Genomic DNA, 554244 nt, shown 5'->3' with positions numbered 1-554244 from the left:
TTTACAGTCGCAACCATTGAGAACATTCTAACAACTGCATAACAATATTACTAAACAGTCAGAACACCTTATCAACTGCATAGACCCTGGCAACAACTCACAACACCCTAGAAACAGCATAGTAACATCCTAGTAACCACACAAAACACCATACCAACCACCCAGCATGACTTTTGTGACCTAAATCACTGAGAACACCTTATAAACCACATACCACCCAGCATGATTTTAGCAACTAACAGAACATCCTAACAACCCCAGGTTAAAAAAGTATACTTTCATAATGTACTTAAAGTGTTCTATTTTTGTGCACTAATTTTGTACTTAATATACTAGAAATGATTCTTTAGTACTTCTTAAGATAAACTTGAGATCAACTAAGTGTACTCAGCTGTGCTATTTTGGGACATTATGAGAATTACGTAACTAAAATGTGCTTTCAACATACTATCTGTATTTGTTTTGAAAATGTATTTATTTATCACTTGTAGTACACTTGAACCCGTCTTTCATACACTAGTACACTCAAGTGTACTACAAGTGGTGATTAAATAATTTTTTTAAATGCAGATATAATATGTTAAAAATGCATTTTAGTTCATATTCACGGTGTCCCAAAAATAGCACAGTTGAATACACTTAGTTGACTTGATCTTAAAGTTGATCTTACGAAGTACTAAAGAATAATTTCTAGTATATTAAGTATAAAATTAGTGCACGAAAATAGAGCACTTTAAGTACATTATGGAAGTGTACTTTTTTAACCTGAGACTGCATAGCAACATGATAAAACACTCAGAACAGCTTATCAACTGCCTAGACCCTGCCAATGACTCACAACACCATAGAAACTGTATAGCAACACCCTGGCAACCACCAAAACACCATACCATCCACCCAGCATAATTACAGTAGCAACTATCTTAATAACTGCATACTAAAACACTAAAAAGACCTTATCAACCACATACACCCAGCCAGCAACTCGCAACACCCTAGCAACTGCATAACAACACCCTGGCATCCACCAGCATGCTTTAAGCAACCATATACAACATCCTAACTAATATATAGCAACATACTAAAACACTTAGAACACCTTATCAACCACATACACCTTGCCAACAACTCACAACACCCTAGCAACCATCCAGCATGACTTCAGCAACCATCTGAACATCCTAACAACTGCACAGCAACATGCTATAACACTCAAACACTTTACTGACCACATAGACCCTGCCAGCAACTCACAACACCCTAGCAACCGCATAACAACACCCTGGCAAACAACCAGCATGACTTCAGCAACCATTTGAACATCCTAAAAACTGCAAAGCACTTTGCATTGGATATGGTTGCTAGGGTGTTGTGAGTTGTTGGCAACAACTCACAACACCCTAGCAACCATATAGAACATCATAACAACTGCATAGCAACATGTTAAAACACTCAGCACACCTTATCAACTACAAAGACCCTGCCAACAACTTACAAAACCCTATAAACTGCATAGCAACACCCTAGCAACCACACAGCATGGCTTCAGCAACCATTTGAATATCCTAACTGCAAAGCGACATACTACAACACTCAGAACAACTTATCGACCACATACACCCTGCCAGCAACTCACAACACCCTAGCAACTGCATAGCAACACCCTATCAGCCATATAGAGCATCCGAACAACTGCTTAGCATATGCTGTTTTTTACAACAGGGTTATCAGCCACATACACCCTGCCATCAACTCACAACACGCTAGCAACCATTATGCATAACTTCAGCAACCATCTGAACATCCTAACAACTGCACAGCAACATGCTAAAACACTTAAAACAACTTATTGATCACATACACCATGCCAACAACTCATAACACCCTAGCAACCATATAGAACACCCTAACAACTGCATAGCAACATGCTAAAAAAAACTCAGAACCCCTTATCAACTACAAAGACCCTGGCAACAACTCAACACCATAGCAAAATTGGCATAGCAACATGTTAAAAACACTCAAAACACCTTAGCAACAGCCCAGCAACGTGGCAACGTCACTTTTCTCAGTAAAATGTACTTTTGTTTAATAACACTGCTTTCTGTTTCTCCACATTGCAAACTCCTCCTCATTAGTAACAGACAACCTCCACCTGGCTCTAGGTTATGTGGACACCGAGCGTCCAGGAATCTCAAGGACGTATCACTCTCCCAGATTAAACAATATTCACTCTCTGTCAAACACTCCATTCCCAAAACTGCCACGCTGGAGGAAAATGAGCCCCCGCTCGGCCCCCTCTCCATGCTTGACAGAGAGAGAGAGTGGGGGAGATCGCTTTGGCCTGAAGGAGAGACCAGATAGTGAAATAATCTTTAATCTCTGTCCCTTCCAGGCACCGGCAACACCTGTTATCCTTGATGGCGGCGTGCAAGAGGGCAGCGCTCAGCCTCGTTTTAAAGATGGTAATTATTGTACTAATTATTCACATAGGTGCCGGGTGATTACGGACGTTCAGGTGAATGCACGTCCCATGCAGCGCCAGATGAGACCGGCACGTGGTTGCTCCAATCCCTCGTTTCCCTTCCAGATATTTGACCTCTTGCGTTGTTTGCAATCTGCACTCGGGGAGCAGAATAACAGGCAGAAATTTTTAATTGCTGGGAAACACTGCTCAAAGACACACGCTTTAGCCATCTGTTAACTGTTTAGATAGATTCTTTTTTTCTCTCTCTGCGTCTGAACGGAAAGAGGATGTGTTGTTTTTGTGAAAAACAAAAGAGGAGCAGAGGGTTGTAACTGTTTTTCCGTCGCTAACAGATGCTCTCTGCGCAGGAAACAACACTTATTTGGATTACACACGCGAGGAATTGTTACAAAAGCGAAATCTTTGGAAAAGCAAATGTAATGTGAGTGCTACGTTGCACTCTGAAAGTGCACGCCTTCCGTCATCTCATTAAAATTCGATGAATCAAATGATTACTTTTGTGTTTTAAAGACTGTATATTTAATTAGGGCCTGGAGGGAATATGGTGCCTTTAAGCCAGATTTATCTGTCCTCAGACTGAATTTAATTCAATTAATGGTGAGAGACCATAGTTATAGATTTCTCGGTCTCCCTCTCTTTGTTGATAGCGACACCGTTTTCATGAATTTTTCATTCTCTGGCGCCAGTTTTGAGGCAATTAACTAGCTATTGCAAATTTTATTCCACTTCTTTCTCAAAAAAGAGGGAAAATAATCCCTTTTAACCTGGAAAACTATCCAGTGCTCATTATTGAGGGAGAAATTGGGCTTTCTGCCATCATTTGCTCACTCTCGTGTCGATCCAAAATGGTATGACTTTCTTTTCTTTTGCCTAACACAAAATGAGAAGTTTAGAAAAATGTCCAGGCTGCTCTTTTCCATGCACTGATAGTGGATGGTGACTATAGCTAAGAGGGTCAATGATAAAGAAAAAGACAAATCTAGTTTGAAACACACGTGCCAGGTTAATAGAAATGTATTCATGTTGGTTTAAACTTTCTAGAATAATTAAAATGTAATGACTTAAAATGTCATGTAGTGAAACCTTGAAGGAAGTAACAACATTATTTTCTTACACCTTATCATCAATTAATAATTCAAGAAAATCATTACATATTGGGCGAGTCGCACCACATGACATTTCACAACCTAAACTACTCTAGTCTGTCATAAATACATCAAATTATCTTTTATTCTAGGAAGCTTATTGACTTTCCGACAGTCATGAGGGTCTTTCTGCATGTTGGTTGCACCACATGACTGTATTTCTTTAAATATTAATAAGCATTGTTGTTGAATATTATAGTTTTTTTTTCAAATAAATAATAAAAGATTATACAAAACTACTTAAGAGTCTATTTTCAAGAATGTCTTCGATGTAATGAGGCTTTTTTACTTCCTGACATTTTTGAAAAAATAAATAAATAATCATACTTGCTTAGTATACAAAATATTTCAAACTTAACCAGCACTACAGATTACAGATCTATTCAAACTGGAGAACAGTACTAACTAGGCCACAGCTCTCAAAATTAATAAACATTATCGGAGTCATATAACAGAAATCACTGGCAAGTTCTTAATCCACGTAATGCCATTTACAACATTTTCCATAAGTCTCAAGTATGATGCCAGTTAGCTATTAAATGAAACAAATCAGAGGAATTTAATGACCACTTTGAGCTGCTACTGTAAGTGTTTGAGCAACATACAGCAGATCAAAGGTTAAGTGAGAATGAAAGCGGCACATTTATCCCTTTAAGACTGTTTGGTGAAAATTGCTTCGTTTGACGCCGTTAATGTCCTTCCTCCTTTATCACTCAGATTGCCTGACTTATAAATATGAATGTCTGCTCTGCTCGGCCCGCCTCAAATCCCCGGTGGTCACTCTGTCTGCTCACACGGCATATGATGAAGCATTCAAACACGGGGGGACGTAAGTGACAATGACACTACAAAGCTCAACGATGAAGCCAGACAGGATCTCATTACAGCACAGGACTGTTAATGATAAACTATCTCAGATCAGTTGGGAAAACCTGCGTGGGTCAATGACACGACACTCATTTTATTTGTCAAATCTATTAATTTATATATAAAACAAACATTAAATTGCAATTCATGCATATGATTCTATGATGAGCATGTTTTTAATTTCTAAAATTCATTTGGATTTTTTGAGGGGCATAAAGTAAAAAATGTCAGGATGATATAATGAAAAAAAAGCTTATTATTTTATTATCATTTTTTTTTTTTTTTTAAATCCTGCTTCACTGCTTATTAATTTTGAAAACCTTTTGTTCACCAAATCAAAGTCATGATGAAATACGCAGACCCTCATGTCAACTTACAGGTCAAGTTACAAAATGTCATGTGGTGCGACTACCCCAAATATTTAATGGGTTATATGAATTACTATTTTTTTTAATTGCATTTATATCTTACTTTATAAAATATATTTAAAAACATTTTTGAAAATAATTATTAGGACGTGTACATTCATGCATTTTGGGTGTAAGGAAAATATGTTATCATTTGTTGGTTGCACCACATGATATTTTTCATTAAATTGAAACTTTTCTAGAAATCATGTTTTCAAAACCACTTTAATAGTCCTTTGTGATGTTCTTTTTCCCTTTTAGGTGTCATAAACTGTCATCAGAAAATGACCTCCATGAAGATTCTTCAAAAGTTCTCCTTTTGCGTTCCACACACACACACACACAGATTTGGAATGACTTTCTATCAACACAACAGTCTTTATATTTGCTCATGTGGTGTATTGACATGGGAAATGTCTTTTTATTATAACCGTCTGCAATCTTTTCTGTTTGATATCGGTCTTTGTCCCTTTGGTCTGTTTGTATGACAGCGACCACATGTCATAATACACGGGGCCGGGGATCTCAGGCTCAAATACCTAAATTACTCGGTGCTAAACCAAACCTGTCCAAAGATCTCCTTCCATCATTCAAGTGTAGAAATTTATCCCCCTCTCTGGCCTTTTCCCACTTTTCATCCTCTGTTTCTTTCTCTCTGGTCCCAAATCCGCGGCGGTATTAGGTGAAACAGATTGCTCAGTGTGAATTTAAACCCACAGCCCACCTCGAGGAGAGCCAAGTCCAATGACAAACATAATTCTTCAAGGAAGTTTGGAAAGACTCGGCCATGAAAATGGAGTTTGGCGACGGTGTGTCTCGAAAAGGTCAAGATTTGCTGTTTGCAAGCCTAGCTCAAACATAAATGCTCCATAATACCGGTTCGGGTGATTGCTTTACTCTCTAGACAATGTCAATTTTGTGGAAGGAGTTGCAGATTAAGTCGCCAGTGTGTCAAGGGCCCTCGTGGGTGCCGGTGTCTAGTCTCAGAAACAGGTCCTAAAGCCCATGCCTATTACCGCAGCCACCCACAGGACAGATGTTTAAAGCTTAGGGGCGCAATGGAGAATAATAGCACATTAGATTCTTAATGTCTCCGCTGATGCCGCGCTCATGCGGGAGGAAAATCTCTGGTGGTCCAAACACCTTGCCCCTTTTTTTCCTCATCCCTCCCTGTATTTTTCTTAGCTCCATCCAGATTCGGTCGCTCTATCTCTCCTCATGCCACTTGAGCGATGAATCCTACCCCGGAGCAAGGCGCCACACACACCATTCATCAAGATATGACCTGCTCGGAGGATACAATGGGCTAATGAACTCATTAAAATGTGTGAGCGTGTCGGCGCAAGTGGGCGGATGTGGACGTTTACTCGAGCACGCCTCTGCCTTTTGGGTTTAATGTATATGTTTGTGTAAAAGGGAAAGAGGGAAAAATGGCCCTCTGAAGTAAAACCATTAGCCCCACCTCACAGTTCAGATCGCAAGCATTTATCTTTGCAGATATGATGGCTGTTTAAAGCTGTGATGTATATCTGCTGTGTGCCGTATTCAAAGGCCAGGAAAACTGACTATGATGAAAAATTATTCCAGATGCAGATCCATCATTTCAGAATTGCACCCGTCGTAGGCGAGTACGGCACGTACTGTACAGGAAAAGCTTTTAGTCCTGTGTTTGTCTAGATTATGAGCTTCACTTATGGAAGTGACATAATATTTTTTGGAAAATAATTATTAGCTAAGCAACTTGGGTGACAAGAAGCTTTCTGTCAATCAGATAATGATTTGTCACATATTAAATGAGAAAAATATCAGAATATATATACATAGAATATATATCATACACATATGAGCGTGTAGGGTGTATTGGTATTTATACAATTTTATAAATGAATTTTTGTTGACTTAAAAAAATGAAATTAAGAAAAATTACAAAAAGAAAACTCAAATGTAAAATAACATCGGAGTACTAAAAATGGGGTGAATCTTAATCTTTATGAAAATTGTAATATTGTAAAAACAATCTTACAATGTAAAAAAGCAATAGGCTTATTTTTTTATTTTTTTTTATTTGTCAATTAAAAAAGAACTATAAAAATATTTTTAAAAATGCAGTGATTTTGCAAAATTGCAAAAACAAAAAGTTTGTAGCTCTACTTTAACGCAGAAATAAATTATACTAAAATCATAATCATTAATTAACATGTAGGGTAAATTTGTATTTAATGAATTTTATCAATGTATTTTTTTGCCGATTAAATTTTTTTTAAATAAGAGTCAAAATAAAAATAACATTACAGTAATGAAAAATTGGTGGTTTAAATGATCTTAGTAAGATTTTTATTAGCATTATTAAAATTATTATAATTATGTCATTTTCACAACACAAAACATTTTAACACAAAACTAGGCTTAATTTTCTTTATGCAAAATATGATGCAAACTATATTCCACATTTTGGGATAAATTCACATTTTCCTGACAAACTTGACCCTGCCACTGTGATCAGTGCAAATCAGTCAGACTTTAGAGACCCCCTTCATCCCTCCTACCCCATCCGGGGCTGAAGGTACACCTTCATGAGAAGAGACCGGGGGTAATTCAGTCCGTAGGCTTAATTAATCTTGTGTCTGATTTGATGAATGGCTCCCAAATAGTGCTGTAATGGTGTGATATCTCTCAGCTCGGAGGCTCCGCTGTTGACAGAGTCTGTGTGAAAGTCAAAACGAGGAGTGCTTCACTCTGGGCTTTGTTTGCAAAGTTCCTCTAGTCTGCAGTCATAACACACACACACACACACACACACACACTGCATACAGCGCCCATCTCATGCTGTGTTACTCAGTTTTGACAAAAAATGATTTGTTGTCTGTAAAGAAAAAGCACAGCGCCTCAGGGGGTAAACACATTAGTGTAAGTAATCTAATGTTGATCTTTCTAATGAGAGGTGCTTAAATGATTTTAAACATACTACTCTAGTTACACATTTGGGACGCAATGAAGTTGACTTTACAATGTGTGTAAAGCCATCAGTATAGCAAGGTCATCATAATGGATGGTTGTTCTTTGGTTAATTACCTGTACAACGCACTAATTCTCTCAAAAGTGAATAATAGCATTTAGTGGATTACATATATAAAATACAAATATATGAATATTTATTTTATAAAAATACATGTGTATGTGGGTGTGTGTGATTTGCAGTAATATATAAATATTTCTTATTCTCTATCTATCTATCTATCTATCTATCTATCTATCTATCTATCTATCTATCTATCTATCTATCTATCTATCTATCTATCTATCTATCTATCTATCTATCTATCTATCTATCTATCTATCTATCTACTTGTAGTATCTTACAATTCAAATAAGCATAACACTCCTTTCATTTGTCATTTGTTGAGACGTCTCCGAGGAATAGTCACGCAGAAAGAGACGCAAACAATAACAATTATGCGACTTAAATTCTAAAACTCACACATGCATTATTAATCCTCCATAAAATACTTTTTCTGCCGAATTATTGACAATCTGTTGTGCTGAATGAGGGATGGGAATATACCTGACACTGACAGTTGTTGGTTTGGGATAATAAAGTAAAACCCACCTCTTTAATCTTTAATAGACCCTCACTAATCCCCTAGTTTAACTGGCAGACCCTAAGGGAGCGTTAGCACTGTCTGTGCTATAGTGCAATAGAGAGGCAACGCACGCCTTTGATCCGTCCAATGTGATGCTAATTTCAGTCAAATTTCAGCATATGGAAATTTATACTCCTTTTGTATGCGTAAGTTGGAGGGTGTGTGTGTGCTTGGGTTTTTCTTGCTGGCATTATCCGATTTCGCCCGCACCAAATATCACATCTCGCTAACCTGTTAGCCTGGTCTGCAAAGGCCGTAGCTATTTTAAAGGTTAAGGCCATCAGTACAGCTTAAACTGTGTGCTTTTTCTGCCCATGTCTGATGATTGAAGGATCAAACTATCAGGCTAGATATCGCAAAGACTAGAAATCGCCACAGACGTTAATTTAGCATGGCTAGCGCATAGGAGCTAACAAGGGATGGCAGATGGGCTGTTGAGATGGGTGATTGGAGGGGTAGGTGATGAGATTCAGAAGCCTCGGCCGGCCCGTGGACTTGATTAAACTAATCTCATTTCTATCAAAGCGTTGCGGGGCGAGCGGACCTGCCATTATTCATGGGCCTGGGGTAATTACAGGCAGGCGGTGCTTTGGGATCTACGCTCTCATACCTTCAGGCTAACAGGGCCCTTGCTTACTCTGTGCAATGTTTTTAGGGTGGGCCTCCTCCATACACTGGCCCAATGGGTAGGATCATAGAGCACCTTAGTGGGAAGCCCCCCCCCCCCCTTTTTCAAATTTGGCATTGATTTGAAATTTTATTGAAAATAATAACCTAACCCTATTGAAAAACTATATAGTTGTCATACACTACCTTTCAAAAGTGTGGGGTCAGAACATTTTTTTTTTTTTGAAAGAAGTTTCTTCTGCTTACTGAGACTGAATTTAACAGAAATATTGTGAAATATGATTACATTTTAAAATAACTGTTTTATATGAACTATATTTTAAAATGTAATTTATTCCTGTGATGCAAAGCTGAATTTTCAGCATCATTACTCCAGTCTTCAGAGTCACATGATCCTTTAGAATTCATTCTAATATACTGATGTGATGCTCAAGAAATATTTATTATTATCATCAAAGAGTTAATATTTTTGTAGAAATTGTGATACTTTTTTTTAGTCTTTCAAGATTCTTTGATGAATGGAAAATATGAACAATCAGCATTTATTTTAAATATAATTGTTTTGTAATTGTAAGTGTCATGCTGTCATTTTTAATGCATCTTTGCTAAATAAATATATTAATTTCTTGCAAAAAAAACCTCTTATCATCTCAACTTACTGACCAAACATTTGAACAGTAAAGTACATTCATAACAAGTAATTTACTATGAATCTCTAAAATTACTGTATGGTATTTACAGTACCATAGTATATTTTTGTATTCATATGTGTCATAACTAAGGGGCTAGTTGTCACACGTTTACTCTAATGTTTAATATTTTAGTAGGTAAGTTATCACAATAAGATCTTGCCATTAAACAGCCTATTAAAGGCTATTAAATTTGGAAAAAACTGTTTTGACACACAACACACAGAAATAATAATAATTACTAAATTACAAAAAAAAAAAAACGTGACAACTTGCCCCGGTGAATATCTTCCTTAATTACAGCATACTGTTGCCATTTGTCTAAATGTATGTCAGTGTTGCTTTTTTAGTGAGCACTTCAACAGCTATAGCAGAAAATGATGATAAAACAAATATTTAAGAAAAAAATAAACAATTAACAAAAATAATTAATTATTATAATTAATAATTTGGTTGATAAATTTTATCCTGATTTCTGACTGTTTTGAAATAGATGTTTTGTACCAGCATTAAAATCACTGCAGATGAAAATACATGTTTGAGACTAAACCTTTAAATGATAAATTTAGCAACTGAGGAAAACAATCAATGTAGTCATTTTAAGCTTTTATTTCACAAGCTCTTATATTTTTTAGATTATATTTAGTCTATGAGTGTTGTTACCATAACATGGACCTTGATATAGAAAATGGCATTTTGGTTGTTTTAAAGTATTTTTGTCAAAGAACAAGAGATGGCTGGTGGACAATGACAATATGGGAGGAAGATGTCGAGCAGTTTAAACTTCCCTCAATTGTCCATATGTCATGTATCTATAGAAGACTCTCTCTCTCACACACACACACACACACACCGACAAATTCACTCATGCTTTGTGACGGATTAATCAAGATGAAGAGCCACTTGCCCTCTCTGCTTCATCTGACAGCGCTGTCTGTCATGTCAAAGTCATTTATCTTGTCTTTAAAAAATCACAATGTAAAAACATTAGGAAGTCCGCAGTTCAATTTTATTAGATAATACATTGAACAAATATAGTAAAAGTGGCTAGGCAGAGAAGATTTATGTGATGTGGGAGGATCTGAATTATTTACTGTTGTAGCCTCTGAGGACCACGAGAGATAATTTATCTGATAAAATAAAATGCATATTCATATGCCATAGTGTTTTTGAGAACAGAAGAAATTAGTTGTGTGTGTATTAGCATTAAAAGAAAAACAGGAAAAAATATAATTTATACTATATATGATATTTATACAATATATAATGTTAATACGGAAAATAAAATAGGAAAAATATAATTTATACATATATATTTTAATATAATTTAAGTATAAAGTTAATTATTTAATTTATAAAATTTAAAATGATCCTAATTTATTCATTAAATAAACATAAAATTGATCCTGATTAAAGATGCTCATAATTATCCTAATCTTAATGAATAATATTAATTTTAAAAGGTCTATACACTGTATATATAGGACCGTACACATCTTCAGGCAATTCTGTTTGTTTTTTAGCTTGCATGTCATGTACTTTTTATGCAAACTGTAGTAAACAAACTTCTTTTTGAGAATCTGTTTGGCGTAAACATAGCCTAAAGTCGTTTATTAACTTATTTAGTTTACATCTCAGATTTTATTTAACGTTATCAAGACAAAATCTCAGTCTGTACGAGTTTGTGTGATTTATTTTGATAGGGATTCTAGCAGTTGTCGGGCCGGAGGTTGAGCTCTTCCCCCATGTCAGTGTGTTACATGTGGGTCTGAGCTCAAGAGACCCATGGGGATCCTGCTGGAGGAAGCGGGAGATGATAGGAGAGATGGGAGTAAGTAATTAGATCCTGGGGTGAGAGCAGGTCTGTTAGACGCGGCCAGTGTTGTGTGGATCCACTCCAGGCTGTTTTTGCTGGCTCTTTGAGCTTCACTGGCCTACAGTCCTGAGGATGTTTTCCAGTATGACAGAAGCGGGGCGATCCCTTGAGACCAGCATCCAGTCATTAACAACTGGACATGGCACAAAGATCTGAGAGAACAAGTTCAACACCATCAGTCCTGTGGAAAAACAGAGTGTGGCGTCTCTTTTACTGTCTGTTTTTGGAGTGCAGATGTACGGCAATAACAAGTTGCGGTCAAAGGTCCGATTTCCTTTGAGTCGAGGGGAGATGAAAGTTTTGTTTTGGAAAGTAGCTTTTTCATTCGTGTCTCTTATCATCTCAACGAAGCCCCTGAGCTACAAAACAAGTTCGTAAAGCAGCTGAAAGCTTTCATGGGTTGTACGCTTCACTGACTTGGATTTTTATTTGTCTCCCAAGGGATGTTTGTACACAAATGAAAATCAATGTGAAATGTCAAGGGAAAAAGAAATATGTACCTGAGTTGTGACTGTCTGTAAACTTAGTTTTAATAGCTTTACACACAATTTTGCTGACTTTATGTGTTTTAGTAGTTTTCGGTTTTGTTTTGTGATTTTCAGATTTTAAGCTGGGCGTTAAATTGCGACCCAAAACAGTGCTTTTATTGTACAAAAGTAGCAATAAAGTAACTATAACGTAATAATATTTTTTAAATAATTTATTATTTTTTATTTATTTGAATTTATTAATGAATAATGCATTTATTAATTCATTGACCTATTAACATTTAGTAATTTATTAAAGATTATTTCTTAATATTATAAATGAATATTATAAATGATAAATTAACTTGTATTTACAATTTGAGTGTTTGTTTTCTGAATATCTCTTAAATTTAGATTTAGATGCATCCTCTCCAAATAATACACCGCACAAGTATAATTATTAATTGCAAAAAAAAGTAATTTTTTCAGCATTTTTTAAAAAATATATTATTTTCTATCCCAATTATATATATATTTTTCAGTGTGAATTACAACAGACATTTTTGAGTCATAACCTTTGAGTTTGGTGTATTCAAAATATTTTTGCATTTAATTAGAATGACCTTTTATTTTTATATTTTCGATTTTAAAATTAAAAATTTATTTTAAATTTGAGGGTTTTTTTTTCATTTTATTAGATTTTGGTTTTAGTTTTTTATTAAATATTTATATCTAGATTTATTTTATGTTAGTTTTAGTAATTTTTTGCTTTCTTAATTTTTTATTAAATACTTTGTCATATTTCAACAATTTTTTTTTTAAATATTTCAATTTAGGTTTATTTTCATTTTATTTTTAGTAGGTTTTGTACTTCAACTTAAATCTATTTTATTTCAGTTAGTTGCCAAAGCAACATTATTATTAAGTGTATTTTTAAGTTGACCATATTTTATTTCAGTTTTATGCAAGATGATGTGAGCCAGACTCGAACTTTGCTCACATTAGCGCCACAGCTACTTAACCAGCATATTCATAAACATGAAGTCATATATATTAACAAAAGAGATGCGAAACTGAAAAATATCACCAAATAGAGTTTGGTCTCTGTTATGTTATAGAGCCATTTGTGTGAAAGCAAGCAAATGTGCGTATAAAGCCGAGGGGTCTCAACACGCTCTCCAGCATCTCCATTTATTTTTACTGGTCTCAGTGGTCTCATTCCCACCAACTGCTGTGGACTCAGCATCTATTCTAATTCGGTCAAACAAGCACAACATCTCCGGCCGTTTCTCTCCTCCATTAAGATGACTTAAGTGATTTTCTCTTTGCGTGTGGCTTAAGTAAATCAAATACGTCTCTCAAGCCCAGTTATTAAAAACAGTGTCCTTTCGTTCTCTTTCAAAGCACAGTAATCCTGATTTACACGGTGGAAAAACCTCTACCGTCGTATCCCGCTACCTTCCCAAGGAGATCGAGTAATTAAATAGGTACTTTTTACAAGTCGTACTCAATAAATCTGAATAAATTAACAAGGCATTACTAAGACTGCTACATTAAATTTGCATAGTGTATTTAATGAATATGCAACTGCAAGTGAAAAGGTCTGCTACTGTGAACCCTCCAAATTAGCATAACTACTTCCAGCATGTTTCTTAAATAATGCTCTCATTTGCACATCACTGAGTTGGCTAATTCTAACTTCAGTCAGTGTAGCCTTGTAATTAAGACTCTTGCTTTAATTTTTAATGAAGTTTGTGTTACATCAATCCTGACAGTAATGAGGGGGACATGGAAACAAAAAGGCTTCTAATAATTAAATTCACAAACCAGTTCTAGGGATAATAATTCCTGAGGAGGAATTACATGACTAATTATTAATTAAATATTCATACTGTTGCATGGGCTGCCTCACTTAACTGCTTGTCTTGTCGCCGCTAATGCCGAGATGTAAATCGTCTTTGCTATCACCGCGTCTACTGGAAGAGAGATCCTTTTTAGTGCATGATTAATCATGTTGACACCTCAGATGAAATGCTTTTTATTGGCCTCGTTTATTGAGCCGTTTTACCTGAGTTGGTTTAGCTCCTGTTGAGATTCATTACCGAGCTTTAAGTACATAAACAAACTGCCGTCGGAATGGCTGACGTCTAGTTACAATGATGCACGCATTAGCATTATTAGCATATCCTGTTTGTCAATTTCACAGGCTAGTTTCAATATCTGAGGCCATTTTTGTTCAACGAAACTTTGTGCTCTCTTTAACATTTAGCATTAGCCTTTGAGCTTCTTGCCCTCCCTCTGAATGTATCCCACAAAATTTCCAAATCACTTATTTAACAGTATGTTGTTTTTCGTTTAGCTCCTGTTGAGATTCATTACTGAGTTTAAGTACATAAACAAAATGGTATCACAATGGACGATGTTATGTTTATGCATGCATATTAGCATATCCTGTTTGTTTTTTTGCACAGGCTAGTTTTGATATTCTGAGGCAATTTTTGTTTAAAACAAACCTTGCATCTTATGTTGCACCAGTACAAACCTTTGTGCTCCCTTTAGCATTTAGCATTAGCCTTTCAGCCTCTAGCTTTCACTTTGGATTTATCTGAGAATATTTCCAAATACCTAAACAGCTTTTTGTTTTTGCTGTTTTTTTTTAGCTCCTATTGAGATTCATTACAGAGCTTTAAGTACACAAACAAAGCACTGTTGGAATGGCTGATTAGTATTAGCATTATAAGCATATCTTGTCTGTCAATTTCACATGCTGGTATTAATATCTGAGGCCGTTTTTGTTCAACAAACCTTTGTGCTCCCTTTAGCATTTAGCATTAGCCTTTTAGTGCTTCATGGAGATTCATTACCAGAATGGATGACATCTAGTTATATGATACACACATGGGCATTATTAATATATCATATTTGTCAATTTTACAGGCTATTTTCGACATCTGAGGCCATTTCTGTTCTAATCAAACCTGGCATATTTCGCTGCTAAAGTACAAACCTTCATGCTCAATTTAGCATTTAGCATTAGCCTTTCTCGCATATTTGCTCTGTATTTATCCAAACATTTTTCCAAATGGCTTATTTAAGAGTACATTGTTTTTGGTTTAGCTCCAGTTGAGATTCATTACTGAGCTTTAAATACATAAACTTGAATTGCAATGAGTGACATCTAGTAACATCGATGAACGCATTAGCATTTTCAGCATCTCCTGATTGTCCATTTGACAGACTAGCATCAATATTTGAGGCCAGTTTTTCCAAATAACACCTGGCACCTTTTGCAGCTAAAGTACAAACCTCTGTGCTCCCTTTAGCATATAGCATTAGCCTTTCAGCCTCTCACATTCACTCTGCATTTATCCCACAAAATTTCCAAATGGCTTATTTAACAGTATGTTGTTTTTGACCTTTTCCAATTGGTTATTATTCGCGACGAGCGGCTGCTTTTGTTTTATCTCTGCGGTCTGAAGCGGTCCATTTTAGCATCATTAAGGTGCTGAAACGGTCTTCACAGCTTCACAGTCTTTGGTCCCAACTGAGGCTTAAAGGCAGAGTCAGATTTCCCCATTTAAAAGGCAGCGTGGCTAATTAAGCTTGGCTAATCAGCTGGTCCGTGTCAGCCAGAGTTTTAGTGCCTGTCTCAGCAGATATCAGTGCGTAGTTATAGCGCTAGGCTAATTGCTGCAAAGAGGATGACTGATACCTGCTGAAATCCTCTTTGCCCCCTGATTGCCATCGTGTGTCTATTGACCACAAGAGAGAAAACTGAAAACTTACTGCTACGAGAACAAGCTTACTGAGAGGCCAGTTTTGTTGGTACTATTCAGGAATGGGAAACTCATATGCAGCTTAGAAAATGGATTATATGTTAGAATTAGCTTCTAAGTGGTCAAATAACTGGAGGCTCATGGTTAGAATGTCAGGACCCTTTAGAATTATGCTACTTTATTCTAACTGTGTGATCCTTCAACTGCAGGCACTTTTATTTTCGAGGGATTTTAGGTCCTGAATTGTACTGGAAACTTTTATTTAAAATTGTATTGCTGTATCCTTGTCCCAGACACAGATTTGAAATTCTGAAATATGGAAATCCATTATAAATAAATATTAATTATATATATATTTTTTTCAATTATATAATCTAAGCAAAAAGTGAAAAACTTTCCTATATATTACATAAAATTTGACTGTCCCTCAGCCATTTTCATCTTGAAGATGACAAGAATGAGAGCAAGGACAACTCAATGTAAATATCACTTGAAATAATGTTGTTAAAATGATGTAGATAATGTTTTTCTTGTGTGTTATTTTTCAGTGGGACTGTCTGCGCTTCTCCCTGTACAGACAGATACTAACACACATATGCAGAGAAACACTTATCTTACTTCAAGGTTGCCTCAGCCCTAAACCTTATCAGGCATGGTCTCACACACAATTAGAGCAGCTTCTTAGAGAGTAAAAAAAGGACTAAAGCCATATTCAACTTATTCACTAACATGCATAAATGTAACTTTGATTAATAATTATTCAAGAAATATTATAATTAATATTATTATGAAGGCCATTGTAGATCTGCCATCCACTCCTTCGAGCCTCAGCAAGACAAAGGAATCAATCAAATTATGCAAATTAAATAAATAAATAAAAATGAAGTTTCCACTGTCGTTTCCATCAAAGAACACCAAAATATGTCATTTGAGAACACTGTGGTGGAAATGGCCAGGGTTTAAATAAAAAATAATAATAAAAAATGTGCTTAATTTTTGTGTTTAAATTGTCCTAGCATGGCAGTAAAATTTGTTCAAATGTAGTTTAGCCAGATGTGTTGATAGCTTTAGGTGATAGATTAACACACTCATACACAGTAGTAATATCATGGAACGGAGCCCCGTATAGCTTATGTAGCAATTTTGTCCTGCTGTAACCTACCCTCAATATTAGCATTCCTTGTGAAGAGCATTTCATATTTCCTAAGAGAGCGTGGGTAAGCTTTATGGTGTCATGACATTTGGAGTTATCTCTATATTAATTCACACTATTTCATGCATTTAAGTGAATATATGGGGTCCATTAGTATAAAACTGGGGTCAAAGCTCAGCTAAAAGCTATAACTTATGGTTCACAATGCAGCTGTGAAATGGGTCTTTAGGTCATATTAAGAGCGCAGGGCATTCAGCTCAAACACAAACCCTGTAAGCGGCCAGATTTAATAGATACATCTGAAAATCTCCTGATTTTAGTAATGAAGAACTGTATGTTTCAGCTCCATTTCAGCTGTAATAGATCAGTCAGTGCTTCATAATGTTAAGCTGTGCTCACGCTTGTATTTGTTCATCTGTGTGCATCTGATTCTACGCAGACACACTGACACAGTCAAGAATCTGGTGCTAAGTGCTTATAATAGCGATTATTCAGTTTAACGCACTTAGCCATTCCAACATAATAATCACTCCAGTAATTGCTCATTTCTACTCTTCCTGTACATTTTGATTTGTCATTTAACCCCTAATGTGTTTAATTGACAGTTTAATTGGCTTAAATAAAAAATTTAATGTAAAGTGTTTTTTTGTTTGTTTTTTTTTGGTTTGGTGGGTAATTCATTCAGTTATTTTGATAAAAATATTTCTATTTGGGGGCAAAGTCACCCCAAAAAATGCCAATTTTGTCATCATTTCCAATCCCCATACCAAATATTTAATCATTTAATAATTTTCACTCTTCCTAAATAAGTAAATAAATAAAAATTCAGATTTTGCATTTAACCCCTAATTTGGTTTATTGACGATTTAATTGACTTAAATAAATAAAAAAATAATATATATATATATATCTAAAAACTGATGGGATGCAAACAGTTGACTTTTAAGCAATAATTCACCCACAAATGCAATTTTTGTCATCATTTACTCACTCTCATGTTGTTCCAAACTTGTATGGCCTTCTTTTTGCTCTGTGAAACATTAAAGAAGATATTTTGAAATATATATATATATATATTTCCACACACACACACACACACACACACACATATATATATATAGTATATATATATATTTTTTTTATTATTTTTTTTTTTTGGCAACACAATGAAAATCAGTGGTGTCCAATGGTATGATGGATCTGTTTGACCTTCATTGTATGAACAAAATGATCAAATTATTTTCTTTTGTGATCCATGTGCCACAAGTCATTGTTGGATAATGGACAAGATGGTATCTTTCCACAGGTGAGCTTCATGTACAAAAGCTCCCTCTTTTGTTCTCTTTTTCTTACTGTTGCTAAGGAAACTGATTTCTGAAAGTCAATTATTTGGGCTTTTAATGGTTTTTGCCTAGACATGGGAATTGGACATTTCCCTAACTATATGAGTTAGGCTCTTAAAGCTACAGCGGTGCAGAAGTCAGACGCAGACATGGCTGATTTCAAGCATCCAGTGGCACTTGACATTTGTCAGATCTGCGTGCTGTGGTTTTTCCTTCATAACCCCGGTACGACACGCTCCCCTGGCGCTCGTCTTCACCGTCTCTGACAGAGCAAATGTGATTAGTTTCTCCATTTCTTTTGCATAACAAGTCCACATTCAAAATTAGAACGTGATTAGGAGGCAATCAAAATTGGATCACGAAAGTGGGTCGATCTGAAATTGCACAGAACAGGTAACTGTGAAATTAGACTGTACATTTTTGCTATTTTATGGGAACAAGATGTCTTTTCAAAGTTTCTTTTGATTGTTGAAAAACATATTTAAAGCTTTACCAATGACTACTGATACCAAACCGTGAGAAAAAGTTATTACTTTTCAGTTTAGCAGAATGAATTCGGTGAATTTATTTTTACAGAACTGAATTACAGAACATACTGTAAAGTGAACTGGATACACTTTCCTTCCTAACAATAATCCTTTTGTTGTGATGCATTTCATAAGTAGGTTTTTTTTCCAATTGGATTTAACATGGCAAATTGTACCTGTGCCATTAATTCCTAATCTCTGACTCGGGTTGATTTGCACTCCAGTTGTTCACCATTGACTTTTCAGACGGCCCTTCCTGAGAATGTCATTACACGGGATGTAATTAGACGAACAGACCGTACGTCATGATTATATTTAAAAGAGAGTAAATCCGTTGAACCATAATCTGTGATTGTATTGCACATAAACCGTAAATAGAGGAGGTATTGACCTTTAGAATTGTCTAGCCGACATATTGTTTTGCATCTGTGTCATTTTTATGCTGTTTTTATTACTAGAACCCCTGACACAAGGCATTAAAAAAACCTCTACAGAATAACAGCTCTATTCCTTTCAAATACTCTTACTGTTCTGGTTTGTACTTTTAAAATGATTAATGTGATATTAAACACTTAACTGTAGGGGAAAATTACTTTAAATATATGCATGAATGTGTGTGTATTATATGTCCATAATAAATATACACAGCACACATGCATATATTATCAACAAAAACTTTTATTTTGGATGCGATTAATCACGATTAATCGTTTGACTGCACAAATATATATATATATATATATATACACACACACTCACACACACACAATATATATATATATATATATATATATATATATATATATATATATATATATATATATATATATATATATATAAAACTTTGATATCCTGAATCACAAATATCAACAAAAACTAGGCCTACAAAAAAAATGCTTTTATACACTCCAAAAATAAATAAATAAATGACACACACACACACACACACACACACACACACACACACACACACACTCAAATAATTAAACATAATATAATTAAATACATTCTATTTGATTTACACAAGCAATATGCCTCTTTTTACATGTAATAATATCTGTATGAATATATGGCAAAAGAGTCAGTTATTCAGAAGTAAGATTATATGATTTGTCTGGAGACTGACTTTTCTCAGCTGGTCCCTGTGGAGTTTTAACTGCTGGGCTACTCTCCCTGGACACTCTCCGCTCAGATGAAGCATCTTCTTTATTATTTATCACACTTGAGCTCAGTGGTCGGCCTGATGTCTTCATCACGCGCCTCTCAGGCTGCTTGAACAGATGGGCCTACACGAGGCCGTTATCACATCTTCATTCATACTTCCAACCTTCGAATCTCCACAAAAATGAAATGTATTACAGTTCAACGACTGCCACCCATCATCTCCTTTTCCCACAATCCCACCGCTCTTGATTAGCACTCCTCAGGTTCAGTAATTGAGGGAGAGCTCTTGATAAACAGTTTTCTTCGAGAAACTACGCAATAGTGCCTCCAAACCTTACATATGCATTAGACAACTTTTCTTGCGCCAGTCAAGGGGCTCCTTCATATCGTTAGGCGATTCGCCATTAGCATTCTTTAGCAGGAAGCCAAATATTCCAGTATGCCGGAGCCTGGAGCCATCTCCTGCCCTTTGATTAGCCATGGATTAATAGTACCATTCCGGCTTCCTCCAATCCCACACTGTTTTCGGCGCAGGTTAGCACATCTTATTATTAAACAAATGAATTAGTGCCTGGAAATGTGTCATGCATATTACCTTGCAGCAGGAGGCACACAGGGCTGGTCAACTCCCGAGGAGCACGGGAAAGCTCCGGCATGCTTATTTGACTGTTTGCCTGGCCCTGTTGACGGAGCCATGATTTACCGGGGGCCCCTTGTTTGTGCTCGACGACGGAGATGCTGTTAATTCGGGCCGGCGTAAATCAGGCCCAATTAAAGTATTTGGATGTCTGTGACAGGCCCTAACTGCTTAAAATGATACTCGGCCATAAACAAAGACGAGGGGAGGGCAGGGACAGGGGAGGGTGGTCTAACATGAGTTAGCGAGGGGAGGCGCGTCACATTTTAAATATTAAGCCTATTGTGTGTTAAGTGGCTAACCTCATTAGCACCATGCTTATGAAAGAGAAAACCGCCGTGGTATTTTTTGGAGCCTCTGTAGGGATGTTTACAAGCACAATATTTTCAGATTCGGAACGTTGTTAATATGAATCCTAAACTTTGGAATCAATTCACATATTTGTGAGCATTACATGTATTCCAGAAAAATAATTCAGTGCTCAGTCGCCGCATTCAGAACCAGAGAAAGCGGCGTGATAATATCACCAAAGCTACCTTTTGTCTACTAGAAAGACACCTGACAAATATGTCAAAAGCAGTGTATCATTGATTTCAGTTTTTGTTAATATTTTGAATTAGATTTTATTTTTATATTCTTTCATTTTAGTGAGCATTTTAGTCATTTTTTGTTGTTTTTATGAGTTTTTGTATTTTAAATATGACTATATCGTTTTTTTTTAATACATTTTTAGTTATTATTTTTTTGTTATTTTAGTACTTCAAGGTCAACTAATGGAAAATAAACCTGACTAAACCAATATGTCAGAAACATTGTTTCATTGATATGCTATTACAGATTTTGTTCATATTTTGAATTACTTTTTTGGGTATTTTCTGTTTTCAATTTAATTTTAGTTAAAATTTCAGTATGTTTTTTTTTTTTTTTTGCCCTTTTTATTAGTTTGTTTTTTTAATGTCTATAGTTTTCATAGATTTTTAGTTATTTTAGTACTTAAATGAAAAAGAAACCTAACAAATATGTCAGAAGCAATGATTCATTCATATGTTATTATCGTTTTTGTATTTTCTGTTTTCACTTGAATTTTAATTAACATTTCATTCATCTTTTTTGTTTTTGCCATTTTTATTCATTTTTTTATGTCTGTAAGTTTTATACACTTTTATTTATTAGTTTTCGTTTTAGTTATTTTAGTACTTCAAGTTAAACTAAATAATAAAAATATATTGTTTCAATGATATACTATTATAAATGTTGTTATTGTTTAGAATTAGATTCAATTTTTTATATTTTCTGTTTACATTTTAATTGTAGTTAAAACATACAAGAAAAGTCTATATAGTTTTTGTTAATTTGTATTAGTTTATTTCATTTTAGTTATTTTAGTACTTACGTTGAACTAAATGAAAATGAGAAATGTTGTCTTGGCAACTAGATAAAATTATAATAAGTTTTTTTTTCACATAACTTTGACTCAAGTAAGGAAAATGTTTTTTCTTTTTCTTTTATGGTTTTAGTTATATTTAACTATAATAACCCTGGTCAGAAGAAATTGTTTAGCCAATATTTAGTAAATATTCAGTCTCCTCCACTGACTAGTTCACAAATGTGAGACTTAAATAAACATATGCACGTTTGTAAGATATAAAACGTATAAAAACACGCACATCACAACATGCATGTCTGCAAGGTATTTTTGAATTCATTTGAGAAAATGCTACTTTCAGGTGTTTACATGCTTAATATTTTTCTGTTGATTGGATTCAGATCTTTACCTTCCCTTCCAATTCAATCAAAACTTTATTCAGATCAAGCTCAGTCACAAAGACTTTTCAGTCCAACTGAGCCGATTCTAAACAGATTGTTTGGGTGCCTGAAACGTAGCTAATGTCACACCGATCAGTCCATTCACTCCCATCCCCTACAGACGACCGGACCCCATTTGTTTCTTGTAAAACACTTTTTTTTGTATCTGCAATATGTATCTGCTCCTCATTATCCCATTACCTGCCCTTAGGATACTCTTCACATTGTCCTGACATAAAAAAGGTGTTGTTGTTTATCAGTGCGGTAAACACTAATTTAAGCAGGGATACGTGGCATGCGGCTGTGATCTTTAGCGGTTTTAGTGGCGTCCTGGGAGACCTAGACATCCCTTGACGCGTGAGATGAAAGATAGATGGAATGCCCCCTCGCCTGGTCCCAGTTGGCTAAGTGCCTCTCGCTCATTACCAAGGTCTCTATGAGCATGTGGGCCGTACAGAGCCACCCAGCTCCTCCTGATCACATTAAAAGCAGAGCTCAGTTGATGACTGCATGCTGTTTACCAGAGTGCCCCGTAAGACAGGAAGTGATATTGAGGAGGTGTGTGAGATTGGAAGGGAGGGACATGGGCGTATGTCGTTAACCTTAACTTGTAATGTTGTCAGTAGATTGTTGTGACGTTGTACTTTTGAAACATGTGCTTTATTAAATGTTATAATTTTAGAATCAAACTAAAGATGTGGTCACAAAATTTAGCAGGTGGTTGATTTTAAAAGGAAATCATGCAATTACGAAAAAATTCCCCATGAAGAGTTTTCTCAGATTCAAGTTGGTCACATGAATGACAAGCTGTGTGGTTGGAAAGTGACTTTACTTCGCTACACTATTGACAATGACAGTTGGAAATGTTTTCCCCTGTTTTATTCAGTGTAGGGGAAGCTACTACTGAAACTTAAATCTCTGTAGGGACTCAAATAAATTGATGTAAGGAATCAAATGATTTCTTCAATTAATTTGTGCAAGGACTCAGTGCAAACAATCAGATGAATTGGTGCAGGGATTCAAAATTAATTTGTGCAGATATTCAATTGAATCGAGGAAAGGAATCAAATGAATCAGTGCTGGGATTCAAAATTAATTTGTGCAGATATTCAATTGAATCGAGGAAAGGAATCAAATGAATCAGTGCTGGGATTCAAAATTAATTTGTGCAGATATTCAATTGAATCGAGGAAAGGAATCAAATGAATCAGTGCTGGGATTCAAAATTAATTTGTGCAGAGATTTAAATGAATCTATGCGATGAATCAAATGAATCCTTGAAGGGATTCAAAATTATTTTTTGGAGGGACTCAAATTAATCGATGAAAGGAATCAAATGAATTGGTGCCAGGATTCTAAATTAATCTGTGCAGGGTTTCAGAATCAGAATCAGAATGAGCTTTACTGCCAGGTATGTTTGCACATACGAGGAATTTGTTTAGTGACAGTAGCTCCACAGTGCGACAGAATGACAGCAACAGGACAGGACACAGATAATAAAAAATTAAAATAAAATAAATAATGTACAAATATACAAAAATGGACTCAAAGGACAAGGACTCAAAGGAATCGGTGGAAGAAATCAAATGAATCAGTGCCAGGATCCAAAATTAATTTGTGCAGGTGCTTAAATGTATCCATGCAAGGAATCAAATGAATCCTTGCATGGCTTCAATATGAATTTATTCAGGGACTCAAATTAATTGGTACATGGATTCAAAATGATTAATTATTAATTCATATGTGTAGGAATTCAAATGAATCAGTACGGGGGGGGGGGGGGGGATAATTTGTGCAAAGATTCAAATGAATTGAATGATACTTTTGCAGGGACTGTCTGTATGGGTGATTCACCAAATTCACTTTTTATTCAAAACTGAACTGGGTTTAAATTTGCGTTACCTATATGAATAAGCACACTGTATATTAATGTGTATGTGTGGACATGGCTGTTTTTTAATGATACTTTATAAGTCTTACATTTCAAAGAGAAAGAAGATAGAACAACAAGGATTGGATCATGTTTCATGTGATACAATGTGTTTGAGAAGACTAGGGAAGTGACTGAAAAGATCTCAAAGGTCAAAGGTTAAGTGCACGCAAGGGACCCTCAGGCCAGTTCTGAGTGTTACAGTTCATTTCATTTGACCAGACATATTGATTCATGACATGTTTTCTTATTGTGTGTAACAGAAAATCCACTTTTATTCTCAGTTAACTAAATGACTACATTAATGCCCACTCTTTGCATACTCAGACTTACCTTGCATAGTATTCATCATTAATAATTATAAATTCTTATTTGATCTCGAGAAACTGTGTATCTTTACATTGATTAGATAGCTTCAATATTTTATCACTGCTTATGATAAAACTTGGTTACAATGACAGCAATTACTTCATTTCTGTCAGGAGCGCAAAAGCACACCAAATCAATCTGTAGTTATTAATATTTCTAATAGAACAATGAGACACATACATATTCAATCGTGTTTTCTCTGTTTATTTGTGGATCACATGGCTAAACAACCTCCATTAGGTCATTACGTGCACATTTGGAGAAATATTGATGTATTCACACATTTACATGTATTTTTGAGAATCGTCATTTATATTCATTTCTATTAATTATGCAATCCGGTTGAATGAAGTGGCATCAACCATTGCCAGCCTCTCTCTCTTCCAGGATTTACTCACAGACAGATGATTGGCTGTAGAGCCATCAATCAATAACACGTGTTCGTGAATCCTACCTTCCGATTACGTGACACTTTCAGGTTCTGTCTCGTACATATTTGTAAATAACGGATGAAACATGAAGCTAATGAAAAACAACTGCGATACTTCATGGTTTGTGTGTGTTTTTGTGCAATTTGAGGTATTTTTATAAGAATAAAGGAAGTTTACATGAGAAATTAATAACTGGTGTAGCTTTATAAAATGCTACAAAAATTACTTTTAAAACATTATTGTCATTATTGTAATTCTAAACCCTGCTTTTAACCCCTAGTAAACTGTTTCACATTTGTACTTTAGAAGAGGAGTGTCAGCAGATAGACACAGGACACAGAGGTAAGTGCAATGCAATCAACAGGTTTATTGAGTAGCAGCAGAGGGGAATGAAAGTGAAAGTGACGAGATGAGATGAGCATGAATGAGATGAGCAGAATGTCCAGGTAAGCAGGCGGGCAATGGGAATGTCTCTAGGAGCTTATCTGAGTGTAAATGTCCTTTTTCCTTTTCCAGGGTATAACAGCGGAGCGTGGAGACGGTGGAGAACTGAAGCGGTGGAGAACAGGGATAGGAACACTGGAGCAACTGGTGAGTAGACAAAAGGTAAGTGGGTCAGGTTAGTCAACATGGAATGTTTGAGACCAGACAGTGAGTGAACGGGAGAAGTGCAGGGATATAGTGCTGTTGATGAGTGCTGGCAGGTGGTGATGATTAGAAATCAGGGGATTGAGATCTGGTGAGTGTTGTTAGTGGAGACTGCGGTGACTGTGGTGACTCTCTGACAAGGAGAGTGTTGTGGACATCCAATTTTGATGAAAAACACGTGAACTGGAGTGAAGAAAAGGCTATTTTATTCTTACCTTTATAGTCGACCGAAAATTCACTTAATAGTTGTAGTCTGATGTAAATAATAGCTAACAATTACACAGTGCCGGGAGATGACGAATGTGGCCCTGATCGTAGGCAGAGGCCAGACACCTGGATGAGCGCCAGAGACAGATCCCCATTGAGGATCCCGCCACTTAGACAGCCATCGGGAAAGACCACTGGAACCAGCTGAGCCCTTACAATCTGACTTGCTGCAGTTTGGAATTGAACTGCTGGTTTGTTTGGCCAGAGGAGAATTGGCCCCCCGACTGAGCCTGGTTTCTCCCAAGGTTTTTTCTCCATTCTGTCACCGATGGAGTTTTGGTTCCTTGCCGCTGTCGCCTCTGGCTTGCTTAGTTGGGGACGCTTCATTTCCAGCGATATCATCGACCTGATTGCAAAGACACTATTTAAACTTACTGACACATTATTTTCCTTTTTTGATATTGTGCAGTTGCTTTGACACAATTTGCATTGTAAAAAGCGCTATATAAATAAAGGTGACTTGACTTGACTTGACACTGTAAACAATTACCTTGAATTTAATGGTAAAAAACTGTAAAAATGCTACATGGTTAACATTAAGTTCCCCTACTATATAGGGTGAAAAACTGTATTGGAGATTACATGCAATTTTACAGTATACCATTTTTAGAAGTGGAAAAAGAATGCATAATTTACAGTGAATAACCGTAAACTGACATTCCCAGAATTCCCTGCATTACATTTCAAATTTGATGTTTTTTGTTGGAATAACTGTTTCTTATTATTTTTTCTTATCAGTTTTGTACATTAGGGTTGTATGTTACACCTAATGTTGTTAAATTAATGTTTATTGCATTATTTCAGTTTCATGTGTGTTACCATGATGGTGTTTAGTGTTTGTGTGAATGACACTGTGCATCTTCGATATATGTTAATAATATTTAAAAGCTGCTTGTGATAGGCTTTGGTTCATCATGTGACTTTCTCATAACCACCTGCTTTTGGTGGTTATCAGTGTATTACATGGGTACGAAACAGATTTCAATACTTCAATAAGTTGGTATATTAACATAATATCAGTTAATGAAATTACGGTATTTAACTGTAAATTTAAGTTAAACCGTAAAACCATACTTGGCCACACACCACTTCCCTTTTGGTGACCCCTTTTGGAAACACCACTATATTGGTGTTTGCTGACAATCTGAAAATCCACATATCCTATGGTTAGCTAGTCTGTTAATTACTTTTATAGTAACATACAGTATTATTAAAGCAATTTCTTCCCTAGACGTCTTTGCCATCCACTGTTATTTAACAAGCTAAGCCTGTTAAGTGACTTCACTTGAGTAACTGATCAGTTTGGAAGGTACATCATCCAATAACAAACCAGTACACCGCGTCCCTGTGGCAGTCATGAATTATGCAGAGGTTTGTAACACACACACATTCCTGGTCACACTCAGTAGCGCAAACAGAGGCCCCAGGTAGAGCTCTCATCACTCCTGCTGTTCTTCTCCATATGGACCCAATGAACTGGGGAGAGCTGAGACCCTCCATAAGCACACGTTCCCCCTCACACACACACATGTCCACAAATACACACGGGGAGATAGACAGATGTTGCTCATTTAGCAGCGGTGGCCAGCTGTGTGTCACCATTGTGTGCCAGATGTCTGTTAGACACAGGTGGATGTGATGAAGACTTGATCCTTTAGCTTCAAAGGCTCTTTCCTTCCTGTCATTCTTTCTCTCACATTCTAATTCATCCCTCCATACAGCCATAATAAAGTATTTGATATGTGCCATTCTGATCAGTGTGAAATGATGGTAGACTGAGGGTGGGCCCAGTAGTAAATGTAGGAGCTCTCCGTGGTGCTGAAAAACATCCTGTAAATCTGTGTATGAATATGCTTGTGTGCAAACGTTATTTGAGCACTGTCCAGTAGTGCTGTTTTAAATTTAAGTTTAAAAATAACAGTAATCATAAAATTGATTAACAAAAGACATTTATTACTATTCTTTTGAATCATTTCAAACGCAACTGGGTTTTAAAAATGAAAATAAAAATCAAATACAATGTGTGATGCAGTATTTACATTTATTATAATTGTAAAATAAAAATATACATTAAATTAAAATGCACACCAGTTTGAGATAATATGGCCAGTTAATATTATAGACACAGACAGACAGACAGACAGACAGATAGACAGATAGACAGATAGATAGATAGATAGACAGATAGACAGATAGACAGATAGATAGATAGATAGATAGATAGATAGATAGATAGATAGATAGATAGACAGACAGACAGATAGATAGATAATATTATGCATTAAGTATATATTAAGTAAAATTATTAGATTATAATTATTATTGTTATAATAATAATTATTATGATTGTTATTGTTATTATTATAACTTCAATAATCCTAAATAAATACAAACAAACTTGATGTTGTTTCTATAATTATTAAGTAAATAATGTGAAATTATGCAAATAGCGAATTTACTACTACTATTAAAGTTATAATTCTTTATAAAAAATAAATAATTAAATTACAGCTCAATCGTATGACTCTTTGGACGAATTAAATAAAAACAAACAATTTCACATGTTTATTTTACACTCATGACATTTGGTAATTCTTTTGGACTCAAACAAATAAACACACACAAAATAAATGTCATTTGTTGGGATAAGAAATGAAAAAAGGTCAAGTGGTTTACATCTATTAATTCAGTTCTCAGTCAACTCAACAGTCTCAATAGTATTCTTGCCCCCACCTGACGGCCAAAAAGAAGAACTACTATCTATCTATCTATCTATCTATCTATCTATCTATCTATCTATCTATCTATCTATCTATCTATCTATCTATCTATCTATCTATCTATCTATCTATCTATCTATCTATCTATCTATTTTAGTATTTAGCTCTAATTAAGCCGCCGTCTTTTGTTTGCATATTTCCCCCTTGTTTTTGAAGGAGGAGAGAAAAAAAATGGTCTGGACAAATGAATCTTGACCGGCCTTTTAAGAAAACCCCTTCTGATTCCCTCAACGTCTCCAACTACACTCAATTGAGACATCCTCCACACCTGATGTGCTGTATAATGAATGCCTAATTTATGTAATTAGTCCATTAACTGTAATCCCAGCATATGTTCGGCATGCCCTGAAGGCGTCGTTCTCCCAGGTACTTCTTTTTGATGTCACTGAGAAGCAGCTAATTAATTTTACATGCATACTGATATGGGACTCGGCTTAGCGACTAACCTTTGTATTTATCGCTGTAACCTTTGCGGGAAGCGGGGGAAATCCTGCAAGAACAACAGCAACGACAGTGTGCTTTTATGCTGAATTGAAATACCACAAAAATCGGTATATTTTGAAATATATTTATTGATTTCATTGTAGTGCCGATGTTACAAGTAATTAATTACTATGTCAAACTAAAACAACAATAATGCATGTATACAATAATTACACACAGACTACTGTGTCTAAAATATAATAATTTAATATATCTAAGACACAAACGCTGTAGTATGCGAGTATATAATTGCACCGTGGTTCCTTTAAGTTAAGTGATGATACAGCTAACAAACCATAAGCCCATAATTAAGACAAAGTCCATCAAGCAAATGAGGGCAGTGTGAGATAATAGCGTTTAACTGGATTGGTGCGCGAGCCCCTCCCCTTTAGTTTCGCCCGCCACTAAAGGCTTGTGAGCATCGTAATGAGAGCCCTCTGTCTGCTAATTAATTGACATTCTCTTGAATATTCATACGCCACATCACAAATACGCTCTTAATTGCACCGTAAAGCATCTCAGGGGAAGCAAATCGCCGCAGACTTCATTAAAACAATACTGGTCGGGCTCGGAAAGGTAGGATGGGTCAGATGTAAAGGTCCGACGTCCGACAGGTTACCTGCGACTGTAAAAAACTCCATCCGCCTGAGTTCTGAGCACCTGATCGGGATTTTCCGGCAATAATATACGATAAACACGCAAATACATTATGAATAAAACAACTTGATTACTTCAGAGCGTTTTTTGTTTTTTCCCCCCAATTAAATTCGTCTATTATTGTGAATTATGATGCACTGTTGTTGGCACAGTGTCTCGAAATAGGCATTTTGATGACATGTTTATTCAAATGTTTGCATTAACAATGTCAATTACACCGCCAGCCATTGCAATTTGTTTATTCATTAGTTCTTTGGTAAATCTACATTGCCTGCAGAAAGATGAAGCTAATAATGCGATGAAATACACATGGAGTTGATGGAGAGCTCAGCTGGGTTCTGCTCGACAGCAGCCTGACATGCACTAACGGCCAGCAGTAATAATACTAAATAATAATTATTATTATAATAATTATATATTATAAGCCAGTAATATTTATTATATTACATCTGACGATATTCAGTTACATATCTGACGATTTTCAGTTATTATTTGTATGCCTATTAAATATTCTTATGTCAAAATGACTAGAATAGGCAATACCTGTGATGCACGTTTTCGGGTTTGAAATTAAATGTCATATTGATATTCATATTCTTTTGTGGGTCGTTAAGGTAAAAAATTGTCAAAAAAGACTGCAACTGTAATCTACGTCGTATAAAAAGACTGAACTTCTTGAGAAAGGAAATATTGACATAAGTAGTTTGGTCTCATTTTTTTATTCCTTGTAGAAAAAGCAAAGCAGTTTCCATTAATAATACTATTTCAAATATTATTATATTTGTATTATATTATATACCTGTAATTTTATTGCACGGTGACAAATAAACTGGAAAAAAACTGAGGTTTGCTTCAGACCCTTTTTAGGACGTTTTTGTCAAGGTCAGTATGTTTTTCGTTTTAAATATTATATGTTGTGCCTATTTTGTGGCAAGGAACGTTTTGATCAGATCACACGGTGTACATTTCTGAAATTAATGACCCATGTGTAATTTTTTTTTTTTTTTATTTTTATGCAACTTGACGTTTTTAGAGTCATTCAAATATTTTAAGTTCCTGCACGGTTTCGCCTCTATTGAAGGCACCTTGCATGGATGTAAAGGGCAGAGCGAAAGTTTCTCCACTGTCCCTCCTTTTTTTCCTGGGTGGCAGCATATCCCAAAGTTGATTCAGTTTGACAATATTGTTTTGCTATCATTCGCTGCCTTACAATGAATGGCATCGATCCTCTTTTAACAACATTTGTTTCCTATTGTGTGGCGGAGGGCAGACGTGTGAAAGTGGCTGTTTGATTCTCTTTTTCATCCGCGTGACCTCAGCCTTTGTGTCCCATCGCCCTGGGAATGTCACGCCTCACTACTCTACTTTAAGATGCTTCAGAAAGTGCCTTTGTTTTTCTGCCTTTTTCAGACGCACACAAAATTGTTCTCGGTCCCCTCAGCTGTAAAAGATACTTCAGACTAGAGCCCCCGGTTCACAAGTGCAATGCAATTTGGCTTAGACTAACCTTTGTTCAGCTTGTACAAATGACCAAACTCACTCGCACATTATACAGTTGATCTACTGCTGCAGGGACTCGAGCCATTCAAGAATCGTGGTGGCATTTGCAGTGAGCCATTTGAGCGCTGCGCTCGGGGCTTGCGGGAAGAAAAAGCAGCAAATCTTCGGTGAACAAATACACACGGCTCGTCCTCGTCACATTGGTTAACCGTTAAGTTAAGGACAAAGCTGATTTGCATGACAGCTGCCGGAACTTTATCCCGCAAAAAACGGAGAAAGTGCAATGAGTTGGGTGGTCCCTCATCACAGGTTGATACTTTGCCATTGTGCGGTGATTAACTGTGAAAACATTTGCCTGCGCGTCTGTAGGATCAGCGGAGGAGCGCGCGGGCGACTGGGCTCATTTGCATAATATTGCAAATATATTTTACACGGTACACGTGCAATTAAAATATTCGGGAAGGCTTTGCATTACAGCAGAGCCTAGATGGACAATCCAAAACGGTGCATATGACTAACACACACACAATGTCTGATTTTGTATTTGTCATAATTGTGTCCAGTTAGAATTATTTTCAATATTTTAATATGTTAGTTCAGTTTGAACATTTTAATTATAATGTTTAAAAATGATTAATGGCATAATTGTTATTTTGGACGATTACATTTTATCACCACGAAAAAAAATAATAAATGTAAATATTTTAACTGGTGCTGTTGTAGTGAGGGTTTAACATCAGTAAGTTGTAGTTAGTAAATTCATAGCCGACAAATTTGAGAATACCATATCAAAGTTTGAAACATGTTGCTCTCAAAAATCGTCTGAGCTCCAAACACAGAAAATTGTTAATGTATAGGCTATTTTTATTCTTTTATTTTTTTGAAAACGGTAATGTGAAATGCGATTTTTGTCCGCATTTGTTATTTTCGAGCGCATCCTTTCTTTCCTCGAACACTGGGAAAGTCACATAGTTGTTTTTCTATTGTTTCTTGTCTGGGTAAACATTTGGGCAGAGAAATAAACAGTTTTTATGAGCGGTAGACGCGCACGCGCACGCAAACACAAACTCTCCGTCTCTCTCACTGAAGATGTCGCACCGTCAGAATGGCAGATTCATTGAAGAATACTTGCTTTTTCACCACCTCGACGTTGCTTTCTTCAGAAGAACTCTGCAAAACTTCATGTGAAAGAAGCTTGGAAAATTGGAATCCTTTTGGCCCTTTTCTGTCAATACACAAGCAGAGGAATGACAAGTTAAAAGAAGTACTTCATGGCGCAGCGAGAAGCTGCATGACTTCCTAGCTTGGAAAGAAAGTGTTTCTGAGACGGTGATTGTGTGGCAACCAAGGAAACTATAACGCTTTGCTTGGTACTTTCCTCCTGTTTTGTAAATATTAGCTGCCTTTTTTCCCCCCTCTCTCTTCCCGTGGTTTGGAGACAGACCTTTTCCCTCCTGCATCTTCCAAACAGGCATCAAAATAAACAATGCGTATTGCTTCTAATCACTTGTATGGTTGATTCTATTCGCGATCCGTCAGAGCAGTCAGGGGTCTCATTGGTGGATTTATGGTGGAACATTTGCATAAATTATGAGCAAATCCACGAGCTCGTGTGTGGTCCATCGCATTGCAAACTCGCCAAGCGGAAAGGTGGCCCTTGGTGAGCCCTGAAAAAAGCTTGAATGGCCATTGCTCAAAATAGGCTTCCATTTGGTTTTCACATTCATATAATTGACTTATGGATATTTTATACAGTTTTCACAACGCCACTCTGAAGGCTTTATTTGCATATGTGAAGTACTTTTCAGTTTGCTTTACATGAGCACAAAAGCCCGCCTGGCATCATGAAGTTTCATTTCAAGAAGTTTTTTTTTGTTTGTTTTGTTTAAATGTTTGCACATTTTCTAATGCACACTCCAGGTCACCTCACTTGTGTGGCTTTTAGGGAAAATATCTCACCGTTTTATTTTTATATAAAAATCATTATGTATCCCCATCGACTGTTATTGTGGCTTATTCAATGTTTGGAAGCTTTAATGTGTACAAAGGTCGTGCCTTTTTATGTTTATCCTGTCGTCGGCTTTGTGAAGATGTTTCTCAAGTATTGCTGTTAATATTGTCGGATGTGCCCGTGCATTTAAACCCGCAATAATGAGATCTGGCCACATCTTTAAAATTAAACGAATATTAACCATTTGAAAAAATAGCTTTGATGATTTGTTCACACTTTGCAGTGTTAATGTGTATTTGCATAAGTAAGCACCGTGTAATACTAATGAACTATGTGTAATTATTTAGGCGAGTGCTTGTGAGCACGCATTGTCATTGTTATTAATTGCACAGTAAATATGTTTTCATCATTATGCCGTAAGATTTTTGTTTCCATCCATCACATTTGTCTAAATAATTTCAATTTCTACCAATTTTTCAAATAGGTAATAACGTCGAAAACGAGCAATAAAATAATCAGTTAAAAAAAAAAAATCAAGGCTTCACTTTAGCATTTTTACAGTGTTATTATAGTGAGATGTACACATTCACCTTAACATGTTGTCGTGATTTAATAAAATATGTATCGCCTGACTGTGTCGAAAGACCATCCGTGTAAAATTTGCTCATTTCCTAGTTGCTAATAAACATATGCTTATGGACTAAATGACATATGCATGACTCCCTTGGCTCATTATAATAACGAGGCGCTCAGGTTAGTCGTGTGGAAATACATGGAAAAAATGTGTCGCTACACGGTTTAATTTGCCCTCCACATGTTTACGTTGGGATGCGATTGACATTTTCGCTCTAAGGAGGCATAACAAAGCCGGCAAAAGTCATACGAACTGTGTCATGACAGCAAGACAAGCAAAAAGTAACTGTGACGATACAATGCAAACTGCATGCAAGTTCCAGCCAATTTCCATGTCAAACATCCCATTGCTCAGTAGCTCCATTTGTACGTGTGAATTGTAGACCAAGCACCCTACGAAGCGCACAGAAAGGTTCACACACATACCTTCACACACTGTTACCGGGTGCCATCGCAGTTCAATTCCGGTTGCCGAGCCTTTTCACCCCTTTGCTCTGTCTTCAAATGGAAATGATTTCTATTGGCCCAAGGTGTCCATGTAAATAGGTGTAAATGAAACCAGATTATGCCTTTCTCCCAGCCCCCCTCCTCCCAAGGCGATTGTCATGTGATAGCAAAGAAGTGGCACATTAATGAAGCGCCTCTACAGGGGTCTTTTCTGCCCATGTCGCCACATACAACTATCAGATGGTTAGAGGAAGGACATGGAGGCAGCCACTTAGCTCTTAGTCTTATCAAGAAAGACGGAGAGAGAGAGAGAGAGAGAGAGGATCTGGTCCATTCAAGCTGGCCTGGGAAGAAGGAAACCTTACTACTTCTTCTTTCTTGAGTTCACAGCACCAGAGAAGTGAACTTGCAGGAAGACTCTCGGCGCTCTTAAGAGAAAAAAAGCGCGATAAAAAATAAAATACTCGAGGACAGACTTCCAGCTGAATTCCAACACAGAATTTGGACAGCATGCCTAGACCCGGGAGAAACACATACAGCGACCAAAAACCGCCATACTCCTACATTTCCCTCACCGCAATGGCTATCCAGAGCTGCCCGGAGAAGATGCTTCCCCTTAGCGAGATCTACAAGTTTATCATGGACCGCTTTCCTTACTATCGGGAAAACACCCAGCGCTGGCAGAACTCCCTTCGCCACAACCTCTCGTTCAACGACTGCTTCATTAAAATCCCCCGGCGCCCGGATCAGCCCGGAAAGGGCAGCTTCTGGGCTCTCCATCCCAGCTGTGGCGACATGTTCGAGAACGGAAGTTTCCTGCGACGCCGCAAACGCTTCAAGGTGATGACATCAGAGCACCTTGCGCCCAGCAAGCCCTCGGACGCTGCCCACTACCTCCAGCAGCACGCCAAGCTCCGGCTCAGCGCCCTGGGCACCCACCTCCCCCAGATGTCCAGCTACAACCTGGGAGTGTCCCAGCCGTCCACGTTCAAACACCCGTTCGCCATCGAGAACATCATCGCCCGAGAGTATAAAGTACCGGGAGGGCTGGCGTTTTCCACCGGGTATCCCCTCCACAACCAGCTGACCACAGCCTGGCCCCATATGTACAGCACTAGCGTGATGGACAGCGTGGCGCCCATCTCTATGACCAGCAGCGATTACAGTGCCTACGGTGTGCCCATCAAGTCGCTTTGCCACGGCGGACAGACCTTACCGGCGATCCCCGTCCCGATCAAGCCCACTCCGGCGGCGTTGCCTCACCACATCCCCGCTTTCCTGTCGAACTCTCCCCAGTCGCTGAGCCCGACTTCCCCGCAGACAGCGACCAGCCAAAGCAGCCCCGCCACCCCGAGCGAGACCCTGACGGGCCCCGCGTCGCTGCAGTCGGTCGCGGTGCACTGACACCTGCGAACTGGGCCTCCCGGTGGACACCTGTACTCCAAAGTTGAATTTTAACTATAGACCTTGAAAAAAACACTGGCTACACAATCAAGGCAAGAGCTATCTATGTTGCAGTGATGTTAATTTATGTGTATGTTGTTCAGATTTTAAGTGTTGCTTTCGATGAGTCCAATCACACGGATCGACACGGATACCATATTGTAAAATGAAGAGTTTTTACATTTTAAATATCCAGAATTTATGTGTTCGTTCGAGTGGGTTGACTGCTGACAAATTCCAAGCACTGCGATCTGCTTCGTGTTTCAATCGCACATGGCAAGTGCTCGTCGTTTTACAGGTTATCGCCTATGATAATAATTGTTAGATAATTTGATCGTGCTGAAATAGGCTGAAAATGTGCGTAAACTGGAATGCTCACTATTTTTATGTAGTTAGTAGTCATGCTACTAACGTCTTAGATGACTAAACTCGTCTCAGTCTGCAAACCAAATACTATTCTTGATCTAAAACACACACACACACACAAGTACAGTATGCTACAATGGCAAACTTGAAAAAAAGTTGAAATAGTATTAAAGGATAGGGTCTTCAAGTAAATATGTGAATAATTGCAAATAAGTGATATTGAATTGTGTCCAATGCACTTTTTAGTTAGATGTTTTACATTATATTTTGCAGGAAATGTTTTGTGAGCGTTTAATTTAAAGCCGTGGTGACCATGTGTATTAAATGCCGTACATTTGTACTTTTTGTTCAGATATAAAGCATGCCTTTTCCAGACTTTGTGTTGTTTTGCTGCAAGCATGCGTGCTTTTAAAAGATGTGCAAAACGTCTGCATTAAATTATAAACTTGGTCATCAGAATATTTTTTCATTAAAATTGTGTAAACTTATACATTTCCTCTTGTATTCGTTTGTGAATGTAGCTAGTGTTTTCTCTTGCTTCACACAGAAGGTCCATTTCGCATGTACACTCAAAATGTAAAAAACAAAAAAACAATTACATTAAAATGATTATTATTATTATTATAAAAATTACTGAAATGCAAACAGCAATTAATAGCTATATTACAACTTTTTCCTCTTTACAAACTTTGTTTGTTGTTGCTTAAGTAAATCAATCTTAATTTTTCCTTACTTAATAGTAATATATATATATATTTTTATTATTATTTTTTCTTCATAAGCGCTTCTTTTTAATTTTAGAATAAATACCTGTGCATATTTTCTGAACATCTTAAACGATATAAATTCGCTCATCGGATCATGCAGGTGAGCACTTTTCTTCGAGGAAAAGCACACCCGACGGACTGGAATAAATGAATGAAGCTCTTGATTAGGATGCATGAAGTTACTGTGCCGCAGTCACAGCACACACAAGCAGACTCATTCATCAGCTCAGCCACTCACTTCAGCTACAAAACACTCCACGTCGAGTTTTAAACCTTAACATTTCATCGGAGGACAGAAATAATTTCGGGGAGAGAAAAAAATAGGCAGTGTTTATTTCTAGAAAACTTTACTAGATTATATTTTATGTTTCCAAACTGCTTATTTTAAATATTCCTGATATTCAATTTTTTTATTTTAGTTTTTTTTTTTATTGGGTAGAATTAAGTTCTTAACTAACACAAACCCTACTTTCACTTTAAATACAATTACCTTTCATTTCTAAATTATAATTTATTTTATTTTATAATTTACTTTAAAATTATTCTTTATATTTTTATTTCTTATATTTTGCCCGATATTTTTACACTATGATTTCACCGCTTTTCAGTATTTTACCTCCTTTTTTCTCTCAGATTTAATGGGGGGTCCATTGATAAAGGATATGTCGCGGTCAGAATGTGAGAAACAGGTGCATTGTTTGCGTCCCGGCATAGAGAGCAACAGCCTTCTCCGGGATATTAAGCAAATACATTAGAATTCCGTCACTTTATGCAATTGAGCTGATCAAATAAAGGGTCCCTGGCCACTTCATTCACCCTCATTCACTTGACTAGAAAGTGCAAAGAATTGCAAACTTAGACTGGGCCACCGATGTAGATTTAGTCTTTTTTCAGAAAGACAAAAAGGCCGATTTCTCACAAACACATAGCTGACTGGGGGACTAGGAAACGAGTTCTGAGACCCCTTTGGAATTTAAATCCAACCCCTCCCCCTGAGAGACTGTTTGCACAACACTGCAAGTTTTTTTTTTTTTCTCCACTCTTCCCCTTTTGCTTTTCTTTTCTTTTTACTTTCTTTTCTGGGGTTTGACATTGTGTTGCATTGATGTTTACTCTAGGCTATCATACTGATTATACAGAAGTGTATGTTTAGTTTTTTAAGCATTTACTTAAACAAGAAATAAATAAAAATATAAATATAAAACGCTTTACAGCGGTAAAATAAATGTAATGTCCAAACATATGTTTTATTTATTCATTTTATTTAAAGATAAAGGTTTACTCAACATACGTGTTTTGCAGAATAAACAATTTTACAGATTACAGATTTCAACAAAAATATTTCGTTTATTTATTTGAGTTTTTTAACGAAACTTCAAAAAACGAAAATTTCATTAAAAATCAATAGAACCGTTTTATAGAAGTAAAATAAAATGTCAAAAGGTTTTTTCTTAATTTTATTTAAAGACGATGAAAAGTATAAATCAATTATGTTACAGGAATTCACTTAATCAGTTGTAGCTTTAAAAAGATTAATAGCTCTACTGAAGTAAATGCATGTTTCTTATTATATATTAATTTACAGTTTATTATTATTGCATTTATTTCAGCATTATTATTTTATTTGACTAATTTATGACTAGCCTGTCAAAACGTTTCTTTTAGAAAGACATAGGCTTGGTTTACTGCTAGTGTCAAACAAATTTAATTCATTAAATTATTATCTGTCATATGTCCAATATTTTATATTTTATGGAACTTAATATTTTCATACATAGAAAGGCTTGTACCTTTCACACAGATGTAGCCTAATTCCTGTCAGCATTCACACAAATGTTCTGTCTGATAACTTCAATTATAGTGAATATAGCATAGCACATGGAAATGTAGATACTATTTCTAAATAAAATAAAATAAAAAAGATAAGTTGTAGAATTGTATTTCCACGCATTTGTGGAACCTCTTCAAATCCAGCCAAGTCGTCCAGCTTTGTACATTATGCTGAAGAGCAGCAGCATTAGCTGTGATCTCTGGGCTCGTAATAACGAAGGCCTCAGTTGTCTTCGAGTGGGCTTTTTCTCTGTTCGTTAACACCGACGTGAACTCTGTTGTTAAAGCAAAGACAAAACGATACCCCCCCCTCCCTCCACTCCTACAAAGAAGAAGGTCATCCTAGGCAGGGGGGATAAAATATAGAGCGTGCCACGCAAAACCACAATGTGGTAGTTTAATTAAAAGAATTCATTACAGTGGGAGCCCAAGGTAATTAGCATGCATAATTTATGATTTGCTTAATGCAAGCCGGCCGAGGCGTCGGTAATAAACTCGACTTAACCTCCAGCGGAGAGAGATGAAATGGACAGTGGACGGGTGTTTATTGTCGAGCAATAAGTCAAATCCGTTTGACAGAACTTTGGTTGATTCTTGGCTTTTGCTGAACTCGAATGACTTCATTTGTTTTGCAGGATGAGAGGTGAACTTGGACTCAGTCAGCAAAGGTAACGTAAAAACGGAGGTGTTGTGACAGATATCGATGGTTTGAAGGCAAATAGCGCCAAACAGTTCGCTAAACCAATCATTTGATATCCCTAAGGGTTAAATGAGAGGATGTAGCCCAAATCAAATCAGGTTTGGTTGTAACTTCTTCACACGTGCTGGTAACAGAAGCACAGATTCTTCATTAAACACTGTAAGTCTGATCTGCAATAGTTTATACCTGCATGGGGTTCCTCTAGATACTGACAGAATGAGGCCAGATTTTGGTTCAGCTGAGCACTCCTCATGTTTCCACTCATATTATGGGCTGTCAAAATACTGTTTGTAAAAGCATAAAAATTAATCGACGTTAAGCAAAAGTTGCATCCAGTTTACTCTGCAAATGTGACAAACAGGCAGCACTGCTGAAGGAGGAACTGATGTGTGTTTATGCTTTGCTGTTGGCTATTTTTCTTTCTACTTTGCAGCCACATGTTGATTTTTACTAAAAACAACCGCAATAAACAAATATATTTATACACCCTGTGCATACTTAGCAAAAAGTCAGCTTTAAATGAGGTAGGCCTGACCCATTGTTAGTGGAGGTACTATTCCTAGGAGACATTTAAGGATTTATAAACCAATAAAAAAAAATGAATAAATCAATAGCATAGAAAAGAACAAATAAATGAATACAATTGTACAATAAATACATTTTGGTCTGTAACACATCTGCCATGCTTAACCCAATCAGATTGGTGCTTCTGATGTCACTGCCATATATAAATAATCTCATTAGCACAAGATTCAGAGAGTCGGTGGACCCCTCTGGTGGGGGTCAGTCTGATCTCAGACACTTGTTTCCAGGTACGATGGACACCAGAGACAGTGGGGTTGGGGTTGAACACCCGTGTGTGCATGAAATTAGAATGTCAACATCTGATTCATGCTGCTGGGCAGTAACTGTGAAACAAATTATGTCAGTGGGAGGCGTCTCACATTTTCTACACTGCTGCAGCTAAGAACTAAATGTGGGGCAGAACCGGATTCCTATAGAATTAGAATGAAAAGTAAATATTTATAATGAAGCTGAAGAAAATATGTTTTAAATATATAGTTTTAAATAGGTTGCTGAGGAATCAGTATAACCTCACACTAAATATATACACTATAAAAAGTGAAAACTATTTTTACCTAATATTATTTATAATTATATATTGTAATATATTTGTAATATCTGTATATTTATACACACACGTCATGTAGAATAGAATACAAACACTTATATATTGATAATGTATATAATGATATACATGCTACAAAAAATATATTTGATACTTTTTCATTTATATATTTTTTTAATATGATTTAATACATTTATGATTATAAATACATGTATATTATATTATGTTAAATATTATGCTATGCTTCTCAGTGTTGATTAATTAAATATCATGTATTCCCCATGATTTATAATCTCATCAGAAATTACAAATATTAACTTACACACACACACACACTTATATTACAAAATTATATTACAAAATTTTATTACAAAATTTTATTATATTATATTATATTATATTATGGCACCATTCAGTGGTCTTATATATTTTTTTTCATGTTGATAAATTAAATTGATAAATTAAATATTACATTTTTTTACTTTATTATGAATACGTTATGAATAAATGTTGAATAATAAAATGAATAAATGTGAATAAATAAAAGCTGACTATATATTATATTATATTATGTTTCTGACTCATACGTGGCTACATTCAGTGGTCAGATATGTTTGTTTCATGTTGATTCATTAAATATTAGTTTTTCCCCCCTCATGATTTAGGATTACAATAGATATTATCTTGAGTTTCTTCCATTCGGTTGCACCTGGTCTCTTAACTTATTAAGATGTTAAACGCATTTCCTCCCTGTTAGTGTTAATGGGGCTAACTTAGCATAGCAGGGGCAGTAAAAGAGTTCCTAATTGTTATTCAAGATAAGGATGTGTATTGTCTCAGGAAGGTGATAACAGGAACCATTAGCCGGGATCTTAGTATTTAAAGGTCTCTACTTTCACCTGAGCGGAGGCTGTCCTGTCTTACCGGTTCACGAGGTCAACCGAGCAGCAGTCTCAAACCACATTTGTTTGAATTCACCGCTTTGCACCTAATTTATCACAGCGTGTCACCTCACGATGATATTAATTATATCCTCTGTGAAATGTTGCAATATTAGCTGTAGGAAGAGTTTTCTGCAGGACTCCATTTTGAATCCCCAGTTGTTGTTCCCATGTTCAATAAGAGAACCCATAAATTAACATATGTTCTGACACTTCGAACATCTAACAAAAAGCCAAGTTAAAGCCTCCAGACTCTGCAGGGCTGCGCAGGTTCAGACAGAGCCCAGCGTGAGTTTATCCTCCTCCTATTCATCACGCTTCAGGCTTCGGCTCTGTCAGTCTGGGCCTCAGCATTCATGCCACCAATCAGAAGCCTGCGTGTTTTTCCCCATGCATTCTCCAAATATTATTGCATCTCGGCTGATTCTGGCCAGCAGCCCATGATGTTAAATTTTGGTTTTGACGCAAATTGGAGAATGAACGTGTGGGGGGCTCGTCTGTGGCGTTTAGTGTTGTTCAGCGCTGTTTGTTTTGGAGGACAATAGCCGTTTAGCAAGACTCAGGTTATTGCAGTTATGAAACCCAGCATGTCTGTGCAGTGAGCTTGCTTTAATAAGTTATAAGTTAATAGGTAGTAATAAGTTAGGTGTAGTTGGATTATAATTGGGCATAAAACCTCTTTTGACATAGGGTACATTTTAATTGCTGTCTTGATTTTGTCATTTTGTAGAATACTGTCTTTTTTTGAAGTTTTATATTACATCCTCAAAACCTAAAATCCCAGTATCATTATATTTTTTAATAGCTGTGTGGTAAACAAGCAACAACATGAAATCCACACCGGGACACATTAGAACAATTTTGGATTATATAATTAAGATTTTAACCAAAGAAAAATAAATGTTCTTAAGAAAAATAAATGTAAATGTCAAATTATCACATAATATCGAGTTTTTTTTCTTTCTTTCTTCCTTTACTTATTTATTGTAGTTTTATGCAGTCTGCTGAAAAACTGCTTTCATACATTTTTATTAGGCCTAATTAATTTTGTGTTTCATAATTGTTCTACTGTTTACATTTTTCTTAAAAGCCTTTAAAAAGGCAACAGTATACTTTAAATATAACATTGCGATTTTAAATTATGGGCCTAACTTGGTGATATGTCTGTAATATTTATGTCATTTAATTCATTAATTATTCATTATGTGGTAGCAGTTAATTTAAAAATACAAATGAATTTAAAATCATTTCAAATACTGACCGTGTTACATTTGGAAAAGTTTTCAGAATTTTAAAATATTAAAATGACTGATAAATCTTTTGATGTGCTGATATAAACCACTTTACCAGATTAATTATGGGCATATTTCAATGATATTGGTAATTAGATATTCTATAGACCATATATCTATAGATATTATTCAATATCTATAGATATGTAAATATTTTATAAAACTTTATTTATACACTTTTATTTTTAATTCATGAATTAATTAACATATTACTATATTATGATGTATTATTATATATTATGTAAATCTATATAAATATTACGGTTAATAGACTAGAAATGTATATATTTCAATGATATTAAGAAACAAAATAATTAAAAATGCTAATTAAATAATAATACTAAATTATAAAATACAATATACTGTAAAATAATATTATTTAGGGAGAGAAAATAAATAAATATATATATATAATATCTGGTATAGCTTAACCTTTTTCTTTCTTCTTTTCCCTCTCTCTCTGTCAAAGCTCATTTAACCGCAAACATAAACATCTCCTTTTAATGATGGGAGCTAGCAGATTTGGCACTCTGGTGTTTGGGTGCTGAAGGGTCTTCGCTGCAAGGCGTTAAATATGTTAGGACAGTAACAGCCTCTGTGGACTTTTTAGTATCCTTGCTATTTCCCCTGCTGCGACAAGCTAATCTATCACCATAGATCTTATCTGTGATTGTGCTGCGGTAACTCACACCCTGCGCCGCCACTTCAAAGGCTGGCGGGGCAGCATAGGTGCGGGAGGGAGGCGGGGATAGCTGAGGGCTACGTCCAGGGGTGAGAAGGGATGATGCTGATTAGTGGTGTTAGGGGGGCCCACTACGGTGGCTTTACAGTTAGAGGCTAACTTTATCCTGAACTAATTTCAGAAAAGAATAAATGAAAAGTTCATAACTGTACAGTCGTGAAAGATAAGGTAAAATAATCTTAAATGCTAAATTCTAATGGTAACATGAATTTGATTACATGCCCTTATCCATAAAAACCATGAACAAGACCAACAAGGATATACATGCATTAAAAAGTGGGTTTTTCTTAAATAAAAGTCATAGCTTAATAGTGGCACATCTAGATTTGTGCTCATTATCCTGATTTTATTCTTCATGCAAATTACTTTTTCTACCATTTCAACATAAAAACCAAAGGAAAACCTGATCATTTCAATCACAACATGGTTTTCTTGCATTGTTGGGTTTAAAATAAGTGTGGTTTTTATCCAAACTTTTTTTGTTAAAAACACACTTAAGCCAAAAATAGTTTGTCTTGATGTTGTTATAAACCTATATGACTTTCTTTCTTTTCTGAAACAGAAAATAAGATATTTTGAAGAATGTTTCAACTGTTTTTGTCCATATGAAATGTTGTTTCGGACCCCATTGACTTTCTTTGTATGATCAAAAACCAAATTTTCAAAATCAAGCCATTTATAAAATTGTAAATTTTTCTATATAGCTAGCAGTTTGTGGTAAAATGTATAATTTTTTGTTACATTTGTACAGTAATCTGTCACCACTTGATCTGGGCCCTGAAGCCAAACCAGTTGAAACCACTGTGGAAACATAAAATATGAGATCCATCAACTGCTGAGAAACATCCATCAGTCCCTGGGCTTCATCGTTGTACATTTGAAATCTACCACACTGTATTCACTGGAAGAGGAAGCTGATTGACTAAAACGGGCCCATGTGATATGCAGATGGATGTCTCTTGTTGTCGAATAACAAGGCCTCATTATCCCGCTAATGTAACTCCATCGGTCTTTGATCCAATCCCATGTTGTGACGATCAGTGTGAAAATTCCCCATCAAGAGCACGATCTACTACTTTGTCTTTTGTTATCGTGATAATCTGCCGCATTCAAATTCGACTTTGTTCTTTTGTCTCTTTGTCGGCCGAACACAATGCAGGGTTAATTAGCAGCCGCCGCAGCTCTCCGCGTTCCTCCACTGTTAATCACACTTGAAGTGTCCTCTTCAGAGTCAGCGACTCTCCATCAGCGCCTCACTGCAAACACGGCCAAGGTCCAGCTATTAACAAACAAACAAAATAACAAACAGAGCGTCGTTAATCCTTTCTTTAGGTGACATAAGAAGCGCATCTGTTCCTGGTCAGCATACAAATATGGTACAGTGAGAACAGGTGTGTATGAACTACTCAAATGAAATCATTTTAATGATATTTCTGATAGCTGCTGAGTAATCTGTCATTTGATAGAAAAGTTATTCAAGCGTACATTTTGATCAGTATGTGCTTTACCTGGGACTCAAACCTGTGACCTTGGCATTACTAGAGCTACCTCTGCTCTAGCTCAGTTGAGCTACTTGAACAAAAACTATTTGCTGGGTAAAAAGTTACTTCATTTAGTAATATCTAAATGAATTTAAATACAATTTAAAATGACTGAATCAAGCTGGTTTCATGAGGTTACACTAAACAAAAGTATTTTTAGGGGTCAGGGTTCAACCAGCATAGTTAACTGAGACTAAATAAAATTATAACTTTAACTTGTTTTTTAATTCAGCTAGTTGCCAAGGCAACATTCCTCATTTTAATTTAGTTTAACTTGATGTACTAAAATAACAAAAACTCATACAAAAACAGAATTACTAAAAGTTTAACTAAAATAAAAAACATTAAAAATATTAATAATAATTTAATAATAATAATAAAAAAACAACAACGACAATAAAGAAAAAACTATATATATATATATATATATATATATATATATATATATATATATATATATATATATATATATATATATATATATATATATATATATATATATATATATATATATATAAAATATACACAATAAATATACACAGTACACACATATATATTATGTAAACAAAAACGTTTATTTTGGATGCGATTAATCGCGATTATACACACACCAAAATAACACTTGGTTGAAGTTACTCAATTATTAAAAAGACATGTATTGTTATGAATATCAGGGTAAGCATGTGTATTTAATGTTTGCTTTTATATGATATGATTTTGTCTTTGTACTTGATCTGGAGTCCAGAGCCATTTAGATTTGGCTAAAATTTGGGTCAATAGATTAATTAACTCAAAAATACAAAAATGTATAAAATAAATACAATAACAATGGCCTTATTATGACAGGGAAGCGTCATTTGAGGCTGTACAATTCCATGTGGTGCAACTCTACAAACACTTACTCATATTTATGAATTAAAGTTGATGTTAACATACAAACATATATTACTGTTTACCATAATTGTAAGCTTTCTTGATGGTATAAAAATGTTTCAAAACCAACACGAGTACAGTTTCTAAGAACTTGACGTATTTTAAACTAGATTTGATTTTTTTCCCCTTTTACTCTTATTTGTCATTGACCCATTTACATTTATTCTGTTGTCAGACACTTTTATCCATGGGAATCGAACCCATGACCTTCCTCATAACACCCTGTCGACATAGACCGGATCTGAAAGCTCTCTGAGTGTCGCATTTTCTTTCAATATTACCCTTCTTCAGAGCAAGATCTCTACATTCCCTGGTGGTCTAATTTATGTTAAGTCACCAACCTCCCCCATGGCTGTTTTGAAACGTCTGCGAATGGAGACTGTATTGGCGCAGCCTTGCGCTGCGCCAGAGTCCCCGGTGAGATTACTCTCCACGGGAAAGAGCCACTCACCGAAACCATCTGCAAGTCCATGGGGCAGTTTGGGAAGAAAGACCAGACTTCTAAAGATCTCCGCTCTCAACCCGCTTCCCGTGCGAAGCCAGTAATTAATTCAGATTCTGAGGAAAGTCAGCGGCTGGCCTTGGATCAGTGGCATGTGTAATACATGAAAACCCGTTCCTCTGGGAAAATTGCTAGTCTTGGAATGGACAATTGAGCTCTGCAATGTTTTGAAGCTAAAGGAATATTCTAGTTAAACTCAATTGGCAAAATTTGTGATGTCATGTTGATTTCCACACCAATTATATTCTTAAAAAAAAAAACAGGGTTACAGTAATGCATTTACAGTGGAGGCCAATATACTGTAAAACATGACTTTTCCAAGTTGTAAATAAAACAAAGATTATTGGAATATATTTAGCAAGAAAATACTATTTTCTATTTCAAAATTCCATGTTTAATTCGTTATTACTTTTTTTTTTTTTTTGCAAATGTCTGTTGAAATTTACTAGTAAATTTCACAGCGAAAATTAGTTTCTACACTATTAAACATCAAAATACTCATTGATTTAATAGTATAGCCACAAGATATGAACAATATGTGACTTTTTGTTGTTTTCAACTTTATGCCACAAATGCTTAGAATTTTTCTGTAGATTGATATTATTTTGGTCAATTGAACCTGGAATACTCCCTTTTAAATTAAGTTAAAGTGTTTAGGTTCAAGAAAATGGTAGTTTGGTTGAAGCTATTTTTAAGATTACATCCTAAGTTAGAGTGCATATTAAAGTTATTGCGAACTTTTAAGTTATTCTAAGAACAGCTAGTAAAAATAACACTGAGAATAATAAAGTAACAGGACTATGCACATATAAAACATTTTGCATTCTTGAATTCTTTATTTTCTGCTCATGACCATGAGCCTCCGGGTAATGTGTGTTAGTTACAGTGTCTGTTTACACATGTAGATGCTAATGAAGCTTTAATAAACAAGAAATGGCACATTCCTGAAGTCAATGGCGATGATCCGCTGCCAACGCAATCCCAAAGTCCCAAAGTTCTCTAAGGAGCGTTTTCCTTGCCCAATCGTAAGAAGAATGTAGGTCGTTTTAATTAATTTGCAAGTGCGTCGAATGATGAAATATGATGAAATTAAGAAAAGGCGTATAGTTTTTAATAAACCATTAAAAGGAGAAATGCATTTCCGGGAGCAATTAACTCATCTGTATTAATGCATGAATAACTTATCTGGAGTTAGTGGATTCTCATTTTGGCTTCTTTTCAGTCTGTTTCCCAACTTTGTGATAGCGATCAGATCTTTAAAAGTCAAAGGGGTCACACTTACCACCCTTCTTCGTGTAATTTACATAAATACAAGTTTCTGCACATTCAGTTCAGAGCGTCACCTCAGGGTGAGGCATAACTCACAGCGCTGGTTTAGAATTGGATCGACTGGATTGACTGGATGACTAGTCGGTCACAGTTTTCTTCAAAGACAACATAAAGGAGGTTGGTTTCTTGGGTTTTTGGTTGAAACTGACCTTTTATGTTGATCTAGACTCTGACAGCTGTAATGTAACAGTGTAGAAGGTTGATGAGCCTACATCAAATAATAACTTTTGTAAATAACGTTTCTAATGTGCTGAGTATTTTGCCTTTCCTAGGCAAACCTTTTGGAAATTTACCATGGTTTTACTAGTAACACTAAATGTAGTAACTATGGTTATATAGCAGAAATTTTGTAGATTCCTACTTTAGGTAATTGAAGCATTTATGTCATATTAAATTAAATACTTAACAAATAAAAATGAATGCATTTAAAAAAAAAATAGTTTAGCAATATTTCCATAATTTTTTTATGATACTGATATAGGAACTGTATTCCTGTATTATCTTTATATTGTATCCCATGAAATAATACTTTGTGCATTCATTTGTTTGTTAAAGTTGATATGTTTGTTTGTTTAACTATACAACTATATATACAATATTAAAACAAGTTAAAAATCAAAATAATATAAAATAATGCACTAAAAATAAAGTAATTTATTGATTAAAATTATTATTATTACTATTATTATTATATACATTTTAAAAATGTTTATTACAGAGCTGTAGGTATATATTGAGGGATGTGACCAGCCCCAAAAATATATTTATTTATTTATTTTATTTTATTTTATTTTATTAATCAAGTATTTAAAACATTTTATTATAGAACTACGTATATATTGAGGGATGTGACCAGCATTTGTTTGTTTGGTTATTTTTTTTAACAAAAAAGAAGAATGAAATATGTGAAAATTATTATTATTACTACGACTACTACTACTACTAATTTTATATGATCATATATATATATATATATATATATATATATATATATATATATATATATATATATATATATATATATATATATATATATATATATATATATATATATATATATATATATATATATATATTAGAATACTGTATAAATTGTTGACAACAAGCAAATATTTTTATTACTATGACTAACTTTTATAACAAATCCCATAATCTGATATACTGAAGCCATGCATCATTAAATCCATTGTTTACCTTAGTCTGGTTTTACAACAAATTCCGCCGTTAAATTATGGTTACGATGCAAGAACTATTGAACAATTTCATAACGTGCCTACAGAGCGAGCCAAAACTTTCCACACAAGTCTTTCCAGTTGTCAGCCAGCCAAGTAAGTATGGTGCTGCTCTGCCTCCTGTCCGTTAGCCAGCTAGCTCTGCGTCCGGCCAGTGTAAATAACCATCTCAATAACAAACAGAGGAATGCGGGAGCCAGTGCGGGTAAGCCTGTACCGGGCCACTTTAATGACGCCGTCAATGGGGCCTGAGCAACACTCTGCTAATTTCTTTTCTTTGGCTTCATTAGGTGGCACTGCAGAGGACAAATAAATCACTGGAGCAAAGTGGGAGAGAAAAAAGAGAGAGAGGGCTCTGTTGTTTTGTCGCCCGGGTCACCAAAGTCAAACAAAGTCACCTCTCTTGGCCCTGCCGATGACTTCCGCAAACAAAGCCAATGGTTGCATTATGGGGCAAGTGGATGTCTAGAAATGGAAAAAAAGTGGCAGGTAAACCTGAAAGTTCTCCCTGGGAAGTTTCACTCCATCCTCTGCCCCATTAAAACTCATCACAACCAGGACAGCGACCAACCGAAGCAACACCGTGTCCCAGCGAGGGGGGCCGCTCACTCCTTTGAGCTCTTCTCCGGAGGGGCTGTAAAGTGCTGGCCTCCGCAGGCCACAAATCAGCTCCTGAAAGCAGGCATGCATCTTCAAAGGGTGGGCTGCCCCTCTGTGATATACAGCCCCCGCCGAGAACAAGTTAGCTACGGCCAGTGTCTTTGCACCTGGGCCATTATCAGGCGACCGGGATCATCTCCTCTCACCACACATTCAAATGTACAAGTAGCAGATTAGGCTGACTCAATCTTCTTTCCCTCTGAAGGATAGGGCGAGGGAAAAAGAGAGGGAAAGCCGAAAGAAAGGAACCTCCTCGGACTTCAAAAAGAGCTCTCTGCTTCTCTCCTTCTGAGAGAGTGAAAGGGCCGGGAGATGAGAACGGAGGGGGGCTTGTGTATTCAGAGAACTAATTCAGAACTGATTCCTCTAATACACTCCTGAAACACTTTTAATTGTGTTAGTTTGCATTCAAAAGGCACGTTTGCAGCTTTTAATTGGCGAGCGCTTTGAAATAATTGAAATGTGTGACTTTGTGGGGAACAATTTAAACAGTTCTAATGTGCTTTGCTGGTAGGTGCTGGACGCCCATTATTCCCTCATTCTGATGCTGTGGCGTTTTGAAGGGGTCTTGAGCTGTTCTCTAAATAAAACGGCTATCGAGGTTTGGCACACCGGTTGTTACATTATACCTAGTAATTGCATTTAGCAATTAGCTTTAAACAAAGCTCCCATTGTGGGAAAGTGTTAATGACCTTTGACCAAAACTATAACTGTTAATTAAACTATGTTGACATTTTTTTCTTAAAGGGGAGGCGTGTCATTTATTTAGATTTTTTTAAAATAGAAACTTCTATCAAAGCTTAATGAAAAGACAACTAAAAGTAAAACATTTATAGTTTATGCCCCCAAAAAGTTAAATAATCTGACAAAATCAGCACTGGCACAACCAATGGCATGCATTGGGGACTATCTGTTTTTCTGAATAACAAAAGATGAAAACCTGTTTGAAAGCAGTCACGTTTGGTGATGCTAAAAATGTACTGTACCTTTAAACAGAGCTCTGATTGTATTTAAAGGTGCCATAGAATGCATTAATACAATATTTTAAATTTGTTCTCTGATATGTGGCTTAGGTAAGAAAAATTCTCCAGAAAGGAGGATTTCCCTATAATGAATTGGTCTGCTATTGGCTTATTTGGAAGGGTCTTGAATGTTGAGCTCTGCTCTGATTGGCTGTTTCACAGTGGGCTCATTTCAGTAGCTCACACAGCAGGAAGGAAACACAGAGAGGAAAATATATTTCAGTACTTTCTCTTGCAGTGAAAATGCGGGCATCGGGGAGCCGCTATTAATATGCGGGGCACTGAAACTGCTTTCAAATGCACGATCACTTTTTACTTTCACTTTCACTTTCGAGATTCACCATGGCACAAACTCTGTTTATATTATGGAGTGGCAGTACTTACTACACATTTTACAAGATCTGATGCTTATCAGTGGTGCTCAGGATCTGTCAATCATTTGCCATCATCCTCAGTCATCTCTCCTTACACTGTTTATGTGGTAAGTGAAATCTTATGTACTGTAATGTAACAGGCTACCGCTAGCAAGGAGCTAACCATGTCCCTTTAGTGGCTCACGTTATTTTATTAGAACATGTTATTTGCTTTCCGTGCCTTTCTGAATACAGGCACCAACCCATCCTTGCACTTCACATTCCCTGAAACAGCCTGGAACATAACATTTATTTCCATGATCTGCCATTTTCGCTGTTGTCCTCGCTATATGCAAATGTTGGGGGCGTAGTGTTCCCGACTGTAACGTCACAGTCGGTGTTATGTTCTGATTCGCCTATTTTTCAGTGGTCTTTTTTATTCATGAGATTTACCTAAGGAGGAAACAATGGTGTTTGAGGCTCACGGTATGTCATTTCCATGTACAGAACTCTTATTATTCAACTATGCCAAGGTAAATTCGGTTTTCCATTCTATGGCACCTTTAAAAAACCTTTGACCAAATATATAACAGTAAAAAACAGTGATGATATTTTTTTAAAGGGGTAGGTGTCATTTTTTTTATGTTAATAATATTTCAGTACCCCGGCTTTAATATAACTAAATCAGGGGTAGGCAACGTCGGTCCTGGAGTGCCAATGTTTAGCTCCAACCCTGAAAAAAACCTCACCTGCCTGTAGCCCTAGTAATTATGAATACCTTGATTAGCTTGTTCAGGTGTGTTTGATTAGGGTTGGAGCTGAACTCTACATCATCATGTTTGGTGAGACCGATGGTCCTGAAATTATGTATTGTTCCTTTAACCAAAGCTCTCATTTTAGGTAAAAAAACTTTTGACCAAAAATATAATATTAAAAAACAGTGTTGACGTTTCTTCTTAAAGATAAAGGATGTCATTTTTTGATGTAAATGTAGTATCTTCAATCCCAGCTTAACATACGGAGATGACTAGAAGACATTTATAGGTTTATTTCCCCAAAAAGTTTAAATAATCTGACAAAATATCAAAATTTTGCACCGAAGAAGCACAAACAATGGCGTGAGTTTGGAGCAGGACTATCTGGTTGGACCTATTTTAAAACTGTCATATTTTGTAATGCTGATGTTCCGAAATGTCAAATGACCTTTGACTGAAAATATGACTTTTTGTTTTCTTAAAGTTTAATATTTTTTAGCTAAATTTAACATTCAGATAATATCCTCAATCCCACACTGTAAAAATGTACAAAAATTATTAAAAACACAACTGTGAAAATGCTACAGTAAAAACCTGTTAAATGGTTAACGATAAGTTCCTGTAAAATTGTTTTTACAGTGCAGCTTAATATACAGTCTAACAAGAATAAATGTATAAGTTTATTTCCCCAAAACTTTAAACAATCTGATAAAACATTGTCGACAAAGCAGCATTGGCTCAACCAATGGCATGAGTCTGGGGCGGGACTCTCTGTTTGGACTAAGCACTGGCAGATGGCGGGAAACCTGTTTGAAAACATATTTTGTGATACTAATGGTCCAGAATTAGCTTTAAAGATCTCACCTAAGTAAATTTTGATGACCTTTGACCAATAATAAACCTGTTAGAAAACATAATGTCTAGTGGCACTAATGGTCCAGCAATGATATGTTGCTCCTATAAACAAAGCCCTGAATATGATAAAGTGTTAATGATCTTAGACCAACACAAACTAATTTAAAAAAACTGCACATTGTTTTCCATAATTGCTCTCAGAGACAGCAGGTGTTATAAAGTGCAAGAATTGCATTTGTAAAATTCATCTTTGTGTCTTAGGAAAGTCGATTTTTTTCCTTCTCACCGTGGCAGTAGATCAAGATTTGTTTGAACTTCAACCTCGCCTCACGTCTTGTGATGCAAAGCCGAGCTGTGCTCACATTGGCACAGAGCTGTGAGCTGTCAATCTTCTCTCACCTCTTTTCTGCCTTCTTCTTTTAAATACTTTTATTTGTCATGGCAAGGTCTGCTGAGTGTGACAGTGTGTTGTAAATCTGTCTTATACCGGGTTACTCATCCATGTTACAGCCTTATAATGGATCCAGGTTGACGGGAGTAGGAATATTTTGGCGGTTTTCACAAAGGATGGCAGCGTATCGCTGCATTATGATTTGATTCGTGCACTTTTTTTATTTTTGAGCACATTTATGGGCATTATATCCCATTCACGTCAGTTTATCAAGCAGTCTGCTGTTGCACGTTTAGTTTGTGTTTCAAAGCAAATCCCTGAAAACGCTCCTTTCCTCAGTGAATCGCTCTTTTTGGCGAGTCATTCTCTCTTGAATCATTTTAATCCTCAGGGGGCTCAAACTCTGGCTGTCATTTCATCAGCCAGTGCCAGCACTCGGGCTCAGAATAAAACCAGCGTAGCGTGAATATCATTCTGTGGCTGCATGAGCTGCCTTGGTGAGCAGTGGGTTTGAAGAGCGAGGCGTCACGGCCCTCCCTCCGAATGCCTGCCGTCTACTCAGCAACCCTACAGTGAAAGGACCACCCACTTAGGCTTGAGAGGGGATTTCAAGCCTGCGTGCATGTTCTGGGCTTTAGCCCTTTTTTGGACACTGTTTGCTGTTCATCCGATTGTGCTTGAGGCCTTCTTCGCTCCACAGCGTCCTGCGGTTAAGCTGCCGTTTTTAAAATATTCGGTCAAAGGATGAAATGGGATGAGCGTTCATGTTGAGAGATGTCCGATTCAGATTAATCGGAGATAAGATGAAGTCAAGATGCGTATTGACTTTACGAATTTGGCTCGAAGAGAATCCTGTTGTGATCATGTGATATAGCTGTTGAAGTTGGTTTTAAACAAAACTTTTTGTAGTAAAATATTGATGCTATCATAATTGACGATTAAAATGAAAATAAAATGAAAGCATTTTCCATAACTGAAACAAAAATAAAACTAACATATTTGGTAAAAACTGAACTGAAACCAAACATTTTCTTGAATCCAAAACTATTGAAAATGAAATGAAATGGCCTTAATATTGGTATTTTGGTATACATGGTATATTATAAAACATGAAACCTTTACAAAACCCCTGGCAGCCCTAAAAAACTATTTTGGAAGTATTTTATTATAATTGAAAACTAACTAACGTGCTAACTGACTAACTAACTAAAAAATATATATAAATAAATGAAACTAGAAAAATCTGAAAAATACAAAACAAATGTATAAAATACAAGCTATAACATATTAGTTTAGTTAAGTTTAATTACAGTAATTTTTTATATAAAAAAAAAAACTGAAAAAAAAACCTACTTCATGAATCCAAAACTACTCAACTTGAAATTTTAAGATACTCAATGTTAATTTAAGAGACAACTGGAATATTTTAGTTGACTAAACTAAACGTTTTTAGTCAGCGGGCTAAAAAATTATTTTAAGATGAAACAACATTTGTTTTTACAGTGATTACAGTTAGCTACAGCCCCCAAATTTTGCATTCAAACAGTGCAGATATTTGCCCCAAACACAATTAAATATTTTACTTTTGTGAAACTTTGCTTGTTTTACTCTGGTTGAGTCTGCGTACTGTTTGATGACACAATATTTGTGACCCTGGACCACAAAACCAGTCAATTTTTCGAAATTGAGATTTATACATCATCTGAAAGCTGACTAAACAAGCTTTCCATTGATGTATGTTTGTTAGGATCAGACGGTATTTGGTTGAGATACAACTATCTGGAATCTGAGGGTGCAAAAAAATCAAAATATTGAGAAAATCACCTTTAAAGTTGTCCAAATGAAATCCTTAGCAATGCATATTACTGCAAAACTTACTATTAAAACTATTAAAACTTATATATTTATGGTAAGAAATTTACAAAATATCTTCATGGAACATGATCTTTACTTAATATCATAATGATTTTGTACATAAAAGAAAAATCAATAACTTTGACCCATATAATGTATTTTTGGCTATATATATACTATTTATATATATTTAGTCATAATATATTAGATAAGTTTACGTTTAGTTTTTTAACTCTGTTTACTTTTTATAATAAAGTTTTTAATTATATAATATTAAACATATGTATAATATGGGTATAATGTAGAGTATTATTATCTAATTACTTTAATTTAGTATGTTTTTTTTATTTTATTCTCTCTCTCTCTCTCTCTCTAAAACTATATACAAAATTATATAATTTTTTTTCAAAATATTGCTACTACAAAGCAGCATTGGCTGAACCAATAGTGTGAGTTTAGGGCAGGACTCTCCGTTTGTTTGGCAGAGGAGTTTTTGAACATGTAAAAAAAAAAACGTTTAAACATGTTTAATTTTTGCAGTTACAAAACTAACAGAAAACCCTTTCCCATCACCAAAAAACTGCTTTCTAAACTACTTCGCAATTGCAATTCAAATACTTATCATCACTTGTGTACGGTTTCCAGCACGGCTGCCCGCCAATTCTGTGAGGTCTTGTATGTTTGGATTCCCAACTTCAGCGCTCCACCCTAACGCATTTGTCCCCAACTCCCCGTCTTTATTTACAACCTGTTTTTATCAATGCGCCTCACAAAGCGCAACAAAACAGGGGGAGGGGTAGCGGCTCTTCCCCGTCGGGGGCCTGACATCGACGGCGACATTGTCCGTGAAGCCCTTCGGTATCTCCATCCCCTAGTGCAATATACAAATAATCATTTCCATATGCAGCGGAAAGGGTTACGGCATTAGCAGAGGGAGGAATGCTTTCGGAGGGAAATATTGTTCAGCAATGACACAGAAGTAATTTGGGTCTCGCCGAGTGATTCCATCAGGGCCTTTTGTCGCCTCAAAATGATTGACCCAGGGGTCTGTGTCACCCCTGCTGCCAGAATCCTGTGACAGTCGGAGAAAGTAAAACATCTCACAACTAACAGCGGGCCTCTAGAGGCTCGGGCATAAATATTTAAGCGCTCTCGGCTTGTCCCGAATACTAGGGGGTCTCCATGCCTTGTTTGCACATAATGCCAGTTGGAGAGCGAATATGAGAATGAAACAATCGAAAACTGTACGCTTATCAAGCGGCCCATCTCGTAATCGACACAAAATTGGCGAACGGCATTATTTGGGAATGTTAACATGCTTTTAATCCACTTACGCCTAAAGATTTATGGCTAAACTAAAACAGATTAGCAATGTGATCCCATTTGTGCAGTGTTGCTAAGATTACATCCATCCTTTCCTCATTGTGCTCCCAATTCTGGGGACTCTCATAAGACTCCATTTCTCAAAGTAAACTTAATTAAATATAGGGGCCGTTGAGGTGGTTTGACGTGCCATGAATGATCGTCCTCGCGAACAAAGCTGTTACACAAGCCGTCGAATTATCTCTGTCAAACTTTGGCGTAATCTGACCTGATCCTCTTAAAAATATTTAAATTAATGCATTAGCATATCAATGGGAGCCATGGAAACCTTGTGTATGTTCTTCTTTGGAGCGCCTCTTTAACTTCCGTCATGTTTACAAACAACAAAACAAACAATTCCCAAAAGAAAGAGCTGGAGTATTTTAAAACATCATGATGGCTGGAGAGAAAAATGCGGATGAGTGAAAAGGAGAGAGCTAAGCCGGAGGAGAAAAGGATCCGGCTAAGTTTAACTTCAGTCTGTTTGATATTATCCTTCAAAGACCGCCGTCGTTTCCCTGATAATTTCGGAGAGCATTTTGGAAAATATTTCAGGCATTTCTGAAGTATGAGGTAAGCCAGAGATCCTGAAACTCTGGCTGAAAGAGAGAAAATCTCCCCCTTGTGGCCGAACAGAGAACTGTCAGCTAATGTGTCTGCTTCTCCAAATAAAAGCTAAAAATGAAGAAAGTCAAAGAAATAAACCCCACGCACCAGCCTGTTTGCATCCACCGCCATAAATACAGAGATGTTTGTGAAAATAATAGCACTTCCCCATGTACTTCATTTCCATACTGGGAAAACTGTTATGTATTAATATAGCTAGTGGCCTAATTGGGTTCTGGGAGAGCGAATTAATTAATTTGTGGCTAATAGGCACAAACATGAAAAAACAAACTTCTTTACTTTTTCACTCAGATAGAGCATAGCATTTTTAAGCAACTAATGTAAATTATGCAGATTGTGTTGATTATGCCGACAAGAGAGAGTTCTGTGGGAGGCTTCTTAAAAGACTTACTTTCCTGGCACCAAACCAATTGAACATTTCCATAATTAAATCATGTTTTTCTTAAATTACATTCTGTTTGGCTTGAGTCCCTGTGATGTATTTATTCAGCTCGTAGCTTATACACCTTGTACAACTTCCTTTATGATGAGCAACATGGGATATTTTGGGAAGAACTCCGCAAACGCTTCGTAATTATGCCTACAGAATCGCTATATTCGCATATAGGTTGCTTAGTAAGACATTTCCCTTTGGTACATCATATTTCTATATTTCCAGCATACGTTTGACAGGCCTCAGGACGATCGGCGTACAAAAATAGAGCCAGGCGATGCCCATCAGCACAAAATATGCCCAATCAGCAAAATCCCAATTAGCAAAATGGTAATTCAATGTCACCTTGCCATTTTCAACAGAACATTTTTATAGATTTAAATAACTATTCAAGCTCCGTCAAGAGGGCTTTTTATATAACTAGAGGTAAATAAAGTGTGTCAGGCCCAAAAGTCGCAATCGGAGGCGTTTTTTTTATTTATTTGGTTGCAAAAACAGCCGGAGCATTTTACAGATAAACCTATTAAATAATAATACCAACTAATGACGGTTTCTGTCGATATGAATAGAGTTGCATTTCCAGTCTGGGAGCCTCTAAACCCTCTAAACCGTGGTCTCCATCCAGCCTCTCTTTGAGCCGTAAATCAGCACGTCTCTTCACATGTGATAATTCTCCAAAGTTAAACAGCCATAAAAGCCTAAGGAACTCTGACCTTCACCATCTAACTAAGCAAGGAAAGCCAATGATGTGTACCGGTCTGCAGTCACGCTGCTTGCGTTATGATAAACTATGGGCCCGCGGTTGCTAAAAAATAACAGTATGTCTTCGTTGACATATATGGGACCGGCAATTCAAAGCGATCCCAATTTATTTAGCACTAAAATATTTTATTGTTGGCTATAAAGCATATGGCAGAGGGGAGAGGGTAAGGACGAGGATGTCTTGACAGCAGGGCTCCTCCGGCTGCATTGTTCACCTCCGAGGAGAAACTGTCTGAACTTATAAAGGCCTCTCATAGTGTCCGTCAGGCTGACGGTTAAACTGCTGTGTTTCTGGAGTTCTGGTTTTCTTTTGAATGTGAGGATTGCAGAGACTATTCAGTTTTGTGATGAAAAATATTGCTATTTTGCAATGAACAAAACTGTGATTACAAATAGCATATGTGGTACTATTTGTGCACGTTTGAGTTGTTTTTACTATATACGACTCCATATTTCAATGCACATTTAATTGTTAAATATTTGATGCATGTAGAGTGTTGTTTATTTAAAAGTTCTTAATGAACTAACAAAGATTGTACAGTTTAACAATAATTTTATAATTCTAGAAAAATTGCATGTATTATTTAAAAAACAAAAAATCATATTTTATATTATAAAAATTCTATAAAGCATTGATTATATATAAAATATTAAAAATATATCATTTATATTATACAAATATATAAGTATATATTAATAAGATTGTTTTATAATTTTAAAAAATATATTTAATATACAATTTTAGATATTTTAATAATAATAATATATCAAAATGAGCTCTAATGAATAAAATGAAATATTTAATATTAAATATCAAAAGTATAATAAGAATTATTGTATTATCAGATTTTTTTTAATAATATAAATACATTCTAAAAGTATATATTAACAAGGTTATATTTAATACAATTAATATATCATATTTAATAACCTGGCTTAATATTAAATAATAATAATATTATTATTGATTATTAAATACAAATAAATGTAATTGATAAATATTGTATAATTATTGTTCATTGCTATTTAACTATTGTGTTAACTAATAATGTAACTAATATTACTTTTCACAATGTTTCTGTAAATGTTTTACCACTTGATATAATAATAATAATAATAATAAAATGTTTCAAAAACTCAATATAAAAGTAAATGTTAATAAGGTTATATTTAATATAATTCATATGTAATATTTAGTAATCTTGTTTAATGTTAAATTTGTTTAATGTTAAAAAATTATATAAATTACTAAATAAATGCTGTAAAATTATTATATTGCTGGTTAAACTTTCCTTTCACAATCTTGCTGTAAATCGTTACCATTGGACAAACAAAAGTGAAATGTTTAGCAGAAATATACATTTGATTACAAAACAGTTGCTAAGAAAATAAATAGGTTTAGCATGCACAACAATGAGCTAGTGCTAATCAGTATTATATTATAGCTGCATTCATGCATATTATTTTCATTGAGCGCAAATGTAAACACAATCCACTAAACAGTCAGTTATACTGATCACACTGAGTCTCAGCGCCGAGCCTCTCCATTATAATGCGGGGTCATTAACAATCCAATAATGCATGCAGACCGAGAGGAAATAAGCCCTGACTGCATCCTCCGCCATCTCTGCCCTTCACAGCTGTCATGGCAAGATCATAAACAGCATTTATAACAATCTAGCTTTGGGGTGAGAGCGAAACGACCCCCTTTGCCTTACAGTACGGCTTCCATTCAGACTACAGAAGGGGCATGCTTTATGAAGCCACTGGCTTAATCGTTTTTTTCTTTGTAAAAAATCATATGCATTTCTTAAGATGCTAAAGAAGTCACACAAATGCAGTCAATTTTATTAATTAATCCCTGTATTATTTATTGTCAGTGCTGTTACTCACTTCATGTGACTGGTTGACCTGAATGTATTTTCCAAACCCCACTGAGTACATTGTCAGTTTCATTTGATTGATTAATTAATTAATCATGGAAATGACTAGAATGCTTTCAGAAAGGGTGCTCAGCACATTCCCACATTTATTTGCAAGCTTTTACATAACAAACAGCACAGGGCTGAAACAACGCATCCCCTCCTAACAAGAATTTAAGAATTTAAACTCACCGGAGAGAGAATATCTTCCTAGGTACATCGTTAATCATAATTAAGCGAAGTGTGACAGCAGCTTAGAGGCCCTTTTTCTGAACCACCCCCTCACGTCCTAAAGGAATACCATCTCATATCTCCATTCACGCGGATCAGGTGAAAAAACAAAACAAAACATAAGGTGCATAATATGATGAGCTTTTGCACTATTATGCCGTTTGGCCTTGTATTAAGCTAGATCATCAAGGGTTTTGACCTCTTGTAGTGGAGAGCCCAAAGGCTTCTGGGAAGCTAGTCCCTCTAAGTTATCTGTCTGCTTTGCAGATCTATGACTGTTCTTTGCACAGGGCTAAATACCATTTAATTTAGTCCTGCTCCCATATTCATCTTCTTTCTGTGATTTATGGACTTTGTATGACTCTGTTTTATTAATAAAGGTTCCAGCTAGAACCAGCAGATCCTTTTTAGCCTGTTTTTGGCAATGTATTAAGCAATAAAAGGTTATATAAATAACAATAATTATAAAAATCAGGCAATACTGTCACAATGCTAAGCTTAAAAAGGTTGCCAGGGTGTTGTTATTGAGCTTCAAGCAAAATATTCAAGCAAAATATACATGAGGGGGAGCTACATTTTTGTAAAAAACAAAGCATATCGATAATTCCATTTTAATGCCGTTTCCAACTGAAATAAACACTAGAAGCAGTAAAAGACCAATAACTTTAATTCCTTTTCACACAATACTATGATCTCAAAATGACTTTAAATTTTACCATAAAGTATGATATGTAAAATAAGATATTTTGTCATTTGCATCACATAACCAGCTCCATATGTATGGCTTTTCTGACGTAGTAAACTTGCTCGGAAGCACACCTGGTACAGCAGTGCACTTATAATGAAGAGTGCTTAGGTACGATTTGCGTAAAAACTAACCACAACACAAAATTCAAAAACTTGTAGAAACAAGCTAAAATGGCACAGTTGCAATGGATATTTATCTCACGGTTAGATTTTGGGTTGGGTTTAGTGCAGGTGGGACATTATATTCAAACAAGACAGAGCGATAACCATTTAGCGGCACTCACCAGACATTTAATCTCCGAATTGCCAAGATACCAATGTAATAAAACATTGCCAGATTCACATTCATCTGTTTTGGATAAACCTCAACATACTTTTAGCGCCACTCACTGGACATTTTTCTTTGAAAGTGCTGCAAAACATGCGTGAAGCAATGTAATATCATTTTGCAGAAATGTTGCCACATGCACGCTTTTTCAGTGAGCCTGGGTCAGTTTGGGTTTCAACTTAACTGATTTAAAAAGTTTGGTGGTTTTCGCTGGTTTAAGGTGATCTTAATTGGTTTCCTAGCCTGGCAAAGCTGGTTTCGCTGAGGGGCCAGTTGATCTTCTAGCCTGGCTAACTGAGAAGAACTTGAAACTGCTCTAAGACCAGCCTACAGACCAGATCCAGCTGGGAGTCAAGCAAACCAGGTTGTTTTTCTTTAACAGTAGGGTAAACTCAGGTCTCAGGTTCTCAATATGATGCATATTTATGTGCATCATAAATATAGTTTTTGCAATCATATTTACAAGAGGACTGGAAGATTTGTTTACGTGGGGGTATGTTTAACCTGTATTCCAGGCTGAGGAGGAAGATGAATTAGTCAGTGTACCGTTACCCCATCATGTGGTCTCTCTGGGGAGTTTCCCCCTCCTTCTCATCTTCCTACAACTGATAGACATGATAAACAACACATGGATAAACAACCCGAATGATATGTCTTTAAATCCTATTAATCTTCTTTTGTCATATCTCCCTCTTGCTTCCCAAATGCTACCAATGCTGTATGATTTGTTTAAGTGCTGTATTTGTAGGGAAATGGACATGAAAAGATAATTTTTGAGTTCCACACTGTTTAAAACATAGGAAATTATTAATTTAATGCACTTAATCTCTATGAAGAGACATTTATAGAAGCCAACACAAAATGTAGGTTTTACCTAGCTCTATATTAGCTTTCTTTAGCAAAGCTAGAACTTCATGCTCTTTTATTTATGCTCTGTCAAAAAAAATGTTTTATCAGATATATTACACTATAAAATGTCATATAAAGCAGAAACTATCATAATACAATTGATTCAGTAGAACTTCAACAAAAGGCACTGCTAGTAATGCTAATGCATTAGCAGAGTTGGAACGACACAGTGCAAGTATGTTTAATGATTTCAAGGATACATCTGCTGAAGTAGGATCCAAGATAAACAGTTTTCACACCATTTTCATATCTCAATTGAATGTAATCAGAACATTTTATTTTAGACAGACAAAAATGCTGATGACGTTGGTTGTTATTGCTCATATTTGAAAATGACATACCATCTACACTAAACTCAACCCTAAACATAAGTGATATTGTTCACGAAAACAAACGTGTGATAAAAATGTATTTGTTGATGCAAACATGCCATTTTAGCTTGCTTTTACAAGCCTTTAATGATGCTGTACCAGGTGAACTACCAAGCAAAAACTATGCATATGAAGCTGGTTAAGTGATGCAAAAATTAAAATGTATTAATTTGAAATCATGCACCATGGTATGTTAAACTAAGGTACGGTTTTACAGGACTTGCAATGCTGTACCAGGTGCCCTACCAAGCAAGTTTACTTGGTCAGAAAAACCATACATATGGAGAAGGTTATGTGAGAATTTATTAGTTTACAAATCATTTACAAACTGGATGAGACTTTATTTCGACACTCAAAAGTCTGGTTATGTGAGACTAACAGAGGATTAACCATCTTTTCTGAAATCTCAGTTTCAACTTGACCTAGAAAACAGACCCTGAAGAACATACAGGCAGCGTGGTTATGCTGTCTCAGATACATGAAAACCATGAGTCATCTACTGAAGAGTTTGCACCTTCTAGCACCTATGTTAGCTTGACTTGAAACTTAGGCAGATAGATAGCATGCTAAAGGTTACATCGAGGTAATCTCAAAAGTGAAGATGCCCCCAATGCATTCATTTTCTTTTCTGCTGCCAAATGAGTGTTCTCCATCCTTGGAAAGGGGGACTTGTTAATTGCCCTGTGATGCCATAGTGCTGTGAAGCTCTATGACAAAGTGAGTGTACCATCTGTAGCAGCTGCTAACTGCAGGCGAATGCCCTGGGAGCCGGCATGCTTCACTGACAAGCCCTGCGAACTCTGAAATGTGTGGGGAGCAGCAGGTCCAGCAGTCCCACAGGTTAAATTATTCAGCCCTTTAAACTTAGAGCAGTCTGCACAAGCCACTCTGAGGCAAAAAGGCTCTCAGAGTCTTAGTCGAAACACTTGAAAGAGATACATGTGTTCCAATTAGATGTTTACCTACCTACAAAGCAGATGACTCCCTTCATTTGTTGCTCTGACCTGTCAAGTGTGTAGGTGGGGGGAGGGAATGTACAGCGCTCTCTCCAGCCTCAATACCACGACTGAGGTGCCCTTGAGCAAGGCACCAAACCCCCAACTGCTCCCCGGGCGCTGCAGCATAAATGGCTGCCCACTGCTCCGGGTGTGTGTGTTCACTGCTGTGTGTGTGCCCTTTGGATGGGTTAATTGCAGAGCACAAATTTTGAGTATGGGTCGCCATAATTGGCCATATCACTTTCAATCTGAGTAGGTGTATATGACTTAATGTACTGATTTACCTGAACTACAGTTGCGATATTAAGTGGTGTTGGCTAAGACTGTTGCAATCCGTCATACTTATATTTTCACAAAACTTTTATGCATAAATCATGCCTAGTATGTGAATGATACCTCAAAATGCATGGTTTGACTTCTATTATCCCCCAAACATTTCTGGGAAAGACATTATCATAGAAAGTTGGGGGTGGGTTATTTTTATTTGAGACTGCAGTTTCCGTTACAGATCTGTGCAAAACTTTTGCAATATTTTCTAAATATCGGTAAAAAACCTATTGCGAATTGACAGCGTTTCCATTAACCAATATTATGCAACTAAAATGTAATTTTTTCCTCTCGCACTAAGTATTGGCGACGGATGTTGGTAGGTTTATGTATATTTCAGCCACCGCACTTGTCACGGTTTGGTTTCTGTTTAGTTTCCTGTTTGCCCTTATTTGGTTTTGTTTCCGGTTTTCCTCATTAGTTGTCTTCAGTTTATCATCGTTAAATCTATTCACCTGTGGTTAATTAATCAGCTTGTTAACTCCTTTGTTTTCGGGTTCTTTATAAGCACACACTTTAATGGAATGGAAATAGTGTGTTGATGCATCTCTGTTCTCCTGATCTTTATTTATTTGCTCTACAACCACATATCCTTAACAGCACTAGCCATTATTTTTAATTGAAGGAGATGCATGTATCTTTAGTGCCTGAAAAGCCACCTTATTTGAGTGTAAAAACCTTTTTGTAATATATGGGAATTTTTGCGAAATTGCCATGTTTCCATTAGCCATATTTTCAATCCGCAATTTCATTTTGCGCAATTTGAAGGGTAATGGAAACACAGCTAGTGAGAGAATGTTCAGCTACGGCCTAGAAACACCTTAACAATCCAGACTTACCAACAATCCAGAACACATAGCAACTTCCTAACAATGTCCTAACAACTACCAACATCATAGGAACCACCTAGCAAAACACCCTAACAGAACTGCAAACTCTTAGCAATGCTCAAGCTACCACCCATAACACCGCTTTCTAGCAATGGGGGAGCAATGCTCTACCAACAACACAAAACACACTAGCAACCACCAAGGAATACCTCAACAACCACCAAAATCCTAGCAACCCCCTAGCAATGTTCTAAAAACCACCCAGAACACAACAGCAACTTATTAGCAATGCCCTTCCATCCACCCAGCAATACCTTAACAATGAAGACAAGGTCCTAGCACTCTGAGTCCGAAATTCTCATCCAAAATTTTTGCATGTTAAAAAATAAATACGACCTCAAGTTGTGTCAATCACGTTTACACACTGTCTCCAAAACTTTCATCAGTCATAAAAAAAATTCTGATTGGGTTTTCTGCATTTTTCGCATCTGTAGCAAGCATTTTAAGAGGTGTTTTGGCAATTCAGAGCCACTTTGAGTCACTTGAGATAATCCTGCAGCTCTGTGATAAGGAGGTGGAACTCTCCTTCCTCTCTACAAAATTTCAGGATTGGAAGGACCCAATATCTGCTCTTTCTTTTTCTCTTTTAAAGAAGAGAGATGACTACAAAATCATCCTCACTGCTGGAAGACTCCATTTTGTATTGTTTTACGATTTTTTTTCGCAATGGATTAATTAATACACAGTGTGCAATGTTTCTGTGCATAATGAATTTTTAGGATGACAAATACGAAACAATGCATATGAAAATTTCGGACTCTGTGTGCAAGGACCTTAATACATTTGCATTTTTGACAAATAGACAGTCACAATTTGACATGCTATTTTGAGAGCGCAAGACGACACAGAGTGAAGAAGAATATAAGATCCACAAGGATGAGAAAAGGATCTGGAAGGAAAGTCCCAAATGGCCGACAGCCGGATTCTGTTTGATTTCATAAATAATTTGAGTCATCGGGGACACACATTGTTTTAGGCTTAAACATGTTGTTTACTGATGCCACATGTTTGAGGGACAGACACCCCTGTTAGTACATAATAAGAGCCCTTCAGGATTTGGAGAGATTGAGAATCTCACCCTAGGCTCCAATGCTTGGCATAGATATGAAAGACTTCTGGGAGTGCTTGCTGTGTTTGTGTCTATGCAGTCATCATGTGTGTGTATGTCTAAAATGGTGTTCGTCCAAAATACCTAGAGGTGCTTTCGGTCCCAGTTGAATGATCCGCATCACCTCAGAGCACCATCTTAGATGCATTAATGAGACACGCCTCATCAAACGATGTGGGAAATTAATAAATTCTTAAAATATGTCTCTTTTTACCTGCCCACCCACACCTGTTCTCCCTCAACATTGCTGCATGGGACATTCAATTATTTAAGCATTTGGTTAAAACATTTTTTTGATTGAGTTTAAATTTTGAAATCAGTCACGCGTAGACAAAAAAGATCACAAATTTTTGCAGGACTTCTATTCATTTGCCACATAGCATGACTACTGTTTAAAGGGGTCATCGGATGCCCATTTTCCACAAGTTGATATGATTCTATATATACTCTTAATGAAAAGCCTAAAATACTTTGGTTAAAATTCCTCAATGGTAGTGTAAAACAACACTGTTTTTACCTTGTCAAAAACAGCTCTGTTCATAGCGACCCGTTTCGGTGCATGTCCCTTTAAATGCTAATGAACTCTGCTCACCCCACCCCGCTGTTCTATGGGGTGACTAGCCATACTCTTTAGCCACATTCGTTGTGGAACTTAACTAGCACATTATTAGGACAGGCGATTTGCAAAGATTCATAAAAAAAAACCTTACACTCACCTTTTCTGATCACAAATAATTTGCATAAACATAGGCGTAGTTCGGGGGCGCATTCCCTTCAAAGACAAAAGTAATCTACTGAGTCTTCAGCACCTCTGATGTCGGGAGTAAATGACGAATGCCTCAATTGCTTAGGAGACATTCTTGTCTACACCTGCTCCGGCATCGAAACAATGGCGGACTAATGAAAGCTCACTCAGGGTGAGTCTGTGATAGAACGCCAGTGTCAATCAACAATCGTGGGAGCGGCCTGGGCCTATGTGATGTCACAGATACAAGAATCTGTGAATAGCTTGATCTGAGAAAGGGGTTATGATTTATGGGGATAAAAAAAAAAAAAACACTGGGTGGATTTTTATCATTATAGGGTGGTTGTGTACACACACTGCCAAGGCACATTTCAGTTCAAACAACTTGTAAAAGTGAATTTTGCATCCGATGACCCCTTTAATGGTGCAGTATGTACTTTTTATGCACAAAGCCATAATGTAATAATCAACGTAATGAGCGTTGTTTACATTCAGCATGCGCGCACTGTGTACTGAACGTAAACAACGCTCATTACATTGATTACATTCTGGGGTACTCTCCAAAATGGCAGAAGACAGTAACTCGGGGAGAAGAATGGTTGAATAAATTATGTTATTATTGTTTTCTTTGTGCACAAAAAGTATTCTCGTAGCTTTGTGACATGGACTATTTTACCGATGTCCTTGCTATACGTTTCTGTGTTGATCGTGGTAATATCCTTGCTGTCTATGGAGTGTCATAGAGCTCTCAGATTCCATCAAAAATTTCTTAATTTGTGTTCCGAAGATGAACTAAGGTCTTAAGGGGTATGGAACGACATGAGGGTGTGTAATTAATGACAGAATTTTCATTATTGGGTGAATAATGTGGGTGAGTTTCAATATTGGGTGAGCTTTTAAGGTCAATGCCGAGGATTTCTAGACTAGGTACAGTTTGCGATCTCTGACGAGGGGTGTGTTTCTCAAAAGGATCATTAGCTAACTATGTTTGCAAGTTCCATTGAACTCTATTGGTAATGACGAAATTTGCAACCATAGTTGCTTTTGGGAAATGCAGTCCTGGTTCATTTGCTCAATTCCATGGCTGCAATACACTGCGTTTTCCACCAACTGGCAACCCGAGGTGTTGAAATGCTATTGGATAAACTGGCAGTGGGCAGGCCAAACTGACCAAAACAAAAACAGACATTCCGACACAGAACACAAATTTCAAAGTAGACTAACTGGCTGTACCATTGATTTTTGGAGGAACAAGTGTGTGAACTTAGCATGTTTTCTGTATGTCTGCGATAAAATATGCCATTTTCTGCTTTAGTACAGTAAAAAAAAAAATTACATACAACACCTTACGAACTATTTTTATTTTTTTTGCATTGTCTTGTATGTCCTCTTAGTGGATGTATATGAACAGCAAAACAAGTTTACTGTAATAATTTAACAGACTATTTATCTGATGTGCTTCTATATAAAACCATACACATCATCATCACATCACATTTAACTCTCCATGTGATTGATTTTATGCCATGTTTGATCAGAATTTCATTTCCATATCAGAATTTGAGAGTCAGTGGAGAAAAAAGATGAAAGATATTTCTGTCTTTGCCAGTGGCCAAAACCCCACTCCTAGGCACTCTCAGTAGACTGAGGAACTATTGGGAAAATAATAAACGTATTTCCTTTTCCACCCGTATCCTCTGAGGCATTTGGCATAGAAAGAAAAAAGGAGATTTCATTTAGAAGTGCTAGCTTGAGTAAAGCATCAGCCTGTCGTCTCTGCATGTCTCATGTGAACTGATGCTGGTTTGGTGTGTTGTGCAAAAAGAAAAAAGAAAAAAAAAGAGCAATGTGAAATGGCAGGAAGCACACAGCATTCATCTCAAAATATTTCAGTCAGCGTCATGGCTCAATCACCAAAAATCATGCCATCAGGTTATATATAGCAATATATAGTTTTTACATTTTTGGTCTACACAGTATGGAAGCCCACTTCTGCCATAAAAAAAACCAAAAAAAACATGGCTTTGGTAAATCACAATTATGAGATAAAAAGTCAAAATTATGAGATACTAAGACATTATTATGAGGGAAAAAAGTCAACATTATAACATTAAAAATGTCTAATTTGCAATGGCCAATGTTTGCATACCTGAAGTATAGTTTAGGCCTTAGTTATCTTTCCCTGTGCTTGTAAATAACAGGGTGTGGGGGGAAAAAATACTAAGTCATAATTACGAGGAAAAAGTCAAAATTATGGTGCGTTTCCCAAAAGCACCGTTAGATAACTATGGTCGCAAGTTCCGTTGTTACCTACGCAAACTTGTATGGTTGGAACTTCAGCTCTCAACCTGTGGTTTAAAGTTAAGTTTCTTGTTATTATGACATGGACTTCCTTAGATCATACTCTTAGGCACAATAAGCAAGCTAACATGCAGTAAGTAATTTTGATTGTGATCTTGAATCAAATAATTAGCTGAAGGAATACTACACCACCTGCATGTCACATCATTATAACAACACGTTTTAATGTGGTTCAAACGATGGAGGCGAGACCACATCTCTGCTAGTTAACACACATAACCAGCTAGTCAATTCCTCTAACGATGCATCCTACTATGCTACTTAAGCAGAAAATTACGTTTTTGTTCACGAAATGAAAATGCACCCGGTTAGGTAGCTACCTAAACAAGACTGATTTAATGATATTTGAAGGTAGCATTACCCCCCCCAGAGGTTTGCTACTGCTACAGAGAAGCAAGTGCACTGGCCAATGCATTTGTGTTTGTGTACTTGCGTAAAGTATGTTTTTAGCCTTAGTTATCTTGTCCTGTGCTTGTAAACAACAGGGTGTGAATCAAGCTGCCCTCCTCATCCTCTCCACAATACACTTCAGCGAGTCAGCATGGTGCCAATTAGTATGTTTGAGACAAACACATGCCCCTTTTGTTTTGAATAAAGCATATAGATGGTATAAATTACAGAGGACAAAATATTGCTGAGTGTTTGTATGTAAATGTTTAATTAACCCGTGTCTAGATGATTGTGATGGTATAGAGCGCGGGTATTAATCCACTAATAGCACGAGCGACTGCAGAGGGGAGCGCACACAGCATGACATATTAATTGGAAACAGTGTGATGTGTCACTTACATACATTAACATAGCCAGTAATTCACAGTCTAATAGGATGTTTGTGTTTGTGCTTCCTCCAGCTATTCTAGGGATAATAATTCTTCCAGCAGGTTCTATCAAAATTTCTAAGATCAAAAAAATTACTTAAAGTATATTAAAGATTTCTTATTTGTATTTTACACAAACAAAACTTGCTGGAAGCCTGTATATAACCAAGCCATTTAAGTCTATATATGCAGAGCTGAATAGATTACTTACAAATTGTTGCCTGTTACAGATTACATGATGAAAACTGTAATCTAGGTTACTCATTTAAGGTAATGTAATCTGCTTACTTTTAGTTTACTTTTTTTTAGAAAAATCAATTGTTTTAAATGTACCATATTGATATAATGAAAATATGTGGACACTGGACCACAAAACCAGTCATAAGGGTACATTTTTCGAAATTGAGATTTATACATCATCTGGAAGCTGAATAAATAAGCTTTCCATTGATGTATGGTTTGTTAGGATCGGACAATATTTGGCCAAGATGCAACTATTTGAAAATCTGGAATCTGAAGGTGCAAAAAAAGTTTAACTTTAAAAAGCCTTTAAAGTTGTCCAAATGAAGTTCTTAGCAATGCATATTACATATCAAAAATTAAGTTGTGATATATTTACAGTTGGAAATTTACAAAATATCTTCATGAAACATGATCTTTATGTAATATCCTAATGATTTTTGGCATTAAAGAAAAATCGATAATCTTAACATACGATGTATTTTTGGCTTTTGCTACAAATATACCCCAGCGACTTAAGACTGGTTTTGTGGTCCAGGGTAACATATATTCCTTTTTTCTTTTTTTTTTTCAGCATCATAAAATGCATTAAACACTACATTGTATTATATGAACAGACATTAATAAACATAAAACAATGAGATTACACACCCAAAGTCTTCCAGGTTTGAAATATTTTTGTCCAGACTTTCATAATCAACAGTTACTGAAGGTCACTAAATATGATGATGACATGTTTCACAGCTATACATCACCAGTGTTTAGTAACATGCATAATTAATTGTTCTAATTGCTTAAGAGATGCTTTTTCCCCTTAAATTCAGCAGCATGGTTTGCATATTTATTTATTTTACTCTACACTGTAGGATTTTTAGAGAGGAATTTTTTAAACAAAAAAAGAAAACAAAGTCTATAAATTATGAACAGTTTACTGTCCATTGTGTTAATAATATGTAATCATGTAATCCATAAAAAGTAGGCTAACTGTATTTTAAAATGTACTGTACTCTAATTGCAAGTACTTAATTTTTGGAATCTGATTACGCAATCCAGATTGTGTGTAATCAGTTACTACCCAGCACTGCATATCTGTGTATTTTCTTGATGTTGCAGTTTTATCTTTACTATAATATTAACATAAATATAAGGATCTATAACTCCTGATCACTTTTTATAACCCACAGCAGAATTAATAAGCTTAAAATGAGGTAAGCCGTGTTTTCACATCTCGGGCCTCCCTAAATCACGAAGCGCATGAAGAGGGGTACGACGATTCTGTCTCTAAGGAGTATGTTGTTTTGCCTCCGAGGTATGAGTTGGGTTCAGTGAGTTTTTTTTATTTTAATCACAGTGTGCGTGAGTTTGGCGTAGATGGCAATTATTAGCACCAAAACCCGTCGTCCTGTCCATGCGTGACTATTCCCCAGGGCGGTTGAGACGGGGGCACACAGGGCAGCCTTTCCTGCAAAGGCCTGAGATTCCCCTCAAGAAAATACTGCAGTGAAGTGGATAGTTACCAAGGCTGCCTTTTAGTAGAAACTAAATTGAACATCTTCACATGCTAAATTCCTGATTATAGAGAATCAATAAATGCGGACAGCTTTTTAGTCTTCTCTACAGGCCTGTTTTCTCCGACAAAACACACTTTTCAAGGACTACATGTACATGCTATTTAGCAGGCTTGCTATGCTGCGCATTCACTTGAAACTTCCAAACTTTATATTGTTTTAAATATTTGCCGCCTCATGCTAATAGACAAACACCCTTTGACATATCACACACAATGAAATCCTCATGAATATTTAATAGAATTAAATATAAAGACTCCGACTTGTTTCTGCTCTCGCACTTCTGTTTGCTCCCCTGCAGATAGCAACATAAAAGCTAACCTCAGCTAGTCACAGAAAACACTGCGCTTTGAGTCCGCTATTCTGAGCGAGCGGAGCGAAATAAAAACAGCTAGCGCTCGAAAACTTCATTTTAAAGTCAACACAGGTATATAAAGGAACTAAGATAAGTAGATTTGAAAATAAAACAATGACAAAAAGCTAAACAAACTCCTCCCTTATTGAGTAAACATGTGTTGACAATACCATCACCGTGGCTCTCGTTTCCCTCGCTTTTCAAGGTGGCCTGTTCTTAATGTCAACAATCTGTTAAGTATTAAAAAGTGGTCTAATGATTAGAAATTAGACGACGTGATCAATTATTCATACCTATCCTGAGCTCAGCCTTCCTAAACAATTATAGTTTTGCCGAACGACAGCACGCCAAGCGCTTCCCGCTATATTTCTGAGAGCTCAGGGAGACAAGGTGACGTGGGAAGGCACTGTTTGTGGGAGGAAGGATGAACCCCGAGGAGATTTTCACGGAGAGAAATGATACGCTCTTTTCACAGCCGTCTCGGAAGTATGCGAGAGATCATATTGTCAAGTCTTGCTTCTTTTGTTTTCTCCTCGCATTCAAAATAATCCCCCAAGCCTACAGCAATCAGAGCAGCGCACGTCCGATTCAGACGGGAAGCGTCGAGGACGGGGTGGGTCCCTGGTCCCGCGCACCGGGGGAAAGTGACAGGCTGTCTAATTGGGACTAATCAAGCAACTGAGGGTGCACAGCGACTGTCGCGATCAGAAGAGAAGCGACATTGACCCACAGAAATAGGTACCGCCGTAGGCTGCGTTCATATAACAGCGCGACTGCATATTAGATCCACCTGCCTCATCTCTTTGGTCAATAACAAAAAGGAGAGAGAGAGAGAGAGAGAATGAGAGAAAGAGATGCAGTGAAAAGAGCCACGCTTGACAAATTTCCCACCGCACATTAAAAAGGAGCTGCGTTCTGAGGATAATGATACATTATTCCGTTTTATTCTTTCACTATTGCTTTGAATTACAGAGGAATCTTTGTTAAGAATAAGAAGGAACGGAATCAAAAATTCATCAGAGAGAGTTCGCGATGGGCTGAGGAGAATGTATTTTTGTGCTGGAACCAACATTTGCGAAAGTTCCATCTCCTTAAGCAATTATTAGCGGTGATAGTTTGACATGCTCAAGAGTTGTCAACAACTGACTTTAAACAAAGTACAAAGCAGAAATAAACAGAGCCCGGGGCAAAATTAACTTGGGGACCAGCAGCCCTATGAATTATAAATGGCTATCCATTTACCACGGCGAATGGTGATATCAGGAGGCCTCGTCAGTGCGGAATACAGTTGGGAAGCGTGTGAAACAAAGCAGGCAGAGAGAAAACGAGCCAAATACTGTGTTTTGTGTGTTTTAAAGACAGAAAATGAATGACCCTCGCTGAGTGGATTAACTTTCCTTAACTATGGCCCACTTTTCTGAATATCTGCTGGGATGTGCAGGTTGTGCGGTGACATGTAGGCCTACGTAACTTTAAACTATTTCTACAATTTATTTATTTGCTTGTTACAATTATGTTCATGGCTAAATTAGGGCTATATGTGGTCCAAAACAGATGTGCATCTTGGGCTAAATTTGGACCAAATCAGACAGACCAAGCAAAGCCCAATTTTCAATGTCTATTGTTGGGCTAAATGAAGGCCATGACGGGCTGACTTAATTTAGCCCAAAAAAACAACATCAAAATTACATCTGGTGCTGGGTGGGAGAAGACTGCATCCATTTATTCACATTATAAAACGTTTAGGCTGTATTTTAACACTGAGCCTTTCAAACTGATACATTTAATGTACTTTATAGCTCATGACAATTTTAGTTACAAAAAAGCTGATACTGATTCTGATACTGTAAATCCTATGATTAAATTATATTTATTTATTGTGTATAAATTATTCACTTACAGTATACAATGGCTTTCTGTAACTCGAGTGAAACATTTTAATTGTCTTATTAGCGGGTTAATCAAGAAAGGTTCCCACCTCTAGAGGTTCAGATTTATACTGTGAAAGAACACATACCTTCAGCATATCACTTTTCGTTTAATCTCAGGATACAGCGGTTGCCCACATATTGACCCCTGCCAACAAAGAACTGGGAGAAGACTCGCCCCCAAAGGTGGTTCTCTTAAGATACACAAGCCAAAGTGGTCAACATTGATAAAAGCTATCAGCCAATTCGATTTGGCAAGGGACCCGTGACTGCAGGAGGGTGAACGACTTATTTGGCACCAGGGATAGAAGTTGAATTCCCAGTTTTCCCTCGCAGAACTCTACCAAAGACATTTTAGGCCGACCAACCATATCCTGAGACATCTCATTAATGGGAAAAAGGGATACAGGAACTGAAGAACGTGTAGCAGGTACTCCCAGCTGGCATGTAGCAGGAGGCTTTTTACATAATTTAAAAGTGAAACTTTCATATCAGACATTTTCAATTCAAAAGTGTACGGATTTATTCGGCCTGACTGTCTGTGGAAAACGAAATCCATCCCTGATGAAAACCCAAATCCTTTTTTTGCTACACCTCTGCAAACTTCAAAAAGGCTGTAAATACAGTTGGTACAAATAAAACCTTGAGAAAAAAAAAAAACTAAACTTCTGACTTCATTTGAAGTAAACCCAACATTTGCTCTCAAAGTAATGAAGGATCAACAACCAACTACTGCGATCGACGGGTCTCGGTAATTACTGTACGTTTCTGTGTGCACATAATCGCATTACAATGCATTAACCAATATATTTATTTATCATTATTCTGTTTAGTTTCCTATCTAAAAACACAACCCATCTTCAAAAGTAGCTGTGATGCTCGCTGTGCCGTATTATTTGAGGTGACTTCAAATAGCGTTGTTGTGCACTTAAACAGCGAACCCTAAAGGTGTTGTTTTGGAAGTAAAAATATCTCTGGTTTGTTTTGAATTAAAAGTCGCTGCAAAAATAAATAGTAGAAGTAAACAGCATTAACAATTGTATAAAGGCATTACAGTGTCCTACATTGTATTTATTTATTTTGCACAGAATTATTTATGATAAATTCATGAACGCCTTGAGGTCTTTGACAGTGATTAGTGGCTTAAAATATGTCTCAAAAAAACAAAGAGACAGGCCAAGACATCGGTCAAACCAATGTGCCGCATAAACCAGAGCGTCTTTGTAGACACCTAATAGTCCGTTGTGCCTCCGAGACACAAAGATGGAAGGTTTGAAGACCAAAAGGCACGCTTGTATTTTGCATATGCATAGGGAGGGCCCAAGCATGAGTGACGGCCGTCATCTTACAGTCATTTTGTTCATAATTAAAATGAACACTTTGTTCTATTATCCATGAGAAAACGTGTTAACGGACTACCACCCTTTCTTGGGTCAAACCTGTCAAGTGCCTCTCCACACATGAAGGGATGCTAACTCTAGAACTCCACATCAGGTAATTACCACTACATACTTTACACCGGCTTTGGGCAGCTCCCTGAAGTATTTGCATTTTTATGTATAATTGGTCCCAAACATGGCAGTTTGATGCCATGAGGACTTCAGAGGAGGACCACGGGAGGGACAGATGGTGAAACGTCGTAGCGAAATGCAGCGTTCCTCATTCATCTGTGCTTCGCTTGTGCATGAAAGCACACGATGCTGTCGCGGAGCTTTTTTGATTGATTATTCAAAACAAAACTCACAGCACGGAGCCCAGCGTTGAGCCACTGAGAAGTACTCAAATAGAAAAGGAGAGCAGAGGTCTGATGAGTTTTTTTTTTTTTTTGAGGAGCAGAGTAGCCAACGGCGAGCGTATCCTCATGCTTTTAGATCCTGCTTTAATTTTTCCCCTGCTTTTAATGATCTGCTTCCTTTCCTAGAGTTAAGTTCTTCACATGCCAAGTTCTTGCCTTTGCAGAGCGCTTTGAAATGAAATGTAAGCATATATTTATTTTTATAGTTTAAAGGACTCAAGGTCTTGGCAGAAATACACATTTCAGCACTGGAATTAATAAACATCGTGACACGACTTGAGCACTAGCCAAAGAGGCTGCAACTACAAGCTTTCTCAACCTTTACTGGACACTTTTAATTATTTCTCAATAAAATTTCAGAACAATAAAACTGAACCATGTAATTTCTGAGTTCTCCAGAAATATTGGACTGACAAACAAATAGTCCCACCCCAAAAAATAGCTCCAATGTCTGAGAGATCAGTGGCTCTGCCCCACAACAGACATTCTCAAACAAGCAGCTTAGGCCTTAATGACTGTTGCACATTTTGTGTTCTTTCTTGTATGCACATTTTCATGGTTAAAAGATACATTAGAAACCCACATTTTCAAATCAAACTTTGGTGAGGAATTTTTTTGTTTGATATTTTTACCTCAGTGACACAATTCTTTTGAATCTGTTCATTCAAATTCATTCACTGATTCATTCAGTGACCCTTTATGTAAGTTACATTGTTATGCCAATAGGTGGTGAAATTGCGTTATTTTTTCAACTGACAAAAAAAAAACATTGAGGTTAGCCAAAACGCGTTTTGTTTTATTATCCTTAATTTGCGTGCCTACAAAATCAGTCTCTAAAACTAAATTTAAGCATGTTTTCACAAATGACAACAGACCAGATAAAAATGATGAAATTATTCGTTTACTTAAAAGATTTTCAAAAACACTGATCCGTTCAAAAACAAAATACACACACAATAAATAAATAAAACTTGACAAATTCAATGATTTGCCAAGAACTGACAAACATCTTCCATAAAAGTGATGCACCCTTTTTCCTAAGCCCCCCCCCCCAACTGCAAACTGATACTGCTCAACTTCTCTGGCACAAGAATGAAATATTTATACTTATTCATAATTGGAGAAATAAAAAAGAATAAAAAAAGACAATCAAAAATGAAGGTGAACAGTCATGCTGTCATTATTATCAGCCAAGCTGTTAGGGTTTGAATTTCAAAGCATCTCTTCTTGATTTCCCAGTGTCCCGTACATGCCCACAGAGCTCTTAGAACATGTTTATAATGAAGGCCCTTCATAAGATATCTGTCTAACGTTATTAGCATGCTTGGCCTTTTTATCCTACCTGCCCCCTCAGGCTCCAAGTACACCTGAAATCTCTCTCCCATCGCCCAGCAATACTTCAAAAACTAACCCTTCAAAAAAGGCTGAAACAGTTAGCATATTCCAAAAAAAGAACCGACCTTAGCGTAGGCCATGATTAAACTTGGGGATCACAGTACGTAGAGCGAAATGAAAATTTTAAAGTGCCCATGTCTTGGATCTGTGGAGTCATTAGCATTGTTACAAAAGATCAAGATGAGAGAGAACAAAATGAAATTCACTAATACATGAGTGCTGATAATAAGCCAGAGATTTCATTTTCAAGAAACTGCAAATGACTAATTGCATTCATACAAAGCTTTTATTATAAGCCTACTGTTATCTTTCTATTTATATTACATAAACTATTATATACTACATTATTTACAATTATCTTTAAATACACTTCCATTCTACCAAGTTTTAAATCAGTAAGTTTTGAAAAATAAATGTAATACTTAAATTAATCAAAGTAAAGACATTTATAATGTTACAAAACATAGCTATTTCAATGGTAGAGTAGATATGGGTTTATATTTATGATATTTCTGAGGGTGCTGATATTTAGAACAAAAGTCTGCGTTTGTGGCGCACCAAACCAGAGTATATGAGCTACAAAGTACAGAATGACATCTTTGCACTAACTACATTAGCGAGTTGAGGTGCGGAGTGAATATATGTCTTATTAGAAGAGGTAGAAAACCTCAGGCGTTTGTGAGCGTGTTTTTTGTCCTCTTTTGTGTGGGTATCATGCTGCATGTTATTATTTACAAAGAGTGTTAATTAACAGCCCTTTTAAATTCCCTGTTGTAGTTTGTATTTGCAGTACTGACAGATAAAGTAGTTTAGCTGTGCATACCGCTTCGGGACAGGAAAACAAAACTGGTGATGCTTGTGTTTTTTCCCATATTTTACCCCTTGTGTGGGTTTGTTGATTAATTATGAAGCTAGAAAGGTAAATGAGATTTAAGACCACAACTAAATGGTTTCCCATTCCAGTGTTTACATACTTCCTCTTGAAACAGGAAGTTGGGGTGGGAAAGCAAGTGTTTCCACTGAATAGTAACAGAAATAATTTTCCCAAAAAGTCTTTGATAAAGAGTTATAATCAAACCAGCCAGCTGTGAGGTCAATCATAACATGACAAATTTTGCTTTGAAGTATTTAAAAAAAGCAACAGAAACAAAACTGGATTCTTCACAGCTTGAGGTAAAGAAGTACCTTAATCATTGTGAACGACATAATCGAAATAAAAACATTACAATGTCAATACTTTAGAGAAAGTGGATGAGCACTAAAGTGTTTCTTGGCATGATTTTCTTCTTCTGATTCTCTGATTGGTGGACATTCTCTGCAGAATCATGGGTAATGTAGTTTTTTAAGAGGAATTATGCTGTCGAACATTTTTGAAATAATGCCGGCTCGTGGCTTCAAAATAAGCGTATAGTACCATCGAATAACAACCTCAGAGGGTTTCTCAATAAAGGTTTGTAATTGATCGTTGAAATTGAGAAAATTAATGGTATTTCTGGAGCTTGACTGTATAAAATAATATTTCTGAATAGCAGGCAGTCTTTAGTTTACACCACAGCCTGTGAAAAGCAGTGTGTGCCATGGATAAAATCAATGAAGACATTTTCAAAATAGAATAAATTCCAGCTACTTCTTGGTTTAGGAAAGTGAAGCTACTGCTAGTTGGAGGCGGTTGGTATTTATATTTCATTGTAAAGCATTGAACAAAAAATTAATTTTTGGGGGCATGTATATCTGCTACAGGCTAATTTTGTCAACTTTTAGGGAGCAAGCTATAGCATGACAAATCTCTTAAATTGACTTATTTGTGTTCCATGTCTGTGATATGGACAAGGCAATATTTTGGTGACATCTTTGGTGATTACCTTTATTCATACATAATAAAAGTGTATTTTCATGCTGACATCCATCATATGAAACAGCCATAAGAGTTTTCACAAGTAGAAGACACTTTCTGCTGTCTACGCCTATAGTTTTCGGAAAAGAGCAGAAGGAAAACGTGTTTAAACCCATTTCTTTCCATTTCCTCCGGGTTCTCCAGAGAACTAAGAGCTGGTAGCCATTTTGAAATGTGCTGGTTCAGGATCAGTGTGTGTATCACAGGGCAGCGCTTTGATCAGTCCTCCTCCAGACTTCACCTGCAGGTGATGCCGCCTGTGTCTTGTGGTCTCATAAGCACTCCCCGTCCCATCTAGAGATAACGGATGAAGCAGAGTTCTCCTCCAAACACTCAACCTGCCGGCTTGTGCCTCTCTAAAGTTCATTATTAGATGTTTATTTACTGAAAAAAACAAAAACAAATCTCCATTTTAATATCGGTGCTGTAGGTGGTTGCCAGAACATTGCTATGGAGTTTCATAATAGTGTAGGGCATTCAATTTTATATGTTGGTATGCAATTGCTTAGGTTTTTCCGTTGTTAGGGTCTTCTCATTATATATATATACATTTAGCTTTTAAAAGTATATTTAAAGAGAATTTAAAAGGATAGTTCACCCAAAATGGAAACTTCTGTCAACATTTGCTCACCCCCAAGCTGATCCAAACGTGTATGACTTTCTCTCTTATGCAGAATACAAAAGAAGATATTTTGGAAACCAAAAGTTTTGTCCAACTATATTCTTTTATGTTCCATTGAAGAAAGAAAGGTTTGGACCAACATGAGGGGAGTAATGATGACAGAATTTTCATTTATGGGTGAACTATCCCTTTAACACAACTTCTAGTTGATGTGTCGCCTTTCAGCAATGTAGTTCTGCGCACGCTTCTCTGAAAAAGAAAGTTTGCTTTGTGTTTTTCAGGAGGGGGAAAAGGGCACCACGTCTGTTAGCAGCCAAGAAAGAAGAAGAAACAGACAAATACTGCTCGCATATTTTGTGTGATGGCTATAGGCAAAGAATCGTATTTTGAGACGCATTTCCATTGCTGAGAAAAACACAAGCAGGGTCAATCTGTCCAGGCTATGTTTTAAGTGCGCTTACAAAGCTCTGACAGAGAGTTTGACGTATAGCTATGCGTTTTGAGGGCATAAAAATTGTAATACAGCAAATTGGGTTTCTAAAAATTGGTCATACGTCAAAGTGTATTGGAGCAACCTTTGGTTGTGTGAAGTACAACTATCACAAACCTTTGTGCTTTCCCTTCTATGTCCTTGCAACGCACCTTCAAGAACATTGTGCTTTCAAACGTACCGACTGCACATTCCTGAGCCGAATCAAACCAGTCAAGAATACAGTGAGCCGAGTGTGCGTGAAAAACAACTGCTTGTGATAAAGATATTTTTTGTCTCATCCTTTTTTATCTCACCTCTTGATGTCTCTCATATTTTCCTCTTCAAAGCTGTAACGCTCTACTATGCCCTAGGGTTAATTAACATGTACCAAACACTGAACGATCAGAGAGAATCCAAAAGCTCCATAGGTTAAGTGTCACATGGGAAACGTGCTGTCAGCCATGGATTCCTCCCGCTCAATCCCCTTGTTCTTTTCAAAGTGTTGTGATAGAACAAGTAGTAATGAATTAACAGACACTTTTTCAAAACTTTGCAGTCACCGCGAAAGAAAAAAAATATATATATTTTTGTATTCAAACTTTGACATTTGCCCCATTGACTTGCTGAGAAGAGGACACAGCAGTAACATAATTTTTGTAATATAGTAATATATTTTGTAATATTTTAATATATTCTAAAAAAAAAATTGAATTAATACTTTTTATTTGGCAAGGATGCTTTGAAATAATTAAAAGTAACCGTAAAAAAAATATATGCTACAAAAAAAATTATATCAAATAAATGCTGTTCTTTTGAACAGTCTTTTTCATCATAGAATCCTGAACATTATTTATCACGTTTTCTAAAAACAGAAATTACACTGTTTTCAACACATTTGCAAACTAGAATGATTTCTGAAGGATCATGTGACACTGAAGACTAAAGTAATGATGCTGAAAATTCAGCTTTGCATCACAGGAATAAATTACATTTGAAATATATTAAAATAGAAAACAGTTGTAATAATATTTCACAATATTAGGTGCATTCAAAAACCATAAGAAATCTTACAGACACCAAACTTTTAAACAGTATTGAGTGTATACTCAAACTCAGACTCAGACCTCCTTCAATAAAAGTATTTTAGCGAAACAACCCGATCTCATGGCCATTCATACGTGTTTTACGAGGTGGCTAATTCGTACAAATTCCTATGACTTTTGCTAAATCGTATGTATTTTACGAGTTCCCCAATTTGTATGAATTCATACGTATGGCCTGCCCCTAAACCTACCCGTCACAGGGGTCTAGAGAAATCGTACAAAATCACACAAGTGAGGTCATACGAATTCATAAGAACTAACCACCTCGTAAAACACGTACAATTTGGTCATGAGATAGCATTGCATATTAGCTAGCTACACAATCAAACCCTTGTATCCTGTAAAGAACTCCAGCAGATCAACAGCAATAAGGAGATCTTCAGGATTGTGTGTTATACAGGTAAAAACGAAACATTTCTTCAGTGGACTAATTAATAGAAGTACTCTTCTCTCTCACTGGCTTGTGGCTGACATTTGGTTCATGCTTGAGTGGATGTGGAGCCGATTTCCATCTTTTGCATGACGGGACTGCTGTGTGTGTGTGTGTGTGTGTGTGTGGGAATGGCTAAAGCAGTCTAGCGCATGGCCTCACAAGGACACAGGCGACGGCCCGTCTTCAGGAGACGGGATTAAGGTAGCGTGACAATCGTGTATTAAAAGCACTGTGGCCAGGGGTTCAATGGCAGATGGTAAAATTCACACATGCAGAAACACAAGGAGACTTTCGACACTGAGAGTGGGAGGTTGTGTATTTCTTTATAAAATTAAATATACGTATATAAAATATAATTTATAAGTTATTGCAAAATTTAATTGATTAAATAAGTGAAAATAATATTATTTATAATATATACTTATTCTTTTTTTAAATATTATACCTTATTAAATTATTTTGTAAATTGTTTTTATCTTTTTTTTTTCAATACAAAGATTCAGAGCACCTTTTATCATAGCATAAATGTTATGCAAAGCATGATTTATTAAATTAATAGGATGACATATGCTGGATGACCTGTGAGATTTTGTGAAATTTACACAAGGCATAATAGACATACTTTTTCTACTAATATCGTCTGTTCAAAAATTATTAGCAATATCAAAACCTTTAAAAGGACTGAACAAACAAAAACCACTGCGGCCATCTTTTCTGTTTAAACTCTGACTCTTGAAGCAAACGTGTTTTTCCGGCCTCCCCTCATTAACCCCGAATCACTCAGGAACAGCATCTGTTTTATAATGAAGAAGCTCGTATTAATATGCAACCTCCCGTAATGTTTGCCTTAACCAGTTCTCAAGAAGTTACGATTACAAATATCTTGTCTGTACACAGAACGCACGGAGTCGCTGGCTTGTACAAACAAGCCGGAGAGTCGTGGCAGCTGAACAGATGATTAGAGCCACTTCACGGGCAATCATGATTAGCACCGTTGGCTTTGCGCCACCTTCCCACCGACACAGACTGCACCGCATGACCAGCACACACAAAACTGAAAACCAACCAAGAATTTGTGTGCCAGAATGTGGTAAATCTTTCACACTGTGTAGATGATCAGTTATTATTCTTGATTTTTTTTTTACAGAAAACTGAATGACAAACAAATCACAATGAAAAATTTTCAAGATGTAAAGTAAAATGTTTAATAAATCAATTTTAAAGTGCTAACATGTGGCATATCCTTATAAATGTAATATGGTCTCCTATGTGTCTTTTGTTTCTAACAAAACAAAACGTTTTCAATTATTGACTTGTTATTTTAACATCATTTAACTATTAATATTTTGAATTAGGTTTTATTGTTATATTTTTGTTTTAGTTTTACTTTAGGTTTTAGTAATTGCATGTACTTTTGTGACTTATTATTAGCATTTTTAAAATATTTCTATAGACCTTTAATTTGTTTTTATTTTAGTTTTAGCCATTTTTGTATAATAAATTAAACTCTTGGAAGTTTTCATTTGAATTATTTGACAATACCAACACTGTGACTCTAACATGTCAAGTGGTATAACTGTCAAGTAAAAAGTAATGACAAATGTTCTCTAAAATCCTTCGATATATGCACATATCATTCTATTCAAAACAAACTAATTTTTCATTAATGATCAGTTATACCATTTGACAAACATTTGCTGATCATTTTTATATACTTACTGACCATTGTGCAGGTTTACACCTGTCTTTTCTGTAATGTTATTTCCTGTTTCATTGTTTTGTTGTCATATGACAACAAAAGGGTTTCATTGATGTTCCCGAAACAACAGACTTGGTCGAAGCAGGCAAATATTTTTCAAATATACAATAGGTTTAAATTATGAAACAGTTTAAATAAAAACTGGTTCACTACTTTTTTTTTTTTCATTTTGATCTCCAAATGGTCACATCACCTTAACATTTATGACATTAAACAGAATATATGTTGATTATAGAAAGGGTCTATTGTAAAAATGGATTTACAGACTCAAAAATATAGCATTTTGTTCAGCCTTTTGCAAAATTCTGCGCAATTTTAACCAGTCCAAACAACACTTACAGGCTTCTCTATTGTTTTGCAAACCTTTGGAAAACAGACTCTTTTCTCTGAGACTTCAGTTTGCAGTAATGCTGCTATAGCGCTGCTCAGGGAGTGAAAATAGGCTGAGGCAGAGGGAGCTGGAGAAGGAGAGAGGATGAACCCAGGCTTTGCCACAGGGAGATCTCAAAGCGTCAGCGCACAGGGGAGAAAGACGGGGCTCCCTGTAGCAGCCCTCAAACAGACAGGCCTAAAGCATTACATACTGCTGATCACACTCACTGAAGGAATGCAGCGATCCCACCCTTTCTTTGTTCAGCACATCAAGACAACTTAGTGTTTCCAGCCATTTTCTTTGGTTAAAGTAGTATATTTTGGTTTCCCGGCACTGTGTTAGTTCATATATTTGGTGGAGCTCTTCAATTAATAGATATGCAAACTATTTTTGTGTGTTTTTATATTACACCAGCAAATACAGTTATTTTACAATATACACTACACATTTCCTTATGTGTCTACTAAGCGGCTATCCTTGCTGTATACTGCATATTATAATCTAAGGCATTATAATAACCAAAATGGAAACTATAGCACTTGACTCATTTATTTATATTGGAGTTTAACATTAGCATGTTGCTAAGCTAATGACACTATACTCTCATATGAAAAAACACATAAGCTAGTATTTTAGTGTAAAATCTAATTTTAGTTTAAAAAATACAAAGGGTAAAACTTTTAAATTATACTTTTAAGTCCTGAATACAATTTCTTTTCACTGTCCGCCATTTTGAACACTCGTTATACAGTATATACCCCCATCTTTCTCTATTTATAACCATTTAAAAGTAGACATATATTCCAACAAAATAAATTGATTTACTATTAAAACAAATCTATTCCACTAGTGGCTCTTAAAAGCATTACTGCCCTTCAATAATTATGACTGACCAAGCAAAGTTGCTCAATTTTGTCAAGTTGGAAGATGATGACTTGGAAGGTGAAAACATTAATCTATAATATAAATAATATCACATAATGTATTTATAATCAATATAAAGAGATCAGTGAAGGGAAAGCAAGTTTGTAGCAAACGGAGTAAATCTAATCACTCAACTTTCACGGTTTGCTTCATATTTACATGTGATACCATGTATAAATAAGAAACAGAAATAAGGCTACTTTGTTACATTTCTGAATTTAATTTTTGACCCAACTCTGAGGTACAATTTTTTTCTAGTGTAATACAGATCTTGGTTACATGGTATTTGCGCCTCTGATAACTGCTTCAAAAACAAAACAAAACACAAGAAACAAAATGGTGGCGTCCAGGTCAAATAATTTCAGGGCTGCATTAGCCAGCCAAGCAACTGCCATTGAGGAAAATAAGAATGCGAACAGATATCTATTTCCACAGTGTAACTTATAAATGACTAAAATGCATCCATTAGTAATTAATTAAATGCAGCCAGCAACATTATACAGAGACAGAAAGGTCGTCAGTGTTTTTCAGTGCTATTGTTTCAGTCTTAGCCTGTGCCGTAGTGACAGAATGACTTCCTCTGTTGTCTGAGTTTGAGCCTCATAAAAGGAAGCTGTCATGACAACACCAAAGGCACCAACCCCATCTTCCCATCCAGAGAGAGCGTCTGCTGGAGACGGGCCACCTCTCAACACGTCAGTCCTTCAGCAGAGCCCGTCTGCCCAGAGGGTAGAGTACAGAGACTGGGGTCGGTGTTTACCATACGCACCGCTGACTACACCACTAATGAACCCACGGGACAGCCGAGACCTCCGAAATATAAAATAATGAGAATTAAGGAAATATATTAATCAAACTCTGGTGCTCTCAGACTGCTTGTGTTTTAGGTAGCTGGTGAAGATGCAGAGCAGCTCTTCTGGCCTAGCCTGTGGAAATACTGGTTTCCAGAGAACAAGACAGCAGCAAGACTACTAGCTGGAGGACATGGTATCACACGCACACAAATATACTGATATAAGCATGCACACTATGTCCCATTATGACTAGGAACTTCCCTAGTCTAGTCCATAATTAAATACCCAGCACTGCACAAGTAGTCAGGGAGGCCATGGGCATCAATACAGACGACGAGAGGGGACAAAATCTGTATTACACAGCTCCTTATTCATGAGGACCGCCGTCTACCAGTGTCTGAACAGCTGTGCTCTCTTAAGGGGCATTCACACAGTGAATTGTAGCAACAAATCAACCAGGTGTTATGTCATTGGCTACTCACAGAAGCATACTAGCATACTACGCTCACTATTTCAGCAGAATACAGTAATATATATAAAGTTAAAATGTAGTAGATAATTGCAGCAGGATCTACATTTGCCAAAATGAGCAGTATACAAAAGATCTTGCTGCACTTAATACTGTTTCCCACAATTTAATGCACTTGTCTCGACCTGAGCTTAACTGAAAGTAATACCTGCTTCCACAATTTTTTATATATCTGACGCATGTTTTTTTTATTAGTAGTCAGTATACAGCATAAACTGCAAAGTATTCGTTAAGTCATTAAACTAGTTTTTCATTTCTGGCAATATTTTGTCTCGCAACATGAGTGAAGTCCACTTCATGTTTCATGTGTAAACTAGTGTGTATACAGTGTGTCACAGTGCATTAATTAGTTTGTCCAGAAGATGACTTTCGCATTTTAAAAAGAAACAGATTTACTAGAGACCGCAACAACGAGCACTCGTTTGAGGGGAATTAAGCATTACCTGCAACTCTTGTTTAAAACAATAGCATGCAAGGTTTTTTTTGGGGGGGGTTACCCTGAAATATCAGGCTCAAAATCATTGATGATAAACTGACATCTATCATGGCGAATGGACTCCATTTTTTTTCCTGCACCCCTCCCAAATTTCTGTTTTGAGAGTATGAAGAATGAAGTTTGGTGAGGGGGTACAGAATTCCACAACTGCTTTATGGCAGCAGCAAATGCATGTGTACAGCTATCCACTATAATTACAACCGTGATGAAAGTACAATATCACTCACTGTTTGGGCTCCAAAGCTGCAAAAAAAACAGTAAAGAGAAAACATTCTCAGAACTTTGGCCACGTTTTGGAAAGGTTCTCTCTAAGTTATGAACAAATGTTTATCCAAGTTATTGGTCAAATGTTTGTAAAACATCAGCACAAAAACAGTATTTATCGGCCATTTTTGTTAGTCAGATACGGTTGCTAAAATGTAGCCTACAAAAACATTTTAGCAGTCATAACATCTGAGGAGAAAAAGTGCAACTGGATAAGGATAAAACTACGGTGGCCGAGAGAGCTCAACGCGCTGCAACTTCAGAAAACACATGCAAATAGACAAAACACCAGCAAATCAAGAAAACATCATCATTTTGACAACACATGCGCTGCAAATGCTCACAACACATGCAAATTGAGAAACACTGCAAATCCTCACAACACATGCAAATTAAGAAACGCTGCAAATGCTCACAACACATGCAAATTGAGAAACGCTGCAATTGCTCACAACACATGCAAATTGAGAAACGCTGCAATTGCTCACAACACATGCAAATTGAGAAACGCTGCAAATGCTCACAACACATGCAAATTGAGAAACGCTGCAAATGCTCACAACACATGCAAATTGAGAAACGCTGCAAATGCTCACAACACATGCAAATTGAGAAACGCTGCAAATGCTCACAACACATGCAAATTGAGAAACGCTGCAATTGCTCACAACACATGCAAATTGAGAAACGCTGCAAATGCTCACAACACATGCAAATTGAGAAACGCTGCAAATGCTCACAACACATGCAAATTGAGAAACGCTGCAAATCCTCACAACACATGCAAATGTCCTTTCTTTCATTAGCCTACTAAAAGGGCCTGAATAAATTTTAAAATATTATTCTTACTGACATTTTTATTTTGACCTGGTTTTAACAATTAATGAAGCATTGCCGAATTTATTTTCATTAACCTTGAAATTATATTTAGTTCAGGATAAGTTAGCCATCTTACATAATAACGTTAATCGTGTAATTTGTCATTATTAATCTAATAATATCCAAAAGACAAAGAAACCATGCAATCAGGGTGTTAAAATAAACAACAACAACAAGAAAACACTCACCTTTCAGTTCACCAACAACTCAACCAATAGCCGCTGCACAATAAGCAAATCTCAGCTGGTCCGTCACTTTTTATAGGTCCCCTTGAAACATTTCCATTGTGGTCCATGCAGCGCGTTTTTGTGAGGATTTGCAGCGTTTCTTAATTTGCATGTGTTTGAGGATTTGCAGTGTTTCTCAATTTGCATGTGTTTCTTAATTTGCATGTGTTGTGAGGATTTGCAGCGTTTCTCAATTTGCATGTGTTGTGAGCATTTGCAGCGTTTCTCAATTTGCATGTGTTGTGAGCAATTGCAGCATTTCTCAATTTGCATGTGTTGTGAGGATTTGCAGCGTTTCTTAATTTGCATGTGTTGTGAGGATTTGCAGCGTTTCTCAATTTGCATTTGTTGTGAGGATTTGCAGCGTTTCTCAATTTGCATGTGTTGTGAGCATTTGCAGCGTTTCTCAATTTGCATGTGTTGTGAGCATTTGCAGCGTTTCTCAATTTGCATGTGTTGTGAGCATTCGCAGCGTTTCTTAATTTGCATGTGTTGTGAGCATTCGCAGCGTTTCTCAATTTGCATGTGTTGTGAGCATTCGCATGTGTTGTCAAAATGATGAAGATGTTTTCTTGATTTGCTGGTGTTTTGTCTATTTGCATGTGTTTTCTGAAGTTGCAGCGCGTTGAGCTCTCTCGGCCACCGTATAAAACTTTCTAGTGTGTACATCACTGTAAAAAAAATGTTTCAAAAAGTTGTTTCAACTTGAAATAATTTGCTACCTCGCTGACTTAAAATTTTTAGTTTAGTCAACTTGAAATTTTTAAGATACTCAATGTTAATTTAAGGGACAACTGGAATATTTTAGTTGACTAAACTAAAAAGTCAGCGAGGTAACAAATTATTTTAAGATGAAACAATGTTTTTTTTTTTTTTTACAGTGATTACAGCAGTTAGCTACAGCCCCCAAATTCGGCATTCAAGGAGTGCATATATTTGCCACAAACACAATGAAATATTTTACTTTTGTGAAACTTTGCTTGACACGCAATATGTGTGACCCTGGACCACAAAACCAGTCTTAAGTGTAAATTTTTCGAAATTGAGATTTATACATCATCTGAAAGCCGAATAAACAAGCTTTCCATTTGTTAGGACCAGACGATACAACTATTTGAAAATCTGGAATCTGAGGCTGTAAAAAAATCATAATAATGAGAAAATCGCCTTTAAAGTTGTCCAAATGAAATCCTTAGCAATGCATATTACTAATCAAAAATTAAGTTTTGATATATTTATGGTAAGAAATTTACAAAATATCTTCATGGAACATAATCTTTACTTAATATCCTAATGATTTTGTACATAAAAGAAAAATCAATAAGTTTGACCCATACAATGTATATTTGGCTATTGCTACAAATATACTCCAGCGACTTAAGGTTTTATGCTTCATAAACAGCCTTCTTATCACTGTAAAAAGTGATAAGTTGACTTAACTTAAAAAAATTGACGAAACCCTGTTGCCTTAAAATGATTAAGTAATTACTTAAAGTTTTCAAATGATTATTTACTTAATAATTTTAAGGCAACGGGTTTCCTCAATTTTTTAAGTTAAGTCAGCATCACTTGCAGCTGCCGTGTGTTTGCTCACGCTCTCAAATAAAGAAAATTAACCATAGTTTTACCACAAATAAAACTAAAAAACAATGGTTACTAAACTTAGTTAAACCATGGTAACCACAAATTAACCATGGTTTTACTATACTAACTATAGTTTAACCATGGTATTTGTAGTAAAATTGTGGTTATACAAATGGTAATTAATATGCCAAATAAAACATGGTTACTTCACTTTTACTACAATAAACCATGGTTAATTGTCGTAAGGGATGGAGAATAGGCCTACTTTGAAAGGCAATATATTCACATATAAGAAAAAGCTAAGCTTTTACATCAAAGAATTAAGTATAACCTACTTAAAATGATGCGATCGAGGCTAAATTCGCAATAGCATAGCAAATTACACTCACTCAACCTATAAGGTAAGACTAAACATGGAACAAATACAGCAACTAGCGACGCGAAGAGAGCATCACGTGATACATTTTCATCGCGTGTAGAATCTTACTGACATTAATAAATTGCTGTTTGTGTGAATGGGACGTTACGAAAACAGGCCTACATATTATACTGTTTTCACTCTGAGATCCACAGACAAATCCCCTTCGCTGAACACTTAGATTACTGTAATCATATGAACACACTTGACCACTTGCCATTTGAAAACGTCAGTCATTTGCTCTTCTTCCAGCGATGTCTCACAGTGTTGTTGGTGCTGCTGTGGTCTCCCTTTGACATTCATGGGCTCCGGGTCTTATCTGAATGATTGAATGTCGGCGTTTGCTGAGCTAAATTGCGTCGTTTCAATCCAGGAGAGAGTTCCCTCCAGATTCAGCACGGGTTCCCGGTGGGCCAGGCTCTGAGAAGAACAGCATGTTGTACATCCACATAAAACTGAAAAAATATGAGAGGTACTCGCCTCTTTATGACACACAAATTAATCTGTCACTGGAGCTGGATGTAAATCTCAGGCCTGCTGTGCAAAATACTGTTTTAACCCCCTTTACTCTGTATTTTATCTTTTATTGGCAATAAACATAAAACAGCACAAAGGGGTAATGTCCTCATCAATATGATCACAAAATGATAATAAATTTGAAAGCTTATAAACTTTAGAAGGAATTTTTGTCCTCGAGTGAAACAAGAGTACAGTGGTTCTAGATGTTGTAGAAACTATATTTAGTAAATCCCACAAACAATTACGAAGAATGGCAAGTATAACACACTGAATTAAATATGACATATTTGAGTAAAAAAAACAAACACACAAAAAGGTATTTTTTTGTAAAAACATAAAGGTAGCCTACTCTAGTAATCTTTCTTTTATTTCTGGTTTAGAAAAATCTTTTTTTGCAGAACACAGTTGTCTCAAAAAGTTATATGTTGGCTATCTTTCAGATAAACATTTTTAATTTTTTTGGTAGCTTAATTGCAGAAAGAAAAAAACTTTTTTCTATGCAACATTCAAAATCATACACTCATTCTTTGTCATTTCTGTACACACACACACACCTAAAATACAAAAATACATTTATTTATGTATATTTGGTAAATAAAAGCACATCTTTTAAGTATGCATTTTTATGTATTATGGCATATAATGATGTAATGTTATTAGATATTTAAACATGTTTTTTTTAAATCACACAACAGCAAGAAATGTACTCATTTTTAATGTTTTGCATGTTTTTAATTTATTTTTTAAAATAATTAAAAAACGTATTATAATGGAGTTGATGAACTGTATACACACAGAGTGAGAAAAAGGCCTCAGAAAATCCCTCTGGATCCCTCACATCCATGCCATCTCCTTTTTGAACAAGAACAGTTTCTTTCCCCAGGCAATCTACCTCATGAACAGTTAAATGTTCTCCCACTGTGCAATAAAAATGTGCAATAACCTTATTTATTCATCCCCCTGAATCCAAGTACATCCCTACATCTTATTTCTTTTTCTTAATTCTATTTCTATTCTATTTTGTCTATACCTGTGCATACAACTTATTATTATTATTATTATTACTTTATTTATTTTTATTGTATTTTTTATTTTATTGTGGTTTATTTACACACATATATATATATGTATATATATATGTGTGTGTGTGTATTTTATTCACGTTTTATTTTTTATGATCTGTGTGTTGTTTTCTCTGTGTACTGGAAGCTGTGACACTAAAACAAATTCCTTGTATGTGCAAACATACTTGGCAATAAAGCTCTTTCTGATTCTGAATATTTTTCCTCTATCTATGCATTAGTTGACATTGCATTATTTTCTATTTGTGTGAAACATCATCCATGTGAAAACAACGTCCGTCCAGATCAAGATCCTTTGAATTCCTATCTTCCTCCTCAAAACGTTTCTTTCTCATTAGGTTTTTCTCTCTCTGAAGGAATGAGGCCTGCTGGGGCCGTTAGAAATGCATTGTCAACTCTTCAGCGGATCTCACCCTCAGAGACCACAAACTAAACAGGGGAAAGATCTAGTGGAGGAACCTCTTTCTGGTATGCTAATCAAGTTAGCTGGAGGTTAAATGAACATTTTTAATTAAAAAATTAGCACCAAACAAACACAGCAAAACACACTAATGATTAAAACATCTAAATAAAGCCTCCTCGCCAAAGAATGAGCAGGAGAAGGCAGCGTGAAAACAATTTTATTGCTCCCATAAAGCACATCTAGAGAGGAAATTCACATCTAAATGACATTGAGTCGTTGGCCGATTATGTAGTGAAATGAATGGACTGGCTGAGGCGTGTCAATATGTTGTGGCTGATTATCATGGAAATGATTGGGTGGTAAAATACGACGCTCGATTCCCTGAAGTATCCAGTCAGGGAAAGTGTTTTCTAATTAAAGCCTTTATGTGGCGATATGTAATGCATGTATGTAAAGCCTATTTAAATCTGATCCCGAGCAGAATCTCAAACAGTAGGAAAATGCTCTCTAATGTGTAAGTTACTACTTTTTAATTTCTTTTAAAATTAAGGGATAAAATATGTTAATTCCAGTGGAGATCAAACATAAAGTATTTGTTATTGAATAAAAAAATAATCATTAAAAAGGCAGTTGCAAACATCAAAGTAATCCCAGAGCAAGCTGCAGATGGTTTCTGGCTGTGAGACACACAAACGGAGCCTGTGGCTCTATCGCTTTCTAGTGGAAATACAGCTGAAATGCAACCCACAATTTACAGCTCATTTACAACTTGCAGAAGCCCAGAAAGAATTTGGCAGGGGGTTACCAACGTTTTGTTGCCAAATACCACCCCATATTGGTGATTCTCTTGTGAAGGACCTCTTTTCTAAGAAAACAAAGGCAGAAATATGACACAAATATAATAGAAATATTAAGACAATATATAATTTAAATGTTTCGAAATCAATAAAAAATTCAATAAATAAAAATGTAAGACTAATTTATGGTGTGTGGGGAAACAATTTGTAAGAAGTACTCTTTAAATACAGCACTCAAGCCAAAATAAATTATTTTAAGTAAGGTTTTCATGACATTATATTTTAATAATTGAATGAAATCATTTTAATGAACTAATAATAAAAATGATTAATAAATAAATTGAATTTGTATAGTGTTTTTCACAAAAATATTGGACTAAAGATAATATTATTATTACTACAGTTTTATTCTAAAATTTGAAATATTTGTGAATTATTCTATTAGATAAAATATAATCAAATTATTTTTTTCATTATTATTATTATTATTCACTTTTAATATTATATTTTTTATTAAATGACTTTTAAAAACACACACTCATTCTTTGTACTTTTATAATTTCTTTATACCTTAAGTACATAATTTCAGTATTCACTATATATATATATATATATATATATATATATATATATATATATATATATATATATATATATACACACACACACATGTATATGTACACATGTATACACATACAGTCTTGGGCAAAAATATCGGCACCCTTGGTAAATATGGTCAAAGAAGGCTGTGAAAATTAACCGTACATATACAAAATTAATCTGCATTGTTAATCCTTTTGATCTTTTATTTAAAGAATTCACAAAAATCTAACCTTTCATTGTATAATAAGAATTTAAAATGAGGGGAAATATCATTATGAAATATATATTTTTCTCAAATACATGTTGGACACAATTATTGGCACCCCTAGAAATTCTTATGAGTAAAATATCTCTGAGGTATTTTCCCATTCATGTTCGCAATTTTGAGCACTCCAGCGTGAATATGAACATGAAATTATCCAGCCATGGCTTCCTGTTTCACATAAATATAAATAGGAGGGAAAACAAAGCCCAAATTCCCTTAATCATCCATCACAATGAGAAAAACCAAAGAATATATTTCTGATGTGCAGCAAAAGACAATACAGCTTCACAAATTAGTGAAGTGGCTTTAAGAAAAGAGCTAGAGCAGTGTAAATTCCCATTTCCACCATCAGGGCAATAATTAATGATTTCCAATCAACAGAAAATGTTACGAACCTGCCTGGAAGAGGACATGCGTCTATATCGTCCTAATGCACGGTGAGGAGGAGAGTGAGTGGCTAAAGACTCTACAAGGACCACAGCTGGAGAATTGCAGAAAATAGTTGAGTCTCGGGGTCAGAAAACCTTTAAAAAAAATTGTCAAACAGCACCTACATCACCACATGTTGTTTGGGAGGGTTTTAAAAAAAAATCTCCTAGCTCATCCAAAAACAAACTCCAGCATATTCAGTTATCAGACATGACTGGAACTTTAAATGAGACTGGCTTCTGTGGTCAGATGAAACTAAAAAATGAGCTTTTTAGCAGCAAACACTCAAAATGGGTTTGGTGAATACAGGGATAAAAAGTACCCCATGTGTACAATGAAATATACTGCTGTATTTTTGATGTTGTGGGCCTATATTTCTGCTGGAGGTCCTGGACATCTTGTTCAGACACATGGCATCATGGATTCTATCAAATACCAACAGATAAAAAAATCAATAAGTGACTGATTCTATTAGAAATCTTATAATGTGCCATGTTTGGATCTTCCAAACGTACAATAATCCAAACACAAACCTGAAAAACAACACAAAAATGGGTCACTGAGCACAAAACCAAGCTTCTGCTGGCCATTCCAGTCCTCTGACCTGAACCCTGTAGAAAATGAGTGAGGTGAACTGAAGAGAAGCACCACCAACATGGAGCTGGGAATCTGAAGAATCTGGAGTGATTCTGGATGAAGGAACGGTCTCTGATCTCTTGTCAGGTGTTCTCTAACCTCATCAGGCATTATAGGAGAACATTTAGAGCTGTTAAACTGGCAAATGGAGGTTTCAAAAAGTATTGAATAAAAGGGTGCTGTTAATTGTGGCCAATGTGTATTAGAGAAAAACATTTATTTCATAATGAGATTTCCCCCCATTTTAAATTCTTATTATCCAATGAAAGATGTTTAGATTTTTGTGAATTTTTAAAATAAAAGATCAAAAGGATTAACAATGCAGATTAATTTTCACAGCCTTCATATTTACCAAGGGTGCCGATATTTTTGGCCATGACTGTACATACACATTAAATATTTAAAAAATAATAATATTCACACAACAGCTACAAATGTTCTATTTATTTTTTTGCAATACAATCAACCTGCATTGTTTTTAATTAATCTTTAAAGACCTATAAAAGTAATTTCTTTTAAATTAGCAATTTCAGTCATTTCTAGTAACATATTTTAAGCAATACACTGACATTTTAAATGATAAAGCAAGCAATATTACAAATTTAAGTGACCAAATAAGATAAGTATCTAAATATCTTTGTATCTAAATATCATTTAAAGGGAAAAAAGACCAAAATATCGTTGTTAGAGCTTTTCCTAGAAAGAAAGAAAGAAAGAAAGAAGAAAATTAAAAATGAAGCAGAGATGGATGGTTTATTTTGTTTTATTTCTTAGTATAGAAAAGGGGTAAAAGTACAAGTGTATATGTTCTTTGAGTAAGAACTCCAGAAAAGCACCTATATCAATGCAGATTCTTTTTTTTGGACAGATTCTGTGTCTAAAGGCCTTGAAACCACATATGGCACATTTAGCCCTTACGCTGTTCATTTTGCGATCCTTCTTAATGGAAAACACGTGGTTGTTTCCAGTCTAAGCGAGTGCATGTGTACAGGATGCCTGTCTCTAAAGCTGTAGCAGGGTAGGGACTATATTCAAGGCCAGGCACAGGAGATCTATGTCTGGACCAGCACAGAGCTCAAGTCCTTCTTGTGGTGCTTCCCAGACGCTGTCTTAATCATCTCCACCGCACAGGCTCAACAGGGCCCTCTGGTAGTCTCCCTTTGTGTGCTCCTGAGTAAATTAAACACACATATAAATCAATACATAGGATCAGTTTTACACATTGGCATATAGTATTATTACAGGAACGTACAGCAATGGTCTGGTACAGAGACTTCCCGTGATGGGCCTTGAACTCTTGTCTGATCTTCTTGAGGTCCACCTCACATCGGGACACCACGATCCGGGTCAGCACCTTTTCCTTCGCTCCTTTGCTCTAAAAGACACAACCACGCAACGTTAAAAGAGAACCGCAACCGCCTGATGCAATTCCACTGCAAGACATCTGAAACATCAGCAGATACATTAAAGATCCTTTTAATACTTTCTTCCAAGCCCATGAAAGAATCAAGTGTTAGTAGATGAAACGTCTTTTACCTTCATGGCGTCTTGCAGTCTGTTGGCGAAATACAGCTGTTTGTTTTCAAAGCACTGAACTGAGGAAGAGAAGATGTGGAGATTAGATTCGGCTGCTGAGTTAATAGTAGCTTTCTCACGTAAAAACATTGGATTTGATGGCTATAATGAGCGTTAAAGCAGTTTCTAAAGACTTTTGTGGCTTTTAGTCCAATAAATGCTGCCTTGGTGAGCAGTAGTGACTTCTTTCAAACACATTTTTAAAAAAGTACTGATCCCAAACTTTTCATCTGTAGCATATCTGCTAACATCCGCTGACAAACTTAAAATTTATAGATCTCTTTCAGCAAAGCTGACCAAAATATTAATGATTGAGTGTAAGAATGATAAATACCACCTTCCTCTGACTAGCATTAGCAACTTGCTAATCAGTCTTTTGTTGTGTTTTTGGCTTTCACTAACAACACTTATAATGTATGTCTTATTCGATTGATTTTTTTAAAGTGTCGTCTTTGTTTTCGCTTGATGTCTAGGTTCAAGGTTAACCCTTATGAATATTAATCATGGTTTTACTACAAATAAAACCAAAAAAACATGGTATACTATAGTTAAACCATGGTAACCACAAAGGTTTTGTTACACTTACCATATAGTTCAATCATGGTATTTGTAGTAAAACTGTGGTTATACAAATGGTAATCAATACGCCAAAAACCATAGTTACTACACTTATGACATAATAAAACCATGGTTAATTTTTGTAAGGGAAAGGCTAATAGCTAGCTATACAAAACAGACTAGCACTTCGCCATATCCCATTCTAACTTACTGTTTCAACAGGATATACATCAACACTGGAAGGAAAGTTGAGTTTCATGGGGTCTTCAAAGAAAAGTCTCACCCAAGGTAAGGAAGGACTTCTCCAGATCTCCTTTCACCTCTTTGCGGATGCTCTCCTGCATGTCATAGGGGCTGTAGCTCTTGTATCTCTCAAACACTATAAAAGAAAACACAAAATCACTTTAATAATATATGTGCTATTATCTTATGAAATGGAAGGAAGGCTCACAAACCTTTCTGGAGGTGAGGAACGCTTCTCTCGGACATGATGGAGATCCAGCACTTCACATCAGTGCCTTTTCGTTTGACTCCAGCCTCGTACAGGGCCTGCACATCAGATTAAAATAGTGAAATATTGTAAATAAACAGAATACGAATAAATCATTTCCATAAAGAAGCAATTTCTTTAAAATTTATTATAAGTAAATAAATGTATATAAATATTTTTAAAAAAAGTTTATATATTGGAAATATTTTTTTAAGTTATTTATATTTCATTATTAATATTTAAATCAAGAAAGTGTAACTAAATAGAAATAATATACAATGTCTATATATAATTTCTATATTATATATGAATAAATGTATATAAATATAGACTATTTTAAAGTTTAATATTTACTTAATGCAAATAAATATTATATATATAATTATATTTTTCATAAATATATAATTTATATAAATTGTGTATAATTAAATGTATCTAAATAGGTTAGTTTTTGTAAGTATAATTGAATATTTGAATATAAATGAATAAAAGTGAATATTTAACAGAAGAAAATGTAAATAAATTGTGTATAAAATATATTTCAATAAATATGTAATTTATTTAAACTATATGAATAAATGCATATAAATATTTTTAAAATGTTTAATATACATTTAATGCTAATACATATATAAATAATATGTAATTGTTATAAATATATAATTTATAAATATTGCACTTAAATGTATATAAATATTTTAGTTTTTAAAAGTTTACTTAAGTAAATGTAAATAGTATATAAATTATATATGTGTGTGTATTTTATATTTTTAAAACAAATTTTAATGTTTTAATATGTAAATAAATAGTATAAACTACATTTAGAATTTTTATGTAAATATATAAAAAAATAATGAATATATATTAGTTTTTAAAATAATTTAATTGCAATTAAATATATAAAAAGTGTATTAACTGAAGTTTAATATTTAGGATTAAAGTTTTTTAAACACTGTTGCTCTAACAAATACTTGATTTTTAAATGTTGCATTCAGATATTGATTCATTAATGTTTCAATTAAATGCTGAGAGATAAGCCACAAGAACTTACTCTGGCATCTTCATCGATTTTCTGGTAGTCAATGATGGAGCTGGGCTCGGCTCTCCTGGCCTGATGTGAAACGTATTCGTGTGTCCATCACGGTTTGAGAAATGACAAATATTACATTAAACACAAATCCTCAAGATCTTAATTCAGACACATATTAGGTAAAGCACCCCACCTCAACCAGAGCCAGCAGGAGTTTAGCGAAGTCTCCTGAAGTATCTCCAGCCACATCCTTCTCCATGTCCTTCTTGAACACTGCGATGAGACACACGTTTATATCACGGCCTCACGCTCCTAATAAGTGCACTTAAATACTCCCATACTCACATTCCTTGTAGACTTGCTTGATCTCCATGAGCTCAGCATTGCTTCGAGAGCAGACGATCTCAATCAGAGACTCTTCATCTGTTCCCAGACCCTGCAAACACACAGACATTATGTATCTGGATAATCTAGATTTCACTCTCATTTTATCTACGCAATCAAAATTCAATTAAAAGTCATTCATATTTAGTTTACCTTGATGGAGGCTTTGATTTCAGAGGCGTCGTACTGGGCAGTGCTCTTCATGAGGCCCAGGATGACCGTTTCCAGGGAGCCAGACAGTGCCCCCTTCAGGGCTGAGATCATATCCTGAAAGTGAGATGAATGAGTGTTATTACAAAAAATGGACAAGCATACATCAATACAGAAGCACATAATATACATACTGACCTTCTTGACTCTCCTCTCATATGAGAAGGCGATTTCTCGCCGTTGGTTATATGTACGTTTGGTGAGGATATCAATTATGGTTTGCTCATCCACCCCTAAAACAAATAATGTTTTACTTATTTAGTAAATCAAATAGTCACTTTACCATATTAAAATATCATTCAATAAACATACCATGTTTAGTGAATTAAGTACATACTTTTTTAAAATGATCTATTGGTCTAAAATGTTTTTATATAGTTTTATATTATATTTTGATTGATTTCTTAGTACATTTAAATAATATTTTATGTAGATTTTTAGTAGTTTTTTATCTAATGTGTGTGTGTGTGTGTGTATTTTACAGATTTATTTTATTTCGATATATATCAATATTTATATTAGATTTTATATATACATCTAAAATATTTTACTATAATTTTTGATTGATTTATTTTTATATACATTTGTATAAAATATTTTTATTAGTTTTATTTAATAAAATATTGAATATAATTTGCCCTTAAATATATATAAAAAATATTAATGTAAAATATATATATTTTTGTTCCCTTCTTTTTTTTTTTACATCACAATAATTTTACAAATTAAAAATTTATGACAATATAATGTAAAAAAAAAATAAAAAAAAATAAAATACACGAAAAAAAAAATCTAAATCCAAATGTAGGGCCCTCTACATATTACTCTTATGCTATGCTCAAATTTGTATGATTTTTATGCTCAAATTGTCACGTTACAAAACTTTTCGTAAACAAAACAAAAAAAACTGTTAGAAAAATCACAGATTCTTATACAGAATGCCATTTTTTGTGGATATTTTTGTACAGTTTGGTAAGTTAAAAAAGGTGGAATTTTCCTAAAGCATCATTCATGTATGCAATATTTCCTTTGCGAATGTTAGCTGATAGTTTCTAAAGCAGAACAGAGTATAGAGTCACTGAGGGGGAGGAAATCTGCTGCAATCAGGCGTTGGCCTGAAAATGTTCCATGTGCGGTGAATCTCTTCCAGACAGGATGATGACTCACTTCTACCACTGCTGCCCGTTCTGGACCGTTTTTACTTCATTATGGGCACAGCACACAAAAACATGGGCTGGGTCAGAGCCCACAACCAAACATGAATGCCTATTGTTTGTTTAATGGCTCGTAACCATCATCAGATTACAGGTTTAAACGAGACGCCACAAATACATCTGGCCGTTCTCATCAGCTCATCATGCTCCAGCGCTTCTGCTCTCTTACCTTTAGTTTTGATAGCAGTCTCGATTCTGGCAGCATCCTTATCAGGATCAAAGTTCGGCTCGGGCACCACAGTAGGGTATGTGGAGTCCCCCTATAGAGAGGAATAATGTGATCATTCCATAAATAGATAGATTATATGTATTCATTATATATATATATATATATTAATTTACATTATATATACACATTAATTTTTATTTATAAGTATACATGATTAATTTATTTATATATACACATTTAAAAGATTTGTTAAACAGTTACTCATCTAATTTTACAAAATATATAAAATTAGTTAATTCATTTATTTTCATATACAGTTATATAAATATTTTAAACTGGTTTTGATTTATATAGTTTAAATATATATTGATTTAATATTTTAAATACATTTACAAGTATTTTTGATTTAGATCATTTTATCGCTATATCTATCTATCTATCTATCTATCTATCTATAATAGATTATATAATTTCTATAAATATTGACAGAACAACACATTATTTTACTTTATATAACTACAAGTTATTTTATTTAATTTTTTGGTCCCTGCAATTTTATTATGTGTCTTTTTCAGTTCAGTGTATTATGTACATCTTCAATACAGATAAAAAAGTTTTGTATGAAAACTTACTCCACCCAGTTGCAGAGTGAGCTGCCCTAAGAACTCAGAAACCAGCGCCATCCTGGACTTCCTGTGGAGAGCAGTCACACATTGATTTCCATGACATTTTGCTTATGTGTCTGATATCTATCATGCAGCAAATTGAACAGCCATCTGATTTACATTGGTTTTCTGGAGCCTAAAGTGCATTAAGAGCAGTCTCAGCTTTCAGAGGAGACTCTGAGCATCCGTCACATGCTTCACAGAGTTATGTAATGCAGAACTGCAGAGGGCATGCCAGTTCAGAGAACAGTACTCTCTTGCCCCATCTTGAGTTTAGAAAAACTTAGTCACCTCATCCTGCCATAATGAGTCATAAAACAAAGCTAAAATAAAAAAAAACTAGACTGAGATGAAATCGATACTGCAAGAAGAGTCATTTCTGGACAGTTTACTGCTACATTACTGTTCACTTCTAATCAAATCATTAACTTCCAATGCAAAAAACACCCAAATGCTTGTAAATCATGATAGTTTTCCCTCTAAAATGCTGAATTTTGCGCAAAAAAAAATCAAGACGTTACGTATGATGTGTTGCTATTGCTAGGCAATTAGACCAAAACAGGAGTAATAAACAGTAATTTTAAAACCCAGCATCTGGTAAAACCTAAGCAAACCGACACACCCGTGAGAGAGCATGATGGGAAAATTCCTTACAGCATGTGAGACAGATCCAGCCATGTCTCAGTCATTTCTCACAACCTTATGGTTTTAAAGAGTTTAAAAAGAGCCTTTCTTGAGAAATCTGTTGATTTGCATGCTAATGTTACAAGAAAAGGAGTTTAGTTTAATACAATATAGGCTATTGTATTTCATACCATACAAAGTTAAAAGAGAACCTTTGTTTGCTTTATAAATGTTGATTTATTTGAATAAAGTGGCTTAATACAGAGGTTTAACAGCTGAAGGAAAAGGTTTTAAGCTTACCTTGAGTGATCAGAAGATCTCAGATGCTGTGCAGAAGAATCCCAGCTGTGGAGTGTTTGATGGGTGTGGTGGTTAAATAGCAGAGGCGGTCCAGGACGCTCTTCTCCCTGCCCATTGAGCTGGAGGTCCCATCCTGAAGGTGGGCTCCACCCCTCTAGGACATGCCCACTCACTCTGCCTCATCATCACTGCATTGAGGGGCGGAGCTTCACTATGGGCATTTTTAATCCTCAGAGTATGAAAGGAAGTAGGAAACTATGTCTGTGGTTTCAGAAGGGAAATTAAGTTTGCTGTATTGAATTATTTGTTAAGTGGTGACTTCAAACTAAGCTTAGAGTCTTAAAGGGATCGATCACTCAAACATGAAAATGAACATATTTACTATAACCTTCATATAATTTTAAACTTGCAAAACTTTTTTCTGTGGAATTTTAAATTATAAATGAATAACTTAAACTTTAAAACTTCAATGAAAATGACACATTTTCCCTTACACTGAAGTACTAAAATACTGAAGCTAAAAATGAAATAAATTAAATTGTTAAAACTGACTAAAAAACAAAATGAAACTGAAAATTAAAGAAAAAGTGGAAATCGCATTGACTGCGAATACATTTACATATTTAGGCGTTTAATAAAAATACCCTGCGATTGTATTTTTAGTATAATAAACTGTTATAAAGTCTGCTAAATCCTCATCAATAGACATTAAAAACACATTAAGGCTTAGTATTGAGAAATGTTCATTGTGCACAAGCAGTACTCCAAATAAAGTTTCATTTTCATTTTTATGTCAGTGAGTCTCAAGCGATATGTCAGTAAATATATTTTTTGTTTACTGTGTTGAGAGTTGCTGAAATCGCGTTTGGTCTCGTACTGTATCGCGTATCTTGTCAGTGTGTGTGCACTTGCTTGGCCATTTTTAGTTGATAAACAGGAAAGTGGGTCCAGCTGAATTGAAATGGTGATTTGTTGGAGTGGTATAAAAAAGTTTATTATACCGCGGTCGCGGAAGTCGTCGGGTGAAGCCCTCCTAGTGTGAAGACCATCAACTCTACCGTGCGACTCCACCAAGGGATAGAAGTAGGCCTATCGCTTTTTATTTTAGTTTTTTCATTTATATGTTTATTATTGAAATGTTGTTATATGCATGTGTCAATTTTATTTAATTTCTTTATTTTCTTAAATATGTGGGTATATAGTATTTATAGAGTTGTAACTTTTAGTTTTAGTTACTTTTTCTTATTTGTAAGTCGCTTTGGACAAAAGCATCTGCTAAATGACAAAAGTAAGTAAATATATTAATAGATTTGAACTAGTTAAGGTCATTGCACACTGAGCTCAAAATTCTCTTCCGAAAGTCTTAAAAACCAATTACGACCTCACCTTGATTTTCTGCGTCTGCGAATCCATAAGTATTTTGATAGGAAAGGATAAAAAAAAAAACTAAGTGAAACCAGTTTAAATTGAAGTATTAAAACTGATTAACCTATAGCTGAAATAAAAATACTACGTTGGCTAAATAGAAATAATAATTTTAAAAAAGTAAAAATAAATGCTAATTCAAAATATTAATAATTTCTGTAATGGTATATAAATAATACTAAAATAGCACTGGGTGAGAAAGAGCACATTTTTTAAAATGTCTTCGTGTTTTATTGTCAATTCAATGAAAATCAGAGGGGTATAATTAAAATAATTAAACATTAATTTAAAAAAATTGACCCACTTTATATTAAGTGTCATTAACTACCACATACTTACAATTAAATTAATATTTGATACAACGCACTTGTACATACATGTTTTTATATTGTACTTATATTTAAAAATATACTTCCTTTAATTTCTGTAGTTATACCTTTAACCCACCCTTAAACCTAACCAGACCACCAAACCTGGCCCTAACCTTAACCGTCTCCCACATAAACTGCACAACTGAACACAATTAAAAACCAACATGATTTAAAAATCATTATTATTATTATTATTGTTTAAAAAAAACAAGAACGAAACATGAAGCAAAGGCATGTTTTCAGATCTACAAATGAGTCTGTATGGTGTACACAAATACCAAAACACCCTTTTTAACCCTAAGGCTGAATGACGGGTCAATGCAGGCCATGACCTGAGCAGAGGTTGTTCTCTGGTGGGTTAGGTTTTGCTTCAGTTCATAATATTACACTCTAGGCAAGAGCACATGAACTTATGATTCATGCTCTGCTAAACAACTGTGCATATGATGACTATTTTAAACACACCTGCCAGCAAGGTGCGAGCGGTTTCTTATAACACCGTAAAATCACTTAGCTTAATAACTTCCTTGATAACTTAAGCTATTGAGGAAGTAACTTTCCTTAATAGCTTAATAACTTCCTCTGCCTTAATAGTGGTAAAACCGAAGTCGTGCTTATCGGTTCCAGTCATCAAAACTTTAAAGGTGGTTCTCTGACTTTGTTTATGGTTCTGTATTGGAGACTAAAAGCTTACAAGCATCCTTTTTTCATCTCAGAAATATAGCAAGATTGCGTTCTATGCTACATTTTTCTGTAGCTGAGAAGTTCATCAGTTCGCTCGTTGTTTACCTCGAGTTTCTAAAAATGTGTAAAGCATTTTTTTTATTTAATTGTTTGTAGTTACAACTGTCATCTTGAATTTTATACTGACACCTGTTGGTGTGGATGTAACATGACACAAAAGCAGAAAGTTTAAACGCCACTGCAGAAAAATCCTATTTACTGATGTATACAAACTCATGATTCATTTAGTCAGCAACTGGAGAAAAAGTGCGTAGTATTCAGCTCGTCATGTGATCTCAACGTGGCCACCGCCATAAGGTGCGACCCGCCTTGTGTAGACTCATTCGACTGAACTCTTCATCTTCATGTTAAACATTTAAAACTTTGTGCAAATTCTTAATTTTTACTAAGTTTACATCCTTTAATGTCATTATTACCTTCACTTTTAGGTTAATACATCTTTAAAACTGCTGTGGCTGCTTCTGCGTAAAACCCTGGCACATTCCTCCTCTTCAGTTGCGCAAAAGTAAATATTGGCTGAAAAGCACACAAAGGCACTTGTTGAAAATCCACTGGAATAAGTTGAACTTTGGCTGTTTTTAACATTGGCTTCTATAGGGACGGACTAATTCTAATCTTGCATTATATTTAGTATTGATAGCACCCAAATTAGAACATAAGGTGGATCTCAAAATACTCATAAAATGGATAATTTTGTGAGAAAACACACTGGGATGTCCAATGTGAATGTGTGTCACTAACACAATAATTACAACAGATGTTATATTAAACAATAAATTATTTATTTTTATTTCCTGCTGAAAAAATGTAAGCTTGCTTCTTAACGGTAAGGAATGTTTCAAAATGTACAAAAAAGTAAGTTATACACAACAGGTTATACAAAATATGTTTTGAGTCGTTGTACATAATATCAGGGGTAGTAAGTGCTTTGAAACATAATGAATACAGTAATTACACAAAAAAAATAGATTCCTCCAAAATCAAGGCTTTCCATCCTTTCCACCTTCACTGGTTTGGGTTTTTTGCTGGTCTTTCATCATCTTAACTTTCATGTTGTCGCTCCATGCTCTCTTATTTTTGCCTTTTTTACGCTTCTTTGTTGACTGATTCTGATTGGCTGCTTGTGGCGGTCTCACCGTGCTTTTTCCTTGGAGTGGCTTAGGTCCTGTTCCACCTTTTGCCTGTATGAGAAGAAAGTAGAAAGTATGCTTCAAAAATCGTGGTATAACACCATTTGCAAAGTAGTATCGAAGTTTATCTAAGTGGACTTAAGGTTGTTGGTACAAATCCCAGTAGTGTACTCCATGAACTTGAGAATTACAGAGATCTCGAGTTGTAAATCCACCTCCAATGTCCCAACATGCCTTAGGACATGCATATATAGTAGGCATGTCTCCACAGGACAATGTGAGCACGGAGCTCAATGGTTTACACAATCGACACACCTCCCAGGTTCTGGCGTACGTTTTGCTTCAATTCAATTTTAAGTGTCTTGTTTCCTCAGGCAGTGCTTCATTCGGGACCAATGCAATGATGTAAGAGAGTTACTGAGCGTAGAGTAGGATGGGTGTGATCTCTTTATGACCTGTCCCGACACATATCCCAGTCGCAAGAGCCTCAGACCAGTGAATAAGAGAACATTCACAATCCACAATCTAAATTTACTTTAAATTTTGCAAGTATGAACAGAGTTTGCTATGGCAAGCATCGCTGTGATAACTCAGAAACAACTTAGAAATTAAGTGAAATAAAAGTAACTTTCACCATCAATTGCTACTCAAACAGATTCATAGCATGACAGACAGAATGGATGTGGTATCTCTGTGCAGGAATGTTATTGAGACATCATGGAAAAGTGTCCACTCTGACTGTTTATGGTGGCTGTGAGTGCAAATACCTTTGAGTATATGGTGCATATATCTGAAAATAGATGCTTCTAAGTGCTTGAACCAGCAACTTACCAGTGACCAAATCTTATAACCCAATACACCACACTCTGGAACTCAGGAAATACTGATAAAGGTAAGTTGCAGGCTGAATTAAAACCCGAATTGCCCACATAAGCACCACAGTTAAACATATCTGTAGCACACATGTGAACCAGCAACCTTCCGTTTACCAACTCTGAACTAGGGCTATATATTCACCACACCACACGGAAATATTAGATAAAGGTATGTTGCAGGTTAAATTCAAACTCAAATTTCCCAAATAAGCACCACAGTTCAACCGTCTGGAGCACACATGAACCAGCAGCCTTTCACTTACCAACTTTAAGCCAGAAAGCAACACCACACCACCTGAAAATACTGGATGAAAGGAAAGTTGCAAGCTAAGTTCAAACCAATATTTCTCACATAAGCACCACAGTTCAACATGTCTGGAGCACACATGCAAACCAGCAACCTTCCATTTAACAATTCTGAGCTACAATCACTACGCCACATCACCTGGAAATACTATATAAAAGGTATGTTGCAGGCTAAATTCAAACTCAAATTTCCAACACAAGCACCGCAGTTCAAGATGTCTGGAAAACGCATGCAAACCAGCAATCTTCCATTTACCAACTTTGAGCTATAACCACTACAGCACACCACAAGCAAATACTGGATAAAAGTTAAGCTGCTAATTCATAGTCAAATTTCCAACATGAACCACAGTTCATCATGACTGGAGCACACATATGCAAACTAGCAACCTTTCATTTACCACTACTGCCACTGCAACATACCACACCACCTCTAGAAATAATGTATAAAGGTATGTTGGAGGCTAAATTCGAACCCAATTTCCCCATACACCAAGGTTCAACATGTCTGGAGCACACATGCAAACATTTGCTACATTTCAAAGCGAAAAGATGGTCATACCTGATGGGGTGGACGTGGGGGGAAGGTGCAGGGTGGCCTGCCGTGTTTCTGGTGAAATGGCAGGACGTATGAGGGGTCCAGGGGAACCCAGGGAATCCCTGGAGACACATCTGGGGGTCCGCAGTGTGCGTGCTGCAGGTGGTACACCCCGCGAGCAGCCTTGGTCTCATCACTAGCTTTAAAGATGGTCACAAAACCCTCACGAGGTTTGTGGACTAACAGGTATCGTCCTTCCTGTAATCTGGGGCAGGTGTTAAAAGAAACCTTTATTAAATTACAGCACTGTGACAGCTGAAAGGAAGTTTGTAGTGGATGACGCAAGCTTTCAAATGCAAACAACGAAAAGGTCACATCCTTACAAATACTGAACAACAGGCTCAATACCTAAAGCTTACATAATGCCATTTTTAATGTTAAAATTCATTTGCATGTCCTATCTTAATATGCAGAATTACCCACTTTTCAAAACAGACTGAAAGACAAATCTCGCTGAGGGTAAAGTAACAATTTTTAAATAGATCTAAAAAGTGAAAGTAACTCACGATGAGACTTTTTTCAGTAAGTGGTAGAAGGTGTTTAAACATCTAATTGGCCTGAAAAACAAATATTGAATCACATTAAAACTTGACACGAGATAGAATATGAATATATAATTACTATAAATTAATATTTAAAAAATACAAATACATTTTAAAATGAATAAATAGTTATATCAATTATAAAAATACAAATAATTATAAATACATATTATTAAAGTATTTCAGATGACAATCTGTGAGAATTTGTCAAACGTAGAGATATTATAAAAAATAAGTAGAAAAGAAAATCAGTAAAACCTTTTGGAATTTTTGAAGTTTTATTTAAACAATTAAAAATTGACTTTATATAGAGATTCACTCACTTGAAGTCACAGGTGATGTTCTGAATCCAGTCGTCGGGCAACATCTGCATCTGCGCCACTTCTGATGTGTGTGCATTGATGCGACCTACACAAATATCAAACCTTTAAATGCACATACTACATTAGGTAGATTGCCTATTTTCTAGCAAGTCTTTAATCTCATCTGATAATACTTCCATTAATTTACCGTAACGGCTGGTTAAGATACATTTCTATTTAACAGTCAATAGCTAAAGAAGTTAAAGTCTGCAGTGCCTTAAACCAGCTCACAGTCTGAAGAACTGATGCGGAGCAAAAGGACATGTATTGACCTGCAACACAAACTCAGGCTGTGAGAAACACTCTGAATGTTGCAATAATTGTTCACACGTTGTGTCTGTCTATTGCATCTCTGCCTCGTAATATTTCACACTGATGGTGTCATTCTGAGTTCATGGCAGAAGAAAATGATCTCCACACCCCTACTTGTTCATCGGTGTATGAGAAACGCTGCTCTAGGCCAAAGAACACAAAACTGTAATGAAACAGAGGACAATATGGCATTTCACCAATTATTCTTCAAAATCCAAAGAGGATGAGCAACAATTGGAATGGTTTATACCAATGAATAATTAAGATTCAAGAATTAAAAAAAAAAAAAAAGCCTGATATGACACAGAAGACTGGAATAATGATGCTGAAAATGATACATTTTAAAATATATTAAAATAGACAAGATATTCATAAGATATATTTTAAATAGTAATAATTATTGCTGTCAATCGATTAAAAAATTATATATTTTTTCTGAAATTAATCAATTAATCCCACCAAACATTAAAGTTTGTACATATGTTATATTGCAATAATTTCACATTCAATCTTCAAATTAATCTAGAAACAACATAAAGACAGTATATTTATAATATTTGTTTAATGGCATCTTTTTTTTATGACTGAAGGCCAATATCACTGATACCAATACTACTGATGTTTCTAGAAAATAGTTTTTCCCCCTAATATTTAACCATTTACTATAGCCATTCTACATTACAGTATAATCGAGAGCTATCAATTTGAACATTTATTAGACTTTAAAAATATAACAACTTCTAACTTAAGTGAACTTAAAACGATCTTCACATAAACCCATTATAATAAATGTCATCTTTAGCTTCCTTTTAACGTTCGGCAAGTTGGAAATTTGCTGAATTTGAATGAAGTTGTCAAACACTAAATTCTAAATTAAATATACATGAATCCTTAAAGCAACAAAAGCTATTGATTTCCTCTTTTTCCTTTAATCTTTGATTAACAGACATCACAGCATCTGGTTATTAGGTTATTTGGCTGCTATTACTTTAAGAGCTGCCACTGCTGAACATAATGCAGATCTGAAACGCATCATGTTTTCTCACAACTCTCACTTCAGATATTAAAGTCTCAATAATGAGCTGACGAGTTGAGTTGTCTTAGATGAGGGAGACATTTTATTTCAAATTTTTTTTCTTAAATTTAACCCATAACAAATACTTACATGCATACACAGTTTTAAGGCAGCTTTAACTGGCTTTTTGGTAACTTCATAACTTAACTGACAATATAACTACGACATTGCATGGTTGTAGTTTCTTTCACGCTTTGATATGAAATGGAACAGGCCAGCAGCGGCTCGCCCATAGAGGGCGCTGGGGCGCTGACCTCCCTGCCAGTTTTTTATTTTTATTTATTTTTTTATTTAATAATAAGAAGTTTTTAATAATCTCTCATTTTGAAAAATGATCTGTGTTAATGACATGCTATTAATGGTTTTACTTTAGAATGTGTTTAGAACTCTCCAGAATGATATTTGCATTCACTTCATGTTGGTGTAGTAGTAGCCAATAGGCTGTCTTCCCTGGGCTCCAGTTCGCTCAGCCCTACAGTGCTGGAATTTAAGCCAATGGTTCCCCTGTTGCTACGCAAAAAAGTTTATATTTTGCCAATCATCGTCGTCGAATTTTATTGTTTGGGGGCTCTGAAAATATCGCCCGTTGTACCAAGATTAGAGCAGTGCACCTGCTGCGCGGGACATTTACCTCAGAGGAGTGCGAGTGCAGTACGGCAGCGCCGGCGACGTCGAGTAGCATTAATGTAAATAAAAAAAAGAAAGAATTCTTAATTCAGATATTTAAAAACATTTTTTGTAAATTTTACTCATTTTAAATGGTTAATGATTAATTATTACTCAATTCTAATTTGTTAAATGTATTTAATAATATTGCTTGTAATCTGTTGCCACAAGTTTGAGTGACTATAGCGTATTCATTTTTATGCTGTCATTCTCTTACTCGCTCAGTCTCTCTCTCTCACTCACAGTCACACACCACGTTTCACACACATTTGCCATTAAAATGGTGATCTCAATAGGAATGCAACTGTATGTTTGCTTTGCTTTTTTGTTTCGAAGTTCTGAGCTGGATTACTGTGTTTCATACTAGTTAAAATGTTAAAATAATTTTTCTTCTCATACTTGGTGTTCTTCAAGAATGTTGTCCCACCCTTTCTTTGAGAGCCTTCTCTCTTTCTCTAGTATCAACACAGACTGTTATCCATTATCCAATTTGTCTACAGTGACCTTTAAAGATATGTAGTCTACAGCTGGGGATTGATTAAAGATTGTTGTATTTCCTATAATAATTTATCGTTATGCGTTTGCACTTTTTCTATCTGGACACGGAGCATAATAAACATGCAACTTGTTCATTATCATTACCTGTGAAACTGTTGACTTCTACATGGCAGTTCAAATAATATTGTCTTTTGAGACCATTGGTATTGACTGGTTTGAGTTATTTTATTGGTATAAGCAAGGGACATGGGTGGCCTAAAATGCAACAGAATGCAGGAAATCACATCTATGAAATTAAAAAATTTCTGGGGGAGGATCCCCCAGACCCCCGCACAAACAGCCCCACCTAAAATATTTTTCACCAGCCGCCACTGAAACAGGCTACAGCGCGCACCGGCGCATTTGTGCGTGCAATTGAAGAGCACATGCTACAAACATGATGAGGTCATAAAAACGTTCTGCATCTAAATAAACGCAACTCTTGTCAAGAAAAACGAGACCGAAGCAGCCGTTGTAAGTGGGGTGGCCAATCATAGCCCCGCCCCTGCGTTAAATATTTTTAACGCATTAAATTGAAAAAATTAATCACCTGCGTGCTAGTTTTGACAGCACTAGTAATAATATTCCACAATCTTATTATTTTACTGTAATTTTAATAAACTAAACACAGCATAGGAGAGCATTATAGACCTCCTTCAAAAACAACAACAAAAAAATCTTATATAAAGTTGTGCTTATATTATTTTGCTCTAAACTGCCTCAGTTTGAAAGTTCTCTTGAACCTTGTAAAAATATGTCCAGACGGTGAAGATACCAGCCCATTCGGTTATCAGTAGGGCTGGATCCTGGACTAGACCCAGAAAACACTAGATTCCTTTAATAAGCCTAGGAGAATCTCTAAAGCAAACGATACGCCGAGAGCGAGGCTCTTCTGCATTCTTCTGTGATTCGGAGGCATTTTCACCTGCAGGCACAGACTGCCTTCAGGCACATTGTGGGCATTCTTACAATCACTGTCAGTGTTACAGGCTTCCTCAAAGTGGATAGAAAATGTCAGGTTCCAAATTCTCCAAACTTTAGCAGTCTGTTCAGCACAAAAGGAGTCTCCTTCCCTCTTTCTCTCATAATGGAGAAACCCAAGTAGCCCTACACCCACAGCAATACGTTACACATGCGGTTGCATTCTTCTGCAGCCCTTTCAAAGTTGAAATGTTAGTAGCTACGGCAACCCTGACTCAAAACACTGAGTCATGCGTCATGAGAGAGGCATGCTGGGAGTTTACGGGAAGTTCACTTTTGTGCTGACTCCCCTTGTTACCAAAACTAACACTAGATACTACATGGATACTTCAGGATTGTCTGAATTTACTTCATTCAAAAAATAAAAAATTGCATTTAAGTGACATAAAAAAGGTGTTGTTTTTATGATCAGAGGAAGCCAATGTAGCAAAAAGTAGATTCAAGCAAGAAGTAAAATGCAGTAAAATTGTAGTAAGAAAGTTATTTATTTATTTATTTATTTTTACATTTTTTAATTTAAAACAGTATTATAAAACAATCTTAATTATCATTTTCATTCAAATGAACCAACATAATGAAGCATGAAAAATGCTTTAATTTGATTCAAGTAGGAATTGATTTATCAATTTTCTTTACCTGCATATATTTTTACTACATTTTCAAAGATGAAAAATGCTTTGATTCAATTATTTGGTTGCATAAATAATCTAATTAGTTGAATTAGCTATGAATTGATTAATCAAAATGTTCACCTACATATATTTTTACGGCAACATTTTACAGCGCAAATATTGCTTTAATTTGAATCAATCATGCAAATTAATCACTGAATCTTTTATGAATTGATGCATTGAAATTTATGCAGTAAATATGTAGTACTTAAGAAAATTATACATTTTAAAAAATATACATTTTTCATTGAAAACATTATTGTAAAAACAAAACAATATATATTTAATATTATTAATATTAAATAATATTCCAAAAATGAATTGAAATCATCTTATAAAAAAAATCTTAATTATCAGTTTCTTTGATATGAACCAATATCATTTGATATGAACAAAGCATTTGATATCGCAAATGAATCGGATTCAGTTATGAATTGATTCATCAATTTTTACCTACATATTTTACAAAATTTTCAAGAATCAAAAATGCTTTGATTCTATGATTTGTTTGCATTATCAAATCAAATTAGCTGAATCTAAATTTATCATCAACATTTACTTTTACTACAACATTTTACAGCATGAATGTTAAAAATGTTAAATATGCTATAAACATTTTTTTTTTATCAGCATTTAACAAAAATTTTACTTGCTAATGCAAATGAATTATTAAATCAGTTATTTATGAATTCATGAACTGAACCTATGTTATTAAAAGCCCATCACTTTTTGTTAGCGCTGCATGTCACGTGAATATGATCTTTTTTTTAAATGCTCTCACACTATAGATATTTTCTTCTCCATATCAAGTAAATCTGATTTAATCAAACAGATTTGGGACAGAATAACAGCATATTCCCTATAAAAATGCATAACATCTCATGATAGCTAAAGAGAAAGAAAACACATTTGATCAAGTCTCTTACTTATGAAGGACACGGTACTGGAGTGCAGAAGTTTCTCAGCCCACAGCTGACAGGCCTCAGTGTGGGTCAGAATCTCGGCTCCATAGCACAGCTGATACTCCAGCTTGGGTAAAACATGCACCGGGACGGCCTGGGTGAGAGCAGACTCAATCATTACCCACTCAAACGGCAGTTCTGAGTCACTGTGCTCTATAAACACATGCAGAGTAATGCTGTGCTGCTTTTTTCAGTGCAAAACGTTTTGACCTACAGTTGAAAACCATTGACTGGAAAGAATCTGTTGATACATTGATAAGATTGAAAAGTCAACTCCACAGCTTTGCACAGGAAAGCAGACTGTTTAAAGAAAGGGTGTGGTGGACATTACTCAACCCTAGTTAAAATATAAAGATTAATGCTTGGCATACTGACTTAAATCCAATAAAGGGTTGCTAAAAATCACTGACTGATCACTAATAATTAAAATAAGATGCATTGTGAATGTTTACACAAGACGTGATGAGTTTAATGATGTTTGAAATCTCTCATTCGAGACTCTTGGGGCGGATCCTTAAATCAGGGCCAAAATAATCAACATTTTAACTACAGGATCATTGTGTTTGTGTATTAGCATGTGACCAGCTCACCCTGAAGGTGTCTTTGTCGTGTCTCGGTTGACCGATGTCCACACTGCTGCGCACCATGAGCAGAACATCCAGCAGGCTGTAGAGTTTGTACAGAATGCTGCCATCTGCTGGAGGATCGTAGTCCATCTCATCCTCAGCACTGACCTGGAGATCCTCCTTCAGGAGACCTGCTTAGATGGATAAAGAGTTTTGTGCAAGAAACCTTGACATAAAAATGCTAAAAATATAAAATATGGCCCCTTTAGATCATAGTATTATTATTAAATGCTAGTATTATCTGATTTTAATTGAATTTTTTTTAAAGTTTATTTGACACTTAACCTGATATTTGAAATTATTTCAATACATAATTATATACTAAATCTTGCATATACATTTGTTACATATTAAAAAGAAAATGTATTATAAATCACTTGACATTATTTTATATATATATATATATATAGATATGCTAAACATATCTTTATTGCCAAAATATTATATATGAACATTTAATATTTATATATAATAATTATTTAATTCCATTTAAACCTCCAATATTAAAAATATTAAAAACAGAACATTTAAAAATAATTATATAATAACATTATTTGTAATGCAATTATTGTGATTCATCCTATATACGTGTGTGTGTGTGCGCGTGATCTCAATGTGTCATCTCATTATTTGATTCTTCTTGAGTAATTAAATAGGATCATGATACTTACAGATCATACCAAGTGCATGACTTGACTTGTTACAGTTACTGAATTTGTCAAGTAACATTTACTGTATTAAAATTCTGAAAAAATAAATGTACATATTTACATACTGTACATTTAAATAATATTTGGATACATACACACATATACACACACATATATATATATATATATATATATATATATATACATACACTTAAATAAATAGTTTATTTAAATAATTATTTATACAATTACTTAAATATATTTAAAGAATTGTATGTTAATTTTGACAAAAGCACATCAGGCGTGTGACCATTATGCCTTCATTTCATCATTTCTAGAAGAGTGTTTTATGGATATGGGTCAGTTTTAAAGCATCATGGGCCACATTTAAAAGGGCATTTGAATAACCTCACAATAAAACATAATTTGAGCATGATTTTTGCCTCCGAGCTGGTGTTTTGAGCACTAACGTTTTCTTTGAGTGGCTACCAGCACAGGAACGTCAGCAGGCAGTGTGGTGTCCTCTTCCTGTCCCTCTCTGGACTCCAGATACGACGTCACACACTGTTTGACCAGTGAGTGGGTTTTAGCTTCTGGAGGTTTGTCTTCTGGGACATGGGCTTTCACAGGCTCCTGGCTCTTGCTGGGGGTGGATTTCAGCATGGCGTCCTGCATCTTCAAAATCTGTCCGAGCTGATCGCACTCGCCGGATATTCGGGGTCTTTTGATGCCCTTCTTCGTTCCTTTGCCCGGAGGGTTTGTAGGACCTGGCGTGGCTGAGTCGGGTGTTTGAGGGGAGGACACCTCTGCTACTGTCACCTGGGTCTGAGGTCTCTGTGGGGAGAAAATGTCATCTATGACTAGTCGTTCTTCATCAGAATCCAAATCCTGGTTCGTCTTGTCTTCCTTTATATGTCTGGGCCGCTTGGAGGGAGGACACTGAGCAGAAGACATTTCTATCTTCTCTTTTGCATCTTCACTCACACTTTCCTTCTCTGAAACGGCAGTTTTATTCAGCGCAACGTCTCCCTCATCAGCCAAAGTGTCGGTTTCTCCTTGGACCTTGGTTACGGTCAACTCAAGGGGTTCTGTGGGAGCGTCTGTCGGTTTCTTGAGGCTCGGGATATGCTGAGATGGAGAAGCGGTTGGATTTGTAGAAGCTGTTTTTGGTTCATTTTGTTCCTTCACTTTCTTACTAGGCTTGTAGGACTCTCCAAATGACTCCAGGTCTGTTAAATCAGTCCCAAAATCCATCCCAGCATCATCAAATGTAGCCAAACTCCTGGAGATCTTATCCTGGGCAGAGTAAAGAAAAATAAATAACATTCAGAATGTTTATATACTAAATATTTCTCATATAACTCACAGTTATTTGGATTTACTTTATTTATTTAGCAGACACTTTCCTGAATAATAATATAATACACAGATATATAATAATATAAAACAGTTGTATAATAGTACAATATAACATAAAATATAATAAGCACACATAATATAATAAACACACAATACTTTTTTTGAAGCATTTATTCATTCATTCCCGGTCAAACGTTTGGAATAATTAAGGGTTTTTAAATGTTTTTGAAAAAGTCTCTTATGCTCACAAAGCCTGCATTTACTTGATGAATAATAAAAATAGTAATATTTTGTTAAAATTTATTACAATTTAAAATTAGTCTTTTTTATGACTATTAAATGTTTTAAAATGTAATTTATTCCTGTGATTCAAATTAAGATTTTTCAGCAGCCATTTTTCCCGTCTTCAGCGTCACATGATGCTTCAGAAATCATAAAACATAAATCAAAAACAATGAAATGTATTCCAAAATGTTGACCACTAGTGTATGTATGTATATATATATATATATATGACAATTTGCAACATTTGAATATAAAAATATAACAGTTATTATTGCTATATTAATTATTAAATATATTACATATTTTAACTGTAGTTACTAAACAATTTTAGCTGAGAAAATGTCTGTTTTTGATTTTGCAAGTTTTTAAAAAAATTATCCAAAACTACTTACAAGTAAAGAATAATAAGTTCTTTATGGAATCGGTTTAAAAAAAGAGCCAATACGGTAATTACAATAATTAATTAGCAATTCATTAACAATATTTCATCTGCAATATTGCACTGTCTGGCGTTTCGTCTTACAGTGATAAACATCTTACCTCAGGAGGAGGCTGCATTTCTACAGGGAGCTCTTCTGAAGTGAGGAAAAACACGGGACGTGATACGGTCTTCTTGAATGCCAGCTTCACGCTTTCTTGATGAAACAGCAGACTCCTCTCTCTCCAGCTCATCTCCATCTTCAGCAGAGGAGGATCGATGTATGCCGTCTTACTCTGACTGCTGCCTGAGAGCAACCACAACATTCATCATGTGAGACTACTGACAGGATTACAATCTTATGGTCCACAATGAAGCATTAAAACACGAAGTGACTCTTCACCGTTCATGGGATTCATTTTTACCCAAACGGGGAGCTCCCACGCTTCTGTGAACTCAGAGCTGTTGTTCAGGAGCTGAAGGAAGGCCTCTTTAGATAAACACACTTGTGGCTCGTAAGTAGCGCTGAGTTTTTCTGCATTACTGTCATTGCTGATGGCCTGCAGATATAAAGAGACTTCAGGATTAACACAGAGTACTATATTTGATTTTCACAGGTCCATCAAAATTAATTCATGAGGTATTGGGATATAATTCAATATGTATCAGAATCAAATATATCAAGAGTAGTAATTCAAACCAAATGCAACAGTGCCCTCTAGTGGTTAAGACCACATTTAGCAAGATAGAGGCATTGTTTATAAAAGCTAGAAATCACATGGTTGAATCTCACAAAAAGGACATATCTGGGTCCTTTTCATCTATATATTGAAACGTTTAAAATTAAATAAAAAAAAAAACGAATAAAATGATATTTTCTGGGTTTTTGCAGGTTTTATGAATGTAAATTTAAGACATTTTAAAAACTTTTTAAAGACCAAGTAAAGAAAATTTAAGGAATAAATTGAATGGAACATGTTAATATGGTCTCTAAATGTAAATGTCAATGTAAATACTTCAAAAGATTGAAAATAGAACTTAAATAGAACTTAAAGAGTAAAAAAAAGATCATTATCAGTATTTGCTTCATGTTTTCCAGTGCATATGTCTAAAGATCATTTACATTTACATAAAGGGATAGTTCACCCAAAAATTTAAAGTGTCATAATTTACTCACCCTCATGTTGTTTCAAACCTGAATGACTTACTTTCTTTTGCGAAACAAAAGAAGGTATTTTGAATAGCCTACCGTTGGTAACTAAGCTGTTTTGGTCACTAATGACTTTCATTGCATGAACAAAAAATACTGAGATGTTTCTCAAATTATGTTCTGTACTCTGTTAGGCCATTGTAGCCTAAACATTTAACACAATTACAGCTTTAAATTATCTTTTGGGGGCTATTTTCACAGCCAAATTTAGTTTGCGATTAATTAGATTAATCACAGCACACTGCAATTAAGTAGATAAATTTTTTTATAGACTGACAGTATATTATATATATATATATATATATGTCACACTATCACAGACAGGCTACTTACAGTGTGAACTGAAGCTGCTTTTTTAGCTGGAGGAACCACATTTGACACGGTCTCATAGTCTACAGCAAGTTGGGTGTTTTCTGCTATGACTTTTTTGTCTAGCATGTCTATTTTACCCTGAAATAAAATACAGTAGAGATAGATATAACAAACAACGTATATCACACATTCAAGATTATGAAACAAAATAAAGAAAGAAAACTAAGTACCATAGCAAGAAGCTGTTTCTCAAAGTTGAGAGAGAGTTCACCCACAAACTTTATACTGGTCAGACTAGTGATCTCTTGAATGCTGTAAACCTGTGGGTAACTCTTCACATGTTCCAGACAGGCTGCAAAATATTCCTGTTGGGGAAAACACACAAAATCAATTCAATGAATAACATACAAATGTATTTTATTATAAAAATATATTTGTATTTTAATTAAATAATACAAAATATAACTAAACAAAAATGATTTTGTGTAAACATTTGAATAGTAAAATAAATAAATAATACCTCAGTGTAGCGGCTGCTGCCTGGAGGCATATAGGTGTACCCATCAGTGCATGCTCTAGAAACATCTTGCAGGTATTTCATAAACTCTGTCACCTCGTTCTTCACCTGCTCCATCAAACACTTTGAAATGACAGACAAGATGAACCGCATGAAAACAGCCTTGCATCCATGCAGCTCAATCAAAACTGCCTCACTATTAAAGGAAAGCGATCAGGACAAGAGATGGTCTACCTTTGAAGCTTTTAAATAATTCTTCCGGACGAGCATGTTGAGATACATCTTGCGATTCTTTATACTGAGAGTGGAGAAGCAAGGGTAGGGCACTAGAGGCTCAGGGAACGCTGGAATCTCAGTTCTCTTCACTGGTTTGGCTTTGGTTGGTTTGCATTCAGGTTTGGGCTCATCTGATGCAAGGATGTTACTGACATCTGAACCTTCATCACACTTCGCAGTCTTTGCTTCTGCGGAGGATCCATCTGGATTTTTCTCACAGGTCTCTTCGGATTTTCTATTAGGGCTTTGAAGAAAAGAATGAAAAATAATGCATCTCAATAACACATCATGACTTAACCCTCTTGTAGCCTTCTGTTATTTTAGACTTGTGTTATGATTTTTTTTAACTTCACTGGGATAGGAAATGGGACTTTTGTAACACTATCTATGTGAACATGAAAAAGAAATTGTGGATATGACTCAAAAAGGAGTAAGTGCTCATTAGGTCTATTTTTGACCTAAACACTGCATTAACAATTATTTTAGCAATAGTAGTAATAATAATAGCAAATAATAGCAAATAAATGAATAAATAATTATAATAATAATACAAAAGTGTAACTTGGCCACAAATGAAGAATTAATTCCCTCGATTCAGTAAACTGTAGCCTTATTGTACTAAGTCATTCCCTCATTATGATTTCATTAAAATGATGGGTACAACATGGCCATGATTTAATAAAACGTGGGAACTAATAAGTCGTGGGAATTATATTATTAACTCGTGTCCATGATTTATCTAAAACAATAGTGAAAAAATAAAATGAGAGAACGAATGCTTAATTTGCAGCCACAATAAATAATTTTTTGTCCACGTCATGTTCAGGGCTCCGTGGCAAATAGTATTAAATGTGTATTCTTTTATTCTTTATTATATATCCTATTGAACTAAATGGTACATCATTTAGAGGAGCATATTGATCAGCATCACAAAATACCCCTCAAGATACAAAATATCTCTCTTTTCAACCAGATGACCCAACGGTAGCTGCACGGATCTCAGGCTGCCTGGCGGACAGCTTGAAAATATTTAGTCAATTTCTTACAGTAAATATATCAAAACTTCATTTTTTTATTAGTAATATGCTTTGCTAAGGACTTCAATTGAACAACTTTAAAGGCGATTTTCTCAATATTATGATTTTTATGCACCCTCAGATTCCAGATTTTCAAATAGTTGCATCTCAGCCAAATATTGTCCGATCCTAACAAACCACACATCAATGGAAAGCTTATTTATTCAGCTTTCAGATGATGTATAAATCTCAATTTCGAAAAATTGACACTTAAGACTGGTTTTGTGGTCCAGGGTCACATTTAAATACAAATTTGCTTTTTTTCCCTACATCTATAGAGTATCCCTTACAGTAATTCCCATGACTTTACTCTAGTAACTATGGCAATTTGGTAGAAATGTTGTACATTCAAGTATTTAGGCTACTATTTTCCCATATTGTAGCATTGATAGTTGATAGCAACAGTTATCAAGAGCTGTAGTACAGGTGAACAGGATTTGACCAGAGTCACAAAACGTTAACGTTACCTGTGTAAAAGAGCAAACAGTTCCTTGACATTGGGTGCGAGAGTGAACTTATCAAACACATCTCTGTTGAACACAAGCGGAGCAGAGACAGGAGCATCGTTCCTGAGGACAAACCAGCACACTGAAGCCGAGAACAAACACAAGGCATCTGTCTTTATCATAATTAGCAATCAAGTGTGTTTATTTAGCGAATCATACTGTCACCTACCATTTTAACTCCATTGCAGCAGGTTTGTAGATGTAGTTCACATCGTTAAATCATATAAAGCTCTCGACTCTCGCATGTTGACGGTCTCTCATCACGAGTCTTCCGGGGAGAACCAAAACACGACACAAAGGTTCCGCTTCCGATTGACATTTTCCGCAATATAGTTATTAATTATTATGTGGTTATGGCACAATAAATTTGCGACAGTAAATATATATAGGGTTTAGTCAGGATGCTGAAAAATATCACTACATAGCTGGGTGTACAAAGTTTTGCATCGTACTTTAGTTGGAATTTGTTTAATTTAATAAGAAATAATAATTAAAAGTGGATACGTTTTATTTATTATCTATTTTACTTTATCTTTCAATCAAATGTGTTTATGGCCAGACCATCGACTTTTAAACTGACACAGTATTCAGTCCTTTATTTAACACAAATTAACAGATTCTGAAAGCCTTCAAAGCTTTCATTTTAACTTATTTTGTTCACTATGATAAATGATAATCGTGACCATGGCATTTGTAGTAATTGTAGTAAAACTGTGGTTATACAAATGGTAGTCAATACACCAAAAATCCATGGTTATTGCACTTTTAGGCCTAATAAAAAAAACAAAACATGGTTTATTTTCGTAAAGTAAAACATGGTTATTTTTATAGGCTGTCATCTGACATGTTTAATTAATCTATGGGATTAAACTTTCCCTTACCAAAATGAACACTGGATTCAGTAAAAGTGTAGTAACCATGTTTATTTTGTTGTTGTAAGGGTTGGTTGATTGTGACATTGTGTGCCATCAAACTCTGCAAACCACTTCAAAGTATTTGAGCACATACTGATATATCTATCTCACATTTTCTTTATATTTAAACAATCTAATGTCTAGTTCGCCTTTTCTATGAAAAAAGCTGAGTCTGAACCTTCTAGTAGGCTACATTTTCATATTTTTGTAGTTATTCCTTGTTTACTGACATTGAAATATTCCATGCATGCTTTACAAAAATGCTTCAACTCTATAAAATATATCATTAGGGTAACGTAAGTTTTGAAGTTCTCTTTTAAATGTTGTTCTGTTTCTCCACTTCCATCTCTTTTTTTCATTTCCCTGAAGGTTGTGAGGAACTTCAGCCATATGAACTACATAAAGAAATATGACACACATTGAAGAGCCCATTACAAGCGGTAAATTTTATTATGGGATAACAGCACATAAAGCACATCTAAAATCGATGTGTCCAATGCACTTTTAATAAAGGTAATATTAAAGGTACAGTTTCTAAGTACAATATAACAACATTCATATTAGAATGAAAAGTATTTAAAAGACAACATTAAATTTCTTATTTTTCTTTACAGCGGTATTTACAAAATGAATCAAAATACTTATTTTCATATTTAAGAATCAGACAAACAGAAGGAGCAAAACCACTATTGAGAATAGACTATCTCCTAAAGAGAGTTCCAAAGAGCTGAATAAAAAGGTACATGATCGACTGTCCCCATTTTAAGATCAGTAGCAAACGTGACGTAAAAATATGTGACAACCGCAAACCGTTCTCTGCTTTTTTTCCCCCCAAAGGTAAGCAGGAGCAAAATCCAACCCATCCTGCCCCAGCCCTTGTGCCCTCCCCTTCAGCTCAACAAGAAATAGAAGTGTAGTATGCATCATTTTACATACACATATGAACACTTAAAATACATTGCATTAGTCATTTTGTTTCATAAACGTCAACTTAAAACCTAATTGGCAGGAAACAACAGGGAGAACACAGAGTGGATTGTCTATTGTCCGCCAGTTTTTCTCTGCAAATATCCAAACGGCGTTTAACATCCAACCAGGGTGCAACTGACTGGATGCAATGTCCCATAACCACGTGAAGTTGTTCGGAGGAAAAGAAAAAGTAGCTTTTGAGAATCTCAGAAAATACAGGACATCACATAGACAAGAAAATGCTGTTTCCATGGCTATAAACAAACATGAAATGCCTCATTTACATACAAAAAGACGGCCGATGAAAAAAAAAAAGTCGGTAGCACAAGACAGAATTCACCTACGTGTGCAAACACAGTCATTTGAGTACGTGAAAACAAAATGGATGAATAGGGTTTCTGCATCCTGGACCACTGAGAGGCACTCAGTGTAGTTTGCTATGTATTATTGCAAGTAGATTCTGCCTTGCTACAAAGATAAAAACAGGAAGTTTCGCACAAAACTTCGTACAACCGCCTTTGTCCTGTACAATTTATAACACTTAGCCATCGTGTGTGTAAGTAAGTGTAAGTGAGCGGGAAAAAACAAATGTTTACAAAGCGTGCTTTTTTTTAAAAACAGAGGGTAGAATCAACCAAAAAAATGGAGGGAGCCAAAAAGCGGCAGACAATCTGGTACTTTATCGCGTGTTTAAAGTCCTTCCAGTGCCCAATACAGAAAATAAGCACTGGATTAGAAACACCTCCAGCTACAGTTTCGAAACAATCAAAAAGAAACACAATACTGCTGCTTTTTCCATTGTTTTTAAAGTATGAACAATCATCATTGTTGCGAAAAATTCAAAATTGCGACGTTTAATAGAGATTTAATTAGCCGATACTTGCTAATAATCTTAAAAGTGGGAAGGAACAAGCCACGTCCCAAGACTAGCACACTGATACAGGTACTTGCTGGGTATTCGAAAGTAAATTTACCACTATAATTATCTTTATTGTTATCGTTATTATCATTATTATTTATTTATCGAGTCCTAATATCAATAATGCATCAATACTCAGTGAAACGAATGTACTAAGAGGGTGGCCTAGTCTATGAATCCATAATTTTTGTTCACAAAGTAACTTACCTAGCACCACACGTCAGTATAACACAAAATTTAAATGTCCACACACCCTACCGCTAATCGAACTAAGTCTAAAAGAGAGAAGTATACTCAAAACAGAGATATTGTACAGCGTGATGTGTCTGATAAAACAGATACATATTTGCACTGAGCAGGTCTTAATAGCAGTATTTTCTTCTTACCTATACAGACAGAAGTTACAAAGTTACTTGTATACATGTGATCGATAGAACATTAAATATTGTGAATTAAAAGCCGAAAGGAGGACAGGGAAACATAGCTGTACAGTTTACAGGCCATTTGACGTTCATAGTTCTCCACCCGGGAACAGAACTAGTCAATATACAAATAAAACAAACAAACAAAAAAGACAATCAGAGAGCGAAAAAACCCAAAGCAAAAAAATAAAAACGCGATAAATAAGAAAATATATTTACAGGCAGATGTTCAAAGCCTATGCACAAAATGAATCATAATATACCATATATTATTGCTTGACATTCGATTATGGCTAAAGAGTTTTCTTTTTGTCTATTATCTAAACATAGTTCACTTTTAATAATGCGTCAGCTGTGCTTTTGGAAAGAAAATGCAAGGAAAAATGATTGACGTAATTCTTAGTAACACTTCGACCTTCAGCTCGAATGCTGTCGCGAGCATGACACATTAAATCCGTTGATCGAAACCGCGAAAAAAACCTGTAAATGTGCCTTTCGTTCGAACGTGAGTGCATAGGCCTTGTTGCGTTTGCATAACTCTAATCGAAATTAACGTAGAGGTGCAGTGTGTCATGCTTGTACAGCCTCATCAAAGGATTCAAGCTCAGTGCTACTTAAAACATTTTAAATCCTGGGAAAAAAACGTAAGATCTTACATACAATTCACCATCTCACCCTGCTGCGTCTGATCTTTTAAAGCCTTGTCTGGGGGTTTGACCTTAAGCAAACGTTACAAATAGCACAAACACACACATTTCCGCATGTACACGCGCGTTCTCGCATCCATTCGGACGTATATTGCTTCTCACATAGATAAACAAAGGAAAACCACAGTTGAAAAAGAATTTAGTTAAACAATTTACAAGGGAAAATGTATGGATCTTCCACCAATAAGAAAAATGCAGGACTTTTCTCTTCACACGTCTAAAATACCACAGATCTGGAGGTGTTTAAGTACCTTTGCTTCTATTAGAAAAAATAAATTTGTCCCAAAGTTCTATCCCATAGCATATTGCTTTAAAAGTCTAATACAAACTACACTGACAAAATACGACATGCAAAAAGTGGTAAAACGTGACTTTACTACAGCTTTTATGGTGTTAGAACTGACTTGAGGATCACTGGACAGGAAACAGCAAAGTTTGTTCATCAAGGGGACTCCACAGCAGTGGTTACCCTGTAGAAACCCGTATTTGTCATGTGCGACAATTCGCCCGCGCGGACGTCTGAAGGTGGAGCAAATTGCGAAGAGGTATTTGGCAAATAGACTCAAACAATTATGAGTGACGATTAGGACAAATCCCCATCCAGAGAAAAACAAAGCTGGAAATTAGCGTAGCACGCTTGAGGTTGTTATCTTGCTTTGTTGGATTTTTAGGAAGTTGATCTTGGAGCTTGCTGGGTGATTTGATAAAGCCAGTAGCCTACAGGGGGGCGAATGAATGAAATGACACGTTTTGCATTGTTTATGATGTACTGCTGTCTTCTTTTGACTTGACAGCAATCATGCTAGAGAATAACATGGTACGACATGAGCCCGTAAATTGTGAAAGATGAAAAATGAGGTTTAAAAAAATTAACTACAGTAACAAATGAGTGTTTGTTCCCATTTGTACTCTAACATCGTTACCAGGTTGTTTTGGGTCCAATTCTGTTCTTAGTGAGCTGCCTTCCTGTCTGCTGTCTACTTAGGCGGCATCCTCCAAAATAGGACATTCTAAGTGACTGATTTGCATCAATCTACATAGACAACAATTCTGTATGTCACACAAATATTTCTCCTTATGAGTAACACATGGGTTGTCTCTGCTTGCAATTGATTACAATGGAGTTTTCTGTTAGCATGTTGCTATGCTAAAAGCACAATACTTCGCCCATTAAATTTGGGTAAATATGACCATTTTAATAAGATTGAACTATTATTTATTAATTGTTTTCAGTACTGAATGAAATATATTCAAATCTTCGACTCCTACACCATGCTGAAATAATTTTTTTCTTTCTTTTTTTTCCCCAGATTTTGTCATAGTACATTCTGGGTTTGCCTTAAAATCTGGCCAAAACTTTTACTTTCCAGTCTTTTGAGACTGCTATAATGCCAAGTAGGCTGCTCACTAGGATTCAGAACTGATTTCATTATCCCTGCTCAATTATTATTCAATATTACTCTTGTAGTACACAAACTGCTGATTTACTGTATAAAGAACTAAACATGAATCTGGATTGTCAATTATATATTGATGTATTGTAATTAGCAGGACTTCTTGGGGATGCATTGCACAAACTCATATTTTGTCAACAGTGGTTATTGACACATAATTATGATAAAAACGCTATTTATCTGTACTGAACATGCCATCAAGATCAAATTATAGAGTTCTAGATGCAACATAGAGCTGACTAACGTGTTTAAGCTACCGACTTCAGAATTGAGTTAGACAGACTCTTCCCTGAGGAAAATATTTGTGTCATGGGGAAAAGAAATTACATGTAGCCAACGAGGTCTACTCGAAATTTCTCAAAATGTCAGTTAGCAGGTCATAGATGTGATCTGTAATTTCTTTTTTTTTTTTTTTTTGGATTATATTGGGATTTTCTAAACGCCACAACATAGTTTTACTGGAATGTTACAATACAACAAATTTTTTTCAGACTCAAAAAAGCAGGAAAGACCAATATGGCACATTCAAGAGACGTACAAACACGCGCAACACACAACAGTTAGGTATTCCAAAAAATAGCACTATTACTACCATTGTGTTGTTCTTTGAAAAAGACAAAAAAATTAATAAAAAACACACTGATTCTAATTATTGCAAGATTAAGTGCTATATCATCCTTCGTTCTTTCCCTTTTTCTTTCATAGGCTTCATAAGCACTGTAAAATGTTACAAAAATAGAGGATTTCAACCAGACAAGGCTTTGAATATTTCTCTTTTCGTCTTTTTTTTCCACTCTTACGTTTCCGACGAGTGTTGTTGCTGGGTAAAGACCCTCATGAGAGTCAGTTTAAGGAAGATCAGCTGTTCAAGAAACCAGATCTGCTTCCTCCACACGTTCATGTGATTTTACTTTCCTTATGCCACTAGCATATGTGACGTGTGTGGAAAAGGGTCTGTTTGCATTCAACAGCCCTTTAGACCCGGTGTGCTCAGGGTTTCATAATGGTGGCAGACGATGACTGTTTGCTACACCCCCCCCCCCCCCCCCCCCCAAATCACGTGATCCGCCTTTACCCAGCACCAACCTCCGCCACGCGCAAATAAATACACAAACACGCACGCAGACACGCACCCACCCTCAGCAGCGTTAGGGTTTCCAGCACTCGTTCTCCATAACCGTGGTATTTATACATGCAACACATCACTAGGTAAATATACAAGTCTTAAATTAAAGAAAGGTGCAAATAAAAGTGCCTTATCAATTTTTCACAATTAAGAATAGTCTAGCTACTAATATCATACATGTTATTTAAAATAGATTCTATAAACATTATTTTTTTCCATATAGTTTGTACTTATGATCGTATACCCTGTAACACGTTAGAAAACAGGTGGAATGGACCCTTGCATTGCATCGATGTTGGTGGTCAGACCGTTACGTTACGTTAACACCATTCCGGAAAGGGACTTAATAGCAGATGGCCTTAAACGATATCACTAAGCAACTATGGTAGATGGAGTCTCTGACGGCTAAAAGTAATCGTGACTAGAATTACCAGAATTCTACGTTGTTCCTTTTTTTTTTTTTTTTTCTCGATTGTCCGTAGAAAGGTGCTGTTTTGTGTTGACTCCACATCACACTCCTTCTCCGTACCTCTCTTTCTCCCTCACTTTGTATTCTTCTTCATTCGGTGCTGGTTTGACATCCCAAAAAAGAAAAAAAAAAATCCAAGTGCACAGGGAGAAAGAAACTAACCACGTATTTTTCTACGTAGACTTTTTTTGGTGCTACAACAACTGCTGGAACAGTTCGGATAATCGACTTTTTGATCGCCACTTTTTATTTCATGTTCTTGGCTTGAAAAGGGCTTGTGTGTTCCTCTTCCGCTGGATTCCAGACGAATGCTCTCTGGGAATCGTTTTTCCGTTTTGGAAACGAGTCAAAACAATTTATGCTGATCGTGACAAATTGCCATGGGACTGTTCGTGAAAACGAACATGTGGACTCTTCAGGTTCAGCCAGAGAGAGAAAGAGAGCGAGGGAGCGTTTGGGAAAAACAAGTGTCTTCATCTTCTCATCCTCTCCCCTGGGCTCCGAGTCCCACCTGTGTCAGTAAAAGGAGGGAACAAACCCAAAAAATAAACCGCTAGAGTCAAACCCAGTCCATTACCTCCTCTCCCACGACAAAAATAATCACAACGAAAAAAAGGGGAAAAGTGTGTGTGCAGTGTGTCGTCCGTCCAGGTGTGTGTATGTGCAGGGCACTGCTAAAGTGTCTCAGATTTATGCTTGACATTCCCCACGGTGTGAATTCCCCTGGGTGGGGTGGGCGCAGGGAAGCGCTACCCATCAATGGGCATGGACTGCTCAAAGTCTGATCCGAACAACTCCTTGTACAAGGGGGGGAAGTGGGCGCGGACAATGTCTGGGTATATTGCTTTGAACGCCGTCAGCTTTTCTGTATGCCGGCTGCACAGGGCTCGCAGCGTGGAGACTTTGCATATCAACTGCAGAAAGAGAGAGAGAGAGAGAGAGAGAGAGAGAAAGAGAGAGATATTTTAATTTAGTGGAAAGGACCCTGTGTTACTGGGTCAAAAGGCAGACCCTCTAATCCGCAGACACAACACAGATGGTCCCAGGTTTTTCACATGACATTAGCTAATCTTTCGGCCGCCAGACCAAATACAGCTTTGTGGATGAAGTCATACATGAAATTCAAATTGACTCTGTTTACTTTCTTAATAAATGTCCCTGGTTCTATCATTCAAATTATTTAAACCAGGGTTCTGGAGAAAAATTACAAGAAAAAAAAGTATTTATATAAATATGCAGTAAATAAAAATATTAGATGAAAAACCTAAACAAAAAATAAAAATGTTGACTTGGCAAGTAACTGAAGTATAGTAAGTTGAAGTATTAAAATTACTAAAATTGAATAAAAATAAAATAAAGCTAAATAGAAAAAAAAAACAAAAAAACTAAGTATGATGAAACTAAAATTAAAAAGAAACCTGGATATATAAATATACAAGCTACAGTAATTAAAAATATAAATAAATTCTATAATAGTATATAAATAATGCTAAAACAACACTAACTTAATTATTAATCATTTATTCTATTTGCAGCCCTAGTTTTTAACAGAAATAGATAAAAACAAAACAAACCTGTTTATTCATTTATTTATTTTTTGGATTTATACATCTAATTTTACTGTAATACTTGACAGATTTATCTATCTGTAAAACTGTAAACAAAGTAAATATTGTCTCTAATAAATAATTTAATAATTTGCTTTGGTATAATGACAACATATTCATCTGATTTAGAAAAAAATCTTTAGGTATAATACCACATTAATATGAATTAACATTTCTTATTTACAATATTTAACACCGTTATTTGAATAAAGCAATATAGAAATACATAGGAGTACATAAAATAATATAATATATAAGAACAGAAGATTACATACTGTAAAAAAAAAAAGTTGAGCTAACTTAAAATTTTAAGGCAACCAGCTTCAGCAGATTTGTGAGTTTTCTCAAGTTTTCTTTTTTTACAGTGCAGATGATACATCTAACGACATCATATCCTGTTCCTAATGTGTGTACCTTTGTCAGTATGCCGTCCTCTCTGTGGTTCTTCTGTAGAACATGTTGGAGGGCTAGCTGGATCTTCTGCTGGAGTTTCTCCACCTTCACCTTCTCCTGGAGCCAGGATCGATCTAAACACACACATGGGCACGAGGATGATTCACTTTCACATATAAGATCTGAGCTGTCCCAACACCACAAATAATTTTGAAAGTAAACAAGGGATTGTGGGTAATTTATGGGTATGCTTTAACACAGAGCCCGGCTCACCTGCAGACATCAACACGAAGGCAGAGAACAGGGCGATCTCGTCTTCAGGGAGGTGCATAGAACACAAGTTTTTCCCAAACTCGAAGACAGAGCTGATCAAGTCGTCGCAACCTGTCACCGTGGAGACAGAGAGGAAGAAAGTGTCGATAAAATAAAATTAAATCTGGCTTTTTCCATCAATCACAGCTTGAAAACTCCAAAAACTATTTAATATAACATTCATTAAGTGATGTTGGTCTTAGCTGCACAAATCTATTTTAGACTTGTAGAATTCTAGAAATTAATTATTAATGGCAAATAATTTAAATAAAATGTCCCAAGTTATGTCGAATACCATTTGTTGATGTATTTCCATATTTTCTAGAAGAATCACACAAAAGGTAAAATACACTGTATTTGAATAAATATACACATTTTGCACAAGTAATGCATATTATAACATTATATTAAATATTTAAATATATTTAACAATATACTATTTAAAATGACTTAATTAGAAAAATTTATATATTTTATATATATATAAATTATAATAATTATATATCACCTTTTATATCAATCGCAGCTTGAAAACTTGTTACATTTTTGTTGACATTGTTAAATCTATATAGACTTATAAATAGTACAAATTAGGCATTAAAAATGACAAATAATTGAAATAAGTTGTGTTGAATACCACCTGTGCACACATTTCCATATTTTGTGGAAGAATCAGACTAAAGCTAAAACACACAAACACCACAGTAGTAATATTTACAAAGGATTGCACTGTATTTGCATGAATTAATATGCAAATGTTGCATTCTGCATCAAACACATAAATAATAAATATACTTTAGATGATTTTCCTGTCTGTTTATATTGATTGCAGCTTGAAAACATTGTTGAACACTGTGCCTATTAAGTAATAATGTGAGTTTTAGATACACAAATCTATATAAGACTCATAAATAAATCAGAAATTGGAAATTAAACATTGAACAATTCTAAATAATTTAAATAAAACATCCAGAGTGTGTTGAGTACCACCTGGGGGCACTACGCCACAGTTTTAGTTTTCATACTAGTTTCAGAGCTACTGGTTTAAGCTTAGTGAACACATGCAGGCTTATTAAATGCACTACAGACACGACAGGAATAAGATATCGTGGTCGTTTTTCAAGCTGAGGACGTCCGTGTGTGTTATGACCGAATGTTGTCTTGCAGGCTGACATCTTTATGTCTCGATTTCTCAAATTTCTGTTTGTTTTGGCATTTGGACAGCTTTCAGCCCCAAAAGGTTTCCAATGTGAGTGCATTAACGCCAAAGAAGAGATTTCACTAATGTCACGGCATTCAAACATAAATGCTATTTGCTTACTCTAGAAAAATTCTACGCCCAGGCTACAGCCGCGTGGATGGCGGGTTTGACAAAACACTCTTGGTAGACACTCAATCTTGCTTATGCAGTTCCAGACGCCCACTATACGCAGCAGCTTCAGCCATGCTATTCCAATCCTAGCAGCATCCTCAGCGAGGAAAGTTTAACTCCAGGTGTGGCGGATATGAGAAGCTGGTGCCAACCTGGTGGGCTTTATTTGCTTGCGTACACACAGGGTCCAAAATTAACACTCAAGTGCCAAATGTGAGTAAAATTGCAATTTTATTTAATTTAAAAAATGCTTTTCATACATTCATTTTACCTATTTGTATTTACAATATTTATTTAAATGTTATATAAAATATAGTTAATTAGTTTAGTGTATAATTATTGACACAATGAATTATATAGAAATAATTATTATAATGTTTTAAATAGTATAGTTTTATTTATCTGCGGTGGCAGGTTTTGGATCCTGCACACAGGTGTGTGTACAAAACAATTTTGACGTTACTTGCAGTTAGGCAAATTGGTTGGGTTCTGCCCACATTTGAATGCTGTTGCTATGTGTGAATGTCATTTCGAACAAAAAGGACACACATAGGCAGAACACTCACATTTGATATCCCAAACACAGATTTTCCACTTCACATACCAAGTCCAGTCGGGTTTCGTAACTCACCTAATGACTTAAAGACATCAGGCCCGGCATACTTTCCGTCAAAATAGACTGTGTTGTTCTGAGGGTCGAAGGCACGGCACATTCTGATGAACACCACCTCCAAAGAGCCTACACATAGATGAGAAAGAAACAAAATGTGAATTTAAAAACAAAATTCTGGAGGAATATGTAAAGGCAAATGCTTAGAGTTTATGCATGTTGCTTTCTTAGCACTGCCACAAGGGGTGCAAGGGTTTTTCTACAATAAGTTTCCTCATTCAGGTCGATTATTGTGATGGCGGAACAGCAATTTGATGAGAATCTTGCTCAGTAAGTTATCTAACTAAGCGAAGCTAATGTTTATAGTTAGCAACACATATGGTTTATTGGCAGAGACATTGTTGCAGTTTATGTAAAGTTTGTATTTGCATATTTACTTGAAGAATGCTTTTGTTCATAAGCAGTGTGTTTCATAATGAGATGTGCTAAAAACCAATACACTACAGAAATATGTGAAGATAAATGCTTCTGACTGCATTTTTTTCACAGTTTTTACATGTTGCATTCTCAGAACTGCCACAAGGGGCGCAATAGTGAGAATTAACATAAATAGTCTACTTCTACAATTCATTCTCATTTTTACTGTATAATCATTACTGAAATGGTGGAGCAACATTTGAAGAGAATCTTGCTCAGTAAGTTAACTGAAATTAGCTAAGGTGTCAACTTTTTTTTTTTTGTGCCGTTTTATATCTTTATTTTGTTAGGACAGTAGTTAGACAAGAAGCGAAGTGGGAGAGAGAGAGGGGGGGTGGGATTGGGAAAGGTCCACGAGATGGGACTCGAACTTGGGACACCTGAAGTGCAATGGCGCTACATGTCGGCGTTCTGCCCACAAGGCTACTGGCACTGACATCAATGTTTATAGTTAGCTATGTGATTAATGATACAGATATTTGATGCTAGGTTTGTTATTTAAGGTCAGTATTTGCATTCTTGCTTGAAGTATGTTTCTGGCCATAAGCAATGTGTTCACATCATAACAAGGAGCAGTATCATAAAACACAGCTTTATTAAGTCACCAATCATCTGATGTTTTCGAGCAGAGCTGTGTGTGTGTGTGTGTGTGTGTGACTCAGGAGTAGTGTGTTGCTGTTATTGTGAGTAGAAGCAGTAATTCTACAGCGGAAGGCTTTGGTGAGCACAGGCTTAGAGGATAAAAGCCACGTAATAGAAGCCATTATGTAGCTTTAGAAAGATGCCGGTGGTTTAAAATGTCATGTTAGGACAGAGCGCTCATTCAGTATTTTGTTAATAATTTTGGTCGGGCCTGGAACAAACAGAAACACTGAAAGCTGTTGGGATCATAATGGGGATGGGGTACCGTATGAGTGTGATGAAGCACTTTGGCCCATTATTTGTGAGAAGATAGTGTGCAGCAGTGGATATCATCTCAATAGTGCCTTATTTTTCAAAGAGCTGACAGATCGTCCCGATACAGTTTTCCTGTATACACAAGAGATACTGAAGCAGGGCACCTCCTGCTGTGTGACATCGGCTGTGTTTGGAATTGAATACTTGCATATTGCTTACTGTGCAGTATATTATTTTAAACAGTATGTAAAAAAGTGTAAAGTATGCAATAATAAATACTTCAAAAAGTAGTATTCTAAACTGTTTAAATGTAAAAATGCCTTAACACTTTTCAGGAAAATGTTACCTTCATTCATCATTCATCACACCAAAAAAGAGAGATCAAGGTGAATGTATTGCATTGTGGGATAACTAGTTGTGTACTATAGAAGCCTGTTTCCACCATTGAATATTAAATAAATAAAAAGGTAATTGCGTCTTTTAATCTCACCTTTCAGACTTTGTTTCTTGCAATTCTGAAAGAAAACAAAATCTGTATTGCCAGATATGAACTCAGAACTGTGAGAAGAAAACGGAGATATAAACAATTCTGTTTTTATCTCGCAATTCTAAGAAACAAAGTCTGAATTGTGAGATATAAACTCAGAATTATATGAAAAAAAAAATTGATTCAGAATTTTAAGAAAAAAAAGTTGCAATTACATTTTTTATTCCTTTGGTGGAAAAGTGCTTCCATAGTATACTGGAAATCTTGGCCAATGCATACTGTGCACAGTACAAATACTGCCAGTAGTGTGCTATTCTACACGTAGCCACAAGCATAGCAGCAAAAGTATTTGTGTTTACGCCCTGTAAACTAAGCTGGGATTGAATGATGGTGATGTGAACACACACTTTACCTGCTTTGAGAAGCACTATCTGATCATTCTGACAGAGCTCCATGAAGCCGTCGATGCGCTTGGCAAACTCCACCACATACTGAATGGCCTCTGTGATTTTTATGGCACACAACTGCCACATGACTTCCCTGGGCTGAGGAGAAACAAAAGACACAAACAGTTTCAAAAAGCGCCCATATTCTTTTGTAGCAGTTTATGTAGACATGATTTTAGTCAAGGCTTCTTGCACCAAAATTAGTCATAATTCAGTTTTACATGACCATTTTATACCCTCTCACTGACCCTTAGAGATAAACGGATTTGATACTGTACATTTAATACATTTATTATTGGCTAACCTATTCAAACTGACATATTTTAAGAAAACACAGTACTCTAAATTAGCCAATTAAATGACTGTCCATCTTAATGCAACCAGCCAGAACATTTTCAATCCCAAAAGCATCACCTCATTAGTGTCCCTGCAAGTTAACATTTACATTCAATTAAATTGCAAACATCCCTACCTAAAGCTTCTGAACAACCACATGTGGCTCTTGAAGAATGTGTGTTTACCTTGCTCTGGTAGCTCTCCACCTCCTCCTGAAGGAACGCCTGCCAGGTCATCTGCTGAAGTTCTTCTCTCAGGTACTGACACGTCTCCATGTGGGACTTGGAAATGTTCTGGGCCAGATGTTCTGAAACACAACGCAACATACCTTCAAAACACCTTTGTCGCGCCTGACTGCACGTAACGTACAGATATATTGAGCCGTACTATATATACATACACACACACAACACACACATACATGTGGTATGGGATGGCATTTGTTCTCCATTAGCATTATAAAGTGGTTCTTCCTACTGGCGGATTCATATATGCTTACAGAAATTCTGAGGGAAAGGATCTTTCAAAAGATGAAGTGTTTTATTTACTTCTCCAATCAAAGAGCTACACTGTAGTGGTTAGTGATTTAAAGTCAATTTAGAAGCCTGTTGACCATCTGTGTTCATGTGCAAGAGGAAAATAGGGCTGTACTTCAAGTATAAAAGTGAAGAGTGTGTGTAAATTCACAGGAACAAAGGTCATATTTGCTTTCAGCAAGAACGAGCAAATGGTGACGAGAGAAAGAAAAAAAAAAAAAAACAGTATAAAAATTCAATCATGTTGAAAACACATCTGTTAAAAGGAGTCCCAGAGCAGGAGGGGAAGCTAAAAAAAATGATTTCCCTTGGTGCGTGCCCTGCTGGATCCTGATTGGCCCTAATTAATGGAAACTAATTAGAAAAAAGAGGTTCTTTTAATGAGTCTTTGAGATGAGTCTCCAACCTAATGCTATTTTAAGACACCTTTAGCGACGTTTGCCCCACGGTTGGGTTCTTCCCCCTAGTACCATCCCCTACCCAGAATCCACTTTGCCATTCTCCAGAATTATCACTTACCCAACTCAGCCATGGAAACGGTGGGGGATGTCTCCCCATTGGTGAAGGAACAGTAGGGGAAGAAACCCGAGCCCGGGGTGAAGTCGCAGATGGGCTCTGGCTTGATGCCGTTGATGTCCAGGCCGGACTGGTCGGGTGAGGGTTGGATGTCAAGGTAGAAGCTGCTGACGCCCGAGTCGGGCTTGGTGCCGTCGGGCGTGTGGCCGTTCATGTAGCCGCTCAGGTCATCGTGGAGCTCGGTCAGGCCATTGGTGGAGAGACCGTAGGTTGGGGTGAGGGGTTCGGCCTCACCGGGCTGCTGCTGGTGGTCCCGCTGTTGCTGCTGGAGCCGGTGTTTCTGCACTTCCGCATAGAGGCTGTCCCGCTGTTTCTTTGACATCCGGCCAAACTTCACCGCTGTAGGGGGCAAAGACGGTGCAATAAGTACAGAAATCTCTCTTAAATTGTGACTTCTTCCTTAAATATAATCAAATGCATTCAGAAAAGGGTGGTGGACCAACCCTATCTTGTTTAACGAAGTGGCAATTTTGTATGAATTTGTATGGAAATGTATTGTTTTTTTTAGAAAAGTAGTAAGCATGAAGGTCCTCCCCTAAAACTAGCCACCAGTGGGGTATAAGCAGATCATACAAAAATGGTCAAATGAGACAGTTGGAATTCATGCAAACTAGTCATCAATTCATCAAAACGTACAATAGTTACAAACTGCCTTGAGAGTGTGCTGAGTTAAAGGGATAGTTCACCCAAAAATTATCTCATGAATTACTCACCCTCATGTCGTTCCAACAAATTAAGATATTTTTGATGGAATCCGAGAGCTCTCTGACCCTCCATAGACAGCAAGGATATTATGATCAACACACAGAAACGTAGCAAGGACATCGTTAAAATAGTCCAGGTGACATCATGGGTTAAATCGTAATTTTATGAAGCTACGAGAAAAAAATAATAACATAGTTTATTAAGCACATGCGCGCACTGTCTACTGAACGTAAACAATGCTGATTACGTTGATTACATTCATGGGATACTCTACAAAATGCCAGAAGATGGTAACTCAGAGAGAAGAATTGCTGAATAAACTATGTTATTATTGTTTTCTTTGTGCACAAAAAGTATTCTCGTAACTTCGTAAAATTACGGTTGAACCACTGATGTCACATGGACTATTTTACTGATGTACTTATTGCGTTTCTGTGCCTTGATCGTGGTAATATCCTTGCTGTCTATGGAGGCTCAGAGAGCTCTCAGATTCCGTCATGAATATCTTAATTTGTGTTCCGAAGATGAACGAAGGTCTTACGGGTTTGAAACGACATGAGGGTGAGTAATTAATGACAAAATTTCAATTTTTGGGTGAACTAATCCTTTAAAATCGACTACTGAATGTGCGTATTACAAGGACAATCCCTTTGGTGCAACGTAGGTCTTTGGGACAATGGTGGTGGCGCATACTGTAGCTCACTGTTTATGTTGATCAAACCAGCAACCTTCTGGTTACTAACCATCACACCAAAACAATCCTTGCATAAGATGACTTCACTCCATAGCTATTGTTACTGAAGAAACAACAAAAGGCACAATCTGTTTTCCCTTAAGACTCTGGCCTTTAAAGGGAAGCTTAGTATAGTGGCATGAAGAGTACAACTAACTCCCGGGAGCAGGTTTTAATGTCTCTCAAAGGGTATTAGCGGTGTATTGGGTAAAAAAAAAGCTCTACTTGGTAATATCATTAGCTTTCTCCTGCTGTCTACTTGCCAAAATGATCCAAGAACAGAAGACCTGACTAGCATGAATCATCAATTTACAGGCACTCACAAAAAGGAACACCTGGAGGAAGTGGCAGAGAGTCTGTTTAGCTTAGAAAGAAAGAGCTGCTACAGCTTCAGCCTGTCTTTGAACTGGAAGAGTGTTAGAAGAACAGGAAGCTGAGGATGAGATACAGTGCGGATCAGATATAAGTGGAGATCAAGTGTTCATAAAAAGGAAGGCTGTGTGGCAGAGGACAAGCTGATCTACTGATGGATGGAAAAAGAGATAAACGCACTGGAGAGTTTAGTGGAGAATGAAGGGGATAAAGGGGTTTTGACTGTTGGAGACGAGAGGAGACCAGAGCAGAGAAGACTAGATAAAACGAAGGAGGAGAGACAACAACGTGAGGAGAGAAGAAAAATTAAGGATGTAAAGAAAGGGAATGAAACAAGGGAAGATCAAAAGAGAGGAAATGAGAGAAAGTGAGAGGAGACTTGAAGCTGCGATTTGAAAAGAGGAGATGAGAGAAAAACTAGAGGACATGTGAGACTTGCGAGGAGACCAGATGAGACATGAGGAGACAAGACAAAATGTGAGGAGAGCTTTGGACAGTAGAGGAGATGAGATAAGATGTGGCAAAGAAAAGAGACAACATGGCAAGACTGTTGAGACATTAGAAGAGGAGAGCAAATAAGACAACGAGGCCTGACTTGTGAAGAAGAGACAAGACGAGATTTGAAGACAGAGGAGACGACGAAACATGAGAAGAGGAGAAAATTAGATTTGAAAAAATGAGACAAGGAGAGAAACCAGGAACAAAGTAAGAGGCAAGGAGACAAAGTGAGATTTGAAGAAAGAAGTGGAGAAATTAGAAGAACTGAGACAATGAGAAAGGAGACAACATAAGATTTGATGAGTGAGAAGAGTTGGAAATGAGAAATGACATTAAGCAGGAGGCAACAAAATGATATAAAAAAAGGAAAAAAAAGGCAAAATTAGAGGAGAGGAAACAAAAAGAGACCTGAGGTAAAGAGACAAAGGAGAAGAGAATAAAGAGGAGACAAGATGAGACATGAAGAGAGAAATAAAAAGAGATGTGAGCAAACTGCACGAGATGAGAGTAGAACAGTGGAAAGGAGATGAGACAAGACATGCAAGGCAGAGACAAGACAAGAAACGACGAGACGAGTGAGACTTTTAAAAGAGGTACAGGATAAGCTCTGAATTTGAGGCATATGAATGAGTCTGAGTGGAGGCCCAACGTCGTCTCAGACATGTGTGTTTGGGTTGCTCTGCGTCTAGGTCTCCGTGTAAGGAAGGCAGATGGGGACTGGTGAGCTTCAGTCGGAGTGAAGTCAGAAGTCACCTTGCCTGTCCTGGTTGTGAGTGAGAGAGCAGCCCGGTAGACTCGGAAGACCTGGCCTGATTTCATCCTCCTGTCACGGGCCATAGTCACACAGCCCAGCCGGAGGCCCAGCAGGGGGCCTCTACACACACACACACACACACAGAAACATACGCTCACCTGTGCTCCCGTTAATGCTACTCACCTGCATTGGCTTTAATGAGCCTGTTTTAATGATGCTCATTTAATAAAAGCTACTTGCTGTCAGATTCTCCACCCTGAGTGAGCATGCCCCGCAGTCCAGAACCACAACTGCCTCTTAAATTCATCTTGTCACAACTTAGGTGAAAAATTAATGAGTAATGGGTGCCGACTACAGAACAGGTACTTTAACTTATATGACATGGCAAGACTGGGGACAAAGGTAAGTAGTGAATAAAAGTAGAAAAGGACATATTCCATTACACTGATTCCAGATACATTCACAAATGCATCCTGTGATGCTTGCATTGTACTTTTAGACAGTTTTGGTTGAAATGTTTTTTTCCATGATATTAACTCTATTCATTGCACTCAAAGTTTTCTTAAACCGTAGCTGGAAAAACACTCGCTGACAGGTTGCACGTTCACATTACATGCTGATCTATTTGGTATTTTGCATGCATTTGATGGTCTGTATCTGTGGAGACTCTGTTCTCCCTCTGGTTCCTGCTGTACTGGACACGGACTTACCGTCACGTGACATGCCCACGGCCAGACACTTCTGCAGCCTGCAGTGCTGGCAGCGGTTCCGGCTGGTGCGGTCAATCAGGCAGTTCTTCTGACGCGGGCATGAGTACGCCGCATTGCTCTGCTGACTCCTCCTGAAGAACCCCTACAGGCCCGAGAGACGGACAGAGAGAAGGTTAGTTAACCCATTCATGACTCAACCGTAAGGAATTTTTATTTTCTGCTGGCCCAGTCAAGCCACTAATTAAATTTTATATATAATATATTTATATAAAAATATATTTTATTTTTAGGAATGTATATTTAAATGTGGGAAAAAAACAATATTGTTAATAATAAGAAGAATAATATAAATATAAATTTGTTATATTATAGCATTTATAGTGTATTTATATTTTTTAAATATTAAAAATATTTAACTTTTGCCTCTAAGATGTCACAAATTATTCTTGCAATATTGAACCAAACATAATTTTTGTAAGCCATGTATTTATGTTAGAAAATTAACTGAACTGCAGTTTTATTTTAGTATCACTGAGATACAATTATAGTTTTTATTAATAGGTTTAATTCGTTTTTAATTTCTGTTTTTATTTCAATTTTAAATAAAATTGTGTAATTAGTTTTTTTTTTTGGGGGGGGGGGGGGTTGTCATTATTTATTCATTTTTTATATTTATTATATATATTTTATTTTATTTATTTTAGTTCTTTAGTAATTTAATGTAATTTTAGTTACATAATGTTAAACTAAATGAAAATGAGAAATGTTTTCTTAGGAACGAACTGGATTAAAATAAGTTTTTGGTAAAACTTTATTTTAGGGTCTCTTAAGTAGTTGCTTATTAGCATGCATATTACTAGAATATTAGCCATGTATTAGTGCTAATTAAGCACATATTAATGCCTTATTCTACATGAGGTTATTCTACATCCCTAATCCTACCCAATACCTAAACTTAACTACCTTACTAACTATTAATAAGCAGCAAATTAGGAATTTATTGAGGGAAAAGTTGTAGTTAATAGTGAATAAGTGTTCCTTATTCTAAAGTGTTACTAGTTTTTTTATACATTTTATTTCAGTTGACATTTATTTCAAGTAACTTTAAATAATAAATAATAATTCATTACATTTATATAGCGCTTTTCTGCTTTTCTAAGCACTCAAAGCGCTCTACATTGTGAGGGGTGGTGTCTCCTCGTCCACCACCAGTGTGCAGCATCCACCTGGATGATGCGACGGCAGCCATAGTGCGCCAGAACGCCCACCACACACCAGCTTACTGGTGGAGAGGAGACAGAGTGATGAAGCCAATCAGTGTAAGGGGATGATTAGGAGGCCATGATGGTCAGAGACCAATCTTAAAAGTTTTATTTTAAGTTTTAGTTAACTATACTAACACTGCTGAATTAACCTCAAACGGATGGACATGTCTCTATCTTACAAACGCATATTTCACAAAAAACTGCTGAACAGATGGTGGCAACTCTACAAACGCTTGTCTCTATCATATAGACGCATTTATCTTTAGTCAAAATACGTCTGAACAACACATTTCAGCAAGGTGACTATAAAAAGCAGTTTGGAACGAGTATTTTTCCTCATTAATGATTGGCATGGCTAGTTCCATGGCGGGCGAGAAAGGTAGTAAATAATGGCGAGTTTGTGCGAGCTTATTAATGTTGAACAACAGAGCCTGAACCCGGTGGATGCAGCGAGGAGGGAAGGAGTGAGCGCCCACGTTGAGTTGATTTCTCATCCCTTTGACTTAATGAATTGATTCCAGCTCGTCATTAACACACCCCACTCCACAGCTCCATACACATATGTCTTAATTAGTTGCTCATTGGCTGTTTAATTACTAGAAAACAGCTGACAGCTGCCAAGTTGCTTTCTAATGGCAGCCATTATGAAAGCGGGGTAGGACTGCCGGTGACAAGCAGCGCTCCTTAATAATGCTATGATTTATGGGCCGGAGCGGTGTGCTCGCACATATCATTAAATGTCTCTGTGCCTCGAGTAATTAGTAACCATTAAAGATACATTTCAGCAGTTTATTCTTCAGGGTTGCACGTTTCTGCCACCGAGTGAGTGACAGAGGGAGATGCTGAGCAGAGAGTCTGTCTATTGTGCGGGAAAACAAAAAACACGCCGTTCAGGAGCCTCGTCCGCACGTTCGTTTCTGCCGAGCCTGCTTGCGGAATGCTAACGAGTCGCTCCGGTGACAGGCAGCAAACAGGAATCCACAATAAGCACAAAATTCCTCTCTGCTGAGTGGACGGCATGTTTGAAAAATGCACGAAAAGAGGAGCTTCGGCGGGAACGAACGGGGGGAGGACGTGTTTGCAAAACTGCTAACGACGTACTGTGATCCAAAGCGCTTCCTTTTTTGATGGTTTTATAAAAAAAAAAGTGCAGCAGAAGGTAAAGAAAAACAAGACACAGGGATTATATTGTCGTTGTATTGTAATTGTGACGTTTTTAGCAACATTTCAACCTGACAATGCGAGTTATTAACACTGTGGCGTGTGAATTCCGAAGTCCTGTAAGCACAATAGCACATTTTTCTTCCTTAGAAAGACAATAATCCGAAAGAAACTTCTCTGTTATTTTCCAGAATGTCTCATTTGTTGGCTTTTCCCGCTTTTTCTTTGTCACACACGCGCTGACAGGGTTGTTTAGCTTCTTACCTTGCAGCCCTCACACGTTATCACGCCATAATGGATGCCTGATGATTTGTCTCCACAGATCTTGCAGGGAATTATTTCGATTTGAGCTGCGGAGAAAGAAAAGAGAGAAGATACTGTCAGGATTTTTCACTGTCACCAGACACCTCCTCCACGGCTGCATGTTGCGACATGAAACGGCACCGAGCTTCAAACACATCACGTTCCTGCCACCCTCGGCTGCGGTGTGTTTGGAGGAGGCCATCCTGACTTTAAACAGAAAACCCTCAAAAAGCACAGAAAACGTGATGTCAGCCTGTGATTTAGAAACAAATGCGATCGTAGTAAAGTGCCACTGTTCCCTGCAGAGCCTTTGGGCAGCATTGTCGGGACAAACCCAACTCTTTACCACATGACTGGACCTTTCCACCACTGGAATATCAGTTTAAAGCTGCCCGTTCCATTTAAAAACCGCTAAAACCAAGTAGACAGTTTTACCACCATGAGACGCAGAGTCCAAGAGGCCTAGCACTGACACAAAGAGAAGATGGTAATAAGAAGGCTTGAGTGTTTGTTGAGGAAAAACACCACATCTTTAGAGCTTTAAAGTTTAATACATTTAAAAGGGTATTTACCCCATCATTTACTCACCCTCTTGTCAACCAATGTGACTTCCATTTTTTTGTAGAACACAAAATGAGATGATTAGCAGAATGTTCACGTTGCTCTTTTTCATACAATGAAAGTGAATGGTGAGCTGTCAAGCTCCACACATAAATAAATAAAAGTATCTAAAAGTAGTGTAAGTGCTACATTCCAAATCTTATGAAATCATATGAAAGTTTTTGTTATCATATCTTAAGTTTACATTTATGCATTTAACAAACGCTTTCATCCAAAGTAACTTGACATAAGTTATTTACTGAAACTCTCAAACATCATTAATGAGATTCATATATTTGCATATTAACAATTTGGCAGTCATGATTGGTTTTGAGACTCAAGAACCCCTACCATTGGGCATTATTAATGTCAACTCTAGCGTGACATGATTTGACACACCATATCTAAATATACATGAATGTTAATGAGATTTCAGAGCTGCAGCAGAAAATTTATTCTTATGACTAATCTACCCCATAACTTCAGAGAAGTTAGAATATAGCCAGTTTTATGGAGCTTTTTAGGAGCTTGATAGCCCATAGTACCCATTCACTTGCATTGTATGGAAAAGAGCAGCATGAACATTCTTCAAAACATCTCATTTTGTGTTCCACGAGGAAAAGTAAGTTATACAGGTTTGGAACAACATGATGGAATAAAAGATGACAGAACTCCTATTTAAAAGTGAACTATTCCTTCAGACAGATAAAACCTTGAGTGAGTTGCTTAAAAGACTACTTGATAAAAGTCAGGCATCTCAAAGCAAAGGCCACGGCAATATAAACACATCAAAGGACCTGAACCAAACCTCTGGCCATTGCAAAATAGACCTTACCACGCAAGAGCTTCACTCTATATTTAGCCGGATTACAGCTGAACAGTCACTGTTTAATGTAGCCTAAGCATTTTATTTCTACTTGACAGAAACTGCTCCCTCTAGTTCTCTTAGATCCCAAGCCAGAGTTCCCCGCAGCTACTTGCCTACCTCCAGCCAAAATACTGTGGCTCGATAATATTTTAGTGAACCCTATAAATCCAATCGTATGGAATTAATTTGCACGCATCAAATTTGCCACCACTGAGCGACGTATCTGCAGCGGCCCATTTCATCATCTGCCTTCGAGCTACCGTTGTGTCATCTGGATAATGTCAACGTCCCAATGGCGAGGCCAAGGATCTCTCTCTCTTGTTCTATCTCTCAAATGATCCACTAACCTTGAATGCTGACAGACAGTACACCGTTGGTTCAGTCAACATGCCTGCAAACAGCACAACAGCATGCATTTCAAGTTGGGCGGCATGGCGGTCATTGATATAATTTGTTGTAACCTCAAGAGAGCTTGTTCACTGGAATTGTCAGAATTGCTAATTCATATTACCGATTATGTTATTTTATCATTATTTGAAACTATAATTATTTCTTTTCTGAAAGAAAAAAAAATGAAAAAATGCGGCCAGTGCACTCTGTTGTTTGTTTTTGTGTTCTCTCGGCATGAGCATTAGCGCGCCAGTGTGTTCCTACTCCTTTAGCATTTTCAGCCTCATTACTTACATAATTTGTTCTGACATGCACTCACAACAACTGAAGCATGCTGTAATTAAGGCTGGCTGTGGTTGAAGTCCAGGAGAGAAGCTGCAGTACCAGGCCCCTGCCAGTAGGTGGCAGTCTAGTGCTGCGAGTACCGTTTATCCCAGGCTCGTAATCCCAGCCTGCCCTAAAGGCTGAAGTGGCTTGCGCCTCCACACTGCTGGCATCACAGACTAGCAGGCTGCGGGTTCGAGCCTGCGGGGCCAGCCGCCACGCTCCTATCTGACTCCCTCCCTAAGCGCTGCTCAGAGGGCCCTTCATTTTAGCCGGAGAGAAGCAGGTACACTTGCTGACGAAGCTCGTGCCACATCAGTCGACGATGCGGGAAGTGAAGAGGGCATAACGTTGCGCTGGGCACTCAGGTTTTGGTCTGCCTAGCGCCAATTCTCGCTCGACTCTCCTTCTCGCCAGGCCTCCACATGAAACGCTCACAAAGCTCTTTGTCTCCTGCCTGGCTCACACTGCGGGTTGCCGTGCTGGATCGGAGCTTCCTTTGTCTACGGAGAGCGCTAAACCAAAATTGTTCTGCTGAAAAAAATCCTCACAGCAAGATTAGGACGGGGAGTAATTCATCCAGCTCCAGTACAAACACACTCGCCTAATAACACACACTGTGAGATATTCAGTTGCTCGAACAGTTCCACATGTTTACAGGATGGTATTTGCCAACATTAGATAACTGAATAACCTCTAGAGAAAAAATACTATGGTATTACTATATATTTTAGGACATGCTACCACGAAAAAATCGTAGCTTTTTTGGTCACTATCATTGCGCATTGCGGTAAAACACATATACATATTCACATACATATATACACACATATATATATATATATATATATATATATATATGTAATAATACTTCCTATTATTTTTTCCCAAGTGTGTGTATGTGTGTGTGTGTGTGTGTGTATATATATATATATATATACACACACACTTTATATTTCTATATATTTACTTGCTAAAAATGCTAAAGTTTTATTATAATTTTCTCATATAACTATATTGTTAACCTTTCAGAAAGCATACGGTGACTGAATAACAAATATTATCAGAATGATTAAATAATCGCAATGTGCTGTTAATTATATACTTATTATTATTATTATTACACAACATTCTCATGTAAATACACTGTTAACCCTTTAGAGAGCAAACTCTGAAATATAATAATAATAATAATAACAATCATTTGCTGAGTTCACAGTGTATTTATTTACAAAAAAGTTAATTAGTCACAATATTATAGTTATTATTATTAGGCTATTACACAGTTTTCTCTTATAAATACATTAACCCTTTTGTAAGCATACGGTAACTTAATACTACTACTACTAATAATAATAATCACAATATGCTTTCTAAAGAGTTCACAATGTGTTTATTTGCACAAAATGTCATTAGTCACAATATTAATAATAAAAGTTAGTATTATTATTACACATTTTTCTTATATAAATACATTAACACTTTTTAAAGTATACTATAACTGTAATAAAAAAAAATTATAATAATAATAATAATAGACATTTGATCTCAAATAGATACACCGCATAGGTTATAAAGTCAGGCAAGAAGTGGACAGATACTGCATATCAGATTGCGTTCATGCCATACACCACTGCTGGTCAAGATGGTCTCAGCCTACGGGCTACATCAAAGACACCACAGACGCACACAGAGTTATGCAAACGAAAGCACACAGTAAAAGGGCGCAGGGCCACGGTAATGTTAAAGATCAAACCATGCACTAAATGACTCCCATAGCGCCTACGTTGAAATGCGTGGAGGAAAAGAGCAAATCTGATGCAGCTTGTTAGTTCAGTCCTCTCTGTTGTGACTTCCTGGAGCCCACTTCAAGGTCACTGAGTCAGAGCTGACAGCGAGACAGAGCCCTGAGGAGGAGTGACGTGCCACTTTGCTGTCCCCTCTCTCTGCTAATGCTATCTTTCTCTCAGTCTATCGCCCTCCATCCCTCTCTCTCATTCTGCGTCCCAATCTCAATCAGACCCGTCTCTGCCTTGCCCTTTACAGCCCTCAAATCAGACCTCATGGGAGAAAAGCCCCTGCCCTTGCTAACAGAAGCCCCTCAGTTTCTGCTAACATCAAACACACTTGTCACTTGCTCACCAAATGGCCATTTTAATTGGTACGGCACGTAGTTCATGCACATAAATTCAGACTGAGGCCAAATTACATAGCACACCATCAGCCATGACAGTCCGTCTCTCTGAGACTGCTTAGCCACGCTATGCCGCAACTGCAAAACACAGCAATAATGTGTCTCGTATTTAAGGATGCATACGATCATCTGATATTTTTTAAGGAAAAAAGAGCTGTATTCTACATAAAATCCATTTAGGATGGAGTTTGTCCCATATTTTAGCTAGGCTACTGCATTTGAATCAGTTTAGCATACAACTAACAATGTTAAAAATGACAGATTACAGTAGAAAACAAATTTGAATACAGATACTTTTCATGTTTAATAGCCCTTGCTAAGTTACAGGCTAAGCTATGCTAGGCTAAGTATGTGTATTCATACGTTAGTAGCTCAAAAACTAAATGATATTATCAAATTGAATGAATTTTAGAAATTAATCGCAAATTACGAAATTGAGTTTTTTTTATTTTGCTAATCCTTACAAAAATGAGCATGGTTTTATTATAGTAAAAGTGTAGTAACCATGTTTTTCGGCCATTCGTAAAACTTTTACCATTCGTAAAGCCAAAGTTTTACTACAAATACCATGGTTAAACCATGGTTAATTTAATATGGTTTAACTATATAAACCATAGTTTTTTGGTTTTATTTGTCACAAAACCATGGTTAATTTTCGTAAAGGAAACGAAACTGCGACTGTGCCTTATTTTCCTCTGCTGAAGTTAATTTAAGTCTTTCTACTCAAATAAAGCCACAAAAAATGGAAACAGCAGCAAAAGGTTTCTCATCAAAAAGTAGAGACAATAATCATTTCACCATAACGCAGCTAACGCCTCAGCGCTAACTGTCACAGTTGCTCTGTATTCTTTAGCGCATTAGCGCTGACATCAGCATCACAAAGGCACTCATTCTCCGTGCTGAGCGCTTCTTAAAAGTGCTCTCGCCTCATTTGTACCTGAGGAGCTTCGTTCTGAGAGTGAGACGAAAAGTGTGATGTTGACACAATATATTGAAGGCGTGTGAAATATTCAGGAATGTTCACTTGCTAATGGAGGATTCCAGGAGTCGGCTAGTGGGGGAGGGTTGAAAGCTAACTTCTCCAGAGTGCTCCTTTCTGTCTGTGCATACAAAATGATATGGCTTTTTTTTCTGTTCAGCAGTATAAAAACATCATGATCTCTGTCTCTGCACACAGGCATTGGTGATATTATTTGACTGGAGTGCTGAAAATCAAGCTAGCGACTAGCGATGGGCCAAAGCGCTAACAACGCATTTCCTACTGCATGCAAATCAGCACAAAATGCCTCTAGTTATTCCCGTTCTGGGTTAAAATCTCGCTGAATTGTTGGATTGTTGACATAACCTGGTGGGATTAGGATGATCCGCTTATGCTATAAGGACACATACTCATAAAGCTGAGAGCTTAACCCATTACACTAGTACAGCAAACAGTCGTTTATAGCCAACACTTTTTGAGCAAATCTATTAGTGTTTCCACTGTCAAATAGATTGAGAATTGTTCACTAATGAATGAAATCAATACCATGAAGGCCTAAAGCAGTGTTCACAGTGACTAGCAGCGAAAAAACAACCAAAAGTCTTTCATTTTCATTGAATATGTTGATTTCTGCTGACAGCACTTGAGGTACAACTAAAACCCAAAATATACTTAAAATCTGGCGCGGACACTAAGCATGTGCATACAGCGGAATGCACAGCCTTTCAAAGTATTCAAAGTTTTGTCCTTGTCAAATGTTTGCGCAATTCCTTTCCAGAACTTATTACAGATAATAATGTCTTTGTACTTGTTTAAATTAGAGTTGTGTGTCTCTCTAAACCTCCTCACACAAGCACTCGTCAATGTGGCGTCAACTTTTTTGACTGTGAAACAACAGAACAGTGCTACCACCTTGTGGACAAACTCAAGGAGCAGCGTAAAGAATATGCACAGTTCAAAAAATCTATGCTAATGCCAAAATTTACATTGCGCACACGGTACGCATATTCTACCAAACGTGTAAAAATCTAAGTATAATTTTTACACTATTGGCAACACCAAACTAAATAAATCCGTTTGTTTGAGTGAGCTCACTGCAAATTTGACTCAAACAAAGGCATGAGTTTGGGATGCTGCTACCTGTTTGAACAGTCAGACTATTTTTGCAATTCTGTTTTGGACCACTAGTGGTGCAAATATTACAAACTGCACCTTTAAATGTGGCAATTGGGCTGCACTGTGTGTGTAGAAGGCTGCTAATGTGGTTGTGTGTTGACAGCTGTCAGTGACCAAATGACGCAAGCCAGTGGGCTCATGTCAGGGGATTATGTAAGTGATTGGACAGCCATGCTGGAATTGAAAGTGCCACATTACAGCCAGATTAACAATGGTCCTCCAGGCTAGAGAACATGGACAAACGGCAGTTTAATCAAATTCCTCTGAAATGTTTCACTGCTGTTACAGATTGTTTCTGTAATTAACGAAGCCCGTGAACATTATCCAAGCACCCTCTGTGGTACGACACAAACTGCTGGGGCTATTTGGGTAAGTATAGGTTTAAGAAAATATGTCAGTGGGAAGAACTCCAGTTTAGGGAATCTGCTAGCTTCTGTTTGATTTATGAGATTAGCTGGTTTTATTGCATGAATAGTCTAAAATCACTGATTTATGTCATTTGGCCAAGTAATTTGGCAACAAAAAATAAGTAATAATTTCTGATACTTTTCTTTCATTTGCCTTTCAGCTGAAAGAAGGGAAGGTTATATGAATATCAGCTTCACAAGATCGCCATATTCTATGGAAGGCCAATATAGATACGGAATTTAAAAAAAAAGGTAATTGTGAGTTTTATCTCACAATTCCGACTTTGTTTCCCGCAGTTCTGAGAAAATTCAGATTTGCCTTCAAAATTTCAGACTTTGACTGACTTTTTTCTTGCACTTCCATGTTTGCATTTCGCAATTCTGTTTATATCTCACAAGTCTTTGTTTCTCAGACTAACGAGTTTAATTTGAACAATTCTGTCAAAATTGTGAGACAAAAAGTCGCAATTACCTTTTTTATTTACTCTGTGGAAGAAACAGGCTTCCATAATATTCCACTTGCACTGATAGAATAGCATAAATACCATTTTGTATTTGTTGATTTTTAGCATGTTGAGCTATTTTGAGACCTTGCTTATCAGAAATAAAAAAATTCAACTCTATTGTAAAAACAACAAATTTTGCAAACAAGCAACAAAGAAAGGTGGTTTCAAGTGCACAAACAGCCGTTTTGATTGCATGGGCTTGTTTGTCCATGTTTGTTAGCCTGTGCGTACATTTATTTGTGCTTCCTGTTTAATTCCTAGTATTTAATCACAGTCCGCCGCCATGATCCACCGTCACTTGAGACCGCCGGAGAGCTGAGAAGATCAGAGGAGATGCATGAGTGAGAGAGAGAGGCTGAGACGAGAACTTCTCATTCTTTTCCTCTTGTTGCTCCTGTAAATCGCTGCTTGCCTTTGGGCAGCTTTCAGGAGTAACTCATGCATGCATCTGTCTGTTTGTTTGTGTATGAGGCCATTAATTTTTCAGTGCCACACACAAAACTCAAGATCCCTCCCAGCAAACACAGCAGCTTGTGTTACCGTACTTCTAGATGTACCCAACCGGCTCAGTCAAATGCATTTTGACATGCCATATACAGCAGGGCTGAGCAGAGCAGGAGTGTTTCCCAGTCAGCAGTAAGGAGACATCTCACTTCAAGTGCCTGTGCATTATTATTATTATTTTTATGTTCAGGTATTGCATATACACATATTTAATGATTAGCATGAAATATTAACCTATTTAAATGTTTTTCTATAGTCTAAATCTACAATATTAACTAAAAAATGCATAGTAACAATATGTAAATAATCTATCTATCTATCTATCTATCTATCTATCTATCTATCTATCTATCTATCTATCTATCTATCTATCTATCTATCTATCTATCGTGTACTTGTATTATTTAATTATTGGAGCAGGTTTGCAGAATTCATGCATTCCTAAAGATAATAATAATAAAAATAATTCCTTGCATAAATATTTTTTAGAAATATTTATGAATATATATGATTCAATATAATTCTAGTAAAATATAATAGAATACAAGTATAGTAGAATACAATAGATACATTTTAAAATTAAAATAAATAAATAAAAATAAATATGCTTGTAATTTTTTTATGTATAATTGTTTGTCAACACTCATTGCTTGAACAATGCTATATATAATTATTCTCTGCATTAATTAAATTAAAAATATATATATATTAGTGTTTTAATCTACTTTGGTTACTTTAGGTTGATTGAAATTGTTTTTCTCATTAGAAAAAAACCCCCAGCATTTTAGAGCAAATATCTAAATCATGATAAATGATCAAAACACATTTTTTTTTTAGCTATATTGCCCAGCCCTAGTCCTCATTTATGTGTTATGTGGCAAAGATTGACGAGCTTTCTGGCTGCGAGTGTGAGCACAACTGCACTCAGGGGAACAGAACAAAGGGATGGGGGTTACGATACAGACAAGTTCCGCGAAGAGGAGCATGTGCGTGCCAAACTCACTCCTCCTCCCTGCCCTGACACCCTTTTTCTCTCTCCTTCCGTCTGTCTCCATCTCTCTTTCCTCCTGTCCTCCTCTGTTCAGTGACAGGCAAAGTGTTTCCATCGGAGCAAGGAAGTCTAGAGCCACAGGGCACGCCACCTCTCGCTGTGTCACCGTGCACCTGAATCCCAGGGGAACGAGAGACAGGGAAAGGAAGACGGGAAAGACGGAGAGAGACAGAGAGAGAGACAGACAGAGAGAGGTGCATTTGCATTGCACCGTCTGTGCGGTGTTGCACAAACAAACACAAATCAAACGCAGGCAAACCTTCCACATGCATAAACATTTATCTTCGATTTGAAAGCGAGCCGAAGTCATTATCGCAATCATACGATGCATTAAACAGAATTTAGACCACGTCTAAACATGTCATTTGTTTGTAAACTGTCGTAAAAAAACGTTATAGTGTGACAGGAAATTTTGCGCAGTTGAGCGAGAGCTCGCCATTGTCTATTTTTGTTTACGCTTGACGTTGCACATCGCTGAGGCTTAGAATCATTGAAGCTGAAACATCAGAGGAGCCATTTTTGGAGTTTTTTTTTCCTGTGTCGGAAGATGTTTTTTTCCTCATCTGAAACCAGTTTCCAGATTGCTTACGAATACGAATGGGACTCTGCCAGCCGGGCAGGAGAGGCCGGTGCTGATCTCTAATATGCAATATGAATTTGAGCCCTGTATGGCTGATTGAATCTTCGATTGGGAGCTTCAATCTCCCACAGCTGAGTGCTTTAGTTAAACACCAATCAGATCACACCGAGTACTCAGGGGAGCCAATCCGGCACAATGAAAGACAAAACAATAAACACGAAGGAATGAATATATATATTCATACACAAGTACACTGAGAAAACCTTTGCACAACAACAAAGCAGCTTGTTCGACGGCACAAGGGAATTCGGTTTCCATGTGGCGCTGGTGTTTTAGACCAGTAATTGCTGCATTAATATGTATTTCCGGGACAATCGTCATGGCTGTGGATTAGAGATGTGCAAAACTAAAGATTGGCTGTCTAGCTCATTTATCGGTTTTAAGGAGGTGGTGTATAATTAGGCCGGTTTTGGGTTTACCTGATCCTGGTTGTGTTTCTTAAGAGGTTTTTTACTACATTTAAAACCCGACACAACTATCCAAAGATGTGTGTCGAAATGTGCATTGCTGTAGCAATATATATACAGTGCTCTCCAAAAGTATTGGAACAGTAAGGCCAATTCCTTTATTTTTGCTGTAGACTGAAAACATTTGGGTTTGACATCAAAAGATGAATATGAGATGAGATTAACATTTCAGCTTTTATTTACAGGTATTTTCATCTGGATCTGATACACAACTTAGAAGATAGCACCTTTTGTTTGAACCCACCCATTTTTTATGTTACCAAAAGTATTGGAACAGATAGAATTAACAGATTAAAGTGAAAAGGACTTAATATTTAGTTGCAAATCCTTTGCTTTCAATAACTGCATCAAGCCTGTGACCCATTGACATCACCAAACTTTTGCATTCTTCTTTTATGATGCTTTTCCAGGCTTTCACCGCAGCCTCTTTCAGTTACTCCCTTCAGTCTCTTCTTTAGCAGGTAAAATGCATACTCTACAGGGTTTAAGTGTGGAGATTGACTTGGCCAGTCTAAAACCTTCCACTTCTTGCCCCTGATGAACTCCTTTGTTGTTTTGGCACTATGTTTTGGGTCATTATCTTGCTGCATGATGAAGGATCTCCCAATCAGTTTGGTTGCATCTTTCTGTAAATTGTCAGACAAAATATATCTGTATACTTCTGAGTTAATGGATCTTTTAACGTTAATGTTGCTGCTGCCATTAATGAAGATTAATGAGCCTGTCCAAGAAGAAGCGATGAAAGCCCAAGCCATTACATTACTTGTGTAATGTGTACTATAATGTACACCTGTGTACACTGTGTTTCAGATGAGCTTGTATGTTTGGGATCATGAGCAGATCCTTTATTTCTCCAAACTTTAGCCTTTCCATCACTTTGGTCCATAAAATCAGTCCATAAAACCTTGTCCCAGAATTTTTGAGGCTCGTCTGCTATTCTTCTTGCTAATGAGTGGTTTGCATCTTCTGGTGTAGCCTCTGTACTTTTGTTCATGAAGTCTTCTGCGAACAGTAGATTGTGATACCTTCACTCCTGCCCTCTGGAGGTTGCTGCTGATGTCACTAACAGTTGTTTTAGGGTCTTTCTTTACAGCTGTCACAATGTTTCTGTCATCAACTGGAGATTTTTTCCTTGATCTACCCGTTTGAGGTGTGTTACTTAGTACACCAGTGGTTTCTTTCTTCCTCAGGAGATTTCAAATGGTTGTACTTGCTATTGCCAGTGTTTGTGCAATGATTCGATTGATTTTTCATCTTCTCTCACCTTCACAATTGCTCATTTTTCACCCATAGACACCTCTCTGGTTTTCATGTTGGTTACATGTCTAACTAACTATAAATGCAGTCTGCACGGATCTGAAACTGAGCGCAGACATTCCGTGCTATGCACACCAGGGCAACAAAACACACCTGTCAGTCACATGTCCCAATACTTTTGGTAACATGAAAAATGGGTGGGTTCAAACAAAAGGTGTGTATCAGATCCAGATGAAAATACCTGTAAATAAAAGCTGAAATGTTAATCTCATTTTATATTCATCTTTTGATGTCAAACCCAAATGTTTTCAGTCTACAGCAAAAATAAAGGAATTGGCCTTACTGTTCCAATACTTTTGGAGGGCACTATATGTATATATGTATATATATATATATATATATATATATATATATATATATATATATATATATATATATATATAGGTCTTTCGATAATTTCAGTATAAAAATATTTAAGTGTAAAAACTAATATCATTATATAAATTATATATTAATAGAAAAATCATCCATACAATTAAAAAAGTAAGAAAAGTGCTTTAGTTATAGTTTCACTAGGTAAAAAGTATATGAAAATTGATTAATAAAAACATGACAAAAATGTAATGTAAAACATATATGTGTGTGTGTGTTATTTAATTAGCTTTTAAAAATTATTATAATTTTATTAATAGTTTGAAATTGTTACATTTAATAATAATCAAATAATAAAGCATATTATAGAAAAAGCCCTGATTGCATGCTCTAACTATGTGGTATGCAGCTTTAACTGGTTGAAACCGTGTTGCATTGTCTTGCGTATGTGTGTGTGTGGCTCTGCTGAGATAGTTGAGGGATAAAGTGTTCCATTTACCCAGAGAGCAACTCTGCTTTTCTGCTCGTTTCAGGGGAATCGGACCAAACACCTGGCCTGATTCCTTACTCAGCTGTTCCTTCCTTATCCAAGCCTGCATTCACACATAAATCATTAGCCGATCCTTTCCTTCCAAAATGTCTACTTATCTTCAGATTTTCAACCGCCCAGCTCGCAACTCCTTGTTACTCACTCGAGTCTGTTTGATTCCATCGGATGACGCCAGTGGTGTTGTTGTTTTGAACCGGCTGTCTTTTCCTCGGCTGTCTGCGCAGGCAGCCAATCGTCCAGCCTCGGAGTCGTGTCTTTCAGAGTACAGTAGGGCACGCTCGGCGGCCCCTGCCCCAGCTGGCCCTGTCTGTCAGCCCCAATAACGTCTCCAGTCTGCTCAGAATGTGTCACCCTCCTAACCATCATATCGGTTTACATAACAAGCACTGTGTCCTGGGCTCCAAGGTCAAAGCAGTCACAGTCATTGCCTTTACTGTGCCAAGCGGTGAGGAGCAGATGATCGTCCTAAGAATGCAATTAATAAATCAGGCAGAAATTTTAGATTGGAGACTAAAATGACATGTATACTCAAGGAAAAGTTGGACCACTGGAGTGTGAGTGTTTCTATCCCAGCCATATTTCAGGGACAGAACTGATGAAAAATTCCCAGACATTCTTTAATGACTTACATCAAGGTACAGAAATGAACAGTACTGAACAAGTACTGCTGGTATTTTCAAATGAAAAATGTTCCCAACTCCGCTCCAAATTCCACTCCAGGTTTTCTCTCTACTGATGCTATTTTCATTTTTGTAAATGTTGTCTACCCTAACCAGCGTCCATACAAAGAAGGAAAAACGGTTCGATGGAGCGGCAAAAAAATTCCATTGCCAGCTCAAAGATTTTTGTAATCACGCCACTCTAAACTCCATTTCAGGTTTTCAATTTATCCCTACTGTTGCTATTTTCATATTAAAAAAATGTTCTACGCTGACTAACGTCCATACAAAAAAAAAAAAAATACAAAAAAAAAATCTACTCCCAATTTAGCTTTTTGTAATCACGCCACTCCAAACTCCACTCCAGGTTTTTCATTTATTTCCTTTTAGTTCACTCCAGTTAGCATTAGAACTGTTCTACTGTGAAAGCCTTTTGATACATTGTTTTGATTGGACTTTATGATTAGATTAAATTAGTTGAAACATTAGTTAATGCGTTAGATACAATAAACTAAGAATGAACAAGATTATTACAGCATTTATTGTTTTACTTTATCATTTACATACGCTAACACATTTACAATATTTCAAGTTATTTAAATAAAAATATGACAATTTTTAATTATAACTATTTATAATTTATAATGAAATTTATAATTATTTTAATTATTCATGTAATAAGAACAAGATGAACAAAAGGATGTTTATAAATGAATACTATCCTGCATTAATGAATGTTAAAATGTTAAAAAATTATATTTTTTGTTCATTAGTTAATGCATTAGGTATCATGAAATAACAATGTAAACAAATTGAACCATATTTCAACATGTTACTGTTTTTATCTTTTTTTCCATATTTGTGCAACTTCTGCACAGTAACGAAGAGAATGTCATGACCCACATTTAGAGTTTATTTCGATATGTGAAAGAAATATGGCAATTCTTTTTACTAAACAAATTCTCACACTCTCCCTCTCCATCGTTAATTTTCACTTCACTTTGGATTTTGATCATTGCATCTTTTGATTCTAGTGGCTATAAGGCAATATGCAATGAAAAATGTGACGGAGTGGAATGAAGAAACTTTTAATTTGAGTGCTGCATTTTTAAAAAGCTGTGTCATGTGGGAGATGCAAGTGCAACTGTCAAATGTATCGGTTTAGCGCATGTTTACACAGATAAACAATGTAAAAGCAGCATCGCAGAATGCAAAACAGAGTGTGAATGGCTCCTAATAGTCCACTGTTTAACATGTCCTGAATTCTTGCTGACATGCAGTTGCATTATAGGCCATTAACGTGTTACACTCGTGATGAAGCGGTATTGCAGCGATCTTAGAGCGAGCGATAACACAGACACTCCAAAAAACGCTCCAGGCAAAAACATACAGCTCTGCTTCTGCTCCGCATTGCTCACATACTCAGGTTAGAGATAGCAAGTAACAACTGCAGTTAGCTTAATTTTGAAAACAACAGGAGTCTTCTGGCATTCAGGTCACCTGTGAAGCACTAGGGAAACGTGTCTGTGTTTGTATGTGTAAAATAGTGTGTATTTGTATATGTAAGGCAATTAATTCATTACTCAACACATTGGGTAATTCTAGCCTTGATGAGAAAGCATAATACCACCTCCCTCTCTCTTTCTCTCTCTCCATCACACTCTCTTCCTCCCCTGCAGCAACCTGAGAGTGCTGCTCTCTTGTCAATGAAGGAAAAGAGCAGCCAAGGACAGGCTAGATGAATGACATCAATGGCTTCAGCAAGGCACTTGCAAGGATGTGTGACTGAGACAAATGGTCCTTGTTACATTAGAAGGCGATACCGAATCCTGTCATTCTCTGATGGAGCCCTGATAGAGCTGTAACCAGACGCACCCAACCTTTCCACAGATCCGCTGCGTCATGGGACCTCCAAAAGGCAGCTTTCTCAGGCATTCAGCTGGGGTGCCTGCTATCTCTGTGTCTCTCTTTCTGCTTTCTTATTATTCTCAGTCGTTCACTGCAGTCTCCAAATTACCTGTTTGCTTACAGATCCGCAGACCAATAGCTTCCTGTCCTTAAAATAGGTTAGAGCAGTTTCAGGACATATTTTTTGACAATTTTCATGACTATTAAGATTGCTTCCCCACCAGTTCATACAATTGTATATATATATATATATATATATATATATATATATATGCTAATGAAAAAAAAAATTGTATAATACAAAATGCACGTTATAATAATAACAATAATGACAGTGTGAATCAAAGTGTTGATGACGAAAAAAATAAATAAAATTATTATTTATGTTGTGTAGAGGTGAAGGTAATTTCCACTAACACGACCAACTGGAATTGTAAAAAAAAATTATACAAATTATAAAATAAAATGATATGGGGAAAAAAATGTAATGTTAATGTTATACTGTAATGCCTTAAAAAGCGCGCAAATCTAGTGTTTTCACAGCCCTGGCCTGGTTCCATTCTGCATTACACAGCCATATAAAATGGATTCTGTAGCACTAAACATTGTGTTTAAATGACTGTATGCTACCTCTATGTGAACCTACCTGGGGCCCAATGGAGGGAACTCTAATCCTGGCCAGTGAAAAGACACGGCTAGATTAATGATTGCATAAATACATCACAAATCCTGTGGCATTATAATGAACTACAGAGCCACATTCAGCAACGAGGGAAAAAGGCTATTAGAGTCAGCTGATTCGCTGTAAATCCCAAAGACCTGGAAGCCTTCTTGGGTTTTCCTTCACTAGCCTCATTAATACTCGGAAAAGAGAGTCATTCGAGGATCTGGGATACTTGACATTGAGGCGTTTAGGATCACCTCAGCAAACACCACTGAAATGTACAACAGGCGCATCCAAACCTGTTCCCGGAAAACCACTAGCTGGGTTTCCATCTAAAGTTGTGAATTTAACTTGTGTGCAAAATTAGAATGTTGCATCAATCATTTGCGAATAAGCACCAATAAGTTTCCATCCAACAAGTCAAAGAGAATAAAATCGTCACTTCCTGATAAACTGGCACTAAATATCACAAAGAAAAGTGGGAGAAGCCACTGATTATATAATTTTCATATATAATAAATGACTTGCGCCTCAGAGTGAGCAGACGAAACACAATGAATGCGGTTCGGGAACACAGTTGTGCAACAGTTCTGGGAGGCAATAATACAGAATTACTTTGACGGTATACTTTGCTCAGGCATTTCAGAATGACCATAACATTTCAGATGCTGTGGAACGAGATCGTTCCGCTGGTTAGTCAGGCTTTTCTGTATCATAGCGCAAAGTCACATGACTTTTTTATGCGCATGGACTAATTTATTCGGCAAATTTATTTCCACCTCCCATTATTCGCATTGACCCTTTTTCGCACAAGTCAAAAACCACCTCAAGTGAGTGTAAAAACTTTTTGGTGTATTAAGGGATTTTTTTTCTAAATTTGGCATTACCATCACTCATTTCTGATGTGATACTTCAAAGTGTGCATTAAAACAGGGTGATGGAAACATAGCTACTGTCCTGCAGAGTTTAGCTCCAACCCTAATTAAACACATCTGAACCAGCTAATCAAGAATTAGTAAGAACTTCCAGACGAGTGGGTTGGAACTAAACTTAACAGGACATTGGCTCTCCAGGACCAGGATTGGACACCCCTGATGTACAGGATAAAATCATCACCACAAATTAAAATCAATCCATTATAGAAAGACTCTACCAGACAGCTCAGCTCAAGCCGGAGGAATCGGAGGGACATCCCTTTCCCTGCTCCGAGGGGCTGTTCTTCAGAATAAGTACAGAACGCAACCCCCCCCCCGGCTAATGAGGGGTGACATGGGCCCCCTCTGAGGGAATCCTCCAGGCGGGACCCCTCCAAGCACATTCATTAAGAGATGAAACGCCGTGTCCTGGGGCATTGCAACCACCCGCTGGATCTGGACATGTTAAACTTGGAGAAAGCGTGATTGGCCTCAGCTTGGCTGGAAGAGCAAAGGGAGCCAATGAGAAACTCAAGGCAGTCGCCTACATGTAATAAGATCAAAATTGCACGCTAATCAGACACTATTGTCATATTTGTGCTGCGTTTGCCATTTTCTTCATAATTTCTCTTCATTATTGGGAAAAATGGGGGAAGAAAGGAATAATTTGAATTCAATTATACAGAAAAAAGACCAAGGGCCATTGGAACAGTGCTAATTAGTAAGCAGGCTTTGTTTCAAGAACCTCACGCATCCCTTTATCCAATTCTACTTGAAAATATTATTGCGGAATCTCAGTAATGATGCTGAATTCAGTATGTGTCCAACCGCAAATGTTTTTACATGGGCCGCAGTTCTGGAATCCAATGTGATCGTTAGCTTCACGAAGTCTCGTATTTATTACCAATGTCTCTTTATGCTCGTTAGATATGTAGAAACCGTTTCCCATAATTAGTAACTTCTAACCTTTGGAGCTTCTAATCCCGGCTGAATTGCGGATTTGTACATCAAAGCTCTCTTTTCCATATAGTCAGGTCCTCGAAATTTGAGAACTCGCAATTATTTGTATAGTGTGGATACAAACAGCACTTCTTCAATTTCCCCTTTCAGCCAGAATCCCGTGGGTTTGCAGTTAAGACTTCCTAATCCACTCCAGTGCAATCCAAATATAGAGTTAACACTGCATCCCAAAAACTCTAATGCCCTGCCAAGAGACGAGCTGCGCACGTAAAGCAGAAATGGCTTTCCCATCTTTTTTTATTATTCACATTGTAGATTAGATTTCTTTGGTGGCTCAACGTACATGCTGTAAGGAGCATGCCGATCGCTAAAGGGGGTGAAATCGAATGTGCTCAACCAGCGTAAGCATGACTGCTCTCTGCCGTCCTTTCTCTCCGCCATTAATTGAAAATGAATTAAACAATCAATGTTCTCTGGCCTGGTCATCTAATGTCACAGCTTGTCCAGCGCCTTTGATAATGGGCTCTTGATGTTTAGAGAGTTCCAGCAATTGTAGCCTCATTACTGTCAAGGTTTGTGGAGAACACAATGTGTAATGAATGTAAGCTAGTTTCTGCTTCAGATTAAAAAAATAAAACAGGTTTTTTTACAGATTTTGAAACAAGGTTTAAAATAAGATCCCATAATGATATAGCTGGAATTATGACAAATATTTATGTGAGCCACAATTGCAAGATATAAAATTGAAATGAAAAATAATAAAAGGGAGGGGGAAAGGTCACAATTATGAGATAACTTCACATTTATGAGTTATAAAGTCACAATTGTCAATTTATTGCAATTGTGAGAACTAGTCATAATTATGAGATATAAAGTTGAAATGACAAAAAATAAGAAACAGTTTGAGTCACTTTGTGAAATAGTTGTTAAAAAGAATTCCTATTGTGCGATACAAAATCATAATTGTGAGAAAGCTGCAACTATGAGAAAGCCATATTTACAAGAAATAGTTGTGAGAACTGAGTCACAATTCGGAGATACATAGTAGTCATATTGCTGCAATTACCTTAAAATATTTACGAGAATTGCAATACAGAATCATAATTACTATATATGAACTTGTATTTGCAATTAAGTTGCAACTGTTCAAAATAAATTCAAGTTGTAATATACAAAGTCTCAATTGTGAAGAGTTATGAAAAAAGTCACATCGCAAGACATATACTCATAATTACAAGAAACAACATTGCATTGAGAAAGTCACAACTATGAGATATAAAGTCAAATTATGAGATATAGTTGCAATTATGACAAACAGTTACAAGAAAAGGTCACAATTACTTGAAATATATTTAAAATTACAAAAAATAAAGAAACCATTATAAGAAAGACATTTTGTAAGTTATACACGGGCAATTGTTACAAATAAATTAGCATTATGAGTCACAATTGTTAAGTACAAAGTTGGATTTATAACAAAGTATTAGGCTATTATTATACTTTAAAATGGAAACAGGCTTCCATAGTGATGATTGTACAGAATAAAGGAGGGGGAAAAGAAGGTTTCCACACACCAAGAAGAAAGAGCAGTAGTGGAGTGTGAGCCTGGAGCACTAATTGGCTGTAATGAGGAAATAACATATGCAGGAGACACACACTGTGACACAGAGTATGGGCATACAGTCGATCTCACCATCACACACAACCACGTTTAACACATTCCCTGAATATGAGCTGACAAGATTTTTTGAACACTTTCTCAAACCCACCCACGACTATGGTCTAACCAACAAGTCATGTGTGAATCTCTGGAGAACTTGATGATCTGACACAATTTTAGGCTTTTTGTGAAGAAAATGTGAGCAGTGCTTATCCGCTTACTCGCCGTCAAAATGCTAGATTGTTCTGAGATCTTTTCAGCTGTTTTATTGCCCATCAGGTGAAAATTGTTAGTCCAGTCTCCTCAACAATGCCACAACAAACAAAGGAGGTAATACTCTGATTTAGGGAGTTAGTTTTGAGCAATAATACTGCACTGCTAGGTTTAACATGCTATGTTGCTTCAATGTCCCGCTGTGGTTTTACATTCCCAGTGAGTGAAAGAAACATACAATTACTTAAATCCTAAAACAAGGTTCCTGTTTAAAGTTTGACACAAGTTTGTTTTTTTGTTGTCCCACTGGCTAATGATTAGCCTGAGTTAAATAAACAATGATGGTGAGGGGTATTTAAGGGTAAACAGATACTCCACCAGAAACACGACTCAGAGGGGATGATCTCCTTCCCTACCAAACTGAAAAAAGAGACACCTCACGCAGACTTAAATTACTGTGCTAGTAACCGAATACTCGCTAGCGCTAGTCAGGTACGGCTGCGATTCAATGTCATGGAAAATCACTATCTGTGACAGCACCAATAGAGATTCATAGCCCTGTCAGGCCTATGTCTTTATATATAGCGAGATTACAGCAAGGGCGAGCGCATCTTCTCGAGTCCTCGCCGCACATGTCAGATTTATTGTTCGATAGAAATATAACATATGAAAAACTCTGAACATGGCTTTGAGCGATAGCAATAACCTTGCACGTACCCGAGCGATGATTAATGGTCGCACGCACGGACAGATCGTCGGGGGTGGAACGCACCGCGGATCGTTTGGTGAACTCGGTGGAGACTGAGAAAATATCCTCACGCTGTAACAAATTGCATTGTCTGTTTATTCCAGTAGGAGTTTATGAAAGAGACAGACAAACAGGAGGTAGATGTATTGGCCTCATGTCATGGTATGGCAAGCACATTCACACATACATTCATCTCTCCGTTTAGAAGCCAAATGATACGTCTAATTTGCTGCGAGCCCGGTTATTTTTAACTTCTCCAGCTGCCAGATAATGGCGCTTGACTGTCAGCGCCGGTGTGTGTGTTAAAAAGGTTGCACTCTTTTTCAATTTACCGTTCTGTTTGAGTGAATTAGAAAATCCACATTCCATTAGTGGGGATGATTGACATGTCTTTTTTCCTTATCAAAACCAAAGGCAGAGAGAAAGAGAGAGGGAAGGGAATGAGAAAGGGGAGACAGTTGACTGGGGTTGGAAACGCATCTTTTTCTAACAGCTATCTGAACTGTTTTGACATTCCCTCCCCAATAATTACAATGCTGTGAATTTGCCTCAAAAAAGCTTCTTCTGAAATCACTTGAAAGAGTTGGTTTCTCTCGTGCTTATTAATTAGATGAATCGCTAGCTTTCTAAATAAGCCATGAAAGCTTCCCATTCATTGTCTGAAAATCTGTCTCATGATGTTTTAACGTAATGCATGCAACATTACAAAAGTCTTGGAAACACTCAATGTTATTCTCGTCTCGTCTGACTAAAAAAGTTAGTTAATGAAGGTTTTTTTGATTGTCAACACTAACAAAGATGAAATGAAAACAATATGAGAAAAACTAACACCACAATATATTAATGCACTAACAATGTTTTTTTTTTTAGAAGAAAACTATAGAAAGAATTTAAGACAATTCAGTCATATTATTGTATTTTGGCGATTTGGTTGAACACTGGAAAAGTGAATCAATTTTGATTAATTGGTTAATTTGGTTAAGTGGTTAATTTGCAAAAAAAATCTTATATTTGAGTTTAATCAGATACATATATATTTTTTAATTATTTGGTTAAAATCTGTTACAGTTTAACACTTTTTTAAAAAAAATTCTGTATCTTCTCATCAAAAAATAATTAGGCCTGGGTATCACCAACTACTTCACGACAGAATGCACATGACAATACATTTTTTTCACAATTTAATTAACTGCAACAAAACACAAAATCATAATGGACTGTGACAGAAATTGCACCAAACACAAATCAAGATTTCTGCAATAGAAGAGTGAATCTGAAAAAATTGACTAATCAATATAAAATGACTAAATATTGACTAAATTTAAAAAGTCAAAAATTATGACTAAAACAAAAACACTGCAAATCGTAACACTGGCCACAGTGCACTTTTCCTTCACCTCCGGGGGCCTGAAAGAGGTTAGGGTTCCCAAAGACAGTGTCTCTTACTTTGTCTTTCTCACCTAAACACAAACATACACATGCATGCACAGTCTTACATAACAGCTCGGGCAAATGGACTTGCTGGTATTCTTGAGCACTGGTGATGAAGATGAATCTGAATGCTTGCTGTAATGAGAGCTCCAATAATGGATCCTGTGGCATCCTCACTTCACTTGATAGCAGTGTAAATCATGCCGGCTATGTGGCCTCAGCACTGGTGAGGGTTTGACAAAATGTGACCGTCACTGGTGAAGCTAATATTAACCACATTCAGAAGAATAGTCTCCCCACCAGAGTTCTAAACTAACTAAACCACAAAGACTACCTTGATCAAATAGTATCACCATAATAGTGATAAGTCACAAGAAACAAGTTTAGATGGTCAACAGGATGACCCACCAGCTGGCTGGAAACAAACTAGCACTAAGCACCAAAAAAAAAGCAAAACAACAATGTAAACATGTCAAATAAGAAGTTGCTAATGCTGACTAGCATTGAACAACATATATGTCTCCACTCCAGTGAACTATTTACTGACAGGAAACCCTTGCTAATATCAGTCTTATGGAAGTGGTCTGTATCAAATATTGCTCTATGTTCAGCTCCTAACAGAAACATATGACAACAAAACAAAACAAAACAAAACAATGATTTAGGGGTGAAAAGAAAGAAGATCTTCGAACACCTACAATGGGGAAGCTATTGCTAATGCTAACTACAGAAATTATCCTGCCCACTTTTGGCATTCAAAAATCCCCTCGACAGAACAAAATAGTGTGTAAAAGACGGATAAAGATAGAGAAAGAAACAGAAGTGAGAAAAACAGTAGCAACTGGAGGAGAGACAGAGGAAATTTCTAGAAAGAAGCTAAGCGTCTTGAAATGCCATGACAGGGCTTAAATCTAAACCAGGCTTACAGGTAAATGAAGTCAAGTGTCCTGCTCAGGTGCTGACCTGACTCCAGAGCTCAGGTAATTCAGGTTTGACCTCAGCTTACTCTAGTTAACTGCTTACCAGCGCTAGTGAAAGTCTCTATAATGGCTATCTTAGGTTGTGATGTAAGAGAGACAACATTTAGCATTACTATTTACCCCAGAAATAGGAAACCCAAATCATAATGGCAAATGACAGGATTATTTCATGTTCTAACCCAATCTTCCCCTATTCCCCAACCCATACAAAGTCAAAAAAGCAGCAGTGTGTAACAACATGACATCATGTCGTGGTTCAGATGGCATGACCTCACAGCGGTGGAATATGCAAAAGTACATGTTCTTGATTACACGTCTTTATTTCAGTGCCACTAATTGAAATCAGATGACATTTCCTGAAAGTACACCAAGGAAAACTTGTATTTTCACATTTTCCAGAGAGCTGGAACATTTTATTGACTCCAAAGCTGCCGCTTTGCTCAGTTTGTCAATACGGAAATCTCAAATTTCTAATAGCTAATTTGTCTTTCAGAAGAGCTAGCCAATAAGAAAACAGATATTCCTTGGCATGAAGTTTACGTAAAAAGGATGTTTTTAAACTCAGTAACACGATTATAATGAGCGTATGTTGTCAACTAGTATTAGTTTGTATTCTTTACCCATTTAAAAAGCTTACTCCATTTACAAACCGTACATAGAATGATGCTAACTGCTGCTTCAGGCTAATGTTGCTTTTAAAGAAATATGAGCAATGGACCTTTAGTGTGGATTTAGTTCCTCTCAACATTCCACATGTACTTGGCCCTAAACTTTCCAGAATGCAACTCTCGGCATACTACACAGACTACATTGCTTTCTCCTTCACAATTCCAGCACACAAATTGCATTCGGCTTGTTTGCAGGAATAAATAAACGACTGGCAACCCATGTCGTAGATGATCACGTATTGCTTTGGGAGCTTTTTTGCAGAATGAGCCTTTGTGACTTTGCTCCACGCTAGTTAAATTACAGAGAGGGCTGTAGCGGGGGACTCCTCCTGTCGCAATTCTCCTGGTGTGTTTGTCAACAGCGCAGCCCGTCTATAATTGGCATAATTGCCAGGTTAAAGCAGGAAAAAAAAACAACAGCGGGCTCATTTTGCTCATTTTTGGCACAACCAGGGCCATGTCATTAACCAGGACCAGGGATTTGGAGACACTTTCTTGTAAAGATTGGGTGAGACAGAGAGAGGAGTTGATAAAAATGGCTGCCTCTTATCTCTGCTATGCATATGAAAGGCTTATGCTGTCTCCATGACAGACTCTACGCCTCGTCAGTGTGGGATTCACTGAGGTAGAGTACAGCAAAGGACAGAGAGAAGGAGAGAGATGAAATAATGTAAGGATGGCTAGGCATCATTTTATACGTTTATGTACATGTGTAGGTGTGCGTTTGTATTTATGCGTCCACATGTGTGGCTGTGCATTTGTGTGGGGGTGTTAAGCAAAAGATAAAAAGAACCGAGTTGGGTTTGGGTATGAGAAGGAAAGAGTCAGGGATAGATTACAAGCCACCCTCTGAAAACACAGTCACTCGCTTGAGAGATTAAAAAAAATACTTTTTTCTCCCGTGCGTCTTGGCTGAGGTTCAGCCTTTTCAAGTATGTTGTCAAAACAGAGAAGTGTGCGTTCTACAACAAACTCAAATCCGCCCCTTAATCTGTAATGAATACTTAATCCAAGGCGTAATATAGCACCTATAATTACAATAATGAGGAAGGGTATTTGAAGAGCCAATCATTTTAATTTCTGAGCACTGCTGTAGCGGTTATTCATCTTATTAATCAACATTCTCAGAGCCTCTTCTTCTTTTGTTTCTTCGGTTGTGCTCCATTCCCAAAATAAACAATGCGTCTCTTTGAGCTACAGCTGTATAATTTGTCAGCGCAGCGAAAGCAGTTATCTATACATTTATTTTCAATTTGAGGCATGCTGGTGTAATGAAAGCCGAATCAAGGGCAGAGAGCAGATTATTTTAATAAACAGCAATACCGGCTTGTTGGAAGGATATGGGAAGGTTTGTCACACCTTTGTAAAGTTCAAGACAAAAGGACTACACATATATCTGGTAAATTACCTGGTTGAATTGTCTTGCATTCTAACTTTGACTAGATGGAAAGCTTATAGGTAGTTATTCCTGTAAACGACATGCATGCCCCTGGCTTTGTGAAAATATCAAAATATGATGAATATTGTAAAGACAATCTTCTGTTTGTTATTTCCAGTTAAAATAAGATCTACTCCCACTGCTCACAGGGAATTCTTGGTTAACTTGCACTAGCAGGGTCATGTCTTATTGGGAATTGAATTCAGAATGCCTTTTAAATTCCCAAAATGCCTCTTAGGGTGCTTTCACATCTGTAGTTTGGTTCATTTGGTCCGGACCAAAGGCAACAAATTATACATTGTAGCTATTTTTAGCTGTTTTGGTTCCTTTTCACACCACACTGTTTGCTCTGTTCTGAACCAGCTGAAACGAGCCAAAATGCAGTCACGTGATAACATCCGCTTCACTTGTTGGCTAGATGTGTCTTTGAAAGCATTCCCTAAACTGCTTTTATATTGGTCAGAAAGAGCGTGCGGGAATATTCCAATGGTGCTCCTGGAAGTAAACAAAGACAGGAGTAAAATGCAGCAGACAGCACACTGCTATTACATTATTATTACAAATTTCTGAGGCTCCACACCTCCTCACAACCCCAAGTTTGTCCGCGACCTGCCATGCTAAACTGCAAACTGTCAACAAACACCTCCTCATCCCACAATGCACAGCGCAGCTGACTACGGCAGCTGGTTTAGTCCAAAAATGCGCAGTTCTTTTTGCAGTTGGGTCTGTTTGAGGTCGGATCGCATTCTCACCACAAACGAACCGCTCCAGGGTTCATTTGAAAGCGTGCCGAAACCACCTCTTCAAGGAGGTCTCGGTACGCTTGTTTGGTCCGCTTTTGGTGCGCACCGGAGTGCGATTGCTGCATTCTCACCTGCCCAAACGAACCGCACCAAGAGGGAATACGAACTCTAGTGCGATTCAATCGAAATAAATGAGGCAGGTGCGAAAGCACCCTTAGTTTCCAATTGAGAGAGGATTAGACATACAGACAGGTATATAGACAGGTGTACTATTTCATATTGTACAAACAAGACAAAACACAAAGAATATAAGCCTAGCTAATGGATTTTTAAAAAGTGCAGTAAATGAGACACTTGACGGGGGCATGAACTTTACATAGTACATGTGACACTAGAGACATAGCTCATAAAACTTTCAATTCAACAAAGGTATGAAAAACAGCCATAAAGTTTGTGATTTAATCTTTGAAGACTCCCTTTCTGTGCTCTTGATGCTAGGTGTCTCTCAAAAAAGAAATTAAGATTTTTGTTCAGCATCATTCCCCTGACAGACTTCAGTTATGTGAAATCCCTTTCTTTAAACCCTGAAATCAGAGGATGGTCCATCAAGGGCACTTGGTTCCATCGTGTATTAAAGGTGCTTCCATCATTGTCCATGTTCCCCATGGATCTGCTACAAGAGCCACTGATGGGGCTTAGAGACATAGTCTTCAAATCCCGACTTAAACTGACGCCTCTGATCAACCAACCAGTCATTTCAGTTCTAATTAAAGAAGGCCACTGAAGTGAATCATCTTCTGGCTGTAAACAAGTCCCCTGAAGATACCGGTCTTAGGCTTACTCTTTTAAAGTAGCGTTATGAAGGGGGCTTGTTTCTTTCAATCCAATTGCTTTTCTGAAAGAGTAATATAATTCCTTACCTGTCCTGCAGTACCCTACCTTTATTCTTGGTTGAAGCTAATTTGAATCTGCTGAGGATTTTGCAGAACATGGTTAACCATTTAGACGTGACCAGAGTGTTCCTGGCTGTGATTTTCAAGGACACCCAAAACTCTGATGAGATAATTGAGTTGTGTTTAGTTAGTTCTAAAACAAACAAACCTCAGCAAGCTATTGAGTTCGCTGAAATTTGAATCTCACCCCTCTGATGGGATCTGCTTACCTGCTTTAAGAAAGATCTGTATTTTCATACACCGCACAGCTGGGCTTTTAGCGCTCACTATTAGCAGCTGGCTGGCTATTAGAGATTGCCATTGGTGATTATTATAATGTATTTTTCAAGTGTGTTCCCATACTGGCATGCATTGCATGCAGACAAAATTAAACACACAAAGGACAGCATGCCAGCCAGGCCTGAGAGGAATGATGCTTTCTCTATCTACTATCACTCCCACACATAAACGTTCTGTGTTCCCCCAGAATTCCCGCCAACTCTTCCCTCCAAAAACAGAGAATACCCTATTCACCCGTTGCATGCTTTGTTTAACACGTTCGTTCTTGGTGACAGCTGGATAAAGGCGGTGCGACTTGTGGCGAAAACATCAAGGCAAGACAGCTGTCCGTCAAGGCTTCGAGGCGGCTGACGGGATGGGAAAATGTGCAGTATGCCGATAAATATTTAATGCAAACTAATGCAACGCAGGACTCTTCCCCACTGGCCAGAGGGAGGGGAAATGAGAGCAGGTAATTATCCCAGTACCCGAAGGCCAAAAATGATGGAGATTGCAGAAAGCAGGGATATTTAGCCCAGCTAATGAAGGCTTGCGTTCTCTCAGTAGGCAGTGGGAGGTGAGTGTGTATCTCTATGTGTGTGTGTGACTGTGAGGAAAAGAGGAAGATAGAGCTAGAGAGTCCTGTGTGTTTCTGCCCATGCAGGCGGTGGGTCTTGATAAGGCATGATTACATAATGCTCTATCCAGCATACTGTGTGCTAACATTGGAGCTCTCCGCTGCCCCATCCCTTTCTCTCTCTGAAGGACCTGTCCAAACCAAGCCATCACACACACACAGGCCCCAATAGAGAGCAGAGCCTGAGGCAGTAGCCAGTGTGGATTACTGAAAGGAATCCTTGCCTTGCGGTTTAAGATCTCTTTCTCCCGAACCTTCTCTAGGATCAAGAGTGTTTTCAGTATCGGCATTAGGCAGATTCACTTTTGCTGGACTGGAACTGAGATTTGAGCCTGAATTCAATCTGATTCTATACCTACCGACCGCAACAACATGGTTTAATGTAGTGCCATTCTGTACAGACAGTCCCTGTTTAAGATTATATCAAGGTAGTGGATCCAAGTAGTACAAATCGTCATGTGGGGTCAGTGAATTTCATTACCACCTGCTTTGGACCTGTCAAACAAAATGTTCTTCCTTAAGCCTGGCTTGTTTAACCCCACTGTAAGGTCTGCATTCTCTCCCTTTCCCTTTCCGTGGCCCTCCAGTGTAGGCAAATGGAAAGATAGTGCTGAGTTTGTGCAGCTCTCCGCAATTCTTATGAAAATTTAACCATGCTATTTGGATTCACATGCTCTTTCTAGCTAGGGCAGCCACGCGCTGGCATTGAAATTCTTAATTCTGTTCGTCCCGGTCGGTGGAGGAAATGAAGGGTAACAGGATTCTGATTTGCACGATAACCTTGCACCTCTGGACCCCAGGTACCTGTCCAGTCAGGGCCCTCTTTATCATGTTAATCTGAGAATGTGTGTGGTGTGGAAGCTAAGCAGAAACATTGCCTAGCCGTAGTCTGAGTCAATTGGCTTCGTAAGCCGAAATGTCAATTCCAATGCGTATCAATTACAGATTAAATAACTGTGTAGAGGTTAGAAATTGAATGTAATGTAAACTGAAGTAACTAAAGTAATCAGATATGGCTTTGAACACTGCAGCTCTCAGGTCTGATTTAAGTGTTAAATTGTACAATTTCTGATGATGTAATACACAAATACTACTGTTTATTTGAGCTAATTTAAGCTCTAGTAAGGCAGGAGGGAGAAAAATAGAGTGAGACAGTGTAAGATGCATGACTTGTGGGTTTATAGGGGTAGGCCTCCTGCTATTAGAGGCAGAGCAATACAGATCTGTTGTTTGGAGAGTTTGCGTGGAGAGGGTGCATCTCTCTCTTTCCTGTTACCATCGCTGAATGAACACACATACACATATACACACACCTTTACTACACAAACTTGTCTGTTTGCTAGCCTGCTGTGCACTGGATACCACACACAGCTACGATCATTTCACCTTACCCCTCAACAAGCTATCAAACGCAAGTACAAACGCACACACAAGCTCTCCAACACTCTACACACATGCAAATTCCCGTTTTACATAATTAAATGCATCATTTAAAATCAGGCTTTGATGGTTCCTCTAGTAGCACCTTGTCATGTGGTTGCAGCAAGCGTCTGGGACTGTGATAATTGCATCCCTGTAGTAGAGCTGCTGGGCTGTGCAGCAAACAGGGAATTACCCGCTAGGTCCAATGCTCACGTCCTCACTGCACTCAGAGAATCTGGTAGACAACTGTAGCATGTTGTGATGTAGACAACATACGCTCACGTATGTACGGGGTTGCTCATTCACATCTGTCCTTCAAACGCAAGAGAATGGGATCTTCTGAAGCTGTGAAAGAGCAACTGGAAGAACTGCTTTACAAATTCTCAAATAATGTGGGTTCGCTTCATGCCATCCTCTGGGAGGGACGGAAGTGGTTGCAGTTGGTGGGGCTGTGCCAGATGGGGGTGGAGACAAATGTGGTAGATTCACAGGCGTTATTAATGGAGTGCTACCATCCCAAACGACCTTGAGCAGAGCGAGCCACCCACCACAAGAGCGAGGGCACATCCGAACTGTATTTAGACAACAAAAGCCAGGCACAGAGGGGAAATACGGTGAGCAATCAATGCCACTATTCTACAACTAATCCCATCTCAAAGACTCACTGGCTGCTCCGCCAACACTCTGGGAACGTTCCCACATCCAATCATATTTTACACAGCAATGCTCTGTGCACCAAAAATAGATCTCGATACATGCCGCATATGCACTAATTCCATAAATCTCAATTTGTTTCCTGCATAATGGGAGCTCTGGGCTGAAATTAATCTTTTTACCTTTTTTTGATAGGTTGAAAAGTAAACCCCTCATATCTTTGCATGATTTACTCAATGTATTTGTTTGGGGGTTGTGCTATTATGATATCAAAATCAATGAGGCAGTCTTACAAACATGCCAGTCATATTATCTGACTGGAAAATATAATACACTATTAAAAGCAACCAGTCATATGAAATTGAATACCAGTGGTCCCAAATATATCAACGGCCTGTGCAGATCTAAAATAAAACTTTGAACTTAATGAGACCAAGTAACTATGTTTTAATTTAAATAATCATTGCATAAATAAACATTGAATCAATAATGCCCAGAAATAGGGCGGTTCTTACTATTCTTCTCATTTCAGGTCTTGTACTCTCCGCTAATGAGCTTAATAAATAAACAAGATATATTAAATCCAAAATGTGCAGTGCTTTGGTACTTCAGGACCAGTATTGAGTAAAAAAGCTTTAGAGTTCTGTAAAGACTTTAAAATGAAGCCTAAATCTGGCTCACAATTGAGACCTTGTGACCCAACTGGTTAAAATAAAATACTAAGAACTAACTAATAAAGGATTTTTCTATAAATATAAATTGAAATTTATAATATAATAAAAATATATGTCATGCAATTTTAATTAATTACCAATCCAAACCTGATGCAAACCCAGAGAACCATAGAGCTCTATATACATACTATATATATATAAAAGTGTTATACATATATACTTAAATATATATATATATATATTTTTTTTACATATAACGTTCATCTAATACCACAAAGTTTCAGTCATCATTCTCTTTTTGGGGTGGGGTAAAGCATTTTTTTACCAACTAGCTGTTTCAGCTAAATATTCAGGTCGATTTGGAGTCCTACCCTGCGGCCCATAACAGAACTATGCTTCATTGGCTTCACTGTATGAGTTCCACTGTTAACCTGCCTCTCAAGGACACTGTGATGACATTTTTATATTCTGCGCTTAAAAAACGAGGGTAAAACTGTCCCGAGAAGTGTTTAAGAATTCATCGCGCTCACACAGTCCCTCTGTCTTTAGATTTAAAAGATGTGCAGGACTCGATTGATTTCAGCTGGAATTGATCAATAATGCAGTGCCGGCTCGCAGTCTGTCTGTGTATGAGAGAATATAAGGAAGAGAATATTTTCACTATCAGCCTGATAATTACCGCAGGGATCGCTAATGAGAGGCGCGCCATAAACGAACACAATAGCACGCACTGTTTACTTAAGGTTGCTCAAGCTTGGGAAAGAGCGAAAACACAAACACACACACATACACGTAAATCCCTTTTGTATAAATTACGAAACTCCCTAAACCTCTAAACCAAGCAACAACGTATCCCACAACAGATCAAAGGCTCGGTCTAATCAATGCCTATGAAATATGTCAAAGATCAAAAAATGAGACTCCTCGACCGGGCTGGGTGCCCATTATTGTGCTAACGTCTCCCAGCGCATTTTCACACTCCTCTCATCAACGGCTTTGTTTACAATTTCAGTTCGTAATTAAAGCTAGCTGGAGTCTCGTGCTAGAGTAGCCATGAGATTCGATCGTAGCGGCAAAGAACATACAGCAGCTGATGTTAAGGACGCTCAGCCGCTGATCTGGTTAATCTCTGGGATGTTTGTAACACATCACTGTAATGAGCTTCAATGAGCTCCTGTTTTCCTCTCACATGCGTTAATACCGGTTTAGACGCCAGGCGCTGGGAGAAAATGCGTTTTATAACAAAGACATTTGTGCGTATGCAGATTTTGGTGCCTGTTTCCTTTTGCCTTTTACTTGTAAAACGTAAACTGTTAAAAGCACAAAAACTGCTGTTGAGATGAGATCAGGCAAACAAACCCACCCACACATACGAACACAGTGCACAAATGTTTAATTTCTTTACCCTTTTCTATCTTTCTCTGTGGTCTCCATACAGAAACACACACACGAACCACATATCAGCAACCACCTACACAAAAGCAACAAGCACACATCTTCCTCACAACATCTCTCACGCATCTCGCAAAACAAATCTCCTCGTGTCTCTGCTGTCTGTGTGCGAGTATCTGAGACAGTGTGGTTGCACAGTCTCACGTAAGGGCATGTTTTGTCTCTCATCCTCGCAGCGGTCTATCTGTTTGTACATTTCATAACTTTTTTAATGTACAAAATCAAAATTACAGCTTGATTGTCTCGCACAGAGACTTTTTTGCTACAATACAGGGGAGATTGGGGCAAACGGTGCCACTTTTATCGTCTTTTAAGCAAAGTAAAACATGGGGATTTTTTTTATTTGAGGGGGAGTTGGGACACAAAGAAAACAAAAGGAAGCTTGATTTCAAACTCTCAATTGATTTTAAGTGTTTAAGTAAACAGTCTGTAATAAAAAAAATGAAGAAATGTGCAATAGCACAAATAAATACAATAGAATAAAGATACAAATGAAATAATTTTTTCAAGTAGATCTAACAGTAATATTAGACCTATTCAAATATTCAAATATAGAATATAGAAAATGAATAAAGCAATAAATTAACTCTGGATAGTCTTCACTGAATGAATAAATAAATAAATATAGGTGAATCCTTACAATTAAAGTTATTCAGTAAAAAGTTGTGATTTTTTCATTTGTTGTTTGATTAAAGGATTTAAAGAAAGGATATTAGGCTGCTGTCACTTTAAGACCTAATGCATGGATCCAATATAACAAGTGAAAGTGAAGTGACGTGTGGCCAAGTATGGTGACCTATACTCGGAATTTGTGCTCTGCATTTAACCTATCCAAGTGCACACACACAGTACCGAACACACACACACACACCATGAGCACACACCCGAAGCAGTGGGCAGCCAATGCTGCGGTGCCCGGGGAGCAGCTGGGGGTTAGGTGCCTTGCTCAAGGATCTCACCTCAGTCGTGGTATTGAAGGTGGAGAGAGCTTATTTGAATAGGTTATTCACTCCCCCCCCATCGACAATTCCTGCCGGACCTGAGGCTCGAACCTGCAAATTTTGGGTTACAAGTCCGACTCTCTATCCATTAGGCCACAACTGCCCCAATATACTGACACCCATGCATTTTCTTTCTCTACAGTTTACATTCACTTGAAATTTCACCAACTGTGTTTATGTTAATACTCACCAAGATGGGTATTTTTACATAATTTTGTGTGTATTTAATTATTTACAAACAATAAGCTGCAAAAAAAGAGAACTCAATTTGGTACTCACAAGCTGTTTATATGTTTAAATTGGCAAGACTTGCAAATGATAAATTCCACCAACTGTCCCGAGCACTTAAATTTTTGCCACATATAAGCATGAAATCTGTGGGAATTAGTAAAATTATGCACAATACCTGCACCAAAATTCAAGCCCTGCTTGAAATTAAATATAATGTAGAATCGTGACAAAGCGTGAGCCATATATTTTTTTAAAGCCCGCATATTGCAGTCAGTCTCTGTCTGGAAAGAGATTTCACTCTCTGCTAAGACAAGACACCATAATTCACAGCCGCCCACATTGTGTAACTGGTAACAGAGTGATGGTATTCATAGAGTGACACTCTTAAGACGAGTGCTGGTCTGAGAGGCTGTGATAGTGATTCAAAAGGCTCTCTGTGGATGAGCGTGTTGTGTCCTTCAGTCGACATATGCAACGAATTAATGCTATCATCGCTGTTCTAGTCCCTCGAAACTACTGACGAAAATAAAACAAAAAACATAAAGAGTAACTCCAGAGTAAGAAGAGCAGATGACTGCTGCTGTGTAATGACCAGTCACTGCATGGAAATAAAGGTGGTGGTTGTGATCTATTAAGGAGGAAAAGTAGAGAGTGAGAAAGATTTTTGGGGTGATTCTTGTTTTGGTGTATGTGACAGAAAATCCAATTCTAACCTTGTTTCCAACAAGTTCCACAAGTAGGCAGGATTTTCAACTAGGGGTCCTTAAAGCATAAAACACACACTCTCCAAAAAAAAAATGGTACAAAATCTGTCACTGTACTTACTAAAATGTTATTCCTTATTGTCTAAACAAATTTTTTGGTGTGTATTAGGATGTCACAGTTTTTTTGGGGATTGGGCCAATAAGACAGACAGAAATGTGGATTCTGAGCTACCTGCCTCTGTGCTGATGCGGCTCTTGTTCGGGATGGACAGCTTCACAGTGCACTTCCAGACAGAGGAAAAGAAAGAAAAAAGGAGGCAGAGAGAGAGGAAGAACAGACAAGAACCTGTGCTCAGCAGAGGGAGAGCTCTCATCCAGAAACAAGGAGCCCAGGGGAACAACAAAAGAAGAGAGATGGGGTAAGAGAGGAGAAAAAAAAAGCCTTCAAAACAACAAAACACTACTGACTCTCCAGAGTGGACTCTGGGTGAACATCAGCACTAAATGTAATCTCTGATAGAGGTATAGTTAAAAAAAATATACACAAAGGTACAATAAATGTTAAAAATAAACTTTTATTGTATTATATCATATAAAGTAATTCAATATCATATAAAGTAATTCAATATATTATACATAAAATACGCATAAAAGAAAGATAGATAGAAGTGATAACATAACTTTCAATTGTGATTAAACTGTTTCTTTAAGAGAGCAAAAATGGAGCAAACAGTGAGAAAACAAAAGAGACACAGCGACAGTCGGTCCAGGCTTCATCGTCTTTGGCAACTCATTCTTAATCAGTGCAGTGTTGGGTAGAATGGATGCTGACATGCAAACTGCTCCGCACAACAGGGAATGAGCTCCTAATCAGTAATCAGACTGTCTGTTTAAACGGTAGGGGCTCTGGGTTTCACTCTGGCGCAGGTCAAGGGCCTCTCCACAGTCCCTCTTCCCTACTGCGGTACACCCATGCATTGCTACAGAGCAAACAGAAACCCCTACCATCACCCCACGGGACTCTAACGGGCAAACAATTCCTGTCATCTCAAATGTCAGTGCTCTGTTCTGACTAGCAAAGCTATTGCTTCTAATTGATTTTGTTGTGATACGTTATAAGGAACGAGTTATGAATTTGGTTGAGGACATGCTAATACTGCCATTTGCTTGGGTTTCTATCAAAAACGTCAGGAAAGCTCTGGTGATTTTATTATATGCTTTAAATAATGGAGAAAATCCTTTCATCTTCATCATTAAAACGGAGGCATTACTTATTTTCTAAGAAATATATGTGCATATATAACACATTTCAGAGGTCGGTGGGGCTGAGAATGGTTGGCTTTGTTGTTGTGAAGAATTAAATTCATGCCATGTGGTTTGTTTAGAACACAGCAGGCCTAATCAAAGTAACCTTGAGATACAATTTCACGCTTAGACTGCATGCAGACTTTTAGAAGACGACATGCCAATGTTTCTTGTGATATAACTGAAGTCGTGTTTCTATATGAAAGCTGTACCTGGTTCACACAGACTGCAGTTAAACGGCAAGTCTCTGGATGCCATTAGGTGTTCATACTCCTGTATAAGTATTAACTGCGACTGTCATGTCAACTCCCTACGAATCATGAACAAGGTCTGTTCACCTTGTCTATACAAATCGCTTTCAGTGTGAAAGCATCTGCAACAAGTTGTACCTCGCCAGTTTACTTCCCAAAAAATCTGCAAAAAAGTACTTTAGTATTCTGCATCTGTCACACTGCCACCTAGTGGTCTGGGGTGCCATTTCTCTATCAATTGTTTTCATATTTGAGTGAGTACAGGTGCTTGATCAGGAATAAACATAATGGATAAGAATGAAACAGCGGGACCTTCGATGGCCCCGGCAGGAACTCCTCTAAATCAACTCAATGTTGCTCATCTCCCTTCCGCAATCAAGCCTCCCACTTGAAGCTGCTTCTATTGTTCTGCCTTCCTCCCGCTCTTTCTCCCTCTCTCTCTATCAGTCCTTTTCCCTAATCTCATAAAAATTCAGAAGGATACTCCCACATTTTGCTCCTCTCTCTCCTGCCATTCTTGAGAACATTAAAGCTGATATCCATGGTGAAGAAGGGAGGATGAACTCCCTGGCCTCTCAAGTATGCACTCCGTAGCACCCTGCTCCTCGCTGTGAACCAAAAGTGAGGCCTCTTTTTTGATATGTCATTCCTTTTCTGTACGTTTCAAGTTACCTGACTGATACCTGAATTCCAAATCATACATTTATGTCCTCAAGTACTTGGAAAACCGCTTGATGTGCGTATGAAAGATACTCACACTTTAAAAGTTTTAGATCGTCATTGTAATGTGAAAGAAAATAGAGAAAAGCTCTAAGAATAGACCTGCATTATCTCTCTGATACCACTGAGGATCCTTCTTGTTTAAACTGAGTGTTAAACCTGCAGAATAAATGACCATCGACACACCGTATAACTTGACGACAATACAAAACAGATAGAGTCTCGCACATAGAGTTGAAATATTATCCAAGTCTGTTCAGCAGAGTTCTGATATGGGATCGGCAGCAGAGGCTCAAATAGTTACCTTCGGAGCAACAATAACAAAATCGAGACAAACCCGCTCCTGGATCAGGCTCTGTGGGTTAGGAATGACTTGAGACAAGCCCCAGAGGTCTCTGCTTATGTCACAGCAGGGTCACCGCAGAGTGAGGAGAAAGAGAGACAATCAGATCTCATCTACCTCCCCCCTGGGTCACCCTCTTTCTCTCAATCGCTCACTCTCTCCAAACACAAACAACTACACTCCTTCATGCATGCCTGCAGTGCAGATTTGATTACCAGTAAACCCTCTGCAACCCTTTCCGACTCTTGTCGGAGAAAGCGGGTCAAGTCTGTGAGCTCACAGGAAAGATGATACCGGTCCGATGGAGTTGGGATAAGAGATTTGACATCTTCAGGGTAGAAAGAGCAGGTTTGTCTGTCTAAAAGGATTTGATTTACCCAGGGATTAATAGCACAAAAGCATGGGTTTGAGGAGTATGGCTCCTGGGAACTCCAGGAGGCAGGGTGGCGTAGTCAGAGGGGTTTCTTGCTCTCCCGTTCAGGGCCAAAGAACGGGGAAAGCAATCCAGACCCCGATCCTGAGTTTCTGTTGCATGCATCTCCATTCTTTTATATTTGAGTCTGACAAAACGCAAAATCGATAATGCTTTTTCCACCATTTCCTCTTTGATGCAACTTCAAAAGGTTAGTGGACGGCTCTCAGAGGAGCGCTCAAAAGGAGGAAGGAGGGGCAAAAAAATGATAAGGAGAAAAAGACACCCCCCGCAAAAAAACAAAAAAACAAAAAAAAAAACTGAAGGGGCAAAACAATGTGCTTGGAATTGAAGTTGTGCAAGAAAAGCCCGGTGCGACTAGGAGCACCTTCAATCACTGCTGTGGTTTGCCACATTCAGCCCGTGTGAATGAGAGTAAAGAGCAAAGAGGTCTCACACAATAATCTCATTGGCATCTGCACCTGAAGGAGTGCTTGGCGGAGACTAGCATACACAGACAAAATATGTCCAGTACAATTACATCTGCATGTATCTGCATCCGCTGGGTTAATAGGTTACACCCAAGGTACACCTAACTAATCTTGGCTTGGAGTAAAAGCCTCATCTGAATCTCAGAAGCTTCAGTAAACCCTGACCTGGTGGACCGTGTCTACTCTGCTCCCAGGGACTTTTTGAAGACAAATGAGGCAATGTGTACAACCTTCCACCACTGTTTGTCTGGGAAACCTACTCTTGTTCTTGTGCATTCTGTCTATCCACTTCCTCTTTCTCCTTGTCTTCAAATGAAACCAATCTCTTACTCTTCTTTTTCTAACTGCATTTGAGTGTGAGAATAATCATCTTTCACCCTACTCTGTGTTTGAGAGCACAGAGAATTTGTGCATGTGTGCGTTTCATGCAAGCACAATCGGTGTGTGTGTGTGTGTGTGTGTGTGTGTAGGTGCAGCTGGACCTGTGGTGAATGTGTTATCAGTGAAGTACTGTGAGAAAGAGAATTTTGGCAGGCCTGAAATACATTCTGACAGCCTGAGACATCAAAGGATTCCTTATGACTGTGCTCTTAACGTGGAGTCAATGTAGGAAATTACTCCGAAGGCGTGAGACGACTATCCCTCTGAACAGTCAAATCTCTCGAACATAAAAAACAATGCCGGATGCCTCACAAAATGTACAGAAAATGGTTAAATAATCAGTAGACCTTCTAGATTCAAGTGTTCAGTCAACATGAAACAACATTCGCAACCCAATTACTTATGACATTTCTGAGTGAATTGGGGTATTTGGCAAGACAAAAATAAAGGATGGGACTTGATTTATCTGTCAGGAATTGATTGGATTACTGGCACCTGCTATTGAAACTTACTCTGGGTTTATGACAGGTTGGGCTAAGTAAACAGAACTTGTTGCATAATTGTGATTACCACAAAAAATTATTTTCACTTCTTCTCACAAAATCTGGTTTACAGTGAGCCACTTAATATGGAAGAGAATGGAGCCAATACATAAATATGACCCTGGACGCAAAACCAGTCATTAGGGTCAATGTTTGTTAGGATAGGACAATTAAAGTTTTTAGACAATCAAAAGCCTTTAAAGTTGTCCAACTGAAGTTCTTAGCCATGCATATTACTAATCAAATTGAGTCTTGATATATTTATGGTAGGACATTTACTAAATAATATCTTCAAACATGATCTTTAATTAATATCCTAAAGATTTATGGCATAAGAGAAATATCTATCTTTATTAAACCTTCATTTTTTTTGAGGGATGAAAACAACAGATGTGTTACATTTCTAGTCATACACAATGTGCCACAAATGCTGCTGAATGAACTGAACTTGCACTGAACCTGAGATGTTCTTTTAAGTGGCCTTGATTACGTCAGCTGACATTAAAAAGTTGTTTCAAAAAAGGTGGAAAGTAACATTTTTTGACAATTTAGAAAGATTTTTTTCTATGATGAATCAGTCATGATAACATGCATTAAGAAAGTAAATAGAGTCGATATTTGTTTCATGTTGACTTACAGTCTAAGGGGATAAAATTAGCGCAGGTTTGAATGAGCGGAGACAGAAGCATCTGATGTGACAAGGATCTTTTTTCTTTGGAGTGGAGATTGTTTTGTCTGCCAAGAGGGTGAGTCGAGACTGGCACATGGGACTCATGCCAAACTGTCCGAGGCGCCAGGGCTCAGATGTAGCGTGAGGATGGGTGTGTCCGTGCATGGCATGGGTAACCAGGAGAAGTGCCAGAATACAATTCTTCAAAGAAACTCTCTCTCTTTCTGCTCTCTTTTGATTTCACTCATTCATCCTCTCCACTTTCTCTCACCATCTTCAGACTGTCTGGATGCTTGTTTTTTCAAACACACACACACACACACACACACGTTGGTTGTTGTGGTTTATGGGGACTCTCCATAGGCGTAATGGTTTTTATACTGAACAAACTGTGTGTGCTATTGCCCTACACCAACCCTACACCTAAACTTAGCCCTCACAGGAGACTTTGTGCATTTTTAGATTTTCAAAAAAAACATTTAGTATGTTTTTTAAGCCTTTTGAATTACGGAGACATAGGCAGTGTCCTCATAAACCACCTTCATATTGTAATACCTCTGTCATACCCATGTCATTATACAAATTTGTGTCCTCATAAACCACAAACATGCACACACACACACACACACACACACAGGAGCTAAATCAAAAATCTATGCTCTCAATGGCCAGTCAATATCTCATTAGCAGTCACCGTGCCCAAGCTGGCAGGTAATGCATTTCACAGTTCTGACACACACTCATATACACACTCCGACAGTCTCTCTCTCTCTCTCTCTCTCACATGCCATACACTGTAATAACCTGTGGAAATGTGGCACTCAGTTTCTTTCACACGTTGTGGTGGAATATGGTCACTGAACCTCCAAGGAGAAACGATGACAGACTGTGTGTGTGCTTGTGTATATGCTCTTATCAATCCAAAACCCACTTCCACACACCAGGATTAATCCATTGGTTTGATCCAGTCATGTCTTTTGGCAGGTCTAGACTGGAGTAGATTAAAGTCAATTACACAGCATTCTTTACACTGCAATGACATACAAAACTAACCTCGCTGTGCAAAATTTTGACAAAACATTAACTCTACAAAATTACGCAACTGTGAAAATGCTGTCTTTTTGTAGACATTTCATTATTTACGATGGCGATAGATACTATGCCATGAAACAATGACCTGCAAGAACGTGATCAAACAAGAAGAGAAAGTCTGAATTAGCGCCCCCTGTGGCTACCATGAAAATGCAACAAATTTTAAATTGCTTACATTTTTCAGAATTCAAGACAGTAACATTCAAGTACATTTCAGGCCTTAGATTCAAATAGCTAGTTCAAAAAATTAAATAAAAAAATTTGAATAAATTCTGGTTTTCAAACTACCAACCACTTAGACAGAAAGAGGGCATTCTGAATAGCATCTCTCTCTCTCTCTCTCTCTCTCTCTCTCTCTATATATATATATATATTTATTTATTTATTTATTTTATTTTAAATGTGACTTTAAAGGGCAGCATGATTACATTTTTTTTTTAAATGTGGGTTTGTACATTTTAAACTTTTGAAACTTCCAAAATGTGTTTTCTTACACATTTTGGAATACAATACACTGACATTTGTGTATGTTTCAGTCCTTATATTTCCATAGATAGCGTTTTGCCCATTACAGTAAAGTCTGGTTTATTTTGAAACTTATTCTGACCAAGAATTGGCCACTTACACAAGACGACAGCATAACATGTATAGAAAAGATAACAACTATTCTTTATTTTAACACAGCATTCAAAGACAGTGTGATAAATTCTTTTTCAAAGGTAGGTTTTTACATTTTGAAGTTTTGAAACCGCCAAAAGCTTAATATTTAATGCAAAAACATTAACACTATACCAAGTAGCACTTAAATATCCATGCAAGTGACTCCTTACCCCACTCCATAGCAAAACTCGAAGCCGCTGCAGAAATAGTCCACTTAACACTCCTTGCTGGCCAGTAATCTTACTCTTTATTTTTAACCCTAGCTAGTGGGCTACATCTTTACTTCACCTTAATCTGATTTTGCCTTTGCCTTTCTGTCCTTTGTGGCTAACTGGATTACAGCCAATCTTGTTAACCTCTGCTGTGTTACCGAAGTGCCCAGAGAATCACACTCGTCAAGAACACTCTACTAGCCTTGTGACTAAAGAGAGAGAAAGGGCAAACCACTAACGTTCACTTGCATGCAAATGTTATTTGCTTTAACTTTGTTTGTAACGTCTACGTGCGTTTATGTTCATTCTAGTCTGGTACTTTTCAGAACGTGCAAATCACACGCAAATAAAATAAAAAAATATGAGAAGGTTTCAAACAGCTCTTTTCCAACATACTTTATAGCTTATTAAAGGGTTAATTACCACACAGATGAAACAGGCCTGTTTTTTTCTGTCTTTGGCACATCAAACAACTTTCTTTAATTATGTAATTAATATTTGGAGTTTTCATCTTAATTGTGTGGAGCAGGCTAGCTCATTTGCATAGGGTAATGAGAGGGATGTTTCCATTACAGGTAATTAGGTACTTGAGAGTGTGTGGCTAAGAGGCTGGGAAAGAGGAAAGGAAAAAGGAGGGATGAGGGGTACGATCAGAAAAAAGACAGATAACCGTATCGTATTACCAAACAAGGAGGCGTTAGGGTCTGTAACGACATGCCTGTCAAATGACTTGCAAAGCAAACATTTAGTAATTGAATGAAACGTGGTTTCACAGCGAAATCAGGGTCGCAATCAGTCGACTGCTCTGATAAAGATGCTGGACTGAAATTAGACATTATGAAGAAATTTATTTAGAAAATAAAATAAATTAGTGTCTATTAATGATTTTTAAGTTGTCAATGTTAAAAAAAATGACATTACATAAAAATAGTTGTTTCCAATAGAAAACACTGAATAGCAATTCTACTAAAAAATTCAAACTGCAAAAAGTACCAACCTCTCTAAAACAACAAGAAATCTTTTATTAAACAGTTTACAAATTTAATACAAGGTGCTTTCAATAAAAAAAAATTCTAATAATACACAATTACATCAAAAGTCCACGCAGACAGTATCAACCTCTCTAAAACATTATAAAATCTTTTATTAAAGAGTTAGACACCCTGTAGATGTATTTAGGTTCTATGATTATGGATTCCTTCAGTCTCCAAGAGCTCTATTTTCAGTTTGTAAGCCTCTTCAGAACAACCCACACATGAGACATGGGGTCAGAGGGTATCACATACACCTGCTCCAGCTCCACAATACACACTCACACACACACACACACACTTGCACGATCATACCACAAACACACACTAACGGCTGCATGCATGCAAAAAATCTAAACCCACACGAGCACTCAGACAACACGCTTTCACATTCAGATGCCTGTGAAGGTATGAACAATCCAAACACACAGATAGATCTGAACAAGAAGGAAAAAAGGTTCACAAAATATAAACTTCAATGCACGTCTTTGCAAAATCAAGTTGGAAAATTTGCATTAATATTTTATGCAATAGATGCATAAATATGGCTTAGCAATGCATTTTGATGCTGCATAAAAACTCATTAATATTAGCTATTTAACTGAGCTCCAACACACAGATACCACAATCACGAGGCGGTGTTGTGGTAATCCAATAACTGCGAGTGCAGTGGAGGTGAACTGTTGAAAAGCTTTCAGTGGGAGATTCGCGGAGAGTGTGCGAAGGAGAAGAGTGGTGTTACCGCGGCTCAACACCAACATCCATTGCTTTTTCCACTCTCAACACCTCTTGCCTAATACAGAATGACAGCTGTGTGTGTGTGTGTGTGTGTGTGAGAAGTGGAGGGGTTGTGTGTGATGGGACGGATGCATGGAACACTAATGGAGTGTATGTATTTTTAAGTGTAAAAAAAGAGTCTTCAAATGAAAACAAATGAATGTGAGAATGCAGGTTATCCAGTCTAGGGGCGGCAGATGAATGTGTGTAAGTGTGTATGTGTGTGTTATAGTGGGGTGATGGTGGGGGCGGTGAACAGGATTATGGAGGCAGGATCAACACCAGTATAGTGGTGTGGTGCTCACCCTGGTTGTTCACGGCCCAAAAAATAGGTCAGTGGAACACGACACACCGATGTCAACCCAAAGGACACATCCTGCGTCCCGACTCAAACTCTCCTCGACCTTTTCCCTTCGACAACACAAAAAAATCTCGGTTTCTGATGAGACCACCAGCTTGACTTAAAACTGAAACTTTGAGTGCGCAAATTATGTGCGTATTATGTTGAATTAAAAATCATTTATTTTCTAATGCATCTCAGGAACAGAAAAATCAGTCATCAGCATACTAAAAGCCTCTTCTTTTTTTGACATTCAGCTGCTTCAGCAACAGAACTTTTCCATTCATATCAAAGCACTAACTTAATTTCCTTGCAAAACTGAAATGTAAAACAATGCCACAACTTAATTTCCCTGAAACAAACACTTGCACAAGCCCCAACACTCTCTCACTGTCTCTCTCGCTCTTTCTCTTTGAATGAGATGCTCTAACAGAGAGTTGGCTGACTATGAATAAAGCCCTTTGCAGCTAGACTCGCTCGCAAAAAAAGGAAGTTTACAAAAAGGACATATACAACCCCAGCATGCTTTTCTCCTCTTACCTTTCATAGCTGAAATCACAAAATACATCATTAAGCTCGGCGGTCCATAGGCGAGCGGTATCGCAAGTGCTAGCTCAAGCAGTCCACTGCTGTTTCAGCAGCAGCTGGCCAGCATAGCTCTGCCACTCAGCTGCGCTCGCATGACCACACCAGAATCCATGTGACTCTGACATCAGCGCTCCCTCACTCCTGGGCCCGCCCCTGGGTTGTGATTGGCAGAGGAGGTGGCCAATGAAAAGGGAGGGGAGGGAAAAAAGGGGGTTGGGTCTTTTTCTACAGACTGCAGTGGCTGTGACCGGGGCTGATGGGATGGGTGAGGGGGGTACGGGGCGGCTGTCACTGTCTCTTGTGCTTTATCGCAAACAAGAGAAAGTCATAACAGAAGCACGACAACAAACAAGTTTTTTTTTGTTTTTTTCAGCTCGCAAGCATGACGGTAAAACGACTGAGAGAACGGTTAATGGGACACAAAAGTAAGGACTTATATATAAAAAAAGGACAAATAAGAGGTGTTTTACAATGATTCTATATAATTATTATTATCTATAATAATATTATTATTACATAAAACAGAAACACAATACCAAACTATTTTTTAAGCGCTCAATCAGCGACTGAGAGAATTTTTGGTGGGATATATACTGTATTATAAATATTGTAAAATGCTACCATTTATTATGTATAGTGTCATTATTAAATATTTTTAAAGTGCTAAATTACAGAATCATGCCACGAAAAACCTAGGACCTATTTGTAATTTCAAAGTTGAATATTTGATTAATATTTTTACAAACTGTCTAACAGCTTTGTACAGTTTGTTAATTAATGTTCATTATATATACACACATACATTTGGATAGATCATTATTTTATATATCAGAATTTAATATATCATTTAAAATGTAAAGAAATCTAGATTCATTAATTGACCTCGCTAGTTGACCATCTAGTTGTTCACTGTGACCCATTCCAAGCAACTAATTCCTTAAACAAGAGGTCCTGGACAATTGTTTATGAGTCCAATTAGCAGACTGTACCATATAGTGTAATTTACTGGGCACCCATTCTTCACAGGTCCTGGGACATTTTCCTTCCAGACAAATGCCCTGTCATCTCTATTGTGTATATTTAACTAATGCTTTGGCAAAGCAGAGCTTATTTTATAACGAAACAGTAGGGGCAGAAAAAGGCGAGAATCAAAAAAAGAATCATGTTTTTCTTTTGTCTTGGCGCTGTGACGGCAGCTGAGGCTGCAAGCAACTCCAGATGTTTTTCGGAGAGAGAGAGCGAGCGAGAGCGTGTTACTGGCCGTTTCTCTGACCTCCCTCCAGGTGGCTGGTTTCATCTTTTCCACTCTCACTGCTCGGTGTCCTGCCTGCTGAGAGAAGCGCTCACACGGGCTGCCCTGGCAGCTGAGCTCCAGAAGATAGCAGGAGAGAGGGACTCATACTGATCCTCCCACCACACAGTGACTGTCTGATGAGTTTCACTATCTCACCATCCTTTTCATTTTCTCTCTCCATCGCTCTGTCGGAGACCCCCACCCTCTCGTGAGCTCTCTCTCTCTCTCTCTCTCCCTAATAATCTGCTCAGGCTTCTTAGCAGCTGGCTGCTCATGATTCTGGTCTTAGAGAGAGCTGGCTCCGGCCACAAACCAAACCCAGCTCCATTTTGTGCCTCATAAATAAGCCCCTGCTCTTCTCATCTCCACCCTGGACTAACGTGAATCTCAGATAGCAATATTTCAGTGCATTAAAAGAGAGAGAGAGAACAATATATATTACTGAAGCATGACCTCTAATAAAAATCCTTTTATTGAACGACTAAATATACTTTTTTTTGTAAATAAATGAATAATTTTTCCTTTTAATTTAAAATTTCACACACTTAAGCAATTAATCAATTAATCACACACAAATTGATCCATCTTTTTACTTTACAAAACAGTAATATATTCATAAAAATGTATATAAAAATATATACGTTTTTTATATATAAAAAATGTAATACATCAAAAACATTTGCAAGAGTAACCATAAATTGCACTAAAAAACTAAATCTAAAAAATTTATGTTAAATTCTACAATACATAAATAAATTATTAATAAACAAAACAAAACACAACACAACATAATACAACATAACACACAACAACACAACAACACATCGCAACACAAAACAAAACTCAAAACAAAATAAACTAAAAAAAAAAAAAAAAAGATTTGATATTTGGAGTTCTTTATTAGGACTTTGCTGTTGCTGTACCCGACGTTCTGTTATAAGCTGTACAGTAACAGCAGTATTTTAATAGAAACTACTGCATGGTTAACACAGTATATTTATTTTCATTTAGAGTTATAAATATGTTTCTATGTGTGATAGGCTAAATGTAAAATCACTGTTCACCTGAATGGCTGTTGTTGCTATGCTAATTTAACACTAAATGAGCAGGAATAACTGCGCTGTGAATTCCCTGAATAAAAAAAAATGCAAATACGCACTCCACACCTGATGCCATAAATCTCCGAAATTACCGTCTGATCACGACCTCTTGTGTGATCCATTAGAGGCAGCGAAAATAAATTAACTCATGTTATGTCAACACTAATCCGTCAACGGTCTCCGCTTAATAAGCAAAATATAATTTCCCCTCCATGATTATCAAATGAGGTGTATCATAGCTGAAAATTAGCCACGTCGAAAGTTGCCTTAGCTGCCGTGGAGGTAGTTTAGCTAGTGTCACGCTGTGCTGTTAGCATTAGTGTTAGCGGTGGGCTGTTTTGCCTCTATTAGGCTACGGTGTTTTTGTCTGAGTGGTGCTCTTGCTCTTTGGTGAGTCAGTCCAACTGCAGCTTGCAGTAAGGTTAAACTGCTTCGCTCTGTCGAGATACTTGTGGTCGGTAGGTAAGCAACAGTGCTGTGGTTAGAGCAGACTGCTGAGAGAAAGGCTTTCAGAACAGCATGCTGTAGCCTCTGGGCAGTGCAGTTCAGGCGCGCACGTGTGTGTGTGGAGTGGAAAAAAGGCTACATGTGCACTCGCATGCAAAAACTAACAGCACTTTTTCATCTTCCTAAACCTTTAGATCTCAGTGCGATAACCCCAGATTAGACTACAAACGAGTTATCAGTAATGGTGGAAAAAATATGTCTGCGGCTTTGAGAGTTGCTGATGAAAAGGATAGTGGAACATTTGTCTTGTCGTGTGTGTGTGAAATGTTTACAGCCGTGGGTAACTGTAGCTCTGACAATGAACTTCTCAACTTTGCATATACATTACCGCATTATATAACCACCATGCCACTCATTATAAGGCCGATGAGTATCAGTGATATACAAAAACATTGGTCTCTTCAAAACACTAGGCATTTAGACCAGCGAGGCATGTCAAATCACACGCTGTAATTTCCTAGTGTGTCCCCAACCAGTCACTGGAGATGTCTGCATCGCAGAGGTGTCAAAAATCAAACTGTGAAGAACTGCAACAATCAACGGAGGAATTAAGTGGTGTTAATGACAACAGCTGCCACCAGACAGGCCTCGTCTTCGCCGATCCATGCCCTGGAATGCATTTCCCCCTCCTTTCAAACCCGGGTTTCCCAAACTCAGAACCAAAGCCTGTGGAGTTTGATGGTAGTCTCAGAAGACATTGCCTATTTTCAGGCAATGAATTGATTGAATTGCTTTGTTCAATCAAAGCACTAACCCAACCCAGTAACCGTGAATCGCCAAGTAGGACATGTTCCTGGATTAGTATCCTTATTGCAACCTTCCAATCAACTGAACATATTTTAGGGATAAGGTTAAGGTTAGGGGTCAGAGGCTTGAAGAATGTTCTTCAATATCAGCAGTTTCCTTCAGATTTATGGTTTGGATTTGGTATTAGGAACTTTCGAGAGGAACGTTGTTTCAGGACCAACAAAAGCCATGGATCCAGGAATACGTTCTACTTGGAAAAATCATGTCGACCAAAGAACTTAACCCTACAGCTGGTCACCTTGATTTTGCCAAGACATGCTCCTGGATCAACATCTTAACCCTTCTCATAACTGACCCATACAATCAAAGGGAAGTGATAAGTGGCTAAGAATGGTGTAGAAACCCCATGGTTTTAAGTCTAATCTTGACATTAACTGCTCACGTATCCCTCAAATCTGACTGGAATATTGTTGATGTTGATCCAGGAACATGTTCTACCAGGTGAAATCAAATTCACCCCCTTGGAGCCAACCAAAAAAGATGTTGATCCAGCAACATCCCATTTTTGTAAATCACATGAAACATGATACAAGGTGAATGAGCTCAGGAAAGTGTACAACCTTTGTTTACACCACATTTCATGTGCCATCTTTGCCTCAAGCATAGCTACAATCCAATCTGGTTCTTCATAAAACATTAGTAAAGAACCTTAACCAAACAAGACGATCTTCTAACCAACTTATTATATCAAATATTGGCCAGGCGTTGGTGTATCCCTACCGCGGCCCAGCGAGGGCTAAAGGTGGGCTCTGTCAATCTCGTTTCCATGTAAAACGGCAGCCCTAGTCAAGTGTCTGGCTCTCCACCTCCTGATTAATTCAAGCAAATGTATTTATTGTAAACAACCCCTGTGGGATGGAATTCAATTGAGAGGGGACGCAGAGCATCCACTGGTGCCCCCGAGGAGCCAGGCGGAGGACTGCAGCCGATAATGGGCTCATTAGCAGTCTGTCAGTAGCATCCCACGCACGGGCAGAACAGCAGCTGATCCTCTATCCTCTTTAACTCCTGCCTCTCCTCAACACTAAAACCACAGCTCCATGGCAGGAAGGAGTTTGCTTTATTGGAACACATAGAATGTAATTGCAGGCAAAATAAATCGACCCGTTTAAGTGTGAATGATTCATCAGTACATTATAAAAAAGAAAAACAGTTTGTTTTAGAATGTTTCAAAATGTAGCTACTTCTGAAACTACTTTTCTTCTCATGCAAAAGAAGCATTACAACTGGAACAGACTGACTACTTATATATTTAATAAATGGGAGAAATCATTCCATTAACTAAAATGCTACAACGTTCCTGTAGAACTGTAGAGTATTGTGTTAACAATGCCAAAGGCCATTTTTGTGTGGTTTGGCCTAAAAAAATTAAAGAGGCACATTTCATGATACCATTTCTGTCAAATTTTATTCCTGATTTAAAATGTGTGCAATTTGAACTGAAATTTGAATTTGAACTGAAATTTTAGTATTTCTCAATTCAAGTGCCTTTACTTAAACGATTTGAATAGGTGTCTGAGGGCCTAACAAGATGGCCGACACAGAAAAAAAATAAATAAATAAAAAGTGACTTGCCTTAAAGAGATTTTGAACATTAATAATGCCACATGGACAGGCAAAATAACAATTCACCAATTATATAATACCTTTTCTAAGTTCAAAATAAAGTGGTAAATTTATGAGGAAAAAAAATGGTATGTTGACATAGCAATGGTGCTTTAAAAGGACTGCAGTTGAAAATTTGCCAGCTGGTTAACACTGGTACATTTACAAAAATGCTGATTAATGTGTGTTGTCATTAAATAAATAAATAAAAAGTAGGAATTTAGAGACTTCATTTCTTAAGTTGGAGGGTTTTAGCATGCTAACATTAGCATGCTAACAGTAACTCAACTAAAATACTCTCCTCGAAGCCTTTATTAATCCACTGTAAAATACTTCTGCTAAATATAAAAAATCTAGATATGACTTCAACCTTACTAAACGATGTGTAACAAATGCTGTTTCAAGACATCCTGAATGTCTTACTGCCCCCAGACTAGCCTACACTGCAATATTGTCACAAGCAGCTATAATTTATTATATAGGCAATTATGTTTCTCAGCACCAAAAAGCACATCCTTACATACTATTGCAGGAGTCTGTGCACTCTAGTCACCTACTCTTTGACTCAAGGTTTATTGAATTACTCAGAAGTAAAGAGGATGATGGTCTCACTGAGATAGATGTCACATGTGAGAAGAGATTCACAGGAAGGAACTAATATCAGTCTATCAACATCCAACAACATGATCACCAGATAGAGACCAAAGCTACTGGTTTATCTGGATTTAGCCAAGAGTGTCTGTTACAGGCCACCCTGACGAGAGTAACAACAGATATATCACAGAAGTGCCACTTTCTCACAGTAATGCCAAAAGTGACATGGCAGCCAGTTCAGACCATCACTGAATTAACAAGTCCCCCTAAATACACACCAACAACCTCAATATGGATCAGTTTAATACATACACTGAAGAGTGCGGGGACACAATATCAAACCGTAAGCGCACAAGCCCGTATAAAACAATCATAAACCAATTTAGAGCCATTCCAGGCAATTTCCTGTGGCTTCCATCTGAGAAGAGGACTTCAATATATCAGTCCGACAACAAGGGGAATATCTATTTCCAGGATAAATAGACAAGACTATTGGGCTTCTGTTCTTTGAAAGAGAGGGAGACGTTACAGCAGGAGTTCAAATACAAAAAGCGGAAAGGCTTCAGATAAATAGCATGTTTTTTTAATCTTTTGAGAAACTCTGAGTTTATGTTCAAGATCATTTTTAGCACTGATTTAATAATCCAGAAATGTAGGTTGGGATATCTAATTGAGATGTTTGATCAAGCTTAACCACCACAAAAGGTTCTCAAATCATCAGCTAGCCACCAACTGGAAGTGTTCGATTTCTAAAGACCACTTTCTTTTAAGAACTCTGTGGGATTCCAAATTTCACAATGTCGCATTTGAGTCTCACAGAAGACGAAGAAAGAGGGTTATACGACCGAAATGAATCCCCTCGTCAAGATCCAGACAAAGTGCTCCCACTAGCACCGAACAAAACCCAAAAATGTCTTTCTTCGTTAGTGTGCGGTATAATGACACTATGCTCCAAAGAATGACTCAGCCTCAGTTTTGGAAGCAATTATTGAAAAATGGGCCAATGAGATTGGTTTCATTTCACGTTTTGGATACCACTTTGGGGAGATGGCTTAAAATAAAATATTGCCAAATACCCACTTGATAGTCAACTGGAATGTTCACAGTTTGTAATTTTTATATGTAAAAAACTGTAGGCCTGGAATACTATGGGTTTTCCAACTAAGAAACATTTCTTTTCCAAAATACATTTACAAAATCATCAAAATGTAATTGTGCTGTAAGCAAAGATTAATAATCAACAAAATAAAACGAGCCAAGTCACCAGACGAAACGTCTAGAGCAAATACAAACAGACTTGCCAAGAACAAAGCGCGGAGACCAGAGACAGAAAGCTCTGTTTGACATGTTACTCAAACAAATCTCCAATCCTCCTCTACACTGAGCGTGTTTACTTCAAATTAAATTTGAACCCTTCCAGGTATTAATAATATGGAGACATTTGGCAGTAAACAATTTGATAAGCATTAAACTCCCCTTGTGCTCAGTCTAATTGAAAACATCAGATGGCCCCAAGCGGCTGTTTGCTTGCTGTTGCCGTCGATGTTGTCGCTGCTCGGTTAGTTTTAATAGAGCAGAGATGTCAAACCAATTTCTTTGTCTTTGGGCATTTTCTCGTGTTGCCAACGTGGCTGAAAGAGACAAACAAATAAATGTGTTTATGAGATTAATTTGTGAGAGGCTGTCAAGGTGAGCTGCGAATCGCTAATAGCAAGGACTAAAAAAAAAAAAGCTCAGAGGACCAAGGTGAAAATACTTCAAAAATGAGAATAAGTGCCTCAGGTGTGGGATCCTATTTGAGATCGTATCAACCGATAGATTTAACCGACTGGAGGATTTGGGCTTCACTACGGTAAATGTGTATCGCCTTAGAGCTTAAGGATGGAGAATAAAAAACTAGTTCTTCTGTCTTAAAAAAATATGAGAAGATCTCATCCAAGACTTTGAAAAGAGAGTTTGAGAGGAGGAGATGAAGAGGAGGAGGGGACGTAGCACCATGTACCGGGGTCTGAACCGGGGCCAGGAAGAGACGTTCAGCATCCTAATGATCGCTTTCTTCCTCCCCGCATGAAACTCCCTCTCCCTGCAAAAAGGAAGTGGAGGTGATTGGGAAGGGAACCTCGCCAGCATCTCTACAGGAAGTAGGGCTGGTGATTTTGGGTGTGATAATTATGGTCATAACTAGGCATGAGGGATAGGTAATGGCCCTTCTTATCCTTCATGTGGAGCATAGGCAGTCGCGTTGACTGTCGTGGGCAAAAATCATGATTATGTTTTCTTTGCATGCCGCCGACTGCTGAAAAGGGCAGTGGGGGAGTGTGGCCTTTGAGGGGGAAGTTAACGAATGAACTTCATTATTGAGGAGCATACCGGGGAGACCCCCTGGAGCGTGTGATGTATTACCCTGTGTCAAAGAAACACGCAACGTCCTCCCCCAACACACACTACAGTCTACACATCCTCAATGCCAAACAATTGCATCAAATCTGGAAGAAGGGATAGGTGAACAGAGAAAACTTTTACTTGGGATTGAGAGAAAAATAAAACAGAAGAAATGTATATTTACAAAAACTGAAAAAAGGATGAAAAAAGAAAAGTTTTTGTGAGAAATATATAAATAAACTGGCAGCTGTACATTACAAAGAAATAAAAAGGAAAAAAAATTACAATAAACAAAACAATCAAAAATGTACTTAAATGGCCTATGAAATGTAAACCAATGTGACGTGACAGCCATATAAAAAATAAATAAAAAAATAAATGCTTGGAAAGATGGTTGAGTAAAAAAAAGAGAGAAAAAGTTGAACATGAAAGAAAAATAAAAAAATATTGTGTTAAGATGCTGTGTGGAAAAAAGAAAGACAAGAAAGTGCCAGCTATACAAAATGTCAAACACACTAACTAACTAACTAACTAACTAAATAAATAAATAAATGAATAAATAAACAGACTGAAAGAAGATGTGGGTTAAAAAAAACATAGTAAATTAATGGTCTATTTCAATATTTTTAAGTAAAATATAATATAATAATCAAATTAAGTAAAATACTAAAATAATAATAAAAAAATAAATAAAGTGTGGTAACCCAGGCTGCTGTACACATAAACAACTCTAAAAGACAGGCATGTGTAAATGAAAAGTTTACTTAAGATGCTATGTGAAAAAACAGAGTAACACAAGAAAGGCTGTGCATAATGACAAAAGAAAGAGATTTAAAAAAAGAAATGAGTAAGCAAATAATAAGAATAGTGCAAAAAGAGAAACTATCTAATAAAAGAAAGAAAAAAATATAAAAAAGAAACAATCTTAAAAAAGGATGAGCAAAAAAAGTGACTGAAAAATAAAAAGTGACATTATAAAAATATGTTGTAGATGAAGGGGGAAAAAAACTGAAAAACAACTCTGAAAGAAGAGAGGGGACTTAAAGTCTGTATATATAAAAAAAGAGTTAAGTAAGAAAAGGGCAGCTGAACATACAGGGAAAACTGGCAAAACCAGTAAAAAGAATGAGTAAATCATACTTAATTACTAAATCTTACTTAAAATTACTTAATCTTAATATTGCATAAAATAGAAGACAAGCCTGTTACAGATAAATGTAGAACATTTAAGAGAAAAACAAAAACTTTTGCATGTACATGTTGCTGCTGCTGCTACCTCTTCTCTGGTGCACGAAAGTACTTTCCAAGTTATAAGGTCAAAATGGCTTTCAACCACAACTGTGCCATGCAGTGACTCTTCTCGTTAGTTTTAAAGTCAGAGGTGCGTCACTCTACCACAGAGCAGCAGACCATAGAGACCCTCCGCCTCTCTGAGCACATTTTCAACTCATTTATTAGGATTTGTATTGTCCTGCAACTATCCCTCCAACTAAAACGCCATTATAGTCCTCCAAGATACCATAGCGGTGAGAGAGGCTTTATCCTCAAGATTGAGGGAGTTCTTGAGGCTACAATACTCCTTGAATCTGTCCCTTTCGGTAGGTCTAAAACAAGTCTTTTTCTATTTCCCTTCCGTTTTTGAGCTCCTGGTCAGAGGGCTTTCAGCTTTTCTCTTTTACTGTTGACTTATGAGTATGCCAGGGGTGTTTGGGTGCAATTTATCACGGGCCTGGCTCGTCCTGCACCCTCACACATTAGTAATGTTCTCCACCGAGGAGTAGGCCTGTCACAGCTCTCTTCCCCAGAACCTTTGAACAAGGTAGGTCACGTCGAGGCCTCATGCATGCCCCACTTTTAGTCTTTTATGGCACCTTTAAGTTCGCACAGGCCCGGTCGGACAGAGTCGGCCTAGGGCATCGTAGGTACAGAGTGACATAGAAGTAGCGACAGATCTTTTCTTCTGTGTTGTGAAATACAGATTAAATACAGAAAAAATTTAGGGCAGGGACTTGGTTCTATCCATCAATTGTTGAATAGATTTTGAGATATGGGTGTTGCACTTAAAAGTGGAGGCAGATGAATGTGAGCTTGCTGAGGCAGGAAAATCCAGTTAGAATTTTTTTTGGGGGGGAATAACAACAAAAAACAAACAGCCAAACAAAAAACACATATGTATAGATGAATTGTTCACAGTGAAATATGGAAGCTTTTTTCTGGCATGGGATAAAAATATAGAATAAAAAAAAAGTTTTTTAAAATTTAAAATTTTTATTTATTTATAAAATTTCGCACAATTTATATAGCTCAATTCTGACTTTTTTCTCGCAATTCTGACTTGCGAGAAGTGCAAGATATAAATTCTGAATTGCAATATATTCAAAAAAATTCAGAAATCAGAAATCTTGCAAAAGTTTTTTAAATTCTGAGCTTAAACCTCACAAATCTGTTTTTATTAGCTTCTGCTATGAAATAAAACAAAAAAAGTAATTTCAACTTTATATCTCACAATTCATACATTTTCTTGCAATTGCAAGTTTAAATCTCACAATTCTGGCTTTTCTCACCATTGCGAATTACAAACTTCCAACTTTTCCTCACAGAACTGTGTGTTTGAATCTCGCAATTGCGAATAAAAATCACAACAGAGAGTTTCTTGCAGTTCTGACTTTATATCTTGCAATTCTGACTTTATTACTCACAATTCAGACTATATATTGCAATTGTGTAATCCTGTCGCAGAAACACACTACCACTATAAAATCTATAACATGCATTTGGAAAATTGATTTTTATTTCATGCTGACTTTAAAGTGCATTAAAGCAACGCATTTCAGTATGTGCATTACCTGCACTGAAAAAAATTAAAAACAAATAAATAAATACATTTTTGATGCTGTAAGATTACATTTTACAATACATTTTTATTTCTTTTTTTATTCAAAATGTCACACTTAATTCAATGTATTACTAGCTGTTTCTTTGTAATTACGAGATTTACTAGAAATATGTGTGTGAGAGATTTTTTTCAGTGTGGGAATCGAACTTGAGATCATGCTGCTGCTAGCAACATGCTTTATCAATTGAGTTACATGAACTGAAAAGTATTTTCAAGGTTTTCTGAGTAACATGAGGGTTGAAAAGAGGTCTCCTATAATCAGCGAACAAAGCAGTAACCTCACTGGGGGAATAAAAAAAAAAAATCCCCCAACCTTAAGACCACTTCTTATGTCTCTTCCTGTTTTCAGATTTGTCATTTTATTTTCAGTTTGGACAACAAATGCTGTTTGAAACCAAAACATGGGATTAAGGGATAAAGTTTCTGTGCGTCGACCTTGATTCTGTAATCCAGTACAATATTGGGTAAATGTACATTTGTCTCAAGAAAACAACTCCTAGGGGAGCGTAATCTCTCTCTCTCTTACGACAGCTTCTTAATGCAACACAAAATGAGATGAGCGCTTCTTTCTGTGAATCAATCTAACTTAAAATTCCTCTTGAGCTATTTGTAATCTTCGAGGCTAAGGAATGTAATATTAAAGGCACTATTCACCCAAAAATGAAACATTCATGTCATTTTACTTTTTTCTGTGAAACACAAAAGGAGATATTTAGTAGAACATCCTGGCTGCTCTTTTCCATACAGTGAAAGCAAATGGGTATGCATGCTGTCAAGCTCCAAAAATGACATAAAAGGGACTAAAAAAATAGTCAATATTACTTTTTTTGCTTTATTCCAGGTCTGAATAGTATTGTGTGAGAAAAAGGCCAAAATATAAGTATTTTAAAGCATGTAGATCTGTCTGAGGCAAATAAGATTGTAAAGCTGTGATGGACATAGACAACAATTTCTTAAAAATACTTATTTAAAACTGGTATATGGTTTAAGAACAAGTAGAATATAGTTTGTGAGATTGGTAGAATACTTTTATGGTGCTTTCTTATGAAGTTTTTGAGCTCAACAGCATCTGTCCCCATTCGCCTGCATTTAATAGAAAAGATCTCTAAGTATAACTTGCTAAACTTTTTTTGTGTTATCTGGAAGAAAGAAAAACACAGATAAAAAAAAAACAAAAAAAACATGATAGAATATGACAACATACCTTCAAATAAATAATTACTATTCATTTCCAAAACTATGCTTGTAAAAGGGTTCTTGATTTTTATGTTCAAGATTTGTACACTTTTTCTGTGTTTGTCCGTAGTGTATACGGCAGGGTGCGACCGATTTGAATTATGCAAGCAGAAATTAAAGAGGCGAGTTCTTTAATGACCGTGTGGTGAAAAATGAAGTTGATCTTTGGAGCGAGTCCACCACATCATTAAGGAGTCTGCCACTTAATCAGAATGGATACAAAGCCGGCAAGGTGCTAAGTGTGCAGGTGGAGTCGCACTGACAACCGCTGATACATTAAAACACTGCGAGGGAAGATGGTACAGGTAGAGGAGGAAAAGAGAGAGGGAGGACCTGAAAAGGACGGAAAAGTGAGATGTGTGGCCAATTTTTTCCCATGCTCACAACCCAAAATGAAAAGTATGTAATCGTTTACTCACCTTCATGTCACAACTTGTACGACTGTCTTTTTTCTATGGAACACAAAGATCAAACAATGTGCTGGTTGCTTCTTTCTATGCAATTACAAAGAATGAGGACTGGATCTTTCAAGCCTCAGAAAGGATGTAAAAGTATCATAAAAGTAGCTCAAAAGAGCTCTATATCACTTATATTTCAAGCCTTCTAAAGCCATATGATAGAATTGTGTTAGGGCTGTGTTTTAATTTTTGGGTGAACTATCCCTTTAACACGACTTTCAAGAGGACCAAAAGACACACACAGCTCTATTCACTCAGATACAGCATCTGCAGTCTGTTCTTCTGCGGCTATGAAGTGTTTTTCCAATGGTTTCTAAAGTATCTCTAATATGAAAGACTGATCTCTTTGAAAATCCCAGTCTTTTGCATGGTTTATTCAACAAAATTGCAGCTGAATAATTTAGAAAAAGAAGTTTTACATGATAATTATAGTTCTCATTATTCCAGAGTGCATAATTGTCTCTGCACTTCTGCAGTTATTGCCATTGTAACTCACATAATAAAGATGGTTTGTGAGAAGGCATAATTCTTAAGGTGGAGGCTGACATTTCAGCATTATATCCTTATTTTTGTAGCAACTCAGCTCAGATTATGTATATGTTTGGGGTCAGAAAGATATTTTACTGGTTTCAAAGAGACCTTTTATGCTCACCAAGGCTGCACTTATTTGATTAAAAATACAGTAAAAAGAGCAATATTGTGGAATATTATTATAATTGAAAATAACTGTTTTTTTTATTTCAATTTATTTATGTGATGTAAAGCAAAATTTTCAGCAGACATTACTCCAGCCTTTTTTTTTCTTTTTGGGATTATTTATATAGAAAGCTGAAAAGAACAGTATTTATTTAAAATAAAATATTTTGTAACATAATAAATATCTTTACTGTCGAAAAATAAATAAATGCTGACCCCCAAATTTTGAAAAGAAGAAGAAGATGAAAAAAGAAAAGAAAACAGGCACAGGCCTTATGCCATTTAGTCAAAGCTCTGGCTGCGCGAGACTAGGTGTGTGTTTTCAGTGTATGTGTGCGTGAATGCGTCTGCTTGCACGCACCAGACCGTAGAGGAAGCTAATGATGGCGCAAGGACATTTCATCAGCACCATCTTAAACATCAGCAGTCAGCCTCCATCAGTGGTGTTCATATCTGCCAGAGCCAGATGACCTCCGTTTCTGTCCTGGCCCATGAATCAAAGCCCTCATTTCATGCTGACATGCTGCACTTGTCGGCCACTGGACGGCTGCATGAGACAGAAAAGTGATGAGACATGGAGAAAGTGGGGAGTGACGGATAACACCCTTTAGCTCGTACAAGGCCGTACCACTTCACCGAATGGCTAGGCAGGTGCACTATGGCACCGCCCAAGTGCCCACGTAAGCACGTGCCTGTCCGCTGTCACTTGTGGCGATCTGCAAAGTTGTAATCCACTTTAGCAGATGGAGCTCTGTATACAATCCACAACAGCAAACAGGATTTGTGTGCGTGACACATGTCACTCGCTGTTGTTTTTCTAGGCTGACATCTCTTCACAACAAGGTCTTTCAGGTTCAGAGGGACTCACAAAGGGACAGCACAGCTGGAGAAGAGCTGACGAAGCTGAGTGCAGCACAAAGCATGCCCACCACAGAGGGGAAGAGACAGATTAAGTGACTACAAAGAAACTGAAGGGGGCCCAATGCCCGTCCCTGAGTAACCCCTACTGTAACAACTCCACGCCAGACCCCATCCTTGTCAAAAAGGACACAAAAGAAACCGTCATGCCAAACCTCTCCCATTCAGACACCTTCAGCCAAAGAAGGTGATTGAAGAGCAAAAAAATAGCCTTGCTTCAATTTATACAATTTATGCAAAAATCACACTCACCAAGGCCCATTTGCAATTCGGCAAAATGGCTGACCGTAATGCTTTTGCTGAAAAATGAAGACCTGTCATTTTGTGTGGATGGAAGAAAAAGTATCGAGGGGGAGAGAAGAAAGGGATAAAAATCACGCTGTCCTGGTTTACGACAAATAGATGTCTCCATTGATTTCCTTTTACTGAAGCGGCCCATCCTTCTCTGTTGTGAATATACTGACCTATTTCTGATAAAAAAATGGCAGGCTATTATGGATTAAAGCAAAGTGTCCAAATAGAAAATATTCTTTCCATGGCACAAACAAATGGAAAAAAGATGAAACATAATCTATTGTTAAAATTGGAGAGTGTCAATTTGAATGTGCTGCCTTTTTTCTGCAGAGCGTCTTGTTGTTTGAGGATGGCAAAACTTCAGGTTTCTGAGGCATGGTGAGAGCGAAATCACTTCGTCAAAGCACACTCCTGGGACGCTCCGTCCATTCAAAACAGTCTCTTCTGACGAGCTTGTGTTCACTTCATTTACCAAGCACTTAGCCAACTGGCGTGACAAAAAATACACCGTAGCATGCTGTGACCATCACTTCTCTTGATAGACAACATATAACAAATCTCTTCCATATGTCAATCTTCACAAAACAAGATGCTGAAGGCCACTCCTTTGTGACGTGTTGCTTTTCGATCTCATGTCACTCTTAAATCCTTTCAATACTTTCCAGCCCTTCATCTGTTGCACATAACCAGTGTTGACGAAATCATCATTTAAATGTCTCCTCTGAGAGGTTGTACGCAAGCCCTATGTGTGCCAAATCAAGACAAACTAATTAAATATATTTCAACAAATAGACTGCACCATGCAACTTTCATTTACGTTTTAGTCGTGCAACAGAAATATGTCAGACCACTGCTGGGACGCATTATTGGCTGTGTACAGCATGATTATGTTTAATAAATCCCTACAGTGTTAGATTATCCATAGACGGCTCTCATCCAAGTTTCAGCAAATGACCTCGCTGCAATGACAACTTATAAATAATGATTCATGAAATGCCCTAAAACGAACACAAGGAAGTTGTGAAATCCATGTTTGATTAATCAATTGTATGAATGGGTGCTGTTTATTGTGGTTTTCAGTGTGAGTTTTCAATATATGATTATGCTTGTGTCACTGTTAGTTGACTTCCCTGATCAAGCAGTGCTTGTTTAAAGCTCTTCGGCATCTTTCACATTGTTATTGTATGGTCATTCTACGAAATGGGTGACTTTTCTACTTCAATAAGGATATTTTCAATCAAATATTTCCTAAGATTTTAAACATTTTATCAGAGAAATAATGTGTTTAGGTGTTAATAAATTGCATTGTGTGACTTCACTTGAAAGGAAACAGACATTTTCTAAAAGGGGGAAATATAATGGTAACAGGATTGACTAACAACCTAGCAGATAGAGTCTTAATTAACTATTAAAGTAAAAACAAATAAAGTTACTTTCATTTTGTTGATGTGTTTTAAAAAATGTAACAGAAAACATTGGCATCAGCTATTCATTGTTAGTCATTTTTAAACACGCAAGACACCCAAGAGGAACCTGCATTGTAGAACGGTCAATTAATATTTCAGCGAGGTCGCCCTAATGTCTTAATCGTTTGATTGAGATTAGCATGGCTGCCTCTTTGTGACTCTCTCAGCGCTGGACGAGGCGGTAAACAAATGAACTGGCAAGGGTAAGGCCATGCTTCTCAATAAACACTGACACATTCTGTCCTCGCTATTGAGACAGATAAGCCTTCTCTACAACTCTCTCACTCATTTTCTCCCTCCTTTTTCAAGACTCCATTTCAATCAATGTCTTTCCATCACTTTCTTTCTTTTTCTCTGCCTTTCCTCCAATTTCCCTCTCTCTCTTTCTTTCATTGGATCAATGTCTCTGTGTCCCCCGGTCACGACTAACCTGCACGGGACTCAAGACGGGCTCCGCTAACACTCCACTACAACTGTCGCTCTCCCTGTGCCGCCCAAAATAAGCAAATACTTCATTTGCTCAATACCTGTCATCCATGACTAACAGCATCATGGCAGAACAATGCATTAGGAGAGAATAATTCTCGATAGAATAACAAACCACGGCATAATACCGAGCCCATTTATCTTCTGCTCTTCATACCCGAGATTCTGACAACTTTGGAGTATCGCATAAATCTAGGCAGATTTCCATGTATATGCAAGTAGATTGCATGTTTATTATTTGGTATTTGCTGGGAAACAAGACATACATACAAAACAATCTGATTTTCAAGATCCCATGAGTTCAAAAACTAAGTTTGTGGCTTTGAGTCCATGTGTCTATATGCTAGTATAATACTCCTAAAAGTTGAATTTTTATCACATATACACATTTATTTAAAATCTAGTCTTTCTCCTCTCAGCAAATGTATAAAAAAAAACAGTGATGACTCATCCTGCACTTGGGGGCATGTTAAAATGTTTGTCGAATCAAATGTCCTCTGGAATTTCCTGACCCAATGCCACTTGCCTCCAACTAGCAATAGTTAAGGTAGCAAATGATGGTTTATAACATTTATAATTATGGACTCAACTTCCTTTTTCATTAAGAAATATAATTGACAATAAATGCTGACACAATAAAGAAAATGTATTCATTAATTAACTATAAGTAGCTATTAACGAAGCTATTTGCAGATTGATTTTACAGGGTGAACAGTGTCACTGTGTCCGAAATTGAATACTTCCCTAATATATAGTATGCGTAAAACAGTATGGCAAAAAAAGCAGTATGTCCTAATTTATAGTATTCGAAAAACAATACGCAAAAAAAAAACAAAAAAACAACTGTACTACTTCCGGCAAAGCAATGAAGTGTGCATTCAATGGACACTTTACTATCCCATGAGGCCATGGGGGAGGATTTACGAATGGCAGTGAAGCAACGCAACTGACACTGGTAGGTCATGTGAAAATAACATGTAGTACATCCCAATTTCATTCATACTACCAATATTCATTCTATATAGAACCTACTTTTTTAACAGACGCTAAGTAGGTTAAAATTCAAATTTAGTACATACTCGTTACACTACTTCGGATGGAACATGTGTCTCTGTGGTGTTTTCAAAACATTGCTTTGTTTGTGTGAATATCCCGACCAGCTCAGCATAGCAACATCATTTCAGCCAATGGCGTGAGTTTAGGGCAGGCTTTTTGTTTGTTCAACCAATGCAGACAGTGATGGGGAAACCTGTTTAAAATCAGCCATTGTTTTTGCAGTTACAAATGTTGTTTAACAGTACTTAACTTGACAGTACTTAACTGTTATCAGTGATTAAATTAGTACTACATGCATTAAAAAAAAAAACTTGGCGAGACTTGACGAGACAGACACTTTCTCTGGCCAAGGATCGGCATTGTAATATGAGATCTAGGAGACACACTCATATACGTAGATGCAAACATACACAAATAAAAGATTACAAGCCTAGTCTACTGCCTGTAATCATCTAGTGAATCTTATCAACATGTCGGCCTCCTAGACAGGTTACAACAACACCAACTCATCTCACTAGAGCAGAGACTGGACTCTATTGTAGTTTGAATTCAGAACATAGTCACACACTACCAGTAATTTTAGTTCAACATAATTATATGGGTGTGGGAATAATTAGTGGTGGCAAGTCAGTTGCAGGTAACAATTTCCAGAAGTTTAGTAGTACCGATGCTATAGACATGAGTCACACTTCAAATTGTGTGGTTTGTTGAGGGGAGGTGACCTGTTACTGTAGATTGATATTGCAAGGACCAGAATATCATAAACCTTTTACTTATGCCCTAAAATCTCCCATAAACACCCGCATAGTAGCATGCGAAAACCACATTTGTCACATTTAGATGACAAGTTTTGCACAGGAAAACACCACTGGTACTTGCGTCTAGCTAATCAAGTTCATTGTTTTTCCCGTCTGACAAGCTTGAACAAAAAGATCTTTCCTTAAAAAAGTACTTTTGTAACAAAATGTCCTATGGACCTTTTGTAGGACAATATTTTATTTCTGTCATTTATTTAAATTCCTTAGAACACCCTGTTCTTAACGGGAGACATCCAAGTACTTAATTCCTGTCCGTTGTTGTTTTTTTCCTCTCAAAGAGCTATTAAACAGCACTGTTTATCTAAGGAAAAGAGTTTGTTGCCAGAATGAACCACATGGCCTTGCAGTAGCTCTATATAAAAAGGCCGGCCATAAAACTGTCAAGTTCAAATGTAAAGCAAAACCATGCATGAAACTGAGCTGTAAAACAGAGCCTGTGAGGAGAGTTTCACAGTCAATGTTTATGCCACATTCTCAAATGACTTGGGAGCATCTGTTCTAACCATACAAACGACAGCTAAAAGATAGTTTGATAAAAAAAAGACAATTTGAAAAGTGAAATTTGCACTTGTCACTTATTCTGGAGTTTATTCTGGTTTAAAAGCATAAGTTTTTATACATTATTTTTACCCTTTTATTGATAGGAAGTGTATTTGAAGGGTGGGGGGGTGGGGGGTGAAATTGAACTTGTTTGCAAAATAAAAAAAAATAAGTACAAATGTTGTGTTCACTGTAGTAAACAAATATATTGCCTGGGTCAATTAATTTTTCAAAAGGCTTCATTTAAAAAAAAAAGCAGCAATTATGTTTCAAGATTTTGAATTTTGAGCAAAATTGTGAATAAAATTTTTTTAAATAAACTTGTTCGTCTAAAATGGATAGTTTACCCAAACAAAGAATGTTGGTAAACAAACTGTTGACATTAGCCATAGATTTCCATAGTATGAAGAAAAAAAAAATACTATGAAAGTCAATGGCTATTATCACCTATTTGGTTACCAACATTTTTCAAAATATCTTCTTTTGTGTTCAACAGAATAAAGAATATCATACAGGTTTGGAACAAGTAGAGGCTGAGTAAATGATGACAGAATTTTCATTTTTGGGTGAACTGTCACTTTAAGTTGTATTATTTATGTATTTGTGCAATATATTGTCCACCAATTAACCTGCTCTATAAAAGTAAATAAATTAATAAATATAAAACACATTGTTCTGCCACTACCACTGAAAATTCTGCCACTGAAATTCAACCTGAATGTTCATTTCTGACAGTAAATGTTCGTTCCTACTTTGGCTTCATGTCTGTGGCACTTCCATATGACGTTGAGTTGGTCAGAGAGATGGCCGGTGGGTCGTAAACAGGAGAACTGAAGTATCTGCTCTCTTCCAGAAAGTACTCGGGTTTATTAAGGGCTGAACGTGAAGCCAGGGAAGGCCGAGAGGGAGCGGGAAAGTGCCTGCAAGCCAACAGCTGCCCTGTAATTTATATTGATGAGGGGACCGGTGGGCCGCTTCCACGGTTTTGATCATTCAGGCAAAAGTGAAGAGATGAGGCTGATGAGTCTGTGTGATGTGTGTGTGGGTAGGTGAGAGTTCGCGACGAGTGTGTACAGTTAAAATGGTTGGAGTAGAAATGGGTTGCCAAGTCTGCGGGAATTCGGCTACTTCTGCTTTTCTTGTTTTGCGGTATGATGCTCAAGTTGGATTTGTATAATATGAGTTTTTGACCAACCAAATCAAAACAAGTAATAAGAATGGTATACATTACTGAAAACAGTCAGCTCAACACTGTCAATTTAGTGGAGAAGTAAGATAACTGAGTAACTAACCAATACATTGGGATGTTGGAAAGAAAGAAAGAAAGAAAGAAAGAAAGAAAGAAAGAAAGAAAGAAAGAAAGAAAGAAAGAAAGAAAGAAAGAAATTGGGGAAAATTTGAAAAAATATCACCACATAAATACATTAAAAAAACACAAATAATAAAAAGACTTACAAAATGCATCTTGGGGAGATTAATGGGGAGTTTAATGCTGACCAAAAAAAAATACTAAAAAATCTTTGAAGAAAAAAAAAAAAAAGAGCCAGGCCAGTTGTTGATATGGACAAACAATTTTAATGCTGCTCCTTCATTACAAAATAAAGGCTGGAAAACACTACACAAAATGTCAGATCTGAGCAGATTATAACAACCTAGACATCATACACTTGCCGAAATTGTAAATGATTACAGAGAAAAACTGGGCATTGTACACTAATCGACTAGGGATCACACACTAGCAGACTTTCAAGTCATTTAAATGTGTTATAAAATCAGCTCAAAATATCAAATATGCTTGATATCCTCTGACTGAATGGAATCATATTCTGAAGCTAGTCTGAGTACAAGCAATTGTCTGTGAAATCTTTCAACCCAAATACGCAGGCTGGCTCTGATATTTGGCAACTAGCAATGACTCTTCCAGACTGCAAACTGAGGTAAAAATCTGGACAAATGTGTAGCGCATTCCAGCCTTAACCCTCCAAATCAAAGGAAATACACAATAGAGACTCTAAAAATGGCATATTTTCAGTTTTGATTCTGGGCCAGTTTATTGGCCATTTCTGATTGGCCATTGAGCTGTCTTTGTCTCACAGACCTGGCAACCCCGGATTGAGGGAAATATATTTAAATATAATGTTTGGGGTTTATAGCCTTGGGTGTGTGTGTGTGTGTGTGTTTTCATGTGCATATGAGCATGTGTATGAGCATGTTCCAGTTCAGTTGCTTCCATGAATGCATTGTAAATGCCCATGCAGCCTAGTCGATTGTAAAACGCACATTTGCACAACCCCCCACCCAACACACTGTACATCCTCCATCCAATCTCAGCTGATCCCTTAATTCAAGTCAACATGAACATTTTATTTCTCTAATGTGGAACATTTCCAAATGCAACGGGATATTCAATGAGAAGTTGAGATTACAAACAAAAATGGGCTAATTTAGCTAGCATGTTCCAGTGCTAGAGCAATGCTAGGTGGTTTCTAGGGTATGCTGGGTGGTTCCTTACTACTAATTAAAGTAATTAGGGTCAACTTTGATTTCATTACTAAAAACCGGCTAATTCATTAGCCCATTACAAGCAATAAAAATGCTAATTTCTTTTGTAACTGGCAAAGCCCTTTCTCTGCCCATTATGTACATTTTGAACCATTTCTCTGTCAAACAGCACCCTTTGACCTGTGCCAACAGTAAGGCCCTAGAAGACAAGGATGAAAGACCACTGATCCACCTTGAATTGAATGGAGAAGACAGCAACAACCGGTTATTTCTAAAGCCTTTCAACAAGTCAAGTGAATGAAGACAGATGAAAGGATGGCAGTATTTTCAAATAAAATTACAAGATTATCTTTTATTAGCTAGATTTATAACTGATGAGAATGCAAAACAAATACAGCTTCTCGGAAACTGGCTGATGCTAAATAGCTAGCAATGCTAAAGACACTAACAGCTCTACTGTATCTGCAGCTCCAATGTTTTCAAAATCGAGTAGTTTTTCTAACAAGCTACAGTGTTTTAACATGTAGCGGTTAGACATTAGCATGACAAAATGAGATATTGTTAGCTTAACTTAACTACTTCAGAACAAGTCAAGATACAAGCTATCATAATTTAAAGAAGCACTGAAAAAGATGTATTCAAAAAGGAAGCTTTAAAAATCTCTTTAGAAGCTAAGGTGTGAAATTGAACTGATCTGCAACCTCAACAAAATTTGAAACCAAGTTCAAATCACTGATATACTTAATCTGTAGGATACACAGAGTTTTGAAAGGTCACGTATGCAACCTGTAAGATATTCTACAGTCTTCCCTCCAGAGCTGATACCTATCTCTCTCAGAGACTTATCAAAAGGAACGTCTTTAACCTCGCACACGAAGGTCACGCACAAAATGCATCCTTTTTTCAAAGAGCAGGCAAAGTAGATATAGCACCTTCTTAAAAAAAAAATAAAATAAATAATGTGACTCCTATGAAGAATTCAGATTTCTTAAATGAACAATATCAGACCAGCATTTTTCAGCAGTGAAAATTAATCTGAGGAACAGTTTTCTTTATAAATAAAAATATAAAATGTTTAGAATGAAAATAAATAAAAGAAAGTAAAATTAAATAAAGTAAAATCAATCAATCTACAGACAGATTAATATAGTTATTGCACTTTTCAAGACAAATTTGACAAATTTTTCAGGTTTCATATATAAACATATACAGTATGAAATTGTCTTAAAGTGCAATAAATGTATTAATCAAATGAAAATCACCATTAATATTAAAAGGATACTTCATATATGATACTTCAAAAATTAATTAGAATGAACAATTTAATAAAAAAAATACTTACAAGTGTGTGTCTTCTTTGTTACTGAAATACCTGAAAGAAAGAGAGATAGTAAAACATATTAAATACATTTAGTCCCATTATTTAAAATAAATAATATGTAAAACTACAGTTGTATACAGCTGAAAGCGATGTAAATTACAGAAAATGCTGACAGAATATTGGAACAGAGATGCTGTAAGCCATGACATTGACTGAAAGCCAAAAGCTAGCTTTGACTGTGTTAATGCTTCCTAGCGCTGCCACAGGCTGTGCCTAAGCAAGGTCAGGCAGGTCAGTATGTTGCCGTCACACGGACCAGGCAGTTGCCTTGCTGTCACAGTTGACCTCCACACAATGGAAATTAACAGGAAATCACATACAGAATGCTAAACAGATCTGTGAATATGTTCATGTCTGTTAGTGTAGCCCAGAAGCACCGTGTGCATCTTTATGTCTGACCTTATAAAGCATGACTAATGCCACAGAGGCACGGATGGATGTGCGTATGTCTGTGTGTGTGTGCGCGTTACTGAAACAGAGGGTCCCATGTGGACTGAGCATGCTCATGCTCTATGGGCCAGAGCAGACTAATAGATCCCACTTGTCATGCGGAAGCAATGGCTAATTTTTCTACAGCTTGCCTTTGAAACTCAAGGGATGTCGAGCTGACATGATTCAGTAATTCCACAGAAAACAAAAAGAGCTCTGGCCGGCGATAACGATGCTTCAGAAGTTTTCTCGAGGGAAGGGGGAATACAAGTCAAAGACGGTAAAGCAAATGAGCAGGCACACGTGCACAGAGACACACCTGAGGACACGGCAGCAAAAAACACAAAAAGGGCCCAGTAGCGAAACTTGAGGCACTGAGGTCAAGCTTCAAAGATCAACAATGCTATTGCTGGGAGTGCAATGTCCAACAACAACATTGCACTAAAAAACAAACAAGCAATAATCCTCCTGTAACTTACACCTGCAATCAAATCACAAAGCACTCAGCATCGGGGTAAACGGCAATTACCTAAATATGACGTCAATCTGTGGCTAATAGTGACAATGGGCTAAACACAAAGGTCTCATTCTATGAGACAGTGTAACGCAAAAAAAATTAAAATAACTCACACAAAATTGAAATTTCTATCATCATTTACTCATCCTCATGTTGTTCCAAATCCACTTATTGTGACTGCATGATGAAAAGAATGATTAGTACTTATTCAAAATTCTCTTTCGTGTTCCACTGAGAAAAGTAACACAGATTTGGAACAACATGAGGCTGAGTAAATTCTGACAATATTTTTGAGTGAACTATCCCTTTAAAGGAACATTTCTGCTCTAACTGTGTGAAATTATAACATGGTGGGTCCAAGGGAATAAGCCATTTATCCAATCCATGTGATTTGAGCCAGTTTTTTTTCTTGGCGAGCCCTCGGTTTTTTGAAATCCAGTAACTGTCATGGTTAAAAGTCTGGCTAGAAAAGCGAGGAGTCATCGATATCTGCCATGGTCTAGTGGCCTGTTTATTCACTGCAGGAAAATATGTATTTTGGTTTACTTTAGAGATAATTCATAACATTCCATCTTTTAAGAGTGGAAGACAGATTTCATTAGTTGATTACAGGGTTAAAATGGCTAATACTGGACTATGTATTTCCTGTAAAATTCAAAAATTAAGAACGTTTCGGTATATCAAAAGCAACACTTTTCCAAAATATCTTAATTTTATACTCCACTGAAGAGAGAGGAAGTCATAAAGGTTTGGAAGGTATCAGAACACCTGCATTACCTAAAACAGTAGCCTACAGCAAAGTCTAAATAGCCATTTAACTCCTTAAAAACAAATAGTCAGCCTAGGTGACGTCAAGGCTTTCAGATGCAGCTTTGTGAGCATGCTGACAGGGGTAACCACAAAAACCACTGTGGAAAACAACATATATTTTATCACCATGTGGAAAATAACCAGTCACATATCTAGCATGAAACAAAACAGGTTGTGCTTTGCAGTTATCAGATACCTCATAAACTCAGCTGAGAAGACTGTGAGGACGCCGTCAGTCTTTGATCCAACTTTTGTCACTATCACTCATCCTTGCTCTGTCCTCCCTTTCTATCTCTCACTCTCTATGCGATCCCCATCCTTATTCCGTAGCACTATCAGCTATCTGTCTCTGATCCTTCCCAAACCACAACAGCTATTCTGTCAATGTCACTTACAGATATGAAAACCAATCTTAACACAAAAAAATGTACTTGCTCGGAAACCATTACTGTCAAAAAGAGGACACTAGACCCGGTCAGAAAAATGGCCTGTTGCTAGGAGAGAGAGGGGAGGGGTGGGGAGAGAGCCCACTTCCTCCTCTAGGTGTCATTGGGAGGGCTCTGATTGGAGGGTGCAAGGGGAAGGGGCCAGGGAACCAATGGGTGAACAGAGTTTGGAGCTGGAGGGGGTCTGGGTCCAGGCCCCGACACCAGTGAAGCCTGCCAGGTTATGTCTACTCCACTGGAAGATGGGGTGATGGGTCAGTTTGGAGGTGAATCCATCCTTGACAGATGGAAAAAGCTTGTCCGGCCTTCTCCAAAGGACGACATCATGATTGCGGTTACAATGTGCTATGAAATTCAGCAACTGATCAGACTACTGCAGGACAGAAAGTAAACGGTTCCTTTGTTAATTTAGATTTAGATAAAGACAGCAAGACAAACAGATAGATAGATAGATAGATAGATAGATAGATAGATAGATAGATAGATAGATAGATAGATAGATAGATAGATAGATAGATAGATAGATAGATAGATAGATAGATAGATAGATAGATAGATAGATAGATAGATAGATATGTAACTGTAAGAAAGACAAACAGATACAATGGATAGGTGGACAAATAGATGGATAGACAAAGATTGTGACTGACTGACTGACAGATACAGTGCCTTGCAAAAGTATTCACACCCCTTCATTCTTTTCACGGTTTGTTATGTTGCTGCCTTATGTTAACTGCTTTATAAAAAAAAATAATAATTCTACATCAGTCTACACTCCATACACCATATTGACAAAGCAAAAACAGAATTGTCACAACTTTGTAATTTAATTACAAAAAAAAAAAAATGAAATAAGTACATTGCATAAGTATTATTAACTAAATATTTAGCTGAAGCACCTTTACAGCTTCAAGTCTTTTTTGTTTGATGCGACAAGCTTTGCTCATCAGCATTTGGCAATTATCAGCTATTCTTCTCCTCACCTCTTCATCTCTCAAGCTCTGTCAGGTTGGATGGGGGCAGATGCACATTTTCAGGTTTCTCCAGAAATATTTGATTGGGTTCAAGTCCAGGCTGTGGCTGGGCCACTCAAGGACATTTACAGAGTTGTCTATAAGCCACTCCTTCTGTGTGTTTAGGTCCATTGTCCTGTTGGAAGGTAAACCGTCTGAGGTTCTGAATGCTCTGCACTGGGTTTTCATTAAGGCTATCTCTATATTTTGGTGCATTGAGCTTTTCTTCTACTCTGACGAGTCCCTCAGTCCCTGCCGCTGAAAAACAGCCCCACAGCATGAGGCTGCAACCAGCACACTTTACTTTTCGGATGCTACTCTGCATTTGATGAGCAGTGCCTGCTTTCCTTCAAACATGATGCTTGGAATTGAGGCTCATCAGACCAGATAATATTATTTCTCACAGTCTGGGGGTCTTTTAGGTGCTTTTTTGCAAATTCTAAGTGTGCTTTCATGTGTCTACACTAGAGAGAGGTGAGTCTTGCCACACTGCCATAAAGCCCAGATCGATGGCGTGTTGCAGTGATGTTTGTCCTTCTGTTGGTTTCTCCCATCTGCATATACGATCATGGAGCTCAACTAGAGTGACCATAAGGTTCTTCGTCACCACTCTAACCAAAGCCCTTCTCCATAATTTGCTCAGTTTGGCCAGGAGGCCAGCTCTAAGAAGAATCCTGGTTGTTTCAAACTTCTTCCATTAAGGGTAACAGAGACTACATGCTTCTGTGACCCTTCAGTGAAGCAGAATTTAATTTTTTTCTGAACTCTTCCCCAGATGTGTGGCTTGACGTAAACCTGTTTCTGAGCTTTACAGACTGTTCTTTTGACCCCAGGGCTTGGTTTTTGCTCTGATATGCATTATCAGCTGTTGGACCTATTATTAAGACGTGTGTGTCTTTTCAAATCTTACCCATTCAATTGAATTTGCCACAGGTTACCTTCACTTAAAGTCTAGTAACACCTACAAGCAATATGAATGCTCCTGAGCTAAATTCCAACTGTCCCAGATAAGGGTATGAGTACTTATGCAATGGAATCAAGTTTTCTATTTTTAATAAATTTGCAAAGATGTTAAAAACTTTTTTTTGCTTTACCATCATAGTGTATGGAGTGTAGATTGATGTGGAAAAAAGTCATTTAAAGAAGTTTACCATAAGGCAGCAACATAAAACATGAAAAAAAATGAAGGGGTATGAATAAGGCAAGGCACTGTAGATAGACAGATAGCTTTGTCAAAACAAATTGTACCATCCTCAGAATACATGCACAAAACACAATGCCTTTAGATGTTACATTGGCTCTGACACAAAAATATGCTTGTTATCATTTGTGGACATGAAAGTCAACTCAAGGCTAAAGACTTACTCATGATAATTTCAGGTTTTTGCATCAGCCAAGCTAAAGGTCATCTTTCCGGATTTCTACAGGTGAGTCATACAAAACTGATATAATCTAGACATTATTTTGGGTGCATACACTTAATTATAAACCATTTAAAAAGGCACATATAACCTATCTCATTTTTTAACTATTTCACAATCATAATATATTACCATTCATAAAAACTGTCACGGAAAAACAGTGCCAATAAGAGTGTGCTGGGTATTTCCTGGAAAATATTCCAAGCATGTCCACAGCCATCATTCATTGCTTTCTTCCTCTTGTAGATTCCATATGTCGAGCACACTGATGACTGTTTGAAGTTAACCTTTAGCACATCTGCCACAGAGGGCTGAGTCGCCTGCATTCCTGCCAGGTAAAGCCGTTTGTATAACAGATGGGGAAATACCCAGTGACAGAGTCATGCTGATCTAGGTTCAGCTTCTCCTGGTGAAACAGCGTCAAGATCATGTTTAAGAAATAACAAAACTGGTCTCAGACCTGCAAAACCAGGCAGGGTCTTTATTCCTTATCTAAAATGATAAGAAATATAGTAAAACTGGTTTCATTTAAGAATACAAAGGATGTGCACAGGGTCCAAATTCAATTTTTGGGCCCTAGATGTGAGAGCAAGAAGGTTCTGTCGCCATCCAACCAGCGGCACTGAAGAGTATAATTTCAGCTTCCTTAGCGCCTGACAGCAAATGATTATCGTGGATGGTTATTGTCAGCAAGGCCTCTCCGGCAGGGTGCTTGACGCGCTGTGCTGGGGTTCGGCACTCCGTGACATTCAAAGTTAGAGTCTCCTTCACGTAATGGAGCTGTCCCCTCACCGAGCTAATGGGAACGATCCATTTAACCTGTGGCAGAAACACACAGGCGATGAAGTTCCTAATGCGAGGCCAGTCCCGTAGGGGGGCCCGCTCTACGTTCTCTCTTCCCCCCGGCTGCTGCCGGTCAGACCGCTTGATTCATTGACTGCTGCTTCACACTTATCCTCATTCACTGTTCAGTCTATGGAGACCGGCGAGGGGGGGGGGGGGGGCAGTGGCTCTCTCAGCCATACAAGGACAAGGCTGGTATAGACATCTCTGGAAAAGTAACAGCTGAGTGGGGAATAATGACAAAGATGGAGATGGGTGGCTTGCTTGAGGGTTGGTGGACCCCAACGTAATTGTGATATATTGGACGAATGGCCTCCTGGTTTTAGGTAGGCATCCTACAATTACACAAAATGACTCAATGTAATTTTTTTTTTTTTAAAGAGACCTTCCAACTTTAGTATCCATTGCAAGATATGAAAGTATTGGACTCAATATAATTCAGCAATAAAATCGAAGCATGTGCCATTTGTTGTTGCTGCGGGGGGGGGGGGGGGGGGGGGGGGTTGTTGTGTATGGGTTGGATGGGTGTATTCACAGGCCTTGCACCCCTTCCCCTCCTTGCTGAATGTGATTGATTTAGAAAAACAGTGCAAAAAAAGCACGATTCCCATCCTAAACACCGCCCCCATGTTTTAGCTATCCCCAGAAATATAAATGTGCCTGATGTAGGTGCCCTGCCACCGGTATCTTAAGACAATAAAAATGACATGGGTCAGAATCGAGCCTCTATAACTGTTCAAGATGGCAGAGTTCATGTGCTAACCAACAGGCCACAAACTCCACATATTGAAGATAGTTGCATCTCCCAAAAGCATCGTAAGCATAAATAGATTGTAAAGACCATTGGTGCTTATGGTTTCTACAATCTACTTAGGCCAGAAGTGTCCAATCATGCTCCTGGAGGTCCAACGTCCTGCACAGTTTCGCTCCAAACAGCTCCAAATTGCCTGGAAGTTTTCAGTGGGTCTAAAGACCGTGATTAGCTGGTTCAGGTGTGTTTAATTAGGGTTGGAGCTAAACTCTGCAGAATAGTGGCCCTCTAGGAACAGGTTTGGATAGCTCTGACTTGGGCTTACAATTTAGCAAATAATGGTAAATTCTATAAAACTGATAAGCAACCTCACAGTTTTGCTGGTTACAAATATGGATTCTGGATGGAATAGTGTCTGTCAACATCATAAAAGCTCAAATTTTGCACTTGCAAGTCAAGAGAAACTAGCCTTAGCATGGATAAATGTTACAAGGAGGTTGTATCAACCACAAACATTTGCACAGATTTCCATCCACTTCTGTTTGAGGTACAGCATCATTAAGAGACAATATTCCTCCAAAAATATCCTTGTATGAATCATTCCTCCTGTCATCTAAATTATAGAAAATATTTTGGTCTTGCAGCTGGTCAGAAAATAACATGCAGTGCACATTCTTTAGCAGATTACACATGTTTATGAGCATTTCTCCTGCCTAGCTAAAAAAAAGTACAATAAAGTCCTGTCTAAACATTCATGTACTGTATAGAAAGCATTACCTTTATTACATAATCAAATAGTTAATATATTGAGATTAGCTATTTGGTTTTTTAATTTTACCACTTGCTGGAGCTCTATAGAGTGAATCTGACTCTGAGGTTAACATTAATTAGAAATTGAAGATCTTTGAATAACCAACTGGTCTATAAAAACCAACACTAATCTCATCTCCACCCATATGTTATGAAAACCAAGAATGCTTCTGCAAGAACTATGATCAATACAAATGTAGCACATTATGATATCCTTCATGTACACATAGTGTGCATTTTTAAATGACATATCACCTTGCAAATTATATGTAGAGTTATTTAATCAGAACAGAGGAGAGATGTCATCCAAGTTTTGTTCCTTCAAAGTCATTCCGACATTCTCTTACCCGTTTTGCACTGACACACTTAGCCTTATTATACTTCATAAACTTTCAAATGCAAAATGCAATGATTAAAAAAGCTTGACGATTTTCATCATCTCTCCACCTAATATTCTAAAACACTTAAGGAACTCCATAGAGAGGCCTTGCGTTCTCCAGGGAGGTTCAAGAGAAAAATGACTTCATCTCCAGGCGCTGTTATTTCTGGTCATTTCTAATTGGTTTTAACTAAAATCAAGCCGCCGTGGCTGGCTCCACAGGTTCCCACTGAACAATTCGCCAACTGACATCTCCACAAATAGCAGATTTACATCCAAATTAGTTTTAGAGGACGTAGAAATTACATTGTCGTAGTGTCACGTTGAAAAGAAGAACATGATGAGAAACCAAGCAGAAGTTTGTTGTGGAGACAAGTCATGTAAAATACAAGACCACATTAAACAAGTAGAGGAACATTTCTGGAAGGAATCGGTGGTTCTCAGCAATGTTTTTCCTTACTCTTCTGATCAGATCAGACCTGTCACTACTAGAACCATTGATCTACAGGTCACAGACTTTCAGAGAGCCAGTTTAAGATTCATGAAGTTGGACATCAAGAACTTTGCTCCATCCTCCTGCTTTCTGAAGCCCAGGAGTCTCCAGGTAAGTCCCTAAAATCATCTGGTAGCTTGTGAATAATACATAGCAGCAATGGGGATTGACGTAGGCCCAGGAAGGGCACATGAACAGCAGGCATGGCTGGCAGGCAGATTGGAGACTCCAACGGAATTTTAATTGTACCGCAGGGAGTCCGGACGATAAGCGGCATTGTTATTGCTAAGATGCAGCACAACAGAAGCTCATTCAGCCGAGTGCTTAAACAAACAATGATTACGCCAAATCGGTCCCGTAACACAGCAGAACCATTACGGGCCCAGGCGCAGGAGTCGTTAGTGGAGCGCACGTGAGAATACAGTAACCAGCTGATTGGAAGGAAAGGCGGATAATGCGTAGTTATTCCTCAGAATGCTGACTCTACACTAGCTTGTGGTCCACTAAAGCTACACTCCATTGCAGACAAGGTCCCTTCGGTCATCTCTGCATGGCTACGTTCACACAATATCAAAATACAGCTGTTAGTCCTGTTTGAAATGTTCACGCACAGTCTGGTTATAATCCAGAGTGACATCTGTATTCTAACCAAACTGACTACCTAAAATTTTCAGGACTCACAGCCAACTTTTCAAACTTTTGTAATAGTACAAGAGCTATGTTAAAAGGGACTGACTTCAGTTATTTGTAGCTGTTGTATGAACAGGTTAAATTGGGAGTCATATCTGATAGCAAATACTTCTATAATCTGTCAATTACCCTTTCTGCATGAACAGATGAAGCTCCTTCAGATGTTCAGCTAGCGAACATGACTCAAGAGGGACCGAGGGCCCCATCCTCTCCCACTCTCCAGCATTCCCATTCCTTAGTAATCCATTTGTGATCCCCAGCTGAGCTCCCCATGAAATCTGAACCTCCATCAAAAACACAGCTCCCAGCATTCAACAAGACCACCCTGTAACACATTTGACTGGACCTCCACGACACAGAACGTCCTACTAAAGCCATCCGTTTAGCCATTTTCATAAAAACAAATTATGCCGAGGCTACACTGACATGTTTGGATATTTTTCCTTCCCTAATATTTCCCATGCTAAGAATTACATTCCATGTAGCGCTTGCATAGCGCTCAGATATGTTTACTTTACAGAAAGAAGCTAAATTTGCCCTTGAGTGAAAGCCAGGACAGGGAGCTACAAAATAATTAAATGAATTTATCTATTTATTTAGCAAACCAAAGTCGTCTCCTCGGGGCGGGGATTGCGGCTGCATTAGCCAATTGCGGACATGAGAGAAGTAGTAATCTTACAGTGTGTGTACGTGTGAGAAAATCAGTGTTGTGGTCTGTGGTTCAGCTAAGGAATTTGAGTTTTATGTCTTTCTAACCAGCTTCACACTCCTTGCCACTCTATGAAGCTAATTTAACAAAACACCATAAATATATGGAGGTATACTGAACATATCTTACAGCCAAGAGCTATATCAGATCCTCATGTGTCTACCATGCTAGACATAGCTCACCGTATGGGAGGCTGAGCGATCAAGATGTAACTTTTGTCATTCAGTTGGAACAAAGCCAGTCTTCTCTTTTCGTACAAAATATGCAAATTCTCCTCAGCTATGCTGTAAGATAACAAACAATATGGTAGTATGGATGCATAGCCAACCTAAGAAAATATCTGTATACATTTTCTGAAAGAAAAAAAAACGTAGCTTGTCTATGCGAAATTCACTGATTCAATGAAGTTCACTAAGTGGCTGCTAAAGTGTTTTGGGAGGTAACTAAGCAAAGGTTCCATGACGAGGTTACTTTATGGGTGGTTTCCATTAACCGATGTTATGCAACTAAAACGTAATTTTTTCCTCTTGCGACAATTCATGGCGACCAATGTTGGTAGGTTTATGTATCTCAGCCACCGCACTAGCCATTATTTTTAATCGTATCTGAAGGGAAGCAGTCTCGAGAGCCGCTTCTGGGATGCTTATGACCTGTAAACACGGAGAAAAAAAAAAAAGTGTTTCCATTGCAGTTTTGAGAAATATTCCTTTTTCGAACTGCCTGAAAAACCACCTCACGCGAGCGTAAAAACTTTTTTGTGATATATGGGAGTTTTTGAAAACTTGACATGTTTCCATTGGGCGCATTTTCAATTTGCGCGATTTGAATGGTCGAAACACAGCTAGTGATATTCTGGTATTACTCAGGTCTCTTCTTCAATGCAAGTCTACTTTTTTTTTTTTTTTTTTTTTTTTTAATCTCTTTGTAAAGTAAATGGAACACTTCTTGTCAAAAAGCCACATAATTTGAGTTATCGTTCATCTCATAAGAGTTATGCAGCACATTTTAGTATTTACTGTTAAGTATGAGAAGTAGTAATAGCAATGTTTGACTTTGCACACACCACTAATGAATCATCTTGATAATCAAGGATTTTTCTTGCAGCCTACCATCATGAACAGTAATAATTTATGGATAGATTTACAAATAAGCAGTAGCTCCCACTGATACAGTGAAAATTATGTTTGTCGGAACAAACTGTACTTGCAGAGAAACGACAACAAGACGTCACATGATCTTCAATTGCATCCACAGACTGGCTAAGCAGCAATAGGTTCTTGAGACATCTGCAGAGCCCGGACTTTATGACTCATAATGAGCATGACGAGAAATTCCATCCCAGACTTTCCCGGGTCTGTGCGCATGCTGTTGATTCATCTCAAAATGTCAGTGCAAAAAGCAAAAAAGCACAGCAGATGTAACAACTTCTGAACGTGGCAGTGTGGATTGCAACTGAAGCACTTGCATATCATCTCTTTCATCTTACCAGCCACTGAGTGTGTGAACTCTGAGGCAGCTAACGTCGTCTTGAGGAGTGTGGGTCGTCGTACTTTCCAAACCCGACCACATCTAAAGGCGGCGTCTACCGCGCTCACCCTCCCTGAGCATTTCACTTGAATGTTTTTCTTTTCCCACCCCCCATCTCTCAGACACCTTTCCAATGGTGAAGCAGACAGACTTTTAAGCTAGCGGCTTGAGTGCAGATGAATTAAACATCCTTTATAATCCCAGTCGGACACTACGTCTAGTCTGGCGTATGTGTGTTTGAGTAAAGTGGCATAGAAAACGCTCCCCACTATCCGCAGGGACATCGGCCTATACAGCATGCTGTTCTCAGCTCATTGAATTGAGGAAACTGTAATGGTGAAACCGGGAGGAAGACCAGAGAGTCCGCTTGGTCCATATCCTGCACCGGCCAATAAAGCTAATTGCCTCAGCAAACCTCTCAGGTAATAAAGCTCCCTATTAGCTGAATTACATGTCTGTCAATCCTCTAATTAATGTCACAGAATTACTGCATATCCTCTGGTCCAGCAGAGGGGAGGAAATATCAGAGGATCTCTCAAGATGTTTAAAGGAGGAATTCTCTCTTTCGACTACTGTACGTGGTCGTGCCTGGCACTTAGTTCCGCATCTATCTTTCATGTTTTTCATAATTAAAACCTGAGAGCTCGGCCAGCATTCTTCCCAGTGTGCTGTGTAGATCAAAGGGGCTCTTGATAACAGAAGCGAGTCGATCAGAGAAGTCACTTTCAAGCCAACGGGGTTCAAGCTTAATGCTTCAATATCCTGCACTTATTTGGACATATGTGATGTGGGGGGCCAATGAGGTGGACGGCCAACGACAAAATCTTTCAATGATACAGTGTAGTTTGTGGTAGCTAGGTTGTGTTTTAAAAAGTGGTGGAGAAAGCGGGCAGGTGTGCAGACCTGCTGCTTTTTACTGGATATTAATTAAAGAGATAGTTCACCCAAAAATGAAAATTATATCGTTAAATACTCACCTGTATGTCATTCCAAACCCGTAAGACCTTTGTTCATCTTCCGAACACAAATTATGGGTTCTACATCAGAATGCCAGCTCCTGCGTCAGCAGCACCACACGCATGCGTTGTGGTACTCTTGTGAATGCGCGTCGACTGACACCGAAGAGAAGAAATTGTTGAATGAAGTTGTTATTTTTGTTTTCTTTGTACACAAAAATTATTACTGTAGCTTCATAATATTATGGTTGAACCACTGATGTCACATGGACTATTTTAACAATGTCCTTACTACCTTTTTGGGCCTTGAAAGTGGTAGTTGCATTGCTGTCTATGCAGGGTCAGAAAACTCCAGGATTTCATCATGAATATCTTTTTATTTGTGTTCCGAAGATGAACGAAGGTCTTACAGGTTTGGGACAAAATGAGGGAGAGTAATTAATGAGAGAATTAAAATGTTTGAATGAACTATCCCTATTTTAAGATCAATTCTTTATAAAAAAAAAACCTACTTGTAAACAATATACATAACATTTAGAAATTCCCTAAAAAAAAAGTGCCATATTATATATTACATTTGAATATATTTTAAAATGTAATTTATTCCTGTGATGCAAAGCTGAATTTTCAGTTGCCATTACTCCAGTCTTCAGTGTTGCATGATCGCTCAGAAATCATTCTATATAACTTAGGGAATATATTTTCTAATATACAGGAATCTATACATGTTCAGGAACTACATTACCACCTATGAACATACATACCGCCTCCTGCTCCCCTGAGAGAACAATGAGGTTGAGGAAACACAAGGGCACTAAAATATAACAAGTCTCATAATCAGTGAAATGGGGCCATTTGTTTATTAATTTGTTCCATTGACTCTGAAGTAACATGAGCCTCTGGGGCTTTCTGTCTGAAAGCACTGGCTGTATAAATATTGCTTTCTCTTTTGATGAGAAGACAAATCCATTTCCACTGCAGGAAATAAGTCTTGGCATCACTGCAAAACTACAGTAGTTATATGACTGTTATTTAAGCAGTGACTCAAAAATCACTCACATTTTCTTTCAATAAACAATAACAAAACTCTAACGCATTTGACTGATACAAAGCTAAATGTGTATGCTAACAGAAAGAGGAACTTGTTTACTGAATAAAAAGTCTGGCAGTGCTAATAGATAACTGGTAGTTTCTTGCCAAGTTACCACTTTGTGGCAACTGTAAGTCCGGACAGTTCTGCAATAGCACATTCCCTTGGAAAGGATTGGCTTGCAAAAATGATAACATGAACATTAGCACTCCATAATTGAGGTTGCATCAGATGTGCTTCAGTGCTAGCCAGAAGCATTGTACTATAGTTTAGAAAGCACACTCTACTCTGTCAAAAGTAGATGACAGTGTCTAATAGAATGAAATGTAATAGTTACCAAACACAAATATAGATGACTTCAAAGCTAACAGATAGATCAAATGCCATAAAAATAAAATAAAATATAAAATTCATGTTCAGATTCAAATCAAGTCAAATGAGTCATTACAAGAGAACAAAATTGAATGCAAATTCATAGCTACAGTATGTATTATGCAAGAGACCGAACTGGATAAAACAGTGTATTTGTGTGGCACAGAGCTCCCAACAAACACAAAATGACTAATCTAGTTTCCCTTTCCCCAGCACATTGGCGTACGTTTTGATATTTACTGGACAAGACCAAAATACTGGATTGAAAATGTTTTTTTGCAATTAACATTTTTAAAATGTTTTTGTTCTAGTGCTAAAAGAGGTGTTTACAGGTGTCTTTAGATTCTACACTGCCAATTATAGTTATATGTACGTATAAAATGCATAAAAAATGTGATTATCAGGAATTCAACACAAATCTCTCATGTGTGTAGTGACCCCCAACTTCCAAGAAAACAAGAGGTTGACCGCAGGACATACAGTAGCCATAGAAGAGTCCATACATCCCCCGAAACACAAAGGAAGTAGCCTTGCAGTCCAGTAATTATTAATGACAAAAGTCTATAAGCATTCCATTAGGTGCAAGCAGCTGTCATAAACATCTTAATTAATTTACAAAGCAAGCGACTGGGGAATTACGACGATGTGAAAATCTGCTTCCCTCTGCCGCTCCATAGCACTGGAACAGATCGGGCTTTTAAATTTTTAAACACGTCTTTCATGTTCTCCAGAGCACAAAAAAGCCTTTGAACAGTCATCTTGTTAGGAGACGCACCTAGCAGCACTGCTACCTTTTGGGTTGTCCCATGGTCCTTTTCTCCACAAACTGGCAACAAGGATTTAGGGTTCAAGTTTAAAGGGATAGATCACCTACAAATGAAAAATTTGGTCATTATTTACTCAACGTCATGTACTGAACTCCTAAACCATTTTACTTTTTGTTATTTTTTTAGTAAAATGCAAATGCTGCTCTTTTCCATACAATACTGTTTTGTGTTTTGTACACAATGAAGATAACCTTACAGGTTTGAAACAACATGAAGGTGAGTAAAAATGATGATAGAATGTTCTCATACTGTATAATATAATGGTCATATTGTTGGTATTGGTTTGTATTGTTACACTGTAAACCTCATCAATAACTCAAATACAAAAAGGAAGAAAGTCCTTTAAAAACAACAGCTGTCATGGATATGATTGCATAAGAATGCTATCTCTGGAGGAAAAGAGAGAGAAGCGGATGCTGTGTGGCCCCCTTGGGACAGGGACCGAGGTACCACCACACTGCACCACGGATGCTCAAATGGACACATTCACCAAAATATCTTTGTTATTTCATATCGTTTGACTACAGCCCAGCTAAAACGTAGTTGGATGCAATTTGAGTTACTACTAAAAAGACTGTTGTTTATTGTGTATGGCATATTTCCCACACGCAGGTAGTTTCAGTTTCGCTTTAAATACATGTGTTTAAATTTGTTTATAATATCTGTCTTTTGCTATACTTATTATATTTATCATTCCTTTTTTGAATACCATTCAACTTAATGGATTTGTATGAAGTGAGGGGCTCTAAAATACATGGTTATAGTGTTTATAATGTTTGGATGTTTTAATTAATTAATGATTTTTTCCATATTTTACATTATTTTTTAATTTAATTTAAAAAATTGATTTATACACTGATCTTTTTTTATTTTATTATTATTTTATTCTTCTTTCCATTTTTTTTTTTTTTAAATATGTTAATTCGATTTCTTTCCTTTTTTTATCTGCCATTGTATTTCATTTAGTTTTATTTTATTTTATAATTCTACGTAATTTTGGTACACTCTGTGTATAAACTGGAAGCTAGTAATGATTATTAGCAGACACTAGCATCTGATTCTCGGTCTCTGTACCACCCCCGCCCATATATTTGCATAACCCACTCACTGTGTTCAGTGCTAAAGCACTCCCAAGGCTGCTGATCAAAGTCAGCAGTCAATTCACATCACAATACATTGATTTGATGCTTCCTAACCTTGCTAGTCTTTACTTAATGGCTGCCAAAAGCCTTAAGCACATCACAGTCCATCACACGTCCTTTCTTTCTGAAAATATAATTGTTGAATTACAAGTCATTAAAAAATTTATTAATTAGTAATAGATTGTCAAATATTAACAATTATATTATTATGTTTTAAATACTATTACTACTACTACTACTACTACTACTATTATTATTATTATTACTTTGCTTAATGGCTGCCAAAAGCCTTAAGCACATCACAGTCCATCACACCTGCTGTTTGTGTAACTGCAATATACAAACTGGTTTCTAATATGTTTTTTGTTTTTTTCTCATCTGTGTCTGGTTCAACTTATTTTCTAGAAGATACAGTATTACTGGGAATAATAATAATAATAATAATTATTATTATTATTCAGTTACCTCTCAAAGTTACTAATGCAAGACTGTCAAATATTAACAATTCTATTATTATTTTTAATTACTATTATTATAATTACTACTACTACTACTACTACTACTACTACTATTATAATTCATATCAGTATTGATTTGGCTCAAAAAAATAAGGATTCTCAAGTAGGAAACGCCACTGGTTTCTATATTACATAATACGTCAATGTAATACTTAAGTGTTCACAGACACCGCTTGTCCTTATGGCGCAGCTACATTTGTTTTAAAACCTGACATCGGTAGAAAACAAAACAAACATACAAAAATCGCCTCAGTGCAAAAACTCAGCCAGAGAGGTCACCTTCGTTCCAGCCTTCCAGCTTCCTGCTCATGTGATGTAATGAAGGATGAATAGTGTGGCGTCTCCCCCTCCGTTTCTGACATGGTATCTCCCACTACACTGTATGTGCTGGGGGAGGAGGGTGTTTTTCTTCTTTTTTAGGGGAAAGCCTGTCAAAATGTATCAACATCACTGACATGGCACAGTGACACACTGACCCACAACTGCTGGAGGAGAATGCGTGTTACAGCGAGATGGCAAAAAAATACATTAATAATAGTAAAAAAAAAAGCAGCTATTGATTTATGTAAGAGCGCTAGTCATCGTCACATTGGCTGAGTGGTGTAGAGACTCTTTAATTATTTCTCAGGAGCCAGACAAAATCAGTGTGCCGTGAAGAGACTACATTGATTTCCCTTCAGCCAAAGCAACATACTCACTCTGTGGCAGTTCACAGTAAAGTACTAAAGAGAAGGAAAAGGTGTTTGTCTTATAACGGAGCTCTAAAACAGAGTGGCGCCCAAACAAATGGCTGACAGAAATGATGGCCAAGTCAAAGAAGATAAGGTTGGCATAATAATATACTTCCTGTGTCTGAATATACACACTATAGTAAAAAGCAGTATATAAAAAATGTAGAATGTGTAGCTGTGGTGCTCTTATGTGAAACGTTGGTTCGTGTATGGCTTGCAACCTGTCCTGATTGCACACCCCCTGTTTTGCCAGTAGTTGCTTGGCACTGTATCCTGTCTGTAAAGCTGAAAAATACTACATAAATCATGTGCATTCGGTTGGTTGGAAAAACTAAAAATGGCATCAAGAGGAGTGGTAGAAATTAGTAAAAGTGTATATGTATTCATGTATTTTTTCATTTCTACTGAGTATTAAGCAATGCAGCAAAAAAAATCTAAATCAATTCTAAAAACAATTCTAAACACATTTAAAATGTAATTTATTGCTGTTATGCAAAGCTGAATTTTCCGTATCATCACTCTGGTCTTCAGTGTCACATGATCCTTCAGAAACCATTCTAACATCCTGATTTGCTGCTAAAGAAACACTTCTTATTTACTCTTACTTTTTATATATACCATGAATATAATTTCATTTAATAATTTCATTTCATTTCATTTTATATTTATGTATATTATGTAATTAAATATTAAAAATTCCTTTAAAATATAGATTCAATTTCTAAACAATCTGTAATAAAAGTCTCAAATGCCGCCTTAACAATATGTGACTATCAAGCATCATGAAGGGATAGGACAGTTATAAAAAGTGGAACATCCTCAAAGCACTTCTTCTTTACAAGAAAAGGCCAAAGTGGCAGAAGACTGTGGCTAACACCTTTGTTTGTGATTGATGTTTGTATGATGAGTTGCAAACGCACTTGTGGTTCACCGTAGGCTGGTGGTGGTTGTGCATGTTCTTTTTGGGGAGCTAAAATTAGCGCCCCATGTGTATTTCCTGCCCGCAAAAGAGTAAAAAAGCACAAACAAACAAACAAACGCAGCAAAAACATCTTTGAGCTGGTTGGAAAATGATACCTACGGATGCGGTGTGCTTAACATATTAAATGGCCTTTAAAGGTCTTTCATTCAAATCTATAAAAAGACCACGAGAAAAGATGATACTGTCTCTCCATAAGCATCACCTGAGGTAAGACACAGCTGTCAGTTGCTAGCATTACCATAGCACCACATGCAAGCACGCGACCGTGAACTGAGCATAAACTGCAACGATGCATGTATGCATGCATGCGCTTTCCATGTCTAGCCAGACATGTCGTAGAGACCCTGTTAAAAATGCATTGTTATGGAGAAAGAGGCTCACTTGAGAGCTATGCCGCTGTAGTCGCTTCCATAATTTACGAAAAGCTAAAAAATTTCTAGAAGTACCCACTGAGATTGAGTTAATATTACAATAATTTAACAACACATCCACATTCACAGTTCTTTACTGTCAGTTAACGGTCACATGACATGCAGGAAAACAAGTAAAATGCTGCATTTTATTTTAAATATATTGTTTCGTTTTTTTAGATAAAATTTTATTTGAATTGTTTTCATTTTAATAATATGCATTTAAATTTTTGTTTTTATGATTTCTATTAGTTTTTCAGCAACTCTCGAACCTCCTGCAGTTCCTTCATAAGCCACCAGGAGTTTGTGAAACATTGATTTTTAGTAAATTTGTTGAGAAAAACAAAAGATCAGGGTAAATTTACACGGCAACAGTGTAGTAAAAATGGAAACGTTTTCCCTTTGCGTTTTTGAAAAGTTTCGCGTCCAGACGACGTCAAAAGGATCCCCACTCACAGGAAATCCACAAAAGATAACATTCTGTGTTATGGATGCCAGGCCAGTAGATGGCGATTTCACTTTGTAAAGAAACACTATGCACCTGAGCACATAAACATATTATGCATGCGCATGATGTTGCCGTTTTTTCAAATTTGCACAAATAAACTACCAAAACTTGCACTTTGAAACACTTTTTCAAAAGTTGGTGTTTCAGGTGCACAAAACACAGCTATCTTGTAAATGAACGGCCAAAATGCATAAGAAGTTTTCAGTTTTAGCTACGGTAATGCAAAAACGCCGCCGATAATCTGTTAGTGCAACTTTAGCCATTTCCATATTTTAAGAATAGCATGAAGTGCTGGAAAGGGGTGGAGTCAAATAGTCTGGGGGTGGAGTTAGTGAGCTCACATCCAATCAGCTTTGATTATTCAAGCTATACAACATCCAAGGCTAAATTTCAAGGGGTGTGCAATTCCTTCACTTTTTGAGGGAAAAAATATAAAATTTTGCGGTTGATGGTGATGTCACCAAGGTTATTATAGTTTTGAATTTTTAAATACATTTTATTTTAATATCATTTTCAAATTATCTATAAAATTCAGTTTAGTTTTTATTAGTTTCATTAATATTTTGTTAGTTTTTATTTTGTGAACACATTTTGATTTAGTTTTTATATAGTTTAGTTTCCGTTTTAGTTTCAGTTTTAATGAAAGTTTAGCAGAATCAACCGATCACTTCCAGAGCGAAGGCCAAAGAAAGAAGTAGGCATAATTTAACTAATCATTTATAAATAATTTATGCATGCTGAGACTTATTAGATGGTAAAAGTATACAAATGGAAGCAAAGGAGGCATTCAAGCCTTTTAACTAAATAAATCTACACAAGCTGCACTTAATGCATCTAATGGTGTGTTTAGATATTTAATATGACTATAAATGTAGCCTAATTTGGTTATATGTCTTTTTTCTTATTTAACCATAATCATGATATTGTAACTGTCATGTCTTGCTCACTTTTCCATGAACAGCAGCGCATAAATCATAACTGGGACTAATGAAATTCAATAGTAACGGCAATCGCATTTAACAATTAAGGCTCATATTTGAATATGTGAACATATTTGTAAAGAATTATAAGCGGTGTATGATGTGATTTAGCCTATGCATATTTGTTCGAAAGTTTGGCAGCGTGATCACATGATGCTAGGCCAAGTTTTTTATTGTTTACAGAAAGGATGTGCGTTCTCATCTTTTTTTCTGTTAATTATCATGTTGCGCTGCGTGTATGTTTTTCTACAAAGCACCAACTTAGAATGCCTAATGTTGGTTTTATTGCTTGAGTTACATGAGAAAATAAATAATTTTGCCTACCTGATGTCGTATGCGGGTTCAGTTCGGATCGCAACTCGCGGTCTTTATGTCAAACAGTTCTGGTCTGGTACAGAAATAAATTAGTGCTGCTGTCAGATAACAGGTCGGGTGTTCTGTTAAGTACTGCTGGTGCATGTTTACCAAACAGGACCTGTGCAGGACTCTGCTTTAAACTGCTTTGCGTCTCTCCGTCGGATAACCCCATGATGTATGTGATGCGCCATTTACAGGTATTTCCCTAAACTGTCACACAGCTCATATATTTTTCCCCAAGGGGTGAGAATGGAATGATTACGAAAACGATTATTTATTTTTGTTAATTATTATTTTATTTCAGTTAGTTTTTCAATAACGAATTTCGTTTCATTTTAGTTTTTCAAATATTTTGACTTTTATTTCAGTTTACGAAATTGTTTTTTCATCAATCGTTTTCATCTTAATTTTAGTTTGTTTTCGTTTACGAAAATAACCTTGGATGTCACGTTGTACTTGAACATTAAAACCCATTTTCAAAGGCCCAAAATGCTGTTGTTGTGTAAATGAACGACCAAAACAGAAAAAGTTTTCCATTTTTAGTTAAAAACAGTGTTGTGAGATCTGTTAAACTCCTCTGTGCTGCATCTTTATATACTCAAGCCTACTTAAACTAAAGTAGACATTATTCTTTTCTTATAACGACACTGCTTTGATAAAACAACATATTAGCAGCTATACGCTAACAAAGGTAAACCCAGCAGAGGCAGATCTGAACAGTCCGTGATAAACAGCTGGTGCAGTGAGCGGCTTATCTAGGGTGGGTGTGTTTTTAATCTAGTTATTAATGTCGTAAATTAGCTCGTATAATTGAATGTTCATATAACATCACATCCTTCCCATAAGAATTAATATTGGACTGCTTATAATAATATCTTATTTCCCAGATGAATTTTATTGGACTTGAGAATAATTCCATCACTCGGCTAATTCTGGAGACAAAAGGGTGGAGGGGATCTTTGATAAGGGGGCTATACTTGGTAATAGAAAGTAAACGGTAAAATAAATGTTGTTTGGCTGGTGACGGTAATACAGATATGGTAATGAAAGCAAAAATAATGTTTTTCAATACACGTTGAGCAGAAAAGGAACACGTTTTGTTTTAAAAGGGACAAATTGCTCTTGTCTACTTCTATTTTATATTAAGCTCTTTGATAGGAAAGATTTAGATTTTTTTTTTGGACAGTTTATTTGGGATACTGGAATGAAGTGATCAGAAAAAAAAACAACAACATCAGAAACAGGAAAAAGGAAGAAGAGAGGATGAAGAGGAGGTGAAAAAATGAAATGGTGTATATGCCAAATTAGGTCTGATTAATTTATTTTCTCCAAACGCTGCCGCTGACTCAAAACGCATTTGAGTTGAGATGCAAAAATGTCATCCGAGACAAAAGTGATTAATTTCAGAACCGATGAAAACACAGAAAAGCAATCTCAAACATAAGAGCATGATTATTTCATGAATTCTAAATAAAAAAAGAAAACACATAACATAGAAAATAAATTTCCAAAAGAATATTGCAAGAAAAAAAAGTGACCAAATTATCTGGAGGCTTTCTTCCAGCCTTCCTCCTCTTCTCCTTTTCTCAGTCTTTGGAAAAGAGAAATTTATTTCTGTCTTCATCTCTAAATTGGATGCAATTTATTGCCTCTCCAAAGCTCGTTTTTCACCGGCCATGGCAGCCAATGCATATCTGCCTCCTCAGTGTGGCCTCGGGTGCTAATATGCAGAAAGTGGCCGCGGGGAGACGTGACTCGGTGAAGGGGAAATGGGAGGGAAAGTTGGGGGACACAGACCAGAATCAATCCATGATAGAGGGAGAGGAAGATGAGTGTGTTTACTCACAGAAATATGGCTGCTTGGGATGTCAGATGGGAAAGGCAAAGTTATATTAATGTCGGGCTGAATCAAAGACACGCAAGCTAGAGAGAAAAGAATAAGAACAAAACAGCACTGTGTGATCATGAAAGCAAGCAGACAATGGATACACGAGCGAGTGCTCGTGTAGACGGACTGATTTTCAGGTAAAAGGCTAAATGTGCATGCAGAGGTGAGCGAACAGGTGATAGGTCAACGAATCTTGTGTATGCTGTGTTGGCAGAGCATTGCATGTCAACCAAAACAGGAAATGTGACATGCAGCAAACAGGAAACACACACAGGCAACCGTCTCCTTTCAAGAACAGAGAGTTGTGGGATGTCTTCAGCTACTGTGCGAACGAGTCAACAAGTGCAAAACTCGATTGTCTCTAGCCTGCAACGTTATGTTTGCAGTTTTCAGTTAGTCTTATTCAGTCCAAACTACATATTTTTTCTATTAATTTAAAAAAACAAATTCATATAAATTGAATATACAAAAACATTTTTTTATTTCAGCATTTCATTTTATTTTTCATCAAAAATGTGAGGGTAATACAGCTGTCCTGATATGATGAAGAAAAAAGCCTAATTAAAAATAAGAAATCTGAAAACATTAAATCTGAAATACAACACTTATGTTTGTATTATGTCTTAGAAAATGTATTTAATTGTTTATTAATATGCATTTTTTTCTGCAAAATTAAGGACATATGGTGCAGACTACTCGCAGAAACATGCAAAAATAAAACAAAACAACAAAAACAGAAAAAACTCAAACCAAACCAAAATAAAACAAAACAACTACAATGACTTGAAAACACCTCATCTGCAATTTAATTTCAGCATTTTTGTTGTTTGTTGTTTTTATATTTTGCTAGGGTTTACCAAAAATCAGGGTGATTCAACTGTCCTGATATCATAATGTCATAAAAATAAAAATAAAAAACTTTTTTCTTATTCTTTTTCTCTTGTTTCTTGGAAAAAAAATCAATTTACCAAAACTGCTATTTATTTATTTCACAAAATTCATATGCTCCAACCTGTTGCAGAAATAGGCAATAAAAATGAAACAAAACAAACAGACAAAAAAAACTCCATAAAAACCTTGGACTCTCATTAATATTAGAAAACTAGGCCTTTTTTTATGATGAAGCAAATTTAGTTCAGGATGGAAATAATGCAACAAATAATTCACTGATATTGATGGATTTAAAAGAAAAAAATGTATGCTCACATGCATTCACGATGTAAGGAAAATGTTCACTTAATGGCTACTAATGACCAAAAAAAACCAACACTTTTTTAATGCAAGATTGCTATGGTCAATGCAACAATGCAATTACATCTTCAACCTGTTCCGATGAGAAGTACTGCCTCGTGTTCGAGTAACTCTGCGCTTCCTGGAGTACTCCTGTGGACTGTCAGTGTTGCTATTTGTATTAAACACAGGAAGTGACATTACCTCTGCTTACAAAGTGTAAAACTGTGGTTTGACACGAGTAACTCGCTCGCCCTCACACTTTCACTATTTTTCTTCCACAGACGTTAAACACACTCCTACTTGGCCACACTTCTCCCTCAGTTAGCTCAAGGAGCAGTCCGTCCAGCGACCTTGCTGTGGAACGCCTACACAAGCAATGAATAAGTATCACATTTCCTTCGCTGACAGCTGACACAGTCGGGCCCAGGTGATATACCAGACATGACAAGTGATTCTAATTACACGTTGAGGTTGAGGATATAAAATGTCAGGTAGGGAACAAACCCTGTCCGGCCAACCAGCACACGCTAGTTCTAATCTGATGAGCCGGGCTTGTCAGGCCCCACTCATCGGTCCTGTCAAACTCAGGCCTGAATCCCAGGGGGAAAGTGACAGTTTTCTGCCTGAGGGGAAGACGGTACTTGGCGAACCCCTGCCCATCGCAAACAATAAACACGAGGCAAAAAAAAAAAGTGAAGTCAGACCGAGCTTTTGGGTTTTGCGAGTTTGTCAGACTGCTGTTCGGCTGAATGAAGTACAAATGAAGCGGTGTCCCCAAGCTTGGGTAATACCTGTCAGACTTCCACTTGTTTTAAGGTAGAAACCATAGACACCTTAGAACCGAACTCACCTGGAGCCACGGATGACAAGAAACATATACGTTTAGCTTCATTCCTGTTCGTTGTGTCTGGGTTTCTGCGCCACCGTTTTTGTGTACCTTCTTTGGAGACAGTTAGCGATTTCGTGAAACTTGATGGAAAACACAAGCTTTGCATTTCGACACAGGACTGCAGAACATCCTGAGATGGGTCAGAGTTGGCAACGTCTGGGATGACTTTTCCCACCTCCCTTCCCAAATAAAGGGAGCTGACAGCCCATCATCATCAGGGTTGCCATTGTCACCAGGCAGGGGAAGCTGCCAGTCGGCAGGAGAGCGATTCTCAGGAGCTCGCCAGCAAATCTGTATTTGATAATGCAACTTCACACTCCACTGCCTTCCTCCTCAACTCAATACATCAGAGTTTTTGGCGTTGTCGTTTCTATACTAGAGCAGTCAGAGCCAATGCCTGGCATCCACGGCCGACTAACTTGTTTCAAACGGTGGCTAATGAGGGATGTAATGCCTCGCGTTGTGAGGTGCGCTTGTTCTTACATGCTGAATTTGATTATCGTTCAAGGAGCACTTTCACAGATGAACATGAAGGGTGGGATGATTATTTTATTCTGCATTTTTGCTTTGCAATTAAAGTTATACACATTCAAGTGTTTCTTCTAGAGGCACCCTGAGTCAACATTATAGCAATCATATACTGTATAATCATATAATTAAGAAGTGGTAAATTCTTAGAAATGTTCAAGTTGTTTCTATATATTTGGGGGGGGGGGGGGGGGGGGGGGGCTTTTCATGAAAAGTTTATATTTAATGACTTTAAAATGTCATGTGGTGTAGCCCAAAAAAAAAAAATCCTTACACCTTGAATATATGTTAGCGTATATACTTCAAAATGATTTAAAAAATTTAATGAACTATTCATTTTAATTTTTTTAAATCATTAGTTTTTGGTGAGTTGCATACCATAACATTTGCTGTTCTTTTTTTTTTTTTTGTCATGTCGTCTGCACCAAATTCATTTTGCTAGTCAGTCCACATTACTTTGATTTGGCAGAATAAGGTGTCCAAATATAAGCTAAAAATTATTTGTAAATCTGTCTAAGAATCTAATTATTATTATTATTATTATTTAAAATAATAATACACTATGGCTACTACAATGTAAAGAATATTTTAAATATATATTTTTTTCTACATTATATTTTCAGAACAGTTGCACCACCCTGACATTTTTTACCTTTATGTTAATAAAATAAAATAAAATAATCATGCTACTTAAATGATTGTTAATATTAGAATTTAGCCTTGTAATATGAGATACTAGATTCTAGGTTAGTAATTAGTTGTTGTTGTTTTTTTTGTTTTTTTCACATATTGCTCTTTTTTAACTTTTGATGGTCTATGTAGTATTGATGTTTCATTGTAACAGCAAAACAATTCAGTGTTTTTAAATGAGAATCGTCTTTAAGAACCTGTAATAATACTGCAAGGTTAATAAAACAACAGAAATTATGAACATGCTCCAAGAGAATGTCATTTTATCTGTTAATTGGATTAATGTTTTTTTGAATGAATTAATAAATTAGATAAAAATGTAAATTATGCTTTGGCTCACTGGGTAGTAGGCCACCAGGAGGTCAAACAATGGATGCATAAGCACTAGGTTATAATCAAGTGTGCCAGTTGGTACCTTGCTGTTAAAGCTTTGTGGTCCACAGAGCTTCACCCTGAGCGCAATAAGCGAATAGAAGATGGTTTCTTGTGCAGGATTTCTTTTTTTCGAATACTTGCTGTCATCTAGTGAGAGGATGAAAGATCTGAGTCGAGCTTCTCTCATGACAACCCAACTGGCTGAGCTTCAGTTATGGCTGAATACGAAGAGTAAAGATGATTTGCCAAAGCAGCCAGGGAAAGATATTTTTCAACTCCTTCAAGTCAAGCAGCTCTGAATAGTACATCAAGATTATTTATACAATATCAATTCCAATCCACTGCTATGAGGTAAGAGTTTAAAGCCAAGAAAATGAATCACTGACAGATGAGAGCCTGATAAGGTAATTAAAACCTAAACTTATCAGAAAAAACATTGCATCAGACTGATCTGAGGTCAGTTTTGCAGCTTCTTTTATTTGGCTTGAGCTTTGTAAATGTTTAATGTAGCGCTGAAGTGTTCACAGTGAGCCCCAGAGTCTTGCCAGCATTCTGAGAGAAAACTGCTTCCTGTGCTGTCTGGCCCTGAAGGAGGGATGAAGGATGACAGGAACAGGGATAAAGTTGTGTGCTGTACTGTGTTTAACACCTCTCCTCTAAACATTTTGAGACTCTAAAGCAGTCATTTCATAAATTTTGTTATTTTTCTTATTTTCCATTGGGGTCCATTTATAAGTGTTACATTGTAAGTGTTAAACTATACATCTAATCTTATTTCACCAATAGTGTTTTTTTTTTTTTTTTTTTTTTTGTAGTTGTTGTTGTTGCTTTGTTTTTTGAGTTGTTTAATACATCAGAACCTAAGGAAAACAATAAAAAAAGTAAAAAACTGTTTGTTTGTTTTTTAGTTGTTTGATACATCAGATGTTTTATCAAATTCAGGAAAGCAATAAAAAAAGTAAAAACATAAATAAAAAATATATAATCATACTTATAATACAGATAATACATATTGGATTTGAGAGCTAAGTAAAATAAAATAAAATAACTAAATATACTCTTAATAATATACAATTAATAGCTTACTTTTTGGTCTTACCATTTTTATGCTGCTTTTTTGGAGCTTGAATATGCCTATTCTCATTAGTTCATGTAGTTTTCATTGACAACAGCACAAGGACAATCTGCTATGTTAAAAATGAAAACCTGCTTTTGTATTCCACAAAACAACTAAAATGACATTCAACTAAAAATAAAAATTCTGTCATTTACACAACTTTGTGTCATTCCAAACTTGTTTGACTAAAGGTTTGGTCACATTAGCATATTTTCAACTAAATTTGTCTGGCAAAAAAAAAAAGAGTCAATTGTCAACAGTGCAGCAATGTATGAAGCACACTTCACACATTCCTATTTAAAAAGATGACTTTCGAGAAAAATAATAATAATTTAGTCTGCAGTAGTCTGCGGAAATTTGAAAAACACCTGTAAACAACACTTGACCTTTATAAAGTGAAACACAACAGAAGATATTTTGAAAACTCAAAACATTTTTAATTTTTATTTTGTCCAAGCAATGAAAGTCATGGTTGTTTTGAACTCCATTGACTTTCATGGTTTTGAACGGACAAAAAAAGTTATCTTCAGCAGAAGAAAGTTGAAGGGCTCATCGGATGCCCATTTTACACAAGTTGATATGATTCTTTAGGGTCTTAATGAAAAGTCTATAACATACTTTGGTTAAAATTTCTCAATGGTAGTGTAAAACAACACCCTTTTTACCCTGTCAAAAACAATGCAAATGAGCTCTGCTCGCCCCGCCCCTCTCTTCAGAGTCGCTCTCTGAGAGACGGTAAGCTTTAGTCCAAAAAAACTATTGTGGGAGCGGTCGGTAAACAGAGGCCGGTAAATCCTGGGATGGAAGAGTGTGTTTCATGATTAACAAGTAATGATGTGATCCCAGGAATATCTCCATTCTGTTGCGTTCCTGCTCGCCTCATCTGGAACATCTTTCCATTATTTGCCGCTCATTTTATCTGCCCCAGGAGTTTTCATTGATCATTGTTACTGCTGTGTACATTCCACCACAGGCGGACACCAGCTCGGCTTTGTTTAAACTTCACGATGTGCTCAGCGGCTACATTAACAAACATCCTGACGCTGCCTTTATCATCGCGGGAGACTTTAACAAAGCCAACCTCAGGCAGGTCATGCCGAACTTTTATCAACATGTATCCTGTCCAACTAGAGGACCAAACACACTGGATCATTGCTACACTCAGTTCAAGAATGCCTACAAAGCCCGGCATTTTCCTCACACCGGAATATAAACAAAGGCTTGTTCCTCCGGTGCAGAGAGTAGTGATGCGCTGGTCCTCCCACTCAGAGGCTATGCTAAAGGCGGCTCTTGATGACGTCGACTGGGACATGTTCCGGGCAAGTTCTTCTGACGTCAGCGAGTTGACGGAGCATTAAGCTTTGTAAACACACTAACCGAGCAAGCTACAGAAACAATAACTATAAGGACATTCTCCAATCAGAAACCGTGGGTGGACAGAACAATCCGTGCCGCGGTTAACACACGCACTGCCGCTTACAATGAGGCTCTTCTGACAGGGAATATGAGCGAGTACAAAGCATCGTGCTATGCTCTCCGACGCGCAGTAAGAGCCGCTAAACACAGATACAGAGAGAGAATTGAGTCTCATTTCCAGCTCAATGACTCTCGACGGATGTGGCAGGGACTGAGGACCATCTGTGCCTTCGGAAACAAATCCTCCGCTGAGGCGAGTTAAACATTTTCTACGGCCGTTTCGATTGCAACGGCGGCGGCGTGACTCTGCCGTCCAGCGCGTCAGGAAGCAGCAGTCAGAGCAACGATGATCCTGTAATCACCGTGTCGGAGGATGAGGTTCGGAGGGTGCTAAAGAAAGTGAACGTCAGGAAAGCAGCCGGACCTGATGGGATAGCCGGCCGTGTTCTGAGGTCCTGCGCTGATCAGCTCGCTGGTTTGTTCACTTCCATCTTTAATGAGTCCCTTGCTACCTCCGTGGTTCCCACCTCATTCAAAAAATCCATCATTATCCCTGTGCCAAAGAACAATAAACCCTCTTGGCTGAATGACTATCGCCCAGTTGCCCTCACATCTATAGTCATGAAGGTTTTTGAGAGGCTTGTAAAGAGCCACATCTGCTCCTCCATCCCTGATACTTTGGACCCTCTTCAGTTTTCCTATCGCCCAAATAGATCCACTGACGATGCCATCTCTCACGTCCTCCACTCTTCCCTCACACACGACAGCAACAATGGGAATTATGTAAGGCTGCTATTCATTGACTATAGCTCAGCTTTCAACACTATAGTCCCCATCAAGCTGGCTTCTAAACTCACAGACCTCGGCCTAAACTCCTCACTCTGTGACTGGATTCAAGACTTCCTCACCGGCAGACCTCAAGTGGTGAAAGTTGGCCATTTCACCTCAAACTCCATCACTCTGAACGTAGGAGCCCCACAGGGCTGTGTCCTGAGTCCCCTGCTCTACTCTCTCTACACGCATGACTGCGTGTCCTCTCACAGCTCCACATCTATTATCAAATTCGCTGATGATACTGTAGTTCTGGGCCTCATCTCCAACAACGATGAGACCGCATACTTGGATGAGGTAGAGAGACTCACATCATGGTGCCAGGACAACTGTCTCTCTCTGAATGTGAGCAAAACTAAAGAGCTGATCATGGACTTTAGGAAGAGACAGCAGCAGCCCTACACTCCTCTTATGATCAGTGGGACCCCTGTGGAGAGGGTGAGTAGCTTCAAGTACCTCGGTGTAAACATTGAGAACCTGACTTGGACTACACACATCCAAACACAGGTTAAGAAAGCCAGGCAAAGACTGTACCATCTGCGACAGCTGAGGAAATTCAGGGTCTCACCAGCAATCCTGAAAACTTTCTATTCAGGGACCATAGAAAGTGTATTGACTCAGTGCATCTCAGTGTGGTATGGAAACAGCTCCAATCAGGACTGCAAAGCACTACAGAGAGTTGTGCGCTTAGCTGAGTGCATCTCAGGGTCTGCTCTCCCCTCTCTGCAGGACATCTACCTCAAACGCTGCAAAAATAGAGCTGTCAAAATCATCAAGGACTCAAATCACCCTGGTAACCGACTATTCACTTTGCTTCCCTCTGGTAAGCGCTTCCGTAGCCTGATGGCAAAAACTGAGAGACTTAGGAGGAGCTTCTTCCCCCAGGCCATCAGGCTCCTAAACTCTAAATCTGTGTCATAACATCACTTGACTCCATGTAAATATCAATATATCTATAAGCTATTCATAATTTTTTCAACCTCATATTACTGCTATTTAAATACCCTGTACAACTTTTTTGCACATTCTTTTGCACATTCCTCTTATATTACTATTTAAGTCAACAACATACTGACCTGCACATTTATATTTATATATTTTTTCTTTTCTTTTCTTTTATTCTTTTATTTTTTTCTACTTTTCTTTTTCTCATATTTGTATTCTATATAATTGCACTGTCCTTGGAGCGGACCTGACCTACATTTCACTGCTGGTTATACTCTGTATAATTGTGTATGTGACAAATAAAAATCTTGAATCTTGAATCATTTTGTGTGATGTTCAAGTCTGTGCTTTCCTTTCACTCCTCTTGTTCTATGTCCACTCCTGTCCCTCTATTTTGGGTGCCTATACAAAGCTGCTGATGTGATTATAGAGGATGATGATTACGGTTACATAATAGCGTCAAATTAATTTACTGCCCGCAACACGGCGGCTGGAGGAGATCACTCTCCCCGCTTTCATTTCCCGCTGCTCTGCTGCTTCAAGCGCCAAAAATTCCTGTCTGAAGCTCCTCCCTCGTCCAGTCGCACACATATTCACCCCCTCCCCTGTACTACGCCCCTGCAGTCCATTAAAGTCACATCAAGGGGATTAAGACAAACTGGGTCAGTGGAGCAGTGCTGTGTAAAAAAAAAAATGGGAGAGGCAAACAAACCGTGGCCAAACATCACTGCCAACCTTATAAAGCAGGGGGGTTGGGGGCCGTAGCGGGACTTATAGGCCTGGGGATTGTGTCTAACTGGGGAGACGGTGCATTCTTGCAGGCGTGGATGGTGGAGGGGTGTGGAAGATCTGGCTGCAGCTAAGATCTCACGAGGGGCCTGCAGGCTGGGCCGCAGGAAGTCAAGCCAGGCACATGGTTTCTGTTTTCTGTCTCTCTACACTGTCTCTCTCCTTTTACTCTCCAAGAAGCAAAGACTGGTTCTTCATGATGAAAAGCACTGGCTGCTATGTTGTAGCTCCGGAGGGAAATCGTGTGCCAACGTCATGCACACATACTATATTGTTTCAGGACACATACTGTATTGTTTAAATTTGGACCTCTTTTTTATTTTAATAAAATGTCTTTTTTATTTTAGACCAAAAAAAGAAAAAGCTTTTAAATTCTGTTGATTTTATTACAAAAATAAAATAATTTTAGATATTATCTTGGTGCTTTGGTTAAATGTATGTTTAAATAAATTTATTTCAGTCAAAAATGTTTGTTTTTAGCTTTCAAATTATGTTAATTTTGTAACAACAAAAAAACGGCGAATCTTTTAAATGGTCATTTTGATTAATTATTCATTTATTTATTTATTTTACAGTCATCAATGAGATGATTACATATAGAAAAATAATAAATCCCAAGATCAATTATACTTTATAAAGTTATGTGAATAAAATTTGAAGGGTTAGTTCACCCGAAAATCCATGTTTATCAGAGGTTACGAAAAACGCAACGATTCGCTACAGGAGGCCTTTATTCACCCCCGGGAGCCATGTGAGGCACGTTTTAATATGGATCGATGCACTTTATTTGACTACTTTTGGACTGTTGAACAAAAACCATGCCATTATAAAGTTTGGAAGAGCAAGGAAATTGCTTTATATAACTCTGATTGGAAGTCATATACACCTAGAATGCCTTGAGGGTGAGTAAAACATGGGCTAATTTTCAGTTTTGGGTGAACTAACCCTTTAACTAATCTTTATTTGTGGTGCGTCTCCCATCCAGTAATTGCAATATGTTTTGTGTTTTATGTTATTTTTGATAGAACAGTCTCAGCTTTCAAAATATGCCAATTGTACCACAAAATTGAAACAATAATGTCATTTTAACACGTTTAAAAATTGACAGACTGCCTCAATTCAAACTGCATCATAAAGCGTGTATGAACCAATTGTTTGTCTATTCCTCTTCACTACTATTTACAGCATTACAAAAAGGAAGGTATGTTAAAATATACAATGCAACTTACTGAAATGTATTGTCTCTTTGAATGGGCTAAATGCTCAATCAATATTTCAACCATGGGGAAATGTCAGTAAAACAGCTTGTGAACAACGGACGGTACATTTACCTCAGGAAAGCTATCCAAATGTTCATCTTTTGAAGCCGCCTCAATTCAAAAGACAGCAAGACATATGTATGAACCAATTGTTTGTCTGTTTCTCTTCACGAATAAACAATAGAAGGTATGTTAAAAGGTACAACTATCTCTCAAATAATATTTCATCCGCCATGAAACCTCAATAAACAGCTTGCGAACAACTGACGGTATATTTACCTCAGGAAAGTCATTCAATGTTCATCGTTCATAACCGCCTCAGTTCATGGCAGCACGAAGCTTTCATGAACCAATCCTTCCTCTGTTCAACTGACAGTAGGGCCTATATTTAACTCAGGAAAGTCATTAAACGTGTATTGCTCATTAGTTTGCTTGAAAACAGAACTTAGAAAGAGCCTTTTGCTAATTATATTATTAAATATGTTCACAATATTATATATTCATTACATTTTACTCAAACTTTTGATGTATTAATTATATATATTTGAATAAATATCCTAAAATATTTTCTCTAAATCTCTAGAGTCCATTTTAGCAAGTTATGACAGCCACCATTTAAATGATTACATCTCAACAGATGTTTGAAGTAGACAACATTTTTTTACGGAGAAGCTCATCCTGAATATTTAGTGGCCCTCTTTATCAAGGTTCCCATCATCTCCTGTGGCAACAACACTGCTGATGTCAACACAACCAACTCTTCCAAAAAAAAAAAAAAGTCAAACCGGCACAGAGGTCTATATTAGAATAAAGTCCGCCAGCACCTGAGGCCCAGCGCAGACGCAAACCATCCGTTTGAAATGAGTTCCCTTCAGAAGCTCTAAATCATGAGATTTGTTCATATTGACTTGGCTACACTGTCCTAAAGTGCTTTTTAAATGACACCAGAGGGAATATCTCGGTGCCAGCTACACATAAAAATATATGAGATCTAAATGGAGACCATAAACTGCACTCTGAAACAGCACTTTATGCTCAATAAATAAGATTCATGGAACGACACGGAGATGGTCATTATCCCCCAATACTCCCAAAGCACAGCTTGAAATGAGCTGAGGGGGATTTGGCTGTTGTGATTGGGTGTGATGAGGGCAGTGTGTGTGTGTATATACAGTATGTGCACACTACTGTATGGCGATCAGTTATTAAGTCAACCTACCAATCAGTGTGCGTTAGGAAGCGCTTTCTAAAACAGCTTCATTGAATATAGAGGGGGTCACACTGCACTATGAACTGGCTGAAAATCCCTGATGTATGCATATACGTCGCATTTTACCGCTCCTGGACTGGTTTTCCAGACTACAACGCAGCACAAACGGTAATTTTTTCTCATATCGTCCAGGTTACACAGGCTGTGACTCCAGCTTTTTCTGAAAGCTTAGCTCTATTTGGTCTGATTCTCCCCGTGACCGCGTGAGCCTGCGAGCAGGAGAAGATCTAACATTCTCTGACAGCAGATATTCCAAACACTTCCTGAAGAAAAACTTCCCTTACAGCACTCATATCCTGCCAGATCCTTCTCCTCTTCCTAATCTAAATCTACTACAACTGTTCCAGCACTCTTAATTATTGTGTATTAATGTTACAGAGTCTGAAGCTCCGCTGATGAGGGCCGACTTTTCTTTATACTCGTTTAATCTTCCTTTCCTCCTCCTAGTTTAATTTTCCTCATCCTTCTTCTTTTTCACATATGTAATATTTCTCTGTAGAATACAGTATATACATAATATTTATTATTATGCATATACTGTATTCTAAAGAGAAATATAACATATGTGAAAAAATATATTATTACAATTTAAAATAACTGTTTTCTATTTTAATATATTTAAAAATGTAATTGATTCCTGTGATGCAAATCTGAATTTTCAGCATCATTACTCCGGTCTTCAGTGTCACATAAACATTCAAAAATCATTTAAATAAATATTAAATAAATATAAATATTAATAAATATTTTGTATTATTCATGTTGATAACAATTGTGCTGCTTAATATTTTTGTGGAAACCATGACAATACATCTATCTATCTATCTATCTATCTATCTATCTATCTATCTATCTATCTATCTATCTATCTATCTATCTATCTATCTATCTATCTATCTATCTATCTATCTATCCATCCATCCATCCATCCATCCATCCATCCATCCATCCATCCATCCCACTCACTCACTCACTCACACAATATAATACCCAATGTGTATATAAGATATACAAAAATCATTAATATTACATATTAATAATCATATTTTTGTGGAAACAGTGACACTCTTGCAGAAGTCTACAATGAATAGAAAGTTCAAAATTTTTATTAATTTTATATGCATCCTTGTTATTTGCAAGCATACATTCAATTAAAAATTAGCGTTAATTTTTACAGTACTGTGTATACAGTAATATACAGTATGCATTCAAACAGCGATAACCATGTTTTGTGTGCACTCTCCCACGAATATTACTTGCCTCTGATTCTCAAGTGGAGAGCCTCTGATCAATAAACACTCCAAGAGAGGCATTTTTTATTGAGGATGTAATCTTGTCTGGAAAGAAAAGGCCGAGGCACAGTGCCATCAGGCAAAGAGAGAGATTTCACAAGCCCGTCGAAGCTATCTGTACTTCAGTAAGAGATGAATGCTATAATTTGCAGATGGATGGTTGCAAAGCAACGCTCTGCACACAAACACATGTGCGAGAGAGAGAGAGAGAGAGAGAGAGAGAGAGAGAGCGAGATAGAGAGAGGGACCAGATGCTCAGTCTATGAAATGACAGCCATTAACTAATCAGCTACAGTTTATGTAATTGTTGAACATCTTTCAAAGCAAATTGTGTATATGGGTTATCAACTAAATAAAAGCAAACATTCTCTCGCTCTCTGTCTCCCTCTCATTTCACGTTCATTATATCATCATCTGGCAGCCGTTTGCCAGCTACCCTTTAGAGCGAGACAAAGAGTAAAAAGAGACAGAAGTCGTACCCTCAATCATTGCCTTTCTGGTCCTGATTAAAATTAAATTTGATAGTGTCTAAAATGGTAATAAGCACAGGACACTCTCGTTCACTTTGCACTGAAACACTAGCCTGATTTGTCTTCAGTCTGAGGCCGTGCTAACATTGTAAGCATCCAAACCTAGTAGTTGTCAATGGCTGCCAATGTGTATCCAGTGTTTTTATGTGTTGCTACAGTAATTTTGTTGGTTGTTAGGTGGTTACATCCTAGTCCACAGCTGTATCCCAAATGACACACTCATCCTTGTAGTGTATGAATTATATAAGGCTGTTTTGTCATTCATAATCAGAGTCTGATATCTGTACCATGTATGGCAGAAATAATATAGTCTTTGCAAAAGTGCATTTATCCAGATTATGACAGTCAACAAAATATGAAGAAGGGCTGCACCATAATGGTTAAACTCAAATATTATAATCATAATTACCAATTATATTCTTCTCATTTAGGAACTCCTCCCACACAAGCAAGAGAATGTCAACTTACAGTAAAACCAGTAAAACCTTAAGAAGCTTCTCTCAAAAGATAAAACTCATAGTATTTATTCCAATAATGTTAAATTACGTTAATGTTTTCTTTGAAAACAACATACATACATACATAGGTTGCGTAAGTGTATTTATTCAGCAACCATAATCGCAATCAGTATAGTTGTGATTCATGTTTGATTCTTCACTAAGAAGGTTTGCTTGCAGATTTATTTTAAAATTGCAGCAAATGTTAAAATAAATAATATAAGTAATATATTATTAAAATATAAGTGTCCATAATTAATAAGCTTTGTAAAATAAAAACAGTCAAGAAGTTATGACTTTTCAAAAATAGCAGGAAACTATGCAACCTTAATGAATACTGTGAATTATAATGTTAAATATTGCTGAGACAGCAGAACTTTGAGTGGTCTCATATATTGTACGCAGATTATTTGAGGTAGAAGTACCCAAAAAGCAGCCTAAAATGTTTTCACTGAATATGTGGACAGTTGAACAAATAAGGAACGCTGAACTGCTGAAAGCAAATCATTGTGGTGAAGATGTGTTTCCACCACTGTCACCTATACGCTGAGAAACATGACAAACTCCTTCCGCGTTCATCACGATGACTTGTGTTGACTGTGTCTCTGAGACTATTTCTGTGTGAGTGTGGGTTTGAAGTATTCATTTTTTCTTGTTCACAAACTTAAATAGTGTATGATAGAACAGGACAGTCTTGCATCTCACCATAAAATCCCTCATGCAAGTAACATCCTTCATCTGATTTAGCCATTCTTAGAATCTGTCAAAACGGAGCGTCTTCTCAGAAAAGCCTGTCTTTGATTCTAGAAATTGGTGCATAATTGCCGAAACTGAGGAGATCGAGTGTGGTTAGTCAATTCATTACAAGATTACTGTGGTTACAATGCATTAAGAGCTACAAGGAAGATCTGTCTTCCAGTGAATTTACTGTATATGCCGAAAGATCATTAGTCTCCGCAAAATGTCATTAATGGAGGATAAACAACCAAAGGGTTTGCCCTAAATTAACTGCGCTAGTTTCACAATAAATAACAGACTGTTTAAACGTACATAGAAAAAACAACAAACCTGTGGGCCTTTTTTTCTACAATGGGTGCCGTTTTTAAAAAATAGTATAAAAAGTATAATATAATTCAAGCATTTTCACTGATTGTTCAACAAATATAATACGTTCGCTTTTATATAATGTTTATTTGTTTTCAAAATGAACTATATCAAATTGAATACACTTAAAAATGTATTTAAAAAGCTGAAAATGCTTTTGCATTTAAAAACATGAAATGCATGACAGTGGAATGAAATATATATATTTTTACTTAATTGCCACATTTTTAGATCCTTGTGTCATGCGCGACACCAAATTTAAGTGCAATGTCAGATGTCCATCTAGACGATGTTTACATAGAAAAACAGTGAAAAATTATATTATATCATTATTTATTTTTATTTCATCTAAAGTAAAAGATTGCAGAACGGTGCATCACGATTCAGATCATCACTGGTGAGATGAACAAATCTGACCCTCTCAGCAAATGGCTGTGACAGTGTGAAATTTCTTGGGCTTGTTGGCTGAGGGGATGAAAGTCTATGAAAAGAAAAACGGATGAGATTCGCATCCCAAAAAAGAGCCCACTGCTCTAATCTCTGCATTGTAACGGCAAAAAAGACGAGTGACTCACATTTACGTCACCATTTGTTTGGGCTTTTTCTTCCCGCACAATTTTCCCTTCCTGTTCCCTCCATCAGCCTTGCCTTCAGGAGATGAAGCATTTGGAGAGGGGGCAGCAGTCGAGAGGGTGTTTTAATCGCTTGTATAAATATTTGCATTCGCATTGCCTGACCCCCTGAACGACCTTACTCCATCTCCCTCTCTTTCTCTTTGCCTCTCGTCTGGGCTCAGGGGTAGACACGCTTCTTTACCTCTGCCACTCATCCATTAAGCATCCCTTGTTCTCTCCATTCGTACGATTCCTCCACAGCGCAGGCCAGCTTTGATCTGAGTCTGTATTCATGAGGCATCTTAGAAGTAGAAGCGCAGCTTCCAGATCAGATCTGCCCTTTGGACATGTAGGATGTATCTGATATTAGACCAGCAAGAATCTGATCTTAGACCAGAATGAGAATTGATGTAAGGCATTTAAAAATAAAGGTTCTTTATTGGAATCAATTGTTCCATGAAGAACCTTTAACATCCATGACATCTTTCCATTGGACAGAAGGTTCTTTTTGGTAAAAAAGGTTCTTTAGATGATCAAAATATTATATAAAAGAACTTTGGAGAACCTAAAATAGTTCTTCTATGGCACTGCATCGAAAATTGTATGTGACTTTTTACGTTCTTTCTACACACAATAAGATGCTTTGAAAAAAATGTCTTGTTCTGTCCATACAATGAATCTCAATGGGGTCCAAACAACATTGTCTGGATCAAATATCTTAATCTGTGTTCCACAGAAGAAAGAAAGTCATTCCGCTTTGAGGAACTTTTACTCACCACAAGAGGGTGAGTAAACGATGACAGATTTTTTCATTTTTGGGTGAACTAATCCTCTAAGACAAAAATGTTAGCTTTAGGAAGCTGTAATAAATCAATTATGGTGGTGGGTACCTGTGTCGACAGGAACAAGGGACAGTGGGTAAAGCTATTGGGTGTTTGCATGGATGTCCCTGCACATGCTCAGCTCTCCCTGTCCGACAGCGGTCTCCACAGAACGTGTGCATCTTTAATTGTTCCGAGGTAAAAAGACTCATCACAATTATAGAGCATTCAGCCAGACTCGGAGCTCATTTAACTCGAGTCATTAGGGAGCCAGAATCCACTAAATACAAATTCCACTTCTACCGCTCCAGGGCAAAAATACCCTTCTTTTCTTTTTTCTTTTTTTAAGATTAATAAGATAAGAGATTAAAAAAAATCTAAAAGAAGGAATTAAACTGTGATACATTGGTTGAAGGTAGGTATCACTCAAAACAGACTGTCAGCTTCTCTGACAGAAAATGTATATATACTGTACATGAAGAACCATTCAAAAGTGTGGGGTTAGTAAGGATTGTTTTAGTAAGTTTTGTTTTTTTTAGTAAGTTTGTGAAAGAAATTAATAGTTTTATTCAGCAAGGATACATTAAACTCATCAAAAGTGATTATATAATGTACTTGAATATTTATATTTCAAATGAATGCTGTTCTTTAACTTTGTACTCACTGAAGAATTCTAAATAACTGCATCTCATTTTCCACAAAACTATTAAGCTTTTTTAAAAAACTATGAACTATTTATGTATTTAGAAGATTAATAATAATTAAAAAATTAACTATGACATTGGTTGAAGGCAGGTATCACTCAAAATGCTGTTCTTTTGAACTTTCTATTCATTGAATAATCCTGAAAAAAGAAAAATCATAGTTTATACAAAAATATTAAGCAGCAGATCGGTATATTAGAATGATTTCTGAAAATTCAACTATGCATCAAGGAATAAATTACCTATTAAAATATAAAATAGCTTTTTTTTTTTAAGTATAATAATATTTTACAAATATTACTGTTTTGGGGAAAAAAAGAGAAAGAAACAGAATAAAATGAATGAATCATTATGAATTGCAGTACATTTAAAGTTGAAGTGTGCATTTTGTAACGATAGAATACTCTTCGGTGTTAAAGTTGAAGGCACTTACTATTAGCCAAGGTGTTCAGAGGCACCTTGAGACAAAAAATAAAGATGTGCTCCATTATGGAAGGCCTACTATTCCTTTAGTTTTATCCAAAGCAGGCCACATTTGATGAAAGCATACACTTAACCGCAGTCATGATACAAAACGCAACACTTAAACCTCTGAACTAAAGGAACAGGTTTAGATTTGCAATAACTTGTGCCGATGATAACTGAAGTAATTTGTGTACTGATAATGTACGTCTGATAGAGAGACAGCAGAGGAAGGATTCCTAATGTAAACAGTCAGCAAGAGAGAAATAAAATCAGCACGGGGTCTGAAGTGAAGGACAGGTGTGAAAACCATCAGTGTGCCACCGCTTCGGCCCACCAGCGGGAACAAGCTCACCTGTCAGCATCCAGTGCCGAGTCACTCGGCTGCCCACCCTCAGCTACTCCTAACCATCTACCTGTCTCCGTCTCTCACTGCTGCTGTCAAGGGCCACGGCGTAAAATAAATATCTGCACAAAACTAAACCCATTCTCGTCAGCATACAGTGTGTCTAAGGCCCCAGACATACTGTAGGTCAGGTGTTTTCAAACTTTTTGATGCCACAGGCCAGTTTAGTTATTGTCAACTGAAACTGTAACTAATAAAAAAATTTTTTTGGTCAATTGAAATCCAGCTGAGATAACAAATATTAGGAAATATTTTGGAAAACTTCAAAAAATAAAATAAAATTAAATTAAAATTAAATAAATAAAAATTAGAAACAGTGCCTTGGCAACTAACTAAAATAATAATAATAATAATAATAAAAGTTGAAATAACTAAAATAATGAAGTAAAATAAGAACCAAATTACTAAAACTAAAATAAATTATAGTTAAAAATAAATATTATTAAAACAAACTAATAAAAAGACATAAGCAAATAACTAAATGAACAAAATAAAAATAAAATAATTTCAGCCATGTGCTTCCTGTTTCATGTCACATAACCTCCTTTTCCCACTTATTTCTCACGTTTTGATTGGTTCACTGTCTCATTACAGAATATTGTTATTAGTTCTGTTCTCTTATTGGTTCATTTGTCTCGTTGTTTTGCTGTCATGTCATATTAGCTTGTCAAGTATTGACTTGTCAAGTAGTCAATTTGTTGTTCCATGCTTTTATTTATTTATTTTTTGGACTACTCAAGATCACAGTTCAATAGTTCATGTTTTTGTTTAGGATCTTCACAGTTGTTAAAAATGCACTTGGGGTCTACTATAGTTGCCTCAATTGAAATGCGACCATTTTTTTCTTCTCAGACTTAAAGAATTGACGAGTGTGTGCCATAGAGTTCAAAAATGTGTCAGAAATATCTAAAATATCACTGAATATTGTATAATATTGTACCGAATCAGAATACCTCGAATGATTCGACCAAAGTGAAGGGTTCACTGAACACAGTGAAGTACTTTGAACACAGCAATTATGACTGTTCAGATCTCCCACAAGAGAATTAATAATGCAGGGGGCACCTGCATTTTCCACCACTGTCCATAAACTGCTCTTAAAATCAGAATGGAAGCACAGTTTCCTTAATATCCGCACATCTGCCTCACATTTTGCCGGTTTGTCTAAAGACTTGATTCTCCCTGTAGAGTAAAAGGTAAACATAACATTTTTCTGGCTTGTTGTTAACTAAAGCAATAAGTGCAGCCCCCGGGCAGTGTTTACTCTCGTACCTGCAACCCCTTGACTGCACTGCCCTCAGACTATTCTCCCAGTGCATGTCCTCCAAACCCCTAATGCCTGGTCTTCAAACAGAGCTCGAGACTAGCACAAAGCAAACAAGGCCTCGGTTCAACTTGGAAGTGTTGAGCGCAAGGGGTTTGCCTGCAGATTCCACAAAATAAAGGCAACCGAGGCGTTGCATAACATTGACAAGAACAAGATTTTCTTCAAACTAGCAAAGGGACGTTTTGAAGCTCCAAACTTCACTGCCTGCCAGCAGGGATGGCTTTTGCACCCCTAAACGAGCCAGACGAGTGATCGCAGATCAATCTGAAGTTCTATTTTATCAAACATCATCATTGTGAGACAAAAGAAAAAGCACTTTTTCTAACTCCAAGTTCATCTACACAAAGCATACGCCACCTCCACATTGAAGTGGGTCCTTGATTAACCTCAAATAACTGCTAATTTTAGACCATCAAGGTGGGTTCATATTCCATGGATTCTTTTGGCCGGCATCCATGACAATAGCATCATTTATAAACATGAACATCCAGATGGTGACAGGCATCAAAGCCAAACCAGCTCCCCTGTAATCTGCACACCGGCTTTTACTCGCAACACCTCCATTAAAATGAATAACATGCTGTTACCGCTGCCCATCCCTCCCCTTCAAAACAAACACTATAATTCACTCATAAGCGAAAAACAGCTAAAAAAAATAAAGTCTGCTGACTTGCGACCTATAGAAAGCACTGTATGGTTAGAAAAACAACCTTCAATATTACTCAATTAATGATTTTAATCAACTGCCTCTGGCTTGCTTCAAAACTATTAACTAGCTTAAATTGGAAACTTTTTTTTTCTGTCTACAGCGTAAAATGCACTCTTTTGTTATCACAAAAAATTACAAGCACATTAAAGATTTTAATATGCAAACTCAGGCTGAGCTCACTGAAATTGAATGTGAAACACTGTACAGTCTGACTTTGATAGGTAGGCAAAATGGATAAAAATCATTTTGGGGTCAGTAAGATTGCAGTAAAGCCATTTATAATAAGAATAAATGTTTCTTGAGCAGCAAATCAGCATATTAGAATGATTTCTGAAGGATGATGTGACACTGAAGTCTGGAGTAATGATGCTGAAATTTCAGCTTTGCTAAAACAGGAATAAATGGCATTTTAAACTACATTAAAATAGAAAACAGTCATTTTAAAATGTAATAATATTTCAGAATATTACTGATTTTACTGAATTTTTTATATAATAAAAAAAACATCTTACTAGCCCCAAATTTTTGAATTCTAGTGTACACATATTTTATATATTTACATAACTTTCCCTTTATAGAACCTAATCATTTATGCCTGCATGTGACCCCCCACCTTCCTGCATGAGATACAATTTTAATAAGCAGAGGTATCATCCATCTATCTATCCGTAAGTGTCACCTCAGTTCTCTTTCGGGATAATGTTCTTATTGTATGCAATCCTCAGGGTGGTGGAAGTCATGCTGCCTTTACTCAGAAAAGCAGAGGGAGAGAGAACTGGAGGATTAGAGCCTCCGACCTCCCAGCACCAACTATCAAACGCTCCTGTAGGCCCCGAACGGGACTGAGGAGTCAGCAACATTGTTATTTCCTGTTACCTGCGGACCATGAAGCACTAGGCCAAGCACATACAAATGTTAAATTACGAAGCTGCATGTGATAAATGTATTCTGCTTGATTTTCAAAGAGAACTGTGCCATTTGATTAACCGCATAACAACAACTACTAAAAGGAAAATGTGGAGTTTATGTAGCAGGTCCAAGTGCAAAGCGGATGTAAAATCTACACTACCGCTTTCCACAAACAGGGTACAAAATAATGCCTGAAATGCTTAAAACTAATCTAATGAACCTTAAAAATGAAAGAACTTTTTCAGTCTAAAGGTCTGTTAAAAATAAATTGCTTAACCTTAAGAAAATATTGATTACTTATCTCAAAAGGTTCAAATAAATGTTATATGAGCCATTTTATTTTCTGTTCATTTTGGTTACTAGCTACCCTGTTAGTAAACTTTGGGACGTCTAAATTTTAAGTTTTAAATCCTGATTGATTCTGTTACCATTCAGAAAAAAAAAAAAAAAAGATAAAAATGAACATTAAATAGACATAAAACAAAATGAGTAACAGGGTTGAAAATTTTGCCTAAATTAAGCTGTTACTCAGTAGGGGCTTACAAGTTAGGTACTATGGTTTAGTTATGAAAAACGTGTTTACCATTAAAGAAAAAAAAAAAAAACATTTGATTGATTATTGTTTCTTAAAATAACAGGTTAGACTTGCATGAATGATGAAAACAGACATCTCATTTGTATGCAGCTAGCTTCTTTTTTTGCTAGAGTTGACCTAACATAACTAATAATTAAAAAAGGTTACATTTGTCCCACTAATTACAAAATTAAAATGAAATTAATGAGACACTGTACCATGTTTATCAATTTGATATCATCTTTGTAGTATTTGCTCATTGGCAATAAATTGCTAAAATGCTACCAGTTGAATGTTACAACAATTGTAGCTGTTTTCACTATATTTACTATGCTTATCAGAGGTTTTCTCACCTCTGATATGTATGTTTAAAATAGAACACAATACTTCCCACATGATACATTCTTTTGCAGATGTCTGGCCGACGCACATGTGCTTTCTCAAAAGGCATTCACTGACCTTGCCGGTCCTCATCTGGAACCTTTAAGAATAGGTAATAAGAGTGATCCAGGATCTTCCCTGAACATCTACTTGGTTTAAGAACATGGCTTCTGACCTACAGTATACTGCACTGAGAGCAGGGGAAAGAGAAGCCCATCTGTCTATGTGAGACACACAGTGCCCTTAACAGACTGCGAACAGCCCTCACACTCCCTCTGCCTATGGGGACGTGAGAGGACTGGACAGAGGCTAGTCAGCAAGTGCCAGGTCTGTCCAAGGTCCAGGGGCACTTCTGGACCCATCAGCCCCTGCTGCTGGGAGCAGACTCAACTCTCAGAGCCCTAATATGGAAAGTCATTATCTGTGGACTTCCTGCCTGTGATCTTAACCTCATACAGTGAAGGCGAACGAGAACCATGGAAGTTTATTAGAAAAATACCAGCAGGAACTAATGTGAGAACACTCATGCTCTTCACTCTGGACCTGCATGTAAAATCCTAAGTAAATTAAGCCACTCCCCACACCCACAAATCCTTATCAGAGATCACAATTTCTTAGGGAGCGAAGGAGGACTTCGGCAAACGAAAGCTTGGGGAAACAACCCATCATATATGCTTCTAGGAATCTGATGGTATCGATGTTTTTGGCACCTAATCTGGAGATCAGTATTCCAATGTGAAAGAGAGATAAGCAGAGAGATCTGTGTCTAAAAGTCAGAAAAAAGTGCTATGAGCAATTAGACGAAAGCCTTATCCCATGCCAAGAACACAAGGATGAACTTGCACTAGAGAACCAATGATGGCCTATCACAACCCACAGCAGATAATCCCCCACTATATCAAATATGCATATAACACAAAATATATATTATGTGCTATATTATTTACAGTACTTCATATGTAAGATAACCAGATAAGATGGTTGAGAGGTTGATTTATATAAACAGTACAAAAAAAAAGAAAACAAAAGTATAAAAAATAAAATAAAATAAAAATAAGTACAAAGTAGGGCCTGAAATGCTTTCAAAAACATAAACCTTAAAAATGAAATATCTTTTCTTTTTTTTCAGTTTGTTAAAAAGAAAATATCCAGACCTTCAGAAAATATTCTACATATTCTGATCATGAATTTCAAAAGGTCAAAATAAATGTTATGAGCCTTTTTATATTCTGTTCATTTTGGTTGCTAGTTACCCTGTTACTAAAATAACCTGTTCTAAAACCCTGACTAGTATACTGCAAAAAGAAAATGTCAAATATTTATTTTGAAGCAGCTTTAAACTGAAATCAGAATAATTATAATTCTAGACTTACTGTACAATACATTTTTTTTTTTTTTTTTTTTTTTTACAAACAAATGAATTAAATTTATAGGTATTTAATATATATTTAGACATTTAATTCCCTATATCCATATTGTGGTATATACGGTTAAGACTTACGCAAAAAAAAAAAAAAACTTATACCACAGTATCTAAATAAAAGTGTGATGTGCTACCCAATTACACAGAGAAATGTTATTAATTGAAGCTGTATGTCTTTGTTGTCCCTCAGGTGTCTGTTTTGGGCCAATGAGTTTTTCAAACAAACCTCAATAGAAAAAAAACAACAATGATCCCATTAACCTAATAAAAACATCACTCATAATGACAAAAACTATAGTGATCTATAGTGTCAGTGAAGTGCTTATTTTAGATATCCCCAACTCTATCTGTCCCTTACCTCTGTTCCTTTACAGGAATCCTCCCTGAGCTGCTTCCTGCACCCCATCTCTAATTACCTGCTTTACTATATCTGCAGTCCGATAAAATGCTAATTTCGCAGCACATTAATTCCTTCAGGCTGGACAATAAGCAACACAAAGCAGCCCTGATGTCTGGGGTAAAAGGAGGAGGAGGGGTGATCGAGAGAGAGAGAGAAGCGGAATGAAAAAGAATGAATGAGAGAGAGAGAGAGAGAGAGAGAGAGAGAGAGAGAGCGAGAGAGAGAGAGAGGACGGTTTTCCCCAAGCAGGACTGTGGAGACGGCTAGAATTATTCAGAGGTCAATGAGTTGAAGTAAGAGTTCATTGATTGGCCATTTGAAAAGCAAACAGAAGTGTTGAGAGAGAAGGGAAAGCGATGATCTATCAGCAGAACATGAGCAGAGGCGGCTGGGGCAGGCAGGGTCAGCGTACACCCCTGGGGCAGTGCTAACAGACTGTGAGAGACGGGCAAGGTTACAAGACGCTGTATCATTTAAACTTTACCTGTGGAACAGAGAAACGCCAGCCTATGAGAGAGGGACAAGCGTCTGCCTGTGTCCACATGGGCATCAAGTGCGGACCATATGTGCCCAAGTAGGATGTACTTACTCTTGCTGCATAATACACAGCATGCTTTATTTAAGGCGTAAAGTAATGAATGTATAGAGAGAGGGGAATGGGATCGGGAAATGACACAATCCAAACTCAAACTTATATCTCCTCGAAAGCATCAGCGCAGTACGAACTTGTACAAATTACTGCACTAGGTTGGCAGAATAAGCGCTTCTGAGGAACAGGTCTACTAGGTTATACTTGGTAGATTTTAGGTCCAATTTTCACTGTGCAACAGTTTTCTGGAGATCGCAAACAGAAGCCTAAAATCTGAGGCAAATCAGTGCTTGTTCATAGTGTGAATTATCAAAGCGCCAATGCGATTTGAGAAAAACGCCAATGCATCACCAATGCCCGAGATGTATTTTGCAGTGTAAGTATCTAGATCTGTCTACGACTCTTAGACTCACAGTGTAAAATGTGTTTTGACTGGAAATGACATTGGCAACGACCTACAACCAATGAGAGAGCATGATACAGGGGCAAGGGAAATTTCAAGCGGAGGAGTTGTGGTCTTACGTCAATCCCTGTATCACTTCTCATGCATGTGTTTCGTAAACAAGACAGTTGTTAGGGATTTTTACAAGTGAAATATTATGTAATATATGACCCCCCGTCCTCGATCTGTTGTGTAATGTCCAAACAGCAACTTCATGATACCCTAAACCGTCATGTAGTGTGAAAGCAACAGCGATCCAATGACTTTGAAAACCATGTAGTGTAGCATCAGACTAGTTTTGTTGTCAGTCTCTTCCTATCTAAGCAAGCAGTTCTTGGCTACAGTAAGCTGCAATGTGAACCAGACGTCAAGCTAGAGTTTAAAGTCTGGCTTTGTAGGAGCACTCAGACATGTTTTTTTATTTGTTCGTTCATTCCTTTGTTCATTCTTTCTTTCTCCTCGGCAGGCCAAATCCAAATCTGAGCAAGCAAAATAGAAGGACATTACATGCTTCGCTGACAACTTGGGTTTCACCTCTTTTGCACCATAGTCTCTGGATTAGCCGCCAGCTCACACGGGGTGCTTCAGAAATCAAACAGTTTCACAGCTTAATGACTTTTGCTTTTTAATAGCTTTACTTACGCACCTCATTTATTCCTTTCCGACTCATGATGCAGTAATTAACCACATTTTTGTTTAATTTCTTAGAGGCCGTCAGGACCACTGGAGGAACTGAAAGGAGAAGAGGCAGAGCGCTTAAACTGAAGGATGATTGGGTGTTGGTTGGAGAGCAAGACTCTGAAAAGGACAGATTTGAGTCTACGGCTAATCTGCCCTCTTCTCGGTCAGTGATAAGCTAGGCACTGAAAACAGAATAGTGATCTGCACACAAATCACTTCCTCCGCAAGTACACAAGAGGTTCACATTTGTTTATGCATGAAAAGTGCATGAAAACTTGTTTCTGATTGTCGTGATTCATCGGAGCATGATGGACATCATAGCTATTCTAATGCCTCCAATAGGCACCATATGTTTGCCCGGGGCGCCCAGCCTGATCTTTGAAGTGGGTCCCGGTAGTTTGTTATCCAGCAGTGCGGAGATATATCAGCGGGATCAGGAGCACACACAAATACATACATTCAAATTCAAGGTACAAAAGAAGAAGAGAGTTTAACAACCCTATAATCTTGCTAATCCAGTGGAACAAAGTTTAAACCGTGTGGGACAATGTGGGCTTTTTGTCATTCCCAGAAAAGACGAGACAGAGAACACTAGGCACTTTCAGAACGGTTGGCCTTCGTTCAGTTGGATAAAAGAAAATGTTATATCATAACGCCATTAACCCTCTTCCTACTGGCCGTGTCTGTTTCCACTGCGGAAGTGGAGGAACAGGAAGGGTGTGCAATGCCCTGCAGCAAGCAAACTTGCTCCGTTAGCAACTTGGAGGACATAAATTGCAAGATGTCTGCAAACGTTTATCCGAGGCAGTGGCTCGAGAGGTGCCTCTAGCTCAGGAAGGCCTGCAAATCTTTGAGGAGTGAACCGCATGATGTTTGTGTCCTTAACCCTAACCCTTCAATTAAAGTCTTACGGTAGGGTGTGGAGATTTATTGGGCATTACATAACGCAGTTGCTTTTCCTTTACACGAGTAGCCCAAAGAGAGTGCTACAAGAGAGGGATCTTCAAGTCCCTTTCATCTTAAAGAAGGCTCCTGGAGTGGGACAAAAATGTGCAGAAATTCCTCACTCACTTATTCAGCAGAAACACATCAGCTCTGCTTGGAGAGTAGAGCCAGGAACTCATGACAACTGCATTGAAACGCCTGCAGTAACTTAGTACCTCATAATCTGCACCGTAAAATGCAGGAGTTTTCCAAGAATTTCACTTCAGACAGGATGCGCTCAGCTATCTCTTCTCCCTGGGAGGCGTCTCCGCCAAAATGCGTTAATGCGGCGGCCAGGGCACGTCTGCTGCCGCATGCGACGGATAATCCGAAGTATTCCTGCAATGTCTGTGAGCTACACCCCACTACACTTTCTGCATGAATAATCGTGGAAGAGCCGCATAAATTTACATGGCCTTACATTGCCAAAAAAAAGTCAGGAAAACTCTTTTTTGAGAGATGTGACATCTAATGAAATGTAAACCACATAAGAGCAAAGGAAAATGGAAAAAGTAATGTTAGGCATGCCAGGAAGTAAAGGCATGTATTCAGAGAGGTATTCTGTGAATGTGCTTAAGGTGCAGTCTATTAACCCATCATGGCTATGTTCACTACTAAACCTCTGTTTAAAAAAATGCTAAATATCTCATTGTTAGCCAAGGCTGTGGAACAAACAAAATAAAGGCACTGTTCCAAAATCTAGTGAGCTGCAACACTTTCTAACACTGCTTCCTAATTGCGATGGAACTGAATGATTTCATGCACCAAACAAATTGTCCCCTACACATGAGACTTGACTCCTAATTGATAGCATGTCACTATGCTAAATGCATGACACTGTAATAAGCCTAAAAATGCAAAACTACATAATGCTGTGCAGCTAGAAATGAAATTAAATGAACAATACATGTGATGCTGCCTTAGAATTAGGCTAGAAATAGATTTTTTTCAGGGTCTCACAAGTGAGCACTGCATTTCTAGGATGCCATGCCAATTTAAATTAAAGTTAAACTATCTAAAAACACATCTGTGAACACCTTAAGATGCAGCATAATTAAGATACCTACATTTTGTAATAACCTTAAGTGCATCTACGATGCTTTAAAATGCTACCTTAGTACGTGTAAAGCAATGGAGAAAAAGAGTAAATGAGTAGCACACATTTTCAAAATGTATACTTTTTTTTAGATCTCCAATTAGATTTTTTTTTTTTATATATTTTTTCCATTCCGAGAAACTGTTTTCATGAAGCATGTTCCTGAGGTGATCTTATGTGACGGGTGCCACAAATGAAACGACCACGGTGATCAGAAATCACAATAATGCTTTACACTTTTCCACTATGCTCTCTGATTATTCATGAGGGCTTTTGAGAGGAGATCATATCAGATTTGATGGAGACCCATCAGAGTCTGACAGACGTGCCACTCCATAACCTCCAACTTCCCACTTCACAAACACACAGCAGAACGCTTCTTTGCAAAATTCCCTTCGCAATCAACAACAGACTTGTACGATCATCACAATATACTAATCAAGCTCTGTCTCTCTCCGTTTGGCTCTTCAAGGCTGGGTTCATGCTCGCAGAGGTCTGTTTGCTGAAATACATCCCTTCTTTGCTTCTGTCAGACAGCAGACATTACTCCTGCCAACTGTCTCGACCTCCTCTCATCTTGCCTATTGTTGTTTTCATTGGCTCTCCTGCTCTTTTTTCCTTTTCTCCTCTTTTCAGCCTTTAACTCCCTCCTCATCACTCATTTCTATTTGACTATGTTCAGATCATGCTACTCTTGCTATTTCTGCAGTATACACACACATGCAATATATATATAAACATGAACTTTAGAGGGATAGTTCACCCAAAAATGAAAACTTTTTCAGTATTTACTCACCCTAATGTCGTTCCAGTGTCGTACAACTTTTTTTTTTGTTTTGTTGAACAAAAGAGGAAACATTTGTAATTGCCCACGCAACAACAAGGAATGAGACTGGAGTTTAAGTTTCAAAAATTTTAAAATCTGAAAGGTATTAAAGAGAAAAAAACAACAACATTACATTATTTTCTTCTGGAAAAGTCATACAGGTTTGGAACGACAATAAGGTAAGTACAATTTTACTTTTACTTGACTGAACTCCCAAAAGTTAAGATGGTTTACACAAAATTAAACATAAGTGTTTAATCAGTCAAACAGTCAAACCACGGATGAAAAACAAAAAAAACAAACCTACTCAATGAAGTCATGTGACAATACAGCATAGCTTAATGTATTGCTTCATATACCATTTAAAAGAGGTACAAATAGCGATAGATGCTATTTACACTAAGTGGAAACAGAAATGATGCTATTTACAATGTAAATATTACTTAGACGCTATTTACACTGTGAAAATAGCAGTATTTTCTTAGCTATATGCTATTTGCACATTATAAATTCTATTTACACTTTGTAAACATGCAATAAGTGTAAATAGTAGTTTGATGCTATTTATACTACTTAGTACAAATAGTGGAAAATATCTTCACCTCAGTATTGTAGTATATTATAAAACAGTATGCAATAATAACATATTGAGTGTAAATGATATTTTTTTTTTTTAAATAATTAAAAGGATACCGCCATATTGGGACAATAAAGCCTTCCCTACACCTACCCTAACCCTCCCCGATAAACACCCTTGAGGAACTTTATTTTCCACTTTTCAATTATTTCCTTCATTTTTATTGAAAAGCAATGCCTCTCTTATGTGTTATGTGATGTGAAAAGGGAGAAAAATGAGTTTGGCAAAAGGCGGATTCGAACTTGATTGTGTCAAAAAGTCACCGCTATGCGTTTTACTTCCTACGCAACTGGAGCTGTTGTTTGCTAGATGTATTTTTTAATCTTTATAATATACTCGCTATATAATCATTGTTTGACAGACATCTTTTTATCTTTATATTATACTCACAACAAACTTAAAAACACATGATGAATCAAATGTTAACAACTAGCTTTTCCATAAGCTGAGATAAATACCAATTTACTGTATAGAAGGTGCATGGTGTCATACACACAAATACAAAAAAAACAAAATGGTAACACATAACACTAAAATAAAGCAAACTATGCGTTAACCAAATAGCAGGTTTTTAGTGTAGCATTTTATCTTTTGACTCTGTGGAGTATGGGGACAAGGTTAGCCTGTTACCCTGCGCCCCTATTTTTGAGCATTTTGTAAAAAACGATATAACCAAATAAAAATGTCTGTAGCTCTTGAACCCTAAGGTCTATATTTAAAAATCTGGTGTTGTTTGAAACTAGACACTTGATCCTTTGTTACTCTAGAGTCATAATAACTCAAAATTAGTATAGCAATAGAGTAAAACAAGGTAAAATATACATGAAATTGACTCGCGATATGTTTTAATGAAGCTCACTAAGGGAAAAATGGATGAGACTTTCATGCCAAAGGCCTGAAAACACCATAAAGATAAAGCTGAACATCTGACCATGTTTTGATTCAAATTTGAGGATGATACTCCCAAAAATGTAGTTTCTGTAAGCTTTTATTTAAAAAAAATCTAGGCGTCCTTTCAAAAAAGCCATTTGGAGACCCCAAATAGACACTTTGTAAACAAATGTCCAAATGAGTCAAAACTACATAATACATATATGTATATCAATTCAGAACTGCTCTGCCCACCAAAACACACAATAAAAAACTATTTCTGAACAGCATTTGTAGTGCTGACTCATTTAGTCATTTGGTTAGTCTACAAATGGCATTTTTGAAAAAAAAACGCCTAAATATTTCCTGAAATAAAATATGAAATAATAAATTTTTTATAGGTAAAGACTTACAGAAAGTACATCTTTATGGTATTTCATTTCAAGAAAAGCTTTGGAAAAGTCATTTGGATATTTTATTTCAAGAAAAGTCTAGGAATCCTTTCAAAAATGCTATTTAGAGACTCCATAAGACACTGCATACTACATATGTATATCAATTCAGAACTGCTCTACCAATGAAACCACAAAAAAACACAAAACTATTTCAGAATTTGAACATAACTAAACAGTCTTTATTCTGAACAATTCCAATAATGAAAACAGTGAACCAAAACAGATTTGATCATTTTTGAACTAGTGAAAACACAAAACATGCAAAATACATTGTTTTTACAACATTTGTATTTTTTATTTATTTTATATGGTGAATATTATGAATATTACTATTTTACTAATATAGTAATAGATTACTATTACTAATATTACTAAATAATAAAAAAAAAAAACTATTTACAGTATTTACAGTGGAGGAAGACGCTCTAGCAGCCACTAAAATGGTTTTTTTCTGACCATCTGGATTCACCAGACCTCTGAAAAGACAGGGAAGAGTGAGAGAAAAAGAGTGAGAAAGTGTGTAAGCAAAACAAATCAAACTTGCAACACTGTTTACATTTTGTACACACACACACACACGCGCGCACGCACACACACACAATAACCGGGACATACCCACAAACAAACACACCCACCCACCCACACGAACAAAACTCATGTAATCCCCTCATATTATCCCTCTCCGTTGTCATTTTTAGAATCTAAAACAGCTAACATGAAACAAAAGCTGCAAATACATGATAAAGACACATAAACATTCAAGAGGAGGGTGGAGACACTTACGTGCTAATGCTATCCACGCTTCCCAGCGATCTCAGCGCGTATTCGGCTACTAAATTAGCCATTTTTCTCCCCACGTCCTCCAAAACACCACCAAACGCCACAGAAACACTTCTCAAGTCGAAGATCCATGATGGAGAGATTCAGATGTGAGCTTTGGACAACATCTGTTCGCTGATAGCCAGTCTGTGTAGCGCTGCGACGCCATTATGTGTACGCTTCATGCGTAACCCGAGAGCGCACGAAAACACACGGACAATACGCCGAGCTATTCTCTAAACAATCTTACGTAAACTATTCAAACTGTCAATCACTTTAAACGTCCTTGTGGTTGGCTAACACTTCCATCCATCAAAACTGTGCTGGCGAGGCATTGGCTGGGTTCAAACACCCCTATTGTGATGTGTCCGGATTGACACCTCGCTGACCCATTCACGGACGCGCTTACTGTCCCGGGTTATAACAGCTCCTGCGATTGAAGGAGAGAGACGAGGGAGGGCTATTCTTACTCGGAAGAGACGATTCTGCTGGAAATAGATGGCGTTTCAAAGCTGGAATACGAATTATAATCGATATTTATTGGAAAATGGACGCTATCGATAACTATAACTCGAATCGCTTATGTAAACAAAGGAGGATCTATCGTGTTTTCCCCTATTTTTTCGTTGTTTTTGATTAAAAAGTGGATGCATTTTGAAGAGTGGACCCTTCTCTTGAAATGTATGCTGGTGTGTCTTGGAAAAGTCTGAGCTGACCAGCGCTATTGGCGATCAAACGTGAGTACTGCGGTTCGCTTTGTTCATTTTAAATGGCCGGTCTTTCAGCATTTCTGTTAACCCTTTCCTCTCTGGTGTATTGATTTCAAAAACAAGCTCACATCGTTAATCTTGAGTGTTTTAGCTTTCAAATGATATATAGTTAATGATAATTGATTGAATATTGTTCTAAAACAAAGGTAATAAAAAGTCCGACCACGCCCGACCACGCCCTTCCGGCCCGCCCGCGGGCCGATGCGGGTTAACAGGTTAGTATGTCACGTGACCTACACAAAGCAACATGTAGAATAAAGCTTGTATAAAAACACTAGGGTAGGAGCGGGAGCCAGTATTTGTATTTATGTTTTGTTAGTGAGCGTAGTTAGTTGGCGTTTGCGGCGAAGAATTGTTTTTGTTTTCTTTTTCTTTGTTTAGATTAGTGTTGGATTGGTTGAAGTTTGTATGTGTTTTGTTTTATTGATTTATTTGATTTTAGCTCTGCTCGCGTCTCACACTGTTGAGTTTTTCAGTGTTTGTATATATTTTGTAAATATCGTCTTCTATATGTTTTGAAGCTTCTATCGTTATTATTAGGAGCAATTAAGTGTTTGTTTTGGCGGACATAATTCCTCACTAAAGATTTTCTGATACGCATTTTTTGAACCTCGCCGGTTAAAAAACATCTTTAATTTTTCTTTATTAATTGAATCTTTTGTGTTTACTTCCTATTTCCCTAGACACTAATAATAACAACAGCAACAGCCAAACAGGAAGTCGTAACACTGGTAAAATTACAATTATTACTACAGAATTCGGTGTATATTGTGCAGTATGTAGCAGGCTATTATTTCATAATTCACAGCTTATCTCACCCCCCGGAACTATAACACCTCCCCCCCCAAATATCTGCTCCTCTCCGCCTGTTGGATGTTCGGCGCTCGCCTCCTTGTTTTCCCAACAACGCTGCAACTGCGTCTGCCGTCTGGCACAGCTGTTCTCACCGGGTCCCTACGGCCTCTTAAAAAAGGCAATAAATCAATCCGGGCACTCAATACAAGCGGGAAATTGACCAATTAAAGTGGCCAAAGATGCTTATGTTCAGGCGGACGATTTTACAAATTGGCCATATATTTAGACTGGGGACTGGCAAATTCACTGGCTGGATTCAGTCCATTAGTGTTTCTCTCTGTCTCTCTCGTGCGCTCGTGGTGGTTTGACTCATCGGTGTCATTTCACCAGCACAGATCAACAGAGTCAGGCACCGTGTGCTGGTTTAGGATGGATTCCTTGCAATCTCATCTAAAAATGATCTGAAATCCTTTTTTTATTACCCAGAACTCCTCTGTACACTTGTTTACTTAACTTTTTGATGCATAAATTATTGAATCAAATGGGGGGGGGGGGCTTCAAACCAAGAAAATAATAATTAAAAAATAAATGAATACTAAAAAATAAAAACAGTAACAATAAACAACACGACAAGAATAATAAATTATTATTATTATTATTATTATTATTAGCCCTGCAATCTTGTAATTGGCCCCATTATAACTAAATCTTTTCATAGAAAAATGCATCTTAAGATAAATGTGGAAAACATCTTACTGTATAAAATTATTTAAGTTTTGTTGCAATTTATCATCTCGTTTTAAACGAGTTATCAGCAAAAAGCTAATTACAAACTATGACAGTAAAATAAGCAAACTATCAGTATTGGCAAATGTTTTTCTAAGCAAATGTATTAAAAAGATAATATAAGATTTTTATTAATTAAAATAAGGTGCATAATTAATACTAAAATGAAGAGTTGTTTATAGAATAATGGGAAAATGGATGCATGGTTTTAATTAAAATATTACAATTATTTTATTTTAGCGAGTTGTCAAAAAATATGTAAAAATTATATTGACAATTAAAAATAAAATAATAAATAAATAAAACAAAAATTGCTAAAGCTAACTAAAATGAGAAGAAATGTGAAAATATATAAATAAAACTCATTAAAAAAATGAACAAATACTATGATAGTACCCCAATTATACTAAAATAATACTGATGCAAGAATACACAATGAAAGATTAAAAATAATTTTTAAAGATCAGCCCAGCATAGGGAATATGCATCAAATGGTTAAGCATTCTCAAGATTTCATGTTTTGGTCTTTTTTTTAACGTAATTAACAGGTCGGTATTCACATTTCACTTTCAGTATATATCTATATATGCCCCTATATTGACACAGCAGGGTCATATTTCACCATTTGTATTATGACTGTTATTGTAAGGCTGATTCCAGTGCACAAGACTTCATTTCAGCGCTATTTGTGTTGCTTTCAGAGTCCGATTACGCCCTCTAAGTCAACCAGCCAACAAATCTGTGCTGAAAAATGAGAAATGCTACAGGTGTGCCGGCAGCTGTTTGCAATTTTTCTGTGTGCTGGCTTTTTATGATGCCTCAAAAAAAAAAATCATTAGCATTTTTTTTTCTTAATGCACGTGCCCGTATATTTGTGTCAAATCTTTTTTTGTGTTATTATCAATCTCAAGGTAATGATCCGGTAAATAAACGGATGCTCCTGTAAGGCTGTTTCTCCATATTCTGTCTCCAATGACTAACGAACTGCTTGTTAGTGCTCCTTTTCTTGCTCTCGTTGTTTTATCTCGTGTCAGAGATAAGCGTTGTGAGCAAACACATAGCACCCAGAGTTTAGTGCTCAATACTGTTGTCTGTGAAATTAATTTGTGGTACTATGGCAACTGACAATGACAACACAATCTGATATACATCATCCAAGGTCTGGTTTCCTCTAAGAATCTCGATTTCTTCTACAAACAATTAAAAAAAGGAAGAATAAGAACAAGAAGAGGAGGAAGTTTTATTTATATATAGCTTTTCCACAAGCTCAAGGTGGAGACTTAACAAAGGTAACACTGAGTAATAAAGGAAGAATAAAAAGTCAAAGAAACAAAACAGAAGTAGGGGCAAATGGGTCCAGCAAACATACTAAATCATATAAGTGTATTTCACTTCTGAAAGGACAGATTAGGTGGGCTTTCTCTTTCTTTCTTTCTTTCTTAACCTCCTTTCCACAATAAATGGCCTAAATTATATACTAATATATACTAATATATATACTAATTATAATCAAATAAAGTACCATTTTTGCAATATTTATTTATTTAAATATTTATATATTGTCAGAGAGTTACCACAGTCTCCACTAACGACACTCACCAGATCCCAATCCTCTGATTTCTAATCACCACCACCTGTCAGCACTAATCAGCAGCACTATATCCCTGCACTCCTCCCGTTCACTCACTGTCTGGTCTCAAACATTCCATGTTGACTAACCTGACCCACTTACCTTTTGTCTCTGTCTACTTACCAGTTGCTCCAGTGTTCCTATACCTGTTCTCCACCGTCTCCACGCTCCGCTGTTACCTCCGGATCCCCTGGAAAAGGAAAAAGGACATTCACACTCAAATGAGCCCCTAGAGACATTCTCATTCCCCGCTTGCTTACCTGGACATTCTGCTCATCTCATTCCCCTCTGCTTCTACTCAATAAACCTGTTGATTGTTTTGCACTTACCTCTGTGTGCTGTGTCTATCTGCTGACAGAAGATCAGACCCGAACCGACGACTGGAGATGAAGTTCCCAAACCCAGCCGCTTTGGATCCCCTCGAAGAGCTGGTCAGCGTTCTTCGAACAGCTCTCTCTCCGGTCACACACCCTCAGTCTGCCTCTGCTAGTCCCATGGCCATCCCTGCTCACTTCGGGTGAGGCGGTTGAATGTAACGGTTTTTTACTCTACATAGAGATGCAATCCCATAAATTTTCCAGCAAACGGGCTAAAGTTGCCTTCCTGATCTCCCTTCTAACCAGATGGGCATTGCTCTGGGCACGAGCCATCTGGAACTCACAGACCACTATAATTAACTCTTTCGATGCTTTCTCTTCCCACTTCAAGGAGGTCTTTGGCCTATCCACCAGCTCGCTCTCCATTGCCGAACAACTCATCCGCCTCCGTCAAGGAGATTCTTCGGCCAGTGACTATACCCTGCAGTTCCGGACTCTGGTGGCCTCGCGTGGTTGGAACGAGGCAGCGCTACTCACTGCTTACCGTCAGGGCTTGGATACACAGATCAGGGCCCAGATGTCGATCTATGATGACACTGTCGGTCTGGAGAGCTTTATGCAGAAGGCCGTTAAAATCTCCCAACGTCTCACAGCTTGTCAGCCGGACATAACCGCTCATCCTCCGTCCTCACCAGCTGCCTGTCCTTTGGTACCAGAACCTATGCAAATGGATACTAATTGCCTCTCACACAATGAGCGTGCTCGACGTCTCACCACGGGGCTGTGCCTCTACTGCAGAGTTCCAGGACACTTCATTCGGGTGTGTCCCTCTCGTCCCCCACACCCAGCGGTGAGTACCCTCCAATTGGAGCCTGCTATCTCTACCCTACCACTGCTAACGGTACAACTACTCACCCCACGTCATTTAATTTCAGTACCCGCCCTCGTGAACTCGGGATCCTCAGGCAATTTCATCTCACAAACCATCCTATAACAGCTTGATTTAACCCGCCAGAGACAGGCCGAGCTGAAGATCGAGACCATACAGGGAAAACCCGAAGTTCCAAGTTCATTCCACCCTAGTGGAGAGCCCCGAACCTCGTAAGGTTCCGACCATGGGATTGTGCCATTGACTTGCTGCCTGGAGCTATACTCCCCAAGGGTCGAGTATACCCCGTCCATCCCGGAGCGCAAGGCAAAGGAGGATTACATCAAGGAGGCTCTCCAACAACAATTAATTCGTCCGTCCACCTCTCTGGCGGCCTCAAGCTTCTTCTTCGTGGACAAGACTACTGGACCCTCAATGATCACACTGTCAAGCTCCCTTATCCTCTTCCCCTGGTCCCGGCCACCCTCGAGGAACTCTGTGGGGCCCGCATCTTCTCGAAGCTTGACCTGCGGAGCCCCTATAACCTCATTCGTATCCGGGAAGGTGACGAGTGAAAGACGGCGTTCATTACCCCCTCAGGCCACTATGAATATCGGGTCATGATGTATGGCCTTTCCAAATCCCCGTCCATCTTCCAGGGGTTTATGAACGAGGTGTTCCGGGAGTTCCTCCACCGGTTTGTCATTGTGTACTTAGACAATATCCTGATCTATTCCCGGAACCTGGCCGAACATCGCCATCACGTGACACAGGTCCTACGCCAACTCAGGAAACACCACCTCTACCTGAACCTCAAGAAATGTGAGTTCCACCGCCTCACAGTCCAGTTCCTTGTCTACATCCTCAGTGCGGATGGGATCCAGATAGACTAGGGGAAGGTCCAAGCCATCTGGGACTGGCACCAGCCTCAGTCAGTAAAGGAACTCCAACGATTCCTCGGCTTTGCAAATTTCTACCGGAGGTCCATTCTGAACTTCAGTCTCCTCTCAGCCCCCCTCACTTCCATGCTCCGTCAGAAACCCAAGTCTTTGTCCTGGAACTCCGAAGCTCGGGCCGCCTACAAGAAGCTCCAGGAGGCCTTCTGCACTGCTCCCATCCTCTCACATCCCGAACCCCAACTCCCATTCATAGTGGAAGTGGATGCCTCCACCACCGGTGTGGGAGCAGTACTGTCTCAATACCACGTAGCCTCCCTGACTCCACCCTTGCGCTTACTTCTCCAGGAAGCTTTCCCCAGCGAAGCGGAACTATGATATTGGAAATCGGGAGCTGCTCACCATTAAACTGGTGCTGGAGGAATGGAGACACTGGCTGGAGGGAACTCAACACCCCTTTATGGTCATCACTGACCACAAAAACCTGGAATATCTCTGAAGTGCTAAGAGGTTAAACCCCCGGCAGGCTCGCTGGGCCCTCTTCTTCACCCGGTTCCAGTTTTCCATCACGTATCGACCCGGTGATAAGAATGACAAGGCGGATTCCCTCTCACGTATCCATGCTTCCGACAAACCCTCCACACCTGAACCCATACTCCCTCAAGCCATCGTTGTGGGCCCTGGATGAACAGAGCCGCATCGCCTCCCTCACCGAACCCGCCCCGCTGGGAGGCCCAGAGGGAAAAACCTACGTGCCCACTTCCTTGAAGACTTCCCTTCTGGGCTCCCTGCATGCTTCCCCGGGCTCTGGACACCCAGGCAGCCAGCGTACTCTCTCGCTCCTCCAAGCTCGGTGCTGGTGGCCCAGTATGGTCCGGGATGTCTCCCAGTACGTTCGTGGACGCTCAGTCTGCACCATCTCCAAGACTCCACTTCATTTACCCGCCGGAGAAATTATTCCCATTACCAATTCCCTATCGCCCCTGGTCCCACGTCGGAGTCTACTTCATCACAGATCTCCCAAAGTCAGAAGGTTATACCTGCATACTCGTTGCAGACAGATTCTCCAAAGCCTGCAAGTTAATTCCCCTCCGGGGTTAATCCCCAGCCCTCGAAATGGCAGAGGCCCTCTTCCATAATCTCTTCTGCACCTTCGGCATCCCGGAATATGTCGTCTCCGACCGTGGGCCACAGTTTGTCTCCCATGTCTGGAAGGCTTTCTTCAAACTCCTCAATGTCACCGTCAGTCTCTCCTCCAGGTATAACTGTCATGACAACCAGCACAGCTGGAACCACTTCCTCCCGTGGGCCGAGTATGCACAAAATTCCCTCAAGCAAAGCAGCACTGGCCTCACCCCTTTACATTGCATACTCGGCTACCAACCCCCTCTGTTTCCCTGGACAGAAGAGCCCTCCGACATTCCAGCTGTCGACCACTGGTTTGGGACTCAGCTATTGTCTAACTCCAGCAGGCAGTGCGGAGACACAAGAGCAATGCAGATGCCCGTCGGTCTTCCACCCCCATCTATCATCCTGGAGATAAGGTTTGGCTCTCCACCCGGGATCTGCGTCTCCGCCTGCCCTGCCGGAAACTGAGTCCCCGCTATATCGGTCCCTTTACCATAGAGAGGCAGAATAATGAGGTCACCTTCCATCTCCAACTCCCTGCACGGTATCGTATCCATCCAGCATTCCATGTCTCACTCCTCAACCCTGTCTCTCCCTCTGTCACAGAACCCGACGAGCCTGAAGTACCTCCTCCTCCCAAGATCATCGAGGAGCCCCTAGTCTACAGGGTGCAGAACATCTTGGACTCTCGATGACAGGGTGGTCGCCTGGAATATCTTATTAACTGGGAGGGATATGGGCCGGAGGAAAGATCCTGGGTGGCCTAGGACGATGTGCTGGATTCCTCTCTCCTGGCCGAGTTTCACCAGAACCACCCTGACCATCCCGAACCCAGAGGCTGTGGCCGACCCCGTCAACCTAATAGGGCGTCAGGAGCCGCCCCTGGAGGGGTACTGTCAGAGAGTCACCACAGTCTCCACTAACGACACTCATCAGATTCCAATCCCCTGATTTCTGATCACCGCCACCTGTAAACACTAATCAGCAGCACTATATCCCTGCACTCCTCCCGTTCACTCACTGTCTGGTCTCAAACATTCCATGTTAACTAACCTGACCCACTTACCTTTTGTCTACTTACCAGTTGCTCCAGTGTTCCTATCCCTGTTCTCCACCACTCCAGTTCTCGACCGTCTCCATGCTCCGCTGTTACCTCCGGATCCCTTGGAAAAGGAAAAGGGACATTCACACTCAAATAAGCCCCTAGAGACATTCCCATTCCCCGTCCGCTTACCTGGGCATTCTGCTCATCTCATTCCACTCTGCTGCTACTCAATAAACCTGTTGATTTTTTTGCACTTACCTCTGTGTCCTGTGTCTATCTGCTGACACATATTTAAACATTTATATTTATCTAATTTTTTTTTTTACATTTATTCATTTTTTATTTCATTTTATATATATGTTTAGTTTTAAGCTGCTCATGACTGATTCATTTAAAAGAATCAAACTACAAGAATTTCCAAATCAGACTACACTGTTTTTTTTAGCATGCAATAAGCAACAACGCAACGGAAAGTTAACTGACCTGACAGTTTCACCAAAATAATTTGTGCTATTTTGACAAAGCTTATTGTCTAATAGCACCATAAAAAGAAACACAGGCTTTCACTTGTGACTTCTTTGACTTATGACCTCACAAAAGGAGGAAAAAAAAGACCAATTCACATCTTTCTTCCATAAAATGCTCACATAAAGATGTGTGAACTAGAACAATGAAAAGAGGTATGCTGAACAGCTCAGCGCTGGTAATATGGACGGCACTTCAACTATTGAGGAGGAACAGACAGAAGATGCATGAACTTTCACCACCCTCTGAGTCACACACTTACTAACCATAATTCTCTCTCTCTCTCTTTCTCTCTCTTACTACCTTACTACTAGCCCCACTCCAGCTTACGCTGATCTGAGATCTGCATTCATCATCTCTCTTATGATGTCTAAGGCAACAGTGGCAGGTCTTGGATCAGCACAAACAGGCAACCTCAACCTAGAGCTTTTAAGAAAGAGCCGTAACGTGAAGCGCCCTCCGCATAATCTTCACGTGTGCCTGTTAGGAAATCTCAATGCAAATTCATATTTCACACATCTGAGTCAGAGCTTTATGCTCTGCGGGAGAAAATCTTCCACAGTAGGGCCAACAAATCTGATTTTTTTTTCTTTATATCTGTAATTAAATTTCGAGGGATGTGATTTAAAGCTCTTTTGCAACACACTAACCTTGCTTTTCTATTTCGACTTATTGGACTTAAATATTTTACCGTATTGCATTTTTAGATGCCTTTTTTTTGGCCATAATTGCGACACTATTACAAATATTTAAATAATACAATAGAGTTCAAGCACTTCCATTTTGATGCCATCAATTACCTCATTATTTCTCAATTTCAGCACGTTAAATATTAATATGACTCTGTAATGAGGCTGAATAGTCCGAATCGTTCACTGTCCCTCGCGGCAGTGCAGCAGTGGACGTGGGACCGTGATGAATAAGAGCAGCACATTAGAGCTCGCTGCTTGGCCCACTCGGGGCTTTTCTGGCTACTTTGTCTTCTGGTTAGGTGTTGGGAGAATGCTTCTGCCTGCAGGTGCTCCGCTTAATAACTGCATTCTCCTGCTGCGGCACACATGGAGCATACTGTCGTGTTGAGTTAGCATGCCCCAACATGCTCAGACTGTGCGTCTGCGTGAGCGGAAGGGAGTTCATCTTCAGGAGCATTGCGTTCAATTTGGAAAACATGCACGTTTTGATGCTTGTCGGAGTTGTTAACCAGACGTGTGTATGTGTAGCTTTATTTTTGCTGTTTTAGGACTTGTTTTTAACTGTGCAAATTAAAATTACAGGCAGTTTAATGGGATGTTCTTTTTGGACAATGTGCCCCATGCCAATGACCTGATGCAAAAAGGTAAACATGTTTAAAAAAAACGGTGGCTAAAAAATAGCTTTTTGTGTAGCCAAAATGTAACAGTATGTGTTTTTCCAATGTTGTCATTATTAATTAAAATGTAAAAATATTTTCAGGAATTTAAATAAAGCAGAAACTAAATAAAATATTACTAGATGAAAAAGACATAAAAAAACTACTTAAAAATATTGCAAAATATAGAATTTTTTTGTACTAAAACTAAAAGAAAAATATAACTGAATAGAAATATGCAACAAAACCCCCAAAACTATTAAAAATGACAAATAAACATACACAAACAAAATTGGAGGAATGGAGTAAAAAGTGACACCTAGCCCCACTCACCACTATTTTACTGATAAAAACAGAACTAAAAATACAAGAAATTACTGAAAAAAAGAAAAAAAACATTATGAGAGCTTGCAGACCAGATTCTAAGCTACATGTCCCACATGAGCACCACAGCTCAATGTGTGAAGCATCCAAAGCCAAACAGCTGTTATGCAGCACTGTAATGCCCCAGAAATAAAGGCATTAAAAAACAAGAAATAATTGAAAGTAAAGAAAATATAGGGGGAAAAAGGATTATGAGACACTGCAGGCCAGATTTGAACCTAAATTTCCTACATGAACATCACAGCTCAATGTGTGGAGCATCCAAAGCCAAATGACTTTTATGCAGCACTGTAGTGCCCCAGAAAAAAGGCATTAAAAACCAAAGGTACATGAAATGATTGAAAGTAAAGAAAAAAAGGATTATAAGACATTGCAGGCCAGAATCGAACCTAAGAATCCCACATGAACACCATAGCTCAATATGTGGAGTATCCAAAATCAAACAGCTTTTCAGAAAACAGATATTACAAAACAATTATCTGCAGTAAATACCTGCAAAAAAGTCACTGGAATTGCTGAAAGAAATGAAAGAGACAAATAATTAGAATAGCATGCTGAGGGCAGAATGAAAAGGAGTCGTGGCACTATCAGTTTTGATTGGGGCACAGACGCGTCAGCCTCAGCTGTGCAGAGAAGCTTTCATGTCAAGGACCCTATAACACGCCTCCTTCCCAATCCAATTAGCCTCCCGTCCTTCCGCAGAATAAGCAATGGAGACCATTCGCTAAACGACTCCTGATGAACTGTGCGTATCATTGTCACATTCATCGACTCTTCCTCTGCCAAACTGTCACCCCTGCAGTGACCACATGACTGACTTAACACTATTTCTAAAGTCAGGCTAATAGGGTGTGAAATAACCAACAGTTAAACCACTTAAATGGAGAAAGAGAGGGTTAACATAAGGTCTGTGGCAAACTCAAATGATGAAGTGACCTTCTTTAATGAGGCGTTTCTCCGGTGAACTACTTCTGAATGTGTTCCTGCTAAATGATCAGCTCTTTTTTTGTTATTGTGGTCCTTCAGCCAAGAGGCTTTTACATTATTTTGAGAAGCAAATCCATAAACTAACATCATGAATCTCCATTGCCTATGCAAACAGACAGAAAAAACACATGATAACATGCAAAAAAAGCATGCAGGCATGCACACACACGAATATACACTAAGTCAGCAGGGCTTGGCAACTATCGTACACAGATACATCTTCATCCTTTCTGTTCCCATGGTAACGACTGAAATCGAATTCCCTCTAGAACTTTGGAACAACGATTCTCTCTTTTTCGACATTACAAATAAGAAGATAAAGGACGCCGGTGCCAAACTAGGATTCATGTGATCAGTACTGTGTTTTAGTTGTCTTTCGAGAGCTTCAAGAACCTCTGTGATTCAACCTCTTGATTCTGATGAGCCCAGTTGGTTTTGGGACCTGCAGGACATGGCATTTTATTGTGCTGTTTAAAAAGAGAATGTTTCGTTTTAATGAATGCTGAAAAAATTGCTGTTCGCAAAATGAATACAAAAAAAATCCCTTTTTTTCTTTTGTTCAAGTAATTGGGAGACTAATCACTGGGAATGACTAATGTAAACTTTATTTTAGATAATGGCAAAAATGTTTTTTTTTAAAATCTCTTATCACAGATAATGGTTCTGGTAAAAATGTAAATTTGTAAAAATGTATATACAGGTCCTTTTCAAAAAATTAGCATATTGTGATAAAGTTCATTATTTTCTGTAATGTACTGATAAACATTAGACTTTCATATATTTTAGATTCATTACAACACAACTGAAGTAGTTCAAGCCTTTTATTGTTTTAATATTGATGATTTTGGCATACAGCTCATGAAAACCCAAAATTCCTATCTCAAAAAATTAGCATATCATGAAAAGGTTCTCTAAACGAGCTATTAACCTAATCATTTGAATCAACTAATTAACTCTAAACACCTGCAAAAGATTCCTGAGGCTTTTAAAAACTCCCAGCCTGGTTCATTACTCAAAACCGCAATCATGGGTAAGACTGCCGACCTGACTGCTGTCCAGAAGGCCATCATTGACACCCTCAAGCAAGAGGGTAAGACACAGAAAGAAATTTCTGAACGAATAGGCTGTTCCCAGAGTGCTGTATCAAGGCACCTCAGTGGGAAGTCTGTGGGAAGGAAAAGGTGTGGCAGAAAACGCAGCACAACGAGAAGAGGTGACCGGACCCTGAGGAAGATTGTGGAGAAGGACCGATTCCAGACCTTGGGGGACCTGCGGAAGCAGTGGACTGAGTCTGGAGTAGAAACATCCAGAGCCACCGTGTACAGGCGTGTGCAGGAAATGGGCTACAGGTGCCGCATTCCCCAGGTCAAGCCACTTTTGAACCAGAAACAGCGGCAGAAGCGCCTGACCTGGGCTACAGAGAAGCAGCACTGGACTGTTGCTCTGTGGTCCAAAGTACTTTTTTCGGATGAAAGCAAATTTTGCATGTCATTCGGAAATCAAGGTGCCAGAGTCTGGAGGAAGACTGGGGAGAGGGAAATGCCAAAATGCCTGAAGTCCAGTGTCAAGTACCCACAGTCAGTGATGCTGGTGTTGGTCCACTGTGTTTTATCAAGGGCAGGGTCAATGCAGCTAGCTATCAGGAGATTTTGGAGCACTTCATGCTTCCATCTGCTGAAAAGCTTTATGGAGATGAAGATTTCATTTTTCAGCACGACCTGGCACCTGCTCACAGTGCCAAAACCACTGGTAAATGGTTTACTGACCATGGTATTACTGTGCTCAATTGGCCTGCCAACTCTCCTGACCTGAACCCCATAGAGAATCTGTGGGATATTGTGAAGAGAAAGTTGAGAGACGCAAGACCCAACACTCTGGATGAGCTTAAGGCCGCTATCGAAGCATCCTGGGCCTCCATAACACCTCAGCAGTGCCACAGGCTGATTGCCTCCATGCCACGCCGCATTGAAGCAGTCATTTCTGCAAAAGGATTCCCGACCAAGTATTGAGTGCATAACTGAACATAATTATTTGAAGGTTGACTTTTTTTTGTATTAAAAACACTTTTCTTTTATTGGTCGGATGAAATATGCTAATTTTTTGAGATAGGAATTTTGGGTTTTCATGAGCTGTATGCCAAAATCATCAATATTAAAACAATAAAAGGCTTGAACTACTTCAGTTGTGTTGTAATGAATCTATGAATATATGAAAGTCTAATGTTTATCAGTACATTACAGAAAATAATGAACTTTATCACAATATGCTAATGTTTTGAAAAGGACCTGTACAATAATATAAATTTTTATAATATAATATATATATATATATTGGATTGGATTGGATTGGATTCAATTTATTGTCATTGCACATGTAGGTACAAGGCAACGAAATGCAATAAAGAAGAAGAATACAGCACAACATGAGGAAAGAGAGGAGAAAAAAATAGTCCTCACACTACGCTCCTGAACGAGAGTGCAGTGTGAGAACAGACAGAAACATCAGCATTGAGCACAGTCAACACAGGAACATAACTTGCATAGTAATCCAATTCAGACAAAACAGCCATCCGGCCTGCAGCCATTACAGCGCGAACACAGACCCGTTATCAACTGACGGGATGAAGCGACGAAGGCGTGGGATGGGGGTAGGGAGGTGGATGACAATCTGTATATATGAGCGTATGAGTGTGTGTATGTGTAAGTTCGTGTGAGTTCGTATGCCTTGAAATCCGTTGCGCCAGTACTCCAAACCAGTTGTCTCAGTTCGCAGGTTGTGGTGCGACATAGCAATTGCCATGGAAAGGACCTTGGCCAGAGCCCAAGCGCCCGACAATAACAAGGTGTAATAACAAGAAAGAGCGTCTCCCTGCAGTATTCACAGGAGAGTTGATACCAGAGCGGCCTTGCCAAGCCGTTCTGTTTTGGCAAGCCGGAAAGAGATAAGATTGTTTTGACTTTGGGCGAACAGCTGTCTTCTGGTTTCACAGCTATTCTCATTGTCCATTCTGATCTCCTTGTCCATCAATTTTCCTTTCCTAAACCAAGAGCTTAGCCGTGATCGAATCCATATTGCGGTTAATCGTCTCTGTTTCAGAGCCGACCGCTCTGCCAACAGCCTCAATCATGACGGGCAGCCTTGAGAAGTTTTGGATAGCCAATCCCGTCTCCTTAATTTTCCGATAGTTTAGGGCAACACCTAATCCAAACAGCAGAAACCCAGTTATCATGGTTCTGAATAAGAAGATGTCTTCAATGTCCTCCACGGAGAGAGCCGCCAGACACACGACCCGCCATCTCTCCCATGCGTCCATCGTGTAGCCAGCAGCAAACGTCCCAGCAGGACATTCCGGTTCTCCAGATCCCGATCTTCTAGTCGAGAAGATGGTGTCAATTGCGTTAAGAGACCAGTTGATCAGATCCATAATTTCGGTTTTGTAAATAGTGCAGCGAGAGTCTCTTAAGAAGGACAAGACAATACGAGAGAGCAAGCAGGGAAGTTCAGGATAGGGAGGGTAGAAAAATGCGCCCGCCTTCGAACAGAGCCAAACGAGAATAATAGTAAATATATATATATTTACAGTGCATTACTGTTGACAACAAAAATGTTACAGATTTTGATTACTTAATTTTATAGACAGAAAGGAGCTTCTCTTCTTTCTACACCAAAAAAAAAAAAAAATGGTGTAGAAAATAAATGTAACATACAAGTTAACAAGCGGCAAGCAACATTGAATCAAATGAAAAATTTTGAAGTAGGAAAAAGTATTTTCTTGTAAACATAATATTTGTTAATATTTGTTTTATTTACAGCTTTAAAAAATTATTACAGTGTAGGCTTTAAATATGTTTTAGATACTGATGTGGTAAAGTCGTAAATTTGTAAAATTCTGTAAAATGCACGATTTGGGTTAAAAACAAATGTAAATGACACAAAATTTCAGAAATTTTGAAAGGTTACTTAATTTGATCATTTGTAAGCATTATATATTTTACTAAGTCAGAAAAAAATATATAAGAGAATTCACTAAATGGTCACACGTCTGCATATACCGTTAGCACAAAAACTTTTTTCACTAACCACTAGCAATAAAGTATACCGATGCGACATCTGCACTGGTGTATCGCCACGTCAGGTGTATTTAAATGAAGTCACTGGCATTCGTTTCAGTGCAAAAATTTCAATGTCAATTAGACTTATGTTGCACTTGCTTCACAAAACTTCCTTGGGCACGATTAAAGTCACGATTAATCGCATTCAACATAAAAGTTTATGTTTACACACTATATGTATGTGTACTGTGTATATTTATATATATACAAATACACACACATACATGTATATTAAGGAAGAATATGCTAGATTTATATATAAAAAATTTAATATAATTATATAACTATACATATATAAATATATAACATACAATTTTGTTTTAAATATATACATATGTGTGTGTATATTTACATACATAGTACACATACATATAGTGTGTAAACAAACTTTATTTGAATGCAATAAATCACGATTAATCGTTTTGCAGCCCTAAATAAAAGAGATGCTTGCATTTTCTAGAGCTAATGGGGGCTATAATGATGATCCTAATTTGGGGAGGTGCATTCAACATACACTTTAACATTCTGAAGAGTCAGTTCAGGTATCTGGAAAGCAGTGATTTAACAACCGGATTCAGAATCTCTGGCGGCTTCTCAAACTGTCCTACAACTCGACTGAAACCAGGTTAGCTAGTATTTAGCGCATTGACGTATTGTGCCGTTCATGCAAGCGACGTGACTGGTGTCATTTCCCAATCCCATTTCTCCCCTCGATAAAAGTGGTCCACAAACTCGACACAAAACCAGTCTGAAGTGAAAACTACACAGCAACTCCCACCAATCCAGACAATTACTCTAGCGGTCTGACAGGCCTCCCAGTCTGGCCCTCAGCCAGTGGGCTGAAACCCCATTGTGTGTCTCTAGTTTCCTCTCTCCAGCACATACATCACGGCTGGACAGAATACTGTGGTGGAAATAAAAGGGACAAGCAAGCGGCCGTATTAAGTACAACAGCGCGCCATCCATAACCGTCAGCATTAATAGCCACACCGGCCATTTAATTTTTCATCTACAATGAGGCCAATTAGAAAGAGATGAAACGAGTCTGTGGAAGGATGCCCATAATTTACAAGCCCAGTGTCACACAACACTGAGGTTTCCTCTCCAAACCATCCCTCCCCTTACCTGCCACAATTAATGGCTTCAGACAACATAATTATCCCAGCTAATCTGGATTATTTTTGTGTGCAAACCAAAGACGGCAACAGTTTGATGAGTATCTGAGGCGAGTTGTTGCTCATCCACAAACAGTATGTGATGAGATAAAAAAAAAAAAAAGACTTGCTTTTTAATTTTTACAAAGAGTTCAGCCTAAAAAGTCTTTGAAATACTAGAATTTTCTGATTCTAAATTACATTAAATACACTTAAGAAGCCAGTTTTGGTGTCCTTTAGTCACCAATTTCTTTCATACTTATTTGATGAAAATCAAGAATTGGTTGTAATGCGTTTAACTTTACTGTCAATTGTTCAACTTATGTAACATTTAAAATAAGTAAATGGTTTTTAAATATTAAATTTTTATATATTTTATAATGGAAGAAATGTATTATATTCTAAAAAAATGCATATACAATTTTGTTTTTTTTCTTACACAAATAAATTAATGATGTATTATCTTTAATGTAATTATTTTGAATAATAGTAATATTACTACTACTTATATTTTAATTGATAATAAATTCTGATTGATTCTAAGTATATAAAATATAAGTATAAATAATTAATTATATAATAATTAAATCAATTGCATATTTGACATAATTATGTATAAATTAATAATTATATTTTTTTATAATAAATAATAATATATTATTATTACTACTACTACTACTTCTACTAATGCTACTACTAATAATAATAATAATAAATTGAGATCTAGGTCAAGGACAAGACTCAGCGGCTGGTATCCTGAGCTCACAAAATAACAAACTTCCCTCGAAACAAGAATTTGCAAAGCCAGTGGGGAGTGAAATTCAACTTCATACGCAGGAAGCTGTTTTTATTTTGCATTTGCGTTGTGATTCGGGATCTGTGTCTTTGTTAAAGCTTGACCGCACAGTGGGCAAACGTGCAGGTGCACTCCTAGCCTGCGCTCGACACACCTGCTCCGGGAACAGATTTCACCCACTCAACGGACCTTTTGAGTCTTGACCTCTCTGACTGACAAACTGAAAATAAAGTCTGGGATTGTCTGAAGAGAAACGCAGGAGTTCAATAGGGCTGTATGGAGGGTGCATTCTCATGGGTTTCAGATAAGAGTGAATCACAGTTCCCACATGTTTAGACCAGTAAATTTCCATGATTGTTCCAGTTGATTGCGGAAATCGAATAAGGATTCCTGAAAATAATTTGATTTAACCAATAAATCATTCACATATATACTCTCACTATTTTTGTCCCCTTCCTGTTTTTTTTATTTTTTAGTTTTTGCATATTTTTCACACTTAAAGGATTCAGGTCATCAAACAGATTTTAACATTACACAAAGATAACCCGAGTAAATACAAAATGCAATTTATTAAGGGAAAAAAGCTATCCAAACCTGCCTGCCACTACGTGAAAAAGTAATTGCCCCCTAAATCTAATAACTGGTTGTGCCACCCTTTGCAGCAACAACTGCAATCAAGTGTTTGCGATAACTGGCAATGAGTCTTTCACATCGCTGTGGAGGAATTTTGGCCCACTCTTCTTTGCAGAATTGTTTTAATTCAGCCACTTTGGAGGGTTTTTGAGCATGAATGGACTGTTTAAGGTCATGCCACAGCATCTCAATCGGATTTAAGTCTGGACATTTCTTTGGCTACTCCAAAATCTTTATTTTGTTTTTCTTGAGCCATTGAGAGGTGGATTCGCTGGTGTGTTTGGGATCATTGTCCTGCTGCATAACCCAAGTGCGCTTGAGCTTGAGGTCCCAAACTGAAGGCCGGACATTCTCCTTCAGGATTTTTTGATCGAGTGCAGAATTCATGGTTCCATCAACTATGGCAAGTTGTCCAGGTCCTGAAGCTTCAAAGCAGCCTCAGACCATCACACTACCACCACCATGTTTGACTGTTGTTATGATGTTCTTTTTATAAAATGTGATCGGTGCTGGCAAAATGAGTCTGAATGCGCAGATTTTCAAAAATGAGTTATTTTTATTTTCACATTCTCGATTAAAATACATTCAAAATGATATATGACTTGTTGGAATCGGGTAAAAAATGACTGAGCTACAGCCGTTTGAAGGCAATAGAAGCAGCAGATCTGATTTCGAGAAAAATCGAGTTAAAGATTCACCAAGCAGAAATCACCAAGCAACGTTGCATATTTTCCTCCAATTATTTTCTTAATAATAATTACTATATTATTAATCACAATATAGTTATTTTTATTTTATCTTTATTAAAAACAAGAACAAAGATGCAAATAAACAGTATTTAATCAACAGCAGCGAGTTATTCTGTCTTTTCTTTTAACGTAATATTGAAACAGATCTATATTAAGACCTACTGTAATGCATGGATCAAATATAATGTTACAAATCAGATTTTCACCCAACTAATAACTAAACGTTCATGTCAGTCATAACAGATTATGATGTGAATCTCGCCAATACATATTTCGCAATAAAGTACTTTATAAGGGAGATCGGGCGCTCGTGGAAAGGCGCGTCTTATGCACTTATGCTTTGCAAATGTCAGTCAGCACGATCGTCATCAGCATGGGATAGAAAATCGTATTTCACTGGTTTGGACTCATGTCATCGAGAATTCGATATATTAACAAAGCTGGAATGCTGCGCTTTGCAACAATAGACTTGCAGCTTGTGGTGAGAAGCAGTAGCAGTCGTCCAGAAGTGCGCAGAGAAAAAGGTAGGCTACTCCTCTCAGAAAACGTACAAATAAAGATAATTTTAGATGTTTAATTACTATTTGGAGCATTGGGATCACTAGAAGAGGGCTTAATGAACTCATTTTTGTGAAAACCTCAAATTCGACCAAAACTGACATTTTTCACTTCTTTTGCCTGTAGCTCAAAATTAGCCCGTGCGACTTCCGATTCATTTCACCAGAACGGGTCACAAATGCTGTGTTGGTTTTATGCCAGATGTAACGGGACACACACCTTCCAAAAAGTTCAACTTTTGTCGCATCAGTCCACAGAATATTTGCTGAGGGCAATTACTTTTTCACGTAGGGCCAGGTAGGCTTGGACAGCTTTTTTTCCCCTAAATAAATTAAATCATCATTTAAAAACTGCATTTTATCTTTACTTGAATTATCTTTGGGTAATATAAATTCTTTTTGATGATCTGAATCTTTTAAGTGTGAGAAATATGCAAACAAATACAGGAAGGGGACAAAAACCTTTTCACAGCACTGTATATATATATATATATATATATATATATATATACATACATTGGTTATCAAGTCATATTAGAGATTGATTGATGAATGATTATTTTCTTAAATCGTTCTTGCATACTCCAAAATTATAAGATATAAATAAATAATATAAAATTGTTACATATAATAATAACATTCTGTGATTTATTTATTTATTAATGTATTAAAATATTATTATTATATTTTATGATTATGTTCTTAATTTAAGAGCCATTACAATAGAGTGGAACTTTTAAAAAAATATAAAAATAAATTATTTACTAGAAAAAAAATGCACAACATATCAGTTTTACAGTATATTGGTTATCAAGTGACAAAGTTTTTTTTTATTAATGAGTATCAGAAAATACTGGATATTTAATTGTATATTCTCATTTCCCCTCTACATTTAAATTGCCTTCATGTAACGCTTAGTTATAGTTAACCTTTAGAGTTTAATAATGTTTTTATCAAATCTTAAAATGAACATAAATTATCTCATACATTATAATGTTTTAATGCCTAAACTCATATATAGCATTTAAAATCACTAGTTTTACTTTTTGTTTTGAATCTATTTCAATGAAGCGTGTCAGCATATGTTTTAATGTTATGCTTAAATATGCAGCTACGTTTTAATATCATGCCATAAGATGCAAATAACTATCGGCATGTGGCCAGAACAACAAAGACTGAATTGATTTCAATGACTCTTCCAGGTCCATAATACACAAATTACCTAAAATTTTCATCTTTTCTACATGGAAGCATGGAAATCCCAGAAAATGAGGTCCTGATTATAATACACTGACACCTGCTGGGAAAGTGGAGATTCCTGTAAAGTTAACGGAAAAGAACCAGAGCAGGATACGCAGTTGCTTCTGGGCTGGACGGACATGGTTCAGAGATAAAAAACTTCGAACTGATCAACCAGTAAAACTGATGCGATTAGTCAGCGTGAGAGAAGTGATGGAAAATATTGCCAGGAGCCAGAGCTAACCTCTTTTTCGCTATTCCGACTTGACTGGGCACACATAAAGAATCCCAGCCCCGCTATCCACAAAAGCCTGGAAGTGCAAGCCAGATGTGGAGGCACATGTTCAAGCCTGTACCCCCCAAAACTAACAGTCCTCTCCAATGCAGATTAGCCCATCCTGGGGAGAAGAGATAGCACTCGAGGGGGGCAGGTTTCATTTGGCTCCCGGGGCCCCATGAGGAGAACAACTCCACCTGTGCAGTAATCAAAAACACAAGTGAAAAACACCCTATTTTGAACAGCATGGCATCCTAATGTAAAAGTGGCATGTGGGCACATTTGAAGTGGGTTTTGATTGATCCCCAGCTGCTTTGGAAATTGTCCACCGTCACTGTATTCAGGTCAGAGTGATAAGAGTTGTGGGTAGGGTCCTGGAGGAGCGTCCTTCCGCGTGCTCCGCTCCAGGTATGTGATAGTGTGTGTGTGGAGCGCGTGATGCAGGAGTGGCCGGGCCGTACTCGGCGTAGCAGAAGCACTGCACTGACGAGTGGCACATATGAAATAATGCTTTTTCACAAAAGTAATTTAGATGCCCAGTTCTGTGCTTGTTTATTGAAAATGTCAACTGTCGGAGATGTGGCCTAGCAGTTACTTAACATGGCTCAAGAGAGACAGGTTTGAATATGGTTTGAGGTGGGTCCCAGTTTTTATCCATGGTTTCCTGTGCCCACTCAACAGACTTTGTCAATAATGTCAAAAGCCTCACAAAAAAAAAACTATAAATAAATAAATAAAAGAAAAAAAAATTATAATAATATGTTTTTAGCTGACAAAACAGCTTTCAAAAAAATAAAAACTTTCAGTAGATAAACGCAAAAAGTTATTATTATTGTTATTATTTTTATAATATATTAATTTGAGTAAGCATATGCCATTATTTATTAAGAACCATGTACCATATACATAAATGAAAATATCCACAACTTATAATTCTAATACAATTATATATTTAAAATGAAAAATACAATAAACTATATATATCTAAAAATATATTTAACATAATAGTAATAATAATAATAATTATTATTATTATTTTGCTGTAAGCTGTGTAAGCAAGAGCCATATATACCATGCAACTATATCTAAAAATTATATAAAATTGTTAATAATGAAATTATATATTTAGAATAAAAACATAAAATTAACATTATTTTACAGTATTATTATTATTATTATTAATTGTATTCTAAATTTTGTAGTAAGCAAGAACCATATATACCACATACCTATATGTAAAATATACATACAATAATAAATCTTTTTTTTTTTTTTTAGAATAAACATATTAGAATGAACACTACAGTTTCACACTATGATGATGATTATTATTATTATTTTGAATGATTACATTTATTAATTTTGAAGCAAACAGAGTAAGCAAGAACCATACATACTATATATCTATATTACACAAAATTGTTAATAAATAATGAGATGATATATTTTAAATAAAAACATAAAATTAACATATACTATTATTATTAAATACTTTAATACTTAAAATTCTTAATTTTGGAGTAGTTGAACTATATATAGCATATACTCATATGTTGAAATAGTTTTATAAAATATTATATTGATTCAGAAAATAATAATAATATGAATAATATGAATAATATTGTTGTGAATTTATAAAAATACCTACATGCAAAACTGAGACTGCTTTTTACAAAACAAAAACAATCTCACACGCACACACACAATTCTATTAATATTCCTCAAACTAAACTACATTTACATTTATGCATTTAGCAGACGCTTTTATCCAAAGCGACTTACATTGCATTCAAGTTACAGTTTTTACATTTTATCAGCTCTTGCTTTCCCTGGGAATCGAACCCATGACCTTGGCGTTGCTAGCGCCATGCTCTACTATTTGAGCTACAGGAAACTAGACTTCGAAGGACTTTGTTTGTAGACGGTTTTATTGAGATTTAAAAGCTGCACTAATGAAATAACAAACACACCGCTGCTGAAGACAGCAAACAACATCTGCATGGTACAAACACAATAGCCTCCACGCCTCCACCACCTCCTCTCATTCTCTTTCGAACCTGGACCATAATCAAAGACTTCCACAGGAGGAGCGGAGAGCACTGACAGAAAATGCAATAAAAACTACATGAGCAGTCATCCATTTCTAATGGAGCTTCTTTAAATTTTGAAAGGGAGACTTTCAATAGTGCATTAGTCTTTTCCTTTCTTTGTTGTCTTCCTTTAATGCTTTCCCACAGAAATGTATGCAAATCTCTGGCTAATGCTAACAGCGATGACAAAGAGCCAGTTCCTCCCTGAGTCTGTGCCATCCAGAGGACTGCTGGCCCAGCCAGACTCTTCTCTTTCATTTCCCTCAGTTATAGCCATCGTAATGTTTGCGGCATTACAGATCACTGACAACCATCATACTGCCTATTTACTTTTTATAATAGCATAAATATTCATAAGATCCAACCTTATTTTACATGCATTAACATATAATTTACATTTTACAACATACATAAATAAATAAACTGTAAATATGCTAATACAAGTAAAATATATAATTAATATAAATGATAAAACTAATTGGTCTGGTTTTTATATTGAATCTTATATACTATTCAGCATTATTATAATATACAATTAATAAAATATACAATACAATATTATATTATATAACATATAAATACGTATTATAAAATAAAAATAGCATATAGTAATATTTTAACAATAATAATAATTATTATTATTATCATCATCATCATAATAATCATCATCTTATTTGTCAATTTAATAACAAATGTTGTTGATGCTATTATTATTATTATTATTAATAGTAATAATAAACAAACATTATTATTATTATTATTAAGTTGGCTTGAGAAAGGCAATTTACTGAAATCCGTCTTAAACTTATTATTATTCTTTTTCTGAGACTAAAAACCAAACTCAGCCCAGCTCTTCAGACTGATCTGACCGAGTGTGCTATATCTTTTCTAACTGATCGGCTTACAGTTTTCATAAAAATAAAGATTAAAATCATAAAAATCCCGTAGACTTGCATTGACGAAATGTTCAAATGAGCAAAGACTATGGTCCATTTCAACGGATATTCGGCGGTATAAGGAAGTGACGTCTTTGTTCCTCGGACGTTTCCGGTTAGCGTTCAAGCGCATTCAAAACAATGGCGGCAGGCGTTTGATGCACAGTGGGATTGTGATAAATTTATTTTATCCTGCTGTTTAAAATCTCAAAATTCAAATTAGATCCTTGTTGATATAAAAAAATTAACATCCTTGCTGAATAAATGTATCCCTATTCTTTATTTAAAAAAATATATATATTTAACAGTAGTGCATGTTGTTACAAAACATTTATATTATAAATAAAATAAATGCTGTTCTTTTATTCAAAGAATACTAAATTATCTCAGTTTATAAAGAAATATTAAGCAGCACAACTGCTTTCCATCACTGCTTTCCAACACGGTAGCCAGCAACAACATAGCAACACCTTAGCAACCACCCCAGGTACCTTAGCAACCACATAGTAACACCTTAGCAACCACCCCAGGCGCCCTAGCAACCGCATAGCAACACCCTAGCAACCACTCTGAGGTCCTTGGTCTCTATCTATCTATCTATCTATCTATCTATCTATCTATCTATCTATCTATCTAGCTATCTATCTATCTATCTATCTATCTATCTAGCTATCTATCTTTCTCTGACAGACTGTATTGCCTTAAGCTTGTAAAACTACTTTAAACTTCAAACTATTTCAGACTGAAAACCATCAAATTTAAAACTTTTTAAACTTCTTAAACTATTTAAACTTTTTCAAACTTTCTGGTCTGGCTTTCTCAAGCCTACTTAAAGTTTGTCTCGACAAACTTGTTTATCTAGTTATTGTTGTTGTTAAACACAACAACAATTAATTATTAATAAATTGTAAAATATGATCATCAAAATATATTAAATCACTGTTTATACAACAATAACAGTAATACATTGATTATTAAACTTCAAAATAAAAATAACATTATTAACAACGCATTTGTATTAAATTGTAAAGAAAAAAATTATACTATGATTAATAATAACAATGACAATAATAAACTATTTTGCAATGGTAAAATATGATAAAATATTAATATTAATATACAATATAAATAAATAAAATATACTGTTAACAACAACAACATTTTGAAGTAGTAGAAATATATATACACCATATACTTATGAATATTAAAATATTATTATTTTCTTACATAGTTTGGTCTGTGATTATTTTGATATTAAATTGTTTGACCACAGTGTCGGTTCTAACCAAAAAAAAAGGAATATTGTTGTGTTGCAATGGCAGATTTTAAGGAGTGACTTATGACAGTGTCTGTGACTTATTCACGTTATTCATGCAATATTTCATATCAGATGCTAAATATAAATCCCAAAGAGATGTTTCTTCCTAGTGCCTGTTTGTTAGTGTGCCAGTGTGTGTGTTGGCTGTGTACTGTTGTCACTGAGTGATCTGCCTCTACGTTTGTTCACAAACTACTTTTCATTTCTCCACCCAATCCCTCCTGGCTCTCTCTCTCTCTCAATCAGTAGAAAAGCGCAGCAAAATTTACTCCCTCGCTGGAGTGCAGAAAAAAGGAGCCAACGTGATCCTCTCTTGAGGGAAATCAGATCCCTGCAAGAGAGCCAGGCCATTCACTCCAGGATACAGATACAGAGCCGCCAACGGACACCAGCGAGAGGAAATGATACTATCACATAGAGAGGAATAAAGGCCGGATTATACCAGGCATGAAGACACTGTAAATGGCATGAAATAAAACCTAAAAATACTGCAGGAGCACAAAAACAAATAAGGTTGGGTGAAAACACTGGAACTGAATTATTTTCCTCTCATTTGGTTACATTAATGGTTCTTGCACATCTGCACCCTGCATGCCAAAGTGAAGAGTCCTTAAAAGTAACCATTATTTTGCCCTGTGATTGTATTTTACACATTTATAATGGCACAACTGAAATTATAAATTATTTTCCCACCTCACAAGCTAATAAGCTTGCCATTAGCCTATGTTTTTTAAGTGGTTTTAGCATGTTGCTATAGACATGCTTAGGTTTTCAGACTATATTTTAACATGTTTGCTTAGGTTCTCTGAGCATATTTTAACATGTCGCTATGAGGTTGCTAATGTATAAGGTTTTGAGTTATTTTTAGCATTTTGCTAAACAGATTTTCAAAGTTTTTAAACACGTTTGCTAAAGTTCTCAAAACACATTTTAAAATGCTGCTATGTTGTTGCTAAAGGTACACATGCTAAGGTTTAGCTTGGCTAAGCTTCCGTGAGTTTTTTTTGACGTCGCTATGAGGTTGCTATGGTTTTTGGTGTTGTTTTTAGCGTATTGCTAAACAGATGTTTTTCAGAGTAGTTTTTAATTTACATTTGCTAAAGTTCTCTGAACATATTTTAAAATGTAGCTATTGAAAAGACTGTTTGTTTCGTTTTAGCATGCTGTTGATAAAGTTAGAGAGTATATTCTGTGAGTACTTTTTGACATCACTATGAGGTTGCTAAGTTTTTTTTTTTTTTTTCTCAGTTGTTTGAACATGTTGCTAAACAGATGCTGAGGTGTTAAAACAAAAAAAACAAAAACAAAAGAAACTCACAGAATTTGTAATAGTTGTACTGGCCATAATGGGAATTGTATTGATTTTAATGGAAACGGTAATGGACCTTGTTGGTCTCTACTGGTAATTGGTCGCCTTCTATTGGTGGCTTGTTAAAACCACTAAATCCTAATGGAAAATGTCCCAAAACCCACTACAGTAAACCATTTTCTAATGGTTTTAATGGTTAAAAGTTGATGGTGTGTAATGTTTGTAATGGTATTTGTTGTGAAAACCATTAGAATTTCTGTGATGGATTCTATTATATTTGCTTTTTTGTTTTTTTCCAGCAGGGTAATTTTAACACATACGCTTGCTGAAGTTCTCTAAACACATTTTAAGATGTTGCTATGTGAAAACCATGGTTACTACACTTTTACTATAACAAAACCATGGTTAATTTTCGTAAGGGTTTACCAAGGTTTCCTGGGTCATTTTTAGCATGCTGCTCTGCATTGCTAAAGGTACAGATGCTAAGGTTTGCTATACTTCTGAGAGTACTTTCTGACAAATTGTTGCGTGTTTTTGGGAACATTTTAGCATTTTAGATACAGAAGTTTTCAGAGTATATTTTTAACACAGCTTTCCATTCGCTTGGCAAATTAAGTCTCAAAAATTATTAGCGCACCTTGACAAGATGATTTGAGATATGAATTCATGTGTGTAGAAAAACAAAAACAAACAAACAAAAAACCTTGCCATATGCACATAGCTACTATAACAATAAACATACAGCGTAGCTAGCATCTAAACTACCCTTGGATCTAAACCAGGATAGCGTCGCTGTAGCTTCTGTTCAGAACACACTCGTTTTCCCAGCCTCTTTATCCGTGTTGACTGAACAGGACAACAGGGCATGCATTTCTTCTTGTCAATACTCACCACATCCATTCTCACTTGGCTGACACCTTTTACTGGTCAAGGAATGAATCAGTCACACTTACTGTTCTCCCCAGGTACTGTAGACTAAAAAAGGACATCAACATGAAGGAGGACTACAGCATTTCCCTGTCAGCGGCGGCCCAGAGGGTATGGTGAAAAATCGCCATCGATAAAATAACATTTTTCAAAGAGCGTTACTGCTCTTTTAATCTTTGCCCGCCACAATGGATGGCTTCTGGGATGCTTTTCATTTCATCTGAACACAAATAATCTTTCAAAGGGCTTAATAACAGTTACACAAATGAGCGTCATTAATTACCTGCTAATGGAGCAATGACTGTGCCACCTTGTACCGCGCACTGTTGTTGCACTGGGAGATCGGAGCGGTAGGCTATACACATATGCGCGAATGTTATTAGCCTCGTTGCGTGACGCTTTTTGTATTCTAAAATAAAACACTTAGCTTTTGCATTTAGATATCACTTGACTAGCAATAGGAAAATTTGGGGTCAATATAGTGCACATTAAATGGATAGTTTTGGTCCTGGATCTTGATTGGTCAAATACAGCATTGCGGCCACGTTAAAATGCATGTTTGAATGACGATTCGTACCCTAAATACTATTATTATATTCTATTATATATATTGAGCTGTGATTCAGGTTTGAGTCCAGCCTGCAACGAATCTCTATCGTAAAATATTGCAAAAATTAAAAGCCATACAAAGTTTAAGCTTGCAAACACAATATATATATATGCAGATATATTTTCAATAATCATATTCATAAGCTTTTTTATCATGAAGATATTAGGGTAAAAATGTGTAGGCCTATTTTACTTTTGTCATCTTATCTTGACTAATTTATGTTAAACAGTCTTAAGGTGTAAGAATTTTATTTTGTTTTTTTAAACACAAATATTAGATGTAGCCTCTCAATTAATGAGATAAATACATTCAGAAAACCATTCATACATACATTTTGCATTCAGTTAAATCGAACATTTTACATAGGAATAGTTTTACAAATTTAATGAGAAATTTGTTCTGCTCGCGTTTCATGAATGTCTCTGCAGCTGAAATCTGAAGCTACATAATTATAATTCAAATTAAACAACAGAAACACAAACAAACTGAGTATTTACTCTCTAGATAAGACATTATTCATCAACCAGCAGATACCGATGAATACACTTGGGGCTGAGTTAACCATTGATGAATTAAAGACACAGCAAGCCGTCATAAATTTGGACACCCCGGTGTTGTCTGCCTTGTGATAAAGTGCGTCGCTGGATGGGCTCCGCTGCTACGTGTGTATCTTTCAACCGGCTGCCACTTTATCTTTCGCATCCTGCAAGATTACATCTCCTGGGTTCAGGTAGGGATCCATCATGGCTATTATTACCTGAAGTCACATGCCACATCTATCACCCACTAAGGTTACTATAACCTCAATATTAAAGGAGGAAAAAGATCCGCTGATAAACAGTAGGAGAAAAGGAATGGTCCGCCCGCTCGAAGGTTTCATCTTCCTTTCACTTTTAATAAGCTACTATAATAAATTACAGGATAAAGATTACAGGCCATATTTAGCATGCAGAACAAATCAGGGTGCTACTCGCCCCGCGCACCTGCTAGGAGCTGCTCATTAGAGGCCGTGGTAATAGTATGGAGACAACCTCTGATTGAACAGTCTAGCTAGATAGTGCTACGCTCCAGCTAATGTTCGCACTAGGCCATACATTACATTAGGCTATAAACATTTGCCTGGAATGACCTCTGTTCCAACATGAGCTTCTCACAGGAGAGTAAACTCACAATCTATTTCAAAAGAGTTTGATGTAAGCATGTTGCTAAGCTAACAGCGCAATACTGTAATAAGGGTAAAAAGACGCAACTCACATTAAAATTAGGTAAAATAATTTGAGTAAGCTTTTTCATACTAAAGAAATAAAAGTTTATTTACAACCAATATTTCTCCCTCCCTGTCGGCCAATTTGGATTTTTTTTCCCCTACTCATCACACTGCAGTGAAATATGCATAAAATGCCACGTATTTTGGCTAAAATGAATGCTATGCTCCAGCTAATGTTCACACTAGGCAATAGACTATAAACACTAGGCCAAAGGCTATAAATGTTTGCTTGGATTAACCTGTTCCAACGTGAGTTTCGCACAGGAAACTAAATCAATTTCAAAAGAGTTTGATGTTAGCATGTTGCTAAGATAACAATGTAATACTAAAAAAAAACGCAACTCATGAATCGACACTGAATGAATCGACACTTCACTCCCTGTCAAATTTTTTTCCCAATTATATTGCTGCAGTGAATTCTGGGATTGCTTTCCTAGCCAATAATACATGCAATGCCACATCTGACTTTAGCTAAAATGAGCACTAACTTCAGCTAATGTTCACGCTAGGCCTCTGTTCCAAAGTGAGCTTCGCAAAAGGGACATAACTCACAATCAATTTCAGTAGAGTTTGGTATTAGCATGTTGCTAAGCTAACAGTAAAATACTCTTAATAAAGATAAAAAGACGCAACACACAAACAATGAGTAAATTAATCTTGATACTTTTCCTCACTGAATGAAATAGTATATATTTAATTGACATTTCTCTCCATTTTGGACATTTTGGATTTTTTTTAACCACTTATTTTGCTGCAATGAATTCTAGGATTGCTTTCTCAGCAAACAATATGTGCAATGCCACATTTGATTTTGGCTAAAATGAGTGCTAATGTTCGCACTAGGCCTCTGTTCCAAAGTGAGCTTCGCACAGGAGGCTCGACTCACAGTGATTTCAATAGAGTTTGATGTTAGCACGTCGCTAAGCTAACAGCACAATACTCGTATAAGGGTAAAAAGACGTAACTCACACACAGTTTTTATTTTTAATTTTTTAATTTTTATATTTTTGATAGTTTTCTATGTTAAATGAAACAGTTTATTCACAATCAGCATTTATCTCTCCCTGTCAGCCTTTTTGGATTTTTTTCCACATCTCGCTTCAGTGAATTCTGGGATTGCATTCTTGGTGAAGGATACATGCAGTGCCACATTAAGAAAACGTCTTTTGGAACGGTCTTCCTATCTGTAGACTGTTACCCCTTGTCGACAAATTTTGTGGACGAAATCCAGCAATTTCAATAGGAATCCACACAATCAATAATTTTGTGATTTCCCAACACATATTTCGCAACTGGTTCAAGTTGAACACGTGGATTTACCAAGTTGAGCAACAAAAAGCTGCTTGATTTGAAAGTGATATCTTTGTAAACTTTTATCTATTGCTACACTATTGACAAAGTGTAAGGCAATGTACAATGTTTATCTGCAAAGTTTTGCCGAAACATGGAAAACATGGTTTAGGAACGGAACAATGGTTGTTTCGAGCCAGTGGCTGGTTACGTAGCTTTGCTGCTGGGTTGACTGGTGTAACCGATCTTAACAATAATGAGCATTTGGCGCACTGAAAGATGTGACTAATGCTAGCAAAACGAAAGTGTGTGAGGTCAACTGTTATGCAAAAAAATTAAAAAATCTATGTAAAACAAGCAGTCAGAAATGAAAGTGGTCTTAAGTGGCTAAGCTTCATTCAGGATTACTGGAACATAGCGAGGAGGATGTTAGGTCAAGAGGTCAGAAGGAAACCAGGGTTTCACAAACGAACAGTGAAAGTGAACGTTGCAATGTTAGTCGCTAAGTTGCGAAACCATTCAAATTCATACTAACATAATTCATATGCAATAACACCACCTCGACCCTGCTCCATCCGTTTTATACTTCAAATTACACTTAGATCAGAACACCAACTCTCATAATACATTCAAAGTCAATTAAGTTCAAATATATGCAAAGGATTATTTACTTTGAAACCAGTCTTGTTATTCCGCTGCATTTCCAACAACAACACTCATTACTGTGGCTTGGCACCAGAGAAAGTGGAGGGGACCATGTAAATATTTAAAGCCCCCACAAATATATAAATATTCATTCCAGAATGATTTGATGCGCTAAATAAATAATCCCTTATTAAATAAATGACAGCCTAAATAAAACTTTAAAAACAGGATCTAGGGAAATGAAGATGAAATGAATCAGACGGGGTTGGAAGGGATGGAGGAAGTGAAGGGGGTGGTTATGTCAGCTATCACTCCACTGCTTTCAGTTCTTGATGGCAGCCGTGCAAAAGAGCCAAACTAATTAAAGATGAACCACCAATTACATGAGCTTTAGCTGTACCTTTTGAGGGATGGACCGGAGAAAGGCCTTAAAAGGAATTCAAACACCTCCAAAAGTGGGATCCATCAGAAACTAAAAGTCTGTCCAAGAAACACTCTTAAACGGCACACAGTTCAACTATCAAATGCCCCAAAAAAGATCTAGTATTTTTTATCTTTGTTTCTAGATTAAAAAAAGACTTTAAATACACCTGCTTTTCTAGAACTCAGTAAAACTGAAAACAGAAAATATTATTATTTTCCTCAGTAATTTTTCAGTTAACATAAAAAATAAACAACAAAAAAACTAATAAAAACAAAAATAGATATAATTGAAAATTACAAATAAAATTACAAATTAATTTATTAAATGAATATAGTTAAAGACTGTTTAATATAAAGTAAAAACTAAATTAAATCGAAATAAATTACAATAAATAAATAAAAACAAATATAGTCAAAAATGAAAAATAGAATTAAAAAAATAATATAATTAAACAAAGATTGTTTAACAAATTAAGTAAAATAAAAAAAAAAAAAAAAAAAAAATATTAAAAATAAAATAAATATTTAAAATATTTAAATGAAGTAAAAAACAAAAAACAATAGAAATATATAAATGACAAATAATAAAAATGAAATAATAAATAATTAATAACAATAAATAAATAATCAATAACAAATAACATAAAATAAATGTAATTAAAAATAAATAGACACTTTAATAAAAATAAACGAATTACTAAATACATAAATAATTAATTATAAAAAATAAAAAAAAGAACAGAATAGAAAATGTTGTGCCAGTTTCATCATCTGCCATTTCCTCTAAAGAAATGATGAAGAGAATGATGCTTGTGCATGCAATAAATCAAAAAGGCCCTCCTCACCTCATTCTGCAAATGCAAATCTAAGAATTTTTTGTTCCAGTTTTAACACATTAAAATACTGATCACTTAGAGAAGTAATAGACACCTTTCCTCAACAAACCACACAACTTAGGGGGGGGGGGGGGACTGTGGGGGGGGGGTACAATGCTGTTTCATGCATTCAGAGTTGTTTACACTGTTAAAGAGTTGGATTCTCATGCTAAGCTTGGACAAAGTTTTCAAAAACAATTTGGACGTACAACAGAGTATTTCTGTGCCAAAAATAGAGAGTTTTTTTCAATCGTGGTTCTTGCTGACGTAAACGACGGTGGAACTCCTTTTATGGGCATTTCTCCCGGAAGAACGCGCCCGTGCACGCATCGACCAGACCGAGAACGAGAGCGCGCCCGTCAACGCGTTTCATTCGGCGGCACTGCACGGGACTCGCTCAGGAAGAATATCTCTAAAGAAGTGTGTTTTTGGTTGTGAGGGAAAGATAACCTTGTTCAGCTTCCCAAAAGAATCCACCGTTACGTGAACAGTGGATACAGTTTGTTTTTTTGGGGCAGCAATGGAGTTTCTCAAGTGTGTTTTGTTTCAACGAACGTTTTATAAAGAAGGCCCAGTTCGACGCTGGATTTGCACATCGTTTGATACTGAAAGATGGATCAGTCCCAGCTATAAAAGATCCCGGTAATGTTTCAGAACTGCAGACGGTAAGTGAAATGGCATCAAATGTCTCTGTTTTGTTGGTGATCGGCGCAAGTGCCCGTCATTCTTTAGCTCCGCCCACACGGCACGCCTCCAGGAGCTCTGCTTTTTCCGGAGAGAATCGTAAAGCTGTATCTTTCTTTTATTAATATGATAAAACTAAAGACTTTTTGGAGATATGAAGGATGCAGTACTACTCTATAGGTACTCAAGATTAACATGAGATCGGGTGAAACTGTGTGTCAGGTCCCCTTTAAGGCATCATTCAGGCCTGTAGCACAAACAGAGATGAGTTACACATCAATTTAACATGACGGGCAAATAAGCATTCATGTTCTATTTTCATTTACAAGACATGCCACACTCAATACAAGCCAAATGTGCGATTTTCTTGTTGAATCTCTCTCAGTATTTCTAGCGAGATCCGCAGGGCAGCGCCACCTCTCATCTAATCCGGCGGCTGCACAAGCGCTGCACCTTTATGGCGGCTCAGCCTGAGCTATAACTCACTGAGCGATGGGAACGCGGCCTTTGTGATGGCCATGATTAGTCTTTTGTGTTCCAGGTAGAATAAAGATGAAATTCTACGAGCCAGTCATTGCAGATCTATTTTCAGCGTACTCCAAAAAGTTATTTCTTTTTCGCTCGCTGTCTATCTTTTTGCTCTATCTTTTTTTATGCCTCTTTTTTAAAGGTTTGATATGAAGCCCGCAGGGTCTCGGAAGATAGAGGTTGCTCTGTGGGGAAATACAGCCAAGAAACACAATAGGAGCAATCTTGTCCTTTAGTATGCTTTGTACTTCACTGGACCTCAGTCTGGTCGAGCCATTTAGTCCCTTTTTTCAAACCTTAGGCTTTATTGTCTCACCGCACTTTAGCTTTACATCCACGGTTCGTTAAAGTCGCTAGAGTAGGAGGACAGACTCACAGCATAGACATCCATGAGTTTATGGGATATGAGGAGTTTTCTTAGAAATTAAATTTCTGTCATCATTTACTCACCATCATGTCTTTCCAAATAGTGAATTTTTGAAGAATGCCCAGGTGACACTTTTCCACATAATGAAAGTGAATGGGGACTGACAAAAAAGCAGCATAAAAGTGTCTTGAAAGTGGTTTATACAACTTGTTCACTATATTTCAATCCTTTTAAAGTCCCAATGTCCAATTTGCAAAGAAACTGTTAATTTGAGTTTAATCTTTTCAATAAATCAGTACACAAAACTGGATTAAATGATTAGCGCACAAATCAAACTGATATGGTTTGCAGACTGAACGATTGTACATGAATCAGAATGGTTTGGTTTTGTCATATTTATATGAATTTGTTAATCTGGTTTAAATAAACTGAGTGAATGATTCGTAGACAAATCAGAATGATTCTGGTTTGTTATATTTAAATGAATCAGTTAATATGGTTCACATAAAAACAGACTAATTGATACACAAACAGAACAATTTGTTGTTTGTTTTTCTCCTCAAGTCTGACCTTTTCAATGAATTTGTTAAGATGGATCACAAAATGTACTGAATCATTTCTACACAAACCTGGACTGATCCACTGTTCAAATCTCATGCAAACAAATCATTATTTTAAGTCAAATATTTTCAATGAATCAGTTAATCAAGTTCACAAAACCGGACTTAATGATTTTGCCACAGAAAACAATAAATAAATAAAATAATATAAATAATAATAATTATAATTATTATACACATATATACATATACACACACACATATACATATATATATATTAGTTAGTCATTTTTAAGCTTGATAGACTCTATATATAGAAAAAACTGGCCCAACGATATTTACCTAAAACTCAGTCATATTTATCTGAAACAACATGAGGATGAGTAAATGAAGATTACTTTCTTTTTTTTTTTGGTGAATTCAAGAAAGAAAAAAAAAGTTTTCTGCAGGTTTAATACACTTTTCTTTCAAAACATCAATGCTATGCACATACAGTACGTGACGAGGGCCTGAGGTGTGATAATTATGGGCTTATTTGTTATCTGTCACTTCTCTTATTGGTCAGGGACATCAGGCGAGTTTAAAGGGGCCCATCAGAGGGGATCGCATTTGCTGGAGCACCAGTGCTGATTCAAAGAGAGGCAGACACCCATGCAGTTGAAGAACCTGTCAATAAACTGTCACAGTGACAGCCATGTTCTTCTGAGACCCGCAATGTGTGCCGACTGCTTGGAAATATGTCACTCACAGAGGCAGCCGGCTTTTTCTATCAGGAACCAGGAGAAAAAAAAAAAAAAGTGTCTTTTTTTTTTTATCTGCAAGGCAACTGAAAACAAATCTGGTTTTAGATTTAGTTATTCAGTGTTGTATATACAGAGAACGAAAGGTTAATAATATTCTATTTAAATCTAAATAAATAAATAAATAAATAAATAAATAAATGAGGCAACCCCAGATACAAATGTAAAATAATTATCATAATAATAACAACAAACAATAATAATAATAATATAATAATAATAATAATATTACTATTATTATTATTATAGTAAATTCTAAAATTATAGTACTAATAATAAAAATAAAAAAACAACACTGGGTTGTTACCCCATTACATATTATATTATGAACAAAACACTGAGCGAAAAGCTGGAAATAAATAAATAAATAATATTTTAGTATTTGATCTGTCCATATTTTGCATTAAATACAGAAGCACTCAAATGTCACAAATGAACTTATTTGATTACTGACCTAGAAATATTTCTTATTTTTTATTAAAACATTCAGTTAGTAGTAGTAGTAGTAATAACTAAGCAACATTATTTATTTCAAGTTTTAAATGTGTTTTGAATTCTAGATTTTGATTGTCGTCTCAGACTTTTGGACCCTACTAACAAACAGAGTAATAATGGTAATAGTAATAGTAATACTAATAATTTTCAAATAGCCACGAAAGACTGAAATTAACTGAAAACAATTATTTAATGGTAATCTATGTGAAGGTGTGAGCACTATTCAGTTCATTCAGCTAAGCATGTCATCTGTCCTCGCCCTATATCACCACATATGAAACCTGATAAAAGTTGTCCGTAATCCATCTTGATTTGCTTACCAGATGTATGTATAAGCACAGAGTACCTGCCACTTAGTGGAGGAACCCTGGAACTGTATCTGTCTGCGTGTGTGTGTGTGTGTGTGTGTGTGTGTGTGTAAGAAGTGGAAGCAGCGTTGTGTGACCGGCTGAGCGGTTGCCATCGTAACCATCACATCATATGCACACTACTCTGTTCCAAAGGTCACTAACAGGTGTGATCTAACGGTCCTGACAAGTTAACAACCTTTCGAGCGGTTGAACTCCAAGCGCAGAAAATAAAAAACACTGTTTTATGCAAACTTGCACTTTTTTCAGAGAAGTGACAGAAAAGGCTGAGATATAACAGATGTGCATATGGTTTGATGGGAAAAGCCACAGGATTTTTTAATTGACACATTAATACTGTGCCTTTATACAAGATCAATAAAATAGCTTGGTTGTTGGCAGTTACACAATTTATCATTCCTTATGATTTAGCTATGCATTTTAAACAGTGCATCTTATAATTATCCAACAGTTTCCTACGATACTACAGTACTGTTACATATCTGAAATAGCAAATAATTTTGCACACACAAAAAACTGAACAATATTTTAGATAAAATTGTAAATGTAAATACAATCTAACCTTAAAAAAGCACTTGGCATAAATACAAGCTAACTTCAACAAAACAGCCAAACAAACAGAAAACAAAACTTTTTTAAAAACTACAAGCACAAGCTAACCTCCACAAAAAAAAACAAAAAAAAAACGGAACCCTTGTCATAAACACAAGCTAGCCTCAAAAAACAAAACCAACTTCAAAGGATCCAAAACACTAAATAAAACCCTGTTAAAACTACAACAAGCTAACAAACAAAATAAACAACACAAAACAAAACCTTGGTGTAACTACAAGCTAATAAAACAAAACATTGTTATAAATACAAACTAACCTCCATAAAATAAAAACAACACAAAACAAACAAACAAGCAAACAAAAAGATTGCTTTAGAAATATATCACCAAAAATCAAAGGCAAAAATAGAAAATAAAAATTTTGTTTAGAGAAAAGATTATTTGTCTGCAGACTTAATTTGATAGATTTTCAGGTGCATCCAATACTTTTCAGGGCCACTGTGTGTAAAGAGTTGTACTATTTTATATATTAAAATCCCTTACCTTTATGATGTAATTCAAAAGGAACAGATCAACACACAGCAACCATTCAGAGAGAGAGGGAGAGAGAAAAAGAGAGAGAGGCAAATCAGTACCATAAACAGCACATATTACAGAATTTATAGCATGTTTCCACAACATCAAACAAATAACCCCCCCGCACGCATTTCTAGACTACACTCATAAAATGCCTCCTGTCTGTGTAGAGATACTGTTACACACTACACACTCTGCACTGCTTTGTTTTGAGAGAGTTCACTTACTGAGGAACAAAAATACATTCCTAATGGAACAAATGAAGGTACTTCATCAAAGGGCCCTATCAAGACTACATATGTGCCTTACAATGTCAGAGTTTATGAAAGAGGAAAGAAACAAGCTTGTTTTTAATATCATAACGGTTTTCTTTTTTCTTTCTTTCTTTCATTTTTATTTTTTTGCATTTAATATGATTTATTTAATGACAATCACATTTCCCATCAAATTTTCATTAGCATTTCAATTAACATTTTATTGCATAAATAATAATAAATAAAATATAAAATGACTTGTATAAAAGTAGCACCAGTGTTATTTTAGTATCGAGATACTATTATATTTTTATTAATATTTTAAATCAGTTTTTATTTTTATTGATTTTATTTCATATAGTAATTTTAGTTTATCTAGTCAAACTAAATACAAATGAGAAATGCCTTTGCCTTGGGCATTAGCTATAGATTACATTTTATTTTATTTCAGTGAACGTTTATTTTATTTAAAGCAATGAATTATTATTATTATTATTAGTTTAGCTTCAGTTTGATTAACAAAAATATAATGAATAGTAAACTAAATTTCAACAACACATTTGTAACACAAATTTTATTTTATGAAATAAAATTAATACTTTTTGACATTGCATTACGGCAACGAGAAATTAAATATAAATAAAAACAATAAATTACATTAAAAAATATCTTTAAATAAAATTTCAAAAAAGTAATAGCATTGAATTTTCATTTCAGCAAAATATATTTTCTTATTTATTTTTGACAATCGTCTAAACACATAATTACAGTATTTTAAACATGTGATTAATGCTTACGAACAACGTGACATTTTCAGAGCGAGTTAAAAGCCCCTCCACACACACGGAGAGGTTGGTGCCCAACATGAAAACACACACTCGCACTCATTATCGACACAGGTGGGTGTAGCCTCTCTGTGAGAGCTGTCGAAAAGCTGAATCACATCGACTCTGACTCCGCGTCAAAGCCCTCGGCCTCCAGCGGCAGCGAGACAGATAACGTCCAATGAGCTGTGCAGTGTAATTGAAGTGTAGATTACTATCAGCCATGTGTTTGCCAGATCAAAACCCCTTTAAAAATACACACAGAGTGCTCGTGTGGAGCGGCCACAAGCTTTGCTCGAATTTCTGCTACAGCAGCTAAACATACGGCAAAATGTGAGCCATTTACAAAGAGGAATGGGACTTTGTACTTGTAAAATTGAGGGGGAGGATTTGTCATCACCTGAAAACAAATCAGACTCACATCAATGGAAGAACAGAGGGAACAAGGAACTGATAAATCGCATTTGCTACATGTTAACCAAAGTTAGCCTGCTGCATAACCCCGCCCACAGTGAAATTCTATTGGTCAAAAATCCAGCACCAATTAACTGCATATGAAAGACCAAACATGTTCTGGCTTGCATTTGAAAATGTTTTATTCTCAATATTTTTTTTTCAGTCAATATACTGATTCACTCAGAAATACCTTTACATATTTTTTCTTACAATAACTTCACATTATTTTATAATAGATTATTATATTATACAGATTTTGCAGCTTCATTTTATGTTGACTTTATTTTGAGTCCGGGGGGCTGTTCCATAAACCAAGTTTAGAGTATAAGCCAGGCTTATTTCGGTTAGTCAGGCTTATTTTAGGTAGATTCGGTTTCATAAATCAAACTTAAAAAAGTTCAAACTCAGTTACCCCGGCAACTTATGCTGGCAAACTAACCTGGTCCGGAGCAGGCTAACTGTCAGGCTAAGCTGAGCTCCTCTAACTCTGACCAATAGGAACGCATCGATATTACCACTGACTCTCTCACATACAGTCAGTTTAATTTATTATCGGTCCAAAAATAAAAGTATACAGAAAATACACCTTAAATAATCAAATAAATAAAAAATAGGCTACAACCAACTGTATTTAATGTATTGTGCCCAAAATGTAGGCGAATGACATTTTAACATAGTTGCTACTTGTGCATGCAGTAGATCAGAAGTTTCTAGCCATGCAGCCTTTCTCTCTGAATTTATGACAGCTGTACCTTTTATAGTTATTAGAACATTAAAACATTACAATCTAAAATGTCTCTTTAAAGCATTAAAGCATAAAAACACAATCAAAAGTTAAAATCACTGAATTAAAAATGTAAATTTATAATAGAAATCAGAGTACATTTTAACTGATAAGAGGAACACACATTAGTGATTAACAGTTGCTGCTATCATAAAAATACACTTATATGTAGGAAATTCAAATTCTATGTGTCACATTTAATGTCCAACAACAAATATTTTAGCAGAATGTATATTTTATTCAGAATTCTTGCGCTAGTATTCTATTCTGCTCCGTCTGTGTAGCGCGCATGCGCGCGCCAGCGCTCGTTCTCTCGCATAAGACTCGCCCACTCCTGACAGCAAAATGGATATATTTGTATGGCTTTCTGACATTTACAGATGTAAAAAATATACCTGTGACGTATCAGTTATGCACTGAGGAAAACACAATGTTTCAAATGCGTTAAACAGCACAAATATTCGCTGTTTGCTATGGTGGATCGATGTGATCCATGATCGACATTAAGGGCTGCTTCAGAATAAGCGTGTACGTCACATTATCCTGACTCACTGAACCTGGATAGCATTAGTCAGATTGCGTGAACTTGAATTGTCGTTTATGGAACCGCTTTAGTCCCGATTGATTTGTTAGGTTATTTCAAGTCAGGTTTTGGACTTTAATCCCCGCTTTTCTTAGCGTCTTTTATGGAACAGCCCCCGGATCAGCTAGAACTGCACATTCACATTTTAAAGTCTGGGTAGGACGAATGTGAACCATGGGCTCATGGGTTGAATGACAGATGAGACAGGAACTGAAGCGTCAGTCATGGGGCAGAAGACATCAAGCATAAAGCCACTGTTTGATGTCATCCAAACTACAAGCTTGGTTCTGAAACATAAAATCCCAAAGCTGCAAGAGATCTGGCTAGTTTTCCGAGGAGAACATTTTATGAATTAATTTCTGTGAGAAAAAGAAACAACAACAAAATTCAAATTTTTAACAGATATTTAAAAAATTTTAAAAGACAAATTATGCAACAATTTCAGCAAGAAAAGCAAAGAATACTGTAAAATGTAAAATACTGTAAAATGTATATAAAAAAAAAACATATATATATATACACATTAGAATACACCAACAAACAGCAAAATAAACTTTAAGAGAACATTTTCAGTGTGAAAAGAAAAGAAAATACTGTAAAGATGAGCTAAACTAAAATTTTAAAGCATACATTAAAATTATTATTATTATTACTGTTGTTGTAACACTTTACAATTAAGGTTCTGTTCGCTAACATTAGTTAAACATGAACTAACAATAAAAACACTTCTACAGTATTTTAATATCAATTAATGTTAATTTTAACATTTACATTAAATTAACATTATTAAAATCAAAAGTTGTATATGATATTATTATTTAATGGACCTGAGCTGATATGAACAAACGAGTAAAATTTTAATTATTATTAACTAATATAATATAGCATAATTAATATAATATATTTTAATATAATATAAAAACACTATATCAAATGTTTCTCATTGTTGATTAATGTTAGTTAATGCATTAACTAAAGAAACCTGCTGTCAAATAAATAGCTCACATTTTGATTTTACAGCAATTGCTAGGTTGTACAATCTGAGGTGCATTCATGATGATAAAATGAAAAAATAGGCACGACATTTCTTAAGGTTTGTTCAAATCCCAAACCCAAAGAGAGAGCAATAGTAGTGACTGCCTTAGAAAACAGCACAAATAAGACCGTGAGAGTGAGAGAAGGATCTACAGAAGTCCCATAGTTTGCTCTGTTCTTCAGCCATCCCTCATTACTGTACCTCAAGCTGCATTCCAATCACCCTTTGAAGTGCTTTGAGCTACTCCTCTCCATGAAAACGAGCACCGTTAATCCACTTGTTAATTAAGAGCATGTTTGCAGGCTCATGAAGTGCCCCTTTCTCCTTGAAAGACTTGAAGGGCCTTGAAAGGAGATTGATATCAAAAGGAACCAACTCGATTTTTCCCTGATAAAACGAGAGAAGCCATATGCTGACAAGCAGGCGCTTTAATACGCTACTCGTGCGACGGATCGTACCACCAGACGAGTGTTTATACTCCGGGCTGTTGCTCGGTGGTAGAATTTCCAGTCTTCCACTGAAGGAAAGACAAAAAAAGTAGCTTCTTTGAGAAGTGAGTTTCATTCTCCGAGCTGTGCGAGGAACTTAGTGCCTACAGTGCAATTCCTGGCTCAATGTGATTAACGCACTTCCTTCCTAGAACCAAATGAACACACATTAAGGGATTTAAAAGAGGTTTTTGGGGGGTTTTCAGAGGGCAGTACTTTGATAAAAAAGTAGTAGTTCACAGATGTGCAGGCTGTTATCATAAAATGGCAAAAGCTGAGCTTATTAATATTAATTGGGATATAAACAAATATTTTAATGTAACTGAGTCTAATCCATACTTACATAATTATTTCCAAAAATGTAATTGTATTTTTAAAAATTTCAACCTAGGGTAATTTGAAAAAAAAGAACAAAAAAAATGCCCCTTCCTACATGCAAAAAAAAAACAAACACACATGCAATTCACTTTCCAACTGAAATAAAGGCTACTAAAACGGCATCAACTTTTATTAATTTTCACACAAATTATGATTACAGGGGCAGATTATCGGTTAATAAAGACTTATTTTCACTCACTTCCTTGCACAATACTACTTTTAAAATACGTTGTGGCCTCAAAACATTTTTACCATAGTGCATGATTTGTAAACTAATACATTTTAGGCAGTCGTGGCCTAATGGATTGAGAGCTAGACTTGTAACCCGAAGGTTGTGGGTTCGAGTCTCGGGTCTGGCAGAGATTATAGGTAGGGGAGTGAATAACCAACACTCTCTCCACCCTCCTCAATACCATGGCTGAGGTGAGACCCTTGAGCAAGGCACCGAACCCCCAACTGCTCCCTGGGCTCTGCAGCATTGGCTGCCCACTGCTCCGGGTGTATGTTCACTACTGTGTGTACACTTGGATGGGTAAAATGCAGAGCACAAATTCAGAGTATGGGTCACCATACTTGGCCACACACCACTACCCTTAACATTGTTTTGACATTTGCATCACATAACCAGCTCCATATGGCTTTTCTGACTTAGTAAACTTGCTCTGCATAGTTGTAATTGAGCAGCCATCCAATAAATGGGCAATATTTAAAATTTTATACTACATATGAATGTCATTTTATTGATCTTTTACTGTATAACCCAAAATGTTTATACAAAAAAACTAAATGCAAAGTGCAAAGATATAAATACATGCAGCAAGCTATTCTATTAATGGTGGGGACAAAATCCGCCATGGCAAAAGTGGTTGGGACATGTACCCATATTAAATTATGTCTGATGGGACATGTACCCACGTTAAATTATGTCGTATGTGAAAGGGCAAAACCAGGATTTTGGACGAGATGGGTTGGGGCAGACAGTGTACGATTGTCCATTTCTCTCTCCTCTTCTGATGAATGTTCTGTCGTTCTTAAGTAAACAGGGAGAAGACCTGAAGAAAAGAGAGGCGCGCTCTCGTTCTCACTCATTCCTCTCAGCCCTGAGGGTCTTACCCAGGCAAAGACATAGAAACCAGGTCTTGCACAGCCCCCAAACCCCCCACTGTGCCAACAACTCTCCTCTTCTGTTCAATTAATGAACCATAAATAACCCAATGATGGTGTCAAGAACGAACGCAATTTATCATGGCTTTCACCATTACACTTCACGAGAGAGGCCCCTCATTCATAGCATCGCTGTTTTGGCACCAAACAGAGAAACACCCCCCAAAAAACAACAGGGGAGTGAAAGAAAAAGATTTATTCCTGCCCGAGCGCTCCAGTTGTGAATTTTTCCTGCGCAGGAACTCACAGGTGCAGCGATTTGACAAATAAGCCGGGAGCGGCCGACTGGCTGCCTTTGTTAGGGTATCAAAGATAGAGTGGCAATAAATTTGGTTAAGAGAGAGCGACAACAGACTCGCCGGGCTCCCGTGGGGGCTACACATTAAAAGCACATCCTCTTGCCGTCTGGGTTATAGATCACAGAGCCTGCTTCAGGTTCTTGACGAAAAAAAACTAAACTAGACATAGATATTCAAGAATATTAGATATGCGGGCTCAGAGTGCAAATTTTTAAGGAGAGTTGACTTTTTTGAAAAAAAAGTCAGTGATTTTCAAAACGCGCATTTGTGTATTTTGTCTCACGTAATGCAAATCATTTTTTGGTGCTGCTAGCACAGTTAGCTAACCATCTTAAAAATGTTTTTCTGAAATATATTTGTTAACAAGTAAATTCATTATGTGCTTAAGCAGCCTATGCTTAGTATGGTTACCTCTGGCGACTTCTGCAAACTAATATATACATACACAACATTATATTATTGTGACACTATGAAAATAGAATAGAATAAAATTCTAGTATAGAATAAAATACTATACTACTACTACTACTACAAATAATAATAATAATAATAATAATAATAATAAAGCTTTAAAAGTCAAATTATTGTTTGTTTTATTTGTAAATCACTGAAAATGTGCCAATCACATGCCTCTTTTCTATGGTGGTCAAGATAAAAATCTTGAGATCCATGAGTTCTAAGAACTAATACAAAATCTTAGGCAAATTTCAATATTTCTTTATTGTGCAGTAATTATTTGCTCTAAATGAATGCAAAAGCTACTAGACTTCTAAAAAGAGCAAGGTGACACGAGTGAAAATTTACCTCATTTGTTTATTGTAAATGCATGTTTTCGAGCATCTTTTTTTCAATTATTTGAATCTAACTTTTGTGGTTGCGGAAACAAGTTTTTTTTTGTTTTGCAATATATGTATATATATTCCTATACATACAAATACAATAAATAAGTATACAAATAATTTAACAAATCATATTATAGTGACACTATTGTAAAATAAATAAAAAAATTATTGAGCCAATCACATGCCACTTTTTTTATGAAAGTCAAGATAAAAACAGTAAAAAAAATTTTTTTAAATGTATCTTGAGACCCATCAGTTTTAAGATAACATCTGGGATAACTTGTAAATTTTTAATTTTATTTATTTATTTTTTAATTGAATTATAATTATTTGTACTATAAATTAACATGCAATAAGACTTTTGTAAAAAGAGCAAGTACTTTTAAAATCTGTTTTGTAAATGCATGCTATAGATCATATTGTGAACAATTTGTCCATGGAGGTTTTTTTTTCCTTTATGTATGCATTAATGTATGTATTTATTTCCTTGAATCTCTAAATATTTAATGAAAACGTCATAATCTATCGTATGGTGAAACAGACTTCTCTCTGATGACGTTCGTTGGACTTCTCCAATCGTTTAACCCATTTTAAACCCCGCCCCTTTCCTATAATCAACAGCAAGCTCCAATTCATTTTTGAGTGCAGCTCCTACATTTCAAAATACAATCAACAACCGATGGATAGATCCAAGACCCTTCCTTTGGTGGGGTTCAAATGCTAATTTTTAGTTGCTCAGACCCCTCCCCCCTCCCCCATAAAGCACCCTGCTCATGTTGAGCATTGTTTCTCTAAGCTTGGCTGAAAGCAGCAAGTCTCGTGAAAGCGGCATATAGCGCTCGGCAGGAAAAAAAGAAAACTCATTGAATAATATATGACAGCTCGGGTTTTGAATTCAACATTAAAAGTGATGACGTGCGTACAAACTCCACTTTATTTTAATCTCCAGATCCCCGGATCAAAACCTCAGGCTTAAAAGCAAATGTTAAACAGCCTCTCCTCTCACTGAGATCATTTGCAAAGAAAAAAAAGGGAAAAAACACAAGTAGGAGCTGAATACATCTGAATATAACCATTTTTCCGCCTGCGAGGTAAGCCGGAACTAGAGTCCCAATGAAATCCTGCTAAACCAATTAATGGTTCCTGTTAACCCACTCATCTTTGGAGAAGGATTGTCTTTCTCAATAACACAGCAACACCTCCCTTTCTCTGGCGGAAAGAAAAAAAGTGCTGCGGCCCACACTCGCTAGCCGCTGACAAAGAAAATCCAGATTGGCATCAGGATGAGAGAGTGTCTTTCCCTTTACAGACGTCCTCATGAGCGTCACTGTTCCTGCGTAACATCTCTGATGCTGGGCTTTTGTCTCGTATATACCGAGCCTCCGTATCTTCTCGCACCTTCTCCGTACGTAAAACCACTGTCAAGCTGGAACAAGTGCATAGTACGAAAAAATACATTCAGCCTGTCTAAAAACAGCTCTGACGTGAAACAAAAACCATGGCGTATATTAAAATCCACTAGTCTGTCTAAAGAAATGTATAATTGCGCTGGTTTACAGTCAAGTGCAACGGATACCAATTTGGATGCTTTTCTTATGAGGGCATTTATATGTGACAGCTAGACGGGACGCAAATGAAGGGAGCAGAATGTGATTGTTGAATTGTTTCAATATGACATGGCAACCTAAAATAACATTCAAAGCACAAAATACTGGAAAAACACAGAGACGTGACTATTGTGTCAGCAGCAACAACAAAAACTGTGTGTTGTGTTAACAGCATCTCGGTCAAGGGTTTGATTCTCAGGGAAAATATGCCTTGATCAAATGTATGGGCTGAATGCTTTGTAAGTCGCTTTGATGAATGAGTCTACTAAATGCATAAATTAATCTCATGCAAAAGTGTCAAATTTAATTAAAAAAAAAATGAAAACACTGTAGGTCCATGTGTGTCCAGGTCATTTCAGCTCAAAAACCAGGGGTGGGTGGATGGATGGATGGATGGATGGATGGATGGGATGGATGGATGGATGGGATGGATGGATGGAGAAAACAGTGTTTGGTGACTGTCGCGGTGAGGGGCTGTTTATAGGCACGTCGGTATACTTCCATGTTTGTAATACGGTCCCGGTAAGTGATCATAAGGATGCGTCGCAAACAACGAAGGTGGAAAACATCCAACTTCTGAGCAATGGTTTTAGTCATCTTCCAGGTCTCGCACGTGTTGGTGGCCGTGGGCACAACGATCGTAGCAGGAATCGCAGTTTAATCTGCAGAGAGAGGGTTCCAGATTGGAAGGAGTCACTGGAACACGGCAGATGCTTTGCCGATGACATCTCGTTCTGCATCCCCATTTGAGGAGACGACACTGCCAAGATAAGTGAAGTTTGCAACCTCCTCCACTTCTTTTCCGTCTATTATAATCGGTACTCTCGAGTTTACATAGCTGATGCGAACGACTTTGGTCTTCTGTCCGTTAATTCGGAGTCCTGCGCTGGCTGCTTGATTTTCTAGGGCCACAGTGAGGTCTCGTAGGGCAGTTTTAGTCGGGCCAAGAATGACAACATCATCTGCAAAGTCGAGATCGGCAAGGAAGAGATTACCAGCTGTCCAAGGTATGCCGATGTGCAGGTGGTCGATGGAATGGCGGGCTACAAAGTCGAAGACAAGGAGGAATAACATCGGCGAAAGCATACACCCTTTTCGTACACCAGTTTCAATCGTGAAGAAACCAGTTATTCCTTCTTCCATCTGTACACAGCATTGAGAGCCTTGGTAAAGGTTTGCGAAAGATGTTTACAAATCGAGATGGAATTGCGTAAGCCCAGCCTATCTTCCATAGCGTTTCTCGGTGCACTGAATCAAAGGCCTTTACAAAGTCAATAAAGTTCAGTGAGATCCGTTGTTGGTATTCCAGCGATTGTTCAATCACTTGTTGCAGAACAAAAATCTGCTCAATGCAGGATTGGCCACTTCGGAAGCCTGCTTGTTGATCTCTAAGGCAGGCATCGACAGCTCGTTGGAGGCGGTTTAGAAGGACAAAAGAAAATACCTTTCCAGGTACCGATAGAAGGGTAATACCCCGCCAGTTATCACACTTGGAGAGATCGCCTTTTTTTTGGATGCGTGATGATCATACCACGTTTCCATTCCTCAGGGACTGCTGAGGTTGCCCAGCAAGCATTTAGCAAATCTGTCAGGGCATCAACAAGGCACTGGTCACCATATTTAAGTAGTTCAAGCGGGATCTCATCCAGGCCTGCAGCCATGCCATTCTTGAGTGCCCAGATCACATTTTTTGTTTCCATTGCTGTGATCGTATCAAGGTTTACTGGCAGATCGGGTATAGGGTTTAGGACGCTGGGATCGAATGCTATGGTTTGCGCTGGCTGGTTTAGGACTTCCTTGACTTCCACTCAATTATTTTTAGTAGTAATCATTAATAGTACAATCCATAATAATACTGAAGCAAAGTAATTTGACAAAAATCAAACCCCTCCCACCTTCAAAAAAAAGGGGGGGAGGGGGGTTGTTGTTGTGGTGTACTCTGGAGGTGTTGCCTAGCTGTTAGCCCACATGCTGGGACACAGACTTGAGATCCGTTTTGCATCATTTCCAAATCCATCATTTGGCGTCTCCCCTCATTTCCTGTCTATTCTTTCTGTCCTCACCGTTTTAATTAGCAGAAAGTCTAAACATGAAAAGGAACACTTTTTCAAAATGAAAACTGACATTTGTAACCATTCAGAAAGTTGCTCAAGTGCTCAAATACTGATCTGGTGCCAGTTTTCTCCATCCAAACTCCACTGTCACAGATACAACCAATCTGATCCTAGACCAACATTAAAGGGCGGCAGCATTAGGCACAGCTCAGCAAGATAAATGACATTTTCTAAAATCATGCTGACATTTTCAATTATCATGCACAAGGCACTGGCACGGCAAGAGCAGGTTTGTCAGGCTGAGGCAGACGTTCACCTTATCGCACAAGGAAGAGTCCACCGACTGAACAGAACAGGGCTTAGGGACAGAATCTGGACCTGATTGGGGTGTGGATAGAGGTGGAATTGGATGTCGAGGATAAAGAAGCAGGTGTGGGCGGCACTCGGATTGGTAAACTCTCCGACTTCAAACTGATGACTACTTGAGGGGTCTTGGCTCCAATGAAGACCTTCTATGAAAGGCTACGGTGAAAGGTCAAAGTCTGGGGAGGGTTTTTTGGTTGTGTGTGTGGAAAAAAAAAAACCCAGGTTTGGAATGATTTCCTCACAGTAAATACAAGAACAAAATAAAGGGGATCCCACTGAAGAACCATTTTTGGTTCCTCAAAGAACTGCTTTTTTAATGCGAAGAACATTTGAATCATCTAAAGAACCTTATCCAGTTTATAGAACCTTTTGTGAAATGGAGAGATTCCATGGATGTTCTTCATGGGAACCATCAATTATTTTTAAGAGTGAAGAGACAGGGAGGCGGTTAGAAAGACACTCCAGCAGCAATCGTCAGAAGTTGACACGGAAATTAAAAATTCATAAGCCATAATGACGGAGTTCATTAAAATGACATTTTAAATAGAAATGTGATGCGCATAAATAAGGAAATAATAAAAGACAGTTCAAAAAGGCATTGGGAAAGATGATCGTTAATCTCCCGTCAAGGAAAATGGAAAGTTTGTAGGAGAACGAGCGAAATCCAAGAGTTGATTTCGGAGGAGTTGGTTAAAGCGAGCAGCTCAGACTATGCAAAACATGGCGACAAGAACAAGCAGGTGTCTCCGCATTTCTCCGCACCTTTTCTACACCACTGCTTGTGTCGCTGGAAGGTACGAGCTGAAGTGCTGCCAAAGCTAGCGCACCAAAACATTCTCCTGGCATTTCAGAGAAACTTCTTAGGGACTTTTATGATTAAATACGTCTGGTGAATGCAGAAGGTGATTTATATACATCTAAACGGCGTTTCAACATCAACATTCAGATTTCACAAAGACTCTCTTGTGAAATGACATCAGTCATAGTGTGTGAAGCACAACCACAATACTCCGAGCATTAATTATGTGGCTGAAACAAGGACTGCATGAGATTATAATGGGATCAGTGACAACATATGCTGTACATACAGCTCTTACAAAAGTCATTTGCATAGAAGAGTTGTCTATTTTGTGTTTCATCTGTAATCCTAAATTTACAATTAGATATTACAATATATGTGTGTGTTTATGTATGCTACTTTGAAGTAATGTCAACCCCAAAAATAATAATTAATAATTGCACTCATTATTTTAATGTTTTTTTAATTTTACACAGTCATCTAACTCCCTAAGATAAAATGTAAAATAAATAAATAAATAAAAACACACCAACCTAACCACCAAAATACACTAAAACTTGATATTTATCATTTATATTACTAATATTACAAACTTCAAGAATTTATCTTTACTAAATTGTTAGCATGTTATTGACTGTTAATAAACCATTTATTTTTTTTAAATAAGTCTCTTATGCTCACAAAGAATACATTTATTAGATATTAAAGTAATATTATGATTTTCTATTTTAATATATTTTATAATGTATTTTATTTATGTGATAAACATTACACATTAGCATCACAGATTTTTTTGTTTTTTTTAATGTGTTTTTATAGTTTTATTTTGTTAAATGAAAAAGCAAATACATTAAAAAATAAAGAATGATGGAACGATAGAATGATGAATGATAGATAATGACAGACAGACAGACAGACAGACAGACAGACAGATAGACAGATAGACAGATAGACAGATAGACAGATAGATAGATAGATAGATAGATTTTTGAAACAGAAATATTTCATATTTTGTAAATATTTATAACAGTATAAATCTGTCATTTTTGACCAATTTAATGCATCCTTGCTGAATAAAAGTATTATTAAAAATATATATATATACACAGCCCTACTTTGTCATCTCCTGTTTTTCATGCTGTAGGCGACTGGGTGCTTCTTCACCTTGAATAACTTTTAGCAAGCGCTCATCCATCTATCCATATTCACCGCTCGCTCTCTTTCTTCCACTAAACAGTTGGCCCTTCCACTATTATTACCAAGTGTCCTTCAAACAATTCTTCCAGACGACCATCACTCAAGTGAGCCATAAGCCTCGCTGCCACCAACGCATGACTTCCTATCACGCCGACGGCTGTATTGAGACGTTCCATCAGAACGCTGTCAGCAAAATGGAGGCAAATTCGCCACGAGTGTTCGGTAACGCGGGGAGGACGTGGATGCGAGGCGGCGTTCGGTCGCTGGATGAGGATGTGAGGGGGTGTGTTTTTATTTGAGCCTGAAGCTTGAGTCACAACATCAAATCCTTTCTAATCCTTAGTGAGTCATAGCGTAGATGCTAACAAAAAGAGGCTGTCTTCCCTCATTAGGGTGCACATGTTCAAAATCAACAACGCATCTAGAATTCCAGGAGTCATCGACAAGCAGTTGGCAGATGGTATCATTATATCCTATTGCACAACGGTGCCAGATTCTGCTCAAAATGTGAGATGGGAGGAACTACAAGTGTCTTAAATTTAGACTTTGATGACGGACACAAATCAGCTTTTATTAACAACATCTTTATTTTGAATAAGAAAGCAACTGGAAAACACTGCAGCAACATTTATGTTTATAGCTATTACTATTGTCAGCAAGTGAAACTTTTTGTTTTACCTTTTTTTTTTGTTACTGTTTTCAAAATGTATTATAAAAAATTGATTGATTGATTAATTGATTATGATTGGTGCTCAATATTGTATTGTGCACGCTCTACTTTGCAATAAATTAAATGTTGAAAAATTATTATAATGTAGTATAAATTAACAAATTCATTTAGCACATAAAAATTTTGTGATGCCTAAACTCACATTTAATATGAATTATTTTTAGTGTTATTAATTATTTTTAGTATTTTAGTATTTAGTGAATTAGTTTTAAGTGTTTTGCTTTGTTTTGTTTTATTTTTTGTTTTAAGTTTAATAAAAAGTATTATTATTATTATTTATTGATTTAATATCGGCAATACTGGCCATAATATGAAAATAATTATTGGCTTATCTTTATCTGACATTTTAATTAAAATAAATAAATAAATAAATAAATAAATAAATAATGCAAGAAAAATTTTAATATTTTCCCCCTAAAAACTAGTTCTTAAAACACTACTTTCTTGTTTACTTTTATGTTGTACAGTAAATGTTCAAAATAAAAATTATAATTCAACAAAATAAATTTGTAATCCTTACCGAATTTTTTATATCAGTGCAGCTTTAATAGGAATAAACAAAAATTTGTAAGAAAAATGGTCTTTAAAAATAATAATTTTTGTTATTTTTTGTGAACATTTTTTTTATTTTATTTAAAAGGAAAGCTGTATAATAAAATAAACAAAAATAATAATAACATACATGAATACAAAAACAACAATGGACTGCATGATTGTACGAGGAGAAAAGAGCAAACTACTGAAGCAGAAACAACAGAATTATCAGTTAGGATCAGGGAGAATTACTTTCCATAAAGGGATGTACAGGCAATTCTGTCAGCATTATCACCATTTCTGTCTAAAATGGAAATATTAAAATTTCTTCAAACAGTTTTCAAAACACCTTTAGTTCCATTGTCAGTCGCAGCAAAAGAGACCACCTCACAATACCCATTATTGCATCCATGAACATCCTCCATCCACAAATGAGCTTTCTGGATCAAAGCAATGTCAACCTTTTTACGTTGCAGTAGTTTATGGGGGCAGTTTAAACCATTGACATTACAACTTATTATATTAATTTCAGTCATTACTATCAAACAAATAAGTGAACTGAACAAATGAGAGAAAGTTATACCACTGCAAATTAATCCATTAACATAAAAAAACCCACCCCATAAAACTTTTACAGACTGGGGTAAAAACCCCCAGGCTGCCGCCCTCCCCTGTCTTAATAACATGACAGCCAGTGCCATTCTTTATAACACCGTTATTAACCCTATTATAAGAGAACAGAATACCTTCAAATTCACACGAGTGATAAAGTGGGGTTAAAACAAAAACGAAAAAAAGAGTATGTATACTTTCCATAACGAGGAAACAAACATAAATAATTGTATCATGTACATTTAACACTGTACATTAGTGATACCAAGTTTCCTAGCTTACATGAAGAACTGCCAGTAGCCGATTGTCACATGAAGATCTAGATCAGTAAATCAGAAGTCGAGTCGCTCTGTATTATCAAACCCTTATGCCACGTCCATCCCAGGAGAATGAGAAGCGGGAATGGAGCTCAGAAACCTTCCATATTGCACTGAAGGAACTCTGCTTCTTTGCAGTCGCGGGAGAGAAGTCGGGGAAAAAGCTCAACATCGCACCGTCACCCGCTTTCACAGGACCGCGGCGACTTGCTTCATTAAGGACTCACAGTGTGTTCGCCGATCACGTTTTTCTGCTCTATCTGTTCCCCGATTAAAAAGTCAACTTTGGAGCATATATTCTGGATTGTAGTCATGTGAGAGGCGAATTTGGTGCGCATCGCTGCTAATTCAGCCTTCAAAATGTCCTCAAATCTCTTTATAGTGATCGCCATGTTGTCTTCAATATCGGCTCGGCCCGTCGCGGCTGTTGGTTTTGTTTTCTTCTTAATTGGCGAGGATGATAGTGAGAGATGAGCGAGTTTCCGACTGTATGACATCTCCAGACCAACGACAAACAAAAAAACTACCCCAAATGTAAAAAAAAGACAACGAACAACAGTAAAAGACGGTAATATATACAGAGCTCAGCTAATGTGCGACCAGTTCTTAAAATGCTTCATTCCTTGCACACTGGGTTTTGCTATGGTGTTGGCATTGTGTTAGCACTGAGAACAACACAATTTTATTGTTTCCAAGTATAATCTTTCATAAATTATCAACGATTTCAAAATAAAATAAGGACTTGTCACCTACAATAGAATAACATAATCATAAACAATAAAATGACTTCCTTAAAGACTGTTTCTGTGATTATTTTCTTTCTGTCATGACTTCCTTTCTTCTATGAAACTAATTTGAGAAAGAAGGAGAAAGAAGCTCATACAGGTTTGAAACAACATGAGGGAGAGTAAATGACGATAGAATATTAGATGAACTATTCCTTTAAAGTGACTATGGAGTATATACTTGCCTTACAGAAGGCTACAAAATGCTATCTGTAATTAGCTGATAGTGTATCCAGGTCCCTTTTATTCCTCGTGTGGTTTTGGTATCAGAGTGGGGTACACTTGTGTCTCGGAGGTGTTGATGGATGGCTTAACACAATATATAAATTATATAACAGCGGGTAAACTCAATACACCCATTATTTCCACATGCTTTTTATTTCGCCCCTGCAGAAGCTACAGTAATTTATGCCTCCCCTTCTTCTTCTCCATCCGTTTGGATGAAGAAGAGAGATACAGCCCACTTTGCTGACAACCGCCACCGAAAAAACAAATGCACAAACAACAGTGGATGTTTTCTCAGCTTTCACGCATGTTTTATTCTAGGGGCGAGAAAAATCAGAATTTAATTAAAGATGCGGGTATTGATTTAATTGTAGCAACAGTATGTTGATGACTCATGATTGATTGAGGGTTTCTAGATTGTCAGTGGGAGGTCCGGAGCAAAATAACGACTCCTGGGTTTTTCTTTTCCATTAGCTATCAATCTTTTTTCCCCCTTTTATTTGGGAAATTAATTTTGTGTCATGCATAAAACGACACTCAAATCATCACAAGTCTCCTTTGGCAACTGCAGGCCAATGCAAAGTTTGCTTTTTATTACAAATGAAGGCAGATCTGTTAAAGAAAGAGAGAGAAAGTGGGGAAAAAATAGCAGATGGGAGCGCAGCACACGTCTGAGCCAAGTTGGAGAGGCAAAAACTTCCCAGAGATGGATATTCGTGAACTTCCTGTGCCTCAGAACACATGATGTGACACGAATGACCAACGATGGAATTTCTCAGACTTGCTTTTCCAAAGATAAAACTTAACTATTTCAATAAAAAGGTGGAGATGAACACTTTTTTTTTTTTTTTTTTTAAAGAAATGAATACCTTTATTCTGCATTAAAATCAAAACCAAAGACTTTGTTTAAAATGTTTTAAATCAATGCTGCTCTTTTGAACATTCCATTTCAAGAATCCTGAAAAATTCTGTATCACGGTTTGCACAAAAATATGAAGCAGCATTGATTATAATAAGTGTTTCTTGAGCAGCAAATCATCATATTAGAATGATTTCTGAAGGATCATGTGACACTGAAGACTGGAGTAATGATGCTGAAAATTCAGCTCTGCATCACAGGAATAAATTACATTTCTAAATGGTATACAAATAGAAAACACTTATTTTAAATTGTTATCGTATTTTACAATGTTACTGTTTTTAAGGTATTTTTTCTTATCAAAACAATGCAGCTTTGGTGACCACAAGACTTTATCAGTCTTGTCCACAGTTAGTTGTTTAAGTCAAGTGCTGTAAATAACTCTTATAGACATCTCTATTTTCAATCAAATAAAACAATATTTATCTAGCTACACAAGTTATTAATGATACAATAAAATTCTAAAATTATTAAAATAAGCAATGTTTATTAAGGCAGAAGTAGTGTGCTACTATTCAAACTAAGCAATGAAACTCTGAATTGGATGGATGGATGGATGGATGGATACTAAATATAAAATAAAAATTTACAATGAAGGAGGAACTAGAATTATATCTAATGAACAGAATATCATATTATCACCTCAGATTGCCACACTTGTGGAAACATCAGAAAAATCTCCAAGCACTTTCCTAAGATGTCTCTCAAGTATCCTATTGCATATTTCAGGAGCCTAAAAAAAGCACCTAGCAACACCATAGAAATCACCCCGAAAACCCCTAATAACAGCATAGAAGCACAATTAAAAACTATTTAGAATGCCTTATACTGTAAACTGCAAAGCAACACCCTTTTTACACAAACCACCACCCATATTTAAATCAGAAAATGTAAAATCTATGTACTGTAAACTAAGCCTTTTTTAGTTATTTTTATATATTTGAAGTAGTAAATAACTGAATTCAGATGCTTTATGAAGCATTTTCCTTTCCATGACATCTCCTAAAGAAGCTATTTTCAGATGTTGCTAACTTCTTGGGACACTTTTCAACAATTTTGTCACCAGTACAGTTAGGATAGAAACACACCCACACACAAGAACATATCCATATATATTCAAAAGTAAAACCTGTTCGATTATAATTGAAAGCGATGCACTGGTATAAAAGTTGTTTCTCAGTCTCGACATCCAGAGTGAAATGTACCGACATCTAGTTATCAGTGTGACGGCTCTTTAATGTTCCTGCCGTGTAGTGTGACTAGTGTAACATACGCCGCAATAAGCGATACTGTTCCCTCCAGCCTAGTGGATTTAATTAGATTTGATAACTTGTTGTTTTATGTCAGTAACTGCGGCTCTTGGCACTTTTCCTTACAAATTTGCTCCCTCTCTTTCACTCCATCCATTTTCCTTCCTTTCTTGCTCTCTGTGGTGGGTCTGTTGCTCTCCTTTGCTACCAAAACATTAACATAAATTTCTGTTATTGGACTGTTTAACCAGTTTAAGTGGTTAAAAAAGTAGCTAAAACAATTCATTTTGATTTAATCAGAAAATTAGTTAAACATCATTAAAAATATTTTAACTAAAATTTTACAAATATAAGCATGCTTTGTTCATTAAACATAGATTAATTCACATCCCTAGAGTTTACAAGACATGGGATTGTTTACACCACGTTAAATTTTTTTCTGGCTTTTTTGACATTGTTAGAAGAACGAGTCTGACATATGATTTTGCAAGGATTGTCATATGAACATCTCACAGCAGTCAAATAAAAAAAGATTGATGTACTGCAATACTTGGTGTATTTGCGCTGTAAAAAAATGGCAATACTTATTGCACTGTGAATCATGTATCGTCACAATAACAATGCATCACAGCGATTCCCATTCTGGTTGACCGTCCTCTCTCTGATTTAGACTGTTGAAATCTAAACTAAGACAGGAAGAAGACTGACTGATTTTGTACTTAAATTAGGTTCGAGTTCTAATTTTAGGGTTGAAACTTGTATCTTGATGCAATAATGTAGAATGTTACAGTATATTGTTTTTTTTTTTTAACAATGGTTTCAAACAGAATCCCAATCAGATTTAAGTCTAGAATTAGATTTATCATGATAATTTTACTGTTTTTAGGTCTTTTTGTTCATCTAAACTAAAACAGGAGGAAGACTGATTGATAAAATAGTTAAATTAGGTTAGTTAGAAATTCGCTTTATAATGTTTATTTCACTTTTTTACGTTTTTGGTCTTTTATGTGCAACATACAAAGTGTTTTGGATTATAAAATGTGAGATTTATTCTATTTGTAATGAATAATCATCTTTTAATTTGCGTCCAACAAGTTCTACCATAAATAAAAGTTCTCCTGTAAGTAAACTTGATGCAATGTAAAATTTAACAGACTACTGGCAATTTTAACAACCGTTTCAATCAGAATTAAATCAGAAATTAGATTCATAATGTAAATTTGACTGTTTTCTCGCTTTTATGTGCAACACGTGTTTTACAGTACATTACAAAATGTCAGAGATATTCATTTATTTGAGTAGAACAAGTGCAAACGAGCAGATTCTCTGTAATTAATTGTGAATTTTCCAAACAATTTCTGAGTGAAAATTGTTTCTACACCTTATTTTTTCAGTATATATAGTTCCTCTGATATTAAATTGGTCATACCGCCCACCCCTACCTAGCAATGATTAATCTCATGTCGAAGGACAGTAAGGTGAACGCAGCCAAAAGACTGTATCTGTACAATAAAACCCTTATGCGTTCATTTTTCAGACAGACACCTGACGCTTGGTATAGAACCACTGATCAATATTTAATCTGGAGAAATAAATTGCGCCTGTTTGTCTTTCATTTTACGAGGGAAATGTATGTATTGTGACAACAGCACCGACGCGTTAATCAAATAATTGAATAGTGATTTTTGGAGAGCTGGGACCTCGTCGCTATATTAACCGTAACCTCACACTGTTGACATGATGCATCTAGCGGCTCCTGTCTTGTTACCTCAACGTGGATCATTTCTGCCTCATTGGGTATCTAAGAAAAGATTCAGATCCCATGTGTGCATTGTGCATAATATACTGTAACATGCACGGATATCACACGCTTGTACTTTTGACCTTCCCAGCACTGACAGTGAGGAACTATTTTTTTCCTCCATTTATTCTCAGCCCCTTGTCTTCGCAATTACCACGTTCCAATCTCTCCTCGTCCCCACAGTCAGCCACAATACCCAGTAGGATCGCTGGTCTTTCTTGTGGTGGAGCAATTACTGTCCCTATCTCCCTGAAACAAAAAACTTTTAGAGTAGGATATTAGGAAATGTCAAATTCAGGTTAGATTTCCCTGTTCTCCATAGGCGACGTGCTTTCCTCACTGTAAGCGTGGCTCTGGCTGTGCTACATAATGCATGAAGCTCACTGGCAACCCCTGCAAAACACGCCTCACTCACATGCTGCACAAACAGACAGAACTGGTATACAGTAGCATACATGACTTTGAAAAGTTTTAATGTAAAACTTGAAAAATCTGAGCCATGGCCTGGTGGTTAGCTGGTTTGAATGTCATAGAATATAATATAACATAACATAATATAACAATAATAATATAATATAATATATAAGCAATATCACAGAAGTAGACGTGACATATGGCTGTATATCGGCACGGCTGTGATTAGGCTATGATTAAACACGGTTTATTTTAGTGGCATATACTTCATGGATACATTTCATTGTTTAAATTTAATTTATAAATACATGAGTAAATTATGACAAACAAAAACAAATAACAGTAAGTGCAAACAGCCCACCTAGTTGGCAGAGGCTATTTTCACTAACTCCGCCCTCCAACATATGATTGGGATAATAAACACTACAAAATACGATTGTTTCACAAAAGCTTCAGTTGCGTAGATGGTAAAGTGCTTCTTTTTTTTTTTTTTTGATGCAATCAACCTGGGTTCGAAACCACCTTTTGTCTAACTTTGCCCCCCCCCCCCCTTTTCAAATCTTATTTTCAATAAAAATGATTGAAAAAAATCAAAAAGTTAAAAAAATAAAGTATCGTGGAGGGTTGTAGGGAGGGCTTTATTGTCCCAATGAGGTGGCATCCATAATAATTTGAATTAAAATAATAATTTACATTCAGTATGTTATTATAGAGTTTTATAATTCACTACAATACTGAGGTGCAGATAAGTGCCACTATTTTCAATAAGTAGAATAAATATAGCTATTTGCACTTAGTGTAAATAGCATATCACTAAAATACTGCTACTTTCACTTAGTGTAAATAATATCTGTCTCTGTTTCACTTAGTGCAAATAGCCACTGCCAACAAACAAACAATTAAATAAGTAAATAAATGTATGTTTACTGTTTTTTAATTGTCATTTGTTTTACCCATAAAACTGTATTTCTAGAACAGTGACCAAATTATAATTCTAAATAATTTTATTATTATTTATTTTTAATTCCAGGATTTTCATACAAATACCACTTATTTTTAAAGTACTTATTTTAAGTAATTCGAAAGTACAAGGTTTCTGGTGTCATTTACTTCCAGTTATTTCAGCTGTAAAATTCTTCTTTTGAATTATTATCATAATCTTAAACACATGGTTTGTAGTGTAAATTGTTTTACCATCTACTGCACTTTGTTATTCTTCTAGTTATTCACCTACAGCGGTTAATGAATCGGAAGGCTCACACATTCACAGAAGTGACACATTCACTTCCATGTTGCAAAATAAGGTGGACTGGGCAAAGTATCTTTAAATATGTAGATATAAAAGTAGGCACTAATTTGGAAATCTTGCTCCATACTTATGCAATTTATTTTCCCACTACTTTTTAAGGAATATCCCTCGACAGACTCATCTATCTCTCCGTATAAATTCAGTGAGTATGATATGCATGGACACTGGGCGTCTTATCAGCGTCCAGCAGGACAGGCTAATCTCACTCCAAACCACCACCTGCGTTACTTCCCTCCTCCTGCTGCCAAACACTTAACAACACATCCCATCACTGACAATCCATCTCTGCAACTTACAACTCTCTGATTTAACGTTTTACAAGTCTACAAATTATAATATGATGTAAAATGTGACTAGTTTTGTTTTGTGACTGAGGAAATGTAAGACTAGCATATCAGCTAAAATAGTTTTCAATGAGCCGTAAATGTCGTAATGTCTAAAGGATTATGGAAGCCCGTTTCCACTATGGAATAAAAAAATATTAAAATAAAAAAGGGAATTGCACGTTTTTATCTCACATTTTAATTCTGCCTTGTTTCCTCATGATTTTGAGTTTATATTTCACTATTTTTAGTTTTTCCCCCTCACAAAAGTCAGAATTGCGAGATATAAACGTGAGGTTCTCCCAAATCTGACATATTGTTTCTTTACTTGAGATTTTTATATTCCAAATCTCCAAATTGTGAGATGTTAACTCACAATGGCACGTTTATTACTTGCAAATGCAAGAAAAAAGTCAGAATTGCATGACGTGAACTTCAAATTCTGATCAAATTCAAATTCAAGTTTACATCTCTATTTTTTTTTCCTTAGAACTGCAAAAAAATTAAAAATTGTGAGATATAGACTCAGAATAACAAGAAAAAAAGTCGTAATTGTGTGATAAAAAGTTGCAATTACTTTTTTTTTATATTCTGACTTCGATAACAGGCTTCCATTTAAAATAAATAAACAAACAAACAAACAAACATCAAATAAAATAAGCAACAGGATTTGTTTTGAAATCAGATTTGGCTTTGTAAATCGTGAGTTGCCAAAAGATGACAGTGTCGGGAATAAGAACGAGACGCAACAAACTATTTCCAGTTATCTGGTTTTAAACAAACACAGCCCTCACACTGGAAGGGAAGTAGGAAAGGTTGCAGAAGCTCTATCTGCGTGCTGGTCTGGACGAGAACTGCATCCCAGCTTTCGGTGGAGCGGAGAATGGAAAAGTCCAGTGATGTAACAGCTGCTAAATGCAGGCATACCAGATCTTGGTTTCCCTTGCTCACAGTTTCCCCGCTGAGCCTTCCCTCGGTTTCTTCTGCTCTACGTTCCAGTGCTCTGATTACAAACACTGACAAGGCAGAGCGTCGAGGAGGACTTTTGTTAAACTGTCGCCAAAAATAGACCTCTTTCCAAGACGAAAGTGTCTGTACAGTGTCTCCTCATGGTTATGAGGTCATATCCCACAACAAAAATTAAACCAGCTAATGATTAAGGCCTGCAAAATTGAGAGTTTGAGCTGAACTGACTCTAAGGAGGATTTTCTAACAAGTTTCAAACACTCCCTGTTTGCCATTGTTCAAATAATTGAAAAAGGTAACCCAGTCAACAACTTACATCATGTGTTGAAGCCAATGTTGATATTTCTAGTCTAATTTGGCAACAGATTGCACTTCCATTTTCAAATGTAAAAGTGGTGGGTCCACAAATTTGCTCTATTCCAGCTTTATTTCAAACCAATCACTCAAAGCATGTTATGCAATCCTATGAGTAAAATACACAGTCCAGAAGTTTTTCTAGTGCAAAATACTGCTAAATTACAGCCAGATTTAAAAACAGAAGTGAATCCTCTAAATTATTGTTGAGACTCTTTCCAAACTCTCGAAACGCATTTTACGCATTCCTGTCAGTAAAACTCTTCATGTGAAAGCTCTTACACCAAGCTCCATAAATATTTACCTCTGAATTTCCATATAGTAACCACCACAGGAGCAAAGCCCCCAAATTATCGTTCTGACTCCAAACTCTTTAAAACACATCTAATGCATCTATATCAGTAAAGCGCTCCATCAGAAGTTTCTCAAGTGCAAACATTTTTTTTTTTTTTTGAATGGCCATATACTGCAATATTTTTAAGGAGCACAATCATATGTAAGGAGTGACAAATCTATCTAAATACAGGAGCGAATCCCCCAAGATTATTGTTCTGTCCGTCTACAAAACAAGGTAATCTGATTCAATTTTGCCACAATTTTAGCATCTCATAGATGTAAATCAGAAATGTTGCTGCCTTCATTTAGCCAATCATTTGATTTTTGATTAAAAGAAAATCAACAAGAGATGCATAAACATTTGGCAAATTTTAGTAAACTACAGTCAATAGAAGTGCTATATTATGATTGAATGTACATACTTGCACTTCAGACAATGCAGCAGTATCCAAATGTATGCTAGTTTGATGGTTCATAACTAATCCGATTTGTTCTCTACAAGCTATGTAGCTGTTACAACATGAATGGGAGTGAATTCAGATTAAGAACTGTGTTAAAAAGAAATGCTAGTTTAATAATTTGCAACTAATTCTATTTTGTTCTGTACACACTGTCACAACCTGAATGGAAGTGAATTTGGTTTTAGAACATTTGGTTTTTAATGCTTGTTTTTTTTTACTGTGTGGAGACGTGCTGATATCGCGTTTGGACTCATTCGGTCTCGCGTATCTTGTCAGTGTCTGCGCTTGCTTGGCCATTTGTTGTGAAAAAATAAGGAAAGTGTGTCCAGCTAAGTTCAATTAGTATTTTATTTTATTAGATTAGATTAGATTAGATTAGATTCAACTTTATTGTCATTGCACATGTAAGGTACAAGGCAACGAAATGCAGTTAGCATCTAACCAGAAGTGCAATAAGCAGAGGTACAGGATATACAGTGCCTACAATATGTTACATATGTACAGAAATATACAGATAAGGCAGTAGTACTATGGACATAATTTACAAGTTTTTAAATACTATCAGTATGATATACAGATGGGTGATATGAACATACTATACAGATGGGTTGTGCAGTAAATGTATGTACAGTAGTACTATGGACATAATTTACAAGTTTTTAAATACTATCAGTATGATATACAGATGGGTGATATGAACATACTATACAGATGGGTTGTGCAGTAAATGTATGTACACTATGAGCAAAAACTATGAAAATAATTACAAATGGATATGAATAAGCTATAAATTAAGATATATAAACACTAGTGCAATGAACATTGAAAGTGCATAGAAATAAAAATTTACAGTACATAGTAATCAGTGTAGATTGGTTGTTTTTTTGTTTCGTTTTTTTAATCGATTTAATGATGGGGAGGGGTGAAGAGTTTGTGGTGGTGTGTGAGGGGGGTATCATTGGGCAGAGTTTAGTAGGGAAACAGCTGTAGGGAAAAAGCTGTTCCTGAGTCTGCTTGTCCTTGATCGGAGGCTCCTGAAGCGCCTCCCAGAGGGCAGCAAGTTAAACAGTCTATGGTCAGGGTGAGAGGAGTCCTTAAGAATGCCGCGAGCTCGACGTAAACAGCGTTTTCTCTGGACGTCCTCAATGGCAGGGAGTGGTGTCCCTGTGATGCGTTGGGCGGTTTTCACCACCCTCTGTAGTGCCTTGCGGTCAGCAGCTGAGCAGTTCCCATACCAGACTGTGATGCAGTTGGTCAGGATGCTTTCAATTGCACACCGGTAGAAGTTCCGCTGGATGATTGGAGACAGGTGGTTCTTCTTCAGTGTCCTAAGGAAGAAGAGGCGTTGGTGAGCCTTCTTGACTAGGTTGGATGTGTTGGTGGTCCAGGTCAGGTCCTCCGAGATGTGGGTTCCCAGGAACTTGAAGCTGGAGACACGTTCAACAACCATCCCGTTAATGTGGATGGGGTCATGCGTTCCACTTTTCTTCTTCCTGAAGTCCACAATGAGTTCCTTTGTCTTGCTGGTGTTGAGGAGCAGGCTATTGTCAGCACACCATGCAGCCAGGTGCTGTACCTCCTCCTGTAGGCAGTCTCATCGTTGTCTCTGATGAGGCCAATCACTGTGGTGTCGTCAGCAAACTTGATGATGGAGTTGGATCCATGCACAGGCCTGCAGTCATGGGTGTAGAGGGAGTAGAGAAATGGGCTCAGCACACAGCCCTGTGGTACGCCGGTGTTGAGTGTGATGGTGGTGGAGCAGGTGAGGCCTGACCTAACATGCTGAGGTCTGTTGGTCAGAAAGTCCATAATCCAGCTGCAAAGGGAGGTGTTAACACCCAAGTCTCCAAGTTTAGTGGTCAGCTTGGAGGGAATGACGGTGTTGAATGCTGAGCTGAAATCAACAAATAATATCCGTGCATATGTGTTGTTGTTTTCCAGGTGTGTGAGTACCGAGTGCAGTACTGTGCCTACTGCATCCTCAGTGCTTCTATTGCTTCTATAGGCAAATTGGTGTGGGTCCAGTGTGGGCGGGAGGCAGTTCTTGAGGTGTGCCAGGACCAGTCGCTCAAAGCACTTCATAACAATGGGTGTGAGTGCTACGGGGCGGTAGTCATTCAGGCACGTTGGGGAGGAGTGTTTCGGCACTGGCACAATGGATGTCGACTTAAAGCATGTTGGCACCATTGCTTGGGTGAGTGACAGGTTGAAAATGTCTGTGAAGACCCCTGCGAGCTGCTCTGCACATGTCCTGAGCACACGTCCAGGAATGCCGTCGGGGCCAGCAGCCTTGTATGCGTTGATCTGGCTCAATGCTGTGCAGACATCTGTGGAGGTGAGTTTGAGGGTCTGATGGTCTCCTGAGAGTGTGATCTTGGTGGCTGTCTCCTTGTTGTTGTTGTCAAAGCGAGCATAAAAGTCATTTAGCTCGTTAAGGAAGGAGACGTCTGTGACCGTTGGAGTGGAGTTGCATGGCTTGTAGTCACTGATGACCTGGATGCCCTGCCACATGCGCCGGGGGTCAGAGTTGGAAAAATGCTCCTCTACCTTTAGCTTGTAGCAGTGCTTGGCCTTCTTGATGCCCCTCTTCAGGTTAGCCCTGGATATGCTGTAGGCCTGAGCGTCATCTGATCTGAAAGCAGTGTTGCGGGCTTTCAGCAAGAGCCGCACTTCCTTGTTCATCCATGGCTTCTGATTAGGGTACGTTGTGATCTGTTTCTCTGTTGTGACACTGTCAATGGAGGTATTGATGTAGTCCAGTACAGAGGTGGTATAGATGTCAATGTCCGTGTGAGAGCCACTGGCAGCCTGAGAAGCAAACATACTCCAGTCTGTGTGTTGAAACTTGTCCTGAAGTACAGACTCTGCTCCCATTGGCCACACTTTGATGGTCTTCACTGATGGCTTCACACGGTTGATGAGGGGTGAATACTTGGGGGTGAGAAACAAAGAAAGGTGATCAGACTGTCCGAGGTGGGGGAGGGGAGTCGCGATGTAAGCTCCTGCGATGTTTGTGTAAACATGATCCAAAGTTTTTTCTCCTCTAGTGTGGCAGGAGACATGCTGATGGAATTTGGGGAGCACTGTCTTTAAGTTGGAGTGATTAAAATCACCCGCAACAATAAATGCAGCTTCCGGGTGTACAGTCTGTTGTTTACTAATGGCCGCATGCAGTTCGTTCATAGCAAGCTTGGCATTAGCATCCGGGGGAATATAGGCTGCAGTTATGATGGTGGAAGTGAACTCCCGCGGCAGATAGAAAGGTCTACACTTCACCATGAGAAACTCTAGGTTAGGTGAGCAGTGTTTTCCAACAATGTCAGAGTTCGTACACCAAGCTTTGTTTACATAAATGCACAATCCTCCGCCTCTGGTCTTGCCGGAGTCATCTGCCGTTCTATCTGCTCGGAGCGTGTAGCGTCCGGTTAGATCAATAGCATTATTGGGTATGTCGCTATGTAGCCATGTTTCAGTGAAAACCATGACATTGCAGTCCAAAAGTTTCTTACTATGGGTGATGCGAAGTCGTATCTCATCCATTTTGTTCACCAATGACCGCACATTAGCGAGGAAAATGCTGGGTAAAGAGAGCCGGTGCGGTGTTAGCTTTAGCTTAGCTCTTAGTCCTCCACGCTTCCCCCGCCTTTGTTTACGATCGCGGCGCCGCCTGTGAGCACTTCCGCCCGGCCGAGCAGAGTGCGTTGCCTCGGGTGTTCTGGAGATCTCCGGGATGAGTCGATGATTGGTTATAAGATTGTTGGAAAAGAGCAGACCGATATCCAAAAGCTCCTGTCGGGTGTATGATGTTAAGGCAAAGCTGTTCAGTGAGAACAGACCCGAGATGAGCAGGAAAAATACTGCAAAATTGCAAAAACTGGTGAGACGCTGAGCCTCGCGATGTGTTCGCGCCGCCATCTTGGTCGTTTTTAGCTTTATTTTTAGTTTTAAAGATTAAAAGCTTAGTTTACCGCGGCAGTTGTCGTGTGAAGTCCTCCTTGTGTGATGACCGAAGAGTGTAAAGACCATCGACTCTACCGTGCGACTCCACCGGGCTGGGACACCGGCAAAGGATATAAGTATCGCTTTTGATTTCTCCTCTTTTCTACTACTCGTTTCACTTCTGTTTCAGTTTTTATAACCATTTCTTACTATGTGTAAGTAAGTTGTTGTTTTTAGCATGTGTGTTTGGTAGTGTTATTTCTTATGATTACTGATAAACTATACTGTCGTGATTTGTATTTGTTATCTATTTTAATTTTAGTTAAATAATGTCTGAATTTATTACGTCTGTATAGGTCTTTTATTAAGTTTTAGTTTTATTTAATGCTTCAACAAACTAAATGGAAATGAAATTATATATATATTGAATTTATACATGTGTATGCATATATATGTATGTATGTATGTGTGTGTGGTTGTACATATACATATATATAGTTGTTGTTTTTTTTTGTGTTTGGCTTAGTGTTATGTTAGAATCTTTATTATACTCATACCTTTTGTTCTTTAATATTTTTAATTGTTTTTAGCAACCTGGTCTCATAAAAATACGTTCCTCTGTGCACATTCTGTGCGACACCGTTTTACGTACCTTACTGCGCGTTATGCCGCAGTTTCAAAGAGAAATGTCCACTGAGTGGCGCTAAAACACAAGTTAAATACATGAACCCTGGCACGTTTTTATTATGTTGATATAGGTACGTATTGCTGTGTTTTTATTATGTTGATATAGGTACGTATTGCTGTGTTTTTATTATGTTGATATAGGTACGTATTGCTGTGTTTTTATGTTGCTACAGATACGTACTGCAGCGGTTCAGAATTCAAATATCCGGGGTCTGTCCCTGAAAGTTAATGCTCTGTCGTGTTGGAAATATGCCCTACACCAAACCCTAAACCTACCCATTAGTGATAACAAATGCAAAACTGGTATAAAAACGTATTTGTTGATGCAACCGTGCCATTTCAACTTAATTTTATGCAGATTTGAACTGTTTTGTCGAATCGTAGTTACACAGGATTCAAACCGGAGCTCCTCGCCTTCTAAGTACGGATCCGTACTCCGTGAGCTACCGAACAAACTTTCCGTCTTTGAAAACCCATAGATACGAGGCTGGATATGTGCGATGCTAACATTCTAAAGCATCAGTTTTCAAATCTCCCAGCATATTAATATTGTTTTGAAGTCGTAAAATTATATTCTTAAAGTAATAATTAATTACTAATTAATTATTAATCAAAACTCTGTAAATTTGTGTGAAAAGGAGTAAAAGGTGTCGCAGTTTTACTGCCTCTAGTGTTTGTTTCTTTAGGAAACTGAAACTGCAGTAATATGTAGTTATTGGTATGTATTTCGTGTCTCGCTAAAAAAGTGCACCCAGGAACGTAAATGCCATGAGACTAGGTTGGTTTTTAGCTTTATTTTTAGTTTTTCATTTAAATTTTAAGTTTTGAAATTTTGTTGTATGCATTTGTCATTTTTATTTAATTTCTTTATTTTTAAAATGTGTATAGGTAGTATTTATAAAGTTTTAGCTTTTAGTTTTGATTCTGTTTTTAGTTGTTTTAATACTACAATTGATTGCTTCTGTTGTCCTCATTTGTAAGTCGCTTTGGATAAAAGGCTAAATGACTAAATAATAATAATAATAAAGAACAGTATCCAAAAGAGACGCCAATTCAATAGTTTACAAGTAGCTTTATTTGGTCCTGTACACACTGTCATAACTTGAATGTAAGAGAATTCGGTTTTAGAACAGTGTCCAAAAGACATTCTTATTCAATACTTCACAACTAGTTTGATTTAGTTCTGTACATACTGTCACAATCTGAATTGGAGTGAATTTGGTTTTAGAAAAATGCCCAAAAGAGACGCCATTTCAATAGTTTGTAACTAGTTTGATTTGGCTCTGTACATACTGTCACAACCTAAATTGGAGTGAATTTGGTTTTAGAGCAGTGTACAAAAAGAAGTGCTAGTTAAATAGTTTGCAGCTAGTTCTATTTGGTTCTGTACACACTGTCACAACCTGAATGAAAGTGAATTCAGTTTTAGAACAACCAAATTCTGTGTGCACAGAACAGAATTAAACACTTAAAAGAGGTGTGAAAACCATATTAACCTGTCAATGGAAATGTGATTAAGACGCTTAGTTGCTATAGAAACAAAACAGGAAATAGAGTTGTGCAAAGCCCCACATCCTCTTTCTCTCTCTCTCTCCCCACCCTTTCTATTTGCGTATCTTAGCTGCACTATCTCAGCGAGACCCAATATCCTGTTTTGGCTGTAAAATAGTTGTTTTAACCCTTCACCCCACATGGCCTATTTGTCAAGGAGAGAATGAACAATATCCCAGCGGCCAAATCCTAATACGGAACAAACTGGGTTGAACTTGAGCCGGAATGTCAACGAGAGAAGGTCCTATCCCAGATAAGTTAGTTTGTCTCAAAGTCAAGGTGGACAGATGGTGGTAGGGTTTTGGAGCTGACGGTGTTGTTCTTGCCTCTTCGTCTCTCATGTGAGATCATCCGAATTAAACAACTGTCCTTTTTAGAAACCAAAACCTCTCTCAGAGGAATGCGGCTTCCTGTTCCGAACACTTAAATTCAGCGTGGTTCAGAGCAGCCGAGTGTGTGTCATTATCATTAACGCATATTGTTGCTCAGATCTGGCTCATGGAAGAACAAAGGCTCGCCATGACCTGGCTCTTGAACCAGGGTAACGTCGGATGACACCAATATCAGCGCTTTCAATTAGACAGGCTCCACAGGAGGGAGAGAGCGAACAGGGTGATGTGACAGAAATTAAGCTTGTTACGAACTAATTTCAACTTCGCTTCATCGAAACTTGCATTACCACTCCCTCTCTCTCTCTCTCTCTCTCTCTCTCTCTCTTTCTCTCTCTCTCACTAGAGGCATTTGCATATCCCAGGTAAACTGGGGAATAAAGACAGCGGATCCAGTTAATCCTCTTGGGAGCTAATTAGTTACAATTAAATTTCTGCTTCACTTGTTGTACAGGAGTGTGCAGTAAACATGTAAAGAATATGTAAAACTTGCCCGTTTTTCACCCAAACTATTAATGTATTCTCACGGAGAAAAAACAACAGACACTGAATGCACTTTTGGAGAGGCAGACGATAATTTTGCACTTTTCATAAAATATGAAACATGAATTATAATTCTCACCACTGTGTGTACATAATACATATGTTTAAAAATAAATAAACAAATAAATATATTAATTTTGAGGAAGAAAATGCATAGGGCTTACCAAAACAATAGGTGGTTGCCAAGATGCTACTATGGCCATTGCTATGGTATTCTGAATGGCTGTTAGCATGTTGTAGTGTGGTTCCTTGGGTGCTATGAGTGGTTGTTGCTATGGTGTTGTTAAATTGTTCAGAATAGTTGTCAGCAGCTGTGCGGTTAATAGAATGTTCTGTATGGTTGCTATGGGGTTGCTAAAGTGTTCCAAATCAGCGTTACCAAGTTGCTATGCATTAACTAAGGTGTTCTGAGTGGTTTTTAGCATGTTTTGTGTTTGCTAGGATGTTCTGTGTGTTGCCAAGATGTTGCTTTGGGGTTGTTAAGGTGTTCTAAATTGTTGTCAGCAGCTGTGTGGTTGCTAGGTTCTTCTGGGCGTTGCAAGGATGCTGCTATGGATTTGTTAAGGTATTCTAAATTGTTGTCAACAGTTGCGCGGTTGATAGAATGTTCTGTATGGTTGCTATTGGGTTGCTAAAGTGTTCCAATTCAGTGTTACCAAGTTGCTATGCAGTACCCATTTATTTTTAGGGATTGTTAGCATGACGCTATGTGGTTGCTAGGGTGTTATGGGTGTTGCCAGGATGTTGCTATGGAGATTTAAGGTGTTGTCTGAATAGATGTCAGCAGCTTTGTGGTTGATAGAATGTTATGTATGGTTGCTATGGGGTTGCTAAGGTGTTTCCATTGGCTGTTAACATGTTGATGTGTGGTTTCTAGGGTGTTCCAGTGGATGCTAATATGTTATGCAGTTGATACAATGTTCTGTTTGCCTAATAGCACTTAGCAGTGTGGTTGCTAGGGTCTTCTGGGTGGTTGCCAGGAGATGCTATGGGGTTGTTAAGGTGTTCTGAATGGTTGTCAGCATTTTTACAGTTAATCTTCTGTCTGGTTGCTAGGGGGTTATTAAGGAATTCTGACGGTGTGTTAAAATGATGTTGTGCGGTTGCTAAGGTGTTCAGTTGGTTACTAAGATGTTCTGTGTGCCTAATAGCACGTAGCAGCCACAGTACAACGGCGCCAGTACACTCATCACACCAGCTACAGGTGGAGAGGAGAGAGTGATAGAGCCAATCAAGTGGATGGGGATTACTAGGAGGCCATGATTGATAAGGGCCAGTGGAGGGAATTTGGCCAGGACACCGGGGTTACACCCCTACTCTTTACGAGAAGTGCAATGGGATTTTTAGTGACCACAGAGAGTCAGGACCTCGGTTTAACGTCTCATCCTAAAGACGGTGCTTTTTACAGTATAGTGTCCCCGTCACTATACTGGGGTGTTAGGACCCACACAGACCACAGGGTGAGCACCCCCTGCTGGCCTCACTAACACCTCTTCCAACAGCAACCTAGTTTTCCCAGGAGGTCTCCCATTCAGGTACTGACAAGGCTCAACCCTGCTTAGCTTCAGTGGGCAACCAGTCTTGGGCTGCAGGGTGATATGGCTGTTAACAAGTTATTCGGTTGATAGGGTGTGCTATGTTATGGTGTTCTGGGAGGTTGCTAGGATATTGCTATGTGGTTGATGTTGTTTTTCTGGATTTTTGCTATGATGTTGGCATTTGGTTGTTAAGGTGTATTGGAAGGTTGCTAGGATATGTGGTTGTTAGGGTGTTCTGTGCTTTTACTATGTTGTTGCTATGTGGTTGATAGAGTATTCAGGGAGGTTGTTAGGATGTTGCTATGTGGTTGACAGGATATTCTGTGTTGTTGCTAACTGGCCCAAACTCCTCCAAGTCTCTAAGGTCACTTGGATCCCTCCTCAAATTATCATAAAAACACTGTTAGTTCACAAAGAAATACATATATAGCATATAGTGAACTAAGCAACCAATACACAATAATCACAGCAGTTTGTCAATCAATATATCCTAACTGACAAATGGACAGGTGTGCTGAGTGTCTCTATACTGTCATCAGCCATCAACTTTGATTTCCGTGTGTCACACCGTCCCACCACATGTCACTTCCTGTTATGCCGTGCAGGGAGAGATAGAGGCAGCGCAGGCCGTCCTGTCACATCTCACCTCAGCAACAACAAACACACAAAGGAGACGAGAAAAGATGCTGGGAGACAGAAGGAGACACAAAGAGATGCGGAAAGACAGATGGAGACAGAACGAGATGAGACACGCATGCATAAACAACAACGCTGTCACTTAAGAGATTAAACTGTATTAAGTGCTAATACAGTGACACACCTCAGACATCTTATAAAATCATCTTTTAGTCGGACAGGACGGTGCAGAAATAGACGATATTTCAGTGAGTGCCGCTGTCTTTCAGGACATGTGCCTCGTACGTATTATAATGTAGTCGTGATTCTCTCAGAGAGTCGTTTTAAAAGCTATGACAGGCCATCAAAGCGCGATCTGAAGTCTAGAAAATAGACGATCATGACTCTTTTTAAACCTTGTCAGTACGACTAGCCTCTACATCAGAAGGTAGAGGGTAAATCTTTCTTTTTTCCCCCCACTGAGGGATCGGGCTGCTCACTTTGCACATGGAGATGGCTGACGGTGCGCTTGTTAAGAAAACTGTCACCTTAAATCAATAGGAATTCATGCTTTATGCTAGTTATAAGTGAAGCGGGTATTTCAAGGGAATTTAGAAAACAGTTCATTTGTGATGGAAGCACGGGGCGGCATAATATTTTATGATATAGTAACATGTTCTGCAAATAATCTGTGTTATGACGGTACGTTATGAAAGAACTGTAATAAGGAATGAACTACGTGTACTTATTATGGGGAGCAGCTATCAATTACACATTGTGTTAATTCTTACATAATTAAAATTATATAAAAGTTATGTAATATCATCAAAAAATAACATTGACTATATAATATGCTCAACTGACTACATAATTGATGTAATTTCAGTAGTTAGTGTTTTTAATCTAAAGAAGTAATAATGTTTTAAGAACCATTTAAAATGGGTAAAAAAGAAGGCATTAAAAAAGGCAATTGTGACTTTTTATCTCAATTTTGACCTTCTTTCGCAATTGCAAGCTTACATCTCGCGTCAGAATTGTGGGATATAAAGTGAATTGCATGATATAGTATCACAGTTGTGTGTTATAAAATCAGAACTGCAAAATATAAACATGCAATTCTAAGAATTAAAGGTAGAATTTCAAGATATGAACTTGGAATTGCAAGAATAATAATTATTCTGTCTACCATTCTGAAAGTCTTAGTATCAGGTCCGCACCTATGATGCCTCTCCTAATGATGTCTATTAAGGCAGCACACTAGGTTTAGGAACAGTCATGGACTCTGCAATATAAGGTTCCTCTCTTTAATCAGCTGAACTGTCCCGACAAGACATCATGCAAAATAATACAGCCAATTATGAACTTCATCAAACCTGAAGTGACAGTCAACTTTAAGTATGCAGATTGTGTGATGATTTCAAAGAAATCCAAACATACAGCATTACAGGACACATGAAAGAGGAGAAAGCTGCCGAAGGCCTGATTGCAAAAACGTTACATCATCCAAACAAACCAAGACAAGTGGAGTCTACACAGACAATTTGCTGCTGCATCAGTATTACGTTAAGACAATGGGCTGTCTTCACCGCCAAACACTGGTTTCAGCAGTCTTGCACACTGTGCTTTGCTCTTGTGTTAAGGGAACAGTTTAAACGCTGTGGTTTTCAACAGATGAAGCAGTAGGAAATTTAAACTAGTATGCGGCGTCACGCAGGCAAAAGCACTCGAACAGGTACACGCCGACTGAACACAACACAGCTGCAGGTACCTAATTAGGTGTCCTTACAACAAGTTTCAGGAAAAATAAAAGAATAAGTTAGCATGAGAAGGAAAAAAGCCAGTGAACTAACATTCGTCACTTTGGTTTTTCATAGTTTTGTTCCTGGAAAAGTGAAAGGAAAGTCATTTCTGCAAAGGAAACTGAAAGCAATTGTTTAATTGCTATGTAACTACCCTCTCAAAACTAAACAAAACACACACACAAACCTAAACAAAGCAAAACAAAGTAAAGGAAAAGAAAACAAAGTAAAACAAAACAAAAAGCAAAACAAAACAAATAGGAAAAAAACACAAAAACAAAACAATAAAACCAAAAACTATCGGTTATTGACCTTATAATCACCGTCAAAACAAAACATGCTCAAATAAATACATAAATAAATGAAAAGACAACAAAGCAAAGCAAAATAATAACAAAACAAAAAAAGCCAAAAGTAAAAAAAAAAGCAAAGCAAAACAATAAAACAAAAGACAAGACAAAAAACATGTTAAAAATAAACAATAAAAAACAGTTTTTTTAACACAGGTAAAGGCAAAAGGACGAAGGCTGGTCTAGACGATAACATCTGGTCAGAAGGATGAAAGGGAGGGAGGGATGAAAAGTTAAATAATTAAGTGTTAAAACGCACTCTGCTCAAATTAATTATGTGTTCCTTGAGACGGTACAGAATGGTAAATATTTGAGATGGTCAGAGTTTTTCATGTGGTTAGACGGCTGAAACTCTGGAAATAAAATGAAAACTGAGACATGGAAATACGTGCGCTTGCATAACCGATTCATTTAGTTAGAAATTAATTAACAAACCCGTCAAACAAAATCGTCAAACCCAAACCAGATTACAGCTCCTGGTAAGAAGCCCCTACCTCCATAAATACCTCAAAAATGTCTCTGAAAATAACGCCACAAACCCTCGTCACCTCTGAAACCCAGGCCGAACACCCAAGACTGATATATGACAAGAACACACCGACACCTGGCAGACGGATAGATGGATAGCTTCTGAAAGAAAAAGAGAGACTGAGTGGAAAGGAGGCAAGAAAAACGAGCGGCAAACTTTCTTTGTCCTATGCCTTTTCCGTCCGCACAGATGCGCGCTGGAGCCAGTGCAGCTGGCTGCCTGACAAATAGGAAAAAATAGTCCAATTTGAGCTGGTCGTTAGCAGTTCGGAGCAGCGCATTCCAGATAAATGAGCGGCCGCCTCAGGTATGGCAGGAGAATCTCTTGAAGCATTCCTGAGAGACTGGGCCTGTATTACGGCAGCCCCTTCACCATGCCTTCGATCTGCCCGGCCCAGCATGGCTACAGCAGAGGTGACCTTGCCACTCCGCTCCTGCTGGGGTTCTTATTTTTACCATTACACCCCCCTTTTCTAACACACAAACACACACACACTCTTACATTACTTGTACATCGTGCCCTATTAGACCAGCTACTAACTTTAAATGCCAAAAAGGTGTAAAATATGCTATTTTGCCCCTCTGAAATCCACATAAGGTTGTTTGCACTAAAAAGTCATAATTTTTCTTTCATATAACTATTTTTCACAAATTCTCTGACCTTTACATGTGGTACATTTACTAAACTAGCTAAGCTCGATGCGACAAGTTTCTGACAACAAATAATACCGAATGCAAAATGGTTGTTTGACATGACAATGACACCGCTGTAGCATTATTTTAGTAAATTTTAGTAAATAGAGCACAAAGTACTAGTAGTTTAAGAGTGTGTGTGTGTTATACTATTTATAGTATTTATTTATATTTTGGAGTAGCTTTTATTTTTGCATTTTAAGTTTTTTCAATTTTGCAATAAGTTAAATTTTTTAGTTTTGTTTTCATCATTTTATTAGGCTTTCTTTTCAACATTTCTATTTAGCTTCAATTTATTTGTATGTAAGCTTTAGTTTTAGTAATAAGACTAGGCCACAACATAAGACCATAAGATGTGCCATTTGTCATTGAATGCTTTAGCTACTTTTCCAAAGAGTAGCGGTGTCGCGCTACAAAACTCTATGTCGCTATTTGTCGACAAACTGCAAACTAGAGCTGCATGATGATTTCTTTTTTTTTTTTTTTACACATTTTATGTTTAAGTTGTTCACCTCATTTTAATTTAATTTAATTTAATTTAATTTAATTTAATTTAATTTCATTTCATTTCATTTCATTTCATTTCATTTAAAAAAAAAGAAAACACTGCACCACAGAAATGGAAACAACCCATTTGTCAAAATGTCTTTTTGCATTTTGCAGTTGAGTAATACAAAAAAAATCTGATTTACATGCAATATTCAGCTTTTATTTTTATTTTATTTTACTTTGCCCTCTATCGCATTGAGGCTGTTTTTGCTCCTGTACCTTAAAGATTTGCTGAAAACATGCTTTTTTATTTTATTTTATTAATTGACTAACCTCTGTTTAGTAACAGTTCACATTGTTTTTCAATAGGGTGCAAAAAGCTAAATACTGAACAGGTGTTTTTATGCAAATGTGGGCAGTCATATGTTAATGAGCTCCCAATTATGACAATCTCTGAGCAAGCATTTTTTTCAGAAAAGGGCTTTTCACACTTTCTGAAGTTTTGAGTTCTGAAACTTACAATTTGTCTATATCAAACTCCTTTATTTCAAAAGAGTAAAGTCAGTTTCTCATAATACAGACCAATTTCTCAGATAAAACCTCGTTTGAAGGGACTAATATGATATAATGGTCTCTCCTCAGCACAGGCCAGGATGTAAAGCACAAAAAGCGAAAGGGAAAAAAGGAAGGAGAAAAGAGAGGTGGCGAGACAGAGGTGCAGCATAACAGCCGACTCCATCTGCTGTGGCTGGGTGAAGGATAGAGCGTGCACTCCATTTAAAAACGTCTGTGAAGGGCTGAAAGGAGTCAAACACTCAGTCTGGCATTTTGACTCTGAAGTTCCCTCGCTGCAGCTTCACCGTGTGCTGCCAGGGACACACTTCCTCTGAGGGAAATCTCTGGAGGCCTATAGAAGAGTCATAGAGGCTTCCTGCAGGTGAGGATATGGTTTGTGCCACTGCCAGCAGGGCCGGCACATGCATATAGGCGAACTAGGCAGCTGCCTAGGGCGGAAGCACAGTCAGGACGGCAAAAAGACAAGATATTTTAATTTATCTTTTGGGCATTCGTTTGGAAATATTGCACTCATATCAACAAGTTATCACTCCCTTAGTTATTCTAAATCGAAATGAACTTTGCTTCATAGAAATGCCTCTCCCACGCCGCCGGCATCAATAGGCTTCCCTCAGAGCCGATCCTCCCTATACGATGTTTTAGTTTCGTTTTTGAACTTGGCCAGTGGTTATGAAAACATGAATAATAATTTATTTTAATGCGGTGCGCTGTCACCCTCTCTACGTAAAAATCAGTCAAATCATGTAACGTGAATGTCGTACAGTCTCTTGCTCAAGACAAAAAAAAAACGAGTTGAAAGCGTACCGAGCCGCAGAAGAGATAGTGTTTCTCACGGCTTTTCCGTGAGCGCGATTTGAGACGGAGAGAAACACGGACAAATGCGCTTCATCCATTCTTTCAGAGGACGGAGAGTAAGGGATCATTCACTCAATCACTTGGTTGACCAACTTAAGTGATTACCAGCTTGCATCAGTTGCTTTTATAGTGTGCTTATACTCTAAAAATCACGGTTATTTTATTGCAACATTTTTTAGTGTTTTGGTAGTTTTTGTGTAACCCAGCTCCTAGGACAGTCACAACAAACCAGTGCGAGCAGATATATATATTCTCTTCGGGTGAGAGCAGTTCTCAGTGCCGCTGACTTACTTCTTTGGTCACATATAGGTTTGTTTCATTTAATCTATAAAACAGTAAACCATTTTATTTTATGCAAAGCAAACCAAGTCACCTAAATGAGCCGCATCGGACTTTTTGCAACTATGAAATGTTTTATTTTAACTTCTAAAATGCTTGTTAACCGAGTTTAAATGTAAGAAATGTGGTATAGCCTACAAGTTTAAACAGTAAAATATGTTGTATTAAGAACTGTAGGCCTATTTGTCGAAAATAAAGGCATTTAGGCAAGAAAGACAGAAAGAATTAAAAAAAAAAAATATTTCAAAATAATTGAAAAACTAAAACAAAACGAAACCAACAGCAACTAAATAAAATAATCAAAAATAAATCATTGTTTTCTAATCAATCTCAGCATGCTTTTTGTGTCGCTAGTGTTTTGCGTCAATGAACTTAAATAAAAATGTTTTTGGTCTGCGCTCTGGAAGTGTTCTGTTAATTCTGCTAAACTTTAATTACTAAAAACTATAATTAAAACGGAAACTAAACTGTATAAAAGCTATAGGCTAGAAAACGGTTCACAAAATAAAAACTAAAACTAAAATTAACCAAATTATTAAAAAATAAAAACGAAACTGAAATTTATAGTGAAAGTTGAAAGCAATATTAAAATAAAAACGAATTTAAAAATGCAAAACTATAATAACCCTGACACGAACGTCTTTCATTGGAGGAAGGGGATCCTCCAAATGAGATGATCGGAATTCGGAGGTGCCGGATCCAGACAGGGTTTGTTCAGATTAAGCCCCGAGTACGAATAGCTGTGCATACCAGCTGTTTTGCGCTGCTCACCTGGAATTCTCCCAAATCTTTCCATGGCCACTTCAGGCTTGTACACTTAATTTGTGTTTGCAGCTATTCTAGTGGTATTTATTTATTATTATTTTATTATTGTTATTATTTTTTAAAGTTACAGTCGGGGGAAAAAATGAACAATCCGAAAACATGCCTTTGTTTTATGCAGTTGTATCAATAAACAAATTCTCCAGTCTTTCACATGCATCTTTAAAATCGTATTTAATTATGAGAGGGAAGTGGGGGCGGCACGGCTTTGCCTAGAGCGGCAGTTGAGTTCGCGCCGGCCCTGACTGCCAGACAAAGTAATGAACACCGACGCATTCGGCCCTGCTAGTGACTGAGTGGCACTTATTCTAGCAAACTTAAATAGCAAAAGAAATGGCAAAAATACGAATTAATTAGCATGCTAGTTGATTAACAAACAATTTGGGCAGAATTGCGAATGTTGTGTTGGGCTATTAAAAACCAACAGCATTCCCTGCTCTCTATCGTACATGTATCTCAAACACATCTCATCATTATATTCTGTTTGCCTAGTCACTTTCACAAGTGAAATTTGTTAAATAGCTATACAATTGCAGAAGTATGACTTGCGTTCTTGGGATCCTCACTTGAGAGCATATGTGAAGTCCATAAGACCATAAGATGTGCCATTTGTCATTTAATGCTTCAGCTTTAAGCTACTTTTCCAAAAAGTTCCGGTGTCACACCTCAAAACTATTTGTCATTGTAAATTGCACAAACTGCTTTACATTTCCACAGACTAAGGAAACTACAAACTAGAGCTGCATGATGACTTGAAATAAAACTGAAATCATGTTATGGCTTAGTGTGAATATGAAATTGTGAAGGCTGTGATTTAATTTAATAAATATATGCACTTCGTGTTTCATAATAAACCGCAGCACTGTGTTCTTTTACACACAAGCAGCTCATACTATAATATATATATATATATAAACATATAATAATATATATACTATGTATAAAGGAGTTTTTGGACACATAACTTTGGTTTTCTGCCATAATAAAAGATAGATCGTTTAACATTTGAAAATGAGGATGTTAAGATTGCCATAAATATTAATACTGTAATGCTACAGTTGTATTATTATTATTATTACTAGTAGTAGTAGTCATTGTTTTTATTTTATGGTGAAATATCACAACAGTAATATTTCTTATTTTCTCTTTAGTAATAAACACAATAATTCTATAAAAAAGTATTATGAGCAAAAACGATAATTATGATTAATATTCCTAAATAAAGAAATATATCACAATACTTTTATTGTATAGTCTTTATTAATATCAATATCTAAAAGCACAACATTTAAAACAAATGTGGCCCTACAAACAAGCACAACTAACCAGGATCTTAAAAAAAAAAAAAAAAAAGTTAAATTGCCGAACAGCAAATATGTTAAATAACTATGATACTTCTCACCCCACTGTTGAAACGCAAATGACAATATGTTGAAAAACAACCTTAACTCAAGACATGTTCTCTGAAAACAAGCCTAATATCGTTTTACTCTTTACCCAACTAAATTAATCTTGTTTCAAGTATGCTTAGATATTTTTACTTGCACAACAATGCTGATTAAATTTGCCGTGTGGCAACTTCATTTTTCTAAGCAGTATATTAAAGCAAGGAGGCATTATTTCACAGCCATTCGCAAAAAAACAGCTGTCTGATCAGAAAGAGACTTTCACAGCCTGACAGAAGAGTCGTATGTGGTTACGTAAAGATGACAACCTCTAAATATCCCTTTAATAACTTAGGACAGGGTGCAAGTGTGTGTGAGGGGTTCAAAAACCCTTCACAAGGCTCCTCAACGCAGGTTCAGGACATTTTGTTCAGCCACTCAGCCCATAATTCAAGCAACACCGCGTGTCTGCCGCTGCGGCTGTTATCTGGTGGAAACACACTGTATATGTGCCGCTGTGTAGATAAAGCCCTTCATACACACACGTACACACACAATACCTGGTCCTTACTGTCATTATCCAACATCGCAGATCAAATCAAACGTCCACGTCTCTGTGCGACACTTATTTGTGCTTCCTTTCCCAAACCGTCTATCATTTTCACTCACTCAGCTTTAACGACAAACAGAGGCTTTGCTGTTACTCGCCGGTCTGATTGTTTATCCGATCTAAGCTAAGCTCTTTAGTATTGGTCTGGGTATACCTTACAAGCCTGGATGTGATACTGGAGTGCATTTGATTCAATATATTCTACAGGAATATTTGTCCACGGTAAGACGGGGCTTTAACATCCATGTACTGCCATTGGTGGCCCGGCTAGACCAGAGAGAATGATGGCATAATGACGGAGAGCAGACGCTTTTTCAACCACAGCAAAAGCATTGCTTTCCTCTGATCTCTCATGGCCGCTGCCTGCAGTTCCTTTCTCTTTCTCTCTGTAGCCACATTTATTTCATGTTTCTTGTTGGTTATCTTTCTTTTTTTTTTTTCTAAGATCTACTAACAAATATGGGCTTCATGCACATGGTCAGTGTATGGGAACTGGCAAGCATATTTTCTAATAGGTGAATTGAATAATATACAGGTTATTTTCATAATACAGATTATGAAATTATACAGATTATTTCAAATAACTACGACTTAAATTCAAGTGAATTGTAATTCAAGTGAAATTAAACAATTTTACATATTTTTTCAGTACAGTAATAACTGAATATTTTTTACATCAATAATTGACGGACGGACGGACGGACGGACGGACAGGTAGACAGGTAGACAGATAGACAGATAGACAGATAGACAGATAGATAGATAGATAGATAGATAGATAGATAGATAGATAGATAGATAGATAGATAGATAGATAGATAGATAGACAGACAGACAGACAGACAGACAGACAGACAGATAGACAGATAGACAGATAGATAGATAGATAGATAGATAGATAGATAGATAGATAGATAGATAGAGGTCCTCACTGTAGAACACAAGATCCATGGGGTGTGGTTGGATCTAGATCCAACTCCTCCCACCTTACATTTACGTAAACCTACCCGTCTCCACCCCCTGATCCCTAAACCCACCCATCCCCACCCTAATTCTACCAATCTCCAACCCCTACATGTAGATCCAACCCCGCCCCCTGGATCTTTGTTCTGCAGTGAGGGGCTACTGGATAGACAGACAGACAGACAAATAGACAGATTAGAATCATTACAGAATACAATATAATAGTCAATTATAACTAAACTGTATTTTTTTTTTATAAAATCCTGCTGAAAGCAGGTTATCCTATGAAAGTAGCCAATGTAACTACATCCTCAAAAAAAAAAAAACAACGCTTTTAGATATCATAAAATCATGATATATTCAATGCTTGCTGTCTGATACATTACACACGGTCCATTGCGTGTAACAAAACCCAAACATTGGTCACGGCCATCCGCATCCTTCAGTTTGCACAAGACACAGCAAGCCTCCAACTCATTAGCGCTAGTAGCTGGTAATGGCACAACTCTAAATGGATTCTTTGATACCCGAGAGGACCAATTCATTTTCTCAATCAAAACCCATTTTTCTTATTAAATTATTGCTATTGATTTGAGTGGCTGCTCCTGCAAAATGTATAAACCTTGATGTGGTTTACACCTGCCCCCCCTTCTTGTTTTGCTAGTTAAATGCAAAGCTCATTTGGAAGCCAGGCTCTTTCATGTAAGTAATTGTGTTTCCTTACGGCGATCCAGAGCTGAGACGCTGCCATTTCTGCCATTTCCACAAAAATGGAAAAAAGTGGGTGTTGACTCTTCCAGCTGCAAATAAATGGATTTGAATTGAGCGAATTGAATCAATTATTGCTTTGAGGTCAGAAACTATTAAAATCGTTTTCCCTCACTCGTCATTGATTATCTGTTTGCCATGAGCACGATCTCATTTTTGCTGTAAAGCGTGGTCTGAAACGTAATGAAGCAGCAATATTCTGGAGTTTTCAATTCCAGCTGCATGTGCATGTATTTTGTGTGAATGTAAACTAGATTTGCAATTCCTCATGGCAATACTAATGTTTGCAAGTAAGGAAAAAGAACCATGTTAAAGCTAGTGATAAGCAAAGGTTCAGTGAAACTTAAAAGTTGCATTAGGGTTCGTTCATATTTACCATTGCTTGGTAAAACTGACTCGTTTTAAGGGAATCTGCATGATTGAGAATTTTGGATGATGGCAAAAAATTTGCACGCTGATTTCCCTCATGTTCAGGTTGGTCAATCGAATTCACTGCATTGACAAACAGAAAGCTGCTTGGTTTGAAATTGGCCTTTGTGGACGAAATTTCACAGAAATTTTGCTAAAGTTGCCATGCGTTGAAACATGGTCGCTATCGCGACACACAATGTGTCACTTTTCATTTACTGTTCAAATAACAGAACAAATAATACAAGTTTATTTGCTGTCTTTGCAGTGTGAAGACAGACATATATGGTTAAGAAGATCTAAGAAACTACACTAAAAATTCAAAATGTGAATGTCAGAGCTGTGGCTTAGTGCACATTGAGCCATGATGCTCATGTGGAAAATATGAGTTCAGATCTGGATTGTAACATTTTCCATCAAATTCCCCCTTTTTTCCACAAAATCATTTCCTGTGACAAAAACTTTATAGAGCATGCATAATAAAAACAGCTTTTTTGTAATTTCCTCTCTCTTGTTCTGACATTTTCTCTCGGGTCAGAAGGTGAAGAACATCTAGGCCATGACCTTTCCTGAGGCATGATGAGAAAAATTAAAATGATGCGGTAAAAATTAATTCTGTAAGTCATCTGACGGAGAACTGGCCCACTTGTTCTCAGGCTCCAAGACTCTGCCTATGAATTTGCAGCATCAGAGACTATCCTGGGTTTAAACAGTTTAAGCAAAATATTCATCTGCTTGAAAAAAAAAATGGTTAAGAAGATCTAAGAAACTACCATAAACAATTCAAAATGTGAATGTCAGAGCTGTGGCTTAGTGCACATTAAGCCATGAAGCTCATTTGGAAAATATGAGTTCAAATCTGGATTGCAACATTTTTGATCAAGTTCCACCCTCCTTCACCAAAATCATTTCATGTGATAAAGACTATATTACATATGTGAGCAATGTTTGTTATTTTACTGGTGGAAAAAGTCAATTTGGGGAAATCCATCTTATCAGTACTTGTTGAGCAAGCTATTGTCCGTGACATCTTTAAGGAACAATAAAATAACCAGGAACAGCTCTACAGACACTGAGATCCTAAAATATTAGGGGCCAGGACAATCTGGGGACGAGTCCAAGGAGCTGTCAGGTGCTTTGTGGAAAAAATGAAGCGAATGTGTTTTTCATTCTCTCATTTCTTCTCTAATAGAGTGTAGGTGCTGGCCTTTCCTGTGGGTCGACTCCTTTTCCTTGTAGTCTGGTGTCTCTATGGAACAGCACGAGGTGTCGAGTGTGTCGCGAGTGTGGAGGGTGTGCGCTTCCTGTCAGAGCGGGGACGGTGTGGAGCCTTGAGTTGTAGCGGCCCCAGAGGGGCCTGTTCAGCCACCTTACCGTCACGTTAAGAATGCACATCCTGTCAGCTATTGATCGCCCTCTCTCCATTCCCTTTCTACTCTTCAGAAAGTACAAATGAGTCTCTCACCTACTCCTGCATGTGCTAGCACCTCATAAAGACTCGTCGAGCATCAAGGTGGGAATTTTGAGAGCGCACGTGTCACTCTTGAAGACGTATCCACTTGTCTTTGTCATTCTGATTTTTTCCTCTCTCTTGTTCTGACTTTTTGTCTCTGGGCCGGAAGGTGCAAAACATCTGGGTCATGACCTTTCCTAAGGCATGATGAGAGAAAATAAAATGATGTGTAAAAAAATTTACTTTGTCAGTCATTTGACAGGGCAACTCCTGGCCCACTTGTTCTCAGGCTCCAAGACCTTTGCATCTAAACTTGTGGCACCAGAAACTGTCCTGGGTTTGGACAGCTCAAGCAATGTTTCCTCTTTCCTTTCTTCATCAAAATATCCCCCTTAAGGTATCCATCTGCTTGAGAAAAATGGGTTTTGTAAAACACACCATTTTCAAGAACCCTGTTTTTCAGTTTCTCCACAAGTAATATTCGGCATTATATAATACCTGAAGCACACTCGATGGATTCTTTGTTTTTTTGTTAATGTAACTCAAGGGTTTACACAAGTAATTGCTGGTCAGAGAGTCTATTTCTGCCACCTGTCTCTCAGATTAAACCCTCGTTAGATCGAAGGACTTTGATGGCACTTAGAGAACAACAGCGAGATACCTCTCAAAACCAAGCTAATTGTTTCCATCTCTGAGGTAATTAGCAACCTCAAGGAAACCATGACAGTGACACACTGCAGCTCCAAGAGAAAAGCAAGTGTTTGGCCAATGCAAGCATACATCTTCTTCCTGCCTCTCAGCATCTGTTCCTGTAAACACTGCCTAATTTCTTCATTCAGGATATTCTGGTGTTTTACCAGAACATACCTGGCACCATCACCTGGATTACAATAATCTGGAGAAACAAAAAGAAGAGTTTGGAAACTGGAAACAAAAAGAAGAGTCTGAGCAATGACTACAAAAGCATTCGGTCCCCTTTGTATTCATCAAGTAGCCTGCAAAGTATGGCAAAAAACACTCAAGCTACATCAAATTGAATGGAGATGGTTTGTGAACTTCAATTTCAGGTAATTCCAGAGATGTTCGATTGGACTAAGATTTGTGTTTTGACTGAGCCACTCAATAGCTTTCACTTTTTTGTTTCAAAGCCTGTGAGGTTTTAGCCAGGTGGTTTTTGGCAATTTCTTTGAAAGATGGCCCTCTGTGTTCTAAGCATAATATGCTTTCCTTCCATTTTTTCCAGTCATTTTGAAGAAAAACATACTCAAAGTATGATGCAATAACCACTATGCCTCATGTTAGTCTCGTGTAATGTATTGTGACTTGCGGTTTACATATATAATCAGTTTTAAGAATGTGTACATATCAGACTCTCACATGCTGTTTGACAAACTTCAACCTTTTTTGCACCTGATTTCCATACTATCTGCCTTGATGTTTATGCAAATGTTGCTTCATGGACAGTTTCTTCCATCTTGGCCACAGAGGACTATAACTCATTTAGAATTACTGTAGGCTTCTCTCTGACCTTACTATGGGCCTACTTTCCCAGACACTCAGTTCTGGAGGACTGCCAGTTCTGGGACAGATTCATTGCTGTTCCACCACAACAGCGATAACTGACTTCGCTGGACTGAGCTTCTAGGTATATTCAATACCTTGGAAATTTTTTTATGTCATCGTCTTGACTAGAATTTTTCAAGAGCCTACTCTCAGATTTCTGTGGAATGAAACATTTGGCATTTTATGTTATGTAATAATTAATTAAAAAAATAGAGACTGTATACCTAATGCTGAGTTCACACTGCACGATTTTAAACCCAATTTTCACTCGGCGAAAGGTTTTGTGAAATCTCCGACAAATTCCCGAAATCGGAGGCAAATCGGAACTTGTTCACGCGAGTGACAATCACGCAGTGTGAATTATAAAAGATGTGATGTAAGAGAGTCGCCGACGCGTACTAAATATCTGGACCAGACGGCAATTCAAAATCCTGTTGTGTGAAATGTGTTCTGACTGAAAAATACATTGGAGATGACCTAGAAAATGAGAGAGCAAGATACAGGGCAGCGGGAAGATTGGGGAGGAGTTCCTTCCTATTGTAAAGTCATGCAGTGTGTAACCTCCTGTCGCCGATTCATCGTGTAATGTGAATACAACAGCAACTAAATGCTACCCAATAGTCGTGCAGATAGTTGTGCAGTGTGAAAACAACAGTGATCCGACGACTTTGAAAATCGTGCAATATGAACTTGGCATACGTACCCTGAGTTATGACAAACTCTGACTTAAATAGTGTGTGTTGTGACATAATAAATTTGGAAAAGATCCAAAAGTATCAATATGAGCTGGCCTTTGTTAAATGACTTCTCTTTTATGGAGGCTATAAGATAAAGATTTTAGATCAAAGATCAAATTTAAACATCTTAACACTATTGTTCTGTTCCAAAATGTAGTGAGTAGCCTACGTAAGCAGCATTTTAAGGTATCAAAGACAAATTATGATGGAAAAGGTTACTCCAAAAGGTATGTTAGCAAATAATGCTACAGTACTGTTATTTATCTAAATGCTAAGGCAGCATCACACATTCTTTGGATAGAAGGTAATCTGATACTGCATTGCAAATTAAACAAAAACTCAAGGAGCAAAATACATGGCCAAAAAATATATATATCCATTTACAAGTTTCCAAAAGGGGGCTTTCACAGCAAGGTTTCACAGGTGCTTTCATAGGCATAGAAGAACCATTTTGCGTTCCTCAAAGAACCTTTCAGTGAACTTCTTAAAATAACTTTTTTTTCTAAGAGTGAATAACATTTTTTATAAGCTTAAGAACCATTTTCCACTATAAAGAACCTTTTGTATAATAGAAAGATTCCATGGATTTGAAATGTTATTCATGGAACCATCGATGCCAATAAAAAACCTTTACTATGCCTTTGCAGAAGCTGTCTATGTAGAATGTTCCAAATGCTGCCTTAAAAATTAGTTTCCTTTTGGTATTCTAGTTTTGAAACAGTTATATGTCAGTACAAATGTCTCAAATAAACTCGATAAGATGTGAATATCCTTGAATCAATCATAACATTTGACAACACGAAGCATACAGATTAAGTTTTAAAAAACTGAATATATCAGACTGCAGGTGCTTAGAGACGTCAAAATCAATTAGGTCTATAAGAAGACATGCACAATGAATGAAGCTCCCTGAACCCTGAGGTGATGCATCCTTGAGTTCATATTTGGTTCACTCAGGCTTGTATACATTTTTTTCCTTTGGTGCCAAGAGTCTTTTTTATATTGATATGGTGTATGAGGGCATGTGCTAGCAGATAGTATGGACTAAAAAATAAATTCCCTTACCTTGAGTCGGATGATCAAGGGTTGGAAGCAGGAGAAACAGGGGCAGAAACAGAAACAGAGAGGAAAAAAAGATAAAGAGTTACATCAAGTTTCTCATGGTTAGTTTCCTATACAAAACATTACAGTGATACCAAGCTAAATAAAATGTTAGGTCATCCGTGCTCATGTCAGACTAAAAATAATAACACCACAAATAAGACAACATAGCTTGTCACATCAAATTACTTTTCTTCTCTCTGGTAAACGCTGATTAATTTGTCAACACAAGCTCCCCCGGTAGAGCTACGCCGGTGTATTTGGCATGACAAGCGACGTTAGTCGAGGAAAAACAAACGCCCTTCTGGAGACTTCAGCCTAATCTAGTAAAGCCGGTTCAATCTTCAAATGCCACCATCTATAAGGCCTCGGTACCGAAGCGGCATTTATCTTTATAGACTCTCTACGATTCTCTCCATCGGGGCTTTTAGCTGTAATGGATGATTCCTTGTTTTGTACTTTAGGCTCACATGGACATGAATTACTCCCTTTTATGTGCTAACGACAAACGAAATGGAAAACAGTGAGGTGTTGAACAGAGAAGGATACGTCCGTCTCTATCCCAAATGCTTCCCTGTTGTTAGAATGACAGCACAGACACTCCCGAGACTATTTCATGGGAACGCTCAGGATAAGGGATGTTGTCTGCTGCTGGACCTCCGCTGGGAGAGCGGATTCAGTCGTATGTATGGTTAAACACTAGAAACAGTTGTTAGGGGAGCGTGTTGGAGCATCTTGGGGATTGGAAGGCACCCTAGGGAGCCAGAGTCCAGCTGAGCGCATCTCGGTATGAGCTTCACCCAGCTCTGAATACTGATGCCTATGACTGATTGCCTTGTCTGGGAGATCTAATTTGAAAGGTGGACAGTGATGAATGTCTCTTCCTACGCTCATGGCCTGTCTGATGTATTATGCATCTACGGCTGATCACAGGACCTGATGAGGCGCGTTTCGACGGTACGGTGCGACCAAGGCCGAACGTGTCCGTCGCGCCATGACACTGTTTATATAAATGACTGCATCTCTGCCACTTTTATCGTTCGCAGCTACGCAGGAAAGCTAATAGGGGCCGGTGTGAATGTGGGATGACTGACTGCAGCCGTCCGGCCCTTGTGTTTGACGGGCCGCAAATTTGACAAAGTCTCTTAACACCAAGACCGAACCAGTGCGCCCTGTCAGAGGGAACTGTAATTGTCAGAGACGTAAAAGCGTTGAGGTATCGGCTGCCAAACTACCACTGTGATCCTGCTGTCCGTGTGCATTCATACCTACCGTGAGATCCGTGCATAGTTTTTCGGGCTCTTTTTTTCTGACGCAGTCAGAATGACCCTTATCTTTACTACCTGTCAAGTGCAACCATCTGATTTAGTAGCGTATGCTTTGATCTCAGAGTACAAGTCTGCATGTTTTGATGCTGACGCAGTTTCGCACTGTAAATGCAAGACTTAAACCCTGCAGTTAGCCTGCAGGAGAAACAGGCAGGGTGACCATGTTGGGTTTTGTTCCTCACTCCAGGAAAACAATATGGGTAATTGTGTCTCTGATTCTTTGTTTAACCGTCCACCAGAAGAGCAGTTTCTGCCACATCCCTCCAGCTCCTGAGTGCCCATCAGCCATTCATTTTTAATGCACACTAGCACTGTTGACTGTAGTGGCTGTGACCAAATCACCAGTGGGCCCCGGGGGGTCCAACATGGGCCCTAACAAGTTTAAGGCTCCTCTAATTGAGCCTTTTTCGCATCAACAGTGGTTTTTGTCAGAAGGGTCTGCTGTTCTCTTGCTCTCGGATGTGATTTACTCCCTCTCCTTTGGTCAGAGCACAACTATCGACCTGGAATGTCTTCGTGAGGTCAAAACACCCCAGTTACGTGGGCCTAGTCTGCAAGATTCATGGCAGATAGTGTGCACTGCAGTATTAATTTCTTTAAAAAATCATAAATACAAACTGTAACTAGAAACCAATCTACAAACTACTTTAAAGGGTGTCATAAGATGCTATTTTAAAGATCATTATTTTGTGCATTTGGTGTAACAGAATATGTTGACATGCTTTAATGTTCAAAAAAACACATTATTTTTCAAATACTTTAGGCTACATTATTGTAGTTCCTCTATGCCCCGCCTCTCTCAAACGCGTTGTTTTCTACAAATCCCCTCCTTCTGATAAGTGCAGTCTGCTCTGATTGGCCAGTTGATATGGTGCATTGTGATTGGCCGAGCACCACAAGCGCGCGTGGGAAATGCCCCTTACCATAATCCCGAGCTTCAGCTTTCAAAGTAAATATAAATACAGTTAATAATGTTGTTAGTTTTACTATCAGTTCAAGCCCGAAAGGGGAACAGAGTCACGTGACAGACAGTGATGATGCTCTTATGTATTTGCAGTACACAAGCCGCGGTTAAGACCGCTCCACTGTGATGTGATCCTGTCTCTCTCTCTCTCACACACACACACACGACGTCTTACTCTACACTGCGCAAAACACATTTGACAGTCAATAGCAAATACTTAAACTAACAACAAAACAAACTTACAGTCGCTGATTCAGAAGCGCTAGATTGTCATAGCACAGTTGCAATTAATCCTTTGTTTTAGAAATAGCCTTTGTGCGCAGCCAGCCTTGTACTCTCCAAGGTTCACAAAACTGTCGTCCATAAAATGCATTGCACAAATTCGACCATTTGGTTGTGCTGTTCTGTTGTAAACAAATCTTAACCAATGATTCCTAATTGCATCAACTTTCGGAAGGCCAAATAAAGTGCTTTTGGTTTTGCATAGAAACACACAGCGTCTCCCAACACTACTGCACTTACTGAAACTTGTTTCTTTGCGTTAACATTCGGGCGGCATTACACAAATATTTCCACATCGTGATGTAGACATGTGGGGGTGTGTTTGAATGAGGCGTTTTAGCTCGGTCTGGATCAGCCTTCTCTTTTAGATATAATAAATCATTTTGTAGGAGACTTTGAGTTTTGTAACTCTGCAGTTCGTATACACGTACAAACATGCATCATATGATCCCTTTAACTATACTTCAAGTACACTACGTGTTTGCTACACTATGAGCCACTATTAAAAAGTGAAGTTATATACAGTAGGATGGCAAAGATAAAATAAAATAAAATTATCAAGAAGGGTGGCCAAAATAAAACTCAACAGACAGTTTTACACTACACAAAAAAGGATATAACCAAGTTGAAAACAAGGATGGTGTTAAGCTGCATGAGCAACAATGCAACATTTGGCACATTATGCCCCTACTTGTTGAAAATAAAATAAAACAAAAATAAATATACTATAGTTTAAGAATAATATTATGAAACGGTCACAATATTGAAAATATAGTTAGGTTAGCAACATCTCCACTTTTAGTTAGGTTTAACACTGGTATATTAGCAGTGTGAAATATAATCATCTCCAACAGGGACACAACGAACGATGTCAATTCAACAGATAAAGCTCAAAAAGAGTTAGAAGTGGTTTATGATACACTACCACTCCAGGCTTCTATCTACAAATCCAGATCCTCTGGTTTTAAGTGTCTCTCACTTTCTGGCCCATTATCTGAAGTCTGCATTAAGCATGACTCTCATTTGTATAAATCTGCATGCAAATTATGCGCTGTGGTGTTTACCCCAGCTGAGAAAGAGAGGAGGGAAGCCATCTTTAATTCATTAGAAAAACACACGTCGCGGGAAGATCTTCAGGAGAAAGAGAGGGCTTTACATTATCCAGCATGTTTAAACGCTTCCTCAGAATGCAGAGGACGGCGCCATTAAAGTGCTGGATAATAGGTGTGAAAAAACTCCGGCAGTCCTTCCTCCAATGAGTCATTAATTGAGCTGAAGAGCTGAAGGAGGTTGAACGGCATGTTCAAAAGCTGAGGATTCTTCATTAGTTATCTGAGGAGATGCACACTGCTCTTACCGTCACGCAATTAGCCCCCTCAGACCGCTAACACCGCTATTGTGGCTAACGCTATTGGCTATCACTGTCAGACAACTAGCCGCCATCAACGAGGCGCACGTCCCAATTCCAGTGTCAGTATTTAAGAAGCATCCGTAGTTCCCTTCACCGAGTGCATGGAATATTTTGCGTGTCTAATTGCGGAATATCTGTGCGGCATAATTAACGGATGAGAATAGATTTTAGCAGAAGACACTGCATGTGATCTCATTAGCATTGTATCAAAGGCGCATATCAAAGTTGCAAAAAATGTGCTTTTGTTTTATGTTCCTTTCATCTTTCTGAGGGCTTTCTGTAAGCATTGTTCATGTCATTAACCTCGACGAAGACATTAACGAACCAGAATTTTAAGGGCTTCACTGACATAGCCATTCAACGCTGAGTAACGCTGCCAATTTTCCAACAAAAACAGATAAAATGCTCAGAAAAAGACATTTTAATGGCTCAGTTGTGCATGTGGAGCTGCAAAAAAGGCCACAAACGAAAGAAAAAAACGAACAAAATAAGTGAAATCCATTAACCTCGGACAGTTATATTTTTATATATTTTTTTAGCTTAGAACATGAAAGTTTGCATTCAAGTGTGGAAGACTACTGATGGCTTTTTAAATCGAACAATAATACAGACATTCAATTTTTATATATTTGTTTAGTTTATAACAAAAAAGTTCACAGAAAAGTGTGGTAGAGTACTGATGATGATTTTCCAAAATTATAAGATTAAATTGACACTAATACACAGCAAAAGTCAATCAACACTGTAAATAATCACATTGATTTGCACAAAAAAGTAACTAAAAACTACTATCTTAATGGGCATTATATTTATATTACATACTTAGTTTTGAACATGAAAGTTTTCACAAAAGTGTGGTAATGATTACTTCTTTAATGGAATATTTAAATATAGCAATCTGTTTTATACAATTTTACAAAGCAAAAATCAATTAAAATTGTAAATAATCAATGATTTTCATTAAAATGTACTATTGATTTACTACTAATCTACTACTAAAATCTACTACTAATGTTGAAATCAGGCATTACATTTTTATATATATTTTTCAGTTTAGAACATGAAAGTTCATACACAAGTATGTTTTTTCTCATTTTAAATAGCTATAAATAAATGAATAAATATGTTTTACTCCTTTCAATCTGTCTAACTTTGTTTGCATAATCATCAAATGAATATGTGAGGCTTTTTATATTTATTTATTAAAATATTTGGCTAAGCCTATATATGTAGATTAAATTTGCTGTATATTACTATGCTTTGTCAAATTGATATGTTTTTAAATGAAAATGACATTTAAAAAACTGAACAAAACGTATATTTAGTGAACATCATTTTCAATAATGACTGTCTAGCTGAAACTATAGTTTAAGCGCCACCTTTAAGCCATAAATACATAAATATTAAGAAATAATAGAATATTTGTGAAAAATATCAAAATATTACATACTTTAGCCCCATTGACCTAGTATAAATGATAAAAAACAAATAAATAAATTGTTAGCATATATGTGGTTAAATTCACAATTTAAACAAAATTAGAAACCAAGTCATCGGTACAAATAGACTAGCATAAACAAGACCAAGAGAAGACTCAATGAAAAACTCAGTAGCCTATATAATTTGAACATTTTTTCAAATATACTTCACTTGCCATGTTTCCAGAGCGTCAACATGACATGAAAAATCAAGCGCAAAATGGTGACGGAGAGATCTCAGGAATAGAGCTGAATCACGATAATCACGTCTGATGGAAGACATCAGAGAGGTGTGCCGACGACAAACGCGGCGCAGGAAGAGCATCGGGGAGTGAGAAATGTGAGAAGAACACTTAAGAAGGAGGCGACAGGCCTGATCTAAGGGGAGAGTATCATTTTCATATGCACACAAACACGGAGAGGCACAACAAACGGGCGCGAGAGTGTAAACACGCGCGCACGTGACTCCAGACGCCACTGTTCGCTCTCAGTCCGTTATTTATTTAATTCCCCTCCTGTCGTAATTCACAGATAAGCCGGAACAAGACAAAAGCGAGGGGAGGGGAGCGAAAACATGAACGATATATTCGTTTACAGGGCTTCTATTTTCAGTCGGGGACAGCTCTCTCGCTCGCTCCCCCGTGATACTGAATTAATCAAATCCAAAGGACATCATCTTCAAACCCGACGCTCCCCAAAGGCGAGCATCTCATTGCCTATGCAGGCAAAGAAACTTCACAACAACCTAAAAATACAGCGACTCCTGGCAGCGAGGTAGAGCTGCTTCAGTAGCAGTCAGAGGGGAGGCAGGAGTAACTAGCAAACATATGGGAATAGGCATTGTGATTAGATGCAAGAAGTCGAGCTTTTGTAAACAGCCTCGGCTGCCGAGCACCAACGTGCGTCCCGGACTCTTTCAGCGCTGATGCCGAGACGAGAGTCTGGGCCGCCGCTGTCACGTGCTTCCGGGTCAGGCCTGGGTCAGACGGGTTTTCGCTGTAAGTAGATCATAAACTACAAAGGGATTTCCAATAATATCAAGGGTTTTCCCCTATAAAATGACTTCAGACAGACCAGGAAGTCCAGTCAGGCTGTTTGCAGTACCTCAAAATGGAAGCATATCGATAAAGTTATTACTATTAACTACTTGCTTATTAGCATGCCTATTATTAACATTAGTACATATAAAGCACAATTTCTGCATGACAATTTCTTTTTTTTTTTCACACACCTATTAAAATCAGCCCTTCAGAATAACATACACTGCTGAGTCACTCATTTGCATGCATAAACACTTCTACTAGTCAAATAACTCATTCAAATATGATGCAATTTGTTCAAAGACAAAACAATACTATTTTTTTCTATGTGCCCTTCACAGTGTATCAGCTCAGCGCTGGTATGGTGCCAGGTTTCCATGGCTACGCTGAATATGACACAACCTGTATTTCAATCTGAGAAGGTAATGAGAATAGACAACTTATTCTCCCATCACTCATTGTCAGCGTCCGTTATCAACAAATCTGTCTCACCTTCAGTTAGTGTCTCTGCCAACTGCATGCTTATTATTACTGTGCCATTAAAAATTCCACTCCTGTAACTTACCAGAGAGAAAAACTCTGCAAAAGAAAAGGACACGGTGAGAGATTTGGCTAATTCATAGCAGACTGTTAACACCATCTTGGCAAGATATTCTAAACAGAATTGTTTGTTTACAGGGGAAGTAGAAGAGTAAACAGATATTTTCCCTGTGACAGAATGTACATGTTTAATAAGGATGTAAGCTCTATATCAAATGAGAAGGTTGTCAGAATACATAGTTCTTAACCAATAGTGATACTTTGGTATCCCGTAAGGCAACAAAAGCTGAAAAGACATCTGATTGGAAAAAATAAATAATTAAAAAATAAAACTCGCAATAACATACTACGCAATCGCTGTAATCCAATTCAGGAACAAATTACACTTTTGAATTGTTTCTTGAAGTTCCCCCTTTCTTTTTTTTTTAAGTATTTTTGTTAGGGATGCACCGATACCGATACTGGTATTGGGCCCGATATTGAGCTCCTATACTCGTACTCGTTAAAATGCCCCGATACCAAATGCCGATACCACACAGCATGTGATAAGTGATAAGCAAATACTCGATAACAGTACTGAGCCGCTGCAATGGAGCAGCTCTAATGCTATTAAAGATGATAAAAAATGAAAGTAACTTGTAAAATATATTTTAACACTTTAACCTTCAACCCCATTTAGGGCCTCGCAGGTGAAAATAACCTACCTGAATTAAAATGGTAACAGTTTGTGACAAAGTGTGCTTACACAAACAAATTAGGTATCTTTGGAAAGAAGAGACTCTGGGCTTTACTATCTATCATCCAGAGTTGATAATGCTCAAAAAGATAAAAAGTTATAGACACTGACGTCCCTTGAAAAATATTTTTCCACACTGAATGTTTTTTTATTTCATATACAAATACATGAAATAAGTCCTGGAGCAATCCAGAAAAGTAATGGATCGAAAGCCATGTGTCTCATCAGTTCATATTTCAAATTTGAAGAAGATACCATGAAAAATGAGATTCCTGCAATATTTTTTCTGAAACTATTTATAGTCCCCCCACCCCCCTGTTTGAGGAAAAATAACCACCAAATGGATTGCAGAATTATACAAGCTATTTTAGTCATTATACATGTTCCTGCATAGTTTTTCAATTATAAAATAATAGACAGATTTATTTGAGCACTAAAAAATACAAAAATAATTATTTGAGTAATAAAAAAGGAAAAAAAATAGAAAAAAATGCTTTGTATATAGTATGTATACTGAAGTATTCTTCGTTATTCGTTATTACAATGATAAATATCACTGCCAGACGTGAAGTGATATTGCCAGACATGGTCATAGAGTCAGTAAACACACGCTGATGTGCTTCCATTCAGATGATAATAAAACAGATGGGCCATATAATCAATAATAGCTGATCAATGAATCACAATGATAGCCGTCATAGAGTCGCTAATAAACACGCTGATGTGCGTCCATACAGATTATAATCATGCAGACACGGCCACATTCCCCACACAATACACACACACACATATAAAAAATGTAGAAGAAAAAAAAAACAGTTTTTTATGGATAAAGCAGATCGCTAAGTTATGCCCCGCTCAGATGACAGCGTGCGTCACAGAAGCGTCACTGCCGGCAGGAGGGAGCGCCAAATTCAAATAATCTATATTCCGCTTTTCTGAGACTTTTTTTTCCGTAGACGGTCTCATTATGTTTGTAAGACCGTATTCTACAAAATCGTTTTGTTTTTTTACCACCAAGACGCTGTTTTTGAGCGTAATTTATTCCATAACGGACGCGAACAATAACTCTCTGAAGAAATGAAACGTAAACAAAGGAATATTCATCCTTATTACAACGTTATTGTTTCGCTGGACTAAAAGTGCTCGCTGGGATGTTTTTCTGTGGACCCTTACCTCTCTAACTAAACTGGGATTTCAGCAGTGGACGCGTTTGTGGCTCGTTATTACAATGATAAAGGTACGTACGGCTTTTTTACTCTGCGTGTTTGGATGTGTACTGCTTACACAAATGTAGCAAATTTGTGCCACTCATTCCTTATAAGCTTTCCATCGAAAAACAGCGATCTGTCGTCGATGCTTGAGGCTTAGACCCTCAGAATGATATAGAGTTTGACAAGATTAACTTTGTCCCGTTTCATTTATTCTATTAGAAAACAATGACACATGCAAACAAAGAGCGTTCAGTGCGAGGTCGCTCTGGTGCAGGCTAACAGGTTAATGGCCATAATTAAGTATGAAGTATAACTGAAGGATATATCTATTTGATAAATGAAGTTAACCAACTAACATTATACATATTCTTTTGGTTTGTGTACCAAATATTTAAACATTTTGCAAATACAATGAAAATACTGGTTTCGATACTAGGTACCGGCAAGTACCAAAAATAAAACTATCATATCGGAGCATCCCTAATTTTTGTAATGTACTGAGTTATAAGGTTCCCTGTAGAATTTACAACATTATCTAACCAAAAATGTATTTCATATGCAAGAAAACCTACATTATAACTGAAATTTGCCAAAGGAATCAGCATTGAATCAGAACTGAATCTTGTGAAATAGAATATAAAGAAAATATAAATATAAATACACTATACTGTAACTTTACAGTAAAAAATGATTTTTCAAAGTTGAAAATAGAACAAAAATTTTACAAAATATAATTTCAGTCTTCCTACTTCAAAAGTTCACATTTCATTCAATGTTTTACTTGCTATTACTTTGCAATTATTTGTGAAATTTACTAGCAATTTCTGAGTAAGTAAATAAAAAGAAAATAGTAATATACATATATATAGAACATATGTAAAACTAAAGATATAAAGATTTTCATCAAAGGTTGAGAACTCAATTTAAATAAATAAAAAAAAAAAAAAAAAAAAAAAAAAAAAAAAAAAATCGCCATCCAAATTTGTGTAAATTTAAATTTTAAAGTCCAAAGTTCAAAGATTTCTATGGAAATTCATCACTTTGCTGCAAAGTTTATGTAAACTAAAACTATAAAAAAAAATTGGTAATTGAAATACAGATGAACTAAAATCAACTGAAAATGTAAATAATCAATGAAAAACTTATTTTAGTTAGTCGCCAAGGAAATATATTTAATTTTCATGTGAGCACTAAAACATGTTCATACCACTTTCTTCTACGAGGACATTCCAGGACGTCTACACGCCCCTGTGTTTCCTAAAACAAACGTGTGGATGAACTTCCTGTGCAGGTCCGTTATATATTGTCTATAGTATATAATGGAATGCCGGTGCTCGTCTCTGCACTATGAATGAGACAGTGAGCTGCCGTGGGGGAGGCGGTGACATGATTGTGATTGGACGAGACACTGAGAATACAGATCAAAGCAATCTCTAGTGTTTTGGCCCCCAGCGCAGTGTAGAGCGGGGCCCACACACACACACACACATGCACGCATGCGCACTTTTTCTCCTTCTCTCTATCTTTCCCTGCTTATCTTCTTCACATACACACTCTTTCTCTCCCTGTGTGTAGCCACCCTCTCTCTGTATTTTGCACACACACTCTTTTTCCCTCCTCTCTCTCTTTAACTCGCTAGTCTTATCATTCTCTCTGCGCAACTGTCTCAGTTTCTCTCACACAGACTTTTTTTCCCCTCAAACTCCCCATTCTTATCGCTCTGTCCCTGTAAATGTCTCTCTCTCATCCACACACACTCTTTTTCTCGGTTTATGTGACATCTCACTCTTTGTACAAACACATTTTCCCGAGGTAGCCATCTATCCTTTACTTTTCCTGCTCTATCGCACACACAAGCTCTTTTTTTATTTTTATAAAACCTAGCAAGCTGCCTTGTTTCCAATGAATACACAGGTAGCTGTTTTTTTAGGGGCCGTTTGACACATTCTTGTTTTCAAGTTGTGATATTTATTATTAATTGTTGCTTGCATGCGAGATGGAATATCTCTGGTTGTTTTTTCAGCATATTGCGTCATGAGGATCACTTTTTCGTGTTGTGCTTAAGTTAAAAGTAGTTATACTTGTCAATTTTTAAATAATAGACTGAATCTGTGAACAGGATAAGCATGTTTACATATGGACAAGACTATTGAGCTATTAGCTACGATGGACAGGATTTTTTTTCATAGACTATTGAGGTTCATTGTAAATTAAAAAAAAGTAAATGGTGACAGAATTTCAATTTTTGGGTGGACAATGCCTTTAATGTGTGAAGCTTGACACTTTCACATTAAGTATGTGTAAGAACTGAAAGTGATTTCATTTAGTTTGTGTTAGCATGTTGCTAAGCTAACAACATGATACATAAATAACACAAATATCAGGTAAATTAGCAGATTTTAATGAAACGAGTATATTTATAGTTGACATCTTATGTGATTTGTTTGTTTGTTTTTAGTGTTGCAATGCATTCTGGGATTGCCCTCTCTGCAAGCAATGCTGCCCTGAAATTAGGCCAAATGAGGTGTCTAAAAAAGGACGGGGCAAGGTAGTGCTTAACTTTTGCTATTACATAGCAGCACAACTGATAATAATTAGAAATGTTTCTCCAGCAGCAAATCAGCATATTAGAATGATTTCTAAATGATCGTGTGGCACTGAAGACCGGAGTAATGATGCTTTGACATCACAAGAATAAAGTATAGATTTTAATGTATTTTAATCAAATAAATTCAGCCTTGGTGAGCATAAGAGACTTCTGTCAAAAACACTAAACAAATCCTACCAACATCAAACTTTTGAACAGTCAATTTCTATCTCTTGTCTGCCTCATACCTAAAACACATGCATACAGTTCTGGCTTCCTCCCTTCTCTCATAACTTCCTCAAACACACACACATACAGGTAGCAAAAGTTGAATGCAAGCTCATTGGCAGCCTTCTATGTGACCTTGCCACTGATATCACACCCCTGTTTCTCTCTCTTCCTGTCTTTCCAGTGCAGTTTTAAAATTCTGTGCAGTGATTTCAGTGTTCCTCGGAGCACAGACAAACTCACATTTGCATTTCTCGCACTTAAGTGACTCTGTCTGTTGTACGGCTAAATTAGGGAAACCACTATATTCAATTTTCACATTTCATTAAAATGTTTGGTCAGCCTTCAACCAGCCTTTTTCCATTCCACTAAGTGGCTATTAGTTTCTTAGTGAAAAAAGTGTGTATGACTAACTTCAACCTCAGGATGGGATACACTTTGTAGGTGCCAAATAAAGCAATGGACCATGAGAGGCTGTGCATTTCATGGATTTTACTACAAGGCTTAATGTGAAGTTGAGAACCTAAAAATTCAACCATGGTAAAAATCGCTGCATTGCAAAATTGCTTTTATAAATCTGCAGCAACAGCTATTAGACAGCAAATGTTAAGAATTTGCATGCAAAAATAAAATAATAACTATTAGGTCCATTTATTATAATCATTAGTAGTAATAGTATTGCAATTAACAATACTACTACTAATAATAACAAATTTACAATGGCTTCAAATAGGGATCTTGATCATCCAATAAGTTAAACCAATTACAGTTATAATATTGTTTATTTAAAACAGTATCTCATTTGTAAGGCCATGAATGCTGAACATAAGCTCTGTAGTTGTATTTTTTTTTTTTTCTCGTGGTTCTGTGGTACTAGGCTAATTAAACCACATTCTCCTTTGTATAATTTGTTCATTCTGCTGTACCGAGTGAAAGCCCAGATGAATATGCGTGCAGTGTTTCATAAGAGAGATATGAGCCCCTCATGTCCCTGTTCTTATCTCCCTTGCACCTGCTTGAATTTCCACCGACGTAATTATGTGACGTGGCCGAGGTCTTTAATGGTTTCATTTGGTCATGTAATTTCTTTTCCACCTATACACATTCCTGACAAGACTCCAAGATATGTGAGAGCGGCTTTTAAAATGAGCTTTCCCTCAGCGCTAGCCTTTCTCTACCTGTCAGATTATTTGGTTATCGACACTGCAAGTTGTAAGAAATTAAATCTCACTCGAGTTGGGAGATTGTAGTGTGAATTTAATGTGATGAGAGAGAAAAACTTAGTATCGGTAATACAAATACTCACAAACACAAGTTTGAATCAGAGTAATGAATCAGTCAGAGAAGTTACTGACTCACTCTGATTTGATATTTACAGTAGTGTCAATGACATTTATACGTACATAAATACTTTACATGTATTCCAAAATAGCTTATGAATGACTTGAATACATCTGCATTCTTTATATATATATATATATATATCCTCCTGCTGTACCGAAACCATACCGAACCATGATGTCAAAACTGTGGTACTTACCAAACTGTCATATATATATATATATATATATATATATATATATATATATATATATATATATATATGGCATAATGTATAACTGTATATATATATATATATATATATATGGCATAATATGTGTGTGACTATGAGGGACAGAGAGACAACAGGAGAGCTGACATAATCTAACTTTGAGGAAAAAAAAAAACGTGTTGAGAGTCCAAAAGCATTCACTGCGTAATGAAGCCCATTAGAATAGTTAGAATGCCCTTATAATTGCAACAATGAAACAAAAAATACCCATGTACGAGTTTTTACATTTTTATATTCATTGCACAAGCAATGTACTTTTCTGTATATCAGCACGTATGTGCACGAGGCCGCAAGCACAAATGTGCTATTAGTTTTATACACCAGTGCATAGCAACATGGTGTTTCGTTCCGTGAATGAATCAGTTTTTGAACGAATCGAGTGAGCCAGTGATTCAACGGTCCATTCAGATGGTCTCACTTGTTTCGTTTCTATTGAATCAGCTGTTTTGAACGAATCGTTTGATATGAATGATTCAGAAAGTAATTTATTAAAACAGGGACTTGCTGCCACCTACTGGCGGTTTTATTTTCATATTTATTTATCCATGACAGACCTAAACCAGCCAAGGTGCCAGCACAAAATCACATTCAGCAAAATATTGTTTAATTTTCAATATTGACCAAAATTCCTCTATATCATTAAAAATGTATAAATAATAGCTCCTTTAATAAGGCTAATTTTTCATTAAATAGAAACCTTTTTAAAAATGAGACCAATTTTGTAATCGTGTAAAATTAGCCACAGGAACAACTCCCCCCGCCAATAATAATAATATATATATATATATTGGGGTTGGACTGAACATAAATTGCTTTTTTTAATTAAACAATGGTTTACTGGAAAAATTGCTCTTTTTAAATAAAATATATTTATTATTTTCAATTATAATTAAAATTTTCTTAAGGATAAATATCTACCTCAGCTTCTGCTCTAAACTATAGGGAGCCCTTTTACATTACTAGAAGGTTACAATTAACAACAGAGCCCAAACTTAAATTCAATTACCATTTATTTTTAACTATAATAATCAACACTCATTTTTTTTTTTTTTTTACTGTATGCAAACATGTAAATTGTTTTTAAATTAACTTCTACATTATTCAATTTCTAGGCTATTTGTTGTTGAAATATAACAATTGACAGGTGGAGCTAAGGAAGGTGGAGGGTTCCTGAAGCACCTTGCAAGCAATAGTCATATATTTGAATGTTGAGCAGCGAGCTCATTGGCTACCGATACAGGAGAAAACCAATCAGCTGTGCCATGTGATAATGATGTTGTTAGGTCAGATTGAGTTAGACCAATCGGACTGCGCCATCTAGAGTTTCATGCCAGAACTCTGTCTATACTTTTAAAGGACACTTCTACTTAATTACATATTAAACCAAAACCATTTTTTGTAACATATACCAAAATTACCAAACTGTTTTGGTTGAATATGTAATTACTTATACATATAGATACACATATATCACACTATGTTACAAAAATACATACTTATATTTACTAAAACACTTTGGTAAAATATACAGTATATACAAAAATTACCAACAAAAATGTTGTTTAATATGTAATTACATATATAAATACACATAAATACCAAACTATGTTGCCAAAAAAATAAACATACAAATATACATGCATACTAGAAATTTCATAATAAACCAAAAACACTTTGGGAAAATTTTGGTATATATTTATATATTAATATTTTTAGCTTAATATGCAATTAAGGACAGTTCCTACAGAACTGGAATCACGTGTGAACGTTGGAAATCTGTGTGTTGTAAAAATCACAGGTGCAAAGAAGTCCTTTCAGTCACATAAGCGCTTGTTTGCTGTTAGTAAGGCAAGGTTCTCCGGCGCATCTCCCTGTCAGGCGGTGTTATATTGACGACAATGTTCAGGCAATAACAGGAGAGCGCTTATGGTCTCCTGACAGTGTACTGTAGGCCCTCACTGTCACAGGAGGACCGCTGTTTCTCCTCAAAGGAGAGGGACAGACCCTTCAAAAGTGAGAAGCTTTTATCCTGCATCTTTTAGAGCGAGAGAGAGAGACTCACACTTGATTCCCAGCGGCCCTTGCTGATTTATATGCTACAATGCGTTAGTGGCGTGCACTCGAACTCTCTTTGAGGCAGCGCTAAAGACCCGACGCTGCCTTTTCAACCCCGCTGCCTCCTAATGGAATTTACTGGCTTTAAAAAGCATCACATATTCCGAATGATAACATGCCATTGAGTGGTATCTCTTATAGATTGAAGTCAATCTCTGTGGCACTCTCAGGGAAAAAAGGGGGAGAAAAGAGAAACAGACTGAATGTGTGGCGTTAAAGCGAGAGTCAAGTGCGCATTGGACCCCTGTGGGTGTCACATGGATGGAAATGAGCTGGCGCTCCATCACATATACATAAATCAGTAAAGATGAACCGTGACATGAGTGTTTATCTAAGAAAGAGAGAGAGCGCTTTGGTAAAATGGTTTATTTATGTTCATATATTATCAAGGTATTCGCTAAAATCTGGAAAGATGTGAGGAAATCTGTTAATATGTGATGAGAGGGGTGTCTTAAGATTTTTATTTATTTACTTTGCAAAGGGTTTCTATTAATTAATTGCACAAAAAAAGCATAAATTTGCCAACTGAAGTCGACACTCAGATAACAAACTGAAAAGATGTTACATTCAAGCTGTTAAAGTCAAGAGGTCATGGTTTGGATAGTATGACCCTGTTTTCTCCAATTGGTAAATGGCACAACTACATATTTAACGTATTGACGCCTTTTTCCACGCCACAGTTAAAAAAGAAAAAGAAAGAAAGAAAAAGTTAAAAATGAAGCGAAAAAGTTGCAACTGTGACATATAGGGCCCTATTTTAATGATATAAGCACATGGTCTAAAGCGCACGGCACAAGTGCACTTAGGGCGTGTCCGAATCCACTTTTGCTAGTTTAACAACAGGAAAACTGTCGGCATGCCCGAGCACATGGTCTAAACGGGCTGTCCCTATTCTCTTAATGAGTAATGGGTGTTTTTTGGGCGTAACATGCAACAATCAGACTCTCATCTCCCATTCCCTTCAAGAGCGAGTTGCGCTCGTGCCATGGTGGATTCGCTATTTAAACGGCGGGAATTTTAAGGCGCACAAACTGAACTCGTCTTCCGAGAGCAAACAGATCTGCTCATGCGTGAGCAAATAGTTAGGCTAATTCTGATACATGCACTGATTATCCATTATGACATGTATGGCATTTTTATATTTATGTAACCTAACGCAATAATATTCTTTTATTTATTTATTTAGTCATTTTGCAGACGCTTTTATCCAAAGCGACTTACAAATGAGGACATAAGAAGCAATCAAAACCAACAAAAGAGCAACAAGTCTTGGTTAGCCTAACGCAGTACAGATAATTATAATTATTTTTTTTTATAAAAAGACATATAGCTAAAATAAGATTAGAATAGAGAGTGCTAGAGTTAGAGGGTCAAGTAAAGATGGAACAGATGAGTTTTTAGCCGTTTCTTGAAGATGGGTAAGGATTCGGCTGCTCGGATTGAGTTGGGCAGGTCATTCCACCAGATGGGAACAGTTAATGAAAAAGTCTGTGAAAGTGTTTTTGTGCGTCTTTGGGATGGCACAATAATGCGTCGTTCACTTGAAGAACACAAGCTTCTAGAGGGCATATAAGTCTGAATTAATGAATTTAGGTAAAGGGGTGCAGAGCCAGTGGTGCTTCTGTAGCCAAACATTAATGCCTTGAATTTAATGCGAGCAGCTATTGGTAGCCAGTGCAAATTGATGAACAGAGGTGTGACGTGCGTTCTTTTCGGCTCATTAAAGATTAATCTTGCAGCAGCATTTTAGATTAATTGTAGAGGTTTAATAGAATTGGCTGGAAGACCTACCAAGAGAGCATTGCAATAGTCAAGTCTGGACAGAACAAGAGCCTGAACAAGGAGTTGCGTTGCATGTTCTGAGAGAAAGGGCCTGATCTTCTTAATATTGTATAATGCAAACTGCAGGACCAGGCAGTTTTAGCAATGTGGTCTGAGAAATTCAGCTTATCAATCAATCACAACTCCAAGGTTTCTGGCTGTTTTTGAAGGAGTTATGGTAGATGAGCCTAACTGGAAGGTGAGATTGTGATGAAGCGATGGGTTAGCTGAAACTACAAGCAGTTCTGTTTTAGCTAAGTGAGTGGAAGGTGATGGTCCATCATCCAGCAAGAAATGTCTGTTAGACACGCTGAGATGCGAGCAGCTATCGTCAGATCATCAGAATGGAATGAGCGGTAGAGTTGAGTGTCATCAGCATAGCAGTGATATGACAAGCCTATATGTTATAGCAACAAAAGACGCCCTCAGATGCTATTTCTAACCAAAACGCTGGCAGCTTTTTATTTTACTGAAGCACTCATCAACTTTTTCTAGTCAAAAAAGACGCTGAGTGTGAACACGCCCTGAGAAGTTACAATTGTGAGATATGAAGTACCAATTGAGTACTTCATTGAGTACTGTGACTAATAGTCGCAACTGTAACATTTGATGTAACAGTTATAAGAAAAGTCACAATTGTGAGATATAAAGCCTGTACTCTACGAAATAATCTCAATAGCGAGATATAAACTACCATTTATGAGAAATGGTCGCCATTGTGAAACATTCTTTGTCATTGAGACTTTATCTAAATCACAATTGAGAAATAAAGTGGCAAAGTCAGAATTGTGAGATAAAATCCCTATTATAATCCATGAAGTTGCAATTGTGATAAAGTCACAATTTTTATAAGTAGCTGCAATTGCAAGACATAAAGAACCAATTATGAGAAATAGTCACAATTGTGAGATAAAGTCTCAATTACGAACAAAGTTCCAACTGTGGCTAAGTCGCAACTGTAAGAAAGTAACAAGTGTATGATATAAAGTCCCAATAATAATATGGGAAGTCGCATAGGTTGATAAAAAGTCCCAATTATAAGAAACCGCAGCAATTGCAAGATATAAAGTCACATCTGTAAGAAACAGTCTCAGCTGTGAGATCATACTTATGAAAAATAACGTCACAGTCATGATACATAAAGTCACAGCTGGTTTTATAAAAACAAAACTATGTGTGAGGATGCATTTATGATGATGGACCACCTGTAGCACTATAAGCAGATTCATATGTAGGATTTGAGCATATGTTTGAAACCTAGTTTACCAGTACAGTGACAGTGTGACAACACAAGGACGACAAGCCTGCAATCCTGCAGACCCTGAACTGAGACCACCTGCAGTGTAAGCAAAGAGGAAATCTGAATGAATGGCAACGGATGGGCCGTACAGCAAACATGTGTTCAATTATTATGCCATTTGCCTCTCCAACGATCGTCCACAGGATGTGGGTTTGGGGCCGTTCCAGACACAATTTCTCAGATTTTCTGCCAGAAACCTGGAAGCCTGGTCATATACAAGTATAAAGACCAAACTGGGCATGTTTGAATCGTCACAACATAGTCGAATCACCACCAGTCTGGCGTTTGTTTTGCGTATAAATGGACGTGGCATTCGCCTACAGTGAAGGCCTTGTGTTCCACTCGGCATCTGGCTGCGATCCACCGCCCAGCCCTCGATTCATTCCTGCAGAGGAGAACTGGAGCAGACCCTGACTATGCAACTTCCAAAAGACTGTGACATCCTGAAAGCCGCTGACTGTGAAAACAAGCGACGACACAGACGTTGAAAACCGAGTCGAGATGCATGCCCTATAAAGTCAAAAAGTTTCTCACAGCAACAGCTTGTAAAAGTGTGGTTTGGCAAATTACGCAACACACAGGGCTCAACAATAAGGATTTTATTTCTTTATGTCCGGTCAGGCCAGTAGTAGATTTTTAGTTGCCCTGACAATGCTTTCACTGAATTTACCACTTATTTATATTCATATTTAAAAGTTTAAATGTACAATTTAGAGTATATAATTAAAATTGTAGAGTACTCGTCAAAAGTTTGGAAACAATTTTTTTTTTTTTGGCTCAAAAATACAGTAAAAATATTCATATTGTGAAATAGTATTACAAATTTAAATAACTGTTTTCTATTGTAATATATTTGAAAATTTTATTTATTTCTTTGAAGCAAAGCAAACTTTTTATCATCATTACTCCAGTTTTAGTGTCACATGATCCTTCACAGATCATAATATGCTGATTTGAAGCCTGAAGAAACATTTGAAAAAATTACACAGTGTGTATATATATATATATATATTTTTTTTTTTTTTTTTTTTTTTTTTGTATATATATTATATATTTAGCTTTGTAGTGTACATAATCAAATTCGCCCCAAATGAGAAGGTCATTTTTATACACAAAAATATAAAGCACCAGACGTACTTTAAAAGGGTCTTTTATCGTCTGAAACACACATTGATATATGCGACTAAAAAATTGTTACAAATGCAGCGCATATGCGAACAAAGCCAGAACAATAGAGTCAAATTTATCTTATTCTCATTAAAACGTAACCGCATACACACCGGCGAGTATGTGTGCATGAGTTAACTAAGTGTACAAACAGGAAAACATGCCGGCCAGAGGCGCAGAGCCAGACAGACTGAGGTCTCTCTCTCTCCGTCATGGTGAGTCAGTTCAGCAGCGTGGTTCATGTCAGGACATGCTTCCCAGCAGCTGGCTCAACAGGACCTCTTATGTAATAAACAGGGAAAAGAGAGAGAGAGTAAGAGAGAGTCAGACAGAAAGGTATGGAAAGAGCCTACAGTGCAAAGAAAGAGGGAAAAGAGGAAAAGATAAAAAAGAGGAGTGGTTATGATCTGAGGAACTTCACTGAGCATGGAGAACAGGACAAAGAGCAGGTGCAGCGGCCAGTTCAGCACATTTCTCAAAGACCTAAAAGAACACTTACGTTCATCATGTACAAATGTGCAGTACGGCAGTTCATATCCAGGACATGAGCTGGTCCTTATGGCAAAATAAACACGATGGGATAAATAAATAATGGACATGAAATAGAGAGTTGAACTGAAATTATTTGATTATGTGAGAACACAGACTTATATGAGATATTAAAGTTGCCTACACTGAAAAAAAAAAAAAAATTAAATAAAATATAAAATAAAAATGTAAAAGTTTCACTTAGAAATTGCTAGTAAATTATGTGATTACTGTATGTAAGAAAACAGACTGATACAAGATATGAATGTTGCCTACACTGTAGAATAAAATAAAATAAATGTAAAAGTTTATCTCAGAAATTGCTAGCAAATGTCACTATTAACTACAAAACTGCAAGTAAACAGAGTTTGTTATTGTAAATTATTTTACTTTGTTATAAATCTTTATAGGGTTACCTACGGTTATATATGGCATGTCAAATATATGAATATGCCAACTTTCTGAATCTCAAACATATAAGGTTATTTGATTGATCTACTATGCTGTCAAAGCAATGATGACAAAAATAGTATTTGCAAACTTCCATAACGTTTAATTTTTCCAAAGTTAAACGGAATATTTATCAGATAATTTTTTTTTTCATATATATACTTTGTAGATATAAAGTTTACACACTGTATACAATTGTAAACATTTTTTATAAAAATATCACAAAAAAACTACAATTACAATTTTTTTTTCAGCAAATGACATTCCTTTTTTAAAACAGCAAAAATAAGTCAAAGAAAAACAGTTGTTGTTATTATTGTCTAATGAACATCTGTAAAAATGCATCATATATACACAATCTAATAGAAAAAACCTGCAAATACTGATTCTGACTGTCTTTTCATTCACACAATGATTTGTCAGGCTGATTTTAAACAGTAACAGTAATTTTTGAACAAATCAATGCATTACAACAACTCATAAGAGCTATTTCTATACTGCATCAGACACTGGTCGCACTTTACGTATGTTTTCGCATGCAGCTTGCGAGAACAATTCAACAAAGATGTTTGCATGCCATTATTTGGAGGTAAACAATCTCTTTAGCTCATCACATTCAATTCAGACTGTAAAATCACATTCACATTCAAAACATCACGTATTCTGCCGTGGCAGAACACCGTTGCTAAAACAAAAAGGAGTACGAGAAGCACTGACTTATCGTGCACAATAAAAAGAGTCCATTTATGATTTCCTTCCATTTGCAGATTTTAAAAACCCACAGTTATTTTTTTCAGATGGGAGGATCGATTATTGCTATCAGTAAAACTTTGACACAAGCTCAAGGGAATCCTCTGTTCACCTGTGCAGCTTTGCACCTATACAGGCCTTATCATCTGCATGCTCTGAACCTGCAGCAGGCGCAGCTGAAAACCATCTGCTGTGGTTGGAGGGAGCCAGACCGCCTTAACAAGTAGGCAAACTGTCAGGCAGGATTAATGCGCTACCTTAAACCTGAGTTAATAATAAATGAGATGTTTACTCATTCAGGGGGGAGCGCATAGATAACAGACCTCCAGACCCCTCCTTTAAGTGCCAAAAAGATAAATTCTGGTTAAGTGGGACCTGCCTGCCTGCATTATACCCACCTCCCCCTGCTCCTACCCCGTCATTACCAACAAAACAAGGGCTTTAGCCCACTTACTGAAGGGAAAGGTCAAATTACAAGTGCTTTTTTGGTTCCCATAATGGATATGCAGCTAACTGGCTATTTTTCCAGTCCTACTCTTAAAAACATTGGTTCTTCATTGGCGTCTATGATTTCAATCATTCAGGTTTTAGGGATTTCTGAGTTTACATTTTCATGTACCGTCCTTATATCATAGGTTCTCTTTGGGAGAGGTATGGGGACTTTTGCAGCAAGGGCCTGGTCCCAAAAGGGGTTTTTGTTGCAATGACATAGAAGAACCATTGTTGGTTCCCCAAAGAACCTTTCCCTATCTGAAGAACATTTTAATAATCTAAAGAACCCTCCTCCACTGTAAAAACCTTTAGTGCAATGGAAAATTACAAGCTCGTTTTTGGTTCTCCTAATGAATATGCAGCTAACCATGACTATTTCTCCAACAGATGTTCTTTTATTGGCATCTATGGTTCTGATCATCCAGACTTTAGGGAATTAGGAGCATTGGCTTTGCTCTTCATGTACTATCCAAACAAGCATCAAGTATGGCCACCATGCACCAGGCGGATGGTTTTGCAGTCCTGTGTGCGTCAGCACTACTGAACCCACTCTTAGAAACATAGGATCCAAATAGTGGGTTTTGCAGCAATGCAATGGGTTAATATGAGTTACAAATACACAGGTTCTCAACACTAGCCCTTGAGGTACACTTTTTTTGCAGAAGTTAATCTCCAACCTTGATCAAACTCACCTTTCTGTAACTTTCTAGTAATCCTGAAGACCCTGATGAGCTTGTTTAGGTGTGTTTGATTAGGGTAGGAGCTAAAGCGGACCTCCAGGGCCAGAGTTGAGAACCTCTGCCATAGACTTTCAAAAATAAAGGTTCTTTATTAGCATCGAAGGTTCCATGAAGAACACTGAACATCCAAGAAACCTTTCCATTCTACAAAAGGTTCCTAATAGAGTTTTGAAGAACTTTTTCTACTAAGAAAATAATGGTTCCTTTAAAGGTTATTTGGGGAACCAAAAGTTATTTTTATTTTTATTAAAATGTGCTATTTTTATGCACATTTTGGAATATTGCATAAAAACAAAAACGCTGGATGGAAATGCCAAGATGCGCATAAATTCCAAAAATGTATGTGCACAATTGAGTAGGATAAACTTTTTATTCGATAATAAAAATGTGCATAAACTATGATGCAAACACATATACTGAATAAATTCCACCATGCGCATAAAAATAGTCATGTGACTTTGCACGAAGGGACGGGATAACTTGACTAACCAGTGGCTGATCTGAAATGTTTTTGGTCGTTCTGAAATACCAGAGAAAATCTGTCTTAAAAGTATTTCTATATAATTGCATTTCCAAACAGCAGGCATCCACCCCCGAAAGCAATGACCACATTTATTGCGTTTCGTCTTCATGCTCTGAGGCACAAGTAATTCATCATTAATGAAAATTATTATATTAAGTGGCTTCTCCTACTTTTCTTAGTAATATTTAGTGTCAGTTTATCAGGAAGTGACGATTTTGTTCTCTTTGATTCATGGATGGAAACGGTGCTTTATTCCAGTTTTGCGCATAAGTTAAATTTGAATCTTTGGATGGAAGCATAGCTAGTGTGAAAATACTAACTCTAACACTACAATCTTAAACATCCAAGGAATCTTTCCATTGCATGAGGTTCTTTATAGTGGAACACGATTCTTAGTAGATTCTTAATAGATTATTAAAATGCAAAGGGAAAAAAATGGTTCTTTTAAGAACTGATCATTGAAAGGCTCTTAGGGGAACCAAAAATGGATGTTCTATAGCATCGCTGCAAAAAACACTTTTTGGAAGCTTATTTTTAAGAGTGAGTGCCAGCAGTACAGACTTACACTGGACTGCCTGATGAGTGTTGTCCATACTTGCTACTTGTTCATAAAGGAGAACCTTTGATATCTGGGCAATACATGAAGAGCAAAGCCAATGCTCCTAATTCCCTAAAGCCTGGATGATAGGTCTTGGATTTGAGTTGATCAGTCTAAGCTCCCCACAGTGCTTTGCTCTTAAGACCGGTGGGGCAGTTTGAGCGGAGCTGCGTGGCCGAGGTTTGGCCCCTCAGCTGCTGCTGATGCAGGCAAAAAATGTGGGAAAGAGAAAGAGCAAAGAACAGCGCGTACACCCCGAGAAAAGAGGAGAGCGTAGAAATGTCTTACTCCAGCTCCTTCTTTACATTCGCCCTCGAAGGGGATTGAACTAATGAGCCCTACTGTTCTCCACTGGGGCCTTCCCAAGACAACCCTTCTTCAGCAATTGGTTCCAAAGGGTTTAAAAAAAGAAAAAAAGGAGTCTGCCGCGAAGCTCGTATCTGTCTGCGAGATTACAAAGTAATAAAATAGATGGAGGGACAGGAAGGAGGCATAAAAATGCACATTTGGAAACGCAAGAAGTTCTTGTGTACAGCTTCATGAATGATGTGATCATTTTTACACGCTCATTACCCCAAAATCACAATAAAGAAATAAATCAAATAATGCCATTAATTGAATTTAACATTCTATTAGTGATATAATTGACTGATATATTATAACAGTGATACAAATGAGTGAGTGTTTTAAATTTAAATATTCTCAAATGATACACATAACTAGTTAATAATTACTAAACAAATGTTTGTTTTATTTTTCTGTTTTTGATCATAACTGTTTATTAGTGGTAGTAGTAAAAAAAGACTCTCTGAAATTAATACAACATAATACAATCGTTAAAATACCAAAATATAAATTACTTGATTATGACTAATACAGATCATCAATTGTTTTAATCATAGATACACAGAACTCATTTTTTAAATTTTATTATTTTTTTCTGTTATTGCCAAAAACAAAGTCAGTCACATAAATGACGTTATTGTTACTGCTGAATATCTATAAAAATGTCAACAATATCTAAAACAATACAATATTAAAATATCGGTCAGTTACTTGATTATTATGACTGATACAGATCAAGTTTTTTAAATGTACATGCTCTGTGAAAAACAATATAATTAAATTTCATAATTTAAAAATATTTATTTTGAAAAGAAAAAAAACTAAATCAATTAAAAACTTATTAAAGCTACATTATATATCTCAACAAAAAGGTGGTAATATTGCTGTTTATGCCAACTATTAGAAGAGACACAGACACAAGTACATATAATATAATTGAATAGCTATGCTGGTTAACAATGTTCTTCAGAACACTCAGCTTGTGTCTTGTGTCTCTAACTAATCAACATGTCTTGTGTTTGTAACTAAGGAGACGCATGACAAAATCACAGTGTATCGAACCACTGGACAGGGTGGGGTTCCCCCGAAAAACTCAAATGTCCAAGCACCATCTCAAACACCAAAGCTGAAGTTCAAAGTTCAATGATGCTAGTTTCACAGACGCCTCGTTTTGTCCTCATAAACTGAAGTTTTCGCATCAAGACGACAATCTTTTGCCTCAAACGCTTACCTACTGCCATCTCCATTAAAGCCTGACCACAAACTCAATGTGAACAGCCCCGTCAGAAACAAATGTCAGATTTCCCAGGCATCAGTCAGCACAAAACAATTTCAACAAAGTCCAGCGGGACCCAAAAATGTGACGAGGCGTGCTTCACTCCGGATACCTCCCCTTTCGCTAGCAACATAGATGTTTTCCTGGCAACCATTCACAAATAAACCATTCAGAGACTGAATCTCTCACGAAGAGGGAGAGAAAACACTCAGTCAGGCTCTTTATCCGTAATTGTAACAAGTAAAATCAGGTTTTTTTGAAAAGCCGCAGCTTTGATGAAAGAAGCCCCATGCATTTTTTGCCCCATTGTTTCTATGCGACCACTAACACACGCAATCACCATCAGACGTTAGATTCTAAAGTCTATCATCAAAGACAGATGCATTTGGTGAACAACTGCCCCAACACATCTCCGTCCCCTCCTCGCAAGTGTGTGGTCTGCCGAGAAACACTTCTTTTATTCATATTTCTTATTCGGGGTTCCTCGGAGGGGGAACAAGGGCCTGTGCAGCAGGCAGATCTGCTTATGCTCTGCCACGCTTCCTCTGTTCTCCAAAACAGCCATGGCACGCCGCAGTGTGTCTGGAGAGTCTGGGGGGACGAAAAGCGAGACACTTCTCTAATGACTGCCACGCTTGGCGCAATGAATCACTTTTTCCTGAAAACATGTCCTCTAGTCCTCCATTTGCCAAACGCTACCAAGTCAACCAGGGACCAAAAGAGCTAATACTCTGAGGTCTACCTGCTGGTATAAATCATTAAAGCACTTCCTCCTCCGAGATAATGGAGCGGTTTGTATATTTCTTATAGCACAAAGGAGCAGGAATTGTTCCCTGCTTGCCACTTTCACTCGCCTCTTTAGAAGGTAATTTAATCTGGTTCAGTTTAAGATAGAACGGAAAGGATAATATATAAACACATGATGAAGAATTAAAGCGCAGAGGGCAAACTAAAAATATAGTGTGAAAGAGATTAATAATTTAGAGACTTAACTTAAAACTAAAAGTGCTCTAAATAAAATATTGCGGCAGTGTTAGAAAGTCTTCAACGGTGCCTCGGACATTAAAATACTGACAATGTCATCCTTTAAATTCACTTTTGCTTCATTTTAGGGGTCTGATTATAAGAATTTGATTATTTTGATGGTGATATTAAATTAAGCAATATCATTTACAATCCTACTGATTTACCCACAAGTTTCCAAAGACTAGCTTCTCGACTCATCAATCGACTCGTGTGAATCAAAAAAACATTTCACTCGTGTGAAAAATCAAAACATTGAGAAAAACGCCTTTAAAGTTGTCCAAATGAAGTTCGTAGCAATACATATTACTAATAAAAAATTAAGTTTTGACATATTTACAGTAAGAAATTTACAAAATATCTTCATGGAACATGATCTTCACTTAATGTCCAAATGATTTTTGGCATAAAATTAAAATCAATTATTTTGACACATACAATGTATTTTTGGCTAAATATACCCCAGCGACTTCAGATTGGTTTTGTGGTCCAGGTTCACATATTAGGATTAAAAAATGTAAATTTACCTCTATGAATACTAATATATATATGAACTAGGCTTGCTGTGATAGATGGTGTTGGCGGTGATACCGGTGTTAAGGTATCACGTGAGGAGAGTGAGTCGAGCTGACTGACAAGAAGAGTGAGGTGAGACAGACAAGACGATGGCAGAAGAGTTTCAAAACTAAATGTAAAAGCGCCTGTTTTAAAAATATCTTGGATTTTGAAAAGGCTGTTGACCTGCTAATTATCTAAGGTGATATTGGATTTTCTTTTTTTTTTTACATTAGTTTCTCATTTATTTGGATCCACGGTATTTGCTGATTTTTATTTTATTTAAACTCCGTGATTTCTTTCCCATTATTTTACATCAAGGTGTATGCAGTCCATGCCTCCAAACTTTCTTAATCGTTTTGCTAATAAACCTTCTGCGTTTTATAATTATGTATTTCTCAGTCTTTACTGATTTTCAGTTTTGTATAGGCCTACCTATTTAAAATTTGTAAGTTATTTGTTATTTTATATAATTAAAAATTATATTTACAAGGGAAAGTAAAATACCCACGGTGCTTTTAGAAACTATTTAAAAGCAGAGGGAAAGAGGGAAAACTCAAGCGAACTAAAAACAAATAACTGCTTGATGCCGAATGGCTGCTAATTTGAAAGTGAAAGTAAAATGTGCACTGAGTTTTTACAAGCTATTTAAAACCGAAGGAAAGCAAGGAAAAGAGGGAAACCTCAAACGACCCGATAAACTGGTGGGAAAATTTCCTCACCGTCACAAACCTAACATATACATATACAGATCAATTAAGTGTTTTTTTATGCTGTAAAAGCCAATAAAATAGAACTAGTTAACAACTGAAAATGTATTTCATTTATTAACTTATTTTATTCATAAAAAACTAAATCAGTTAAAATGATTAATAATGATAAAAAAATTAAAATAGTCTAAATATTGATAATATAATGTATGTAACATATAATATATTATAATATAAAAACATAGGAGTCTAGATTATATAGGTTAATGCTCAACTTGTAAGCATTTTCGACACCCTCAAATCAGTTCTGAGAATCAATTAACACCATCTTTTTCAATGAAATGGACATAAATATTTCCAAAAATCTGAGTCTGAGTTCACTTTCAAAGCCAGGGACAGTGGGATGAATGTAAGAACAACTGGCTTTTCACTTTTCGGTCCAGTAAAAGAGGTTTTAGGGTGGATTTTAGTGTGGAAAAAAAAAAAAAAAATTTCTGGTGTACTTATGAGAAACAGCTCGATGAGTGACATAAGCGTGCTTCTAGAACACATGTGGCAGGGAGGCATCCTCACAAATTTAGTGACCTCAACGTTTCTCCCTCATTAACTGAGCAGCGGGTCCTGCCCTCTGTGATGAATTTCCTACCATCTGATAGATGATCCTGCATTTGTCATGGATGCAAAACACAACTGATATTAATTCATCTCCATGTTAATTACGTCTAATTTGATTTTAATAGTCATGAATCATTGTACCGCACACTCTATTCAAGCACTCTTGTTCTTCGAGAGACTCATTTCTTCTCCGAGAGAGAGCTGTCTGTTTTCTTTCTACAATATTGTTTGCATTTTTTCGTTTGTCTGTGAAAAGGCAAAGCAGTGCGCAGAGAAAGCAGTTACGCGATTGAAACCGGAGCTGTGTCTGGGGCAAGACGTTGTGACTAACCAATTAACTCTCTCATTTTTTCGCCTGCCTCTGTCGAGGAGGGCCAGAGAGACTTGGTAGCAGTGATATGACTAGTGTCGGAGAGCACATCAAAGCGGGAGGCCTGGGAGAGGCCCGCCGTTACCTTTGAACATTGGAAGAGGATTGGAGGGACAGCCAGTACTCTTCAGGCTAGACGCAGATCACAGGCTGAGCAGGCACCCCAGCACATGCTCTTGCACCACGCTCCGTTTCAAAGGCGCCCTGACAATCCGGCCGTCGAGTCGGCACGTGATCTTTCTCTTGTTCTCTCAAAGGAGCAGAGGAGTGCTGTGAATAGGTATTGGTAGGAGATTCCCTTTTTAAATTGATCTGGGAACGTTTTTTAGGAAACGAATAAAGAGAAAGAGTTTTGTTTGGGGTTTGTATTTACATATGTAGGACGAGAGTAAAATGCCGTTTGCATCAAATACCCCACAACAAAACTTCACAGGTTGAAGTTGTATTGAAGCTCATCTCTGGAATAAAAATACAAAAATACAAAACAAAGGTGTAAACTCAGATTTCTGAGGGAAAATATCAGAATTGTGAGATGTAAACAAAAAATTTTGAGAAAAATTGCGAGATGTAAACTCGTAATCACCAGTTTATAAATTGCAATTGCGATATATAAATTCGTAATTGTGACAAAAATGTCTGAATTGTGAGATATATTGGCACCCATGTGTGAAATAAGTGTTCAAATCCAATCTGCAATACTTCCAGATTTCATTTCCACTATAGTATTAATAAATATAACAAACAAAAACTTTTTAAAAAACTTTATAAAGCTTAGAGCTCACATAGAGAGCAAAATGGGCTCCGATTTATTTACTTTCAGTCCCACACAGCATATAAAATAATTTCTCACAGCTAAAAAAAAATAAAAAAAGAAAACAAATCAAGTACTGAGTCACCACAATACTAGAACTCCATTGTACTTTAACACTGAAAGTACTTCACACAGACGTACAATTAATCCCCAAAATTGCGTAATATTCTATATTATACAAGTCCATTAGATCAGAATTATGCTTACGCAGTTCTATCCATGACTAATACTGGCGTCATATAGGCAGCCATTGAGTTAACTGTCATCAGAAAGCTCAAATGGCCTTGCTGTGCGATGGGACTTGGGCGGTGCGAATAACCAAAGTTAGCTGACCCTGTACTGTCTTCTGGATTCAATTACGTCTATCCCTCTACCACACAAAATATTAATTACGCTCATTACATTTCACACTCCCTTTGTTAAGCGTTCAGTAACAACCGCAAAAGCAGGGATATAGCTGAGGCCTTGGTGATTGTGAACTTGTGTGCTAAGGTCAAGAGGGGAAGAATCTAATGTGATTTTATATGTTCTGGACAGTTAATGCCAAACACATTCATGTCTGACCTATTGCACATTGAAACACACCTTGACTAGTATTTTAGCTCAAATCGCTTGCATTTTTCTTCTCTTAACTCTCACACCTAATAGCTGCCATGTCTCTAAATGTTTCTGTAGCAATCCTCTGAAAAACTCAACAAAAGCTTTTGTTCAGCTTCAAGGCCTTCCAGCAAAGCACAACTACGTTGTTTCACTAACTCATAAGAGCAAGGTTTTTGTGAAACAAAGTTGTTGCAATTGTTCTGGAACAAATCGTTTTCCTCCTTCTTCCATTTTTCCACCGCAAGTGACTCATGAGACAATTATATCTTGCTTTACCTCAGAGAAAACCGACAAATTTAGCATATTCACGTTAGCATATACCGCACAATGATTTCCGATTTTAATTGAAACGGGAGAGAAACGACTTCTGCTCCTCCCTGCGTTACAAAAACCAAGAAGTAAATCTAATCGTCTTGGCACAACCTGATCTTTTTCTAATCATCCGGCAAATTCTGACAGAAAAAGGCTTAAGTGGGCGAAGGTGTGTGAAACAGTTTATTAACACGGACGATTATCGAGTTAAGCAGAATGGAGAGAGAGGAAAAGAGAGAGAGGGAGAGAGAGAGAGAAGGGGGGAATGAGCTGGCAATTTGCTTGCTCTGTAGACTCTCATCTCCTCACATCTCTGGAAAAAAATATGAAAAGGACTCCCAGGCTCACAATAAAGGAGAATACTCTCATTCACGCCCGCCAATTAAAAAGATAATTATGCAAATGTAGCATTTACTGAGTCAGCGAGTGGGCAGCCAGAGAGGCAGAGGGGGCGGCGGCGGCCAGAGGAGTAGGATTGACGCAAGTGTGCAGACATAAAAATCTCTAACACAAATGCACGTGGGTAATTCTCGTTTGGCACAAACACTCCTACCCACCACCTCTGATTACCCTGAACAAAAAAAAAATTCAAATCAAATACCACTAGCCTAAACCTGTGCTTAGAAAGCACACAGTGGTGGGCTTTAAATGTCAATTAGCATGCAGGCCCCGCCCACTCTGTCATCTCTGAATACGGCGGAAAGAGGCCCTCCGACAGCCGCCACCTACTGCCATTGTTGGTTTTGTTAAGAGGTGGATGCATCGGATTTGGAACATGCAAGCAGTGTTTTGTTAGCATTGTCTCAACTGCATTTAACATATCCATTAAACAAAGCACTAGATGGCTGGCAAAAGTCCTACATGTCCAGTGCAGCTTTGATATTTTCCTTAAAACTGTCGCTAGAAAAAAATTACTAGCTTGTTGACAAGATAGATACCGATAGAAGCGCTCTCATTACTACTTAGCAAGAGTGAAAAGAAATCGTTTTGTTTAAAAAGGCTCACCACTCCACAGATTCTTATGCTTCAAGAGAGAAAATTCAAGTGTCTCAGTATGCTAATCACTCTGAAATGCTAATGAACACCGAGAACTGACAGGATTTCAATACAATACTTTTTAAAAGACAGTGAAACTTTAAAGGAAGACTTGAGTCCGCTATCGTCTTACTCCTCTCAAACAAAGCAAGGAAAAGGAAAAGAACAAGGGTAGAAATGTTAAAAACAGACATCAATGGCATCAAGTAACTGGTAGAGTTATATCTGATTGGGTGTAAATGTACTATTAGAAGTGTTCAACTAAAAAAAATTAGACATACTCCTGAGCATCAACCATGGTGCCAGGGTCAGCCAGACAAGTAAGGGTCATAAGAGACCAAAACCACAGGACGCACTCCTTCTATTCAAGCTTCTGTCAGAGCGACCTCTGATCTACACCGAAGGTACCATTGCCTGTTTTCTCTCTAGAGACACACTTAGAACCCACTGTGTATCTGACATGGGGCACCAACAAGTCACCACAACCCCAAGTGATCCTTGGACAAAGGTCACATCTGAACTTTGGTATCTAATGGGAATTAAGAGTTTCATGCTGAAGAAGAAAAAGGACAAGCATGTTTGGGTGTAGCTGAATCTTTTAAGAGGTTTAAGCATGTTGAGAGTTGGGAACTTGGTTGTTCCTCAGAGAAATGAGAAAGTAATATTTAGATTGGAGACCATTTGCTCTTTAGAGTAGCAGTACTCAAACCAAATTGGAATTGTGCGTTGAATAACAGAGGTGGTAATTACACGGGACATTAGGAGATATTAATTAACGCTTGAAGTTAGCATGCGTTTCCACTGCTGTCACAACTCGGTAAATGATTCTGAAGAGAGGGTTCTTTTTTCCTGAGAAATGGAGGATGGATTCACCTTCACCTCACACCTTAAACAATCCAGAATCTCTCTGACTCTAATTAGTAGCTTCTACCTGCTGCAGTTGGTGAGAGGGATGCATGCTATTACTGTATGACTCATGTGAGGAAAGCAAGAAAATATCCCAGAGTGATTCCGTTCCTGTCTTAAACACACATATACTCACTGAGGTACATTATTCTCTTGCTTATTCCGAAGTGTTGATGCCGCTCTAATAAAACGGCAGCTTCACTTCTGGCTTCACAATAAAGAAAGATTTCAAGATCAGCCATTCCTTTCTCTATCCCACGCTGAGGGAAAGCTTACAGAAGTCAGCACTACTGCACTTGTTTGATGTTCTGTTGTATGGGGGTTCATATAGGGCGCGTAGATCAGCTTCCTGTCTGCTGAGGTGGAATCTTATAGTTGGCAAACAAGTGAGGGATTTTGACATAGAGCATCTATTCAGAAAGCACATGCGATGAAAGCTTGTGGCCCAAAGTACGTAGCCTTTGGACACCGTTTGAAACTCATATTTTTATAAAGGATGTTCACACTGACAACAAACAAATCAAAGTCAACAAGTTGTTACAAGGTTTGCTCAACTTTGGCCCTGTCCCAAATGGTGCAATTGATGTGTACTTCCATTCCTACAAGTTTTCAATGGATGTCGCATGCAGTGTCCATGAAGTCCACAAAACTGTAGTTTGAAACTTATACATTTTGGGGTTTTAGAAGGGTGCTCACGAAAACGGAAAACGGTTACAAGGGATTCAAGATGGAATTTGTAGTTAACCATCACTCTTACTCTATTCACCAAGTCTCAACTTCCGGTCAGTTTGAATTTTACTGTCAGCGCAAAAGCCTCCTTGTGCACGTCGTTTAATGTACCACCTCAAAACATCTCAGATCCCAGAATCACTTTCCCTCGGGATACTTATCTTTGAATACAGCCGAGGTACCTCTACAAATTAGGTTATTATTCTGTCTTCACGTCTGCTTTCCTCGTCTGTTCCACCACAGCACGGCTACATCTCAACACGTCTTCTTTAAAGCTTTAACAGGGGCTCTAGGCTATCAGAGGCTCCAAATACACCAGCTTTTGCAGTCCTTAATTGAAGCCCTTTGGTGTGAATTTGTTCTATTACTCGAGTCTGATAGGGAAATGAAGACAACATGGTTAAGGAGCCCTGCATCGCTGTACAGAGGGATTTCTGGCATTAATAGCATCTGAGGGTGCGCCCGAGCTCTCACACTGAAAATGGCCCCTCCTGGAGTGATAATCCGTATTTTGTTGCAGTGGATGATTATAAAAGCCAACAGTATTGCTCTGAGTCAGGCACCAGCTCTGCCTGATGAGAGAGAAAGAAGAATTACAGAGAAAATAAAGTGGCTATTTGAGTCAACTGTTAAGGAGTGGATAAACTACGCCCCGTTAAAAGACTGGCACCATGTATATTCTATCCAGAGCCAGTAATTATGAACTGACGTTTCTTTAAATGTTTTATGAACACAATAGCCATGTTTCAATTATGCTGATAAGGATGGTCACTGCATTTGTTTTGGCACTCAAAGAGTGAAAATTGAAACCTAAATCAGAGGGTTAAATCTACTAAAACAACACAAATAAACAATGCAAAATGGAAACCAGGAGTAAGACAATGATGTCATGTAATTTTCCGCACTAGACGGGAATGAGGTTAGTAATTTGGCCATGATTGCAGGCTGCTAAATAATTGAGTAATTACAGTTTAGATTACACTCTCTAAAACAAATGAAGTAATCCCTCTAATTTCAGATGGAGAGGAACTGCCTGAACTTTGAACCTCTTCTCTTATCTTCCAAATCTGAAGCACAGCGCACTCCAGGTTCCACAGCTCCAGAGTGGGTCAGATTGCACGTTTGCACCCGCGATCTAAAAACATCTAAAAACAGCCACCAGACCCTCATTAAGGAAGACCCGCTTTAGAGAACATGAATTATGCAAGGCTTAGAACACTGGCCAGCGTCTCAACATCCGCCCCTCATGTTTGATCTCGTCAAGTTTACAGCACATTTTTGCATTTATTTGGTGGCGTTTAACTTAGCAAGTTTTTTTTTTTTTTTTTCCCAGAATGCACATGAGGGGGGCACATTCAGCCAAAGTGGCTTGATGGGGATAAATATGATAACCGTTTGAAACAGAACCCAAAAGACTAATGCAGCTCCAACTTTTGTGGCTGGTTCACTGGTTAATGAAAAGCTAGCCCTGGTCTTTGGCATCATAAACATTTGACTAAATATATTCCAAAGCCTGTTGGCAGGTGTCTAGGGATCTCCTCTTATCTGATTCTCTCCCTGGCATTCTCGCCTTCGCATCTCGTAACTCAAACTCATTCCATATCTTTGGAACACAAATTAAGATATTTTGGATGAAATCCGAGCGCTTACCCTGCATAGACAGCAACACAATTGACACGTTCAAGGCACGTAGTAAGAACATTGTTAAAATAATCCATGTGACATCAGTAATTTTAAGTAACCGTAATTTTCAGTAACCGTAATTTTATGAAGCTATGAGAATACTTTTTGCGTACAAAGAAAACTAAAATAATGGATTTTATTCAATAATTTCTTCTCTTTCATGTCTGTCTTTGGTGACATTCACAAGAGTACCATGACACATGTGTGTGATGCTGCTGACGCAGGAGCCAGCATTCAGACTTTTGTAAATGCACATCGAAAGCCAACACAGAAAAGAAGAAATTGTTGAATTAAGTCATTATTTTTGTTTTCTTTGCACGCAAAAAGTATTCTCATAGCTTCATAAAATTATGGTTGAACCACTGATGTCACATGGACTATTTTAAAGATGTCCTTACTACATTTCTGGGCCTTGAACGTGTCAGTTGCATTGCTGACTATGGAAGGTCAGAAAGCTCTTGGATTTCATCAAAAAATATCTTCATTTGTGTTCTGAAGATGAATAAAGGAATTACGGGTTTGAAACGACATGAGGGTGAGTAATCAATGACAGAATTTTCATTTTTGGGTGAACTAACCCTAGAGTCCACAATGTGTAAACACAAGCACAATGGCTTATTCCACTGATAGCAATTGTCTCAAAATCCTATAAACAATCTACAATTACACCTTGTCTACAACAGACGTGACAAATCAAAACTAAACACCCCCCTGATAACAGTATAAGCAGCCATCAGCGACACACTTAGCATACTAAAGTCGCTTGATGTTCAGTTTTTAAACCTCCGCAACAAATGGTACAGCAGAGTACCTGCTGACCCATTTGTACCATCATAATGTATATACCGCCCAGCTTTAGAAAGAAGTGGATGCCAACAGGAACCCAACCGAGAAGCTGCGATTTAATCCTACAAAGAAATGTACGCAAAGGTAGCCGTGCAGAGTAGTGATAAAGCAGAGCCGTTCTGTGTCCAATCTGTTCTCTGAAGAACACCACCAGGACCTGTCAACTCTCGTCTGCCAGTCTCCAGACAAGAGCTTTCCTGTGTCGTAGAGTGACCTGTCTGACTCCCCTAGTACTGACAGCCATTGATCATCACCTCCCTTTCTCCATCACTCAAAGAAAGCTTTGGCCTCAGCTTGTAAAAGCACTCAGCTAGTGGTCATCATCGCTGACATCGCCAGCTTCTGTATGCCATCACTAAGGAGAGTCCAATAAACAAACACTCCACGGCAGCAATTTTGAGTCATTTAAAAAAAAGTGTTGGATGTAAAAACAGGCAAGTTGCCATCCTGTAAAAACTGATGCCGCAGGACAAGCCCAGCATTCATTCTCATCGAAATTAACATAACCATTACTGTTAAAAAAAAGAAAAGAAAAGTGCAACAGGTAGTATTGACTAAGTTGCCACTTCATTCAGATTTATCAATATCAGATGTGTTAAAAATGTGATTTTTTTTTCTCCACATAAAAAATCGTTAAAACTATATTTATTTTTTACATTATAAAAATTATTTAAGGTGCTTTTATCAGATACTGAGGAATGTTCATTTGATCAAATATTTTATAAGAAACTAATTCTTACACGTTGCCTTTGGAGGAAGCCCCTCCTTGATCAATTTTAAAAGATCTTGAAGGAAAAGGCAAGGTACAAAATACATTGATGTCAAATTGAGCCTTATTGAAGGGCAGACTAGCCTACTTGCTGTATGGGCAATTGTCCCCTTAAGTCATTTCACTTTAATTTCCACATCTGATAGCACAAAGAATGGTCCCTGTAATAGGGATAAGCTCAGCATTGGCCAGAGCTAAAAATAATAAGGCTCTTGATGTTAAGAGACCAAGTTTTGTTCTCCCAAGTCATTAGCTGAGATCCCCATTACTGCCTCCATATTCCCTGAAACACAGTAGTGGGGCTGGAGAAATGGTGCACTGTGTGTTCCTCTCTTCAAAGTCACTCTCAAGAGTTAAGAGACCCAACCAATCGTCTTTGTGTCTGGGAGCAATTATACCATGGACCTAATATATCCGTTCAAACAGCTTTTTTTTTTTTATGTTGATGAATTTATTACAGTTATTTAGGCCTGTAATTTCATACAGTATAAATGTATAATTCTATAATGTATAAAATTATAAAAAAATATATATTTTCAATATATATTTAAATTATTTTAAAAAATCTAGCAAATCTGAAAATATTACATTTTTATACCATACACAATTGTTATTTATTTTTTTATAAATAAAGTTTAGGCAAAACAGTATAAAGATTTATTATTGAGCAATTTGGTCGGTTCTTGGCTATAACATGAAAATAATTATTAGCTTATTGGCCACAATTTTAATAATGGTATATCGATGCAACAAAGCTGCAAAGATTATAAGGAATGATATGGAAATTAAACAATATATTGACTTCTAAAAAAAAAAACTTTTAATCTATTTCAGCATTATTTACAGTAGTGTACTTTATATACAACTATAGTTTTAAATAATATATTGCATTAGATTTATTTTGATAACTTATTTGAATATTATAATTAAAACATGTACTTAAAAAGTTACTTAAAAATTTAGATAAAGCTTTAGCATTTTATTCGATTATTTCTATTGCAGCTTTATTTTTATTTCAGTTTTAGTCATTTTAGTACTTCCGCTTCATTTAGTTGCAAATGCCAAAAAAAAACATTTCTAACATTCATTTACGTTTTTTTTAATCTAATATTTATATTTTATTTTATAAATCACATTTTTACATAATTGTGTCTTTTTAGATTAGGCTTTACTATTTTATTTATTTTGTTCTATTAAGCTTTAATTTATTTTTATTTCAATTTAGTAGGTCTTATTTCAGTTACCAAAGCAACATTTCTAACATTCTTTCAAGTTACACATCTAACATTTACATTTTATTTCACCTTCATTTTAATTAACAAAAATGATTTTTAGTTAACAATAAAAACACTGATGTATTCAAAGTTTTACACATCTGCCACAAACAAAAAGTCAAAATATCTTCAACTGGGAGCTGTTCTCTGCAAACACAAGTATATAAAAAAAAATTAATTAATCAGTACATCATGTAATTAATTTGATTATAATTTTAAACAACTGACAGCCTGACTAGTATAAGCAATACAATTCAAATATGAAAAACCCAAATTGTCTACATAAGGATGAATCTGATTTGACCAATTACTGACAGAAGCCAAGCAAACTGCTCATTTTAAGGTCCATATTCACATACTACAACTATTTAAAATAAATAAATAAAAATTTTGTCTTCAGGTTTACAGCACATGTAAGCTAGGGCATAGAAGCAGTGCTAATCAGTGTGCTAAGATAACCTTGTGATCTTTATCATTCATAAACTAACTTGCGCTCTTAAGAAATCACTTGTGGATTGCATTTCATCACAGACCAAACAACAGCACGGTGAAGTCTGCTCCGGAAGGCTGTCTGCGTCTTAAATGTTGGACAGTCTTAAAACATCATCTTCGCCACCTGCCTATTTTGCGCTACCCGCCCTAAAACTCCGTTCTTCTCTATTGACGCCAATAAAAGCTAAAATGTTAGCTGCTATAAATGTGATGTATGTGACAGCGGCATTTCATCATTTATTGTAGCAGCGCCCAGAAAGCCAGCCTTGCCCAGCGGAGCCCAGAGGAGTTCCTTTATCTCCATGATAAACTCATCTGGCATGATTTATTAACGAGAGAATCGTGCCGCTCAGTCCATGCATGAAGAAAAAAGCCTCTGGTACAATGGGATACTTTAGAGGAAGGACAGACAATGTCTGGGAAACTTTTTTAAACTGTACCGGAGTAGTTTGTACGCCACAGTGAAAAATTACGCTCGCAACAGATGTTAAAGACTTCGGTCTGCTGATTGATGCTTGTGTGGGAAGAAACGTGTCACTAACAACCAAATTCACATAGAACGACTCTAGAAGAGATACATAAAGTCTCGAGATCGCGTCCCTATGGGATATCTTGCGTTCTATTCGACAGACCGGACTGTATTCATGTAAATCTCTGTCTTTGATATGTGTCATGTTCTACCCACAATCCCCTGAGACGGTGGTCCTGCACAAAGTGACCTTGTAGGAGGCTGTTCTGGGAGCAGTGAAGCAGCTGTCTTCTCACATCAGCTCTGAGCGGCTTTCTCCTGCTCCTCAGAGTCCGTCTCTGGCACCTGACTGCACAAAACAAGTCCTGCATCATTTCATTCTCTGAACTTCCATCTGCTACCAACTCAACCAAGGGGCCGCTTCCTATTTTAACTTTCCTCGTGTGCTCTCTGCCACTCTGTATGTTCAAATACCCTCCAAAAATATACTAGCGCTCATGTCGAAGCCATAGCCTGACGGTTAACAGTTACACCTCCGGGGGACGCAGGATGGCTTAAAATCAAAAACTGTCATTTTTAGGTAACCCTGACTAGGGTTCCCATGGTCTTGGGAGAAGTGGATATAAGAGAGAATTTTAAAAGTTTGATTTCTAGGTCTGGAAAAGTCATGGAAATCAATAAATAATCTTAATTAAAAAAAAAAAAAATAGTCAAGGGAATTTCTAAAACATTTTTACCATAATTTTACATTTTTGTAGTTAAGTCAAGCTGTAATATTTATTTATTAAAGAAAGAAACAAACAAAGAAACAAAGAAAGAAAAATTCATTGGTCATTATAAAGAGTGTGAACATTTTAGCACATTAAGGGCCAGTTCTACTAACAGCTTGCAGCAGCGCAAACCGTCTTTTGCCGTTAAAATAGTAGTGTCAGGTTTTATTAAAGACGCAGTGAAGAATTAGCGCTGAAAAGGGGTGAACACAGTCATTTTTGCCCCTGACCTTATTGAATATGCATTTTTAGAAGTTTCCCTTTCAGACGCAAAAGTTATGGGAGGACAGTATTCAAATGAATCACGCAATGCATTTTATTCACGTTTGCGCTCGTCAAATTACTGGCATTTGTGCCATTATTTAACGCCCAAATAAACCATGTCTTAAACTATTTTGCACTTGAAATGGAAGCAATTATTGTTGCTAGGAGGCGGCACCGCAGAGAACAGAGAGCGCGTGGTAGAAGTGAGAGAACATTTTTCCACATGTATTAATTTATTTAGATAGCAAGAAGAACACATTATCCGAACACATAGGGTGCCAAGCCATGTTATTTTTAATTTGCTTCAGGAAATAAAAGACGACTTGGAGCCCTCAACTAGGAGTCATGCAATACTTGTCATGAATCCGGTTCATGGTCTTCCGTGCACTCACCATCAGAGCTCGCCCTGCCATCACACTACTGTTGCACTTCACCCTCGGACTACAATTCCCATCATCCATTGCACTGACGACACATATACAGCTGATTGCACTAATCACGCTCACACCTGAGAATTATCACACAATCACACGCCCTACTTAAACCATGGACTTCCTCTTCCTCTCTGCCGAGTATTGTTTTTTTGCTTTTTCAGTTTGTTATTTTAGTACATCAAGTTAAACTAAATTAAAATAAGACATGTTGTGACATTTATATTTTATTTCAGTTTAAGTTTCATTTATTTCAAGTAATTGACATTTAAATATTTTTTTTTTTTTTTTTTTTACTATTCTTACTTGTCATTCATTACATATCTATATATGTACATATGTAAAAATTAGAAAAGTATAAACATTAAAATAAACAAAAAATAATACACACATTTACTACAACTACTTTTTTGTGGTTTTAATTCCAGAACTACCAGAAATATCTCAGCCTACATTGGGGTCTTCAAATACGGTCTCAAAATCAAAAAGGTAAAGTTAAAACAACCAATCCACACACATGGCAGTGTTGCTCTTACACGTTCGATTATAAACTCCTGTGGCATGGCAAAGTTTTCAATCTGCCGCATTACACTTTCACGTAAATCTCAGGCAGCTTGTGCGAGAGCAACACTCTATCATACATTTCACATTATAACATGCCGGCGGGTGAAATATATCAATTATGTAATAATCTTAATGGCCCAAACAGTCTCGCAAACTGCAATATCTAGATCATGACTCGCTTGTATGAGCGCGCAAACTGAGCCAGATTATCAATCACCAGACGCAATATGAGAGATGACAGGATGTTGTTATGGAGCAATATGAATTACACCACTAAAGGGAGAGACCATAAAATCATTTCCTCAGTGATTTATAACACAGAGACAGGTAGGATTGCAGTGCACAGAAAGAACAATATCGTTTGGTCTTAAACATATCATTCCGTTGTCGTGTATACAACAGTACAAATGAGATCTTGCGTAACGGTTTGTGTTCAAGTCAAAATTGTGATTCACTTTGACTTTTTCCGAAGACTGCACTGCATTAGATGTTTAACTACAACTAACAGACACAAGTGCATCCGGCTAATACGGATGTCGTTTTGGCATCGACATTTGTCACCTTTTTTATCACACAGCTCCCAATTTGTTTCTTTGACTGACAGCTTCTTTTTCTTTATCCCACAATGTGCTCTCAAGATGAACACCTTTCATGGTAAAACATCCATGCTGCTCCATAGAGACGCTTCTGACATGACACCCACATTATGTAGTGGAAATTGTATATCAGAATCTGTCATATGTTTTGTCTCGAACAAATCTGGATGCAGATGGCAGCTTTCGAAGGCCTGTTCAAATCCATGAAACTTACAATGAAAGATTAATGACAGGAAAAAAAAGTTGCAACATATCTATAGTGTTTTGTGACTTTTTTACAATATGAAATAGAGACAATTTACAATTACTAAAATATAAATAGAGATGTAAAATACGGTTACTGAAATATACATATAAATTTAATTGAACTGTAAGACTTTTAGCATTGTTAATCTGAAAAATGTGAAAAATATTTAAATGCTTTGTTTAACTGACCAATGCTTCAAGGCTACAGTCCATTGTTATATTTTAATTTAGAAAAATATATTTTTTATATTTTAATGTTTGTAAATAAGTAAATAACCTATATAATTAACAATTAAATATTTTAAATAAAAGTTTTACTGATTTTACTTTCATTTATTTACATGTGTGTGTGTGTGTGTGTGTGTGTGTGTGTATAATACAAAACACAGTTAAATAAATTGGTCAGTTAAATAAAAAATATTTTTTATTTATTATTTTTGTAACTTGTGTGTTTTTTTATGTTTATACTTTTAAATTTGTAGATGCATTTTTACACGCATACAGGGTATGTATGTATGTATATATATATATATATATATATATATATATATATATATATATATATATATATATATATATATATATATATATATATATATCTACACCTGAAATCAAGTACAAAATCCACTATAATGGCTTCATATGTTTTTGAACTAAAGAACTCAATAGTGTAATCACGTCATCATTGTTAGCATGTACAACAGTGATGAAACATGCCACTGATGATTTTAGCACTATATAACACGAGTTAGGAGCTGTGCCGACACACTGACAGCCTCTGCAGAACGCATTTCCGTGCAGGGGCTTTTTTTAACCGTCTTGTTGGCTGTGATGGTACGAGTATGTGAGGAGCCAAGTCAAGCAGGGGAGGACTGCCAAAGAAGTGTCTGGCACCAGCCTCAGTCCTCTCCTGCTGGATCTGTCACTTCTGTGGAGGAACTAAAACCTCGGGCCATTATTGTACCCCAACTCTTCCGTTTGACTTTAGCCTAATCCTCTCTTCACAGGTAAGAGCCACTTAACTTCAAGTTATTCAACAGAGTACGCACTAAAATTCAAATCAAACAGCCCTTCTAGGGAAGTAACTACTACTCTGAGGATGACACTCGCAAAAACATATAGATGTATTTTCATGACAACATCTAATTTTTTAACCTTGGTGCTAACTTTGACGGCACAGGTCGCAACACTCCCGATACAACGGGAAAAAGGGCAAAAAACATGAAAATGTCCTAAATTCACTAAAAATGCATGTGCTGTGATTTTATAAAGCATTTGTGATGCACTGTGGGTAAAGAAACTGTTACATAGGTGTTGGGAGTATTGTACTGGTGTGTAAATATTCACAAATGCTAATATGCGAAATTAAGTCGGACTTGTTTTCTGTCCTCTCAATTTATCAATTTCCAAAGAAGACAAAAATAAAATTTAGACCAACAAAATGTCCTAATTTACATTATTAAAACACATTTGTGAGGCACTAATACTGTTATGATGCACTAGTGATGCATTGAGGGTAAACACAGTGCCACATAATCATTGAGACTTTTATACCAGTGTGAAAATATTCAAAAACATACATTTTTGCGCAAGAGACACCAATAAGCAAATTCCAGTATGGCTTGCGTTATTTTCATTATTTCTACACTTTCTGTCATATCAAACAAAAATAGAAACACGTAAACAAATTAATGAATGGGCAATCTCAATGTGCGCAAACCAAGTTATGAAGCACTTTTTTGGTGCATTTTGGGTAAGCATTTTTGAAATCGTTTTAAAAATATTCACAAAATTGCCCAGCAGACACCGTTTTGAGTTCGAGTCTGTCTCGCAACATTTATATTACCTGTTCTCTTTCTATCAATCAAGTTTCAAAACGCACAACAATAAATAAAGTCTTTAAAAAAAAAACTTAATTAAAAAAATGTATTTAACTTAAAATGTGCAAACAATGTTATGAAGCACATGTGGTGCATGTTGGGTAAGAATTTTTGTACTAGTGTGAAGATATTCGCAAACACAAATTTTTGCGCAACAAACACTGGATCAAGTTGCAAAAAAATAAAATAAATATTAAAATAAAAATAATAATAATAATTAGGTTTTAGACCTAGACCAAGAAAATGTCTGAGTTAAATTTAAAATGCATATGTATAAACAGTTATGAAGCACGTGTTGCATTTTGGGCATTTTGGATCAGTGTGAAAATATTCACAAACATACGTTTTTGCGCAACAGACAGATCGGTACCGGTCTTTCTCGCAAAAAATGACCTGTTATTTTTCTACCAATCAAGTTGCAAATAGCCTAAAAATAAAGTTTAGACCAAGAAAATGTCATAACTAATCATAAAATTCATATGCACAAACAATGTTATGAAACACTTGTGGCGCATTTTGGGTAAGAATATTTGTACAAGTGTGAAATGTTCAAATGTTTTTTTTTTTTTTTACAATATCATTCAAGCAAAAAGAAAGTCTGAAAAAAAAGTATAATTTCAATGGTATTTGGTGCTTAAGTGATGCATCATGAGTGTTTCCGTACAGTGTGAAAATATTCACAAACGGCAGTTTTTGAACCACGTACATGTTCACAGACAGCCCTTTCGGTTTCCTCAAAAGTCTCTGACGGAACGACATGAGGAAAAGCGAGGCATCAGTTTGTTAAGGAGGACAGAAATAAATTCCTCAGCGGAATTGCACAAACTTTCTTGTGGGTGACCCTCTCCCTGCACCGCAGCTGCAGCAGGAGGAGTAATGGGACGAGCGCTTTCCGGCAGTTAAAGACAAAAACGGCACGTTTCGCACTTGTTCTCTGAAGCGAGATTACTCCCCCGGGGGCTGAGACGGGTAACCTCTCTGTGCTTCCCTTCGAATTTAAAAGACTGCAGATTAATAAATCATAATCCCCAAGTTACTACGACAACCCAGGATTGTTCCGTCACCTTTTTTGTGTTGGATCTCAAACCTGCGGATCCCAGGAGGCTGGGCACATCCAGGCATTTATAAGATGCTTGGGGAAAAGAAAACAAACAGGTGGCATAAACCTCAGCGGGGCCTCTCGTGCAGCTCCGCGCCCAGGCTCCTTCGCTCTACCTCGTGTCAAACAAGGGTTTGAAAGGCTCGGGTGCTGTATTCCTCTCCCTTTCTTTCTTTCCCACCTCCGTTCCCTTGCTACGCGTGTTTAGCTGCCACTGGGAATGCTGCTCCAGGTGTTCATTGACTTGCATGAAGACGGAGTTAAGTTCTCACGCTTCTGTATGCGCTGGCAAAAACCTGACGTGCGAGAATCGATCTGTTGTAGTTAATATGCTCGCAGCATTCTTTCACCTCAGCGATAACTGTCTCCGCAAAAAAGGGCTTCAGAGAAAGAACAATGTCTGTTTTAATGAGGGACTTCCAATGATTGCGGATAAAAGGCTGGGAGAAATTAAGAGTCGGCGAACGGCTGTTAACAGATGTAGAAAAATGGACAGAGATGGGAAAAGCGAAAGAGTTGCTCGGAAACCCACATTGCAGCGCTCGGAGGTGCTGGGCGAAAGTGAGGTGCTGTCGTTTTCAAGGACACTCCGTATCCCTGGGTACTTGTTGAAGAGGAGGAATTTTATTAACCCCAGTGGCTCGGCCTTCCATTTCTTCATCTCGGCGAAGCAAAAACCGTCAAACCATTATATCACGGCATTGCTTTGAATGGCGAGAGCTAATTTGACTGGGGAGAAATTGCTCTACGTGAGGTCAAGATAATGCCACAACAATAGCAGAAATGGGCCATTGTAAAAATAACTGGACGGGTAGAACAAAACTTTTAGAAACGCAAAGTGCTCCATTTTTTCTGGGACAGCATACACCGGCATGACTAGATCGAGTGAGCCCCATTGAGTATAAGAGAAGCAAATGATTATACTCCAAAGTGAAGTGATCGTCTGAAGCTGAGGTACAAAAGTTTCGGTAGTATTTTTAAACTTTTGCAGAGGAGGTGACTTTAAAAACTCCTTGGTTTTAAAGCATCCCTGATAAATTTGTTCCTAAAACTGCCTTATCATGGCAATAAGGGTGTCTATACACCAGAGTTTAAATTGCATCAGAGAGAACGAATCAACTGATTTAAAGTAGGATGGTGCGTTTACGGAAGGGATGCTCCACTCGAAAGTTTTAAAGTTCACTATAACGCACTCTGACATCTATTGACCAATGAGAATTTTAGAGCAGGTTTTTCTTTTGGAAAAAATATATGCTGTATTCTTGCTCAATTTTTGATCTAACACAGCTCTTTCCACAACTTCAAAACAGACTTCATGCATTCCTAACGGTTACATTTTTCGGGTCTATTTTTGTCTTGTTTTCCAGTAAAACGTATCTAAGCATACTGGAAACAAGATGCTTTTCCTTAAGAAGCAAAACTGTGTAGAATAACAACACTCATTTTCAGAAAAGGAAGTTTGAATAAAGTATTTATTATATTTTTAAGCATAAATTAAATTTGCTTAAAACAAGATGTGCGATGTGTAAAAGAGATTGAAATGATTATTAATAAAATGAAAAATGTCATTAAACATAATATTTTATATTTAATTGTTGCATAATAAAATGCAATACAATATAATACAATTTAGGAAATGGTTTTATACAATTTTCCTTTTAAGAAAATGCATATTGTTAGAATGTTTTAATATTTTTAGCAACACAAAATTACTAATACATTTTATCAGCAGACAGACTTTTTCCAAGGTCACTACACAGAGTTAAACAGTCTTAGAAGTTGTTTAAACTAATTACTGGTTTTCTAGTCACTGCCAATACTGTCTGCGCCTTGCTGCGTGTACTAAAACTTCGGCTAGGAGACAGTGCCTTTCCTCATGTCTTTGTCGTACAGGACATGGCAGTATGACAACATCCTGACAACCCCCCCTGCTCTTCACGGACGACACGAGACTCCAGTGATCCACTATAATTAACCCTGGTCCGAGTCCAGCCCAGGTAGAGAGTGAAAGAGCAGAGACTGCCAACGCTTCTGCCAGACGGTCCGCATTCCCCAGTGGTCCTTCTCTGCGCGGGAGACGCTTTGACACTCTCCTCCGCGTGTCTGCGTGCGATAGATTCAGCAGACAGCTCCATTCCAATGTTCTCCATCTGCGGCAGTCATTATTAGATCGTCGGCAGGGTGACTCCCTGGACTGCCCCACAGTCTCTTTGTGTAACAGGAATCGCACCGGTTAAATAAAGAGAGCGCGTGAAAGGATTTGGCTACTGTCTGAATATCTCTGACTTGGGTTTAAAGCCAGGCCGAAAACAGTCAGACAAGGGAGACAAAAATGTCCATATCAGAGATGTTCAGCTCCTCTTTCAGGGTGGAGGAGCATGGAAAGGCGCGCAACGAGAAAACAATGACAAGTTGATTATGAAAGACAAAAATGGCGGTGAAAGATTACTTAGTATTCAAATCCATTCCTGTGTCTGGGGATGAGAAGCGAGGAAGGTTTAGCAAGATCTGCGGGCAAAAAAACACTTCAATTTTGCCTTTCAAGTCCTTCCTGTACTAATTCCCTCTGCTTTTTTATTTGATATCATCACTAACATTTATGTCTGGGGATGGACGGAGTCCATAAGCTGCTCATTGTCTTCAGTTTGACCAGGTGCTTGGCACCAAATCGCACCCGTCACACTGCCAGCAGCGGTTGGCTTCAGTGCAGTTCTGCAAATATATCATTCTCCTCCAGTCCTGCGAGGAGACGCAGAGGAAGAGCACATTACAAACAGGTGTAACAACGAAGAGACATGCTCCTCTGACCAATTGCAGACAGGGAGTGTTCGGGGAAACTTGTTTGAAACAGTCATTTTTTAAAATCTGTTTTTTGTTTGAAAATTCCGACCATCCAGACATAGCAACAATTGCTCAACCAATGGCATGAGTTTGTGGGCAGGGCTATCTCCTCATCTGAAAAATTGGAGACCGGGAAAACTTTTTTGTAAGTGATTACTTTTCCCAATTCTGTTTGGTGAAGTTAATCATACAGAAACTACACTCTTCAGATTTAAAAGCAATAAAAAACATATTATTCCTCACTGACTTTCCTATTACACCTAAATAAATACAGATGTTCACCACTGGCTTTTTTTAATACAGCACCAAATATGCAAACATACACCTTCATTCACCCATGGGACTAAAAAAAATACAGTCAAGTCTCTCTTTTGTTCAGCTGCTCTTTTGCTACAGCAAACTCAGCAAATAAGATAAGAGTTCAAAATTCAATTATGTAGCGCTAAACAAGATAATAATACAAATCCTACAGAACGAAGAGTGTGCTTAAGAAGTCAGCCGTGCGTCTGCGCTCCGATAGGCAGCTAATTTATTAGCACTACAACTGCTGAATTTAAATACACTGACAAGATGACCCATGTGTTGAGAGGAATCGCGAGCTTGCATTATTCCTCCCAACTAATCTCAGTATTACACCTACCTAATGGAAGAGACTATGATTTAAAAAAGCAGATCTAAATATGTTTCTTGAGATCTAAAATAGGTTATTCATCTTTATTTAGTTCAAGCTGTTGTAGCAGTCCTACAATACGCGTCACAAACGTCTGAAAGTGTACAGTGTTCAGCATTCATGTACAATTGGATCAGAAGGCATAACCTAAAAATGCCAGAGCCAGGAATCAAGTAAATGTACTCGATTCTTGGCTCTCGGGAATCAGCATATTAGTATGATTTCTGAAAGATCATGTAACACTGAAGACTGGAGTAATGATGCTGAAAATTCACATCTAGCCTATCATAACAGTAGTAAATGAAAAAAGAAAAACTTTTACAATATTACAGTTTTTACTTTTTATCAAATACATTCAGCCTTGTTGACAGAAGAGACTTCAAAAAATGATACTGTAAATATGAGAAAAAATGAAAAGGTGCTGCAAAACTATACAAAAACTAAAAAAAAAACTGCAAATCGTATTGCAGTGTCACAGGCAACAACAAACAAAGACTCTTAAGAACAAGATATTTTAAATGAATTGGTTGGAAAAGAATCAATGCCCTCAATTTTTAATAGAATAATTAAGGAACATGAATCTATTTGTGCAACTATAATTGTCAAATTCCTTATGGTTCCAATCCTTAAAAATCAATCACAGTATTAAAAATTAAAGCTTTTGAAAAAACAAACAACTTAGTGTTTTCCTGATCGAATATTGCTGTCACTTACAAACTTCATCTGAAAAAATGAGCAGAAACATATAGGGTAAGATATTACAATTATGCCAATCTGTGACAACCTCTCAATCTCACAACTCTGGAGCTCATTTCTGGCCTAGCGGCAAGCTTGTTCAAGCACATAATGCAAGTTTGAGTCGGCCGTGTTTAGATGGTAAATCTCACTCTCCAAAACTCCCACAAGATTTGCATTCGCTGCTAACAAGATTAGGGTTAAGAGTTGAGTTTCTTTGGGACCTCAAATAAAAAGTTTATGAATGTTGCATTTGAATCTAGCAAGATATTCACAGAACAAGGGTTATCATCAAAATACAACAGTTTGGCTTGTCTAATACACGTTTGGCTTGTCATTTCCTGATCCCATTTCCTTCTCTTCACCTGCCTTACCTTGACAATTCTCTACAATAAAAGAGTCACAAAAAAATCTAGTTTTTCTCAAGCAAGTGCTCACTTAATGAACCAAACAGTCTGGTAGAGGACTTAAAGATACATGGAGGTCAAGGTCTTTTCCAAGAAGTTTCTTTTGGTGAGCTCCAACAACCTACAGCTCACCTCCACAGGTAGACACGCGTTATATCGCACGTACACTCATGTTCAAGTTGAATGCAATTCTATACGCAATTAGAGCTTTGGTGCATTGTGAAGAAGATAAGGGCAAAAAGAGTGCCAGTGAACTGATTCCGTGTCCATGGCGCTGGGTCAAAAAAGCCTCAGCGTTTAAAAGGAAGGTTATAAATACTCTGTGCACTCTGAGTCAGCTGTGCACAAAATACCCTTCTGTTCCTCCTGTCACCTCCTGGTAACTTCATGCTATGTGGACATATCGGAGCAGCAAGGGATGGAGGGATGAAGAGGGGGAGATAGATGAGAGGGAATGGGGAGGACCAGGGGGTGAGGGATAAATTAGCCAAACCACTTAGGTATTTCAACTAAAATTAGCCATACTGCCTGTGGGCTCCATCAATTCTCAACTTCCTGAAACTCTGACAAGCATGGGGCAACTTTCTCCCAGCGCCCCGCAGAGTCGATGCTCCCTCCCCTTTCCTCCTCCCATTTTTGGAAGATTCTCTCCTCCGCGATCAACATCTCTCGACTTCTCTCTTAGCATCTTATGAGTGAGGATGGACTAGTCAGATGTTAATATTTTAGTTTAGGAAACAAATCCAACACTTATGGTTTGCATGACAAAACATGCTTCAGGATGTTTAGCTTTTACACAAAAATTTTTTTTGCAGTTATGCTGTAGAAAGACTATTTTGGGGAAGCAAAAAAAACAAAGACCATTTTACATTCTAAAAATCTAAAGAAACTTTTTCACTATGAAGAATCATTTGTGCAATGGAAAGGTGTCATGGATGTCAAAGGTTCTTAATGGAACCATGCCAGACTAGTCATTCAAAAGAGTGGTATTCTTTTTTAACTTTAATATTTTAGTTTAGAAACCATGTCCAAAAGTTACCATTTACATGCCAAAGTGTGCTTCAGAACGTTTCACTTCTACACTCTTAAATAAAGGTCCCAAAAGGGGGGTTTCACAGTCATGCCGTAGGAGGACCATTTTTGGTTCCCCAAAACAGTTCTTAAAAGAACCACATTTTCTAAGTGTGAAGAACCTTTTTCTACTATGAAGAATCTTTTGTGCAATAGAAAAGTTTCATGGATGTCACAAGTTCTTCATGGAACCATAGATGCCCAATAAAGAACCTTTATTTTTAAAAGTGCAGAAGCACACCTCAAAACTTTTGGGTCCAATATCTTGCCACTTTAGAAAGCAAAAATGTTTCTTATGTCCGAGTCCCTTACTAGGGGTGTCCAATCCTGCTCCTGTAGGTTCTGCTCCTGTAGATGTCTGACTGGGGTCTGATCCTACTCGCATAGTTATACAGGGCTATGACTGGGCTAACTAATCCTTCATACAACCCAAGGACTAGTCAATTTCTAAAACTCATAGTCTTCCACATCACTTGCACCGTCTGCAAACCAGACCATACGGCTTTACACGGGACATTCCCAACATCGGGCCTCCCAGTGGGACGAAGGATGGACATGTTTCATTCAGCCCAAATGGCACAGATGTGCCCATAAACCGCGTCACAGCCCGTCTCGGAAAAACGCACCACGCTGTATGATTAAGGAAGACAAATGACTGTGAAGAGCTGTTCTCTCTCACCCTCTGATTCAAAGAGACGGTTGAGTGAAACCACTCTCTCCGAGACTGCATCAATATGTGCCGCTCTGCCTCACATGCTCCCTGCCTCTCTCTCTTTTTCCCAGGTGTTCTTTCCGTCTGTTAACTCACTCGGAGCTCGTAGAACTGAAACCACATGCTTTCACTCCCGTCTTGCCTCTACCGTGTCATTCAACAAAGCAGGTGCCATTTGTCTTCGTACATATTTGTAAGGATTTATTCTAACAATGACTATCTAATGGAAACTTATGCTGTTCTTGATTTTCTAAATGTATGTTCTTAAAAATAAAGGTACTTTATTGGCATCTATGGTATGAAGAACCTTTAAATAGTGAAACAAACGAACATCTTTCTGAGGTGCAAGTTTAAGGAGCAGACTAAATGAATGAAAAAATGTCTCTGCACACTCCCTCATAGGAATCATACCTTTGCAAAGGCTACTTGTTTGGCTGAAACACTGGTAATAAATAAACCGTGCTTACGGGAGTGTGCAGTTACATTTTTTTTACCAACACGAAAAACCTTCAACATTCACAGAACCTTGAAATTTTCGCACGTTGAAAAATAAATATGACCTCACGTTATGTCAATCACGTTTACACACTGCCTCAGAAATTTTTGTCCGTCATAAAAAAATTCAGATTGGGTTCGATTTTTTTTTCAGTTTTTCGCATCTGTAGCAAGCATTTTGGGAGGTGTTTTGACAGTTTAGAGCCACCGTATAAGCGAACACCAAAATCCAGAATGGTGATTGTCAAATTGATCCACTTTGTCTCGCAGCACAAAGCACTGTAAAGATCCTTGCACACTTCACAGAAATTGGTGGTCTTCTTTTTAATATGTGGCTCTAGTATCGCTAGCAAAGCATCAAACTAAGCCACTAACATCCCGAAGTAAACTTTGATATGCCCGCGATAATCCCGCTGCTCCTTAATAAGGAGGGGGAACTCTCCGTCCTCTCTATATTTTAGATTGGATGGACCCAAAATGTCCTTTCTTTTTCTTAAGAAGCGAGAGGACAACAAAATCATCCTCAATGCTTGAAGACTCCAAGCAACGGATTAATTAATACACATCGAACTCCGTGTGCAAGGTTTCTATGCGTGATTAATTTTTAGGATTACGAATATGAAAAAAAGCATACGAAAATTCGGACTCAGTGTGCAATGACCCTTACAGTAGTTGACAGTCTTACAATTTGTATAGCAAGCAACTTGTATTTGAAAAGTAAATATTTGTAAAAAACAAAACAAAAAAAAACAGCATTAAATTCGCTTTCTTAGAAGCATGTTGTAGTTTCACCACCTTGTAATGTCAAAGTAAACTGTAAAACTTTCACCGTTACTGTAAACATGGTTACATTTTACAAGGCATAGTTACATCCGAACATATTATGTTTTTAAATTTAGTCATACAATACAAATATTTTATTAACATTACTATGAAAACATTTTTGTAAACAAGTACATTCTACCAAAAAAAATTATAATAATTTTATTGTAATTATAAAAACTATTATCTTTTTGAACTGGAAAAGTCACCTATTTCAATAGGCTGACCGCTTCCTTAATTCTCCAACATTACCATTTCATGGGGTCATTGCCATTTTAATAGGGGTAGTGCCATTGGAGACCCAGAATGCTGAATCAGATTTAATTTTGCAACTGTCGATGACTCTAAAAGAATGTCATTGATAGGTTTGTCCTTGCGGGGTACCAGACGTTCGCCCTTCAAAATAAAAGAAAAACCAGGCGGCATATGGGGCAACGTTTATGCCCACCTGGTTCCCACAGGCGCCCTCTCTCTCTGCCCATACCAAATGGCCAGTCCTAGTCTCTATCTTAACAGACAGGTGGCCAACCTGCCCTGAAAAATTAATTTCACATTTATTGTTAGTGTGTGTCAGGCCTCTCTCTGGACAGCTTGTACAACGGGGCCATATGGTGCCCTATGTAAACCAATTCATCACCAATTCCAGAAAGATAATGATATTTCAGATTAATATTCAAATACAGGTATAAAATGTAATTAGAAACATGTGTAAGTTGTTCAGTTTAAGATGAGTTTGTTTCATGCAAAAATGGCTGTGGGAAATGTTCATATTATTACGCACTCATACGCACATGCTCACAACAAACTCAAAAAGGCAGAAAATGTGCTGTTTTGACTCGCTTTGACATATAATCAGGCACGCGTACATGGGTATAGAAAGAGAAAAAAAAAGAAAAAAAAAAAAACACTGACAGCTTTGGTTTCCTGCCTGACTGCCTAACCAGACCCACAGACCCCAAACAGATGAAGATGAAGACATTTCCAACGCTCCGCCATAGAGCGCTCAAACCAGCCAAGCAGACGAAACTGACCTATTCCTTAATCGCTTTTAATGAAGACAATGTGAGCCGGCGGTTCCGCTGAGATGGCACACGCTTAAGCAGCTCTCTGATCGGAGAACAGCCACAAAAATGAAGCTGATGAATCCTAATTCAGGAATTGTGAATTCTGAATTGTTCTCCTCCCAGTGTACCTTTCCCCCACAGACTCCCATATCTGTTTGTCCAATTAATGGGAATATTACTCCAATTAAAATGTCACTTCAACATGAATTTCATGTGAGATGACGATGGCTTTGTGGGCTTGTTAAATTCTTCAGCGCAGGAAGAACCACTGCCAAAGCCATAATTATGAAACTGCACAAAATAATTTATTTAGACAATTTAGTGTCATTACATGTGACAGCTTCGTGATAACAAGCCCAAACAAAACTTCACACTGTACAACAGAGCCAATGGAGTGGATTTTATTTAAATTAAATAAGAGTGAATGTAATTACGGAATCTAAGAGCTGATGTTTGCAATTAAATAAGGAAATATATTTGTTTGGTTATATTGCTCGCCTTGCGCTATGATTCAAAAATGTCTAACGGGGTGAGTGTGAACATCTGCAAGATATTATAAACCCATGGTTGATTTAATAATGCAGTGACGTTAAAGTCAACATGAAACAGACATTTTATTGTTGAAAAATGTGAGAGAACACTCAAAGAGAAAAAGTGGCCTCTACAATCAGTAAGGGTTTTTAAAACTGGGGTCCAATGGAGATGCTAGGAGACCACAATCTATGTATTACAACTGCATTTTTAGGGCTGTTCATGTTGATATGCAAATATATTTAAATATATTTGTTCAGCCTTGGTGAACAAAACAGACTTTTCAAAAACAGTACCTTAAATAGTTTTTGTTTATATTATTTAATTGCATAGTAATTACATTGTACTGTTATACATAGTAAATAGTAATTAAATTACATAGTAATTTAATTTATTAAGAAAGAAAGAGTCACAATATCATGCATAAAATCTATCTTTCTTTTTATTTATATAATCAAATTTATCTTTCTTTCATATACGTGTATATTTACAAAGAGTATAAATGTATTCAAAAGAGTCAAATATGAATAAGAACACATTTGATTTCATGTCGGCTCTAATACCATACAAGGCATATACTGTACAAGTGGCTAAATTAAGATAACTCTGCACCTTTGTACAGTGGTGTGCAGTATGTTGTCCGTTTATCAGCTCTACCTGTGATGTGAGATCCTCTCTGTATGCCTCTGTAGTCCTAAACACCGCTGAGCACCTGTAATTTGTCAGCAGCGCCGTTCAGACAGCCTGCCAGATGTACAGGGGGTCAACCTAAATTAAAACCTTTTGATCGTACCGCTGTTCGACATTAGAAAGCTCGCTGCCGCTTTTCACCAATTATGCAACCGTCAACATCTGTTTGTTCCTCACCATCTTAGCACTTGGCCCTCGAAGCTGTAATGTTACGCAAGAAAGCCGCCCATCTCAGATCTGGGTCTAAACTAAACATCGCGACTTACCACAAGTAGCGCTAACAATAGCACTGGAAGTGGATGTTAGACGAAAACCAAACCGAGTCTCGCTGGAACAATAGAGCGACTTTCTATAGTTCCTGCAGGAAGAGAGTTAACTTCAACACGTATGAAAATAGATTTATTTTCCTCATGACCTCCACTCTCTCTGGCTCGGGCTGAATTCTTTGCAAATATATGCAGACAAATGTTCCGATCTCTAAGGGGAACATTCTCTGGGAATATCAGAGCGTTTCTTACCTCACATTATATTTCGGGCTTTATCTATTGTTTGTGTCTGACAAGGTGCTCCACTGAATCGGCCGGGCTGTTATATCAAATTCAGTGTAATAACCTCCGGCCTACTTTCGGGAGAAGGAAAAAATGAGAGAGAGATGGAGGAAAGTCGTAAGACAAGGGGGAAGTTAAGATGAATAAGAGAGGAGACTTCCAAGGACACGCTGGACTTCCTAATGGAGTCTCCAGGAGCGGCGATGTTGGCCCGGAACGAGGTGAAGAGGACGAACAGGATTCCTGGCCAGGCGCGGAGGAACGCCGAGGTCAAAGGTCAAGAACATCCCATGCTCGCTTTGCTGCGAGCAAGTAAAGGGAGCGGAACTGATTGAAAGCGCTTTATGACTGTAAGATTTATAACCAGTTTTATTATAAGAGTCAAAATCTGCTAAGCAGTAATAATTCAACAACAGTTTAAAAACAAGGGATTTTTCACTATTATTTACTATTCAGGATCTGTATTTTCATGTGATTAAATAAAATGCATTTATTATAAGAGACAATAAAAACAACTTCACAAGCATCACAACCACTCCTTTCCTGGTAAAAAAATTAAATAAAATTATAATAATAAAAACTTGATTGTCAAAAGGTGACAGATTTGCGACAGCTGAACGTAACATTTTTGACAAGCCAAACATGTCAGCCTCTGAGTAAAATGTAGTGTATTTAAGCCATGGAATAAACTTAGTAAAATAAGTTGAATGAACTACGCAAAAAGCATTTCAAACATCTCCAGCATTTTTCATAATTACACAAAAATCAAATCTAGTTTTCCAATCTTACGTTTGTTATCACGTCTGTCAAAAACTTAAGCTGGTTGTCAGACTACAAAAAAAATGATTACCTTACGATCCATCTGTTTTCAAATCCACATCATTTGAATATCACAAACATCGATGTCTGTCAAAAAAAAAAAATAACGAGCACAATACACGGTAGTATTTACGAGAAGCAGAGGTCAAAGGAATAAACGCATTTCCTGAAAAACCCACACTATTGGATGATTTGACTATGTCTTCGTATTCCAAGAAGGAGAAATTGGCGGCCTGAGCGGCTTCAACATGCTCTCTGTTAAAGACAATAACATATCTAATACATAACAGACGCAAATATCAATTTGTTCTTCAGTCACTGAAATTAACAGGTGATTTTTACTTTTCTCAGCTGTTCAAAAGATTAAAGGGTTCACACGAAAATGAAATTCTGTCCTTAATTACTCACTTTCATGTCATTCCAAACCCATAAAACCTTTGTTCATCTTCAAAACGCAAATTAAGATATTTTTGATGAAATCTGAGAGCTTTTTGACCCTCCATAGACAGCAACACAACTACCACGTTCAAGGCCCAGAAAGGTAGTAAGGACATCATTAAAATAGTCCATGTGACATCAGTGGTTCAACACTAATGAAGCTACAAGAATACTTTCTGAAAAAGAAAACAAACATTTTATGTAACGAGTTCTGACAAAGAACCTGGATGCGCTACACCTTTAGTAAGGTTGAACCACTGATCTCACATGGACTATTTTAACGATGTCTTTACTAACTTCCTGGGCCTTGAACGTGTCAGTTGTGTTGCTGTCTATGCAGGGTCAGGGAGCTCTGGGATTTCATCAAAAATATCTTAATTTGTGTTCTGAAGATGAACGAAGGGTTTGGAACAACATGAGGGTGAGTAATTAATGACAGAATTTTCATTTCTGAGTGAACTATCCCTTTAAGGCAATTATCAAAGTTTGCTAAAATGTTGTTTTCCAATAAAAGATGATACATTTTTACCTGATTTGTTACATTTAATAACCCCTTTGCAGATCTATAACTGTTTAAGAGAGTCAGGTCAGAGCGCAAGGGTTTCTTCAAAATTCATGAAACAAAAAATTCTACAAAATAACATGACAATATGGAACTTTTGACAGCTTTTGTCATCTGCGCAGATTACAGCCGCGGTTTGATGGAACGCTGCAGGTTGAGAGCATAGAAATGCACATGATGTTGTTTTTGCCGATAGCTGAGGCTCATGGGAGATTTATGACACTTTAGAAATATATAGCTTGTCAAGTGGAGGCACTTTCAACAGAAAATACTTATTTTCCCTATTAGACCTCTCCAGTGCACTTCAGAAGCACACGCGCACGCTCGCACATCAATGGACTACATCAAAAGCTTCTCAGAGTAATAGAGTGGCAAATGCTTCAGTACACAGAACTGTAAATGAGCACAAACCTGTCTGGATTGAAGTTTAAACAGCTCACATATTTTATATAATTATAGATTTTGATTAAAAATCTGATGAAATAATATGAAACTTTCTGTCTGCACATAACCTGAAAATAATCTGCTATAATAATTCAGTCAGCTTGAACCTGTAACATAGTAGAAAGTACTGTATATAACAAAGTATATCATTTTTAATACATAAATACATCATTATACACATTTTAATACATAACATTGTTCTTTTGAACTTTCCATTCATTGAAACATACTGAATAAAATTTAAAATGTTAAAATATTAAGCAGCACAGCTGTTTTCAACACTGATAGCAAGAAAGATGTATTGAGCAGCAAAGCAGCAAAGACAGTATTAGAATGATTTCTAAAGGATCATGTGACACTAAAGTAGTTATTTTACATTGTAATAATTTTACAATATAACGGTTTCTGCTGGATTTTTTTTGATGAAATAAATGCAGCCAAAGTGAACATAAAAGACTTTCATGTTCAAAAACATAAAACAAAAAATCTTTATTTTTGAACCCTTTTTAGATAATGTGTATAGAATTATTATTTGCTTATTATATATTTCCAAGTCCTAGTAGATACACTGTTAAAATGCAAGGCAGCTAAAGATGTCTTGGTTTTTATAAATATCTATGGACTGGAGACATATGGGCAACAATCCCAAGATGTTTTAGTGCCAAAGTTCTCATTGACACCCAAAATAGAGGTCTGATTAACCCATTTTAAGAAACATTTCAACCAAACTGACGGTACTGTACGGTATTTAATTTCAAACTACTTCCTCCTCTTTTGCTGCCATCTTGAGCTTTGGGCCTATGATAATTCCATATGCCTCCATCAAAACAAGCACTCTAGGGCTTTATTGGTAACCCATCAACTTTTAGTTGAAAGTAAAACAAATGACAGACGTTCGGGCCCCTTGGCGTCACAGAGCGCGGGCATCGCAGCAAAGACATGCAGTTCGACAAAAGCCCGGCCAAGCTGGATAGAGGTAAAAGACGCTCCTCCTCAAACGAGCGCGTCGTTCATCAAAAGCCTCCTGCTAATACCGGCGCTTCATCAAGACACTCGAGGGGCCGGTTTACCCCCATCGGGCCGCCTGGAGCTGCCGGCCAGCCCGCGTCCCTGCGAGGAGCTGCCGCAAGGGGAAAGATGAGCCTCGGACCCGATGGGTCCTCCGAGCCGGGTCCGTGCCGCACGGCTGAGGCTCCCGCCAATTCCCAGTCCAACTGTCACTGCTGGCACGGGCCTCCACCGCTTCAAGCACATAATCTGTGCTCACATGGCTGTTAAAGCCCTCCGCCATCATCGCACAGCCCGTCTCCGTCGCACACACACGGGACTGCAGAGCATTGTCTGCGACTGTGCGCTTCTGTCATCAGATATGAAAGGAAACAAAAGAACTCTACAGTGTTTCTTGTTTCTTGATCTGTAACAGGAAAACTTTAGTGCATTTGTCGTCCCACAATTCAAACTGCACAAGAGCGCTGATTCTAAAAATAGAGCGCCTGCATCGAATATTCTTATGTTATTACAAATAATAGATTAGGAAGACCGCACCCATGCAGATGTGAGTGGAAAGCAAGTAATTTGCTTGGGTTCACTCAAAATGTTGACAGGATTGAGGAATACTACAATAAAATTCTTCAAAGTGTCAAATATGCTGTCAGTCTGCAGGTATTTCACCACTAATTTCCCATTTTATTAAAGTATCATCACATTTACATTTCATTTAGTGGGGCGAAATTCAGTCATATCATCAGGAATCCAAGCAATCTGGACTTTCGCATTACAGTGTTCAAGTTGGTCACGTGGATTCGCCAACAGAAACCTGCTTGGTCTGACAGTAATTTCTGTGTGGGCTACAATACTGAAAATGTAAATATCGCACATTTAGTGTGAAATATTTTGCTAGTATGACCACACTTTTAGAATCAAATAAAGACAAAGCATTTCACACAATTACTTGTGTGTATAAAAATTAAAGGTTCATAAAGTCAAAAAAGAAACTAAAAATGTATGTTATGTATTACATTTTTGTAATTAAATTTGGATAAAATGGTAATTGAACTTGGTATGGAGTTCAGGGTGTTGGGTTCAGAGGTTAAAACCAGTCATAAGATCTTCAGTAGCAAGCCACCTCTCAACATTTCTGCCAAAAAAATATTTTTTTGCTGTTTCGGGCAATCTTTAAAATTTTTAATAATTAGGCGTGACAATTGTAATAATTCTTATTCTAATTCGGATTCCACGTAATGGTTCCTTTAGCAATTATTCATGCTGTCCGGTGCTTGATTCTGACTTCATAGCAATGCAGCTCTAAAAATATGGTTACAGGTCTTGTCCATAGTAACAGTTCCATAATTTCACCAAATCTTCAAATTATTTAAATTAATAGGATTGAAATTACATAAAGTAATTTTGGAGATTAAAATGTAGTCTTCCTTCAATAACTGCACAGAAAAGCCTGTTTCTTAACCAGAACCTAAACCAATAGCAGTAAATATATTTAATTTTGCAAACTATAAAATATGTGGAACATTTGACCACTAAATTATTCAAAGTTAAATGTATTAGCATTAATAATTTCACTTTTGCACCACTGCCACATGCAAGCAGCAAATGCCATGCAATAAAATTCAGATTTCAAGCTCACAAATCTGCTAAAACACTTCATTTGCCATTACAATGCAGGAAAATCTAAACTTTTGAGAACTAATAACCAACTGAATGTTAAGATAATCATTCCGAAATGGTTCTTGAGTGCCAATTCAAACTGATAAGAAAAACCTCCATTAGAACCAGATCCAAAACAAAACAATTAAATCTGTTTTCTCACAAACATCCTCAATAATACTACAGTCTCATACTTTGTAAAGATGGTAGTAAATGTGTCACATTGTATCCACTGCATCAATCCCAGGATGCACGGAAGACTTCCCACTGCCATCCTTCTCTCCACATCTTCCAATGACAAAGCGCTAATGTTGCGCGCATCCAGGTGAGAGCGCGGTGCGTGTCACGGAGCGAAAAATGTCCGAGCTCGCCATGCTCAGCCGTCTCCTTTAATTGGGTAAAACAAAGTAATTTGAGTGCAGCACAGGGGGGCGTGAGGGGCTAAATGACAGGACAGAAGGTCAACGCTTCTCCCTTACTCCACCAAGCGTCATCCACCAACACGCCCAGCATGATTTTGAGTTAATATTGAGATCTATTATCCAGCAGCCCTCCGCCATCTGCCCCACACATGCGCAACGTTTCAGGCAATCAACTGTACATGCTGTGAGAGACAGGGCTACAGTGCATTTTTCAGCTACTGTATGTGTGCAATGCATTATGGGTCTTTTTGTCTTGTCATAAGGTTAAGAAAACGAGAATCACAAGTAATTGTGTATTACTGTACTGTGATATATAAATATATAGATTCTTTAAATTTATGTGAAAGCAGTCAAAAATGTGTTCTGCCCTGTATTATGAGATATTCCACATTGCAAAACACACTGACAAAGAAATACTCTCACGCTTATCATGTAACAATGGAGTAAAAAGCTATTTGCGGCAAAAAGACAATCGAGTAGTTTTCAAGGAACCTTTCCAAGAGCGTTCAGCGGAGGGTCAGGAAGAACAACGGCAGATCCTTTAGGGAGGTCACGCTGGTGTGTCGACAAAGTATGAAGATTACACCACTGTGAGATAACCGGAGCAGTGCCTCAGGTGCACATACACACACTGAAGACATTGGTTTCAACACAGAGCTATTTCCACATTCCTCTGGCCGCTGGCCTGCTCAGATGTTTCAACAAAGCAGCTGTGGTTTCAATGAAAGGAAGAAATAACAGAGAAAGAAAAATGTTTAGGCAAGTTGACAGATGAATACTTCACATACCAAGTCCACCACAATGGACATCAAAGCTATTCAAATTTAATATTTCGTTATGTAATATAGATCAAAATTACCTGTAAATGCAGTGTAAGCTCACTGAATTACAAAAGAACATTGCATCTCTCTTACCTGATCTACTTCAGTTAGAAAAGAGATGTTTAGTGCTCATTGCATAGGGTTAAAAATTTGAACAACCCATAAAACCTCAAATCACATTTCTTGTTTAAGTGTGCTGAGGTGATCTGACAATTTTTGCCTGGTTAGAGATAAAAACGGCCAAACAATAAAAAAAAAACTGTAGATTTACACTAGAGGAACCAAGGTATTAGAATATCACAGAGTTTAAGGTGAACACTTTTGACTTGGGCCAGTAAGTAAAAAAAACAAGCACCCTAGCAACCACACAGCAACAAGCTAAAAAGCACTCAGAACACCTCAGCAACTGCATATCAATGCTTTTCTCAACACCCTAGCACTGTGACAGCAAGTTACAGCTAATGCACTTTGCAGCAACTACAAATGACTGCCTGTGTAAGTTGTTTTTCTCCCAGGTGCGGCTCATTCTCAGATCAGGAGATGTGCAACGCTTTGGGCTATGTTGGCACAATATTCCTGGGAATAATCCTTTAATGTGTCCTATGAATTTCCATGAAGCGTTGGGGGGGGTTGCTGCTCACCTATAAGCAAGTGTGTACCACAGGGCTCTGTGCTAGGCCCAGTGCCTTTAGGGCTCAATCAGGTGTTATATGTCTGTTTTAGGACACCGCCATCAATCTCCCCCTGTCCACTCGCTCTCCCACGTGGGATCAAATCACCACCCTCAAGTACGTACTTAAGCATCGCGTCCCAGCTGCCAGCTTTGGTACTCTGACGGTACTTATTTGTCAGTTCTTTGTTACACCCAGCATACAGTCTCTGCAGAACAAATTGGTGGTAAAGCTCATATTAGAACGATGGTGTAAATGTACCATCTTATTCAATCTGTTTCAAAGGAAGTTTCAACAGAGGAGGCAGCGCAAATTAGCTAATTGACATTTTCAGTTTTTCCACATGTAACCTTCACCCTGTGGATTTCTGCACATGTGTTAACCGCTTACATCTCAGAGCAACGGTTTGCTTCCAACTTACTCATCTTACTCATCAATACAATTGTCAACAATTTGGATATAAATGTCTAAATCAGTGCTATAAAAAACTATTCCAAATATGTATATGGATAATCTGCTAATTTGCATGACCAGACGCTAGTCACACTTGGCACATTTACGTGCTACATTCATGACTCATTAGCTTTATTGAAGGCAGGGGTACTGAGTGAACGACAAGTAATTCAGTCATCTTGACAGACTGAAGTATCGTGGAAACAACTGCGCAAAGCTTTTTTGTTCACCGAGGTGTTCTTTTTATTCGTTTTTCCTCTTCGGCGCTAAGTGATAGAGCACGCGGCAGTGAACATTAGGCCTCGGGCCACAAGGAGGGCGAAAGTGAGTGGGGAACCTATGTTGACACCTCGCTGGCTCTGTTAATCCGACCAGTGAGTGATGGCTGGGAGTTTGAAAGGCACTTTCTCCAATTAGAACTGTGCAGCAAATTTCCACCTGGCCCTGACAGAGATGAAGTGGCTCTTTTGAGAAGACACAATGGCTTCCAGCCAGGTAAGAGAGAAGTCCAAAAGGTTCTAGTCCAGCTAGCAATTAACAAACCTCCACTGGACAACCCCCAAAATGCAAATTGAAATATAATGAGAATTCTCGCTATCAATTAAAGCCAAAGAATGTCATTCACCTTGGCACTTTTCAAAAGCAGACAAACTGCCATGTGCAGTGTTAACACCACAGTGAAGGGTCAATCACTGTCACAGGGAAGGAAGTCGCAGAGCAGTGCGCAGCAATTGGACTCCCGCTGATTCAAATGACAGATGTGTCTAATAAATAGCCTGGCACATAATAATTTCAACTCTACCCATTTTCTTAAAGTGTATCTGCAGACCAGAGGTGTAATTTCAACCGTACAAATGTGAAAAATCAAACATTCCTTCAGCTTATTCCCTTAGTGCCATAGCAGTGGGCCATTAAACTACTTGAGAGAGGCCAACTTCCCTGCGACTACTTTGTGTCAGCATTTTCATGCACATCATGTGACACAATCATTCCCTAAATTAGGCTTATTTTTGAGTCCAATTTACAAATTAAACCTTAAAAAGGAAAAATTCACCCAAAAAACAAAAACACTATGATTTATTCAAAATGTCATACACTGCTACTCTTTCAAGATGGTTAGATACTAGACATTCAATCCAAGAACACACTTTTTGGCACTGATGTCCAACCTACACCATTTTTGAAAAGGTAAAGATTATAAGTGAATAATGACATGCATTGTCATTATTCTGTTTAACAAGCAATGACTTCTAAAGACTTGAAAAATAGCATAGTAGTATGAATTACTTTCATAGAGATTTTTTGTTGTTTCTAGAGCTAGACAGGCCATAGTCATTATGAAATGTCATCGTATGGAGAAGATCTATTTGAAGAAATTATTTCATGTTCCAAAGAACAAAAAACTGCCTACGGGTTTAGAGGGTGAATAAATAAATGACAGATTTTTTTTGAATGAAGTATTCATTTACGGAAATCACAACCGCTCGTGCTCCTAAGAAGGAAAAACAGATGATTTGATAAACAAATTCAGAAAGTATCTTGCTGTTTGAGCAGATGCATATCAAGATTAATTATTTATTAATTGCTAATTACCTATAAAGCTGAATGGTTTGGCACCTCAGTATTTGAGTGGGCTCTTATCGCATTATAGTCCTTCACGTCCGCTGCGATCTCAAAACTCTGGCCATTTGATAATACCTAGAATATCAAAATCAACTGCGGGTGGGAGATCGTTTTCCTATTTAGCGCCCAAACTCTGGAACAATCTACCTAACACTGTTCAGGAAGCAGACACACTCTGTCAGTTTAAATCTAGATTAAAGACCCATCTCTTTAACCTGGCTTACACATAATACACTATCGCATTTCTATAAATCAATTCCGTTAAAGGATTGTTAGGCTGCATTAATTAGGTCAACCGGAACCGGGAACACTTCCCAAAACACCTGATGTACTTGTTACATTGTTAGAAGAATGGCATCTACGCTAATATTACTCTGTTTCTTTCTTATTCCGAGGTCACCGTAGCCACCCAGATCCAGACTGTATCCAGATCAGATGGGGGATCAGCACCTAGAGATGACCCCTACACCAAGATGAGCCCCAGAGACTGATCCCCAGTGAAGACCCTGTCTCTAAGACGGCCATCAGGACAAAACCACAGGAACCAGATGAGTCCTTTGCACAATCTGATTCTGCTTTAGCCTAGATTTAAACTACTGATTTTGTCTGGCCAGAGGAGAATGACACTATTTCAACAAACTATTTCCCCGTCTAAATACTGTAAAGCTGAAATAAAGCCACCCAGCTTTATATCGAGCCAATGTAAAGCTGCTTTGACACAATTTGCATTGTTAAAAGCGCTATACAAATAATATTGACTTGACTTGACTTGATTAGTCAAATTTGCGTTCAGAGCAGTGTAAAACAACATTTACCATCCCACAGATGAGTTTCAGAAGAAGTGTTGGAGAATTTCCTCAAACACAGTGGCACCATTGTCCTCCAACTTTTTCTTCGTTAAAATGCAATTAATTGTTATACGTCTGCCAGCCATGTGGCACAAACTTCAATCTTTTAATTTGAAATTAATGCACCAATTATAATGGGGTCTCGGAAAGGAATAATTTCACATTTCAAAATCCTTGAACATTAACTGATGGCTTCCATCTTCCCATTTCTGTATGTCTATTTCTGTCTGTCACGTAAAAATAGGGTTTTAATAACCTGACATGGGGTTAATTATTGCATCCCGGGCACCACATTAGGAAAATAAAGCGGTAAAACACTGATCGATAAGGCTGATAAACTTTGCCCTGAAGATGGAGGGATGTGATTGGTGCAGCAAACATGACAGCGGGAGAGCCCTGTTCTCCATCACTGCCAGAGTCCAGTGGAAACGTCGTTCTCCATCACTGCTCCATCAATTCCACATATCCACAAGCTGAGATTAACTATTCATTACGTAAAAGAGAAATCTCATCTTCTGTTTATGACATCACATGAAAAAAGACTGGGTCACAAGTTAACAATCCAAAGTTTCCAACAGTCTCGTGGACACGATAAATCATCGATAAAGGCCGAATGCAGTCTGGGTCAAATGAAAGTGCTCAGAACCAAAGCAACAGTCTTTTGGTTCGCTGTATGATTATGTGTTGCGTCATTAAGTGAATAAAAATAAAAATTATAAATTACACACCTAAAGGGACAGTTCACCCAAAAATGAAAATTCACCCTCAAGTTGTTCCAAACCTAAATGCGTTTCTTTCCTCTGTTAAACACAAAATAAGGTATTTTGAAGAATGTGGGTAACCAAACAGTTGCTGGTAGCCTTTGACTTCGATAGGAATTCAATAGGGACCATTAACTGTTTGGTTACACACATTCTTCAAAATATCTTCTTTTTTTGTTCAGCAGAGAAAAGAAACCAATGTAGAGCTGTCAGTCTAAATGGAATGTTTTTTATTAAGCATGTAAAAAGTAGTTACTTTTAACACTGAAATTAATACTACAATTATTCAATAAATAAATACAACAAAGCCAGTCTTTCTACAGCATTACTGTACAATGTACTTTTTATTTAATTGAGTACATACATGAGCCTATGACAAAAATATTAATGTGTATTTATTACAAACATTTCGAATGATCAGATAATTCCTTTTTATGTTTCTCTCTAAATTCGATTTTTTTCATCCCATGGCTTATAATGACTTGACTGTTTAATTGAAAATCTGCTCAAATTGATGTTACTTGTTACATGCTTAAATTAACAAATTCAACTTTAAAATATTTTTAAAAATTTACATTTGAAATAAACGAGCATTCTCAATATCTTACAAGCTTTTTATGTATAGCACCAAAATTGGTATCAAGAATTGTGGAAGTCTTGGTATTGCCGACTGAGATTTTGGCATCATGACAACCCTTAATTATTCAAATTAAACTGATACATGAACAGAAGTGCACATGGCTTAATTTAACATAATTTAATAAGTACCTAAAAGGATAACGGTAGAATAAATGGTGAAATCTTAGCCTGAGAGATTTAAGTTGAAGGTCAGGAAGGACAAACCAAGTCCTCGGCGAAACCTTGTCCCCTCCCAACCACTGTAAGACATTTAAATAAGAATGAACTAATGGATTCACATCCAATGTGACTCAACATGATTAATAGATATGGGCATTGTTTAACCACTCTGGTCCACTGGTTCACTGTAATTGGTGAACAAAAAAAAGAAAAAAAACTAGAGAGTGGGTCTCTGATATTAATAATTAGCTGGCTAAATCGTCACATGAAGAACCGAGTCTGTCCAAGCCTGCACGATTTTAATCAAAGACTGAAAATAGGAGCTGATTATAATCTGCATTGAGAAGTCACCGGAGGTGTTTGAAGAATACAACATGCCCGGATGTGAGGATAATTTGATTAAGAGCTTGCTGCACCTGAAGGGACAGAATTTCTGTCTCTTTTTAACTCTATTTACTGGATTAGGCACCGCTTCTTAATCATATATGAATAATCAAGTACATTGAGTGACACTAATTCAAAACACGGCTTATCTTTTTGATCAGCTCGATTTTTATTTGTTAGGGGACCTGAAATTGTTTTAACAGGGGAAGGATGAGCAGTCACTTAACTTAGTCATCTGAACGCGTGTTAAAATGAGTCAAAATCAATTATACGCCGAAATGGCTGAATAAATGAAAATTACATGCATGAAACACGTCTGGGGCTGTAAGACCTAAAAATGTAATTTGATACAAGCGAATGAAGAATAGGTGTTTGCATAATTTATGAGACAAAGAGATACTATGAAAAAAAAAAAAAAAAAAAAAAAAAAAAGAGTAAGCCGCATGCAGACATATGTGAAATACAAGCCAGACGTCGTGACTTCAATGACTCGGAATTCACGGCAAATACATTCACAGAAAACATCAAGCCAAGTTTAGGCAAGGTCCTACTTTAGTATGTCCCTCCAGCGTCGCCATACTTACTTTTATAAGCATGGTAAACACATCTTGTAAGGGAACATTTTAAGAGGAAATGCAGACAATATTACACAACTTCCAATTTGTCCAAATTGTCCATTACTAAAGAGGAGCAAGACAAAATGGAAACAAAGCATTTTCTTGTTGTCTACGCTGAATTTGGCTCATTTTAAATTTGGCTTAAGCTCAAAGTCCTAACCTCTAAAAGAAATAAACTGTTAAACTATTCACTTTCTATGATATTTGGCTCTTAATTTTTCCATTCCTGCTTAAGTTCAAGTTAAACACTGAAAAAAAGTTACATATAAAATTTGAACCAGATTGAATGAGACCATGCAAAATCAATGCATTAACAGCTGTGTGGCTATTGATAAACATTATCCATTAGCAGACGCAGCCAAAGTGAGGACAACAGAAAAGAGCAAGACAATAAATTGAATGTGCCACATGCGAAGAAGGTCTGGGAATTGCTAGATGGTAGACATTACTCTTTTACGGCAGCAAGCTAATCAAATGTCAAAAACTCAATGCATACTCCTACCATTCAACAATGTTTTTTTAAAACCACATTCTTACATAAAATGCCAATTTAAATGATTTTTTCAGTGATTCTGACAATGAATTCAACAACTGCAACTATTCATAACTATTCTTACATCAATTTTTTCGTTCACAAAACCATTTTTATGTAAATTACAATTCAACGATTGAAACCATTAATATTCAATTTAACAATAAAAACATACTTACGTAAACTTACAAACACACTTATCGCAATGAATTATCAATCAACTAAACGATTCAGAAAACTTTACATTTCCTACTTATTTTAAAAACCATTGATAAAACCATTCTTACATAAATTGTTACAATCAATTCAATGAGTACAACTATTTGTGAAGTATTTTTTAAACTGACAATCAAATCAACAACTAAAACATTCATAAAATTATCCAACTCAATGTCTAAAACCACTAATAATACCATTCTTGCATAAATTAAAACTGTCGCAAATCAATAAAACTATGACTATAAAATCAATCATCAACTACTATAAAACAGTTCGGAAAACTATTTATACATCATTCTCAAAGACAAAAACAAAATGAAACTATCTAACTTCGATTTCAATTGACATTTCCTCTTAATTGTTACATTTTTGGCAAAACATAGAAAACATAGAAAACATCACCAGAACAACATACACAGTAAATACTACGTCATGGGACGTAACAGTTCTTCAAGATCTTGGGCAAATGGCAATACTACTGCCAAAAGCAAAAAAACCTTACAAAAAGATAATCCATAAAACTATTTATGAATAATTATCTTTACAACAGCTAGCAATTGTTTGAAATAATCAGTTGTCACAAACCAAAATGATCTCTATGCATACTCTAAGGTGAGATTGACTATGTTTTTCTTTTTGGATGCTTTCAAGTTAATGGTTTGCATTAATTTGACATTAAAAATGGACTGCAGCACTTTATGTTCATTATCATAAGTCGTTTTGGGCCTACATAAATCCCACTGAGAAATCCTGTCGACCTTGGTCATCCCCTTCGTCTCCCATGAAGCCCCAAAGGATAGGCCCATTTCCAGGCCCTGTACCTCAGCGTCATGTCCCCACTACACCACAGGCCTAGTTAGGTCACAGCCCCACCCCACAACAGTAAATTTAGACCTCTTTAAAGGCTTCCCATAATGCATCTGGAGTGCATGAATTCATTAATATTTAAATTGTCTATCTCAGATATTAACTTCTGTAAATGGGACGTAGATCTGAGACGTCCCCCACCACTGGAGATGTTGCATCAAAATTTGGTTCTTGTCACCATTGGAGGGCATATTTGCCAGCCCCAGTTTGGCCACTGGTGACTTTAACTCCAAAATAAGCTCTCCCATCAGAGCAAAACTTTTAGTTCAAAGAGGGTAAACTTTGTCTAATTTGGATGCCACCACATTAATTATCCATGAAATATCAATATAGGAGATGTGGGGCACTTCTTACTTCTAGCAAACTTCAAATGCAGTTTAAAATCGTAAGATTTAAGCTACCTTGGGTAGTACTTATTTGAAACACTTGCCAAATGTTCTCGCACCATCTGCAAACTTTTCAACTTTTCAAGACCTACTTTCCTGGAAAGCATGAGAACTTCAACTGGAAGTCTAAAACAACCTCATTAATGAATGTAATAATAAAAAAAAATTAAGTAATCATTCATAAACGCTGTGTATGTTTTCATATTGAAATGAATTCAGTGTAAATCATTGCACATTTTTCAGTCGCAATCAATTCAATGAGCCCAACTAAACTGTAAAATAATTTGTAAATTGGCATTTTTAAAACCAATAAAACTATTCTTGCATGAAACATTTATAAAACCATTCATATATAATCCATCACAACTAATTGAACTATTCCAACTAAAATGTAAAACCACTTGTAAATTGGCAATGAATTCAACAACTAAAACTATTAGTAGTAGTTTCGTACTATATACATTTTTTTTTTCAAAATCAGTACAAATATTCATGAAACCATTTTTGTGAACCACAATTCAACAACTGAAATCATTTGTGAAACTATTTATATGAAACTGTTAAACAAATAAAAAATTACATAAATTGTCGCAATCAATTAAACTAAAACTATCAAAATATTAGTTTTGTTTTTTTTTCAAATTAATGAGTACAAATGTTCATGAAACCATTTTATGCAGTCTAAATCACAATCCAACAACTGAAATTATAGTTGTTAATCAATTCCAAAAATATAAAAATATACATACGTAAACTTGCGTAAAACTACGCAATTCTCAAATTTACTTTACAATTTTGTAAAACCATTGAAAACGTAAATCGTTACAATCAAATGTTACAATGAATTATACAATCAATTCAATGAGTAAAACTATCCATAGAGCACTTGTGTAAATTGTTGATCAATTCAACAACTAAAGCATTCATAAAATTGTCAATCAATTCAATGTGAAAAATCACTCATAAAACCATTCTAAAATGTCGCATTCAATGAGAAAAACCATTTCTAAATTTGTGCATGAAGTAAAACTATTCATAAAACCTGTATTAAACAGCAAATGATTTTATTCAGCAATTTATGCAAGATTGGCTTTGCGAACTATTTACACAAATTTGTTGTTCTTGCATTTCAAATCACAATGCCTACACATTATATTGAATCAAATGTGACTAAAGTGCATATGCAGGACCAAAGATGAAATGTGTGGCAGAATACAAAAACCCATGTTTAAATCTTGACTTCCCTTTTATAAAAAAAAGCTGTTAATATGATTAAACATTAGGCTTCTTTCAAATGTACACATGACGCAAACTGAAAGTCTCATGATATCTACAGATTCAGAATATCTTTACTCTGAAGGTGATTTTATAATGTCTGACTAGTCAGACTCTAGTGGACTTTGAATTGTGGTGTACAGCAATAATTTCATGTGAAAACGCTGAGACCGGTTTCAGGGCTTCTAAGAGATATTGATCATTCCCAGCTTCAACGTGTTGTTCATCCCTGTTTATCTAATATAAACCGCATCAGTGATCAGTCTCTTAAACCAGTAGAGCACTTAGTGAGAATCTGACGTCTCTTTGGAGGAAAGGCGCTTTGGAGAGTTAACTGATTGTGTATGGTAGATCACACACGAAATACGTTAAATGACACAGCTTAACCTTTGAGCAAACACATCGTACAAACCCCCGTCTTTAACCATAGCATGGTGTGATACATCACACCTCTGATGATCAAAAACAAAAAGGGGAGGGAGGCATCGTTAGGAGGAAGGAGGAAGGCTGCCAAACAGTGATCCTCATTTTGGGTTCTTCACTCCAGGATGTTGGCCTGGCTTTCGCTTGGCATCACAAAACAACTTGGCTTTGGTTTTTTGGTTTTCAGCTGATCTGAGACTAGTCAAAAATTTTGCATGGCTCTAAGAAATCTCAAGAAATGTCTGGGTCATATATACAAAAATCAAAGAAAGAATGTATTGCAATATTTTTACTTAAAGCCTTAAGAAACTTTTGCCGATTTTTAATTACCAAAATGAAAAAAATAAAAAAATTACTGTAAGGCTTAAAAAGATTAAGTCAAATGGTAAAAATGTATCTTTGTGATTAATTTGGCAATCGTTAAGTCACTTAATTTTAATTAAACTTATTTTGTGATAAAATTAATAAATTATTTACTTTAAGTTTACTATTTAGTTCATTTATTTTAATAATGCACTGGTCACTTTTTCATGCAATTACAATAAATGAGCACAGAAATATTCAAGCTTCAAAAGAATGTATAAGAATCATAAAAGTAATTAAATAACTTAATTAACAGCTTGATATAAAATAAACTATTTTTATATTTAAATATAATAGTTATTTAAATATAAATAGTTTCAATATTTATATTTAAACTATTTAAATACTTTTAAATAAACAGACTGAAATGTAACTATTTTGGTTGAAATATTCCTTGACAATATTTACAATTTGAATAATTAATCAGTTTTTGTGGCATAACAGTATTTTTATTTTTTTTATTATGGTAATGAGAAATGACACTATAGAAGAATATTTTAAGTTGTAAATAAAACAAAGGTTATTGGTATATATTTTACAGTATATATATATTGGTATATAATATATTGGTATATTAGTTTAAGATTATTTCAGTCCTGCCATTTCAAAATGTTATGTTTAATTCAATGTGTTACTTGCCGTTCCATAATTATTTATTAAATGTACTTTATTTTACTATAATTTTTTTTTTTCCGGTAACACTTTACAGCTTGAATGTTTCTGTACCCATTCATCGTAGCAGAATGACAAACAGTGACCAGTGCATTACTAAAATAAAAAAATAAAAACTCATATGGCTTTGGAAAGACATGAGTAAATGATGACACATTGTCCATTTTTGAACCAATGGTTTGTCACACAATGGCCATTTGCCATACTTCGGATCAAGATTAGTGAACGCAACTGCTTCCAGATAAGCACAACAGGGTGAGTTCCTCCACGAGGCTACTGAAGCAGAGGGAAATCCCTGGTATTTGAGAATGTCAGCGGCTCCTGCAAGCATGGCAGACCATGGCAGATAAAGCTGCAGACCAGCGCTGGGCTTCAGGAGAGTTTTTTGGTACAGAAACCTTGTTTAGAGGCCTCCACTCCTCTACGGCCTATCCGTCTTCTGTCATCGCTGGGTAAACATACTCCGCCGCTCGCTGTAAAACAGCGCTGGCTGCAGTGTTAACAGTCCACAGACCAGGGCCAGTGACTGGAGCCCGTACCATGCTGGGGTTTTCAGCAGCGTGTTGCTGTCCAGCCAACAAAAACAACGGTCATGGCCAGACTATCATTAAGAGGTGTCTGCTCCATTAAAAGCAGCATGTTACTGCAAATCTGTATCCAGACTGAAGCAAGCCAACTTGTTAAAGGAATAGTTTATCCAAAAGTGAAAATCCAGTCATTGTTTACTCGCTCTAATGTTGTTCAAAACCTGTGCAAGAAAAATATATTATTATATTATAATATTTACACTTTATGTACTAATATGTACCTTTAATGTAGCATTAAGCAACTTTAGGGGTTAATAAGGTACAAAGGTGTACCTTCTGAAAAGGTACTATCCCAATGACAACTTTCATACCTTTCTTCACAGAGTGCAGCCACTCTTTTTAATATAATGAAAGTAATTAATTAATTAATTTAATTAAAATTAAATTAAAATGTTCAAGAGGATGCACAGGAAACTTCCAAAATTTATTTTATTTTATTTTGCGATTGCATGTATATTTTTGCAAAAAAACAAACAAAAAAAATTATAATGCAATAATTTTTTACTATATTTATAATAAATAATATTTATTGTGAAAAGACCTTTAAACAATTTCTCATTAAACTTTTTTTTTATTTAATTAACTTTTAAATATTTATCACTGTGATTTATAATAATGCCTTTAATTCACACATGTAATACAAAAATAATGTATTACGGTAACAAGACTTTTATAAGAAACTTTGACAGTAAAAGTAAAAATAACATATATTTTATGGTAATGAAAATGTTTTGGGGAAAATGTACTTAACTATTAAGCAAATTATGTCAAAATGCAAAATATAACAGTTTCCCAAAAAACTAAAATTATTTTTTAAAAATTCAAATTTCAATCTTTTTTTAATTTTTTTTTTAAGTAATTTAATACGATTTCATTCAATAAAATAATTCCTTAAGTAACACTTTGACTACTTTTATCATCCTTTTACATTATTTTTAAGCTTAAATAGTTCTGTGCACATTCACTGTAATAGCATCAAAAAGAGTGACCAGCACATCATTAAAATAATAACTGAAATTAAAAAAATAATAACTGAATCGATTTGTCAACTTAAAAAGAGCAAATTAAGAAAGAAAAAAATATTTACAAAGTACATTCTTTATGATAAGTTGAATAAACAGTTTTTTTATAGTACTGTCAAATCGATTAATCGTGATTAATCACATCCAAAATAAAAGTTTGTTTACATAATATATGTGTGTGTACAGTGCATATATAAATGTATATATATAAACACTGAACAAAATTATAAACGCAACACTTTTGTTTTTGCCCCCATTTTTCATGAGCTGAAAATCTAAGACTTTTTCTATGTACACAAAAGGCCTATTTCGCTCAAATATTGTTCACAAATCTGTCTAAATCAGTGTTAGTGAGCACTTCTCCTTTGCCAAGATAATCCATCCACCTCACAGGTGTGGCATATCAAAATGCTGATTAGACGGTATGATTATTGCACAGGTGTGCCTTAGGCTGGCCACAATAAAAGGCCACTATAAAATGTGCAGTTTTATCACACAGCACAATGCCACAGATGTTGCAAGTTTTGAGGGCGTGTGCAATTGGCATGCTGACTGCAGGAATGTCCACCAGAGCTGTTGCCCGTGAATTGAATGTTCATTTCTCTATCATAAGCCGTCTCCAAAGGCGTTTCAGAGAATTTGGCAGTACATCCAACCAGCCTCACAACCGCAGACCACGTGTAACCACACCAGCCCAGGACCTCCACATCCAGCATCTTCACCTCCAAGATCGTCTGAGACCAGCCACCCGGACAGCTGCTGCAACAATCAGTTTGCATAACCAAAGAATTTCTGCACAAACTATCAGAAACCGTCTCAGGGTAGCTCATCTGCATGCTCGTCGTCCTCATCGGGGTCTCGACCTGACTGCAGTTCGTCGTCATAACCGACTTGAGTGGGCAAATGCTCACATTCGATGGTGTCTGGCACTTTGGAGAGGTGTTCTCTTCACAGATGAATCCCGGTTTTCACTGTACAGGGCAGATGGTAGAGAGCGTGTATGGCGTTGTGTGGGTGAGCGGTTTGCTGATGTCAGCGTTGTGGATCGAGTGGCCCATGGTGGCGGTGGGGTTATGGTATGGGCAGGCGTATGTTATGGACAACGAACACAGGTGCATTTTATTGATGGCATTTTGAATGCACAGAGATACCGTGACAAGATCCTGAGGCCCATTGTTGTGCCATTCATCCACGACCATCACCTCATGTTGCAAGGATCTGTACACAATTCCTGGAAGCTGAAAACATCCCAGTTCTTGCATGCTTGCATGGCCAGCATACTCACCGGACATGTCACCCATTGAGCATGTTTGGGATGCTCTGGATCAGCGTATATGACAGCGTGTTCCAGTTCCTGCCAATATCCAGCAACTTCGCACAGCCATTGAAGAGGAGTGGACCAACATTCCACAGGCCACAATCAACAATCAACTCTATGCGAAGGAGATGTGTTGCACTGCGTGAGACAAATGGTGGTCACACCAGACTGGTTTTCGGACCCACCCCGGACCCCCCCAATACAGTAAAACTGCACATTTTAGAGTGGCCTTTTATTGTGGCCAGCCTAAAGCACACCTGTGCAATAATCATGCTGTCTAATCAGCATCTTGATATGCCACACATGTGACACAGATTTAGACAGATTTGTGAACAATATTTGAGAGAACTAGGCCTTTTGTGCACATAGAAAAAGTCTTAGATCTTTGAGTTCAGCTCATGAAAAATGGGGGCAAAAACAAAAGTGTTGCGTTTATAATTTTGTTCAGTGTATATATAAATGCACACACATACATGTATATTAAAGAAATTTACGTAATATATTAGTATTTATGTATAATATAAATCATATAAATATGTGCAAGTAAATATTTCTTATATATATATATATATATATATATATATATATATATATATATAGACAACATTTTATTTTATTCATTTAGTATGATTATTTCATACATCTGGATGCGATTAATCGATTTGACAGCACTAATTTTTCATTATATTTATTACAAAAATTTCATTTATTAAAATATTTAATATGTATTAGACGTTGATTGTTATTATTATTACTATTATTATTAACAACAATAACAATAAGTCAGTCATTTAATTTTTCAAACATGTTGCTTTCTAAATGTTTTCACATAAACATATTTGGCTGTATTTATTAAATAAATATATAAATAAGTACAGAAATTCTAACAAGAGTTCCCTCAAAACATTTTTGGGTGAACCATTCCTTTAAACTGCAGACAGGGTGTGAAAATGTTGATTGTGTTAAAGTGAACAGGTTAAGCCGGAGCACATCGGGCGATGGGACGTTAAACACAGGTGTCACTGCACAATATCTGTTAGGCTAATTGCAGGGTTTGAATAAAAGGGCTCAGCTTGGCTCATTCAGCCGCTAAAATATCACCCCTGCTGGAAAGAGTCAATCAGCACGCCGCCAGGTGACAGATTTCACCATCACACTCTGACACCGAGGCTGGGAGCAAGCAAAATATTGTTGTCTGCCATGCCAACTAATAAGTCATTATAGTCTAGTCCTTCACAGATGGCAGACCCCACAGTCATTCCGCTGTCTTCCAATAAAGGAGAAATTAAGTTAAGGCACTGCTCCGCACATGTGCATCCGCAATGCCAACAAACCCGAGTCTAAACAAACCTCGGCCGTGCCTGAGAGTTAACTGGAAGGAGCCCATTAAAACAAGCTCATGACACTGCAAATCTACTCAACATGATTGATGCAAAGCCTCCGATTCCTCCGCACACGTGTAATTGTGGAGGTGTGCATGAGGCAGAGCTTTTGTTTGGAGTTACTCCAGTCTGAACGATCTAAGAAGAAGTCATCTTCCAAGATCTTCCAAAATAAAATTAAAAAAGCAACAGAACATTTTGTCATTACTTACACTGCCAGTCAAAAGTTTGGAATAATTTAGACTTTTTTAATGTTTTTGGAAGAAGTCTCTTGCTCACCAACGTGCATTCATTTGATAAAATACAGTAAAAATTGTACAAAATTATTACAATTTAAAATAACCGTTTTCTGCCATTCCCATAATTCACAAAGAATTCTCTTTACAGTAACAGTCTTTAAACATAAATAAAGGGCAGAAATTATTAGCAATGTTTGTTGAACTACCTATATTTACTGCTTTTTTAGCTGCATTACAGTAATGAAAATGAAAGTGTAAACTTGGTGGAAAGAGAATTTTTTTTTCAAAGTAACTCTACCCCTCTATCAAAGCTTTGAAATGTTATCTGCATCCTTGTTCAGATTTTACATTTTATTTTCATACAAATATATCATGTGCGCTATATACGTCTTCTACTCATATTAAGGAACTTTTATGGTGCTTTGTCCCATTTTGACTTAACAGATGAATCACTAAACTCTTATTATATGGAAAAAAGAACTGACACAAAGAGAAGAAATTGTTGAATAAAGTTGTTATTTTTGCTTTTTTTGAGCATAAAAAAATTATTCTTGTATCTTTATAAAATTACGGTTGAACCACTGATGTCACATGGACTATTTTAACGATGTCCTTGATACATTTCTGGGCCTTGAATATGTCAGTTGTGTTGTTGTCTATGAAGGGCCAGAGAGCTCTCGGATTTCATCAAAATATCCTAATTTGTGTTCTGAAGATTAACGAGGGTCTTACGGGTTTGGAACGACATGAGGGTGAGTAATTAATGACAGAATTTTCATTTTTGGGTGAACTATCCCTTTAAGAAACCCAGATCTTGCTCTACACCTGTTTAAAAATCAAACATCCAGTTTCATTTCCATGTAAGGTTATACAAGTATAATAAAAGCAAAAGACCTTGAGCATTGGAGGAAGCCAAATGCAGTAATAACACACTCTATAAATGATTTAAGCATTTGTGTGCTTGCCTGTCTGACCCTCTCTTATCCTTCAAGAACCTCCTGATGTCAAGTGTCAACATTCGGGGTTATAACAGCATGTGCCGCTCTTCAGCTTTGCCTTTTGATTACTAGAAGGTGAAATGTGAAGTTTGACCTGCTCTGAGTTCCTCTGTGGATGAGGATAAGCACAGGTAAAAATAATAAAAGGCAAAAACGTGGTACGGGCAAAGGCCATGTGTGGGCATGGTGTTAAAAACCAAAAGGGAACAAAAGGGACTTACTAAAAGTCTTTACATCCAGATGTTGGTTTCTGTGGACAAAGCTAAGTGTACTGTCTGAACAACGCACTATAATTTGGAGAATACTTCAGATGTTTGACAAAACAACTAAGCAACATTGGCTGATCGTTTACTTTTGTTGTTGTTGTTGTTAAATCATTTTATATGTGTGAAATAAACCAAGAAAAATAAATGTGTCTGAAATAAAACTACATACAATTCAATTAAAGTAAATTTTAAAAAATAAATGGTAAAAAAGTAAACAAAAAACAAAAATGAAAAAAAAAATTGGCTGATTTTTTACTTTGTTAAATCATTTGGATCTGTGCAAAAAAAAAAAATACAAATACAAAAAAAAAAGAAAAATATAACTAATATAAAAAATATAACTAATGCACCATTTAAACAGTATTGATTATAATAAATATAATACAGGCAAACTGCATTTAATGAAAGTGAAACACAATGGGTGTGGACTACTTTCCTGAACTTGACATTCAGGTCAAATCACACATTTATTACATAAACATCAGGTTTCACAGCCAAAAAGGAACCAAAAAATATGAATGCGACCTTAAATCCAAGTGCAGTTTAAGGTTGTGTTTTCTCAAAATTGATTATATGTTTCCTTAATAAAAAAAAAGGCAGAAAAAGTTATTTGTTTGAACTTAAATATGCAAATAATAATTTATAAAAAAAATTAGCCCATTGGATGACATTTAGGTCAAACAAAATGTTTGTTACATAAACTGTGAAAAATCTGCCAAAAATATGAATCCGACCTAAAAACAAAAGGGCGGTTTAAGGTCGTCTTTCCTCAAATTATTATAGGCTTTCTTAATAAGAGCTGGAAAAAGTTGGTTTGAACTTGAATAATAACTCACTCTCTTAACTTAAAGGCATAAAAGACAAATTTCAATTAAAAGAAATAGAGTTCCTATAATTTTCTTCATAAATGTAACCGGTCATCCTAACTCTTCCAAGAGCCTCGGTTATACTCTCTTTTCACTTGAGATCAAAGCAATGCGGTTTGCTTCGTTTCATAGATCCGCTGAAAGTGGTTAATTCATCCGTGTGCTGAGATTGCCTCCGACACCCACAATCACAGCCAATGCAGCTAAAGCTAAATAAACTCACTGACACACCACAAGCAAAACCACAAACTGCTTGTGGTTAACTAATAATAAAGCAGTTTCGCTTGTGGCATCCTACTGTGCGTAATTATGAGATCCAACTAAACCGCAATTTTAAGTGTTTAAGCAGCCAAAATATGATTAACAGTCACAGCTGCTAAAACATGTATTTGAGTGCGACATTGATATTTACTTAGTCTTAAAAAAGTAATAATAATATATATGATCCAAAGATACCATATGCTATAATAACAAACATTTAAAATGAAACTTCATTATCGCAGCATTTGCTGTCTCTCTCTTAGTGTCTATCAGAGCTGCACAATTAAACTGAAAGATATTCAACATTAAAATGACAGCAGCTAATACAGCAATGCATTTAAATGTATGTTGTGTCATGCAAAATTGTAAATAATTATTGGTGAGTTAATTCAAATTGAGAATAAAGAACAATCTGCACACCAAATCACAAGTTCAATGAAACTTGAGGCCAAAAATTTGCATCATGTACACTTTTGTGTCATCAAGTTCATTTTGTTTGATAAGGAATAAGTAAAATAAATAAATACATAAGTTATTTTTACCTCATGTTTCATTGAACTTATGTTGACACAGTTTAGTTACTGTTTTGATCTAAAACAGCAAAAACAATTCTGTGATCGTCTTGCACAAAATAAGTATTTCAATGGCAATTCTATTGCGTAAAAAAAAAATCTGATTCTTTTTATTTATTATGTAATAAAGAAATAACTTGCTATGTGTACTGCATTAGGCTAACTGAGAGTTGTCATAGCACTTGCATATTGCTCTTTTGTTGATTTGGATTGCTTCCATTGTCCTCATTAAGTCGCTTTGGATAAAAACATCTGCTAAATGTCTATGTAAAATTAATAATTGTGATTGCATTTAATTTTTTATTTGGATTTGCCCTTTTCATGCAGCCCTAACCTGCTGAAAACAAACAGCTAAAATGTATTTTGTAAAATAAAAAAAACTGTGATAAATAAATAAATAACATTTTGATGTTATTTTGTAGAAATTTTTGAACATTATTTGGTTGTATTTTTTTAATAACGTATTATTTCTATTAATAATATTATTATGTTCTGCATATCATAATTTCTCCAAATAATAACTACTCTCCGTTAGCATTTTATGGGTTTGTTTTTATGCTGGATTCTGATTTATGAGTCAATTAAGGTGTCTGGTTAACATTACTTGAATATCATTCCTTCTCTAACGTGAATCTTACATAATCTAACATGAATTCTGAAGGGTTTTTTAAGCAAGCTGCAAAAAGAGCTAAACAAGGTCTACAACTACCTAAAGGATGCAACTGAGTGTCCTTGATGAATCAGAAATCTTTGTATTGCTTCTATAGCAACTAACATAAAAGCTTTAAAATTCATATGTAAGGTGACTGTGTCTCATTTATGCCATAGGACCAAATCTCTCTTAGTTTAGTCATAAATCAAACCCCGCCATTCTTAGCTGCCTAAAATTTGACGTCATGACGGGACAGGTCTATTGACTGCTGGTGTGCTTGCTGCACAAGTCTTGCTAAAGCAAAGTGGATTTCTAAAACAGAAGAGAACAGTCCCGCTGAACACTTTGTTTCTCATCGCCCATTCACACAAGGGTTACATAACAGGACTGAGGCACTCTTTCTTTTGCCTTCCAGATGCACTTTAGTCCTGCTGTAAAGGGTGGGGGTGAATATAGGTCAGCAGGTTAGGAGTGTCTCAAAGTCAATTTCCTTCTTTAAAAAAATAAATAAATGGCATAGACTTGCCTAAAAACTCCCATCCGGACAGTGCCTCCCTATACCTGCCTCTTCAGACTGCTATTACATAACTGCACAGTGCTGGGAAAGTACCATGTAACAAAAGGGAAACAACGGCTAGAGAGCAAGACGGATTTATTATAGCGCCATAAAATTCATTTTCGCTATTCAACATAATTTCCCCTTATTCTTTAATTGGCGACAAACATTAAAACTCAAGAACCAAACTTCACAGACCAGCGGTAATATTTACCTTTTCAAGTCCCGATTTTATATGCAATTTTGTTTCATAAACCAATAAAAAAGATGACAATTATGAATAGTATTACACATATTCGCCAGAGTGCACTCATACAAAACCCACTCTGAACCCCAGACTCCGACATTACAGATATCGAATGATTTTCCCTGCTCTGTTTATGGCAAAACTTGTTACATAACCAGCTTACATTCCACATTCACCATATCAGCCTCTAAATATACCCTTCAGCGCGACACACAACAACCTGAACAGACATTCAACGTTACTTTATGCAGTGTCGTGTCACTTGTTCACTTTTTGTCCGTTTACATTTTGCACTGAACTTGGATGAGTTGAATGGAGACACCGAAGGGGGAGTGACTAAAAAAACCTACTGTCTGTACTGTACAACACTCATATTTAGACAAATCTCAATTAAAATGAGATATTAAAGCATTGCATTGTATTTTATATATGCGAAATTAGTGTTTAAATGCGTCCAACTACTAGCATCCAAACAAGTGCAAAAATCAAGTAAAAGGCATGCTGACAACTAATGAATGAAATTGAAAAATATAACATTTAAAAAAAATGTATAATAATAAGCATATATCAAAATAAGAACATTACGTTACGCGTGTCGTGAATTTTATCATTTTAAAATAGCCTATAAGTTCGACTTGCGTGTAGCTAATACACATTTTAACATTCTGATATATGTATGTATGTATTATTTCACACCACTTTTAAATGCAGACATTAACTTTCATATTGTCAAATTTTGATTTATTTTAATAAACGCATCTGTTTATTTTTTAGTCTCCAGTGTCAGTGCTGTCATGTATCACACAACCATAGCAAGATCATTCGGTTATACGAGCACATCAACTCTAAAAGCATCCTAATTCCTATATATTTCACAAATGCCGTTTATTCCTATTCACCACGCGCTTTTCCAGTGAACCAAACGCGCTGGAATGATTTTGACTCGCCGCGCGCGCCATTTAAGTTAAAATGAATTCACTTTGAAGTTTTGCACATCAATACTACGGAGAACCAATGTCGTATCGATTCCAAAGAATCACTGTCTCTCACCTCTGTTGGTGCTGGAGCAGCTCTGCCGGCGCACCGGGGCTTGGTGCTCAGCTTTGCGCAGGGTCTCCAGGTTTACCGGGGTTTCCCTGACCGGGGTAACCGGCTCTGAGACGCCGTTGCCCGGGTCGCTCGCTGGATCTGGAGGGGACTCCATGTTGCGCTTTTTGGAGCTATTGCTGCTGGTGTATCACGACGCGCCGCGATGCGATTCAGAGCTCAGAGGTTTGCTGTAGCTATGTATTTTTCAAGCAGAAGTAAGAAATGTTGAACAGGCGAGTGTAGACAGAGGTGGGTGTGTAGGTTTGATTGTCCACTGGCAGCGCTAGAGAGAAGCTCCAGTGCAGCCGCTCAACAGGGACACACTGTCAATAGCCGATGAATGGATGCTTCATGTCTTTGCCCGTCTTCTAATGACACAGCCGCACATTTTCCACTTTAAAACACAGAATGCGTCATCTAGAAGGGCACAGACTGCTCGATATATAGCTATATCCTATGATATATGTTTTTAGAATCCCTGCATATTTAGTTTATGCTCTATAGTTCTATAGTTACTTGGTATAAGCAATTCATTCATTAAATTCATTATTCTTTAATAAGGGTTAAATAAAAATGTAAGATTTTTTTTAACAAGATTTCCCCAGATATAACCCATATGTGTTGACATGAAAACAGTGCACATTGGAAACTTTCATACCCTTCTTAGTCCACTTACTGTGCAAACAGTATCTTGCATCTAGTCACAAATGTAGCTCATGCACACTGACTGAATAAGTGTCGCTCTGGTTGTGTTTGTTTAATCAGTGTAAGAGCAGTAGATTAAGTTGGTCTGAGCTCTGACTTCAGCGGGTGATCAAAGCATCAGCACCCTTCGCCTAAGTTTTATAGCGGCATGTTAAGGACGTGTTTTGATACTAAACAATGCCAAACTTGAGGGGCCCTTATTAATTAAATATTTGGTTTGGTGTCGAAGCAGATGGCATTGTAAACAGCACGCCTGTCGTCGCATGTGATCAGCGCGGAAGAGCCACGCCCCCTCAGAGCCCCGCACGTGGACTTTGGCATGCTCTCGCAACTTGAATCATAAACTATAAACAAGTCAAGTTCACGTTTAGCTGAAAGGTCAAAACGGAACTAAAGGCTGCAACAGTTTGCAAGCAGAAAACTGTCATATGTGAAACAGCATTCCTGTTTAAAGAAATAAAAGCTTGCGGTCCAAAACACCTTACCATGGTTTTATTGTAGTAAAAGTGTAGTAGGCTATATGGTTTTTTGGCGTATTGGTTACATTTGTATAACCACAGTTTTACCACAAATAGCCTACTGTGGTTAAACTATGGATAGTGTAGCAAACCCGAGGTTACTTTAACCACATGAGATGAAATATTTCTCTTCGTGTTATTAAACAAATAAATTAGTCTGGAAACGGCATCAGACTTTGACCCCAATAGTAGACCTATTTAGACACTCGTGATGATGCCACATTAAATAAGTATGAATGTCTTTGAATATAATATGAAACTAAATTGTTAGGTTTCAAATTATAATAGAAGAAGTATTTGGAAACGTTTATGCGAAATGTTAGTGGAACATGTTAATTTGATGAACTGCACCTGCGTGAACTTGGAACTAACTTCATATATCCACTAAACATGACCAGTTGATTAAATGCCATTGCTGAAATGGCTCAGAAAAATGAAGTTAGTTCCTAGAAAAGCTCTAGTGTGAAGGTCTCATGCTGAAGTGTGTCTAGAACATTTTTGAAGCCATTTTGCAACATGTTTTGGTGAAAAACCCTTTCGTCCTATAAACCCCCGATGGTCCACTGAGGCAAAGTTGTTAGATGTCCAGACAATTTTGTTTGTTTCTTCATCCAAACAGATTTGGAGAAATTTAGTACCACATCACCAATGGATCCTCTGCAGTGAATGGGTGCCGTCAGAATGAAAGTCCAAACAGCTGATAGTAATCCACACCACTTCAGTCCACCAGTTAACATCTTAACATGATGCTAAATCTACATGTTTGTAAGAAACTAATTATTTTTATTTATTTTCACTTTAAACCATCGCTTTTGACCAAAATACCCATATTTAAAAGACCCACGACCAAAAACCTCATAATTGAGTCCATAATCCATATTATAAAAGGAATAGTTCCGGTCCTTGATTCTGATTGGTTAAGCCACGTTCGAAGCTATTGTAAATTACACTACAAACCTACACTTTTCTTTACTTTGTGTGTTGCTTGGCAACCACTTTGTCCCAACCACACCTGTTTCTGAGGAACTACATTGTTTGGTGGACGAATATGTTTTTATTAATCTCCGCTTCGCTTCGTGCCTAACAACGCCTCTTAGCTGTTATAAATTCACTGTAAAGCACGGCTTCTTGGGGCTTATTGCTTTAATAACACTTCCTTCAATGAAAAAAGTCCATACAGCATTGTCCTCTCACGTCAAAATCCACTAACTTAATTGTCTAGAACTGATTTAGTTTGTGAACAGTGCTTGCTCTGTGCATATTTCTCTCGTGGTTCAGACGGGACAACTTTTTCACAGAAGAAAGCAATTTTGTGGATAAAGTGCTTATTTGATGTTAAAAACGTCTTGGTGTTTATTACAAACATCCAGCTATTAATTTCACAAGACATTAACTGATAGACTGGAGTGGTGTGGATTATTGTGATGTTTGTATCAGCTGTTTGGACTCTCATTCTGACGGCACCCATTCACTGCAGAGGATGCATTTGTGAGCAAGTGGTGGAATAAATCTAATGAAGAAACAAACTCATCTACAACTTGGATGGCTTGAATGTGACTAAATTGTCAGCACATATTCATTTTTGGGTGAACTGTTCTTTAAGTGTCTTTGTTAAACCTAGAATGTGATGTTAAAGTTACATTTTGTACATCTACAAATTGTTCTGATAGGTTAAAATAACCCAACACTAATCTTCTGCTTATCAGCCTGTAATTACTGTGATTTCAGACCCATCACAACCATCCGAATATTCTGCACTATGAATCTTTGATGAATCTTTTTTTTTTAGATTTGATCAGCTGTTTCTGGCATGCCTCTCACAAGGTTTGGAGATGGTGTGTTTACACTGACGATGGCCTCTAGCCATGTTATATTCCAGCTTCAAACTGTACGGCAAGATCAAACTTCAAGCAATGGCAAGAGCCCCTGAACATTTGACTGTTTTCAGCCACCTCATTTTCACAATAAGGAATCGGCTTTGACATGCTACAGTAACATTTCTTTTTAAAATGGTTCATCTCAGGACGAAAACAATTGCTTGTTGTGCTTTTCTCCACATAATGGCAACGGTTGTTATTTCACTTAGGGAATGGATTCAGGGAGAATAAATAACAAAGAAAAAAGACAGCAAAAAGACAGTATAATCACATCCACTAAACAATGTAGAATTGCATAGCATAGAATTGCATAGCATAAGATATCTATCAAGCAACTTTTAATTAACTGCTTTGCTGAACAAGTTTGTGCTTTGTAATAAATGAGAATATAAAATGTAAATAAAATATCAAAATGATATAAAATGTATTTAAAATGTTATTTTACTTTACATATTGCATATATTAAAATTGTATTATGCATTAATGTGTTCTATGTTAAATCATTTTAAAATATTATGTAAAATAATTCAATAATATATAATTATATAATTTATGCTTTCAAAATAATAATAAAAATACTACGTAATTCTATAAATAATAATATAATTTCAAATGAAATTATATAGTATAAAGTCAATAGGCCACAATGTGTAATATATAATAAATGAAATTAATATAACATTTAAATGAAAAGTATTACATAATGTTATATAAAAATACAATAAACACACAGTTAGGTCCATATATATATTTAGACACAGGCACAATTTTTATTATTTAGCGGTTGACCAAAACATATTCAAGTTACAGTTATATAATGAATATGGGCTTAAATTCTGAGCTTTAATTTGAGGGTATTCTCATCAAAATTCGGGGAAAGTTTAAAGAATTACAGCTCTTTAATATGTACTTCCCCTCTTTTTAAAGGGACAATAAGTAATTGAACATTTGACTCAAAAGCTGTTTCATGGATAGGCGTGGGCTATTCCTTCATTATTTCTACATCAATTAAGCAGGTTAAAGGTCTGGTGTTGATTCAAAGTGTGCCATTTGCATTTGGAAGTTGTTGCTGTGAACCTACATCATGTGGTCAAAGAGCTCTCCATACAAGTTAAACAGGCACTTGTTAGGCTTCAAAAACCAAACAAATCCATGAGAGAGATATCAGGAACATTAGGAGTGGCCAAATCAGCAGTTTGGTACATTCTGAGAAAAAAAAAAGAACACACTAGTGAGCTCAGCAACATAAAAGGCTTGGACGTCCACAGAGGACAACAGTGGTGCTTCATAAAGGTAATACAAATGGACAATGACCAAAAACATACAGCGAAAGCAACCCAGGAGTTTTTGAATGTAAAAAGTGGAATATTCTGCAATGACCAAGTCAATCTCCTGATCTCAACCCGATTGAGCAGCATTTCACTCGCTGAAAATAAAACTAAAGGCAGAAAGACCCACAAACAAACAACAACTGAAGTCAGCTGCAGTAAAGGCCTGGCAAAGCATCACAAAGCAGGAAACCCAGTCTCTGGTGATGTCCATGAGTTCCAGACTTAAGGATTCTCAAAAAAATATTAAAAATGAACATTTTATTTATGATTATATTTATTTGTCCAATTACATTTGAGACCCTGGTTGTAATTCCTAAGCTTTTTATGTTTATATTTTTGTACAACCCCTTCATTGAAAAAATGATTTTTATTATTGTTTATTTTATTTTCAAGAAACAAGTAGATAGAATAGAAAAAAAGAAAGCTAGTGTTAGTTTTTCAAGAAAAGCTAGCAGTTATAGAATAAGTATGCAATTGATAGAGTGTGTCTGTGTGTGTGTGTGTGTGTGTGTGTGTGTGTGTGTTTTAAATAAAAAAAGAAGACAGACAGATAAAATAGAATTGTGCTAGAGTTAGAGGGTCGAATTATATTATATAGAATTATATAAAATTAGATATTACATATAAGTTGTGTACTTTGTTCTATTCAAAGTCATTTAAAAATAATATATAGTTGTACAAATAATTTTTATTTTTGCTTTTTATTACATTTGATATATTATTAATATAAATGTTATTTTAATATTATGTTTAATTTATTACATAGCACACATTTTGGCCTGTTGACCTTTCACACTATAATTTGAAATTCTATATAGTATTTTGTTGTTGTTGTTGGAAATTTATAGCCTCTCTTATGACCATTATTTATCTGCCCCTGACAAGTGATGATAAAGTGACTGTTATTTATTTATTTATTGTCAGTTATGGCTGATCTGTGTGGCCAGTCATTTGTTATTTGAAAATGAAAGTTTGTGTTTTAATCAACCAATCATTCTGAATTAGTTCGGCCTGAAGCTTTTGTTGTGCATCTGCCATCAGAATTGCATTATCCTTTTTTTCTGCTATTATTATTTCCCATTACTCGGCTACTATTATCTAATCTTTGTGTGTTTTTTTTCCTCAAAATCATCTCTACATACTCTGCTTGGCCTATTGACTTCAGGTCCCTTGATTTAAAAGCATTTTATGATGTCTGGGTGTTCCTCGCAATGATTGCTTACATGTTTTCTCATTTATTCTTTATAACAAGCCTGTCAGGCAAATAATGCCTCTCATTTCTCCTCATTTGAGAGATGATAGTCAGCTTAGCAGTGACGAAACATAACTCACAGCAGCGTTTCTGTGTGGAATTGCACTTCTATGGCATTAAAAGATGAAAATATGTTGGTCCAAACTCAAATAAGTCAATCTTACAATGGTTAAAAAAAAAAATATATATATTTATTTTTATTTTTTTACAGGAAAGTCAACTCTTTCATTTACACTATGTGATTTTTTTTATTTTTTTTTAAACAGGATATTAAATGAGAAAAAAATGGAAGTTTTTTATTTGTTTGGAGTGAAAATAATGGTTTTGTGGTTATCATATAACATTTCCAGAATTTATGATGATGATGTTGATGATGATGATTCTTCTTCTTCTTCTTAATAATTAAATATAATATTAAAATAATATTTATATAGGTTATAATAAAAATTCTATTATACAAAATGTTATATGAAATATTCATTGCTATTACCATTATTTATTATTTTAAATTACTTTACATAGAACATAATTTAAAATATATAATATGTAATATTATATAAATAATAATGTAAATAATATTGTATGTGTTTTATCTAACATTTTATGTAATATTTTTATTGTAAATGCCATATTAATTTATTATATATTACACAGTGTGACCTTATTTATTTATTAATTGTTAGTTAGTTAGTTTTTATGAATTTTAAATACTCTCTTACCATTATTGAAAAACAGAATATTAAAGGGGGGGGGGGGGGGGGCTTGGAATGGAAGTACGTTATTTGTATTGGTTTTGTGTTTATCAGAATTTATTATAAATATTATTATTATTATACTGAATTTACGGTATATAAGTATTTATCTTTTGTGATATTTATTGTTTTCACAACCACTTTCTCTGTTCTTGTTGCTGGCATGTTTCATAATACAGTAGCAGGATTCATAACACGTACTAATAAATTTGCAAGACTGTCAGACAAATCAAAACCCGTTTGCGCAAACATCATTGCCTTTAAGGTTGTGTAATTTGGTAGTTCTCCAAACCACATCTCCTCCACCTGGATAATTGGCCCTATTACGGCATTGGCTCAGTCACATTGGTTTCTACCTCTCGTGGTCTTTACAGAATTAGAAGCAGTGAAAAGAGAGGTGTTATGGAACACTGACAGAACAACATATTACATTTACATCGGCTAAAAACGGTGTCTGTCAGGATGGTCATTACAGATCCATTTTCCTCTTACTTCTTCATATGTTTTCCTTCCATTTGGGGAGATAATCTGCACCTTTGGCTTTTATCTTCAACAGACCATTTTCATTATCTTACAACAATGCGTATTGATTTTGGAGTGATTACGGCTCTCTCACGAATCTGAATTTGGAAATGTAATTTTGAATGAATTCTCACACTGTTGCGTTGGTGGAAGCGTATGAACTTGTTCTCTCTCATCTCGTAGTGACACTCCCTTTCTCTGAACATCCTCATTAACTGACTTCTAGTTAATGAGGGGCATACAAATTAAGCACCATAATGTCTCGACGGTTCACAGTGTTGTGTAAGGAAATGCTAATGTGGGTCAGGTTGTGTGTACTGTATATAGGACAGTTTTTTTAGTTTTATGACATTGTTTGTTTAGTAACGCTCGACGGGTACAGTTGTGCTTGTTCGATGAGTAAATCAAGCTGAAATACAGGTCAGAAATGTATACGCTTTGAAAATCGTCATACCTGTGCCGTATACATAGTATTCCTAAATAAATATTTATACAAAACTTGTTATGCTAGTTATGTACACCTATAATACAGAACGAAATATGACTTAAAATTTAAAATTTGCATGAAATAGTGGTTCGCAACCCATTTTACTTCTGCAGTGGGATGCACCTATAATTGAAATAGAATATTCAATGAAATAAATGAGTATTGAGAACACTGAGAACTGATTAGATCATGAAAAGTGGGCACTATATGTCTGGACCTTTATTTTGAAGTGTAGTTAATCTGGACCAGGTGAATGCACTCTGCTACATTTTGATGGCCGTCCCAATGAGAACTATGTGGGGGAGTTTTTGACTTACTGCCACCTTGCTCCACTAGGGCTTAGTTTGCATGACAACGATGTAGTCAAAAACAGAAAAGTTTTTCCTTTGCGTTTTTAAACAGTTTCACGTATACACGGCAACATTTTCAAAACATTTCACGTTTACACATATTCGTAAAAACAGCCAAAAACGCTGTATTACGTATGCCAGGCCAGTAGTTGGCACTGTCACCTTGTTAGTAATCAGTACCTGTAGGGAAGTGACGATTATATGATGTATGTGATGTGTCTTGACCTGTCTCGAGACAGACGAGACTGGCGTCCAGCCTGGTGGATCCGCCGTTGATGTTGGTGCGAGTGGCTGGCATCTCAAGCCCGGCATCTTCAGCATTCTCAAGCCCAGCAGGCACAGCGCTACCTGTCCCAGAGGTTGTTCCTTTGTTCACGGTGCTTTGTATGAAGGCAGCTGCCATCTTGGGTGTTTGGGCTGTACACACTTCACCCGAGATGGCGGCGACCATTACAGAATCTCTCTAGGTGGAAGCGACCGCTGCTGAAACTCCCAAGGACTAACTAACTTCTCTATGCTCTCTGTGACAGTTCCGTCTGTTTGGCCGTGGTGGGCTTCTGCTCAGCTGTGGAGGTCTCAAACTCCACCTGATCCGGAGTGGTGGTCTCCTGCCTTGTCTTCTCCATCTTGGGGGTCTTCAATGCTGCTTTGGTGGTCTCCAGCCCCATCTTGGCAGCCTGATCCGCCGGCTCTGCCATGGTCTTCAGCTCCGCCCTGGACGCCTGATCCGCTGGCTCTGCCCTGGTTTCCAGCTCCACCGGCTCTACCCTGGTCAACTGCTCCACCCTGGCCACCCGCTCTGCCTGCTCCACCCTGACTGCCTGATCCTTCGGCTCCTCCCTGGTTTCCAGCTTCGCCAGCTCCTCCCTGGTCACTTACTCCACCACAGTCTCCAGGCCCTCTTCCACTCCATGGGTCTGGACCGTTATACCTCCCCCTGTTCTGCCTCTGCTCCACCACCCTCCTGGAGTTTTTGTAGTGTGTTTTCTGTTTTGTTAACTTTTGTTCTGTTTTGTTAACTTTTTTTTATTTTGTTTTGTTTCTTAGCTTGGGGGCTATTTTACACGTTCCCTGTGTATTGTCTGGGCTTTTCTATTTAAGTGTTTCCTGTGCCATGTTTGTAATCAGTTTGTAGTCCATTAACTGGTTCCCCTTGATTAATCTCCCCACAGGTCTTGTTAAGCTTATTAGCCCTCTGTTTGTATATGCCCTTGTGTTTCACTTGTCCTTTGTCAGTTATTGTTTTCTGTATTGTTATTGTTCCCTTGTGCTTTTCTTGTTTTTGTTTTTGTTTGGTTTCATTTATTAAATACCCTGCGCCCAGATCCATGTCTCTGTCTGCCTTCTCTGCCTGCATATTACAATAACAGAGCCATTGGTGAGGGTTTGAAGGTTGCGTGCAGAGGACAAACGACTGCACACTCACTTGCAAATAAAACTACTTTAATTAAATAATATTGAATTGAATCAAAATTTATTTAATCCAATTAAATAAAGTAGTTTTATCTGCAAGTGAGTGTGTGGTCCTATGTCCTCTCCATGCAACTTTGGTGTCTCCTGACTCCTCGTATGATGTGCGTGTGCTGGTTTATCTCATTAAGGAAGAGGGTTTGAATGTTAGCACCATTAAAAAGTTAATTAGTATTGTTAGAATCTGTTGTTTTTCAACTACTACCCAACTACTCAGTGTTAACTAAAATTTTAACTATTAAAAATCAGTATGTTAAAGGACTAGTTCGCCCCAAAAATTATAATTTGCTGAAAATGTACTCACCATCATCGGAGAAAGCAATATTATGAATCGAGTACTTGTATTTTAGCTGGAAAAAAAATTTGAAATTAAAAACGTCTTAATAATGGATTTGTTTCTTACAAACACAGCTTTTGACTTCACAAGACGTTAATTGATGGACTAGAATCACATAGATTACTTGTGATGTTTTTATCAGCTGATTTGACTCTCAGTCTGACGGCACCCATTCACTGCAGAGGATAAGTGAGTACATTTTCAGCAAGTTTTCATACCTGGGTCAACTATTCCTTAAATTGAAATAAAGTGGAAATAATAAATAAATATTAGATTAAAAACCTAAAATAAATAAACAAATAAACTTAAAATTAGAAAGTTGAAGTACTAAAATTAAAAATAAATTAAAGCTAAATATTTTTAATGAAAAAAAAGTACTCATCATTTTTAGCTTTTTCCGTGTTATAGAAACCAAACAACAATCACCTAATCACTTTGGAGCCATAGGAAATGACATAATGATTGGGTGCTAACTGGCACCACAGCAACTTGTTTAGTCCCAACAATTTATGTTTCTAGCTTAAAATTTTATTTTCCTATTGTTTATTTAGAATTTTTTTACTTGAAGAAATATGCTTTTTTGGTCCAAATGGTGTAGTTACAGCATCTACCAGCAGAGGCTAATGCAGCCTCAAGCTAAACCTTGACCTTTTGGTTTAAGAGATGGAACGATTTATTAATTACGAAGAACATTATTTTTCTTTGGAATAACGTGCACTGATGAATTGTGCATAATAAGAGCAAGAAAGTTTTGGCCAGTTATGATTTAATGTTGACTTTAAATTAAGCGATTTGGTTTTGAAAGAATCAACAATCGAAAACCATTTACGGAAGAAACCTCAATTAATTCAAGAACTGTTTATACTGCCATTCTTATGTAAAATTCTTTCAACCTTCCTTTGGAAGCAGAGTTTATACAGGCTTCCAAACATTTGGTCCCATCCTCAGCCCATAAACAAAATAATGAGGAAATATGACTTTGAATTCCTCTCAATCATCCCTCTTTTCTGGAGGTTTATACAAATCCAAACAGTCCAGGGAGGGATTCAGAAAAAGAAGAACTAGTGACTTTCTTTTACAATATTGCACACTTTTCGCAACAAACACAATTGAGTGTAATTCTCCAAAAATGCCCAGCTTTGTCCTGCTGCTTTATGTTTCCACATGCTGTTAGCAGTAAGACCACAAGAATCTCAACAGCTCAAACTTCTCAATATTTTACTATAAACTGAAGCGGGTTACAGAAGAGGTTGTGAAGATCTTGAGATGCCTGTGGTCTGCTCGGCCTTTGAGAAGTAAATTAAAAGGGAATTGACTGCAAAACGTTGAGAAAGCATTTTAAAATGACCATGATGTTGTCTGAATATAACGGTTTGGCTTGTAAGTAAACTAATATTGAAACAAATTGTTTGTGCCAGAATGATTTGAACACGAGATTACAATGAACAGAAGATAGAGAAATAAAAAACTACAAATATTACTTAACTTAAACAACAACAACAACAGCTACTGTTCTGGTTAGCATGTTGTTAAGCAAACAACATAATACTTTAGTAAGAGTTATTACAAGTTTTTGGTTAATACATTCCCTTTTTTCCAAATAAAAGAAACTAATTTGATTATTTTGCAATACTTAGTATTTGAATGAAATAAAAATAAATGAAATAAATAAATTCATCAAGACATTCATCATGAATGAATCAGTTTCTTGAATGAATCAGTTGAATAAATGAGTCAGTGTTTCACTTACAAACAAAGGCATTTTCCGAAATCATATACTCTCTGAGAAGGCATCATGGGATAGTAAAGTGTCCATTGGATGCATATTATGAATCTTGTTGGAAATAGTATAGGTCTTCTGGGTAAATTTGCGTACTGCGGGTAAATTGTGCCACCAAGTTTCGTTCCTGAATGAATCTGCGTTTTTGAATGAATCTGTTGAGCGACTGATACAGTGACTCATTCATAAACAGTCACAGGTTTTGTTCCTGAATGAATCTGTGTTTTTGAATGATTTAGTTGAGCGAATGATTCAGTGACTAATTCGTTCTTGAATGAATCTGCATTTTTGATTGAATCAGTTGAGCGAAAGATTCAGTGACTCATTCATAAACAGTCACAAGTTTTGTTCCTGAATGAATCTGCGTTTTTGAATGATTTAGTTGAGCGAATGATTCAGTGACTAATTCGTTCTTGAATGAATCTGCATTTTTGATTGAATCCGTTGAGCGAAAGATTCAGTGACTCATTCATAAACAGTCACAAGTTTCGTTCCTGAATGAATCTGCGTTTTTGAATGATTTAGTTGAGCGAATGATTCAGTGACTAATTCATTCCTGAATGATTTTGCATTTTTAAATAAATCAGTTGAGCGAATGATTCAGTCACAAGTTTCGTTTCTGAATGAATCAGTGTTTTGAACAAATCAGTTGAGTGAATAAATCATTAATCACTTACAAAGACAATCTACTGGAATGATGATGAAACCTGTAGGAAGGATCACTGAAAAATCCATTACTATCCATTATCCATTAATACATTTTGAATTAACTTTATTTCAGAGATCATCGCAATACATTCTAAGTATTCTTTTGTGTTTGGAGTTCACATAAGATTCCTTAAAATCCTGTCTATATAACAAAATACATTAGATTTTGGAACAAAACAGGTTGATAACTTGCTGTGTAACAAAAATAATTATAGCATACAACATCCCCCAAAGGGTTAACAAGCTTTCATCAGTGCATATGATTGATTTTTACTAGAGGTTTTACTTTGTTTGACACTCCTCTAAGTTGTTGTCTCTAAGACTAAGAGTGTCTTTCAGACAATTAAATGAAACAACTGATGCAAATGAAACAAGCAAAATGAGTGCAAGTGAATTTCATCACCATATGAAATAACAAACTGGTCGGCTTGTGTCGGTCCTCTGCTAGCAGAGGAAATTAAGCATGTTTAGAGTCGCGCGGCCGGTTGAGAACGGTGAGGAGTAGGAAAAGAAAGCGGAATCACAGCCTGCCATGTTTATGCATTTACGTGGGGATAATTAGTCCGTGGGGCGACATTTCCCAGCACAAAAATGCAGAGCAGGATGATCCACCAGGGATAATGTGAGAACATCCAAAGACCGGTTTTAAATGTCAGTGTATGTGCGTTTGTATGTGTTGGAGTGTAAGATGAAGCACCGATACAAACCCGCGACGAGTCTTTGACCTACACGGGTGTAACCACAGAACGCAAACATCAGGTAAAGTCACGTTAAAACAACAAACAAGACACTTCGAAGAAGACATCACAGTTTGTAATTGCTTTTCATGGCCTGAAAGTCCCAAACGTGATTGAAAATTTACCGCCTGTACGTGTTTTCCCGTTGAAAATAGACAAGTTGAACTTTTCACCTGCATGGCTTCCTCTCCAAACCAACGGACAATCCCAATGGATCCGAAATTCATATGTTGAAAGGACGAGTGAGTGTAATTGAGTGTGTGAGACTTATAAACGGCCCATTCCAAACTTTCCACAGGGAAAAGTCCGCAAGATGAGGCCCACTTCCTCTTTGCCCCAATTGAAGTTGCGCACCGACCCCTCGACCTCCCACCATCCCGACCTTTGGCCTCCCATGTCCCGCGCTTTCAAAATGCCGTGAAGAGGAAAGTAGAGCAAAGGAGACGGAAAGACAGGAGAATGAGCACAAGGAAGAAAAAGAGAGCAGAGGGAAAACTCTCCTTTCTTACATCACTGATCATCTCCCGCCATCGGCCCACTGCCACCCTTCCCATCAGCCCCCACCCCTGTGTTTAAAGCCAAGAAGAGGCAAGGACGAGTCTGATACACCGGCGCTTTCATTTTTTGAGTGATGATGAATTGCTGCCGCCGTGCTAGACCGGAGCAGGGGAAGGATGCGACGGGTGCCGGGCGGGAGACTCTCCATGCCTGCCTGTGTTTAAAAATGATTGATTAAACTGACACTGGCGCAGGAGTGCAGAGCCGCTCTATTTTTCTCCCTCATTATGTAAGACAATATTTCAAATCAAGAGAGCACTTGAAGAGGACAGCGCGGGCCCCCAGACAGGACACCCTTCAGATAAAGTTTACAGCCAAATAAAAAAATATGAACAAATATATCTATGGCCCTTTTTTAGTTGTTATTTTTGGGCGTTTGGCATAACAAAAACTGCAGACTGATCGTTTATGTGTTTAAAACGATCCTTTCATTCTTTATATATATGCTTTGGCTTTGCACATGGAAATGCATAATTTTCTTGGACTTAAAATTTTTGTCAAATAAATGAAAACACAAGCCATTTTTGCTATGGAAAAAAATCGAGGTGTTTCACTTTTTGACTGCTTCCAAGGGAGAATGATTTCTGCTCAAAATAAATTATTTAGATTATTAAATTATTTTTTTTTTTATCGTACTCTGGTCAGTGCTCTAAAAAAGAAGAGAAAATCATAATTAGGGGTTGAATACAATTTTAAAACAGTCCTTACATTATTATTATTATTACTATTAATACATTGGGTGTATTTGGAAAAAAAGGTGAATATTTCAATTAGGGATTGAATTAATTTTTAAAACATTAAATTATTATTATTATTTGGTTTATTTATTTATACACTGGGTGTATATGTGTAAAATGTGCATATATAAATCTATCAGCAAATATTGACAATATTGGATACCACAATATTAGTAACATATTTAGATGCAGATTCATATTGAATCATATTTAAAATATTATGGCAACAATCTATAATTTAAAAAAGATTTTTTTAGATAGCAAGGGTCGATTCTCATGTACCTGTTAAAATATATGCTTTGAATGTAATGTAAGTTGCATTTTTGCCGTATGTATTTAATCCTAATATCATCAAATCTTTCATTTTATCAGCAACACATAATATGAATCCCATTTACTGACAATTTTTGCTTTGTAACTAACAACAACAAGGTCATGGCTTCGATTCACAGGTCATGGGTCATGAATTCTATATATTCCTGTATACAAAGACCATAACATCCTTCTTTATTTCACCAGTAAAAACAATAATGCCATTTTTTTAATAAGCTGTGTTGTGTTTCTACAGCTCAGAAAGGTTGAGAGCAGACTAGAGTTCCTCCATTGTGTGTAAAACTCTGATCTGATGCAGACATCAAACTGGGAGATGGAGTGACATGTTTGTGGTAGTTCAAAGTAATGACTGATGTGCAGCATGGCAGACAGACATCTGACACTAACAAACACACACACACACACACACACACAAACAGAAGGGCTCCTGGGCAAAGCGAGAGAGCCTTTCACTCAGGAACATTAATCTAACTATCAGTGCTTTCTACATTGTTTCAGACCAAATCTATACTTATGTTATTTGACTGAGTCTGTGCTAATAATATACATTTTAAAATGAAGAAACAAGGCAATGTGAGTCCACTTAAGGTGTCTGTGGTTTAACCAGGCAATGCTACCAAACAGCACCATCTAGCAGCTCTGAGATGCCTAAAAGTGTCAACATCCTCTGCAACAGCTACTGCTAGAACATTTGAATAAATAGTTTGGCTCAAACAGAAAAACAACATTTTAATGTTTGTAGGTGGGATATTTATTCAACTAATATTTAATTAGATACAAACTGTGAATGTTTATGTACCATGACAATCTAGTTCCTGCGTCTCAAACAATGAGCATGGCGCTAGCAACAACAAGGTCATGGGTTTGATTCCCAGGCAGTTCATGAACTGATAAAATGTATACTTTGATACTAAGTTGCTTTGGATGAAAGCATTTATGTCAGCACATGAAACAACAACCACTGAAGAATCAATCACAAATATCCAAAATATACAAAAATCCAAGATGATGAAACAGAAACATCTTGAAATTTTGATTTAGAATGAGTTGAAAAGGATAAAATACATTTTAAATTGATTATATAATTAAAAAATGTCAAGTGGTGTAACATGGCTATTTTGAAAAAATTGGAACAGTTGAACAATTGCCAAGGCAAGAGTAAACATCTTTTTTTTTCTTTTTTTTTTACAAAAAACATTTGAAACATTAAAACATTTTTCAAAGTAAACATCGTTATTTTATTATTCTTTCTATTACAAACATGAAAGATTAAATCAAGTAAAAACTAGCACGTCTATAGAGTTTTTGTTTTTTTGTCAAAAAAGTCAGGATTATGGATTCTATTATTATTATTATTATCGGTTGTTGTTGTTGTTTTTTTGTTTTTGTTTTTTTACATTAGACTACTTTGCCATGTCATAAAAAATTCATTAAAATATATGACATATTTAGATAAATACCTAGTCCAACTCATCACAATAAATAAAAATAAATAAATAAAAACTTAAAAATAAATAAATCTGTTTTTTTTGATCCCTAATATAGAGTGCACCAGTTTGACTAAAGCTCCACGTCTCTTGGCAATGTTATGCAATTATTAGAATACAGCCTGAGCACATGAGCACAGATCACATGTATCGGATGGGCTGTTGTGTTGTTTTCAAATCTGTTGCGCTCGTGCCTCTCAAAGTGTCCAGAGTCAGAATTGAATCATGGGATGTGTGTAGAGTTCAAATGACTGGGGAGACTTGCGGCGCTCAAAATCAGGAGGTGAAAAATGGCGTGGTTATTTGTACCTGACAGAAGTTAAGAGCCTCTCCCCGCGGCCCAGTCGCTCCCTGCTGACCGCGAGCCTGCCTTCTCCTCTAGCTGCAACTCACCTTGTGAGAGACACACACACACACACTCTCACACACCATCCCAAAAGGTGTGTAAGATGGCCTACTATCAGCGGCATGCTCTGCAAATACTAGGCCAGAGGTACGCGGGTCTCGGAAAGGTCGAGGGATGTGCATGTATTCGTGTGGGGAGAGACAAATGTTTGTTGTGTTTTGTTTGTGTGTGTATGTTGGTGGATTTTCATATTAATCTCAGCGAATGACTGAATGGAGCCACTGATGTCACTAAGGGAACATCTCGACACTGGTTTAGCACGTACTTTTTGAGTAAAATCAACAAAACAGGTCAGGAATGGGCTAATGTAAAGTCGACATGGATTAAAAATATATTAGAATGACTTTAAAAAGTTCATAAGGTTAGAATAAACATCATAAGACTCTTTAAATACTCTGAGCGAGAAATTATGTTCTAGTTTTAATAGAATTTCATGGGTTCTGAAGGATTGTTTTAGGTTTAGACACCTTAAAGTAAGCATAAAATCAAAATTTTCTTTTTTAATACGTTAAGGGTCCCATCTGTTCAAATTTTTCCATTGCACTTGGACTTATGAAACATTTTACAAGTACATAAAATAAAGTGGGCTGTAAATAGCATTTCATGTTCCCTTTTTATAATACCGAGGATCCTAACCAAGATTTAAACTGAAATTAATATCTATATATAATGATTATCTGCAAAAAGTTCATGTAAAGTTGTTCGAAATGTGAGAATCGGGAATCTACTGGACAGATTTATGCAAAGGTGATGATGATGAAAAATAAAATCCATTAAAAACTGCATTAAATTAATATTTAATGATTATTTAATGCATAAATATTCATAAGAATAAATATTTAAATATATACAGCATATACGATTATCTGCAAGTGTTTCGTATGCAGACATATTGCAAAATATGAGACTATTTGAATCAGGAAATCAAACGTGACTCATGTATAAACTTTAAAGGATTATTTTATCAGTATAAACATTGAAAAATTGTTGACCCAAGATCAGTCTCCCTAATCAAGACAGTAAACGCAGAAATTGAATAACAAAAACTAAGAAACACAATTTCCACAATGTTTGCGGCATCAAAAAAAAAAAAGACTGTTCAAACCAAACAGGTTTCCCCCAAACACAACCCCAATCTGCCATTGGTTGAACAAGCAAATATCCCCACCCCAAACTCACGCCATTGATTAAGCCAGTGTTGCTATGTTGGGCTGGTCACGTTTCCCATTTAATGCATAAATATTCATAAGAATAAATATTTAAATACATACAGTATATAAGATTATTTGCATGAATTTCGTAACCAAACAAATATGAGAATATTTAAATCAGGAAATTAAATGTGAATTATGCATAAGCTTTAAATTAGATTATTTTATCAGTATAAACCCTGAAAAATTGTTGATTCAAGATTGTAAACCAAACTGAAATGAATCTATACAATCTATAAATATTTGTTCAATTTATGAGGTTCATTGGCATTGTGGTCAACATTATGCAAGATTTACAAGTGCCATTTCTGGAATGTTTGCGACACCAAACAAACAAAAAAAAGACGCCATTGGTTCAGGCAGTGTTGCTGGGCTGGTCACGATTCCCATTTACTGCATAAATATTCATAAGAATAAGTATTAAAATCTATACAGTATACAATATTATCTGCTAGAGTTTCATAAGCAAACATATTCCAGAATATGAGAATATTTGAATCAGCAAATCAAATGTAAATCATAAATGAGCTTAAAATGATCATTTTTATCAGTATAAACATCGAAAAATTGTTGACCCAGGATCAGCATCTATAATCAAAATGGTAAACCAAACTGAAATGAATCTAGTTCAATTTATGAGGTTCATTGACATTATGGTCAAAATTATGCAAAGTTGAATCACAAAAACTAAGAAATAAAATTTACAAGTGTAATTTTTACAACGTTTGCAACACCCAGGGTTACCAGGTTTTCACTACAAAACCTGCCCAATTGCTACTCAAAACTACCCCAATCGCGAATCGAGGGGGGTCCCCTGGTAAAAACCAAACAGGTTTCCTCAAACACCCACCCTTCCCTCTGCCATTGGTTGAAAAACAAATAGCCCCGCCCCAAACTCACACCATTGGTTGAGCCAGTGTTGCTATACTGGGCTGGTCACGATTCGCAAACATGTAGAGAGACAGTGTTTACATTTGGAGTAGAAAATAGTATTATCGACTAAACCAAAGTGTAAACAAAGAAAATGTCCAGAAAGCTTGAACCAACACAAAACAGAGGCTAAAAGAACGTGCGTTCATCTTTCTACTTTTCTTCAGGATATCAGGATGTTTATGTCAGGAATAGAGGGGAGGCACGTGCCGTCTTCTTCATGATTCTTGACAAATTCAAGCCATCACACATTCGCGACCGGTCTCTGATGCTGGGAGGGCTACTAATTTATCCTTTAGCTCCATGGAGCTGTATATCACAACACTCAGGAAGACAAATGTCAGAACACATGTTGCCAGACTGGGGCTTTGAGCACAAGATTCCTTTAATTGGGTGAACAGGGACCGGGTCCAATCCCAGGCACCCTCGGCGTCTTCTTCTGCACCCTCCTCCTCTCTCCTCTTTTTCTTTATACATGTTAACAAAAGGCAGGAAGATGAAAAAGACAACATCTTTCCCATCCCTTGCTTTGTGCCATTATAGAACAGACGCGCTGAGGGTAAAGAGGTACGATGCTGAGCTTCAAGGAGCCGAGCTTTATATAACTTCCTTTTGAGTTTTCGCCTTGTTTCATGTTTATTTCACTTCGTCTTTTCCGCAGCCTCACAGTCGTGATTGACACCGGCTTCCTGCGTGCTGTAATAACAATTATTCATTATAGACACTCGCAGCGATCCCACTGATAGCTCCTGGATATATTTGTCTGTGTTTAAGAGGAAAGAAAAGCCAAAGCTCTTCCGAAGATGTGTTCATCATCAGCGTTGTGATCTGATGCCTGCCCGTTTTCACTCTTGCGCCTTGGTTAACTGGGGAACTTTTTTAGCTTTTTAGCAGAGGGAATAAAGATCACGTAAGAGAGAGGCTCAGCTTGCAAAAGTTGACAGAGAGCAAATGAACGTGAAGCTCACACTGACTATGTTACTGCACTGCAACAAAAAAAAAATCTGTATTTTTATCTCATTTTCCAGAAAAATATCTAAACATATTTCAAGCAAAATACATTTAATTGGGAAGCAAAACTGTATTAACACATGTTTTCAGAGAATATGGCTCTTTTGTTTACTCCATGGTATTTTTTATTTTAGATAAATATATTAAAATAATTAAAATTTTAATGAACAATAATAGTAAATATACATAATTACATAGATTATTTTAAATTACTTTTAAAATTGATTTATAAAGGAATTAAATGACTCATTAATAAAAAATATTAATGAATGAATATTACAATACTCTATTAGAAAGAAACATTTAAATGCTTTTATTGAAAGAAAATTGATGTAAATAATAAAATAATACATATTCAAAATGTATTACTTATTGAAGTGATGCATTAATAAATTAATAATAAATATATAATATCATACATGTTATATATAATTACATAAATTATAAAAAAAATGTTTTATAATAAATAAATTATAAATTTGTATTACTTTTATAATTGCTAAATGAATACATTAAGTAGTTAATTAATAATAATATATAATATTACACTACAACTTACATTTAAATAATAAAAATAAAATTAATTCAAGAAATAGGGAAGTTTGGGACAAGCTGTCACACTTTTTACCAGTAAATAGTAGAGTAAAGTAGACTTATTTCTTAAAGACCATTACTATATAATTCATACCTTAAAATCTTGGTATATATATATATATATATATATATATATATATATATATATAGCTCTTAAAACTAGCCCCAGTCTTAGTATTTTACGCAATTATGTTTCTCAAAGTTTGTCTGATATTTATTTTTACAAGAAAACATACTTTTTACTAGACAAAATTTTTGCATTAATGTGCCTTGAAATTCCCTTATGACAGAAGATAAGACATTTGACATTGCAAAAAGCCCATGTGAGGCGGTTCTGAGCTCACACTGCTGCACAGGGAGTAAAAGTTTAATGTGGAATAAAATACTAATGTAGTAGCTATACCACATTCTCATACGCTGACTGTCTTAATTTCTCAGAGGAGTGTGACTGCATACTAACATTTTTTTTTCCTTCCGACACATTTTGGGCTTCATTTTAGAAAAGAAATATTCAAAGGAATAAAAACGGTGACAACTTGCCCCAGTCTCCCCTATGTCTAAGGCATTTATTAAACATAATATGTCATTTTTAGCACACTGCATTTCATCAGTAACACAAAATTGGAGTTATAAAACTTGTATTTGTTCATTATGTAAAAAAGAAACCGCATTCATACAATATTACGGATACTTGTATTGATTTATTGGTCCTATATCTCCATTGATTCGTTAAGAGGAGACGGTATAGCGATTTATCAACGGCTCCATCTGGGTTCATCTGTCTGTAGTGCGCTTGTGAAGCGCCATCCCTGCCTGCACTAATTAGTGAATCTGGGCACAGCCGTACAAAGAGGCCTTGGATAGATTCGGGGAGAGCTTCAGTAACCCAGCTCCACAATCTGGCCTCTGTCCAGTTCTTCAAAATTAATTCATGTTCCCTGAAGTAATTACATAAGTGTGTTTGGTCCATGTGGAGTTTTTCACAATACACATTTTAATTAACGCAATAATTCAGATCAATTGTGCAAGACCTGGATTATTGCACCTTCAATAACAAGAACGGCTGTTTTTTTGTTTTGTTTTTTGGCAGGATGCGGCATATTGAGTTTAAATAACAAAACTTTGCATTTATGAAATTACAGTAAAAACAAAGTCTATCTATCTATCTATCTATCTATCTATCTATCTATCTATCTATCTATCTATCTATCTATCTATCTATCTATCTATCTATCTATCTATCTATCTATCTATCTATCTATCTATCTATCTATCTGTCTGTCTCTATCTATCTGCCTATATCTATTTTATAAGAGAAACGCAGCTCACCAGATAATTTTCATCCTCAGTCACCTGCAGTTTAGACCTTTTTTCACTCACCCTTGTGTTTATCCATGAAACAAAACATGTCGCTTTGGTCATGCCTCCCCCCCCCACCGCTCCCTCCATCTCTCTCCCCCCCGGCCAGACCTCATGGTGAGCTCCAGGCACTGTTTATTGATCAGCTCAAACTCCCAAATAAACGAGCAGAGAATGAGAGCTATGCTCGAGGGATCCGAGCCCAGTCCCGGCTCTCTGGGCTCCCATCAATTTTAATCACCGCCCTAATGAAGAGACTCCTCTCTGCTGGATGTCCATAACTCAGAGCAGCGCACTGCTACCTCCGCCAGCGCCACCAGATCAGTCTTCCTGCTCCCCCTCGCCTTCGATACCTGCCTAATGCCCCTTTTTCTAAATAAACTATGCATTAGCTAATGGCTCACAGGAATGATAATGGATAATGGCTTGGGAGTCTCATTTTAAACTGGAACAGAAAGAGAGAGGCTGAAGTTTTGTGTGTTTTAAGAATATCTTTGAAAATTCATATACATCTCGGGCTACGGTTCAGCGAGGTAGCGTTCCCAGTTGACGTCTTACAAGAATAACCTTGATAAGACATGCATTTTTTCTTCACTATTAGGGATATTTCTTCACGCAACTCTAACCTTTCATGAAAGGCATGTCGCTCCGCCATATGTCTGTACTTGTTTTAACCTTGAAAATCTCTGGATTGTGTGCAACAATAGTCCCATTTAGCCTGCAACATGCATGTAATCTTAAAGTGCTTATTTTTCAATGGATAGGCGACTGAAGTCTACTATTATGAGCGGATGTCTCAAGGTAAGAGCTCCGACCCAGGTGAAGAAACTCATAAACCTCCAGACCAAAGGCCCAGTGATGTCTTTCTTCCACCCCCTTGTCCTCTTAAAGAATATAAGAAGTTTCAGAAACTCTAAAACCTCCGAAACTTTTCTGAGCTGCTGAACCAAGCGCTCATATTTTACTTCTGGTGACGCCCGGAATCTTTCTCCGGCATCTGGTCCTCTCATGCCGGGTAAGGGGAAGAATCCATCACCTTCCCCCAGGGTTTGCATAATCTTCTCATGGAGGTGAGGTGCCACGGTTTTGGCTATTTGCTGCCTCGTCCTGGGATTTCGTCTGTCTGCTCGTGTTTGATATCTGAACTCAGCAGAGTAGAGACACATATGGGCGGCTCATAAAGCTAGCGTGGTTTATGGAGCAGCCTGACAGGAGTGCTTGCTCCAACTTGAACGAAAAGAGCGAAACTGAGACTATAGATCTAGAACAAAATGGATTGTTCCTTGAGGAATTCTGCAAGACTTATGGTGAATTTGACTTTTCCTATCAAACAACAACATCCAGAAGCTATATAAACTGGATAGTTGCATTCAGACGGGTAGAATTATGGCCATAAATCACTTAGTTAATGACCTTTATCTTATAGAGATTATTGTATTGATAAATCGCACCACTGTATTACCAATGTACTGCACTGAATTAATATGCAGCATTTCTTGTGTACATCTTTACAGAATGCTTTGTTTTATTGGTAGCATCCAGTTTTTAAACCCTTCATATTATCAAGGGGCAGTCGTGGCCTAATGGATAAAGAGTTGAACTTGTAACCCGAAGGTCGTAGGTTTGAGTCTCAGATCCGGCAGGGATTGTAGGTGAGGGAGTGAATAACCAACACTCTCTCCACCCTCAATACCACGACAGAGGTGAGACCCTTGAGCAAGGCACCGAACCCCCAACTGCAATGGCTGCCCACTGTATGTTCACTACTGTGTGTACACTTGGATGGGTTAAATGCAGAGCACAAATTCCGAGTATGGGTCACCATACTTGGCCACACACCACTTCCCTTTTCCCATTATCTCATGTCATGCATTAGAATCTGTTACACAAACTTATGGTCCTCTCTCCATGTATGTATGTAGACATCATGTCTGTATGCATTTACCATGGTAATAACATGTTTTTGATAATTAAACAGTAATTCTATGTTACAGAATTCCAGTGGCAATGTTTTTTTTTAGTTTTTTGTTTTTTACATTTACCCTATCAATACCATGATTTTGGACATTTACCATCACAGAAATGTAAACTAATACCATGCTTTTTTTGGAAATTTACTGCAGGAATAAATTTTTAACACCTTTTTTGCTTGTTTGTTTTTTAGACATTTACAAAGTTTTTTTTTTTTTTTTTTTTTTTTTTACTTTTACCATGGACATTTACCATGTTTTGTGGACATGTACAATAGTAAAACCAGCTTTTTGGACATTAGTAATATCACACTTCAATACCACACCATAGTAATGCACTTTTTAAAACATTTACTGAACTATGGCACCATTGTGTTTACAATTACCATGGTAATGTTACATGTTTTTGGATAATTACTTTGGAAATGGCATATTTTTCAGACATATACCATGGTGATATCATGGCATGATAATTTCATAGTTATAAGACACTTATCATGGTAATGTAACACTATTTACCATAGTAAAACCACAATTGACATTTACCATTGTAATGGCATGCCTTTTGTACACCCATCATGGTAATTCCACTCTATTACTTGATGCTTTTGTAAATAACCTAGTGTACAAATAAGATCATGATTCAGTAACATGGTACTGTATTATGATCTGAGAATACTGTATTATAAGGATCTTTTGAAACAGTTTGTAGAGAGCAGTAGAACAGTAAATCTGAAAGAGCTGAATTTGTAGTTTATTGTCATACCAGAATCTGTTGGATCAGCTTGTGGTCAAAATGGCCTTTGCATTTTTAAAATTAAAATAATTTCCTGTTGTGTTCTTGCATTGTGGAGCTGCTAAATAACACAGCAATCCTCTGGACGACTTGTGGGACTTCCTCTCGACTGGGACATATTAACAGCAGCTACTCTGCAGACAAAGAGAGTAAGAGAGAACAGGAGAATAATAACAGCAATGTTTGATCTGTAATTTCTGGCTCTGTGCAAGGGGCCAGTCTTTGTGTGGATGCTGGGATTTGCTGTAGCCCTTAGGCAACGTCTGCTATGTGTGTGTTTGGATGCGTGAGGGGGCATTTGGCCAAATGGTCAGAGAACAGGATGGATAAAAGGGGCCTGAACTGTAGCTGAGGTGATTCTCTGATAATATCACCGGGGAGACTCGTGCAAAACCCAACATCACACTGGGGGACGTCGGACATCTTTTCCAGAATTATGCAAAGCCCCCCTGTCTGTCAGATTGCTTGAAAGAGCATAAGCGTGTGTGTTTTCCCTTCTAATAAAATTACCCGCTGGTCTCTCTCAGTCTGCCCCAGCCATAGGAAATCTATCTTGAAGTGATTATTTCATCAGAGTGGTCAGATCCCCTCTGAGGGCCTGGCTGTGTGTGTGTGTGCATCTGTATGGATGTGCTCTGTATGTGTTGCTCTCTGGAGGAAGTCTTTCATTCGTGTAACAGGCATGAACGATTCAACCCTTCGCTCATTTAAAGGGCTTTTCCTGCAGTCTGCAGTCGACACCTCTGCCTTGAGGCGATGAGCCATGATGGGGTTGCAATGAAAGCCGCCAAACAGTAAATCCTTCCTCTTCGTTCACCTCTGCTTAACACCAGCTGTGGTGCAGTGTCCATCAAAGCCTCAGAACCTCAGTATTATTTTTGTGGAAAACTAAACATGATAGTACCCAAACAAACTACTATAAAAGAATATGACTAAACAAAAATAAAATAAAATGAAAGAAAACAAAGCAGGAAACATAAAACATAAATACATTAATAATCTAAATACACTAAACAAAACAAAAATGAAACAAAAAACAAAGCAAAACAAAAATGAAACAAAAACAAAGCATCAAAGCACTAAACAATAAAAAAACTGATCACAACAAAGCAAAACAAAACAAAATGAAAGAAAACAAAGCAGCAAAACACTAAACAAAAAAAACAAAAAAACTGAACACAAGCAGCAAAACAAAAAAATTAACAAAATGCAAAGCATCAAAACAAAAAAAAAACTGATCATAACAAAGCAAAACAAAACAAAATGAACGAAAACAAAGCAGCAAAACACTAAACAAAAAAAACAAAAAACTGAACAAGCAGCAAAACAAAAAAAATTAACAAAATGCAAAGCATCAAAACACTAAAAAAACTGAACACATAAAAGCAAGACAAACAAAATGAAAGAAAACAAAGCAGCAAAACAATAATAAAACAAAAACTGAACACAATGAAGCAAAACAAAAATATAAAACAAAAGAAACAAAAAGCAAAGCAAAACAATACTATAACAAAAAGGAAACAAAAATTAAAGCAAGAAAACAAAATTAAAAGGAAAGAAAAACAGAACACAACAAAGCAAAACTAAACGACTACTACTACTACTAATAATAAATGAAAATAAAGCAAAGAAAAAATCAAAACACAAAACAAAAGAAAAAGCAAAGCAACAAAGCACAATGAAAAAAGAGAGAAAAACTGAAGATCATTAATTGATAGCCGATTTTTGTGAGTGAGATGCATGAAATCTCCTTGCAGAATTCAATAATTTATCATTAATTATGTAATATACTAATATATTCACATTTATAGTAACAATCTTTTCTTTTTTTCTATTATTGTAGTTATTTAAGCATATGTTTGCTTTTTCTAAAAACAAAGGTAATGTTAAAAACAACAACAACAACAACAGAGTGGGTGTAGACTTTGGAAATGCTGCAAGCTAGATTTAAATTCTGCCTATATCGGCCATGTCTATGACTTCTCCTCAAGTCTGCTTTGGTATGAATAACAATGATCCATAGGTTTATGGTGCGGTGTCATCTCGGGGACGGCAGGAGGAGATGCTAACTGCACTGATAAATGGCCTTTTACTGTTCAGCTCTGCCTATTAAACGTGTTTCTTATTATCGATCAAGCTAAACAACCTGATGGAAGGGGAGAGAAGTCACCTTGATATAATTCTATCTATCAATCATTCCTGGGGCCCTCGCAGACACGGCTGGCACTGCCATTAGCACAGGCTGGCATTGTGTTCGGGAAGAAGAGCTATGGTGATTAGAGTGATGAACGGTCAAACATCACATATATGATGGTATTTTTTAATCATTCAAATCTAATTTACTCTGGTTGGTAAAATTCTGCATTTCTTTTCAAAAGTATTACTGACATTTTGGCTGTGTTTGTTTCTCTGGTTCTCTTTTTGCATCTGAATGCATACTAGCTAGAATAATATAGGCTTGGTGAAAATATACGTGCTTGGTGTATGGTTAAGCTTGCTCCCCTTCTAGACTCAGTATTACCATAATACAGAAATCTACCATGAAAAATTAGTCAAGAATGAAAAGTCTAAGGAGCTCAGAGATCACTTAAGCTTACATCCTGGGGCTATATGAGTGTCCTTGTATGCTTTCTGGATTTCTAGAAAATGCTGTTTGCATGAGTGAACATCAGATACCATTTAAATGTCATTTTCAATGCTATTTCATGTGACAAATCAAGTATATATCAACTATATCAACAGGAAATATTTTCTCTTCTTTTTTGGCATTTCTACTATTGTTCTAACCTCAGACTGCTTTCGCCCACACAAACCAACAGCTGCTGGACCTTCATCCTTTGTTTACAACCCAAGGCCAGAGTTTCCAATGGAACTGGAATGGAAAAAACACAGATCTTACATATCATAAGTCATTATGGACAACGTAAGAACACTGGAAATGGAAGGAATGGAAGACTCAGATCTCGCCAGGATCCATGGGGACTGCAAAGATGGTTTTCTCTCTCAGAAACTTGTCTAGGAGCCGATACTTCTGTTTCCAAGGTTGCACTTGTTGGATTTTCAATTATATGCACATATAGAAGCAAGAAAGCTCTTGGGCAGCATGACTGGGACAATGTTCTTCAACTACTTGAGTGCCTTCAACACCATTTGGTTTCAACACCATCTTAATTCATGCAGTAGTGTTGTATTATGAAACAACCAATGTTTTGATTTCAGAGCTATGGTAAGTGAATGATTTTCATTGAACATTTTGGTTTGTTCTTCATAGAAAACTATAATATGGCTTCAGAAGATTTGAAATATAGTGTTCAAGTCATATAGACCACTTTTATGATACTTTTATGCTGCTTTTTGGCCTTTTTGGCGATTGACAGTGCTCATCCCATTCACCGTCATTACGTGGAAATGATTGGCTCGGACATTCTTCAATAAATCTCCATTTCTGTTCTACGAATGTTTGGATTTACTGTACATGATGGTCTGTAAATGATGACGGAATTGTTGGGGTCCTTTAAAACTCTCTGAAACTGAAAATGTATCATTTTACATTAGCAAAAATTTAATTTAAATCACATTCCAGACATCAAATGTATCAGATCATTATAGCAAAATGTCTGTTTAAAGCTAGCAATTATAAAGTAATCACAAAATAAAAGTGAGAATTTACCATCAGGCTCCTCACGAGGCTCCTGTTCTCAGCTAAAGGTCAATGACTCATCCATGTGGCCGCTGCGGCCCTCATCTTGTTCTCCAGCCGCTCTCCAATCAGGAAGGCGCAAGGAAACAATTTGCCCAACACCTGGTCTGGGATCATGCTGGAACACGCTCGGTCTGCACTCATTCGGATCGCAGCCGTGTTGGAGCTCTCGCGGCTTCCAGAAGTTTCTGTACTGTTGAAAGACATATGGCTGGGCACGGTTTTTGCGTAACCTCTCTGAGCCCTTACCATCTGCCTGCAGGCCCAGGTGTGCCCGGTCTGGCAGGCTTCACCTCAGCTTGCCCGCACCACTGGAGTGCTGTCATTCACCGCTGCACTTCAGCTGATCTCAGACTGGATCCAAACGTTAAATCAATGAGGCCGCAGCGGCATGGGCTACAATTAAATCAACAGCAGACTGACAATTTACTCTGTTCCTCTGATCTGTCATACACTAAAACAAAATGAGGATGCCACCGCACGACATATTGAACGGTCGTTTGCTGGTTCTGTTATGAATAATGAAGAGAAGGATTCAATTGCGGATAAACAACAGTTTATTGAGAGAACAAACAAAGTCACTAGAATGGTGGAGCTCGAGCACAGCGAGGATGGAATCGGACGCAGGGACGCAATGGGCAGTCACAACCAGCTGAGGAATCCTCCGAAGACAGGGCAGAGATCAGAAGACAGATCGGGATGCAGAAACAGGAACAACGAGGATCTGACAATGAGAGGAGCGTGAGTAGATCTTAAATAGACCCAGTAATGATCCACAGCTGTGGCAGATCAGCCCGTGATCACGAGCTAGGACACGCCCACTCACGCCACACACCACAACAGACAAGCAAGGATGAGACAGTGATTCTATGAACCGTGACAGGTTCAAATGAACTGCTTCTGTTGATTTGAGATCTGTTCCAGCCAGAGGCTAGTTTTGAAACTGTAGTTGCCAAGGTGAAAAGCTAATCAGAATTTAAAGCAGTTTATTTTAAAAATCACTAATTAGCCACACTAGTTTGCTATTTATTTGAATGTGGGTAAGTTTCTTTTTTTTTTTTAAAAAAAAGCAACATTTTGAACAAAAAGCTGAGAAAATCGTGTTTTTGTCCAGATCGGATTCAGAATGATGATTAAAACTTAGATGGAGTAGATGACTTCCATCAACACCCCCAAAGCTGCACAGTCCTATACCACATCTTGAGTCAATATTTCATTTGCTAAAGTTATGGCAGTTTTGATTTATATGGTGTTTAAAGGGATAGTTCACCCAAAAATGGAAATTCTGTCATTAATTACTCATCCTCATGTTATTCCAAACCTGTAAGAATTTAGTTCATCTTTGGTACACAAATTAAGATAACGCTGCATGCATGGTGAAGTATTCTGACGTAAAATGCACACGCATAATTAATGACAGAATTTTTCATTTTTGGGTGAACTATCCCTTTAATGTTTGAGGATCGTGTTATTTATACATGCGCGATGGCTTGTTTCTGCTTCTTCTTCATTGTGTTTTGAAACAGGGATTCAGTACTCTTTCAGAAGATGTGTAATAGCACCTCCTACCGTTTAACAGTAACAGCACAGAAAGATTAAAATTTTTTTTAGTTTTTTTGGTAAATTTTGGTAGCATTACACTGCTACTCTTTGGAATAAGGTGGCAATCTACTAGAAAAGTTCCTATTTTGAAATCAGCTACTATTTAATTGTATTGCCTCGCCTCTCCAACACTGATTTCAGTTAGCTATTACTAATATATATAGCCAAATAGCTATTTTGCCATTGTTTTAGCAAAGTCACTTTCAGGGGACGTTTACATGACACTATCTTCAGCTATAAACAGTAAAACAAATGTGTCTTGATCTTTCATTTACATGGCAATGGTGTTTTGAAAATGTAAACTTGTTTCAAAGTGCAAGTTTTTGGAAACAATGTCGCTTTAACGTCTGTGTAAACTACAAAAATGCGGAACAGTGACGTTATGCGCATGCATGTGCTATGGCACAAATCGCCATCTACTGGCCTGGCATGCATACTGCGTTTTTAGTCATTCTCATGGATCCATATGAATGGGAATTGCTTTGACAACATTGTCTTCTGTATGCGAAACCTTTCAAAAATGCAAAGGAAAAAAATTTCAGTTTTTAGTACATTGTTGTCGTGTAAACATACACTCAGTCTTGCTCTATTCTGACATGTAACACCTACTTTTCAATCAATTCACAATGGATACAATCCTAAGCATTGTTTTTTCTCATTGAACATCCTGTTTTGTACAGAAATATGGGATTTTAATGGCTTCTGACAAGATTGTAAAATAGTACTGACTTAAATATAATGGTGCCAAATTTGAGAAAGAACTCCAAAGATTCCATAGCGTTTTCTGTACATTTATTTCTACTAGTTGTAATTCATGGGAGAGGATTATGCTAATTGTGAACGAGCGATTTATTTACGAATTACTGGAATTCATTAACATACATGTTCAACTATTAAATATGAGGTGTACGAAGCTTTTGTGAATCTGACGTGTTCGTTCAATAACTTGAAGCCCCTTGCTGTGCCACCTGTTGCCAAACAGGCAAGTCCTCTATTGTGCTTCCTGCCATTAAGGAGCCAGTTCAGAATAACTATAGCAATTCATCTATTACAAATACAGCCTTTAGCTCCGCACATTTTTGTTCCCTAAAGGAAAACAACAATCCCAGAGCCACAAGAGAATTTTTTTGAGGACGTACGAGGTTGTGATGGGAGGGTTTTATAAATGTTGATTGTAGAGACATTCTAGTAACATGGTCTGCTGAATTATTAGACTACAACATAGGATCGTAGGGAGAAGGAAGCGGCGTTTGATCACTCATCAGGTGTCAACGGCAGCTCTGAAACGCAGGCCGAGGAGGCAGCTCTTGTTTGTGTCTCACTCGCAGCTCTTCAAAGTGCCTCCGCGGCTCGCCAGCGCTCATTTAAATGGAAACTTTCTTTCAAATTTCCACCGTTGCTCCTGTTGACACAGGACAGTTTCCTGAGGAAAAAAATACAGTTATTTCTTCCTTTATTCCTTTTGCTTTTTTTTCACTCTGCCCTCTTCTCTCGCTCATGTTTGTGAGGATGATTAATGGCCGGATCTGAGATGCAGAACAGAGGTTATCAAAGGATTTGAGCTGTTCTACAACACCACATTAATTACATCACACGGCAGGGAAGGTGCCAGGCGGCACTAGGAAGTACAACAAACACGGTTTTGATTTGCACAGGAACTGTGTTCTGTATTTTAATGGAATTGCATTAGAATGTTTACAATGTAAATTTAACAGTAATTTATTATAATAAAATACTACAAAAGGTTAGGTAGGTTTGTGGTCAAAATATAACCATACTGCACTGCACTGTGGGATAATAGTGTTACTGAAAGGAAAATGAAAATTAGGTTTTTCTTTGAAAAACAATGATATTAAATGGAGAATTTTGCAGATGTCTCTTGAGAAAGAAAAACCCAGTAATCTGGCATGTGTTTCCTAGAGTTTAAAAAGAGATTTCAACATCATCTGTGCTCAGATTCGCAAAAATGCCAAAGTCTACAATAAAATATCACTGATCTCAATCAATTCTCATTATATTGTTCTAAAATTAAATTATCTGAGCTGGTATTAATGCTGTAGTTATGTACTCATACGGTATATTAACAATTGTCTCAGTGTCTATTGCTGTCTTAATATTTTATTTAATTTTAGATGAATAATTTTTAAAATGTTAGTTATTGTAACGACAAAAATAATCAGAAATAAAAACAAAAATAATAAAATAATTTATAATGTTAATAGATGCATTCTTCTTATTATTATTATTATAAATAATTGTATTTTTTATTTAAGATGTTTATAATTGTAATCACAAAAATTAAAACTAAAAAACTAAAATAATTTATAATAATGTTCATATATTTATGTTTAATAATAATCATATATTTTATACACATAAGGGGCTTTAAATAATATTGTGGTAATTGGTTTTTATCTGAAGTTAACTTTTGGGTTGCTAACTGAGTAAATAGAAATCAACACTCTTAAATTATCATAGCTTACAAAATATTAAATTTCAAAACAGTATTATTACAGACCAGTGAAAAAAAAAATAGTTCATGCTGGGAATTAAAAGACAGCAAAGTAGGGCCATTTAGACATGCTATTACAAGTAATGTGTAAATATACAACAGACACATCTGTGAATCCCGATTGATTACTAATAATAAACTGTATATACTACTCCGTCATGAAGACATGCGAGAGAAACTAGCCCGCTCCCGTTCAGTCGCAACACCCTTCAGAAGCAACAGACTTCTCAAGTTAACTTTAACGAAAAGGAAAAGAATCGAATCTCTGTATAAACGCGGAGATGGTAAATGTTAGCCCGCCTGCTGCATCCTACTCCATATCACTTGGCCCGTTATGAAAAATAGTTTGCTATTTTGGAACCCCCTGGCAGCCATAGTGGATCACCACAGACCCCGAGCTCATTTATCTTTTGTCAGAGATGAAGCCAAACTAACGCCATCTCCCGAAGCGGCTAAAGAATGAGGAGGGGAGAAGGGAGGTAAAAATAAACCGCCGGCACTCAGGTAACGACACGGAGAAGTCACTTTACAAGTAATGTGTGGCTTTTTAAAAGTGGAACTCTGTCGTTCCATTAGGACATTAAACACTTTTTGTTCCCAGGCAACCTGATTAGAAGTGTCTTTCCCCAGCTGAAAGTTTGGGAAGAAACATGACGACAGGGAGCAAAATAAGAGAAGAGTTTTGCTGACTGGTGAATGACTCGCTCGCTGTCCTGAAACATTAATGTCTGACAGAATCAGCTCAAATTGAGGCGTGATGGAAACTGCAGAGCAACTGTGATACAGTTATGCTTGTTTTTGTCACTTTCTCTCTCTACCCTGATAGAGTGGGGGAAAAAAGCGTATTAATATATGCTAAAACTTTATAATTTCATTGTAGGTGAGACGGGGGCTAGTTGTCACAATGGATACATCTCAATAACTATAAGGTTTTGAAAGCCAATAACACAAATAGAATTATCCTCCAAATTAAAGTATTGTCATATTTGTATTTTTGAGTGAACACAACAAAACCACACTGACATTCGAGAGCCAGCTATATAATTAAGCCAGATTTAACAAACTGGTTTCAATTGAAGTTCACTGTTTATGATTTGCTGCTTTATTGTTTCAATTTTTTCCCATCAAATGTACATGTCAGTAGTAAGGCTTGAATGAGCGTTTTTTTTATTTTTTTTTATAGACACTATATATTTTTTAAAAACAAATTAAATATTCTTATTCTATTTGTTTGTATCGTATTTGTATTCTATATTCTTAAATATACCATTAACTGGGACAATATTAATTTGAAAATTTTAACTTTACCTCTTTTCCAAAAGGCCAGTCTAATTACCTAAAAAAAAGGGATTGTGGCATGTGAGCAAACATGGCTGTTGCAATCTCTAGTCTCAAATAGCTCTCACTCTCTTTCTCACTATTCTTTGCCTGAGGCCATGTGATTGCCCATCACTTCAAGGTCTGTGGCTCCGTGCACGACTGAGTGGGCTTGCCAAGCGATAAACCAACCGCCTCTGAATAACACATCTGCCTGTCAGGGCAATGATCGGCCCGTTCTCTCATCTCTGTTAAATAAAGGTCCCAGAGTTCCTCGCCGCCCAGGTATCAGCGTTTTTGATTCTTACTCAGGCATAGTGTAGGACGTGACAACAACAATCCTCACCCCGTGTGCTCAGCGTTGCAGCAGGCTGCCTCGCCACGACAAAGACTGACTGACTCCTTCTTCTATCACAAATACACACGCACCTCAGGGGAGCGCCGTCCCAGTTGCGGTGGCATCGGTCCAGAGAGATAAACACTCCGGCCCGGTGCTGTACCTCTGCAACTCTGTCAGTCAGGACGCATGCTGGGATTATAAATAAATAAATATACGGCCGCTCCATCGTGATTGCCTCTCCATGCCTGATGTGGCACGCTGATGTCTCACGGCTGCCGGAGATGAGCACACGATGACACGTCTGGAGTCAAACAGCAGCAAATGACACACTGTGAAACTGTCCCATAATGCAAAACGATGATACAACAAGATAAAACAAGTTTCTGTCTGCCTTAGTGTTTCCCTTGTAGCTGAAATGTGTCCTAAAACCCTATTACACAGTATTACTAGTACTAATTATGGTAAAATGCAGACATTTTTATCATTTTGGCATATTTTCTACTACAGTATTCCACTCAAATGTCAACTGCTAGCAAAACTAATGTGGATTATGATAATTACGGACTTATAAATGCAATGTTTTTATTCACTAATTTTATACACCACTGTTCGAAAGTTTGGGGTCCATAAGATTTTGAAATATTTTTGAAAGAAGTCTCTTATGTTCACAAAGGACACATTATTATATATATAAAAAACAGTAAAAACTATAATATTGTGAAATGTTATTACAATTTAAAATAGCTGTTTTCTATATGAATATATTTTAAAATTTAAATGATTTCCTTTGATGCAAATTTCCAATCATTCTAATATGCTGATTTGCTGATCAAGGGACAATTATTATTAGCATCAACAATGAAAACAGTTGTGCTGCTTAATATTTTTGTGGAAACTGTGCTACTTTTTTTCCCCAGGATTCTTTGATGAATAGAAAGTTCAACATTTATATGAAATATAACTCTTTTGTAACATTATAAATGTCTTTACTGTCACTTCTGATCAATTTAATGCACCAGTGCTGAATAAAAACATATTAATTTAATAAATAACTAAATAAATACTGTCACCAAGGTGTACTGTACATCCATCAAGGAATGAATTATGGTGCCATTTGTAGGGTCAGAGCCTTCTAATTAAAAAACAAACAAAATTTTTAGTCGTATTAGTAATTTGCATTCAGTTCTAATTTGAATTAGCAGGCTTATTTCTGAAGGCTTCTTTCTAGTCTTGCACACAGTGGATGCTCGAGCGGGCCTTGTTTTTTGTGCCTTTGTAGTACACCAAAGTTTTAAAGGGGAGGGGTAGAGGAGCACTGCTGCTCCCTCTGGGAGGGGTAGTTGTTGCCCTCGTTCGGCTTTGGCCTGCTTTCTTTGTTTTATCCTATTCTGGTAACATTTTTTCAACGCCAACCTGGTAAAGTTGTGATATTGCCCATTGTTCTCCTGACAACAAGAGTTGCGGGGGTTGAATCCTTTGACATGAACCCAAAGGAGCGCTCATGATAAGTTATTGAGCTCGTGTAACCTGGGCCACTATTGCATCTGCCTTTGTTTTCGCTTTTTTTTAATACCACATCCCATAGCACTGTCACAGAGTCATACACAAACATTTGAACATAGTAATTAAAACTGCACTATAAATTCAGTTGCACTATAAAGATAGCTTGTGATTTCAGCACAAACATATGCCTGTTTCCCCAACTGAATAAAAAATGAAAGAGTTAATTGTGACTTTTTATCTCGCAATTTTGACTTTTTTCTAACAACTGCGAGTTTATATCACGCAGTTCTGACTTCTTTTCTCATAATTGTGAAATATAAAGTCAGAATTGCGAGATGGAAATTCACAATTGTGAGAAAAAATGAGTCCGAATTTTCTATCTTGCAATTCTGACTTGAGTTTACATCTCACTCTTTTTTTTCTCAGAATTGTGTTTATATCTCGCAATTCTGACTATTTCTCGCAATTGCGAGTTTATATCATGCAATTCTGACTTTATAACTTGCAATTGTGAGTTTACATTTCGCAATTCCGAAAACTTCGGAGAATTGCAAGTTTATATGACACAGTTTATATTAAACAATTCTAAGAAAAAAAGTCAGAATTGCGAAATGTAAACTTGCAATTGAGAGAAAAAGCGTCGGAACTGCAAGATTATACGTATGTCGCATTTCTGACTTTATAGCAAGCAATTTGAACTAACTTTATTTTTCATAATTGCGACTTTATATCATGCAATTCTGACTTCGTAAAGAAAAAATGTCAGAACTGCAAGACAAATTGTGAGATTATAAAAAAAAAAAATCACAATTGCCTTTTTAATTTTTTTATTCAGTGGCGGAAATTGGTTTCCATACAAATGGATGTGTTTTTCAGTACTGAAGGGATATTTCTGAACCAGGCCTCCAAACGCTGGAAAACCAGTGTGGATGAAACATCAGGCGAGGGGTGCAGAACTCTAACAGAGCTCCTAATTAGCAGAGATGGTGAAAAGGCTAGAAGTGGCTTATCAGGCCACAAACAACTACATGACCAATGGTGCTTTAAAAAATCCTTTGAAAATGACTTTCAAACACTGGTTATCACTTGTGAACAGTAATACTGGGCCGCTCATTAGAAGGTTGAATGAAAATGTTAATGTGGAAATAATTTACATTTAATAAGGATGTGTGCTCTAGCTTGAAATCTTATTAGTTTTGGAAAATAAATGTAAAATATTTTTATTATTATTAATTTATTTTCATACTTTATTGTTTTATAAATTAGGAAATATTTTAGTTTATTTATATATATTATTGGTCAAATTATAAGTGGGCTTTTGACTATAACACATGTTTTTATATGGCAATCACATTCAGTGAAGCACACAAACAGTTAACATTGGAAGGAATAAGAAGACATATTTTAGAATCATGAAAACTTCATATTGAATTTCTTTAAAACACAACTAAACGTAAAACTGGGTAATATCTGGAACATTGTGCCTGGAGCAAGTTACATATCAAATATAGGCATAAAGGAACATCCATAATCTGAAAAATCTTTCTCGGTTATGGGACATAATTTTCATGAGTGAGGTTATGCACACGAAACACACCAAATTTTAATCTGCAGTTATGAAATTGTGACGCAGACTTTAAAAAAATGAAAGACAAAAGACGATAAAGGCATTGCAGACAAAGAAAAGAGTTCCTATTTAAAATCACAACCATGAGGCTGTGATAAAATCTTTCTTTTTTTTCTCTTTGCACAAAGGGTCTACTACTGTAACTCCCTGTTTCTCATTCAGTCAAATTCTGAGGCTATTATAGTGATATATGACACTAATGACACTAACTATAGTGATAAACAACAAATGAAATACCAAATACTAACATACATAAAACAAGCCTCAGCGAATCCAGAGTTTGTGAGATAACGTTATTTACAAGTTTGTGAAGTACAATCGCCGATAACAGCAGTATACTGCTAATATTCAGACCAACAACATTACTACGCGTGTGCTAATGTTTTTATACATCAGATTGATAAAGAAGTTATTATTGAATAATTTACATTTTGTTTTCGCCAATAGAAATGGTTCCAAACAAAGCCACAGTAGATTAGTGAAAGTGAAAAAGTGAAAGTGACGTGACGTGACATACGGCCAAGTATAGTGACCCATACTTGGAATTTGTGCTCTGCATTTAACCCATTCAAAGTGCACACACACAGCAGTGAACACACACATCGTGAACACACACCCAGAGCAGTGGGCAGCCATTTATGCTGCGGCGCCCGGCGAGCAGTCGTGGCATTGAGGGTGGAAAGAGAGCGCTGGTTATTCACTCCCCCCACCTACAGTCCCTGCCAACCTTTGGATTACGAGTCCAACTCTCCAACCATTAGGCCACGACTTCCCCCAACATGACTTAGTAACAGTCATGTTTCCGAGCAACGCACTACAGTATCGCTGCTTCGTTTCTGAATGAATCAGAATGTTTGTTTGCTTGTTTTTAATAGACATTTCTGCAACAATATAATTACTAATTTGGGTTTTTGGGGTCATAATGATTGTTCATAAGGGAAGTCGTGGCCTAATGGTTAGAGAGTCGGACTTGTAATCCGAAGGTTGCGGGTTCGAGTCTCCGGCCGGCAGGAATTGTAGGTGGGGGGAGTGAATGTCCAGCGCTCTCTCCACCCTCAATACCACGACTGAGGTGCCCTTGAGCAAGGCACCGAACCCCCAACTGCTCCCCGGGCGCTGCAGCATAAATGGCTGCCCACTGCTCCGGGTGTATGTTCAAGGTGTGTGTGTGTTCACTGCTGTGTGTGTGCACGTTGGATGGGTTAAATGCAGAGCACGAATTCCGAGTATGGGTCACCATACTTGGCTGAATGTCACTTCACTCACTAAATAAGATTCTTTACAGTCTGGAGATTGATATACAGTATGCCTAAAAGCTGTATTATTTGAGAAAATCATTCAAAACATGGACCCTTTAGGGAAAGGAGTCTGTGTATTTCACAGTGTCCAGGAATGCTGTTAATAATGAAGGGTGTTGTTAGTGAGTATGCTTGAATCCATGCGTAAACACACAAACAGACTGCAAATACTGCCCAGCCAACTGGCAATCACATCCAGCTGGGTTACAGGCCTGACTACCTAATGAACGTCTCTCTCTTTCTTTTTGCCTCTGTTTCTCTGCCTCTTTCTCACCCTAGAGACTGCAAGCCTTTTAAACCATACACTGTAAGAAGAACTGAGGGGCTTGCGGGGGCTCTGGCTTCTTCATGCATGCTCTCATACACCCTGATCCCCCCAAAAAACAGCAGGAGACACACACAAGCAACTGGCTGAGGGTGTAGCGTTGTGTTTACATCTCAAAATACGTCCATATCAATAGTCCAGCTGTGCATCAAAAGCCCATTAATGCAATAGTAACCTGTTTCAAAATACAGGAACACATATGCTGCAGGATTGCCAATATCAGTTTTCTTAACCAACTGCAGGGACTGAACATAAAAATGATGGCAAATCAAATGACTGGACTTGAAACTGCTGTTTGAAAAGGTCCATATTGATTTTTCTCTGATAAAGTCAATACATGCACTTTATTCAAACTGACATATCCTCCTCAGGGAGTCTTTTGTGTCTAGGCTCACTTATGAGGGCCATATGTCGATTTAACTGAAGGAGCGAGACCACAATACATCTTTATTACTCAGAGGTTGCTCTTTCATTGCTTAGGAGACCTCATTTTTTATTTTGGAAAAACAAAAATGTATGCTTAGACACCTGTTAGATATCACTGAAATAGCTCTGTGGCAGTCTTAAGACTCATTTAGACCAAGAACGGTAACTGTTATGATAGCTATAACAATAACTAGCGTCTATAAGAACACATTGTTTTGTCGTCTGCCACTTTAAATGCTGGAGCTCTTTAGTTGTGTCGATTCTGATTGGCTATCAGTGTTTTTATTGTTCACCTAGTGAAAAATAAATATACTAAAAAAAATTTGAAAAGCATTTATTTCATGCTGAGTATACTACAAATATATTTACATATTTGTGGACTTAATAAAAATACCCTGCAATTGTACTTTAAACTAGTCAAAATTGGTTAAAGGGGTCATATGATGCTATTTTAAAGAGCATTATTTTGTGTATTTGGTGTAACAGAATATGTTGACAAGCTTTATTGTTTAAAAAACACATTATTTTTCACATTTTCTACAAAGCCCCTCTTTCCAACAAGCACAGTCTGCTCTGATTGGCCAACTGGCCCAGTGCATCGCGAGCTTCAGCTTTCAAAGTAAATATAAAGACAGTTAATAATGTCCTTAGTTTTACCATCAGTTCAAGCCCAAAAACGGGAACAGAGTCGCATGACAGACACCGTGATGATGCTTGTGTGTATTTGCAGTACACAAGCCACGGTTAAGGCAGCTGACTCCACTGTGATGTGACTCTGTCTCCCTCTCACACATGCGCACACACACACACACACACACACACACACACAATGCGCAAAACTCCACATTTGGACAGTCAATAGCAAATACTTCAACTAATAACAAAACATACTTACAGTCGCCGATTCAGAAGCACCAGATTGTCATAGCAAAGTCAGAATTACCTCCTCTCCTAGGTTCACGAAACGGTCATCCATAAAATGCGTTGCACAAATTCGAACATCTGGGTTGTGCTGTTTTATTGTAAGTAATCTTAATGATTCCCAACTGCATCTACTTTCGGAAGGCCAAATAAAGTACTTTAGAAACCCAACACTACTGCAGTTACTGAAAATACACCTTCTTTCTTTGTGTGAACATTTGGGCGGCATTACGCAAATATTTCCACATCGTGACGTAGACATGTGGGGGAGTGTTTGAATGAGCCGTTTGAGGGGGGCGTGGCAGAGTCTTAACTTTGATAAAGAATACCTCTTTGGTTTTGAGACTTTAGTCTTTGCAACTTCAGAGATCTTATCTATGCACAATCAGCTTGTAACACTCCAAAGAGAAAGGAAAACTTGAAATCGCATCATATGACCCCTTTAAAGTGTACTAAATTGGAACAACTAATTTTATGCTTAATGTACTTTAATTGTGTGAAAGTAGTGTTCAAGTCCAACTAAAGATACACTCAAGTATATTAGATTGTGCTAAAGTGCAACTGTTGCAAGTATATGTCAGGTGTACTTTAAATATTTTGCATTTAAATTATGCAATATTATTCAAAGATCAAACAGTCCTCATCAATAGCAACATTAAAGCACATTTTAGGCTTAATATTAAGAAACGTGCATTGTGCACAAGAAGTACTCCAAATAAAGTTTAGTTATAATTTGTATAAAAGTAAATCTCGAGCGATGTGTCAGTAAATATGTTAATTGATTATACTTATATTTTAAATATATGACTTTTATACAAGGGTCAGCAGCTGGAAAAAACTTTTCTGAAGTGATTCCGATTCGTTCCTCTGTGTCACTTTTATTATAATTGTAGTGTGGCCTTCCAAATCTCAATGAATTAACAATTATTGAAACTTTATAGTTATAGTTTATCTGTATAGTTACCTTCCTTGGTTATAGTTATTTGTTATCATATTTTAATTTATTATCATAATCATAAACACTCTGTTTAGTAGCACAAATAGTTGTACTGTCTATTGCACTTATTTATTCTTCTTGTTATTTACCTATAGCAGCTAATAAATCCGAAGTTTTGCATTATCACAGAAAATTGTTTACTTCTCTGTTGAAAAATAGTTGTAAAATATTTATAAAATATTTAGGTGTAGCTTGCATGTTCAGAAAATTAACCAAATTTGGCCAACATGTCATTGGAGGGCAGTTAATGTTAATGTTAGCAAAATGGCTAAAATCACTAACCTTTAAGTACAAACACTGTGATGTTTCTGCTGAAGTAGAAAAGACATAGAGCTTTGCTTCGAACATGAATTGCTGACGTCTTACATCACAGTACCAGAATTGCTAATCGTACAAAAGTAAACATAAACATTCCTTTTTTTAAGGCTCTGTCCACATTAGTATGTCTAATTTGGCTAGCTATTACCAAGTAAATCTGTCCATTTGGCATTAGCATTTAGCATTATTTTCCCCCGACTATTTTTCTGAAGGCAAAACAATAAAAGCAGAAGACCTTAACAAAACGTACCATCTCAGAAAAGCAACTGAGATATTATTTGTGATTTAGAAGGATCTGAACTTCCTGTTAGAGACTTTTGAAGAGACTTGCAGTGCCTCGCTCACCTGTTAAGTGCTTACGAACAACAATGTTCAGAAACAGTCTGCTTAAATGGCCTTTGCTCTGTGGGCCTATATATCGAGACTGTAAGGTCTAATAAATGAGTTTCTCGGCGAGGGAAAGGGCAGCGGTTTTTCCCTGTGCCCCGCTTCCATTAGCGCAGTTCCCCTGTGTGTAATGACCAGGCCCAATGCTTATCCCGGCGTAAGACGTAAAGCGATCGAGCCCCTGCCTCGAATGGCATGGCTGGAGCAATTCGGGAAATAACGAGGAGCCGCGGCTTTCTCTCATTATTTCTCTTCCTGTCTCTCTCTCGGCTCGCTTCCTGTCCCCACAGTCTCGCTTTAAATAATTATTCTCTTCTCATCCCCTCGTAATCTGAAAACGAGAGGGTGCACTTTGCCCATTTAGAGAAACTCTTCAATGAAAATATTTAAGCAGTTTAGTCAAACACCTTGTGGAGAGTTTGAGCCTGTAGAGGCTAGAAAAAGCGGCCGTGAGCCAGGGAGCAGTTGCTGAGAATGAATGATTAGGGGCCGCCCGCTCTTCGCCAAGTGCTACGCAGCCAAAGTGGCTTGGGTTTACAGGGGCGTTATTGATAATTTATTGGATCATCTGCTTTTTCTCTCACGCCAAGCCAAGATAAAGCGGAGTGAGGCCTCTCGACAGAAGCCGGCACTCGAACTCACTTCGCCAGAGCGGATGGTTCAACAGACGCCAACAAGTTATTTACATCAACAGATGGGATTTAGCCTTGTGACTGCATTGTAACGCTGTTGTATTGAGAGAATGGGGCACAATTAGACAGTCTAAAGTTTTTTTTCCGTAGAGGAACTTGAATTTGGCTAATGGGTTGAGTAAAGTGAATCACATTTTGGAAAACTCCTTTGACAGAGAGAGTTTTTGGCGGTAACAAAGTATCTTTTCTTGCACATTACAGTACATCAATTCTTAAAGTCTGTGTGAATTGCCCATCTCCCGTTTCACTTATACTGTATAATATGATGCATTGCAGAGTGAAAAGGGCTATTCAACAAGAAAAAAAAGGGCATGAAGTAACTGGACTGTGAAAAGTGGCTGTTCCATAATCGGAATGGAATCAGAAATCAATGTCAGTTCATTAAATTGGCATCTAAATAGTTATTTGTTGAATTGCTGAATAAAGTCGTTATTTTTGTTTTCTTTGCGCACAAAAAGTACTCTCGTAGCTTCGTAAAATTACGGTTGAAGCACTGATGCCACATGGATTATTTTAACAATCTCCTTGCTTTGTTTCTGAGCTTGGATCATGTAAGGATGCTTGCTGTCTGGGTCAGAGAGCTCATGGAATACATAAAAAATATCTTAATTTGTGTTCGGAAGATGAACCTTCGTTTGGGTCTTATGGGTTTGGAACGCCTTGTGGGTGAGTAATTAATGACAGCATTTTCATTTTTGGGTGAACTATCCCTTTAAAGTAAGTGGGGTCCATATTAATTTCACTTTCACTCCACAATGCATTCAATCATTTTCTCCAAGTTAAAACCGCCTTTTGTAATGACAGCCTCTCTTCATTATCTTCCCAATGAGTCACTTGTGTCTTGAGCTCGACGCACAGCCATATACGCGAACATGCTTTTACCTCAATAATTCATAATCGGGGAGGGATGCTGAATAATTGAACTGAATTTGAAGGCTTTTTTGCACAGTGGAGCTTTTACATTGGGCTTGATGTATCTGGAAGAGAGCGAGAGGGGGGGAAGAGTGGATAGTGCTAAGCTGTGTTTTCACTACTCGTCTCATTGATCAATAATTTAGTGAGACCCTTTGACTGGGACCTGTACACTCCAAAAACTAGTCAATGACACAAACCGGTCTGCGCCCCTCCCGAAATCCCTTTCCATGCTCCTTAATCCACCATTACCTCATACTGCACAAAGACACGCTTGAATTCTGCATAAATGGAACTCGGCCTCCACAGTTCTAGGAAATACTGAGGCAATATTACAGTAAGTGCCTTTCATCTAGGAAATGAGGATTGCTGGTGGAAAAAATAGCATAGCCAATAAGAACCAATGTGGGCACTGCAGGGCAGCCGTGCTCGCGTTCTCCCTGGCTGATGGGAAGAGCAGCGGCTTAGGGCGGCGCTTTATCGCACGAACAAACTCCTGAGCTCCAGCCCTGCTCGCCGAACCATCATCAAAGGCTGCGGAACAGAGAGAAACTGCCCTGTCGACTCTGACTCTGGTTGTTAAGGCATGGCAAATGACTAATTAACACAAAAGAAACTAGCGGGCGCCTGCGGAGCACTAGGCTGAAATGAGGGATGCTTGAATGTACCTGGAGAGCACATGAATTCATAAAATTTGCAGAGGCCTGGTGGAGACGCGTTTAAACGGTATGCAGATGCACTTTTGGGAGGGTTATGTCAAGTCCTGGAGACTGAAGATCCACAGGCCGTTTGAGGACATCGATTGCACTTCCTCTGATCTTGGTTTGCAGACAAACAGGCATGGGTAGCGCAGAGGGTGTTAGCAATTTATACTTCACCCAGACTTGATCTTCAAGCGCGAATCATTTGTGCTCTCCTCAAGTCCTTCTAGGGCAAAAGAAGGACACTTTTGCACAGTTTTAAAAAGATGGCTTGGTATGAAAATAGAATATACTTTAAAATGGATAGTTTTTATTTTATTTGTTCTTACAAATGAGGAAAATTTTGTCATAATTTAGTCTCCCTCATGTTGTTCCAAACCTGTACGAGTTTCTTTTTTCTGTTCACCTCAAAAGAAGATATTTTGAAGAACACTCTTAAAAATAAAGGTGCTTCACGATACCATTGAAGAGCCTTTTTATTTAAATGGAGAACCTCTGAAGAACCTTTCTGTTTCACAAAAGATTCTTTGTGGCGAAAGAAGGTTCTTCTGATTATAAAAAGGTAAGAAAGAGATGGTTCTTTAAAGAACCTTTGACTGAATGGTTCTTTGTGGAACCAAAAATCTTCTATGGTATCGCTGTGAAGAACCTTTTAAGCACCTTTATTTTTAAGAGTGAATGTGGCTAACCAAACAGTTCCCATTGACTTCCAGTATGAAAAAAATATGGTTACTATCAACTCTTCAGTTATGAACATGCTTTAAAATATCTTCTTTTATGTTCATCAGAATAAAGAAATTCATACAGGTTTGAAACAACTTGAGAGTGAGTAAATGATAACAAAATCGTCATTTAAGTGTGAACTGAATGTAGTGTTCTCAAACTGTTAATTGCAAATAAATGAAAATGTATCGCTGTTTATAGTATATTTACATGAAATTAAATTAATTGTATTTTAGAGTTATTTTAGACCCACATAAATAGGATTAGAGTACATCTTTTATTTTTTGGTCCATACAATGAAAGTAAATGAGATCCAGTGTTGTTTGACCAACAGATGAATTATTGGATACCAAGAAGATTTATAAACAAAACCGTACCTTTTTCCAACTCAGAAATGGATTTTGCACTCTGTTTGGCCACCACTTTACATCCAATGTTGAGAACCAGTTGCGAACAACTGCTCTACCTGATACAGGAAGACACGGCGAGAGCTTCCGTCTACTGGAAAGCGCGCGCCATGAGGTCCAAGACATGGATCGTTTGTTCTTCCCGCCTGGCCCGTGGGATTACTCAAACATTGTTCAAAGCTCAAACCAAGACAAGCAAAAAAACGCCCGAGGTTGTGAGCAACCCTCACCACTGAGAATCTGAATACGATGATATCTCCCCCATTTAGAGGTCAAGCTGGGCTTTGTCTGATGTGATTTATGATACAGAAGCTCACCTAGGACTATTGAGGAAAATACATGTCACCCTGTGTTGCTTGGTTAGAAAAACAGCATCTGATCACTGGTGATAGATGGATCTGTTGGTAGCCGGAGCTTGTGGAGATGAAGATGGGCACAACGTGTCCGAGGCAGCGGTGGTTTATCTTCATCTGCGGTCAGAGGTTCCTCGTGTCCCCTGAAGTTCATGTTTCCTGTATTGATTAAAGGCTGCTGGATGGGCCCCCCTGTTTTGAGGGGAAAAGTTATCTGTGATGAGTTTCTCAACTGACTTACCTCTATTGTTCAGGTAGTGGATAAATAGCACAGCACTGGATGGAAAAACCACAAAGGACATCTCTCTAATATCTCAAGATCTCCAATGAGGTCAAATGGAGCGCAACTGGAGGCTTTTGCATAGGTTACTCGGCTAGTCATGCAGACCATTCGTAATGCTAATAAAAACACCTACGCAGCATTTTGGTTCTGAAATGTTTGATCAAATATGTAAAAAACATTAAATTGAGTGTCAAGCCAATACCTTTTATAACCTTTTATAAGCCTTTTATAAACACAGACATGGAAGAAAATCAAAAGACGACAAGTATGCCACCAGCCGCCATGGGAAAGAGCCACAGTGTCTCTCATCTTTGTCTTTCCTTCAGCAGAGAAAATGACAACAGCGGCAGCTCAAATGCGGCATGTAGTCACGCAGGTTATATCTACGCCTGTGTTCTACAAAGACATGTTGGCAACAAGCACTTAATTTGTGGTTAGGCCTTTATAGTGGGGTGTGCTTATCCCCACAGGAGTTCATTATATCCACAGGCCTGCTTCATTGTCTTCTTCCCCCAGACACACTCCTCTTGTGGGGTGATTTAATGCAATTCTCTCGGTAATAAACAACTGAAGTGCATGACCACAAACACGCCGCATATATTATCCTCTTGTTTTTTTTCTTTGGAGGGTTATTCTATCATGTAAATGAGTCTGTGCCAAAACATATTTTTTAGCTGTTATTATTCTCGCCGAGTATCATTTGCAGTCAAGAAAGTGATTTTTATTGCCCTTCAGTGGACTGTTATAGATTATTTTATTATGCAACACTGAGGTCTTTAAATATATGATGAGATGATGATTTTAAATATGATGATATTAATATGTCAAATGGAAGGAAAATCATTTAAAATCATAAAAGCGTTAAAATAAAATTGTCCTTTTAGAGTCCAAGCTATATCAACTGCCAAAAAGCACTTATGCTATTTAACGTTAATATACATAATAATATATATATATAATAATAAACACAAGCAAAGAAATTAAATCGTAAGAATTAACATGGTGATCTCATACATACAGTATTTGTAAAAGTCATAAAAATAAGTACCAAGTATTTAAAAGCATTACAGAAAACTAGTTTATTCTTTGTATTCATGTTGGCTTAATATGGCTTTAAAAAATGTTATAACCTTTTCAAGAAAAGCCTCAATTATAAAGTCATGTGGTGTAAAAGTCATATTTTCCTTATGCCTTAAATACTTAAATATATACAGTAAATATGTGCAGTGTACAAAACGTTATTTTCAAAAGTAAATATGTATTTTCAAGTTTTTGGGGAGTTGCATCACATGACATCTTGAATTAATGGCCAAAAAAATACCAAAATGATTTCTTTGTATTCAGAAACTTAAAAATGCAGAAATTTAAATAGAAGAGGTGTATTTAGAATGTTTTTATTAGAATGTTCTTATTTTTACATTTCTCATTTTTCATTTTAATAATGAAAGTTTTAGTAATTTAGTTTTTTGTTATTTTCATTTAGTTTTAATTATTTTTATTTCCGTTTTAGTTATTTTAGCTCAAATTTAAATAAAAATAGAAATGTTTTCTTGGCATCCAGCTGAACATTTTTATATTTGATTTTATTATTTATTTTATAAATATTCTTCATTTTATTATACAAACATTTATTTTATAAAAAAAATAAAAAATCTTACAATTTAGAAAATTATCGATGTTTGTATTTTCTGTTGTTTTAGTTTTGGTAAACTATTACATCTCTGGTATGAACTGCATTTATAATATAATACCTAATAAATCCAGACAAAAGTGTCTTATCTTTGATATCGTTTGAGTCAGTGTACTGAAACGGACTGTATTTGCATTTACTAGAAAAACACTTTATGTGCAAATATTTATGAATAATAATGAATAAATTAACAGATCTGAATCTCTCTTTGAACGCACTCTTTGTTTTTATTTTACACACTCAGCTGCTAGACAATGTCTGTAAGCATGTTCTCTCACATACAGCGCTGTGTTCTTTAAAGCCTTGGTTCAAGTGTTCGTTTTTAAACCTTCGCCTTGAGCTGCGGCGACTGCGGACCATCTGTGGCGGCGGAGGGGACAACTGTTGCTAACTAAATTAGCCAGCTCCATCATCTTGATACATCAGTGGAGTACCTGGGCTCTCGATGACCTTTCCCTCTCCCTGTACCCAGCCCTCTGTCCTCGCTAATATAGATGCAAACAGAACTGGGTCAAGCTCCAGGTATAAATCTTCCTTGGCAAGGCACAGCGCTGTTTGCCAGGTCTCCACCGCGGGCACGTGTGACGGACAGAGAAAGAGAGAGAGAGAGAGAGAGAGAGACAGAGAGAGAGTGGATGGGGAGCAGGGCTGGAGGCGCGGATGGCATCGTCACTGCCCATGGGTAAAGAGCAGGCGGTTGATGCCCGAAGGCCTGCCTCCTGCTCAGATAGCAGTTGGTCTGTACCTTGTGTTTTGTTGAACGGCAGAGTGTGTTTTTATAGGAGGGCTGACCAAGCATTTATTTCCTGTGCCTAAAAAGTCAACATAGGCATAAGCATGTTTTTCAGCGAATGGAAGATGAATGATTTGAGGAAAAAAAAAACTGGTTGCTAATTGAAAGACATTTTAGGGGTTCACTTAGTTATATTAGACTATTTTTTGATAGAAAAAAATTGATTAAACAATTATATTACACACGTGTGTGTATGTGTAACGTGTTATATTGTTAAGTATTATTCTTTCTTGTTTTTAACTTATATATTTTAACACACACACACACGTATATATATATATATATATATATATATATATATATATATACAGTGCCGTGAAGGTTTTTGCGCCCTTCCTTTTTTTTTTTGCATATTTGTCACTTAATTCAGATCAAACTAATTTTTATATTACACAAAGATAATGCAAGTAAATACAAAATGCAGTTTTTAAATGATGATTTAATTTATTAAGAGAAAAAAGCTGTCCAAACCTACCTGACCCTACGTGAAAAAATAATTGCCCCCTGCTGTTAAATCATCAAAAAACTTTGATTAACCACATTATTTTAGAAAGCTGAGTTAAATTTCAGTATCCAAATCCAAGCCAGATTACTGACAGACCTGTTGAATCAAGAAATCACTTAAATAGAACCTATCTGACAAAGTGAAGTACGCTTAAAGAGCAACACATCATGCGGCGATCTAAAGAAATTCAAGAACAGATGAGAAACAAAATAGTTGACAAGTATCAGTCTGGAAAGGGTTAGAAAGCCATTTCTAAGACTTTTGGACTCCTTTGAACCATGGTCACAGCCATTATCCACAAATGGAGAAAACTTGGAACAGTGGGGAACCTTCCCAGGAGTGGCTGGCCTACCAAAATTACACCAAGACAGCAATGACGACTCATCCAGGAGGTCATAAAAGAACCCAGAACAACATCTAAAGAACTGCAGGCCTCACTTGCCTCAATTAAGGTCAGTGTTCATGATTCAACAATAAGAAAAAGATTGGGCAAAAACTGCATCCATTGGGAGAGTTCCAAGGCAAAAGCCACTGCTGACCAAAAAGAACACAAAGGCTCTCACATTTGCCAAAACAATATCTTGATTATCCCCAAGACTTTTGGGCAAATATTATGTGGAATGATTAGACAAAAGTTGAACTTTTTGGAAAGTGTGTGTCCCATTACATCTGGCGTAAAACCAACACAGCATTTCATAAAAAGAACATCATACCAACAGTCAAACATGGTGGTGGTAGTGTGATGGTCTGGGGCTGCTTTGCAGCTTCAGGACCTGGACGACTTGCCATAATTGATGGAACCATGAATTCTGCACTTCATCAGAAAATCCTGAAGGTGAATGTCCGGCCGTCAGTTTGTGACCTCAAGCTCAAGCACACTTGGGTTATGCAGCAGGATAATGATCCCAAACACACCAGCAAGTCCACCTTTGAATGAATGATGATCTGAATCTTGTGTGACAAATATGACCAAATAAAATTTAAAAAGGAAGAGGGAAAAACCTTTTCACAGCACTATATATATATATATATATATATATTAAATATTATATTATATAAATTTCACTTTAAATAATGACCTTGTGTTGTTGTTGTTTTAGACTTTTTGAGTTTACTCCAAAAAAAGAATTGCAGACAATTTTGTGACTGGTAGGATTAAATTGTAGTTCCATAGACTGAAAAAAAAGATGGACAACACATCTCCACTTCCTTCCACAGTAGAAAAGTGAAGCCAAAATATCCCAGATATGGCCGCTGTTATCTTGCACCACATAAAACATTTAAAGCACGAGTCTGCGCAGTAGTGATTTATTTGGAGCCCGAGTCTGAACAGAAGAAATCCATTTGGAGCCCGAGTCTGCTCAGTAGTGATTTATTTGGAGCCCGAGTCTGAACAGAAGAAATCCATTTGGAGCCCGAGTCTGCGCAGTAGTGATTTATTTGGAGCCCGAGTCTGAACAGAAGAAATCCATTTGGAACCCGAGTCTGCGCAGTAGTGATTTATTTGGAGCCCGAGTCTGAACAGAAGAAATCCATTTGGAGCCCGAGTCTGCGCAGTAGTGATTTATTTGGAGCCCGAGTCTGAACAGAAGAAATCCATTTGGAACCCGAGTCTGCGCACTAGTTATTTAATCGGAGGCCGAGTTTGAGCAGAAGTAACTGTGAGGAAGACAAACACTTGAACATACATCAGCGTGATAAAAACTACCTAAAAAGACAGAAACCATCTTTGGGAAAAAAATTTTTTGATGTGTAATTAGATTTTTTTATTTGATTTTTAACTTTACATTGGATTTGTTTAAATGGAGTCTGTAGAAAAAGTTTTAGCTCCACTTTTCAGGACGCGTCACTTTTCACGCACCATTCATGTAAATGGTTTCCACAAACAGTGACTGACTGTCACAAATCTCTGACAGAAAGTCAATGATGTCAGTATGTGATTGTTTATCAAGTCACATGACCCAAGTTGGCCTTTACACTTTCTCTAATGTTAAAGCATGTTTTTATTCATAATGTTTTAGAGTACAGTTTAAAAAATCTTGCTGAATTTGATGTAGAAATGGTACATCGCCATTTTGCTCCGACCTTCCTTGAACGCACGCACCTGACATTGTAAATTACAACTTTCCAGGAGGACTTCAATACACAATAAGACCATCTGTGGCCGTACGTTTTATTTGTTGTCTCCATAAATCAATCCGCTCTTTTTGTGGAATTTCATACCCGCTTACCAAAATTACATACTCCCAAAATGGACGTTTGGAGGAAACGTGAGAAAGAAACAGAAGCCAGTTCCCTTATTAGAAGTCCATCAGATCGATTGTGAAACAGACATTTCAAAGAAAAAGAAAGAAAAAAAAAACGCACATGCAGTTGGTTTTAAAACCTGACAGTGCCATTCAAAAAACATGCTTTGTTCCTCATTACATGTACATCATGTACAACAATGAAAATATTCCTGGCTTTCTCCGGGTTTTCTCTGAAAGAAATCAGTCCTTACAGCTATAAAGCGTTTAGGCGTAATTACATTACATTTCAATCACCTCATGCAATGGACAGTCGTTTTACGGACATCATGTCTCTTAGGTGACATACCGTCTGTGTAAAATTAAATCCTCACTTCAGCATTACATCTGTGTGAAATCATAACTCAGGTTTGAGAGAACACAGGCCTAGTCTGCAAAATTCAGTCCTAATCAATTTTACAGCTGCCTTCTGGCACGGTGCAGGTAATGAGAAAGAAGTGGCTACAAATCTGAACGCTGACAAAACCATGAGTGACTAGCAACTCTTGTTTTGTAAAACCGTGGAAGCTTTATTGCCTTAACGTCTGTTGGAGCTTCGCTCACTCAATATTTACAGCCGGGTGCAGAAGTGATGACATGATTTAAATGGACGTTTGCTGAGACGTTTTTTTATGCGAAGGCTTTTAGGAGCTGTCTTTTTCACAGCGACGACTGGCCGTTCCATTGCCCCATTCCGCAGGGGTGTTGTTTGGAGAGATTTCATGGGATAGTGCCATTTCACCCAGACAGATCTATTCCACAGGCTTCCATTAGCCTCATGGTCCAGCGTACACACACCTGCGACTGATACGTTCTTTCCTTTGAGCATCTTTGCTTATGTAACATATAACCGGCCCTTGGGTGCTGTGAGGTAATGTGTGCTGAAACCACACTATCCTTGCTTGTGTTGTGTTTTTTCCACGCTAGCTACTAGCGCTATGTGAAACTTGTCATTTTGAGGTATTTTAACCCTTAAGAAAGGCTAGTAAGTGACCTACTGACTGAAGTTAGCAAGTTAGGGACTGAGTTCATAAGTAAAATGCCACGTAGCTCTGCATGCTAAATAACTTTCTACATGCTACTGCCTAGTATAGTTTGTTTTATAAGGAAGTCTTGAATTCAAATTATTACTTGTAAGAAAAAGTCTTAAATTACCTGTATTTTGGGGTTAATTCTTCTGTAGAACTTCCTTTGGCAGCAAAAACTTCCACTGAACATGTCCTTTTAGCGGCTAAGCAGATTAATACACCAGTTTGAGAAGATGAATTCCTTACACTCCTGAGTTCATTGATATTTTTGGGATTCCTTGCGAGAACAGCTATCACTCCACTGCATATCAATCGAGTAGGTCTAGAGAATTCAGAAAAGTTTTCATAGTTATTTTGCAGTTAGTGTTGTGTACTTAATATCATACAGAAATTTAAAGAGATAGTTTGTTCTGGACTCCATTGACTTTGATTTTATAGACAAAAACAGTTGAAACATTCTTCAAAATATCTTCTTTTCTGTTCCACAAAGGAAAGAAAGTCATACAGGTTTGGAACGACAAGAGGGTGAATACATAATGAATTTTCAGTGAATTTTAACTGGGTGAAATGTTCCTTTTAGAATCATTCTAGTGCATTTCAGATTGATCACACACACACACGCACACACACACAATATCAAACACTGTCCTTTTCAGTTAAAAAAAAAGTTGTAGGATAGCATAAGGAAAAAAGAGCAATAAAAGAAGGGTTTCTTTTTTTCTCGCAAAAACTGCTCTAGCTCATTCTCATCTCAGGAAAATGATCAAAGAAAAAAAACAAAGCTTCGAAACCAAAGTACTCCAGCTTTCTGTAACAATCAGTGAACTGAAGCCAATGAGACAGTTACAATTGGTCTTAAAACACAGCAAAACATTTATATTCTTGAATCTGTATCTTGGCAATTGAAACAAACCTTCACAGTTTAAAAAGAACAGTTCATCAATCAATTAATCAATCAAAAAGATGACTAAACCTGTCAAGTTGAACTCGGGGAACCAAATCAGTCTGATTTGGAAGATCATTCAGTCTGGTTTAGTAAACTATAGATCAACTGATTTGTTCAAAATATTTGAACTATTAGTTCATAAATACTTTAATCATTAAAGGAACACTCCACTTTTTTGAAAATCGGCTCATTTTACAACTCCCCAAGAGTTAAACAGTTTAGCATAGATCACTGAATCGGATTAGACCAATAGCATCTCGCTCAAAAATGACCAAAGATTTCGATAGTTTTCCTATTTAAAATTTTACTCTTCTGTAGTTATGTTGTGTACTAAGACTGACGGAAAATGAAAAGTTGTGATTTTCTAGGCTGATATGGCTAGGAACTATACTCTCATCCCGGCATAATAATCAAGGAACTTTGCTGCCGTACCATGGGTGCAGCAGGCGCAATGATATTACGCAGCACCGGAAAGTAGTCCCCTGCTATAACATAACTAGTTACAGTACCTAGCTGGGGACAACTCAACTGTTTAACTCTAATGGAGTTGTAAAATGAGCCTATTTTCAAAAAAAGTGGAGTGTTCCTTTAACGTTTCAAAGAAAGCTAGATCTGGCATAAAGCTATCAAATGACTTCAGAAGACTTAAAGTGCACAAGTCACATTTTTGCATTCTTTTTACATTTTTAAAGCCTCAGCCTTTGTTCATTGTAATTACAAGGAGAACACGCTTTGAGTTTTCTCTTTTTGTGTCCCACAGATGAAAGAAAGTCAAAGGTATCAACATGAGGGTGAGTAAATGAACAACCTTTCATTTTGGGATGAACTATTTCTTTACGGAATTAATAAACTGATGTTTTTTTTTTTTTGACCAAACAATTGTAGAAAACCTTAAAATGAAAACTCCTAAACAATAAATGGGCTGGACTCAAGATCATGTAAAGAAAGTTTTTATATCACATTTGCATTATTTACTCGCACCAGAAATCTTTTAATGCACCATAAAGTCAAAAATGAAAGAGAATTCAAAATAAATCTTATTGATACGGCGCACTTTCTCCTTCAAGTTGTTTTGCTTACTTCAAAACAACTACACATACTGGAAGTGCCAGAAGACAAACTGCAGTACAGTTCAAACAGATGAAATAAATGATTATGGAGAAGCATTACCCACAGCGACGGCTGAGTACCAGTGGAGTTTGTGAACCAGGAGTTCACGCCAGGGGTTTTGGTTCCTCTTTTGCACTGATCTTGAACCAGTTTTTCTGACGAGATACCTGATGCTATGTTTTCAAAGCTCTGGTCTAAGATCAGCATAAAAAGACACCCACCCTGGGGCTATAGCAGGGACTAAAAAATACACCTGCATGAGCGCATGCATCAGGCGGACTCCAGGCCGCTCGGCAGATAAATCGTGGTCTCTCCGAGCGGGAGTGTGCCGGCCTCCAGGTGCTCTCGCCAGTCAGAGCGATATTTCCTGCTCAGCTCCTCGCAGTGCTGTGCCACTGCCCAGGGATGCACCAAGACCATGAAACACGGACACTGTACAAGTTTCCAATCAAAATTTCCATAATTAATTTCCACGCCATTTTTTTTCCTGGAGTGCATATTGAAGGGAGGGAGAGGAAACCCTCAGCACACTCTCTCAAGGAATATGAATCCTGCCACGGGCTGCCGGAAGAAGCTACACTGAAGAGTAGAGTTACCTGCCATCAATACACTGATATTTTCAGCCACTGAACATTTTCTACCAAAAGTGACGTGAAGATCTGAAAGATTAAATTAAGCTGGAATACCAATTATCCATTTGAAATTACCCAGGTTTATATTGGAAATGCTGGTTAACTTGCTGATTAAAAATTAGCCACTGTCAATATTTGCGGTTATATCTAGAACATGAAGAATTGTTTCTACACTGATACAAAAATAACAAATTATACTATACTACAATAAAAAAATTATATTTATAATAATAATTTGTATTAATATTATAGATAATACAAAAATATTTACCATCATTATCATTCTTAATAATTATTATTAATTATAGGTTTTATTAATTCATTGTTTATAATAACTATTACAACAATAATAATAATTATTATTATTATTGTTGTTATTATTATTAGTATTGATATATTCATTTTATTATTGTTTGTTTTTGTTTTTGTGGTTTATGCATTATTATTTATAATTAATATTATCGTTTTAATTACATATCAGTAGACTACAATACTAATTAATTATAACAATAATTATTTTTGCTGCTGTTGTAGAATTATTTTAACTGTTATTCTTTAGAATTGTATTTAATTAATAATTCTAAATAATATTTTATTATTATTGTTAGTCTTTAGAATAATAACAATATAAACAATAGTATTTATTACTGGTATTATCGTTTTTAGTATTATTATTATTATTATTAATAATATTATTGTTCTTGTTTTGAGTTACATGCCATTAGATTACAATACAAAGTTATAAAAAGTACTTATTATTATTAGAATTATTATTATTATTCTTTAGAATTATTTTATTATTGTTGTTATTTGTTTTAGAATAAATAACAATAACACCAGTAATAAAATAATACTAAAGAACAAAGAGAATATTAATTATTATTATTATTTATGACTATTATATTGTTTTTTTTAATGAATTGCATAACATTAGCCTACAATACGAATTCAGTTCAGTTTTATGTCTGCAGAATGTCCATTTTCAACCAGTAATTTTCATTTAACTCTTAATATGGAGAGGTAGGCTATGAACTGATGGACCAAACCAGCTGTCTGTGATCGGTATACCACAACTTTGAAAAGCCTCCTCAGCTTGCTGGGAGCATCAGCAGCGATGAGCGCTTCATTTCAAAGTTGTTTCTTACCTTATCAATAAATAACGTCTCGCTCTTTTCCTCCTTTCCCACTCTCTCTTTATATTTATCTGACTGGCTGGTTCACGTCTTCAAGTTTTTCAGCTGCCGCTGGATGTCTAGGGGCTGCTATAGAGAGCAGTAGCTATTCTCTTTGTCTGTACGGGTAAACGTTTATCTGCAGTTCGGTTCAATTTAACTGCACTCCGGAGCCAGACTTTTCTGATCCCTCATCTTCGCCGCACTTCCACCTTTAAATTGTTTATGTCTCCTTTACATATCATTTATTATACATTTTATTGACGGTTTTGTCAAAGAGCTTTTAATTAGAACTGGCAAAGGAGTACATTTGGGAGCTCTCAACAAAACCAGAAACGCAGCCAACTTGTAATCCAAACCGTTCCTCTCGCTGTCTCTATCTTTTCCCGCTCTCTCTCTCTTCTTTCTCCATTGAAAGGGCCTGGACACCAGGTGCTCATGTAGATGTAGAGCATTTTTCCCTGTGGCGTGATAAATTGGTCCACATAAAGAGGGTATTCATCCAAAAAACTACAGTCTGCCTCTTATGGTCCTGTGTAGAGAGAGAAAAAAAAACAAAAAACAGACAGAAATGCAACGGATATTGCTTAAGTCTGCATACACTTCGCAGTCACTGCCATATTGCCTACAGGTTGGATGTTTGTGTGTGAATAAGGTCTGTCATCGTTTCCTCATGACCTTTCTAAACCTCTATGACGGTCTTTCTTCTGTGAAACATAAAAGAAGATATTTGGATGAGTGTTTCAATCGTTTTTGTCATACAGTGGAGGTCAAAGGAGTCCAAACATCTTCCTTTGTGTCTCATATAAATTTAGAATAACATGAGAGTGAGTAAATGATGACTGAATTCATTTTTGGGTGAAATATCCCTTTAGAGATGCTATGAAATATGAGTTATGAGTTTTGTGGCTTTTAGTTCATATCTGTTAGCTTTTAGGATGACACATTAATGCTATAGTGTTCTCAAAACAGTTGACAAAAAACATTTAACAAATATACACTTATCAATATGCAGACTTTTGAGAAAACGGGCCAAAAATATAAAATTGATCAAATGAATATATCAACTTTTATTATTGGTATTGTTATTATTATTGTTTTCTCAGAAGGCTGCATATTACAGTTTTTTTTTATTATGATTGTTATTCTTAATGAAAACATTCAAAATCATATTATTCTATCACTGTTATTCTTTAGACTTAATAATTTAATAACAACAATAATAATGGTAAAGAACAACAACAATTAATTATTATTATTATTAATATGATTAAAATGCCTTTTAAGTATATGCTGACGTGTTTTCTGAGAAGGCTGCATATTAAAGTAGTAGTAATAGTAATAATACAAATATGAATTATTTTTATGATTGTTATTCTTTATTTTAAAAAACAATTTAATAATAATAATGGTAAAGAATAACAATATGTATTATTATTATAAGCCTATATTCAAAATAATATTATAATGTTATTCTTTAGACTTAATAATGGTTTTAAAGAATACATATCATATTCATTATTATTATTATTATAAATGTATTTTAAGCCTATATTTTGGTCTGTTTTCTCAGAAGTCTGTAATAATAATAACAAAAAATTATACTTTTTATGTATTTTAAGTCTATATTTTGTCCCCTTTACTCAGAAGTATGCATAATAATAATAATAATAATAATAGTAACAATTATAATAGACTAGTGGAGGGAGTTTTGGACTATGCTGCATCACTCTTGTGTGTCTGTACATGTGAAGATCTCCCCTGGATTAAATATTTACAAGCACAATACAGCAGTGACAGCAAACATCACTTCTGCTCTTGAAGGATCTGCTCTCGTCAAATGTCCCTCTGTTGAGTCCCGTCACCAGAATCCTGCTTGCCGAAGCACTTTTCTGCACTAGATTACAAAGATGGTATCGCAGCCTATTTGAGAATATCGGCCCAAAACTCAGTGTGACAAAAAAAGAGTTTACTTTCTTCCCTCTCGGTTATCAGCCGAGGATGAAGAAGACGAAGAAAAAAGCAGAATCCTCATTGGGAGATATCGCCTGAGGTAAGACACAGGTGGATGAAGCCAGGAGCAGGGTCACGGTAAAGATTTATATTATGTACAAAGTAAAGAACAAGAAGAAAAATGGCCGTCTGTGGAGCATTGCAGTGAAGCGAGTGAACCAGCTGTTCATGAAGCACAGGGGGAAGTGGTCAGGTAAGACAGAGGCCTGGAAATAATAATCACAAGCCCATCTGCTGACCTGAGACTGCAAGGCCCAAGGGCCCAAGACACGCCGCCCTCCGTATGGAGCTTATTGCCCCAACACGGGCACCGCATTCAGCCCGGGCGCGGAGGGCTCCTAACATGTAGCCACATGCTCCCATTCTGTGTTTGTTCCTGATACTGTGCTGAAACAATGTGAATGCTGCTGGCTTACTGCTGTGACGGCTTTACGTACGGGGTGAACGTGAATGGGTATTTTAACACATTGTAGTATTTTACCCTTGCTCTAGATCCAGATTTTTTAACCTATAATCAATTTTTAAAATACATTTTTAAAACCTAATAATATGAAATGAGATTTGTTATAAATATTTTAATATATAAAGTATTATTGGGCAAAAATTATTTCATTTTTACACAAATGATGAGTGTCGTGGTGTCATTTCCACCACATTAAAAATTTTCCACACATTAAAAACAGTAAAATTTAATGTGTGAAAATATTATGTTAGGTATAAAATGATCCTTATCAAGACAAAGCAGTTTCAACCATTTTGTTCCAAAAATTTCACTTCTACAACCGTCATTTCCAGCATAAAATACAAAAATAAGCACAACATACCCTGTGTGAAATGTGATGGAAATTACATTTGTATAAAAAATAACAGAAATCTCCTGTGACATATTTTGAACATCTTAAGTAGATAAATTACACTAAATAAATGAAACTAGTGGAAAAGTAAAAAGTAAATTTATGACGAAAATGTATGCTTCTTACAGGGCCAAAAGTGGTCATGGTTAAAGAAACACCCGTCTACGTTCACCTGCATACCTGGAAAACTGAATCCCGTTGTCTTTGTTTATACAGAGTGATTGCTTTAGATCCCACGTCTGTCTAATGGCTGTTATCCCACACCAAGTGTGATGATTTATCAGACTTGTGTTAAATGTGATGAATTTCACGCCGCGGAATAATACACAGAGGGCGCTTTTCAACATCAAAGCCGAAATGCCTTGAGAAAGCCGATCCAGGAGCTCATATGTCTAAAAGCCAAACTAGTTTAATTTAACCATTTATTTGGTGGTTAATAGCAGCTTTGAGATGGCACATTAACGAAACCTGGGATTAAAACATTTATCATATTAGAGTGCTTATAGCTGATTTCCAGCGCATGCATCCGTAATGGCCTCTCCTGGAACAAATCAATATTGTGTTACACCATAATTGACCGATTAGGAGGCTAAGAAGAGTGAAAAGTCGAATTATAATTATATGTGATAAAAATGAAGGGATGGAGGAACGTGAGGGGAAGCCACAAAGATGAGCCGAACTAGAAGGCCCCTGAACGGTGGCTCCGATCTCATGGATCCGCCACTCCGAGCTCCCTTTGAACCCACTTAACAGGATACATGACAGGCGCGAGTCTTCAACGCGGCCCTGGCTGCTAATTACGAGCGCCAAAGAAGAGGATTTTTAAACTGAACCCCAGCATCTGCTGCAAGAGACTACTTTCCATCGTGATGGCGAACATGGGGCTTCACCGTTGAAGGGAAGTGAGCCCTGGTCCGGCATATGAAGAACACACAAGTCATAAATCATAGTGGTGTAGGACAGGTGAGTGGGCCAAAGAAGAGACGCTTGAGGAGGGAAGCACTGGAGTCGACCGCATGGAACGTCTAAGATCTATGGAGAGGAAGTTATAAGCAAATATATACTTAACAACCAAGACCTTTGACTCAGAATCCAATGGAGGGCCTGATGGGCTTCCATAAAGGTTAAAGTTGAGCCTTCGCTAAGCTCCGCCCTCTGTGGTTACTGTGGTTACTACTCAGGCAAGCTTGACAGAGCATCTCAAAATAAAGTGAAGATATTGGTGAAAAGAGTAGATAAAAGAATGAGTAGATGTTATTCTTAGCTGTGAAATTTTTTTGTAATCTTTTTCTTTATAAAGAAAAATATTACACAGTAGCACGATTAAAAATGGAGACTGTGAAGTCATTAAAATAGAGACTTACTATATAAAGGAAATGGTCTAAAGCCAAGTTAAATTTTAGTTAGTACCATTAATTGAACATAGGTCTTACGGCATGGTCAGATTAGTGGAATTTGAGCTCAATTTCACAAGCAAAAAAAAAAAGTGATCCATTTGTCGATAACGTGAAACGATGAACAAATAAGTTTAAAACCAAGCAGATTCTGTTGGTCGATCCAGCAAATTATTTTGAAAAACCTGAACCCCATGCAAAATGTCTGAGGGGATTTTTTATTTTATTTGTTCTCAAGTAGATGACCGTGTATATTCCTATTGACATTACGAAAATTTCACAGAGCAACAAAAAATGCAAAGTTACTGTTTTTTTGTTGTTGTTTCTTTAATAGAAAAACCATGACATCAACACACTAAAATTTTAATAATTTTAATAGATTTAATGATAATTAAAATGTCATTAAATTGCATTAAAATTAATCATATATAAAGACTAAGTAATTATAAATGGAGACTCCGTTAGTAAATAAAGTAAAAATTTAAGTTAGTACCATCAATTTAACATAGGTGTTAATGCAATGTCATTTGGTAGAAATTCTGCAAAACTTCGCAAGCAATCTAAATTTTGCGATCCATCCAAAATGTATCCATTGTCAATAATGTGTAGCATAACAAAGTACCACTCACATTCAACCAAGCAGCTTTCTATTGGTCGTGAAAAACTTCGCAGAGCTATGGCAAATGTGATCACGCCATTAGTGACATGTTGTTCAACAATTGCTAAAGTAGTATAGGTCATCTATGTTTTTAAGGCGGGGCTTAGCGAAAGGTAAGTTAAAACCAAAAACAGTCCAAGGAAGCTGTTTATCAACATCATTTACTCAAATAACTATTTTTAAGATCTTTAGAACCATCAACCAAGAAAGCAACACACAAAATTTTGAAGAACATTTTCAATAACAATAAAATAATTAATATAATTTAATATAATCAATGTTTGTTATTATAAAAAATTATATTAAATACAATTTACAAAAAATATCCTTCAATAATTTCTCCAAGACTTTTCCTGAAAACAAAAAAACAATGAAGAACCAGAGATGATAGACTGTTTTTATGTAACATGTCTCTAATAACAATGTAATAGGGTTACGGGTTTGTTCAAATCACTAATCTTAAGTATGAACAATAGCGAGGCTAATTCAGTTTCTTCTTTGAGTTCTTATTCCTAATTATCTGAGTGCTAAATCTTATATATAATAAGGATGGACAATTCTTGCCACCCTTTCTAAAGAAGGCAACCATGCAGAAGTGCCAAAGATTGTTCTGTAAATGTATACGCTTTCACAGAAACTTATACACATGCTGAGCTCCCTGACGTGTGCATTCAGTATGCGTAACACAAAAGCAACCTTTATTGGATCTGATGGAGAGCAATAAACAGATCATCACCCCATCACAGCCGTCATATTGCTGACCTAAACAGATGTTTTGTCTTACAGACAGCAGCCTGTGAAGTTCGCAAGCAGGCTGTCAGTGACGATAGTATTGATGCAATTTTGAGGGCTGAAGAAAACAAGAACTTTGCTGAGGTTCCCACTTTGAAACGAGAAGGAGATCCACAAAGCGAAGGCAAATTTTAATTACATCGATTCAGTTCCCAAAAATGTATAATTCTTCCACCCAGTCAGCATAGTCTGTGTTTTCTCTCGCAGCCAAGGGGAGATGATGTGTTTTGTAAAGCCTTGCACTTCACACAGTCAATACACAAAAAGCACCAACACAAAAGCTCAGTTTTGCCGCTATCAACATAATAAGTGAAAGTTCTATGACAGAGGAGGCAAAAAAAAACATGCACATTATTCAAAAGCCCCACTTAAAAATGATCCCCATTGCAAAATGGCATTGAGGAATATGAAGTATGTAATTATAGAAAGAAGTGAGACGTGTGTTGTTTATCCCACAGTAACTAATTTCATATTTTATTAATACTTCCGTTTTCCTGCAGCAGACACATCTGCCATGCTGATCCACCATTTTGCAGAATGTAACGTTTCTTTTTCTAATAGTAGACATTATGCAGATAACCTTTCAATGTCAGCAAGATGACAAAGGAAGAAATGCAAAGCAGACAAATGTGGTTAAAAACTCTGGAGAAAAGAAAACATGATTCTCGTTTTTGGACTTTTGGGCCTCAATCCAAATGGTTTAATTACAGAATAATTCTTTTTTTAAATTGCCTGCATTTGAGGTTTCATTCAATTATTTCTACACTGTTTTGCAGCACATCAACATCCATCCAGACTCAGAAGAAACTGTTTTAGCGAATCTCATAATAATATGTCCGGGTCACATTTCACCCCTGTTATTTGGACTAGGAACCTGTTTTTAGCACGTCACCCCTGTTATTACTGTATGTTGTTTTGAATAGTAATATTAATTTCATGACAATTAAGCACATTTTCTCCCTTAATTATGATTACTGTAATGCATCATAACATAAGCCAGGTAGTTCCAGTGTTGACAGTAACAGGGTTGACAGTTTTATAGTTCATTTAGTCACTTCTTTGAGTGTTTATTGGAAAGTTTTCATATTATATAGAATTCTATGCTGACATTTCTATAGATAATCCAGTTGTTTAAATGGACAAAATCATTGTAACAGGGTTGACATTTTTGGCTCATTTAGCCATTATATAGCCTATTAGCATTAGAAAACTTAACTATTTTACCAACTAGCAATTTCGTATGAATTTGTACAGTGTGATTGATCCGGAAATGTATGATTTTTTTAGAAAAAAGTTAACATGAAGGTCAAAACATAAAATTGTTCTGAATTTGCATGAGAGTGTGTTGATATTAACCTTATATGCTCAAGGTCATGACACTGCAAGGTGTTTATAAGAGAATTAGTAATGTTGATATTTCTACAAATTCTTTTTTACTACACAAAATTGTGGTAACAGGGTTGACTATTTAAGATGGTCTTCTACTGACAAACCCCAAAAAATATTTGTTCACATCCAAAAACAAAGTCATTATGACTATACATCTTTTTAATACGGGGAAGTTATTACGAAAACAGGGTTGACAGTCTGGGAACAACTTCAAACCTTTTTAGTAAAATATCATTAATATCAGAACATTATGAAATATTATAATCTAAAATGATTTTCAAAGTGCTTCTTGCTCTTGTAGTATTCAAGAATTAATAATCCTGACATTTCTACAGATTTTTTTACTGTACAAAATCATAGTAATAGGGTTCACTATTAAAATCCTCTCCTTGACAAATCCAACTAAATAGGATTAGTACTTGTTAATAAACTGAAACGTCATTATGACTGTACATCATTTTAAAGGGAAGTTATTATGATAACAGTGTTGACAGCCTGAGAACAAATTCCAATTTTTTAGTAAAATATAATTTATATTTTTTAGTATTAAAACATTCTGAATTATTACAAAATATTCAAATGTAAAATCATTTTCAATGTGCTTCTCAGTATTGTCATACAGTATTCAAGAATTAACAACGCTGATATTTCTACTAATATTTTATTATACAAAATTGTGGTAACAGAGTTGACTAACATCTTCCCCTACAGACAAAACCCAACAAAATATATAAAAAAAAAGTTCTATTACTATAACGTTTGGGTGGAAAATGTGCAGAATTTACATGAAAATAATGTCAAAGTGCAAAACATCTTAATGCAGAAAAAGAATATTTAAAGCAAAATGTAATGACTCATTTCTTTTAATTTCATGAGATTCGTCCTGTTTAAGGGTGTAAAGAACATGCCTATGTAGCCCCACAGCATTTATGATACAGTTTCCTGTATTACATACAAATTGATCTGTTTCAGCACTGCATGCCCAGCTCTCAGTCAAAAAAGAAGAAAACAGGCGAGGAGAAATTATCCGTGTTCTACGGATTGCCTCAGGCATGAATTAGTTTCCACCTGCCCTCCTCTGTTACGCACTTAGCACCCTCTTTTTCTCTGTAATGGCAGTTGGCGAAAGCCAGGGGCTAAAAAAACCTCTTTCTGTTTCGCTGGTTTGTTTTGAAGGCTGAGTGTGGAGGTGGCCATGGATAATTTCGCCGGGTTAACTACTCTGACCTAAAGGTAATTGTCATAAAAAGTGCTGTCATATGCCTTTTATGTCTCCCCTCCTGTGTCTTTCTTTAGTGTGAGCAGGTCTGCTGCAAGAGGACGAGAAGAAAAAAAAATACAACTAGCTGTAAACGGCAGCCACACAAAGCTTCAAGTCAACATGAAATCAAAATGTACTTTTTTTTTTACTTCCTTAATACATGGTGAATAGTGCTGGTTCTCTGGAATATTTTATAACATATCCTGCCTCTGAACAGACATGCTTCAGGTGACAGATTCTTTATGCAATTTAAAAGCAGCTTTTGATGGAATGGTCAGATGCAGTATCATTCTAATTTGTACGAGATGAAATCAAATAATAACTATACATATTTTGTCCCAGTATAATGATGGTTATTTTTAGGCTTGAGGCTTAATGGTTACTTTAGGTTTTTGACCAAACTATACAAAATCTTGCAAATCATGACTAGATTGGTTAAAAGAACTAATTGCGGTTCAGTAGAAATTATATAAATTCACACATTTGCAAATAAAATCATATTTTTGACAAAAGAAATAAAAAAAGTGGCTGGTGTTATTGTACAAGTTTAAGAAATTATATAAAGCCTATTTTAAATAGCTGCAAAGGAAATTGATGGGGAAAGTCCCGAAGTTGTGTATATTTTTATGTGGTTAGTTATTTAGTTATTTATAAAATAAGAAAACATTTTATTACATTTATTTAAAACAATAAACACATAAATAACTATTTAAATAAACAATAAACACTATTTAAATTTATAAAAATAAATAAAAAATATTTAACAAACAAACAAGGCCCCAGCTATAGAGGGAAGTGATTTGTTTTTGTTTTGCTAAAATCTTGCTACACTTCTTGTTCTGTAAAATCTACTAGACGAACGAACAAACAAACAAATAAATAAAACAAAATATATGCCAGATGGGATTGATCTTGTTTTGCTTGACATTTTGTAACTCATAAAAATGTACTTCATTAAAACAAACAATATCTAAGCTGTTGTAGCTGAAAATGCTTGCTAGACTTCTTGTTCTTCTTAAAAATGCACTTGATGAAAACAAAAACAAACAAATACTCAAACAAACAATATCTAGGCTATAGATGAAAAGTGATATAGGTTTGTTTTGCTTACAGTAAACCTTGCTAGATTGTCTGTTCTTTTTAAGAATGTGGATGACGTAAACAAACAAACAAACAAAAAAGATTTAAAAAAAAAACAAATATGTAAACAAACAATATCTAAGCTGTAGATGGAAGAGATATTGATTTGTTTTGCTTAAATCTTCCTAGACTTCTTGTTCTTCTTAAAAATGTACTTGATGAAAACAAACAAACAAATCAGCTACAGATGGGAGTGATCTTGGTTTGTTTAGCTTAAATCCTGACAGACTTCTTGTTCTTCTGAAATGTACTTTATGAAAACACAAGGCCTTATGCAAAATTTCCTAAACATAAAGTGCCTAAATCTAGAGTGGAAATGGTTTCATATTGGATGCCGTTACCCTGCCTGTAAAAAAGGAGTTTGTGTGATCCTAATACAATGATACTCAACTCTATAAACATCTGATTAGCGTACAACTAACACGCCCATCCGTGAGGTCCATAATTTTTGAGTACTTCTCAACTTGACCTGAACCACAGGCTCTGAAATCACCAGTAATTGCACGAGGGAATATGGATGCGAAAGCCCACTGCGAGATCCAGGCAGGGCTGCTTGAATTAGCGACCGGCTGGGTTGATGTTTCAACTCACTGAAGCTTTGACAGCGCTTTGTACTGAATGATTGTTCTCCAGACAGCTGAGCGAGGTAGTGCGCTCGCGCTCCGTGTTGTTTAAAAGCCCTAAAGGATACGCAGCGGCATCATCAAAGTCCAGCACGCCTTCCATGTGTCAGACGGGCCTTAATCTCCCTCTCTGAGGGTAACATCTCTGATCACTCTATTCAATCGATGGTGTTTGAATAAAGGAATATAAGAGATGTAGCCTGCAATATTTCAGCGGTATACAATTAAAGAAAAGTATTGAGCGGTTTTACAGCTCTACTTATGACAGATACTATCAGTCACTAGTTCTACCAACTCACACGCTAGATAAAGCTGATATTAGCCTAAATAGGACACATCTGTTTCTGTTAGTTGAGTCAAAGTTTAATTAATTCTCAAGTCATTTTTATTTTTAGATGCCATGTTTTTATTTATTGCCATGCGGTAATGAGGTTGAATAATGGAAATGTGTTGCAGTTAGCTGGGGGTATGCGACGCATCGATGCTCAACACAGCCGTAAAAAAAACAAATGTAGTGCTTTGCCTAAACCCCACTTTGTACCTTTTTCATCTTTTATATCACCTCAAGACTCCGTTTTACACCGGAGAATCACTGGAGGATCATTTTTTCCTCACAACTTTTTAAAGAGAAAATTAGTCTTCTCCCCTCCAGCGGAGTTCAAGGACAGGTCTGTACAACCCAGAGAAACACACAGCAGCTAAGACCTTGGCTTCAGATGGAAACGGCATCTAGGGACCATTTCATGCCTGGATTGAGCTTAGACAGAGGCGTAAACTTAAGCCCTTCGCTTCCTAGATCAATAGGAGCTGAACCAGTGCAAGTGCTTTGTCTTCACTGGTCCTTTTCCCAACAGCTAAGCCCAATGTCTTTTGAGGTAGCTTTGGCAAGTCACTGGTTTAAGCTAATGGGCAGTGTTAGCATAGCATTGGAGACAATATCTCGGACTAAAATGATTTCTATATCAACACTGTTCCATTGCATGTAGCCATGTTTTTGTTGCCTGTGTGATGTCATCATTGAAGAAACTACTCATGCAATATGTGAATTAGGTTTAGGACAAGGTTAGGGTTAGGTTAATGATGTAGCGCTATCTTTTTATTTGGCTAGATTCTGGAGAAAATTAAAGCTTTAAAATGATTAATTCATTTAATGCACCCTGGGCCAGGCTTGTATGTCATCCTTGCATGCAGTTGCATACAAACTGACTATGATGTAGCCTTTTAGAATGCAGTTATGTGCAACTAAAATTCAAGATATAAAGGCCAAAAATGCCCCATATGGGTTTTCGTCTCATATTTATATCATACTATATAGTTTAGCAATATCACACTTGCAAGAGAGGTCTTTTTTTCCGAATATCTGCACGACTGCAAATGTGATATTGAATTTATACAATAGTTCAATAAACAAGAAGTCAATATTGTGTTACGTTTTAGACACACTATTGTCAGTATTGTTTGTTTTTGCTCCATTTTGCCAAAGAAAATAGTTCAAACAAAGCCACAGTAGTTTGCTATTTTTAGGGCATGAAGTTAAAAATGTCAGGATGGTACAACTCTTAATTTTAAAAAACCCTCTTAATTAATTAATTTAATGAATTGAATGAAATTTTTGCAAAGAAACCTTATTAAGTAACACAGTTTAGGGTAATACTTAATTATTAATTATTTAATTATTAAAACTAAACTATAAAACTTTTTGGGAAAAAAGTCATTTGGAGCAACCAACAACAACAACCAAACTTCCTGACTGTGTTTCAAAATCACTGAGTGACAAAAGTGACCTAAAATATCTGATAATTTGACCTTAAATTGACAAGGCAAAGCTAGTTTAGGTTGTCAAATGTCATGCGGTACGACTTTCAAAAAATATTATGATATTTAATTAATAAACAGTTTTATATTTGCAAGAATCTTTTTACTTTTAAAAATATATTTAAAACCTTCTTGAAAAAAAAAAATGAACAAGCAACAAGTATGCAAAGTGTAAGAAAAATGTTTTACTTGGTTACACCACAACATTTAATTCAAACTTTTCTTGGAAGATTTTTTTAAAAACATGAATACAAAAGTGCATTCCTAAGAACTTATCACACATTTTAAACTATACATATATTTTAAAAGATTTTTCTATGTAGTCTAAACTGTATATTTTGTCTGTTTAATAACTCTCTTGTAAATTCACAACTCTCAATTGCCTTTCACTGATCATGTCCCACAGTAGGGAGTGACGGCTATAAAACCATGCCTTACAAGACTTTACTATAATTAGCCTAGCTTGAAAAGTTTCTTTCCTGGTCAGATGGTCAGCGCTTGAGGGCAATATGTCACACTGCGTGGGCACAAAAGGTAGCCAAATTATGCCTATTGAGGACCGAGTGCAATGGTGCAAAAATTTAGCTAGAGTCTGCCAATTGCTAAGTGAAGGTTGCCAGGCTGCTAGCGAGAGACTAGTTTGAGATGTAGCTCTAGAATTCGCCCGCATGGACCAATTGGTGCCTCCTCATCCAAACTTGAGGAACTTGATGTCCTTGAATGACACCAGAAAGTTACAAAATAAAAGGAACAGAAGGAGGGAGAAGTCAATGTCTAACAAAGCTGAAAAATCAACTATGGATCTCTGTAATAAGTTGACGTTAAATCTAAAGCCGCTGTTTTGGCTGCAAAACTAAACAAATGAGGTTTGTCTCCGTAATGATGTATTTGAGCAGAGCGCTCCATGCAAGGCCAAGACCTTAATCTGTCTTCATTTGTCTGACTGCGTGAACTCAACTCAGTACTTCTTAGTGGATATGGGCAGCCTTTCAGACATCTAATGTACTTGGCTGCGTCAATAAATAGTATATTGTAAAAGAACAAAATCAGTGGTTTTCCACATATAATCACGATCTGTGTCCTCAGTTATAGCTTTATCTTTGTCCTAAAGTGGTTTAAGCAACTTATAGTTTTTAGCTATACATAAAGATTCAGCTAAATTACTGTACTCACTCATTTTTTTCTGTAATTAATCACGATTAATCACACCTAACATAAAAATGTATAATCATAAATATATTTTTGCAATGAATCTCCAAATTAATGTATAAACGGTATAAAGACAGTATATTTTAAATCTTTTTTAATGGCTTTTTACTGTGAATGAAGGCAAGTATCACTGATACCAATATTGTTATTGATGCCTCTATTGTTTTTTTCTGGGGATAAAATGAGTAAATATAGCCATTCAACATCAACATTCAAACTTTGGGCCATCATGTATAACATTTCATAAGTATAAACTGTTACAGAACATTAGAAACATAGTAAAACTTTTTATTTAAGTGCATTTAAAACAATCTTCACACACAGTAATTCATTAAATAAATTATAGTGTATTTATTCAATATTTATTAGTAATTTATTAAATATATATTTATATTTTAAATCTAATAAATAAAAAATATTTATGAATTAAAGCGGCCAGACATGATTGCTAAATGGTGTCTCATTTTAAAAATAATAATAACAATATTAATTTATTCAATATAAAATCTTTATATATAATAGAAAAAAATCTATAACAAAACATAATAATATAATGCAAGCTTTGCCTTTAACCTTTAAATGCAGAAAAATTTAATCGGTAAAGATTTTATTTCAATATAAAAATGATAAATTATTATAAACTAACGTTATATGAGTTAAAAGTGCAAGGTTGTGTAGAACTAGTAAAGCATTTTTCTGGCATGTTTGCTGAATTTATGACCGTCTGTTGACCTCTCACATCATCCCTCCCCAAGTGATCTCCACACCTTTCACTTCCACATGGTTTTCACACTATTTTACAATATTGCATTACATATATTGTATATCAACTGGACATAGGATTCTTAATCACAAATGATTGTTAAATAAGCAAAATTCCTATACTTCATGCCACAATCATTAAAACTTCTCAGTATTTATGGCTGCTGGCTTTCTCAGAACAAAGACTAAGTTAAAATGTTTAAAATTCAGAACTGTTTTTTTTTTACTTTCCTGTTGAAGTTTTGATCAATGAATACAATCCCAATCCCAACCAGCACAATAAAACAAAACGAAAAAAGTCTGAAAGTCTGGAGGTACTGCTAGTTATCTTTTTCCCAGGCTGAAGTTTTTGGGTTAGGATAAAGGAGTGCGGTGTCCTTGTAGAATATGGATGATAAATTGTTCTTGCCGTATTGATACCGTGGTTATGAATCTTTCAAGGTAGATGGAATGTGAAAAGAAAGGCATTGGAGAATGATGGGTCAATTTTTTGCGACTCTCAGATCAATGCATAAATAAATAATTATCATTCAGTGAAACGTATTGATTATCCTCTAATGGGTAAGATCAGGTTATTTATCATGTAACAGCATCTTGACACCTTTTCAAAACAACAGGAAGTAAATGATGCACAATTTAAGACAAAACAATCATATTGGGATTGTACTTAGTCTCTTAGATGCTGAGAACTTTCTAACTCAACAGTCTTTTGCAGACTGAACCAGCAGCCCAGCAACAGGGCAAGCATCAGTATGGACCTCTTTACACGTGGCCCCGCGGAGGCCCGGGTCAGCACACACCTGAACCCTACCCCTCGCGCTGGGCATCCGGGCTCAGAGCCACTGAACCAGCCTGACCTCCACTCCACACTCTTACTCCTCAGAGACTTTACAAACAACACAGGAGACACACACTGGCACTTCGTTAACATACACTTCACCGTCTGCAGCCAGCCAGGGGAAATATAGACAGAGATGAATGTATAGACACTCAGATTATAGATGAAATATGGGCTGAATTTTTTATGCATGATGGCAAGAAACTCATATTAGCGATTTGCTTTATTAGAGATATTGCTGTACTCATGCTAGAGTGATTATACAAATGTAAAAATTTATTTTTCAAAGTTGTAAATAAAACAAAGATTATTGAAGTTGAATTTAAAGTAACTTGGAATTTCCTTGTAATTATTTGTGAAATTTACTAGATATTTCTAAGTAAAACGGTTTTTAGTGTATTTATGAGATTTATAAGCATACATAAATGTCACAACAATATTATAATTACACAAAAATCATTTTGTGGCGTGTTCCTGTAAAAAATAAATATCCATCTCTAAAAATGTATTCGAAATGAAATTATATAAAATAAGAATATATATATTTAAATGTTTAAGAAAAGAAGACCAACTGGCAAAACTATTTGCCATGGAGTAAGAAAAATAAACTTAATTCAAGATATATTGTCTGAAAATAAGTCTAATTTTATATAATTATCTTTATTAGCAGTTTTGACAAATTTAACTGGAAAACAAGACAAAAACACTGATTAATAAAAAATCAATTTAGTCATAATATTATATAATATTATTATATTATTATTAATCATATTAATAAGTATTCATTAGGAAGATTTTCTTTACTACGTATGCATGCATTTTGTGTATCGTTGATGAGGAATATCATAAAGTTTGCCAGAAAATGTGCATTTAGCCAGTTTATGACAGGATAGCATGCGTGACAAAACTACATTTCCCATCATCCTCTTTTGGCTCTTTATTTTGTTATTAAAAATGCTTCTTGTCTTTGTTGAGACATTAAAAAGTTGAAGTTCTCCAATACATCTATTTTATACTAATCAAAAGGAAAGCCATATTGTAATTTTGCCTTCTAAATATCTCCTGTAAGGAGGAACTTCCCAGGAGAACCTGAAAGCAAATCATTTTCCATTAAGTCAGGCCACTAAAAATCAGCCTGTATTTTGGTCAATATCACCATCTTGTGGACATGAACCTGTCTGTGCCCAGGGTGCCTCAAAGAAGAAAAAGGGCTGAAGAAATCACAAAACCTGAGATCTACAAAAGAGAAATCTTAATGCCACACCATACAATGACATTCTAGGAAACTGTGTGCTTTCAACACAAGTTGGTGAGTTTTTTTGTGTGTGTGTGTGTTCCAACATGAAAATGCAAGGTACATAAAGAAATGATTTACGGAGTGACCTACACAAAACCCAAACATCAACACTTTTGGGAAGAACTGAAACCTCATTTATGCTCTTGTGTCTGAAAGGAAGCAAAATCCCTGCATCCATGTAGTGGAAATCCTTTCCCAGAAGAACATATTGTCATCATTTTCTCACTCTCATGATGTTGTAAACCTGTGGAACACACACACAAACAAGATATTTCGACCAATGTTTCTGCTGTTTTTGTCAATACAAGTCAATGGGCTTCAAAACTTTTAAACTCCAAAAAGGACATAAAGGTAAGATGAAACTGATCCATACTATTTGAGTGATATATTTCAAGTGATCTGAAGTGGCACAATCACTTTGTATATCTAAATAAAATACATCACACATCACAAGAAAAATTCTCAAACAGGCTGCTAAAAAAAAAAAAACCATAATGAAAACAGAAAAAAAAAAATTAATAACAGATTATCACAGTTCGTCTGTTATAAAAAAAAAATATTTTTGGAGCCTAGGTGCCTATTAAGCAATTACTTTGTATGAATTATTTTTTTATTATTTATTTTTAAATATTGATATTTAAATATTTGCATATTTATACATAAATAAAATGATTAAATTTAAAGATATTTAAATACATATTAAAATGTTTTAAAATATACAAATTATTTAAATATTAATTATATATTTAGAAGGTTTTTTGTAGAATCAACATATGCATACACAAGACTACATCAAATATAGCAGCACCTTAAACATTGGATCATGCATGTCACATGACCAAACGTCAGGATTTTTGTGATTTAATTTGAGAGTGAATTTATCAAAATATCTTTTGTGAATTTCAGAAGAAATAATCTCGACATGAGAGTTAATAAATTATGGCAATTTTTTGTTGGGGGGGGGGGGGGGGTATCCCTTTAAGACAAGTGGTTTTTGAAATTAAATGCTGGACAAGCACACATATATGTGATTATTGGCTGTCTGCATTCTTTTTGTCAATATGCTGTATTAAGAATTGATATTTATGTACTAGATATCACACTCACAAAAAAGTGGGATTGTCCAGAAATTTTCCAGGAAAGATAACAGAGAAAAGAAGAAAAGCGGTAAACAAGACACTCTCATGAGTGAAGTCATTTGTCCACATCTTCACCTGCTCAGGGTCAGACAGGAAATGAGATGACTTTATCATTGTTGTCACTTTGTCTTTGGTTGGTTAGGCAGCTTCCTCTCATGGATTGGCTTCACGGATGATGGCACAGGTGAGCCCTGTCGAGAGATCCCCACCTCTCTCGAAGAGCCCCACTTTTTAATATGCAACATCTGTGCCGGGGAGAGCGTTCCAAAATGGCTGCTCCTTGGAGGATGACAGCGGAGTCTGCTCAGAACTTGGGCAGGGGGCGTTTGTAACTGCGAGGTTATACACAGATGTTAGCGATGTTCACAATGTCACTTTGTCCTTTGTTACAATAGCCCAGGGAGAACTATTTTCAGGCGAGTACTTCTTTGCTTCTACTATCCGCGAGTTTCCGCGGTCCGTATAACAATCCTGCTCTTGGATCGTTCGGGTCAGCGGACTCCCGATCAACCAGGTGCTACGGAGGTAATCTGACATGCAGTGAGAGCTCAAAACTCTATGGAGTGCCCGCATTCTCCACCAGCGGGCTTATCCGAAATCTTAAGAATGTGAGCGAGGAGGTTTGTGCACCTGCTGCTCCTCTGGGATCTCTGGATCTTAGAAGAGGAGGCCTGGGGACTTGTTAGGCATCACAGGGATGCTGGAGATTTAGGGGAAGTGTCGGTGTGTGACTGCCTGTATATCTTGTTGAGCAGACCATCTCTCTGCAGACACTGGAGGATTCGCAGCTGAACAAAAACACTCCGAGAATGATGACGAAGCCCTGAATAGAGACACGTGGAAAGAGCACGATGACAGCTGAGAAACACAGACCCGTGTACTGTATGTACACACTGTATAAACAAGTATATATCTGTGTGCTATGCTATTTTTATTCTTCTCCAGAATTTCCTGCAATTAATTCAGCTCGAGCCTCTCGAGGGACAGTTCTCCCGGAAATGAAAATTCTGTCATTATTCACTCTAATATTCACTCTAATGTTGCTTTTTCCCCTGTAAAACGCAAAGGAGATTTGGAGATTTCCACATGACTCTAGAAAAAGAACCGTAAATGTGGTCCATACAACGTGTGCACTATATTCCAGTTTTGTGTGAGGAACCAAAAGAACATTTGAAAAATTCAACAATCTCACTCGAATTGGCATTCAGAATCAGATATGCCATATTGCCACAACAGATTTAATATGCAACACAATTTGGCCATAAGGGGCGGTCAAACTGCACTTTTCGTTCCATTGACATCCAGTCATATGCATGCTAATGCGTCAACCAGGAAACTCAAGCTTGTGCAAAAAGTTTTCACATTTCGCTGCATTCAAAAGTTCATGCTTGGTGAACTCTGACCAGCGAATTTGCAATCACATGAAACTGTTTTACACTGAAAGCGCTGAACTGTGATAGACCAATCAGCTGTAAGCATGACTTTAGCAAGGGTGCACTAAGCGATTTTTGAAAAAAACGCTTTTGACCACAGCGTCGGACCGAATCCCAAAACACACTTGTAGCCAATCAGTCGTAAGGGGGCATGACTTGTAATGATAAAGAGAAGAGAGCGCTCTATTTGAGTGTACAGGACGGATATTAGCAGATCGACTATAGATGGCAGATAAAAAAAAGAGGAAAATATCAGAGAAACAAAACATTAAAAAGAAGGGTCAAGATCAGGCAAGAGGTAGGACCCATGTAAATATCAGAGCCGCTTTCCAGCGGTGGAGAGAACTCAAGGAGCGGAAAAGGCTCAAATCGGACGCCGAGGTTGTTTCTTTTTGATGGGTATAGCTATTTGATTTTGCTTCGTTTTAACACAACTTATCCGTTTTTTCTTTTGTTTGAATATGCTTGCGTGTCATCTTCACTTGTTTTACGCGATTGTCGTTGCCATGGTTGTGTACATACATGTGGGCGGAGATTTCAAAATAAGGGCGAGGTCCTGTTGGGGTATGGGCGTGTTTGTTTTGGCGCTTTCAAATATCAACATTGTGTGGCAAAAATAGCTTAGTGCACCTTTAAATGGATGAATAACTATGTTAGTTAGTTAGTTATGCCCTCCACCCCTCCCGGGGTATGGGCCGCCAAAGGTAGATCTCCAGAGATTTCTGTCCTGGGCCATTCTTTCTAGTTGATTCCAGGTGTAGCCCATCCTTTTAACGTCTGCTTCGAGAATAACTATGTATCCAACTTAATTTTCAAAGGAAATCGAGCTTGTTAAAGCGGGAAGGATTCTGAATGCCTGTGATTGTTTTTATTTTTCATCAGCTAGAAAAAAAATAGTTTTAAAAGTGATTCCAATGATATCACTCATCTGAATCGCTAATATTATAGTTGTGGTGTGGACTCTGGCAGATCAGACACATCTCAAGTTGACATATATATATATATATATATATATATATATATATATATAGGTTGCATGAAACAAAAATTGTGGCTGTCTTTTCTTCTCTATTGTGACATATATCCAAGTAAAACTGTTTCTCGAATGAGAAAAAATAGTGCGCAACTTGATTTCGTCCATGTAAAATTGATTGTATTGTTACTTCACAAGACTTTAAGTCATTTGTATTTTTGTATTTAAATGAACAGTATGCTGTGCGGAGAAGAGCAAAATCATAAAAATACTTTTAAAAAAAAAGTCTGAAAGTGACTTACATCGTTAGAAAGTTTGCTGACTGCCATGTCATTATGACCATTATATACTGAATTGCGATTGGCCTTCTCTTGATGCATGTATTAGCATACTGGATTTTGATTGGCTGCACTGTTACGGGTTGATTTGGGGCAGTCTTAATCAATAAGCGAGGTAAGCAGCCGCTTAGTGCCCCGTGGAATCAGGGGGCCCCTTCTGATATTGGCGAAACATATTTGGTAAACGCTCCAGTGTGTATTTGTGTTATGAAGAGCCTCAAATGTTCTCTCACCGCGCAAAATGCTGAGTTTTGAGGTGCTGAGTTCTGCAAGCTTGTGAATCCTCTCATTATAACAACGTGTATATACAATGTAAATAAGATATTCATTGTGCAGTGCAGACAGCTTCATTGATTAACGGAATGTTGTGAAATCGCAATGAACTGAAGTGAAATACTTGTGAAATAAAAACAAACTCAATGCGCACGTCATAATCCCATAGGAGGCAAAAAATTGTACATAAATTAAATAATATTATAAAATAGCCTAATAATCTTACAAATCAGCAACAGCCCAGCAAATCAAATTAAATATCACTCACCACTAAAAGGGTTTCATCCTGCTCTTCTTATAATGCACTAGAAGTTATAGACATTTAAAAAATGTATCATTTTGTTTCTCTATTTAACAGCATTAACTTACAATACTGAAAGACATCTTCCCTCAGGTATTTGTATTTATTAAGCACCGATAAACACAACAGCAGTTGACCATAGTGCTGTACAAATAAAATAAAAACCAATAAAAAGAATAACATCAGTAAACTCAAAAGATTATTTAACATACAAAGTTTAAAAAGCCAAAGTAAGAAAATAAGATTTCAATTTAGTTTTAAACTCATAGACAGAATTTGAAGCTTTCACAGATAAAGGAAGGTTATTCCATAGCCTCGGTACAACTATTGAAAATAGTAGATTTCTAGCTGGATGTTCAATAACCATGTCTTTGCATTCGCCCAAACTGAATTGCAGAAATCAAAACACGATTCCCACTCACTGTGAAGCGGGAGTGACTAGGCGGCGGAGGATTCCACTTTGTCTTAAAGCCTTCCTTGAGTGGCTACGTTCGCAATTGAAACGATGCTTTGGAAAAACGGTTGGCAACCCTATATAAATGCAAAAGATAATTGACTCGGATAAATGACTATTCTCCATTAGAATAACGCGGCCCTGGTTATAGCTATAACCTACGAGAGAGAGAAAGAGAGAGAGAGAGAGAGAGAGCAAAATAAGGGTCAGGTGAAAAAGAGCATATAGCTAGTTATTGTGTTGGGGCCCCATACCGGAAATTTGCCGAAGTCTGCCTCTAGTGTTGATTCTCGTAGGCTACACAGTCAAGTTTCTGAGGCAGCATAATTTATGCAATAACCAAAGCTTAAAATATAATCTTACCTGAAACTTCAACACAATTCTTGCTGCCACTCCTATATGCTTTTGGAATTGCAAGTCTAGTTTCATTTTTGTGATTTGAATTAAATAATATTAAAAATAGGAAGTGCAGGCATGAACACACACACACTTTATCAACAGTATAGTGAGGAATAAAGCATGAGGTAAGTCACAACAACTGATCCCATCTGTGCAACAGCGAGGAACAGTCTAAATCAACGCCAGTTTATTAATATTCCCCTTCTTTAAAGAACAAAAATAATTCAGCTATGATCTGAAGGGGTCTGTCAATGGGATTGCACTGCCAATTTTCAACCAAGACACTGAGGAGTAACCAAGAGCAAGAGAAATTAGAAATGAGTAAAGAATATCCGGCGATGGAGAGCTTGATTCTTTTTGCATGCTTATGAAGACATTCATATTTAATGCTCATCATCAGGGGCTGCGTTTGAGCATAGGAAGATGCCGCTGCTATTTTTTCCCACACCCCTTGAGCCAACTCCTTGTGACAGCCCTCCGCTCCATCCCAGCAAATTATCCGCATGAGTTCCCGTGAACAAAAACAGCCCAGTGCGAGTGAAGCGAGGCCCGGCCACAGCCGCCATCCTGCGACCGGGGAGGGGACTCTCGGGCACGTCACTTTGGATCAGCCGTCTCTCCGTACCTCGCATCATCTCAGTTAGAGGATGAATGTAGAGGAGGGGAAGTCGAGCGAAGATCCCAGCTGCCGTCGCTGGAGAGGACAGAGTTAATGCAGCCATATGTGGAGAATAGTGTGAGATAAGTAGCCGCTAAAACTCTGAGGTGGCTTTCCGGAATCCTTTGATGCTTGTGGAGATGCGAGTTGACTACAGGCCTTCTGAGTAGACTAGTTGTCTTGACATACTGTGTGTCGCTCAGATTTAACTTAGTCTCTTTGATGCAATAAATAACAGCATGCGTGCTGGTAGTAAAACTATAGACATGCAACACAAACAACACGTGATTTGATAAAAATATCATTATAGCTTGATATTAAATCAACATCTAAGCATCTTTAGATCATTGAATTCAAAGGCATGGTCTTTTATCTGCTTATGATAATGTATTTAATTTATGCAGCTGGCTTGGCAAGACTACAGCACTAAAGTGATTATTTTTTAAGTTTTTTTTTCTAAATTCTTTGAACAAGGTGAAATGAAACCAAAAAAGGTAAAAAGCTACATCTTTTTTAATCTGTATATTTAATGCACTATAAAAGTGTTCTAATGCACACATAATGTTATAAACAGAATTATACATACACCTTATAATAATATTTATGCTCTCATAAATATGTCTAACCAGAAAAGAAGATCATCAAGAAGATCATCACACAAAATCAACACTTTGATATCTTATTCCCAGCCAAAGTAAAGAAGTAAACTTTCCAGGTTTGATTTTTTTTTTCTTAATAATAACAGAAATTACATAAAACTAGATGCCTAACTAATATATATATCATGGAATAAAATAGTTTGTAATTTTACAGTTTCTGATTTTATAATTCTATACATTTTATTATATTTTCAATAAGAAGTCTATCATGAATAGTTAATATTATGTATTTTATTATATTTATTGGTATTTATACATATTTTTAAATAACACTTTCATTATGTTATATTGTTTAAAAATATCATAAATTTGTAACTATTTTTTAATTCTATAATTATTTTCAGACTAATAGCAAGTGAAATTCCTTTTACTTCTGAAAAATGCTTTTGTCAAAAAAAGTCAGACCTCTAAATTCATCACAAGGAGCAGGATTATGAAATTAGCATTTTATGAAAATACATAACACATGTATTATAATGCATTATGAATACCTTTAGGCTTCTTAGAAAGAGGTACCAAAGAAATGATATTAAAACAATATTTGCCTCTACGGGTTTCAAATTTCACTTCTCACTCATTCATTTTCAGTTATTTCCATTTTTAAATGACCTATAAGGTAGCTTTACAAATCAGACTGCAGTGTATGTTAGTGTTGATAATTAAGAAATCTTCCCAGCATGATTCTAGAGGAACATCCTCACATCTCAGCTAAAGATGCGAGCATTTCTGTAGAGCGCAACAGCATCCTCTCCTGGCCAGCTCTGTTATGACACCTTTAGGATGAAGAGTTTGACCACTGGTCCACTGAGACCTGATTAGTAAATCATCTCTTCTCTGGCCTCCTTCTCAAGGATATGAGCTGATGCCGAAGGAGACTTGAAAAATTGACTATCGCAAAAATAAACTTGTCTTTGAAGATACATGCTCACCGAGCCCCAAATTGGCCCAAATTTAAAGCTATATACATAGACATCCCTTCAATTACACTGACTCGCAAAGTACATAGAGGACAGAGAACTTTACAGAACTCAAAGCCTGGTTCTTTTGATTTATGCATGACAACAAACCCATTTTTAATTGACTCTATGATAAATCAAAGTTGTGCATCACGGTGTTCAATTAAAAGCAGCGTGCATCAATTATGAATGAATAATGAGTTTTTGCATACCCTATTTGAAGAACCTACGGATGACAGATTTGGCTTTAAACTAGATCACTGGCATTTCAAATCTTGAATAAATAAAAGCAAGAAAATAATTTGAAACATCATTTCATCCATTTTTATAAGGAATCTGCCGGTTAGGTTTGTACAGAGCTGTATGTATTTCCTCAAATTAGTTGTAGGGATTTGTTAGGAACCTAAATCCTGAAAAAAACATAATCCTTTTGTGAAAGCTTTCGTATGTATTGCTGTCACTCTGCCTTCTGAACAAACAGCGCATGCAGGATATGTCTCCTAATTGCTGTAATGGAAGACTTCTTGTTGAGGATTTATGAAAGGCGCATACACATTACCTGCAAGCATGTTTGTGTTTTTGTTGCAGCTTTTTTGCTCAAAACCACATTCAACAGCACAGCGTGCCATCCATATTCATGCGATATTTGCTGGGAGGCATTTTTGTGTCTCCTAAAAATAGCACGTGGAAGAAAAAGAGACTCACAAAGCCACAATGCTGCATTCGTACGAGCTTTCTGGAAGGAAGCCGGTAAACAAATGTCTCCTCATTGAACCTTCCTCTCGATCTGCAGTGTAAACAAGAGTAAATTATTTGCAAGGTCACTTTAAGGTAAAGTTAAGGGTGTCGATACACGGGAAGTGATGAAATAACGCTGTGCTTTGTGCCTCTGAGGTCTGACACTTATTTCCATACGACAACGTGGCGTCTTATGAGCTCATAACTCATGTCAAATTGGTGCCGCCTATAGGATTGTATAAAGTAAGAGCCGTGTGTTTAGTGTGTAGCGGTGACAAATTTATGGATTTCGGTATTGGCTTGTGAATATGTCACTCTGATTTGTAGGATTTAGATGAAAGGTTCAGGCTTTTACGGTAAATGTCACAGGTGTTTGCTCAGATAGAGAAATGGTTCACCCACCTCATCCTCAGGTTTTTCAAGATGTAGATGAGTTTGTTTCTTCATCAGAACAGATTTGGAGGAATGTAGCATTACATCACTTGCTCACCAATGGATCCTCTGCAGTGAATGGGTGCCGTCAGAAGGAGAGTCCAAACAGCTGAGAAAAACATCACTGTAATCTATAAGTAATACATACCACTCCAATCCATCAGTTAATGTCTTTTGAAATATAGAGTTGTAATAAAGAAATTCATCAAGGCATTTTAACTGGATTCTGTTGATTCTGGCCAAACTACAAAATCCATAATAATGCTGAGTCCATCCTCTGTTGTTCTCTCAACATGAAAATTTACCAAGATGTTTGTTTAGAACTGTTTTCGCTTGTTAATGGACTTAATTTGGGCAGATTTCTCTCCTGATTCAGAGAAGATGACTTTTTCACTCAAGAAAGACAATATAATGGATAGAGGATGGAACAGTTTGAAGTTAAAAATGTCTTGATGGACTTTGTTACAGACAGTTTTTTCACTTCACAAGATGTTAATTGATGGACTGGAGTGATGTGGATTTCTTGTGGATTATTGTGATGTTTTTCTCAGCTGTTTGGACTCTCATTCTGACGGCATCCATTCACTGCAGAGGATCCATTGGTGAGCAAGTGATGGAATGCTACAAATCTGATGAAGAAACTCATCTACACCTTGGATGACTTGAGGGTGAGTACATTTTCAGCAAATTTTCATTTTTTTGGGTGAACTATTTCTTTAAAGAACATTGTAATGATATTTTATTAATTTCGGGTATAATCTTCCTTTAATTATAACCTATATAATAAACATGCAAATATATATCATAAAAGAGACTAATAAACAATTATTTGACATTTATTCAGCATAAATATAAGGCAAATTTATACAAATACTACCCTTTTTTACACATCAAGGCAGTGGTGGCGTTTCACAAAACCATAGGGTATGACAGTGGCATGAATCGAAAGGGGTGGGGTGGAGGGCGGGGTTACAGTTTTGATAAATAAAAAATACCATGGCACATTAGTAAGCACTGAAATATAGGAAGAAATCAAAGTAGTGAGAAGTTGGTGGCAAATGAGTTTTGGATATGCATTTTTTACCAGAACATTTTTTTCTTCTGTTAAACACAAAAGAAGATCTTTTGAATGTTGTTTTATATGGACAAAAACTGTTGAAACATTCTTCAAAATATCTTCTTTTGTGTTCATATTTTAATTGACATTTTAATGGGTAATATGAAATAGAAAATTGGGGAGAAAATCGTACCTTTAACATATATATAATGGGATTTTCAATCAAAATTAGTATTGTTTTGTAAGAGAGGGGCATGAGGGCAAATACATAAGTGAATGGTTTGAATAACCTTTTAATCTGAGCTCTCTGAACAGCAGGTTATCACGGTCACCAGCAGAGGACAGCACTCGCTCAGTCTTTAATGGTCACCAACTTTTTTCGTTATAATTTAATTCTGTCTGTTGTGAGCAAAATATCTTTTATTCTCTATTAACTGAGAAACCAAACATCTACACCAGTATTTAATTAGACCTACAATACCATATGGGAAATACTGAACTTTGATATTCAAATCCTACATATATCACATTTAATCACTTAATGAACCTTCATTTGGTAGATTAAATGGATAGATGTCCCTGTACTTTGTTGTGCATTCCTTGGCTCCTGTTTAGGTTTAAGTTCTGTTGTAGAGCTCTGTTCATTTGTTATGCATGCTTTTGGTTTGTGGCAAAGCTCCCAGGTTAAATTAGTTGCATCACTTTTTTGATTTTTATCACTCTGCTGCATCTGTTTTAGCCGCTGTGTTTCCGATCACAGGCGATACCGGTTGCTTTTAATGTTTAAAAGGTTCAAAGTTGTGTCCGGCTGGAAAAGCTTATTTCTGGGAAGCTGGAAATAGCTGCTGTGCCTGAGGCGGTGCTCTCAAACGTGTGTCTACACACACATGCATTCAGAAAATCATGGCAGACCTGCAACTGGGTATGATAACATGGAAGATGTTGACCCAAATGTGACCCAGACCAGCATCTGAACCTCAGATATGATTAGGTAGGCATCAATGGCTTGGATGACGTCTGATTGATTTTTAAATGATGTCTGACTGAAAGAGAATAGAGAATAGAAATAAAGAACACGTCACATGAACATAATGAGTCACACTGCCTTTGATCGTCTGTTGAACTCAATTGGCTTTCAATATGTATGAAACAATATGATAAAATACAATACAATAGCAAGACAAGTACTTTATGCGTCACAGTTATTCAAGAATTATTCAAGAACATCTATAATAGCCAGTCAAGGGCGTGAATCTTCCTTTTAGTCCAAAGGTCCAAATGTGTCACATTTCTCAGAATGTACAGGATATTTTCAGTTATTTAAGTAATAGGATGTGCATAATAAAGAAAAACTAAGATTAATACACATGCACATTTCTTAGAAATGTACTCTTTGTATTCATATTTGTTTCAAATGGTTTTAAAAACTCATGTGGTGTATCCATAAAAAGTAAAAAGTAATCGTATATTTTCAATGCATGTGAGTATACCTTTTTATTATTTATTTTCAAGGTTTTTAAAGATGTTTTAAAAGATAAAAAGTATTTATTTTAAATATCATGAATTAATTAATACACTCACCGGACACTTTATAAGGGACACCTGTTCAGTTGATTGGTAACACAAATTGCTAATCAGCCAATCACATGGCAGCAACTCAATGCATTTAGGCATCTAGATGTGATGAAGACGACTTGCTGAAGTTCAAACCGAGCATCAACATGGGGAAGAAAGGGGATTTAAGTGACTTTGAACGTTGTGCCAGACGGGCTGGTCTGGGTATTTCAAAAACTGCTGATCTACTGGGATTTTCAGTCATAACCATCTCTAGGGTTTACAGAGAATCGTCCGAAAAAGAGAAAATATCCAGTGAACGGCAGTTGTGTGGACAAAAATGCCTTGTTGATGTGATGTCAGAGGTCAGAGGAGAATGGGCAGACTGGTTAGAGATGATAGAAAGGCAACAGTAACTCAAATAACCACTCGTTACAACCAAGATATGCAGAATACCATCTCTGAACACACAACACATCGAACTCTGAAGCAGATGGGCTACGACAGCAGAAGACCACACCGGTTGCCGCTCCTGTCAGCTAAGAACAGGAAACTGAGGTTACAATTCGCACAGGCTCACCAAAATTGGACAATAGAAGATTGGAAAAACATTGCCTGGTCTGATGAGTCTCGATTTCTGCTGCGACATTCAGATGGTAGGGTCAGAATTTGGCGTTAAGAACATGAAAGCATGATCCATCCTGCCTTGTCTCAATGGTTCAGGCTGTTGGTGATGGTGTAATGGTGTGGGGGATATTTTCTTGGCACACTTTGGGCCCCTTAGTACCAAATGAGCATTGTTTAAACGCCACAGCCTGCCTGAGTATTGTTGCTGACCATGTCCATCCCTTTATGACTACAGTGTACCCAATTTCTGATGGCTACTTCCAGCAGGATAAGGCAGCGGCTATTTGCACTAAGTGTAAATAGCAATAGATGCTATTTACACTTGGTGTAAATAGCAATTAGATGCTATTTACACCAAGTGCAAATAGCATATTTTTTTAGTGACAGATGCTATTTTTTTAACGATGTGCTATTTACACTAAGTGAAAATAGCTATAGATTCTATTTACACTGTTAAAATAGAAACATTTTCTGTTATTTATACTACTTATTGCAAATAGTGGCAATTATCTGCACCTCAGTATTTTAGTACATTATAAAACAGTACGCAATAATAACGTACTGAGTGTAAATTATCATTTTAATTCAAATTTATTAAATGGATGCCACCTTATCGGAACAATAAAGCCCTCCCTACACCTACCCTAACCCTACCCGATACTTTATTTTCAACTTTTTGATTATTTCCTTCATTTTTATTGAAAATAAATGCCTTTTCTGATGCGATATGAGATTTGAAAAGGGAGAAAAAAATGTTTGGCAAAAGGTGGGCTCGAACTCGGGTCGCTCGCGTCAAAAAGCATGCGCCTTACCATCTACTACGATTTTGAGCTAGCTTCTTTTGTTAATGTTGACTAACTCAATTACACATTAGTGGGCGGAGTGTAAATAGCCTTTGCCAACAAGATGGGCTATTTGCACTTAGTGTAAATAGACACTCCGGCAGGATAATGCACCATGTCACAAAGCTCAAATCATCTCAGACTGGTTTTTTGAACATGACAATGAGTTCAGTTTACTCAAATGGCCTCCACAGTCATCAGATCTCAATCCACCTTTAGGATGTGGTGGAATGGGAGATTCGCATCATGGATGTGCAGCCGACAAATCTGTAACTGTGAAACTGTGTGATGCTATCATGTCAGTATGGACCAAAATCTCTGAGGAATGTTTCCAACACCTTGTTGCATCTATGCCACGAAGAATTAAGGCAGTTCTGAAGGCAAAAGGGGGTCCAACCAGGTACTAGCAAGGTGTACCTAATAAAGTGGCCAGTGGGGGGGTATATATATATATATATATATATATATATATATATATTTTTTTTTTTTTTAAATGTCATCCATTTACTGATATCGTTATGATTTCAGCACATTTGTATCAACCTAAAAAAAAGAATCGATTATTAATTATAGAGGTGTGTTCAAGGAATTACATGTGTAAACTCCATTTTTAATGTGTAAATAAAAAGTCATAAAAATAGTTAAATTAATTAAAGAGCAAAAAAAAAAAAGTGTCATGACATTGACCATGTTAGCACACCAAGCCTCACAGTTTGAAATGTCATTGAAGCCAGTTGCACAAACGGTGAGGGACAAGTTGCACACCAAAGTTTAATACTTCAGGTGTGTTTTGAATCAAATATCAAATCTATGAATTTATGTCATGCTGTTTACTGTCTGTCAGGGATATCGTTTCAGAATAATGAGACAGACCATGAGCTGTATCTCTTTTCATAGGCAGGCGACACGCTCCTTATGAGCCTTGTTGTTGACAGCATGCAGGGCAATTAAGACTAGAAATGAACCACATGCTGCACAGCTTACCCCTCTATGAGCTGTTCGGATGCCAGGGGCTACACTGAGCTGTCAACCTGTAGGATGTCTCTACAGGTACCTGTCACACACACACACACACACATATCCAGCCTGTCATCGCTTCCACCATTAGAGAGTGACATGTGTACAAACAGCCTCATGCTACGAGATCTACAAAGCACACCCACATAGCATGTGGATTGTGACCTTAAAGGCAGGAATCAAATGCGTGTTGAGCCGGTAAGCGTGCAGAGATTTGTTTTTAATACACATATACACATATATAACTGCATATTCATTAAACAAAATCTGAATTTTCTTTGTTTTCATCAAAACAAAATCTGAGCTGGTTGGCCTTTTACTGCCGCATCTGATTGCATCAACAGAAACGCATTTACAAACCAAACTGGTCCTGGCAGAGTGCTGGCCATTCACTTCTCATGTGTTGGCCATGATTGTTGGAGACTTGAATCCAGACAATGAATGAAATCTATGAAACATATTGTCTCATTATTGGAATTTCATTACATTGGCACAAATACTATTATTGTACAAACTCGGGCTCAGTTCTTTTCCAAATTTCCAATCCGCAAATTTCTAGCAATTTCAACCTTCTAGTAATGTCCAAACACTCAGCTAGCCTAAACACCACCACCTAAAATACCTTAGCAACCATCTATCTGTCAGGATTGTGGACTGTTTTGTGTGTGTTTTGCTCCTTCAGCGCCTCCCTGGTCTCTGTCTGCCTGCCCCCTCCCGGGTGTCCGTCCTCCTCCTGAGCCTCCTCCTTAGTTCCCGCCCGCCCCTCCCCTTTGAATGTTACTACGGTGCGAGGACGCACCTTCCGGGAGGGGGGCGAAATGTCAGGATTGTGGACTGTTTTGTGTGTGTTTTGCTCCCCATGTGAGCCAGTTTCTCCCTCATGATGAGTGTTAATTTGATTCGAGGTGTGTCTCATCTTCCTCCCTGATTACCCTGTGTTTAAAAGACCCAGTCCTTCTGTTAGTGTTTGTCGGTTCTGAATGTAATTCCTCGTCTCCTTGTTCTGTGCTTCCTGAGAAGTGTGACACTATCAATGACCTAAGAATTACACAGTGTACCTTAGCTATAAATCACATGAAATTTAATAACTCCCCAGCAACCACAGAGAACACTTTAGTAACCACCTAGCAAACACTCTCCTTAAAGGCAGGCTAGGTGATTTGGTTAAAAAAACTTTTTTTGTTATGCTGGTTGGAAGTCACTTCACATCCCTATAGCAAATACTAAATTAAGGGGTCTAAATGTATGTATATTGTCTGTGGAAGGCGTATGACCATAAAATGTTTGTCCAATTAAAATGTTCGGTCCAAACATTACGATAGGCTGTCCTGCCTGCCTGTCAAATATGTATTTGCATACCTCTGTGCACCCTGTTCACGCAGACATGAACCGTCATCAGCGCGTTCCAGCGAGAACGAAAGGCACTATTATTGTAATATTATGCGCTTTGTACTGTAATGTTTTCTCATGAGTGAATGAGACATGAGTTAAACTGATAGTGTTGCATTCAATCCTCCACCAACGGCGTCTCTCATTGTGTCGCAGGTTAATCTCTGGTCTGCCTGTGCGTGTTCATGTGTTTTAGGGGAGGCGTCTTTGCAAAGTGATTATGCAGGGAGGGTGGAGATCTTGCTTTCAAAGCTTTCGAAATTGCCTACCCTACCTTTAACCACCAGCAAATTTTCTAAAAACTACTCAGAATAACAATCCAGAACACTCAAGCAACCATCTAGCAACATCCTAACAATGATCTAGGACACATTTGAAACTTCCTAGCTATGACCTAGCAGTAGGGGTGGGCGATATACCAGTAGACATGATTAACTGGTAGAAATTTGTCAACTGGTAGAGATTTTAGACTATCGTCTCTGTCGCGGTTACATGCATACGTGACGTTGCTGTGCTACGTGGTCATGAAAATTTACCGTTTGTACGCAATTTTAAGCATTGCAGTTTAAAAACGAGTGATTGTCAGCCATTGAAACGCAATCAGCAGTGAACTAATTTCGCTATATTCGTGCTGTCTGAGAGACTGTTTCTTTCAGAGAGGTGTGCGCACATATAAACGGTGCACATAGAGCGTGGGAGTATTGAACAGAGTTATTTTTGCTGCTTTTTATCGGCCTTGAATGGTTAAATACACAAACTTGAATGTGTAAAAATGGCCGTTTTTTGCAAGTATCTTCGTGTCGAGTAAATTTAGGTCTTAAGTAAAATCAAACAGCTGAGAAAAACAACACCTGTGTAACAGTATATTGGATCAGAGTAGCTCTTAAAGTGACAGCAGTCTAATATTCCTGCTGTCTGTCATTCATGTTAAACAAACAACAGAGAGTAAATCTCTCACTGCTCTTGACTAAATCAAAACAAGAAATACATATTTAATTTACACAGTGAGGAATATGCAGTGTTTTTATACACTTGATTACTTTATTTATTTATTTATTTTTAAATTTAGGCTAGCATTAGGTTTTTGTGATATTGACACTGGTGACAAGAATTATGAAATCTCTATAGTATCAAAAGTGTTGATATCATAAAGACCTTATTTAAAGCAAAAATAACTATATTGTGATATATATCGTTATTGTGAAATAAGATTTTGGTCATATCACCCACCTAGCAGACACATAGCTGCACACTATTAGTTACAACACAAAACAATTTAACAACTTCTCAGCAACCAAAACAGCAGAACTGCACAGACATTAAACATATATATTTTTTCTTTGAGACATGGTTTTGTCAAGCCAACCTTCAAAGTTTATTTTGACAAAATTGTCTTGTTATCATTGTTTTCTTGAAGGTTGTTCATCAAAAGCGGTGGTTCGTTATGTGTTTTAAAGGGTGCTGAGAGAAAAACAACCACATCCATATCACGATTCAGGTCGGCACAGTGGAATATTCAACACTGTTAATTGCAGGCAGTATTTTTCCACAACACTACATGACATTTTGAAGCGGAAACCCTCCCAGACAAGGTGAATTGATTGGTTTAGCACTTCAAAAGACACTTTACAAAAAACTGAGTTAGCATGAAACGGCCTTGTGCTAGCAGAGGATTTGCACCAGGCAGCAACCAAAGTATGATGTCTCTGAAAGGCCGGCATGAACTGAATATTCAATATTTGAGTAGTGCAAGTAACAAAAAAAATTTGGTATTTGCATTTTTAGGAAAAATGTGCTTGCCAAAACTCACCAAATTAGGTTCAACACAGGACAATTTAATAACTGCTCAGCAACCACACCGAACACTTTAGTAACCACCCAAGCAATCACTCAGATGTTCTTAAGCAGCATCCTAAAAACAATCATAATACTTTAGCAACCACCAGAACGCTCAAATAACCATCTTCCACCATTCTAACAATGAGCAAAGACACCCTAAAAACCACAGGAACCACTCTAAACATCTTAGCAACTATCTAGCCACATCCTAGCAATTACCACGGTGCTAGAAAGTTGCAGGTTGTTGCCAGGGCACTGATATGTGGTTTATAATGTTGAATTTAATTTTAGGGATGTACTAAGATAACTTACCCTGAGTATAAGCGATATATGAAAGTGTGTTTCAAATGATGCATTCCATTTGTACTGGGAAGTTGGAAATTCCGAATTCGCAGTAGGAACTTTCAAGTCCTAAAGTCACAATTGTGACATTAAACTTACAAAAAATTAAGTTGCAATTTTGAGATATAAATGTTAAGTTATAATTATCTTTTTTTTCTTCCATAGCAAGCACCATTAATAAGATAAAATGAACCTGTCAAAATATGACTAATGAACATGTAGGTGTAAGTCAGGTCAGACAGGGTGTAGACTGCCCTACATTAGCGGCGTAACCTTTATTAAACTGTGACATTTACAGGAGTAGTTCACCTGATGTGCCTTGGCGTGTTATGAAAGATCCTCTCCAGACCAGACAGGCCAGACATTCATTATTAACACTCATGATGTTAAACCGCATTCGATGTACGATTAATTCAATAAATGTTTTTATACAGACTGACTTTCCACATTTAGGTTCTCAAAACTGAATTGCTCGACATTTCATGCTGTTCTGTTCATCAGAGCTCACCTGAGGCTATGTCTCTCATGATGTTACAAAAGGACTTGGACCAATGTGCACTTCTAGTTCAACTCCAGGATTAGCTTAATGATCTACCAACCTCCTACCAATGTCCTAGAAACCATCCAGAACATCTTAACAACCACCAACTCTAGCAATTCACTATCCCCCCAGAACATCTTAGAAACCACCTAGAACACCTATGCAACCAATTACAACAGGGTTCCCCAAAATTTGTCCCTTGAGAGCCACTGCCCTGCAGAGTTTAGCTCAAACCCTGATTAAACTTACTTTAGGCTATGTTCACACTTGGCGTCTTTTTTTAAGATGCCGGCATCTGTTTTACATTATAATTAACCGTGTTTTCAAAAAAGTCCTGAGCGCTTTTTAAAACGCCACCGCCGGCATCGTTTTCTGCAGCTCAGAGCGTCTTTTCAAGTTGAAAAAAGTGTAACTTTTCTGAAAAAAACGCCCTACGTCAAGCACCTTTTTGACAGCTGACCAATGACAAGCGAGTGGCGAGTCGTTTCCATAACAACAAAAATAACAAGAAAAAAGGAGAAGACAGCCATACACCGATCGTACTAGTTTCGGAGCACAAGGAGTTGTATGAAACCGTGCATCATCCAACCGGAGCTCCTGGACTAAATTGTTGGAAGCACCATACAGTTTCCTTCCCCGTATAATGTCGCACTCACACAAATGTCGTTGTGAACCGACATACCCTCCCCGTTAACGTCAAAATCCAACGCTAGGCTACCGTTGCAGCTGTTGTTATAGCAACAAAAGACGCCATCGGCGGCTGCTATTTGTTACCAAAACGCTGCCAGCTTTTTATTTTACTAAAAAAAGCACTCTTGTCAACTTTTTCTAGTCAAAAAAGACGCCAAGTGTGAACACGCCCTAACTCTGCAAGGCAATGGCTCTCCAGGGATGAATTTCAGGAACCTTGATCTAGAACAATCCTGCTCCTGGACATTCTTGAAGTTTCTAGTAATCCTGAAGACCTTGATTAGCTGGTTTAGTTGTTTTTAACTAGAACTGCAGCTAAACTCTGCGGGACAGTGGCTATCCAGAAAAAGACTGGATACTCCAGCACACCTTTGAAACCACCTAGCAATAGATTAACAACAACTCAAAACACCTCACTAACCAATTAAAATGCCCAAGCAACCACCTAGAACAAGGGTTCCTAATCCTGCTGCTCAAGGGCTAACATCCTTCAGAGTTGATCTACAACTTTCTCTAGCACACCTACCTAAAATTGTCTGGTTCAGGTTTGTTTAAATAGGATTAGAGCTGAACTCTGCCAGACAGTGGCCCTCCAGGAGCATGACTCAGAACACATTACTGACCACTTAAAATGCCCTAGCAGCCACTTAGAACAGGGGTGACCAATCCTGCTCCTCGAGGGTCAACGTTGCTCTGAGTTTCTCTACAATCTGCTTCAACACACCTCTCTGGATTACCTGGTTCAGGTTTAGGATTGAATTAGGGTTGGAGCTGAACTCTGCAGGACAGTGGCCCTCCAGGTGCTGTACTGGATACTTCCGATCTAGGAACATCCTAGCGATCAGTCAGAACACCTTAAAAACTACATCAGGGGTTCTCCGCTCTGGCCCTCAATATCCACTTTCCTGCAGAGCTTAGCACCAACGTCGATTAAACTCATCTGCCTGTAACTTTCTAGTAATCCTGAAGACCTTGATTAGCTTGTTTAGGTGTGTTTGATCAGGGTTGGAGCTGAACTCTGCAGGAAAGTGGATCTCGAGGGCCAGAGCTGAAAACCCCTGAACTACATAGTAATGCCTTAACAAAAACACAGAACACATTGCTAACCATTTTATATGCCTTAGGGGAAGTGGTGTTAGCAGCCACTTAGAGCAGGGGTGCCCAATCCTGCACCTCGAGAGTTAGTGGTCCTCCAGGAGCAGGACTGAAAATGCTCACATTGGCTAACTGAAATCACCCTTACATAGTGCACTATTTGAGGGGACAGCCATTTGTAGTGGTGGACTATAGTGGACATTATCAAGTGCATTCATTCCATCCCATAATGTTTAAATCCCACGTTTTTATCTTAATTTTTAATGGGTGAACTAACCCTGTAAAGAACACGAAGCAATGTCACATTTAATAATCAGTTTTGTTTTTAAGTGCTTAAAACTAAAAATATCGAACTTAATTTCAACTAAACTTTTTAAAATTCAATAAAATTGCAAAATAAGATTCAGTTAAGGCTCTGGATACTTGTGCAAAGCACATAAGTGGCTCAATAACTAAATAAACCACGATGTGTGTATATGCTTTTCGAGATAGCGTTTAATGACTTACTAAGGAGAAGCCACTGTGGCTCCTTGTATTCATGTGAGTGAAAGCCTTTACCTCCTCATCTGAAAGAGTAGGATTGAGTATTAAGTTCTCAGTGTGGTCTAAATGACGTTAATTGCTGAGATTGAAAAGGCTTTGCAGATGAGTGCGGCACGGATTCCTCCCCCTTGTTGTGTCTTTCGTGGAAAGTGTAGTCACAACGATGGCTTCGATGGTAGGTGGGTGGGTGTGTGTTTTGGCTAGTTGTCTCATGCAATAAGCTTCTTCTCCCACACAGTGTTTTACAGAGCAGGGTATACATATACAGAAGCTCATAAAACAAAACAAACGTTACAAACGGTTTACTTTCTTTATCGTACAGCATTAAGCCTACTTTATTGTTTGTAGAGCTCACATTAGTGTTATATTACCTACATTTAAAAGAAGAAACAGTATTTTAAAGGGATAGTTCAAGCAAAAATAAACATTTTGACAATTTGCTCACCCTCATGTCATTAAAAATCAGTTTGACTTTCTACTTTCTTCTTCTGCAGAACACAAAAGATTATATTCTGAAGAATGATTGAACTGTTTTCACCTCATGTCATTAAAAATCAGTTTGACTTTCTACTTTCTTCTTCTGCAGAACACAAAAGATTATATTCTGAAGAATGATTGAACTGTTTTCATCTGTACTTTGGACCCCATTGATTTTCACGGTATGGACTTTTTTTTCAAAAATAATTTTAAACATTTTAATTTTTTATGTGTGTGCATATCAAACCACAATAAAAAGCTTATAAATTCATCTGCATCCATTAATCCAGAAATCTATGAGTTGAATGCAGAAACATTAGGGGCCATTTAAGATGAGCACTGCCCTTTTACTAAAAACAACATCTCACACCATAAAAGGTTTTCTTGATCATTTCACATTACCCATGAGTCACCTTACTTATCATTAAGACATCTTGAGCTACAAGGAAACATCCCAACACTATAAGCTTTAGCTTAATTAGCTTTTTTCCCCATCAACTAGATGGTTCAATCTCTAAAGAAATCAATACAATGTGATCTTTCACCATCATTTCATTGCAAAAAGCCACACAATTAAATTTTAATGGGTGAATCTCACAAAATCTGTTAGAACATGGCCATATTCAATATTATGTTATTGACATTCTTAACTTATTTTACATTTTGGTGAAATGGTGGCTAATTCTTATGAATTTGTAAAATCTAATTTGTACATTATTTTGTATGATCTATGTACTGATGGTTATGTTTAGGGGTAGACTTTATGATTACCTTTTAAAAAAATTGTACGTTCTTCATATGATTAGCATCTGACAAATTCATATGAAATCACCGTTTCATATAATACTTACATTTTCCAGTAGCTGCATTTCCATTACAGATTTGTGCAAACCATTTGCAATATTTTACAGATGTTGATTAAAAAATGACAGCGTTTCCATTAACTGATATTATGCGAATAATACAAAAATGTTCCTCTCTTGATCTGCTAAAAAGATGCATCGTTTGTGGAAAGAAACACATAAACGTTGTGCTAGATCCTGGTCGCCACAACAAACTGCATAATTTGCAGCTGCGGACATTTCTGCGGTCCTTGATGTGCGTGAACTGACAGAGACATTTACATTTACATTTAGTCATTTGGCAGAGGTAGCCATGAACTGTTGTGGATAGCTTTCTCCTTGGTTTTGCTCCAATACGCCATTGTTAAACATACATGCATCACTTTTCACGCTTGACCTAATTGCCGTGGCCTTTCCAAAGAAATAATACTCACAATATCAAAACCTTTTGTAGAACTGGCATTATGTAATACAGTGAACTCTATGAATCATGTACACGAGCCGGCATACTGTACAACAAATTCAGTGTGTCGGTTTGAAAAACCACAGAGGGTAAAATAAGGAAGAATTCACAGCAGGAGCTCTAGCAATGACACTTTAAAGTGCTTCACCTGCTGAGGCTCCACTGTGAGCCTCTCTTTGCCTCTCTGAGCACCTGATTATGCTGAGAGAGGCTCTATTGTGAAACAAATATCTGGATGTCGTTGGCACATCTTTCCCTGGTTTATTCCTGACAACTCCAATAATAGCTTCCACTCATGCGTCAATGGTACTTATGTTATTCGAGCACTTTCTTTAGCGGTTTGACTGTCTACTTGAGCGTAGTGGGGTGGCAGATCAGAAGGATATGATATGGATTCATCTGCTTCTCTCCTAAAATGGACTTGAGTATAAAATAAGACAAGCATAAATACATGTAAATAGTTTTTCTGTATGGCGCAGGAACAATGAAATGCTGGATTGAATATAATTTTCTGCCTGCTGCATCTATTTTTGACGCAGGTGAAGTTATATAAGATGTTCACTTGGAGTGAGATGTTTATTTAATTACTGCTAATCATTTTAGCTTTGCCGTTTTACTTCTTAAATATTGTAAATGCAAAACAACTGTATTTTTGTTTCTATATCTATGGATAATATTGAAAAAGAGCAACCATATAGACTACAAAGAAATGCCATACTGTGGTACAATGATGATATCAGATGGTAATACCACGGTACTTTCATATACTTTCACAATGGATGATATAATGTTTATGTACTATGGTATTTTCAAGATACTATTGTATTACTAGAGTAAATGTCCAGAAATGATTATATACAGTGTCTACTGCAGCTGAAAATGCACTACTACTAATATATTACTATGAAAATCCATAATAAATCAATATAAAATTTCATGTTTATAATAATTCTGTCATTTTATTATTATTATTAATTTATTTATTTAATTTTTGGTGGAAACTGGAATGCCATGGTATTTTTGTGCTAAATAAAAAACTTGAAAATGAAAACTGGGACATTCTTTAAATTAAATAATAATAGCAATTTCCTGCTTCAATCTACTTTGCATTCCAGCTGAGATTGGAAATTTTGTTTCAGTCTTTCTTTAGCAACAGGATTTTCTCATTTTTAATGAAGTTTCATATCACTGGTTGTTCTTATGAAGACTCCACTGGTGTAAACTGATAGGTATTAAACAATTCCAGGCATGAAAAAGGATTCAGGTTTCCAGAAATAACCACTTGTTAATTAACATATCTGCAAAATAATTGGGTGTATTAATACTGATACTTAGGCATATTGTCCCAAAAATGTCTATTTGAATTAAATTCCATTGGCGTCCTGTAGGGGTTGCTGCAGCCACAGGAAAGCATTTAGCCATTCAAATATTGAGTGCATTATTATAATAATTTGGCAAGCACTTATGACTTATGTAGGTCATTTACTACGAAATACATTTTTTCTTGGTATTTTTCATTCGATTTGTAGACTATTAGATCATATACTAGGACAAAACAACTTATTTTAATAGACCAGGGGGAGGGCACTTATTCTTCATCCAAGAGAATTCAAAGCATCATTTCATTGAGTCCTCAAGGCTTTAATACACCATAAATGTCCCTCATACCTAAAATTACGCTGTCAATTTCACCAGCCTGTCATCACAAAGTGATACCAACCGTACTTATCCCACTTTTAACAGTCCTCTTGAATTTTACATTCAGTGGTAGCTGTAGCAATCTGAAAACCCGACTGGCACCTTTTGAGATTATTGCTGCTACAAACTAGCGTTCATTCATCTGTTGCAGCTTTTGACGCATGAGGACACAATTTAGCATTGAGTGTTTAGAGCAAAACCACTCTAAAACCTTTTACTGTAGGACAAAATTTCCCTCCTACAGTTGTTTGGAGAAGATCAAGGGCACTAAACAATGTTAGCAAAGCTAATCATTATGCTAAGGCTACTTTGAGGGCCTTTAGTGTCGCTATCAATTAGTTTAACTATAACAATAAACTCGTTGTCGCATATTGTTTTGTTTCAGTGAGTTGGCAAACACGTTTCTTGTTTTTGACCGTGATTGATCGTTTAGCAGCACAGTATGGGGATCAGATATCAGCCACCTGGATATAGGTGAGTCAGTCCCACTATTTGGCTTTGGACTTGTTTGAGAGACACAGTGTCTCTTCTTTTTAACAACAAGGCCAGTTAGAGAGATTCTTATGTAGCAGACTATTGTAATTAAGTGTCATCTTTTGGCAAATTGCGCAAAAAAACCCTGCAACAATTCATAAAGTAAAATGCTGGTTTGATAATAAATTTTAGTATATTTTTAGTATACTTACTAATACGATGCTAAGCTGTTGTTATGTAGTTGATCGGGTGTTCTGAATGTGTTTATCGTGTTGTACCTGTCGTTGTAGTCTATTAGACAAAAACATTTTGTCTAGAAAAATTATAGCACACTTCTCCACAACAATTCATATGATTATGATTCACATCTGTTGGGACAAGTTACATGCCAAAGTTTAAAGTGTGCTTTGTAAAGTATAAGAAAGTCAAATATGGAGAGTTGATGTTTCAAATGGCATTATTTATCTTTACATTGTTTTACTTATTTAGTTCTAATTGTAAGGTCACAGTATTTTAAGCAGTCTGATTCTATGAAGTGAGGAACATGTGAAATCTCTATGTGTTTAAATTTTAAAGTATTCAGCATATGGTGTTTCTCAGTGATTACGGCTTGAAAAATGATCATCGTGTGCATGTGCCAGTCTCACGTGAGGGCTGTGGCACATGCAGGGCTGATGGTTTGGCATTGGTATGCACTGATGCATAAATGCATGAATGCGACCAGGGCCTGGAAGTGAGCCTGAATGAGCAGCAGCCTCTGGTCCATGAGTGAACTATCAAATTAAAGTATCTGAATAAGAACATATCATTAAGATATCAATTTTACATCTTATATAGCCATATGCCCATTGCTAAAAGGATCTCTCGGGACTCATTTACATTTATGGTATTTATCTCACACTCCACAGTGACTTACAGAAAGTGATTTGACATAAGAGACCGCCATGGTCAACAGATGGCAAGCATGATATTCAGAAAGTCATATGCCAGGAATAAAAGGTTGTTTAGAACCGGTTATAATAGCTTCAATCAACGTGTCATTATTACATAACGTTACATATATAGTGCTGTTCAGTAGTTCATGTTCACTCAAAACTAAATATATATAAGAATATTTTGGTATGATATAGGCTTTAAAATAAAATCAAATGAAATAAAAATAATAATAAAATAAAATCTTTCCCAGACCAAATCTGGGGAAAAGCCCAGCTGATAACTATGGTCAGTGTGGGAGTGTGGATAAAAGCCCCTTTCAGATGAAAGGCAGGATCTCCATGTTTTTTCTTCCATCCTTTCCAGCCTTTCGTTGTTGCCATGGATGAGAAAAAGAGAAAAGACATTCAGGCACAAAGGTGCTTTTTTAATGCTAATTTTCATGCTCTATGTGCTTTATTGATGAACTGCATCTACCTGTTTGCAACTCTGTGATTGTGTCTGGTGTTTTGAATTAAATAAAGGGATGAAAAAGTGGGATTATGACAGCCTATTTAATAAATATTTTAAATAATATAATCACAAGGAAGTGTTTACAAATGATTACTCTGGGTGCTCTCAGCCCTGAATCAACATCCGTGGGGTTTCCCGTCATCCAGGAATTCAACCGACTTTCCATGTCATATAATCGTCAGTGACAGGGCTAATCCCTGGGCCTCCAGAAGGTGCTGTTTGCAGTCGGCCTAATGGCTATTAAGAAATGATTATGTAACATCCTAATAATAATTAAGCAGGGCATCAGCAGGCACCGGTTCTGCTATGGTGGAGCCTGGAAGCATAGAGTATTTGCCTTGATCCAGCCCCCTATAGGATCAATCACCAGAAAGCCTATGAGATCATCTGAGCAAAGAAACACTGAACCAATTATATAGCAAGGAAAATATGAGGTCATATCCATAATATCCCTTACATACATGGAGTCAATGATGACTGGAAAGCAATTATTCGAATGAAAAAAAAAAAACATCTTAAAAAATAAAATAAAACAATATCAATAGACAACAATTAAAAAATAACAACAAACAAACAAATATGGTATTTGTATATTGTGAATGTATGTTGTGAAATGATGCATTTTCGAACGAGTTGGTAAAAAAATAATAACTGCAACCAATTGTAACAATTGTCATTTTAAAGACACTTTTTATGGCATATTATTTAGTCCATTAACAAACAAATAATTAAAAAATATATTTTTTTTAATATTTTTTTTATATTTTAGCATATTTTGAATTTTATTTATAAAATGCCATAAAAATCTCAACAAAACAACATTTTTAAAAAATATTATTATTGAATCATCTTTTAAATAGACACTTGCTCATTTAGTATATTACAAACATAAATCACAAAAACATAAATGCAAAAACAGTTGCCTTTAAACACATGCCTTTAAAATCTCCACAAAATAGCATAAACAAATCATGTTAATCATAACCATTAATCTTATTATTAATCATATTTAACTATTTTTTTTTAAATTAGACACTTACTAACTGAAAACATTTGTTTTAATGTCATATTAATCCATTAAAAAGCATTTAAAAAAGCATTTAACTATGAACATGCCATGAACAAATATCTGCAAAACAACATTAAAAACCATATCAGTCATAACTGTTATTTTTCCTCTTTATTTATTTATTTTTTAATTTTGTATTCATAAAAAAGAAACATTTTATTTTAAACAATCTTCACTTTATTTTCATGGTGGACTTAACATGTTTGAAGTTAAAGAATCTGCTTGTTTGTTCATTGTGGACATCACAGGTTGTGAAAGCCAAGGCTATTGCCTGGAACTTCATATCTGCATTCATTCTTGTTCTCACATGCATCATGTCTAAAAGGTGTATCCTGTTTATATAGCCATAATTAGATCTTAACTGTAATCAGCATCTTGTCATGGCTGTTAAGAGTAGAGCCGGTCATGGTTGATGTCATTTCCATAGCATGCATGTGTGGCCACGTGTGTGTCAGGATTACAGTGACTACATAACCCAGGCCACCTGCAGACATCTCCAGATGGATCCAGTACATGCCAGACTCACACGTGCCCAACAAACCTAATAACCCTTCTGTACAGTACCTTCAGAACTACTGAATTCTACATTTAAAGGAACAATTCACGCAAATATTTAAATTTGCTGTTAATACTCATCCTTATCCCATCCAAGATGTAGGTGACTTTACTGTTCCCCAAACAGTAAATAATTTTTTTACCTGAAATTGCGGTCCTTGGTGATTCATAAAATGCAAGTTATCGGCTACCATCAGTTTTAGAGTCAAAAAAAGCATATCAACCCAAAATTAATACCAGTGGCTCCTGACGATAAATTGAGGTCTTATGATGTGAAATGATCGGTTTGTGGAAGAAACTCAAAATTGTTTACAACATCCTCAGGCAAATGGTTCAGAGTCTGGTTTGTGAACGAATCATTCTTTTGAACTGGTTCTTTTTGTTGAACTAGTTGAATCAGTTCACCAAATCAAACTACACCATAACTGAACTGAACCGTCTTAACAGTTTGAGGATCGAGCAGCACAGACCTACTAAATCTTATTTAATTAAATCTGCTAAATCTAACTCACTTTCAGACATGCCTGACCATTGGTGAGCTGGTGATATGCGTATGTGTGAACCGAGAACTTGAATGAAGGTGCAATATTAAAGTTGTTATGGTTTCTCATTGTTTATGTAAAAAAGTGAGCTGATGAAGACTAGGTTATTCACTTCATATGCATATAAAACATCCACATTTCACATCATTATTAGGTACTTTAATAATATAACTGTGTATACGTTATGCCATTGCGATTACGTAAACAAAACTAGTGAACTGAACAAGTTCATTGAAACTAGCTGTCCGAAAGAATCAGTTTGTGCAAAAGAATCAGATTTCCCTGTTGCCTGAGACTCTGGATTACAGGTAATAATGTAGTAAATAATGTTCAGTTTCTTGCACAGACCAATCGTTTTGCTTCATAAGACCTCAATATATCATCAGGGGCCATGAGTATTAATTATATGTTCCTTGTTATGCTTTTTTTAAATTATCATGCAGCCGCTGTCTTGCATTTTTTGAATCACCAATGGCCACGGTTTCAGCTAAAAATCTTCTTTACACTGCTGCTGAAGAAAAAAGTCACCTATATCTTAATTGGCCAGAGGGTGAGTAAACTTACAGCAAATTTTTATTTTTGGGTAAACTATCCCTTTAAGATCGCTCTTATGTGTACTTGATGTTAGCATAGTTGTCATAGAGTCTTTCACACCTGCAATAATAAATGCTAGTGGCAAGCTGAAAGAAGATTTTATGAGGTCAGAACTGTAAAACTTCTTCAAACAAGCTTCGACAGTTGGGAAAATCAATTGATTTAGGATGCGTTCAGCATGTCATTAAGTCATAAACACGACAGAGGAACATTGTGACATCCAAGCAAAATCAAATATATGAATAAGACTATGAAAGGTTAAACACAGTGCAAAGTGTAATATAAAACTGTAATTGACAAGGTGTTAATAACAGCAGATGCTCAGTGCAAAAAGTGTTTAGTTGCAAACTGAGACAAAACAGAACATTTAAAGCCATTAGTAAATGTGCTAAAACACTGTATAGCAACTACATAGTGACACCCTGGCAACCATCTAGAAATCGACAAGAACACCTTTGAAACTGCAAAGATACACTATCAATTACTCAGAACAACACACAGCACACCTTAGCAACCACACATAACACTGCAAAGCAATGCCCTGGCAACCACCCAGAACACTGCACAGTAATGTGCAAAAAAAAGAAAAAAAAAAGTCTTACACAACACCCTAGCAACCACCCATAAACCACACAAAACCATGAGCAACCACATATCAGTGTCCTAGCCACTGCATAGCAATGTGCTAAAACATAGAACACCTTAGCAACTGCATAGCAACACCCTGACAACCATCTAGAAATCCAACCAGAAACTATCCAGAAAGCCACATAAAACACATAGCCACGCAGTGTCATAGCAACATTAAAACACAGAAACTGCATAGCAACACATTGGAAGCCACCCAGAAAACCATACAAAACACCTTAGCAACCGTATTTCAGTGTCCTAGCAACTGCATAGCATTGTGCAAAAACATTGTATACCTTAGCAACTACATAGCATCACCATGGCAACAATCTGGAAATCCACAAAAACACCTCAGTAACTGCATAGCAACACCCTGGCAACCACCCAAAACTCCATAGTAACTGCACAGAAATGTGCTAATAAAAAACCTCTTAAACTACACCCTGGCAACCACCCATAAACCACACAAAATACAGACAAATACAGGCAATTCACCCCCAATCCAGAAGGGGGGCACCCGCAGGCCGCAGCAATGCAACGCTGTTTGATAACCGCCAGCAGAAGAACAGCGAATGCCATGTAGCACCATCAGTCTCCCTTCTAGCCTTTAGAGTTGCGCACTTGAAAACAAAGCCCACTAAACAGTGACCATGTGCTGATTCTGAACGTGTCTCTCACATAGACTGACTAAGGAGTATACTTTAAAGGCTTGCGCACTCAACTGTTTGCGAAATGGGGCTTTGTGCTCGTGTATCCTCCCTCTCCCATTCATCACAAATCCAAATATTCCATATTATTTACATATTTGAGATGTAACGTATCTGAATGCTAAACTATTATTTATGTAAATTATAGGCTTTGTACTTCAGTCTCCTTCCAACGGTGACACAGAGGCGGGCGCGCTGATGTTTGGCTCACTGTATTTTATTTTGTGCGTGTGTGTGTGTGCGGGCGCTCCAGCGCGATCACTTCAACTGTTTAAACACTTATTGTCTTATTAATCACTGTGTAAAGGTCTGCTTTTATTTGTGTACACTCACAATGAAAACAAAACAGATTTTATATATATAACATGTAATAATATTTAGTATTTTCACATCTAGGTGGAAAAAAATTGTAATTTGCACTACTGTCTGTTCAAAATAAATGAAAAGAAACTGAGCATAGTATATTTCTTTTTTTCCCCTGTTGTACCGAAATCGTATCGAACCGTGACCCCCGAACCGAGGTATGTACCGAACCGTGACTACTGTGTACCGTGCCACCCCTAATATACACACACACACACACATACATATATATATATATATAGTGCCGTGAAAAGGTTTTTGCCCCCTTCCTGTTTTTTGGGGGGTACACAAAGATAATGCAAGTAAATACAAAATGCAGTTTTTAAATGATGATTTCATTTATCAAGGGAAAAAGGCTGTCCAAACCTGCCTGGCCCTACGTGAAAATTTAATTGCCTACCAAAATTACACCAAGACCGCAATGACGACTCATCCAGGAGGTCATAAAAGAACCCAGAACAACATCTAAAGAACTGCTGGCCTCACTTGCCTCAATTAAGGTCAGTGTTCATGATTCAACAATAAGAAAGAGATTGGGCAAAAACTGCATCCATGGGAGAGTTCCAAGGCAAAAGCCACTGCTGACCAAAAACAACACAAAGGCTCTCACATTTGCCAAAAAATATCTTGATTATCCCCAAGACTTTTGGGCAAATATTCTGTGGAATGATTAGACAAAAGTTGAACTTTTTGGAAGGTGCGTGTCCCGTTACATCTGGCGTAAAACCAACACAGCATTTCATAAAAGAACATCATGCCAACAGTCAAACATGGTGGTGGTGGTGGTGTGATGGTCTGGGGCTGCTTTGCAGCTTCAGGACCTGCACGACTTGCCATAGTTGATGGAACCATGAATTCTGCACTTCATCAGAAAATCCTGAAGGTGAATGTCCGGCCGTCAGTTTGTGACCTCAAGCTCAAGCACACTTGGGTTATGCAGCAGGACAATGATCCCAAACACACCAGCAAGTCCACCTCTGAATGGCTCAAGAAAAACAAAATTAAGGTTTTGGAGTGGCATTGGGCATTGTGCATGACTGAGCCAATTCTTTTTCCCATGCTGTGACGCAGGAACATGAAGCTGTGCTCATAATCGTGGCCTGCTGATTGCTCTCAATGACCGAGACACACTGACTCTATATGCAGAAGGCCGACAAGTTCAATTAACTCCAAATGTACTGTAAACACACCACTGGGCTAACACGACAGGCAAATAAATTGATGTTAAATTGCGAGGTCTCGCTTCTCCCTTGATGGGGAATAGGGCCAACAGAGGCTCGCTGCTCAGGTTAGATGTTATTAGGATTTGAAAGACATCCAAATCAGTCCCAACAGAAGAACCTAGACCACAAAATGTGTGCGTGTGTGTGTGTGCGTGCACGTTTTTGTGACAAATGAGGACATAAATTTGTATAATGACATAGGTATTATAAGGAGAAGGTGACTTATGAGGACATTGCCCCATGTCCCCATTTTTCAAACCGCTTATAAATCATACAGAATGAGTTTTTTTTTTGAGAAGGTAAAAATGCAGTTTCCTGTGAGGGCTAAGTTTAGGTGTAGGGATGGTGTAGGGCAGGGTTCCTCAATAGGCGGCCTGCGGGCCACATCCGGCCCGTGAGAGAAAATCTTTGGTCCGCGCTAATGTCAAATAATGTGGCATGAAAATTCAAACGCAGCATCAGAAAGCAACATTAACTTACATCGTGTCTACACCGGATGCGAGCGGTGCAGCGCGACGCAACAAAATACATCAGTGATCAGTGATGGTGTCTACAGTGGATGCGTGCGGCACGACAAATCACTGCTGACTCGTTCTATTTTTGATGTATTGACATAAAGTTCAAATGATTTGCAATCCTTTGTCGCGTCCAGTGTAGATACTATGTAACAGCAAAAACATGGCGAGTGTGAAGGAAAGAAAAGTGGACAACGAAAATAGATGATTCAAATGTGAATGGACTGAACAGTTTTGAGTGAGTGACTGATATCTTCTTTGTTATGGAATACACGTGCTGGTTCACATTGAGTTCAGTTTTAATGTACAAGTTTGCTTTCATTTATTTTCAAGATCTGAGGTAAAATATCTATTGTTGCTTTCACTATGGCTATAAAGATCACACAAAATTCAAACTCACATTAGACACTTTTAACATTGAATAAAGCACATAATCATTACCTGAGATTATCACTGTCATATTTTGCATGTTGTTCCTGCTGCGACGTCGCAGAAAATTCCTAAAATAGAATTCCGTGTCGCTTATTGTCGCGTCGCATCTGGTTGGGACACACGATGTTACAGTTTGATCCCCCCACAAAAATCTTAAGTATAAAAATATTAATGCTCACAGATCTAATAATTGAATCTGCAATTAGGGAAAGAGAAGAGATCCAGTCTAGAGATGAGCAGGAACAGTTGATTTGCATGGCAGACATGGAGATCCAGATTTTTGGTTTGTTAATTTGTTTTTAATATTCAACAGGCAAAGTTCTACTGGGGAGAAAATGAATATTTATCTTGTGACCATCTTGTGACTGTTTTAACAACAGCAACAATAATATAATAATTGTAATAATAATATTATATATAGGTCAGTGGCCCTTGGCTTAGTATTTTTGGCAGAATTCGGCCCTCAGCGAAAACTAATTGAGGAACCCTGGTGTAGGGCAATAGCACATACAGTATAAAATCCATTACTCCTATGAGATGTCCCCACAAAAATAAACGTGTGTGTGAAGCAGGAAGAAGATGAGTATAATTTAAGGGCTTATTTTTACTGTGTACACTGATTATATTAATGCATGCAGTGCCTTGTGATCTTGGTGTTTTTGCAGGCAGTTGTGTAGGGGGAAACCATGGTTTGCACTGCAGCCCTTTCCCAGCACAAGCACAATAATTACAGCTAACAAGAACTCTGTAAACAGACTGTGCAAGGAACTTTCGTTTTATATTAATGATGCAAAAGGAAGATACACAACAGAAGAAAAAGTATATTCACATTGTAAAAGTCAAACCTGTCATATGGTTTTCAGAGTACTAATTTATTTGTATACATTGATGGCAGTTCTTTCATGATCCCTAATGGAAAATAAGTTAGTTTTTTTTAGTGGCATTTGTTCTGATTATTAGCAGCAAGCATCACTATATCACTGCTGTGCTTTAAAGGTTTTGGCCAAACCCAAACCATAATTATTGACCTTCAGTACTCATCCAATACTGTTTGGACATGAATACACCTCAAATCATGCAGTTTGTTGAGAAGAGATGTCATATCATTTTTCAAAGCTATTGGGCTTTTTTGCACATTTGCAAAGCCAAATGTTTAAAATCTTACAAAACACCTCAGAAATGTGCTTTAAGAACACTTTGAAAAAGCACTTTAGCAACTGCATAACAAAGCCCTGACAACCACTCAGAATACCACACACAACACACACACAAAACATCTTACAGCAATTTGCTAAAAATGCCACATGAATCACCTTATAACTGAATAGCCCCCAAAAAACGTTAATAAAATACTTTAGCAACTGAATAGTAACTTTACAGAAATATTCTAAAAAAAGGCACACAAAGATCTTAGTAACTGCATAGCAACACGCTAACAACTTCAGAGCAATGTGCCAAAAAAATTAATAAACTACACACGCACAACACATCTTACAGCAACGTGCTAAAAAATGCCACACAAATCACCTTATAACCGAATAACAAAGCCCTAAAAAACTAAAAGATTAAAGGGTTAGTTCACCCCAAAATGAAAATTCTATCATTAATTACTTACCCTCATGTCGTTCCAAACCCATAAGATCTTCGTTCATCTTTGGAACGCAAATTAAGATATTTTTGATGAATTCTGAGAGCTCTCTGACCCTGCATAGACAGCAACACAACTGTAATGTTCCAAGGTCCAGAAACATAGTAAGGACATCGGTAAAACATTCCATGTGACATCAGTGGCGTAATCTGCGTAATCAGCATTGTTTACGCTTAGGGTAAAGCGTGCATTTTGTCACTTTCCAAAATGGTGGAAGACAGTTGTTACTTTTGTTTTCTTTGCATACAAAAAAAGTATTCTCGTAACTAAGTAATTAATGACAGAATTTTCATTTTGGGGTGAACTAACCCTTTAACAGCTGCATAGCAACACCCTGGCAACCACTCAGAATAGCCTAATGACTGCATGGCAATGTGCTAACTAAACCCCACACAAAACACCTTAGCAACCCCATAGAAACACCCTGGCAACCACTCAGAATAGCCTAATGACTGCATGGCAATGTGCTAACTAAACCCCACACAAAACACCTTAGCAACCCCATAGAAACACCCTGGCAACCACTCAGAATATCTTAAAGACTACTTGGTAATTTGCTATTCAAATATAAATTAATAAAAAAGAAAGCCCACACAAAAAACCTTAGCAACTGCATAGCAACACCCTAACAACTTTAGAGCAATGTGCAAAAAACACACAAAAAAAACTTAGCAACTGAATATCAGTGCATTAGCAACTGCAATGTAATGGTAAAAACTCTTAAAAAAATACCTTAACAACTTCAACAGCCCACAGCACACAAATAAACTACGTAGTAATGTGCTAAAACACACACAAAACCACATTTTCATTTGTTTTTTCAAGTCCTTCTCTTTCCAGTCAGGAGAAATGAAAGTAAACTTGACTCTGACCTCACCATGTCACAAGACTTACCGAAGTTCTCAATCTCTCTATCGCAATCAAAACAAATAAAGCCTCCTTAAACATAAACTAGCTGTTTAATTGGCAAGCCAAGCCAAGAGTCTGTCAAAATACAAACAGACGATAAGGAAAGTGTGCTTGTATCACCTCTATTGTTGTTAAAACCACATGGAAGGAAGCCAACGAAGATAAACAAACATGCCTCTTTACCGTAAATTACTGTTTTTACTTTATTCACTGACGGAAGTGTTACTTCAAAAGTTTATTTAGGGAAAACCATCATTCATTAAACATGCAAATAAAGTGGCATCTGAAACTGTCCCTCAACAAAATTGCACCATCCGATATTTGGTATCAAAGTGATCTGGTCCTAAAACAACAGTAAGCTGTATCGCCAACAGCATGATGTCATAGCCATTACAGAGAACAGGACGAAAATTTGCCAGTTGTCAGTTGCAGTCCATGTTGACTCTCATAGAGTGCAAATACAGCCAGATGCGACTGACAGTGATGTCGAACACAATAAACACTGCTCTCACGGATAACCGATAGCTAATAACCGACTTATGATGAAAACGTCCACACAATATATCCATTTATTAATGAGGTGGACAAGTGACAAGCTAATCGTTTTGTTTTCATAAAACAGATGTGTTGCTATGCATTAAATCATCACGTAGACATCATGTTTGGCTCTAAAACTGTTCAATATCCATGTCAGAACCGCATGCTACACTGTATTTTAATTTTAAGGCAACAAACTTCAGCAGATTTGAGTTTTCTCAACTTGTTGTTTTAAGTTTATGCAACAAAAAGTTGAGAATCTCCTACAAAAATGAGTTGAGAGAACTCAAAATTCTGCAAAAAGCTGGTTGCTTGAAAATTTTAAGTTGGCTCAACTTTTCTTTTTTTTTTAAAGTGTAGTCAGTTTTTGTTGATGCATCACATTTAACAGTTTTTTGAGGAGAAATGTTGTTAGCAACACCCTAGAAACTGCATTGCAACATTTAGAACACCTTAGCAACCACATATCAACACCCCTACTTGATGTAATTTAGCATGACTGATTAGCTACTTAATTTTTTGTTAATCTATAAGGAGACTCACAATAAAAAAGTACCTCGAATTCCCTCAATGTGTAACTATGAAATATGTTTTCTGAAGGTTTCATGTGTAAGGCCAGTGCTTGCAAATTTTTATGACATTTTATTGCTTAATTAGGATGTAATATTCCTTTCTGTCCCAAGAACATAGAGATTCACCTGCGTAACCAAGCAACGGCTCGCTCGCTGGACACCAGAGAGGATTCGCCTTCCTGTCCAGAAAAGACGACCACTTGACACATATTCATATGAATCCAGCATCTTCTGCAAAGCTCTGGACACATGAATGACACAATGCAACACAACACGTTCTTCAAACATTTCTGCTGAAACACAAAACATTTTCTGTGCATATGACAACTGTGCACAAAATCCCTCCTATTTTCATTTACTTATTATCTTATAACAATTTCATTATAGCAGCAATATAAAAGTGCTTTATGTGGCAATATTATTATAAATTTTAAGATATTAAAAATAACTAATTTAATGAGACCAAATAAACCCTTATTCTTTATAGATAGAGCATATATTATATTATAATGTTGTATTGTAACAAAATAATAGAAAATAAAGTGCTTTATGTAGCAATATAATTATAAATTTCAAGATATTAAAAAATAATTTAATGGGACTAAATATACCCTTATGCATAATATAATATTAATATAATATAAATTAAAAATAATAAATTTATTATGATTAAATCAACCTGACTACATTAACAAAAGGGTCAGATCAGGTATGAACAATGAAAACTTGAGAATTTCAAAAGTGTTACTTCCAAGCCTTGAAAAGTAATAGAAATTAATAAAATCTTATAATCTTTCTATAGCCAATATACATTTTTCTATCAGCTACAAATGCCTCTTTGTAAATGAAATCTCTACAAAATAATTTTTAAGTCCTTAAATGGTTGGAAAAGTCCTGGGAAAATCATGACGCACTTTTGCACAGCAGTTTCGATATGAAAGGCAATCCAACACGTGGCAATCAGCCGCCAACAGGCAGTGGGAACCACCTGTAAATCCCCATTGGAAGCATTACCGTGTCAGCTGAATCAACATGGAATACAAAGATGGCTGCTATATCTGCTCCCACACAGGCTCTATTGCAAATTTGCAATGCCCTGTTAAGCCATAAACATTGTTCAGATCTATGTGCAATGGGGTAGCGGTGCAACACAGCAAATGCTGACGGTAACCCAGACTGAGAAAACCCATTACAACAAGCTCCCTAAACAATAAACACAATAGCACAGTGGTCTTTCCCCTTTATGTGCACAATAGAAGGGGGGGGTACGTAGTGACGTACGTTACGTACGTCACTAATGGAAATCACAAGAGGGGGCTTCTCTCAGGATCATCATAATGAATTGTTAAAACAGACTCAAGCAACATTGTGGAGTATGTATGTTCAAGTAAGGGATAATGTACAGTGAACCAGTCATTATCGCAATATAAACCCCGACCAGGGATTTAGGAAACTCCAAATGGTTTTGCGCCACCATACAGGGGATAATTGGTTTTGTTAGATACACACAGTTAAATATGGAGTCATTACAAAGCAAAAAAAGATGTTATAAAAACACAGGATTAGAAATAATTTGTTCCAAAACTCTTAAGTATGGTTATGTGAGTTCATATGATTTTAGAACAACACGAGGGTGAGGAAATTATTTATTTTCTTTTTTTTATCAAGTCAATCTTTGTATATAAAAGCAGTACCTAATAATGAAAAAAAAAAATAATAATAATAAAAAAGTGTAAGTAAAATTGAAATATTAGGGAATTTTCTAAAGCCCCCAGAAAAGTCACAGAAATTCATGCAATCTGTAAAATCTTAAAAAGTCATATTTAGTAACTCTTCAAAGATTAAAAGGATGATTACACAAGGAACTGTTTTAAAGGTTCTTGTTTGTTGTTATCAGAGATTAAATCACATTAAATATGGTAGTGTTGTCAATTATTATACACTTACTTTTTACCTTTAACCTTTCAAACTAACGACAGAGAAAATATTTTAATATTTGTCTTAGTTTGTATTTTCATTGCACATTTCTTGGCCCTTCTTTATAGCGCCCATCCCCAGAGCCAGACTAAGAGCTTTAAGCTTAATATTTAACCACAGATATCACTAACTTAAAATAGCTTAATGATACATCAGCACTGCTGAAAGCAATGCATATCACTCCAGAAAATAAGTTTATGGTCCTGTCTGCTTTCTCTAAAAGCAACCAGCCAGACTATTAATAAATAGGCTGCTGAGGTAAGAACTGTACTTTGGGCCTCTTAGCTACGTGGAAATACAAACAAAGAGACATTAATAAATTAAATTTGCTCTTGAAAGCCAAAGCAGAGACACATTCAGTGGATGTATTTAGCAAATAATGTGATCAAACCAATGTTTTTTTCCTGGTTTCAGAAATTATGCATAAAATAAGCAGCTGGGTAATGCAATCTACTTTGATTGATGCCAAAGCAGATGTACTCAGCCAGGCTGATTGCTCATAAATCAAATGCTAATTGAATTTGATTTGAGGACATAATAACAATACTACTGAACAATAATCAAAAAATGCTCTGCACTATAGAACGGGGACAGAAAAGAACAGTTAATTCATCTGGAAGGCCAAACAAATAGCAGTGATTGCTGTTGACAGTGCCTAACTGTGCAGAGCTTGACGTGGCAAGACGTTGGGCCTAACCATGCTGAAAGGAGTTGCCTGGCAACCATCAACTCTCTCTCTCTTTTCCCCATAGTGTAAGCCTGGACTTTCTGGGAAAACGTGAATAAACCATCTCTCTATAGAGGACTCTATAAAGGTGTATGATCAGGGTGTTATTTCTTCTGTTTTCTAATTTACTACAATACTGAGGTGCAGGTCATTTCGACTATTTGTAAAAAGTAGTATAAATAGCAGAAAATCCTGCTATTTTAACAGTATTAATTTTATCTATAGCTATATGCACTTAGTGTAAATAGCATATTGCTAAGAAAATAGGCTATTTTCGCATCTATTGCTATTTGCATTTATTATAAATACTCTCTATCGCTATTTACACTTACAAGCCTCTGGCTAAAAACATACATTCAGAGAGGTGCCCAAGTTATACCTAGAGCAACCATCCAAAACAGCCATGCAACTACATACAAATCTAATTTAGAATGGGATTTTTTAAAATCATTTTAAATAATACATTTTATTAAATCATTTTAAGTGAACAATCCAAAAACATATGCAATATTTATCATTATGTATAGAGTTATATTTGGTAATTCATTACTTTCTAAACATGACTCTTCATTAGATTAGTTTAAATGAAATTATTCAAAAGCATCTGTCAAAAGCATGTTATGAATATAATCATGGTTATTGATATGTATGTTCTTTATGTATATGTTAAGAGGTCTGACTTCCCTCTTTCATTCATTTCCACTAATATCTCTCTTTCTGCATATTGATATCATGAATAAGAGCGCACATAACCCAGAGCAGGCTGTACGTGGTTTTTGTTGTTGTTGTTTTTTGTTAACTGTTTTTATTCTGTGGAACAGTACAAAACAAAAAGCAGCTGTACAAATTTAGAACCCACCCCTTGGTAGACTTAAAAATAAATAAATAATAATAATAAAATTAATTAATATGAATAGATAAACAAATAACAATAAAATAATTTTTACAATGATTTTAGAAAAGTTTTGTTTTGAAGTATTGCAGCACATGCATAAATGCGAAAGTTCTGCCGGCGAAGCACAAGACAAACCCATGTGCTTCAGGGTGTTATGTGATCAAAGTGCTTTTGCACAGGAAAGAGTGCTTTATATGCACACTAAATGATCAGAGATGGATGAGTTTGACAAAAAGAGTTATTATTCCTGGGTCTCTTGTGATATATTCTGTGACTCCTAACTAGAATGGTAATTCTATTCCAGTTTTAATGGAGTGGGCAATTTTGAAGCGCAAACTGCATGTGAGGAAGAATTCCACTATTCTTCTTCCAAAACCAGATTAAAAAAATAATAAAAAATGTTCATCAGTATACTCAGAAATCAATCTTATTGATTTTTTATCCATGGAAAATCATAGCCTTCCTTCTAGTCATGCTAAATGCTTGCCTAGCTGGCAAGCCTTGGTCTAGGTAGCAAGCCTGTTTGAAAAAAAAAAAAAAACGAAAAAAAAAAAAACGGCTAGTTTAATGAGAATGAGCCATCTCATCTCCTTCTCAAATTACTCCGCGTCTGGGTATTTATAATCCCTGCAAAGGTCACCAGGAAACAACAGGCTTATAAGAAATCAGAGAAGGTGAGTTCTTTTGCAATCAGTGTGACTTATTATTTACCTCCTCCAATGAAAGATCAGTGAATGGTAAGCCCCACCATTTAGGTATTACTGGTGTCTCAAATGGCCAAGCACTCTTTTAAATTTAGCGATGTGGAAGCATGGTGTTAAGGTGCTGCTACTGTAATCCCAACTAACATCCACCCCACTATCTTTTAATCCCAAAAAGATGCTTCTGTGAGGGGAAAAAAGGAAGCCATTGACTAATTTAACCGGCGATATCTTGCCTATGGTAATAGTTAAAACAGCAACCTCATTTGTCTGCCACAAGAGCAACTGTTTAGTGATTTCTCCATACTTTGTATTACATTTAAAAATCTTGTTTCATGTAAATGGCTACGTGTCAGTGGCAATCAAGCTGCTCATGATGATACAAGGAAAAATGGAGGCCATTACGAAAGCTTTTAAGACTGCCGTGCTTTGATTCAGTCACAGCTGTTCTCATCATGAATAAAATATTATTTGTTGACTGAATACCTAAAATCATGCTTCCCGTCGAGAACAAAAGACCACAAGACTGATATAGTTTTTGTTGTTTAATAAAAAATAAGTCTTTGGCAGATAAACAGATTTGGCAATAAATAACACTTCATATAATATACAAATACATGCACGCACTCACTCACACAAAATAAATTATGCAATAGCTGGATTTATAATGTGACAATGCTAGTAAGAGGAAGATCACAGTTGCCCAAAATATAGTCTCTTTTCATGCTGGACATCTTGTTAACGACTTTGAATCGGAGCGACCTCTGGCAGAGATAATCCTCCGATATACCGTCAAAGAAAAAGTCCTCATTAAAGATTGGATTGCGGCTCTTCTTAATGACCGTGCTGCGCTGTTTCTGGATTTTTCCGGGCATGAGAGAGAGGCTGACGCTGCAGTTAATGCTTTTAGGGTCCACTGACAGAGCGTACAGGCCTTCTGCGCTTATGAGGCGGACGCGCAGTCTCTGGTTTTCAGGACAGTACTCCGCTGACAGCCGCAAGGTACCGTCCCTTCCTACAGGCACCAGATTCTCCTTCATCACCCTCTCCCGGTGCAGAACCAAGTCCATGGGGAAGATAGCCGGAGGCGCCAAGCTGAATCCACATGGGAGAGGTTCAACAAGGCCTTCGGATGCTCTCCTCATAATATTGGGGCTGTTGTCCGTGGAGCTACTCTCATCCGTCGAAAGAGAATTGTTTCTGGACATGGCAACCTTCCGGAGGTTGCGGTAGAGTAGTTTCTCATGGTTAAGTGCTTTGAGGAGAGAAGGTTTTGGTGGACATCTGTTCAGGAGAGGAGAACTGAAAGGGGAGGACTCTGCTGAGGAAGTGGTATCGCTATCTAGAGTTCCCTGTCGGTGCAAAGTGAAGCCTTTTGGAGAAAGTCTAGAAGCAAGAGTATTCAGGCTGAAGGAAGAAGGGGAGGATGAAGATGGCAATATGGGGGAAGCTGATTTGGAGCAAGTGCTTGATCTACTCCGGGGAAGAACCAAGGGGATTCCACTCGAGTTGGGGTCGTTGTGGAAGAGGGACTCCTTTCTCCTGGTGTGGGGACTTTCAAGCAAGGTGCAAAAGCCGTAGCAGGTTTGAGCTTTAGCTAAGTGGGGCAGGGAAAGTGCAGCCTGGCTTTGAGGATCAGCATTGGTGGTTTCCTCATCACTACAGCCATTGTCAAATGGCCCATCATCAACACTCTCCACATGGATTATATGGTTTTTGGGAAGCTCTCTGGCAATGACCTCCTTCTTTGGACTTCCTTTGTCACACAGAGACACTTGGATACATGGAGTTGGCCTCCCCTGCTCTATACTCTTGCCCTCCACTGGGGTTGAGATCTTGGGGGGAATGCAGAACTCGGGGATAGTGTCCGGGGTAATGATGTTTGGACACAGCAAGACTTTCTTGGCTTTGTCAATGGATGACTTGTCTCCGAACATGAGGTCACCGATTTTGAAGCTGTATTCCGTTATGGGAAGTGGCAGGTTGGTCCTTTCGACGGACACTCGGATCTTCTCTACCACCCACATTTCAAATCCGTTTGGACTCACAGTAGAAACTCTGCAAAAGTGGAAGGTTCTGCAGTTATAAACACTGGTCCACTTAGTTTTATTCCAAAATTGTGCAAAAGTTGAAATGTCAAAAGTTTATCAAACATTTTGAAGGCGGCTTACCTTGTTCACCTGGTTCTCCAGTGGAGGTCTTGAGCGTCTGTTCAGAAAGGGCTTTGTTCTACACACTGCATTAAACAGGGTGATAGCCGAGTGACTCGCTCCTGTTAGACCAGCTTGTCTTTGTGACACATGTGAAGGGCTCTTGGCCTTTTATAGAGAACGGCACTGTGGGCGGGGAGAAGGGCTATTCGAACACACCCTCAAGAGGTAAGAGAGGGCTGCCCTTCTTACAAGGCTACTGGTTCCTATAGAAACTTGCAAGCCACGACACTTTAATCTAAGCGACTCAACGCTGGGAAAGGTAAAGGCCAGTGTGATAAGTAAATTGCAATGAAATCCAACACATTTGGTTGATAAAACAACGGCATGTGTGCGTGTTTGACTTCCCATTACTCTGTGAGAACCGTGATATTAAATGTGGGTTATAGGTTAGTGATGATTTAAAATGATGCACATCCAAATGCCTCTGGCATTTTTGATGCAAAGACGTCAATACTGGATATACCAGTGACGGAATACAGCCTTTGATGTATCTAGGTCAGCAAATATAAAGGTCTAAAGCAAATTTACTGAGCTTGCAAACACTCATTTACCATCTAGGTTCAATAATCTATAGGTAGCCTACATAAAACTCTAATGGAAAGGGGTCTGCTGATTGTAGGATTTGTGTAAGACATTGTTGCTTATAATGAAATGTTTTTTGGCCTTTTTGCTATTTTTATTCAGAGAGATATTCATATCGGCTGAACTGTTGGTTAGTCCACATGCTGAAACAACAGAAACATTTATAAATCAAAGAATAGTGACAACAATGTTTACATCAGTAATTTTTTTTCAGGCACAAAATGAATATGCTTAATATGAATATGCTTAATGCTCGACAATGTGCACGGTCATGAAAACATACAAGAAATTGCAGAAATATAAAAGAGTGCAACCTTTGCAAGACATTGATGGGAATAACAAATACAGACATTTCAACGATGCCCTCTTGTGGCAGGATACAGAACAGATCTGCAAAATATGAAAATTTGAATGTTGGATTTACTGTATAGTTCTCTTATACTCAATATTCACACATCTCTGCAATATCATATTAGTCGTATTCCATCAGACATTTCTTAAATATTTGTTTTGATAAAATGTGTGAAGACTAGCATTAGGTTATGTACCTTCACATGGGTTATTTACAGTTTCTCTTTCAAACTAGACAGCTGTCTATGACGTCATGCTTGGTATTTAAGTCTTTGTTGACTGTTAGCTTATTTTCAAAGTTCAAGGGGGCATTGCAGTAACCTTAGAGAATCAGAGAGGTGGATAGACGTAATGATCCTAGAGTGTGGTGATGCCTCTCTGATGGTTTCTAAGATCTGTTGTGATCACACTGAGTAATATTTAAGGCCTTTAACAGCAGGAAAGGCTTACTCTAATGTTTGAAAAGCATGAAGTAAACAAGTGCTTCAATGCTGATAAAAGTTTTTAAACAGCACTTAGAAAGTCATTTAGAGATTATGAACAGCTGTACAGGAAATAATTGCCTTATAAATACGATTGTGTGATATACCGCAGCAGAAGTCACCCCCTGCTGGTCCCACACCAGTTTGGTGGATTTTCTTCAAATTACTGCACTTTAATTGAGTGAAGATAACACTGCATCAACCCAAATGGGCATATTTACACTATTTTAATCAACTTTAACCAGTTTTCAAATTAATCCATTTTAGTGCATCAATAAAATTGCTAATCTGTTAGTCTTTGTAGTAAATTATATTTTATAGGGTTTTTTAAATAGTTATTTTTGAAGAAAAGAAAGAATTCTTATTTTTAACTACATAAAACAGAATTCTACTACAACAAAGATATTATATATATATATGTATATATTAGTGCTGTCAAAAGATTAATTGCGATTAATCGCATTCCAAAATAAGTTATTGTTTACATAATATATGTATGTGTACTGTGTATATTATGTATATATATATATATAAATACACACATACAGCATATATTTAGAAAATATTTACATGTATATACATTTATATTTTATAGTATATATAAATATATTTAATATATAAACATAACATAATTTTCTTAAATATATACATGCATGTGTTTGTGTTTATATAAGCATAATAAATATACACAGTACACACACATATATTTTGTAAACTAAACTTTTGTTTTGGATGCGATTAATCGCGATTAATTGTTTGGCAGCACTCATATATACACAGTGCAACCACTTAGATCACATTGTACTTCTGAGAAAAGCTAAGTTTTTGTACACCACACACCATTCACAGTTCCTCCTGTTTTTCTTCTTTTAAATGGGTCCCTTACTTTGAGCAGCAGCTGGTTTTAATGATTATCATGGGTCACCATGTAATGAACATCATGTGTTTAGGGTCACCTTTAAATGCGAACTCAGAATACCACCCTGAGAACTATTTCACTATACTGCTTCAAAAAAAAACAAAAAACTAACCCATTAGAGGACAAGAGGGCCTCTAACAGTATATCTGACAAAGAGCAAGGTTTAAACCCTGCAGTTTTCAGTGTGAACACTAGAGGTAAGCATTCTGTTAGTTATGTGACTAAAGCTTATCCATCAAATGACACTTGAGGTCATAGCATTGAGATAAGATGACTGTTCATGACTGCTTCTTTATTTACATTTCCTTTGTTTTGGTTAATCCATAATATATTTAGCAAAGGAAACACAGCAGTAATTACACACTAGCTTACTATATATTGGCACTATGTCTATATGTTTTTGTGTATATGCCTACATTTTCTAAAGGTGACATGTAATTTTAATAATTTCAAATAATCTGTATATATAAAATATTATAAATATAATATGTATTTAATATGTATATGTAATACAATAAGTGTGTGTGTGTGTGTATAGAATATATAGATATATATATAGAAATTTAACTAGTAGCCTATATATTGGGAATATGTATGTTTTTTGGCCTTGTAAGTTTGAGGTTGTGGACAGGTGTCTTTTATACTGATAACGAGTTCAAACAGGTGCCATTAATACAGGTAACGAGTGGAGGACAGAGGAGCCTCTTAAAGAAGAAGTTACAGGTCTGTGAGAGCCAGAAATCTTGCTTGTTTGTATGTGACCAAATACTTATTTTACAGAGGAATTTACCAATTAATTCATTAAAAATCCTACAATGTGATTTCCTGGATTCTTTCCCCCCCATTCTGTCTCTCATAGTTGAAGTGTCCCTATGATGAAAATTACAGGCCTCTCTCATCTTTTTAAGTGGGAGAACTTGCACAATTGGTGGCTGACTAAATACTTTTTTGCCCAACTGTATATATATATATATATATATATATTCTTTTCAATAATTAATAAAATATTATACTATTTTAAAATATTATAAATATGTGACAATAAATATTAAATAAGACTTATGAAAGTATGTGTTTTATTACTTTATTTTTGCATTTAACCAAATTAGAATATTTTTTAAAATGTCCTTTATCAACTGATTTAGTGACAGATGCGTGTTATATATTGGTGTAAAAATAGAGTTCTTGGTGTTTTCCTTTGGTCCATCTGCGAGTACTATTCACACACCTTTTAATTCTTTCTTTTTGCATTTGACAGTACATAACCTCTAATTAAACATCTAATTTTCTGCTCTATTAGACTCATTAGTGGTGCTTGCATATTCATCATGTACACAAGCAGCAGTTCAAGCTCCATCACCACGACAGCACTATCAGTTACAGCCACAGTTCCAGATGAGCTATAGTGTGCGCGCACACACACAGACCAAATCAAAGCTTATATATGACTGTAGGCTTCAGGAGGAATACTCAATACATACTTCATAACGTCCCAGACCAGTCACTGCAATAAAGGTCACACTGTGTACAAGACAGACTGCAGACAGATGTCTATGAAGTCTTCAGGGACCGGTCTATAAATGTTTGATGACAGCTCTCTCTGAGTATCACTAACATATGGAACCTGAGCATCTCTCTGAAAGAGACAATTTACGCATAGCCTGTTTTTAACATTTAAGTTGTAAAAGCAACTCAAATATTAAGTTAAATATTAGGCATATGTAAGTACATTATCTCAGGCTGACACAATGTATATTGTCTCAGACATATCTAGCCTCAGTAATGGAGTCTTCATTAAAAAAAATAAAAAAAAGTATCAGTAGGTAATAACACGTAATATCAGTAATACACAATTTGATTTATACTACTTTCTAGGGTTGCATAGATAAAGCAAATATTATTGGAGTAAGTTTAACAAATAATAATAATGTTTCTTTCTTCCAAAAAAATTAAAAAAGGCCAATTTTGTGCTTCAAAATGTCATGTTTAATTCAATGTGTTACTTGCCATTTCTCTGTAATTATGTGCGAAAATTACTAGCAATCTCTGAGTGAGAATTTCGGTGCAGATGGAATGATATTTATCTGGTTTTTGGCCATTCTGAGAAAATTATTATATCTGCTAAAAACAGACATGGAAATGAATCTTTCTTTCTTTATTTATTTCTTTGTGTTTAAATATTGTGTAAAATATTTTTTTTTTTATACATATCTAATTTGATATCACTAAATTATAGTGTCTATTTTATGTATTAATTTTATTATCTACAAAATAAAACATTGATATATTTTTTATTTAATTTATAATATATATTTAGTGCAGATGGACTGATATTTGGCCTTTCTGAGAATATCAGCATCTGCTGAAAACAGAAATGGAAGATATTGTGCATTATTTTTTGCAATTTCAAATTTCACTAACAATTGTGTAAATATATTGTGTAAACTTTTTCTGGTACATATTGTGTAAACTATTTATTTTAAAAATACAACGATTATTAATTTGCTACCATTGAATTATATATTTTAATATACATAAACTGTGTGTGTGTGTGTATATGCACACACATATATGAATTTGAATACCTTGGTTTTGTCCACTATATTACTATTATTCCTGCTTCTGCACTGTGCACATTTAAAGGTGCAGGTTTAGAGATGAACACAAGTTACGCTCGCATACACACACTGATGCATGCATGCGTGTCTTTAGTTTAATATCTGGGTGTGTAACGCTGATAGCAGGCAACGAATCGTTCAATAATCGCACTTGAGCTGAAGGACTTATCTCAACATCCTATCGCCTCGATGGGGGACCCTAGTAACAAGAGGGGCGGGGCTTCGTGTTCCAGAGGCAGGACCGCAGCTCAGCTCGCGCTGCCTCTAAATCAACTCAATCATCTCTCGCGCACGAGAGCGCGGGCTGCCTTTCAGGTAAGAAATCCTGATATTTTCCTTCTTCTTATTTGCAAATGAGTCGTTTTGAGGCATCGCACGTGTAGTTCCTCTTTCGTTCGGAGTTCAAGCCGCTTTGGTGTTGATTTATGGTGGACGTGTTATGATGGAGCCGAATGAATGGGCGGTGTTGAGTCTCGTGCGGCGTGATGTTTGAATTCTGCAATCTGTCAGTGAATTTGAAGCCACTGATTTATTCTTTCTCGCATGCGACTGGATTGACCGTGCACATTGATAATCTGTCATAATTTCGCCTGTTGACATTTTTTATATGTTATTCTCGTAAATTCAAGGATCATTTCAGGTATTCTCAGTGCATGTAGAGTTGCTTGACACAGTTTTACCTTTTCTGGATATATTGTTGGAAGTCACGCTGATTTTGGGATGCATGAAGTCCCACAGCGTATTGACATCGAGGATCGGGGTCGCGTTGCCTCCCTCTCACGGATGATGGATGGATATCTTTGGAAACGATTATACGGCCTATTTACATGAAAGCTGTTTGCAAATGACTTAAATATAGCGATGTGAAAGAATCTTTTTTTTTTTTTTTTTTTTCGAACCTGTTCAATGAACCGATTCACAAAACTGTTCTGAATGATTCGAGTCAACAACTCAGCGACTTACTGAACCCAGAACCGGGACTGACTTTAGCATACTGGTGTTTTTAATTATGGCATATCTTTACTGTGTAACATAAATACAACGAGCAGTATTTTAATCTTACGTTCTGTTCGAATTCAGTGCGTTTTCTTCGAATATGATCGTGCTGATTGGGTTAAACGTAAGTTACTTGAATAAGGGAATAACAGAAATGTTAAAATAGACTAGATATGGTTTTATTAAAGAGCATTCTTAAAAATAACTGTAGTGTTGTTTGATGTTAATCCCAATCTTTCAGATGTCAATCTTTTAGATCTCACAGACCCCCAAATCTTCTTAATGCTCTATGTTTTCATGTATAAATCCCATTGCATATTGTAGAAAATTAATATTATTTAAAAAAAAAAATTTGAATAGTGTTTAGTTTCTATTATGGTGCATTACCTTTTTTTCTACTAACTATTGTACTGTTTTATTTATTAGCTATGTATTATTGAATTGTTTTATTTTTAAAATCAATGTATTTATTTAGCTTAATCTAATTTATCAATTATTTTTACACTTTTTTTATGCATTTTTCCTCAAACATTCAGTACAACAAACTGAACAAAAAATGAAATGAAAATAAATAACATATAGTGATAAAACTTAATAAAATACAGGGCAAAAAACCTCCAGATTTTTAAAAATCCACTTGATCTACACGTCCACATATGTCAAAATTATTATTATTATTTTTTTTTTTTTTTACATAGGCCACACCCTTAATATTTCGTCATCAGGCAGCCATGTTGAATTCAAAATCAACACGTCTTTGATCATTTTCACATTGATATTACATGTTGAGACTACATGTATGGTGAATTTGGTAGAGACCAGACAAAAAAACAAAAAATTATTTTTCAAAAATTGTTGTTTTTTTGTTCTTATGTAATATCCCTGAAGAAATGCATGTCTTGAAGCTACAATGTTGTATCAAGAACATTGCTCTCGGTAATTTGTAGATTAATTGTACGTGCCGTTACATTAAACTGTCATATTAGCCCAATTCTTAATTGCAAGAGCATCATAACAAACACTGTTGTGATAAGCCAGGAAAGCTAAGCAGGTAACAGATATATCACAAGATGATGCATTGAACCCTCACTACAAAATGCATTCTTGCCTACAGCATAATGTAGTCGTATTTGCTTTAGAGTTACACGCACATCTGTTTTTCAGCAAGCAATATCAAAGCATCACTCGCTAGATGCACTTTAATGGCAGTCTTCTCCACAGTTAATAGCTTGAAATGGATTATTGTCTTAGGTAATCACACATAAATGGACTGTGTGGAAGTCATATCCATATATAAGGCAGTTCAGGCTCTTTGAAGAAATCCGTGTTTTCCTCCCCCTTGGAATCCGTACTGCACTTCAAAGACATGACAGCTCACAATGTATGAATGTACGTTATCTTAGAGCAGTGCATATCAGTATATAAGAGACTGAACTAGCAAAGATGAGCATGTTGTCCTATTTGGCAAAATGATTTTAAGCCAGCTCAATAGATCTGTATTTGATCATTTGATGCGATCAATAGAGTTTAAATGTAATCCGAATGAGTGAAAGTGCATTTCATTTCTTCATCACCACCATTTCATGCGTCACATGAGGCAGGATGGCACATGCAGTGTGACTGTGAAACAAATAATATGCACTTTGACCTAGTTTTAACAATCTATTAACACTGTCAATCAATTATGCCCTTATTGCTACCAGCTTAGTTGCTTTGTAAAAAACGATCGGGTTTGTGTTGACCCGAAATGCATTAACATTCACATTTATTTAGCATGAATTGCATGGATCTGTGTTAGATGACACACTGAGGGAGGCCGTCGTCACTATGCAAGGAAAAGGAAATTAGCACTGCTGTTTGACAGGAAAAAGGAATGTTTCTCTATGCGCTGGACTTTGTCACAGTCATATGAGGTCAAGCTGCTGACCTTTTAGTATAATATTTTGTTCTTAAGGAGATGCATGAATTTTTATTATTGCACACGAGTCTATCTAGATCTAATCTATTTATTTAGCTATCAAATCTTACGATTATTGATTGATCTTTATTTTTTGAATTTCTGAGTAATAATGGATTTATTGAGATATTATCTGATTTGAACAGTTTATTTTTTTTTTTTGCTTTTATTTGGTGAATGATTCTTAAAGAAAAGGTATTGGGTACAACGGGGCTAAAGGCACACTTTAAGAAAAAAATTGCTATCCCCTGCACCTAAAATGTATAATTGCAGAAAAAATATATATGTTTGTATTAAACATTAATGGAGCAACAGATTTTGTGTGAAAATAAATCATACAAGTCATTTATTTTGTTTAAACATTTTATAAATGTATGAGGTGGCAAGGGGGGCCTTTTATCCCACAAACAAGGTAAAAGGCTCACCAGCATGGGGCAAAAGGCACACGGTATTGATACAAATACTTCAGCTAAAATGTTGTTGTTGTTTGTTTTTATATATATATATGTCTAAGTTAATACTTGTTCAAAACCATTACTTTAGCTAAATTTGTACTATTGTCTGCTTATTTTGAAAAGTAAAATGATTTTTGTTCAAGAAATATACTGTAATTTTTTGACCTGAAAAATTATGACCTTTTCTATCATCTAGTGCTAACTAGATAACTAGTAACTATTGTTATCTTTAGAAAATCTCAAAATGATTATGATTTTTTCTTACAGTACATTATAATATTGTGATATTTTTATTATCATTTAGAAAATTGTATTTTAATTAAAAAAAATCAAAAACGTTGGCCATAACATGAAAATAATCATCAGCCTATCAGTATCAGCCTTAATTTTAATGTCAGTTCATCCATGAATGAGATTATTTCTGGGCACAACAGTCTAATTTGGTTGCATCCTTCTGGTGAAAAGGCCTCAGGTACTCTGACTTGATTTGACACGAGAAAAGATGTTTTTTGTTATGAAAGGGCACGATTGGAATTAAAATACATGATTAATGGACAGAGATATTAATGGTAAAGATTATTGCTCATTATGTGTATTGATTATTTTCAGCCTCTTTTTTTCAGCTGGGTGATGTAAAGATGTAGGGAGCATCAACCGTATCTTTGGGGGAAAGTTCCCTGTTATTTAGCCTATATCTCTCAAAATTGCTTGTGTAACTACACTTTGTGTATCTAGAGTATATCATTCAATAACATAAATATTCTTGCTGTTGGATTTTCAAAAAATGGTCAATTTGCCAAGTGAAATGTTTGAAATCATGCTTGAAATTACTAGTTGGTCGTGCTCTTTGCATTAAACTGAAATCTTATTCAAGTTATGAAACTTAAAAAAATAGTTTCCATATCATCGGGAAGGAGAAAATACAGTTAACACCTGCTTTCCTCTGGCTGTATATCCCATATGCGAGGTTATAATTAGCTCTCGCTCTAAGTGTCACAATCTGGGATGCAGCTTTTTGCTTGCCAACTACATCTGATAAAATCTACGCCACCAGTGACACCACACGCAGAGGACAAAACAAGAATAAAATGGAGGGGAATGGGAAGAAACAAGCAGCTGAAAATATAAATTCATACCAGGAAGGCTGGCTTTGACCCTTGATGATCCAAGAAACAAATAAAGAAAAAATATTTCAGACAAGATGCTGCAATTTTTGTGCTAGTGTACAAGAATATCTCATGAGAGTTGACTAACTGACTAATAGTCGAATAGTGAGAAGGATAGGGCAAATTCTCAAATTCAGTTTTATTTTTATCAAGTGTTTTCCATTAATTCCATTTTAATGGT

The 554244-nt window shown here is 36.9% G+C and overlaps 5 protein-coding genes across 11 annotated transcripts; 1 reads left to right on the top strand and 4 right to left on the bottom strand.

The window, feature by feature from the left end:
• Nucleotides 1-35219: 35219 nt before the first annotated feature.
• Nucleotides 35220-36113, top strand: foxb1a (forkhead box B1a; the record flags this gene model as incomplete). The annotated part of the gene is made up of 1 exon (XM_079411416.1): nt 35220-36113. The coding sequence occupies one exon, from the start codon at nt 35220-35222 to the stop codon at nt 36111-36113; it is 894 nt and encodes a 297-aa protein (XP_079267542.1).
• A 59386-nt stretch (nt 36114-95499) lies between these two features.
• anxa2a (annexin A2a) lies at nt 95500-102385 on the bottom strand. The gene is made up of 13 exons (XM_079411717.1): nt 102291-102385; nt 101334-101394; nt 100702-100792; nt 99457-99551; nt 99262-99375; nt 99070-99160; nt 98918-98997; nt 98746-98805; nt 97660-97753; nt 97488-97583; nt 96608-96666; nt 96324-96446; nt 95500-96241 (listed from the first exon to the last, which is right to left on the bottom strand). The coding sequence occupies exons 2-13, from the start codon at nt 101382-101384 to the stop codon at nt 96182-96184; spliced, it is 1014 nt and encodes a 337-aa protein (XP_079267843.1). The 5' UTR covers nt 101385-101394; nt 102291-102385; the 3' UTR covers nt 95500-96181.
• Nucleotides 102386-105592: 3207 nt separating this feature from the next.
• ice2 (interactor of little elongator complex ELL subunit 2) lies at nt 105593-121377 on the bottom strand. 6 transcript variants are annotated; one of them, XM_079411565.1, is made up of 16 exons: nt 121252-121365; nt 121044-121164; nt 119459-119744; nt 119228-119347; nt 118938-119072; nt 118729-118845; nt 117589-117745; nt 117308-117492; nt 116108-116419; nt 115594-115957; nt 114438-114604; nt 113812-113941; nt 108605-108689; nt 108246-108296; nt 107704-107944; nt 105593-106011 (listed from the first exon to the last, which is right to left on the bottom strand). In XM_079411565.1, exons 3-16 carry the CDS (start codon nt 119504-119506, stop codon nt 105811-105813), a joined length of 2313 nt encoding a protein of 770 aa, XP_079267691.1. In that variant the 5' UTR covers nt 119507-119744; nt 121044-121164; nt 121252-121365; the 3' UTR covers nt 105593-105810. The 6 variants fall into 6 exon arrangements, with proteins under 6 accessions (XP_079267691.1, XP_079267688.1, XP_079267686.1 ...); XM_079411562.1 differs by having other exon boundaries at nt 121044-121145; nt 121252-121355; XM_079411560.1 differs by having other exon boundaries at nt 115594-116419; nt 121044-121145; nt 121252-121377.
• Nucleotides 121378-126884: 5507 nt separating this feature from the next.
• On the bottom strand, nt 126885-430542 carry roraa (RAR-related orphan receptor A, paralog a). 2 transcript variants are annotated; one of them, XM_079412252.1, is made up of 11 exons: nt 430233-430542; nt 208682-208711; nt 142574-142659; nt 139884-140025; nt 136055-136450; nt 135185-135306; nt 134630-134762; nt 132378-132485; nt 130336-130446; nt 130084-130196; nt 128061-128976 (listed from the first exon to the last, which is right to left on the bottom strand). In XM_079412252.1, the coding sequence occupies exons 1-11, from the start codon at nt 430384-430386 to the stop codon at nt 128812-128814; spliced, it is 1560 nt and encodes a 519-aa protein (XP_079268378.1). In that variant the 5' UTR covers nt 430387-430542; the 3' UTR covers nt 128061-128811. The 2 variants fall into 2 exon arrangements, with proteins under 2 accessions (XP_079268379.1, XP_079268378.1); XM_079412253.1 differs by lacking the exons at nt 208682-208711; nt 430233-430542 and adding an exon at nt 185637-185798 and having other exon boundaries at nt 126885-128976.
• Nucleotides 430543-542986: 112444 nt separating this feature from the next.
• On the bottom strand, nt 542987-544351 carry c2cd4a (C2 calcium dependent domain containing 4A; the record flags this gene model as incomplete). Its single annotated transcript, XM_079412404.1, has 1 exon — nt 542987-544351. One exon carries the CDS (start codon nt 544349-544351, stop codon nt 542987-542989), a length of 1365 nt encoding a protein of 454 aa, XP_079268530.1.
• Between the last annotated feature and the right edge of the window lie 9893 nt (nt 544352-554244).

The sequence above is a fragment of the Barbus barbus genome, assembly GCF_936440315.1.
Source record: "Barbus barbus genome assembly, chromosome: 48".
NCBI classification, from domain to species: domain Eukaryota; kingdom Metazoa; phylum Chordata; class Actinopteri; order Cypriniformes; family Cyprinidae; genus Barbus; species Barbus barbus.
This window is presented reverse-complemented; position numbering and strand designations above follow the sequence as displayed.

Excerpts from the sequence above, each read along its gene's own strand:
- anxa2a (XM_079411717.1), bottom strand. The coding sequence starts at position 101,384 with ATGGCGCTGGTTTCTGAGTTCTTAGGGCAGCTCACTCTGCAACTGGGT. Across the intron at positions 99,376-99,456 it reads ATGAGAGGAGAGTCAAGAAG|GATATGATCTCAGCCCTGAA; the intron begins GTCAGTATGTAT and ends TCTCACTTTCAG. Across the intron at positions 96,667-97,487 it reads GAAGTCCTTCCTTACCTTGG|TTCAGTGCTTTGAAAACAAA; the intron begins GTGAGACTTTTC and ends TCTCTTCCTCAG.
- ice2 (XM_079411560.1), bottom strand. Across the intron at positions 114,605-115,593 it reads GGTAGCCACTCAAAGAAAAC|GTCTCCTGAAGGAGGATCTC; the intron begins GTTAGTGCTCAA and ends CCATCTAAGCAG. Across the intron at positions 108,690-113,811 it reads CAGTACCGTGTCCTTCATAA|GTCGCATCAATGCACACACA; the intron begins GTAAGAGACTTG and ends ATATTTGTGTAG.
- roraa (XM_079412252.1), bottom strand. The coding sequence starts at position 430,386 with ATGGAGTCCCCTCCAGATCCAGCGAGCGACCCGGGCAACGGCGTCTCA. Across the intron at positions 140,026-142,573 it reads TAACGTGTGAGGGCTGCAAG|GGGTTCTTCAGGAGGAGTCA; the intron begins GTAAGAAGCTAA and ends TCGGGCCTGTAG. Across the intron at positions 132,486-134,629 it reads GATAGTGCTTCTCAAAGCAG|GCTCTTTGGAGGTGGTGTTC; the intron begins GTAAAGTGTGTG and ends ATCTATGTGTAG.